This window comes from Papio anubis, chromosome 15 (genome assembly GCF_008728515.1).
Source record: "Papio anubis isolate 15944 chromosome 15, Panubis1.0, whole genome shotgun sequence".
NCBI classification, from domain to species: domain Eukaryota; kingdom Metazoa; phylum Chordata; class Mammalia; order Primates; family Cercopithecidae; genus Papio; species Papio anubis.
The window spans coordinates 16,570,041-17,146,756 of NC_044990.1; the positions used below are offsets into that span (position 1 = coordinate 16,570,041).

General features: G+C 35.6%; 1 protein-coding gene, 4 long non-coding RNA genes and 1 pseudogene across 10 annotated transcripts; 3 read left to right on the forward strand and 3 right to left on the reverse strand.

The window, feature by feature from the left end:
- Positions 1-54,586: 54,586 nt before the first annotated feature.
- LOC116270562 lies at positions 54,587-148,283 on the forward strand. Its single transcript, XR_004178663.1, has 3 exons — positions 54,587-55,556; positions 135,930-136,019; positions 148,249-148,283. It is a non-coding gene; the product is annotated as an uncharacterized LOC116270562 (long non-coding RNA).
- On the reverse strand, positions 108,567-110,238 carry LOC101011985 (annotated as a pseudogene).
- Positions 148,284-150,494: 2,211 nt separating the features above from the next.
- On the reverse strand, positions 150,495-165,747 carry LOC110741675. Of its 2 annotated transcripts, none has more exons than XR_002518307.2 (3): positions 165,714-165,747; positions 151,378-151,510; positions 150,495-150,906 (listed from the first exon to the last, which is right to left on the reverse strand). It is a non-coding gene; the product is annotated as an uncharacterized LOC110741675 (long non-coding RNA). The 2 variants fall into 2 exon arrangements; XR_002518306.1 differs by lacking the exon at positions 165,714-165,747 and adding an exon at positions 158,556-158,596.
- Positions 165,748-171,080: 5,333 nt separating this feature from the next.
- On the reverse strand, positions 171,081-430,840 carry LOC103879183. 5 transcript variants are annotated; one of them, XR_004178665.1, is made up of 15 exons: positions 430,516-430,840; positions 365,370-365,407; positions 298,912-299,023; positions 257,554-257,710; positions 236,856-237,091; positions 235,515-235,654; positions 234,275-234,376; positions 225,207-225,321; positions 207,218-207,359; positions 200,738-200,893; positions 199,830-200,046; positions 198,254-198,375; positions 186,578-186,686; positions 181,325-181,376; positions 171,081-174,428 (listed from the first exon to the last, which is right to left on the reverse strand). It is a non-coding gene; the product is annotated as an uncharacterized LOC103879183 (long non-coding RNA). The 5 variants fall into 5 exon arrangements; XR_004178664.1 differs by lacking the exon at positions 171,081-174,428 and having other exon boundaries at positions 180,821-181,376; XR_004178668.1 differs by lacking the exons at positions 171,081-174,428; positions 235,515-235,654 and having other exon boundaries at positions 180,821-181,376.
- Positions 282,419-296,579, forward strand: LOC110741676. Its single transcript, XR_002518316.2, has 5 exons — positions 282,419-282,727; positions 284,928-285,037; positions 290,866-290,969; positions 292,961-293,318; positions 295,534-296,579. It is a non-coding gene; the product is annotated as an uncharacterized LOC110741676 (long non-coding RNA).
- On the forward strand, positions 430,355-443,526 carry UFM1 (ubiquitin fold modifier 1). Its single transcript, XM_003913790.5, has 6 exons — positions 430,355-430,499; positions 430,577-430,633; positions 434,761-434,818; positions 438,635-438,674; positions 439,847-439,879; positions 441,272-443,526. Coding segments are annotated over exons 1-6 (258 nt in total). The 5' UTR covers positions 430,355-430,497; the 3' UTR covers positions 441,340-443,526.
- The last annotated feature ends 133,190 nt before the right edge of the window (positions 443,527-576,716 follow it).

Genomic DNA, 576,716 nt, shown 5'->3' on the forward strand with positions numbered 1-576,716 from the left:
TTTCATTGGTTTCCTTTTGTAGTCTGATCCACACCATTTAGTGGCATTTAATATAGACTATAAAATGATTCTTCTATTTATTTCAAGAATAATTTTTGTTGTTGTTACTAACAGTTTGTATTAGGTTCAATATCTAAAGTGAATAAAATGGATAGGTGTTTGTGGTATGTTTCTAGATGTATGCAATAAATGAAATATTAGTCTGTTTTATGAACCTAGAGTAAATGACAGCTGTGACACTTAGGAATGGCATCTCACTTACAATATTTATCTAATTGTTAATGGTTTAATAACTGCAATAAAACAGAACTGCGATAAACAGCAGCTTTTGCCTCAGCTTGACTCTCCTTCCTGTTTATGTGCTCTAACACTTTCGAGAAGAGGGGATTGTTTTTCTTTTTCAATCTGATTGTGTAAAAATGGCACAGAACAGTGGGAAGGAAAGGGTGGGAAAAGGTTTCTAACAGGTATTCCTCTCATCAGATTCCCTATTCTGGATTTAATGTTCTTCATCTTTTCAGTCTCCCTTCTAGCCCCCTCGATATGTCCTAACGTACAATATCAACAGGTGAAAGATAAAATGTGATTAAATGAGGAAGCATGCTTATATGATCCTAAGGTTACATTTCTAAAATGAGTCATTCTGGATGAATTATCTCACACCATATTACTTTCTCAAATGCAGTTTGTTTGTGAAACCCTTATATAAGAAGTTAATCAAGAAAACAGAAAACTTCTAAAAACAAGATAGGTAGAATTTCGATGAATAAGAAATTGTCTACACCGGGTAACAGCAAATAAATTTTCTATACTCTGCGGTGAGTTACTTGTTTGACAGTCTACAGACTAAAGCAAGTTGCCATAGGCAACAAAGTATACCCCCCAAAATCACCATAAATGTTGAAATAAGTGATCGGAGTTTATCCAGTAGCTGAAACTGGAAATCCATCCAAACCAGTGTGGACTTGTCATTTTCCCTACAGACCAATTCTATGTTGTTAATCCTTCCAGAGTGTATTTCTATTGCTACTATTGGTATTTTAGCTATTGCTATAACTACTTAAGGTATCTTAGTGTTAAGTTTCTTGTCTGCAGACGGTGTTATGTCCTAGTTTTCGTCTTACTACAAAGCAATGAATACATAGAAACACTTAAATATAGCACCAGAGGGAAAAAAATACATAGCTCTAAGTTTGATGAGGAAACTAAGAGAAGAGTTAAATGTCTCTAAGTTACACCACTTGTTAGTGATAAAATTTCTGTCTCTTAACATCTAATCATGCGCTCATCCTCAGTAATTGTTGATAAGTGATGCTAATCCTACTAGTCTTTGTATCTGGAAAACATAAATAAATCTTGATATGATTTGGTTGTGTCCCCACCCAAATCTCAACTTGAATTGTAGCTCCCATAATTCCTGTGTGTTGCAGGAGGGACCCAGTGGGAAGTAATTGAATCACAAGGGCAGGTCTTTCCTGTGCCATTCTCATGATAGTGAATGAGTCTCACAAGATCTGATGGTTTTATAAAGGGGAGTTCCCCTACTCAAGCTCGCTCTTGCCTGCCACCATGTAAGACGTCCTTTTGTTCTTCCTTCATCTTCTGCCATGATTGTGAGGCCTCCTAAGCTATGTGGAACTGTGAGTCCATTAAAATTCTTTCCTTTATAAATAACCCAGTCTTGGGTATGTCTGTATTAGCAGCATGAGAACTGACTAATACACTCCCTCTCCTCTGAAGTCCTGAATAATTGAGACAGTCAGATATATGCAAACTCACTTCTCAGGTCAAGAATATCAAGAAAAGTCATTGTACAGGAAAAAGAACACTTTTTTTTTTGCATATTAGGGACATGTGAGTTACGCTTCTGGAAGGACTCTGACCACAGGAGCTTTACCCCTTTCCTGTACAGGGCCAGGCTCCCATCTGGGATGGTTCTGGGATTTATTGATGTTTCCTATTTCCCATCCATCATACACACATTACTTTAAACCCAAGAATAGTTCTGAGGAGAGATACTCTCATTCTCACTTTACAGACAGTTCAGACGACTGAGGCTCAGAGTTCCAGAATCAGCTTGAAGCCACAGAGCAGCCCAGTGGAAGCTCTCAGTGCTCGGTGCAGATTTTCTAATTCTGAAGCTTCTGCTTGTCCATCCGTCTGGGCTACTTCCACACAAAGAGTGGACCTCAGTCCTGACTGCACATCTGAATCACTTGCTGAGCTTAACATAAGAAGAAGAAAAAAGTCACTTCTGACAAGTCCCCACCTACAACTAATTCAATGGGAATCTTGGTTGCTGGAGTCTGAGCACAAAACCTCAGTAGGTGATGCCAGTGTGCACCCAGGTTTGCAAATCTTTGCTCTAGAAGATAATCAGCAGAAGCATTTGCTAGGGAGAGGGAAAGAACCTGAGCACCATTCTTCATTGCCATAGAAGTGTTTGGGTGGCCACCTGATTTATCAGCCAAACCAGGACACAGGAGAGAGTGTAATGGGGGTGGTTCTAATAACAAAGCAGGGGCAACAAACATAATCTAAATCTGTCCTGGACCAATGAATCAGTATTTTTGCCCTCTGTGTGACTCAAACTAAATTTTGGTTTCGATTTTTAATTCTAACAGTAAGCACTACTTTATTTAACTCTGTATCTCCACTGGTCTTCCTGTGGAGTGTTGCACAAAGGATACATGGAGAATTTGTAGGATGGGTCCACTCAAGGTTGTTTTGCCTTTTCTGTTTTACAGACTATGGCTCATTTTTTCACTTAAAATAATTGCTATAGTTCTATAAGGTGGATAAAAGAAAAGTGGTTACTTTTTAAAAACAGAAACCAAAAGCTTAAATAATCTTTTCATTGTGAAACAGCTTTCCGGGCTGGTCATAGCCACATGCCCAGCCTAACTTTGCTTTGTTCAGTAGTATACATCATTTACCCTGTGGATTTTCAAATTGTCTTTCTTCCTAGTTTATAGATCTGAATTTTCAGCTGAGATAAATAGACCTATGAACCCTTCTTTATATATTTTAATAGTCACCTAATTACATTTACACTCAAAAAAGAGATGAGTGGTTTGGTATAAATAACAATTCTAGGCAAAGTAAATAGGAAATAAGGAGATAAATTTTTATTGGATAACGGCTTAGTTCTTGTCATATAAAGCAATGGTCCTTGTCTGATTTCCAGTCTCTAAATAACAATTCAAAAGCAACACACACAGCAGTAACTGGACCAGTATAATTGTCTTGAGATTATCTAATTCACTATAAGTAAGCTTCGTAACATAAGATTTACAGCAAACTATTTATTCTGAATAAAAACATCAGAACATTTAAATGGCCAAGATTTATTGTGCACTTACGTACATTTAAAAGAAATCCTGGTGTATTCATTCAGTTGAGTCTTTTTAAATCTCCCAGCTTATAGTTTATACCACTAAATTAACATAGAAGCAAATGAGCTTTTCTTACATACCATAGATTATAGAGAACTTCCTGAATATATAGCTTTATAAAAAGTGTTGAAAGATACATTTAATTCAAGTCTCTTTCCAATCGTAAAAGCTAATTAACTCAATCGAAAACATAATTCTATACAAACTAATGCTAAGAAAAATGTATGTCTTTTAGCACATTCCACAAGTTTCTACCCAGGTTTATTAAGCAGTAAAATAACAACAACCTTTTTCTAGGTAATTATTTTATGTAGTTCTTTTGTACTAGATTATTCAAGACACTAATAGAAACATATTAGAGAAGTATTATATGACAAATAAAAAATACTTATTTTCATGTACATCCTAAATTAAGAGCAGAAGCAGAACTAATAAAAAACATCTGGTCTTCTGTTGATTGCTTCTCTTATCTATCTTTTCTTTTCCTTGATCATCATCAGTTTCTGAAGGTTTAGTCCTCAATGTCTTCACTCCTTGGAGAATAGCATGCTTCATCTCTCACCAACAAGCAGATGGTTCCAAAATCTGTGCTTCAACTCCTCTTTCTGCCACAGTCTCTCCCTTGTTCTGTAATTTCATATTCCCAAATGAAACTCTCACTGAGTTGTCCCTCGACAAACAATGAACCTACAAGTGAATCCATCACAAAAGTTAAAGATAAATGCAAAGGGAGTTGGTGATCCTGGTCAATATTTTACTTGATGCCCAATTTTCCTTTGTAGAATTAGCAAACTTGGTCAATCAGCATCTGTTTCATCCTCAGTATTTTGCACAGACTTCTTAACCTCACAGCCTCAATTTTCATCCCCCGAGCCATGTTTTCTTTTCTACAAATATACCCCTAAAACATGCCTTTGGACCACAGGAACATTCTAAGTGCTCCTCTGTCATGGCAGCTTTGAATTACCTGATTATGGTAGTGGCACCTTGGTTGCAGTTGTTGCCTTCTGCTTCTCTGCTGGAAAAACTGCTGTCTCCTATGAATACAAAAACATGCCTTTCCCTGCCCCAGTTTCAGAATTTAATTTCCCACTGATCATCAAAAAAGAAGCAAGACATTGTTTACATTTAGAAATTTGCACTTGAATCATGGAAATGATAATCAACATATTTTTTCTTTGCCCTAATGCTATTTAATATGAAAAGCTATGAGGTTTTTTTTTTCCCCCTTTAAAGATATAAGGGCTCTCTTATTCCAGTGGATGTAGATCTCATTTTAAACCAGGTTTTACTTTTATTCTGAGTGATTTAGCAAAAAGAAAGAAATTTAGGCTTACCCATATCCTAGTGGGGATAAAAACATAAAATGGAAAGCAGAGTTATGCAATCACCAACTAGGAAAAGAAAAAAATAGAAGTTTTAAAAGATTATTCAATTTTAAGGTATAATAGATAGCCTAGTGTGCTGTTATTGAGGCACAGAAAGGAGTCCACAAAGACAAAATGTAAGGTACACTACTGAATACTCCACGTGCCAGTAATGTCTGTTACCATGTGGGCATCAAATGGTTGAAATCTCTTTTTATTATGACATCCTGGAAGCTGTACTTCTTCTCCAAAACTAAGTCAGTTTACATACGTCATCCCCACTGCCAAAAAAAAAAAAAAAAAAAAGCAAGGGCATTCCCAGGCAATAGATTGTGGCAGCAAGGAATTTGCAGACGAAAGAGAGTGAAGCTTCTGTGTTTTTAGAAATTCATTGATTTATCCAGTATTGAATGAAGAACTTGGACGGCCAGAGCTATACACATCACTGATGAAGACTTTCATAAGACAGTTATCTGTGTGCCTGTTTGTATGCTTTACCAGACTGCACATTCTTTTGAGGTCATTTTTGTTCACCATAATGTGCATCCCAAGAACTAACTATAGTGACTGGTACATATCAGGCATTAAATTAACAATTCCAAAGAGATACTGATAATTTTCTACAAATAAAGTAAAAATCCTGATAAGAATGAAGAGCAAATCCTGGTATGGATGATACCGAAGGTGACTAATAGACAATATAGAAGCAAACTACAGAGAAAGAAAATAATAAGAGCAAACTCTTGTAACACTTACTACATGCCCTGTGAAATTATAAATGCAAATGTATCCAAATCTATCAAAAATCTCTGTTATAAGCACTATTACATTAGATCAGAGACTTCAGGCACAGTGACTGGTCTGAGGTCATACAACATGCAAGTGTCAGAGCTGGAATTTTAATCCAGAAAGGCTGGCTTCAGGAAGTTTTCACTACACTGCTGTCTACAAAAATAATAATCTCAAAAGGATAAGAACAGTCTGTTTTCCTAATAGGGGAGGTGTTGAAAAACCATCTGTGTGGTGAGGAAAAATCAGAAGTAAGAGTAATTATGTGTAACTTTTGAAGCTTTGTATATGTATGTCCATATACTCGTTGCATGGATATTTATTTATTTATTTATTTATTTATTTATTTATTTATATTATTTTTTTGAGACAGGCTCTGGCTCTGTTACCTAGGCTGGAGTTGCAGTGGCACGATCTTGGCTCCTGGGCTCAAGCGATCCTTCCACCTCAGTCTCCTGAGTAGCTGGGACCACAGGCGCATACCACCATGCCCGGCCAATGTTTCGTATTCTTTGTTTCACCGTAGTGCCCATCCTCATGTACATAGCATTTCTATGCAGGTGTGTGTATAAAGGCTTCAGTTCACTACTTATGTACTGGTTTGGGGTAGTTTATTACATATTGTGGATTTAAGAGTTCTCTACTGATCCTTTATATTATCTTTATAAAAGAAAAATAAATGAACCGGATAGACCTTGCTTGCAACCGCCATCAAGCTGTGGTGCTCCTAGTGTCAAGATGCTGTAATCAACCCCATTGTAGAATGTTTCCCAAAGTGATTTTCCTAAAATTCTAGTTCTGTGGGACAATATGAGGTGCCACAAGGAAAATAAGTTTATAGAAACAAGTCTGGAAAATTTTAAGTTAAACAAAATTAACCCAGTTGCATTATGTCAGGGCTTCACACTATAATTAACACATAAATGTGTGTTGTTAACCTCCAAAGACCACCTGTTCTACTGAAGAAATCACAAGATCATGGTTTTTCATAGAACAAACTGAGAAAAACTGCCTTGGAGATTTTATTTTTCCTATTTGGTTGTTTTACACATTATAAGTAGGCCAGACTGTGTTTTGAAAACTTGGCCATCAACTTGCCATCTACATTGAAGAACCACTAAAAGTGTTATATGAGGAATACTTAATCTGTTACATTTACTATTTGAGTACAACTTTCAGGAAAATAGACTCACCCAATGTTTTATGCAATGTTTTGCCATGGTCATAAAATATGTAACATAAATCTTAGCAACTATTTAATTTTTGTTTAGTTTACAAACTTCCACTCACTGGCCCTCCCTAACAGATTCTGTGGACTTGATAGCAAACATGTTTTCTTTTTAAATTTGTTTAAACTGCAGCTAAAAAAAACAAGCTTTCAAACAACATTGAATATAATGCAACTCTAGGTTGCTATCACCCTGCTTCATTCACTTAGAACTGATCATGGAAATTGATCCAGTAAGCTTAGCCCTGTCCCACAAGTAACTTACTTTTTGGTGGACAACTCAGTATGCAATTAACAGAGATGAAGCTGAAATACCAAGAGACAACTATTGTGGCAAATTGTGACTCTGTATAAAAGTGGGTTTCACATAGAAGGTGCTATTTGAGTTGGGTCTTGAAAAGTAAAAATGTTGCAGCTATATAAGTATTCCATGCAGAGGAATCAACATAAAAAATTATAACGAATCATCATAATAATGAAAGTAAATGGAGCACCCCTATATGCAAGGTACCCAAGTCAGTTTCTTAATTGAGCCCTCATGTCAGTCATCTGACACTACTTTAAAGATCAAGATAAAGGTTTAGAAATTCAGAAACATGCCCAGGTCCCATGCACACCAGATCCCAGTCTTCTCTTGCGACCTGAGAGCACAGTAAGTTCCAGCAGCAGTAACCCATCTCATAACACAGTAACATAGACAAAGGATGATAATGACAAGCATTAGTTATGAAGCACACACTTTGGACCAGTCACTATTCTAAACTTCTCATCCACCTTATGTACTTTGTTCCTCACAACTATCTGACGAAGAGAGTAGGTGATCATGCCTATTTGTCAGATGGGGAAATTTTTTATTTCCTTAGAAGGAGAAAATGTGTTAAGAGAGATTAAATAACTTGTTCAAAGTCACAAGACACATAAACGACAGAATCAAGGCAATTTAACATGAGAGCCTACACTGTTAGCTACCATGTTATATGGCCCACTAGCATAATTATGTGGTACATTTGGAGATTAGGAAGTTTTTTTCTATCAGGAAAAAAATCATTTTAAAAGCTTAAAAGTTTGGGCCAGTATTACCAGAATGAAAATGACTATATAAGGCAGCAACTTCTTCTTTCTTTCAGATATCATTTCTTTTAAATTAATATTTTGAAAAACCTCACTATTCAGCAAATCTAGGAGACAAATATCTTCTGGGCCATACGATGGCCAACATGGCATACAAAGACCAGCACAGAAACTGCTCTGAGTGAATGGACACAGCGTTGGCCCAGAGGTGGCAGAAATGAAAAGGCACCACAGGAAACATATACACAAGGATATAATGAGATTGTGAAATGAAAAGCAGGAAAATAAATCAAGCAAACAGCACACTAAATGTATGCAAAAATATTGATGAAAACTCCTAAATAAAATATCAAGCAACATAATCTAAATATCATACTAATCATACAATGATCAATTATTGTATGTTAGTTTCCTAGGACTGCTATAACAAAGTATCAGAAACTGAGTGGCTTAATCAACAGAAATTTATGGTCTTACAGATTTTGAGGTTAGAAGCTTGAGATCGAGGTGTGGCAAAGGTGGGTTCCTTCTGAAGCTCTCAAGGAGAATCTATTGCATGCCTCTGTCCTAGCTTCTGGTGGGTTGCTGACAATCTGTGACCTCCTGTGGCTTGTCAATGCGTGACTCCAATCTCTGACTTCACATTCACTTGCTGCTCTCCCTTTGGTAATGTCTGTGTTCAAATTTCCCCTTTTTATAAGGACACCAGTCGCATTGGATTAGGGGTTCACCCTACTTACTGTATGACCATATTCTAACTAATTATATGTGAAATGACCCTATTTCCAAATTATGTCACAGTCAGAGGTACTGGAGGTTAGGACACCAACATAGGAATTTGGAGGGACAAAATTTAACTTATAAAAGAGGGTTTATTCTAGTATTGTATGAATTGTTTAATATTAGAAAACCTAATAAACTAATTCACTATATTAATAGACCTACGAATTCAAAAACATTTGAAAAAATTCAGTACTCATACTTCAAAAAAAAAAACACCTAAACATGATAAAAACACACCAGAGTCACCCCAAGATCTAGAATTATGTTTTTAAGAGAAACATTAGGTGCATTTACACTTAAATAAGCAACGAGATCAGAATCCTCACTATTTCATCTTTTATAGATATTGATAACAGTGCTACTTGGCAGAAGAAAAATTTAAGAGTATAGAGAATTTTAAAAAATCAAAATGTTGTTTGTATCGGATATGGTCACTGTACAAGGAAAAGTCAAGAAAATCACTTAAAAGAACTATTTCAAAAAAGAGAATTGAATTAGTAAGGTATGTAATTGATGTACAGAAATAAGCAGCATTCATGTATAAAGTAACATCTGAGTAGAAGATATGATGGAAGAGGAAACTCATTTTAAATATTAATGAAAAGGATAGAGTAGGAATAAACTGAAAAGAAATTACCAAAACCTATAGGAAGAAAATTGTTAGATACAAAAGAGGAAAAATTGAGAAGCTATGTAACCATTTCTGGGCGAATATGCATAGAGAGACTCTGAAATACTACACAATAAACTTCAAGAACACATAAGGACCAAGAGCAGTTGTTACATGTGTTTGGGTTGGGGGCAACTTAAGGACTGGACCCTCAGGGTCAAGGATGGGAGAAAGAGTTTCATTATTTCTCTTTTTGTACCTTTTGATCTTTGAATCCCTGAGTGAACTACGTATTCTAAACTTAAGTCACAAAATAAGTGCTATAGATGGAATGTTTATGTATCCCCAAAACTTGTATGTGATGGTATGAGGAGGTGGGAACTTTTGGGAGGTGATTAAGTCATGATGAGATTGGTGACCTTAAAAAAGAGACCCGAGAGAACTCCCTCCCTCTTTTCTAATTTGTGAGGTTATAGCAAGAAGACAGCTGTCTATGAGCTATGAAGTGGGTCTTCACTAGACACCAAATCTGGCAGCACCTTGCTTTCGGACTTCCCAGCCTCTGGAACTGTGAGAAATAAATTTCTGTTGTTTATAAGATACCCAGTCTATGGTTCTGTTACATCAGCCCAAATGGACCGAGAGACCACATGTTTAACCAAATCCTGAGCATCATTTTAACTCATAGAACAAAATGTTCAAAACACATATTATTTAACAAATTCCCCAAATTCATTGCCAAGCTTAAACTCATAGAACAAAATGTTCAAAACATATTATTTAACAAATTCCCCAAATTCATTGCCAAGCTTAAATTATTTAATATGCATATAATATAATAAATATTTCAGGTGATGTAAATCATATTTTGTAATGAGTAAACAATAGATAAATCATTCAGAGTAACTTTTGCAGGCATGCAGGCTTGTAAGTAAATCTCAGTGCTGCAAAACAAATGCAAATTCACATCTCATCATGAGATAAAGACAAATGAGGACTTTAAAAGATTAACTTTCAAAACCCTGCTTTATAAAAATTATTTTTTAAAAAGCCTTTTGAGGGAGTTCAGCAGGGACCTGTGGACATGCCTGTATCTTTACTGTCATAGATTACAAGATATACTAGAGTAAAAGTTAGAAGTTACAAGATATTCTAATTTCTTTAGGAATGAAAATTTCATGATCAGACATCAGGGAAATGCACTAAAAGCGAAGCATTTTGTTTTTGACTGGAGTTTGCACAGAAATAATGACATGACTCCCACTAGGGAACAACAAAGCAAGACCAAGTTCTGAAGATTGGACTCACTGCAATTCTCCTGGTACCCAGGGAAGGAAGCAGGTATTAGGGGATCTTCAGGGGCGCTTGATATGTGAGTAACAATCTGGTCATGCAAGTTTAAAGAGCTTGAGTGGTAGCATGCTCGAGGAAGGAGCTGTAGGCCATTTAAAGCCTAAACAGCCATCTTTCCTCAATCAGTTTTAAAGCAACAGACCGTGTTGCTTTCTCATGAATAAGCTTTTCATCAACTTAAGTGACCGCCATAAAATGAGGTTGGTTCATTATTAGGTCTAGGAAACACATTTATGCCTTTAAAAATGTACCTTCTAGGTGAAATTAGCATCACATGCAAAAACTCATGTTAGTGCAGGGTTAAGATAACAATGAGATTGTTACACTTCTTTTTCTCTAATTAACTGAAGACCCTGCTCAATGTTGTACACAATTAAAACTAAATCTATGGCATGTAGATATATTGTGACTACCAAATGAGAGGAACATAAGTGTGTTTATTTATTTATTTATTTATTGACACAGAGTCCCACTCTGTCACCCAGGCTGGAGTGCAATGGCAAGATCTCGGCTCACTGCAACCTCTGCCTCCCGAGTTCAAGAGATTCTTCTGCCCACCTCGGCCTCCCAAAGTGCTGACATTACAGGCGTAAGCCACCACACCCAGCCAAATATATGTTCTAAGAGCCACGTAGTGCATAATTTTGAAAATCCAAAACGTTAGACTTTTTAAAAATTGCCATATTCAAATCATTCCTCATATTTATTTGTTAGAAAATTCTATAATGTCTAATAAACTGTAGAATAGTATCTACTTCAGCAACAAACAATGTAACAGTTGGTAGCATGGACCCTTCAGTCAGACAGCTTTGGTTTAAACCCCTGCTCTGTCACCTACTAGGTGTGTAACCTGCAGCAAGATGTTAGAGAGATGTAATTTAACACAGAAAATCAGGCAGTTGAGCATAAGGACTGTAATTGAAATGTTTCTGTTCAAATCTAGATTCCCCTCCTTACTAGATGAATGTTTCTTGGCAATTTGCTTAACCTTTGCATGACTAGGTTTCCTCATCTGTGAAAGCATCTGCCCCAAAATAAAAACACTTCTGAGCCATCCATCTGATTAACTTCTAAATCACGTTTTCTTTTCCTGGTTTTTTTTTTTTTCCCTTTGCCTAAAGTAATTATTTACTACAGGGCAGAGAAAGTTCAAAACATAATTTACATTTATGGGAAAAACTCATTAAAATTATAAATTCATCCATGATGAGGACATTCAGTCTGAGACTGCAAAATAAAATTGAAAATAAAGTTAATTAGTAAATGTAGACAGGAAAATTGGGAAATTATGACTTCAAAATTATTGTATTTGATATTTTAGTTTATGTGCTGATAAAAAATGTTTTCTTCAGAAAATTGTCAACTTCAGGAATAGCTTTAACAATTCATAGTTAGTATTTTTGGCTGTCTAAATCATCTCCTTGTGAAATGTAAGGAGTGCAAACTGATTTCTACCAAATAATCAGTAATTTTTGTCATCTAAGTTGTTTATTGCAAAACTATTTAAAAGAAAATGCAGAAAACTTGAGAAATAAGATTTCAACATTACAAAGAATTCTTCAAAAACTCATGTCAGGAAAACTTAATTTGACTTTTGAGTTACTTAATCCAAGTGTGAATAATTTTCCCTGAAATAATTTTTAGTTCTTTATTATTGTGTAAATGAGAAGTGTATAAGAAGGTAACATAAATTTAAAAAATTTGATTGATTGATTTCAGGCAAATTTTATTTCAGCAATATACACAGGCAGTACTCATTTTGCAATGTTATGTGGAACTGTAAAAATATCTTTGTATGCTAACACCCTGCAAAGCACTCTTAATAATCGTTAATATCCCCTGACCTTTAAAAATTGTTGCCAATACATTAAAAACTCTCTTATTGTCATTATAAATGCAGAGGGAAATAAAAATAAAAAGTTATTTTTTAATAAATTATAGTCTAAAAATTTAGTAATATTGAGAATTAAAGTGTTTTATTTATTTATACAAACTTACCAGGAAAGCCTCCTTCTGGGAACATAAAGGAGACATACTTTTCTCTATTTTTCCCATTCAGAACAACTACAATCCATGGATATTATGTTTAAATATAAGAAAATGGAAAGAGCTAGAGTGGTCCATGGTTACAGGATCTGTGAAACAACATGGTGGTCATTTCCTTGGGTTTTATTTTTGCCTCTTATATCCCGCACTTGGGGCAGAAGAAGCCAGAAACCCAAAAAGACCAGTGGATGCAGATCTAACAATAACAACAAAAATCAATACAATTCTGCTGTCTCTAGATAAAGGACCAGGAAAAAGTAGCCTAGCAACAAATAAAACTTTCAGACATTAACCTTCTACTTCAAATATTTGCCACTGAAAAAACCTGCAGCCCTCGCTCCACAATGTCAGCACTGGCTGAGCAGAGAGCCTAGACTTTTGCCCTTTGGGGCTGTACTGAAATGATGACTCCTCCCATCAGGGTGGTGTTACAGAAGTATGGAACCTGGGATTTTATCCCTGCCAGATAGTCATGAATGCCCCCATCAATCACTGTGCAGTGTCAGGAGACACCACTTAGTGAGCTGGACTTCCAGACCAACCTGTCAGTAACAAGACAATCCTCACACTCCCTACTGGGCTGGTGTCAGAAGTGAAGAGTTAGACTTTCGCCAAAGCCCAGAGACAATGAGGCCTGTCTAACCCTGTAGTGCCAGTGGAGACCACATCAGGAGAATTAATGAGGTACTTCTGTACCTTTCAGTCAGAAAATTATCAAAGGCCTACAGGGAGATCAGAACTCACACTTCTGCTCAAAAGCAGTGAGGAGCTCCTCTGCCATGGGTCAGTAGAGTTGGAGTAGAAAACCTGAACTTCTACCTCTACCTGGCAGTAATAAAAAAAAAAGCAACCCCTGCCCCCAACTTTTCCTGACAGAACAGTGTCCCCCCAAAATCAGCTAAAACTTATGGTTTAAATAAGATCCTGAGTCCCATAATGTAATATTCAAAATACTTAGGTTTAAAGAAAAAAATATGTATTATACTATAAATTGGAAAAATCTTACCTTGAATAAAACAAGACAATTAACAGACTTCAATACTGCAGTGACAGGAATGTTGGAATTATCTGGAAATGATTTTTTGTGAGCCTTTATAAAAGTGTTTCATGGGTAATCATGAACATGCTCAAAACAAGTGAGAAAGCAGAAAGTCTCAGTAAAGAAATAGAAGATTTAAAGAAGGATCAAAAGGAAATTTTAGAACTGAAAAATACAATACTGAAATTTAAAAGGTTAGTGGGTGACCTCAATACCAGAATGGAAGGAGCAGAGGAAAGAATCAGTAAACTTGTAGGTATAAAAATAGAAGTCAGGGGGAGGGAGTTCCAAGATGGCCAAATAGGAACAGCTCCAGTCTGCAGCTCCCAGCAAGATCGATGCCGAAAACTGGTCATTTCTGCATTTCCAACTAAGGTACCTGGTTCATCTCACTGGGACTGGTTAGACAGTGGGTGCAGCCCACCAAGGGCGAGACAAAGCAGGGCAGGGCATCACCTCACCTGGAAAGCTCAAGGGGTTGGGGAATTTCCCTTTCCTACACAAGGGAAGCTGTGACAGACTGTACCTGGGAAAAACGGGACACAGCCCCCACATACTGTGCTTTTCTGATGGTCTTAGCAAACGTCAGGCCAGGAGTTACTATCCCTCACCTGGCTCAGCAGGTCCCATGCCCACAGAGACTTGCTCACTGCTAGCACAGCAGTCTGACATCGAGCTGCTAGGCAACAGCCTGGTGGGGGGAGGGGCATCTGCCATTGCTGAGGCTTGAGTAGGTAAACAGAGTGACCTGGAAGCTCAAACTGGGCGGAGCCCACCATAGCTCAGCTAGGCCTGCTGCCTCTGTAGACCCCACCTCTGGGGGCAGGGCATAGCTGACCAAAAGGCAGCAAGAACTTCTGCAGACTTAAACATCCCTGTCTGACGGCTCTGAGGAGAGCAGTGGTTCTCCCATCATGGCATTTGAGCTCTAAGAATGGACAGACTGCCTCCTCTAGTGGGTCCCTGACCCCCAAGTAGCCTAACTGGGAGACACCTCCCAGAAGGGGGTGACTTACACCTCATACAGGAAAGTGCCCCTCTGGGACAAAGCTTCCAGAGGAAGGATCAGGCAGCAATATTTGCTATTCTGCAATATTTGCTGTTCTGCAGCCTCCGCTGGTGATAACCAGGCAAACAGTGTCTGGAGTGGACCTCCAGCAAACTTCAACAGACTGGCAGCTAAGGGACCTGACTGTTAGAAGGAAAACTAACAAACAGAAAGGAATAGCATCAACATCAACAAAAAGGACATCCACACGAAAACCCCATCTGTAGGTCACCAATATCAAAGACCAAAGGTATATAAAGCCACAAACATGGGGGGAAACCAGAGCAGAAAAGCTGAAAATTCTAAAAATCAGAGTGCCTCTTCTCCTCCAAAGGATCCCGGTTCCTCACTAGCAATGGAACAAAGCTGGATGGAGAATGACTTTGATGAGTTGACAGAAGTAGGCTTCAGAAGGTTGGTAATAACAAACTTCTCCGAGCTAAAGGAGGATGTTTGGACCCACTGCAAGGAAGCTAAAAACCTTGAAAAAAAATTAGACAAATGACTAACTAGAATAAACAGTGTAGAGAAGACCTTAAATGACCTGATGGAGCTGAAACCATGGCATGAGAACTTCGTGACGCATGTGCAAGCTTCAATAGCCTATGCGATCAAGTGGAAGAAAGGGTATCAGTGATTGAAGATCAGATTAATGAAATAAAGTGAGAAGAGAAGTTTAGAGAAAAAAGAGTAAAAAATAAACAAACAAAGCCTCCAAGAAATATGGAACTATGTATAAAGACCAAATCTGTGTTTGATTGGTGTACCTGAAAGTGACGGGGAGAATGGAACCAAGATGGAAAACGCTCTTCAGTATGTTATCCAGGAGAACTTCCCCAACCTAGCAAGGCAGGCCAATATTCAAATTCAGGAAACACAGAGAACACCACAAACATACTCCTCGAGAAGAGTAACCCCAAGACACATAATTGTCAGATTCACCAAGGTGGAAATGAATAGAAAAAATGTTAAGGGCAGCCAGAGAGAAAGGTCAGGTTACCCACAAAGGAAAGTCCATCAGACTAACAGCAGATCTCTCGGCAGAAACTCTACAAGCCAGAAGAGAGTGGGGGCCAATATTCAACATTCTTAAAGAAAAGAATTTTCAACGCAGAATCTCATATCTAGCCAAACTAAGCTTCATAAGTGAAAGAGAAATAAAATCCTTTACAGACAAACAAATGCTGAGAGATTTTGTCACCACCAGGCCTGCCTTACAAGAGCTCGTGAAGGAAGCACTAAACATGGAAAGGAACAACCAAAACCAGTCATTGCAAAAACATGCCAAATTGTAAAGACCATTGATGCTATGAAGAAACTGCATCAATTAACGGACAAAATAACCAGCTAACATCATAATGACAGGATCAAATTCACACATAACAATATTAACCTTAAATGTAAATGGACTAAATGCCCCAATTAAAAGACACAGACTGGCAAATTGGATAAAGAGTCAAGACCCATCAGGGTGCTGTATTCAGGAGACCCATCTCACATGTAGAGACACACAAAGGCTCAAAATAAAGGAATGGAGCAAGATCTACCAAGCAAATGGAAAGCAAAAAAAGCAGGGGTTGCAATCCTAGGCTCTGATAAAACAGACTTTAAACAAACAAAGATCAAAAGAGACAAAGAAAGCTGTTACATAATGGTAAAGGGATCAATTCAACAAGAAGAGCTAACTATCCTAAATATATATGCACCCAATACAGGAGCACCCAGATTCATAAAGCACGTCCTTAGAGACCTACAAAGAGACTTAGACTCCCACACAATAATAATGGGAGACTTTAACACCCCACTGTCAATATTAGACAGAAGGTTAAAAAGGATATCCAGGACTTGAACTCAGCCCTGCATCAAGTGGACCTAATAGACATCTACAGAACTCTCCACCCCAAATCAACAGAATATACATTCTTCTCAGCACCACATCACACTTATTCTAAAATTGATCACATAGTTGGAAGTAAAGCACTCCTCAGCAAATATAAAAGAACAGAAATCACAACAAACTGTCTCTCAGACCACAGTGCAATCAAACTAGAACTCAGGATTAAGAAACTCACTCAAAATCACAAGAGTACATGGAAACTGAACAACCTGCTCCTGAATGACTACTGGGTAAATAACAAAATGAAGGCAGAAATAAAGATATTCTTTGAAACCAATGAGAACAAAGACACAACGTGCCACAATCTCTGGGATACATTTAAATCAGTATGTAGAGGGAAATTTATAGCACTAAATGCCCACAAGAGAAAGCAGGAAAGATCTAAAATCCACACCTTAACTTCACAATTAAAAGAACTAGAGAAGCAAAAGCAAATAAATTCAAACGCTAGCAGAAGGCAAGAAATAACTAAGATCAGAGCAGAAATGAAGGAGATAGAGACACAAAAAAACCTTCAAAAAATCAATGAATCCAGGAGGTGGTTTTTTGAAAGGATCAACAAAATTGATAGACCGCTAGCAAGACTAATAAAGAAGAAAGAGAGAGGAATCAAATAGATACAATAAAAAAATGATAAAGGGAATGTCACCACTGATCCCACAGAAATAAAAACTGACATCAGAGAATACTATAAACAACTCTATGCAAATAAACTAGAAAACATAGAAGAAATTGATATATTCCTGGACACATACACCCTCCCAAGACTAAACCAGGAAAAAGTTGAATTGCTGAATAGACCAATAACAAGCTCTGAATCTGAGGCAATAATTAATAGCCTACTAACCAAAAAAAGTCCAAGACCAGATGGATTTACAGCTGAATTCTACCAAAGGTACAAAGAAGAGCTGGTACCATTCCTTCTGAAACTATTCCAATCTGTAGAAAAAGAGGGACTCCTCCCAAACTCATTTTATGAGGTCAACATCATCCTGATACCAAAACCTGGCAGAGACACAACAAAAAAAGAGAATTTTAGACCAATATCCCTGATGAACATTGATGTGAAAATCCTCAATAAAATACTGGCAAACCAAACCCAGCAGCACATCAAAAAGCTTATCCACCACTATAAAGTTGGCTTCATCCCTGGAATGCAAGGTTGGTTCAACATATGCAAATCAGTAAATGTAATCCATCACATAAACAGAACCAGAGACAAAAACCACAAGATTATCTAAATAGATGCAGAAAAGGCCTTCAACAAAATTCAACAGACCTTCATGCTAAAAACTCCCAATAAACTAGGTATTTATGGGACATATCTCAAAATAATAAGAGCTATTTACAACAAAACCACAGCCAATATCATATTGAATGGGCAAAAACTGGAAGCATTTCCTTTGAAAACTGGCATAAGACAGGGATGCCCTCTCTCACCACTCCTATTCAACATAGTGTTGGAAGTTCTGGCCAGGGCAATCAGGCAAGAGAAAGAAATAAAAGGTATTCAATTAGGAAAAGAGGAAGTCAAATTTTCTCTGTTTGCAGATGACATGACTGTATATTTATAAAACCCCATGGTCTCAGCCCAAAATCTCCTTAAAATGATAAGCAACTTCAGCAAAGTCCCAGGATACAAAGTCAGTGTGTAAAAATTACAAGCATTCCTAAACACCAATAACAGACAAACAGAGAGCCAAATCATGAGTGAGCTCCCATTCACAATTGCTACAAAGAGAAAAAATATCTAGGAATCCAACTTACAAGGTATGTGAAGGACTTCTTCATGGAGAACTACAAACCACTGCTCAAGGAAATAAAAGAGGACACAAACAAATGGAAGAACATTCCATGCTCATGGATAGGAAGAATCAATATCATGAAAATAGCCATACTGTCCAAGGTAATTTATAGATTCAATGTCATTCCCATCAAGCTACCAATGCCTTTCTTCACAGAATAGGAAAAAACTACTTTAACATTCATATGGAACCAAAAAAGAAAAGCCCGCATTGCCAAGGCAATCATAACCAAAAAGAACAAAGCTGGAGACATCATGCTACCTGACTTCAAACAAGGCTGCAGCAACCAAAACAGCATGGTACTGGTACCAAAACAGAGATATAGACCAATGGATCAGAACTGAGGCCTCAGAAATAATACCACACATCTACAACCATCTTTGACAAACCTGACAAAAACAAGCAATGGGGAAAGGATTCCCTATTTAATAAATGGTGCTGGGAAAACTGGCTAGCCATATGTAGAAAACTGAAACTGGATCCCTTCCTTACACCTTATACAAAAATCAATTCAAGATGGATTAAAGACTTAAATGTTAGACCTAAAACTGTAAAAACCCTAGAAGAAAACCTAGGCATACCATTCAGGATATAGGCATGGGCAAGAACTTCATGACTAAAACACTAAAAGCAATGGCAACAAAAGCCAAAATTGACAAATGGGATCTAATTAAACTAAAGAGCTTCTGCACAGCAAAAGAAACTACCATCAGAGTGAACAGGCAACCTACAGAATGGGAGAAAATTTTTGCAATCTACTCATCTGACAAAGGGCTAATAACCAAATCTATAAAGAACTTAAACAAATTTACAAGAAATAAACAACCCCGGCCGGGCGCGGTGGCTCAAGCCTGTAATCCCAGCACTTTGGGAGGCCGAGGCGGGTGGATCACGAGGTCAGGAGATCGAGACCATCCTGGCTAACATGGTGAAACCCCGTCTCTACTAAAAATACAAAAAAATAGCCGGGCGAGGTGGCGGGCGCCTGTAGTCCCAGCTACTCGGAGGCTGAGGCGGGAGAATGGCGTGAACCCAGGAGGCGGAGCTTGCAGTGAGCCGAGATCGCGCCACTGCACTCCAGCCTGGGCGACACAGCGAGACTCTGTCTCAAAAAAAAAAAAAAAAAAAAAAAAAAAAAAAAGAAATAAACAACCCCATCAAAAAGTAGTCAAAGGATTTGAACAGACATTTCTCAAAAGAAGACATTTCTGCAGTCAACAGACACATGAAAAAATACTCATCATCACTGGTCATCAGAGAAATGCGAAAAAACAGTGAGATACCATCTCACAGCAGTTAGAATGGTGATCATTAAAAAGGCAGGAAACAACAGGTGCTGGAGAGGACGTGGAAAAATAGGAAAGCTTTTACACTGTTTGTGAGAGTGTAAACTAGTCCAACTATTGTGGAAGACAGTGTGGTGATTCCTCAAGGATCTAGAACTAGAAATACCATTTGACCCAGTGATCCTATTACTGGGTATATACCCAAAAGATTATAAATCATGCTACTATAAAGACACATGCACACATATGTTTATTGTGGCACTATTCACGATTGCAAAGATTTGGAACCAACCCAAATGTCCATCAGTGATAGACTGGATTAAGAAAAGGTGGCACATATACACCATGGAATATATGCAGCCATAAAAAAGGATGAGTTCATGTCCTTTGCAGGGACATGGATGATATTGGAAACCATCATTCTCACAAGGACAGAAAACCAAATACTGCATGCTCTCACTCATTGGTGGGAACTGAACAATGAGAACACCTGGACACAGGGCGAGGAACATCACACCAGGGCCTGTCATGGGGTTGGGGGCTGTGGAAAGGATAGCATTAGGAGAAATACCTAATGTAAATGATGATTTGATGGGTGCAGGAAACCACTATGGCACATGTATACCTATGTAACAAACCTGCACGTTCTGCACATGTACCCTAGAACTTAAAGTATAATTTAAAAAAAAAATACAAAAAAAAGAGAAAGAAATCCTACTTATTGTACTTCTCTCTCTCTCTCTCTCTCTCTCTATATATATATATATATATATATACACACACATATATATATATGTAGAAGTTGGCCTGGCATGGTGGCTCATGCCTGTAATCCCGGCACTTTGGGAAGCTGAGGTGGGCAGATCACTTGAGGTCAAGTGTTTGAGAAGAACCTGGCCAACATGGTGAAACACTGTCTCTACTAAATATACAAAAATTAGCCAGACATGGCGGCGCACACCTGTAATTTCAGTTACTCAGGAGGCTGAGGCACAAGAATCGCTTGAACCCGGGAAGCAGAGGTTGCAATGGGCCAAGACTGGCATCACTGCACTCCAGCCTAGTGAAAGAGTGAGACTCCATCTAAGAAAGAAAGAAAGAAAGAAAGAGAGAAAGAGAGAAAGAGAGAGAGAGAGAGAGACAGAGAGAGAGAAAGAGAGAAAGAGAGAAAAGAAAGAAAAGAGAAAAAGAAAAAATAGAAAATACCCAACTTGAGCAACAGAGAAAAGACAGAGCAGAAATGAGAATCTTGGGGACCTGTGAGACTACACCTACAGGCTAACATTCACATCATGAGAGTCCTGGAAGGAGAAAACCAACAGGGTAGGATTTCAAGTTCACTTGAAGAAATAAAAGCTAAAATATCACCAAATTTGGTGGGGAGATCCCCAAAACCTACAGATTCAAGAAGCTGAGCAAACCCCAAACAGGATAAACCCATAGACGTTCCATAAACATCTACAGACTATATCTGCCCAATGCTCTTCAAATTGTAAAGACTATAGCAATGGATAAAGTAAGGATACTCTCCTATGGTGATTGCTTCCCATCTTGTCAGGTATATGGATGTGTTAAAGCATCATTTTAATCAACCAGATAGCTGTTATGGTCAATATCTGTGCAGTTTGACATAGGACACCAGAAGGTGGAGACCTGGATGAGATGACTCAGCTGTTAAACTGAGTGAATCCAAAAGAAAAGGCCTTGGAAATGGAATATAAGAGGGATTTATGGGCAGAAGGAAAGTCATGAAGAAAGATTTTAGGAAACTTGAAATCATATGGTGTGAGTATATTTTTAATATTACTTAACTGCTACTTGTAAAGTGGATAGTGGGAGGTAGGGAGAGAGAGTGTGCTAGATATTATGTCAATATTTGAAATATTTAAAATTAAGTAATGATAGGGTTCCCTGTTCTCTTCAAGAAATTTAGTAAAATGCTGATAATCCCGCCATTGTGTGACTTGAGGAGTAGGAGAGGAATGTTAATGCTTCTCCAAAGCATCTTCCCGACCAACCTTATATGGTCACAGTGATTAAGGTTTTGAATTAAGACACATTAAATGTCTTTGTAAAAATGCATTTAAGCTTTATGGAAATTGTAACGTATTTAACAATAATCTGTCATATAAGAGTGCCACTTTTAGCTTTTTGATTAGTATCTGTAATGTATAAGCATCCTATAGGAGCATTATGCCAAAAAGCGTTGTTGTAGAAAAGAGTAGGTATTAGAGCAATATATGGGCATCTGAGTAGAAATGAACATTGATGTGGAAGGAGTTCTGTGGGAAGATGACACCCTACCCGGATTAGCTTAAATGTGGGTTAAATAGGCAAATGTGGGCTGGGTGCAGAGGCTCACGCCTGTAATCCCAGCAGTTTGGGAGGCTGAGGTGGGCAGATTACCAGAGGTCGGGAGTTCGAGATCAGCCTGACCAACATGGAGAAACCCCATCTCTACTAAAAATACAAAATTAGCCGGGCATGGTGGCGCATGCCTGTAATCCCAGCTACTCGGGAAACTGAGCCAGGAGAATCACTTGAACTTGGAGGCAGAAGTTGCAACGAGCCAAGATTGCACCATTGCACTCCAGCCTGGGCGACAAGACCGAAACTCCGTCTCAAAAAAAAATTTAAAAATTGGTAAACATGTGTTAGTTATGTAAGACAAATAAGTGTGTTAGCACTGATTTTTAATTATGAAGACTTGAGAATAAAATGCTTTTTAAAAATGCAGTAACTAAGACTTTGCTTCCTTTTTCTCAACAATTCCATTTTCTTCCAAACCACAAGATGAGGTCTTTGTTGCTGAGCCTAGGAAATCTTCATGTGTCTGCATTCTGCTCTTTCTTGGACTCCTAAAGAACAAACTAACAATGTAGCTGAACGCAAACCATCAATTAGCAATTCATTGTAGGGCATCTCTTTTCCATGACCTTGGGTAGTATCCTGCCTCTTGTTGCAGCAGATACTAACAGTTACATCTGCAGGCATTGGCTTCCCAGCACATAGCACCGAGACTCAATTAAATCAACATTTTGAGTTCCAGCTGTAACATTTTAAGTTCGTGCTGTAAACCCGGTGTGCACTCAGTGTGCTTAAACAAAAAGAAGTCACAGCTGATATTATCATTACTGGATCCAGCGGATAGCCCGTTGCCTTAGGAAAAAGAAATTAAACAGTGAAGACTTGAAATAGTAGAGTCAGATCAAACATGGACAGCATGGTAGAAAGAAATTTGTTCGTTTCTCAGAAGAAATTGTGATAAGTAAACCGAAATGAAAGAAACACACAGGAAACACATCACAGAAATCTCATACTTTTTGTTTCTGAGGGAGAAATGATGAAAAACATTCCTACAATTTATACTTCAGCAAGAAAGAAAATCAAAGGCATCAAAAAAAATTTATATGAAAGACCTTCATACCTATTCATGGTCCTGTACGAGCCAGTGGCTATAAATTTCTTCTACAAACATTTACCAAGTAGGTAACTTTGTACCAAGTGCTATTCTAGCACTACAGTCACAATGTTGGACAAACCGGATAAGATTCATGTCCTTCATTGCACTTACTTGCTCACAGCCAGAGACAGAATATGCAAGCAAACACAGGCTTAAAATTATTTTAACAATGGGCCTTGAAATTGGGGATCACCGAGGTGGTAAAAGACTACTTTAGATAGGGTACGCCTGAGAAGGCCTGTCTAAGGATGTGAGTTTGAGCCTGTATAATAGTATGAAACAGGCATTGCACTCCAGAATCAGGAAGAATTGGAACAAATGCTCTAAGCCAGGAAAAAGATTTGGAATATTTGAGTGAAAAAAAGAAGGGCAATGTGTCTAGGGTACAATGCATGAGAAAGAAGGAAGTAAGAGATAAAGTCAAACACATATATGCAGGGAGCAATTCTACTCTGGCTGGTCATTTCTTATTGCTTGGAATTCAGCATAAAAATGTGAAATAATAGTTTTTCCCACTACAAACTTAAAAAAAGGAAGTGGCAAAATCTACTCTTGGATGGCCTTCAGACTACAGGATATTTATAGAGTTGACAGCTGCCTTCTGCAGCAGTGGTTGGCATCAAAAGAACGTGTCAGAAGCAAATGGTTAAGACGAACAACAGAGGAAGGTTTCAATGGAATCACTCACTCCTCATCTTTTTATAAACCATTTCTACACCATTTCTTTGGGCTGTGAGGCAGGGAAATTTTTCTGATTATGAAAGCATTTAGAATCTTAGCTCTGTGTTAAAATTGTTTGTGTTATAAGATTTTTTTTTTCTAAACATTGGAAACAGTTTGCATGGACTACTGCAGTTGCATCAGATAATTCCTGGTTCCAATTAACTTTCATATTCTATCATTCTTTGAAACCTGGATCAAGCAGTGGTGGAAATGGAGCAAGGAATGATCGCAAACTAGAATACATTCAAAATAAAGTAAGAGTCTAGATTTTGCAAATAAGAAGAGGTCTCAACAATTCAGTAGCGCAACAAGATAACTCATGACAATCAAAAGGAAGATGCAGATGAGCACTGAGCTTCCAGAGATACTGTATTTAAGGAGAACATACCTATTTATGGACTCTGGGATTCTAGGTTGCAATTTCAACATCAGAACTCGAAAAGAAAGGAATAGTTGGGGGAAGGGATTTGGTATCAATATTACAATGGAAGTGTTCCACAGACTGTTGATCCAAATGAAAACTTTGAAGGAAGCACCCTGGTTTAGACTATAATTGACCTCCTTAAGGAGCATATCAGACTTCGTTTTGACTTTCGAAAATTTGCACATCGGTTGGAAAGGTCTTTCCACTAAAAAGAAAACATTTGATTAATTGTGAACTTGTCTTGGTAATTTTTCTCACACAAATCAGAAAAAATAAATAAACAGAGAGGCTTGTACTTTTTTAGGTTCATGATGGCCAAGTGGAATGACTGTGCCATCTTGTTAGTAGAGTTAGAAAGAGAAAACAATGTTAGATATAGAGGCTAATCCTCATTTAAAAAAGGATTTAAAAATGTACTATTGGGACATATAATAAGCTCATGGCCAAGCTCTAAATAATATCACTCAACAAGAATTTAAGAAAAAAGGAATGTAAGAATTCCCAGTCATAAAGTTCAAAAGATGTATATTGTGTTCAGTAAATAAACATAAATACGTACACACATAAATCCATTATGGCAGCACAAGGAGAACTCTGATAAGCATGAGTTTCAAAAGGATTTGTGGGAAGTAGAGTTAATTTTGTAGACTCCACAAAACATGGCAATGCTCCAAGCAATTACTAAGTAGTCAATATTAATTACATTAAAACTAATAGCAAATTAAAATATATGACAAAGGACTATGAAGAAGCCTACAGCCAAGGATTCACTTTATTTGTTTGATCTGTTTACAGGTAGATATAGATTATGACCTTTTAGGTAGAGTCATTGGCATTTTGGCTTCTGAGGATTTGTAAAAATAAAAGGTGTCTTCAGTTGTATTTGGAGAAAAACAAAACAAACAGAAAAAAAACAAACAAACTGGGTTGTGATATGTCCACTGCTTTAGCAAACTAGTATAAGTTAATGAGAACAAGGAAAGATGATGATAATGCACAGCTATCATTTTTTTCAACATTGCTCTTAAAGGAAATAATTTTCAAACTATAGAGGTCAGAACAAACCCAATTATTTAGGAGTTGAGAAATGTGGGGCAAATTATCATTTAGCAAATGATCCCTGATGCAAACATTCCTACTTTCTCTCTAAAATACTTAAGAAAACAAAGTGCTCACTACAACTTCAGTAACACTAAATTCATTAAAAGCATATTAAAAGAATTTACACACACACACACACACACACACACACACAAAGGTACAAGACTGAAAAATGACAGAAATGGAGCAAACTTCCCAGGCTGAAAAGCCTTTACAAAGCCTCTTAGCTGTTACTTATTACCTGCCTACTACTTTCAGAAATGTAAGTACTATACTAAACAAATAAGCATGTCTTCATTTCTTGGATATTAATGGTTTTTAGTGTTATTTTGTTGGCAGAAAATATTTTCTGGAATTCACCATTCCTGATACATCATTACAAGGTAAAATATTATAGAGCATTATTGTCAGTGAGGTAGGCTGGATATGGCCCTCAAATATGACCACGCTCTAATCCCTGGTTACCTTATATAGCAAAAAGGATGTTATAACTGTGATCAAATGAAGAATTTTGAGATAGAAATATTATCCTGGATTATTCAGATGGGCTCAATATAATTATAAGGATCCTTATAAGAAGGACTAATGAAGGGTCAGAGTCAGACAAGAAGGTGATGTGTTGGCAGAAGGGAAGATGGGGTGATGTGCTTTGAAGGTGAAAAGAGGGCCACAGCCGAGGAATACCAGCATCCAAGAGAAACTGAAAAAAGTAAGTAAATGGATTCACCCCTCAGAGCCTCTAGAAGGACCTAGCCATGCTGACACCTTGACTTTGGCCCAGTGAAACTGATTTCAGACTTCTAACCCCCAGAACTACAAGGGAGTAAATTTGTGTTGTTTTAAGTTACTAAGTTTGTGCTAACTTTTTATAGTAGCAATAGGAAACTAATACAGTTAACATAATCCAATATTAATATGAGCAGTTGTTAATTCTGCTTGATGGGATAACTTTTTCATGCCATTTTATATTTTTTCAGAAGTTCTACAATGAGTTTGCATTGCCTTAGGAATTAGAATAAACTCAGTACGTTTTATTAACCAGTGGGCATACGTAGGTTGAATTTGTGAGTTATTTTTATTTGTACATAAAGTTTAGAAACAAAGGCAATCTCAAAGTCGGTCTTTTCTTCAGTCTAGTTTCTCATTGATAAAAATGTCACTTCTGTGGTACATTTGTTTACTTATTGCTTTTTTATTTTTTTCTATTTATTTATGATTTTAGCAGCTACGTGTTTACTGAAATATAATGCTACTGTTAATTCATGCAATTTTTTTTTTGTAATAATAGATCTCCCCTTCATTGTCCCTTTTTAAAGGACGTGGCTTTAAAGAAAGGTGTCAGTTGCTGATTTGTTGCTTACACTAACCATAATTTTGAAGTTTCACAATGTCTTTCCTAGATTACTTCTTATCATAACAGTTCATGATCCTTGTGGCTCTTGATCCTATCATTATTAAGGTTTCTAGATTAAATTTTATATTCTGCCTTGATGATTACTCCCAGAGTCTCCTCAATTGTATCCACAGTTTTAGATTATTGCATTACTGTAAGTTTTAACATAGTCCTATGGCTTATGAAAAAATTGATTGCTTTAAGAGCTTTTCCAAATGCCCCTGGGCCAACACCATTCCTTTTGGAAGTTCCTTCAGTGGTTTCTTTTCAGCTTCTGTTAAAGAACTTTACCACTGATTTGTATAATTTAATACCAATCATCTCACAATTTCCACAGAAGCACTTTTAAAAATCTACATGGCAATTATTTAAAAATTCCTGTGCCATATCTTTTTCTTCTCTGCCTCTGTAATTACATAAGAAAAAAAGGACTGAGACATCTGTGCCCAAATGGTAATTTTTCTTTTCTGTTTTTATTTTTCACTTTCATAATTTAAAAAAAAATGAAGTCAGGTTTCTTGAGTAATTGTTTCTGACCTATGCTGTCAGCTTCTCTCACTGAGATGAGAATTGAATAATAACAGAAGACAAAAATAATGTAATAGAACTTAATAAGGTATTTTCATTATATGGGAAAATAGTTTTTCTGGATATTGTGATTACTGTTCAAAGATTCAATATTAGTATCTTAGTGTGTTATATAGCCAATTAAATCAGACTGATTTATTCTAAACCCATATGAGAAGTTATTTATAAATGGAAAATGTACTTGAAAACAATTATAATAGCATTTATTTAAAGAAGTTGAAAAATAAATCTGTATCAAATACAAATAAAAGATGTTTTACATTATTAATTAGTCTACATTTATTCAACTCTGGATGGTTAAATTATTTTGTTGGAAAGAAACAGTTTAAGTGCAAAGTTAAATGAAAATATGTTTATTAAACATTGCTCTCTATTATAGTCTGAATGTGTTCCCCAAAATTCATCTGTTGAGTCTTAATGGTCAGTGTGTCAATATTGAGCTGAGGGTTTTAGGAGGTGAATAAGTCATGAGGGCAGAATCCTCCTGAATGGGATCGATGCCCTTATAACAGGGCATAAGGGAGTAAGTTGCTCCTTTTTGTTCCTTCTGCCATGTGAAGATATAACGTTTGTCCCCTTGAAGGCTGCAGAAATGAGGTGCCATCTTGGATGCAAGGAAAGTACAGTGCTCACCAGACAACTGAACCTGCTGGCATCTTGATCTTGGACCTTCCAGCCTCCAGAACTGTGAGAAATAAATTTATATTATTTATAATTTACCAAGTCTGTGATATTTTGTTGTAGCAGCACAAACATTCTCCATCTTTAATATCACCTGACATCATCTACTTTACCTGTTTGCAAAGCATTTATCATCTTTTAATATACAATATAATTTACTTACTTCTCATAGTAAAATGTAAGAATGTTATGAATATAACATCTTCAAATATAACATCAGACTGTAAACTCAACATTAGCAGGTAGATTTGTCTATTTTTGTTAACTGATACATCCCAAGCACCTATTATATAATGAAAACTCAGTTAATATGACATTAATATATAAAAATGTGTCCACTACTGACAGCCAAGCATTCTTATAGTCACTAGAAACACAGCAATGAATATAATGGACTCTTTCCTCATGTAATTGACATTCTAGAGACCGAGGTTGACAGTGCCTCAAATAGTCTTTGATAATAAAATAAAATCTAAAAACTTTAGATTTTTGAACTGATGTTAAAAAAATGGTTTGATGAACTAACAACTGGCCATTTGGGTGTCTGTGTTAGTTTTAAAATTCAGACAAGAACTCACTAAGAGGTTGTTTTTTAGCTGATCCTTGAATGACACAAACAAGAATGCCATGCAAAGAGCACTTTGAGCAGGGGGCACAGTAAGTGCAAAGGCCTTTGAGAAAAGTGAGAACAGGACGTTATGGAAGTGTGCTGGAGGGGTTGGGTTGATGTGTCAAGGAAGATTTGTGACTAAGCAGAAACCAGAAAGATAATCTTCAGGTTAAGAGTGGGTGAGAGAAACATTTCAGATAGAGGAACCAGTCTAAGGGAAAAAGAGAGCGTAGTGTTACTTGGAGCATAGACTATAAAAGGGTACAGTGAAGAAATGCGACTGTAAAATTAAGTAATGGCCAGATCTAGAAAGCATTCAACTTCATTGGACTTTATTTTAAGAAAACTCAGCCGAGACGGGTGGATCACGAGGTCAGGAGATCGAGACCATCCTGGCTAACACGGTGAAACCCCGTCTCTACTAAAAAATACAAAAAACTAGCCGGGCGAGGTGGCAGGCGCCTGTAGTCCCAGCTACTCGGGAGGCTGAGGCAGGAGAATGGCGGGAACCCGGGAGGCGGAGCTTGCAGTGAGCCGAGATCCGGCCACTGCACTCCAGCCTGGGCGACAGAGCGAGACTCTGTCTCAAAAAAAAAAAAAAAAAAGAAAAAGAAAACTCAAAAGACATTAAGGGCATTTAAGCAAGGTAGTAAAGTGAGTTTTGTTTTGTTTTGTTTTACAAAGTATAAAGTAGACTTCTGCTTCCACTAAGCATAACTAAAAAACCTGGACGTTAAGAAAAATAAAAGTAAAAAGATGATGAAAGAATATGGTAGGTCAGCTAGGGACTTCAGTACTCAAGGAATAAAATGATTGTGAGTTTTTTGGGTTTACTTCTTGCCTAATATATTCCAGACTTGGAGCTGAAGAAGCCAGCAATCTGAAAAAGCCAACAGGTGCAGACAAAAATAGTCCTAACACAAGCCTGCTCCCTCTAGCAAAAGGACCAGGAAATGGGTAGCCTAACAAAACAGAAAATGTTTAGAAGGTAACTACTCTACTTCAGTCAAATACCTTAAGAAAAACTAGCCTTACTACCAACACTGCCAGCAAAGGCCGAGCGAGGAGCTCAGATTCCCAGCATAGTGAAGCTGTACCAAGGCCAAGGCACCTTTGTATACCTGTTGCTGAGCAAGGGAATGGTCTTTCATCCCTGGATGGCAGTAACTTTCCAGGATCTCCTTTTGTCAGTTGATACCACATGGAGGGAAGCCTGGACTTCCATTCTCTTCTCTGCTGTAAAAGGTACCACCTTCCATATTTGGCTGTGGTGATGCCAGAAATATGAAGCTTTTACTGTCATCAAGAGATAATAAGGTACTCCCCCAAACCTCTACCTCCAACCAGTAATAAGATCATCTTTGAGTACCAGGGGAGGCTGAGTGGAGGAACTGAACCCCTATCACTACTAGGCTGTTACTAAGGTTGCTCCCCCTTCCCTTGTATCCTTGAGGAATGAAGATATTAATTAAGATATGCTCAGATGAGAAGAAATGAAGAAAATTTGTCACCAACAGATCTACTCTAAAATATTAGTTAATGGAATTCCTCTAAACAAAAGGACACCATAAAGATTCTTTGAACATCAGAAAGAAAGAACAACAGAAATAGTAAAACTATGGGTAAATACAGTACAATTTTTCTCTTCCTGAATCTTCTAAGTAATTTTCGATCTTTGAAGCAAAAAATATAATATAGTCTGACTTGGTTCTAAATGCACCCCCCCCCCCCCCCCCAAAAAAAAACTAGCCAAAAAGATACACTCAAAAACACTTTAGTTAACTCAAAATGGCATTCTACAATATATTCAAGAAACACACAGGAAAGTAGAGAAAGGAAAACAGGGAAACAACAACAAGAAAACAAACAGAAGGCAAAAAATAAAATGGAAGACTTAAGCCCTATATCAATAAGTGTATTATATAAACAGTTTATAAATACATTAAAATATAGTGATTGGGAGAATGGATTTTAAAAAGCCCCAAACTCTATGCTGTCTACTAGAAACTCACCTCAAATATAAAGGTACGTTGAAAAGGAGAAAGCTGTATCATGGAAACATTAGTCAAAACAAGCAGGAGTGGTAATATTGATATTAGATAAATTTGACTTCATAGCCTAGTCATGATGTACAATTATTTTTATATGTCACTGGATTTAGTTTGCTCATATTTTGTTGAGGATTTTTGTGTACATATTCATAAGATACATTGGTTTTTAGCTTTCTCTTACTGTGATGTGTTGTCTGGTTTTGGTAACAGAGTAATACTGATCTCATAAAATAAGGTGTTTCTTCCTCTTCTGTTTTTTGGAAAAGTTTGAGAAAACTTGGTGTTAATTATTTCAAATGTTTGGTAGAACTGAAGATCTCTGAATTAGGCTTTTCTTAGTGAGTTTTTTAAATTACTGTTTTAATCTCTTCACTTGTTACAACTCTATTCAGAATATTTATTTCTTTTTAAGCCAGTCAGTAGTTTGTGCCTGTAGGATTTTGTCAGTTTCATCTAAGTTATATAATTTGGTGTTTTATAGTGTTGCTCAGGAATTATTTTCTTGTTGATCTTCTCTCTATTGTTCTATTATCGACAATGCAGCATTAAAGTCTCCAACTACTATTGTGGAATTTCCAACTTCCCCCTTCGCTTACATTAGTTTTTTATGTATTATATGCTTTGATTTTAGGCACATATATGTGCATAATTGTTATATCTTTCTGATAGATTGACTCTTTCATAATCACAAAATATCCCTCATTATCTCTAGTAACGTTTTTTTTTTTAAAGTCCATTTTGTAAAAATTAGTGTAGACACTCCCGTTTTTTGTAGTTGCTTTTTACATATTGTATTATTATTCTATACTTTTACTTTCATTCAATTTATGTTTTTTCCTATCTAAAGTATGTTCCCTGTAAAAGGCATATAGTTGGATTTTTTTTTTCCTAAACCACTTAGGAAGTTTCTGTCTTTTGGCTGGGACTGTTAACCTTTTCACCTTTAATGTTATTACTGATATAGTTGGATTTACACCTGCCATTTTACTTTTTTGTTTCTTATAGTTTCATGTGTTTTTTCTTCCTCTGTTACCCCTCTTACTCTTTTTAATTCCTTAAGTCTATATTTCCTAATATACCATTTTAATTTTGTAATGATGTCTTAACTATAAATTTTGAGTTACTCTACATTGTATGTATGTATATTTATAAATATATACATTTTAGCTTATTAAAATTAACTTCAGATTTATATTAGCTTATCTCCCATGATATATAGAAGCATTACTCCTATATAGCTCCATTCTCTTCCCCACAGTTTTTGTGGCATGCTGTATATATTATATATATAAATGTTATAAATCCAATAATAAATTGTTATAATTATTACTTACCACCTACAGTAATTTCCTTAGCCTAATATACCCATTCACATCTATTGTACTGTTTGGGGCAAATATTATGCATATGTTACATTTTCACATGTTGTGGGCTCAGTAATACCTCATATACATATATTATTTTTGAGACGGAGTCTTGCTCTGTCACCCAGAGTGAGTGCAGTGGCATGATCTTGGCTCATTGCAATCTACACCTTTTGGGTTCAAGTGATTCTTCCACCTTAGCCTCCTGAGTAAGAGTGTGCTACAACGTCTGGCTAACTTTTGTATTTTTAGTAGAGATGGTTTTTCACCATGTTGGTCAGGCTGGTCTCAAACTCTTGACCTCTGGTGATCCACCCACCTTGACGTCCCAAAATGCTGGGATTACAGGTGTGAGCCACTGCACCTTGCCTACAATTGCTTTTTAAAATCTGTTATGAAGAAAGGAAAAATGTATATTTCTACTCTCTTTTATAATTACATAATTACCTTTTCCAGTATTTGTTATTTTTTCATTTGGATTCAGATTATCGTCTGGGACCAGGGCCAAATACTTTCAGCCTATAGAATTTCCTTTAGTATTTCTCGTTAGGTAGATCTTCTAGCAACCAATTCTCTCTGTTTTTGTTTATTTGGAAGAGTCTTTGTTCTGTCTGCATTTTTAAAAGAAAGTTTTGCTGGATATAGGATTCTTCATGGAAAATTTCTTTCCTTGAGCACTTTTGATATGTTATCCTCCTGCCTTCTGGCCTTCATTGTTTCTTCTGAGAAGCCAGATCTTAATCTTACTGAGATTCCCTTGTAATGTTATAGACTTGCCAATGCACCACAATGTAGCAGCCTTTCATTGTGTGATATCACCAGGAGTTATTTGTCTCACAACCAAAAGAATTAAGGAGCATGAACACTAAGGGTGAGGTGGGAGCAAAAGTTTAATAAGTGAAAGAAAAAAGTTCCCTGTGGTGAAGAGGGGGCCTGAAAGAGGGTTGCTGTTTTTATGGTTGAATGCAAAGCCTTTACAAGAAATGGATGAAGGCTGAGCATCTCATTTGCATAAGGTGCAAATTTCTGATAGTTCCACCCATCCTCCTAATGAATATGTGGGCCCTTAGCTTGACCTACTCCACATTGCCTTGTTCCTCTTAATGTGCATGTGTCAGGGAACAGAATTTTCCATAGTGGGCATGTCTGGGCAAATCACCTGTGTAGACTTTCTTATCTGTGTGGCTGTGGGCATATCCTAGGCAAACCCCCCTGTGCAAGTTACCTTATCTGCGCCTGTTGGCTATTCTTTGGTTGGAAAGAATTCAATGAAGGATCCACCCTAACTGCCTGCCTGACTCGTTTCTTCCTTTCCCCTCTCAGTAAGGTATGAGTCATTTTTCTCTTGCTTCATTCAAGAATTTCTCATCTTTGATAACCAAATTTTTGACTATTATTTTTCTGATTGTGGATCTCTTACATTTATCATACTTGTAGTTTATGGAGTCCTTGATGCTTACTCTTGGTTTTTTTTGTTTTGTTTTGTTTTTTTAATAAATACAGGAGTGTTTCAGTCATTATTTCTTGAAGTATTTTTTCTACTTCTTTCTCTCTTACTATTATGTGTATGTTGGTGTTCCGTATTTATCTGAGACTGTGTTCCTTTTTCATCATTCATTTTTCTCTCTGTCCTTCAGCTTGCAAAATCTCTATGTGCCTACCCTCAAATTGTTAATTCTTTTTTCTATTAGTTCAAATCTACTCTTGATCTCATTCTAGTAGTAATTTTTAAATTTATTATATTTTTTAACTTCAGAATTTTCATTTGGTTCTTTTTAATCATGTTTATTCCTTTACTGATATTGTCTATTTGATGTGCATTGTCACCATCACTTCTTTTACTTCTTTAATTATGCTTTCCTTTAGGTCTGTAAACACATTTATATTGGCTATTTTTATGTCCTTTTCTGTTAAATCTGATATCTGCTCATGTTCACAGGCAATTTATGTTGCCTGATTTTTAATATTTTTTCTTCTTCTGGCATACAGGTTATATTTTAATTTCTCTTTATGCCTCATAATTTTCTAACGCCTCTTAGACAATGTATTTGTAGCAACTGTGGGTACTTCTCCCTCTCTTCGGGGAACTGTTACTGTCATTTGCTTGTTTATTTATTTAGTGACAGCTGGATCATTTTAGTAAAGTCTATTCCCACCCCCCTCCCCAACCACTCCCAACATACACACAGTGTTTGGCCACTGATGTTGTTGCTTAGGTAGACACTGCCCTTAGTGTGTCAACAGTTTCTGTGGGAAGGCAACAGCATTGGTAAGACTCTCTTACTCTCTTTCCATAGCTACATTTAGCTTTTTAACTCCACTAATTGCTTGCTGATTGCTGTATTATTTTCAACAATTCCATGAAGTGTGAGTAGCTCTACAAACAAATCCTATCAAATTGTGGCTACTTTGAAGGAACTATTTCTAAGGTCAGCGTTTGATATTTATTGTGACCCCAGAAGGCCTCCTTTGCAAACAGCCCACTTATAGTCTAAGATGTATCTTCTTTGAATCCACCAATCTCCTTCCTTTTGTCTTCCACTATAACCTCCACTGCTTTTGAATGTGTGTGTGTGTGTGTGTGTGTTCCTAAGTTTAAACTTTATGCTCTACTGCAAATAGAGTAATTTCCTTTGGGAAGAGATTCAGAGGTATCCATTTTAGGGCCTTCTTCTTTCCCAAGGCAAAAATCTATGAGCTGGGCTCTGGGGCTGGTGGGGAAGACAATAGCAAGCTTTTGTCTGAGTGATACCCCTACTCAAAGGGTTGAGCACTCAATGTTGAAAGAGGCAGCACCCAGAAGTCTCTGAGTTGCCTCCTTTAGTGTGGAACTTCCACATGCCAAACTGAGACAATGTTAATTCAGATCCCAGTGTTCTCAAGGTATGTAACACCAGACAGAGCCTCCATTTCACAAATGGGAGCTAGATGGAAGAAGACAGCCCTCAACTTTTGACTTCATTTGTTGGAGCAACAAGTAGTTGAAGGCAGGATGAGAAATATGAAAGTCCTGTTCCTCTTGAGATGATAGCCAGAGAGAGATATTTCACAGGACTGAAAGCTGGAGGGGTTGGTGAGTACTGTGTTCTTGGTTACTGCAGTCACACTGAACTGGAAAGGAAAGGGCAGGAGTGGTCTTGGTTCAAATTGCACAGACTTTTGCCTTTTTGAAATACTTTTCATAGTGAGAGGATTTCCTAGGCCAACTAAGAATCCCTAAGCCTAGCTGGGAAGGTGACCGCTTCCACCTTTAAACACCGGGCTTGCAACTTAGCTCACACCCGACCAATCAGATAGTAAAGAGAGCTCACTAAAATGCTAATCAGGCAAAAACAGGAGGTAAAGAAATAGCCAATCATCTATCGCCTGACAGCACAGTGGGAAGGACAATGATCGGGATATAAGCCCAGGCATTCCAGCCTGAAAGGGCTATCCTCTTTGAGTCCCCTCCTTTTGTGTGGGAACTGTGTGTTCACCCTATTGAATCTTGCAACTGCACTATCTTCTGGTCCATGTTTGTTAGAGATCGAGCTGAGCTTTCATTCGTGCTCCACCACTGCTGTGTGCCGCCATTGCAGAACCACCACTGACTTCCATCCCTCAGGATCCAGCAGGGTGTCCCCTGTGCTCCTGATCCAGGGAGGCACCCATTGCCGCTCGGGATCGGGCTAAAGGCTTGCCATTGTTCTGCATGGCTAAGTGCCTGGGTTCGTCCTAATCAAGGTGAACAATAGTCACTGGGTTCCGTGGTTCTCTTCCATGACCCATGGCTTCTAATAGAGCTATAACAACTCACCACATGGCCTAAGATTCCATTCCTTGGAATCCATCAGGCCAAGAACCCCAGGTCAGAGAACAGGAGGTTTGCCACTATCTTGTAAGCAGCCCGCCGCCATTTTGGAAGTGGCCCACCACCATCTTGGGAGCTCTGGGAGCAAGGATCCCCTGGTAACAACACGTTTTCTCCAATGGAGTTGTTTTTTTTTTTTTGATTTGCAGTTTGTCCTTAAGTCCATTTCAAGAGCTTTAAAATGGTTGTTTTTTAAACTGATTTTCACTAGTTTCACTGGGGAACATGTCAGGGAAGTTCCTCACACTGTCATGCTGTAAATTGATTATCAATGTATTATTTTTTGCAACTGTATATGAACCTACAATTATCACAAAATAAAATGTTTATTTTAAAATCATGCAATAACAACACAAGTAGTTATGTAGAATTATTATTCAGTCCATTTCTCATTTCCAGGATAGCTTCAAGTAGACTAGCAAGCTAATTTTTCTTTTTTGAATCTCAACAGAGAGAAAATCTCTTTTCACTTTATGTAATCCATTAATATACTTTACATAGCAAATCACTTTTGATAATGTGAATAGATTTTGTATAATAAAGTGTATTGATGATAGGTTAAGGACAAAGTTAAGGAATCGAGACTGAACACCCAGCATCTAATGTCTTCATCAGTTGTTCTTTAAATGATTGACTGTTCAACCAAATAAATTAATTAAGTCAGGTCAGTATTAATGGTGTTACACTCTCTCTTTTTCTTCACTACCATCATCCAAGTCCTCCTAAATTCCTTACCACCATCATCATTTAAAACTCATTTAAGAGTTCATGAGCTTGTCGTGTGTCATGGTCATTCAAAGACACTACTGAAAATGTAGCCATGGTTTGTTTTATAAACTTGCTATATAAAAAGGGAATAATAGGAGTGCTATTTTGTAAATTTTTATCCAATACTGTGGCCATCTGTTTTCCAGAAATTCTTATATCATTATCTTTCCCCCCGAGTTTGAGAGACTGGGTTCTAAGAAGGTAAGAAAAAGTGCAAAGAGGCAGTTCAGGCACCCTGAGTGCAGTCCCAGGGGTCACTGGAACAAGGAGGAGCCTGGTGAGGATAAGCCCAGGAGAATTTTGGACTTGATATCTGTTGTATAATCAAAATGTAAAAGCCTCTGCCATGCCTCTAGTCCTTTCACTTTTATGTTTTTCTTTTGAACTGAGATGAATTTGCTTTTGAAAGAGAACATTAGCAGGATTAAAACATTACCCCCCATACCACCTGTGGTTGGTGAGGGAAGAAAGCAAACAATCAGAAGGGATCAATCCATTTCTAATGCAAGAAACATTGCTGGTTTGAAAATGCAGACCACCAACACTGAGTAATTTCATCTCACTATAAATAGCACATTAGCTGAGAAGGAAAATCACCCAGGCAATGACTGAAAAATATCTTCAGAATGCTTGCTTTACCTCTTTTTTTGGATATACATTCTTTGACAGCAGTAACTGGTGAATTAAATGAATTTCTGACTGCATAGACATCTGTCACCAACTAAGGAGATGTCTTGGTTATCTCCTTTGCTCAGTGCAGAAAATCAGTGTGGAAAATGTGAGTAAAACATTTTTGTCCTAGGACATAAATGAACTCCATTGGTTATGAACATCAAACCAACTAGTCCGCAAGTCTGCATTTTATTCTCCATAGACAAAGCGTAAGTGAATAGACACAATTTAAACCAGAATACTAATACTTCTCTTATACAGAGAGATTTTTATTAAAGATATTGCTGTCAGAGGCATGTGAACCAGAACAACTCCATCTTGAGTAGGAGCTGGGTAAAATGAGACTGAAACCTACTGGGCTGCATTCCCAGGTGGTTAAGATACTCTAAGTCACAGGATGAGATAGGAGGTTGGCACAGAATACAAGTCATAAGTGTCTGTTCATATCATTTGCCCACTTTTTGATGAGGTTGTTTGATTTTTTCTTGTACATTTGTTTGAGTTCTTTGTAGGTTCTGGTTATTAGCCCTTTGTCAGATGAGTAGACTGTAAAAATTTTCTCCCATTCTGTAGGTTGCCTGTTCACTCTGATGGTAGTTTCTTTTGCTGTGCAGAAGCTCTTTAGTTTAATGAGATCCCATTTGTCAATTTTGGCTTTCATTGCCATTGCTTTTGGTGTTTTAGACATGAAGTCCTTGCCCATGCCTATGTCCTGAATGGCATTGCTTAGGTTTTCTTCTAGGGTTTTTATAGTTTTAGGTCTTTGCATTGCTTAGGTTTTATTCTAGGGTTTTTATGGTTTTAGGTCTAACATTTAAGTCTCTAATCCATGTTGAATTAATTTTTGCATAAGGTGTAAGGAAGGGATCCAGTTTCAGCTTTCTACTTATGGCTAGCCAGTTTTCCCAGCACCATTTATTAAATAGGGAATCCTTTCCCCATTTCTTGTTTTTTATGTAGCCAACAGACACATGAAAAAATGCTCATCATCACTAGCCATCAGAGAAATGCAAATCAAAACCACAATGAGATACCACTATCTCATTGTGTTAGAATGACGATCATTAAAAAGTCAGGAAAAAACAGGTGCTGGAGAGGATGTGGAGAAATAGGAACACTTTTACACTGTTGGTGGGACTGTAAACTAGTTCAACCATTGTTGAAGACAGTGTGGCGATTTCTCAAGGATCTAGTACTAGAAATACCATTTGACCCAGCCATCCCATTACTGGGTATATACTCAAAGGATTATAAATCATGCTGCTATAAAGACACATGCACATGTATGTTTCTTGAGGCACTATTCACAATAGCAAAGACTTGGAATCAACCCAAATGTCCATCAGTGACAGACTGGATTGAGAAAAGGTGGCACATATACACCATGGAATACTATGCAGCCATAAAAAAGGATGAGTTCATGTCCTTTGTAGGGACATGGATGCAGCTGGAAACCATCATTCTCAGCAAACTATCGCAACAACAGAAAACCAAACACCGCATGTTATCACTCATAGGTGGGAATTGAACAATGATAACACTTGGACACAGGAAGGGGAACATCACACACCAGGGCCTGTTGTGGGGTGGGGGTAGTGGGGAGGGATAGCATTAGGAGATATACCTAATGTAAATGACGAGTTAATGGGTGCAGCACACCAACATGGCATATGCATACATATGTAACAAACCTGCACATTGTGCACATGTACCCTAGAACCTAAAGTATAATTAAAAAAAACATAAAAAAATAAAGTAAATTCTGAGAAATGATAAAAAAAGAATACAAGTCATAAAAACCTTGCTGATAAAACAGGTTGCAGTAAAGACGCCAGCTGAAACGCACCAAAACCAAGACAGCCACGAGAGTGACGTCTGGTTGTCCTCACTGCTACACTCCCCACCAGTGCCATGACAGTTTACAAATGCCATGGCAACATCAGAAAGTTACCCTGTATGATCCACCTTTGTTTAGCACATCATCAAGAAAGAACCATAAAAATGGGCAACCAGCAGCCCTTGGGGCTGCTCTGTCTATAGAGTAGCTATTCTTTTATTCCTTTACTTTCCTAATAAACTTGCTTTAACTTTACTTTATGCACTCGCCCTGAATTCTTTCTTGAGGGACATCCAAAACCCTCTCTGAGGGTTGAATTGAGACCCCTTTTCTGTAACATTGCCCTTCTAAAATTGACCAAGAAGTAGAAAGTAAGAAAAAAACAAAAAGGAATGTTTTAATTTATGCACAAGGAAATCCTCAGGTTTTCATTCACAGCTGACTGAGCTATAGATTCATTATAAAAATTTAACGTGATGTTCAATTTTATAGTTGCTTAGGAGTACTTAGAAACTACACAAGGGAGACTAGAGGGATACTAGTGCAGAGATACTGAGAGCGGCAGTGACAGCCAACATACCAGGTTCTCATCCATGATAACGGTTTGATTCCTCAATCTAATTATTAGTTAAATATGTGTTCTCCTTCTAAGCTTTTAAGCTCACCAGGCAGGGATTCAATCTTATTTATTGCTGAATCCACAGTTTTAAAAACACTGGCTAAAATATATTAGCTACAATAAATAAATGAACAATGTTTTAAGATTTTTCCAATGAAGAAAAGAATGTTCGGGAGGTAAAGCCAGAGGCTGCCATCTTTCCCTTGGTTTTGTATAATCAGAGCATCAGAGAAAGACATGTGGAGTCCAAGTGGGACAGGGGGTGCCAGTTGTGTGGTTCAGAGCCAGGTTATAATCCTGGTGTTGTAGTCCTTACAGCTGTTTGCGAATATTTTGCAGCTTCTCCAGCCTGGCACATAGGAGGCATATGCTCTTTCACTTCCTTTAAAAATATAATTTGACTTTGCTGAAGAAATGTGAGCAGAGGTGCCATGTTTCACATTTGAGAGACTGTGCATGATTACTCACATTTCCTGCTGCGGTCATTCTGGAAGCTTGGCTCAAGTTGGATCCTCCACCTGCCTAGGTCCCTGAGTGACTAGGAAGAGGAGAATATCCCACTCCATGTACACTAAAATGAACACTTTTTAAAGTTATTGCCTGTTTTCTAGTCTACAATTGAAAACAATCATTTTCTCTACTTTTTTTTTCCAAATAAGAAGTGAATCGGGAAGTCAGTGCAGTTTTGTCCCATGGATATATTGTACAGAGGTGAAGTCGAGGCTTTTAGTGTACCCATCACCTGAATAATGTACATTGTAATTTCTACTCCCTCCCTCCCTTCCTTCCTTCCACCCTCCCACACTTCCAAGTCTCCAATGTCTATTATTCCACACTCAATGTCCATGTGTACACATTATTTAGCTCTCACTTGTAGGTGAGAATATATGGTATTCAACTTTCTGTTTCTAAGTTATTTCATTTAAGATAAAGACCTCTAGTTCCACCTACGTTGTTGCAAAAGACATGATTTTATTCTTCTTAGTGGCTGAGTAGTATTCCATTGTATATATATGTATATCACATTTTCACACTACTCTTTTTCTCTTCCTTCAGTTTTTTTTTTTTTCCTTTGAGATGGAGTCTCACTCTGTTGCCCAGGCTAGAGGGCAATGGTGTGATCTCTGCTCACTGCAACCTCTTCCTCCCAGGCTCAGGTGATTCTCCTGCCTCAGCCTTCCAAGTAGCTGGGATTACAGGTGCCTGTCACCATGCCTGGCTAACTTTTGTATTTTTAGTGGAGACAGGGTTTCACCAGCCAGCCTGGTTTTGAACTCCTGGACTCAAATGATCTGCCCGTCTTGGCCTCCCAAAGTGCTGGGATTACACATGTGAGCCACCACGCTCGGCCAGTTCTCTTCTTTCTAAAGTGAAGGTGCTTATAGTTCTTGCTCTCTAGGTTTGTTCTGAGGCATGAATGCATACATACATAATATATATTTTTTAAATTGACATAATATTTTACACATTTATGGAGTACATGTGATACACACACATATATGTATATAATGTTTTGAACAGTGCCTGGCACAAGGTAAATATATTATATACATTTTGCTAATATTAGTCAACTAAAATTTATTAGGTATCAGCTATGTGCTAATATGTTAGTGCTCAGAATTAAAAGGAAAATGGTTATAACCCATGCATAACATCACTCTCCAAGAATGAGTATATTGTGGAGAGTTAGATATATTAGTAGTAAATTAGAAGACCAAGAGGTAAGTAAAATAGAAGATGATGTACAAAATATTGCAAAGAGGAAGTGTAGCGCACTATAGTGATAGAATAGTCAGGATGGATATTACCATCATTTCCATTTTATGTAGAGAGAAATTAAAATTTAGAAAGATTATATATTTTTGAAGCTACTGAGTATTCAAGGAGATGCTTGAACCTAAATATTTTTAAATTGACATAATATTTTACATATTGATGGAGTACACGTGCTATTTTGTTCTATGCATGGACTGTATAATGATAAAGTCAAGGTATTTGACATGTTTATCACTTTGAGTATCTATTATTTCTACTTGTTGAGAACAATTCTAGTCCTCTCTTCTAGTTACTTTTCTTCTTCTTTGAGGCAGAGTCCCACTCTATTGACCAGGCTGGAGTGCAGTAGCTAGATCTCGGCTCACTGCAACCTCTGCCTCCTGGGTTCAAGTGATTCTCCTGCCTCAACCTCCTGAGTAGCTGGGATTACAGGAGGTGTCCACCACATCCACCTAATTCTTGTATTTTTAGTAGAGACAGGTTTCACTATGGTTGTCAGGCTGTCTCAAACTGCTGACCTCAAGTGATCTGCCTGCCTCGGCCTCCCAAAGTGCTGGGATTACAGGTGTGAGCCACCACACCCAGCCTTCTTCTAGCTACTTTGAAATATATGATACAATATTGTTAACTATAGTCATTCTACTCTGCTGTGGAACACCAGAACTTATTCCTTTTATCTATATGTGTGTTTGTATTTACTTCTCTTCATTCTCCTTCCCACCCCTGTTTCCTAGCCTGTAGTATCTATTTATTCTACTCTCTCTGTCCACAACACCAACTTTTTTAGCTCCCACATATGAGTGAAAACAAGTCATATTTGTCTTTCTGTGCTTGGCTTATTTCATTTAACATAATGACCTCCAGTCACATCCATGTTGTTGCAAAAGAAAGGATTTTATTGTTTTTTTTATGGCTGAATAGTAGGACATTGTGTATATATACTACCTTTCCTTTATCCATTAGTCTGTTGAAGGACATTTAGGTTGATTCTGTATCTTTGCTATTGTGAATAGTGCTGCAATAAACATGCACAAGGAGTACAGGTATGTCCTTGATATACTACTTTGAACCTAAATTTCTAACCCCAATCTTTACACTACATCATTCTGTTTGTAGTTATTTTCCTCCATTTCTTACTGACCAATTTTTATTTATATCACAAATCAGAAAAAAATTCTGGAAGAGAAACTTCTTGCTTTGGTGATGCACCAAAGCAACCAACCTGTCTACACTTATAACCATGTATTCTGGGAACAATTCATACTCCTTTGTAACGGTAGCACCTCAATTTGACCTTTTTCTCTCTCAACTCAAGTACTTTGCTCCTCAGATTTTCCCCTTTCTCCCTTGCATTACTGTTTTCTCTTTTTAAATTTTTCCTATCACAACACTAACATGCTAAATTATACCCCCACCAAGTTCTCGCTATTTTTTTTTTTAACTTTATTTTATAGCAAAGTTTTTGAAATAATTTGTGGTCACTTTCTCTAATTTCTCACTATTTATTCTCTCTTAGGTCCATTAAAATGAGGTTATTTCCCCACTGGTCAATGAAACTGCTTGTCAGTTTTCTTTATCAGATCTATGCAGCCATATCCACCAGTCGCTTTCAGTCTTTATCTTACACAACCGAGTTAAATAAACAAATGAAGAGTCGATGACCTTAGAGGCTACCAAAGGTCCTGTTGATTACACAAATCTGAAATCTGTAAATCTGTATGAGCAAGAATAACATCATCTTGATGAAGTCAATATATCTCAAAAGAGGAAGCTAGAAAATGATCTTTCTAAGGTTTGGGAATTGGGATTAATTACAGAAGCTTTTGCAGAATGGAAACTAGTAAGTGCTGTCTAGGCATGAAAAGGCAGAATTTGTAAGCTGAGTGAGTTGTTGGAATAGTCGGCGGTCTTACTTTGGAGCACATGTGGTCATTCAGGGTTTGCCTCTGGTCTTATCTTGGGAAACATGAATCCGAAAGTGTGAGCTTTGGTTGAAACTATCTGAGCTTAGATAATTTTGTTGCATATTATGGTTTTATGCATGTTATGGTATAGTAAATTTTGAGTTTGCTTTGCAAGTTAGGGCGTCTATTTAATTTCTCAAAATGATTCTTGGCTCTGCTATATTAGGGACCTGGAATAGTTTATCTGGTCATTCAAGTACTTAGACAGCCCCTTAATCCCGTTTTAATTCTCATCCTGACTCTTAAACTTACTTACAATCATGTCAATTTACAAATTTATACTTCTCAGAATCAACATTTTTAGATACATCCTTGTGCATATATCCTCATTGCCTTGTATTGTGCCTCTTTAATTATATAGCTAGCATAGTATCTGAAGCAGAAGCATTACCATGACCCAGATAATAATTGTGATCCTAATTGTGCACGCTTCCTCTCACCTTGGCCTTCCAGCCATTCCTAACATGCCAAAAGGAACAAGACGACCACTGAAAATGGAAGCAAAGTTAGTGTTTTCTGGTTTGTATAACTTACCCCATAGGAAAGATTTTTAGAATAACTTTAATTGTCTTATATTAGACCCATGGAAGAGTTGAAGTTGAAGATTAGAACAATGGGAGGATCTGTTGGATATTGGGGCCCTGTCAGCAGGGAGCAGTGATGACTGAATACCCACCAACAAAAAAAAAAATCAGAAAGACTACTAAAAGCATATTTGCCTTTCTAATATGAATTACATACTATATGGCTCCTTAACAAGATCGCATATGTTGTAATTTAATTTTTTCTTGATAATTCAAAGTTATCATATTACCAACTATTTTAATTATGATACTATAATACACTGAAGCCCTTAGAATCTGGCTGAAATGTTTTTATTTTACCCCAAATAAGTAGTTTCCAAAAGTGTGAGTATAATGTGAAACAATATGATAATAAAAATTTCATGAAAATATGAAATGTACCTGAGAAAATTTTAATAAAAGTGAATGTGATTTTTAAACAGACAAATATCAGGGCTTAAAGAATTATACACGGCTTATCTAGGAAACTTGCTTAAGTTTAAGACTTTATTAGCCAGTGGTGCCAGATAGATGATTACTTGCTGTCTCTGAGCATTTAAATACACGATGCAGGGAAAACCATGATGGTCGTATTCGGTTATCAGCATATATTATGATCTGTCTTGGTCAAGAGCCAGTAGGACTGTTATCACATTCCAGTAGTTTGAGCATCATTACACAGTTCCCACAAATAGATAGCTATTATTTTAAAGCTATCCTAATTGTAGCACTTGCTATAATAAGCTATGTAGGCTAAAAATATTTTCAGCAAAAGTACACATTGGATGACAATGGTAACCACTGTATTTTAAGATTCTTTTCAAGTGTTCTGCAGCCTAAGAAACATGTGACTGGCATGTTTTTCCTTTGCTAGTGGTAAATTCTATTCACAGAAGGACAGTGAGTACTATGAAAGAAGGAGCTACCTATCTCGGCCTTTAACTTTTGCTATAGCTGTCTTTTGTTGGAGTTTATATAGTTATGCAGTGGTTCATGGCATTCTTCCCCTCTGTACCTAATAGATATATTGGTACTTCACATGAAATAAGATTTCTTACTTTCATTTTCTTTTTTTTTTTTTTGAGACGGAGTCTCGCTCTGTCGCCCAGGCTGGAGTGCAGTGGCGGGATCTCAGCTCACTGCAAGCTCCGCCTCCCGGGTTTACGCCATTCTCCTGCCTCAGCCTCCCGAGTAGCTGGGACTACAGGCGCCCGCCACCTCGCCTGGCTAATTTTTTGTATTTTTTAGTAGAGACGGGGTTTCACCATGTTAGCCAGGATGGTCTCGATCTCCTGACCTCGTGATCCGCCCATCTCGGCCTCCCAAAGTGCTGGGATTACAGGCTTGAGCCACCGCGCCCGGCCCTCATTTTCAACATTTAATAAGCAATTTCTGTAAGCAGCTGCACGTATTATCTTTGTACATGTTATGTACTAGCTTATTGTTAATTTAAGTTTTGTGAATATTGAATTCATACTTTTCTGTGATAACCTTCTATTCTTTTCTGTGTCATATTTTTACCGCATATTAACTTGATTATTCATGTCTTTGTTACTTACCAAATAGTTATTACCTGTAATTAGAGAACAATATGTTTTTGACACTTGGCATGGTGGAATAGTCTCAAGAACTTGCGATGATCTCCTTTACTAACATCCTTTCAGAAATACAAACCTGGACAGAATAGCACTGATTCAAAACTATAAACATCCTTGTAAATTTTAGACGTGATGGGAATAAAAATTAGCTGGCAATCTATTCTTTAGAAGTAAACTGGGCACTGTAAGAGACACATTATGTTATCTAGCAATAAAATACACAATTTGAACTTGAACTGCATATTAAAGTGGTGGTTTGTTTAAGAAATTCTGGTGACAAGAAAAAAATATTACATCTTGAAAATGAGTCTACAGTTCTGTTTATATGCAATTACAAAACAGACTATTTTGAATCAACTTTTTTTTTTCTTACCAAAATTAACACTCATTCTCTGTACAACCATTTGGACAACTCTGTAGTATGCCCAACACAGCATTTACTATGATAATATAAATGAACCACTTTCAGGCCTGGTTGTTAGATAAAGAATGTCATATGTTAAGGTAAAATCTTACTGAGGAGCCTCACTAGTGTCTAGAGCTAGATTTTATGTAAATATTTCTGTGCATATCACAAATATTAGGTACATTTTCTTTGAATCCACATAATCTATAGATTAAGAAAGTTCTATATTCAGTCAAAAAGTAAAACATGGGTAGTCTGCCAAAATCTAAAAGAAATTAAGTAGTGAAAATGAAAATCCAAGAGCAGACGTAAAAGGATGGAGTGTACACAGTCTCTCCTTCCTGTTTTATCTTTGTGGAAATTCATGTCGGCGTCAGTTGGGAGATATTGCACAGACTCAACACCTAGTGCTTGACATTTGGCTGCAGAGCCAGTAAATACAAATGTCTTCCAACTTCTCTTCGTCCTCCTAACCTTAAATACCTCAACCATACCACTATAAAAGAAATTGCAAAAACAATCTAAAGGACAAAAGAGCATTCTATCATGAAAAGGTATTTCAGATCCCTCCACTATTCATCACTCCTGCCATTTTCCTAGAGTCGGCCAAAAGTCTGTATTGAGTAGTACTTATAAATAGCTAGCTATAGTGCAAATGAATGCGTGCAATGTAGGGTTTGGGATTTCTCAAAAAGAAATCATTTTTGTAAAATAATGATTTTCAATGTTTTACATCATTGTATGTGCTTTATACAATGAAATCATTACATAAAGCAAATGGAAGTGATATTCCATGACAGAATCAGAGATGGCATCTGCTGGGCTCCCTGAAACTATGTAAAAACCATCAGGCAGTGTGAAAGACATGGCATGGTACAGAGGTGAGGAGAATGGCTACATTCTGTGGACTTAGATTGCCTGGTTTTGAACTCCAGGTTTGCTATTTTCTAACTGTGACACCACCTAAGTTATTAAACTTCTTATGTCTTGGTTTCCTCCTCTTTAATAGGAAGTTCTTGTGAAAATTAAATGAGTTAACATTTGCACAGCATTTAAAGTTGTGGTGTCCAAGTGACATTTAAGGAAAAAAAAGTCTTTCTTAGTTCATTCGTTTTATTGTCTCTTGAAATGAGAAGTATGAACAACACAGTGGTTTCATTATCTGGGATATGGAACTTCCTAACTAGATTGCCATTCCTAAATCTACTATACATTGGTTGTTGGAATCCTAGAAAGATCATTCACCTTGGAGTTGCCAGTCCTGTATGTGTTCTGTGTATAAACGTGTATGCTCTTTCCTAAGCTCAGAATGTCACACTACATTCATTTCTGAAGATTAATAAGAACTTTAAAATAACTATAAAAGTAATTATTTCTAATTTAGGACCAGTTTCTCAATCTGTTCTTTCTTGACTTTCTCTACATATTAATTCAATTAACACCTAAACTAATATAGATTCATACTCTCTAAAAAAAATCCCGAGGCATTTTCAAGGGCCTCCAGTAATCACTGTGCAATTTTCACTCAATCTGAAATAGAGGAAATCCAAGCAACATTCCTTTACAGATGAAGCTGTATTTTCTACCTTCATATACGTGGTTAGAACAAGCTGTCACAAATTAGACAAGATTAACATTTAGAAAGTGATCATATTACTTGTTTTCATTTGATTCCTTTTGGTGATAACTGGTAAGTTATTTATTTACATAAAAAATTAAAACAGCCAGGTACAGCAGTGGAGATGAAAGGGGATGGTAGCTGTCATACAAAAATGTCTACTTGTCATTACTAATTTATCTGCAGCATGCTGGAAGCTTTATTTATTCCTAGTTGACAACTTTGGTTATCTGGGGGTCTGTCTGTGGCTTAGAATGTAGATGTTTAATTTTGTCAAAAATACAGCCTATTGTGGGGTATAATATTTCTGACATATAAGAGAGAAATAGGGCATTTAATAGCATTTATTTCTGGGGGAAATTACAAGTATTTGCATCGAATTGAAGAAAATGACTGCAAAACAGTGAAAGCACACTGAGCTCCTGAGAGCAAAAAGCACATTCAGTCCTTGAACATTCATTACCTACTGAGTTCAAACAGAACAGTCTTTTTTTTTTTCTCCAGAGCCACCTCCATGATTGGGGTTTTAAAGGACTGGCACAGTAAAATGAAAAGCTGATTGGGAAAATTGCTAGTTGAGGGAATGCACGTTTTAAAGTATACTGTAGCTATTGAGCTTACATAATATCATCATTACCTGTGATTATATCTGAATATGTTTAGTTAGAAAGGTCATTTAATTTCTGAGCCATCTCAAAGGAAAAAATAACTGGCTAAAAAAATAAGATGATTAAATTGCTAAAATAATGCCAATCGCTATTCAAAACTTCATGCTTTTATTTACTTTAACATGTGCATTTTTGGCTCAAAGGAAATATTTCTCATTTTATCTTTCTTTAAAAGATATTTCATGTTGGTAACAAGCAAGCAAACAAACAAAAAACACCCAAATACTTCAGAAAGATACTAGGTTTTTTAGTCTTACATTATAAATAATGGCCGTTTTTCTCATTACACAAGTGATACATGCTCATTGTATAATAATTGAGAAAAAAGTACTTGTAGGAAAATAAAAGCAACCATTAATCTACTGCTAATATTTAAAGAAGATTCTTTTCCCCCTGTTTATGTGTGTGGATGTGGATGTGTGTGCTGGGGGTATATGAGAATTAATATTTCTATAACCTTTTATTTAATATATGCTATAAAATTTTCCCACATGATTACACACACACACATACACACACACACACCCTACGTTCTATTATGTTTAAGGATGTACTATGACTTCTTCATTTATCCTTTTTCCAATTATGGGCATTTACATTGAAATTTTAAAATAGGATTATGATGAATATTGATGCATAACTACCTTGTAGCTAATCTGTTTCTCTAAGACAGAGTTCTAGAAGTGTGAACACACTACCAAAATAAATAAGCATTTAAAAAGTCTCTGAATGACTTCATGCCGTTTTCTAGATGTTGATAAATTTATGTTAGCACTGGGAGGGGGGATGAAGAGAGTTTGAAAAATGGGTTTAAATATACAGTTAGATAGAAGATGTAAGACCCTGTGTTTGATAGATCAGTAGGGTGACTGTAGTTTGCAGTAATCTAGTGTATACATTAAAATAGCTAGAAGGGAATAATTCAAATGTTTCTAGCATAAAGAAAAGACAAATATTTAAGGTAATGAGCATCCGAGTTATACTGATTTGATCTTTAAAATTTATATGAATGTGTTAAATTATCATATGTACCTCAAAATATGTACAGATATAATATTATGTACCAAAAAATTAATTTAGAGACATTATAACTGAAAAATTTATACTAGCACCAACAGTGTGTGGTCTTTTTCTCCACATACACATATGTCATAAATGCTTACAGAACATATATACATATGTATACGTGTTAGTTCATCTATAGATACACAAATATATGTATATATTTTGAATTGTATTTAATGAGCTCAGATGTATGTGTTTGTGTTTTGTGTTTAGGCATGCCTTTATGTGTATATATATTTTATGAAAGTATTTCAGAGCTTCAGAAATACTTCTGGCATTCACCAAACATTAAATATTACAAAGAAGGTTCACTGCTTTTTGATTCTGTCTAGTGTTTTAAGATATCTGTGATTCATATTCAAGATAAACTTTCTTGTCCTTCATTAATTACAGGACAAACATATCCAGATCACAAAGGGTCTGTAGTGGTGTCAAGTTGCTTGTGGGAGGGGATGCCAGGTGAATGTTTATACCCAGGGCTCTGTCCAGTTCTGCCTTGCTATAAATAGATTCAGCCAATTTAATTTGCATAATTAACTCTCCTAGCAGTCTTTAAAGGCTCTGCTAGCAAAGATTACAGAATGAACGCCTAAGGACTGTTGCTATATCCTATTCATTTGAGCTCTCAGATCCTGTTCACTCTGAACTGCTGACCCCTAATATGAGGGCCAAATGAGTATGCAGGGTTCCCTAAGAGCTCTTTAGTGCCCCAAGCTTTGGTTATCTCATGGACACCTGGAAATTGATTGACAGGAAGTCAAGCCAGGCTAAATGGGTAGAAAAAGGGTTCACACATTAGCCAGGTCAAACAGGCAAGAAATTGAACCACAATGTCCCACAAAAATTTTGGAAAAATGTTGTCCAGGTAATTTGGAAAGGGAAAAGTACCAGAAATTGATCTGAAAATTATCCTGTTCACTGTCTTTACCATGAAAACTATAGTAGTTAATCCCCGGAGGTCATTTGAGTAAGGTAGATACTAAGATATATTTAAAGGCAAATAAAATACATTGTTTAGAAGATGTTTTAAATTATAATAATGGCATATATAAACATATACATACATATAGACAGCAAAAAAAGCAGAAAGTCAAAGCTTTTCTTCTTTAGAGAAAACTTACCTGACTTTTTACATTTAGTGTGTTGGGTAGAAATTACTCTACATTATTTGCATAAACAGTTACTTCTTGATTTGAAAATCTTCCCATATATTTGTTATTATCTCTTATGAAAAATACTTTACCCACATCATCTCCTGCAATCATACCTCCTTCCCCCGATGACTTTTTAAACTTAACATAGTTGTTTTTAGTCTGTTGATGATGGTCTAGAAATTTAAGAATTACCTTGATATCTATATCAGTTCAAGAACTTTAGTTTCTCATCTTCCTTCTACAGAAGAAGAAACAATATATCCTTTACTTCCATCTATTTCTTTGGTCACACATCATTACTCATCTTCTCTCATCTGTGACCCTACTTTTATGTATTCAAAATTTAGAACATTTATATTGTCTTTTTAGATTTTTTTAAAAAGATGTCCTTTTTTTCCTATAGTAATCATTCTCCATTGGGAGCAATTCTGACTCCCAAGCTCCCACTGCAAAGGGACATTTGGCAATGACTGGAGACATCTGAGATCGTTGCAACTAGAGTGCTAAAAACATCTAGCTGCTAGAGGCCAGGGATGCTGCCAAATATCACACTGGATATTCCCCCATTTCAAAGAATGTCGATAGTGCTAAGTTTGAGAAACCATTTCTGCTGAAGACTGAACAACAGGAGCTTTTCTTAGCAATACCAAGTAATAAGTTCTGTGCTGTTCAAAGGAGGATCTTAAAATCACCAAGATTCAATAAAATTCATTTTCTTAAATTTGATCATTGAATAAAAATCACGCCACGTTTGGAACATATTTTCTTATACGTTTTGTTATTTCTGGAATTTTTAATTGCTTGTCTTTATCTCATTGAAGGAAGAGATGCAGCTTTTTAAATCACAGCACTGGGATTATGCAGCTTCTTGATAAAAGGTCAGTTTTGTACAGATTGCTTATTATGACTACTGCACAGCTGTCATTTGGGATATATTTTTTTCCCTCTCTCTCACTTCTCTCCAATTTGCTTAGATTTGTCATCTTCAGTTCTTAGATTCCTTTTTCATTTTGCTGATATAGAGTATTGTATAATTACGTCAAGAAAAATGTATAAGAGACAAAAATGTTGCATAGCTTCATATTTGATCATTTAATAGGTTATAGAATCCCAGTTTCAAAACTGTTTATCACAAAACTTTTGAGATAATATTTCTTTGTCATTAAGTACCTAGTGATCCTGAAAAAAGGTATCATGTTCATCTCATTCTAATTTCTTTGGGGTCATCCCCCCACCAGCTTCAAAACTTTTGGAGCTTCTCTTTAGCCTTGACTGTAGTAATTAGGTTCTTTTTATATGCAACTAAAGGATACAAGATTTAATTAACATAAAAGGTCTTTATATGTTTCACATAAAACAAAATATAAATGTAGATGCTTCTGGGGTTGATTTGAAGGTTTGGAGCTAATTTTTCTGAGATCCTTTAAGCTATAACTATATTCTTCCTCCTTCTCCTCTTCCTCTTGCCTCTTACTCTTCACCCTCTTCTTCATTCTCTTTCTCCTCTTCCTCCCCTTTCTCTTTCTCCTCTTCTTCCCCTTTCTCTTTCTCTTAGGAAAAAAAAGTATTTCTCACATAATCTCCTGTAGCCAACTTCTCCCTTTTCATTTAATTGGCCATAATGGGCAAACGTCTTCATTCCATCATTAAACAAGTAAAAGACTTATCTCCTGTGGTTGAAAGGGCACTGAACTTGTCTTAAGATATTGCTTCCCATTAGGTATCTGAACAAATTCAGATTCTTCTCAGTAAGAAGGAGAGGGAAGTAAAGGACAGTGTCTACTTTGTTCTGTTTTCAGATTTGGTAAGTAAATGGCAATGTCAAATATAGTATTTTGAAATTTTATTTCAACATCATGTACCAGCTGTTTTTCATTTTTTTAGTTGTATAAAGGTAAAGGATGCAAGCGCAATTTTGTTACATGCATATATTGTGTAGTGGTAAAGTGTTGGTTTTTGGTGTCAACATCAACCAAATAATGTATATTATAATCATTAAGTAAATTCTCAGTATGCAGTGGTTCTGTTCAGTCTAAAAAGCATATTTTTGTTTGCATTCTACAATTAATCTCCCTATAATTTTTTGTCATCTTTTTCTGGAAGTACTAGTAGAGAGCTATTAGTCCTTTGGACTGATTCTCTTTGCTTTTTTCCTCAAAAATTTTCATATCTCTTTTTTTAACCATGTTCTAAGAAAATTCTAATCTTTTTTTTTTACTTTCTCTTGACTTTTAATTATGTTGACTAATTTCAATACCATGAAGTCCCTGCATTGCTCCTTTCTCAGTGTAAGTTGTTCTTACATTAGTGCAAGAGCATCTTGATTCTGTCATAGAACACTAATAAAGATTTATTTATGTTCTGTTTTCTTCCCTAAATCATCATTATTTGCTATAGCGCCACACACCTTGGTTGAGTAACTTGGTCATACGCTTTCGTGCTGAGAATTTTTCCAACCTCTTTGTTAATACTGAAACGTTAATCCCATGGATAGCTATGTTTTGTTTTGCCTTTTTTCTCCTGCTCTTCCTTGCCTCTGTGTGAAGAAGAAGGTATATATACCCCAAGCTCTAAGCATGAGGATAGGGGATAACAACCAGTAGTCACACCCCATACCACCACTAGTGCCACAGAGGAGGATCCTATTCTAGGGCACCAAAACCCACTCTGAAAGATTTATCCACTTCCAAAAGGCCACTGTATTTTTGTAGAATATTTTCTCTACTTTGGGCGAAATCAAAAGTCGATATATTTAATGTGTGTTTGTTGGTTTGAGGAGTGATTTGAAGGATGTGACAGACAGTAGTTCAATCAATCACTTCCATTACTACCTTACTCCCAAAACTCACTCTTTAAATAAATCTTCTGAATCTAAGGACAAGACTGTGAAAAATGACTCCAACCTCCCCTCAAGACCTCTCTCCTTGTGATATTTGTGACTTTCTCCCAATAGCAATCCATAAATCATACCACAGTAGACTTCTGTCATCCTGAAATGTATCACAATCTTTAGTTTGTTCATGTCCTCTGTGCCCATTCACATTAAAAAATAAAAACACATAATCTTCTACTTAGTTGACACTTGAATGATTATTGGGGAGACATGGAAAATAAAAACTGGCTTTTTCCTACAGTATTGAAAAAGAACTCATGGTATAGGTAACATTATTGGCTGCACATCAAGCTGTGAGAACAGATTATTGAATTCATAGGTTATACAATTTTGCATGGTCATGCAAGACCATATATAAACTCACAGTTCTATTCCTTACTCAAATATCAAGCCCACATCAATCCTGTCCTGGTTATATCTGCTCCTTATAGCATGATTCCACCTCCATATGCAACTTTCTTTCTCACATTTTCCATGTATTCATATAGGTATCCATTCATTTATTTATGTACCATACATGTATTAAACCGCTCACACACACACTGTTTTTCTGTTGGACATTATTGAGTTATGCATGAATAAGGCACGTCCCTGATAAACTAACATTAACATACAGCAAAACTGGCATAGAGAATAATTATTATATAGAGCATGACAAATGCTTTAATAAAGTTATGACTATAGTGCAGTGGGAGGAGATTACCCTTCACTGACTATTGCTCTTTTGTAAATAAGGCCACATTACTGAGGGCTTGGTAATATTTTATTACTTAAATGTTTTCATGTTCTTAAAATGTCAGCTAGTGGAAGAGTTTTATTTTGGAAACAAATCTGCTCTGATCATTTAAAAGAAAAAATAGAGCAGGCAGGGTGATCTGGTGGAACAAGCTCTGAAGAGTTGAGTTCCACCATGTGACTAACTTACTAGATCACTGAGAATAAATCATTTTACTATTTTTGGCTTCAGTTGTTTCATCTGTAAAACAAGGACTTTCTCTAAGTAATCTCTAATGATCTTTTCTGGATTGGTAATTTAGGGTTGGTCATTCAGCCACATGTGCAATATCCCCCGGCCCCGCCCAGATACCCAGGTGAAAACACTTATTCCCAGCTCCAAAAAGATGGATGTGGGATTTGGAATCCTTAGGAAAGGGCAGTTTTGGAGTACACTTAGGCTGAGCTTCCTGACTTCATAGATGAGTTCTTCAGCCAGAAACAGTTATGGAATTGCAGGTGTCACATGCATTCTTCCATCTGGAGGCCAGGACACTGGAGGCAGCAGCCTGGAGCACAAGGAGAATGGACAAGGTCCTGAGATGCCCACACTCAGGCCCTGACAATGAAGCAGGATGTTTCGCTGACTCATTCACGGGACTCCTGACAGGTGTGCCTCCTTTACCAAGCCCAGTGCTCTCAGCTCCTAACAGGAGGGAGCGCGCAAGCAAATGAGACCGGAACTGGAGTACAGGAGCACCGGAACCAGCCAGCGAACTCCCTGCGGCCCGCGGCACTTTCCAGGGCGGGGGTGCCTGCAACCTCTGAAGCCCCAAAGGGCGTTTTTTACAGTGCTCTTTTAGCTCTGCTGACCGCGGATGGCTTAAGTGTTAACAGCTGAGTGGACTCTTTGCCTTTCCGCATGAGTTGGCCGCCCTGTGCCAGCAAGGGCAAAGGGCCAGTGTAACAGCTGTTTGTATCTGCACTCGTGGCTCCTGAGCTCCTGTTTGCCATACAGGAAAAACGAGGTCGCATCAACAAATTGAAGGATGGTAAATGTTGGGGACTTTATTGCCAATGAAAGCGGCTCTCACTGGGAGCTGAAAAGGGGATGGAAAGCTGAAAAGGGGAGGAGGTGAGTAGATACCTGAAGTCTGACCATCTACAGCAGCTGGATTCTTCTCCAAAGTTACACTGTCAAGCTGTCCCTCTGAAGCCAAGACACTTCTCTCCGACATCCAGCCGTAGTTTCTGCTCTTCTCCAACTGAGTATGAGGTATTTATGGGCATAGGTTGGGGAGTGGGGCAGGGGAGAGGGTGGGGGTAGGCATGGGTGGTTTAGGGAAAGAGCACTCAAATGGGAAAACAGGGATACAAATTCTCACTTCGTGCTGCAGTTACAGGCTTTTCAGCTTGAGGGTGGGCTTTTCACCAGGGGCCTGCCCTTTTCTGCCTAGAATGTATCTACCTCCTGTCCCTGTGGTTACCTGTTCTCCTGGAAAGGCCCTTGGCCATATGAAGACAGCATTATTTGCTGAGAAAACCTTAAAAGGAGGATGCTCAATTGGAATTGGACTGAATTGTATTTGTCCTGAGCTTAAGGCAAAAGTTTTAAAGCTATGAGATATTCTACACTCAGCTGAATATGAACTCCTCTTCCCTTTTTCTCCTTAAATCCTCTTAAAGCTTTCTAACATTTTATATATTTCACCCACTGAGAGTATCTTCCAAAGATAACTTGAATTTTCTTATGAATGCTTTTAGAGTGTCTTTTGACGATTAGAGTTAGAGTTCGGATCCTTTAGCATGGTCTTTGCATTAAAGTTATGTAAGTTCAACATTTCTCTTACATGTAAACAACACAGCTGTCAAGGTGCCAAGAATTCCTTTGCCCATCACCACAATTGAACTAAAGGCCGGATATACAAGTATACTCTCTTCATCTTTTCCATTAAAAATTCTACAATACATTATAGAATATAAAGGTTGTTTTGGAGAGAGGAAGAAACTGAAATGGGAAGGAATTTTTTAATATTACACATGTGGAGAAGGGGTTTATTTTCTCTATATACAGTTTTATAAAATGTACTCATTGAAATGGACTTGGGACATCATAGCTCCTATTTCCATGATAGTGATAGTCATCATGAGGTCTGTAGTTTTCTAAGATTTTGGTAGCTATACTGATTAGTCCTCACAGGAAGCCTTAGAAAATTACAGCCCCTAAGGTGACAATGCTAACATCAGCAAAAATTCATATTGATTCTGTATAAGACTGTGACAGAAAGATCGTGGCTAGTCTGGCTGGGCTGGATTCAATTTGAGTGAGCACTGTCTCCTAGCTGGAAGTAGAGTTGAGGTAAAACAGAGAAAGTGAAAACATAAATCTTTAAGAGGAGTCTGAGGAGGGAGCAAGACCAACAAAAATCAGGGACACAGAGAAGTGGCATCATTGGTTGCCAGCATGAGGGTGAGGATGAGATGGGTATCAGTAACTGGAATATGAATCCACACATGAAAGACCGGACACATTAAAAGCAGATCCAATAGTTGGAATGGGCAAGGAGGAAGATGCTAAGGTTGAATTCTAGATTTAGGCTCTTTCCCAAAGCTTATTCATTTGCTCTCTTTGGCTGTCTGACTCAATTTAAAAGTTCAGGAGAGGTGTTTACAATAATGTGCCAAGATCTTATATGATGAGAGGACTGGACACTAGCAGAACAATTCTTCTGAGAAGAAAACAGTTTTGGGAGTCTGAGGCACAGAGAGATCTGATGGATAACATAGTCTTACCAAGCATTAATTTAAATCCCAAATGGAACAAAAGGGTTCTCAAAAAGGCTGTAAAAATTATATAGGTGTCAGAGAACACTGTTTGTAACAAATAGAGTATAGGAAAGTAGCTAAAATTAAAAATAATAATAATTTTAAAAAAGGGAAATACCAATGGTCAAGGTGAGGCCCAACTTCAAAGAAATTTGAGAAATAACAAGACTAGAAATTGGGGCATATATGTCAAAGGTGAATTATTTCTTTCTCTTTTACATTCTAAATTTTGTGAAGGATAATAGGTTTCTACTTGTGGTAAGAGACCAAAAAAGAGCCCATCACATGTGGTAGCACTTAATGGCACGATCAAAACAATAGCAATGAGGATAGGATTTTCAAATATTAGAGGATCTCCCTTCTGTACTTGTGTAGAATATTTTAAATTTCAAAACAAGGAATTTACATGATATACTGAGAATATGAATTTATTCAATAACTTTACTATAAAAGCATACTCTAATATTTTCAAATTGCACTATAGACCATATGTTATTTGTTCTGTTCCTGCAGTCCACTCCGCCAGCACACCTATCCATCCCTACAAAACTCCTTGTGACTCTGTATGCAAATCATAGCGTTTCACCACCGCCACTAACTTAGGACTCAAGAATATCCTGTTCCTCTCAATGCAAGAGTGTATAGTATGACTGGATCCAGGCCAATCAGAATCCTTCTCTAGATTTTCCATACTAACTCTGTAATGGAAAGCATTCTGTAAGCCACCCCTCTGATACCTGTAGGGAGAGTACAAAGTATATCAATGCTTATCTAGGATGATGCAGACCTAGCACAGCCTACAGTCATGTTCTAAACTTATGGTATAAAGCTGTGTGGAGAAGATACTATTGCCAATGCCCAGTGAAGAAGGGACAGAAATGGAGAGTGGCTGGGTAGAAGCTAGCACACTTTTAAATCCCTAAGTCCTGGTGTTTCTTATACAGACACCACTTCTTTTCTTTAGAGTTAATGAAATCCTTAACTTTAGGGTTAATGAAACAAGTGTGGTGGCTCATGCCTATAATCCCAGCACTTTGAAAGGCCAAGGCAGGCAGATCACCTCAAGTCAGGGGTTTGAGACCAGCCTGGCCAACATGGCAAAACGCCATCGCTACTAAAAATACCAAAATTAGCCAGGCATTTGGGTACAGACCTGTAGTCCCAGGTACTCAGGAGGGTGAGGCAGGAAAATCGCTTGAACTCAGGAGGTGGAGGTTGCAGTGAGCTGGGATCGTACCACTGTATTCCAGCCTGGGCGTCAGTGAGACTCCATCTCAAAAGAAAAAAAAAAAAAAGTTAATGAAACCCAATATTACTCCTCTCCTTTTTTCTTTTACTAAAATTAGTAAATCAAATTTAAATAAGATTATTACTTGTAAATAAAAAATATTGTAAAAAAAAAAGTACCATTTAGGCAAATTGTTGCTTCTGAAGAGACTGCATTTTGTGATTTATACCAGAGTAAATTATATAAGAGCCAAATAATCATAGTAAGGACAGTACAATGTCTTTATGACACTGATGTAATCCTATTGGTAAAAACATTAGTTTGGTGCCTTCTATAGGTGAGGTTGAGCATAAAATTAAAGAGGCAAACAAATAAATGAAAAACAAGCAATAGTCTTTCTTACCTGTAAAACTGATTTGTTTACCTCTGAATAAAACATTCATTACCAAAGTTCTTACTCTATTAAACCTGTTAATTGTCTTCTCCTGTGCCTCCATGATTTGTACTTCAGGGATAATGTGGAAGAAAGTTGAACTCTTAATTTACAGTTCATCTTAAAATGGTAGTTTCCCATGGTTAATGTATCTCGGCTTATTTACATTGACAAAACTGGATGTTCCTTTGTAGCAAGTTCTAAATAGCTATTTTGTGAAGTTTAGAGTCACTGCTACTTTTGTGGGGTCACTTGTCAGAATTCTTTCAATGAAAATTTTTCTGAGTTCTTGCAAGCCAGACAGGTCTTTCAGAACTTTGAATCTTGTATTGAAAAAATCTTAATAAACATCTATGATATGTAACGTTTCCATCAAATAATGACATATTTTCATCTTGTGTTTTATCCTTATATTATGATAGAAATTATATATTTAACAATTTTTTAAGTGAGTGTAAAAATGCCTTCTACTTCCTCAGCATCTGCTAAATTGTGAGCCTTCTTCAGAGTTCGTGGAGTTGAAAATAGTAAGGGAAAACTGGAGAACAGGAAGAATGGGGAGAAGAGATATACTTACCATTGATTTGTGGTAGCACATCCTGGCATGCCCATGGGCTAGCACAGTGCTACATACGTATAGCTACTGAGAGATTTTTACCAGGACGTGTGCCCATGTATCAGCTGCCACAGTTTCTTAACTGATTCTCTTTCTGTACTTTGTCGTCTGCTTTCTCTGGACAACCTTTCTAAGCAAGTGACACTGAAGAAGTGGTATTTCTGCCCATAACATATGCAGAAAAATTACTCAGTATTTGTATTTGTTCACTTTATTATTTTGAAATGTAAAGTCATGTGAGTAGGAATTTTGCTTGGTTGGTTCATCACTGTGGCTTTGGGAAGCTACAGTGGTAGTATTCTAGAAGGCTCCCAGAAAGTGATTAATGAATTAATGAATAAATGAATTAATAGATACAATCTGAAAGAAAAAAAAAGGATGCAAAAAACATTAAGACTAAAAATTTCATAATACTGGGTAAGTTACTGAATAGAGTAGGTGAGATAAAGGAAGTTAAAGCTATTTCCAAAAATCATTAGATGGCTGGGAGAATGAGGTCATTAACTGAGGTAGAAAGCATATGTACAGGTGAGAGAAATGGCAGAGGAGGTATTTATTTTGTGGTCTGCCTGGCTGTCCTCATGGAAAAGTGCATTAGATAGGTAGAAAGGCAAGGCTGAAGTATAGGAGAGAAACAGGATCATAAAAGTAAATTGAAGCATTATTATCCTGAAGTTGATTGTTTAAATTTTACATAGATTATTGCTTCTGTCTGGAGTGATTGTTCTTTCTTTCTATGCCTTGAGAAACGTTCTATTTCTTCTTCACCATCCAGATTAATGGTATTTTTATTTGGGCAGTTCCAATTGACAGAAGGATATGTAGTAATTTTTCCTTGATACAACCATCACATTTTTCCTTGAACACAGTATTAAACTGATGGCACAGCATTAGAAACAATAAATTATATTTCTTTTGGCTCTAATCCTCATCTTCATACACACTTAACCAAAAATGAGGGTAAGAAATACATTTATTATCAAATAGTAGTAATAACACCTTAATAATAATAATAATGAACACTTTTAAAGCTAAATGAGTGAAAGTATTAAGTGAAATTGAGGCACTAGCAGTTGAAGAGAAGCTAAGAATAAAAACTAGGAGAAAACTATATTAAAATGGATAAAGAAATGCGACTTATGATTAATGAAAAGAGAATGGTAAAGAAGACTCAGATGGAGAAGAGGGATAGGAAGTAAAGCAAGAAATTTACTTGCTACTTATTATGGAAGGAAAATTCAAGAACAAGGTACCTATAATGTGAAAACATGCAGAGTTCAAGAAGTAGGTATTTAGTGACTCAGGACACTGATAACCTATTAGATGACTTTTTGGTCAAGATAAGAAATAGAATCAAGACCAAAGATAGAATGGCAAATAAGCAATAATAAGCATAAGGTGCTCCCAGTCCTTCCCAAAAGCTTAATGGCATGATGAAAAGAGGTGTAATAATAATCCAACCAGTTGTGGTTTCCTTAGGAATGTTATACTTTTGTTTTATTTTCAATATTAACTAATATTAATATTAAGATAATTGGCAGATGTACATTAAAAGAAGATATCCAATGTAACACAACTAGATAGAAGGGATAAGTTCTAGTGTCTAATAACATGGTGGGTGACTATAATTAACAAGAAATTAACATTGATTTCAAAATAGCCAGAAGAGAAGATCTAAAATGTTGCCAACACAAAGAAATGATAAATGTTTGAAGTCACATATATTTTAAATACCCTGATTTGATTAATACACATTGTAGGCATGTATCAAAATATAACCATATACCCTATAAATCTGTACAAGTATTATGATTCAATTTAAAAAGTTACAAAAATATTAGGCCTGATTATTATGGAAATTAAAACAATACTATATATTTCTAAAGATTCATGTATATATAAGGACTATTCCAAGCACATTACAGCAAGAATCCATGAGGTGAAAGGGAAACCGAAATAAGTGAGGATGAGGCAAAAAAAAATTAATGAAAGAAAATATAAAACCAAAAAAAGACAGAGGCTCCACATGGTCCAACAATACAAGTTTATCATGCATAGGGGTCAATATAATTAACTCAGCCCAATGGATCTGGTGCACATTTGGGGAAAAGCAGAGATGTAAGTAAAAGTCTCAACACTCGTGCTTGCCAGGACCCTGGAGCTATTGTGGTTCTCTCTTCGGTTGCTTTCAACTTCTTTCGGATTTTGTAACATACAATAAACCCACCTTTGAAAGGAGAGGGGAGGGGAGGGGAGGGGAGGGGAGAAGAGAAGACAAGACAAGACAAGACGGGAGGGAAGAAGAGGAGAGGAGAGGAGAGGAATCCAATATAAAAAAAGAGATCATCCTTTTTTTATGGCTGCATAGTATTCCATGGTGTATATGTGCCACATTTTCTTAATCCAGTCTGTCACTGATGGACATTTGGGTTGATGAGTTTGTGTCCTTTGTAGGGACATGGATGCAGCTGGAAACCATCATTCTTAGCAAACTATCACAAGAACAGAAAACCAAACACCGCATGTTCTCACTCATAGGTGGGAACTGAACAATGAGATCACTTGGACTAGGGAAGGGGAACATCACACACCGGGGCCTATCATGGGGAGGGGGGCGGGGAGGGATTGCATTGGGAGTTATACCTAATATAAATGATGAGTTGATGGGTGCTGACGAGTTGATGGGTGCAGCACAGCAACATGGCACAAGTATACATATGTAACAAACCTGCACGTTATGCACATGTACCCTAGAACTTAAAGTATAATAATAAAAATAATTAAAAAAAAAAAAAAAGAGATCAGAACTTCAAGAGAAAGACACATTTAATGGAACAAAATCCCAAAGGATATAGAGGAGGAGAAGAATATAAACAAAAGGAGGGGGAAAGAGAGATTTGAATGAATTTAGAAAAGAGAGAATAACACTGAAATGGAAGAAAGAAGAAAGAGTGAAAGTAAAGAGACTTTTTAATCTGCTGGAAGAAAAGAATGGCATTGTATGAAATTATAATTTCTAAATCAATGTTATTAGATACGATGGCAATAATTTTCTGTGTGAATAAGATTTCCAGTTAGATGTGAACAGAAACACATGAATAATAATAATCTTCCTATGATATAATGGAAATAAAGTCAAAGTTTTAATGACATTTACAAAATCTTTCAGAAGCCCAGAATACCCCTTTGAGCTTTTGATTATCTTAGTATTTTAATATTATAATTACAGCATGTCAGTACTCTATTTAAAATGTAATTATCAAAGCTCAGAGGAAACTGATTCTTATGCATCCATAATTTTATACAATATAATTTTAGAGCTTGAGCTATTTTTATATTATCATTTTAATCATAGAAACAGTAGTTAGGTTGAAAGTCTAGGGACTTGAATATTTCTTTTTCAATGGGGTTTTAAGATAATCTTTGCTTTTAAAGTGGCCTTGTCACGGAGTATACATTTATCTACAATAAATCAAATTGCTTCTGTTCAAATGGTTCATACAGTTTTCACAAACATATCTTAACAACAAAACCATATCCTACAAAAAATATGTTTTATCAAATCCTTTCACATAAGCCATTTTTTTTTTCCTACAAGAATTAGGAGGACATTTTAGAATGTATTGACTGGGATGCTTTATTGATTTCATTCAAGTATCTGCTTAACAGTCATCTCAACAAGACCTTCTCTGGCCATTCTATTAAAAATAGCCTTTCAACAAAATGTAAACTCCTTGACAGCTAGGGTTTTGCCTTTCTGCCAAAGTATCCCTGGGACCTGAAAAGAGGTTCTTACATGCGGAACAAACAACTCTTATAGAATATATTATGTATACTTATGATTATTTTGATGGGTTGGAAGTGAAATTTAGAAATCAAAAAAATTTCCTAGGTGTTTCACATGATCAGTCAGAATGAGAAAGCACCCAACCAAAGCAATATTTAATTCCTTATTTTTTAAAATTATTATACTTTAAGTTCTAGGGTACATGTGTACAACGTACAGGTTTGTTACATATATATACATGTGCCATGTTGGTGTGCTGCACCCATGAACTCGTCGTTTACATTAGGTATATCTCCTAATGCTATCCCTCCTCCTCCCCCCCGACAATAGGCCCAGGTGTGTGATATTCCCCTTCCTGTGTCCAAGTGATCTCATTGTTCAATTCCCATCTATGAGTGAGAACATGCGGTATTTGGTTTTCTGTTGTTGTGATAGTTTGCTGAGAATGATGGTTTCCAGCTGCATCCATGTCCCTACGAAGGACACAAACTCATCCTTTTTTATGGCTGCATAGTATTCCATCATATATATGTGCCACATTTTCTTAATCCAGTCTGTCACTGACGGACATTTGGGTTGATTCCAAGTCTTTGCTATTGTGAATAGTGCCGCAATAAACATATGTGTGCAAGTGTCTTTATAGCAGCATGATTTATAATCCTTTGGGTATATACCCAGTAATAGGATGGCTGGGTCAAATGATATTTCTAGTTCTAGATCCTTGTGGAATCGCCACACTGTTTTCCACAATGGTTGAACTAGTTTACAGTCCCACCAACAGTGTAAAAGTGTTCCTATTTCTCCACATCCTCTCCAGCACCTGTTGTTTCCTGATTTTTTAATGATTGCCATTCTAACTGGTGTGAGATGGTATCTCATTGTGGTTTTGATTTGCATTTCTCTGATGGCGAGTGATAATGAACATTTTTTCATGTGTCTGTTGGCTGTCTTCTTTCAAGCAAATGTCTTCTTTCAAGCAAACTCTAACAGACCTGCAGCTAATTCCTTTTTAAAATAAAGAATTGCATAGCCCCTCCCTTCCTCCCTTCCTCCCTTCTTTCCTTCCTTCCTTCCTCCTACACATGTTATTAAGAATGCTAAGTACTAGACATTGTGGATGCCAAAACAAAATAACAAATCATCTCTGCCCTTAAAATGCATGCAGTTAAGCCGTGCACATTTTCACCCTTCGAGAATAGATACACTTTTTGCAGAGAGTTAAAGATGAACAAATAACATGATGAAGCTGGTTAACACAGTGTGTGTTTAAGTGTATGTGTGTTTGTGTGTGCATGTGTGTGTGTGTTTTACAAAATGAAATGTGAGTGAAGCAATGAAGCTAATATTCTCAAGAGGTTTAAGACAGATTCAGGGGACATTCTAAAGGAGACATGGGAAACATGTTATGAGAAATAATACATTTTTTGGAATACATGTAGAAAAAATCCCAATTGCTGTGAGCCAGTCTCCCATCGAAGTACCAATCCCCTGTACAAACAAACTCTGCGTTCATCACATTCATCAGAAACATATACAGTGGTTTGGTTCCTCGGCCAACTAAGCCTCATTAATTTATTAACTTCTTGAAATAGGATCCCAGAACTTAGCAACTATGTCTAACAATATTTCCCAATATAGTACATGCAAGAAATAATTAAAATGGCAGGAACCTGAGTACACATTTCCTAAGAACTCTGGCCCAGGGAAGAGTTAACTTCTCTTCGTATCTTCCTTGCTGAATAGTTCTCATCACAGGTCTCAGCACAACCTTAGTAAGTCAAAGCAGTGTTCCTGGCAAGGCAGTGATTGGCCCACAGTAAGGCACAGCAGAGGGAAGGGATCCTTCTTTTGTTCCCTTTGCCACCATTCTTTTTTTGAAGGCATCCCTCTTCTGCACCAAGATAATCCATTCTAAATCAAGGCGAGAAGGGGGAGCTAGGGCTAGAGTGAAGACTGGAGTTGCTCTGTGCTGGTGAAAGGGAATAAAATGCTGATGGGAGAAAAGGTAGGTTATCCACACTGACAGCAAGTAGAATCTGCCATTTTGAGTAAATACACACTGGATTCAAGAGCTACTCATATTTCATGGGACAAAATTCAACAGGATGTGTAAGTTCAAGTGTGCATGCTAACAGCCAGCTTCACATTATAACACCTCATTGTAGCATTGGGAGTGATAAATTTATTTTCCATTAAAAATAAAACATATGAGGAAAACCTATTGTTAGGTCACACCAAAGGAGAAACATTCAACTAAAGAAGGGAGTTCTCTCTTATTTTGTCTAAGGGTTGCTGTACAGCTTTAAGTCACATCTCCCTACCACGCACCGAAATGGAATAACAGAAATTTCCAGGAGCATTTGGTTTTCAAAAATTGTCAATATAAGAATCAGAAATAGGTTTTGATATCAAAGTGTAAAGCAACCCCTACATTTACCTCATCTTTATGCTCCCCTAGTGGGTTCTTTATCTTAGTACTTGTCCTATTGAAATTGAAATGACACTGAATTTAACTGAGTCTACTGGGCCATCCACAAGACTAAGATTCTTGTGGGCTGAGTCAGTGGTGTACTGATAAGCCAGCTCAAGAATGTGGTAGTTCTGATTTGTGTCATTCCCCATTTTATTGCTGTGAGAGTTCCCGCCATTGCCTAATTTCATGTTTTCAAAGATTTATCAATAATATAATTTCCAAATATGTAATTATTGCCTCCAGTACACGACAGGCTGAGACAGAGTCTTTGCATCATCTAACACACGGTTGGCAACACTGTTATGCAGTAAGCATTTGCTGAATTCTAGTTGAGGAAGCTTTAAAACCATCCTCAGAGACTATTAGCTTTTCCAGTTCCTCCATTGTTTTACCTCAGGGCACGCCACTTTTTATGAAAGCAATTTTACTTTCTCCAGCCAATAGCATCCCCTTTTATAGTCTGTAAAAGATGAGAAGACAGGTTTAAGGAGTGTCCCAGGTACTACATCACAAAGTCCATGGGTATTTCCAAAGGTAGTCGATTTCACAGTCTGCTTTGAAGGTTAATGCAAGTTGACTTTACATCACTACAAGAGTAGCAGTTATTCATACAAATGGTTTATCTCGCGATTTCCCTTAACTAAAATTTTTATAGCTGCGTGCAAATCGGTAAGAAGAGTATGTTTGTTTCTGAAGAAAACAAAGCATATATTGAGGGACTTAAATAACCTGGGATGTGTTTAATGTTATATTTGCTGCCATTTATTTTGCAGATTAAAAGAGTCTCCAAAAGACTAAATTGAACAAGTCAGGCAGTTGCAGCAGAGTGAAGATTAGAGCCCTTGTCTGACTAATTTCCAAGCCTTTGTTTCTGTGGCCACGAGATAAAAAGCATAGCTGTGCCATAGAAGTTGGACAGGGGTCTAAGGCAGACTTGGTCTGCCCCCTGCCTAGTTCCACTGAGTTTTCCGGGTTTCTGAATGGGTCAACATGCAGAGTTTAAGAGGTCAAAAGGAAAAACTGAAGTGTTCATAATGAGAAGGGTCACAAAGTAACTACTAGAAAAATTCGCAGGCCTGGAAATCAGGCAGAGGGGTGGCAGGGTCCAGGTGTTGTTTCAGGGAAAGGGAAATTCAGGGAAAGAATCTGGAGGAAGGCCTGTGCTTTCTGGTGAAAAAAAAAAAACAGTTGCTTGGAGGCTGCGCGTGGTGGTTTGTGCCTGTAGTTCCAGCTACAGGAGAAGCTGAGGCTGCGATGGAAGGGCTGCTTGAGTCCAGAAGATTGAGGCTGCAGTGAGCCGTGATTGCGCCATTGCAGTTTAACCTGGGCCACAGAGTGAGACCCTGTATCACACAAAACAAAACAGAAGGCAGGTTAGAGGATTTTTTTTTTAGCGAGTTTTTCTAGATGTTTAAATGTTGAATGTAATTCTCTCCACACTTGCCCCTCTCCTGCTTATTTAAGACACTTCAGGAAATATCTTCCCTAATTATTATTTAAAGTTTTGAAATGAGATGGATGTTTACTTTAAAATGCAACACCTCAAATGAGACTTGCCTAAATGCAACCCTACTTTATTTTGGGTGTTATTAATCATGGGGAAAATGAAGAGAATTTCGCATAATTAGTCCGTGGAAGAAGTAGAGAACTTCCACTTCCTGGTAAGTATTTGATGCCAGCTAGTTCTATGACTTTATACTTTTTTTTTTTTTTTAAACATGATTATAGATTGTTTCTTAGTCATTTCATTCTAAGTACAAATAAAGCATCTTAATAGGACTTTGAAAGCATAGAATTTTGTCACATGTACAAGAGTTACATATTTGACATATAATTTAAAAAATAAAATACACACAACTCCTCTTTCTAACTTGAACAGTGGTCACATGCTTCAGTTTAGGAAAACATTAAGTTGCTTACCATGTGTTTATTCTGCCAATAGTATATTTCATTTAACCCTTTTTTTCTGCCTGTTAGTCCTTGAGCTTTATTAGATTATTTATTGACTAGAAATTCTGGCAGTCATATGAAAGAAGGGATCCAGTCAAGTTTCCTCAAATATTAAAATGGATAGCCTTGGATATGTCAGATACTAAGTCTCATAGACATTGCCCTTTGAGAAACAAGTTATTCTTTTTGATTTATGTGCTCATGTACAATAATTTTTCAGGAAATTGATTTAAAATATTTTAAGTGTTTCCAAAACATCACCTGTCAGTTCACAGGCATTTGAAAATGTAAATAGAGCTCTGGAGTCAAAGAGCTCAAATATGTCAAACAGCAAATATAAATGAGCACAGTCAGCATGTGTGTTGTTCCTCCAGAGCCCACATTCATCTTTAAAGTCCCCAGGGCTAACTCTCCAGGCCTTACATATTGAAGGTAACAAACTGTCTCCTTGTAGATTTCTTTCTACCTTGCCATTACTGTCAGCATTTGGAATTCTGCTATCTAAATTTCCATACATTAAAGTCATTAAATACAAGGCAATGGCCCCAAGGAGAGCTACTTTTCTCTGGTTCTCTGGATCTACCTCTGTGCTTGTGTGTGGCTTGGGAGGGCCATGTTATCATTATGTCAGTGAAGGCATCTGGTCATCATTCCCAGTACCTGGCCCCTCAAATTAAGCTGTTCTCAGCAGTCTTCATGCCAACGTTACTTCACTGTCAGCTTTCAGTGGCAGCACAAAGTGAGAAATATGCTGGTGGATTTGATTACAAAAGTGTCAGTATGTCAGAGAGAAATCATTAGACATTTGGAAGCCTAATAATAAAACTGAACATGCAAAACTTTGAGTAGCCAAGCAAACCAAATTTGGGGGTTATTTTCAGAATTTTCTCTTAAATTTTCAAAATTTTATTCTTGGGACATCTGAAATCTATGATGAGAGAAGACAGAATCAAAATGTTAGGTGTGTAGATATACGAATTTCTCATTATTATAATAGGTTTGATGTTTGCCTACAAAACGTATGTCTATCAATAAAGCTCCCTTTAATTATTCTTAATTTGAAATAAAATATGCATAGTTTTGTCTTAGATAAGGTTTGTTTCTTTCCATGGCATCCCCTTTTATCTCATGGTGCCTACCTCAATGTTCTTACAGAGGTGATATCAGCTCATATTTGCAAGGCTTCTGAGTCAAGTCTTGTGTCCTTGCTCTTCTTTCAATATTTATTAAAACAATATAAATTGAGTGTTGGTTAATATGCATATAGTGTGGTGGATATTTTTACCATATTGCTATACATGATTTAATGCAAGTTAATATACCTGCATTATAACTCTTACATACTGCTGGAGGAACAACAGGATGTCAACAAATAATCTCATTGATAAATGGGAGATGTGGAGTAGCCGTAGGGGAAACCTTGCTGGTAGTCAGAGATGAGATCATCACCACAACCACTGCTTCTAGTCATTCATGAAGCTGATGCTAAATCCTGGTTAAGGAGAGCTGGATGTGTGCTGAGTGCTAATCCATCCTGCCTGCTACAAGCGGTGGGGAGATTTATCAAACTGCAGCACAGTGATAGAGAGAGGCAATAGGAAATGGAGTCGGAGAGATAAGCAGGGGTAGTTAAGAGTTTAGGTTCATTTTATGTGTGATGAGAAGCCATTGGAAGAAGTATATTCTCTTATTTATATTTGAGAAGGCACATTCTACGTTTGCCTGGACAATAGACTACATGGGAGCAGGAGTAGAAACAAAGCAACAAGCTATCAGGCTAATTGTGATATTCTAGGGTTTGGACCATAGGTGCCTGAGATGGGATGACAGCAGTGAAGATAAGACTTGGTGAGATTCAAAGTACATTTTGAAGCTGAAGCCAATACTGTATCTTTCTTCACTCATTCTCTTCAGGATTTGGGTATACACCAGTAAAATTAAACAATAATACTAATATCCCCAGCTCTTACCTGCACCAGTTCACAAAGTACTTCCACTTTGAAATTTCTGGGAACCCCAGAAATGCCCTACAAAATGCTCACAAATAAATCAGTTTCTACCAAGTGTTTCCACTGTTCTTTACTTCCCTTTCCTTCCCACTTTCCTTCTCTTACATAGGTGTTGATACCGAGGATGTTTAAACATTCTGTACACTAAAGTTCATTTCAGAGTTCCCTTCCACAACCCCAAGATAACATGCAGTTAAGCAAAAAGGAGTGAAAAAGGCCTCATGGAATTCCCTTTCCTTCCCACTTTCCTTCTCTTACATAGGTGTTGATGCCAAGGATGTTTAAACTTTCCGTACACTAAAATTCATTTTGGAATTCCCTTCCACAACCCCAAGATAACATGCAGTTAAGCAAAAAGGAGAGAAAAAGGCCTCATGGAATTCAGATGCCAACTGATTCTCAGGAAAGGAGGATGGGGAGTAGAAGTGATCTAGTATAATTGGTTTTTGTTGTTGTTGTTTTGTTTTGTTCTGTTTTGTTTGAGACAGAGTCTTACTCTGTCGCCCAGGCTGGAGTGCCGTGGCGCGATCTTGGCTCATTACAACCTCTGACTCCCGGGTGCAAGCAGTTCTGCTGTTTCAGCCTCCCGAGCACACACCACCGCGCCTGGCTGATTTTTGAATTTTTATTAGAGACAGGGTTTCACCATATTGGTCAAGTTGGTCTTGAACTCCTGACCTCAGGTGATCCACCCACCTTGGCCTCCCAAAGTGCTGGGATTACACACGTGAGACACCACACCCAGCCGATCTAGTATAATTGTAAAGTTGTCATGGATGCTCTTTCTGAGTATTAGTTCCTAGTTTTCCTCACTTCTAACAGCTTTTTGGTATTAAAATGAACAAATCAAAACAAAATGAAACAAAAGTAAAACAAATCAAAACAAAATGAAACAAAATATCAGAATAAAGCAGTTCAAAATACACTCTCCTTATCTCTCCTCCCAGTCTATGTTACTTTGATGCAGAGATTAGAAAAAGTAAACTTCAGTGCTTTCATTTGTTTGTAACCATTTTAGATGTAGGTCTCTCCAGACAGAGTACAATGATTTACTAAAGTTAATTGTACTGCTGTACGTTATGATATTTTTATTTCTATTTTATTGTCTTATCACTCCTTTTCATGGGCATTGCAAATACAGCTGAGTTAGCCACATCTCCGCAACCTCTCTGGCTTTCTGCACTTTCTGAGGGTTAGAAAGCCCCTGCAGGGCCTTTGCCTGCTCCTGTCACACCACGCAGAGATTCACCTGTCACTTTGGTCTCCTAGTGGAACCTGGGATCAGCCTCCTGGAGATAGCTATGCTTTTCTCTTTTTTTCTCAGAAACATAACAGTTCTGCAGTGGAGTTTGGCTTCTTCCCAAAAGCTCAATTCGCCTGCAAGACCCAAATACAGACAGAACTTTCTATTGCACCATACAATATTCTTACATTACAATCAATATGCCCTCTGCTTTGCCCCTCGTGTTTCGAGTAAATAATTATATTTTGAAAGCGCACAGATAAACCAGTACATCCTGGAGTCACATCATCCTGGTTCAGGATGAGGACAGGAGAGAGAAGAGTTTAAAAATGTATGCATCTTTTGATTAGAAGTCGTTGAAATTTCAATAAAATCTTACTACACAGAATTTTTATTCCTTCTTTCTTTATTCCCATACTTTTTGTGAATTAGAATCCCTGGATATTTTATGAAGGGCACCTCTTTCCCTCAAATAACCTCTAGGACCAGTTAATATTCTTAAGTCAAGTGACTCTTTGAGATTCCAGAAAACTGGGGGAGGAGTTTATAGACAAGGAAACCATCCCATCCATCAATCAATCCATCCGTCAATCATATATATAGATAGAGTACATAATACGTGTGAGACTCTATGTAAACCAGTCTTCTGTCCATAATCTTGCCTTAGGAAGAGAAATAGGTTAAAGGACACACAGACAAAGGTGTGCAAGAATCTGTTCTGAGATTCCTTTAGGTATCCCTGGATTCTTTGCAACCTAGAACTGATGTGCTCGAATTGTCTCGGGGTAGGCATTTTCACCTAATCCACCTTTTAGATATTAAGACCTAAGACTATGTAGACAAATGGATACAGACTGGTAAAATATTAATTATACTAATTTACTGAAACTCAGTTGTCATTTGTGGTTTATGCACATCACTGAATAAATCAGATCAAGTGTGTTTCAAGTTGTGCTTGGAGATGCCATTTCTTCATTCAGCAGGTATGTAGTGAAGGCTTTCTTCTGTGTTAGACACCATTCTGGGCAAAGGCTGCGGATACGCCAGTGAACAAGTCAAACAGAACTTTGGCCTCATAAAATTTAGCTGTGAACCACTCAGCCTTGAAAATACATTAGGAATTATATAATCTTATGGGTATTTTTTTTTTTTTTTTGTCCTGAAATGCTTTATTATCTACATTGAGACATTCAAAGTATGGTAGACTTAAGAGATAATTGCTTGTAAGAAAAGAACATTTAAACCATAACTTTACCTCAAAGGCCTCCTTCTCCAATTTTCCAAAGACCCTCAGAATAAATGTCATATTCACAGCAATGTAGATTTAAAAGACTGGTGAAAAGTATAATTATTTTTAAATTATAAGGTTTTAAATGATAATTTGATAAGAGATGCCTTAAAATTAATGCCTTCAAATTGATGGGATAAGCAAAAATGGATGTTTATGTACATATGTCATAAAATATGAGGTATTTATGAAATGAAAGTTACACAATGGAGTGGACAGTCAAGATCAGCAGGCTTCTCTCCATTCTCCTTGGGAGCTTTACAGTTGCAGCGTGTAAATCTAATCTCATTATGAACTAGAAAATTCTGACTTTGAGATTTACAATGTAAGTCAAGCGATTTTCTAGCCTTGTTCTCTTCTTTAAGTCACTTTATTCAATTCTATTCTGAAACTCCTTATTGACAGAAGAACATTCTAAGTTTTGACAAAAAGAGCGTGATACTCAATGGTGGATATGTACCACGTTTTCTTTATCCAGTCTATCATTGATGGGCATTTGGGTTGATTCCATGTCTTTGCTATTGTGAATAGTGCTGCAATGAACATATGCATGCATATATTGTTATAACAGAATATATTCCTTTGAGTATATACCCAGTAATGGGATTACTGGGTAAAATAGTAATATTTCTGGTTCCTTTGAGGAATTGCCACACTGTCTTCCACCACAGTCAAACTAATTTACATTCCCACCAGCAGTGTAAAAGCATTCCTGTTTCTCCACAACCTCACCAGAGTCTGCTGTTTCTTGACTTTTTAATGATCACCATTCTGACTGGTATGAGATGGTATCTCGTTGTGGTTTTGATTTGCATTTCTCTAGTGATCAGTGATGTTGAGTCTTTTTTCATGTTTGTTGGCTGGCTGCATGTATATCTTCTTTTGAGAAGTGTCTATTTGTGTCCTTTGCCCACATTTTAACGAGGTTGTTTTTTTTCTTATAAATTTAAGATCCTTGTAGATTCTGGATATTAGCCCTTTGTCAGACGGATAGATGGCAAACATTTTCTCCCATTCTGTAGGTTGTCTGTTCATACTGATGATAGTTTCTTTTGCTGTACAGAAACTCTTTAGTTTAATTAGATCTCATTTGTCAATTTTTGCATTTGTTGCTATTGCTTTTGATGTTTTCGTCATGAAATCTTTTTCAATGCCTATGTCCTGGTATTGCCTATGTCTATGGTATTGCCTAGATTTTCTTCTAGGTTTTTTATAGTTTGGGGTTTTACATTTAAGTCTTTAATCCATCTTGAGTTAATTTTTTGTATAAGGTGTAACAAAGGGGTCCAGTTTCACTTTTCTGCACATGGCTGGCCAGTTCTCCCAGCATCATTTATTAAATAGGGAATCCTTTCCCCATTGCTTGTTTCTGTCAGGTTGGTCAAAGATCAGATGGTGGTAGATGTGCAGTCTTGTTTCTGGGTTCTTTATTCTGTTTCATTGGTTGATGTGTCTGTTTTTGTATTAGTATCATGCTGCTTTGGTTACTGTAGCCATGTAGTATAGTTTGAAGTCAGGTAGTGTGAAGCCTCCTGCTTTGTTTTTTTTGTTTAGGATTGTGTTGGCTATGTTGGCTCATTTTTGGTTCCATATGAATTCTTAAAATTACTACTTTAAGTATTTTTATTCTAATTTTGTGAAGAATGTCAATGGTAGTTTAATGGGAATAGCATTGAATCTATAAACTACACTGGGCCATTTGGCCATTTTCATGATGTTGATTCTTCCTATTCATGAGCATGAAATGTTTTTCCATTTGTTTGTGTCCTCTCTGATTTCCTTAGGCAGTGGTTTGTAGTTCTCCTTGAAGAGGTCCTTCACTTCCCTTGTAATGCTAGCTGTATTTCTAGGTATTTTATTCTCTTTGTAGGAATTGTGAATAGGAGTTCATTCATGATTTGGCTCTCTGCTTGTCTATTGTTCGTGTATAGGAATGCTTTTGATTTTTGCACATTGATTTTGTATTCTGAGACTTTGCTGAAGTTACTTATCAGCTTAAGAAGGTTTTTGGCTGAGAATATGGGGTTTTCTAGATATAGGATCATGTCATCTGCAAACAGAGACAGTTTGAGTTCCTCTCTCCCTATTTGAATACACTTTATTTCCTTCTGTTGCCTGATTGCCACAGCCAGAACTTCCAATACTATATTGAATAGGAGTGATAAGAGAGGGCATCCTTGTCTTGTGCCAGTTTTCAAGGGGAATGCTTCCAGCTTTTGCCCATTCAATATGATATTAGCTGTGGGTTTGTCATAAATGGCTCTAATTATTTTGATATATGTTCCTTCAATACCTAGTTATTGAATTTTTAACATGAAAGGATGTTGAGTTTTATCAAAGGCCTTTTCCGCATTTATTGAGATAATTGTTATTTTTGTCTTTAGTTTTGTTTATGTGATGAATTATGTTTATTGATTTGCATATTATGTATTTGCATATTATATAAGGGACTTGACTGTGGAGGGGAACAGCATAGCTGAGGCCTGTCAGGGGTGGGGCTGGGGTTGGGATGCATGCTGAGCTTAATACCTAGGTGATGGGTTGACAAGTACAGCAGACCACCATGGCACACATTTACCTAAGTAACAAACCTGCGCATCCTGCATATGTATTCCGGAACTTAAAATAAAATAGATACAGTAGAATTTAGATGGAAAATTAGTAAATAAAAAAGAAGATACCTTGTAATACTTATATAAAAGAGCGTAAACTTGGCTTTATGGGAATCTCCATCATTAGTAGAGATAGAGTAGGAATTAAAAGTATGTTTTCATAATACACTTAAACTTACTCATTTATTTTAAAAAACCTCAAATATACAAACACACTTCATTATTTTAAATCAAATCAAATGTTGTGAGGTGTCCAGTTGACCCTCATTTTATGGATTAGTTTAAGATGGACTCAAATCCCACATGTCTATTTTCCTGGACTTTCAATTATAGTATTCAAGTGTTTAAATGCTTAGTGTTTATGGGAGAATCAAAGTAACTGTTAAGGTCACGTTTAACAGAAAATGGCGGTTTTTCTTGGCAATAAGACTTCAAGGTTTCTATGCATTTTACAGTGAAAATAATTCAGTGAGCTGCTCAGGGTGACTTATTTGTGAATTTAATTAATGCAAATCCAATAATGCAAATCGATTGCATAGTCCAGAAACATAAGACTGAAAATGAAAAACCCTTTATATAATTGCTTATCTTTAATTTTTTTTTTCTCTCTCCAAGAGTTTATGGCTCTTTCCCAGTTTGAAATAGTTAATTTCCCCTGAGGCCCTTGAATGTAATGAGTTGTTAACTTAGTAACTGCTAATTATAAACTACTCAGCCTTACTTAAAAAAAAAAAAATCGAATCATTGCTGATTTCAGGCCATTTGATACATTTTAAATTCCTATCCATAAGTGATTTTATTTCTAATAAAAGGAACCAGTAGCATAGAGTGGCTATTAAAGGCTTATTGACCTTGAAGCTTTCTAACATCTATTATCCAATCTTTTCACATTGCAAAAAGTGGGCCCATGTGTTTTAGTATGATTACACAAAATAAACCACAGCTTTTTGTCACATATACTACCTAAGTTGATAGCTCCAATTTTATTGAGCTCTTATCATATGCCAGATGCTATGCTAAACACCTTCATATGTTACTTTCTAGTCTCACAAAGGTCAGTATTCTTACAGTACCCAGTTTAAAGGTGTGGTCACTGAGGATCCCAATGGTTATGTAATTCATTCAGGGGCTCATGACTATTAATGATACAATCTGGATTTCAGCCATGTGTGTCTGAATGCAAGTGCGTCACCTCCGTGGTATGCTGCCTTGCGCACACCAACAATTACTTAGTTATATAAGAGCTCAGGTATATTCTCCTTAAGAAGTTAATTCCACTCTCAATTTGCTATTCTTTTGGCTGGTCCAGCCTTTACTGACAATAAACTTCCTACAGCACCTACTCAGGAAAAAAAAAAAAAAAAAAAATAGAGGCAGTGTGCGGTGGCTCACACCTGTAATCCCAGGTCTTTGGAAGGCCGAGGTGGGTGGATCACCTGAGGTCAGGAGTTCAAGACCATCCTGGCCAATATGGTGAAACCCCATCTCTACAAAAATACAAAAATTAGCTGGGCATGATGGCGGGTGCCTGTAATCCCAGCTGCTTGGGAGGCTGAGGTGGGGGAATCTCTTGAACCCAGGAGGCAGAGGTTGCAGTGAGCCGAGATTGTGCCATTGCACTCCAGCCTGGATGACAGAGTGAGACTCGGTCTCCAAAAAAAAAAAAAAAAAAAAAGGAAAATCCAGTAGATCTTTTGTTCATAATTTCACCTATAGTGAATTATTTAATAGTATGCTATAGAATAGAGTCTTAAGAGATTTTTATCATAATTGTGAAGTTAATTTACCAATTTATGTAGTGTATTTACAGGTAGTGATTTCTCTTCTGGCCTCTTCTGTGTTTTCTCAGATGTCTTCTTATTGTGTCTTCTATGTTCTCATATTCTGTTTCTTTTGGGTCTAATATTTATTGCAGCTCTTCTGATAACAATCTTTGGGTTTCAAAACTTTGCTAGACTATGCACCCCTGCATCAGAACAGAGTTGCATCTATATGGAAGGACACCCCCAAGGCTGATCAATCTTGTTACCCAGAACTTTATCTGGGGTCCCTGTGGACTATGCTTGCAGAAGTCAAGATTGGAATAGAGTTTCTGCTAAAGAGATGGGTGTATTTTTTGCTTTTGGGAGACAAGAGAGTCAGAAAGTACAGAGATAGGTAAGATGGTGACAGGAAAAGGTAACAATAGAAATACATGGAGATGAATTATTGGTGTGGCTAGGATTTTAATCTGCTGGGGGAATGAGCATTAAAGTAGGGGGAATATACTTATTGTAGGATATTTCAGAATATATCCTTTGGTTCTTTTTTCAAATTACACCTGTATTCCTCTCACCTCATTCCTACTCTGCCACCCACCCACAGATTCTCATGTCATGAAGACTTCCTGTGGGGAAAAGAAAGATCAGACTATTACTGTATCTATATAGAAAGAAGTAGACATAAGAGACTCCATTTTGTTCTGTATTTGAGATGCTGTTAACCTGTGACCCTACTCCCAACCTTGTCTTTGCAAGAGACATGTGCTGTGGTGACTCAAGGTTTAAAGGATTTTGGGCTGTGCAGGGTGTGCTTTGTTAAACAAGTGCCTGAAGGCAGCTTGCTGGTTAAAAGTCATCACCATTCTCTTAATCTCAAGTACCCAGGGACATGCACACTGCCAAAGGTCGCAGGGACCTCTGCCTTGGAAAGCTAGGTATTGTCCAAGGTTTCTCCCCATGTGATAGTGTGAAATATGGCCTCGTGGGCAGGGAAAGACCTGATCGTCCTCCAGCCTGACACCCGTGAAGGGTCTGTGCTGAGGAGGACTAGTATAAGAGGAAAGAAGGCCTCTTGGCCATTGAGATAGAGAAAAGCATCTGTCTCCTGCCTGTCCCTGGGCAGTGGAACATCTGGGTGTAAAACCCGATTGTATGTTCTATTTACTAAGATGGAAGAAAACTGCCTTAGGGCAAAAGGTGGCATGTGCTAGCGTGATGCTGCTCTTTATGCACTAAAAAGGTTTATGGAGATGTTTGCATATGCATGTCAAGGCACAGCACTTTTCCTTAAACTTATGTCACAGAGATCTTTATTCATATGTCTTACTGCTGACCTTCTCCCTACGATGATCCTATTATCCTGCCACTTCCCTTTCTCTAAGATGGTAAAGATAATGATCAATAAATACTGAGGGAACTCAGAGACCGGTGCCGGCGTGGGTCCTGTGTATGCTGAGCGCAGGTCCCCTGGGCCCACCTTTATTTTCTCTATACTTTGTCTCTGTGTCTCATTTCTTTTCTCAAGTCTCTTGTTCCACCTAATGAGAAACGCCCACAGGTATGGAGGGGCAGGCCACCCTTTCACTTCCCACTACCAATCTGGGCAGAGTATTTTCCCTAGCAAGAAATTATGTCATTTAACAAAAAATATTATTGGTGGAAATACTCGGTAGGTGAAATAAGCAAACAGTAAGCCATTATTTGGGATCATTTTGCAAATCATCAAGTCCGAGAGACAACTACTAAATTGAATGCTGAAAGCACTTACTAGAGAGGCAATATTTTGGCTAAAAGCACAAATTTTACATCAATTTGGGCTAGTCTCCTTGTAAGCCTATTACCTTATCTAGGAAAGGAGTAATTAAAACTGTAGCAATCTCATAAGCACATTGTGAGTTTTAAATTATAAAGAGCATTAAGTGTGACATTTGGTACACAGTAAATAGTCAATGAATGATCATTGCCAATATAGGAAACAATAACTGGATCAGAAAAGAAAGATATAGAACCTTCTTTCCATCTAAACTTTATCTTAAGTGATTTTATTTCAAAACGTACACAATAGTCGACAATTTAACCTATATAAGACATTTCACTTTAATATGTAATCTGCATTTAAATTGTTTGCAATTTCTCTTCTGCTGTTTCTGTTATTATATTGACTTGATTTTAGATCTGGGTGAGGAGGAGGGCAGCGGGAGATGCTGACTGTTCAGAAGAGTGGGATAATATGACATATATATGGGGAGACTCTGCCAAGTAAAGTGGAAAAATTCTATAAACAGTACTCTGAATGCTTTATGAAAGCAATGAAGCAAGTTCCAATGGAAAAACTACAGAAGAGTGGTGCGGCGGCATCTTTCTGGGGAGCTGCTTTAGAATACTATGTAAATTATTCTGCAAACCCTAATGGTAGTTTCACCCAGCTTTCCTTAAATTCCAAATATATCAATCTATAAAAAAATTAACTTAATTCAAATTTATATTTTGTTACATTGTTTGACTACGCTAACAAGATGACATTTGTAAGATCCAGGGGAACTAACATGTACATTTTCATGCAGAATTATTTCCATGCTGCTGTGTCTTAGTTTAATGTACTCATCTACCTGGCTTGTAAGGATGCCATTTTCGAAATCTGGACATACATAGCTGCTTACTCAGCAATTCTGCTCAAAGGTGTGCATATTTATCAATGAGCACAAATATTATCAAGAGGACTGTTCAAACATATTTATTTTAGCATTATTTGTCATAGCCTCAAACTGAAAAATATTCAAATGTCCATTAACACTATGATGAAAATAAATTATGATATATTCACAAATAAAAACCTACACATCAACGCAAATGAACTACCTACAGTTGCATTTAACCATATTTGTAAAGCTCACATATTGTTGAGCAAAAGAAGCTGAAAACAAAAGAATGCACACTATTTGATTTCAGTTATAAAAATTACCCAAACTGGTAGGACTAAACTATTGCACTTAGAAATTCTTGCATGAATGGAAAAATACAAATAAAATAATTACCATAAATGTCAGGATAATGACTATTTTGGGATGGGAGAATGCATAATGAGGACTTTTGGGGTCTTAGTAAAATTCTATTTTTTTAATCTGTTCTGTGATTACTCAGTATTTTGCTTTTGCTAAATCATTAAGCTGTACATTTTTGTTTTGTGTACTTTTCTATATGTATGTTATGGTTCAAGTAAAGCACATCATCAGAGAAACACCTTTCAAATTTGTTGAATAAACTGCTGCTGTTACCTGTTTTGTATTAGGCACATATAACAAAATGTATTTCATTTTCACTTTGTTCTTTACTGTGTAAATGAGCTCATGAGTATTAAAGAAATTAATCAGAGCTATTTAAAGCCATTATAATTTATTAGTTCTTCTATTAGGCTATTTTAAATACATATGTAAGTAAGAATGACTTTATTGCCTTTTTTGATTTATATTACTAAAGGATGTTTCTAGTATTTAACTATCGCAACAGAAACTTTTCTAAAAATTGCATTTATTTTCTATTTTTCTTTTAAAAAGCTTTGAAATTCAAATCAAGATGTAAACATATTTTTTTCATAGTACATATAGAGTTGATTCCAAATTTGTAAGAAGGATCAATATATATTCACTGTCAGATAAGAATAATAAGGCATTTACCCCATTCATTATTAGAAGTTATAAAGCTATGACAGCTAAGTATGGAGAATGATATATAGAAAAGTGAGGGAAATTAAAATGCAAGAGACAATTCTATACATAAATGGATATTTGATCTATACCAGAGATAGTACTGAAAATCATTAGATAGAAGATGAGCTATTCAACAAACGCTGTTGATCTTTAGGAAAATCTGTTATCCTTTAGGAAAAATGTAATTGAATCCCTCTCACACTATAACCAGAAGGAATTTTAAGTAAATTAAAGAAAAGGTGTTAAAGGTAAAACTATACAGTTCGAGTCTTCTTAAACTTATAATACGTAAAACTTATGAAACAACACACAAACAGCACAACCCAGAAAAAACAAGATTTTAAAATTTTCTTGTGTTAAATTTAAAATTTCTGTTTCTTAAAATTTGTTTGAAGAATTCTTTTAATAGTTATTCTAATGCAACTATGCTGCTGATGAACTGCATGGCTGAAAATGTTGGTATTTTTATCTTCATTTTTGAAACATATTTTCAATATCTTAAAGTTGTTACTTCATTTATTCTAGTTTCCATTGTTTCCAATAAGAAATCTGCTATGATCTTTATCTTTGTTCCTTTGCATGTAATATATCATTTTTTCTGACTTCACTTAAGATACTGGTGTATCTTCCCTTTATTACTGGTTTTAAGTAACATGATTATGATGTTCATTAGTATACTTTTCTTTCTATTTCTTATTTTTCAGGTTTGCTGATTCTTTGGAGCTGTGGGTTTATTATTTTCTTCAAATAGAGCATTTTCCACCATTATAAAAATACCTTTCTAGCGCCCCCTTTTTTCTCCTTATCTTCTAAGACTCCAAATATACCTATATTTAGCTACTTGCAGTTACTCTATGTTTCACTGATGGCCTGCTTATTTATTATTTCAATAGTCTTTTTTGTTGGGATCTGAGTTTAGTTTCTATTACTATATATTCACACTCACTAATATTTTATTCTGCAACCTCTAATAATGCCATTAAGCTCATGCACTCTAATTTTTAATCTCAAATATTGTAGTGTTCCTTTCTAGAAGTTCTATTTGCATTTCTGAAATATTTTTCACTTCTCTGCTGAACATGTCCAATCTTTTTCTAACTAAACATATGGAACATATTTACGATATCTATTTTAATGCTTTTGCCTACTAATTCTCTCAGGTGTATCCTTTTTGGACTACTATAGATTGACCCATTTTTCTCTTCAACATGGGCTTTGTCATTTCTCTGCTTATTTGACAACCTATTAATTTCTGATGTGATGCAGATTTGAAGAATTTTTACCTTGCTGTGTGCTGAATAGATTTGCATGACTATACATTTTCTTGATCTTTGTTTGGGACATACTTAAGCTACTTGGAAACAGCGTAGTTTTGTTTTTTTTTGTTTTTGTTTTTGTCTTGTTTCTTTTTTATTTTTTAGCAGGAATAGAGCTGTATTTAGTCTAGGTTTAAATGTTTCTCACTACTAAGCTAGACCCTCCTCAGTAATCCAACCAATGACTACTGAGTTCTGGCTGTTGGGAACAGATATTATTTCCAATCTTGTGGGAACCTTGGTTACTCATCCTTTTAGGTGGTTCTTTCTTCATTCTTGGATAATTTCCTCATGAGCACGTGCTGATCAGTAGTCAACTGAATATTTGCTCGGGGGAACCTTATGCAGATCGCTGGAATTACCTTTATGTGCAGCTGTGTCTTCTCTGGTAATCTACCCTGCAAACTCACTACCTGGTCCTGCCCAGAACCTCCAATTTTGTCTTCTCAGTTAGGACAATTGCTGAACTCTTCCAGGATGCTCCCTTTCTGTTTGCAACCCAGAAATTTTCTCTGTGCTGTACACTGGTCGGTCAAAGGCCTTCCTTTGTTGGTTTCTCTTCCCTCATGGAGCAATGTCCTTCTTTGTTCAACATCTTGAGTGCCAGTATTTCTTAAATTTTATCTCCCATTAGTTGTTTCAAGTGGGAGAGTACATCTAGTCCCTGTTATTCTATATGTACTGGGATTTAAAGTTTGTTGTTATGCCTTGTCAATCTTCTTTAATAGGAAGTAGTTTCTTACCTTCTTTTGTCTTTTATAACTTGAGTTTTTAATGTATTGGCCAATTATTCTGAAACATGTCCTTTCATTTGAGGGCATCTGATATTTCCTCATGGTTACGGTCAGGTTAAAAATTATTTTATCAAGATACCGCAATGGTGATGCTATGTCCTTCTCACTGAATTATATTAGAATGCATGTGATAATGACTTCTTCTATTATTTGGAATGTTAACGTTGAATAATTAGTAAAATGGTTCCTGACAAGTTATAGCTACTATTTTTATCTTTGTAATTAATACATATTTTGCATGGATATAAATTAAGCCTATGGAAATATCCTAGTTTTCATTTAGATTTTCAAGTAGATTTATCATTCATTGATGATTATTTCTTAAATCAGTGATTACTATTGCTTTTTAACATTATCATTTCTTCATTTATTGGTTGGAAAGTGGGTATAAGAGGTTTCCCTTATTTCTTTCTTTATATAAATTTTTATTAATAAAGTTATGACTTTATGTATCTAAGTGAGATTTGGCTCAAGGATTCTTTACAATTGGTTATAACCTGTTATTATAATTACTTATTTTAATATGCAAATCATTCCATGTTCGGAGATTAGGAGTCCCTTCAAGCTGACTGCCATTCATTTTTCATATTTCCAGTATTCTTAGATCACTTGCTTACTTTCTGGCAGGGCAAGATTTTCAGGTTTATTTTACATTTATTTTCTCAGCTCTAACACTAGAGGTAGCATTTTCTCCAAGGAACCATGGTTCCATTTAGAAAAGAATAGTAGTTGGAAAAATTATCTGGTGCTACTTGTTTTCATTACTACTAGGTCCTTTTAGTGGGTAAATTTAGAAATTATAGATGAGTAGAGATAGATATGCATATTACATATGCACATACATCCATGTCTTCTATTTCTATCTATGTATCTATTCAATTGCCATGTATGTTTCTTCCATTTGCTTTTACTATGGAGTCTCTTATCTTTAGAGAGATTTTAAAAAGTTTTCTGGATTTTGCCTTTCTCCAAGGAACTAATTTTATTCTTAAAATATTTCCTGTGTTGTTCTAGGTTTTGGGGGGCCATAACAACTTGCCCAATTCTGAAAATCACTAAATTGCCTCATCATTGTCTAGTGCTATCTTTATTATGTTTTGCTTTTTTAACTCTGCTGTGCAATAGATCTCAAAACTTACTTCTGTCTATGTGAAACTGCACCCTTCAACCAACATCTCCCCTTTTCTTTCTCTTCATCAATGCCCTATGCCAACCTCTGGTAACCACCATTTTACTCTCAACTTTTAAGAATTTAACATTTTTAGATTCCACATGTAAGTGAGATCATGCAATAGTTGTCTTTCTGTACCTGGCTTATTTTACTTAGCATAAAGTCCTCCAGGTTCATCCACATTGTCCCAAGTGACAGAATTTTCATTTTTTGTTTTTAAGGATGAATAGTATTCCATTGTGTATATATGCCACATTTTATTTATTCGTTCATCCATTAATGGACATTTAGGTTGTTTCCATATCTTAGTTATTATGAATGTAATGTAAATGGGGAGCCGAGCAAGAGCAAGAAGACACAAGGCAGATGAGAACAAAGGTAGCCTTTATTGGGCTCCCCGCGAGGTTCACTGGTCCTCTAGGGGGAGGGCCGAGGAAGTCCGGGGGCCTTTTATAGGGCGAGGTAGGCGGGGTTTGTAGGTTTCGGTTTTCCTGAGTTAGGTTTCTATTTCTGAGGAATGAGGTGTCCAGGAGCTTGTGCAGAGCCGGGGTTTTTTGGCGGGCGCGGGCTTTTTTCATGCGCTGAGAGTCTTAGCAGGAAGTGAAGGGCGGGAAGTCCTAACAAAGGGCCTACCATGCCGGCTGATACCTCCATGTTGGGTCTAGATTCCTGCCTAACAATGAGTAATGCTGTAATGAACATGGGAGTTCAGATATCCTTTTGACATATTGATTTTAATTCCTTTGGATATATACCCAGGAGATTACTGGATTACATGATAGTTCTGATTTCAGTTTTTCAAGGAACCTCCACACTGTTTTCCATAAGTGCTATACAATTTACTTTCTTACCAATAATGTACCAGAGTTTTATTTTCTCCGACTCCTCTCCAACACTTGTTATCTTGTATAATTTTGGTGAAAATAATTTTAACAGGTGTGAAGTGATATCTCATTGTCATTTTAATTTGCATTTCTCTGATGATTAGTGATGCTGAGCATTTTTTTCTATATACTTGTTGGCCATTTGTGTGTCTTCTTTTGAGGAATATCCGATGTCCAGATCCTATGACTATTTTAAAATCAAGTTATTTATTCTCTCGCTGTTGAGTTGTTTTACTTCTTTATATATTTCAAATATTAACTCCTCATCTGACATATGGCTTGTAAATATTTTCTTCCATTCTGAGAGTTGTCTCTTCACTTGGTTAATTGTTTCCTTTGCTATGCAGAAGCTTTTGAGTTTGATACAATCCCATTTGTCTATTTTTGGTTTGTTGCCTGTGCTTTTGGGATCATATCCAAAAAATTGTAACCCAGACTAGTGTCATCTTTAAGTTAATAAAATTCTGGTATATATTTCTCTTTTGGCCCTCTTGTGCATCTCTAGCTTGGCCTCGAATTCATTACCTTGAATCTTCATTAAAAACATCTTTAAGTATCCTCTTCTTACTACCACAGTTTATTCTCTTCTATTCAGAGACAAACTGTTTGAGGGCAAAATTCTCTGTTCACTGAAGGCAGGAGGCAGCAAATGTTTTCATAAAGAGCCACGTAGTACAAATTTTACGCTTTGTATATACCATCCAGTTTCTGTAGCAGTTATTCATCTCTGACACTGTAGTGTGAATGTAACCATAAATAATATGTAAATGAATGCATATAGCGATGTTCCAATAAAATTTTATTTACAAAAATATGCAGCAGGTCTGAATGGGTCTGCAGGCTGTATATAATTTGTTGATTCCTAATCTAAAACATTCTGAAATTTGTATTTCTTAAGAATTTTGTTTCTATGCAAGCATAATTCCTCAAATTAGGGCTGAATTACTATATGATTTCTTTAATAATATTTTGGACCTTCAGAATCATTATAAATTTCATTTAGTATTTCTTCTGTTATGTACTCAAATTGAGGCTTTATATCTTAATTTCGTTAAGATGCGCTAAGCTTGTATAACAGAGTTCTCAAAAAAAGTGTCTCAAGTAATATTGATGTTGATTATTCTCTCTCATAAAAGTCTGAAATGAGTGTTTGAGGAAGGTGGGTTCCACATAGTAATTCAGGGATCTAAAGTGTTGCTGGATTTGTTATCCCCTATACATGGCTTCTAGGGATGCTGTGGTAGTCATAACTTCAGTCAGGAGAGAAGGCAGAGGGATGTCTGACCTAGGTGCACTCATGCTTTTACCTTGCCCCAAAGGTGGCGCACATCCCTATACTCATATTCTGTTGGAAATGGCTTAGTCCTATGACCAAAATCAATTGCAGCAGATACTGAAGGATGTAGTATAGCCGCATCCCTGGTATATAATTCCACTACTATGAAAAAGTAGAGAATAGATTTCAGTGGACCATAGCATCTCGAATGTTGGGTGAGATAGTCCCTATTTCTCTTTATTTGCTAATAAAGTTTATGAACTTTTAGAGGGCAAAATTGGAAAGTAGACCTCCAAGATTGACAGGTATGAGTAACCCTTGATGTAGGGAAGAGAACCAGAAAGTATACTAGCCTTGGCCCTGGATGAAAGTAAAGTCTTATAATACCAGGACCAAAAATAAATAAATAAATAAATAAATAAATAAATAAAGTGTGCTCGTGACTTATAGTTCTGCCTGAGAAACATAACAAATGTATGACTCTACTCCTCCGGCAACAAGTAAACAACCAACATTCAGAAAGTGTTCAAAAGTCGGTAGTAATATGAAATACAGAAAACAAACTTATACAGTCCAAAACTAAATGTACAAGTCAGTGTTACACTTGCCCCATCAAAAGCTCCCACTATATAAATTTGGTGCTCAAAAGCTCTCTATTCTGTGTTTCTCCATTAAGCAAATGTTGGGGCTATGGTCAGTCATCATTACCAGTGGCTAGGAAAAACAGATGGATGTGAAGCAGAGGAGACTACAGGCAATCTGAAAGCCAACAAAACTCTGCATCTGTTAGTCTCTGCAACCTTCAGAGAATGACTCCTGCTTCACTTACCCCCAACACATCTCTTTTAGCCAACTCTGATTCAGAACTATAAAGGGAAGTATATTACAGTACATAAAGTTTCAGCTTAGCCAAACAGACAGTGTCCCAACTCTCATAGATGAGAATGTGCCTGGCAGTTTTTTTAAAAATAAAAAAAGTATTTGAATTTTTTTCTCTTCACTGTATCTGCCTCTTTCCTAACCTGTGAGAAGCTTTGTTAGCCTATCTTACAGGAATTTAGATCACAGTAGTTATTCTATCACTAACAGGATCAGTATCTTTAGAAAGATACACAACTCATCTACAATATAATAGCCTTACTTGTAAAACTGTACGAGTTGAATGGATTTCTAAGCTCCCATCTTGCTCTTTGCTTCTAACAGTACAAGTGAGGTGCTTTTTTTTCTTTTGAATGAGATTTTCACAGAGCTCAATTTTAAATAATACAAATCTTGCTTTTTTTCTAAATGTTATTCAATTTAGAAAGCCTTTCCTATCATAAACACAATATAATTCTACTTTCAAATACGAGAAGTCATGTTCAAATACACAACTTTGATCTGTCTTCACATTAGTTCTGCATAATCGAATAACTGAAAAAAGACAAATATCGTACATTATTGAGCTTCAATTAAATTTCAGAGCTGAAATATGTGCATAGGGAAATAGTCAACCACATTTTAATGCATTCAGAATTTCAGATGTCATTAGTGTTTTACATTAACAAAGTACAAATGAGCTATCTCAGAACATTAGCTTTTAAAAACCACTTCAGATGTACTTACATTTAAAATGCAAACACATCCATTGTTTTAAACAAAAGATTTTAATTTGGGGCTTATGAGTCAATATGAATGTAACCACTTCATTCCATTTTCCTGCTATGAAATGTGACATACTATATATAAAAATACACATTATGTATATTATCATTTTACTACAACCAACATAAAATAACTTGTGTGTTGAAGAATTTGACTAATTTTTCTAGAGTGAAATATTAGAGTAATAATTACATTACATTTCCTATTTTAATGAAAAGAAAATGTTAAAAAATGAACAAGTGCTAAACATGAGTTTAAATCAGGTAGTATGCCGTTACCCAAATTTTTCTTTTTTCTTTTTTTGGCCATTTTTTTTTTATTTGAGTTAGAAGCAAACAGATAATGACATAGTTCTCGAGCTGGAATATTTGTATATTTAATTTTTTATTCTGAATTATCTAAAGCATATGTTAAAAAATCTTCATATTTCCTTTGCCCTACCTCCATTATTCCACAAGCTGTTTTGTTTGAATAGAACCTGGAATTCAACTGTGAACAAGTTCGCCAGATGATCCTGATGCATGTCCCAAACTGGGAACCCCAGCTCTAATATTTTCAAACACAGCTGGATTTGGCTGGATAATGATGAGACTTTAAAATGCCTATCCTTTACCTTTGCAGTACCTGTGTCCCTATAGGTCTCTCACCTTATACTGCTTGATTGGCTTGAGCTGTATGTCTTTCCTAGGCTGTAATGGAAATAGTCCCCTGATATTGATAAACAGTTGTCCTGTTTCCCTTCTCTCATTATCCATTTTTTTTTCTTTTAGGCTCATCCTTCACATTACCATAAGCATACCTTTTTCTCAAGTGTAAGTTTCATTATATGACATCTTTTTTAACAGCCCAAGTTGGTTATCTACAATTAAAGCTGATTTTCCCTTATCTAAGTCTTTTCAAAATCAAGCCACACCTATTTCTTTCTGGCCTTATCTCCTCAAACAAAACTTTAAGCAGTCTATCTATACTTAATTCATACAAACATTTTCTGTGTTAACTAAATACATGTCCTTACCACATTGTGAATAGTGTATCCTTTGCCTAAAATGTATGTTTGTTTTCTGTTTTATTTCCAGGTTTACTAATTGCACTTCTTTTTCTTTTTCTTTAAGTTCTGGGGCACATGTGCAGAACTTGCAGGTTTGTTACATAGGTATACATGTGCTGTGATGGTTTGCTACACCCATCAACCCATCATCCAGGTTTCAAGCCCCACATGCATTAGGTATCCTTGTTTTAGAATAATTTTAGATTATAGACAATTACAAAGATAATACAATGTTTCTACATACCCCACATCCAGTTTTCCATATTGTTAAAACATTACATTAGTATGGTACATTTGTAATAATTAGTGAACTGATTTTGATACATTATTACGAGTTAAAGTTTATACTTTATTCATATTTCTTCAGTTTTTATCTAATGTCCTTTTTCAGTTCCAGATCCCATTGAGGGTACAGCATTATATTAAGTCATCATGTCTTCTTTGTTTCTGCAGTGTTTGCTTGTTTTTTATGACCTTGATGATTCTGCTGTGCATTGGTTAGGTATTTTGTAGTACCTCCCTTAGTGGGGATTTTTCAAATATTTTTCTCATGATTAGACTGAGATTATGAGTTAAGTGGAGCAAGCCCACATAAGTAAAGTGCGTTCCCATTGCATCATATCAAGGTATATGCTATGAAAATGACTTATCACTGATGATGTAAACCTTGATCACCTGGCTGATGTTATGTTTCTTCCCTGTAAAGTTACTGCACACACACCCACCCCTTCCATACTGTACTAGGCAGAAAGTCACTATATACATCCCACACTTAAGGAGTGAGGAGAATGCTCTACTGCCTGGAGGACGGAGTTTCTATAGAAATTATTTGGAATTCTTATGCCCAGAACATTTGTCTCCTTTCCCCCATTTATATGTTTATACAATCATTTATTTATCAGTATGAACTTATAGATATTTATTTTATATTTTATGTTATAATTCAATACATGATTATTGTGATTTTGTTGTTCATATTGTTCCACTTGGCCACTGGAAACTCTTTTTTTTTTTTTTTTTTTTTTTTTGAGACAGTCTGGCTCCTGCCGCCCAGGCTGGGTCTGCAGTGGCGATCTCGGCTCACTGCAGAAATCGCCTCTGCGGGTTTACGCCATTCTCCTGCCTCAGCCTCCCGAGTAGCTGGGACTACAGGCGCCAGCCACCTCGCCCAGCTAGTTTTTTGTATTTTTTTTAGTAGAGACGGGGTTTCACCGTGTTAGCCAGGATGGTCTCGATCTCCTGACCTCGTGATCCGCCCGTCTCGGCCTCCCAAAGTGCTGGGATTCCGCGCCCGGCCTGGAAACTCTTTCAGTTGGCTCTTGTGTCTTTTTGTCAAACCCCATCGTTGTGGAGTCTTTTTGTTTTGTTAGAATGCTTCTTTACTTTCTGGTGCTCTAAAATGCTTTGCGGTCATTTTGTATGTTTTCTGACCTGTCCTAGAATCAAGCATTCCTTCAAAGAGCCCTGTGTCCTTTAATGGAAGAACAGTATTAGAAACCAAATATGGGCACTAGATATGCTCATTGCTAGTGGGTTGTGACTGCTTCCAGACCATTTTAGCTATTACAACAAGGAAATATGTATGTATACCAAATTAATCTTCTATTTCTGCTGTAACAATTTGCCATAAGCTTAGTGGCTGTAAACAACAGAGACTTATTGTTTTAGATGTTAAAAGTTCAAAATGAGCCTCCATGGGCTGAAATCAGGATGTCACCAGGGGTGCATTCCATTTTAGAGGCTCTGTAGGGCAACTCATTTTCTTGCTCTTTTCCCTCCCTTCTTCCTTCCCTCCCTTCCTTCCTTCCTTCCTTCCTTCCTTCCTTCCTTCCTTCCTTCCTTCCTTCCTTCCTTCCTTCTTTCCTTCCTTCCTTCCTTCCCTCCTTCCGTCCTTCCATCCACCCTTCCTCCCTCCCTCCCTTCTTTCCTTCCTTCCTTCTTTTTTTCCTTTTTTCCTTTCTTTTTTCTTGCCTTTTCTAGTTTCTAGAGGCTGCCTTCATTCCTTGGCTTGTGGCCCCCTTACATCTTCACAACCGGCAATGGCAGGTCAGTCTTTCTAACATTACATCATTCTGACACTGACTCTCCTGTCTTTTCTTTTACTCAAAGGACTCCTGTGATGGCATCCCCCAATAATCCAGAATAATCCTATTTTATGGACAACTGATTAGCAATCTTAATTCCATCTGCAACTTACATCTCCCCTTACTATGTAATGTAATATATTCACAGGTTCTGAGGATTAGGAGTTGTATGTCTTTGGGAGGTCATTATTCTATTTATCACATATATTAATTCAGTATACACATTTATTAATATTTCTATATGTAATATCTGTATCTATATTAAATGAATTAGCCAACCCTAATCCATTACCAGATGGATTATTCTACCCTCCTTTCTTTCCTTGCTTATCTGTAACATCTCACTCCAACAGTGAGAAACCTGCCTCCCACCATTAACCAGCCATTTACTTAATTTTTAAAGTCCTGTAGACACAAACAGCATTTGCAGAAGAGTTAACACTTATCTCCATGAGAAACAACTAGAGTACAGTGCTTATATTCCATTTCTTTTGCCTTTAGTCTTAGACTTCACTCACTTCCAAAGTGACTTAAGTCAGCACCTTTTTCCACCATGACCAGTGAGGTGGTTTCATACATTTGCAATACAGTTAGTTTGTTTAATCACATTCTGGATTTCACCTTGGCATCCCTGATCTCCCAAATGATTTTTTGAATTGACTTATATTAAGATCCATTCTTTGTGCTTTTAAGTTTTATGGGTTTTGGCAAATGCCTAGTGTTACACATTCACCATTATGGTATTTATACATCAAACTTAAACTTCACCTCTGTTTTGAAGCCTTCTCCGATTTTTACTTGTATTTTTGTTATATTTTGTTTTGCCTATTCATTTTTAGCAGATGGTATCCTTCCATTTTTTAGCTCCGTAACACAACATTCAAAGCTTTGATAAATTTTTACTTTTAAAAATTATCTGTTTGAATCCTTGAATCCTTAAATACTAGATTATATGATCTTTGACACCAAAGAATATGTTCTGTTTCCTGTGAATTCAACACTTTACATGTAGATTAAACACTGAAATTAAACACGCATGTTAAATAATTATTTTAAATCAAATTAGGCCCTAGAATTGTTAAAATCGATATGTGAAGAAATTTTTTAGAAATGTTGACAAAAGTGTTTTGTTAATTTAATCTTGTTAAAAAATAATCTTAGTAAGCAAATTAAATGAAAGCATTACTTATTTAAAGAAAATTGATAGCATCTATAAAAATATTTAAATAAAAAATGCATAAAACTAAGTAGATGTAACTAGTATATTTGAATGAGTCCATTAAACAAGGCAAGCTTATGACTGGCCTGAAAAGAAGACTATATCAGAGTTTAGGAAAAACAAAATACATGTCTATTTCTTATGGTAATAAGAGAGTCTCTGAATGTGATTCTTTGGAACACAAATCTTGAAAGCTATTAGAGTCACATAAGTGGATTTTAATTATGAGAAAGAGCATCAGGAGAACAGCAATATCTCTTCCTTATAACTAATAATAGATTCCTTGAGTTTACTCTAAACTAAATAGAATCTCCTTAGATTTCTCAACAAAATTTCTCAAACAAAAGTTTGATTGTTTTATAGTTACATGGTTACACTGCCCTGACCTTCCTAGCAATTAATAGATATTTTGAGATGATGAAATTAGTGAACAAATGAACCCAGCAACCTGTCCTAATCTATATCACAGACATGATTCTGCATTTTATTGTAGTTATCTGTGTGTTCGTTTATCCCGATAAATATGTTATACAGTTTTTGGTGGTATTTGTCTTTGTGTTTCCATTCTAGCATAGTCCTTAGTATGTAATTGACAGTTAATAAGTACTTTTAAAAAGACAGAGTGATGATGAATGAGTGAATAATTGAAGGATTTTGCACTCACCTCATTCTTATTGTGGCAGAGACTGCTGGTTGTTATTCTCATTATAATTTTGCTAACTTGATATCCATACTCATTTTTTTTTTCAAGCAATGGAACAGCAATTTATTTGGAAAGAAATATTTCCAGCTCAAAGCCTAGACTTCCAGCCTTTTTGTAGACCGGTGTTGTTATAAGAATATATCTAGTCAATGAGATGTAAGAAGAAATTGTTGAATGTGAATCCTGGAGAAATTCATTTTAAAAGAAAGTTCTCTTTCTATCTTCTCTCTCTTCATTCTCTTGCTTCAATATAAATGGCTGGGGTTTCAAATGCCATCTTGAACTACAAGGTGAGTTCAAAATTAGCCATTTTCTCAAGATAAGCAAAAACCACAAAAAGCCAGTTTGGTCATATCAGCCCTAGACTATTTGCCTTTGAACATTTAGATTTAATTGAGAGAAAAATAAAATTTAATATTATTTCTGATTTTTGTTACTAGTACCTTCATACATTTCTTAACCACTGAAATCGTCAGTATAATACACTGTGTTAAATAAGCCAATTTATTTCACTCTTCCTCATTGCACTATGTACTTTTAAAAGGAAGAGGGTATACATTTTACTTATGAGTCATTTAATTCTTATGAGGAAAGACATATCCTACAGTTTAAGCATATACGTTTTGATATGGCTTCTTATATTAAACCAGTATATTCCTTTATGAAAATTGGAAGTATTCACTCAGAATTCCAGAATGTACCTTTAATAAATGTCTAACTTGTACTTCACAATGTTTACTTGCCTTTAATGTGAATTTTCTTGCTGTGAACTTGCTGCCAATGTAAGAATACTTCTTTTTAGAGCTTTTAGAGCTTGCATTTAGGACTGCAAGCTACATGTATAAAAAATGACTGGCATGCCTGCTGTTAAATAGTTGCTTTGAAAAAAATAAATCTTTCCTTCCAGTAAAAATCAGCTATCTAAATGAACCCAAATGGAATGGAAATTGCCCTCTCAACTAATTATACACTTGGAAATGTTCACTTAAGGATAATTGCCTATTGGTAATTACCCTCACCATTCACCATCTTTAAGGAGTAAGGAAGTGATTGTAATATTCTGAGGAATAGTTGAATGGTGACATTGTAAAAATATTGTAAGCCATTGTTGAGAGTACTCAAATATTTATAGGCCTCAGTTTCTCCCCCGAATTGCTTAACATTCCACACTAGCTGATTCTTCATTTTCTCTCAGCTCCCCTAAATATAGCAGCATTGTCTATTTTTTTCCTATAAAATTTATATTATAATTTCAACAACCTAAAAGTAAGTTGAATTCTGTTATTCACCTATATTCCATCCCTATGTTTGGGGCTTGTTTTTTCTCATATGGAAAAAATAATAAGAATATTATTTTATAAAGGGAAATTTTTTAAAAAATGAGTTGAAAACAAAACTGTAGCAATTCCAACACAAATATAGTATAAAATATTTGGAAGACATGTTAGTTAACATATAGAATAATGATATGGATGGAGGACACATTCTCAGATTATAATAATTGTCAAAAAAAAGTATAGCCATAGACAGCATTACAACATTTGAGATTTCTCAAAGAACTTAAAACAGAACTACCATAGAGCCCAGCAATCTCATTACTATGTATATAACCAAAGGAAAATAAATTGTTCTACCAAAAAGATGCATGTACTCTTATATTTAATCATGGCACTATTCACGATAGCAAAGGTCTAGATGCCCATTAACAGTGGATCAGATAAAGAAAATATGCTACATATACATCATGGAATACTAAACAATCATGAAACTTAACAAAATCATACTCTTTGCAATAACACAGATAAAGCTAGAGGCCATTATTCTAAGCAATTTAATGCAGGAACAGACAAATTCTGCATATTCTGTTCTCACTTATAATTAGGAGCTAAGCATTGAATACAAGGACATAAAGACGGGAACAACAGACACTGGGGGCTACTAGAGGGGGAAAGGTGGGAGAGGGTCAAAGTTTGAAAAATTACCTATCTGGTACCATGCTGTCTGCCTGGTTAATGAGATCATTTGTATATTAACACTCAGCGACACGCAATTTTCCCACATAGCAAACCTGCACATGTATCTTCTGAACTGAAAATAAAACCTAAAATCCTGAAATTTTAATATTTTAGAAAAGTACTTTAAAAATGTATGTAAAAACATATATATGTTTATATGTATCCATATACTATATATATACATATACACACAGAGTATACATCTGCATATATATTTTCTTTTGCTTCAGATTCCAGTATAGCTTGAGCAAACAGTGTTTTCCAGAGTTAGTTGACTGCTGATTGGCTGACTTAAAAGATATGATGCCGTCTCTGATTGGTTGACTTTCAGAAACATGTTTACTAAAGTAAATTTTCACTTCAGTGAGTGGTTAAACAGATTTAAAACGAATGATGCACTTATAGTAACTATTAAGATGGAATCAGTACACTAAAACATATTTCCTCATCTCTAAAAACTGTGAAGAAAACACAAAATTCATAAAACAACTCCCTAAACACTCTGGAAAGTCCATAATACCAGGGATATCATAGGAAAGCCAAAGATTGAAGAATGAGCAATATAGGAGTGAATGTCCTTTATTTCCTTCTACTTTTATCTCCCATCTTTGACCATAGGTGACCTCCATGTAGAAATGCTCATCATGTTCAGAACATAAATCCTACAATAGAAATACTATCTTTTTGGCCATAAGACCAAGAAAATGCAGCCTTGTGAATATGAGTGAAAGAAAACTTTGTTTATATTTTCTTATATGCATTTATTTTTACTTTCTCCATGCAGTGGTGTGGTGACAAAAAAGCCAAAACCCTGAGAGCAAAAAATGTATTTTTGTCCTGAAGAATCAGGAAAGCAAGACATAAGGTCTCAAGGGGGAGGGAATGTTCATCATTTTTTTAACTTTGCTCTTTCTCTTGACATGTTTCCCCACTGGTGGCCCTGATATTCCTTTCCACAGCCAGAAAGAGAAAGTGTAGGGAAATTCTTGTAAAGGGAAAAGCTGGAGAAGAGGATCTCCCAATTCTGTGTATGAACTAACACAAGACCTAAGCTGACCCCTGTGCTGTGTATGTGTGGAACAGAACTGAAGTAACACCAAAAGTTTGAAAACTGAATTCGGATTAGAGCTGCTGTCCACAGAAGACAAGATGGAATTTGTCTTCTGAATATGAATGGATTGATTGTCTACTGGAACAACAATAGCAACAAGCACAACCTCTTCCAAAGTATAGTAATGGGATGCAGAGTCTTACAATATAATGTCCAAAATATCCAGAATACAATCCAAAATTAGTTAATATAAAAACAGCTAGGAAGATATGACTGGTTGCCAAGGGGAAAGACAATCAAGAACTTCCAAAGCTAAAATTATCCAAGTGCTGTAATCATTAAAGTTTAAAATCATTTAAACTTTAAAGCAACCATTATATCCTCATGTCATTAGATAAAAGTAAACTCTATTTCAGTGTGTGAAAATACAGAATTTTTCAACAGAGAAAAAGAAACTGGAAGAATTAATCAAGTAAACACAATAAAAATTGAAGAGCAATCAGGCATGATGGTGTGTGTCTGTAGCCCCAGCTACTTGGGAGGCTGAGGCAGGAGGATTGCTTGAGGCCAGGAGTTTGAGGCTGCTGTGTGCTATGATTGTGCCTCTCAATAGCCACTGCACTTCAGCCTGGGAAACACAGGAAGATCCTGTCTCCAGAAAAAGGAAAGGAAAGGAAGAAAATAAGAGAAAAGCAAAGAAAAGAAAAAAGAAGAGGAGAGGAGAGGAGAAAGGAAAAGAGAAAGGAAAGAAAGAAAGGAAAGAAAAGGAGAAAGGAAAGGAAGGGAGAAAGGGAAGGAAAGAGAAGGGAAGGGGAGGGGAGGGGAGAAGGGAAGGGAAGGGAATGCAAGAAAAGGGAAGGAAAAAGGAAAAGGAAAGAACCTGATGAGCATTTCTACGTGGAGGTCACCTATGGTCAAAGGTGGGAGATAAAAGTTGAAGGAAATAAAGGATATTCAGTCCTATATTGTTCATTCTTCAATCTTTGGCTTTTCTATGATATCTCTGGTATAATGAACTTTCCAGAGTATTTAGGGAGTTGTTTTATGAATTTTGTATTTTGTTCACAGTTGTTAGAGATGTTTGAGGAAATAATGACCAAAATCTTCTCAGGATAGTTAATACTCAAATTTTCAGATTCAAGAAGCTCAGCATACCCCAAATATGATAAACTTAGAGAAAACAGAGGCCAGATATATCATAATCAGCATCAATATCTTGATAGCGGCCAGAACAAATAAGTAACATATTACATATAGGAGAATTACGATCTAAACAGATTGGAGGAAGTTAAATATATATAAATTATAAACTCTGAAGTAAACATCAAAAATAATATAAAAAGAAAGAGACAAAAAGCTAATAAATTTAAGTAGAATACTAAGATGTTCTAATAATGCAAAAGAATGCAGAAAAGCAGAAACTGGAATTAAAAATAAAAACAGCTTAAGAAATAAAGTCAGGATCATATAAATAATTGTGTTGAATGCAACGTTAAACATTGCAATTCAAAGATATAGGATGTGGCTGGGCGCGGTGGCTCATGCCTGTAATTCCAGCATTTTGGGAGGTGGAGGTGGGTGGATCACCTGAGGTCAGAAGTTCGAGACCAGCATGACCAACATGGTGAAACTTCGTGTCTACTAAAAATACAAAAATGAGCTAGGTGTGGTGGTACATGCCTGTAATCCCAGCTACTTGGGAGGCTGAGGCAGGAGAATAGCTTGAACGTGGGAGATGAAGATTGCAGTGAGCGGAGATCACGCCATTGCATTCCAGCTTAGGTGACAAGAACAAAACCCCATCTCCAAACAAACAAAAAAACATATAGGGTGTGATATTTAATAACTGATCGGTAAAAGCAGGGAACCCAGAAAATATAGTAGGCTGAGTTCTGAAGGGCTAGATATAAAAGGTGAAAATTCGTAAATCAAAAAAGTTGCACAGAGCCATTCTAATACAGGTTTTATTTAGAAACAAAAATTCCATAGCATTTTCCTGCATTGGAATTTGGATTAGAGCCATTCTGATAGTTTTCTGCTATTAAATATATCTGGAGAATAGCCATTTGTTTACTGATTTTATTTTGCCAGTTTTCCTATAGTTAGCATAGAGAAAAAAAAAAAATTCTGATATCTGCAAACTTTTTGTTTTGTTTTTTACGAAAAATAATGTACAGCAAAATCTCATCATTTTTGGTTCCTTCTGATTTAGATTTCAAGCAAATAAAAGTTTTCCACCAAGAGCTGAGTAAATTAGTCATTTCAATCCATTTAAGCTCATTTAGATTACCTAAATGTCTTCTTCCTAAAGGATGAGAAATATTAATAAGGCAAAAAACCTAGATAGTCTGGTATATCTTTCTATAAATTATTCTTTTCTCCTAATTTTAATACTCATAATTTTCAATGATAAAGGGGAACATATGCTTAATTTTTCTTTCACTGTTCTCTAAATTATTGAATGCTTATTAATGAACACATTTTAATTAGAAAATACATTTTAATTTTCTCAAGAAATAAAAATTGGAAGAATAACATTTATTTCTTCCCTGCTTACACAGAAGCTGCTATCCTAAATCAATACTTTCTATTTGCATTTGAGACTACATCATCATTCTTTTGGATGCATGACTTCGTTCAGGGAGCTATTTTAAACACTTCTTTGCACCAAGAATTTATACAGATTAAATTTTTTTAAAGGGTTACATTTTTAGGACTAAACTGAACTGAAAATTTAACCTTCTAAATTCTGTTCATTTGAAGGGAACATTATCTTTTTTAATGATGTACTCTCCCATCTGCTCTCAAATGTTAACCTTCATTTATGACTAGAAATGCAGAACTAGAAAAAAAATGCCATTTTCCCATTCTACATAGTGCATTCTTATTTTACCTGAGATACAATTTCAAGAATTGAAAAATTATAATAAAATATTTATCTTTTACTACAACAACACATTGTAGGAAAATGCATATCCATTCAAAGATTAAATTAGAAAAATAACTTCTGAAACATTATTCATAGCCTATATCTACTTTTAACTCAGATTCCTATTTTCAAAAGGAATAATCAGAGAAAAGGAGCAAAGTTTAAGATCCCAATTCTCTGGGTGTCAGTCCTTGATCTGCCACTTATTAGTTGTGTGACCTTGGGCAAATTATTTCATGTTTTTCATGCATCAGATTAGTAATCTGTAAATGGGGAATATGACAGGACCTGATTCTTAATGTAGTTATAATGTTTACATTCATTAATAACTGTAAGCACTGAGAATCCTACCAGACACACAAAGAAATGCTATAATAATGTTTGTTTAAATACTATCAGTCATTTCCAAATATCTGTCTTCAGACAGGCTTTGGTCCATATTGAAGTTGACTCTACTAAGGGCAATGGAGATAAAATACATTGACATTAGTCTTTTATAAAACAAAATTTATTTATTTGATGGAATTTTTGTTATGAAATAATATGTTTGTTTATACCATTTATGTGATTTTATGGCCTTCCTTTTATGAATAATAATACTAGTAGTAATCGTTGTTGTTATATTCTGTGTCTAATGTTTAGGAATAAATAAACAGCTATTACCCATAAGTCATTTCCTACACAGTATCTGCAAGTTTATTATACCATGAAATGAAAAGTTAGTACAACTTTGAGCTAGGGAACCTACACCAATTAATATTTCTCTAGTGCTATTTATTTTTGAAACACCTCTAATGTAGTAGTAATACCATAGTTATTAAATCTGAAGACCTAGGTTAAAATTTATTTTTGTTTATCACTAACTTTGTCACAATAAGCAAATAACTTAGCCTTTCCTAATTTAAATGTTCTTACCTTGAAAACAAGAAAAATATATTTCTGCTTGGAAATAATAACTGGCATAGGACTTGGCCTCCAAAGAAAAACGTGTATAAAATTTGATGAAGTACTGTGTCATTATTTTGACACTGAAAAAGAGGCAGTTTAGGACCATTATCCTTGACGAAAAGAAAAACATAAAGGTTGGCTCCCATACTGCCCTACAGTTGTCCTAGTTTTCTTCCTAAGAGTGATTTACTGCAGGGAGTAGAGCAGCAAGATGGAGCCACCCTGAGTAAAAGTCTCACTTAACTGTGGCAACAAAGTCCATATTTGCAGGCTATGGAGGTCACAGGGATTTATAAGACAAAGTGTGTGAGAAAGGGAAACTATTGAGGGGAAGGCCACCTAAAAGTCTGCATGGAAGTTACTCAGTCCTTTGTCAATGGATAGGCTCGAAAAGGCAAAGAGCAAAGCTCTGTGGTTCCTGACAGAGAATTGTTGCTGTGGGACAGAGAGATGAACAGTGAAAGGACAGCAGGGTGAGGGATACTGGAATTACAGTTCCTTCAGAGTGAAAAGAAATTGGGAAGGGGGTAGGGGAGAAGGATAGCATTAGGAGATAAACCTAATGTAAATGACGAGTTAATGGGTGCAGCACACCAACATGGCACATGTATACATATGTAACAAACCTGCACGTTGTGCACATGTACCCTAGAACTTAAAGTATAATAAATAAAAGAAATTATTCAGCATATTGGACTTTAATTGAGACCCCAGAAAGACTATATGTTTTAGTAAAAACCACATCCAAGAGTAAGGGCCAAGCCATTGGACTAAATTGAAAAGCAAAATAAATATGCCCTAACAACAAATAAATTCATATCTGTCCCAGTATACTCTGTGCTACTATGATAGAATACCACAAACTGGATATTTTATAATGAGCAGAAATCTATTGGCTCATGGTGCCGAAGGCCAGAAAGTCTAAAATCAAGGAGCTGATATCTGTCAAGGGCCTTCTTGCTGTGTCATCATATGGGAAGAAGAAAAAGAGAGGGTGAGAAAGTCAAATTGAAAGTAATGGAAAAAAACCACAATTACTTTTGCACTAACTTAATAAAAATCCCACTCTCTCAGTAATGGCATTAATCCATTCTTGAGGGCAGAGCCCTCATGGATGAATCAACTTTATTAGACTCCATCTCCCAAAATTTTTGCATTACAAATTCAGTTTCCAACACCTACCTTTTGAGGGACACATTCAAACCACTGCAATGTCTGACTGCACTTAATAATCACCAGCAATTTATCAGTTAAAAGAAAAATTAGCACTCTTTAAAGGAATTTTACATTAACTAGACTTCCTACAATTATCACACACAATGTTCCACTTATAATACACAATTATTAAATGGGCAAAAAAAATTGAACATGTAATCCATGGTTGAAAGAAAGCAGCATATAGTAGAGTAGTCCTCCTTTATCCACAGTTTTGATTTCTGCAGTTTCAGTTACAGTACAATAAGATATTTTGAGAGAAAAGAGAGGGACCATATTCATATAACTTTGATTACAATATATGTTTATAATCATTCTATTTTATTCTTAGTTATTTTTGTTAACTTCTGTTTCCTAATTTATAAATTTAACTTGTTTATAGGTATGCATATTTAGAAAAAACCAGAGTGTATATATGGTTTGATAGTATCCATGGTTTCAGTTATCCACTGGAGGTCTTAGAACCTATCCTCTGCTAATAAGGGAGGACTACTGTAATCAAACCTTAGATCACTCAAGTATTAGAATTAGCACAAGAAAAATAAAATTCCTAAAGCTGCTGTTATTAATATTTTCTAAGACTTAAACTATGGTGCTAATGAGTAAAAAGATAAAAAATATGACAAAACCCATGAAAGTGTGACAAATTTAAAATGTAATTATTGTCTTATTCCATTTCTGCTACTATAATAAAATAAGACTGGATCATTTATATAAAACCAAATGCATTTCTTAAATTTCTGGAAGCTGAGAAGTCCAAGATCAAGGCACAGATAGATTTGGTGTCTGATTCTCATCGATGGCCTGTTTCTCATAGATGTTTATGAAGGTCTTGTGCTTATTTTGGTACTGACTTTGGTTTTGATATCAAGGTGAACTGGTCCCATAAATGAATTGGAAAGTGTTTTCTCCTCTTCTGTTTTTTGGAAGAGATTGTGTAGAACAAATATTATTTCTGGCAGGATTCACACATGAAATCATCTAGATCTAAAGACAGTTTTTTCAGAAGGTTCTAAACCAGGAACTCAATTTATTTGGTCATGAATTATATTTGACCATGAATTCAATAGTTGTAGCTGTATTTATATTGCTTATTTCATCTTGGGTGAGTTTAGTTTGTGTATGCTGAGGAATTGATCAATATTATATAAGCTGTAGAACTCAAAATAAGAAAATAAATAATCTTCTAGAAAATAGAACACCTTACTAAAGAAGGTATACAGATGGCAATAACTACATAAAAACATATTCAACATTCTTAGGCATTAAGGAAATGCAAATTAAAGCCATAATAGGATAAGACTACACAGTTATTAGAATGACTAAATTTTTTTAAATGGCAATATAAAAAAAACCCCCTAACCTTAAAAGTTAAATACTATAATGTTAGTCCATTTCCACTTTCTATAAAGAACTACCTGAAACTGTGTAATTTATAAAGGAAAGAGAGTTAATTGACTTACAGTTCTGCATGTCTAGGGAAGTCTCAGGAAGCTTACAATCATGGCAGACGGCAAAGAGGAAGCAAGCACCCTTTTTCACAAGGCTGCAGGAGAGATCAAGAGCAAATGGGGAGGGGCTACACACTTTTAAACAATCATATCTCGCGAGAACTCTATCATGAGATAACACGGGTCGGGGGGGATGGTGCTAAACCATTAGAAACTGCCCCCATTATCCAATCATCTCCCATCAGCTCTCTTCCCCAACATGTGGGGATGATAATTCTACATGAGATTTGGGTGGGTACACAGAGCCAAACCATATCAGTAAGATTCTATTTATATAGCATTCCAAAATGTTCAATTGACAGTAATAGGGAATAGGCCAGAGGTTGTCAGGGCTTTAGGTTGGGGAGAATGTCATGTTTATAAAGGGGTAACATTGAAAATTTTTTTAGAATTATGCAGCATTTTGTGTCATGTTCATATCTATCTACCTACCTATTTATTTACCTATCATAAACTTTATAAACATAAAATTAAAAAATTACTTGATAATATCTGGCATGTAAGAGACCATGTGTCATTGAAAGAAACTGGATGAATGGTAATTTGGGGCTCATTGGACTATTTTTGCAACTTTGTGCAAGTCTAAAATAATTTAAAATTTTTTTAAAGTTTAAAATAAATTACCTAGAAATATATAGCATATATAATTGAAGAAAATTTGATGAGCTCATATGCTGTATAATGTGCCAAATGTGCTTAGCCAAAAGAAATAGAAAAAAGAGATAGAGAGAGTGGGATGGAAGGAAGGGAAGAAGGAAGGCAGGAAGGGAGGGAGGATGGAAGGAAGGAGGGAGGGAGGGAGGGAAGGAAGGAAGGAAGGAAGGAAAGGAAGGAAGGAAAGAAAGAAGAGGAAGGGAGGGAAGGAAGGAAGGAAGGAAGGAAGGGGAAGCGAGGGAGGGAAGGAAAGAAGGAAGGAAGGGGAAGGGAGGGAGGGAAGGAAGGAAGGAAAGAAGGAAGGGAGGGAAGGAAGGAAGGAAGGAAGGAAGGAAGAGAGAAAGAGCCCTTTACAAAAAGGTGAAGTACCAGAAGAATGCTTTCCTTCTGGTATTAAAAAAATGAAAGCTGCCATGTTGTGGATAGTGCTATGTAACAGAGAATCTCAGACACTCCAGAAGCTGAGAGAGACCCATCATGATCAGTTACCATTAATCCCATAAATAGCAGGAAGAAAATTCTGCCAACAACTTGAAGGGTATCAGAAGATCTAAGTTAGATAAGATTAGGTCTCCATTATGACTACCTCCAAGTCAGATGAGTAGTAACTTCATCCCTGGAGTAATGTCTCATCACACACACGGCGTCACTCACATTCAAGAGTAGATGATTACACAGGGTATTTGTGTCAAGCAGTGGGGACCTTGTGGGGTGGGGAATGGTACATTTTAGAATTGTATCTCCCAGAGTAGGAGACTATTACTAATTTACAAAAGGGTTGTTTACGTTGTTAAACGAGGTGTCTTCCATTCCGTACTTGGAAATTCAGTTTGGGGGCTCGTTAGAATTACTATTCCATACTTCTTAGTAAGTGAATAAAAGTTTAACAACAGTAAAGTGAAAAAAAGATATCTGTGCATGAGCTATGAGAAATGAAAAGAAACCTTCAAAAAACTATCAACAATTTAAACTAACCTCTCAAAGAGTAGACACAGACTTTTAGAAAAAAATGTTTTGCTACAAGTAACAACATAAACACCTGTGTGTCGACTACTCATGTAAGTCCATTCTTTTTGATTTTGTGAAAATTTATAACTGGAGAAAACTAATTTTCTTCAACACTCATTGTGTTTCTTTTTTGTTATAAAATTGTTTTTTTTTTTTTCTAAACTTTTCTTAGTTTCTTTTAGTCTATTCCATAAATACTTTGGGGGTATCTATGTTTAGATAATTAGGTGTATGAGCAGCATAAAAGCAAGTAGGACACATATTTCAGTAACTAAAATGAAGATATTCCTAGTAATATAGTTTCAGATGGTACATATCTGGCATCCCCAATTTTCACTATCTAATATACATGGTCCATGACCTGTTGGAAACTGGGTCGCACATTAGGAGATGAGCAGCAGGTGAGTGAGCAAGCAGAGCTCTGTCTGTATGTGACAGCTCTGCATTGTTCACATTACTGCCTGAGCTCCGCCTCTTGTCAGATCTGTGGTGGTATTACATTCTCAGAGGAGTGTGAATGTTACTGTGAACTCTGCATGTGAGGGATTTACGCTTATGAGAATCTAATGCTTGACAATGTGTCACTGTCTCCCATCATCCCCAGATAGGACCATCTAGTTGCAGAAAAACGAGCTCAGGGCTTCCATTGATTCGACATTATGGTGAATTGTATAATTATCTCATTATATATTATAATATAGTAATAATAGAAATAAAGTGCCCAACAAATGTAATATGCTTGAGTCATCCCAAAATCAGTCACCCATCCCCTGGGTCCATGGAAAATTGTATTCCATGAAACTGGTCCCTGGTGCCAAAAGGGTTGGGGATCGCATTTGTATATCATAAACAATTGTAGTGAAAATTGTGGAATGATGATTGTCCTAGATTCTTGTTAGGAACATCTCCATAAAATAGACAGAGCTTACCTCTGCACCAGTGATGATTAGTTGGTTAGTAAGTGTGGGCTGTTTGAGAAAGAAGTTTATCTTGGGGTAGGTGGTTTTCTCCATTGAGACAATTTTCAAATTGCTGACGGCTAAAGACTGTTTGCCTGCAGCTCTCTCAGCAGCTGGGGGAATACATCTTTCATTCTTGAAGTATGGTCTGTGTGGTACATCAAAGTGGTTACTACAACAAATGTGTATTATGTCATGTACATAATGTCAGTTTCAAATATTTGGAGGAAAAATACCCATAGAATTTTATATGCTTTCATGTTTTCAATTAAATGGTTATGATTACGTTGCCTCTTTTTTTATATGGCATGGTTCTACACCCTTCAACATCTAGTTGTCTTGTGCTTTAATTTAGCTACAGCCTTCTTAGAATATTTTACTTAGAACAGAAACATATTGGCCTAATCGGTGCAGAATGAAAAACACTAGTATTGATTGCTCATTCTTGTTTTTCCTAAACGTAAAATCACATTCTCATTTTTAAAAGCACTGCTATTTTTTCATATATAGGTGAAGAAAATAGTCACTTTTAATAAATGAGTACATCAGTGATATCTTCCTATGCCTTTTTCTTAAATATCCATATACATCACTTTTTTCTAAACAGTCATACACATGTCAACATATGTGTAGATTTTTTCTGTCTTTTAAAAATAAAATTAGGTCATGTGCACTCTCATTTGCAACTTTTTAATATCACAAATTATATATATACATAAATGAATGTACCTCTAATATTTGTATAACATTTCATTGTATAAAGATGCTGTCATCTATTATGTCTTGCAGTTACCCTATGGAGACTGTCTCATATTATCTTGATTATAAGCAATACAGTATTGAATTTCCTAGTACTTAGGTTTTTGCACACTTGCTGAAGTTTCTTGATATACTAGATTAGTAGATGTAAGATTTCTGGTCCACAGGAAGGTGCATTGCCCTATTCATAAATCTTTTTACCAATAACAGACACCAATTTAGCTAACTTCACTGGAAAAATGCTTTATCAGAAGGTTACTGTGTGCTTCAGAGCATTATCAGGAATTTTAAAGAACCAAGCACAGAAAAGTCAGAAAATTAGAAAAGGCAAGGAACAGCTGATGTCCCATCACAAGTGTGTGCATCTTTCGAGACTTAAATGATATGCTTTTCATTATCATGCTGAACATAAAATGTTATGAACATTAGGGCTAAATGACAATGAACAATCATGGCGATAGCACTGGACTTTTTATCCCATTACTGCCACCACAAATGACCTCTCACCATCCTTACATGTTGTGTCAGTTCTCTCAGCGTTCAAATTCCTGGGTAGGAGTTTCAAACTGGCTAAGTCTCAATCATACTGTTCTTGAATTTTAAGAAGGGACAGCTGCTTCACTGGTACTTCTCTGCGGGAGTTGAGACTCTGGGTTCCCCACAGTGAGGAAGCCCGTTCAAATATCGAGAAACTGAAAGCAAATTCCTCAAAGCATACACACATTTTTAATTGTAATAAATACCATCAAATTTTATTTCCAATCAATTATACCAATTTTAATCCCATTTATAGTAGAGAGTACATTTTCCCAATAAGCATTGACAATGATCAATTTTTAAACTATTGCTAATGTGACAAAAAATAAAAATTACCATGTTGCAATTTGGATTTTACTGATTAGTTATTAAGCTATTTTATTTTAATTTAATTTAATTTTATTTTATTGGGATGGAGTCTCATTCTGTCACCCAGGCTGGAGTGCAGTGGCACGATCTTGGCTCACTGCAATCTCCGCCTCCCAGGTTCAAGCGATTCTCCTGCCTCAACCTCCTGAGTAGTGTGGATCAGTCCAAGTCTGAAGGCCTCAGAACCAGAAAAGCTGATGGTTAACCCTCAGTTTGAGGCCAAAGGCCTGAGAATAAGCTGGTGTGTGTAAGTCCTGAAGTCCGAAGGCCAGGAAACTTCGAGTTGTTGTTCAAGGACAAGAGAGAAAGAGTGTATCCTAGTTCTAGCAGATAGTTCAACATAGATGCCTTTCCTCAGTTTCTGTGATGGTGCCCATCTACTTTGAGGGTTGCTTTTCCCTACATAGTGTTATTAGGAATAGTGCTGCAATAAACATAAGAGTACAGATATATTTTTGACATATTGATTTCAATTCCTTTGGCTATATACTCTGTAGTGGAATTGCTGGATCATATGGCAGTTCTATTTTTATTTTTTTGAGAAACTTCTATGCTTTTTTCCATAATGGCTTTATTACATTTACATTTCCACAAACATTATATATGAGTCTTCTTTTCTCCATATCCTCATAAGCATTTTATTTTTTGTCTTTTTGATAATAGCCATTCTAAATTGAAGTAAGGTAATATTGCATTGTGGTTTTGATTTGCCTCTCCCTGATGATTAGTGATGTTGAGCTTTTTGTCATATGCCCACTAGCTATTTGTATGTCTTTTTTGGAGAAATGTCTATTCAGGCCTTTTACCCATATTTAAATAAAATTACTTTTATTTTTTTGGTATTAGGTTGTTTCAGTTCCTTATATATTGTATATATTAACTCCTATTTGGATGATTCATTTGCAAATATTTTCTCCCATTCTGTAGATTGTCTCTTCACTCTTAGAATATTTTTCTTTGCTCTGCAGAAGCTTTTTAGTTTTATATAATCACATTTGTCTATTTTTGCTTGTGTTGCTTATGCTTTTGAGGTCTCATCCAAAAAGTTTTTACCAAAATTTTTGTCATGAAGCACTTCCCCTGTGTCTTTTTCTAGTAATCTTATAGTTTTGGTTCTTATATTTAAGTATTTAATTCATTTGGAGTTGATTTTTATATAAGGTGAGCAATTAGGTTCTGGTTTCATTCTTCTGCCTATAGATATCCAGTTTCACAGCACTATTTATTGAAGAGACAATATTTTCCCCAATGTGTGTCCTTGGCATATTTATTTAAAAAAATCAGTTGGCTGTAAATATGTGGATTTATTTCTGGGCTCTATTCTATTTCATTGGTCTATGAGTCTGTTTTTATGGCAGCGCCAGCCTGATTTAGTTATTATAGTTTTGTAGTATACTTTGCAGTCGGGTAGTGTGATGCCTCTAGCTTCTTCTTTTTGCTCAAGATTGCTTTGGCTACTGGGAGTCTTTTTTGTTCCATATGAATTTTAATATTGTTATTAACATAGAAGATACAGCTCAAATTTCTAAGAAATAGCCATCTTGCCTGGAAATATTCTCACTTCCTTTTTCTTTCCATGGTACATGATTTTTTAAGGCTCTTTTGAAAAAAATTATTAGATTTTACCTAAAGTTGTTTTACATAGTTGATAAATGATGGACTTAATAAATAACTACAAGTGGTAACAGATCATACTGGGGTAATATTTAGAAGATATAATTTGAGATTTTATACTTTAGAGAATTTTAATTTCAGAAGCACTAAAATAGACTGTTTGAATATGAAATAGGTGATTTTTTTAACTTTAAAATAGTTTTTATTATACAAAAGTTGCCACATAATTGGATATTTCTCTACTCTGTACACAATTATTCTCATTCTCCACAGAAAGGCTGCTTAACTTCTCATCTGGTGATGGCAAACACTACAATTTTAACAAAATAGCAGTAATGCCTCAGGGATCTAAGTTGAAAGCAGTATATTGGTACATGACTTTGCGCCAATATTAGGAATGTACAAAGGTCTTTTATTCAAAAATACAAAATAAATTATCTGTAGGTTTGGACAATGATTGCAGTAAGCCATTATGTATTTTGTCAACTAAAACCAGTAACTAATGGTTATAGTGATTTCTTAAATATCAGCCAGCCTTTTCTTCAGTCATTTTCTCCAACTCATTTCTCTGAAGCTATTGGTGAGGAAAACTGCCTTAAGCTTCCTGTCACAGTTCATTAATATAGGTAAAGCACTATTCTAGGAATTAGAACATGCCACCTCTCATACCACCGCTCATTCTACACATTGCACCCATTCCAGGGTACTTCTCTTCTTTAGGAATTTTTGTGACTAAAATTTCTGCTGTAGTTAACAGAGAGGCCACCCAAAAGCATTCAATAAAGCAGTTTTCACAAACTTTGTTGGGTCAGTGATTCCTTTTCCCACCGTATTCACAAAATCTCTGACCATAGCATCATAACCAACTTCTGTAGAACTTTGCATAATTTTCTCGACTATAAAAGGTCCTTCAATACCTGCATTTTTAGCAATTGACATTGCAGCAATTTCGAATATTCTTTTAATTTCTATACCAATGTTTTTATCTTCACTAACTGGAGTCAATGAGTACTAGGCTGGAATGTATTGAGGCAGGGCACAGCCCCTTCCCAGAATAATGCCTTCTTCAACAGCAGCTGTTGTAGCATTAAGGGATCTGTAACTCTGTCTTTCTTTTCATTCATTTGACATCACTTGTCCCACCAAACTTCAGCACGGCTACTCCATCTGAAAAGTTTCCCAGCCATTCTATCAGTTTTTCCTTTTCATATTCACTAATTGTTACATCTAACTGCTCCATGATTTCTTGAATATGTTTTTTCAATTTTCTCCCTGTCACCTTTTCCTTTTAAGAGCATAGCATAATCTTTAGTTACAATGACCTGTCAAACTTTACCTAAGTCACGAGGCTGCACATCTTCAAGATTTAGGGTCAAGCCTTCTTCTCCAAACACTGCACCACCAGTAGCAATAACCATATCTTTAAGCTGGTTCTTTCAATTGTTCATCAAACCCTGGAGCTTTGACTGCTATAATGTGAAGACCAACTTTTAGCCTATTCAAGACGAATGTACTTAGAACATCTCCATCAATATCTTCAACAATTATGACCAAAGTTTTGTGGTGTGCATTGGCAACTTCAAGAGCAGGTACAACGGACTGGACATTAGAAATTTTCTATTCACTCATTAGAACATAGGCATCCTGGAATTCCCATTTCTAGCCTTCTGGTATATTCATAAAGTATGGAGAACTATATCCTCAATCAAACTTCATGCCTTCAATAATGTCTAATTCATCATTCAGTGTTTTTTCCATCCTTTACAGTGATGGCAACCTTTCTACGGTCTGTCTCCATTTGTAGAAATTGTAGCAATCTGAGCATTTTCTTCACAGGTGGTCAAAGGTTTAGACTGCTGTTCAAGTTCAGCAATTAGAGCATAAACAGCTAACATCACACCTCTCCCCATTTCCAATAGGTTAGCACTTTTACTAATCTTCTTGAAGCCTTCCTTGGCAATAGAGCATGCCAGAACAGTACAGTGATAGTATCATCCCCAGCCTCTTCACCTGTGTTATTGGCAACATCTTGAACAAGTTTAACCCCAATATTTTTATATTTATCCTTTAAGTCAATAGATGTTTCAACAGTCACACCATCTTTTGTTACTTTGGGACTTCCACAGTTCTGTTCAATAATCACTGCTTTTCCCCATTGTAATGGCTACAGCATTGGCTAAAAGGTCTGCACCTTGAAGGATTAAGGCTTGGACATCTATACCAAATTTTACATCTTTAGCATAAACCCAAGTGAGATGAGGAGCCAGTACCCTGGACACAGTTCTTATCTAGTGAAAGACTGGGAGTTATCGAAGCATTTCTGCAGAGCGGTGGTGGTGAGTGAGGAGAAATAGGTGATTTTTAGCACAATAATAACAGAGTGAGCTAAAGAAAGAGGATTAATTTAGGTAATTAATTATAATAGCTAGATATGAAAGTATTTTAGGAAAAGTTTTTTTATGCAGAGTCATTCTAAAAGTGCAAATTAAAATCTCATTTACATTTGGATACATGCCATACATTGTCAGTATATGTCATTTATTTAAAAATCTATTTTTTCTTTATAAGCAAATTGCCTATTTTTCATTTAACATCAAGTTTTTTCATTTTCTAATATTTTCAATTATGTCAGATAAAACAATAAGTGATAATACACAGAACTTTACTTTTATCATTGAAGCTTACTTGCGAAAAACAATTCACCACAGCTTATATAGAGTTTACAATTCACATTGTATGCATACCTTCTCCACTTAGCTTTTCCTTTAAGAAGAATGTTAACCCAATCCTAATAAGGAAGCTGCTGTGTGCATTTACAGGGAAAAAAGGCATGAGTTTCCTTGGCAACTGGAGCCATGTGCAGTCTCTCAGAACAGCTCCTCCTACACTCAAGTTTCCTAGGTAGCAGGCTGCATATATTTTATAAAGACAATGGGATAATAGGACAGTTATTACCCTGTTCAATCTTGCATGTGAAAAGCTTCAATGGGAAAGATGCATTTGCTATAATAACTGGCAATTTGAGGGAAAATATTAATTGTATAATGAAGTTGCTTCCTCTTTCCAAATCAGGTTTAACAGTTTACTTCAAGGTCCAAAGTATATTAGGTGTTTACCTTTTTTTTTACAGGTGAAAATAATTACTTTCCCTTCTACTTCACCCTCATCACCCACTACCAAATTAGCAGCTAAAGTTAAAGGTGAGCTGAAGGTGAGCACTTCAAGGATAAATAGCGGTTAGTTCACAGTACTGCTCTGAAGCAGAAAAATTAATCCGTAATATTGCATGAATGGAAGAGACCCAACGTATCTGAAATTGACTGTAAAGTGTCACAAAATCTTAAAACATCTAAAGAAAGCCTGTCTACAGATCTAGAAAATATTAGAAGATATTAGAAGCATGAATAGCCTAAAGGACATAGATAATTTTAGTAAACTAAAAAATTAGAAGACAAAATATTGATAAAATTGATTATATACAGTCAATACACAAAGCTATTTCTGGGCAGAGGGGTGGGAGAGAGAAGTTAAGTGAATGCATTTACATTATGTAGATTTCTCTTTTTCCAGCAAAAGAGCATTTGAAAGAAATCAAAATAAAGAGCAGCTGTGTATTATTATTAAATGTGGACAAAATTTTCTGGCACATTAGGACTCTTTATAAGTCAAATATTGTTTTAAAATTATTTTGCAACCTTTTTAAACTCTTAATTTTATATAATAGCAACTTCTATTCTCTGACATGCAAATCCTATTCATTCACAAGACAATTAAGTCTAATTATCTGTTGAGTTACACACAAAGAAAAATACAATTTATATGTAATTAATCAGCTCTGGAGCATTGTGAATTTCAAATTCTGTGCAACTAGAGGAGTACAGATTACATTGTTTAAACCTGTTTTGCTGAATACTTAGCAGAGCATCTTAGAACTTAAAAGGGGAAAATATTACAAAATATTATTTTTAATACTCTTCCAAATTAAATCATCGGACATTCTACATATGACTATTTTGGAACCAAAAAATAAGACTGATTTTTCAACAAAATTTTGGGACACTAATATTTTATACTGCTTTTCAAATATAATATTTATTTTCTCTCCTTTGTCTCTTCTGTCACACACATGTGCATGTGTGTACTCACATATGCACATACACAGATACAGACACATTCTTTTTATTCAATCATTTTTATTGGATTAATTGAAATACTGTGTTTCCCCTGAATGCATCACAGACAATTTGTCAGGTAACATGTGTTACATTACATAGCTATTTTTAATATGTGTTTTACTCTACTATAAATTTAACATAAATTACTGAAAAAATTTCTCCTCTGATGGATACTTAGTTTACTTCAATTGTATACACACACACACACACACACACACACACACTCTCACACTTGCTTTCTGTGTTTTGTTTTTTCTGTTTGAGTGATTCCAAGAAGTGGGAATTACAGGATTTGAGAATCTGTCATGGAAAGTGATTTTGAGATTGTAATAATGGATTATAAATAATTTATGACAATAGCATAGACTTATGGAATTTGGAATTGCTAGTTTTGCGCATAATAAGGTATGCCTAAAATACTCCATCTGCAGGTTTACTTGGCTCACTATGCAAATTTGCTAAGTTTGATTTAGAAGCATTCTTCTTTAATTATGTTCTTATTTAAAGGTACCTTCTTTTTCTTCCTCAGAGTTCCAAATCAAACTTTCCTCAACTTTCAAAAGCAAAAGTGCAAAAATAACATTAAGAATAGATATTTAGTTATTTAGTTATCTAATAAGTTTTGGCTTTAGTATGTGCTTGGCACTATTCAAGATTTACTGCGTCATAGGATCAAATATGAATTATTAATGTCAGTTAATTGTCATGTTCAACATTTGGTCTTATTTTCAATATAATTTTATCAGGCAATTCTATTTACATATTTGCGAGTGTGTCTAACTAGTGTACCGAACCCACCTTCTGGCTGTTTCTAAGACATATTTTGTTTTGTTTTTAACCAGGGAGATGTTTCCTATTATCCTTGATAATGTACCATGAACATATGAAAACATATGAAACATAGAAACATGAAGAAAACAAGATAAAAATCACTAACATCCGCTTGGCAGTATAGAAACAAAGCTTATTCTGGTGACTTACAAAAATATTTATTATTTATAACTACTAACTACTTGCCTTGCAGCAGAGTAATTCCAAACAAAAGATGTAAGTGCAATTTAGATACATCTTCTACTATATTTGAATTTTGTCTTATGGTGAATAATAATAAATTTGAAGCCATATTTAATGTGAACATTATAAATACAAATTTAATTTTAATTACTTGTTCATACATTACTACATTTAAGAAAAAGATGTGTGTAAACTGGATAAAAGACATTACTTTAGTTTGGCAAATGGATAACTTTGCCTGATATTGCATACAGAATCTCTTACTTGAATGGATTACTTGGAGATTGCCTCTAAGCTCTCTTTCATATCTAAAATACTCTAATACTTGTCTTGTAATATGGGTCATTTAAAAGCTTTTGTATGCTGCTGAACTTGTTCTTTTTTAATCATGTTATTAGCTCCATTAGCCACAGATAGAACTTTTAAACCACTTGTTAACAAATCCACTGAAAAGAATTTTCTTTTTAAAAAAAGAAAGGAGACGATTCCAGTGAGCGGTTTGCAAACAGGGGAGATGCTGCCTTGCTTACAAAGCAAAGGTGTGTTTGGAGACAACAGAGATAGCTCTTTTTTCTTTTTTTTTTTATTTTTTATTTATTTATTTATTTTTTTATTATTATTATACTTTGAGTTCTAGGGTACATGTGCATAACGTGCAGGTTTGTTACATATGTATACTTGTGCCATGTTGGTGTGGTGCAACCATCAACTCGTCAACACCCATCAACTTGTCATTTACATCAGGTATAACTGGCATCCCCATTCAGGTTCCCACTCTGGTCTGCTTATGCAAATGAGGCATGCAAACTTGTTAATTCTTACTGACTGATGCAGCTCACAGTCTACTGGTTAGGTCCAGGAAGCAAAATGGGGTTTTAACCTGAACAGCTACACACAGTTATGAAAGTCCCAGAATTATAGGAGTGTCTGGGTTTTCCAGGAATGCAGAATATGTGTGTGACCCCTATAGTCAGCATCTGGGTGCTTGGCTCTATTTTGAATTTAGGCTCAGTTAGCCACTCAGGATCCTTCTTGAAGGACTGGCTCTTCCGGGATTCACATCTTTTTTAGCAGAACTGTTAATCTTTATTTAAAACTGGCAAAGTAATAGTCTTTAATTCATTAAAGTTATGGTGTATCTAAGGCACATCTCTTTAAAAAGCTTGGCTGTTTTGGAAATAGTGAAGATTTCCTACATAAAAGTGACAACTAAAATTTCACAAGAAAACCAATGCATTTGCAAATGGTATGGAAACATGATGAAGAAACCAACAGTGTCACAGAAAAATATTCATTTTCAAGCCTTATTGGGATGTACAAAATATAAATTTTGTTAATCTTTTATGAGACGATTAAAAACGTCTGAAAATCTAAATGACTATAGATACCTTTCAATTTTGACATTTCAAACTGTATTCATTGGTTTTATAAAAATCTACATGTAAACACAGGCTTTACCCTGACAAAAATGTGCCTCACTATTCTCTGAGATAATAAACACACTCACATACACTCTATGTCAGATACAAGGAACAATATTCAACTATATTTTACTCTGCTCAACAAACATTAAACTGCTTATTTTTCAACATATTAAATTACATACTATTAATAATATTTACAATGACTATCGATAGTGTGTTAAGAACACATTATTAACACTATTAATAACAGCATATTATCAACAAACTACTATGTCATATGTATTAAACTGTATCTCTACAATAAAAGCCTTCTTGTTGGCCACTGTTTAAGAAAAAAATCATAGGAAAAGGTGACCTGCTAAAAAATAACAGGAAGTATCTTCTTTCTCAAACATGTAAAATAATCTATCTGATTAAGAAAGTGTATATTGTCTCACTATTTTAAAAAATTGTTATACATAGCTGTTTAAACTTTTCTCTAGCTTTGCTTTATCAAATTTTAGTGTATTGGACAAATATAAATAGATATAAGTAATATTAATATGATTGACAAACTATAATGATAAACAACTGTCAACCTACCTTCCGGCCCATGAACTAAAATATAATCAGTAACTTACATTACCTATTGCCGCTCACGGTCTTTCTCCTTATGTCCCTATGTATTTTATATATTTTATCATGTAAGAGAGTTCTTCAAAAAGTTTATGAAAATGTATATTATAAATAAACTTGCATAAATTTATTTTTGCATCAAAATAAACTCCTACTAACTTGTTGTAACATGCTTAAAAATCATCTAGTTTGAGGTACGTAAGAATAATACATCAATTTGAAAAAAGCTATCAGAGCAACATGAATTCTGTTAAAACTGAAGCAAGAAGAAAGATTAATTTTATAGTGAAGATTGAGAAGAAGAGAGGTAAACTGATTTGTGCTTTATGAAAAGTTGATGGAGACAATGTCCCCCAATCTTCAGCATCTTACAAATGAATAACTCATTTTAAGAAGTGATGAGACAGTGTTGAAGATGAACCTTGCAGTAGCATACTATCCACATCAATTTGTTGTTCATCTTGTTGATGTGCTAATTGAAGAGGACCAGACAATAACAGCACAGACAATAGCCCACACCATAGACATCTCAATTGGTTCAGCTTACATAACTCTTAATGAAAAATTAAAGTTGAGCAAACTTTCCACTTGATAGGTACCAATACTGTTGTGCCCAGATCGGCTGCAGACAAGAGCAGAGCTTTCCATAAAAAGTTTAAACAAGCAGGATCAAGATCCTGTAGCGTTTCTTCAAAGAATTATAATAGGAGATAAAACGTGGCTTCACCAGTATGATCCTAAAGACAAAGAAACAATCAAAGCCATGGCCACCAAGATGTGAAAGTGGTCCAGTCAAAACAAAAGCAGACTGGTCAAGAGCAAATGTCATGGCAACAGATTTTTGGGATGCTCAAGGCATTTTGCTTGCTAACTCCCTCGAGAGCCAAAGACTAATAACATCTGCTTATTATGATAATGTTTTGAGAAAGTTATCCAAAGCTTTAGCAAAAACACCCAGGAAAGAGGCAATACAGAGTCCTTCTCTCCCATAACAAGTTGTCTGCACATTTCTCTCATTAAACTAGGGCAATTTTGTGAGTTTCAGCAAATTATTAGCCATCCACCTTCCAGTCTTGATTTGGCTTCTTCTAACTTCTTTTTGTTCTCTAATCTTAAAAAAAATGTTTAAAGGACACACCAATTTTTCTTCAGTTAATAATATAAAAATAATAATGTAAGAAAGTTGTTAAATCAGCTGTTCTGGTTAAAGTCCCAGGACCTTAAGTTCTTTAAGGATGGACTGAATGGCTGGTATTATCTCTTACAAAAGTATCTTGAACTTGATGGAGCTTATGTTAAGAAATAAGTTTGTATTTTTATTCTTATCCTTTAATTCTATTTTTAATGAAATTTTAAAATCCCATTTTTTTGGTGTGTGTGTGTGTATATGTTTTTTAAAATAATAAGTTTTTTATTATTATACTCTAAGTTCTGGGACACATGTGCAGAATGTGCAGGTTTGTCACATAGGTATACACATGCCATGGTGGTTTGCTGCATCCATCAATCCATCTACATTAGGTATTTCTCCTAATGCTATCCCTCCCCATGCCCCCCACCCCAACAGGCCCCAGTGTGTGATATTCCCCTCCCTGTGTCCGTGTGTTCTCATTGTTCAACTCCCACTTATGAGTGAGAACATGTGGTATTTGGTTTTCTGTTCCTGTGTTAGTTTGCTGAAAATGATGGTTTCCAGCTTCATCCATGTCCCTGCAAAGGACATGAACTCATCAATTTCTCTTGTTAAATTAGCGAATAAAAGATAGCATATTGTAGATAGTCTTGTGGGTCTGACTGCTTCCAAATCTTACTTAATGATGTTATGCTTTCAAAATCTATTCCTGTTGCTCTGTGCAACTAATTTCCCTGTTGTATAATGTTTTATTGTGTTAATATACCACACTTCATGAATTTGAATTGCTTTTAGTTTTGCTTTCTTGTTTTGTTTTGTAAATACAATTTTTTGATGAAAATATGCTATTCTACATGGTGGACATAGGCAAGAGTTTGGATATAGGTCTATGAATGTCACAGTTTTACTGAAATTACTGGGTAAAGGGGTATACAAATATTTAGCTTTATGAGATTGTGCTAGATTGTTTCCAAAAATGGTTACAATCAATTGACATTCTCACAAGAAATAAAGGAGACCATGGTTGTATTATTTGACTTCTTAATTTTGAAAACTTGGAATGTATAAAATTCTTTCTGGTTATTTTAATTTATATTTCTTAGATTAACACTGATTTTTGGCAGTTTTTCATACGCTAATTGACCTTACTTTCTCTTGTCATGTGTCTGTATTATATTTTTTGTATTTGTTAATGATAAATAATAGTTATACATATTTTGGGGATACATGTGATATTTTGAAACATGTACACAATGTATCATGCTCAAATCTGGGTAAATATGATAACCGTCACCTCAAATATATATCTTCTCTTTGTGTTGGAAATATTATAATTCTCTTCTAGTTATTTTGAAATATACAATAGATTATTATTAGCTATAATTTCCCTATTCTATCAAAAACTAAAATGTATTCCTGCTATTTAAATGTGTTTTTGAACCCATTTAACCACCTTTCCTTCATCTCCCTCCCTACCTTCTTTTGTCATGTGTTTGGCCTACTTTTCCACTGGACTGCTTCACATCGTGTTATCTATTTTTAGCAACTCTTTATATTCTACATGGTAAAATTTTATTGGACATAGACATACACATATATACACTCATATTTTCTCCTAGCTTCCAGTTTATGATATTTTTGACAAACAGAATTGTAAACTTTTATTAGATTCAAATTTTATCAACATTTAGACTATGAGTAGCAAGCTTAGTACCAACGGGTCATAAGGTTTCATTTGTTTATTTTTTCTTTTTCTGGCATAAGGCTAATCAAACTACAGGCAAATAAGGAAATTGTTGCGTTTACATGTACAAGCCAAACAGTGCATGTGTATAAATCTTCCTGTCAGGAACCTGACACAAGAAAATGAGGAAACTATCATGCAAACACTGAATATTTGCTTTGCATTGAATGGCTTCAGGACAACTCAGAACTCCCTACACCGTAACGATCTTATAATCCAAAGCGATTGATTTATGTTCTCTGAGAAGTGCAGTGCTGCACAGGGTATTGTACTTTGAGTGTTAAGCAAATCACTTCTTTGCAGACTTATTAGAGTTTAGCCTTTGTCCAAAACTTTATGTAAAAATTATACTTATCGATGAAACTACTGCCATGAATTTTACATGTTCTTAAAAATATCATTTGGTGCAGAGTGAGTATAATTTCCCCCAAATCCCTGGAACTCTGGCTTCACTCCCCCAGTGTCACTATTTTACTGAAAATATATCATTATAAAAATTAACTTTGGTTTTATTCATAAAAAATTCTTCAATTCAAGTGCTCAATTAACAATATATTTCAGGCTGGCACCTGGGTTAATATTTTACTTATCGCAGGCACACATTCTGATTTTGAATCTCACAAGATCCATTCTCTGAATCATATATTTTTGTGCCTTTCAACATCAAATATCAGATTCCATATAAAAATAATTTATATTATGTTACTAGAGCTCAAAATCTTAATTTGTCAAAAGGAGGAAAAGAGGAGTTTTGAGGACAGGGATAATTCCTTATGCATTCAACACAGCTTCCAGCAAGCATTCCTCCTGTGCTCTGTATATTGCCTCTAAGTGCCCAGAGGACTGGGAAAAGGCTGCAGATCAACATAGTCAATGGTCTGTTCTTTACCACAAGGACCAGTATTGGTGGCAGCTCCTGTTTCCCTGGTACTTTGTACCCTGAGACACTGTAAGTATAGGCATGAAGAATGGAGAGACCATGAATTGTCAGTTAATGTGACTGAACTTTCCCACCTTCAAACTTCTCTCTCTCTTTTTCTCATCTCTCTCTCTCCAACATTGCTTTAGTAGAAAACTTTCTGGCACCTTCCTCTCTCATACCCTGATTTAGGCTCAGTGTAGAGGTGCCTCGGGTATTGGGAAATATGATCAAATATTAGATGATTTACAGGGATGAAGTGGTTTATTGTGTGAGCTTATAAAAAAAAGAATGGAAATATTTAAGTAGACTTCAGATCCACACAAGGCATATGACAGTAAATTGAAGACCCTCACACACAGAATCTCATATGTATCTTTCTGCCTAATTTTCAAAATCCAATCAGTTTTCATATTTGCTGACTGTATTGTATCATTATTGTTCATTTTTACTTCTGCTTTCTATTTTTACTGACAACAGCCTACACCAAGTTATATTTACTTCTTGCTTAGGCTTTACTAATTATATCTTATCTGGCCTTCCATCTTCCACTTTTCTTCTCTAATCCAACCTACAGTCTAATGCCGAGCTAGTTTTCGCCAGCTCTAATCATGTCATTGACCTATGTTTAAAACCTTCAAATGCAACTTCATATTTTCTGAATAATACCCTAACATTTCATTCTCATGGTAATGAGCCTGAAAGGAAGATGATTTCTCTGCTGAATGACAATACGGAGAGTGCTCCAAAAATGTAAACTAGAGAATTGAGCATCTGAGGTAATTGTCTTGCTCTTACTTTTATGCTGTTAAAATAATTCATTATTTATATTCTTACAAATCAAAGAATGTGTACTGCGAGTGTGCCTAAAATTATTTTTAAGAACTGGATAATAGAAAGCATTGGACAATATATCATCTCTACTAAAATATTTAAAATCATAAAGTTTATTCATACTCCCTATGTTTGTGAGTCGCCACAGAAGCCAAGTGGCCTGCATGAGTTTTGCTTGAAAGTATATCATTCTGCTCTAGAAGATGATGTGAAGGTACTACTAATTACAGCCATTTCACTAAAGACTTAAAAATGCATGCCTTCTTACAAGACAATTGAGCAAAGGATTGTCTCTTATACAGGGAAATAAATGAGTAAGTTATTATTCATTATATGTACACATTTAGGACAAAAAGCCTCATTATTAAATATGAAGTTTGTGCCCAAATTTAGAACATGTGCATACATAATCACACTTTGTAGATATGTCATGTTTGAATTTTTTAAACTAAGACTGAATCACCTGTATTTATTAGCACAATATTCTTTTATAAAAATTAAATTTAATTTCATTTTAAGTTCTAGGATACATGTGAAGGACGTGCACATTTGTTACATAGGTAAATGTGTGCCATGGTGGTTTGTTGCACCTATCAACCCAATCTAGGTATTAATTCCCATATGCAATAGCCATTTATCCTGATGCTCTCTCTCCCCACCAATCCCCACGACAGGCCCCAGGGTGTATTGTTCCCCTCGCTGTGTCCATGTGTTCTCATTATTCAGCTCCCACTTACAGGTGAGAACATGCATTATTTGCTTTTCTGTTCCAGAAAACTGGACGTTAGTTTGCTAAGTATAATGGCCTCTAGCTCCTTCCATGTCCCTGAAAAGGACATAATCTCATTCCATTTTATGGCTGCATAGTATTCCATGGTATATATGAAACACATTTTCTTTATCCAGTCTATCATTAATGGGCATTTGGGTTGATTCCATATCTTTGCTATTATGAATAGTGCTGCAATTAACATACATGAATGGGCATGCATATTTATAACAGAACAATATATATTTCTTTGGCTCTATACCCAGAAATGGGATTGCTGGGTCAAATGGTATTTCTTATTCTACCATCTTTGAGAAATCGCCACACTGTCTTCCACAATGGTTGAACTAATTTACTTTCCCACCAACAATTAGTGCCTCAATTTACTTTCCCACCACCAATTAGTGCCTCAATTTCAGAACTTGTTATTGGTCTATTCAGGGATTTGACGTCTTCCTGATTCAGTCTTGGGAGACTATATGTGTCCAGGAATTTGTCCATTTCTTTTAGATTTTCTAGTTTATTTGCATAAGGTTGTTTATAGTACTCTCTGATGGTTGTTTGTATTTCTGTGGGGTCAGCGGTGATATCCCCTTTATCATTTTTTTATAGTGTCTCTTTAATTCTTCTCTTTTTTCTTCTTTATTAGTCTAGCTAGTGGTCTATCTATTTTATTATAGTTTTCAAAAACCCGCTCCTGGATTCATATATTTTTTTTGAGGGGTTTTTCATGTCTCTATGTCCTTCAGTTCTACTCTGATCTTGGTGATTTCTTCTTTTCTGCTAACTTTGGGGTTTGTACACTCTTGGTTCTCTAGTTCTTTTAGTTGTGATGTTAGAGTGTCCATTTGAGATCTCTCTAACTTTTTGATGTAGCACAATATCCTTAATATATTTACTTTTTGAGGTTGAAATGACTTTTTCTTGGTCAGATATGTGTGACAATAGCCTAAATTCAGTTTTTTTTTAATCTTATCATTTAAATGTTTTATTGAACTAGAATACATAGATCCAAAGTACACAAATCAAAAGTATACAACTTTGTTTTCACAAATTGAAATACATTGAGTGATCAGCACTGATATAAGAAATAGATCATTACCAATATTCAAAAATCCAACTTCCCCAGTCACTGTTTCTTCACAAAGGTAATAACTATTATGACGTCTCACTCCACAGATGTATTTGACCTCTTAGTGGTATTTTTATTAATAGAATTATGTACTATACATACTCATTTATACCTGCATATTTTCATTAGAAATTATATTTTGAGAGTTATCCATTTTTATAGGTAGTGATATGTTTATCTTAGTGTTTCGAAACATTTGCTATTATTAACACTGCTATGAACATCCTTGTACATGTCTGTTAATGATCATATGTACATATGTATATTGGAATATACATATGAGAGGAGTGGCTGAGACACTAAGTATGCATAGTTTGGCTATGTTAGATATTGGTAAACAGTTTTGAAAAGTGATTACCATTCACTCTTATTTGTGTCTGAGAGCGCTACATACTTGCTAGTACTTGGCATTATCTTTTTTATTTTAGCCATTCTGGTACTAAAGAATTAGAATTACTAATTAGTAGAAACAATTACTACTACCACTACCACACTTTGGTGTGGTAGTAGTAATTGTGGTTTTAGCTTGCATTTCCCCATGCAACTCGATTCCTTAAGCAGATTCCATATGTTTATTACCCTGATGACATTGTAAAGTGTCAGTGTATGTGGTTTGTCTATTTTTTCCTATTGCTCTGTTAATCTTTATGTTATTGATTTGTACATGTTGGCCAGGTGCAATGGCTCATGCTTATACTCTCAGCATTTTGGGAGGCTGGGATGGGAAATAATTTGAGCCCAGGAGTTTAAGACCAGCCTGAGCAACATAATGAGACCTCATCTCTACAAAAAAATGAAACATGTTAGACAGGTGTGGTGGTACAAGCCTGTAGACCCAGATATTAGGAGTCTGAGGCAGGAGGATTGCTTGAGCCCCAGGAGTTCGAGGCTGCAGTGAACTGTGATTGTACCACTGCACTCCAGCCTGAATGACAGAGAGAGACCCAGTCTCAAACAATTAAAGAAAAAAATTAAAAAGTGAAAAGAATGATGTGTAGATATTTATATATTCTGGATATGGGACTTTGTTAGATATAGGTTCAACAGACAGCTTCCCCCATTCTTGTTTGTTCAATGTCTTTACAATATTTGATATACATAGGTTCTTAACTTTAATAGTTTTATCAATTTATTGAATTTTACCATCACTGTTAGCAACTTCAGTGTCCTATTTAAGAAATCTTTGCTTACCTCAATAATATAAAACTATTTCCTGTTTTTCCCACAGTTTTATGTAGTTACATTTTATAATAAGATCTGCAGTCAATCTAGAATTGATTTTTGTGAATGGTCTGTGCTTGAAGGCAAGATCAAATTGTATCTATATGGCTATCTAGTTGCCCCAACACTTTTATTTGTAAAACAGTCCCTTTCCTCCCAGTATTGTGGTATGACATTTCTCACAAATCAAATTACCCTGTATGGGTGGGTCTGCACTTTTGATTCCATTCAATTAGTTTTCTTGTCCATATGGCATTGTCTTAATTACTGTAGGTTATTTTTCCAGAAATCTACTGTAAAATTTCCCTAGCTTTACTCTCCTTTAAGATTTTCTTGATTCTATTTAGCCTTTTGTGATTTTCCCAAATTAATTTTAAGCAGCCAGTGAGTTTATATACACAGACACACCCACACAAATATTACAAATTTGTTCACATTTTGATAGAGTTTTGGATCGATTCCATAGATTAATCTGGAAAAAAGTATGTCTTTAAATTATTGAGTCTTGGAATTTATTAACAGTATCTATCTTTCCATTCTCTGAAATCTTTTTGATGTCCTCAATAATGTTTTGGAGTTTTCATTTTAGAGTTCTTGTACAACTGTTTTTAGAATTATTGCTAGGTACCAAAGTTCTTTTGATACTAACAAAAATCTTCCCCTTATAAAATTTGTGTTCTTTATTTTTTGCTAGCATGTGGAATTATAATTGAATTTTGTATGCTGACCTTGTATTCAGCAACTTTGCTAAGTTTACTTATTAATCAGTGGTTTAGGGGCTTTTTTTCTTGGCATGGCTCAAAATTTAAGATTAAAAGCTGGGCACTGTATATGGGATTTTGGATGGTGGTTTCTTCTTCTAGAGAATATTTACTCTTTCAGACACATAGAGCAGGACTGATGACTTCAATATGACAAGGAACAGAGCTTTCTACATTCTGCAATACAATATTGGCAATGTTCCAGCTGCCTTTGTATTGCCTGTGCTTCTAGGGCGTAATCTTCCATCAGCTCGGTTTGGAAACCTGGAGGGCTCAGCAGCTCTGCCCATGACTGGTTCTGAGCTCAAATTTAATTATTAATTGTGTTTTACCTTGGTAAATTCTTAAAAATGCTCTTTCTGAAATTTAAGAATAGCTTCTCTATTACTGGTAAATTGCTCTCAATAATTTTTAACTTACAATTCCCTCATGAACAATGATATTTCATGTATGTGCATGCCTCCATACGTATATGCCATGAACATACTCAAGCAAATACCTTATAAATACAGCTGTGAGTGTCTGTAAGAACTGTGTAGGAACACACAGCTACATTTATAAGGCATTTGCTTGAGTATGTTCACACACACACACACACACACACACGCACAATTATCCAACTGTATATATTTCAACATTATTCTGGGTTAATTAAAAGATGGAAAACTTGGATGAGTTGACATAATTCACAGGTATTTTATATCACTCCATGACCGTCGAAAATCTGTGTTCAGTTACATCGGGGAAGTTTCATGGATGTCCACATCATATGAATTAATACTAGATTTAATTCCTGAATCAAAATGACTTTAAAAATCTACTCAGAGACTGAAAATGTCATTTTTTTAAGAAAAATAAATATTAAAACCTTGACATTGTTTCTTTTAATTTTAAAACAACTAAATACACTGACCCAATTGTTTTCAGGGATTTTTAATTCAAGCATATAACGAAGTTTCTTTAAAATCTAAGCTAGAAACCCATATTCTCAGGCATAGTCTACATAGTTACCTCTATGGGCACTGGGGTTTTGCTAGCAATATTCACCACTATATCTCCAACTTCCTTAAAGGTGTATGTCAGTAGCCCTGAAAATAATCAAAACTGTATTTTTGATTACATAATCAATATTTTGTAGCTGAAAATGAGCAAACGATAAGACAGTAGGAAATGTCTATGAGAAAATACCAATTCTCGGCACAAACGGTTGTGAAACATACCACCACTGGCAGGCAATATAGCTGGGATACGATATTTTGCTGAGGTTTTGTCACTGAAATCAGTTGCACTCAGCATGGACTGTAGTTGTCAATACTTCATGCATAAAATGAAGAAATTCAACTGTGTTTTCTCAGTAATCAGATACTGCATTAAATGTTAACCATTATTTTATAGCTCTTCAGAGTCATTCCTCATCAAAAGCAATTTCAGATATAAACTAGAAAGTTAATATTAAAATGAAAATTGTCTTTTAGGTTTTTCGCTGTGACAGAAAAATATCTGTAAATCGCACATAACATAAAAAACATATTTTTTTCTTAGAAGATGGTGACACAAGAATTGAGAAAGTAACATTTTAAATTTTAAAAGTGTGGGCCCGGCGTGGTAGATCATGCCTGCAATCCCAGAACTTTGGGAGGCTAAGGAGGTTGAATCACCTGAGGTCAGGTGTCTGAGACCAGCCTGGTGAACATGGTGAAACTCTGTCTCTACTAAAAAATAAAATACAAAAATTAGCCGGGCACAGTGGTGGGTGCCCGTTACCCCAGCTACTTGGGAGGCTGAGGCAGGAGAATCACTTGAACCCGGGAGGCGGAGGTTGCAGTGTGCCTAGATCATGCCATTGCACTCCAGCCTGGGTGACAGAGCGACACTATGTCTCAAAATAAAACAAAACTAAGCAAATGTGAAAAATGTGATGCACATTCAGAATGCGTTTGTTTATGAATGACATAACACAAATTTCAATCTGCTAAGGCAGCTCTTATTTATAAGTCAGCAGAACGAAATAAAAAATGAAGATGCTTAAAATGGTAGTCGATTATTTTCCTTTAACTTGAATATATTTCTACTCAAATTAAAATTTGAATATATTTTAGAAGATATCTAAAAATTGTTTTTTTATTTTACCCAGCTGTAGTTTCTAATCTTCATCTTTAAACTATTTTTTAGTCAGTTACACATAAAATGAAAATTCTCATTTCTCCTTCTTTCTACCCTACTTTAGAAAAGTTTGCCTCATGTAGCCTTATTTGAGCCCCAATTAGTGGGAATATTTGAAAGAAAATAATTTCTCTTTCAATTTCCTACTTAAAGCATGCTTTTGCCTTACTTTTCACATTCATTTCAATATCATAGAGAAGCCCAATGTCTTTCTGTAAAACAAATGACTAAATATTTCCTATTAAATGTCAGTGCTATGCCTTTGAATGGTTGCAGGGTAGAAAGACAGTCTTATTTAGTTCAGTCTTAAATTAGATAAATAATGTCAGTTTTATCTAAAAATTGGTTTTAGAGAGAAGACTGCACCACTTATAATAATAGTTGCTTCTCTTTAAAAATCTTCAGAACAGAAAACAATGTCAAATGTTAATTCAAATGTATAACTAAATTGTGGTATCTTATCAAAAATCTCAAATAATGACAATATGACATAACTGACTTCTGCTTTCAGAATATTATGCTTGAAAACATCTAGTTTCTAGATAAATTATAAAAAATATAATTTTAAATGTCTTGCTGCTAAACTCTCACAATATTAAGGAAAACCTAAGAAACAAACAAAGAAAAGAAATTTAAAAACCAACATAGTGTTAGGAGAAAAGAAAAACCCAAAAAACTTTTTTAAAAAACATAAGAATAAGTGTTTAATCTCTTACAAGTAATTCATTAGATTAAATAATGAAGGATTGTGTCTGCAAAGAAAAATTACGTGTAAAGGAATGAAAATGCAACTATGAGCAAAAACCCCAAAATAAAAATTGTGTATCTATGTTTTAGCTCCAAGTTGTAAGTTAAAATAGTCTCTCCTAAGATTTTGTAATGAAGGTCTATCTCACTTGAGGTTTTAATTTGTAGTATCCACAAGGTTAGAAGACTTCTATCTAAGAAGTAAAATATCTAAGAATTAAATTAAAATGTTCTTTGGTACACATCATATTTTCTGATGAAAATATGATGAAAACTTCTTCAAATAAAGATCCATGAGCTGATGCTTATTCAAAATGAAATCAAATATAAGAATTAAAAACATGTAAAAATCAATATGAGTGAATATAGAAACAAACTTGAGAATTTTGGAAAAAATATAAAAGATAAAAGAAAAATAATTATAAATGAATTTTAAAATAAGTAATGAACTTGAAATAAAATAGTTATGAATAAAAAGGCTACCAAAAATTGCTAAAAAGATTTAACAATGAATTAAAAAACTTTTAGAAATTAAAAAATAATAATTGAAATAAAAAGTAAATAGATGAGCATATGTTAAATTTTATGATTAATTAAAAATTATTGAACCACAATATATACCTATGAAGTTATGTATAAAGCTGTGTAGAGATAAAAGAAGATGGAACATATAAAGGACAGCTTAAGAAATATTTACAAATAATTTAGAGAAAATTTAATATTGCTCTGAACAGAGCTCCATGAAATGAAACGAGACACTGTTTGAGAATGTCAGATTAACAGCAGATTTCTCAGCAGAAACCCTACAAGCTAGAAGTGACTGGGTCCTATCTTTAGCCTCCTTAGACAAAACAAATATCAGCCAATAACTTTGTATCTAGCTAAACTTAGCTTCGTAAATGGAAAGATACAGTCTTTTTTAGAGAAATTCGGAGAGAATTCTCCACTACCAAGCCAGTACCACAAGAACTGATAAAACGAGTTTTAAATCTTGAAACAACTCCTTGAAATATAGTAAAACAGAACCTTCTCAGAGCATAAATTTCACAGGACTTATAATAAGGAAAAAAAAAAAAAAAAAAAAAAGGAGGTATTCAGGCAACAACTAACTGAATGTAACTGGCCTGAATGTTCCATTTAAAAGATACAGAACGGCAGCATGGATAAGTATTCACCAACCAAGTATCTGCTGTCTTCAAGAGACTCACCTGACATATAAGGAATCACATAAACTTCAGGTAAAGGGGTGGAGAAGGATATTCCATGCACTTGAACACCAAAAGTGAGCAGGAGTAGCTATTCTTATATCAGACAAAACAGACTTTAAAGTAACAACAGTAAAAAAGTCAAAGAGGGACATTATAAAATGATAAAAGATCTAGTCCAATAGGGAAATATCACAATTCTAACTACATATTTACCTAACACTGGAGCTCCCAAATTTATAAAACGATTACTACTAGACCTAAGAAATGAGATAGAGAGCAACATGATAATAGTGGGGGATTTCAATACTTCACTGACAGCATTAGACAGGTCATCAAGACAGAAAGTCAACAAAGAAAGAATGAACTTAAACTTTACCCTAAAACAAAGGGACTTAACATAATTTACAGAACATTCTACCCAATAACTGTAGAATATACATTCTATTCATCAGCACACGGAACATGCTCCAAGATAGACCATATGATTGGTCACAAAATAAGATTCAATAAATTTAAGAAAATCAAAAGTATATCAAGTACTCCCTCAAACCACAGTGGAATAAAATTAGAAACCACCTCCAAAAGGAACCCTAAGTACCATGCAAATACAAGGAAATTAAATAACCTGCTCTTGAATGATTGTTAGATCAACACTGAAATCAAGTTGGAAATTTAAAAATTTTTTGAACTGAATGATAATAGTGACACAACCTATCAAAACATCTGGGATACAGCAAAGGTGGTCACAATAAAAAAAGAATAAAATTAAAAGAATTGCAGTTAAGAATGCCAACTATTAAGACTAAGAGAAAATATTAAATTTAGCAAGCAAGAAAGAACAGATTATATACAAAGGAATCACAAAGAAAGCCAGAATATATTGGAATAATACATTCAAAATTCTAGGAAATAGAACTACCAATCCAGACCTTTATACTCGACAAAGCTATCTTTCAATAATGAGTTAGAAAACTGAGAGGAAAACAATGACACAGAAATGAGAATGTGTCTAAATCGAATAGAATAAAAAAAGGATAGAAAAGTCAAGACAAATATAAAACAAAAATGTAACATACAAAAGACATGAACAGCCATTTTATGGGAGAAAGAATGTAAGTGATCTATCTATCTATCTATCTATGAAAATATGCCAAATCTCATTAGTAATCTGGGAAATGCTAATTAAAACCATAATGCAATATAGTTTTACATTCAACAGAAAGTAGAGTATCTGGAGAGTACTCAGTGTTGGTGAAGAGATGTAGCAATGGGAATTCTTACATATGGCTATGGGGGATGTAAAAATTTGTATTGATATAAAAACTTTTGAAGACAATGTAGACTTACCTATGCAATTTGGAAAATATGCAGGAAAATATGCATAGCTATGATCAAGTATTTTTAGTCTTAGAAAAGTATTCAAGAAAATCTTAAATGAACATCAGGAGGCATTTGCAAGAATATAATTACAGTATCAATTTTAATATAAAAGCAGAAAATGGGGGAATGCAATTAAGTTGTAGCAATCTAGGATTATTAAAATTATTGACACTATTATATTTTTAAAGATGAATGGTTAGCACATATGTTTTATATCTGTTATATTTCACTATATATATATATATAAAATGATTTTCTTCATATATATGTATTTCCTAATTAATGAATTAAGATATTTGGCTAGATATCCATTACTTCAGTATTCAATTTAAACTGGCTATATAATGCATGTCAGTTAATCATCAAAATAAAAATTATATACAACTTTGGAATTATAATATTAAGTTTTTACCCCAATTAATTATAATTGTTGTAATTACAAATGACATTGCAAATACCATTTCCTTTTGCTGTATGCTTTATTTTTTATTTAAAATAATTTTGTTTTCCAGAAGAACTTTTGGCTCAATTTGCAGTGTAATTATAGGCTATGAATTATAAATAAATATCATCATAATTAAAGTGCTGGGCTAAATTTACTCCTTGGTTTTCTTATACATAAGTCCTAAAGAAAGTAAGTGTATATGGAAATTGAGGCTTAGAGAAGTTGAGGAAACTGTTCAGGATTTCTATCTTAGTTCAGACTCCTATGGGAATAAGACCATGGACTGAGTGGTTTGATAAACATTTATTTCTTACATTTCTAGAGGCTATAAAGTTCAAGATCAAAGTGCTGGTAGATCCCTTTTCTGGTGAGAGCCATTTCCTGGTTTGCAGACTTCTCATATTCTCACATGGAGGAGAGAGCAGAGAGAGAGAGCAAGTTCCCGTGTCTCTTCTTATAGGATGCTAATCCCATTAATGAGGGCTCTCCCTCATGATCCAATCACTTTCCAAAAATTCCCACCTCCTAACATCGTCACATTTAGGGTTATGATATCAACATATCAATTTTGCAGGGACACAAACATTTAGTTCATAATAATCACACAGGTAATAAGTGGCCAAACAGGAATTCACACTCATATCTGAGTAACATAGTCTATGCACTTTTCTGAAACATTAAACTGAAAGGGGAATTTAAATGTAAATCATAGATATACTTGAACTTAGATTTCTAAATAACTGTATAACTCAAAACATTTTTATTTTTATCATTGGCAGTTTTGTTAAATCCATCCATTCCTATGCTATAATGATTCTGCATTTGGTAGTTTAAATAATATTTTTAGTATTTCAATATTAAAATTATTATTTATCCACAGTAATCCCCTACTACATTGTTCTAATACATTCCAGACCTTGGATATACGCAAATTGTTGAAATTGTTCTTAAGTACGACTCATCTATTTTCTCTAGAGTTAGGAAACATAAAGTATATTATTCTTTGTCTACAAGTCTGAATGTTGAGTAGTGTTTGCCTAATTTTAGCAAAATTCTGCTATTCTAGACTATGAAAGGCCTGTTTTCAGAGCGATGCCTGGAGTTCTCTATATAATTTTCTTACAAAAATTTGACAATATATTGTGGTGACTTCCACTTATGACTCTGAATGAAAATTATCTCTATAATACCTTTCTTTTTTGCCTAAAAGACATTTTGTTTTTATTACAAAATATTATTCTCAAATGCTAGAAAATGTTCATCTTTAATTCATTTTATTTTGAAACGAAAATTTATATTTTATCAACGTGTAATAGTTATTAGAATGCACCTAATATTGAATGACACATCAAATATGACAATGGACAATTAGACAAAAATATGACGTTACTTCATAAAGGCAATATAAGCCTTCATGGTTTGAACAGAACCATATACTCTTCTCTGTAAAGAGAAGAGTATAAAGAAGTAAAATCATAGTACAACTGTAAAAACGTTAGTACATATGAGATGACTTGAAAATATTCCAATTGGTTTTTCCATAAAATACAATCTATATTTAGCATTATTAATTCAAAAGACTTTTACTTAATACCTTTTTTTTTTTGAGGTGTAAAACTATCATGTAGTCTATGTAATGTAAAATCTCCACCTTTCAATTTAACTTGAGGAGACAAGACCTGCATATATAAATTGTGTGATTTAGGTAAACACATGATCATAGCATAGACTGTTTGCTCTTGAGAAATTGTGAAAATGTGAATAGAAGGAGACAAAATTTGTGAATTTCTTGTCAATGGTGTTGGAATTGGTGGGGACAGAAAGACATCAGGTAGCACCTTATCCTCTCCTGAGAGCACTCTTCTTAGTTCCCAGGAAGGAGTACCATTCTCTCAGTCAAGTAGATTATGTTAAAAGTTGGACTTACTATGCTATTACCCTGTTTGTCTGTTTTCCCTCTTTTTATTTATTTAAAATAATTTAAATTATATTCAAATTAAATAACTTCTTTATTAAATATGCTACAGAGGGAATAAAAGCTGCATTTGAATCAATCTTACCCCGTGTTTATGACACAATATGAGGCACCTGCAACTCAATGCCGAAGAAGCTGGATCTCCAGGGTGGATGATAAAAGGTTACTAACATCAGCAGGACAGAGGCAGGCTGAGTAGACTATAGACATGAAACTAGGAAGGCACCCAGAGGAAATGTTACTTGGAAAAAACTGTTGATTTGAAAGAGGAAAAGGGATTACTGCGTTGTTTGTGACTTTTCGAAATATAAAATATTCCTTCTCTTTTTGCAGAGTGTGTATTTGTGTCTAAGATGCATAAAGTGTTCATGTCTGAATTTCAGTCCATTGTATTTTGACCATAGTGTCTGCTTACAGGCAGTCTGCTCATGTCACTCTGTGCTGCCCACGTGCCTGGCCACACACAGCCCAGCATACACTGAGCCCACAGTCAGGTGATTCAGGGAAGGGGCTTCTTAGCAAAATAACTTAAAATTACAAAGAATACCCCACTATTTACCTACACTTATCAACTCGTAGGGATAGGAAACGCATGGAATATTGGCAGTAAAAAGGTACCCAAAATCTTTTAAAAACACCTGATGAATAAAAGAGATGTGCAGAAATGACCAAAAAGAATGTTATTTTTGAAAGAAACAGAGTTTATGGGTTAGATGAAAATACAAGAATAATTAGGATCCATAGAGAACTGCGATGATCGTTGCATCCATCAAACAACAGAAAGCTAGTAAAAAAGCTTTCTGATTTTTATGGGTTGCTTATTCATTTTCTCAACCTCTGCCAATTTTGTATTAAACATCATATTATTTGATTTTGAGTGGGGAAATGATTCATATATTTGCTTTAATGGGTTGCCTTCTTTTTACTGAATTGTAAGAGCTCTCTTTATGTTCTAAATACAAGCCCCATTGTCAGGCATAGGTTTTAGGAGTATTTACTCCTGGTGTGGCTTGCTGTTTGTATTTCATGATAGTGACTGAGGAAGACTAAAAGTGTACACTTTGATGAAGTTCAATTTACTAAATGCTTCCTTTTAAAGTTTTACTTTTTGTATCCTATTTAAATTCTCTTTGCCAAACCCAAAGTCAGAAGATTTTCTTCTGTTTTCTTCTACAGGATTTACAGTTAGGCCCTTACAATAGGTCTATTCAAATTATTTTTTATATATGGCATGAGATACATTGTGTTGTATCTCATTGTAGTTTTACTTTATAAAGTAATATTGAGTATTTTTCCTGTGCTTTATGTGAACTCATGTCTGTCTCTTTCTCCCACTCTTGCTCTTTTTTTAAGTGCCTATCAAATCTTTTGCCCACTATTTTTTTTTTTCAATTCAGTGGCTTGTATTATAATTGAGTTCTAGAGCTCCTTATAAATTCTGCAGACAAGATTTTGGTCATATACTTGCTTTGTGAATGCTTTTTCCAGCTGTGGCTTGCACATTTATTTTCTTTCATAATTCATTAATTAATACTTTATTTGAGACAAGGTCTCACTCTGTACCCCAGGTTGCAGTGCAGTGGTGCGATCACAGCTCACTGCTGCCTTGACTTCCTAGGCTCAAGTAATTTTCACCCCAGCCTCCTCAGTAGCTTGGACTACAGGTATGTACCAGCACATCTGACTAATTTTTTAAAAATATTAATTTTTAATTGACAAACAAAAGTTGTATATGTTTATTGTGTACAACATGTTTTGAAATATGGATACATTGTGGAATGGCTAAATCAAATATAATTATTAATTAAATATAATTAATATATGCATCACCTTGAATACTTATTTTTTGTGGTGAGAACACTTAAAATCTACTCTCTTAAACAGTTTTCAAGTATACAATACATTGTTATTAACTATAGTCATCATGTTGTAAAATAGATCTCTTGAACTTGGTCCTTCTGTATAACTGAAACGTTTTATCCTTTGACCAATCTTCCTTAACCTCCACCCCACTTCTAGCACCTGGTAGCCACTTCTCTCTGCTTCTATGAATTCAGCATTTTTAGATTTCATATATAAGTGAGAATATGCCATACCGTATTTGTCTTCCTGTGTTTGTCTTATTTCACTTAACATGTTCTCCAGGCTTTTCTATGTTGTTACAAATGACAGAATTTTCTTCTTTCTTAGGGCTGAATAGTATTCCATTGTGTAAATATATATTTTCTTTATTCATTAATCTGTTGATGGACACTTAGGTTCATTCCATATCTTAGCTGTTGTGAATAATGCTGAAATCAACACCAGAGGGCAGATATCCTTTGACATAGTGATTTCATTTCCTTTGTATATATACCCAGTAGTGGGATTGCTGGATCATATGATAATTCTATTTTTAATTTTTCAAGGAACTTCCCTACTATTTTTATTAATACCTATACTAATTTTCATTCCTACCAACAGGGCATAAGTGTTTTTTATTTTAACTACATCCTCAAAAACACTTGTCATATTTTGTTTTTGATCAAAGCCAATTCAACAGGTATGAAATGATATCTCATTGTTGTCTTAATTTGCGTTTCCCTGATGACCAGTGATGTTGAACATTTTTTTCATATATCTCTTGGCTATTTGCATGTCTTTTCTTGAGAAATATATGTTCAGGTCCTTCACCTATTTTTTAAAGTGGCTTATTTTTATTCTTACAATGCAGTTGAGATCTTCATGTATTTTGGATATTAATCCCTTATCAGATGTATGTTTGTAAATATTTTTCTTATTCAGTAGGTTGTCTCTTCACTCTGTTGATTGTTTTCTTTGCTCTCCAGCACTTACACATTGATTTTCTAACTGATATTTTTAATGAGTCCATTTTTTTGACAAAGTTTGATTTATTATTATACATTTTATTCAAAAGTTATTGCTTTCTGTGAATTGGTGAAAAAGCTTGTCTCCCAAGTCACAAAAATATTTCCTTCTTCTTTTCTCATTGCTTTTATCTTTTAGTCTTCATTCTATATCTAAACAATTGTTTTGCTTAATGTAAGGTAGGAGTCAAACTTACCTTTTTCTTTTCTTCACCATGAATATGCATCTTTTTAGAGCACAAAGTGTTGAAAGAAAAACTTTTTCTTTCTCCCTTTAGTTAATTTGATGTCCTGTTCATAAGTCAAATGATACTATATAAATATTTATCTATGTATGACAGTATATAAAAGTGTATATATGTTTTAACTTTCTATTTAGTTACATCAAACTTTTGTGCCAATACTTATGCCAGTACTGCACTGTCTTAATTAGTGTAGCTTTATATTACCTCATTATGTCATGAGGTAATCTTCCAACTTTGGTTTCTTTTTCAAGATAACTTTGGTTTCTTTTTCAAGATAACTTTGTTTATTTTTGATCTTGCATTTCCACATAAAGCATAGGTTTAGCTTGTCAATTTCTATAAAAACTCTTCTAGCATTTGGATTTACATTGAATTTGTATTGAATATATGGATCAGTTTGTGTAAAGTTGATGTTTTACCAATATTGAGTTTTCCAACCCATGAATCTCATAAAACTCGTTAGTTAGATATTTACATAGATGGTGTTTAATTCAGTGCAGCAATGTTTTGTATGTTTTAATGCAGAAGTTTTGCATATCTATTATTAAATGTATTCAAAGACATTTTATATGTAAGGACAATATTTTAAATGGAATTTTCTTCATTTTGTTTGCTGCTGGTATCTATTAGCCTTCTATCATGCAACCTCATTAAATAAATATATTAATCCCATAGTTTTGTTGTAGATTCCTCAGGATTTGCTACATAACTAATCATGACATTTGCAAATATAAGTGGTTTACTTCTTCCTTTTATATCGTTATTGATTTTCAATCTATCTATCTGTTTTTATTGTTTTCCTTTCTTGATTTCATTGGAGAAGAGCTCCAGTGCAGTGCAGAATAGAAGTGGTAGAAATGTACATCACTTCCTTTTTCAATGTTCAAATATTTATTATTTAGCTGTAGGCCTTTTATAGCTGCCTGATATTAGGTTGAGGAAGTCTCCTTTTATTTTTCAGTTTGCTGAGAGTTTTTTATCTGTTAAATTTTGTTATTTTTTTTAGCATATATTGAAATGAGAACAGTTTTTGTGTTTTATTCTCTTTTTATGGTAAAATGCAATGGTTGATTTTCAAATGTAAAACCAATCCCAAATTACTCAGATTAATGTTGATTGTTCACAGTATAGTAAGCATTTTAATACTATTGTATTTGTTGGCTAATATCTGCTAAATAATTTGTATCTATATTAATTGGTGTATGTTTTAAACTACATCTTTGTTGTATTTTGGTACAGGTTGAGTATCCCTACTGTGAAATGCTTGCAACCAGAAGTGTTTTGACTTTCAAATCTTTTCAGATTTTGGAATATTTGCATTATCCTTAGGTTAAGCATGCTTAATCCAAAAATCTGAAATCCAAAATGTTCCAATGAACAGCTCCTTTGTGCATCATGTTGTCATGTTGGTGCTCAAAAAGATTAAAATTTTGGAGAATTTTGGAGTTTGGATTTTCAAATTAGGATACTCAGGGGGGTGACGCTGATTTCATAAAATGAGTTTAGGAGGGCTCCTTCCTCTTCTGTTTTTTGGAAGAGTTCACGTGATATTAGTATATTCTTCTTGAATGTTTGGCAGAGGTTTCATTGAAGCCATAAGGACATGACATTTGCTTTAATTTTATGTTTTTAAATATAGATGTTTTAGTTTTTCATTGATACATAACATTTGCACATATTTATGAGGTACACATGATATTTTGTTACATGCATATAATGTGTAATGATCAAGTCATGGTCTTTAGGGTATTCATCACCTCGAATATCATTTTTGCATGTTGGGAACATTTCAAATCCTCTCTTTTAGCTATTTTAAAAGATAAAATACATAGGTGTTAACTATAGTCTCCTCCTCTGATATTGAACATTAAAATATATTTTACCTAACTGTATGCTTGTACCCATTAACCTCTCTTCAACTCCACTCCACAAACTCACACATCCTGGTCAACCTCTGGTATCTATCATTTTACTATCTACCTTTGTAAGATCAACTTTTTCTAGCTCCCATAAATGAGTGAGAATATGTGATATTTGTTTCTCTATCCCTGGCTTATTTCACTTAACATAATGACTTCCAGTTTCATTCATGTTGCTGCAAATGACATAATTTTAGTCTTTTTGTGGACACTGAGTGTATATATCACATTTTCTTCAACACTTATGTTGAATCTATATATTTGCTGTTATGAATTGTGCTGCAATAAACATGAGGATGGAGTTATCTTTTTGACATTTTCATTACTCTTTTTTGGATAAATACCCAGTAGCGGGATTGCGGGATTATATGAAAGTTCTATGAATAGTTTTTAAGAAATCTGCATACTTACTGCTTTCCTTAGTGGATGTACTAATTTACATTCCCACCAACAGTGTATAAGAGTTCCTTTTTCTGCACCTCCTCACTGGCATCTGTTATTTTTGTCTTGTAAGTAATAGTCATTCTAACTGGAATAATACAATATCTTATTGTGGTTTTGATTTGCATTTCCCTAATAATTACTGATGTTGAACATTTTTTGTATACCTGTTGGCCACTTGTATGTCTTCTTTTAAGAAATGCCTGTTCGTGTCCTTTACCCATTTCTGATGAGATAACTTGTTCTGATTCCTGTTGAGTCGTTGGGTCCTTCTTATACTCTGAATATTAGTTCTTTGTTGGATGAATAGTTTGCAAATATTTTCTCCCATTCAACAGATTGTCTCCCCACTCTGTTTTCTTAGCTGTGTAGAAGATTTTTACTTTAATATAATCTGTATATTTGTATAATTTTGGATTTTCACCTGTGCTTTTGATATTTTAGCCATAGAATCTTTGCCTAGACCAATGTCATAAAGTGTTTTCTCTTATTTCTTCTAGTGGTTTTATATAACTCAGATCTTATGTTTAAGTCTTTAATCCATCTTGAGTTGATTTCTGTATATGGTGAGATATATGGGTCTAATTTCTTTCTTCTGCATATGGATATCCAATTTTCCCACAACATTTACTGAAGAGGGTGTCCTTTCCACACTGTATGTTTTTGGCACCTTTGTCAAAAATCAGTTCGCTGTAGATATGTGAATTTATTTTTGGTTTCTCTATTCTGTTACATTGGTCTATGTGTCTGGTTTTATATGAACACTAAGCTTTTTTGGTTACTATAGATATATAATATATTTTGAAGTCAATAAGCTCCTTCAAGCTTTGTTGGTTTTGGTCAGGATTTCTTTGGCTATTTGGACTCTTTTTTGGTTCCATACAAATTTCAAGATAGTTCTATTTCTGGGAAAAATGATATTGGTATTTTGATAGGGAGTGTACTAAATCTGTAGCTTTCATTGTTAGTATTGCCATTTTAATAACGTTAATTCCTCTGATCCATGAGTACAGGGTGTCTTTCCATTTGTGTCCTCTTCAACTACTTACATTTTTCAGAGTTTCGCAGTTTTTCTTGTAGATACCTTTCATCTCTTTAGTTGAATTTATCCCTAGGTATTTGTATATGTGTATTGATTGTAAATGGAATTGCTTTCTTGGTATTTTTTCTCAGCTATTTCATTAAGGTATATAGAAACAATACTAAATTTTGTTTTTTAAGCTTCTTTTAAATTTTATTTTTAGCTTTTAAGTTTAGGGGTGTATGTGCAGGTTTGTTACATATGTTATTTTTCCTGATCCTCTCCTTCCTCCCACCCTTCACTCTCTGACAGGACCCAGTATGTGTCCCTCCCCTCTATGAGAAACAGTACTGAGTTTTCTATGTTGATTTTTGTATCATGAAACCTTACCAAATTTGTTTATCAAATCTAGGAGTTTTTTGGTGGAGTCTTTAGATTTTTCTAGATATGAGATTTTTGTCACCTGCAAAGAGGGACAATTTGACTTCCCATTTTCCAATTCAGATGCCTTTTATTTTCTTGCCTGATTGCTCCAGCTAGGATTTTCAGTGCTGTGTTGAAGTAATGAGAATGGGCATCTTTATGTTGTTTGAGTCCTGAAATGAGAGACTTTCAGCTTTTCCCCATTCAATATGATGTTAGCAGTGGATTTATCATATATAACCTTAATTATGTTGAAGTATGTTTCTTGTAGTTCCTTGATTTTTTTTAATGTGAAACAATGTTGAATTTTGTCAAATGCTTTCTCTGGGCATGTTGATATGTTCATATGATTTATGTCCTTCATTCTGTTGTTGTGATGTATCATGTTTATTGATTTGCATAGGTCAAACCATCCTTGTATCCCTGGCATAAATTCTACATGATCATATTGTATTATCTTTTTGATGTGCTGCTGGATTTGGTTTTCTCATATTTTATTGAGGATTTTTGTGTCTATGTTGATCAGGAATATTAGCCTGTAATTTTTGCTGTTGTTGTATTTTTGTCTGGTTTTGGTATCAGGGTAATGCTGGCCTCTTAGAATTAAGTTAGGGAGAATTCCATCCTCTATATGTTTTCAAAAATACTTTGAGAATTGGTGTTAGTTCTTCTTTGGAAGTTTGGTTGAATTTGGCAGTGAAGGCATCTGATGCTGGACTTTTATTTGTCGGGACACTTTTAATGCTGATTCAGTATCATTACTCATAATTCTGTTCAGGTTATCTGTTTCTTCTTGATTTAATCTTGGTAGGTTGTATATATCCAGGAATTTATCAATTCCCTGTAGTTTTTTTTTTTCAGTTTGTTAGTGTATAGTTGTTCATAATAGTCCCTGATAATCTTTTGTATTTCTGTGGCATCAGTTATAATGTCTCATTTTCAATTTCTGATATTGTTTGAGTCTTTATTTTTTGGTTAGTATAGCTAGCGGTTTATAGATTTTATGTAATTTTTTTAAAAACACCAACTTTTCATTTGTTGATAACTTGAGTTGTTTCTTAGTCTCTTTTGCATTTAGTTCTGCTCTGGTCTTTACTATTTCTTTCCTTCTATTAACTTTGGCTTTGTTTTTTTCTTGTTTTGTAGTTTCTTGAGAAGAACGGTAAGACTATGTAAAATCTTTCTACTTTTTTGATGTAGGTATTTATTGCTATAAACATTACTCTAAATGCTGCTTTTTGCTGTATCCCATTGGGTTTGGTATGTTGTAGTTTGGTTTTCATTTGTTTCAAAAATGTTTTAAAAATTTTCTCCCTTATTTTTTCCTTCACCCAATGGTCATATAGGAAGATGTTGTTTAATTTACATATATTCATATAGTTTCCAAAGTTCCTCTTGTTATTGGTGTCTTGTTATTGATGGCCTCTTGCTATTGATGTTTTATTATATTGTGGTCTGAAAAGATACTTGTGATTTTGATTTTCAAAAATTTGTTGAGACTTGTTTTGTCTTCTAAAATGTAAACTATCTGAAGAATGTTCCATGTGCTGATGAAATTATGTAGCTGTTAAATGAAATGCTCTGTAACTACGTGTTAGGTCCCTTGGGGCAGCTTAAATCCAGTATTTCTTTGTTAATTTTCTGTATAAATGATCTGTCTAATTCTGACAGTTGTGTGGTGAAGTCCCCAAATAAATATAGTACTAGAGTCTATTGCTCCCTTTAGATGTAATATTTGCTTTATGTATCTGGATGCTCCAGTGTTGGGTTCATGTATGGTTAGAATTGTATCCTCTTGCTGAACTAATGTCTTTAACATTATGTATGACCTTCTTTGTCTCTTTTTACTGTTTCTGACTTAAAATCTGTTTTATCTGATATAAGTGTAGCTACTCCTACTCACTTTCGGTTTCTCTCAGCATGGAATATCTTTTTTCATCCCTTTGATTTTATTCTACATGTGCTTTTGCAGGTATGATGAGTGTCTTATAGGCAGCATATAGTTGGGTCGTATTATTTTCTTTGATCCATTCAGTCAGTCTATATCTTTGAAGTGGGCAGCTTAATCCATTTATATTCAAGGTTCTTATTGATATGTGAGGACTTATTCTTATCATTTCATTAATTGACACCTGGTTGTTTTCTTCATCCCTAGTTGTTTGTCCTTTTGTTCCTTTCTTTTTTATTGTTTATTTTTTTGGTTTGGTGTTTTTCTGTGCTGGTAACATCTGAGTTCTTTCTCTTCCTCATTTGAGGTTTTTTGTTTTTGCCCCAGTGGCTTTTAGACTTTCATGTGTTTTTGTGATATAGATATAATCCTTTTACTTCTACATGTATAGATCCCTCAAGCATTTCTTGTGGGTCCCAGTCTAGTCTCTGACTAGTCTGTAGTCAGAGAAAAGCTTTATTTGTCCTTCATTTATGAAAAGTAGTTTTGCTGGGTATAGTATCCCATGCGGGCAGTTTTCGTCTTTCAGCGCTTTCAATACATTATTTAGTTCTCCCCTGGTCTATACATTTTCTACTGATAAACTCACATAATCTGATGGGGGTTCCAGTATAAGTGACTAGATACTTTTTCTTGTAGAATTTAAAAAAGAATTCTTACTTTGTCTTTCGCTTTTGATAGTTTGACTACAATGTGCTGTAAAGAACAACTTTTTATATTATATCAGTTTTAAATATTATATCAGTTTGGGGATCTCTGAGCTTCCTGTATCTGAATGTCTAAATCTCTTGTTAGACTTGAGATATGTTAAAATTAGTAAGTTTTTCTCCCACTGTAGTTTCCCTTCTGCCTTCTGGGACTCTGACAATTTAAATATTTGGTTGCTTTATGTTGTTCCTTATGTCACATAGACACTGCCCCTCCTTTTTTATTCCTCTTAATATTTGTCTGATTCGGTTATTTCAAAAGAATGTGTGTTCCTTCTCTGGAGTAGTGCTGTTGCACAGTCTTCAGGCAGTGCTCCACCTAGTTTCAAAACCTCTGTGGATGGTAAGTTGAGCAGCTCTTCCATGGCTGAAATTGCAGGGGTCTGCGGTGGGAATGTAGACTGCCATGGGAGTCACTCACTTACCCTTTCTGCATGCTGGGGAGCCTTTTCAGTCTCCTAGCCAATACAGCTCAAGTAGGCTGGCCCATTTCCCTCTCCTTTTTCACCTTAGGTGTTTCCTGTCATTCCTTTGTTGAATTCCAGCATTTTTTTCTTAAGTGATATACTCAAAGTGTTATTATCTATTCATTATTTGGTTTGTCTTTGAAGAGGAGGCTAGTACCAGATGCCTGTAGTCAGCCATCCTGAAGCGCCTCTCAAGTTTACTTTATTGAAAGGACTTTTATAACACATTCAATTTCCTTAAGAGACACAGAGATACTTTCATTTTCTCTTTAATATTGTGTCAGTTTTGCATGTTGTGTTTTTTAAGAATGTTTTTTCATCTAAGTTGTTAAATTCATTGTCCAATAATTAGTTTTCAAATTTTTAAATAATCATTTTAATGCCTATGCTATCTTTTATAATGTTCCTTCTTTTTATTAATAAAACTGGTAATTTGTGATCTATCCAGCTATGAGTTTATCAATTTTATTGTTCTTTCATGGAACCATATTTCTTAATTTTCTTTATTCTTATTTTATTTTTTCTATGTATTTAGGGTTTGCTTTGCCTTTAAAAGTATTTAAAATCTATCTACATTTATTACAAAGCACTGCTTTGTTGTACCATAGAAACTTTGAGATTACATTTTTAATATTATTTAATTAAAAATATTTTCTAGTTTCTCTTGTGCTTCACTTATTTCCTTATATATTATTTAGAAATATATTGTTTACTTTTGATATTAAATTTCTTTCTTTTTTTTTTTTTTTTTTTTTTTTGGAGACAGAGTCTTGATCTGTCGCCCGGGCTGGAGTGCAGTGGCTGGATCTTAGCTCACTGCAAGCTCCGCCTCCCAGGTTTACGCCATTCTCCTGCCTCAGCCTCCCGTGTAGCTGGGACTACAGGTGCCCGCCACCTCGCCCAGCTAGTTTTTTGTATTTTTTAGTAGAGAGATATTAAATTTCTTAATTAAAAAATCTTTTCTCCACAAGGTGCAGTGACTCACGCCTGTAATAACAGCACTTTGGGAGGCAGGAGGATTACTTTAAGTTAGGACTTTGAGACCAGCCTGGCCAACATAGTGAAACCCCGTCTGTACTACAAACACAAAAATTAGTCAGTTATGGTGGCATACATCTGTAGTCCCAGCTACTCAAGAGGCTGAGGCAGAAGAATCTCCTGAACCTGGGAAGTGGAGATTAAAGTGAACCGAGATTGCACCACTGCGCTCCAGCCTGAGCAACAGAATGAGACTCGTCTCAAAAAAAAAAAAAAAAAAAAAAAAAGACTTTCTGTAGCTTCCTGAGTTTGAATATATAATTTAATTTTATTTTTAATGGTTAAGAAGTAATTGCCTTAGAATTTAATAATCAATTATTCTTGAAACAAACATTGGCTAGTTTAGAAATTACACTTGAAACCAACCTATATTGCAGTCATTTTATAGCTCTTGATCATAACTAGTACTGACATCTCATGAAAAACCTTAAAGGAATTTATCATAATTATGTACAAAACCTATTAGTTTGAAATAATAAAATTACAAATTCAGTATATTATCCACTGGGTAAAAAAGAGAAGCAGCAATAATTAATTGTATGCACAACATTTTAAGCATCACTTGTCATGCTATTTTATAGAAAATGTTCATTAAAGCTACTGGCTTGCCCTAGTTATAAACTATCTGCTGTCTATGATTTTTTTTTTCTCTCCCGCCCCCCCCCCAACACTTTTTATTTGCTTCTCAGCCCTTACATCACTTAAATACTCAGTGATTACTGCCATCATCAACTCCTTTTCTTCCAATACGTTGATTTAATTTAGCTTGTGCAGTTCCCAGCTGCATGGTTATTGATAACATTTTGAAAAAAACAAGGATAGATTTAGTACTATACAACTGGTAGACACTTTGGAATTTTAAGGTTTTTTTTGACAACGAACTGCCAAAATCTTATTTTTCAACAAGTATTCACATTTCTTTTTCCCAGAATATCTTTAATATTCTAAAACTCACATAGCTGATAGTTTTTCTGGAAAATTTACTTTTAGAGTTAAAAAAAGCATTAAAAACTCTGCTGGATCACATATATTTAATAACAACAGATATTTGATCAGCTATACAACAGAATAACTTAACTTTTAATGTGTTAATTGCTTCTATTTTCATATTTTCTTGGAGTATTACTAGCAACAACTTACTAATTTATGGGTTTTAAAATTATATATGGATTATTTCATCATTCCACTAATCCAAAGAGGTAACCAAGGGAGGATATTATGTATGCTTTATAGGTGAAGAAAAAAAATAACAAGCTTAACAAAATGAGTTGCTGAATTTAAAAAACTAATTTTTCTGATTTATATGATATTAGAAATATTATTCATCAATATTAAAATAATTATTTGATATTGATTGCTTTTTAAAGTACATTTTATGGTGTTCAAAGCTTGGAGACATTTAAAGAAAGGATTAGAAGAACGGATCACATAAATTGGGAATTCAGAAATCCTTATATTTCACTCTAATCAACATTTTAATCTCGCTGAAGGGTTTTTCTTTTTATTTAAACAAATGAGAAAGTGTGTCAGCCAAGTGAGTCATGCATAACATTTTATGTTGCCTTCATTTACTAGTAGAAAGCCACATTTGGACAAGTTTTGCCAGCATCAATAATAGAAAACCCACACAAAAGTATATAATAGACAAACACTAAAATCAAGATCTTATGTAGAATCCTGAAGAGTGTATGTATTTTATATTTTCTCAAATATTTAAAATGTAAAATACATTTTAAAGTATTTCTTATTTAAAAATAAATAAGAAAATATACATATAGAAAATAGAAATGATAAAAAGCAAAAAAGAAAGTTACCATTGTACAATCACCTTGTATTTTCCTGGCATATTACAAAAATCATAGTAATAAATAATAAACAATAATTAAATCTTTACTTAATCCTGGAAAAACCAACACATGGTTACATGCTTACTTTATAGTTGCTGATAGAACAAAATTTCCTGGAGTTTAAGTAATGGTCACATTATTAATAAGTGATAGAATCAGGATTTAAAACATATTATTTTTGTCTCTAACGCCAGTGATGGTTACACTATAGGGTATGGGAAAGAGAAGAGGAGGAATGAAATGGAAAGACAAAGGATATAACTAAAGCCGCAGGTGCAGTGCTAGCCAACTTCACATATAGTATCTCATTAGTTATTGGTTCCATCTATTTTTAAGAGTATAAGACTGAGATTCAGAAATGAATAACCATGTTCTAGTTCAAACAACTGGAAAAGGGTAGAGCTAGTATTTCTACTCTTACACCTTAAGTCTTTTTCTCCTAAGTTCAAGACCCACTATCCAACTATTAAAACTGTCTACAATGCCTCAGGTGGCACAAAATAAGTAGGTCCTTAATCATCTCATTATCTGTAATTGTTTTCCAGCATGGTTGTTTTCTCTTGCTTAATGAATATTATTGTCTATCTAATAATAATAAATATGAGGCCCAGGTAGATTATTTGCCTATAAATTTTAGTACCACATTTTCAGAATGCCACATTGCATGAGATGATATAATTGAATAAATCCATGTCTCTCTTACTTACCATAAACTATGCCTTATTTATCTATTAACAGAAGAAAATAAGTAAAAATCTATAATCATTATACTTCAAAGTAATAACAGTAAAAACAATAGCTGGAATTTACAACTTGTTTGATATGCGTCATATACTGTTGTATGCACTTTAAGATTTATTTTTAATTTTTGTGTGTCCATAGTAAGCATATATACTTATGGGATACATGAGATACTTTGATACAGGTATGCAATGTGTCATAATCATATGATGGAAAATGGGTACCCATCTCTTTAAGCATTTTTCCTTTGCATTACAAACAATCCAATTAAACTCTTTTAGTTATTTTTTAATATAGAATTTAATATTGACTACAGATATTCTGTTTTGCTGTCAAATCTTAGGTTTCATTCATTCTTTCTTTCTTTTTTTTTTTTTTTTTTGTATCCATCAACCATCCCTACCACCTCCCAAACCCCCTACTATCCTTCTCAGCCTCTGGATATTTTAACAATATTGATGCTTCTAATCCATGAACATGGAATCTATGTCAGTTTTTGGTGTCCTCTTCAATTTCTTTCATCACTGTTTTCTGGTTTTCATTACAGAGATCTTTCACCCTTTGTTTAAAATGACTTCTAGGCATTTAATTTTAATTGTGGCTATTGTAAATGGGATTATGTTTTTTATTTCTTTTTCAGATTGATCACTGTTGGCATATAGAAATGCTACTGATTTGTCTATGTTGATTTTGTATCCTGCAAATTTACTGAATATGTTTATCAGCTCCAATATGTTTCTTATGAAGTTTAGGTTTTTCCAAATATAAGATCATATCATTTCCAAGAAAGGGTAATTTGACTTCTTCCTTTCGAATTTGGATGTCCTTTATTTCTTTCTCTTGTCTGATTCCTTTAGATAGAAATTCCAGTACTATGTTGAATAACAGTTGAAAGTGGGCATCTTTGTCATGTTTCAGATCTTAGAAGAAAGGCTTTCAGTTTCTCTCCATTCAGTATGATGCCAGCTGTGGGTCTGTCATAAGTGGATTTTATTATGTTGAAATATTTTCCCTTTATACCTAGTTTTTGGAGGGTTTTTTTTATCATGAAGGGATATTGAATTTTATCCAACGTTATTTCAGCAGCAATTGAAATAATCATATGGTTTTTATCCTTCATTCTGGTGATATGATGTATAACACTGATTTATGTATGTTGAACCATCCTTGTATCATAGATATAAATCCCACTTGGTCATGATAAATGACCTTTCCAATATGTCTATGAATTCAGTTTGCTAGTATTTTGTTGAGGATTTTTGCATCAATGCTTATCAGATATATTTGCCTGTAGTTTTCCTTTTTTATGTTTGTCTAGTTTTGGTATCAGGGTAATACTGGCCTTTTAGAATGAATTTGGAGGTATTCCTTCCTCCTCTATTTTTCCGAATAGTTTGAGTAGGATTGCCATCAGTTCTTACAATCATGGGGAAAGCGAACAGGAAGGAGGTATGTCTTATATGGCAGCAGCAGGAGGAAGAAAGAGACACCCTTTTAAACAACCAGATCTCATGAGAACTCAGTCACTATCACAGGACAGCAATGGGGTAATCCACCCCCATGATCTAGTCACCTCCCACCAACTCCCTCCTCCAACATTGAGGATTACAATTCGACATGAGATTTGGGCGGAGACACGAATCCAAACCATATCACAGAGTTTTAACTAAACATACTGCTCAGTCAGGTCAAAAGTACTTAAATTCAGCATGGGGCATACTGTAGAAAGTTCATCTTAGTCCAAAGTTCAGCTGCATAGCTGTATATCCCATTACAATGTTAACTCTATGAAAGCAGAACATGTGTCTGCATTACTTTTTTACCATCTTTCTCATGTCTAGAACAGTGCTTGGTGAAAAGTGTCTTTCAAATCAATATTTGATACTTTTTTGAATAGCGGACTATTTAATTACATAACCACTGGTAGAAGGTATTTCACATGCCATGCTCTTGTTTGTGATCAAAGAGACAAACAAAAAAGAAACTATTTTACGAGAATAAATTTGCCGGTTATTTTCTAATCTCCACATCCTCTTTGAGAAAAGTTGTTCTCAAAGCAGATAGGAACAATCGTTAAATGTGAAGCCCTCAATTGTATCCTACCCACTATTTCCTCTTTTCTGGTTCTTTTAGTGACAGCTGGCACTGAGACAAGCTCATCAAATAATTAAACACATTTGTACATAAAGTTACATACACATTTTGGGCTATATGGTATAAACATTTAATAGTGATATCTTTTTGCCTTTGTACAGCTTGCAAATGGATCTTACAGACATTGTCACAGTGATAAGAAAAGTCAAGTGCTATCTTCTTCAAGCTTTAAAAAAAATTTAGGTGACAGAAATTACTGGTGTAATTGCCTTAGAAGAAAACAACAAATTAAGTATCAGTCAGAGTAGTTAGTAGTCCCAGGAGCGAAGCTGCTCAGTTCATGCAGTTCTGAAATGGTAGAGGGGAAGGATGCAGAGACCCACAAGGGAACACATAGTTCCCCTGCATTCCCATAGCATTTCCAGCTGCGTTCCTGGGTACGTGGGAGATACAGCATGATATGTGTTCTTAGTTGAAATAAACCAGGTAATACGCCAGGCACCCCATAACCTAAAGTACCAGTAGACTGGTATCTGACCAGAGGCTCAATTAAAATTAAGAACATGGGAGAGATGGGAGTAATTTTGTTCCTTTCTCTACACATTGAAGGGTACTTCAACACTCAGGTTGAAAATCAGAGATCAAATATATGAATATGTATTTGGAAACTGACATACTGGCTATTGAGAGTTTTAAAACAGAATCTATTTTGCATTAATAATGTATAGCTGTTACTATATACTATTAGTAATAATAATTATGAGCTATAAAGTCCATATGTAAATGTCGTCTTATATGCTAACATACATTATACTGCAAGATAAAGGTAATTAGCCCTCTATATTCATAAATTTTATTTATATTTTTTAAAAAGATACTTTATTGTTTTTTGTTTGTTTGTTTCTTTGTTAGACGAAATTTCACTCTTGTTGCCCAGGCTGGAGTGCAATGGCACGATCTCGGTTCACTGCAACCTTCGCCTCCCCCGTTCAAGCGATTCTCCTGCCTCAGCCTCCTGACTAGCTGGGATTACAGGTATGTGCCACCAGGCCTGGCTAATTTTGTATTTTCAGTAGAGACGGAATTTCTCCATGTTGGTCAGGCTCATCTCGAACTCCTGACCCCACGTGATCCGTCTGCCTCAGCCTCCCTGAGTGCTGGGATTACAGGTATGAGTCACCGTGTTCGGCCCTATTGTGTTTTAATATTATTCCACAGTCCATCCTTTTCCCAGAGTCCCTCCTCCACCCCCAACACACACACTACATAGTTCATGGTAATTTCTAAGTTGTATGTTTTGAAACAGACATATGGGAAATCAATTTCAAGCTTAATTATCATGGTCTTTTAACTGACAAACATTGCAGTGTTTATGCTTTCTTTACCTGGAATTTAAATTCAACTGCTTCTAATTAAAAGTAAAAATCCGGTAACTTTACTTTTTTAATTAGGCGTATTTTATGCCCTATAAATGCATTTAAATGATATTATCACAAGTTCACTATCTGACACTTTCCTTCTTCAACACATTTTTAAAATAAGGTGATGACAGTATCTTCCACAGTAAGATTTATTTTGAACAATTTTGAACATATGATTCACACAAAATTATAAAGGATTGTCTTTCATTCTTTTTTTCTTGTATCTAACTTCTAAGAACATCTATATTATGTCTTCTTACAATATGGAATCAGAATGTAAGGCAATTATTTCCAAATTTTGAAGTAGGTCACTATATTTTCCAGAAGTGAGATTATTAAAAATGTGATATTCATGTAGTTAAGCAGTAGGAAAAAACAGAACTAAGCAACCTTTTTAATTTAGAATATTTGTAGGCCTTGTCTATTATAACAATTATTTGATGTTTTTTCCTCATTGAAATACCCATCACTGGAATATTTTACCTAAATTTCTTCTAGTGAAATAAGTCATGCACTGAGGAATTTGGGAAGAAACACTTGATTTCCTTGCCATTTGATTTAAAATAAGCCCTTGAATATGACTGAGCAATTGTGCACTAAAGAACCTATGAAAAGACCAGTGAGGGAATTGTCACAAGTATCTGCATTTGCCAAGTTAGAAGTATGCTAAGAATATTAACTCTATTCATTCATTTGATCTCCGAACCAGTCCTGAAAATTGAATGGATTTACCCATTTTACAACATAAAAATAAGGTTTAGATTATTTCATACCTTCTCCAAGGTCAAGTGGTGATGAAAGCATAGCTGTAATTCAAGTACAAGTTCTGACAACCCCAGAACACTTCTTGCCATGCCATAGCCATCTGCTCATATGAACTGCTAACATGTCCCTGGGAACTAGGACTATTCAAGTCGAGTTGCTTAAAGTACTTTGCTTTCCAAAATTAACCGACAGGATAGAATCATTTTTTTTATTAGAGTGTAAATGCAAATGTCTTTTCCAAATCATATACCACCAACAGGAAGCCTGCAGAAATTAATAATTGTGCCAGCTATCAATCTTTTCATGCATAGAATTCAAAATTTTTTACTCTGCCTACAGATGAAATGTCATTTTATGAAGAGCTAATAATATGTAGCTACAAGTTTGCCTGTCAACACCAATGAGCCAATAGCAGTCTGCAAAAGTTAAAATTGAGTATATTAAAATCATTTGAACATAGCATGAAACTACATAGTTTATTTAAACGGTGTTAAATATCAGTGCAATCTAGTTTTACAATGAACCAGTGGCTTTTGAAGTGACAAAATTATGGATAATTTGAATAAGAGCTTTTCCTGACATACCTAACTACATAGATAAGAATACTGAGGGCCAGAGAGGGCAGCAAACTGCTCCCGCCTAGGTGGAAGTGGAGTTAAGATGCAACCTCTTTTTCTTTCACTTTCAGCCATGAGATATTTTAGTACTTCATTTTTAATTCCCACTCTGTGTCTGAAATTGTCCGAGGATTATTCATTTATTTCTTTAAGTCTATTATGACTCATTCCAGAAAATAACTGATATAGCTTATAAATTTTAAAAGATGGAATGAACTTTAAAAATACGAATCAAAGAAATAAAAACAAGGCCAGGCACAGTGGGGCACAACTATAGTCCCAGCTACTGGGGAGACTGAGGGAGGAGGATTGCTCAAGCCCAGGAGCTTGAAGTTGCAGTGAGACATGTTCATGCCACTGTACTCCAGCCTGGGCTACAGAGTGAGACCCTGTCTCTGAAAACAAAACAAAACTGAAAAAATAAAACAACGATTGAGTTAAGATCAAATAGACCTAGAAATGAGGCAACAAAAACTTGAAAACATATATTATTTTAAATAATACATACATTATTTTAAATTAGCTTTCAGTTTGGCTCTAAGCTTTGTAGCACAAACACGGTAACTAAAATTTGATCCAGGATGCAAGTTGCTCTTATCCACGAGGTAAAAGAAGGCATCGTTCTAGAGAAGTATGCTCACTTCTGCAGGTAATGATATTCAGCAGCTGATTTGCTCTAGCTTTAACCATGCAATGTGATACATTTGTGAGCGTGTCTTCTCAACTTTGAGTCCGGTGAGGTCACATTGATATTTTGATATCAGCCACTGGGGAAGAATTTACACCATGGGAATTAGCAAATGCTACATAGAAGGGATTTTTGTCCCCTAGAAAACTAGTTGTCAAATGTTGACCAGCACATCCCTACTTAAAGCTCTTTCCAGAACACAGACACACATATTAGGCCTGTCTTATAATAACCCTCAATGTAGGCATGATACTTCAAAGATACAATTCAGTTAAAAAAAATATGTACCTGCCAATGAATTATAGTCTGGATAACCTGATCTTGGTTAGTAGGAGTTAATCAAATTATATATTTTATAATATATGAGAAAAATAATGGACGACATATACTTCTTTACATATTTCTTTCTGTAAGCTGAATATCAGTCAGTATTAGAAGCAATTAATTCAAGGTAGTAGTATCTGACAATTAGCTGGTACCTAACTACATTATTAGGCAAATTTAGATCCACATGCCTCTAATAATAATAAAGCTAACAGAATAAAGGTACCTTAAAAGGATAAGAAATCGAGGCTTTCTTGCTCCTTATTCTTTCCTGGTTTATTTCCACTCCTTCAAATTGAATACTGAAGTCCTTGAACTCAAATAAATCAGAGCTGGGAAAGAAAAGCTGTTACTTAAACCTAGAAAACAAGCAAATAAATTCACTTTAGTAAACAGCTTTCTTGACTTCATAAAATTGTGTGGGTCTTGACAAAGACACCTAGTGAGATGATCTCTAGCATAGACATAGAAGGCTTCTTGCTGTGTGTTTTTAGTCCTTTGTCTCTTTGTGTCAGTTAATTCTCAATTAATACTATGTGGGTCTATGGTCAACTCATATGTTTGTGTGTGTGTGTGCATGTGTATGTGTGATGTATATATATACACACATCTATATTTACTGTATCATATATTAATCATAAACATATACATACATTTTTAGGTTTGAAATATCATTCTACACTTTAGCCATAATGGATTATACTATATTAATTTTGAAGGTTATTACATCCATGTTTTGTGATGAACAACTATTAACTTTTGTGTTCTGACTCAAATGTCATGAAATTCTTAGTTCTCACCTCTCAATTCTATAGGAGAAATATTTCACTCCCTTAGCATCTTATATTCATACATAGATCGTGTATAAAATGCAACTTGTAAACGTAGGTATCATCTTGTGCTCCAAAGGACACCATCCCAAAAGTGAAAAACACAACAGAATGGCAGAAAATATTTGCAAATCTTGTATCTGCTAAGGGATTTGTATCTAAAATATACACATAACTTACAACTCAATAAAAAAAGTAGATATATATCAAATTTTAAAATAGGCAAAAGATCTGAATAAATATTTCCTCAATGAGATATACGGAGTCAAAAAGCAACTAAAAAAGTGCCCCACAATAATAACCATCAGAGTAATATAAATCAAAATCACAGTGAAACCACTGTGCATACTAGAATGGCTATAATCAAAAAGACAAATAACAATAAATGTGTTGGAGAAGATGTACAAAATTGGAACTCTCATACACTGCTGGTGGGAATATAAAATGATTCAATCACTTTGGAAAAGTCTGGCAATTCTGCAGAAATTAAAAATATAGTTACCTTATATATCAGTAATTCTACTTCTAAATATCTATTCTCAATAGGAATAGAAATACAAGTGCTCGCAAAAATTTGTGTATAAATATTCATAACAGCATTACTTATAATAGTCGAAAAGTGGAATCAACTCAAATGTTTATCAACTGAACAACTGATTAAAAATGTGATGTAGCCATACAATGGAATATTATTCAATAAAAGGAAATGAAGTACTGATGCATGCTACAAGATAGATGAAGCTTGAAAACACTATGCTAAGTGAAAGCAGCCAGTGGCAAAACAGCATATTTTGTAAGATTCTACTCATATGAAATATCCAGAAAGGAAAAATATAAGACAGGAAGTAGATTTGCTCTTGCCTGGAGCTGGGGCTGATGTTGAGTGTTAAATGGGGAGTAACTGCTAATGGGTAGGAGGTTTATTTTTTGGGCAATGAAATGTGCTAAAATTGATTGTGATTTTGTTTGTACACCTCTGAGAATATACTCGAGCCTGCAATCCTAGCACTTTGGGAGGCCGAGGTGGGCAGATCGCCTGAGCTCAGGAGTTCAAAACCAGCCTGGGCAACACGGTGAAACCCCTGTATCTACTAAAAAAAAAAGCCCGGTGTGACTGCACATGCCTGTATTCCCAACTACTTGAGAGGCTGAGGCAGGAGAATCACTTGAACCCAGGAGGCAGAGGCTGCAGTGAGTCGAGATCGTGCCACTGCACTCCAACCTGGGTGACAGTGAGACTCCATCTCAAAAAAGTAAATAAACAAATAAATAAGTGATAGATACTAAAAACTACTGAATAGTACCATTTAAATATATGAACTGTATGGTATGTGGATTATATCGCAATAAGGTGTGTGTGTATATGCACACTATATATATATACTCAAATCATATATATATACACACACACATACACTCAAATCAGAGATGGGGAAGAAAAAGTATGTGTATATATTACACAAACACAGAGATACTTTATATATATATAGTGTGTGTCTGTGTGTGTTATATATACAGTTCACACACACATAGAACTTTATATGTATAACACTCACACTTTATATATATAATTCACACACACAGAACTTTATATATATAAATTTGTTTATATAAATATATTTATAATATATAATATATAATCTTATATATAAATTAATATATAAATTATAAATGTATTATATATAAACTTATATATTTATATATTATATAATTTATATATAAATATATATTATATATAACTTATATAAATATAAGTGTATATATTTATATATATATATAATTTATATATATTTATATATAATATATATAATTTTATATATATTTATATAAACTTAGAGTTATAGAAATATAGAAATATAATTTATATTAAATATATAAATATAATTTATAAATATATATCAATATAATTTATAAATATATATAAATATAATTTATATATAATATATAAATAATTTATGTACCATTTTATATAGTTATATACCATATTATATATACACCATATTATATATAATAAATTATATATAAATATATATAAACTTATAGATTTATATATAGCATATATTATATGTTATATATAACTTATATAACTTATATTTATATATAAACATAGATTTATACATAAACTTATATAAACTTTATATATATATTTACATATATATATATAAAGTTCCATGGATGAATGGTAGTACTACACACACACATATATATACTACCAACATATAGTACATGTAGTAGTATGTAATAGTATATGTAGTATACATATATATACATATGTAGTACTACCGATCATACAAGGAACTTATCTTCACTATCATGGTTATTCAACTTAATTTGAATCATTATGTTTCCGAGTCAATCTCCCAGTTAGACAACATGACTTAGAAACAACAGTATTCATCTGAGATAGAGTAGATTTGCGTTTTTATCCTGGCCTTGCTGCTCACTATTTGTATTGACTTTATATTTACCTTTGGCAACTTCCTTCACCTCTCTCCCTCAGTCTATGCAGATAGACAATTAGTAAACCTGACGGTTACTAAGATCACTTCAAGAAGTGTGATATATCATAGAGAGTGTGGCACATGACCAGATTTAAATAATGGCCATTTCATATCCTTTTGGTGATAGATCTATTATTTAAGAATTAATGGGAAGCCAACATAGATACCTCATTCAATTCTGATCCGCATGTTAACATCTAGAGTTGCCAGAATCTAAGCCGAAATCACTCTAACTCCTCCTTTCCAGTTGTGCACCGCATATGATCAACTTTAGTGTATTAACAGAATTTCTCTGTATGAGTCCCCAGAAGTCACTTGGATATGTGTATTTATTCATCAATTATTCATCAATTTCATGTGAATCAAAACTATGCCATATTGCAAAAATTTTATATACTCCCTTGAAACATTTTTGACAATTAGTCATAACTTCAGATAACACATTAGTTTTGAAAGAACTAAAAAAATGTAAAATGTGTTATGCAGTCACGTATAACTGCAACTATTAAATAATAGTTCATTCATAAGAATATAAAATGATGGCTACAGGTAGATATTTTGAAAATCTCCCTCTTCGACTCAGTATTATTGCAACTTTCATATAAATGGTCTGTTTATAAATGAGTTTTATGCAATTTTGTGTGATACTCAATTATTAATTGTTTTGTCTTCCTCAATGAAGCATAAGCCCTTGTAAGTCAGTTTGCATGTTTCAGTTTTCACCAGAATTTAGGATATATTTATTAAATACATTCATATTTAACATATATTTAATGTGCATGTTCTGTGTCCTAGTTACATTGGCACATATTGGTTATATAATAGATTAAAGTAAAATGCAAACATGACTCTATGTTTTTAAGGTTTTTAATATATTTGTAAAAAATGTATTTGTGAAATGCTTAGTTTATTATAGACAAGTAACTAAAATCTACCAGAATAAAACACAACATAATTGATTAATATAGCAAAATGTTCAAAGTTATTTTATAGGTAAGAGAAAGTAATTTCATTTATTAAAATGAAAGGGATTGGGACATGACCCTTTTATACTGATTTGATATTTAAAGTAAAGAACAATGTCAATGAGGTTAGTAGAAATGAGTCTTAGCTTTGATTTTTATCACTACTGAGCTGTGTAATGTTGAACTGATAAAAGCCTCAGCTTCATTACGTGTAAAATGAGAAAAGTAGACAAATTTCAATATTCATCCTGCCTGTAAAGTTTTGATTATTCAATGTAAACACTTTTCTTAAAATATCCTTTTTTGGTTTCTTACAATTAACCTTCCTTTTATTTCCTGCTTCACTACTTACATTTTCAATACCTTTAGACCTTTCATTAGGAAAAGGAAAACTAAATGAAAATTACTTGTAAAAATATGAACAGGGACTGCAGAACTCTATGATGGGTGGCATTTTCCTTCTAGAAAAATAAAAAGCAGCTCTTTTTTTCCTTGTTTATAAAAGGTGGCATGCCACAGCTGCAAAGCCAACTTTTGAACATTGAAATCTATTCATTTTGTAAGCCCCCACCAAAATATACGGAAGTCTTCCCCAGGAGATATAGCAGCAGGATTGTTTCAACTCACCAACACAGAATGGAAACAATAAATGGGCATGTGATTATGCACACACAGACTGACATGTTTTGCACTCCGTCATGTACCCTGCTGCTATAAAGAGTATCTATAATTTCAGGTGGTGGAAAAGGGAGAGAAGACATGCATATTTTAAAGGAATCATTAAATTCAATCCAAAAATAATATTTTTGTTTGTAAATTAAGCTTTAGACAAATTTAAATTTGCCTTATCACTATCTCCACCTTAAGCACACTGACATAGTAAATATCCAATAATCTTCATGCTGAAAAGTCCCAATTTAAAATTAAGAGTTAGGAAATTTAGATTTTGAATTATCAGTCTGAAGCCTGAGTTTAGATTATTTTCTAGCTCATTTATGCCTCACGGAGAAAAAAAAGAAGAGTCAAAAAATATCTTATTCAAGATATTCTTGTCATTAGGATAAAACACAAAGTTTGTAATATCGCAAAGGAAAAATGAAAAGAAAAAAAAAGTTCATAATTGAGGAGGTAACTCCACTTATTAAAAACAAACCTCAGTCCCTTACAACTGCAGACTTTCTTCTTATGGAAGATTCCTGTAGCAGCATTCTGGAACTCCTGCTTAGATTGAGGGCCAGAGATTCAAAAGAAAGTCTCCTATAAAACCTAGTTTAATAGTAGTCTTTGCGGTTCTACTGCTTAGATAATTTTCTCAAGTTAGTTGGTTAATGATAAAGCCTTGTATTCTCCACCTTAATGTCTCTGTGTGTTTTGTGTGTCTCTGTCTCTATCTCTCTTTCACACACACAAACACACACACGACAAACACACAGACACAGACACAAAACATCTGTTAAATACAAGCAGTTTGCAGATTAAAAAGAGTTCTACAATGAAAATTTAAAAACATACATGTTTTCGTATTTTATTCATTACTAATGAATATCACATCACTAGATGTGATATTATACACAAGCAAACTAGCTCTTTTGAGTTTCCTTTTCTCCCTTCAAAATAGAAACACGTTTTATATTTCTTCATCAGAGTGTTGTAGGATAATGTCTGATAGTACTGAGTGGTAAGAGTAAAAATCCTGGGTTGATGGATGCATGCCTTAGAGGAGAAAAAGATAGTGATTCATGTTCTCAGTGTCCTAATACAAAGATGGTTACTTTTTAAGAATATATTTTTATTTAAAGACCTTCTCTAATACAGTATCAGTGAGATGCATGTATAGCTTAATAAGTATAATCTACTAGATATTATTTAATTTTATTAAAGATTTATATGACTTTAGAGTCATAGTTCTGAATTTTAATCTCTCATGTAATTCTCAAGATATAAAAATAAATGGAGATAGGATTGAATATATTAAAAGCCCAAGTCATATGCCAAAGAATGTTTTATTAGCATTATATATTGTGTACTTTTATATTTTTTGTATTTATCCATTTCCCTTGAACCCTATTTTTTTCTAGGAATATATATATACACACACACACATATATATACACACACACATATATATATACAAACACATATATACACACACGTATTCATTATTATACTTTAAGTTCTGGGATACATGTGCAGAACATGCAGGTTTGTTACATACGTATACAAGTGCCATGATGGTTTGCTACACCCATCAACCCGTCATCAACATTAGGTATTTCTCCTAATGCTATCCCTCCCCTAGCCCCTGACTTCTGACAGGCTCTGCTGTGTGATGTTCCCCTCCCTGTGTCCATTTGTTCTTATTGTTCAACTCCCACTTATGAGTGAGAACATGCAAATACCATATTTGTTCAAACCATATAAGATTAAGATTTTAAATAGTGTCAGTTAAAGTAAATGGCTTGGATATAAGATTTTCCTTAATGATACAACAGCTAAAATATACACAATGACTGCAGGCATTGGAAGGCAACCAATGTGGATTATGGTCTTTGAAAGAAGGAAACATAGAAAGTTAAGATCACACATATTCCAGCTTTCCCCAAAGAGCATTCACCAATTACTAAGCTGCTACATAGAACCCAAGATGAATGTCAATTTCACGAGGCAGAGGAGACCTCAGAGATTAGAGCTGAGGAGTGCTGACATAGTTGAATCAAGAGTCAGGATTCCACAGGGAGGGGGACATAAAAAAGCCATAAAGTGTCCCCAAAATTTTTCTTGGGTTTTTGGCCAACTACTGAGATGTGTATACGTAAGAAGAGATTCTAGAAGGCCAAGCATAGAATAGCAGCTAGAAGCTGGAGATCATAAAATAAATCACAGAGGCCACACAGTATTAGGAAGATAGAAGATGACACTGGTCCAGCTATAGTGAAGACAATTTGATGAACAGTGAGATTTAACTAGAGATTCCAGTAGAAACACATTGTAAGGGTAAGACCTAGTTCCTAGGAGTAAGGGTCATGTCTCTTGTAGGTGTAAGGGGAAAGCTGAAATAACGTACCTTCAAAAAACCTGACACCAACCCTTGAAAAAATAAAGAGGTACCTGGCTGGATGCAATGGCTCACACCTCATTTTGGGAGGCTGGGGTGGGCAGATCATTTTAGTCCAGGAGTTCAAGACCAGGGTGGGCAACATGGCAAAACCTCGTCTCTGCAAAAAATACAATAATTAGCAGGTTGGTGGTGTGAGCTTGTAGCCTCAGCTACTCAGGAGGCTGAGAGGCAGGAGGACCATTGAGCCTGGGAGGACAGACTGCAATGAGTCGTGATCATACTGCTGCACTCCAGCCTCAGTGACAGAACAAGACCTCGTCTAAAAAAATAAATACATAAATAAATAAAAGATTGCCTGGATTTAAGAACTTGCCAGAGAATAATTAACAATCTTTGGGGGAAGATAGTTACGGTTCAGATAATCTTTAATGTATCTTCCACATCTTCCACTGTAGGCATATAAAAAAATAAAGAAAGATGAGCTCCTTCCAAGATGACGGACTAGAAGCAGCTGGTGTGGGCCGCTGTCACACAGAGAAGAAAGAGTAGGGAGTGGACGCTAGCTCTTCAACTGGACCATCCAGGTGGACACACTGGGATTCATCAAGGAAACAACTTAACACACAGAGAACAGAAGAATGAGACAGGACAATTATTCACTCAGAAGTGGCACAGAGCTGGGAGATGGCCCTCACCATGGGAAAATGGGGAGTAAGTGAGAGTCCCCAGGGAGCCACACTTCTGCCATAGACCTTTGCAACCCTGAGCCCAGGAGATCCCCCATGACACCTGTGCCCCACCAGGGCCTCTGGACTGACACAGACAGTTGCATGGAGTGTAGGCAGAGCTGCCGCTAGGCACACATGAAATCCTCGGAGCTTTTGATCCCCAGGCACCCTGGTACCAATGGCTGTGGCTGTGGCAATGGGGAAAGACAGGTTCCCTTGCATGCCCTCAGAATAGGGGCAGAATCCATGGGGCTAAGCAGTGGATGGACTGTGGGGCCCTTCTGCACTACCCGTTGCCAGACTGGCCTGGGATCCTAGCATGGACACAAGAGCCCCACCTGGGCTCTCGAGGAACAGCTCTGCACTTCCCTGGCATGGAACTCCTGGAGAGGACGGGCAGGCTGCTATTTTTGCTCTCACACCTGTTGCCCTCAGGCTTGGGAGTGAGTACAGTGACTGGAGACTAATGCAGAACCCCAGCACAGTGTACAGACTTGCAGAAAAGCAGCTGGACTGTTTTCCATATGGGTCCTCAGCCCTGCTACTCCTCACAGCGCCTCTTTACCTTGGCCCCCAGCACAACTACCCTGCCCCCACATAAACGCTTTGTCAGTGATGGCTCTGTGTTTCTCTGAGGAGAAAAATCCAAAAGACAATCCGGAAGCCTTCTGCTATTGCAGCTGCAGTGGTATGTCTCTTTCTGCCTTCAGGCTGGGGGAAAGAACAAAGGACTTGGTCCTTACATTGGCCCCTCCAGCACACCACCGCCACCATATGGAGAAGAGCCCAGTCTCTCTTCCCTGTAAGTCTCCACCCACCTCTGTTCACCAGGCAAGGCCCCTGGTTGGGGACTGCAGAGCAGTTGTCCTGCCCCGGGTGAGAATTCCCGCTGCTGTTGGCTCTATATTTTCCCGAGGTGGGGTTCCCAGAAGCAATTGACATTCTCTCTGCCACCGTCATGGCAGCCCTTACTGCACTTACTATACTCAGACTGGGGAAAGAACAAACAGCCCCATGGATTCTGCCCCTATTCTGAGGGCATGCAAGGGAGCTTGTCTTCCCCCATTGCCGCAACTGCAGCCATTGGTTCTAGGGTGCCTGGGGATCAAAAGCTCCAAGGATTTCTTCACTCACACTCATAGCACAACACAGTCACGATATGGAGAGGAGCCCAGTTCCTCCTGGTGAGCCCTTGACCTCCCACTTTTCACCAAGTGAAGCCTCCAGCTTGGGCTACCAGTGCAGCCACGCCACTCCATGGCTGAACATTCTCACTAGCAGTGGCTTGAGTTTCTGAGGTAGGGCTCCCAGGGACAACTGAAAGCACCTCTGCCACTGGCACTGCAGCAGTACTGCCCTTGCTGCCCTTGGACTGGGGAAGGGGCAGAGACCTTGAGTGCTTAATCCACAAGTCCAGGAAGCTGCAGCTGCCCTAAGGAGAGGAGGCCAGTCTGTCTCCTCTGCAAGCCTTAGTTCGCCCCTAGCAGCAGTGTGCAGCCCAGGAGTGCCAAGGCCAGACCTTTAGCTAGCACTGGAGTGGGAAAGGGAGTCCCCGCTTTCAGAGCACTGAGAGGGAGCATGGCTGCAATCATGAGGAAATACAGAGGAGCCACGTGGTGGAGCAAGAGCCCACCTACTGGCCATTACACTTCAGTGCCATCTACTGGATCATAGGCCAAACTCCAACTCCAAAAATACTTGCTAATATACCCACCTGTGAAAGCAAGGACAAGATTTCAACAACAAAGACCCTGCACAAAGCCTCCTCGGCCCTAAAGAAAAACATTCAGAAAAGGAGTCAACTGATTGCTCTCAATTACACCACAGGTAAAGGAGCATCAGCCCACACAGATGAGAAAGAACTGGTGCAAAACTCTGACAACTAAAAAAGCCAGTGTTTTCTTTCCTCCAAATAACTGTACTAGTTCCCAAGGAAGGGTTCTTAACCAGGCTGAAATGGTGGAAATGACAGAGAAATAATTCAAAATATGGATAGGAATGAAGATCACTAAGATTCAGGAGAAAGTCAAAACCCAATCCAAGGAATCTAACAATTACAATAAAACAATACAAGAGCTGAAAGACAAAATGGCCATTATACGAAAGAACCATAGAGCTAAAAAACACACTAAAGAATACCTTAATATAATTACAAGTATTAACAGCAGAATAGGCCAAGCTGAAGAAAGAATCTCAGAGCTCAAAGGCTATATCTCTGAACTCTGTCAGACAACAATAAGAATACAAAAGAATAAACAAAACCTCTGATAAATATGGGATTATGTAGAGACCAAATCTATGACTCATTGGCATCCCTGAAAGAGAGGAGGAGGAGAAAGCAAGCAAGTTGGAAAACATATTTCAGGATATCATCAATGAAGACTTCCCCAATATCGCTATAGAGGCCAACGTTCAAATTCAGGAAATGCAGAAAACCCCTGTGAGATTCTATACAAGAAGACCATCCACAAGACACATGGTCATCAGATTCTTCAAAGTCAAAACAAAAGGAAAAAAGTTAAAGGAAGCTAGAGACAAGAGGCAGATCACCTACAAAGGAAACATCATTAGGCTAACGGCAGACCATTCAGCAGAAATCCTACAAGCCAGAGGAGATTAGGAGTGTATATTCAGCCTTCTTAAGGAAAAGAAATTTCAACCAAGAATCTCATATCTAGCCAAACTAAGCTTCATTAGTGAAGGAGAAATAAGATACTATTAAGACAAGCAAATGCCAAGATAATTCATTACCACCAGACATTCTCTATAAGAGATCCCGAAGCAAGGGCCAAATATAGAAGGGAAAGTCTGTTACTGGCCACTGCAAAAACACACTAAAAACATAGATCACTGACCCTGTAAAGCAACCACACAAATAAAGCTGCATAATAACCAGCTAACAGCACAATGACAGGGTCAAACCAGCAAATACCAATATTAACCTTGAAAGTGAAGGGGCTAAATGCCCCAATGAAAAGTCACAGAGTGGCAAGTTGGATAAAGAGCAAGACACTGGCCAGGCAGGTGGCTCATGCCTGTAATCTCAGCACTTTGAGAAGCCAATGCAGGTGAATCAAGAATTCGAGACCAGCCTGGCCAACAGGGTGAAACCCCGTCTCTACTAAAAATACAAAAATTAGCCCTGGACATGGTGGTGCTCATCTATAGTCCCAGCTACTAGGGAGGCTGAGGCAGGAGAATCACTTGAACTCAGGAGGCAGAGGTTGCAGTGAGTTGAGATCATGCCACTGCACTTCAGCCTAAAAAAATAATAAAAATAAAAATAAAGACGCACAATCCAACTGTATGCTGTCTTCAAGAGACACATCTCACATGGATCCATAGGCTCAAAGTAAAGGGATGAAGAAAAATCTACCAAGCCAATGGAAAACAGAAAATAGCAGAGGTTGATAGCCTAACTTCAGTTAAAACAGACTTTAAACCAGCAATGATCAAAAAAGATAAAGGAAGACATTACATAATAGTAAAGGGTTCAATACAACAAAAAGATGTTACTATTGTAAATATATGTGCAACCAACACAGGAGAATCCAGATTCATAAAGCAAGTTCTTAGAGACCTATGAGGAGACTTAGATAACTGGACAATATAGTGGTAGACTTCAACACCCCACTGACAGTATTACACAGATCACTGAGGCAGAAAACTCACAAAATCTCACAGGATTCAAACTCAACATTGACCAAATTGACCCAATCGACATCTGCAGAACTCTCCACCAAACAACACCGGAATATATATTCTACTCATCTGCACATACACACATTGTAAAATAGAAAACACAATTAGCCATAAAACAATCCTCAGGAAATTAAAAACAAGCAAACAAACAAAAACAAAATCATACAAATCACACTCTCAAACCACAGCACAATAAAAATATAAATTATTACTAAAAATCCCCTCAAAACTATAAAATTACATGGAAAGTTTTTAAAAGCTCTGCTTTTGAATGACCTTTGGATAAAGAATAAAGTCAAAACAGAAATCAAGAAATTCTTTGAAATTAAGAAGAATAAAGATACAACATACCAGAATCTCTGAGACACAGCAAAAAGTGTTAAGAGGGGTGTTTATAGTGCTAAATGCCACATCAAAAAGTTAGAAAGACCTCCAATTAACAATCTCACAGTACACTTAGAAGAACTAGAGAAAGAAGAACAAGCAACCTCCAAGCTAGTAGAAGACAATGAATAGCAAAAATCAGAGCTGAATGGAAGGATATTGAGAAGCAGAAAACTGTACAAAAATTCAACAAATATAGGAATTGATCCTTTGAAGGAATAGATCAGACAGACAGACCCCTAGTCAGAATAATAAAGAAAAAAGGGAGAAGATGCAAATAAACAATATCAGAAATGACAAAGGGAACACTACCACTAACCCTACAGAAATACAAAAAGCCCCCAGAAACTACTATGAACACCTAAATGCACACCAGATAAAAAACTTAGAAGAAACTGATAAATTCCTGAAAACATACAACCTCCCAAGATTGTACCAAGAAGAAATTAAAACCCTGAACAGACCAATAATGAGTTCTGAAATTAAATCAGTAATAAAAAGCCTACCAACCAGAAAAATGCCAGGACCAGATGGATTCACAGCTGATTTCTACCAGACATATCACAAAGATCTGGCATAATCCCTACTGAGAATATTCCAAAACATTAAGGAGGAGGAATTCCTCTCTAATTCATTCTATGAGCCCAGCATCCTTCTGATACCAAAACTTGGCAGGCAAACAACAAAGAAAGAAAACTACAAGCCAATATTCTTGATGAACAAAGATGTAAAAATCCTTAACAAAATATTGGCAAACTGAATCCAGCAGCACATTGAAAAGCTAAATGACCACAATCTCTTAGGCTTTATTCTTGGGAGGCAAGGTTGGTTCAATGCAGGCAAATCAATCAATGTAATTTATTATATAAACAAAACTAGAAACAAAAATCACATGATCATCTCAATAGATGCAGAAAGGGCTTTTGATAAAATTCAATGTCCCTTCATGTTAAAAACTCTCAACAAAGTAAGCATCAAAGGTACACACTCAAATAGTAAGAGCCACTTATGAAAAATTCATAGTGAACATCATACTGAATGGGCAAAAGCTGGAAGCATTCCCCTTGAAAACTAAAACAAGACAAGAATGCCCTCTTTTATTATTTTTATTAAACATACTACTGGAAGTCCTAAGCAGAATAATTGGCCAAAAGAAAAAAAGGCATCCAAATATGATGATAGAGAGTCAAATAATTCCCTTTTGCAGATGATATGATTCTATACCTAGAAAACCACATAGTCCCTACCCCAAACCTCCTTGATTTGATAAACAATTTCCACAATGTTTCAGGATTCAAAATTAGTGTACAAAAAGTAGCATTCCTCATTCCTATACATAAACAATATTCAAGCTGAGAGCCAAATCAAGAACACAATCACATTCACAATGGCCGTAAAAAGAATAAAATACCCAGGAATACAGCTAAACAGGGAGGTGAAAGGTGTGTACAATGAGAATTACAAAACACTGCTCAAACAAATCAAAGATGATGCAAACAAATGGAAAATCACCCCATGCTTATGGATAAGAAGAATCAATATTGTTAAAACAGCCATAATGTTCATAGCAATTTACAGACTCAATGCCATTCCTATCAAACTACTAAGGACATTATTCACGGAACTAGGGAAAAAACTATTTTAAAATTCATATAGAACCAAAAAGAGGAGCCCAAATAGCAAAGGCAATAATAAGCAAAAAAGAAAAAAGCTGGAAGCATCCTGTTACCCAACTTTAAACTATACTACAAGGCTACAGTAACCAAACAGCATGGGTTTGGTTAAAAAACAAACAAACAAACAAACAGACAGACATGTAGATCAATGGAACAGAATAGAGAGCTCAGAAATAATGCCACACGCCTACAACCATTTAGATTACCTTTGACAACGCTGACAAAAACAAGCAATGGGGAACGGAGTCCCCATACGATAAATGGTGTGGGATAACTGACTAGCCATATGCAGAAGATTGAAACTGGACCCCTTCTTTACACCATATACAAAAATCAATTCAAGATGGATTGAAGACTTAAATGTAAAACATAAATCTATTAAAATGCTGAAGATAATCTAGGAAATACCATTCTGGGCATAGGCCCTAGCAAAGATTTCATGACAAAGATACAAAAAGCAATTATAAAAACAACAACGAAAAACGGACACATGAGAACTAATTAACGAGTTCCCGCATAGCAAAAGAAACTATCAGCAGAATGATATGGTTTGAGTCTGTGTCCCCACCCAATTCTCATGTCAAATTATAGTTTTCTCAGTGTTGGAGCAGGGGCCTGGTGGGAGGTGATTGGATCATAGAGGCAAACGTCCACCTTGCTGTTTTCATGACAGTGAGTTCTTATGAGATCTGGTAGTTTAAAAGTGTGTAGCACTTACCTCTTCACTCTCTTCTTCCTGCTTCTGCCATGTAAGATGTGCCTTCTTCCTCTTCACTTTCCACTATGATTGTAAGTTTCCTGACACCTCCCCAGCCATGTTTCCTGTACAGCCTGCAGAACTGTAAGTCAATTAAACCTATTTTCTTTATAAATTACTCAGTCTCAGGTAGTTCTTTATAGCAATGCGAGAATAGACAAATACATAGAGTAAACACACAGCCTACGAATGGCAAAAAATACCTGCAAACTGTGCATTCAAAAAAGGTGTAATATCCAGAATCAATAAAAAACTTAACAAATTAACAAGCAAAACACAACCCCATTAAAGAATGGGCAAAGACACTACTCAAAAGAAGACATACATGTGACCAACAAGCATCTAAAAAATTCTTAATGTCACTAATCATTAGAGAACTACAAATCAAAACCACAGTGAGATACCATCTCACACCTGTCAGAAGGACTATTATTAAAAAGACAAAAAATAACAGATGCATCTAAGGTTGTGGAGAAAAGTGAGCACTTACACACCGCTGCTGGGAATGTAAATTAGTTTAGCCATTGCAGAAAGCAGTTTGGAGATCTCTCAAAGAACTTAACACAGAATTACCAACTGATCCAACAATTCCATTGTTGGGTGTATACCGAAAGGAATATAAATCATTCCACCATGCAGACACATTTATGCATATGTTCATTGCAGCACTAATCACAATAGCAAAGACATGGAATCAACCTAGATGACCATTAATAGTGTACTGGACAAAGAAAAAGTGATAAATATACACCACAGAATAGTATGCAGTCATAAAAAAGAATGAAATCACGTACTTTTCAGAAACATGTAGGCTGCAGGAGACCATTATCCTAAGCATACTAATGTAGGAACAGAAAACAAAATACCACGTGTTCTCATTTATAAGTGGAAGCTAATCATTCAGAACACATGGACACAAAAAAGAATGTTAGACACCAAGGCCTATTTGAGTGAGGACAGTGGGAGGAGGGAAAGGATTGAAAACTGCCTATTGGGTATTATGCTTATAACCTGGGTGACAAAATAATCTGTACATCAAACCTTCATGACACGCTGTTTACCTAAATAACAAACCTGTTCATGTACCCCTGAACCTAAAATAAAATTTTAAAATAATCATGAAAGTAGGTAACTAAAGTTTGGAGAAAAACTATAAAGTAAAGGAGATCAAGAGATAATCTAGTTAATGGAATTGAAATAAAAAGTATTTAAAATAACTGCTTATATATTTAATAAAATTTAAAATATTAAAATCATATTAAAATTTTAATACGAATCTTTTAAATATTAAAATTAAAAATTAAAATTAAAAAAATAATAATATTAAAAATTAGGTACAAAAGAATAAAGAATTAGTGAACCCAAAGACAGGTCAATAAAAATTTTACATACTGAAGCAGGGAAGAAAACAATAACAAAAAGTAAGAGATATTTGGAACATGATAAAATAGTTTGAATTATAGTTATTGCTCAGAAAGAGAGAAGAGCATGGAATAAGAACACTATTTGATAAAGTATTTATCTAGAATTTTTCCAATCAGAAAAAATTATCAATTCACATTTATAAAGCACAATAAAAACCCATCTGGATAAATATAAAGATGACCACATCTAGATATGTCCTAGTCAAATTGCTGAATACCAAAGACTGAGGGAAACATTTTAAAGCAGTTAGAAAAAAGTCATAGTATCTTCAAAGGAAAATCAAGACTGATGTTTAAATTTTTGTCAAAAACTATGGAAGCTGGAAGATAAGAGAATGATACCTTTAAAATATTAAAAGTAGACATAAACCCCTCAAAATCTATACTCTGTGAAAATATCCTTCAAAATGAAAAAGCATACTTTAATGTATTCTATCATATTCTTTTAGCATATGATAGAACCAATCATATGCTAAAAGAATTCACAACTTGCAGATCTTCTCTAAAATGAATACTAAAGGACTAAAACAAAGGAATCCCAGGGGGAAGTATGGATGTGTGTAGGTATATGTAAATCAATATTAGGGAGAAAATACACGTGGTATGGGATTTATAAAATGTATAGTAAAATACAAGACAATAGGAGGCTGATAAATAGTACTAAATTGTTTTTGCATTTTGGGGGAAGTGGTAAAATACTGAAACTAGATAATAATAAATCAAGATTTCATTTTTTCTTATTTTGAGTTGCCTTGTAATATTGAACATATTTATGGGATACAGAGTGATGTTTTGATGCGTGTGTGCAATGTGTAATAATCAACTCAGAGTAGTGAGAATGTCCAGTACTTCAAACATTTATCATTTCTCTGTGTTGGGAACAAAGTTCTCCCTTCCTGCTATTTGAAAATATAGTAGATTATGGTTAACGATAGTCACCCTATAGTGCTACAGCACACTGGAACTTTCTTTCCATCTAGACAATTTGGTGTCTGTTAACCAACTTCTAGCTATCTTCTCCTCCTCCTTACCATTCCCAGCCTCTAATACTAAACAATTCTATCCTCTACTTTTATGAGCTGAGCTTTTTTCAGCTCCCACATATAAGTGAGAACAGGTGGTATTTATCCTTCTGTGCCTGACTTATTTCACTGAACATAATGCCCCCCAGGCACACCCATGTTGCTGTAAATGACAAGATTTCCTTCATTTTTAAGCTTAATGGTATCCCACTGTGTATATAACATTTTCTTTATCCATTTCTGTGTTGATGCTCACAGGTCGATTCTTTATCTTGGCTATTGTGAATAGTGCTGCCATAAACATGGGAGTGGAGGTATCATTTTGATATACAGATTTTCAATGATTAATTTTTAAATCTCTGTGATAGCCATATACACAAAAAGTAAAAAGTTACAATTAAGAAGCAAGAAAACAATGGTGCCTTGCATGTTGATATTTTTCTTTTTCTCCAACTGCTTATTGCCACCATCTTCAATGTTTTCCTCAACAAATTTGTATGATGTGTTCCCAGTAGATATGCCTCATATTCACAAAAGATATCTAGATTTTAGCATCTGCTGTCTTATCATCTCTCCAAAGTATGACCATCATTTGTAGTGTTTGGGGTATGCTTCTCCAAGGTCCATGAAGTTCCATTCTACTAGCACAAAATGAACAGTGAAGTTATTGTCTTATAGGAACCACTGCTACTGAACAGATAGTTATGTCTGGAATTTCAACGTACTAAATAACCCTGTGTTTCCACATAGAGGTGGGTAACATTGTTCAAGTTACTCTCCCCATAAGCAGAACATATGTCTCAATGACTATCCGCTCTCCCTTCAAAAAAAAAAAAAAAAAAAAAGAAAACAGAGCTATTATTTTTAACTTGCTTACTCTTCTTTTTCTAGGACTCATGTAAATGCACAGGGTAGATTGCTATGAAAACGCATCAGATAGAATGGTTTTAAACCAGAAGCAATTTTACCCCTAGGGTATTGTTACTGGAAACAAATGTGTAGAGGCCAGGAATTCTGCTAAGCATTCTGCAATGCACAGGACAGCTTCCCTCAACAAAGTGTTACTGGTCCAAAATATTAATAGTGCCCAGGTTGAGAAACTCTGTAATTACAACAATATCATGTTTTACCATGAAATCCTTCTGGTCTAGGCTCCACTCTTGGAGGTTGCTTTGGATTAGTTCCAATCTTAGAGGTTCATCATTCTCTTAATACAAAGACATATCTAAACGAGCCCTTCACACTAGGATTTAACTAGTTCTGCTTTATCCTTGTAAGTATAACAATATCTATACATTTTACTTATGCTTAGCAGCACTGTCATTGGGATATCCTTGTTAAATATACTATGTGAAATTAATACAATATAATAATTCAGCTAAAATTGTGTGCCCTACTTTCAACAAGCACTTACACTTCTTTTTGTCTATAAGCAATGGTTGATTAAATTTAAGTAACATTTTGTTGAAAAACTGTAATTCATTTTCAGCTGTCTAAATCAATGTTTCAAAAAAGAAGAGTAAGAAAAGTTGATAATAGGAAACCAATAGCATGTAATAGGTTAGTGTGCAGAATTATGGAGGGCAGCAGACACTCTGTATGAACTTAGAAAACTTTACACTCGAAATTATTATTTCTTTTTGTAAAGTAAAACTATCTACTCCTTACAGCAGAGTAGGGGTGGAATTGTCTTTTAAAATAATAATTTCATAATAAAGGGACAATAAAAGCACAAGATTGCTGGGAGGAAATTGCAGTTTCAGTCATCTTCAGTTGCCAGGATGAGCAAGAGGCTCACTCTTAACCCAAGGCAACTTTGAGTCATGAACTGTTAGGCTTATGTGAGACGTTTCCTTTTGGGATTTGATTATTCTTTGTGTATATTCTCCTTTTTAATCTATTTCCAACTGTTTTTGTCATTTACTCTTTATCCACCCTATAACTCTTCCCCATTGCTAGTTTAAACTTTCACCTTACTTTGGATTATATTCAACCTAAAATAGGTTTTCCAGTTTTTCTCATGACTGTTGAGCTACTGTTCTCAGTATGAACTCTTTTTCTCTCTTCATAGTTTATGGTTCAATTTTCGAGACAAAGAAATGTGACTATTCTAGTTTATATCTTAGCAAAATGTAGCATGCTAGTGTTTGATTGAATGTCATTGAATCACAAATCCACAATCGAGCCAACCAGCGGAGGTCTGGGTGTGGGTAGGTGTGAAGTTGTGCTCATAGAACACCATTGTCTTCTCTGGCTGCCACTTGAATGGGAAGTAGAGGGTTATGGGTTATTGGTAGGATCACATTTTCTTGGAATTGTCTTATTAGGTATCTTTGATTAATGGCAGGTATCTGGAATGACTGTTAAATGAGGTAATCTATTAAGTCATAAGTCCAGCCATACTAGTCACCCAATCAATGTACTTTTTTCTTATTATTACTATTATGATGATGATAATAATTGTACTACATATTTTATTAAAAGCTATTATAAAAAATACTTATTATGACAAATGTGTAATTTCTTATAAAGGAGTTGGCATGTTCTTTAATGCCTAAGAATGAACTTAAGAGTACATTTTATATCCTCATGTATTTTATATCCATTGCAAATTAGAAAACCTAACAGTGTGATTATTCCATGTTTTTTTTTTTTTTTTTTTTTTTTTGAGACAGAGTCTCACTCTGTCACCCAGGCTGGAGTGCAAGTGGTGTGATCTCTGCTCACTGCAACCCCTGCCTCCCGGGTTCAAGTGATTTTCCTGTCTCAGCCTCCCAAGTAGTGGGGACTACAGGTGCGCACCACCACGCCTGGCTAATTTTTTGTGTTTTTAGCAGAGATGGGGTTTCACCGTGTTAGCCAGGATGGTCTCAATCTTCTGACCTTGTGATCCACCCGCCTTGGCCTCCCAAAGTGCTGGGATTACAGGGGTGAGCCACTGCACTGGGCCTATTCCATGTATTTCTTTACTTATCTATAAGAAGTTGTGCCTACCCCTTGACACATATGATTCGTAGTAGGTGTTATTAATTTTTGGTGCATTTTTAGAAATACCTCTTTCTAGGTTAGTTCATAAATATATGTAAAGAAAAGCTTTTTTCAAATGATTCTTTCAGGAAAAAAAATCAATTTCTAATTATAGAATAAAAACACAAAGGATAACTCACAGGGGACAGAAGGCATAGCATGCTCATGTTGGTGAATAAATATTTTCCTATATGTAAGTCAGCCAGCTCAAAGTTGAATTGAATCCTGAAGACAGTGGTAGCAACTCCCTAGAGCTATGTCTATACTCGGGAAATGCTGCTTTTATACCTACAAAGTCCTGTGTTTTCCTTACTCTGCCCCTCAAAGCTACTGATAGCCTGACAACCTTCTGTGGAATGTTTGCAACTTCTCCTACGCTGTTCTACCCACCAATCAGCCATTAGACATAAAATATATAGTGCAAGAGAAAATCTACTTACGGAGACCCTCCATTAGTTTATTGGCAGTTTGCAGTTCATTGAAGGAAACTTGTGTTCTGAAGCTAGAAGACTTCTCCTTCCTTCTTATTTAGGTGCATGATATTGGCAAAGCTATGTAACTATCTGAGATTCAAGGCTTTTTAAAATCTATCAAATAATTTATGTTTTATAAAAACCAAACATATATAAAATTTCCAGCCTTCAGTAGGTTTCCTTCTTTTTACTTTTTAAATATTTGTCTAAGAAGAAAATGAAAAGTGTTACTGGAATATATGAGTAAAGTTCACAACGATTCTAGTCACTTCTCTCTAATTTTGGCAGTTGTGATGATAAAACAGAAAAGATTCTAAAACCTACCTAATATATTTCAAGATAAATGTTTCTGCCCCATTCTTCTTGGTCAGAATGTCGATGAGAAACTAAATTGACCAATAGTATTTTAGGTAAATAGTTATGGGGTTACTTATTTATTCTGAGGCAGATATGACAATAATGAATAATGCAGACAGAGGGATAGAAACACTGAGAAAGTATCAAGAGGAAATACAAAACAATGAAGAATGTCTTTGACGGGCTCATTAAGACAGGATGTAACAGACTACCCTATTTTTAGGTTTTTTTTTTTTTTTTCCTTTTCCTTCTGTGGCCCTTTGTATTAACTTTTTAGTAATGAAATAACAACCTTTACTTTCCTTCTTTCCACTAGGCACTCCCTCGCATTGCTAGCTTATCTAATTATGATTACTTAGAATTTCCAGAGACTGAATCTTGGGACTATCCAAGTGCCTATGGAATTATTCCCCACCAGAAAATTACTTTAAGGCTGTGAGTAATTTACAACCTGGCTGAGCCCAAGATGGCACTAGCCCATTCAAAAGATGGGTTGATAACTCAAGATAAGTTATCAGAACAAATCACGTAGACCTGCACTACCTTGCCTCTTTGCATGCCCTCCATGCCAAACTTCCCCTTCTTACACCCTACTATTTTGCCTGAAAATTTTGAAGTGGCTTCATTAAGGCAGGAGCCTGAATCATTTCCCGCTGCTAGCTTTGGAAAATAAAGTAACTTTCCTTCTACTGTACCTCATCCTTGTCATTTGATTTTGGCAACCTAACCTGTGTTGGGCTATGAGGACACAGAGAAAGAAAGAAATAATGAAGTTGAAGAAATGCCAATAGAAAATTTCAAAACTGAAATGCAAAGTGAAAAAATAATTAAAAATACAGAATAAAATATCAAAAAACTATAGGGCAATTACAAACGTCATAACACACTCATAATGAGAATACTAGAGGGAGAAGAGGGAAAAGGACAGAAAAAAATAATATATTTGAATCAGTAATGACAGACAATACCCCCAAATTAATAATAAATAGCAACTACAATCCAGAAAGGTCAGATATGGGCAAGGAAGATAAATACTAAAAAACTTACCTTCACCATATCATATTCAAACTGCAGAAAATCAAAAACAAAGAGAAAATATTAAAAGAATCTAGAGAAGAAGAACACTTTACCAATAAAAGATAAAGGATAAGAATTACATGAGATATTTCCTCAAAAAATATGCAAGCAAGAAAAAAAGGAGTAAAATATTTTAAGGTGTTGAATGAGAAAAGAATTCTAAGATTCTGTATCCCACAAAATAATCTCTAAAGACTTTCTCAGACAAACGAAAACTGAGTGAATATTTAGCCAGTAGGTTTGCCTTGCAAGAAATATTAAAATAAATTTTTCAGAAAGAATGAAAATGACACAAGTCAGAAATTCAGATATATGTAGGGGGAAGAAGAGCATTAGAGAAGGAATAAATTAAGATAAAAATAAAATATGTTTATTATTCTTAAATAATTTAACAAACAACAATTCTGTTATAATAACAGCAACATAGTATTCAGTGATTATAGCTTATAGATAAGTGAAATAAGGATCACCTCTATGTTGTAAGGGAGAAGAGGGAGGAATTGGGAATCATCTCCTCTATTCTATCCATAAAGTATTATAATGTAATTTGAAAGAGGACTTGAATTAATTGTACATGTATATTGCAAACTCGAGGGGAACAACCTTAAAAAGTTAAAAAATACATATATAATTTATATGCTAAGGGTAGAGAAGAAATGAAATCATCTAAACTCATAAAATACTCAACTAAAAGCGGAGAAGTCAGAGTCAAAGAAAAAAAGACTAAGGGCAGCAAAAAAAATCTTAACTGATGTGACAGATATTAATACAACTATGCCAATAATCATCTTAAATATCAATTTTCTAAATACATCAATTTAAAGACAGATTATCAGAATGAATTACAAAACAAATCCCAATTATACGCTATCTACAAGAAACTCAGTTTAAATAAAAACACACATGCTAAAGTAAAGGTATGGAGAAAGATACACCATGTCAACGCTAATAAAAAGAAAGGTATTGTGGCTATATTAATTTTGGACAAAGGTGAAAAGACTAAGGAAAATTATCAGGGATATACAGGGGCATTACCTAATGATGAAGGCATCAATTCTTGAAGACATAAAAATCCTTAATGTGAGTGTATCTAACAACAGAACATCAAAATAAGTGAAGCAAAAGCTAATAGAATTGACACAGCAAAGTTAACTGATAGAGCGACTAGCTAAATCCACTATTAGAGAATAATACATCACCACCCCTCTATCAGTAATTGGCAGATCCAACAGGCAGAAAATCAGTAAGGACATCATTGAAGTCAACAGCTCCATCCGTCAACTGGCTCTTTGGCACCTATAGAATAGTTCATCAGACAACACCAGCATACACATTCCTTTCAAGATCACATCAAACATTCACCAAGATATTAGCATTCTGAATCATAAAACACATCTCAATAGCTGTAAAAGAATGTGCAATATATGTTCACTCAGACCATGATGGAGTTGTGAGACAATTTGAGAAGACTCCAAATGAACAAATACAGGACTAGTTAAGCATCAAAAAAATATAGTAATAACATGCAATGAATGGAAGCACATTAATTTTGTTAAATTCATTAGTTCCTAATAATACTTTAAACATTCTTATTCTCAACTTTTCTGGTTGCTAGGGTGCCAACTTATTATTTTGAATACTGACAAATAAAGAAAAATAGTCAAGTATTTATTCTGACTCTCCGGTACTGAATGAATTTTTAATGAAGGAATTTTTAAATAGAATTCCAGCTAAATATATTCAGACATAATAATCAAATTTGAATATTACTATTTGGGAAACCCTAATAAAACCATGAGTTAAAAATTATTTTTTGGCTGCTAAAACCATAAAATAAAAAGCTGATGAAGAATTTTTTAATGGACCAGGCTGTCCCCAACTGAACCGACTAATGTTAAAATTACAAAAACAGGTATAATAGGACATTCCATACATCCTGATGTAATGCCATAGGAAGTACACAGCAGCATCTATGAATAATTCTTGTCTAGAACAATCAAATCTGAATCTTAAGCACTTAGTTCTAGCTTCCAATTTGTAGGAAACACAAAGAAATGAAGGAAATCGTCAAACATACAAGACAGATGCAGTTAGCAGACTCTAGAATGTAGAAAATATTATAAAACCAATGATTTGGCTTAACTTTACAAATTCATAGATTTAAAAAGACATAAAAGACGTATCAACTGAACACAAACATCGCAATTATAAAAGAGAAATTTAAAAACACTGACAAGATTGTACATGATATGAAATAATTCTTGTATCTTAGAAATGGATACTTTCAGATTATGTAATATAATATCTTTGGCTCATTTTAAATTAATCCAGTGGTGATAGAGAGAGGTTTACTGGGAGAGTAAATGAAACAAGATTGGTACATTTTGAAGCAGGTAACTGGAATCCTGGCTGAGCTCTCCTGCTACTTAAAGTAACAGATGCTTTGAGCCAACTTGATAGCAATGCTTTCGAGGAGATTAAAAAGTTGGCAGACATGTGAGGGTGCACACACACACACACACACCCCCAAATAAAATGATAAAAGTTGGCTGGTAAAGTGATATTCTAGAATTTCAACTACAGAATGAGCTGGGGTGCCTGGAGTTCATAGGCCTGGTCTATGGCTTACTGGTGCCCATCAATCATAAACTTTTACCAAGAAGCTTATATAAATATGTAACTCATCTTTTAGGACTCTCCTTATTTCAGAATGAAGGTAATGAAGAAATGAAAAAGCTGAGCACTTACAAATTGTTTCCTGGTCAAAATAATGGTGGAATGCATGGACATCTATAGAAAACTTAAGAACAAAGTAAATGATCTTCAACTTTCTCTAAGAACAAAATGAGATGAGCGAATAGCAACGTAAAACTGATATTTCTCAAAGTCTTGCCTGTTGAAAGCTGTGGGGTTCCTACCAAATGCCTGTAGAAACTACCAAAGGTGAGGGTGGGTAATAGTTTGGACCCAATCGCTCAACTTTGTAAGTCAACAGTAATGCCTTTATGATCACAAAATCTTGACATTTTAAATGTTTCCCAGGATTTTTTGAGATAGCCTCAAATCTTTTCACTTTAGTAATAAAACTTTGTTGTTCTATTGCATTTCAAGTCCAGCTAAAGCACGAACATGAGCTAAGTGCATCACTCTTTTCATTTTCTTTTAAACAGTGAGGGCTCTGTGTAGCTATTACTATATTGGTACGACTAGCTTGTGAATTTTATCATGATCTTTGACATGTTTTGTTTTAAACATATCCTCTAGATATCAACTCAAAAACGAAAAGGATAACTCATAAAGGAAAAATCTACCCTTTTCAGAGAAACTTTATCATTGCTTCATTAGCAATCCTGCAGTCCTAATGTATGAAAAATGTAATACAGTTTGTGAAAAAATTAAGCTATTTAACATTTTAAGAAAATATGTATGATATAAAGTGGGTTACATGTTTATTTTAAATGGTTATAATTCATCATACATTTCAAAGATATGAAGAGAAGGAATGGCAGAATGGCATCCTACACGGACTCTTGAGTCCTATTTAATGGGTTTGAAACCAGACTTCCACCACGTACTAGCAGGTTGGACAAGTCAGTTTAACCCTGCTGTTCCAATTGCCTCATCTGTAAAATGTGAGATTCATTTAATGTTATCATGACGATCAAATGAGGTAATAATACACAATACTTAGCAAAGTGCTTAGAACATGCTAAGTGCTCCTTAATTTCTGTTACTTTTATAATTTCTGTTAACATTAACACTAGTACTACCAGTATGCTAAATACAAGAAGTTTTTCCAAAGAACAGAAACTCAGTGTATTCTAACTATAAAGGTAGATATTTTTACATATCCTTAAAATGATATCACTTTCTTCCAGCATTATGCAGAGTAGAATTATTTGAAAATATGCTGAGATTTTAGATGTTTTGTAAGAATGAATATTAATCTTTCACTAAGTGCTTTATTTTCTCCAAATAATTAACCCCAAGTTTAATTTTTCACTATAGCTCATATATCCTGAGAAAATATGAATACTAATGTCACATTATTTTTAAAATTATGATATGCAAAATAAAAAGTTTCAAATTATGGCAGAATATGCACTTGATCTCAATGCCATTTTGAAATAAATGCCCAGAATTTCATTTAATGAATCCAATGTAGTATCACTCTTTTTCACAATTTCTTTCTTGTGTCTCAACATTTTGTCTGATTCATGAAAATGTAGGTGTGTTTCTACTATAAAAAAGAAGGCATGTATATATATGCTGGTTTATACTTAACCAAGGCCTTGAAAAAAAAATCAAGGAGGTAAAATCACACACACACACACACACACACCCCTGTATGAATAAAAAGGCGTTCGTTTGCTTGTTTGTCTTGCATTTTTTTCAAGAATTGCCTTAAGGCTTCATTTTCCTTTCCATGCAATTGATTTATCCATCCAAATTACTAGATCACTAAGCTTTTAATTTTCTAAGAATCTCTGGATTTGGCTGTATATATGCATTTGACTTCAAACATTTAATTAATGATGACAATCAGAAACACACATATAAATTGGACTTCCAGCACTTATGTTACCTGATTTGTAATAATATAATAGAGTTTTAAATAATGTAAGAAACAAGATAGGTTATTTTAAAGTTTCTCTTTTTCACTATTAATACAATATAAAGTAATTAAAGATATGTTAAAGTATTAGCCACCTGTAATTTGTAGCAGTTTTGTAAAGTCTGCTACCTAATTCACATTTTTGACAGATTTATGTATTACACATGTGCAGTTTTCTCACATGCACAATATGTTTTATGTAGTGTTTGTGTCGACTTTAACATCTATCTGTGAGACTTCAGTCAGATAAACATTTTAATCAAAATTTCAAATAATTACTAAAAATCACCAACATTTGATTAACATATTATGATCCGTTGAAGTAAGCAACTAAGTTTAGGTCTGGCGGTTGCCTCATATGTCACTGCAATCCTATATATAGTACTTATAGGGAGCTTAACTAGCATATATGTACAATTGCATGCATTATATGATATTTTCACCCTTCAATATTCACTCTAGTTTTTGACATTGCTTCCAAATTTTCATATATGTTAGTATCTTTATAATTGACAGATTAAATATGTTTGTTGTTTGTAACAGAAACTTTGTAAAATTATGCTCCCTTAGAGGTAAACATGCCCTAAATATTCACTGAATGTTCTTGTCATCCTATCTCCTTTTTAATCATTATTTTAACATCACCCTTTTCCTTCTTACCTTCCCTCTACTCCTGGGGTTTATAGGTGTAATGGTATCAGCCTCAAAGCCCAGCACAGGTAGTGAGGCGAGAGGGGCAACACAATATCTCAGTACATCATAAGGTTGGATGCTGAGGGGTGAGTTGTGCTGTAGAGGACTTGGAGGCAATGCTCTGAAGCCAAGGAAGCAGACAGGTGCATAGACAAGATAGGGCCTATGAAGGATATGGCCAAAGAGATGCCAAAATATTTGTGAGTATACATAAGTATTCGCAATGTATACTTATTGTACTTTGTACTTACTGCAAGTATATTGAGGGTGTGGGAATCAGGTTTATCATTGCCTGAAAATAGATTCATAATTATGGCAAAGGAAGACAGTTGAAAAGAACCCCAATGTGTTCGATTGAAATTAAAAATATTGATATGAACTCATGAGCCTTATTTATACATACACAGACACAAATATACACAGATAAATAGAAATGGTTATATATGTATGTGTGCATATGCCTATACATAGTAGACTTTTATTATTTGAAGTATTATGTTCTATAAAAATGGCTATGAATATGGAATCAGCAAAAACTAAAACCATTGTTTTTAGGGATAATATAGAGTTGGGTTCCTGTGAGGCTCTGGTCACGTTTTAATCTACTGATCATTACATAACCTTGTTTTAGGTGTGTTTCTGCTTAAAGACACTTTATTGAATATATATTGTTGATTATATATATTGATGTCAACAACAGCACTATAGCTTATGCCTGAATGGAGTTTATCTAACACATATTTTCTCTGTAAGTCATATCACAGGCTTCTTGTGCTTAGGAACATTAGACAGCACTTCAGCACTACCCTAGGGGTCCATTTTAAATAGCAAAATCACCAAAAAAATCAAGATGTGAAAAATGTAACACTAAACAGATCACAAAGGGGACACTTGTTTATAGTATGGAAACAAGAAGGGATTAAATTGCCTTAGATGATCTCAACTGGGAACACCTTCATGGGGTGCCTCAATTTGTTTGTCACTTTGAGCATGTCTATGAATACAGCAAAAGCATCATGAGTATTGATTTTGGGGTTTCAAATAAATTTTAGTAAGGAAGTGGATTCACAAATACAACAACCAAGAGCAGTAAGAATCAAATTGTACATCTGCATATCTATCTATTTCTACATATTTCTCAGTTCTGTCTAATGGGAGAGCATAGAAGCACTGAGCACATCTAGTTTCTGGGTATTGGTATCTAAATACCATCTTCTACTGAAAGGAGCAGGCAGTCTTGCAGAAATGGCTGATTTCAAAATGGGGACAAGAAAAGAACAAGATAAGCTTGCAGATTGTATTGAGTGAAAAAACAAGGCATAAGGAAATGCTCAAGGAGTAATGGAACATGAAGAGAATGCAGGAGGCAGCTTGACAGGGCTCTTATTGGCTAAATTTAGAAAAATGTTAACATCAAATAAACAATGAGAGTACCAGATTAGACCCCAATGAATAAAACAGAAATCTATTAGACTAAATGTTTTTGTGTGTATGTATGTATATGTGTGTGTATATATTTTACATATACACACTACTTTGATTAGTGGAATAAAAGTAGTGTGTATATACTACTTTTCTTAGTGAAAAAGAAAGTAGCAAATGTAGGAAAAAATTTAGGAAGGATGATATAATTTCTGTTTGGCAATCACCATAGTGGTAGTAAATAGAGATGGGAGTCATCAGTGGATTGGTAGATTCTATGAATGGTGGGTAGATGAGAGAGAAGAGAATATTAGCATAATATCTCAACATTTATCCACAAAGTATTAACCAAAAGGTAATAAAAATAAAATCATGGTATAGGATTTTTTTAAAACTTGAACTTTTTAAAATTAATATAATTTTTTTGAATTTTAACCTTATTTGGGGACGTCTCAGTGGTTATTTTATTCCATGCATTTAAATCGATATTCTTGCACTGAAAAATATGGAGACTTTATGTAATATTTTCACATATTTTTGCCTCCAAACTAGGTTTTAACTACCTTAAAGTAGTTAGGAACAAATTCTTCCAGGGCATTTTTCTCAATAACAATCATAATAACATGAACTAAGTGTTGCTCTACTACCCACCTTTACCCACCTTTACTGTCATCAATGTTAATTCACAATAGAATATCATTGCTTTGTCAGCCCAGTGACCCTATTCTTGTATTGGGAAGTGCAGTTCTCATCTTTTTAGACATTCTTTTTTTTTTTTCATTGAGACAGAGTTTCACTCTTGTTGCCCAGGCTGGAGTGCAATGGCACGATCTCAGCTCACCTCAACCTCCACCTCCCGTGTTCAAGCGATTCTCCTGCCTTAGCCTCCCGAGTAGCTGGGATTACAGGCATGAGCCTCCACGCCTGGCTAATTTTTGTATTTTTAGTAGATATGGGGTTTTACCATGTTGGTCAGGCTGGTCTCAAACTCCCAACCTCAGGTGATCTGCTCGCCTTGGCCTCCCAAAGTGCTGGGATTACAGGCGTGAGTCATTGCGCCCAGCCTAGACATTCCTTATTATACCATTCCAGTTCTATGGTTCTCATGGGCTCTTCCATTTTTAACACGTGACACCATTACATGGGTTCATTGCCCAAAGCTGAGCAGCAGACCCAGGTAGGAACATCATATAGATTTTCTGAGTATTTTAAAACCGAAATGGGGTGCTTCCAAAGTAACAAATGCTGTGAGTCATGAGGTCTGAGAGTTCTTAGTTATATGAACATTAACATGTGGAAAACACATGCCAGAATAAGAGGTTTCTAAACAATATCAAAGACATAGGTAGATGAAAGATAGAGGTAGATTCCCATGGTGTCTGAAATTCTTGTCCCGTTGATGCTAAGGCTTAGCTGCATCCTTACTCTTCCCCAAATTTGGTTACTTAATTCCCCCATTTACCTTGTAAGCTAATAAATTTCTGCTTTGCCAAAGCAAATGTAGTTTCTGTCATCTGCAAAAAAAAAAAAAAAAAAAAGGTTTGGTTAATAAAATTATCATCCTCTTCATCATTCTACTTATCATAAAGAGCAAGTCTGTCAAATATTTTTGAGGTAATGAAATCTTCAGAAATTGTTTTCTTGGTTAAAATTCAGGCATATTGAGAGAATAGCTATAAAATGTAGCATTTTTGTAAATATTGTGCGAAAATGTAAAATAATATTGCCTTTCACAGACGAAGAAACAACAATTTAGAGATATTTCAGAGAAAAGAAGTAAAAATTTAATGATCTGTAAATTTTATTCCCACTGGAGTCTAAAAATTAATGAGACTACGTGAACCTGTTACGAACAGCTTTTATTTCGCAATGGTAAAATGTAAGATACTTTAATACATTCTCTCTTTGGTTTATATGTAGAAAGATTTGTGAGGTGTTATTCTACTGCTAATGGAATTTGCATTACTTTATGAAAGTATAAAATGTTCAGAAATATCAAAAGTTACACAAAGTCATTTCCAATTTCCTTTTCAGCAAGCCGACATTTAAACTACCAGTCATTGTTAATTTAATTATTAGTATTCAAAATTCGTGGTATATTAGTGAACAGATTGCAAATGAAATAAGATGAGAAAATAAATACAGAGCAATAAAACAGAATCGACTCTAAAATGCAGATAGTAAATGCTAATTAATGTGAAACATATTGCCAAAATTTGTGCAGTGGGTTCGTCACTTGTAAATGCAATGATCTTGGGCAGATGATGAAACTTCTCTGCCTCAACACTGTCATCCGTAAAACAGAAAATGTAATGTGACCAATTTCATAGTATGATTGTATTAAATAAATTAATACATGTAAAGCTCTTAGAACAGTGTCTTGCATCCATTACATTCTCATATTAGTATTTTCCACTAAGATCATTTTTATTATGCTAATGTTTTTAAAAAAACATTCTTGATTATTAAAATGCTCTGGGAGTTTTAAGGTTGTTTAATCACATAAAAAATTGGTTCTCAGATGCCTAAATCTGCTCTAATGCTATTGCATCCTATCAAGCACACAGTACTTGATTAAGATGCGTTATAAAACGGATTTTACAGACTAATATGTATTTGTCTATCGCTCTGTGCCAAAAAAGTGTGTATCTGACACTTATGTGGTAGAATTAATTATCTAAATTAGCTTTTGCATAAACCCACTATCATTTAGTACTCACCAAAGGGCAATTTATTGCTCTGTGATAAAGGATTCCACTGATCTTAAGAAATGAATTCACAGTTTTAATATACTTTGCCTATTGACTGGTTTTATTTTTCTCAGGGAGAGGCACATATACTCTCATCTCCCCACTGAAAATGTTAAGAAACTTCATTTATTATTGGCCAGTTAGGCATTTCCTTTTGTGAAGTGCCTGATTACATTTTTGTTCATGTTTCTATTGGCTTGTTGGTCTCTACATTGGTTTTTTTTTTTTTTTTTTTTTTTTTTTTTTTTTTAGTGTGCTGCCATTTAATGATGGGAAAAATCAAACAAAGGAATATGTTATTAATCACATAGACCACATCAGGAAAGACTGTATGAAAAAGGACAAAATTATCTCCAGGGAATATTTTTTATGTATAGGAATCTGTCTCCCTAGGTAGTATGTATGTCTGTTTTGCTGTCTGTCTATATGTCTATATTATCTTTTTTCATGTGTATACATTGAAAATATCTTTTCCCATATAATAGCTTTTTATTCACTCATGTAACGGTTTGTTTTAAAGGGAAAAAAAAGCTCTTAATATTTTTCAGTTTATCATTTGTTTTTACTTTTAGGTAAGTATTTTTTATAATATTTAAGAAATGGTTGTCTCCCTCAATGTCATGAAGTGTGTCTGTGTTATCTTCAAGAAACTGTAGACTTACATTTTATATTTAGATCTATAGTTCATCCTAAATTGATTTTTGTGTATGGTGTGACTGTAAAAGAGGCATTTATCTATGTACACACACATACATATATAAAAACTACATTATACTTCCATTTAAACATCAAATTTCCACAGCATCATCAAATTTCCACAGCAACATAAAATATAATGCTATCTCCTTTGTACTTATGTATCTCTTCTGTCATAAACTGACTGTATTTAAAGGGTCTGTTTCTAGATATTATTATGTTCCATTTGGTAGCATGTCTAGTTTGTGTTACTACCACATTATATTAACAACTATAGCTTTAAAAATCTTGTATCCGTACTGTCATGCGGGCAGATTCATTCTTCTTTATTATTGTCATAACTATTTTTACCTTTAAATTTGCATATGGTTTTAAATATCCATTTGTCACTTCCAGCCAAAAACTACATGCTATAAATCTAACTGTAAGTGCATTAAATGCATGGAAGGATTTTGGAAGCTGCAACACATTAAAAACGTTGAATCCTGCTGGGCTGAATCTATGCCTATAATCCCAGCACTTTGTGAGGCCAAGGAGGGAGGCCAGGAATTTGAGACCAGCGTGGGCAATATAGTGAGATCCTGCCTCTACCAAAAAAAAAAAAAAAAATTGTTGGGCATGGTGGTACACACCTATAGTTCTAGTTACTTGGGAGGCCAGGGTGGGAGGATAACTTGAGCCCAGGAGGGTGAGGCTGCAGTGAGCCATGACTATACCTCTGCACTATAGCCTGGGCAACAGAACAAGACCATCTCTCAAAAAAAGTTAAATCTTCCAAACAATGAATATGATGTAGCCCTCCCTTAGGTAGTACTTCCTTTGCATTTTTTAATAGAGAGGTCTTACTCATCACTTATTAAATTCATTCCTAGCTGCTGATGCTTATTGTTGCAAGTACAAATTATACCAATTGTAATTTTCAATTTTTTTGCAGATATACTAAATTTCTAATTTTAATCATGTTATAATGAAAATATATTTATCTCTAACAGTTTATCCATAAAATTTTTTGGATTACTACACACACCATCAACCTTCCATGAACAATGCCAGTTTATTTTCTTACATTCTAATCATTATAAATTTAATTATTTTCACCATCATATTGTTCTGACCAGGCTGTCCATTGAAATGTGAAATGAAGACAATTACAGCCTTTCCTCATTCCCTATCTTTAGGGAAGTGCTCTTACTAATTCATCAAGAATAATGATTTCTGAATAATTTTTGTACATAATCCTATTCACATTAATGAAGTGCCTATTCCTGGTTTTTTATAGTTTCATTATTATTTTTTGTAAAACAAATGGTTGTTATTGAATGTTTAATTCAGTCAAATCCCTTGTGTCTAATGTTTTAGACCATAGTTTTTAGATTTAACCAGTTTAGCAATATTTGTCTTAAAGTATTTTGTCTATTTCCATTTGAAATGAGTTCTATATTGTGGTTATATCTTATCTATTTGTTTTCTATTTGATACATCTGCTATATATGTATTTTGTCTCTTTTTGTTTCCTCTTTTGATTTAATCAAATATATTTATTTCCTTCCTCTATTAATACGCTGATTAAACATTCCTGTACCTTTTTTGGTCCAGAAGTTAAACTAGATATTGCATCACATATTCCTGAATAATTAGAACCTAATAGAAATCATTACTTTAACAACTCCTTGATTTTTCTATAACCTTAGAATTCTCAATGCTTTCTCTGGTGTCATTACTCTGCATTTTAATCATATGTAAATATTTAAAGCCAAAGGCATTCATTATCTTATAATTATCACTATTCTTTTGAATTGATATTTACTTAATTTTATCCATATATTTAACCTTTTGGATATTTGATGGGTTTGTCTAAAATACTTTTCCTTTTTTTCCAAAGAATCATTTTAGTATATCTTTTAGTATTGGTGTATTAGCAAAGAATTCTTTGTTTTTGTTGTCAATTTTTTCTCCAAGCCCTTTAAAGATCTTTTTCCATTAATTTTGAGCTGCCATTATTGCTATTAAAAATTTATTTGTTGTGGCTGAGTGCGGTGGCTCATGCCTGTAATCCTAGTACTTTCGGAGGCCAAAGTAGGTGGATCACCTGAGGTCAGGAGTTCGAGATCAGTATGACCAACATGGTAAAACCCGGTCTCTATGAAAAATACCAAATCAGCCTGGTGTGGTGGCAGGTGCCTGTAATCCCAGCTACTTGGGAGGCTGATTCAGAAGAATCGCTTGAACTTGGGAGGTGGAAGTTGCAGCAAGCTGAGATCATGCCAGTGCATGCCAGCCTGGGCAACAAGAGTAAAAGTCTGTCTCAAAAAAAAAAAATTAGTTTATCATTATTATTATTGCTTTGAAGGAAATGATTTTTTTCTGGCTGCTGCTTTTTCTTTAAGTTGTTGGTTGTGTTTATCCTGATATGCCTCAGTGTGGTTTACTTTGCGCATATTCCAACTAAGATTTATTGAAGTTCTCAAATCTGTACTTGAATAACTTTCTTCAGCTTTGGAGAATTCTTGGTGACTTTCCTTATTTCTTCTGTCATATTATTTTCCTCTTTTCTCCTTTTAGAACTTAATTAACATATATTAATTTTTTTTCCTTGTATCTTATATAGCTCTTACACTCTCTTCTAAACAATCTATGGAATTTTTCTCTACAAGGATTCTGGATTTTTTTGACTTTCTTGTCTTCCAGTTTATTAATCAATTAGCCAACACTTCTATTTCATTTAATCTTCTATTAAAAACAACTATTAATTGAAATTAAGAAGGTTATCTACTTAGTCTTAAAATCCCACCTTGTATTTCAAATAACGGCAAAAAAAAAAAAAAAAAAAAAAAGAAGGGGAAAACCAACTGTGGGTCGTATTAATTATGCTTTGTAAATTTTTTGTATTTTCAATGTTTTCACATATTAGGGACTTGCTGATCCTGGGAGGACTGCTTGTCCTAAGACATATCAATTCCCAAAGATACAAAGAACTCACATGCAAACATGCTTTTCACAGGCAAACTAAACTAACCCAGAACCCATATCCCCGACCACATTTTAAAATCATGCTCTTACAGTCTGGGTCATGATTTCCTTGCCCTAATTACCCCAGAGCCAGATACTAGACAACTAGGAAGAGCTCCTGCACAACTGAGCCTCCCAAAATTGCTCCAGCTAGCCAATTCTAAGCCTGCTTACACTACCTTGCCCATTTTTTCCTGCAAAAACCAAAATAAAAGCTCTTGCCTGCAGTTTCAGCACAGTCCGTCTTCCCCCTGACCAACCTTGGTGCTTTTCCAGGTGCCTCCCGCATAGTGTCATGTCCCTTTCCCTTTGGATCTGGAGTTGTATAACCTTTGGCAGTTGTCTCCTGGTCTTTTGGTCTCATCATACCTGAGTAGATAAATAAAACTTGCATTTTCATACATGCGTTGAAGTCATTTATTCACACATCACTTCACATTAGAATCCTAACCTCTGGAGACTCCAATTTCTCTGGCTCCACTCCTGCGAAAATAATAAAATCTCTGATTTTGTCTATGCCCTCTAGGAGCAGGCTTCTGTCAGAGTACTAAATACAAAATTTCATCCACTTGCTGTTTTCTCATATTTGGAAAATGTGTCAAGAAAACAGTAGCTAGAGAAATTTTGTCTACCTCTACAGTCACTTTCCAGCTCTGAAATATTCTGCATTGTCATCTAATTTTTCTTCATATACATGAGTCAAGCATATAAGTCTATTACCATTTCTCCCATACATTTTAAATACTTGCCAACTGCATAATCCAGGGTGTCCTCTTTCATATAACCCCATTCCCATGTATCACATATGGAAATGTTAGTAAATCCAGCTTTTCGGGGTTCTTAGGACCCATGATTATCACTAGCATTGGGATTCTTGTTGCCGTCTGATAGGTGAGTAGTGCAACTTCTGGATCCTATTCTCAGGATATATTATCTAGTCCTGTTTCAGCTTTTAGTTTACAGTATATATTTTCTCCTAATACATGGTAATAGTTTGTTCCGTTTGCATTAATAATGGATGGTATCACAGTTTTTCAGTTAAGAGAAATACACAGATCCCTAATATTCACAGGTATGCATGAGAGATTAATATGGAAGTCTTGTACATCTCATTCTTATGACAGACTCCTGCAATTTTCTTTATCCCTGTGGCATCATGTTGATATTTTTACTTTGTGCAATTAATATTGAGATACATTTTGGCATTCTATCACAGTTCGCTGCATCAGGCAACTCATTAGCACTGGAAATTTGGTGTTCCTGAACATATTAGGTAGCCACTTTTAAATTATTTTAAATGTCTCCTTGTTACAGACAGGAAATGTTATTCATTCCATGATACTTTGCATTGATTGCACATCTTAACTTAGAGGATGACATTCCCCTGATAGATTATGGAAATGGATCCTTGAAGTCTCAGTTTAAGAGCTAGGAAATGACACTCTGGTGTTTAGCCATTATTCTGCAAATGTAACCTGTACTTGGAACCAAGAGACATTATATAATGCTGTGTTCCTGGTTGCTGGAATTCCAAGAAATTGCCCTTCTCAGAAAGATTTCCATTGACATACGTGGCTAATATATGCTTCTTGTCTCTACAACTTAATGCCCTTCTGGCTTCGAATTTCTGGTCCCTGGTGGGAGATAATACCATGAGATGACATAATGTTTCACTAAACATAAAGCTGTAGCTGCTGTATCTGGGTCTTCCCATGTTAATAGGCTGGTAGGAAAACAAATGAGTTCTTTTACTGGAATAAATAATTTACTCAGTATGAGGGCATAAGTTTATAGTTCGATAATGGGACAAGGCTGAGTATTCTGGAACACAAAGGATTCACTGGGGTGAGTCTTGCTTCTTACATGACCACTGAAAATATAAACAGAAAATTGAGAAATTTTGCCCCCCAAAATCATGGTAACCAGGGATTCGGATCATCCAGGGAAGAAAATCTTAATTGTTAATTCACAAGTCAGACCTTTTAGATGAACTAAAATTCTGGCTAAGGTTGAGTAGAGAATGGGTGACATAAAAGGGGCATAAAGATTATTAGTTCTATTAAGGTTGCTATATTTGCTGCCCATAATATATTAATAATCATTAGTGGAAACAAATGCTTTTAAATTCAGAGAAAAAATGATACATAAGAACTGCAGAATGAGTATTATAATCACCTAATGAACTACAACATGCAAGACAGATGAAATGATTAACTCGGATGTGATTTACATCTCTATTAATGCTGCCACATAGTAAACATGATTTAAAATATCCAACAGCAGACACTTATTAAGCGTCAATGTTTCTGCCAGACACTTTGCTGGTTTTTGTGGACATAAAGGTAACTTACACATCATTTCTTCCATCATATCAGAAACTGTGGCTAAATTTTTTTATGAATTTTATCCTTGCTGTCACATTTATTGACAGTAATTTGAATGGCAAGGAAGTACAGAAAAGACTGTCACTACAATATTTACCCGGAACTCATGTCCTTTATGCTTTAGCAAAATGCATGATGAAAACATATTCAAGATATTTGACCATATAATTATTTCTCGTACAAACTGTTACAACTACTACACCTGAATCTGTCCTAGATATGAATGACTTTATCACTGAAGATAAACAGAAATATTTTGGTTTACAAATACTTCATATGTGAAATAAAATATATAAATAAAATGATTGTATCTAAACATTTTGGTTTCTCAAAACAAAATCTGAGACAAAGATTTGACTACAGGTGGTTTATTTGTGATGCAATTTTAAGAAGTAACATTAAGGGAGCAGAGAGAGGTATAAAGGGAAAAAGCAAAAGCACTTAAAGAGTATTTTATCGGCCGGGGCATGGTAGCTCATGCCTGTAATCCCAGCACTTTGGGAAACTGAGGCAGGTGGATCAACCAAGGTTGGGAGTTTGAGACCAGCCTGACCAACATGGAGAAACCCCATCTCTGCTAAAAATACAAAATTAGCCAGGCATGGTGGCACGTGCCTGTAGTCCCAGCTACTCGGGAGGATGAGGCAAGGGGATCACTTGAACCTAAGAGGGCAGAGATTGCTGTGAGCCAAGATGCACCATTGCACTTCAGCCTGGGCAACAAGAGCAAAACTCTGTCAAAAGAAGAAAGAAAGAAATAGGAAAGAAAGAAAAAGAAAGAAACAAAGAGAAGGAAGGAAGGGAGGAAGGAAGGGAGGGAGGGAGGGAGGGAGAGAGAGAAAGAAAAAGAAAAAAAAAGAAAGAAAGAAAGAAAGAAAAAAAAGAAAGAAAGAAAGAAAGAGAGAAAGAGGAAGCAAGTTAGTTATCAAGTTGACCATTTCTGTGAAAACTCATCCACTGGGGACCCTCCAAAACAGTGAATATGCACCCTAGAGTTTATCTTTGAAAAGTTTGTGGATGTTTCATTCATTATTTCCCATTCTTCATTATGGTTTGCTCTTTTGATTAACTTTCTCCTGGACTATGTATTTTATGTGTACTTCCAAACCTTGGGAAAGAATGTGAAGCAGAAAATCATTGGCATACACTGAATGTGGGACACCATCAGCATATACAGAGGTGTCTACCACAGTGTGTAAAACTGAGGAGGAGGCCAGGTGCGGTGGCTCACACCTGTAGTCCCAGCACATTTAGGGAGGTCAAGACAGGCAGATCACTTGAGCTCAGGAGTTCAAGACCAGCCTAGCCAACATGGTGAAACCCTGTCTCTACTAAAAACAAAAATACAAAAATTAGCTGGGTGTGGTGGCATGTGCCTGTAATCCCAGCTACTTGGGAGGCTAAAGCAGGAGAATCACTTGACCCTGGGAGATGGAGGTTGCAGTGAGCCAAGATCACACCACTGCACTCCAGCCTGGGCAACAGAGAGAGACTCCGTTTCAAAAAAAAAAAAAAAAAAAAGAAAGAGAGAGAGAGAGAGAAACCTGAGGAGGAAAAAGAAAATGATACAAAGTATAAGAACTATTTTCAACACATTGTTTATATTTTTAACTTTCACTGAAGTCTTACAGATGGATTTCATGCATTATTTGTTTACTTAATTTCCTCTTGGAAACCAATGATTCATTGGGTATGTACGTATAGTGTAGGGATTTCTTTATAGCTTAGTGAAGCTAATGCATTTTGTCCTCAATACTAATTAATACTTTATAAATATTATAACAAAATACCATTCAACTAACAAATTATATAATTATATAATTAATCAACTATATCACTCAGTTAACAAAAAGCTATTATTTAACTAACTGTAACAAGATTAGTGGTTGTCTTGTGCCAGGTACGATTACAGATATTGGAGATATATGAGAAATCAAAATAATTACAAATCAAAAAGGTGTTTGCCTTTGAAGAGACAGAGTACAAACAGTTCCCGACATTGGATAGGTTGATTCATAAATTTTCATCTTTATAATTGTGTGAAAGTGATATGCATTAAGTAGAAATAGTACTTTGAATTTTGATTTCTTTCCAAACAAATGATATACTCTCTTGTCATGCTGGGCAGCATCAATAAGCCACAACTCCTAGTCAGCCACATAATCACAAGGGTAAACAACTGAGCCTTTACAGAGTACTGTGTTGCCAGCTGATTTTGCCCAATGTTAGGCTGTCAGTGTTCTGGACACATTCAAGGTAGGCTAGGCTAAGATGTGATGTTTGGTAGGTTAGGTGTTTTAAACGTATTTTAAACTTATGATATTTTTAACTTACTATGGGTTTATGGGGATGTAAAGTGTAAGTCCAGGAGCATCTGCATATGTATTTTTCTCTATCCTGCTATTAAAAGCTAAAACCCCTTTGATCATATATAAATCCAACATAAGAGACTCCTGCAGGTAAGCAGAAGAAGGTAGACTTGCTATGGACTTCAAGGCCCAAGACACAACACCATGGTGAATTCTCTAGGATTTATTTTTGATTCATATGTCCCAAGTCAAAAAAATTGAAAGCCCAGAATCACCAACAGGCAAAGATAAGGAGACAAAAATCCCAGCTTTCTCTAGAGAAAGGGCAGGCTATGAAGGCCACAAACTTTTAGTCAATAATCTCACTACTACAGCCTTATGCCACAGAAAAAAACATCAGCCCACCCCTTTCCCTGCCTACACTGCTAAAGGTTGCATGGGGATGTTACACATCCACATTTTAGAGGCTGTGACAAGGTGCTCTAACCCCAATAGAAGATTCTCAGAGAAAGCCAAGTAGAAAGCCAGGACTTACATTGCTACTGACAAATAGTGAGCCAGGAACCCCATTCCCCATGTTAGTTGGCACAACTGACACGAGCTTCTACCTTCGCTCAGCAGCAATGAGAATCTCTCAACTCTTTCTGAAAGGTACTGACAGCACAGGCCAGGGGGAGAGTTAATATTTTCACCACTAACAGTAAACAGGTCACCCCAACCACACTGTTAGTGGAAGCTTTGTGGTGAGTAGCAACTCCTACTCCCTCCTAGTACTAAGGAGGAGACCCCTCTCCCCTTCATGTGATTGCAGCAGCCAGTGGGGAAGATGGACTTCTACCTCTAGCTGGTGGTAACAAGGTGGCACCCCCAGCTTCATATGCAAGAATGGTGTCATAGAAAGTCATATCACAAGAAGAGCCACTGAAGAGATAGAGAAAACAGTCCTGAATCTCTGACACCGCCCCTCTCCCACCCCCAGTAGCAGCAGCATGGTACAAAGAGTGGCTCTGTACACTGAGGAGAGAGGCAGAACACAGCAGTTGTGAGGCATTGAACTCAGTGCTGTCCTGTTAGAAAGAAAGGAAAATCAGACCAATCTCAGCTGATGCCCACCCACAGTGTGGGTATTTAAACCAGCCCTAGCCAGGGGAACCACTTATCCCAGCAGTCTGAACTCTCACAGTAACTGTACCAGCACCTGGAGCTGCCCACCCCACCACAGCAGCCAGCATGCCTTTCTATGCACAGAGGCTGGACCCCACACTCACTTGTTCATACACCCCTTGTTGCTCCATGCCTGTCTTGCCCTTAGCATGTGTGGAATACAGGCCAGTAGGAAGTGCAAACCAATCACAGCCTGCCAGGATGAGTGGGTGGAACGAGTAGATGCAAGCAAAGCTGAAGCGGAGGGGCCAGCAGCCACCAGCCACAGAGGTTTCCAGCTGGTGAAGTGATACCCCAAGAATCCTGTGACAAAACTATATTATAAGGCTACGGTAACCAAAATAGCATGGTACTGGTACAAAAACAGACACATAGACCAGTAGAACAGAGAGCCCAGAAATTTTTTTTTTTTTCTCTACAGTCTGGTAAAGAATTAAAAAACTGAAAAAGGGGGGAATAGAGAATATAGAGGCGACCTAAAGATGTCAACCATATTCTATGGCGGAAAAATATCAGGAAAAAAGTGTTAATTCTAGCAGAGTAGAATAGCAATTATTCATGGGGGAGGCATTTAAATTGAATCAGTTTAAAGCATATTAAATGCAGAAGAAATTTTGCAGAGATAGAGTGGGAAACATAATTATTTTCCAGAGTAAATTTGGCTAATATTAATTTTGTCATACATTTTTGTCAGTTTTGACATTTTAACTATGAAATTAGTGTGTGGATAAGATAAATTAGGTAGAAATAATGACAATTACAAAAAATATTACTTTGATGAGTTGCTGGGTTTGAGAAGAAATTTTAAAATCTTCACCAAAAAATAACTATTATATTTTATGTGTGTGTGTATATATATATATATATATATATATATTTTTTTTTTTTTCTTCAATCTTACTTTCTAAAATGTTTACCTTGGCTAGCAAAATTATAATTCATAGATATTTTTATGTGTTCAGGAAATTTATAAAATATACAAATTGTTGAGAATACTCAAAAAGGAAATTGTGGAAAAAAGGATCTAACAAATGCAAATGCAACCCTTCTAAAAGAGTGGAGGTCTCCTGACAATATTCTCTGTGACCTATGACGTGGGATAAGAGGAGTGGACCAACATTCTGTTTCTGACTGATTAGGAGGCAACACATGTACCAGTAAAATTTCTAACTTACATTGGGTCTTCATCTTCCATCTATCAAGGCATAAGTTTATCCATGTATAAGGCTGGCTGCAAAATTTTTCACAAAGTATATTCTATGAGTCCACACAACAGACCCCCTTCTTACTTCTATTGTTCAAAGAGGCATAAGCAAAGAAAAAAATTGAAAGATAAGAGTCTCATGATAGTAGAAAAGTCTTGATCCGTGATCTTGGGATAAAGCTGTCCACATCAAGGATGCCATGTTCTTCTGGGGAGAAACTTCTCTGGTTAGTTTTATTTTAAGGGTTTGAATGGGTGTACAGTTCCAAGAGTATAGAGGGACCCTTCTGAGTTGTGAGATTATGAACCCTAGGTTCAAGGTCCCAAAGTTATGCTACAATGTGGATAGCAAGGGCAGCTTTTCTCTGATGCTCTCGGAAGATCCAGTCTTTGGGTTCTAGATTGTGAAGGGGTTGATTGTCCCCAGTCAGTGAACCATGAAGAGCTTTCTTATCTTGTGAAAATACACTGTGGCATAATGAGCTACTGTCATAACATCAGCCTTCTTACATGAGAAACTTTTATACGACTAGAAAACATGCAATGAGATGACAAGTGATTAAATCCTTCTATAAATATTTAAATGGCCCATCAGGCAGTGAAATGTACCTAAAGTTTTGAATGTCTTCCCGGGAATGTGAGTTTGACAAACCAAACATTTTGGTCATAAACTATTTTAGCAATTTAGAAGACCATACACACACACACACACATTTATCAGAATCATTTTATCTTTTCCATGATGAGTCATGGAATGTAGACCATTTAATAACAAAAGCTTTAAGGACTCAAGAAGGACAAGCTTGCTGCCCTAGCTCTCCATGAGTTCATGCTTATTCAAATTATGTCCTCTTGAATACCAGGTGTTTCCCCAATTTAAGTGCACAGCACTGATAAATGATGGATTATCATGGGTAATTTTACCTAGACAATGAAGTTTATTCAAATTGTCTATCTAAGCAACTTCTGTACTGGCTGATTTAGATAAACCAGTCTTTTTATTAAAGTTTCAGAGATTTCTTACCCAGTCCAAATGATATGATTCGAAAGTTATTCAGAAACCTGTATTCAAGAGTACTTCTCAGGTTTCTTTTCATCCTATCATGAACCTCCTGAAAGACAACATATTCTAGGATTATACATACTTGTGAAGTTTTCAGAAACTGCATCAGAATTAAGCAATTAACTGTGAAAATGGCTTTGAATAGCCATAATTAATGACACGATTGACAAGGAAAGTTGGTTATTTCTGTGGTCTACAATGACAAAACATTATACACATTAGGATTTTAGAAATCCCATACAATTTTGGGACATATATGAATAACATTCATTAAAATATAACCTGAAGAAGGTTAAATATTATTTCTTATTTGACAATCCTTCCCTTGTAACATAACATGTAAAATGATCCCATTTACTTCTCCTTCAGATGCTTCAGGTGGCCTCTGGAGCACCCCAAAGTGGGAGGCAAAAAAAGATGTAATTTTGAAGTTGAAATTTGATTTTGGGAAGCCTGTCAAATGTATCAAAGGTTTAAAGCACTTGACCAAAATAGGATCAGAGGTCACCATAAGACAACAGTGATACATTTATCAAAGTAATAATTAAAAGATTTTTAAGAACAAAACCTGTTTGTCTTTGGTCAAGAGGACTCAGTTTTCTAAACAATCAAAAGACATAAGACAGCATGAGACAGAATCTCTCTGTTCTTATTTACTCTTTTTTTCCCTCAGTTTACTCAAAAGGTGAATGAAAATATTATACTGGCAGGCTAATGCTACACAAAATTCTTGTTAAAAAGGGAAAACCTATTAGTGTATTATCAATATGAAAACTGATTTTAACAAAACCTCATAAATAAATTTATCAAATCTGTCATTTTTTAATCACACATTTCTGTAAACCTTTTATTTTACATTTTTCCCCAACTTTCGCCATTCATCTTTTTTATCTGTTTTTTGTTCCTTCAATTTGACATCTTTAAGTAACTTCAAACCAAACAAAATTTTTTAACACACATTTTTATGCCTTTATAACTTTCCTCATCAAACACATATTTTGCTTTGCTTACACACTCTGAAAAAAGAATTGTTTCTCTCAAATCTAGTAGTTTTTAACTCTTAGTAACCATAATTTCCACTGATAATCCTGGAAAGTAATTTTGAACTGTTTTATATCAGTATCTGTAGATTTAAAAATATTTTGTAAGTTTTTAGAAAGATAGTTATCCAAATTATTATTTATTAACAGTCTAAATACACTTAGCTTTTCTATACTGAAGCAGCTACGTTTTCTGGGGTATATATCCTGTGTTTCATTGCCATGTGCTGAGAAAGAATTCAGGACACGGACGCATGTGGGTGGGTTAAGGAGTAGAAAGTTTAATAAACAACAGAAAGGAGAGAGGAGAGTAGCTCATAGTGAGAGAGAGGAGAGAGAGAGAGAGAGGAAGAGAGAGAAACATCTGAAAAGAGTGGGTTGCTGGGGTCAGCGGACTGCAGCAGACATTATAGGCAGGTTGGAGAATTCAGTGTCTGATTTACATAGGGCTCACAGATTGGTTCAATCAGGTATGACATCTACACAGTGCACGGAGGAGATGGTGGAGGAGGGGAAACTGGGGGTCCAACCAAAATCTAATTATGCAAATAGTGCAAATGGGCTTTCCAGTTGATCAGAGTCATCTTGTCTGCTTCTCACTGTACACATGGCTGACAAAGAGAGGGGAAGATGGAGCCACCATTTTGAGCATGATTGGCACAACTGCTGGCACTATGTCTGCAGCTCGATTTTACAGGCTGCTCTTTATTAGAAAGGAAAATAATTTGGGACTGCTTTTCATTAAAATGAAAAGCCTTACTGAGAACTCCCATGGCCTTGCTATCTGCCTAAGTAATTCCTTCTTAACTCCTATATCAATACCATATAAAAACAACATGTCAAGTTATAGAGACTTAAATGTATATTTATTAATGAATATCTCAGTATATTAGCTTACAGATGACTCAGACATTTTATGATTATCTGTTACTGAATTTAACAAAATATGACTCTAAGATTTTAAATTACTGAAAAGAACTTTATGATACTATGACACAGGAAGCCTCCCCAATGACTTCCCCCAGTCATTCTAGGTCCCAAGTAGCCATGTGACATCCATGAGGACTAGGAAGGTCAAACTTTGTCTGAGTCCATCAGGAGAGGAAACAGTTGTTAAGACCATACCTGGAGAAACCAACCCTTCCTAAAATATGCAGGAAGCAAGACAGGGAAAACAGAGGAAGAAGGGACCACACTGAGCTTGATTGTGGCTTGTAGCCCCTGATATAGGCACTAAAACATGTCTCCAGACTTTATCATTGTCACCTATCCAGACCGATGAATCCAGAGACTCTAAATCAAGACATAAGCTCACAGTTAAATCAAGCATGCATCTAATTATATTCAACTGATAATTTTGAAACCACTTATATTTTACCAACAGCTTAAAAGCTAGCTTTATTTACCAAATATCACATACACATATACAGATACAAACACACAGAAACAGATCATACAGCTTTCATAAAGGATATTCATTTGCTGGCTTTTAAACAGCTTTTCTTTTCCCCATTGAGTCTTCCAATCATCCAGTTACCTGTTTCATTACCCTAAGCAATTGTGTACTAGGCAAGAAATTTGCATTTCTAAAGGGACAACTATTAGGTGGAACAGAAACATTTAAATTTCGTAAGTACAGAGCTAAGATTCTAGGCCTAAATATTGTATCATCATTTTCTCAAACTAAGGAAAAAAAAAAAACTGCTCAAATGAAAGTTCACTTAAGACAGGATGGCCAGAAAAGCACCTTAAACAAAGGTATGACTTCTTATGTAAATTTAAAAGATGGTAAGAGTTTCTAACGTACATAGGCAGACATCCTTAAAATTGGAGATTTCCTTCATAGATGTAAATTTTATTTATAAAAGAGTTTTGAGATAGCCAATTAAATCTCAGAAAGGTATATTTTAGTTTAATATGGTGTACTTTTTAATTTAGCTACTGCTTTTAAACTAAAATTACTTGAGTTAAGGGTGGAGTATATTAAGGAATAAGGCCAGAAAGCATTCTATATGCCTGGATTCAGCATGGGTAGATCAGAAAAACAAAGCAAGCCTATTTTACCTTAAGGTCTATCTTTTATAAACACCTTATCTAGGATAGCTTTTTTTCCACCCTTGAGATGGGTTAGTAACTAAGACAAAAGGTTAGCAGATTTAATTTTTCTTATCTATTAGTCACTTAAACATTTTATTTGCCTTTTACAAATTCTCTAAATAAAAACATTGAAATCTTTTTAGAAGTTTCTGCTGCAGTGTTGTTTGTTTGGAGCATTCCACTGTAACTTGTCTTTAGTAAGATTCTGCCATGTCTGTAAGACATTGCTGCTTCCAGGATCTAATATTTATGCATGTGTAAGCCAGAAGGAACTCAGTTCTTAAGTAATTAAAGATCCTATTTCTACTTCAAATATTGGCTTTGGCTCTCAGTTTTTTTTGATCAACTTAGCTAATGATTTTTTTCTCCACCTAAGCATGCCAGAAAAATGAAACAAAGGCATAGAACATAAAACTCCCTGTGAGTTTACAAAAGCCACATTTTACACCCCCTGCAATATTGCCATTTACTACCTGGTTCTTTCTGATCCAATCAGATATAAGATATCTCTAACTGGATTCGAGTCAGTTAATTATCAGATCTAATTCAATCCTGGACCCGGTCCAATTTCTGTTATGACTTTCAAACCCAGTTTGGATCATACATTTGCTCAAGGTAACTGAGACAGCTCAAAGCACAAATCTGTGGAGCTTCAGTATCCAAAAGAGAACTTACCATGATCGCCAGCTGCTCTGAGAGAGCAACAGACAGAATAGGCCTGGCGGGTACCTTGCTTGGTCATCAGTGCTCATGGGGGTTGTTAGAAGCTCTACTTTAGACCCCACTTCTGATGCCATCTGTTAAAATAAAAACATTAGCTGAATTAAGTTTAACAGAGTTTAATTGAGCAAAGAACGATTCATGAATTGGGCAGCCTCCAGAGCCAGAGTAGGTTCAGAGACTCCAGCATGGCCACATGGTAGAAGATTTATGGACAGAAAAAGGATAGAGACATGCAGACAATGGTAGTGAGGTAAGCAAACAGCCCAATTGGTTACAGCTTGGCATTTTCCTTATTTGAACATGGTTTGAACAATTGGCCACCTTTGACCCAAACTTGGTAATTGGCACAAGAGTAGACTACGGTTTGTGTACAACCCCATTTAGGTTATAGTTGATGATGTACAGATAAACCTTTAGGCTGAACTTAAAATATGTAAGAAGATAGCTTTAGGCTAAACTTGATTTAACAATATTTACCAAGGAAAATCTACAGTAGATCAAACTTAATATATTTAATATATATGTCTTCTTTTATTATTTCGTTGGCATATGTATGAATTTTCAGGATTTTTTTTGTGTTGAGGCACTGATTATATAGAGACAGCAGTAGAAGAAGATAACAAAACTTTCTGAGGGAAAGATCATTTTTAAATTATTAACAGGACCAATAGTATTTAGTGGTAATAATGTCTTTTTTCCAAATAATATATTACATATTTGTCAAAAAATGAATTTGGATCATATATTTTATATCTTTTTCTGCTCTAAAAGGCTGTAATTTTTTTTAATTATTATTAAAATTTTTTTGAATGTGTAAAATCAACTATTGCTACAGATTGATACTGTCACAGTTTGGTAAATATACATAAACTTATTTATTCTGACCTCTGTATAAGCATGTAATTATCCAATTAGAAAGTGCTAGAGTTCATTAACAATGCAAAACCCCATGGCTTTATGCTTTATTAAAAACCTGCTTTGTTTTTTAAAAGGTTGATTCAAATGCCATCAGAACCTGTTTTAAAATGGTTAGAAATGCTAGTGTCATTTTAAATCTAAATCCAAAAGAAAATTGATTTAGCATTGATAATTTAACATGTTCAAACCATGAGATATTTGTCAAAAATATGTTTGCTATACAGTTCATTATCTTGCAGGAGATATCTGATCATAAAAAAGATGTTCACGTTTTTGGTGACAAATGTTTTGGCAAAATTGGGGATTTGGGGGGTGGGGAGAAGAAAATATCCAAGTATTAAGTGTTAAGGAGAGAGAAACAAAATTATAAAAGTAATTCAAACCACAGAGAACTTGTAATAGTTGCTCAGAAGAAATAATTATTTCCTTATGCCGTTTGCTCAGAAATAGAGGATATGAAAAATTATATTTAACTGATGATGTAAATAGAGAAATAATGAGTGAGTATTGAATAGTTAAGGCCAAGGTAAGTATACTGTATCAGTTTGGGTTTGGTCAGGAGAAGGAACTACCTTAGATAATAGAAGTAGGAAAATAGAGGCTTACATACCACTGAAAGGAATGTTACAAAATTCAGGAGAGAAGAAAATGGTAGGAGACAAATGCAGATCATCTCAACTGCCAGTCATTCAGAGAATAATGCCTAGAAGCTATTGGCAATCCTTTCATTGCCAAAGCCCACGTATATGCCTGTAGCCTATAACAGGTTCTCTTTGTCTGCCTCTGAAAATTTTCATCACTCACATTGATGGAAGTTAAATGGGACTCTGTTGGCAAAGGACAGATAGTAAATATTTAAGATAAAAATATACAACAATAAGTTATGATTTGACACAAAGATAAATGATATCTAGATAAATATTATTAATCCATTTGTTATCAAATGCCTACATCAGGAATTGGATGGCATACATGATAAACTATCATAATTTCTAAATTCAAAACTTTACTCATATGAAAACTTGAGTGATGTTTTATGCCAGACTATAAAATTTATAATGGGAAATATGAAATATGATTAATTAGAATATATATCCAGAAACCTAGAAATAGGAGTACATTTTTTTTTACTTAACTATAGTTACAAATAATTTTAACCAAGACAAAGTTTTATACACAATATACATAATTTTTCTCTAGAACAAACGTGGCAACCAGATTCTAGTTGATAAATTTACTGATTATTATATATAGTCAACGTTCTCATACATTCCCTGACTTAATAGGTCAACGAGTGACAGAGTGACAGCCATGTGGTACAATATTTTAAACAGTCTTGTGGAAACTGTGTAATTTTTGTCCTTTAGAAGGTGGCTTTTTCGTTCAACTGAATCAGGAACACTACGAACAAAAAACCTGACAATCTGCTTCACCCCCAAGATAGAGACAGGATGGCACAAACACCAATGCTACTCCCTGCGGAAGCCCAAAAGCCAGCAAAGGATTCCAAGTAATCACCTTCTCACAGTCCCTGAGATCCCTGAACTCCAGTCGAGAGTGGTTTCTCTCTGCCCCCAAGCGTGCAGATGTGTAACAAAGCTCCTTCAAGGGTAACCACCTGCACACAGAAAGCTCTCACGCAAGACTCTTCATTAATACAAAAGCCGGAGTTTCCTGGAGGAAGTCACACAGCACATTGAATGGAAAAGAACTTTCAGTCCAATATAACCTATTTGACATTGCTACTCTTCCACCTTTACACTTTAATACTTGGGCTCCTCTTTTGGTCTGGTTTTTTTTTTTTTTTTTTTTTTATGTGGAGTCTCCCTCTGTTACCCAGGCTGAAGTGCAGTGGTGATTGGCTCACTGCAACCTCCGCCTCCTGGGTTCAGGCATTTCTCCTGCCTCAGCCTCCTGAGTAGCTGGGACTACAGGCACGCGCCACCACACCAGGCTAAGTATTGTATTTTTAGTAGAGACGGGGTTTCACCATATTGGCCAGGCTGGTCTCGAACTCCTGACCTCTAGTGATTGGCCCACCAAGGCCTCCCAAAGTGTTGGGTTTACAGGCATGAGCCACCGCATCCAGGTTCTTTTGGTCTTTACATCAAACAGAACTAGACTCCAACAAACTTGCTGGCTCGTCTCTTCACTCCATCCTTCACTCTGACATAGCCCATGAAATTGCACCTTTTTCTCCCTACTTTGTAAAACAATGTAGTCCTCCTCTACTCTTATTCCCAAACTTGAAGAATGAACCTGTCCTATCAAGTTCCCCTAGTAGATCAAGAAATTTATTCAGCCTTTTTATAAAAGAATTATCATAATAAATAGTAAAATTCAATTTTCTGCATGATCTGCTCTTCTGGCAACCTCATGCAACAACCCAATGCAGTGTTCCTGAACTAATTACATAATCTAGAGTTTGTGAAAGAAAATTAAATCTTAGGACCCCAAATTCATTAAGCCAAAGGGAAAAGTCAAGCTGGGAACTGGCTCACACAAACCTAACTCCCCCTTTTTTGTTTCTAAATAAGATGGCTACAAGATGAAAAGCTCCATGCCTCTCGCATGTTTTGTCCACAAGGAAATTTTTAGCGAGCTGCAAGATCTTTACACTAAAGTATTTCTATTAACATTTCACCATGGCAATGTAAATTTCTAGTTTATCTTTACGGGAGCAGTCACCCCTCTGCCCACCAGACACAAACGCATATCTGATTGTTTCCCTGCCCCATTTTTGTCTATGTTGTCTTACGTAAAATACACATTCCCCACATTTTTCTACTGCCTCATTTGTCTATGTCATCTCTGATGGTTAATACTGAGTTTCAACTTGATTGGATTGAAGGATGCGAAATATTGATCCTAGGTGCGTCTGTGAGGGTGTTGCCAAAGGAGATTAACCTTTCCGTCAGCAGGCTGGGGAAGGCAGACCCATCCTTAATCTGGGTGGGCACAATCTAATCAGCTGCCAGGGTGGCCAGAATATAAAACAGGCAGAAAAATGTGAAAAGGCTAGTTGTCTTAGCCTCCCAGCCTACATTTTTCTCTCATGCTGGATGCTTCCTGCCCTTGAACATTGGACTCCCAAGTTCTTCAGCTTTGGGACTCGTACTGGCATCCTTGCTCCTCAGCTTGCAGATGGTCTATTGTGGGACTTTGTGATCTTGTGAGTTAATACTACTTAATAAACTCCCATATATATAACTTAAACTCCATACATATGTTAATTTATTAAGATTTTATATATATGTGTGTGTGTATATATACATATATATACACATATATATTTGTTCTGTCCCTCTAGAGAACCTTAATACATCATTTTATATAAAAAGTTTCAGATTCACTGAGCCAGACAAAGGCACGAATGACTATTTTTTTTCTACCCCCTCTTACATGAAAATTGTGTACTTCTCAATATCTTGCCCTTTCCCCTTTAAATTTGGAGCCCTCAAAATCATCTTCGGAGAAAGGCATAGATCTGTCTAGAGGGAATGCATCCTTAACTTTGGCAAACAAACCTCCTAAAATGATTAAGACTTGTCATTTTTCTCGATTGACAAGTTCCACTTTTAACGCTCAACGGACCCCTCTTAAAATTATATATACTAATTTTTTATAAGTCTGGTGCTTTTTAATTTTTTTATGAGAAACTAAGAAAGATATATCAGGTAAAGAATACAAAATACATATCAGTTGCAGAAGAGTTATAGAATATAGAATAGTCATAGAATAGAAAGATGTATCAGTTATAGAATAGTTACAAGATACATCAATTCTAGAATAGAAAATCACTCAGGCTTAATAAGATGTGCCTTTGGTGAACTTTCTATGTCTTTAAACCTAGGTTGAAATCTTAATGGTCTCCCTTACCAGTTAGAGGACCATGAAAAAAATCTCTTTATATCTCCAGGATGCTGTTTTTCTTCTCACTTGCAAAATGAGAATAATAGTAGGACCTATTTTATAATGTTATTACATAAATTATAGCTTAAATATTTATGAAGGGCCTAGAACAACGTCAGACACACAAATGTGTCTATTTTTAAAAATAAAGATAGTTTTTATAAAATACTATTTAAAAAAATAAAAAGAAAGACTATAAAGATAAGAAAATTTAAAAAAACAGAATTTTTGAGGAATGAAATCAATGTATTATTTCTTAGAAAACATGGGTAGAGGCAGCCATGGTCAAAAATATGTTGAAAACACTACTGTGGAAATGAGAACTCCTTAGGAAAGCTCCAAGTTCAGAGCCTGTTGTTGACGTAATATTACTCGTATTGTTACTGCTATATTATTAATTGTAGTAGTGGTTGCTGTAGTCTTTATTTATATTTTGGAGGAAGACAAAAACTCATGTCTCAGTCTGCACTAGGCTGATTTTGTGTTGCTATTAAAAAAATACTTGAGACTGAATACTTTTAAAAGAAAGGAGGTTTAATTGGTTCTTCAGGCTGTACAGGAAGCATGCTTTTGGTGTCTGCTTCTGCTGAGGCCTCAGGAAGCTTACAATCATGGTGGAAGGCAAAGACAGAGCCAGTATAGTATGTGGCGAAAGCTGGACCGAGAGAGAGAGCAGGGAGATGCCATGCACTTTTAAACAACCAGAACTTGCCTGAACTAACTGAGCAAGAACTCACTTATCACCATGGGAATGATGCTAAACCATTCACGAGGCATCCATCCCCATGATCTAATCACATCCCCACTTCCAACATTGGTGATTGCATTTCAACATGGGATCTGGAGGGGGCAAATACCCAAATCATATCACAGTCTTTCACTGTATTTACCAGTGACAAATATTTAGGTTTGCTGTAAATCTTACTGATTAATCAACTAGGGAGACACATTTGAGGTAAGGCAGATAACTGTGTTAGTTTCCTACCATACCAGCCTTACTACTTGAGCCAAATCTACTCTCCAGTCACATTTATGTCAACTCTCTCCAGTTTGTCCAAACACAGTGACTTGTCAATGTGGCTTCCTAATTTTGATATTGTCCTCCTTTCCCTTGGTTGAGAAATATGCAAAACAGTCCAGGAAACCTTTGGTTAAACTTGGCCTCATTGATTCCTAATCTATACTCCAGCCTTACAGTGATATCCTCATTGAGGCATGGTTCAGCACCAAAGGTCACAGTAACTTTTACTTTAATTTTATCCTATTTTTACTCATAATTTAAAAACAAAACGAAAAAAATAGAACATATTAGAACTAAAAATTATACAGATACTTCTATTTTCCTTAATATGCATTATATAATACATATTATATATATTTAATGAAGGAAATACATATAATGAAAAAAGATCTGATTTTTATTATAGTCCCATCCCTAACAGAAAAATCTTTGTAACTTCAGGCAAATAATACACTTCTCCAGACATTTTCCTCATCTGTAAAAACAGTAGTCACAAAGAAACGAGGATATTAGATTAGATAATCTCCAATTTCTTTTCAGTAATGAAATTTAACAATCTATTAAAAAGTTATCTAAAGTACTGTCTCAAATTGCCCCAGTGCTCTGTTTAATGAAAACATAAATCACATTGTTCTTAATTCACTTCACTTCATTTACTCCTATAACAATGAAGAGTTTAGATGTGATTACGTTTTATGATTTGTTACAGTTTGACTTGATAGCTAGATCCCAGGTCAGAGACCTTGATTTAATTTATGCTTGTTAACACTGAAGTTTATTTATGGCACTGAATAAATGATAGTGTAACAACACATTTGAAAATATCTTCCTAAGAGACAAGAGTTATTGCATTAATTTGCATTTTTTCTTTCTAGAATTTAGATAAATGTAAGTATTTATGGAAATAACAAATGTTGCCTGTTGGCTCTAAGATCTCTCTTCTGTATGTAATACTCTGGTGTTAATCTTCATGTTATCTTTTTGCTGAGTTCTCTTCAAAAAGTTGTAGTGTAGTTAATGTGGCAGACATAAAAGCAATGTTGATTCAATTTGATTTTCTGTATTTTTTCCTGGTGATTTGCAAAAAGAAGAGCAAAACGAGTGAAAATCAAGCCAGATTCTAAAATTATGACAGTCTGTAAAGAAAATTAGTTATTAATTATGATGCAGGTTTACAGCAATATTTGTTTTGAATGAAATATATTTTCATGAAAATGTAAACCAGGAACGACACAAAAATAAAAACGTTACCAGTGGAAGAATTGGGTATGTGTTTGGTAAAGTTTATATTTTAACAAATCTTTGAGTAGGAAATATAAAGTGAAAAAAAGTCTGAAAGTGGTATTTATAACTACAAACAAACCCCAAAGCTTAATTTTTAATTCTCTCTCTTCCAAAAGTCTCAATTATATTCTCTCAGTTAGAATACAAATTAAAATATTTCTCTTTGTGAGATACACAGTGTTTTGAAAGGAAATGAGCATTTTTAGTCTAACTACATGACAGTGGGTGCAATTCCTGGCTCTGCCAGCTACAAGCAGCCTGACTCTGTCCAAAACACTTGGCCACTTGTACTCACAGCTTCATGTATAAAATGTGAGCAACAGTGCTCACTGAGTGGGATTGTTGCAATGATATAACTGGTATCCTATCTGTAAAACACCTATAATAGAAACTGGCATATCATATTCAGTGCTGATTCCTTACACCCTTTGCTTCTTTTTACCATCAGTTCTCCTCTGATTCTAGCCTTTTGGGATATTGACTTGAAGATTCTAGAAACTTGTTATTTCCATTGCTTCCATTTTGTGTTGCTATAAAAGAATACAGACTGGATTAAGAAAATGTGGCACATATACACCATGGAATACTATGCAGCCATAAAAAAGGATGAGTTTGTGTCCTTTGTAGGGACATGGATGCAGCTGGAAACCATCATTCTTAGCAAACTATCACAAGAACAGAAAACCAAACACCGCATGTTCTCACTCATAGGTGGGAACTGAACAATGAGATCACTTGGACTCAGGAAGGGGAACATCACACACCGGGGCCTATCATGGGGAGGAGGGAGGGGGGAGGGATTGCATTGGGAGTTATACCTGATGTAAATGACGAGCTGATGGGTGCAGCACACCAACATGGCACAAGTATACATATGTAACAAACCTGCACGTTATGCACATGTACCCTACAACTTAAAGTATAATAATAATAAATAAATTTTAAAAAAAAAAACAAAAAAAACAAACAAACAAACAAAAAAAAGAATACCTGAGGCTGGGTAATTTACAAAGAAAAGAGGTTTATTTGGCTCACAGTTCTGTGGACTGTACAAGGAGCATGGTGCCAGTTCTGCTTCTAGTGGGGCCTCAGGAAACTTTTACCCATGGTGGAAGGTGGAGAGGAGCCATTGTATTATATGGTGAGAGAGGGAGCAAGAGAGAGTGAAAGAGATCCCAGACTCTTTTTAACAACCAGATCTTGAGTGAACTCATTACCACTGAGAGAGCACTAGGCCATTCATGAGGAATTGCCCCCATGATTCAATTACCTCCCACTAGGCTGCACTTTCAACATTGGGGATTACATTTCAATATGAGATCTGGAGGATACAAACATCCAAACTCTACTGATGCATCTGTTAAATATCATTTTACAAATTCAGACTATTTAACAGCAGATCAAAGTACTTAAGTGAGAAAAAGAGAGTGGATAGCTGTATCTCTGATGTTCATATAGATGGCACACAGAATCAGAGAAATGGTAACAGTAGTTGTTTAGGCTGTTAGGGTACTGTGAGTTATTGCTCTTTTCTATTTTAGTATCTCATTATTAAAGGAAACACAAGTTTTAATCCCTATCATACAGTGGGAAAGCCAGAAAAAGAAACCTATATGTAAGTACAAAGTGACTAAGATATATAAAAGTAGACAATTCAGTGCTAAAGTGAAATAAGTTTTGTCATAAAGATGAAAAATCTGAGAGATTATGGAATCATTTATAAAAGCCTTCAGAAAATAAAGAGGTTTGAGACAAATTTTAAAAAAAGGGAAGGATCTTACCGTGTGGTCAAGAGTAGTGACAAAGTCATTCATAAGACTTCCTTGTTCTTAGGTTTCGAAATGTCCAGTGTTGTGGCAAGAAAATCCTTAGTGTGTCAGAGAACATTTGGTGCTGGGCTGCTGTCACATAAGCTAAACCTCACTATAAAATGGGAAAATAGGAAAAATTTACAGTATAATCATTTTATCAGATATACTCTGGGGGGAAAAAAAAAAGTCTACTTTCTCTTCATTGATTTTAGTTCACTATTGAGTCATAGTCTTGTTCAAAAATTGTTTCATTTCCTTTTCATTTCACTTATGTCATTTCTCATATTTAACGTTACCTTATATAAATAGCAGTTGCTGGCTATCAAATTAATGTGACAGTGTCCTCAGACATAACTGATTTTTTCGTGGCTATGATTAATACTGAATGATTCACTGATATTGAAAGTGGTAACCATTTATTAGCATTTTTCCTTTGAGATCAACTCCAAGGAGGTAAAAGCAAAGTAGCAGTTATCCTTCAACAGCTTTGCCCGGGAACCAACAGGCTAAATTGTAGTTTAAATTGTGATACAAATGGTATTTTTCTTGGCTACTGTCTATTCCATTCCTGCATTCTTTCAGTGGAGAGTTCCCTGTTCTATCAGCCAATAGAATCAACACCATCGTTTCACCCTCTCTTCTTCTTCATCAAAATCTATTACTCTACGTCCACTTCCTCTGTGGGTCCACTCCATAAACGGCCAAGATTCAAGCTAAGGTGTCAAATCTAGGAATAAGATTCTTTCTTATTTTATTGAAGGACATTTCATTTACTCCAGAACTGCTGTGTGTTTCCTATTTTATTTCCATTTAGGAAACATTGATTGAACATGTAGAATGCATTGGAAACAAAACTGACTCAGGAGACATACAATAAATTTTACATTTTTCCTGGTTTCAAGAAGCATATAATACTGTAGAAGGAAGTATCTACAATAAATTCTACATTTTTCCTGGTTTCAAGAAGCATATAATACTGTAGGAGGAAGTATCTGTAACTTGATAAACTATATTATAATAAGAAGAATGATAATAGTTATAAACAAAATATCATGGGGAAAGGGCTTTAAAAATGAATACAATATTTAAATATTTGCAACATATATTTTCACAATCTGTAATATGTATTTGTAATTTAAAAATATAAAACTAGTATTTGCAATAGTAATGATTTCTAACTATAATTTGCATTGCTAGATTCTATTATTAATTCTGAGAGATTAAAAATCTCATTATATTTTTGAGACAATTCTCTAAAGGATGAATTACTCTATTTTGTTCCATCATTATAGTAAATTATATCAAACATTTTAAAAAGTCAAGTCATCTTTACATTTTTGTATTTTGGGAGATAATCATATGTGGTCAGAATGTATCACATATAAACACACACATTTTTACTGAAGTCAACTTACTAGTATTTTTTGTAAGAAATTTGAAGTTGTGTTAATTAAATCTTAGATATGTCTATTTTAGGAGTTCTTAAGGAACTGACTTTGGATTTTCTTAATCTTTATTGTACCTATGTCACCTGTTTACATTTGTGTATTACTACCATTCTTATGCTTCAGGCTTAATCTGCTAGGCTTTTTCTACTTTTTTGAATTGGACATTTTTATAATTTTGCTAGTGCATACATGAGGTCATAGCAGTTGTCAAAATATACATTTATATTCATGTACATCAAAGGCCACTATCGTAAGCTGCTACCCTTCAGTGATCCTGCAAGTCACTAGCCGTCCAGATCTCTTTCCTGGAACTTCTACTTGTCCAAACTTTCAGACACAGCCAGGATTTAGGTGAGACATGTCACATAATCCAACAAAATCAGTGACAAAGAACAAAATAATATTTCATGAAATATTTTTTAAAATAGAAATTAATACTGGGACAAGAGCCAAGATGGCTGACTGCATGCTGCTAAGAATAGCTTCTCCAACCTATTGAGAGACCAGACCATGAAGAAGACTGGCACACTCCAAGCAGATTTTCAGAAGGAAGGCATTGGGAATAAATAGAGGAAGGCCACAGATCCTGCCCTGAAAGGGGAGGAGGCTGGGAACTCTGCACAAGATTGCTGAGTGCCAGGATGTGCTTTGTGCCCTGGGCAGCTCCTAGGGAAAGTATGAGTCAAATAGGCGTGAGTGGCCAAATATCACCGCAGACCTCTGGAATCCCAGCTGAAGGGGAACTGATGACCCACGTGAACATGTGAGTTGGCAGAGAGAGCTGCTTAGAGAGTTGACAGGGACAGCACTCTAAGTGGTGTAGAGCCTACAGGGTTTGGCATGGAAATGGCAGCAGTGGCACATGGTTGGGGACACTCATACCCCAAGGCTCACCATGCTCCTCTAGGTGGCTTGGGCCTTTGTTGCCTGTAAGACATGGGTGGAACAGGACGGTCTGCTCATGGGATGGGGACAGTCTGATCTGACAGCCCCCTGTCTGCTGGCCTCTCCCAGTAGTGCAGTCTGAGATCTTCAACTGTGGCATTTCCCAGTGGCCACTGCCATAATATCTTCACTGGCAGATACCACCAAATCATCAGAGAGCTTCTGCAGATGAGCCACTCCCAGCATGCACCTGCTGACAGCACCCCACACTGCTTCACCAGTGTGCTTTTGCTCACAGCCTTCTTGTACCACTTCATTGGTGATTGAAAGCATAGGCCTCACTGCCACTTCCCCAGTGAAGTACTTTTGCCGGCATGACCCCTTAAGAGGGTTGTTACCAGTGGACTGGGAATACTTCAGCCCCTCTGGTGAAACAGGATCCCTGAGGAGTCAAAGAACAAAGCTGTGGGCCCGGTCCCAGTCCCCAGGGTTAGAGCATGCAGCCCAAGAGTGCTGATCTGAGCCTTGGCCCCCTGTGAAACTGTCCAGAAATGAATCCAGTCAACTGAATCCAATTTATACCACAATCAAATGCACAAGGGCATCACAGAATATAAAACCAATAAGCCCCATCCAAAGTATAGCAACTAGAAAGATTACAGGATCATTAGCCCACACAGATGATAAAGAACCAATGCAAGAACCCTGGCAACTTAAAAAACCAGAGTGTGTTCTTACCTCCAAATGATTGCACTACTTCCCCAGAAATAGTTCTCAAACACACTGAAATGACAGAACATTCAGAATCTGGATGGAAATGAAAATCATCAAGATTCGAGAGAAACTTAAAACCCAATCCAAGAAATCTAAGGAAGCTAGGAAAACAATATAAGAGCTGAAAGACAAAATAGCCATTTTTAAGAAAGAACCTAAACTGATCTGTTAGAGCTGAAAACTCACTACAAGAATTTCATAATACAATCGTAAGTATAAAATCATAATAGACCAAGCTGAGGAAAGACTCTCAGAACTCAAACATCAGTTCTTTGAGTAAACTCAGTCAGACCAAAATAAAGAAAAAATTTAAAAAGCATTAACGAAACCTTCAAGAAATATGAGATTATGTAAAGAAACAAAACCTACAACTCAGTGGCATCCCTGAAAGAGGAAAGAGAGCAATCAACTTGGAAAAAATATTTGAGGATATTGTCCAAGAAAACTTCCCCAAACTCACTAGAGAGGTCAACATTCAAATTGAAGAAAATCAGCCAAGCTCTGGGAGATACTACACAAAATGACCATTCCCAAGACAAATAGTCATCAGATTCTTAAAGGTCAGTGAGTAAGAAAAAATATTTAAGGTAGCTAGAGAGAAGGGGAAAGGTTATCTACAAAGGGAACCCCATCCGGCTAACAGTGGGCCTTTCAGCAGTCTACAAGCCAGAAGAGAATGAGTGCCTATGTTCAACATCCTGAAAGAAAATAAATTTCAACCAAGAATTTCATATCCAGCCAAAATAAGCTTCATAAGTGAAGGAGAAATAAAATTGTTTTCAGAGAAGCAAATGCTAACAGAATTTGTTACCACCAGACCTGCTTCAGAAGAGGTCCTTAAGGGAATGGTAAACATGGAAACAAGAGACTGTAGCCAGCCATGACAAAAATGCAATTTAGTACATAGACCACTGACATAGAGACAGTACACAGACCATCTCTTCTACTTTGTAGAATAGATAAAACTAGTGTTAATTTCACACAGCTCTTTATGAAACCATCTGGGCCCAAAGATTATGAAGCAACCATATAAACAAGTCTACATAACAACTGGCTAACAAGATAATGACAAGGTTAAATCTGCACACATCAGTATAAACCTTGAACATAAATGAGACAAATGCCCCATTTGAAAGACACAGACTGACACATTGCATAAAGAAGCAAAACCCAAAGGTATGCTATCTTCAAGACACCCATCTCACATGCAATGATACTCATAGGCTCAAAGCAAAGGCCAAAAAAGCAGGGTTGCTATCCTTATTTCAGACAAAACATGCTTTAAATCAACAATGCTTTCCTTTTTGAATAAGGGGTTAAATTTAACAAGAAGACTTAACTATTCTAAATGTATGTGTACCCATCACTGGAACACCCATATTCATAAAACAAGTTTCTAGAGACCTATGCATACACTTAGATAACTGCTTAATAATAGTGGAAGACTTAAATACCCTACTAACAGTGTTAGATAGATCAATGAGGCAGATAACTAACCAAGATACTTGGGATCTAAACTCAACATTTGACCAAAATGATTAAACAAACATGTACAGAATTATCCAAACAAAACCAGAATATCCATTATTCTCATCTGCACATGGCACATACTCTAAAACTCACCACATGCTTGACCATAAAGCAATTCTCAGCAAATTCACCAAATCAAAATCATACCAACCACACTCTCAGATCACAGTGTAATTAAAATAGGAATCAATACAAATAAGATCTCTCAAAACCATACAATTACATATAAATTAAACAATACACCTCTGAATGGCTTTTGGGTAAACAATGAAATTAAGGCAGAAATCAAGAAGTTCTTTAAAACTAATGAAAACAAAGATACAACATACCAGAATCTCTGGAGCATACCTAAAGCAGTATAAGAGGAAAGTTTATAGCATTAAAAATTCACATCAAAAAGTTAGAAAGATCACAAATTAACAACTTAACATCACACCTAGGAGAACTATGAAAACAAGAGCAAACCAACCACTAAGGTAGCAGAAGAAAAGAAATAACCAAAATCAGAGCTGAACTGAACAAAATGGAGGCATGAAAAGACTTACAACAGATAAACAAAACCAAAAGTGTGTTCGTCAAAAGAATAAAGAAGATTGGTATACAACTATCTAGACTAATAAAGAAAAAAAGAGAGAAAACTGAAACGAACACAATCAGAAATGACAAAGTGGACATCATCTCTGACTCCTCAGAAAATTAAAAAAAAAAAAAAACCTCTCAGACTATTATAAATACCTCTATGCACACAAAACTAGAAAACCAGGAATAAATAAATGAATTCCTGGAAATATACAATTTCTCAAGATTGGACCAGGAAGAAATTGAATCCCTAAACAGACTAATAATGACTTCCAAAATTCAATCAGTAATAAAAATTCTGTCAACCAGAAAATGCCCTGACCCAGACAGATTTGCAGCTGAAATCCACTAGATGTATAAAAAAGAGCTGGTAACAATACTACTAAAACTACTGCCATAAATAGAGGAAGAAGGACTCATCCTTAACTAATTGTATGAGGTCAGCATCACTGTGATAGGAAAACCTGGCACAGACACAATAAAGAAAAACTTAGACCAATATTCCTGAAGAACATAGATGTAAAAATCCTCAACAAAATATTAGCAAACTGGATCTGACAGCACATCAAAATGCTATTCCCATGATGAAGTAGGCTTTATTCCTAGTTGGAAAGGTTGGTTCTATATACACAAATCAATCAATGTGGCTCATGACACAAACAGAACTATAACAAAAAACCACATGCTTATCTCAATAGACAGAAAAGTCTTCTGATAAAATTCAATATCCCCTCATATTAGAAACCCTCAACAAACTAAATATCAAAGGCACATACCTCAAAATAATAAGAGCTATTTATGATGAACCCACAGCAAACCTCATACTGAATGGACAAAAGCTGGAAGCATTCCCCTTGAGAACCAGAATAAGTCTAGAATGCCCATTCTCACCACTCCTGTTAAATATCATTTGGAAGTCCTAGCCAGAGCAATCAGGCAAGAGAAGAAATACAAGGAAACCAAATAGAAAGACAGGAAGTCAACTATCTGCCTTCTCAGAAGATATAATTCTATACCTAAAGAACCTCGTAGTCTCCGCTGAAAGGCTCCTCCACCTAATAAAAAAACTTCAGCAACGTTTCAGAACACAAAATAAATGTATTAAAATCAGTAACATTTATATAAACCAGTAACACTCCAACTGAGAAAAAAAAATCAAGTACACAGTCTCATTGACAATAGCCACAAAAAAGAATCAAATACCTGGAAATACAAGTAACTAGGGAGGTGAAAGATCTCTACAATGAGAATTACAAAGCACTACTGAAAGAAATCAGACACAACACAAATAGAAAAACATTTCATGCTCGTGGATTAGAAGAATCAGTATTGTTAAAATGGCCATACTGCCCAAAGCAGTTTACAGATTCAATGCTATTTCTATCATACTATCATATTTTCACAGATTTAGAAAACTTTATTCTAAAATTCATGGGGAACCAAAAATGAGCCTGCATAGCCAAAGAATTCCCAAGTAAAAAGAACAAAGCGAGAGATATGACACTACTTGTATGAATCCATTCTCACATTGCTATAAGGAAATACCTGAGACTGGGTAATTTATAAAGAAAAGAGGTTTAATTGGCTGATTGGTTTACTGGCTGTACAGGACGCATGATGCTGGCATTTGCTCAGCTTCTGAAGTGGCCTCAGGAAACTTACAATGAAGGCATAAGGCAAAGGGGGAGCAGACACATCACATGGCTGGAGCAGGAGCAAGAGGGAGAGTGAGGAAGGAGGTGCTACACACTTTTAAACAACAGATCTCACAAGAACTTACTCACTGTCATGAGAACAACACCAAGAGGATGATGCTAAACCATTCATGAAAAAAAAAAAAAAATGCCCCCATGATTCAATCACCTCCCACCAGGCTCCACTTTCAACACTGGGGGCTACAGTCAGCAAGAGATTTTGGCAGGGACACAGATCTAAATGATATTACTACCTGACTTCAAACTGTACTACAAAGCTTTAGTAATCAAAACAGCACGGTATTGGTAGGAAAAAACAAACACATAGACCAATGGAACTGGTTAGCGAACTTATAAATAAAGGCCACCTATAACCATCTGACCTTCAGCAAAGTTGATAATAACAAGCAATGGTGAAAGGACTCCCTATTCAATACCTGGAATAACTGGCTAGACATATGCAGGAGATTGAAAGTGGACCCCTTCTTTCACCATATACAAAAATCAACTCAAGACGGATTAAAGACTTAAATGTAAAATCTAAAACTATAAACGTTCTAGAAGAAAACCTATGAAATACTATGATGGACATAGGCTCTGGCAAATATTTCATGAAAAAGACTCCAAAAGCAACAAAAACAAAAATTTACAAAGGAGACCTAATTGAACTAAAGCGCTTCTGCATAGCAAAAGAAACTATCAACAGAGTAAACAGAAAACCTACAGAATGGAGAAAATATTTGCAAAGTATTTGAATTGAAAATATTTGCATTTAAAAAATGTCTAATATCCATAATCTATAACAAACTTAAACACATTTACAAGCAAAAAAAAGAAACCTCGTTAAAAAATGGATAAAGGACATGAGCAGACACTTCTCAAAAGAAGATAGATATACAAGCGACCAACAAACCTATGAAAAAAGTTCAGTATCACTAATCATTACATAAATGCAAATCAAAACCACAATGAAATACCACCTAACAACTGTCAGAATGACTATAAGTAATAAAATAGCAGATGCTGGCAAGATTGTGGAGAAAAGGCAGTGCTTATATATTGTTAGTGGCAATGTAAATTAGTTCAGCCACTGTGGAAGGTTTGGATTTCTCAAACAACTTAACACAGAATTACCATTCAACCCAGTGATTTCATTACTGGGTATATACCCAAAGCAATATAAATCATTCTATTATAAAGACACATGAGCATGTACGTTCATTGCAGCACTATTAACAATACCAAATACATAGAATCAATGTAGATGCCCATCATGCTGAACTAGAAAATAAAAAAAAAAAGTAGTACATATACAGCCTGGCATACTACACAGCCATAAAGAAGAACAAGATCATGTTATTTACAATGACATGGATGCAGTTGGAGACTATTATCCTAAGGACGTCAACACAGGAACAGAAAACCAAATACCACATGTTCCCACTTACAAGTGGGAGCTAAACACTGAGTACATATGTACACAAAGAACACGGCAATAGACAGTAGGGCCTACATGAGGGTGAAGAGTGGGAGAAGGGTGAGGACTGAGAAACTACCTCTTGGGTACTATGCTCATTACCCAACTGATGAAATAACCTGTATATTAAATCTCCACAACACGTTATTTACTCATGTTACAAATCTGCACTTGTACTCCCTTAACCTAAAGTGAAGTTAGAAGGAAAAACATGAATGCAAATAATTCCTATCAACAGTGTAACAAAATATTGAATTAAACGTCTACTTTTGCTTTGCTTGTTTTAAGATACTGCAGCAGGAACCGTCATATGCAATCAACCTAAAGTTCTCCGTTCACCAATCACCTGTCAGGTGAGTTTATGAGGTTGGACAATGGCATGCAAAACAGATTATGCAACACAAGGCATAATATATAGTCATCTGTTTTCATTATAGAGCTTTATTTTATTAGCTCTTTTCCACTTGGTTTAAAATATAGAGGATAGTTTGAGAAGAGTCGGTAGCAGCCAGATTTTTCTTTTGGCTCAGCATTGCACTGCTTTCAGATCGATTTCCTTCCAAAGCCAATTCATTCTGATTGTTCAGTGCCTTTGCAGTCAGCACCTTGAAATTTTTGCTTCTGAGACATTACCATTTTAATTCCCCAAGCACAGGACACATCTGGTCCCCAAAAGCCAGGGTTAGGTCCCAGCACCAGCCACTTCACCAGTGATCCTGCACCTCCCACGTTAATAAGTCTATATAGTCAGAGTGAGCCCAGTCAGGACAGGACAGGACAAGGCACAATGGCAGCAGAGCTGGCACCGCTGGGGAACAAATGCCTATCTGGCTCCTCAACTTGTCTGGTTCTGAGAGATTCTGGGAGAGACCAAGAAAGCCCATGGCTGATATTAAAGAGCCACTGCTGTCTCTGGTCAGGCACTATGGTGTCCACTGGCATAGTGAGCATGCCAGCAACAAGAGGAAGACCAAAGGAACCAAAGGACAATTTGTGGTGGCTTGGGGCCTCAAACAAGAAAGATGTAGCTTCCTGTTGTATTTTACCTCCATTTAGTTGCACTGGTTCATGAAAAACCCTGAAATACTCATCCATCATGAATATTAACCTCATTTCCATTACTACAAATAGAACTAATGTTTGTATGACATTTGTCCTGTGTGAGGCACAATTGTGAATGCACACTAACTTGTTAGAATGATACAATTTTCATCATCATCTCCATTTTCAAGTGAAAAAACTGAAACAGTTTGGGGTCATTTCACATTTCCATGGTAGAGGTGTAATTAGCAGCCCAGACAATGTGCCCATTTTCTTAATTATCCACCTATACCACGTGTCATCTGGTCTGCAAAACTAAATGGAAACCCAACTCATGATTTTCATGACTTGGTCAAAAATGGAGATATGATTAGATAAAGTTATCTGACAGTATTATAAGTGTTATAAAACTGATGAAGACTTCCATCTGTTGAATTGTGTTATAGAAAATGTCTTGTTCCTTTCTGAGTTTGTTTAGGACTTTATTTTTCTTTGTAGTTTGCCAAAAGCAGAGAGAGGAGAAAACACCATTAACAATGTCATTGATTTTAAGATAATTTTTTTTCTTAAAACTATTACATAATAACTACCAATGTAATTGGTGGGAGTAAGAGGTCACTGTTTTAATTAAAAGTCATGGCACAAATGGAAGCAATATTCAGCAAGCAAAATATTCTTCAAAGAAGTCATAGCAAAACTTTCTAAGATTTAGCAAATGATTTGGAAATTTTTTGAATTATTAAAAGATTTGCATTATAAATTATATCACTTGGTAAGCAGATTTGAATAATGTATTTGTTAGAGAATGGAAAGTAAGATATATTTTAAATTTCAATTTATATTTTAACTTTAAATTAGTTTAAGATTTCAAGCTCGTTATTAAATAATATGAATATCACACCAGTATTTAATATTAAAAATTATCTTATTATCAATTATGTTATTATTTTCCTGTACTGGCCAGTTTTCAATGCTCCTCAAATTAGCATGTATATATATAGCAAATATATATATAACATATATAGCATATATATAACAAATTAGCATATATATAGCATATATACATGTATATGTGTGTATATATACACATATATACACATATACACACACATATAAAAACAATAGTATTCATATATAAACTATTGTTTAAACACTATTTTCTATATATGCATGTGTGTATGTGTATATGTGTGTGTATATATATAACATAGATAGAAAATTTTTATTGTATCTTGTTGTTCTCTGAGTTCAACTTTCTTCTCTTCTTCCTGAAGTATATACTTCAAACCTCCTTCACAGAATAACAAATACTTTGATTTCTTTTTTAATCTTTGATTCATTCATCAAAATTTTCTGTATTTCACTCCCATTCAATGATAGTTTAGTTACTCTCTATCACAACATTGAAAATATTACTTTATGTTTTTCTTGCCTCTTCTGCTACAATTAAGAAGATTTTCATCAGTCTAATTACTGTTGTTTTGTACATAATCTCTTATTCCTTTCTGGGGGTTTTTAAGGTTACTTCATTTGTCTTTAGTGTTTTACAGTTTTATTTTAATATAATTAATTATGGCATTTTTTGATCTGCTCAAAACATGAAACATGGAATGCTTTTAAATTTCAAGATTCATGGTTCTATTATTTCTTTTTTTTTTTTCTGAAAATTCTTTTATAGGTAAGTTGGACATTTCCCTTTAATTATTTGTGTTTTCCCCCATCTCCTCATCTCTCTGTGTTGGATGTTGGGTAATTTTCCAAAGGTTATCCAACTACTCCAAAGAAATTCTGTAGCTTTTGAGTGATTTTTATCTGTCTCTTTTTTTTTTCATTGCTTTGTTATATATTTAGGGGATTGTATTAGTCCATTCTTGCACTGCTAAGAACTACCTAAAACTGCATAATTTATAAAGAAAAGAGGTTTAATTGCCTCAGGGTTCCATAGGCTGTACAAGAAGCATGGCTGGGGAGGTCTTAGGAAACTTAAAATTTTGGCAGAAGGCAAAGGGGAAGCAGGCATGTCTTACATGGCTGGAACAGGAGGAAGTGGGGATAGATGCTACACATGTTTAAACAACTATATCTTGTGAGAACTGTATCACGAGAACAGCACCAAAGGGAAGGTGCTAAACCATTCATGAAGGATCCACTTCCGTGATCCAATCTCCCAACAGGCCCACCTCCAATATTGAGGATTACAATTGAACATGAGATGTGGGTGGAGACACAGATCCAAACCACATCAGGGATTTATATGTTGTGTTTCTCAGTTTTGATTTTCCTACATTGTACAGTTAGTGTAAATCTGATCTCAAATTTAGAATTAGATTGTAGATTAAGAGTTATGTTTTTCTTAGAAAAACATAATTCTTGGCTAGGACTGGAAGGAGGCAAATTTATTGCTATGTCACTGAACAAACAGGTGGAATTTGATGATTTCCTCTTCCAGTTCCCCTTCTCACGGTGGCCTGATGATCCTCCAGGCCTGTCATGACCATCATCAGCTCCTGTTCCTACTGCTGTGAATCACAATATTCCTTTTCATTTTTAGACCCTACAGGTTTCCTTTTCTTTATTAGAAGCTTGTACAATTATTGAAAATGATACAATTATTTTTTCCCAGAATCTTTTATTGTTTAGATGGATAAGGATTCTGGCCAACCGAGTCTAACATTTTGCCAGAATTAGACAGATTTCTTTTTATATTGTTATTTCGAAGCAGGTTTTCTTCTATATTTGGGTAGAAGCCATCCGTAATTATGGAATAATTTGCAACGAGGCTTATTTCTGCACATGGGCCTGGAACTCTCTTTACATAAAAAAACACAATAACATACACATACAAAAGAGAGTCAGATGGTGAGATGAGATGCAACGTTGTATATTTGTAACTTGCTCCATACTAATGGGGACAGAATTATGTTAGCGAGGCCTGTGGAGAATACCAAGACTGAAGCTGCTCCAGGAGTTAGCACTCTTACAGGGAAGTCTGCAGTGAAGGCTTTTGTCCTTCAGAAGCTGGTGTGAGGGAAGCGCATTGACAGGATACAGTGCTTCCAGAACAGAAAGTATATTAGAATCACTTAGCTTCTTAAAAATAACCATTTATGGAGCCTGCAATTCTCTTTCATGTGCTTAACTGGGCCTGGGGATCTACACTGCGACACATACTTTGAGTGATTCCATGTAGGTGGTTTATGGCATATTGAGCTGCTTTGTTGAATGTCTGGGAAAAGGCATAGTTAAGGAATTAACAGTGGGGAAAGTGAAACTGGTTAACCAAGTGCTTTGAAGCCACCAATAAGGGGTCTGTGCTTTATCTAGATGAATAATAGGGAGACTGTGAAAATTTCAAAAAGGCAATGTGATGTGAAAACACTACAATATATGATGTATTTATAAATAGTACAAATGAAATAAATGTTAAATTTGCTTAAAGTCTATGATAAAGCATGAGTTAGGTCAGGGATTTTCAACCTACGACCCAAGGGCTAAATGAATGTTGTTTTCATGTTTCTTGTTTCTGTACGGCCAGTGAACTAAGAATGATTTTTGAATGACTTTTAAAGGATTGTGGACCCAAAATAATTATAGATGTGTGTACCTGTGTCTGTGTATCTATCATCTATCTATCTATCTATCTATCTATCTATCTATCTATCTATCTATCTATCTATCCATCCATCCATCCACTCACTTGACCAATTGACCTTTGAACAACTCAGGTTCTAACTGCATGGGTCCACTTATATGTTCTGCCTCTGCCACCCCTGAGACAGTGAAACCAGCACCTCCTCTTCCCACTCCTTTTCAGCCTGGTCAATATGAAGACAACAAGATGAAGACCTTTGTAATAATCCACTTCCACTTAGTGAATAGTAAATATTTTTGTTCCTTATGATTTTTAATAACATTTTATTTTCTCTAGCTTATTTCATTATAAGAATATGGTGCATATATATATGTATGTATGTGTATATATATATAAAATAAACAAAATACATGTTAGTTGTTACTGTTTATGTTATCAGTAAGCTTCCTGGTAAACAGTAAGCTATTAGTAGTTAAGTGGGGAATCAAAAGTTATACACGAATTTTTGACTGCCTGGGAGATCAGTACCCCTAACCCCCACATTGTTAAAGAGTCAACTGTACACACACATACACATACGCACACACACAACAAAGATGTTTACTGTCCGGCCCTTCAGAGAATAAGTTTGCTGAGTCCCTGGATTTAGGCAGACTGAAGGTTTCCCAGTATTTGTGCAAGTTAGCAGCAAGGCTTCAGCTCTAGTGTGACTGGGTGGGTATCTGGGGAGGTAACTGCGTCAGAATGAGGCAAAAGCAAATAGGACTGGACTAGAAGGTAAACAGTCCAAATAGCTATCAAAACAAGGTCCTTACAGCCTTAGATGGAAAAAGTGAACAAAGTATTTTCCATGGGATGACACACAGACCTTTTTAAAATGCACATTTAATTATGGTTTACATTGAAATTATTCAGTAATTTCAAATCCCCCTTAAGATAAGGCCAAAACTCAAGCTCCCACTCATTCTTCAACTTCTCTTGCAACATAACCTTGAGTAACTCACCAGAATTTACTGAGCAGAAACTTCTTGCAATCTCAGGAAAATACAAAATTCTTTCACTTTGTCTTTATTTTATTTACTTCTTATTTGTTTTCAAATTAATCATGTATATTGGTTAAAAAGCAAATCGTACATGTTTTATAATGAATATTAACTGTTCTAAACTCCACTCCAGATTCCCCCCAAAAAAGATCTATGTTTTCATTTTTTGCCCTGAATTTACCTCCCTAAGTGTAAATAATATGCTTATATCCCTGTTTCCCAATTTTCTATCTTAAACATTATCTACTCAGTTCTAACATTGAAATAAAAATTTAGGACTTTATTGCTTCTTGGCCTTATGGCTAAGACCAAGTGTGAAATTTAGCACTTTACTCAGTCTCATCCACAAAAAGCTTTCCCTTCTCTCCCAGTATTATGTCACAATTTTGATACTTTATGTGTGCATATATACATGTATACGTATATGTATATATATGTGTGTATGTATATGTGTGTGTGTGTGTATATATATATTCCCTTAGTATCCATGGGGAATTTGTTCTACAACCCCAATGGATACCTAAGTCTGTGGATGCTCAAGTCACTTATATAAAATGGTACAGTATTTGCATATAATCTATGCATATCCTCCTGTATACTTTAAATCAGCTCTAGATTATTCATAATACCTAACAAAATGTAAATACTATGTCAACAGTTGTACTGTATTTTTTATTTTTATTTTTTTGGTGTTGTTATTCTTTATTCAAGTATTTTTGGTCTACAGTTGGTTGAATTTGCAGATACAGAGCCTGCGAATACAAAGAGTTGAGTGTACATAGTTTACAGTCAAACGTATAGTCCACATATGCTTCCTTTTACAAAAGTTTTATTATTTTCTGCTGTTTCTAATTGCTCTATTTCTTATTGCTGGATTTTCTGCATTTGTAACAAAAACTATTCCTATGCAAAATTGTAAAATACTGCTACGATCTCCATATATCAGATAAGCTACAAAATTCTTTTCATTTTCTTTGAGATGTACCTCCTGGAGCCTTTTATCATCTTGTGCTAACCTTTGCAAATGTCTAAGTGCCTCCTATACAGCTGATTTCCTGGAACCATTTGCCCCTCACCATTTTTCAAGGAATTTACTCTTGTGTTGGATATTCTGTTTTACAAATATGTCTCTTCATATATATTTTTCTCCTTTTTCACTTATTTTCTTGTGGTGAATGTCATACAGAAGCTGCTGGAGAAAGAGAGCATGGAGGGCATATTTTTAAGAATATGCATCCCAAAATACTTTACTACAAGTCTCATAGTGTGGCTGGATATAGAATTCTACATCTTCCGTCAAGAACTTGAAAGTCTTACTATTTTCTAATGTCCAATGCTGTTCTTGAAAAGTTCACTGGCATTCAAATACCTCTATATAGGAGTAATTCCTTTGACCCTTCTGAAATTTATAGGATTTGCCATTTATCTTGAACATGTTGACATTTTATAACTTATGGCTTGGTGATTTTTTTTAATTTGCTATGTTGGAAACTGTAAGCTTTTCTGTTTGGAAATCTATATTCTGCCTTTTGAAAGATATTCATAAGATTTTAAAAACTGATGTCACCATGTATATTTTGCCTATTCTAGCCTATAAGTGCTGTTTTCTTTTCAGATGTTGGACATCTTAGATTGAACCTTTGATTTTTACAACTCTTACTTTTCATCTGTTTGTCATTTGAATTTGCTTTCCAGGACTTAGATTATATTACCATTTAACCCTTTTGTCCATTTTGCTTGTTTGTTTTTAATGTCAGAATTTCAGATGTATCTTTTAAATCTTTTTTTTTTTTTTTTTTGAGACAAGGTCTTGCTCTGTCACCCAGGCTGGTGTGCAGTGGTGAGACCATAGCTCACTGTAACCCTGAACTCCAAGACTCAAGTGATCCTCCCCACTCAGCTTCCTAATCAGTTAGGACTTACAAGCACCTGCCACCATGCCTGGCTAATTTTTAACTTTTCTTTATAAAGATGGGGGTCTTGCTATATTGCCCAGGCTGGTCTCAAATTCCAGGCCTCAAGCAATTCTTCTGCCTTTGCCTTCCAAAGCACTGAGATTATAGGAATGAGCCACTGTACCTGAACTCTTTCTTTTTCTTTTCTTTTTAATTTAATTTTATATTAAGTTCTGGGATACATGTGCAAGATGTGCAGGTTTGTTACATAGCTAAACTTGTGCCATGGTGGTTGGTTGCACCTATCAATCCATCACCTAGGTATTAAGCCCCATATACTTTAGCTATTTATCCTGATGCTCTCCCTCCCTCAAGAGGCCCCAGTGTGTGATGTTCCCCTCCCTGTGTCCTTGTGTTCTTATTATTCAGTTCCCACTTATAAGTGAGAACATGTGACGTTTGGTTTTCTGTTCCTGTGTTAGTTTGCTGAAGATAATGGCTTCCAGCTCCATCCATGTCCCTGCAAAGGACGTGATCTCATTCCTTTTTTATGACTGCATAGTATTCCGTGGTGTATATGTACCACATTTTTCTTATTCAGCTCTTTTCTTTCTTTTCTTTTCTTTCCTTTTCTTCTCTTTTCTTTTTCTCCTTCCTTCCTTCCTTTGTTGTTGTCAATTTGACTTTTAAGTTTTTCATAAATTATAGTTTTATTTTTCCCTCTGTTTCCTCCATTAGCTTTATTTCCTTGCCCTCCTTCTTGGTTTGTTGTTATTTGTTTGTTCTTTATCTTCAATGTTGGAATCTTTCCTCATATATGTTTGATTTCTTGGCTACCCATTTATCATAGATCTGATGGAACACTGTGGACTCTGGGCCATGAGCAAGTGTCAGACTGAGACATGGAAAGTTTGGCTCTGCTGGATTGGTCAATAAAGACTCCTCAGTTCACTAAATTTGTTCCAGTTGGCGGTAGAAAGTGTTGAAATAGGAACCAAGGTGAAACCTGATTTCTCCTACAACACGTGGCCTTTGGGGTTTGTTGTCTCAATCACAACCCACCCGTGGTCATGAGAGTTGCCAAGATCTGTCATGAGCTAATTTTGTAATCAGTAAAATGTCAGCTGAAGTAATGAATTAACACTAGCAGGAGTCGGAACCAGAAATTGGAGAGTAAGACCAGTTTTATATGCTGACAGGTGGGAATTTATTGCTGGATGAGGCAAGGTGATCATCAATTATTCAATTAAATAACCAATCTAGTTCGTGTATCTTATTTCTAAGCTCTTAAGTACACAGCTCTCTCTTAAAACTTAATGGTGGCTACTGTAGGGTGATCTGGAACAACTGCTACAGGGGCTGCCCTTTAAATCTGATATTTGTTCTGAGTGACTTTATTCAACCGAGAATTTTTATTAGCCCTTGACATTCAAGGCCATTTTAAAATCCATCTTTTACTTACTTGAGGTAAACATCATCTATTTTTCAAAATCTGCAAAACCTTGGGTTTCTGGGCTCTCTTCATTCCCTTTCATTTCTTATTTCAACCAGCTGATTCTTTACCAAATCAATTTTCTCTTTCTTGCAATACATTGCCAAACACAGCCAATGGTAAGCAAGCCATACTATTATGGTACCATTTTCCCAAATTATTGCCCTAGAGCTATAAATATAATAAGCACATTATCTACATTTCAAGTTACAGGAGATGAAAACTATTCAATGTTTTGCCGCTATATAACCTGGATATTCATCTATCTTTCCTGCTATATCTCTTTGTTGCTGCCTCCAAGTAACTCAGCTATATATTTTATCCTATATATTATCTGTAGCAAGTGCTACATATTGCACTCTTTTTATTTTCCTATAGTAGTGTCACAAGTCAAGGTAGCAATTACCACATAGATCATGATAGCACAGTCTATACTATGGCAGCTATTACATATTGAAAATATTGAAATTTCAGCAATTTATCTCAGTCATGGTTTATATCTGACTCACATTTCAGATTGGAGCAGTTTGAACAGTTCTTTAGGCCAGATATCCAACTGATAATACAGGAATTTGGAATCCCATCATCATGTGTTCCGAAAATACTGAAATCCTTTACATCCAACTGTATTGATGAAAATGTACCAAAAGTTACTTAGGGGTCTTCAGAGGACAAGTGTACATGTAACATACAATAATTACACACACATTCGATTGACAAGTACTAGTCAAATAACCTTCCTTGACTGCAGCCAGATTAGATATATGATTTAAATGTGTATACAAAAGGAAAGTAAAAACATGTTGGTGAACATACTACATAGGTTACACAGCCAATAAATTGTACTTGAGAGGAATCTAATGGACTTGGAAATTTGTAATAGATGTGAGGAGGAATTTAATGGACTCGGAAGTTTGTAATAGATGTGAAAAATCATTTTTAAAATCTATAATTGGGGACTGGATAAATGGTTTATTGATCATTATGAGTCTCTTGAATTTCCTACTAGTTGAAAGACAGTAATTTCTTATAGATACAATTATTTGACAATTTAATTGCCTTTTCATCTTTAAATAAGTTTTATCTTTTACCTGATGTAACTTTTACAAATAAAGATTTCAATCACTTTTTGAGAAATATTGACATACTGTCAATTATATAACAATAGAGACACAACATTTTTTGATACACGGTTATTCTGATACATGCCGTAGACTTTAGATATTTCTAAAAATAGAATAGTGGTTTTGTTTTAAATCTATAAACAAAAAAATTGTTACTATAGTTAATGAAAGAATTATTTATAAAAAGAACAAGATAAAAATATGTATATACATTATAAATATACCTATGCTATATGTATTACATTAGGTGAATATATAATGAAAATGCAAAAAGAAATTGTTCCAAGATTTGAACAATGACTGATTTAACATGGGAGATTAATGTTTTTCTTTATTAATTAGAAAATGTTTTGTAATATAGAAACACCCTGCTTCTAGGAAGAGGGAAATTAGGTCTTGCAGATGTAGTTAAATTATGTTATATTGAGATGGGCCCTAATACAATGACTGCTGTCCTTATAAGAATAGATAATTTGGACACACTTATGGACCCACACAGTGGGGGAAAGGCCTTGTGAAGATACAGGAAGATATTCAAGTGACAGATTTTTAAGCCAAAGAGTGCCAGTAGTGCCTACACCCACCAGAACATGTAAGAGACAAGGGAGAATTCTTCCAAAAACCCTTCAGAGGGACCATGACCCTACTGACACCTTGAACTCAGCATTCGACTCCAGCCTCCAGAACTGTGAGAGGATACACGTATGCTTTTGTTTTAAGCCACCCACTTTATTGTGGAACTCTAAGAAACTAATATAATCTGTATCAGAAAATAAAATAACAAAGGCTGACAAAGAAGAAGCTAAGTATCCACCTAAAAAAGAGGAGGAAAAACTTCAAAGTTAGGCATCTGAGAAGATTAATAAAGCTGACAAATCTTTTATTGACTAATGAGGAGGGGGCAGAAAATGCCAAACAAATTATAATAGGAATAACAAGGGAGCACATAAATACAAGTAATATTACAATGAGATAATAAATAATTTTATATTCCAAAATATTTTAAGAAAAATATTAGAAAATGCCTAGAAAAAAATAGAACTTACTAAAAATGACTCAAGCAATGGAATACTCAAATAATCCTATATTCACAAAAGAAATTAAAGCAGTAGTCAAAGATCTGCCCACAAAGAAATCTCCATACACCAATCAGCTGGAAGAATAATTACAAACATTAACAAATGCAAAGATTAGAAAAACTATTAATGTTTTTCAATTTATTTTTGGAAACTCTTTTATCCTCTTTTTTTCCCCCCAACTTTTATTTTAGGTGCAGGGGGTACATGCGCAGACTTGTTACATGGGTAAATTATGTTTTGTGAGGGTTTGCTGTGCAGATTATTTCCTCACCCAGGTAATAAGCATAGGACCTGATGAGTAGTTTTTCCATCCTCACCCTCCTCCCACACTCCACTCTCGAGTAGACTCTGGCATCTATTGTTCTCTACTTTGTGTCCATGTGCATTCAGTTTTTAGCTTTTATTTCTAAGTGAGAATATGCAGTATTTGGTTTCCCATTTCTGCATTAACTCACATAGGATAATGGCCTCCAGATCCATCAGTGTTGCTATGCTGAATATAGCACCCTACTGCCAATTCTTTCCTGGATTGTAGGGTTTCTGCTGAAAGGTTTCCTATTAGCCTGATGGGGATCTCTACGTAGGTGATCCACCCTTATTTCTATCTGTCTTTCTTTAATATTTTTTCTTTCACATTGACCTTGGAGAATGTGATGATTATGTGTCTTGGGGATGGTCAACTTGTATTATCTCACTGGGATTCTCTGAATGTCTTGAATTTGAAGGTTGACCTGTGTAGTGAGGTTGGAGAAGTTTTCCTGGACAATATTCTTAAGTATGTTTTCCAAGTTGCTTGCCCTCTCTCCTTCTCTTTCAGGGATATCAATGTATCATATGTTTGGTCTCTTTACATAATCCAGTATTTCTCAGAGGTTTTGTTCATTTTTTAAAATTCTTTTTTTCATTATTTTTGTCTCACTGAGTTGATTCAAAGAGCTGGTATTTGAGCTCTGAGATTCTTTCCTCAGCTTGGTCTATTCTGCTGTTGATACTTCTGATTGTATTATGAAATTCTTACAGTGAGTTTTTCAACTCCATCAAATCAGTTCAGTTCATAAATCATTACAGTGTTTTTTTATATATTTATAGTAACAAATAAAGTTTAGCATTACCAACAATATAGGCAAATATCTAACGAAATGGAATAGCAGGCCCCAAACAAATTGATTCATATTTTGATATTTGATATGAAAAGTTGGGCAACATACATCAAATAAGTGGTATTAAGAAAACTGAAGATCCATATCTGATTCTATATTAAAAATATTTCCTGTGGCTTGAAGACTGAAATCTAGAAGGCAAAACTGTAAAGATTTATAAAAATTAAATATAATAAAATAGATTTGTGATTTCAAAATAGGGAAAGTTTTCTTAAGCAACATAGAACAAATGCTAATATAAAAGAAAAATAATAATAAATTCAACTACATCAAAAGGAGAGATTTATGATCATCACTCATACCCTGAAGAAAGTGAAAAGACAAGATAACTAAACTAACATGACTATTTGGCTTACGAAAGAATATTCAGGTGCTCAAACCTCCAAAGAAAACACCATCAACATGCCTAATTTTTTATGGATATGAGAATTTAAAACACATCTGATAGGTTGGTAAAAATTTAAAAGTCCAATTATTAGCAAAATTCGCAAGCATGGGAATAAATACAAGAACATTAATGGTGGGAGTGTAAATTTTTATAAACACTCTGAAGAACAGATTGTCATTATTTAGTAAAGCTAAGGACATACATATACTATAAACTAACAATTTAATTCCTGGATCTATATTGCACCTTCATACATGTATAGAATGCTTATAACAGCATTGTTTTTAGTCACTAAACGAAAACAGAAAAATGACCCACAAATCTATAAATAATAGAATAAATGCATTAGCTTTTACATTTTCATATAATAGAAAATTATATTGCAATAAAATAAATACCTCATAATCACCTGTAGCAACTTGTGTCAATCTCACAAATATAACGTTGAATAAACAAAAACAAATAATAAAATCCTACATACGAGCAGTGTTATCCCATTCATATAAAGTTTTAAAATGGGCAAATTAAACTGTATAATTTGGAAATCCATATACATTTGTTAAAATTATGAAGAAAAATGAGGAAATAATTTTTGCAAGTTTTAGATAGCAGTTACATTAAAGATAGAAACATTTGGAGGGAACTTGGGGTACATCATAAATGCTAATCATATTCTCTTGCTTGCCTTGACTAGGGCAAAAATAGATATTAGTTTCATAGTTGTCTGTTTAAACTACATACATAAGTTTTGGTTACATTTTGATAGGTGCAATGTTTAAAAATGTAAAATTTTAAAAACTAAATATATAAAGATAAAAGTTTTTAAAATACTATGTTAATTAACAATCTAATTGCAAATGAACAAAGCAATCTAATTGCAAATGAGAATGGGAAAAAAGATTGACTTTTTTTTCCTTTGCTTTATTCAACTTTTCTTTATTTTGCTTGATATTTTGTGTATAGGTGTTTATACTCTTTTTTCAAAGAACGAACTGTTCTAAAAAAAAAAGTCAAGTTGATCTGTTTTTATAGGTTAGTGTTTCTTAAATATTATTATACAGGTGAATCACCTGGGAATCTTGTTAAAATGCAGATTCTGACTCAGTAAATCTGGAGTGAGGCCTGTGATTCTAATGGGCTATCATGGAATGCACAGGGTGTTAGATTAGTCTAAGCACTACTCTTTGAGGAGTGGAGCTCTGAGCTACAGATTGGTTGGTAATGGCTTAATTAAAACCCAACTGGTAATCTGTAAATGGGATGACCATAGATTTTCATTCAGTTGGGACACAGTTGGAAGTGAAATACAGTTGTTATTAATAATTGTGCTTGGACACAAGGTATAAACCAGAATTTCCTGACAAACTTGGGATATCTGTTCTCCCTAGCTGTGAGTTACAGTGACTTTTTTTACACATTTTAAACTTTAGGACCAGACATTCTGGGAAACTGACCACCGTAAATCCTCCTGAGTAACACACCTAACATTGCCCCCAAAAAGAAACAACCTGAAATGCATACCAAGCCTTATAAGATAAAAGCGTTTGAGGTAGCAAATAAAGGTTTATATTTTGCAAAATGCACAGCAGGGAAAAAGTTATGCCCAGGTTGAAGTGGGTGTAAGTCTCCCATCTGCTGCTAGCTAGACAGTCTGGACCCCAGATTCTTCTTGCTCCTGAAATACTTATAAGGCATGGTCTTATTACATTTCAATGATATCATCTTTACTTTTGGTATGAGATACTGCTTTGTTTTATCTCTTTTGCATTTTTAATTTTTTGAACTTAAAATAATGTTGCTCTTTTCTATCTACTGTTTCTTTTTTCTGATTTTAAAATTACTTACAAATCTACTTTTCAAAGCAAAACAAGAATTGTCTTTTTTTTTTTACAATTTTGATTTTTATTTTAGATTTGGAAGTACATGTGCAGATTTGTTACATGGGTATGTTGTGTGGGACTGAGGTTTGGGATACAAATGATCCCATCACCCAGGTAGTGAGCATAATATCCAATAGTTAGTTTTTCAACCTTTGACCCCTTCTAGTACTTCCTAGTGTTTATTGTTGCCATCTTTATGTAATGAGTACCCAATGTTTAGCTCCCACTTACAAGTGAGAACATGTGGTATTTGGTTTTCTGTTCCTGCATTAATTTGCTTAGGATAATGGGCTCCAGCTGCACCCATGTTGCTGCAATGAGCAGCATTTGATTCCCTTTTATGACTGCATAGTATCCCATGGTGTATTATGTACCACATTTTATTTATTGAATCCACTGTTGATGGGAACCTAGGTTAATTCCATTTCTACACTATTTTGAATAGTGCTGCAATGAACATACGTGTGCATGTGTCGTTTGGTAGAACAATTTCTTTTCTTTTGGATCTATACCTAGTAATGACATTGCTAGGTTGAATGGTAGTTTAAATTTCTTTGAGAAATCTCCAACCTGCTTTTCACAGTAGCTGAACTAATTTAAATACACACCAGTAATACATAAGTGTTCCCTTTTCTCCACAGCCTCACCAACATTTGTTCTTTTTTGGCTTTTTAATAATAGCCATTCTAATTGGTGTAATTGGTGAGAGATACTATCTCATTTTTTTAAAATATGAATTTATCTGATGATTAGCGATGTTGACCATTTCTTCATATAGTTGTTGGCCACATGAATGTCTTCTTTTGAGAAGTATCTATTTATATCCTTTGCCCATTTCTAATGAGGATATTTGTGTTTTGGTTGTTCAATTGTTTAAGTTCCTTATAGAGTCTAGATATTAGACATTTGTTAGGTGCATAGTTTTGCAAATATTTTCTCCAAATCTGTAGGTTGCTTGCTTATTCTCTTGATAACTTCTTTCACTGTGCAGAAGTGCTTTTGTTTAATTAGGTGTCATTGGTCAATTTTTGTTTTTGTTGCAATTGCTTTTGAGGATTTAGTCATAAGTTCTTTCCCAAGGTTGGTATCCAAAATGGTGTTTCCTAGGTTTTCTTCTAGGATTCTTATGGTTTGAAATCTTATGTTTAATTATTTATTCCACCTTGAATTAATTTTTGCATATGGTGAAGGGCATGGGTCCAGTTTCATTTTTCTGCACATGGCTAACCAGCTATCCCAGCACCGTTTTATTGAATAGAAGTTCCTTTCTCCTTCGCATATTTTTGTCAACTTTGTTGAAGATTAGATAGCTGTAGAGGTGCTGCTTTATTTCTGCATTCTCTATTCTGTTCCATTGGTCTATGTGTCTATTTTATCAGCATCATACTGTTTTGACTACTGTAACCTTAAGGTATAGTTTGTATTCACGTAATGTTGTGCCTCCAGCTTTGTTCTTTTTGCTTAGGACTCCTTTGGCTATTTGAGCTCTTTTTTGGTTCCATATGAATTTTAGAATGATTGTTTTTTCTAATTCTGTGAAAAATGTTATTGGTACTTTGATAGGAATAGCATTGAATCTGCAGATTACTTTGGGCAGTAAGGCCATTTTAACAACAGTAATTCTTCCAGTCCATAAGCATGGAATGTTTTTTCATTTGTTTTGTCTCTGATTTCTTTCAACAGTGTTTCATAATTCTTCCTGTAGAAATCTTTCACTTCCTTGATTAGCTGTATTCCTAGGTTTATTTTCATGTGTGTGACTATTGTGAACGAGACTGCATTCTTGAATTGGCTCTTGGCTTGAACATTATTGGTATAGAGAAATGCTATTGATTTTTGTACACTGATTTTGTATCCTGAAACTTTGCCGATGTCATTCATCAGCTTTAGGAGTCTTTGGGTGGAGTCTTTAGGCTTTTCTAGGTATAGAATCATATCATTAGTGCCGAGAGATAGTTTGATCCTTCATTTCCTATTTGAATGCCTTTTCTTTCTTTCTCTGGCCTGATTGCACTGGCTAGGACTTCCAATTGTCTTTAAAATCTCAATATCTTTAGATTCCATAATAAATTCCTTTGTTTTTGTAAGTAAGTCATATTGTATTTTTGAAATGATTTTCATTTGAGGTTTTTTGTTTTACTATGTGGGAACAATTGGTGTTGATGTTATCAATTACTTGAATAATTTATCCATAAGATATCTTTGTTGAAAATGTAAATATTTAAAACAGTGACCCAAACCTCTAAGAGAAAAATACAAACTGTGACAAAAAAAAAAAAAACAGAAAAGAACACTTAAATAAAATAATAGAAGTAACATGCATGTAATCTGAAATTATACCAATGAAAACTAATGCATAATTTGCAATATATAGAGAATCCATTTATACATTTCAGAAAACTGACATTAGAAAATAAAAGGGGTTAGAATATGCCAGCCAGAATTAAAGTGAAAAAGCTAAAGATTCCTTTTGTCTCTTGAATCACAAGCTCTTATCTGCAAAATGTCACACTGAAAACTTCTGCCAGTATTAAACAGGATCTTGGTGAGCCTCATTGAATATCTCTATTCACACTCAAACAAAATGTTTTTAAGTAATGGAGATGAATATTATGGTTTTAAATCACAAAAAGTTAAAAATAATGAATCATATTCAGTACTGAAAACACCTTAAACTTGAAGTATGATTCTTTTCATTATGACATATGGTTTTCAGAAAAATAGCAGAAACTGACATTCTAGAAAAACAAAATGAGTGATTCACACCCCAGCAAAATCTAATATCACTTCCAGGATATTAAATACTTCATGTGCCAAGTTAGTCATAGATTCTGGCCTTACTTCAAGAGGTACTATTGATATTCTTAGTTGTTTTGCTTTTTGTTTTTTGTGCGTGTGCATTTTTTTTAAATTCTAATGAATCCATAAAAATTTATCCACATATGAAGAATTCATAATGAAACAAACTTATTGCAGCTGATTCATGATTCTTCATGGAATTGAAATAAAGACTTAGCTTTAGAGATCTTCCAGAACTCCCGACTAAAACAAAAATAAATTACTTCTAAATTATCTATATTATTTGCCTTCATAGTTGTGTGATGATTGCAGGATCTCGGGGCAGTCTCCTTGCAAATGCGTCTAGTCACGTTCTTGGATGTCTTTATTTATTAAATAATCTATTATACTCAAATTTAACACACATCTCTCAAGTATGTGTACCTGGCTCTGTGATAATTGTGAAGGTTTAACAAGACAACAAAATATAGCTGACTCTTCAACATGAGTTTGAACTGTGTGGATACACTTATGGTCAGATTTTGTTCAATAAAAGTTACACCTAGTGTGCCTGTCTCTCCTGCCTCTTCTTCTACCTCTTCCACCTCTTCTTCCCCTGAGACAGCAAGACCAACCCCTCCTCTTTCTCCTCCTCCTCAGCCTACTCAATGTGAAGAGGATAAGAATAAAGAGATTTTGTGATAATCCTTTTCCACTTAATGAATAGTAAATATATTTCCTCTTTCTTATGATTTTCTTAACAACATTTCTTTTCTCTAGCCTACTTCACTGTGAGAATACAGTTATACTACACACAATACACTAAGTAAATATATGTTAATTGATGGTTTATATTATTGATCAGACTTCCAGTCAACAGTAGTCAATTAGTTAAGCCTGGGGGAAGTCAAAAGTTATACACAAATTTTCAACTGTGTGGGGTGTCAGTGCCCCTGACTCCTGAGTTGTTCAAGGTTCAACACTATGGTCTCAAGTAGCTCACACTCAGGTTGACAGATAGTAAAGTCCACATTACAACAGAATTTGGCAAGTGCCCTAAAATCAGAAGAAATGGGATTCTAGGAGAGAAGCAAAAGGAAGTTCAATTTCTGCTACATGTAGCTAAAATCACCTTTCCCCAAACGTACATACTTTAGATAAGTCATACCTTTCAGTCCAGAGGAAATAAGCATCTCTTCCATGCAAGGGGTTCTTAAATTTTGTTATTACTGTTATTTGTTTGCTTTCTTGCTTGCTTTTATCTTTTGGCCTAAAAGATAACACATCAATGTCACCATCTTCTACTAAATATCATCAACTGTTTCTCAACTTAAAAGATACCTGCATCTTATTTATTCTCTTTTGAATATACATTTTGTTTCAAGATCCTCCTTTACTGGGTATATACACAAAGGATTATAAATCATGCTGCTATAAAGACACATGCATGCGTATGTTTATTGCGGCACTATTCACAATAGCAAAGACTTGGAATCAACCCAAATGTCCATCAATGATAGACTGGATTAAGAAAATGTGGTACATATGCACCATGGAATACTATGCAGTCATAAAAAAGGATGAGTTCTTGTCCTTTGTAGGGACATGGATGAAGCTGGAAACCATCATTCTGAGTAAACTGTTGCAAGGACGGAAAACCAAACACCACATGTTCTCACTCATAGGTGGGAATTGAACAATGAGAACACTTGGACACAGGGTAGGGAACATCACACACCGGAGCCTGTCGTGGGGTTGTGGGAGGGGGGAGGTATAGCATTAGGAGATATACCTAATGTAAATGACGAGTTAACGGGTGCAGCACATCAACATGGCACATGTATACATATGTAACAAACCTGCATGTTGTACACATGTACCCTAGAACTTAAAGTATAATTTTTAAAAAATACAAAAAAAAAAACCAAAAAATAAAATAAATAAAATAAAGTTTTTGGAAAAAAATCTCCTCCTTAAAACACGATTAACAAAAGTAAACACAATACTACGTTAAAATATGAATAATATAATGCTATAAACACAGTTATAGATAATACTTTTTTCTGTAGGTAGGGTTGTAATGCTATACTCAACCAAATTTTTTCTTTGCAATTATTTGTTAGGTGTAGTAAGACCATGTAAGTCCAGTGAATTTTTGTTTGTTTGCTTGCTTTAAAAAATAATTATTTATTTCTATTAGATTATGGTGTATTTTAATCTGTTCAAATATTTTACAACTAAATTCTGACACCAAACATTAACTCTCCTGTCAGATTTAGAGATTTCATTAAGGTTACTTCTATTTTCATTCAGACAATAATAAAAATGCCGATTCATATAAAGTTAATTACAGGGTCTTCTGGAATTCTGGGGTAGCATAAAATAAACGTCTCCAGAGAAATACTTACCAACTGTTTGCTGTTGAAGAAACCACTCCAATTTAAGGCAGTGAATACTAAAAGGGTCCCTGAGACTCAACTTGAACTTTTTAAGACTCTCATCTTTTTAATTCTCTTATAGGTATTTTCATTTCATCTTTAGTACAAACCTGCGAGATAGATCTATTATAAGCTATTTCACCAAAAAGGAAAATGAGACCCGCGTAACTTGGCTAACTTGCATGGTCATGCAGTTGATTGAGGGACTAAGAGACTCAAAGGTGATCCATTGATTTTAATTCCCAGGAAACAATTATTCAGTCATTTATTATCCACCAGATTGTTCTATGACTATATGTCGGGGATGTCTGAAGAAATTTTAACATGAATTTTTCCAATCAATACTAACACTACACAACCTGAATGGCTAAAACTTTAAAAATTGGAAAAACCAAACACTAGCAAGAACATGGGGTCAGGGAAACTGTAATGCATGGTGTGGTGGAATGTAACATAGAATATTTTCCTTCACTTTGAAGAAGGGGCCTGGGATTTTACATTTGATACATAAAATCATGTATACCGGCCGGGCGCAGTGGCTCAAGCCTGTAATCCCAGCACTTTGGGAGGCCGCGACGGGCGGATCACGAGGTCAGGAGATCGAGACCATCCTGAATAACACGGTGAAACCCCGTCTCTACTAAAAATACAAAAAAATAGCCGGGCGTGGTGGCGGGCGCCTGTAGTCCCAGCTACTCGGGAGGCTGAGGCAGGAGAATGGCGTGAACCCGGGAGGCGGAGCTTGCAGTGAGCTGAGATCCGGCCACTGCACTCCAGCCTGGGCAGCAGAGAGAGACTCCGTCTCAAAAAAAAAAATAATATTAATAATAAAATCATGTATACCAAATATTTTCACTGTAACCAAGGAGTTTCCTGCCTAGGAATTACTCAAGAAAATTGGAAAACAACGCACACAAAAAAAGTTTGTAATGAGAATATTCATGAAAGCTTTATTCTTTGTAATGAAAAACTGAAAATTGTCCAAGTGCCTACACAGAGAGCAATAAACTGTGGCGTTTTCATACTGAAATATGACTCAGTAATAAAAAGGAAAGAGCTACTGATAAGCGAAAAACAAGGATGAATCTCATAAATATGCAGAGTGAAAGATGCTTTCCCAGAAGGTAATGTATAGTTAAAAAAAAAAAATTACATTCCCCTATTTTATTGAGAAAAAGGAAGTTATACTCTATACCATAGTTTGCTCTTAATAAATTCATACTGGCACCTAGCATGTGTTTTACTCTTTTCCAAGGACTACTCTGAAACAATCTAAGTAGCTGACGTCAAGTTCTCACACATGTGTTTTACCTTTTTTTGAAAACTGAATTATTTCCCTGGATCCTAGTCACCTATCTCATTCTTCACGGTTTTCAGCCATTGCCAAACCGGGTTCTAGCCATTCTTTCCTTCTGTGCTCGGGTATTTGGCCTGGAGGTCTCTGACGTGGAGGTTCTGGCATTGAGATCTCTCTCGTTACTTCCTCAGCTCCATGGGTCTTAAACACCATCTTATCTTCCTTTAACAGTTTCAGTGAGACGAACTCCCTGCATGAATAGGACAAAAGCAAAACAGCAGTTAAGTTGTTCTGTTAACATTATACCATCTGTTGCAAGGAATGGAACTCTCTCTTCCTTGTTCCTCTTCCTGTTTTGAACCTAGTAAAAGTGTTCTTTTTATTGTTCCTAGCATATTTTCCAAGGCTCAGATTATTTTTTATTAGCCTTCTTGGCACTGTTACAGTTTCATGCAACTCTTAAATTTGTATTTATGTGTAAGCGCCTTCTCCTTTTTTTTTCTTCTTTCTAAATGTATAATCATCAAAGAATCCCCCAAAGTCACAGAGCTTTCTTCAGATAATATCCGATTTTCTTCTCTTGAGACTTTTTCTTAATACAGACTCTAACAATGCAATTCCTCACTATTTCTCTACATTTTTTTTCTGAAAAACAAACAAAGACCAACTGTGATTGGAAACTTGAATGGGTATATGCAGTTAGAATTGGAGTGAACTATGATAAGTAGAACACTTTCATAACTATACTTCCCACCACTACTCACCATTCAAACTAATGATGTGACATTTTCCTCTAAAATGATAACATAGTCTGTTAGTTTTGTGATTTCTTGGTGAATTATTTCTTTCTCTGACAATAACTAGGGAATTTTCCACATAACAAGACAGGAGTTAACTATGTGTTCCTATGAAAATACTCTATGGAGTGTTCCAAGAAAATAAATGCACACGATGTTAACATAATTTAAACAACAAAAATAGAATAATGATGTTAAATTCCTGTTCTGTGTACCTGAAGGTCATAATTGTTCTAAATACTGTGTACCAGGGTCATGGTATTATTTTCAATGACATGACATGTGTTGGATTATGTTCAGGATTAAATATTAACATTATAGAGATTGTGCGGAATTACATGAAACAGAAAGTTAAATAATGAACAAATAGGCAGTATAGGGCAAGGAGTGGTAAGACTCCTTTTTACTCATGCTAAACAGAGACTCAGGTAAAATCCGTGGGCAGGATTTAAACTTTTCAGTTAATGTGTGACATGGTTTGGGACATAGCAATTTCATTAAAATTTAGATGAACGAAGTCCCTCCTACCTCCTACCTCCACAGTGACATATCCAGTTGTATGTGTCTCAAATACACCATCACTTCCTCCATGTAGATAATTACAATTGCTACCATAGCCTGCTGCTAACTGGCATCTCAAGCATCAGTGTCTCCATGTTCTGTCTCTCCACAGTGCTTGAGAGAATAAATATGAACAGAATTCCCAAGTGGGCATCTTTTTATAACCTTTAAACAATTTCTTATCCTCTATCAACAATTCCATTCCATGTAGCCTGCTCCGTAGACACTCCGAGCTTTTTCCTTTAACATAGTTAAACATACACATAGTTAAATATATACATAGTCAAACATTGCTCTCTTTTGACATTACAGGGGTAGTCTCGCAATAAGAAAAGACAAATCCATGTTGTTCTTAGAAAAGGGTGAAACACCTATCACAAATGCTTCTGAAATTTCCATTATTTTGAGCAGTACCATTATTGTCATCAATACAAAGGCACTGAGTTTTCTTCAGCATTTCTTTTCCCCTAGAGATGGACTGAGAACTTATAAGGAGAAACTTATATGTGTAGCCAAGCTACTTTGGGTCTGATCACTCATGGGAGCTGGGGTGTACTGAAAAGAGTACACTCTCTGCCCTGCTCCTTTTAAGCCATTTGTAAAGACAGGTTGTCATATAGTGGTCCAGTTCTACCAATGATTTGGAGAATAGGTCTATACGCTTTTCGGTTTCTATATTAGGAAATCTATTTGCCTGCAAATAAAAGAACTGCCTTAATTTGGCACTTCCTCTGTAATGAAAATGTAATTATATTTCCATATATCTATTTTATTTATATTCATTAATTGGCTCAGAAATTAAATGAATAACATGGTTATTTAATGGATTCTCTTTCAATCCCCATTTCTCACTTGTTTTCCATAAATGTTGCAGATAGTGCAGATAGTATATATTCCCTCATATATTATTATATGTTCTTTACAGTTTTCCTGCAATTTTGGTCTTTCTAAATCTCTCTCTGTCTCTCTCTCTCTCTTCTCTCTCTCTCTGTCTCCCTCCCTCCCTGCCTCCTCTCCCTGTATCTCTCTCTCCCTCTCTCCTTTCTCTTTCCTTTTCTCATGATTATTTAACAGACAATTTGTACCGGATGCACCACCGTGGCAAAGTCTGACACTGTAAAATAATATATCTTGGTTCTTCCTGTGTGAAACTCACACTATTTTTGGATTTATAATTATGTAAAAGTCTGAAAGAAGTGAATATTATCTCTTTTTTATTTCTAAAATGTTTGTTTCTGAAAGTGTAAAAGAGGATTCATGCTATTTAACTTATCCCAAGTTAATATCAATTTTAAAAATGTGCAAAAATTGAGGTCAAAATAAAAGATTGTATGCCTGTAAAGAAATTGACAAACAGGTTGCTCCTTCAGCATTGAAAGTATCTCAAAACAAATAGATGGCATTTCCATTACGACCTGTGAAAGGTTACATGAGAGTTCACTCCCATTATAAACATCAAAAACATGGACAAGATATATGTGAAAAGAAATATTTTCAGATGTTGGAAAACACACCATGCAGTGCTGTAAACTCTGAAGGAAGAAAAACAAGAAAAATGAGTTCTGCGAGTTCAGTTTTTAGGTTTCAATATAGGAAAGCAGAACGCAAACAAAGACTGGTTGCACTGAGTTGAAGGGACAACAATGGCAGTCCAGGTAGAATGTGGCAGCTAGAATTTGTGACAGTGCCACCCAAGAGGAGAGAGCCATTCCACAGGAAGATAGAGCTCTAGCTTTCTGCAGTTATTCATTCCAAAAATTCTTTGGTTGAATGCTGAGATGCACATATGTGGGATAAAATTTCACAGGATATAGGAAATAATCAATAAAAAGCAGAAAACTGGATAATTAATTAGAGCTCAAATAAGACTGAAGTAAGCTGAATTCCTACCAGCCAGAGTAGACAGACCACATTATGCAAGGAGCCCTGGCTAGAATGCTCAGAAAAGCATTGCTTTAATGGAAAATTCATAGACTGGGGGGAAAATATGCATATATCTGATAAAGAACATGTATCAACAATATACAAAGAACTCCTGAAACTCAACAGTAAACAAACAAGCAACTCAATTAAAAGATAGACAAAAAAGCTGAACAGACACCTCACCAAAGAAGATACACTGGTGACAAATAAACATATTAAAAAGATACTCAATATTATATATCATTAGGGAATTACAAATTAAAACAACAATGAGATACCAGTAAACACCTATTAAAATGGCTAAAACTCAAAACCCTGTGTGTTAGTTTGCTAGGGCTGCCATAACCAAGTATGGATGGCTCAAAAACCAGAAATCTATTTTCTCATACTTCTGAAGACTAGACGTCCAAGATAAGGTGTCAGCAGGGTTAGTTTCTTTTGAGGCTTCTCTGTTTGGCTTATAGATGTTCACCTTCTCCCTGTGCCTTCTCACAGTATTCCTTCTGTGTATTTGGATCTTCTCTCCTTATAAGGATACCTCATTGAATTAGAGCCCACTCTAATTACCTCATTTTGTTCTAACTACCTTTTTAAAGACCCTATCTCCAAAAACAGTCAGATTCTGATATACTGGTTGGTAGAACTTCAACACATGAATTTTAGGGGAGCACAATTCAGTCAACAGCACCCAGACAACACCAAATGCTGGTAAAGATGTGGGGCAACGGGAACTCTCACTCATTGCTGGTGGGAATGCAAAATGGTACAGCTGCTGTGGAAGACAGTTTGGCAGTTTATGACAAAACAAAACATATTTTTATGTGATCTAGCAATCATGCTTCTTGGTATTTATCAAAATGTGTTGGAAATTTATGTCCACATGAAAATCTGCACACGGATGTTTATAGCAACTTTATTCATAGTTACCAAACTTGGAAGCAACCAAGAAGTCCTTGGTGAATAGATGAATAAACTGTAGTACATCCAGACAGGGATGTACACAGCACTAAAAGGAAATGAGCTATAAAGGCATGAAAAGATGTAGAGAAACCTTAAATGCATACTGCTAAGTGAAAGAAACCAATCTGAAAAGGCTACACACCATATCATTCCAACTATATGACATTTTGGAAAAGGCAAAACCATAGAGTAAAAAGATTAGTGATTGCCAGTGGTTGATGAGAGAGAAGGAAGAATGAATAGGGGAGCAGGGAAATTTTAGGAAAGTGAAACTATTCTGCATGATAATATTGTCATGTGTGAAAAACCCATAGAACTACATAACACAAAGAAATTGTGCCATAAACTGTGGAATTGAGTTAATGATAATGTTTCAGTATTGGTTCAACAATGGAAATGAATGTACTGCAGCAATGCAAGATTGAAATACTAGAAGAAATTGTGTGTATGTGTTAAGGGAAAAGGGGTAAATGGGGACTGTACTTTCTCTACAATTTTTCAGTAAACCTGAAAGTGCTTTAAAAAATAAAGTCTAGGCCGGGCGCGGTGGCTCAAGCCTGTAATCCCAGCACTTTGGGAGGCCGAGACGGGCGGATCACGAGGTCAGGAGATCGAGACCATCCTGGCTAACACGGTGAAACCCCGTCTCTACTAAAAAATACAAAAAACTAGCTGGGTGAGGCGGCAGGCGCCTGTAGTCCCAGCTACTAGGGAGGCTGAGGCAAGAGAATGGCATAAACCCGGGAGGCGGAGCTTGCAGTGAGCTGAGATCCGGCCACTGCACTCCAGCCTGGGTGACAGAGCAAGACTCCGTCTCAAAAAAATAAATAAAATAAAAAATAAAAATAAATAAATAAATAAATAAATAATAAAGTCTATTTTTAAAATACTAAAACATTAAAATGAAAACAAACTGCTAATTTTGATATATGAACTTAGAAAAGTGGTAGGATACAATGGATTTTTTTAATTACTGTATTCCTATATACCAGCAATCAATATTTTGAAACTGAAGTTTTTTTATCAGTGTGACCTGGATGTGAGACATGGAGTCAAAGGATATCATTTTGGAGCTTTAAGATTTGATTGCCCTGTTGGATTTTGGACTTGCATGGGGCCTGTAGCCACATTGTTAAAATCATAACACAGGAATAAAGATCATAACACAGGAAAATTTTCATTAAAATCATAACACAGGAATAATTGTCAAACAGTATATTCAAGATCTGTACAGAAAAAAAAATAACTATAAAATTTCACTTAGACAACGTATTATCTGTCTTCATGTTACTGATAAAGACATACCCAAGGCCACGTGTGGTGGCTCATGCCTATAATCCCAGCACTTTGGGAGGCCAAGGCGGGTCTATCTCCTGAAGTCAGGAGTTCAAGACCACCCTGACCAACATGGTGAAATCTCATCTCTACTAAAAATACAAAAATTAGCCAGGTGTGGTGGTGGGCACCTGTGGTCCCAGCTACTTGGGAGGCAGAGGCAGAATTGCTTGAAGCTGGGAGGTGGAGGCTGCAATGAGCCGAGATCAGGCCATTGCTCTCCAGCCCAGGCTACAAGAGTAAAGCTCTGTCTCAAAATAAATAAATAAAAATAAATAAAAAATAAAGACATACCTGAGACTGGGATATTTATACAGGAAAAAGGATTTAGTGGACTTACAGTTCCACATGTCTGGGGAGGCCTCACAATCATGGTGGAAGGCAAGGAGGAGCAAAGGCACGTCTTACATGGATGGCAGCAGACAAATAGAGAACTTATGCAGGGAAAATCCCCCTTATAAAACCATTAGATCCCATGAGACTTATTCACTATCATGAGAACAGCATTGGAAAGACCAACCCCCATGATTCAATTACCTCCCATCAGGTTCCTCCCACAACACATGGGAATTCAAGATGAGATATGGGTGGAGACACAGCCAAACCATATCATTCTGCCCCAGCCCCTCCCAAATCTCATGTCCTCACATTTCAAAACCAATCATGCCTTCCCAACAGTCCCCCAAATTCTTAGCTCATTTCAGCATTAACTAAAAAGTCCCCAGTCCCAAATCTGAGACAAGGCAAATCCCTTCTGCCTATGAGCCTGTAAAATGAAAAGGAAGTTAGTTACTTCCTAGATACAATGGGGGTATGCAGGGGCCCTTGAAAACAGTATGCTGAGAATAGATAGGGCTCAAGGACAGTATCTCCAATTGAACTTTTAATGAACTCCTGTAGGCGCCAAGAAGGCGGACAAATAAGGAAGAGCATAGAGACTAGGAACTAAGCAGAAGGTTACATCTGGGTAAAGAAAGTTTGTTTTGCATTGTATTCTTTCTGCTGACGTGGGGTTTATGGAGTATAAATAAAGTGAGGCGGAGGCTCTGGCTGCGGCCGCCATGTTCTCTGTTTGTCTTTGTCTTTTGTGTCTATTCATTCTCTACCACCCCCGGCAAGGGCCCCAATAGGGGTACTTGCATTGGGTAAATACAGACTTTCCAAATGGGAGAAATTGGCCCAAACAAAGCGGCTACAGGCCCCATGCAAGTCCAAAATCGAGCAGGGCAGTTCAAGCTTAAAGCTCCAAAATGATAGCCTTTGACTCCATGTCTCACATCCAGGTAATGCTGATGCAAGAGGTGGGTTCCCGTGGTCTTGAGCAGCTCCCACCCTGTGGCTTTGCAGGGCACAGCCTCCCTCCTGGCTGCTTTTATGGGCTGGCATTGAATGTCTGTGGCTTTTCCAGGTACATGGTGCAAACTGTCAGTGGATCTACCATCTGGGGTCTGGAGGACAGTGGCCTTCTTCTCACATCTCCTCTTGGTGGTGCCCCAGTAGGGATTCTGTGTGGGGGCTTCCATCCCACATTTCCCTTCTACACTGCCCTAGCAGATGTTTTCCATGGAGGACCCCACCCCTATGGCAAACTTCTGCCTGGACATCAAGGCATTTCCACACATCCTCTGAAATCTAGGCAGGGGTTCCCAAACTTCAATTCTTGACTTCTGTGCACTCACAGGTTCAACACCATGTGGAAGCTGCCAAGGCTTGGGGCTTGCACCCTCTGAAGGAACAGCCTGATCTGTACCATCCCCCACTTTTAGTCATGGGTGAAGTAGCTGGGATGCAGGGCACTAAGTCCCTAAACTACACACAGCAGAGGGACCCTGGGCCCAGCACATGAAATCATTTTTTCCTCCTAAACCTCCAGGCCTGTGATGGGAGGGCTGCTATAAAAGTCTCTGACATTCCCTGGAGATATTTTCCTCAATGTTTTTGTGATTAACGTTTGGCTCCTCATTACATATGCAAATTTCTGCAGCCAGCTTGAATTTCTCCTCAGAAAATGGGATTTCCTTTTCTATCACATTGTCATGCTGCACATTTTCCAAACTTTTATGCTCTGTTTTTCTTTTAAAACTGAATGCCTTTAATGACACTCAAGTCACCTCTTGAATACTTTGCTGCTTAGAAATTTCTTCCACCAGATATCCTAAATCATCTCTCTCAAGTTCAATGTTCCACACATCTTTAGGTCAGGGGAAAAATGCTTCCAGTTTATTTGCTAAAATGTAACAAGAGTCACTTTTGCTCCAATTCCCAACAAGTTTCTCATTTCTGAGACCACCTCAACCTGAATGTTGTCTATATCACTATCAAGATTTTGTGCAAAGCCATTCAACAAGTGTCTAGGAAGTTACAAACTTTTCCACATTTTCATGTCTTCTTCTGAGCCCTCCAAACTGTTCTAACCTCTACCTGTTACCTAGTTCCAAAGTCGCTTCCACATTTTTGGGTATCTTTTCAGCAGTGCCCCACTCTACTGGTACCAATTTATTGTATTAGTCTGTTTTCATGCTGCTGATAAAGACATACCCCAGACTGGGTAATTTATATAGAAAAAGGGTTTAATGGATTACAGTTCCACACAGCTCAGGAGGCCTCACAATCATGGCAGAAGGCAAGGAGGAGCAAGTCATGTCTTACATGGATGGAAGCAGGCAAAGAGAAAGTTTGCACAGGGAAGCTCCCATTTTTAACATCATCGGATCTTGTAAGACTTATCCACTATCATGAGAACAGCCTGTGAAATACCTGCCCCCATGATTCAATTACCTCCCACCAGGTTCCTCACACAATATGTGGGAATTCAAGATGAGATTTGGGTGGGGACACAGACTATATGAGACAAATAAAATATAAACTAAATATATGCTATGTTCATTGGTAGAAGACTCAATACTATCAATATGTCAATTTGTCCAGAGTAATCTGTGGATTTATGAAATTTAAATAAAAACTGCAGAGATACTTTTGAAGAAATTAACAATCTTGCTTTAAAACTTATGTAAAAATGGGAATGACATAGAGTTGCCAAAATAAAATAAAAAAAGGTAAAAACAAAAATTGAAGCATTAATTGTACTTTAGATGAAGTTTTGCTGTGTCGCCCAGTACAGTGGTGTGATCTCAGTTCACTGCATGTCTGCCTCCTGTGCTCAAGCGATTCTTGTGCCTAACCCTCCCAAGTATCTGGGACTACAGGCATGTGCCACCACACCTAGAAAATTTTTGTATTTTGCCGTGCATGGTGGCTCATGCCTGTAATCCCCGCACTTTGTGAGGCTGAAGCGGGTGGATCACAAGGTCAGGAGATCGAGACCATCCTGGCTAACACGGTGAAACCCCGTCTCTACTAAAAATACAGAACATTAGCTGGGCAGGTGGAGCATGCCTGTGATCCCAGCTACTCAGGAGGCTGAGGCAGAAGAATGGCATGAACCCAGAACATGGAGCTTGTAGAGAGCAGAGATTGTGCCACTGCACTCCAGCCTGGAGTGAGACTCTGTCCCCCACCAAAAAAAAAAAAAAAAAAAAAAATTGTATTTTTAGTAGATTTGGGGTTTCACCTTGTTGGCCAGGATGATCTTGAACTCCTGACCTCCTGACCTCAAGTGATCCACCCACCTTGGCCTCCCTAAGTGCTGGGATTACAGAAACGAGCCACCACCCTGGCCAGTTTACTGTACCTTTAAGACTAATTGTGAAACTACATTAAGCAACATGATGTGGTATTGGCATACAGATTAACTTTAGGTAAATAGAATAAAACAGAGTTTAGAAAGAGATTTTTTACTTACATAGTCAACTGATTTTCACTAAGTTGTCCGGGTAACTAAATGAAGACAGAATAGTCTTTCACAAATTCTGTGGGAAAATTTTTGCATACGAAAAAATAAATACTGTCACTTATTTCACAACATAAACAAAAATCTGTGCTAAAAGAATCATAGATCGACAACCAAAAATTAAAACTATGAATTAGTTTTAGGCTCCTACCTACTCCATGGAGTGGGAGGCCTGGGTCTGCAGCTGCGGTTTGGGTAGCTGCAACTGCTCCTGGGGAGCTTCTACCCCAACATGATAGGGGTGGGGCTCCCACTGGCTCCACGGGGTATGCAGCCCCAACTGTGCCTCCCTGCTGCATGCAGCCAGCATGATGGCTGCGACGATCTCTCTGGAGCAGCCACTTCCGTCTTAAGGATGCCTGCAGCAGATTGACCACAAATGGACATAAGGGAGCTTTTCAGGGTGATGGAAATATTCGATGATTTATTTGTGGTTATGTTTACACTGTCACAATATATTTGTCAAAACTCACCAAACTGGACTCTTCAAATTAGTGAATTTTATTGTACAAAATGTCTGCTAATATAATTAAATAATATAGATTATAAAAAACAATAAAAAGTTCTGGTACTACCTGTGAGCCAGCTGTGTTTTGAAATTATTCGTTCTCCTATATTTCATCTAAAAAATGGCAATAAGATTGCCTTCTTCATCTGCTCTATCTTTAAAAATTTTGTTTCAATTTTTACATAATGAACCTTTCATGAATGTGCCTTATAAACTAAAATACTCCTTTAAACGTGTTTTGATTATTGTGTAATACGAGTAGTCAGATGTTACATGAGTAGTTGAATAAGATACTTTGGGCTATGTTTGTGCTAATGGGAAAAGATGGCTATGTGGCAATCATTCATTTTCCATTTATTTCTCACATTCATAAAACTGTTCTATTACAGCCACAGTCATTATTTTCAAACACCTTCATCTCTGAATGCCCGTCATCATTTCCTTTCCAATTGATTTGAGTTAGGTCCTTGTTTAAAAAGTTATTCCATTCGTGATCCCATTGGTTGAGAGTACCTGCTGCTTTTCCTAGGTCACCAATAGCTCATCCACAGATTTCCTTTCGTTTAGTGAGCAGATGTTGAACCCCTACAGACAGGTAGGCACTGTGCTAGATTCAGGGGATACATAGGAGGATAAAACTTTTTCATGCATTTTTTTTCCACAGAATTGCTTTTACTACACTCCAGTTACTTTCCTATTTCACTGCTATAAGCTTTGTTCAAACTTCTGTAGAGAGAGAGAGGTAGCAGCTACAGGCAGCAATACCAAACACAATTTAAGAAATATGAGTTGTGAAATCATTATCTTCCTATCTTGAAGTTTTTTATGATTTTGCTCATGGTGGATTAATTCAATTCACATTTAAATTAAAATTTGATTTTGTGAAGTAGCAGAACACTTTAGTTTCACATTTATATTGTCACATTACCACATCATTTTGGAGTATGAATCCAGTATTTTTTAGGGTTAAAATTTTTATTTTATTCATTAAATTTTAGACTCAGGTGTACATGTGCAGGTTTGTCAAATGGATGTAATGTATAATGCTGATATTTGGGATTTCATCAAACCCATCACCCAAGTAGCAAACACAGTACCCAACGGGTAGTTTTTCAACCCTTGCTTCCAGTTTCCCCTTCCTTGGAGTCCCCAGTGTCTACTCTTTCCATCCTTATGTATGTGTACTCATTGTTTAGCTTCCACTAATAAGTGAGAACATGTGGTATTTGATTTTCTGTTTCTGTGTCAATTCACTCAGGATAATGACCTGCAGCTGTATCAATGTTGCTGCAAAGACATAATTTCACTTATTTTTCAGGGCTGTGTAATATTCCCTTGTTTATATGAACCATATTTTCTTTATCCAGGCCACATTGATGGTCATCCAGGTTGATTCCATAATTTTGGTATTGTTAATGGTGCTGTGATATACAAATGAGTACAGGTATCTTTTTGGTAGAACAATTTTTTTTTTCTTTTTGGTAGATCAGTAGTGGGATTGCTGGGTCAAATGGCAGTCTTATTTTTGTTGCTCTTTGAGGAATCTCCAAGCTGCTTTCCATAGGGGCTGAACTAATTTACATTTTCACCAACAGTGTATAAGTGTTTCCATTTCTCTGAATCCTCACCAACATGTTATTTTATGACTTTTTAATAGTCATTCTGACTGGTGTGAGATGGTATCTCATTGTGGCTTTAGTCTGCATTTCTCCAACAATTAGTGATGTTGAGCATTTTTCTTTTCATATGTTTGTTGGCCTCATGTATGTCTTCTTTTGAGAAGTCTGTTCATGTCCTTTGTCCACTTTTCAATAGAGTCATTTGTTTTTTTTTTTCTTGTTGATGTGTTTATGTTGCTTATAGATTCTGGATATTAGTCTTCTGTTGGATGCATAGTTTGCAAATATTTTCTTCCATTCTGTAGGTTGTTTACAATTTTGATGGTTTATTACGGCTGTGCAAAATTTCTATAGTTTAATTAGGTACCAATTGTAAATTTTTGTTTTCATTGCTTTTGCTTTTGAGGTCTTAGTCATACATTCTTTGCCTAGGCAATGTCCAAAAGAATGTTTCCTAGGTTTACTTCTAGGATTTTTATAGTTTGAGGTCTTATATTTAAGTCTTTAATCCATCTTGAGTTACTTTTTGTGTATGCGAGACACACTTTTTGTGTATGCTGAAATACTGTATCTTTATTGGAAAGTGGTGTGTGGCAGATGAATAGACAGAAAAGATAGGGAATAAGAAATGGGGACTGCAACAATGGGAGCTGCAGAAAACATCACACAAATGTAAATTTATCTTCCACTAGAGGAGAGATAGCTTTAAAGAATAAAAATTTCATTGTATATTCACCTCGTTTTAAGATGCATCCTTATATAAGTATCACTTAATCAGAATGGAAAGAAGATTCACCTTCTTTGTGGTAATTGTGTCGCTGGGACATTGGGTAGAAAATGGAGTCTATCCTGGGAAGTGGATATCTTCTCCATCAACCACACTGTGAAGAGGCTGTTCCTAAGGGAGGCAATGCTTAAGGAAAAGGTGATAATTAGACGTAAAGAAAGAAGATAGTTATCTCACTCTGGACCTTTTAAGAGTGACTTCCATATTCTAAGGTAGAAACAGGGCAGAAGGCATTCCTGTTTGTGGCAGACACTCCTGTTTTTAATAAGAAAGAAAGTGCTAATCATCAACCTTATAAAACAGATGTGGATTCACTATCTGTGTTATCTTTTTTCATTATCTCCCAACATTCACTATAACTATGTTAAATTACAATGTCGTCTCAACTATCACTGACCCAGTTCTCCCAGCTTTTACATTTCCCTTCTCTCCAGCAGGTCCTCTCTCACTTTTAATGTAATGTGATTTTTCCTTTATTATTTAAGATGATTCAATTCTGATATAGGAAATAGGAAAAAGAGACAAATGATGATAAATTAGATGTGGAAACAAGTAGCTTGTGAGGTACAGACAGAATTCATGAAAATATTAAGTAAATCAGTAAACTATATTATGGGTTAGGAATAGGTAACATAAGTAAAACAGGTATGCACCAGACGTAGAGACAGAAAGATCAAGTGGTACTTAATATTCATAATACACTGCATGTACCTGAGACACATAATACTCCTGATACATAACAAATTCATGAGGCTTATGAAGGCACACAATATTTATGAGTTCTTAAATTGACCAACCATTTGTGACACCTTTCTGACCCTACCTGCGGTCTCCCAAGAGACATAAATAAAATCTACAGCCGCTCATCAGGTTAAAAGATGAACTACATCTTGGCCAGGCATACTTCTGTGTTTCTCTGATAGAACATATCTCGCGACTCAGATAGTACGTCCTTTCTATCTTCCTTGTACTCTATCCTAAGTGGATTATTTTACCTTTTTTCTTTTCCCTTGACCCTCCACTGTGTTTTTAATTGAGTTACTAGTCTATGTTATTTGAAAATCTCTACTTGGTCAGTGTGTCTTTCTATGCCTTGAACTCTGGGATGTATTTCCTGGGGATATCATCAGAAGATGACAATGCAGTGAGGTAAATCTTCACACAAGAGCCAACATTCTCCTTATAACACTGCACACAACATTGGGCTCCCTAGAAATAGCAACTGAAATTTACAATGATATCTGTGAGTGCCTGTATTTATCCACAGAGTGAGAAAAATATAAAGAAGAACTTGCCAGAGACTTCCATCTGTCTGTACCCAGAGCCTGCCACATCCTTGCTCCGGTTGGATGGTGCTCATTGAGCATTCTTCTTTGGCTGGCACGTTGTCACCTTCCATACACCTGTGTGGACCCAAATATAACAAAATCTCCAATATACCACATGCAATTATTCAGCTTAGCTTTACCACTCAGTTTTACTTTGTCCTTAATCTTATTTTTTTCCCTCTTTGCAACATATAACTGCCTAAATGTTCTTCAACATAAATTGCTTTGTGAATACTTTTCTGTACTTCATTGTCTGTCATGATCTTGCCTATGAAGTTAGGCTTCAGCGAGTAACTACTGAAGTGTTACCATCACTGTGTACAAGACCAAAAAAAAAAAAAAAATACCAGCTGCGGAATAATGCAAAAGCCAAACTTACACAAATAAGCTTTTATTTTATTTTATTTTAGTTGAGTTGAGTTTATTTATTTTTGAGATGGAGTCCCATTCTGTTGCCCAGGCTGGAATGCAATGGCACGATCTCGGCTTACTGCAACCTCTGCCTCCCAGGTTCAAGTGATTCTCCTGTCTCATCCTCCTGAGTAGCTGGGATTATAGACATGTGCCACAACGCCCAACTAATTTTTGTATTTTTAGTAGAGATGAGGTTTCACCATGTTGGTCAGGCTGGTTTCAATCTCTTGACCTCCTGATCTGCCCACCTCGGCCTCCCAAAGTGCTGGGATTACAGGAGAAGCTTTTCTTTTATCAATTTATTTTGTTTACTCAGATGTGTCTCATTTGCCCCTACAGCAACTTGAACATTTCCAAGTGCTTTAGTGCTACTAAGTGACATTTGAAGCAATTGGTGGCTAAATTTCACAGCCATCTCTTAGACTAATTATTTTCTTTTTCCGTTTACTTACAATTTTCAATATGATCCTTTTCTCCTCCTCCATCCTTGCCTCTCATCACTTCTAATCACTTCTAAATTTTTTTCTTTCTTTTTTATTCAAAACCCCTATTTCTTTTATTCTTACATCCCTGCCCACTCTTTTTTGCCTTTCAAAATATTGATGTATTTCTTTTCAAATGGGGTTGTTATGGTGAATACTGTCAGCTTGATTGGACTGAAGGACGCAAAGTATTGATCCTGGGTGTATCTGTGAGGGTGTTGCCAAAGGAGATTAACATTTGAGTCAGTGGGCTGGGGAAGGCAGACCCACCCTCAATCTGGGTGGGCACCATCTAATCAGCTGCCAGCATGGTCAGTATATAAAACAGGCAGAAAAACATGAAAAGGCGAGACTGGCCTAGCCTCCCAGCCTACATCTTTCTCCCACACTGGATGCTTCCTAACCTTGAACATAGGACTCCAGGTTCTTCAGCTTTGGGACTCAGACTGGCTTTCGGGCTCCTCAGCTTGTAGACAGCCTACTGTGGGACCTTGTGATCACGTGAGTTAATACTACTTAAACTCCATATATATGTAATATAGGATATATATATATATATATATATATATATCCTATTAGTTCTGTCACTCTAGAGGACCCTAATACATGAGTGCTTCTAGTACCAAGTGAGTCCTTTTTATAGACTTCCTTATGTTAATCCTAAAAATGACAAAGAACTAGGCATACAAAAAGGGTGAAAATATGTAGCATTTTAAAACAACACTTATACACACCTTAGAGAAAGTTTGATGACAAAATGGAAAAGCTTTGCCTTGGTGCTTTTTCTGTGAGCTTACACTTAGAGTTGAAGTGTGACACCTCCTTACCAATTGTGCATTTGGATAGGTAGAATTGGCTACCCAAGAACAGGGAGAAACTTTAGTATTATGACCATTGTTTCCAATTCTAAACACCTCATTGATAGACCCCCATATAGATAAGAACAATAATTGGCAAATTTATTATTTTAATAGCATCCCTTCTATCTGTAGTGGGGGGTAAAACTCAACATCCTTAGTATTCCACATGGTAAAAATTACTGGCCGTAATGATTGTAATTTACTCCTAAATACAAAGTTATTGATTACTGTGTTTCAGCATGTGTTTTTCCAAAGAAGTTTATTTTGCAGAGATGATGACCAGCTGCTAGCTGTATTTTAAGTCTAGTCTTTAGCCAATTTTTTAATCAGGGTCTGTTGGAAATGTGGAAATGAGGCCAAGTTTCTCTGTGATGTCTTTGGTTCTTCATCCTTTCTCTTCCTGTAAGGGGCTTCAATATCACAACCATTACCCTTCTGCAACTCTTTCTTATCTCTACCTTTCGGAAAGGGTTAGATAGGCATTATTGATTAGTTGGTCATTTAAGTCTATATGCTACTTTTTGCATATTTGCATATAAAGCATTTTCAAGAAGTAGTTGTTTCAGCATACATTATTTAACCAACTGTGAGGCAGCAGATGCTGTTTCTTATGATTTTGTAATAATATCAGGTTATAGCACATAAATCCTACCTTCAACAGGTTAAAAATCTAATCAGGCTGGGGAACATAGCGAGGCCCATCTTTAAAAAAAAATATGATTTCTCTGATAAAGGAATTTCAGACATCAATTACCAGCTAACTTGGGAGTGAGAACAATGTTCGTTCTCTCTGCAAATTACTTGGCATGGATAGTTGGCTTTTAGAGTGAATGAGACTATTGTTCAGAGAATATAACACAACGGAAGATAAGGGGTTTTTGGAACAACATGTCAGAATTTGATCTTAGTTTGCTCTTTACTAGCTACATGACTTGAAAAAAATAGTTAATTACTCCAAATATCAAATTTTTAATCTAGAAAATGAAGATGAAAATTACATCTCATAAAAATTTTTAGAGGATAATAAATTCAATAATTAATATAAAATGAGTTTAAAAATAAGAGGAAGAAATGACATGGGGTCAATTATTATACAAAGATTACGAATATACAGTTTGACAGAAGAAATAAAATCCACAGCTTAATAGATCAGTAGGATGGCTATAGTTTATAAAACTCTATAGCATATTTCAAAATAGTTAGAAGAGAACAATTCTGATGTTTCTAGCATAAAGAAAATATAAACATTTAAGGTGATGAATATCCCAATTACACTGACTTGATCTTGGCAAATTGTATGATTGATGTATTAAATTATCATCTTACCCCAAATATACACATCTGTTATATATCAACATAAACAAAAAGTGAAAAAATAAGAAAGTTCCAACATATTACAACAATTATAATTCTTCTTCTCTAAGAATCTTCCTGAGAATAATATTAGTGAAAATGTGGTACGAGAAGTATATAAATACCTTCAGTGTATTACTATTAAATACACTGCGTTGAAATTTTAAGACTGAAAATTACCATAGAAAAGCTCACATCTAATTAAGTTTATATCAATGTCGCTAGCTATTCTCTGAATTGCATTAAATCCTTTCAGTGATCGTGCTTTACTGATTAACTTCTCTTTCTCCCATATTTCTTTCTTTTCTCTTAACCTTCTTAACAATATATTTAAAATATTTAGACTGTTTAAGTCTTCCCCATCTTATATCTTAAAAAATTCTTTTACACAACTCTGACCTTTAGGTTTCGTTTTTTCTCTGTCTCCTTCTCCTTATAGGCAAACTTCTTAAAATAATTACCCATATTTATTGCTTAAGTTTTTCACCACCTATTCTTCCTCTGCCATTGATCAAAAATTTGATGTCAATCTTTGCTATTCCCATGGCCTCCAAAACCTTCTACATAATGATGGTGACCAAATCTCCAAATCAATTTTGTTTCACCACCAGGCTGAGAGCTCATGGCAACTGAAAAAAAAAATGCATTAACTCCCTTCTCTGCTACACCATACTGTTCTTCCATACTATTCTTTCTCTTTATTTTAGTTAATAGGTATACCTGATGACCAAAGAGTTTCTCAATCCAAAGAGTCTCATTCTTCACTTCTCCTTCTTCTTCACCCTGTATTCAAATTTCACTCATATTGTTCAAAGTCTCTCTCTCTGATTCTCTGTGTTTTCCCTTGCATACTCTACCCTGCTTAACACCCTTGTCACTTAGTTTCCCCTCACCACCTGCCCTGCTCCCTGGGTCTTCATGAAGAGCAGATTTGTTTCCTGCTTTACCATCACTAGAGTTCAGTCTTGCCATTATCTATCTGTAACTCTCCACCTTGCACCCAAACTGTTCCTTGTCTCCTTAAATGATATTCTATTTCAGCCAAATGCCCTAACATCATTGATCTCACACATCTACTCTATTAGCAAGTCCTTTCAGTTCCACATTTGAAGAATTTATTGAGACTAGGTACTGATCCCTAAGCCCACTACTATCATTCCAGTCTATTTGTCAGGACACCTATAAGAGCTCCTCACAGGGCTCCCTGCTTCCATTGTTGTCTCTCCAGCAGTTCAAAGGCCAATCTTCTAAAAACCATAAGTCAGGTTATTTCACATCCTTAGGGGAAAAGATGCCAATGGCTTTCCTAGTTGTTTATAGTGTTCTGTGGAACTTCCCAATGTGCTCTTCCATACATCATTTACAGCCTTTCCAATCATACTCCCCATGGCTTACTCTGTTGTAACCACACCAGCTACCTTCTGTTTCTTGAACAAATCAAGATTGTTCCTGCCTCAGGCAGTTCCCTGTGTGTAGAATTTTCTTGCCTAACATCATCTCCTCACTCTTTCCAGTAATTCATAGTTAAAAATCACCTTCTATACAGGTCTTCTTGTACTATCTTATAGAATGGACTTCCCATACCAACCTAACCATCTCTTTCAACTTTCTGTCCCCTTACCATGCTGTACCTCCCTCACAGCACTTTTTAGCTCTTGAAACTTGACATTCATTTTGTACATGCTTATTTTATTGTCTCTCTGAGTGTGAGCTCCACGGAGCGATGAGTGTGTCCATCTTAAGTAGCACTCTATCGATTCTCAGTACAGAGCCAATGTATTGGCACATGGTATTTAATCAGCAAACATGGTATTACACATGGTATTTAATCCATAAAATTTTCAAAGAATAGATGTTGATTTATTTAATCTGTGAGACTCTAAGCAAGTAATTTATTCTCTATTTATCTTGGATCCATCTCCTGTAAAATAACAACACTGGAACCAAGAATCTTGGGGCAGCCTTCCAGCTCTAAATCTCCATCTTCCAGGACTCTGTGGCAATCTTTTTTCCAAAGAGGTACCACTGTTATGGTCAAAGGCAGATAGCACAGATTCTTTAGAGGAGGTCATGCATACAGCCCCTGAAGCAAGAGGTTCCTGGAAGTCATGCTATCTCTCCATTGAACTCATCAACATAGAAAAGGTTTTTACTGTTGCTGTTTGGTATAGAACAGATTCTTTTACTGAAAGAGAGGAGGTCCTCAGGGGTCCCTCCTCTTTGCCAGCCTCTCATATCCCAGTGCAACCCCAAAAACATCTCTTACAGATCTTTCTGACTCTGAGGAGCACAGCTTGAAAATTAATGGTCTAGAGAAACATTAACATTGTGTTGGAAATCTTACTCTAATAAACCTGGTTCACAATCTTTCAAGGGCAGAGTAGAGTAACTGATCAGATGGGCTCCTGGGAATGGGGAAAAAGAGTTGGACTGACTGTTTTGGAGTTATCTGTATGGTGTGTGGTGTGTGTGTGTGTGTGTGTGTGTTGGTGATGGTAAACATTAATTCTTATTAGTTAAAAAAATACAAAATAGCAAAAGATTAACTACCTTAGATAGCACATATAGCTCCATTTGGAGTAATTATCTGCTTTATTGATTAAACATTTTAGACAACACAATTAAAGTGCTTATGTACTAGGCCTTTGCTTCCTAAAATTCACCAATTATTCTAACTTGTATTTCATATTTTAGTTTAAAAATACATTTTACCTCTGTTTTTTTCCTATAACTTATGGAATTAATAACCAAAAAATAACAGCAAATTCAATATGCATTTTTTATTAATTAAAACTAAAGAGGTTTTGACATCTAGAATTTTACAAAGGGTGGGCTTAGAGACTTATGCAAATAAAAACGAACTAAAACAATGGCAAATTTTGTCAAAACAATAAAAAGAAGGTTATTAAGGCAAAACTCATAGTTGTTGTAACAGAATATATATCACTTCTGCAATAATTTTACAGAAAATTTTCACAAGAACTAAATAATGGTGCCATATGTCTTTAAATCTATGATCTAGTGCTTTTAATTTTGAAATACTAGTGAGCCCCATTTTTGTCTATATGTCAAACCTGTGAATATTTCTTTTTTATTTCTGTTTATATTTATAAACTGCATCCTAAGAGATTCAAAGGTTAATGTTTTACTCAGTATGAAAGTGTGGAATGTATTTTTAGTGATACTTGATGCACAAACATGAAGAATTCTGCCAATAATATAGATTACACTACAGCAGATTGCACCATTATTTATAGGACAACTGTCTGAGAAGCAAAATAAACTCTTAAAGTTGCCACCAGCATGATTTGAGATATGCTAAAGTGCACAATTCTATAGATAGATAGATAGATAGATAGATAGATAGATACCTAGATACCTAGATACATAGATACATAGATAGATACATATAGATGAGTTGTAATTATATTTACAGCAAACACCTTAACTGACAATGACCACATAGATTATTGAACTTGCAAGCATGTGTTAGCTTTTCTTGGGGATACAAGATCAATGAGTTATACTGGCTGGCCTTTATTATGCATGTTTTCTAATATACCTTGATAATGAAGTGAAAAAAGATGTCTTCATGGTATTTGTCACTGATTAAAATCTCTTAAGCAATTTTGTAGCTTTAAATAATGTCTTCTGAATATGTGTGTGCACACACACGTATGTATGTATACAATGACTGACCAGCCTCTTATATCTGAGATTTTTAACTTAGTATTTTTTCATAAAGCATTTCACTAAACATATATATTTAATAGTCATGTACATCAAATACAATGCAAATTCAGTTGTAAAATGTATGTTTATTGCCTATGATCTAAAGCTTTTTTTTAGTAGCAATAGGTAAAATAAAAGCAAAAAAGAAAATCCGAGGACTGGAAAGTGGGGAGGTGCTATGGTAAAGAAGTGTGAATACTCACAGCATAGATTCTCCATGGCTATTGCTGAAGGCACAATCTCTCTTGCTGAGAAATCAATGAATCTTCCAAAAACTGGAAGTGTGTCCTCCTCCCACTGTTACAGGATATGCTCATCTGGTTGGTATACAATTTCAGAAGAAGAGTCCCATGATCCACTCTATGAAGAAACATGTGGCAACACAAATTTCTTACAAAAACCAGTCGTGACATTATCATAAACTCCCAATGCATAGCTCTGGGCCCATTTGGTGAGTTACTGGAAAAGAATAACTGCTCCAAGTAGTTAGTGTCACAAGATGCCCTTGCAAGACTTTTAATTTTATCAAAGAAGAGCAATCAGTTTCTTTTCAATTCACTTAAGTCTGGATACTATTTGAAACACTAAAGCAATGCTGCTATATAATTTTCCAAGTTACGTGCTCCTTTTAGTGCTATATGATTTTCCAAGTTATATCTTCACGGTGCTTGATTTAAGCAATCCCTATTGTTGGACTGCTACATTGCTTTTCTTTGTGTGTATTAATTTTTGCTTATGTGGCAGAGATTTATTAAACATATTTGTATAAACTTTCAGTACAAATATCTATTTACCTGTGAGAATTCTAGGATTAAAGAGTATGAACTCTTAAAATATGTATATGTTCATTATTTTCTTTCTTTCCTACAGGATGGACCAATTTTCATTTAACCATCAGTAGATAAGAGTGCTTGTCTCAATGTCTCAAGAATTTATCTAATAAATCTTAGCCAACTTGATATGTCCAAAAGGGTATCTCAGTATTGTTTGATTTTAATTACTTCACTTAATAACCAGGTAGTGCATTTTCCATATATTGAATTATTTATAGTGATCTTTTAAATTATTAGTATATCCTGTTTTCTATTTTCCTTCTAATCTTTATGATGTCTTTAGATGTGTGTTACTTTAAGTGTAGAAATTTAATCTATTTACATTAAGAGAAATTGGACATCTTAGTTTATCAATAAAGTTTAGAGATCTAATTTTAAAATGGACAACAGCAAAAAATCAGGAGAGTGCTCTCACAGGTTTGTGCTTAATGGTGGTAATGTAATGGGACAGCCCAACCAATCCTGTGTGCAAGGATGCCCATACTTGGTTCATCTGTCCAATTAATCACTGATACTTTCATCAGCTTAAAAAAAAAAAGGGAAGGAAAAACTTGAAGCTTTCCCCATGAGGCCATCTCCCAGTTTTCTTTAGTTGTGTCAATACCACAGGCACTTGCTCACTTAAACTTATTTGAAGGACTTCAGTCGTGTGTGTGGTAGTAAAGTGGAGCAAGTGAACTAGACTGTCCTATCACCCCACTGGCATTTTAAAATCAATTATTACCACAGTGAGTCATATAAAACATCAGCCCCACATAATATAATATAATATAATATAATATAATATTACCTGAGCTGTGCTTAGGTAATAAGCAGATGATTTCCAATTACTGCTAAGTGCCAAGATTTGTCTAATTTACCTCACACTTACCTGATAGGTTCCAAAGCACTACCACATGCAAGGAAGATGGGTCTGCAAAATGCTGCAAATCTAGTTGTATGCCGGGTTAGGACAATCCCTCTTGGTGGTCTTTGTATTAGATCCAGATCCCAAAGCTAGGGGTTCTCTCCTAACATGGTGAATTAATTCCTCTTTGTTGCCTTTCATGCTAGAAAACTTTGTTTATGAAGATAGCAGTTCACTCCCACAGTTTTACTTAACTTTCAGTCTTGGGACGAAAGGCATTGGATATCTGGGACCCTTCCTTCTCAGAATGCACATGGCTCCTTATACTCCCCCAAATCCTTCTTTTTCAGAGGCTAGAGAAACTTTCCATAAGCCAAACTCACATTACTACACAATTTCTCCAACACAAGAAGTTTCTGCTTGTCTTAAAATTTTATGACCAAGAAACACAACCAAAGTAACACTTTCTAGAACATAGAAAATTTCTTTCTTGTTGATTTTTGGCAGCTTATTTTATTAAAAGTAAAACAGCCACAAGATTTACCTTACTGATTATTCTGATTAGAATGTCTTACATTTGAAAGACAATTTTAAGATTATTTTACAATGTATTATATGTTTTGACATTAATGTTATATAATTTATTAGATGGAAAATATTATAGGAAACATAATTGTATATTCAGAACACCTTTTCTACTTCCTTCTTTCATTCTCTTCAGTTACGGTAATTCTTCTGAGCATCATTTGAGATGGTTCTATTTGTTTTGTTCTTGCAGAGTCAGTTCATTGTCAGAGCGTGAATGCAAACTCCTTTCCTCTCTCTTGTAATGGCTTGACCTGAGGAGTTTCAGGTGGCTGAAATCCAGTCTGATTTAAGCTGGGTCATTATTTCTTCTGTTTTTGAGCCACAATGTTACCAAACCAGCAAAAAAGCACAAAATAACCAAATGGTGATTTCTAAATTCATTCAAGGAAAGTTTATCAAAAACTTACTGAATACCAGGCGCTGTGCAAAGTTCTAAACTGGCAGTGATGAAAAATGCAGGTAAAATGCTGTGTCCTCCAAAAACTGACAGTGCTTAAGGAGTAAGAGTCGGCTAAATGAAAATAGGAAGAAAATCGCAAAAGAAACTCTAACTGTGGTTTGGTCTCTAATGTGTATGTGGTTTTAAACATGGTTTTTACCTCTCTGGATTTCAGTTTCTATATGTAAAAATTGTGGAATACATTTTCAAATTTTAAAATTCTATGAATTTTTTACAGGGTAGCTGACAATTTTTACATTTTGGTGAATGGAACTTTCAAATGAAAATTATAGTTAAGATTAAAAAATGTGAAAGCTTTGGTTTGACTGTCTCTTTTAATTACTGTTACTGCTTCACTTATTCACAACCATGTAAATTCTCATTGTTTGATTTTTTAATATTGTGGTAAAAATATATATGACACCAAATTTGTCATTTCAGCCATATCTAAGTGTACAATTTAGTATAATTATATTCACAATGTTGTGCAAACATCACCTCTATTTCCAAAACGTTTTCATCACTCCAAATAGAAACTCTGGGGTCATTAAGCAATAACTCCCCGTTATTTCCTCCCCTGATCCTTGGTAACCTCTAATCTAACTTCTATCTCTATACATTTGCTTATTCTTAATATCTAATATAAATGAAATCATACAATATTTTTTCTTTTGCAGCTGATTAAATCACTAGGCATGTTTTCAAGTTTCATCCATGTTGAAACATGTATTAGAAATTAATTTCATTATATGACTGAATAATATTTCACTATATGGATATGTATACACACGCCTGCACACACCCACACTTTTTAAAATCCATTTAACTGTTGATGGACACCTACAATATTTCCATCTCTTGGCTATTTATTGTGGATAACGCTGAAAGGGACATTGCTGTACAAGTATCTGTTTGAGTCCCTGCTTCCAATTGCTTTGGGTATATGCCTGGTAGAATTCTGAACCATTCAGTAATTCTATATTTAGCCCACTGAGAAGCCATTAAACTCCTTTCAATAGTGGCTACACCATTTTATATTCCCACCAGCAGTTCACATGGGTTTCCATTCCTGCACATCTTGGATATTTGTTATTTTCCATTTTTTGGATAATAGCCATCCTAATGAGTGTAGAGGAGTATCTCATTATGGTTTTGATTTGCATTTTCCTCATTATTAGTGATGTTAATAAACTTTTCATGTGCTTGTTAGCAAGCAATTGGTACATCTTCTTTGGAGAAATGTCTATTTAAGTATTTTGCCCATTTTTAAAGCTGGGTTTTTTGTTGTTGTTGTTGTTGTTGTTGAGTTAGGAGTTCTTTGTATGTTCTGGATATCAAACTCTTGTTAGATATGTGATTTGCAAGTACTTTCTACCATTCTGTGGATTTGCTTCTCACTTTCTTGATCATATCCTATGATGCATAAAACTTTGTAATTTTAATGAGGTCTAATTTTTCTATTTTTTGCTCGCTTGTTTCATTTTATTGCTCATGATTTTGATGCCGTATACAGGAATCCATTGTGAACTCACAGTTATGAAGATTTATACCTATGTTTCCTTGTAGAGTTTTAGGATTTTAGCTATTATATTGAGGTCATTGATTCATATTGGATTAATTTTAGTATATAGCATGAGGCAGGGGCCCAAATCCACACTTTTGCATATGAAAATCCAGTTGTTGCAAAATCATTTCTCCCATTCTTTGCAGATTAGCCCTAAGCTTGAGTACTTCTTCAACACTTGTTTGTACTGAGCTGTACTAAGCCAAGAAATATGCCATAGGTGAAAGCACAGGGTCTTTTCAAGTCTGTTATGGGAATAAGTATGGCTTCTAAATTCCCTACACTACATATGTATTTTTGAATGTCCTGATTTCCCAAAAAAATTGCCCCCGGCATTATTCCCTGGCATGGACCATTTATTGTGTATCTCAGCCATAATCTTTTGCCCCAGGTGACTGTGAGCTGTTCATTAGCTTTATAATACTTTTCTACACTGAGTTCCATTGTTAAATGAAATGAAGATAAGGACCTTGCATCAGTAGTTCTGGTAGCCCCTAGAAAAGTGATAAAGATATAACCAATTATTTGTGAATAATATCCACTTTACTCCCTCCAGAACCTGGGACCAGGATCCCACCTTGGAAACACAGGCCACTAAGTCAATAAAGGAGTGGGACAAGGCCAATACAAAGTTTTCCTATATGTAAGTTGCTTTATTTTTGACTTTTAACTGAGCTTAAAATCTCAGCTGAAGTTTGAGTAGAGATTATTAACCCAAATGGAGGGCTGACTAAAAAAAATTTTTTTCATTATATAACCTCACCTTAGTTCCTATTTTTATTTTTTCAAGGGCTTTTAAAATACTTACACATCTTTATCTAATTTACTTTCTATCTACTGGAAAGTGTCTGTAGCCCTGAATTCTTGAAATAGACATTTTTCAGAGCCAAGAACTTTCGGGATGATTTTTGGGTCTGCAGTTACTTAAATAATAAGTTGCTACTCATTTATATATTTTTCCCTGATGTATTTATCTCCTTGTCAGACCAAATTAAAGAGAGTAAAACAGTAACTAAGCTAATAGATGAATAATTAACAATGATATTTCATGTCCAATGTCTGCTAACCTGTGATCATTCTAAGTAGTCGGCAGAAGGCTTGCCAGTTACAGTGGTTTATTTTAAAAAGCGTCAGTTTTGTCATATTTGTTATATTTTGTGGCAAATAGGCAGTCAGAACATTGGTGTTTGTGGATTATGGATGAATTCTATAAGTGATACCATTCATTTTCACATTTCTAGCCTACACCTATTCCTATATGTTATATATATACACACACATATATATACTACTTTAATTAATCTTAATATTAACTAAAAATTAGCCTGTATTCTATTTGTTGTTGTTAGATGAAGTGTTTCTTTCTCGTTTCCTCCAAAAAATTCTAATTTGCATAGATTTCCAGGACAACATTGTTCTTTACTTACAAATGCCTGTATTTCTATTATTTCTGATATGCCCTCAAGGGTTTTAATTGATGAAATAAGTCTTTTTCTTAATGTCATTTACTATGTTGATTTTTTTTCAATATTTCTGCCATTCATTAGAATTTTATTCTACTTATTCCCAGAAAAAATTTTACACTTCACAGGCTAAAATCATATACATGGATGGGCTCTATAATGCTTTGGAATGCTCTGGTTAGCTACATTTTTAGAAGTTTTGCTCAATAAAAAATGGCATGAGAATTTGAAAGTTATATTCTTAGCTTTAAAAAGTCAGTCAAAATTCTTTCAGACACATGGTCCATTTCTACTACTCAGGACAGATCAGGAGGGGGTGGTAGGCAGAAACTGGCAGGAGATTATTCATTGGTGTAGAACAGTTGATGAGATCCTGATTTACCCACAGAAGATGACAGACTGAAAGGTAGCTAATAACATCACTGGAGCTGGAAACTGAGACATGATTTAACAAATGATTGACACATCAGGGCTAGGAAAGAGTCTACCTTTTAACTGGGGTTCTAACCAGGGTTCTCATCCTAAAGCTTAAATAAATTAGATATAAGAGAAACCTCCTTTACGAAACAAAACCCGGAGATCCAACATTTCAGCATCGTAAGAAGAAGCTGGAGGAGGATGAGGTCAGTTCACTAATCTGCTCTGATTCTGTTTCTCCTTGATATTTTTCCCATTTGGTTCCCTCACTCGGATTAATACTGTTACCTTCACACTGAGTTATTCCATTTTCATGCTCTGGTACAGTACAGAAAGAAATGCTGTCTCATGGGTTTTCAAAGCACAACGAAAATGGCTTTAATATTAACAAATAAGACTATAAAGAAAACAAATATATGGGCTCTTACTTGCCATGTGTAGGTTAATACCTCGCTATAATGAAGGCTATTCCAATGTGTACACGTTTTATCCATCTCTGTCTCCAGTGTCAGAGCTGGGATACAGCTTCACCATCACCTTGTCTGCATTTCCTGCTTTCCCATTCCCAGGTTGCGTTCATGTCAAAGTTGCCAACATACCTCCCGCGAAAAAGAATTTAATGCAACTGGTAATGCTAACCCTTCTACTCACTATTAACCCAAATGTTTACATTGCATATTTTAGCCTTCCATAATTTTCACTTTGTGTATTTAAATGAGCATGTACAAATGTTTAGCTCTCAATTGTGAATTTTCTCACTTAAAAATCACGAGGCTATGCAGAAAGATGCAATTCCTTATTCTTTTCCTCTCTCTTTATTTTATATTCTTTAAGTCTGATTTAATCTGTAAGTTTGATTTAACTCCTGAAGTCTGATTGAGACATTGCCATACCCAGTCTTCCCATTATTTATGGCTTCTTGCTGAGGACACTGTCTCTTTACATTTTGTTCATTTTCTTTCAGAGATTCTATGAGATTAATTTGAAAATATTTTTCTTGGAAGCATTTTTGAAGTTGTTTTTCTCTGTAGTTTGGAATGAATCATCTGATTTCTGCTCTTTATTTAAACATCATTTCAAAATTTAATCTCCTTCATAAGACTAAATAACATTCTGTGTGATAGCAGACATTTTCTGCACAGAATTACAAAAGGGAAACTAAGTATTGTTATAGTAACTTGGACTTTTAATCATGTTTATTTGTATGTTTGTGATCCTCCTATTTCACTGAAAACCACAGTCCAACATTCTGTGTAAACTTCTTATTCATTAGTCTAACATTTAATTATTTTAATGTGAATTAAATTATTCAAAAATTTTTATTAGATGCCCACAGTGGGCCAGGCCCTTTTCACACACTTGGCATTTGTTATACAACAGACAGAAGCCTTGTTTTTATTTTTGTGGCAGGTGGTGAAGGAGAACAACAAATTTAAGATATACATTATATTATGCCAGACTATATCTGTATATTAACATTATATGTAATAAGAGTCTATGTGGAAAATAAAATGGGCCAGTAAAGCAGGGCAGTAGACAAATCAAGTGCTAGGGTGGAATGGGCATATTAAAATATTAAATGTTACCACCATAGACCTCTCAAGAAGAAAACATTTAAGTCAAGATTTCAAGGAGCAAGAAAATTAGCCAAATGGATATCAAGGAGAAATCCTTCCAGCTATCCAGCTATAAAAAACAGGCCAAGCAAGTATTCTATTATTTCATAATAAATCACCACAAAGAGTAAGTTAAAACAATACCCATTTCTTTTCTCACACTTGTGTAGCTCAGAGGTCTGGGTAGAAGTGACTGGGTTCTCTGTTTAGAGTTTCACCAGGCCAAAAGCAAGGTTTTCAGCAGAGTAGGCTATCTGGAGGACCTGGGGAAGAATCTACTTCCCAGCTAATTCAGGTCATTGGTAAAATTCAGTTTCTAATACATTGGAGGCCAGCAGAGGATCACAATCAGCTCCCAGAAATTACTCTCAGTTCTTCCAGGCAGCCCATTCCATTCCAGTGGCAGAGAACCTTCCCTGTGACAAACCCCTCTCATGCTTTAGATCTCCCTGGCTTCCTCTTCTGCTACCATCCAGAGAAGACTCTCTACCTTTAAAGAGCTCCTGCAGTAAGGTTAGATCCACTTATATAGTCTTCTTTTTAATTAATTCAAAGTCAACTGATGATTAGCCTCAATTACATCGCCAAGATCCATTTATTCCAGGTAATGACACATATTCATGGATGTGATCTCTCATCATAATCAGTCCTGGGATCAGGGTGAGATATTTTGGGAAGGCATTTTATAAGTCTGCCTACTACAGGCCCTAAGGCAATGATATTCCAGGAACATCAAGAAGACACAGGTAGCTGGAGAGGAGAGTACGAGGGGGTTCCGAGAGGTAATAAGTGACCCTTATGCAGGGTCTGCAAGGTGTGGGGAAGAGTTCATGGAGGTAATGGAAGATGCTCACATGCGGTGCTGTAGGTTATCTTAAGAACTTTGAATGTTATATGGAGTGAAATATGGAGCCACAACAGGATTTAGGACAGAGTTTTTAAATACTTTTCTTACTTGAGGACAAACCATTGCACCGAAGAACAAAGTATATATATTTTTCTTCTAAATGCTGTGGAATATTTTATAATAATAAGTAGTTTTTAATTCTTTTAATTTATTTTTATATTAGCATTAGAAATAGACATTTAAACATTTCTTTCCTGAAATGGAACCATCAGAGAATTTTTTTAAAAAATTATGTTCCAATGGAAGCAGATGATCATTTATAAAGCAAATACATTTGACACATTTGGTACTCAAGAGAAATCTTTTCAGACTTCATGATAAAATTCTGTCAAATTTTCTAGTTATTTCCTTTATAATTTGTTTTTATAGTTGCTTTTTATTTGATTAAATGTTAGTAACAATTCTGATGAAAATTGCAATGATCATGACAGCATTGATGAGTGCTTACTAAATTCCTGCACTCGGCAGACATTTTTCTCAGTGCTTTACTTCTTTAATTCATCAGTCATCACAAAAATCCCTAGAGGTAGCAACTGTAATTTTTTCCATTTTACACATGAGGATAGTGGGGCATGGAGAGCTTAAGAAATCTGATCTGGAAATGTTAATTTGTTTCACTGTTGTAACTATTTTACTATATACATGTACCACATAACATCATGTTGTATACCTTAAATACACACAACAAAATTTTATTTTTAATATAATACTAATAATAAATCTATTCTGGGTCTCACAGCTACTGTGACACACTAAGTGTGATGAACATGCAACATCACATTTAAACCTTACAACTCTTCACACATACGATATGAGAAAGGTACTATAATCATTACTATTTTTCAACAACAACAAAAACACACTAAACTATATGGTTGTTAGGTAGCTTTTTCACACTCATATGGTTAAGTGGCAGAGTCTGACTTGAGTTTATGCTCTCTGGCTCTAAGGCCTGGGATCAATAACCCCTGTTAACATTTCTTGTCTTGAGAACACAGAAGTCTGGGCTGAGCCCACCTTGAACTAAGGGGCGGGTCAGCAAACTTTTTATAAAAAGGACCAGATGGAAAAAAGACACTATAGGGGTGGAGCAAGATGGCCGAACAGGAACAGCTCCAGTCTCCAGCTCCCAGCACGAGCGACACAAAAGACAGGTGATCTCTGCATTTTCAACTGAGGTACTGGGTTCATCTCATTAGGGAGTGCTGGACAATTGGTGCTGGTCAGCTGCTGCAGCCTGACCAGAGAGAGCTGAAGCAGGGCGAGGCATCACCTCACCTGAGAAGTGCAAGGGGGAAGGGGATCCCTTTTCCTAGCCAGGAGAACTCAGACACACAACACCTGGAAAATCGGGTAACTCCCACCCCAATACTGCACTTTACCAAGGGTCTCAGCAAACGGGCACACCAGGAGATTATATCCCACACCTGGCCGGGAGGGTCCCACGCCCACCACGGAGCCTCCCTCATTGCTAGCACAGCAGTCTGCGATCTAACCGCAAGGCAGCAGAGAGGTTGGGGGAGGGGCGCCCACCATTGCTGAGGCTTAAGTAGGTAAACAAAGCCGCTAGGAAGCTCCAACTGGGTGGAGCTCACAGCAGCTCAAGGAGGCCTGCCTGTCTCTGTAGACTCCACCTCTGGGGACAGGGCACAGCTTAACAACAACAACAACAACCAAAAGCAGCAGAAACCTCTGCAGATGAAAATGACTCTGTCTGACAGCTTTGAAGAGAGCAGTGGATCTCCCAACACGGAGCTTGAGATCTGAGAATGGAGAGACTCCCTGCTCAAGTGGGTCCCTGACCCCTGAGTAGCCTAACTGGGACACATCCCCCACTAGGGGCAGACCGACAACCCGCACCTCACACGGTGGAGTATACCCCTGAGAGGAAGCTTCTAAAGCAAGAATCAGACAGGTACACTCGCTGTTCAGCAATATTCTATCTTCCACAGCCTCTGCTGCTGATACCCAGGCAAACAGGGTCTGGAGTGTACCTCAAGCAATCTCCAACAGACCTACAGCTGAGGATTCTGACTGTTAGAAGGAAAACTAACAAACAGGAAGGACACCCACACCAAAACCCCATCAGTACATCACCATTATCAAAGACCAGAGGCAGATAAAACCACAAAGATGGGGGAAAAGCAGGGCAGAAAAGCTAGAAATTCAAAAAATAAGAGTGCATCTCCCCCTGCAAAGGAATGCAGCTCATCGCCAGCAACAGATCAAAGCTGGACGGAGAATGACTTTGACGACATGAGAGAAGAAGGCTTCAGTCCATCAAACTTCTCAGAGCTAAAGGAGGAATTATGTACCCAGCGCAAAGAAACTAAAAATCTTGAAAAAAGAGTGGAAGAATTGATAACTAGAATAATTAATGCAGAGAAGGCCATAAACGAACTGACAGAGATGAAAACTATGACACGGGAAATACGTGACAAATGCACAAGCTTCAGTAACCGACTCGATCAACTGGAAGAGTATCAGCGATTGAGGATCAAATGAATGAAATGAAGCAAGAAGAGAAATCTAAAGAAAAAAGAAGAAAAAGAAATGAACAAAGGTTGCAAGAAGCATGGGATTATGTAAAAAGACCAAATCTACGTCTGATTGGGGTGCCTGAAAGTGAGGGGGAAAATGGAACCAAGTTGGAAAACACTCTTCAGGATATCATCCAGGAGAACTTCCCCAACCTAGTAGGGCAGGCCAACATTCAAATTCAGGAAATACAGAGAACGCCACAAAGATACTCCTCGAGAAGAGCAACTCCAAGACACATAATTGCCAAATTCACCAAAGTTGAAATGAAGGAAAAAATCTTAAGGGCAGCCAGAGAGAAAGGTCGGGTTACCCACAAAGGGAAGCCCATCAGACTCACAGCAGATCTCTCGGCAGAAACTCTACAAACCAGAAGAGAGTGGGGGCCAATATTCAACATTCTTAAAGAAAAGAATTTTCAACCCAGAATTTCATATCTAGCCAAACTAAGTTCCATAAGCGAAGGAGAAATAAAATCCTTTACAGATAAGCAAATGCTTAGAGATTTTGTCACCACCACGCCTGCCTTACAAGAGACCCTGAAGGAAGCACTAAACATGGAAAGGAACAACCGGTACCAGCCATTGCAAAAACATGCCAAAATATAAAGACCATCGAGGCTAGGAAGAAACTGCATCAACTAATGAGCAAAATAACCAGTTAATATCATAATGGCAGGATCAAGTTCACACATAACAATATTAACCCTAAATGTAAATGGACTAAATGCTGCAATTAAAAGACACAGACTGGCAAACTGGATAAAGAGTCAAGACCCATCAGTTTGCTATATTCAGGAGACCCATCTCACATGCAGAGACATAGATAGGCTCAAAATAAAGGGATGGAGGAAGATCTACCAAGCAAATGGAGAACAAAAAAAAGCGGGGGTTGCAATACTAGTCTCTGATAAAACAGACTTTAAACCATCAAAGATCAAAAGAGACAAAGAAGGCCATTACATAACGGTAAAGGGATCAATTCAACAGGAAGAGCTAACTATCCTAAATATACATGCACCCAACACAGGGGCACCCAGATTAATAAAGCAAGTCCTTAGAGACTTACAAAGAGACTTAGACTCCCATACAATAATAATGGGAGACTTCAACACCTCACTCTCAACATTAGACAGATCAACGAGACAGAAAGTTAACAAGGATATCTAGGAATTGAACTCATCTCTGCAGCAAGCAGAACTAATAGACATCTACAGAACTCTCCACCCCAAATCAACAGAATATACATTCTTCTCAGCACCACATCACACTTATTCCAAAATTGACCACATAATTGGAAGTAAAGCACTCCTCAGCAAATGTACAAGAACAGAAATTATAACAAACAGTCTCTCAGACCACAGTGCAATCAAACTAGAACTCAGGACTAAAACTCAATCAAAACCGCTCAACTACATGGAAACTGAATAACCTGCTCCTGAATGACTACTGGGTACATAACAAAATGAAGGCAGACATAAAGATGTTCTTTGAAACCAATGAGAGCAAAGATACAACATACCAGAATCTCTGGGACACATTTAAAGCAGTGTGTAGAGGGAAATTTATAGCACTAAATACCCACAAGAGAAAGCTGGAAAGATCTAAAATTGACACTCTAATATCACAATTAAAAGAACTAGAGAAGCAAGAGCAAACACATACAAAAGCTAGCAGAAGGCAAGAAATTACTAAGATCAGAGCAGAACTGAAGGAGATAGAGACACAAAAAACCCTCCAAAAAAATCAATGAATCCAGGAGTTGGTTTTTTGAAAAGATCAACAAAATTGATAGACCGCTAGCAAGATTAATAAAGAAGAAAAGAGAGAAGAATCAAATAGACACAATAAAAAATGATAAAGGGGATATCACCACTGACCCCACAGAAATACAAACTACCATCAGAGAATACTATAAACGCCTCTACGCAAATAAACTAGAAAATCTAGAAGAAATGGATAATTTCCTGGACATGTACACTCTCCCAAGACTAAACCAGGAAGAAGCTGAATCCCTGAATAGACCAATAGCAGGCTCTGAAATTGAGGCAATAATTAATAGCCTACCAACCAAAAAAAGTCCAGGACCAGATGGATTCACAGCTGAATTCTACCAGAGGTACAAGGAGTTGCTGGAACCATTCCTTCTGAAACTATTCCAATCAATAGAAAAAGAGGGAATCCTCTCTAACTCATTTTATGAGGCCAACATCATCCTGATACCAAAGCCTGGCAGAGACACAACAAAAAAAGAGAATTTTAGACCAATATCCCTGATGAACATCGATGCAAAAATCCGCAATAAAATACTGGCAAACTGGATTCAGCAGCACATCAAAAAGCTTATCCACCATGATCAAGTGGGCTTCATCCCTGGGATGCAAGGCTGGTTCAACATTCGCAAATCAATAAACATAATCCAGCATATAAACAGAACCAAAGACAAGAACCACATGATTATCTCAATAGATGCAGAAAAGGCTTTTGACAAAATTCAACAGCCCTTCATGCTAAAAACGCTCAATAAATTTGGTATTGATGGAACGTACCTCAAAATAATAAGAGCTATTTATGACAAACCCACAGCCAATATCATACTGAATGGGCAAAAACTGGAAAAATTCCCTTTGAAAACTGGCACAAGACAGGGATGCCCTCTCTCACCACTCCTATTCAACATAGTGTTGGAAGTTCTGGCTAGGGCAATCAGGCAAGAGAAAGAAATCAAGGGTATTCAGTTAGGAAAAGAAGAAGTCAAATTGTCCCTCTTTGCAGATGACATGATTGTATATTTAGAAAACCCCATTGTCTCAGCCCAAAATCTCCTTAAGCTGATAAGCAACTTCAGCAAAGTCTCAGGATACAAAATTAATGTGCAAAAATCACAAGCATTCTTATACACCAGTAACAGACAAACAGAGAGCCAAATCATGAATGAACTTCCATTCACAATTGCTTCAAAGAGAATATAATACCTAGGAATCCAACTTAAAAGGGATGTAAAGGACCTCTTCAAGGAGAACTCCAAACCACTGCTCAGTGAAATAAAAGAGGACACAAACAAATGGAAGAACATACTATGCTCATGGATAGGAAGAATCAATATCGTGAACATGGCCATACTGCCCAAGGTTATTTATAGATTCAATGCCATCCCCATCAAGCTACCAATGAGTTTCTTCACAGAATTGGAAAAAACTGCTTTAAAGTTCATATGGAACCAAAAAAGAGCCCGCATCGCCAAGACAATCCTAAGTCAAAAGAACAAAGCTGGAGGCATCATGCTACCTGACTTCAAACTATACTACAAGGCTACAGTAACCAAACCAGCATGGTACTGGTACCAAAACAGAGATATAGACCAATGGAACAGAACAGAGTCCTCAGAAATAATACCACACATCTACAGCCATCTGATCTTTGACAAACCTGAGAGAAACAAGAAATGGGGAAAGGATTCCCTATTTAATAAATGGTGCTGGGAAAATTGGCTAGCCATAAGTAGAAAGCTGAAACTGGATCCTTTCCTTACTCCTTATACGAAAATTAATTCAAGATGGATTAGAGACTTAAATGTTAGACTTAATACCATAAAAATCCTAGAAGAAAATCTAGGTAGTACCATTCAGGACATAGGCATGGGCAAAGACTTCATGTCTAAAACACCAAAAGCAACGGCAGCAAAAGCCAAAATTGACAAATGGGATCTCATTAAACTAAAGAGCTTCTGCACAGCAAAAGAAACTACCATCAGAGTCAACAGGCAACCTACAGAATGGGAGAAAATTTTTGCAATCTACTCATCTGACAAAGGGTTGATATCCAGAACCTACAACGAACTCAAACAAATTTACAAGAAAAAAACAAACAACCCCATCAAAAAGTGGGCAAAGGATATGAACAGACATTTCTCAAAAGAAGACATTCATACAGCCAACAGACACATTAAAATATGCTCATCATCACTGGCCATCAGAGAAATGCAAATCAAAACCACAATGAGATACCATCTCACACCAGTTAGAATGGCAATCATAAAAAGTCAGGAAGCAACAGGTGCTGGAGAGGATGTGGACAAATAGGAACACTTTTACACTGTTGGTGGGATTGTAAACTAGTTCAACCGTTATGGAAAGCAGTATGGTGATTCCTCAAGGATCTAGAACTAGAAGTACCATATGACCCAGCCATCCCATTACCATTACGGGGTATATACCCAAAGGATTATAAATCATGCTGCTATAAAGACACATGCACACGTATGTTTATTGCGGCACTATTCACAATAGCAAAGACTTGGAATCAACCCAAATGTCCATCAGTGACAGACTGGATGAAGAAAATGTGGCACATATACACCATGGAATGCTATGTAGCCATAAAAAAGGATGAGTTCGTGTCCTTTGTAGGGACATGGATGCAGCTGGAAACCATCATTCTCAGCAAACTATCACAAGAACAGAAAACCAAACACCGCATGTTCTCACTCATAGGTGGGAACTGAACAATAAGATCACCTGGACTCGGGAAGGGGAACATCACACACCGGTGCCTATCATGGGGTGAGGGGAGGGGGGAGGTATTGCATTGGGAATTATACCTGATGTAAACGACGAGTTGATGGGTGCTGACGAGTTGACGGGTGCAGCACAGCAACATGGCACAAGTATACATATGTAACAAACCTGCACGTTATGCACATATACCCTAGAACTTACAGTATAATAATAATAAATAAATAAATAAATAAATAAATAAATAATAAAAAAAATACACTATAAACATTAAAAGAAAAAAAAAAAGGACCAGATGGTAAGTATTTTAGGCTTTGCGGGTGACACAGTGTCTATCACAACTACACAACTCTACCATTGTAGCAAGACAGCAGCCATAGACAATGTATACACCGGTGAGTGTATATGTTGAAGTGGCTATATTGAAATAAAACTGATCACTAGTTCCCCCTTATCTTAGGGAGATATGATGTAACACCCCTGGTGGGTAACTAAAGCCATGGAGTACATAACCCAGTTGCAGTCAGTCAGAATGTATTTCTGTTCATGTCTTCTGCCCACAAATTTAATACCTTTTCCATCTTAACTAAGCACTCCTCATATGCTGTGGCTATCACTTTGGCAGTTTGAGGTGTGACAGCAAAACTGGTGTAACTGCCCAATGGGTTTATCTTGCCTGCTGCCAAGATAGAACTGATTTATCAAGACAGGAGAAGTGCAATAGAGAAAGAATTTAATGCAGGCAGAGCCAGCTAAATGGGACACCAAAGTTTTATTATTACTCACAACAGCCTACCCCAAAATTTGGAGGCTAGGGGTCTCTAAAGATCATTTGGCAGGCAGTGGGCTAAGGAATGGGGATTGCTGATTGGTTGGATTGGTGATAAAATCATAGGAAACCAAAGCTGTCCTCTTGTGCTGAGTCAGTTCCTAGGGGGACCACAAGAACAAACAGACCAGTTTACAGGGCTGGGTAGCTCCAGTTGATCCATCAGAATGCAGGGTCTGAAAAGTACCTCAAACAGCAATCTTAAGTTTTATAATAATAATATTATCTATAGGAGCAACTGGGGAGGTTAGTAACTTTGTGGCCTCTGGCCGCATGACTCCCGGGCTACAATTTCTAATCTTGTGGCTCATTTGTTGGTTTTACAAAGTCTGTCTCTAAGCAAAGAGGGGGTTTGCTTCGGGGAAGGGCTGTTATCATCTTTTTTTCAAAGTTAAACTGCAAACTAAATTCCTCCCAAAGTTTGTTCACCCTACACCCAGGAATGAACAAAGGCAGCTTGGAGGTTAGAAGACAGACAAAGTTGGTTAGATCAGATCTCTCACTGTCAGAATTTTTTCAGTTATAATTTTTGCAAAGGCAGTTTCATGAGCACAAATTTGTTGCCTTCTTCACAATTTAATAGATAGAAGATTCATTCTTACTATAGATCTTAGCAACCTCAGCATACAAACTTTTTTCTTTCCTTATGAAGTCAAGAACTTTCACCTTTTCACTTAAAGAAAGCACTTTATGGTTTCTCTTTGGCATATCTGAACTGTCAGCATCACTACTTGTGATGGTTAATATTCGGTGTCAACTCGACTGAATTAAAGGATGCTGAGACGGCTAGTAAAGTATTGTTTCTGGGGATGTCTGGGAGGGTCTGCTGGAGGAGACTAACATTTGAGTCAGTGGACTAGGAGAGGAAGACTCGCCCTCAGTGTGGGTGGGCACCATCCACTTGGCTGCCAGAGCAACTACAACAAAGCAGAGGGAAGAAGATGGGATAAGTTTACTTGCTGAGTCTTCTGGTTCTCTTTCTTCTTCCAGTGCTGGATGCTTGCTCCTGCTCCTCCTGTCCTTGGACATCAGACTCCTTTGCACTCTGGGACTTGCACCAGTGACTTCCTGGGGACTTTTGGGCCTTCAGCCACAGACTGAAGGCTGTACCATCAGCTTCCCTTGTTTTGAGGCTTTCAGATGTGGAGTGAGCCACTATCAGCTTCTCTTTTACCCTAGCTTGCAGATGACCTATTGTGGGACTTCGCCTTGTAATCATGTGGGTCAATTCTCGCTAATAAACTTCCTTCTATACATACATATATCCTACTGGTTCTGTCCCTCTGGAGAACCGTGACTAATCTGACTAACACATTAGTCTTGTGCTTTGGGGCCATTATGAAGTAAATTAAGGATTCCCTGAACACAAGCACTGCAATACTGTGACAGTCGATCTAATAACTGAGAGGGCTCCTAAATGACTAAGGAGCGGGTGCATAGATGGTGTAGATCCTCTGAACAGAGGGAAGATTCAAGTTCCCAGCAGGATGGGATCTGAGGGCACGAGATTCAGTCATACTACTCAGAATGCTATGCAATTGAAAACATATGACTTACTTTATTTCTGGAATTTCCCATTGAATATTTCCCACCCAGGTTGATTGCAGGTCACTGAAACCATGGAAAGCAAACAGAAAAAGGGGGAATTACTGTATTTACAAAAGTAGGCAGTGGGCCAGAATTCACCCTTGGGCAGCTATTTGCTCACTTCTGCTTTACAGCACAGATAATTAACAAATTGCCACTGCGTGCAAACAGTATGAAATAATATTTTTAATACAATGTTGAGCAAAAGGCCAGGTGCAAAGGAGCAAATGCTGTTCACATTTATTTATATAAAATTCAGTAACAGGCAAACCTGACCTATGGCTATAAATGTAGGAATAGTGGTTCCCTTTGTGCAGAGGTAGTGATTAAGAAGGGCCAAAAACAAGACATCTGAGATGCTCTTAATATTCTAGTTCTTCACATGAACATAAAAAGGGGAATAGCAGTCACTGGGACCTCCTTGAGGGTCCAGGTTAGGAGGAGGGAGAAGATCAGAAAACATAAGTATGGGATGCTATGCTTAGTACCTGGGAGGTGAAATAATCTGTACAACAAACCCCTGTGACGTGACACGAGTTTATCTATATAATAAACCTGCACATGTAACCCTGAACCTAAAACAAAAGTTAAAAAATATATTCTAGTTCTTGGCATGGGTGATGTTTATATGATTTCACTGTGTGAAAAATTAATCAGTTGGTTTAGATTGTGTGCACTCTTTAAATGTATATTTCTCTTTTTTTCCCCCTGAGATGGAGTTTTGCTCTGTCGCCCAGGCTGGAGTGCAGTGGCGCGATCTTGGCTCACTGAAAACTCCACTTTCCAGGTTCATGCCATTCTCCTGCCTCAGCCTCCTGAGTGGCTGGGACTAGAGGCGCCGCCACCACGCCTGGCTAATTTTTTGTATTTTTAGTAGAGACGGGGTTTCACCGTGTTAGCCAGGATGGTCTCGATCTCCTGACCTTGTGATCCGCCCACCTCGGCCTCCCAAAGTGCTGGAATTACAGGCATGAGCCACCGCGCCTGGCCTGTATATTTCAATATAAAGTGAAAACACAATTTTAAAAAGCTGAAAAACTGAAAAACTATAATAAACCTGCTCAATTATCCAGTATAGTATATTGGATAATATATACTAAAATGAGAATGTAGAAAATGCTGAGGGCAAGGGTGGTGGAAGAAAACTGAGGAAGCACAAGATTCTCATAATAAAAATAATAGCTAACACATACGAGCATTTAATAGTTGCTAGGAGTTGTGCTAATTGCTTTACAAATGTTATCTGAGCAACCCCAGGCTACAGCCCTAAAAGATAGTATCAACAATGTTTCCACAGTTGAGGAAGCTGAGGCACAAAAAGGTTGAATACCTTTGAAGTAATCGTGAGGCTGATAGTAGAGGAAAAGAATACAAACCTGAGTCGAGTGAAATAATAAGTGAAAAGAAGAGAAGAAGACACTGAGCATGACTGGAGACTTGTGGAAAGTGAACACTAGACCCCACTCAGGAAAATGCAAGTCGTTTTAGACAATTGGAATGACAAAAACTCCTAGGCAATTGTGGATGAGAAACTGTAAGCAGCGGTGAATCCATATGGGTCTGCAGCAGCCTTAATTCTTGCCTCCTCAAAAGGAAGAGTTCAACTGAGAGGCATAAGGCAAGAGGGAGAGAGGGAGAGAGGGAGGGAGGGAGAGAGGGAGGGAGAGAGGGAGGGAGAGAGGGAGGGAGAGAGGGAGGGATGGAGAGAGACCGAGACCGGGGCAAATTTTAGAGCAGAAATGGAAACTTACTAAAAGTTTTAGAGCAGGAATGAAAGGAAGTAAACTACACTTGGAAGAGGGCCAAACAGACAACTTGAGAGATTCAAGTGCAGGATGTGACCTTTGGCTTGGGGTTGTATACACGGGCATGCTTCTGGGGTTGTGTTACTTCTTCCTTTGATGAGGGCTGCCCACATGCACAGTGGCCTGCCAGCTCTTGGGAGGGTCTGCATGCACCAGGTGTTTACTGAAGTTGTACACATGCTCACTTGAGGTGCTTTTCCCTTACCAGTCCAGTGTTTCTAGAGGAAGGTCATATTCCAGTTACACTCCATTTTGCCTGTTAGGGCACATGCGTGAGCCACTCACCCAGCTCCTGAGATCTTATTGGGAAGATGCTGATCACCGTCTATCTGTTGGGAGACTGCCTTTCCCTGGCATAGGCTGCCCCCAATTATTATTTTAGAGAGACGTTTTTACAACCACCTAACCATCAATTCCAGGTGGGGGTGGGGCGTCTTCTGCCCTGCTCATGTCTGACTAGATATCAACTCTAACAACACCATGTATTTGTAGTAGACAATTTATATTTGACAGTCAATTTCTTTTTGTGCAGCAAACAACATAGCAACCCCCACACTATCACTGGACCATGAAGAAGAAGAAATTATCCAGAAACCCCATATCATTGATCAAATTATTCAAGAATACACATTGATCTTATTCTGAGAGTTTGTCATCTGAACAAGTTCCTAATTGTCTCATATCTCTCTTTATCCAGTCACTAGTAAGAACACAACTTCACAATCTAAAATACCTTCACTACTGTCCTCACACTACTATTAAGAGACACAAGAGACACACATGACTTAATCTCATTTAATTATCATACCTATACATCTATGCAGTTCCATATTTGAAAACAGCAGACTTTTTAGTCCTCCCTACCTGAATTTTTCTTTGAGATATTTGTTCCTAATTTTTATCAGATCAGAAAGAGCCACCCAGCCTGCACTACCTAAAGAGGCTTTCCTCACAAGTCACTTACTAACTTGCCATGGTTTAAATCTCAATTGTTGCATATGTCACTCTCTGTACTTACCTGTTTTCTTATTTCTTTATTATCTGAAACTCTGACTGTAATATGAGCTTAATGAGGCCAGACAGTTGTCCTATTTAGCCCTGTATTGTACTTTTCAAATTATCAGTTATCTGAGTTCAAGAATTCAAATATTTCTTGAACACATGTGTGAATGAATGAAGATCCTAAATAGTCAATCCATAGGTTTGTAGTCTTTCTAGGTATATAGACACTTTTGAGATTTTTCAATTTTATCAGTTACTTGCCATCCTGAAGAGTTGAGTAATAAAAGATTTTTTTTAGGGATTATAAAGTCTTTGGCAATTAATAAAGACAAGTACTCACAGGTGGTGTTTAGTCATTGTTCTCACTGGCAGTTGGAACCTTGGAAGAGAAAAGAATATGTGGGAATAAAAATATTGGGCATGAAAATGGAATTTTAAATATGTGCATTTCAAATTATGACTCAAGGTACCAGACTGATACATCTTATCCCTTGCCAATAAGCTATGTCATTTGTATGGGAAAAGTATTGTTCCAAAGATATACAGCTTGATAATGAGGGATTTAAACAGAATTTGTAGACAGATGGAAAAAAAATACTTCTGGCTAAACATATGAGTCTAGTCTCTATGCAAATAGTAAGTTTAACATGGCAAGAAAAATGGAAGAGGTGGTCAGAGAGTCACAGAAGGAAACAATATAAACTGATACTGAGTACAGACAGGCAATTTAAATTTCAGATACATACTTAGAGGAAGACAATAGATAATTAATAAACTGGAGGGTTCATCACAGCACTGCTCACATTGTCCTCCAGGAATCAACACATTTAGATGAAGTTAGGCTGAGTATTAGAATGTGAAAAGGAGAAAGCATGCAGGACTTCAAAGAGACATTTTAGGAAAGGAAGATGAGGGAGAGAAGTGAGTTCCTGGTCAAAAAACATACAGGCATACAGGAAAATTCATGAACCTAACCCTGAAATCATCCTAGAGAGACCATAGGTGAAACAAAAGTGAAAGGGAAACTAAAAATAGCTTATTGGAAGGTCCTACTTCGCCAGATGAAGGAAACGGTGTCATCAAAAGAACAGAAGAACTGTTAAAAAAAAAAAATCTACGTTAAATCTGTGGATTAGAAAATAGCATTGTATCCATGTTAATTTCTCCCTTTTGTACTACAGTTATGTAAGAGAATGTACTTATTCTGGGGAAATGCACACTGAAATATGAGTGGTAAAGGGGCATCATGTCTGCAACTTACTCTGAAAAGGTTCAGGAAAACTATTTTTGCAGATACAAACATACATATGGATATATGTATTTTTATAGTACTGCCACATTCTTTGTTTCAAATTATGTCAACATTTAAGAAAATAGAGTACATAATTAAGAGATTTTTTAAAACCTGTTCATATTTTAGAGCATGATGAGCATTATGATTGTGAACAATTTTTTTCACTTCTTTGAAACTCAGCTACAAAATGAATGTGATACTTATTTGTAGATTTATTGTGATGATGAAATGGAATTGTACTGTGTTTTGTAAATTACAAAGAATAGTGTTAACAACATTGCCATTATTATGAGCATGATGGAAATTTTAGTAGGCCTGGAGGCAAGATAGAGTAGCATTGGGGAATTTTCACTCCTAAGTTTCTGCTTGAAGTATTTTTCAGCTGAAAGCAATTTTGCCCTATGTGGTAATCACTTAATCTCTCTAAGAATAGAATAAATGACTAGGAGAACCTAATTCTGAAGATAATGGGGGAAATTTATAAAACAAAAGTTAAAAAAAAACAATAAAACTTCTACGTTGGAAAGATGAACAACAAAGAATTTGGGAAATATGGGAAAGGAAAAGGATAGGTATCCTCAAACTCAGCTCAAAATTTCAAAATTAAGCCCAAATTTACAAAACAGTTTAGATTTTGCAACATAAAATAAGATTATTGGAAATGACATATGCTTGGCAATGTGTGCACCACAGCCCTGTCTGTACAATCTCAAGTTATCTAGTTGAGGAAGAGTGATATAAAGGAAGAGTGATATAAAAGTCTGACATCAAGAAACGCATGTAAGTAACAGATCTCTCAGCACTTACTATAAGCCAGGAAATATGAGGTGCAGAACCCCAAAGACAAAGAAGGTGGATCTTGGCCCTCACAGAGCTTGCAGTCTCATCATCATTTCATACATGTACAATAGTTTTTATATGCTTTTATTTCCAGATTTAATAGACAGCTTCAAAAATATTTATTTTTTCCATGTTTCACACTCAAATAATTTTAAATCACAAAAATGAGACAATATGTGCAAATTTAAAAAAGAATATAGGAGAAAAAAATGAAGACTTTGCTGAAACAATCTAACTGTATTACAAATATGGGACATAACCTCACTGAAGTGGGTGAGAAGAAAGGAGGTACTGATCTAAGCAACTTCAGACTGACGATATACAAAAAGACAAAAAGAAATTGACACAAACACTATAGTTGTTAAAGTTGTTTCTCACAGGGATAAGGGTTAACTTCTGAAACCACTGTATATACATATGAGATTGACAAGTAAGTAAGTGGATGGTGGACAGCTTTTCATCCTGGAGCAGGAGGTTAGAGATAAGCAAGAGGGACAGGTTAGAATAGACCATGCTGTACTGGATTAGAGTTTGAGACATCAATATTAACTCTCGTTTAATTTATGATAGATACTGATGGTCAGATACAGAATATAGACATGTAGATATAAGTGGGTTCTATGTATATACATTTCCCAGCTCTATCTGTTGAAATGGTCTGGAAGTGATAACACCACAATAGCAATGAGCTTATCCATGCCCAGAACTTGGTTTCCAGTACTGCTCTTCAATATAAAGAACCAGGATTTCTTGGAGAAATGGAAGATTTCAGTAGGACTGGGATAAGAAATGTACAAAATAAACCTGGAGCATTTTGTAGTTTCTCAAAGTAGGGAAGTACTAAAAAAACAAAATGAAAGGGTATGTCAAAGGGACACAGGGACCAACTGAAATACCTCCCAATGGCCAAAGCTGAAAAAAAGTGAGAAACAAAATAAGTAAACTATTGCATTATACGCCAGAGCATAAAATAAATATCTATAAGTCCATACTGATATAAATAATTGATTTAACTTTTAAAATGAGGGATAATAGACAAGTTTTTCACAGGAGAATTCCACATAATTATGTAGATAATTCCCCCACCAAGATGGTAGGGTGTAAATTTGGGCTACATGTAGTGACTTTCTTCCAAAGAATACAGGATGAAAAAGGGGGAGGATTGGGTGAGTAACTGCTTTTAAGTGTAGAAACCTGGAAAGTGTTACTTCAGCTAGATGATGAAGGTTAAACTCATCAGTGATAAATCATGTTGAGAGCATGTACCTTTGACATGATGTCTTCAGAATGGCATTTCACTTTCTGTGGCCTTCTCCCAGAAAAATAATAAATAAATAAATAACTCCAGTCTATCCACAAGCAAAAAGCATCAGACAAACCCATCCTGAGGAAAACTCTAGAAAGTACTCAACCAGTACTCCTTAAATCTAAAAGTCTTCAGAAGCAAGGATTGTCTGAGAAACTGTCATAGCCCAGAGAAACCTCAAGGATGCATAATGATTAAATGTAATGAAGTAGCTTGAACGAGATGCTAGAGCAGAAAAACAACATTAGGGAAAACTAATGAAATCTTAATAAAGTTTGGAGGTTAGTTAATAATAATGTATCAGTATTGGTTCATTAATTGTAACAAATGCACCATAACATTACGATGTTAACAACTGGAGAAACAGGATGCAGAGTATACAGGAACTCTGTATTATCTTTGCAATTTTTCTGTAAACCTAAAACTATTACAAAATAAACATTTATTTAAATACATAAAAATCACACAAGCATAACTACATTATTTTTAAAGTAGCTTCTCAGATTCCACAGCATAGCTGTCTTTTTTTTTTTTAGGACTTAAAGCTTAATAAACCTAACATGCATGGAACAAACAAAAAATAACAGTAATTTTTTGTGGTTAATGGCATAATGATTATGGTTAAAACTGAAGGCTTCAGTTCCATTAACCATAATTTTTGTACACAATTAGGTCTTTGTGTGTGCATGCACTTGTTCATTTTAGTGTGGTACAAAATTGGGAACGTAAGATTCTCCATGGTGTTTCTTAGACATAAGAAAGTGTTGGTTGGACTGGATCCTTCCTAAGCTTGGTTGCATCCCAATGATTCTCTATATTGATCCTGAGAGCTTTGAAGTCATCTTGTGATTTTATATGTTCTGTCCTCTCGCTAAGGAATCCTTATCTATTGGGTAGCTGAGATTCCAGAACTTAAAATGGAAACAAACATTCTCTGTTTAATAAACAGGAAAATGGGTGATGGATACAATACATAATTATACCAAACAGTGAGTGTTTTAGTCCTGGTTTTACCACTTCTGAACTACATATACACTGGTGGGGGGGGAAAAAAAAGCCTTTCTAAAACAAAAATAATCAATTCTATTGAGCTGTGGCATACCCCATGAACTCTCAAATCTCTTTGATATATGACATTATCATTACGTTAGCAAGGATATTCTGTACCATCACGTTTTCAGAAATTGGAGTACTGATTCTGTAAGAGGAAATGAGGCTTTAAATAAAGGAATATTTTATTTGGGATTATCCAGAACAAAATGCTAATAGAATACGGAGAGAAATTTCTCAAAACATTTTAAATTAATAAGGCTAATATTATACAGTAAGAGCACATAAAATGCCAGAAATAGAGAAGAAAGAAGGCTTATATGCAAATATTAATCTTACCACTTCAGATGGTGATGTTTTCTCAGACTCATAATAATTTATGCATTTTTTCTTGTAAAATTATTCTTTCTGAGACTAATTACTTGACTAAGTTCTGTAAATGACATATAAAAGTCCTGTGTTTCTAAAATAATCAAGACAGTTTCATACAGAAAGATTTAAACCTCATAATTTAAAAAATGTAACTGCCCTTAATGTTTCTACCTAAGCTAATTACCTCCAACAGAGATTAGCGCTGGCTTTCTCCTCTCAGGGGAAGTAGGTGATGATTACGCATTAAGTCTGGACAACTGCAATAGTTTCTTCATTGCCCTTCCTACTTTTTGCTAATTATTTCCCAAAGCTATTTATTTGTTATTTTCCCATTAACATTTTCAGTGTCATGCTCCACGAGAAACTTTTCTATAATTAGTGCATAAATCAGACAGGATCACTCACCTGGTCCTTGTGCCTCTCTCCCTTTTTTAGTTATTAAATTTAAAAAGTGAAATGAAATTTCTTCTTTCTCAAAGCCAAGTTGAAGGCTGTATGAGCTTTACAAAATTGTAGCAGTTTGGAAAAAAGTATCCAACATATATTCCTATTCTACAAACTTGGAGAAAATATAGAAATCTTCCCTTAGTTTTCTACCAAAGAAAAATTGCACTGAACAGAATTAATCAGGCAAGAAAAGACTCTATTCAAGACAATTTCCACAGGGGTTAAGACTATTGCAGTAAAGAAGACAGATTAAACTCCAGCTAAAGCAAAGCAGGGAAATTTTTAGTTGCTGGGCTGAGCTAGTGGAAAGTACTGGAGGACATTAGGAGTGAAGCTGGTCAATGTGTTTAGACCATCTGTGTATGCTAATTGGATGTATCTAAGGTAAGTTCTTACACTCCACAGAGCTTGGGAGATAGGAGTGCTATTTTTTTCTTTTTTCTTCTTTTTAGCTTTACTGAGGTATGATGGACAGATTATATATATATATAAGATGTGCAATTTCACATTTTGATAAATGTATACATTGTGAAATGATTCCCATAGTCAAGCTAATTAACATACCCATCATCTCGCATAACTGCCTTTTTTGTAGTGAGAACACTTGAGATCTGTTCTCTCAGCAAATTTCAAGACATTACATTACATTAATGACAATACATTATCATTAAGTGTAGCCACCATGCTGTATGTTAAGTCTCCAGAACGCATTCACTGTATAACTGAAAGGTTGTGTGTTTTGACCAATATCTTCCTTTTTCACCATATCCAGCCCCTAGTAACCACCATTCTACTCTCTGTTACTAGGAGTTGGACTTTTTTTAAGATTCTACATATAAGTCTGTTTATGCAGTATTTGTCTTTCTATGCCTGGCTTATTTCCCTTAACACAATGTTCTCCAAGCTCATCCTTGTTGTTGCAAATGAAAAGATATCCTTTTTAAAAAAAGATGGAATAATATTCCATTGTGTGTGTGCATATATATATGTATATATATGCACATACATATCCAAATAGCCATATATCTATACACTGTTTTCACACATGGGATTTTATATATACATATATATCACATTATTTAATCCATTCACCTGTTAGGCTGTTCTTTATCTTGGCTATGTGAATAATGGTGCAATGCACATGGGAGTGCAACCATTTTTTGGGGATATGATTTTATTACCTCTGGATATGTACCCAGAAATGGGATTGCTGAGTCAGATGATAGTTCTATTTTTTTTAATTTTTGAGGAATTTCCATACTGTTTTCCATAATGGAGCAATGTATTCTTGATGTTACATTTCAAAGAGTTGGCTTCCAGGTACTTGAGAAAGACATCTCTGGATTGTACAACTGGCAAGAGATGAGAAGAAGCTTAACATCTCAAAAAGGCAAAGAAATAATTGGATTTGCAATTGCAAGTTTCCCAAGGTAAAAGCTCTGAGAAAAGATAAATTAGGGGCCTATAGTCAGAAAAAAAAAAAAAAATCTATCTAAAGTTTAGTCAACCTGAAGGGAATATCAGTTCCTCTTTATTTCTATCCTTTCCTATATTTTGGTATGGGGAAAGATGAAAAAATCCCATAGAAAGTATATTTCTTACAAGTATAAAAAAAATGGAGTCAGTTTTCATTTTCCTGAAGGTAGAGTACTTGATTATAGGAGTGGTTGGGAGACAGGGCTTGAGCTATAGCCAGAGAATCCCTTGAACTACTTATTTTTAAAAAATGATTTGCAAATTACAAATTACACTTTAGACCTACTGAATCTGTAATTCAGAGGGAAGTGACTGTTACGTTATATTTTTAAAACGCTGCTCTTGTGTTCTGAAGCATCATAATGATGACAGCAATTGCACTATCAATTTTGAACATCTTTCTGTAAAAAAGTAAACAGTTGAGAAGATGTTTGTTGTTATTTTTTCCAAAGTGAATGCAAAATGTAGTAGGAAAATCTATGAAATAAGAGTAAGGAGGTTTAAGCTTCAGAGGGCTGGCATATCTTGCCTTTCTTTTCATAAATAGACATGTACTTAAGGATACATGGTAATATCTTTATTTTTCAGCAATTATAGTTAAGGAACTACTGTCACAGATGACCACATTTGTGAATGCTATCAATGTAAATGTAAGTCAATTAAAGTACAAAGAAGTATATACAGCACAAAGAAGTATATACAGTACCATTTCATTAATAACATTTCACAAGCAAACAAAACTAATTTATGCTAGTTACCTTCGGGGATTGATAACTGAAAGTGGGCAGGGTAGAGGCTTTTGAGGTTCTTTGTAATTGTCTATATTTTTACCTTGGTGGTGATTACATAATGTGATTACATTGTAAAATTTCCCTGAGTTGCTATAAGCTTTAGTATAAGCTTAATATGTGTGTACTTTATATGAGTAAGTTATCAATGAATTAGAACATACACACACACACACACGTAAGCTTTAGAGGTTCTTTTCTCAGAGCTCTTTCAAGATCATGCTTGTGTAACTGTGAAGACAACAGATACTTATATGCTTCCAGCTGTAGCACCATTCGGTTCTGCCACAAAATTTGAATGGAGACTGCATTTTTTTCTGGACAGTTCTGAACCAATGACTGAGCATGCTGGAGCTGCTAGGGCCTGGCCATTTCTGCCCAATACAGAAGTCCTATAATGAATAATCTTTATTCCGAAGCTCTCCTCTTGGCTACCCAAAACCTTGTCAAATCTGTATTGCAGTCTGAAGGTCTCCCTGGAAAATTCCACTTCATGCCCCCTTTGTTTTCCCAGCTGTCACATTTGCATTGTGGTCTGAAGACTTTCCTTGATCAACCCAGCTTCCTTCTCTTTCCTCTTTCACAGGTATTTCCTTCAGCTGCCCTACCTACCCAATGAAAATTTTGCATTCCCAACTGGTTCTCAATATTTGCTTCCCAAAGAACCCTAACTGATACAATATATATCCAGCGGAAGCTCACAGTGCAATAGTTCATTTTTCTAATTATTATCAATTATGTATTCATTCATCCAATCAGTTAATAAATATGTATTGAGCTATTACTACATTCTAGGCATTGCTATGTTTTCTAGAATATAGCAAGAAAGAAAAGGAAGAAAGAAAGAAAGAAAGGCAGGAGGCAGGAAAGTAGGAAGGTAGGAAGGAAGAAAAGGAAGAAGGGGAAAAAAAGAATAAAAGATGAAATCAAAGATTAGTAGGGATTTTTGGCCTGAATATCAGTGTGTTATTTACTAAAATGGAGAAGAATGAAATAGCAAAATTGGGCACAAGAAAAAAAAACAAAATTTCTTTCTAAATTAGACATGTTGATTTTTAGGTAGCTATTGACCACTAGAGTAGAAGGCAGTTGAATATGCAGTGTGAAGGCCAAGTGAGAGAAATGAGATCAGTGCTGGAGCAGGAATTCTAAGTATCATCAGCATGTATTATTTAAACATGTGACGTTGACTTGTTAGATCTAAAAATAGTCAAAGTCTCTAATTGTGTGTTTTTTAACCCATACCATAATAGTTTCTATAAGAAAAAGTTTGACATCATATTTATGGTTGGTTATGGTTTTTTTGTTAAATCATATTACCATGATTCTTTTGATACAAATGCAGGATTCTAACTTTCATGTTAGTTCATAACCTTCAGACTCCAACTACCATTGAAGGACCTCTAATTTCTTTAAAACAAATATAGCAAACTATTTCTTAGAGTTCCTATGGGTCATATATGCACTCAAAAAGTATGTTGGAGCCAGGTGTGGTGTAATGTGCCTGTAATTCCAGCTACTTAGGAGGCTGAGGATGGAGAATGGCTGGAGCCCAGGAGTGCAAGACCAGCCTGAGTACTATTGAAATATTTCTGTCACTAAAGAAAACAAGAAGTACACTGGAATATTTTGTGATCTTTGCAATATTCTGTTTCTACTTTAGGTTCTCTTCCATTGCATGATTTTCTTTATTCCCGAATAAAGCATATTATGTTCTGTGAAGTAATCCAGTTCTTACTGTGTCTGCTATCCTTGTAATGACATCTGCCATTGCTATCTGACATCACGGTGCCATGTGATTGGCAAGGCACTTCAAGAAGGGGGAAAAGAGAGTCATAATGTTTTTCTTTCTAAAGGCAAAGCCATGCAAACTTCTATATTAATGCAAAAAGTCTGTTTTTCAAATACTGGATAATTGATAGTCTTTTGCTCTGACCATTCGAATGGAATTCTGACAAAGTCTAATTTAAGAGGCAAGAATATTGCTTTTATAATTCTGAATGCAAAAACATAATATGCCTTCTGAAAAAATCATTTAGGAGATTTATAAATATTTATTCATTGAATTTTAATCTGAAACAAGAAATAAAATGACAATGGATAGAAAAATAGTGTAGATTAATTAAAAATCAAATAATGTTATATACTGATTAATGTTTTATGTGTCAATTACTATGCTTTCTGTAGTTTGCCTCATTTAGTCTTCTCAGTGACTAAAAGATAAGTATTATTATCCTCATTCACACATGAGATAACTGGAAATCATGATGGATATTATTCAGGATTCAAATCCATATTTTTTTACTCAAAGAGCCCCTCTTTCAATAATACGCACCATTCTACTAGAAAATTCAGATATTGGTGTTTAAATATAGAAAAATATAGCAAAGTCTATATTATTCACAACATAATGAGCTAAAATATGCTATTCTAACTCAATGTGTTAGAAATAATAAGAAGGAATATTAACTTGAACGTTTACCTGACATCACACAGTAGGAGAAATCTACACCGTACTGGAGAGTATCAGGAAATTAATAAAATAGGCAAACTAACCAAGAACAAAAGAGAAGACACAAATTGCCAATATTATATATAGTAAGAGAAGTGACACGGCTCCAGAATCGATAGATAGCTAAAGGAAAATAAGCAATATTATTAACAACTTAATGCGAATAAATTATATAGCATTTATAAAGTGGGAAAAATTATTTGAAACACACAATCTATTAAAGTTCACCTAAAAAGAAAAAGATAGCAAGAAAAGTTCTATATCTATTCAAGAAATTGAATTTTAGCTAAAAACCTCCCTACAAAGAAAACTCCAGGCCCATATAGCTTCACTGATTAATTCTATCATATATTGCAGTGAAAAGAAATAGTAATTGTCTAATACTTCTCAAAACTCAATAAGAAACAATATCAACAGTTCTTTTTTTAAATGTACAAAGTATTTGAACAGAGCCCTCATTGACAGAAGATAAATGGATGACAATCGGATAAAATGCTGTTCAACCTCATAGTCATTAGGGAAATGCAAAATAAAATTAGATGCCATTATACAACCAATATAATGGCAGATCACACCAAGTCTTAGAGAGAATGAGAAACAACTAGAACTTGTATAATTGTTGGTGAGAATGAAAAATAGTATTAATATAATTAGGTTTTTAAAAGTTTGGCAGGACTAGGTGCAGTGGTTCAAGCCTATAATCCCAGCACTTTGGGAGGCCAAGGTGGGGCAGATCACTTGAGCTCAGATCCAGACCAGCTTTGGTAACATGGCAAAACCCTATCTCTACCAAAAATTCAGAAATTAGTTGGGCATTGTGGTACACACCTGTAGTTCCAGCTACTCAGAAGGCTGAGAGGATGGCTTGAGCCTGGGAGTTGGAGGTTGCAGTGAGCCACAATCAAGTCCCTGTACTCTAGTCTGGGCAACAGAGCCAGACCTTGTCTCCAAAAGAAAAGAATAAAAGTTTGGCACCTTTTTTCCACCTAGCATACGATGATCATACCACCCATAGGTATTTACCCATGAGAAATGAAAACATACACCCATATAAACATATTACCTGAAAGTTTACAGCAGATTAATTTGTAATAGCCAAAAAATAGAGATAATCCAAATGTCCATCAACAGGTGAATTGAAAAGGTAATTATGATACATTCATAGAATGGAATCTTATTTAGCATTAAAAATAAATGAACTCTTGATACATGCAGCAAGGATAAATCCCAAAAAAATGTACTGAAGGAAAGAGCAAGATTAAAATGTGAGCATATGGTATAACATTTATATACAACTCTAGAAAATGTAAATTACTCTAGAGTGACACAAAGCAGTTCAATGGTTGTCTACAGCTGAGGGTAGGGGGTACCTGAGGGGAATTACACAAGGGAAGGAGACAATTTTAAGGGGGCAGAAGGTTGTGTTCATTTTCTTGATTCTGGTGATGGTTGCTGACTTAGCAACATGTCAAAACTTGTCCAATTGTATATTTTAAATATGTACAGTTTATGGTATATACATTATATCTGGATAGGATCATTTATATAAAATTCATTTGAAGGAAAACCAGATAGTGTTTAAGACAAATTAGAAAAGACTATAACTTGAAACAATGGCTACCTATAGAAAGATGAACGATAAAAAGTAAAAATAATATCTATCCTTCCATATATTAATGAAAAGACTGACATAAGTTTTGTTTCTAGAAATTTAAATGAAGAAAATGATAAAACTCTTGGAGAAGCTTTATTTCTGGAAGGGGAAGGACTAGAGTCTACTATAATGAGATAGTTTATCTTTACACCATATATGTAAAAATGCACTACATATACATACTATACACCACAACATTTATCATATCAGTGATCCTCTATACCTGCTGTACTACTCTGACTCCTTTTCCTGTTTAAAAAATGGTTTCCACTTAACATCTGGCTGGCTTTAATTGGTTCCAGGAGTGCTGAAAATGCAGATAGAATAGCACCTGCTGTGTTCCTTTGGAAACTAGTATATAATAATACCTAATACAATGCCTACACGTTACTTTATTCTCATGGATTCAACATAGTACTTGGCATGTAGCAAATGTAAGTTTTTCTTTTTGTAACTTTGTGAAAAAAATTTTTGAATACTTACAATCTACATACAGTTGGTTGAATCCACTGATATGGAACTGATGGATACAGAAAGCCAACTACAGTTGAGAAAGAAATGAAAGATTGCTTTAGAAGTCTATGAATGGCATACACATCAGTGAGTAGGACTAGAAGACAAATAAAGAGCAAACATATATGCACCTAGTGGATCAAAAGTAGATTGTGTTTTGTTTGCACTGTGCCCTCATACTCTGGCAAGTCGTACGTAAGATTTGTGCTTGGTGAACTAAAAAGAAACTGCATGAATTTCCCACTGCTGCTGTAACAAAATTACCACAAACTCAGTGGCTTAAAATAACACGTGTATTTTCTTACATTTTTGGAGGTCAGAAGTACAAAGCATCACAATCAAGCTGGTGACAAAACTGTGTTCCTGCTGCAGGTGCTAGAGAAGAATCCATTTATTTCACGTGTTTTCCAGCTTCCAGAGTAAGCCCCCATTTCTAGGCTCATGGCTACATCACTCAGCCTCCGCTTCTGTCATCACATCACCTGCTCCCTCTTGTAAGAACTCTGCTGATTACGTTGGGCCTATCTAGATGATCCAGGATAATCTCCCTATTGCAGGAGCCTTAATTTAATCACATCTGTACAGTTTCCTTTGCCACACAGGGTAACATGTTCTGGGGATTAGGGCTTGAATCTCTTTTTTTTTTAGACAAAGTCTTGCTCTGTTGCCCAGGCTGGAGTACAGTAGCATGATCTCGGCTCCCTGCAACCTCACCTCCTAGGTTCAAGTGATTCTCTTGCCTCAGCATCCCAGGTAGCTGGGATTATAGGCGTGCCTCACCATGCCCAGCTGATTTTTGTACTTTTAGTAGAGATGGGGTTTCACTATATTGGTCAGGCTGGTCTCAAACTCCTGACCTCAAAGGATCTGCCTGCCTCAGCCTCCCAAAGTGGTGGGATTACAGGCATGAGCCACCGAGCCTGGTAGGGCTTAAATATATTTGGGGAGGTCATTAATTTGCCTACTACAGGAGCCATCTGTTTCTCAATTATAACACTGTATTTCTCCCATCTGTTTCTCAATAAGGAGAATACATGACTTCATGTGAAGAAGATAAGTACATTTTGTATTAAATCATAAAATAAAGGACTACCTTTTATTTCACTTTCAGAATGATGAAATGTCTTGAGCAACTAATCACAAGTCCATTAGAATGGAGGTGGTGAATAGTGGTTGATTAAGCACTGCACTTGAAGTCAGATGACATGGACTCAACTCCTATCTCTATGAGAATTCCTTAACATTGTGCCTGGGAAACGCTAAATAATCAATGAGTATCTGTCGCATGAGATTGAAGGGCAGTATAAAAACCAGCCAGTTTGAGTTCTTAAAAAGGGTGAACACAGTGGGTAGAAAAAGAGATAATGCAAAGTCACAATTTATCTTGTGGCTTTATTAAGACACTGTGTTTCCTAAATTGAGCTCTTCCCCAGTTTATATATTTTCCCAATTATTATTAACTATAATGAGACATTAAGACATAAAATATGAAAATTAGTCTTGTTTTATTATTCAGCATCTGATGAACCATGCAAGTTACAGAAAATATTTTTAGAAGTAATTTTCTGTGTATATCAGATAACAGAATAAGATGTGGATCTTAAAGCAAAGCGAGCCGATTTGGAAGGACAATTAAAAGAGATTAACCAATTTATATCATGGACATTTTTCAAACAGAAACATACAAATAGGTTGTCCATATGCTCTTAGATTGGTGTTTGGAGAAAAAGATGAAGAAGTAGGTTGAGGATTACTACTCAGGGTAAACTAAATGTGTACAATACAATGTAAGGAATCAAGACAGTGTCAGTATTGATCTACCATGATCAGCATTGCCACCCTCCTTCCCTGACCTCATCCTGACCTGTTCTTGTAAACTACTGCTTTCAGAGATTATTATGGTAGCCTCTTGTAGCTGTTTTTGCCAGTGGCCCAATAGACATTCGAATTTGCATTTTTTTTGAATTACCTGTAAGTGCTTGTACAGGTAGATAGGTCAGCACTGCATTTTCATCATCATTGAGGTCAGCTAAAGGTAGGTTTCCTGATAAGGCTACTATAGTAGCTCACATATATTATATTTACAATAACTCCTTAAGAATATTGTACAAAGCCTCGGGTTTTCTTCTTTAATATTGAAAAATGCAAATTGTCACATTATCAGGGTCTGTTCCCTCTACATTTTGCAGCACCTGAGGCAAGGTCCATGTCCTTGGGTGTATTTTTTTGGGGGTGGGGTAGGGAGGCTCTCTGATTTTTTCCCAGGTCTGTGTATGTGTGTGTGTGCACATATTCGGGTATAGGGGTGCATGCCAGTCAGTTGAGGGGGGACTGGGAAGGATTCCAGGGTTTTACAATATAAAGTCCCTTAATATCTTCAAGTAGTGTCTGATTTCAGCAATCTTGACAGGATCCTCAGCCATGCTCATGTCTACCTGCACCACCAGAGCACAGAGGTAAGTCTAAAAATGAGTTTCCAGGAACAGACCAAGTCTCAATTCTCTGGAACAAATATTCAAGCTTATGTCTATTATATTGGGCAAGTATACATGCATTTATTCTAAATATATTTTAACTGTCAGCTGCCTAATATGTCAATGGTTAAGATTTTATCATGCTCAAAATGAAAAAGTAAACATAGGTTATACAACTGACTATTTCTATTTAAATTTTGAATTTATTCATTAATTCTGTTCAGGTGAGAGGTCAAGCCTGGAAGGGGGAAACTTGTTAGTGCAAGAGACAGTCAGAAAGCAGGAGGGATTAAGGTAAATACTTTTATCTTCCTCTCCTCCTGCCCTTTGATATTTAAATTTCCTCTTAGTACATCCCATTGGACAAACCCCGCTGCAAGTCAGAGGGCAAAGGAGTCTGGGTATTGTAAACCATAGAGGGCAGCCTTCCAGAAAGCCTGAGGAGGACAGGCAAGGATGGATAAGGATCAATAGGATATGGATAAGGATCAACCAGGAAATAAGGAAAAGTTCCTTGTCTTCCCTTTCCCTCAGGTTGTTCCCTAAAAGCAACTACTTGAAACTCTTTAGCTTATTCTTTAGATATTTACTTTCACATCTCTACTAAGCTCACTTATATTACTAATTCCTGGTTTTTTAATACTAGACATTTTCTACTGATGTCCCAATTTCGACCCCAAATCTCATATCATACCAACACACACCAAATACATTTTTTTTTTTACCTTCTCAATATTTTATATGATAAGTTTGGTTATATCAGTTTTCTGTGTTTGTATTACCAAAATTACACATATGCTATGCACAACTAAACATATTTTGCACCATGACTAGTTTTCCTTTCTTGCACAAATTTTTTGGCTGTTGTTCCCTAGGTCTATTAGTATCCATGTTGGTTTTTTTTTTTTTTTTTTTTTTTTTCCATTTGTTCAGTATACTAAATATTACTTGTTACTTCCAACACTGGCTTTCCAATAATTATCTAAATTTGCTTTTAAGCCACGCAAATGCAGTAGGTATTGCGTCAATGTCTTCTTTTTGGAATCATCGCTCCCAGAGGTTCTGACATATTCCGGTTTTGTCTGGTTGCTCTGTGAGATAGGTGCATATTTGCTTCCCTGGGATATCCCTTCACCTTATCCATAATGTTTGTTTGTATCCCCTGTTTGGTGTAGCTTATATTTCTCTTTTTATTATGTCGATGCAAATGTTATTGCAGTTTTGCCATTACTTTCAACGGCAAAAAAAGCAATTACTTTTGTAGCAACCTAATAATTTACTTCCTTGTTATGGCAGAATATAGAAGGAATGCATAAAAAGTTAAATTTCTGAGGATATATATATATATATATATATATATGTATGTATGTCATCTTTCTATTGTCATTCTTGCCTAATATTAGCTTAGTATAGTACTCGAGGTTGGAAATGTTTTTAACCTCAGATTTTTGAAACCATGTCTCCACTGTCTTCAAGCTGTCAGTGCTTCTATTAAAAGCACCCAGTCATCTGGGCACCTAACCATTTTTGTGGACCTGTTTTTCCTCTGACTTATAGCTTCTTTTGTCCTCAATATTTGGAAGTTTTACAAACATATGCCTTGGCAGTTGTAAAAAATTAACCATTTGTATTTTTCCATATCATCTCACCCAAAGTTAAGTGCTGGCTAAGTTATGCTAGAGGTTCTTGGGAAAGTACTTCAGTGACTGTCAGTCATTATCTTTCTATAGCTACACCTGAGAGAAGGTTCACATATGTCATATTTCCATTAGTTAGCTTCAGACACTGAGAGCTACTATACAGGTAAGATTGGCTAAAAATATATGCAATTACTGACTATATACTGTTCATGCAATGTTTTTCTCAGCCCCCCAAATCATTGTCACTACACTGTATTTTTTAAAAACAGCTTCACTAGAAACATTTCTTAATGTTAAGAATTGGGAAGTCTGTTAGTCATTGAGACTGATTTGCCAAAATCCATGCAATTATAATATGGTAGAGTTGAGATTCCACACATACATTAAAATTGTGTGATCCTTAACCATTTGGAGCATGGAGGTGATGGTAGCTACCAATGATTTCTCAGGACTTGTGAATTATTTGAATCTTTGGTGTCATAAATTTCTCATGTGTTTTAGTGTTTTTATTACATTTTCTCAGCTTTTAACATCAGTTGATGTGGTTTTCACATATAATTATAATTGAAGCAAAATTATACATTTGGGTAAATGAATGTATTTACCAGCACATTCTTTAGATATCAATATATGACCTTCAAAGTGAATTCATTTTGATGTTTTTCTCCTGAATGAGCTGTATTTTTGCTATAAGACTACCTCTCAAAGAAGCACCGAACTACCTGCGTTGGGTTTCAGCTCCATAATTAATGATGTCTGTTTTTTGGTAACAAAGGAGAATAAGAAATGTTTATGCAATAGTTATCTAATGGCAGAGAGCAGATGATTACTTAACCTAAGGCTAAAAATTATCATTTTATTGTCTGCAGGTGTTCAAAGAGTGTCTCTATGGTTGAGAATTCCTACTGAATATTGTCGTCTTATGATGCACGATGGACATAGGATTTGCTTTAAAGATTTGTCTTCTTCCCCTGAGATGGGAGTAGAGTGATCAGAAAGGGAATGCATAAAATGAAAATAAATCTGTTCTAAATTCACAAAAAACTCATTATATTCAGATTATTCAGAGTGTTTATGAATGTGTGTGTGTTTGTATGTGTATATATATTTCTTTGTGAGAAAATACAGATGAGTCATCGACAGACTTTTGACCGGGTAGTTTAAAATGGAATGGTCTGATGCTTGTGTTAAAAACTATTGAATGTGCCTAGTTGCCTGAGCTGAAAATTCAAACTCTGTTGCAAATATCCTTTGGTCAAGCTTAGCATTCCCTAAAATAAACTCAACATATTTTTACACCTTACTATTAAGAATAAACTATAATGATTTTTTTTAAAAAAATTAAATACTGTACTTAAATGAAAAAGAATACAAGAGGGGCAACATGTGAGGACAATATATTTTTCTGAATTCAACACATACTAGGTAATAACATAAAATAGAAATTTAAAATGATTTTGATATAGGGAAACTCTTGTAATGACTACATAAAACCTTGTAGCCATTTTTAAAAGCAACAAAGAAGATGATCAAGTGGCTAATCTGATGTCAGACATTTCAAAGTTACTGTTAATCTTGAAGGAAGAAGAGATAGACTTAAAGGAACAGAGAACACTAACTTCATGCTTAGGTCTAGAAATATGATATTAAATATTATTCTTATTGACTCAGCATCTTGGTTAAAGATCTCAAAAGTCCGCAGCAATACAGCTGATTCAAGTAACCCCATATTCTAAAGCAAGTTGCTAGACCATGTGTACAAGTTATCTGTAAGACTGAGAAACAGGTTGCACTAGCATGAGCCCATCATCTACTCTCCGGGAGACCTTTGCTTCATGAGCTGAGTATTCTGTCCCCTACTTCCTTGGTGAGGGGAAGAAGTGGATGCCTCCTCTTCATTAAGTCAAATGAAACATCTTCAGAAAGAACTTAGAGGGAGCTTAGCATTAGTTTTTAGACTTTGAATATTATAAGAACAGGTATCTGCCTCCTACCTATTAGAATTTAAATGTGAGATGGCTTGGTAATAGCTGGCCCTACAGGCATCAGAGAAGGGAGAATTTTTCTGTACCTCAAGGCACAATGACCAAGAGGTTTGGTTTTCCCAGGGCTAAGGGAGTTTCCAGGAGATGGGACTCTCAGCTATGAAAATGGGTAAGTCTCCTGGGCAAACAGGGCTACTAATGGATGAGCCTAGTCTAAGACTTTAGAGGGTGCCAGAATATATGGAAATTTCCTGTGGCCAGACATGGCTCTTATCCAAGAACCAAAATTAAGTAGTCTTGAGAAAGCTTCATTCAAGAGGCCTACCTGGAAATGTGAAATGACCCAGAAGATGCAAACATTTAAGAAAAACAAGGGGGGTAAACCAGGGTTGTACATGGCCAGTCAGATGTAGAATTTCTCAGGTTGAAAATAACATAATTGAGAGATACCCAGGAATCGTCTCCTGAGAACCCACCAAAGCTCCAACAGGAGAAAGAGTGGGAGTTTTGTCACCTGATGGACAGAATGCAACATGCTAAATTATACATGCACAGACAAGTAACAGCTTTTCTTTCCCTTATCACTTCTTTCTTTCACTAGGACCCTGGAAGGGCTCCAAACAGCAGGTGGTGACATGCAGTGACAGAGTTGGTGCAATAATTAGGAAGAAGCCAACTATAGCTCCCTTTCATCTACAGTTTGTAGTCACAAACCAGGAAAGAAGGGAAGTTTCACATTTATGTGATCATTAAACTACAATGGACATTGTACTACCTAAAAGTAACTGAGAATCACCAGGAAAATCTATGGGTCCTGTGATTTTTACCAAGACACAGGCAAGAACAACTTGAGAGAATGGGCTTGAAGGGGCAGTATGAGAAAGAATAAAGTCACATTTAATAATTAGAGTCTCAAGTCACATTAAATAAATAGAATGTATTTAACCTCATCAAGACCTTGAGGTACAGAAAGTGAAAAATCATAAATCTCGACTTGAAGAGTGTGAAGGGAAAGTACACTCATTTGTGGGGCAGGAGGTTTTCAAAACATAGAGAACGCTCACGGCAGAGTTGGAGGATGTAGGAGAGTTTTAGGGTGAGAAAACTGAAGTTTGAGATGACACAGGCGAAGGGTTTTAATAAGGTAGGAAAGAATAAGAGTCCACGTACAGATGGATCCTCTGGAAGTCTTGGAAATACTGCGCTGCCTAAGGTAAATATCCATGTGAACCCTGATGTGATCAATGCAGTTAGAATCCCAGAGAATGGTGGGCCATTCAGGACGGTCTTCTCTATTTAGCTGGAAGTTAGAGGTACAGGGACTGTATCTAGGGATCAGCTTATCAAATGACCTCATCAGACGTCCATATTCCAATGCATTTCTTAGTTTGGTTATGTGGAATCTGATGCCTCAGGAGAATCTGTCCTATGAAACCTACTTAATTCTACTTTGAATTAAGGAAAACTAAGGAAATTCTGAGGCAGAAGAATCAGCACTTGGAGTGAAGCTGCTTGAGTTCTCACCTGTAACTAGATTAACTGTTGTGCTTTTTATCAGATGAGCATGTCATTGGTTCCAAATAAGTTCACTGCGTACAACAGCCCTGCAGGATGGTGCCTGATGGAGAGGGTAAGCGGAGTCTGAAATGCAGCCTGTAATATGCTTGTCAAGCTACATGCCCATTATGTTGCAGTTGCCAGAAGCAATGGTTTTTTTCTCATTCATACAAAAGTGCTTTATGGGGTACTGAACAGGACTGAAAGCAGAAATTTAAGTCGCCTTACAAACAAGGGCAAGAACCCAAGCCTTAACACTGAGGCCAAATGGAAGATTTTCTCTCCATCAATTCATACCCCTGTTGAATTATATTCATTGGAATTAATACATGCTTTGGAATTTTAGCTTAAATTTGGATTACTCTTTCTTAAAATGTCTTCAAAAACATTACAAAATGATACAATATTAACAAAAAAGTAATTCGTATGCAAAAGGTTGCCTTTGATAGAAAATTTAATTAAAGGTAGTAGACAACAGGAAGTCTTTTAGATTAGTTGTAGAAAATGTCACAGCCAGCAGAAGTGGATGTGATTGATTTCTGCACTGAGTACTATCAGTTAATGTGGCACAGCTATCTATGTAAAGTTGCTGAGTGATTTTTAGTAGAAACCCTTTATAATCCATCCGATGAAAGTAGTTAGGGAAGAAATTTAGGAATAAATAAAATCTAAGTAGTACTTAAAAAGAAATATTATTTCACATACCTCAGTATTTTATAGGATACCTCAAAAGGGCTAACGTGTCTGAGAGGATGAACTTGGGTTAAAAAGATCAAACAGTTACTCTGCTACTGGGCAGCACCCGAAGACTGTGCATCTGGAATGAGAAGAAAGCTGTAATTAATTCTTCAGTTCAACTAAACTTTTTTTTTTTCGAAACTAACTTCTTGATATACTGTACCTTCCTCATTCATGTTTTATTTAATATTTTAGACCAATCACAAATAAAGTAAGTTCTAGTTTTCTTCAGGTTTTACCATCATAGATATTACATAGTGTGTTATACATCCTTTAAATATACTTTAAGATCACCAGCACTACAAAATGGGTTTCGACTCATAGCTGCTTTAGGAAGATATGAGGGAAGGGTGTGTACGATTTCCCATTTTCCAGAAAAGAAATATATATATAACAGTTCCAAATATAATACAATTGCCAAACTACATGAAAGCAGCTATTAGTTAAAAAAATTAATAAAAGGGCAAAAAATTTAAAAAGACAGAATGTAAGAAAAGTAACTTTAGGCTAGGCACGGTGGCTCACTCCTATAATCCTAGCACTTTGGGTGGCCGAGGCGGGCAGATTATCAGGAATTCGAGACCAGCCTGGCCAACATGGTGAAACCCTGTCTCTACTAAAATACAAAAATTAGCTGGGTGTGGTGGTGCATGCCTGTAATCCCAGCTACTCTGGAGGCTGAGACAGGGGAATCGCTTGAACCCGGGAGGTGGAGGCTGTAGTGAGCTGAGATAGCGCTACTGCACTCCAGCCTGGGCAACAGAGTGAGACTCCGTCGAAAGGAAAGGGAAGGGAAGGGGAAGGGGAAGGGGAAGGGAACGAAGTAATTTTAGTGCAGGAAGACACTGGATGAGAGGAAATAACCATTTACCCACCTTTTGTAGTGAACGAAGTTCAATATTAATGACATTGGGATTTGTGTCATTTCCCTCCTCCTTCAATATTTGTGTCAAATTTTAACTATGATTTGATCCCTGTGGTTAGTTGTTTATAAACTTTCTAAACATCTCTCTTAGGTATGATTGCCAGATTTTCTGCTAATTTTGACAATTTGGTGATTTATATATTTTTGAAAAATCATCCCACTGAAACTTTAAAATACATCAATAAATATTTTTATCAGTGATTACACCTTTTATTTTATATCCTTATTTCTTCCCCAATCTCCTGGTGTCTAAAAATAGACCATCTGTATGCACATATTAAAATAAGTGTAATTTTGTTTTGTCATCTGTAATGTAACGTTCAACCACAAACAACATTTGTTCATCTGTAATGCACCATTCAAAATGTCCCTCAAATCCATTTTCCCTGAAAAAAAGCATAAAGACTTCCATGGGAGTCTGCTGTGATAAAGGAATGGAAGCTCCTTGCTCATAACCCCAATACACATTAAACAGACTGAGAGAAAAATGTATTCTTTCTGCTCCCAGAATTCTAAAACTATCAGAATCACAGAACTAAAAGAATACTTTGACATATTCCTATATTCACCAACTTATTTCCCAGTTTATGCCAACTTACGAATGACAGTTTTTCAATTCTTCATGTGGGGCTATACTCGGATGTGACCCTCAATGACTCATATTACAAGAAAGACATTTATGCTTAAACAAAAAACTCTTTAATTGTGCTTTGAATCTGGTTTCTATACTGCAACATGGATGGGAATATTTGTAAAAATGTCTACATTGCTTTAAAATATGCATAAAACTTCTTTTAAGTTTCAGGAAGCACTCTTGCTGGCTTAGTCCCAGGAAGCATTCTTGCTGGTTCCCATCTTTGAGGGGAATCTTGAAGATAATTAATTGGTGCAAAATATGAAAGTAAAGTGACTTTGTGAGACAGTCTATGAAGCCAATTCAAAAAAGGTGAGCACAAAAAAGACAAAAACAGAGCTGAACAGTTACTGTAAATTAAATGTGTGATGTGTGTTTCTTACATTTCTCTACTGTCTTTTATGCACATACTAAAAATGTAAAATATATACAAACTTTAGGTATACATACATAAGAAAAAACATTGCATGTTTGCCCCTTTTCAGATTCTCTTCTTTATTGAAATGTGAAAGGAGGTTTCTGAAGAAAGTCCTAAAATATTGCAAAAGAATATTCTTTTGGCATAGAATGTGTCATCTCTGGACAATTCTAATCCCAACTTGATAATCATGAGTAACTCGTGAAAATATACAATATGTGGTTTGTATCTGTGCCCCACAGCCCAGTGTGTGAGCAGACTCCCTTAAGAAAAAATTTCCAAAGGCAACAAAAATACATTTTCCTTTATTCTGAGATGTTTGTTTTGAGGATAATCAGAGTATATATTAACTTAGTAGAGATAATGCTAATAATGTTTGTAGGATAGTAACAATGCCTTATGTATTTTAAGGGTTTCTAGATACTAGTTCCTTATGCCTGTTTCTCTTTCTGCCACATCCATCCATATGTCACAATCTCATATGAAATCATTTTTTCATTCTCACACTTCAAAATCAAATTTATTCTGTGTGATAATTTTATTTCCTTATCCTTACTATATTTATAGTTGTATAATATTAATATACTTATATTTCATTTATGAAACTTTAAAACATAAATGAGAGACTTCTCTATCTGGGTAGGATAGGGCAATTTGTGGCAGAACAATGTTGATATAAAAACCAGAAAAGTTCATAAATATTTGTTTTAAAAATATGTTTAAAGGAATCAGGGGGCTTCAGAAACAACAATAACTACAGGCACTAAAATTTTAGAGTAGATAGAACCTCTCATAGGTGAGGTGATCATCTGTGACTGCTTTTCTTCTGAAGTCGCAAGTCCTGGGTAAGTGAGAATCTGGGCCTATGGGACAGGGCAACTTGTGGGGAGCAGGATGCCAGCACAGTCCTTGGCAGCTAGAAGGAGCAGTAGGAAAATGAAGGAAGGAAGGATTGAGACTTGAGGGGCTTCAGTGGTTGGTGTTCTTTTCAAGACATTTGTCTGTCCACATTTGAAGTGGTATGAAATGGAAAGCCAAGAAATTGACGTGAAAGCATGTGGTGAACATATCAGAATATTTCTTACAGAATTCCTGTGTTATAAACAAAGAGGTACCAGTAAGAGGGGACAAACAACACAGATTGGATTGAACGTTGTTTAGGGAGAGCTAAGTTGACACTCCGTAGTCAAACTTTCTCCTGGGAGTACTTGGTAAAGATAAAAATCAAGGAAGAGTTGCTGCTGAACTCTAGGGCCAAGAGTGAAGTGTACGTGGCCAGAGCCTTACTCAAACCACAGCCCAGTGTAGACACAACTCAGCCCTGAGGAGATGAAGGTAATGAGCCTCCCTATGCCCCTCTGTATCTGCCAAGTTGTGGAATGGGTGAATCATCTCTTCGGTGGAAGCTAAAATTATAAAGTCTCTCTACAATTCTTACCGACTGTGTCAAGCAGTCAATAAACAATTACCAAGCATTCCAAGAAACAGGACCATCATATAACAGAAACCAGAAAAAGAAAAAGATGTCAAATAGATCCAGAGTTGATCAAAATACTGAAGTTAGTAGATAAGGTATTTAAAATTGGTATTTTACGATTGATTAACATGATTAAAATTTTAATACAATTATGGGGGCGATAGGACAAATTGATGAAAAAAATAGAGGCTTTCACCAGAGAAGTAAACTTGTAAGAATCAATAGGAAGTTTTAGAAATATATAGTGCATTTCAAGTTAAGTCACATATGAGTTCAATAGATGATTAGAAATTAGGTATGAAAGAAGACAAAATTAGTAAACTGAAAAACAGATTAATAGAAAATGTCAAAATTGAAGTACAATGTGAGTAAAGGATGAAAAATGCTGAAAAACGCAGAAAGGATGTATAGAATCCAGTCAAAAATTCTAACACACATGCAATGGGAGTACCACATGGAGAGGAGCAAGACAAGGGGACAAAAGCAATCAGTGGAAAAATAATGGCTAGAAATTTTCTTAAATGGTTGAAATAAATCAACCATTTATTTGAAGAAGCTCTAGAAATCCCAAATCAAATAAATATAAAGATAGCCCACCAAGGTAAGTCATAGTTAAATTGATTTTTTTAAAAATGAGGAGGCCAGGTATGGTGGCTCATGCCTGTAATCCCAGCACTTTGGGAGGCCAAGACGGGTGGATCACGAGGTCAGGAGAGCGAGACCAACCTGGCTAACACCGTGAAACCCTGTCTCTACTAAAAATACAAAGAAAATTAGCCGGGCATAGTGGCGCGCACCTGTAGTCCCAGCTACTAGGGGAATCAGGAGAATGGCGTGAACCTGGGAGGTGGAGCTTGCAGTGAGCCGAGATTGCGCCACTGCACTCCAACCTGGGCGGCCCAGGGAGACTCTGTCTCAAAAAAAAAAAAAAAAAAAAAAAACAAACAAACCACGAGACTGAAATGATTTCAAACACCAAATATCAAAGACGGAAAGCAAATAATACTATGAAAGCGCTGAAGGAGAATAACTGCCAATCTATAATTCATTGTCTACCAAAAGTATGCTCCATACATGAAAACAAAAATATATATCTCAACCAAACGTAAACTTATTGCCAGCATATAATCATGAAGACAATCTTGTAAGGACTTTTTTCAGACTGAAGAAAAATGATTTCAGTCACAAACAGTATTGCAGAATGGAATGAAGAATACTGGAAAAGACAAATATGTTGGCACATATAGATAAATATAAAATAACGTAAAAGTTAAAACATTTTGGAATTAATATGCATGACAAAAATAAGTCTGGAAGGGATAAATGAAGTTATTCTAACGTCTGAACATGAGTGGGGAAGTTGTAAAAGTAATTGTTTTAATTAGACTGTGTAACTCAAGAATACGTGTTTTAATCTCATCAGTAACTTCTGAAAGTACAGTTAAAGAGTGTTTGTGTGTATGTGTGTGTGTATGGTGTGTGCATGTGTGTGTATTCAGCAAGGTCATATAATAACATTATGTAAGAGGTCTATATATCAGAGGTTAAACAGAAAGATTTTATTAATACAAAAGCTACAAAAGGAAAGGGAAGTGCCATAAAACATGCAGGTTAATTGAAACAAATTATAGAATGGTAGTTTTTAACCAAAATACATTTTTAAGTAGAATAAATGTAAATGAACTGTCTCAATTAAAGGAGCAAGACTGTTTGATTACATATAGAGAAAAAAAATAAAAGGCTGCTTACAAAATGGATCCAGAGCCAATTTTATGTCTTATTCTTTCTATGGCTCTCAATTCCATGAGCCCACCCTGATTTTCAACTCTGCTGAAGATGTTCTCAGTTCCCCACTACCTCAATGCAGTAATGCTGCTGTTCTCTGTTACCGGAAATAGTAAAGATGGGGAGTGCTCTAATATTTTTTGTAAGCAGGAACTTGCAATTCTTACCTCTCACAGTCGCTGCCTTTTGGGAGTAACCTTTCCTGCAGTTTATTCCAGCTTTAGTCACTTATCAGTCAGTGTCCTTAAATAGTTTTACAGTAAATATTTTGTTATATTTTATAACTGTTGTTTCCAGGAAGGGTTTCCTGGCTGAGACATGACAATATCATTATTGTGTAGTTTTTAAATAATAGTTTTTAAAAAGCAACTTTTTTATAGTGGGAACTGCTACTATGAAGAAAAAGAAACATAATAATAATAAAAAATAAATAAAAACAACTTTTTCAGGCAAAACCCAATTTATATTCTGATTTTATAATTCTCTGTAAATCTTAGTGAACATTTCTTTTTATTCAAACTCCATTATTGTTTCTTCTGTAAATATTCAACTAATATTCTTTGTTACTTTTTAGATATTTCACTTATTTATTTCTAAACCATATAAAATATTTAGGATTTACCATACTTGTTTTGTATTTTATCCTTTATCATGTTTATTTCATCTTTATTTTGATAAGAATAAATTGTGTATTTTTAGTTAGCTTTCATCAAGATATTTTTGTCATATTTCCTCCACACAATATCTGAATGTTATATTTATAAGCTATTAATCAATTCAGCCATGGCATAATTTCACTTTATATGCATTTTTCCTAAGGAATTGTTTTATATTTTAACATTTAAACAATTATATTAGTAATAGTAAGTTAGACTTAACACTGTTTTCCTGGTTTGTTTTATCACTTCCATTTGTTAAATAAGCATTTCCTATTTGTATTGAAATTTTTTTGAGAATTTTTGGTTGACTAGAGTACTTCTTTAAGTAATACATTTTCAACAAAGTACATATGTAGAAAGGCTGTTGGATATCTGATAATTTTCCATTCAATTTCAACACGAATTAGATGCTTACCTAGATATGAATTTTTATGTTCACTATATCTTTCCCTCAGAAATCCTAGGAGCGTATTCATTTCTTTTACTTTAAGTTTACAAAGAAAAACTTGGTTTTTGCTTATGTGTTTGGATATCAATGCTTTTCTTGCCAAATACTTTCAAGAAATGTTTTAAAATTTTTTCTTGACCCCACTATATATACACCTGCTATGTACCCATAAACATTTAAAATAAAAATATAAATAAATAAATAAAATTTACATTAAAAATAAAAATATTTTCTTGAAAAGCAAATAATTTACCTTGTTATGTTCAGATATCTGTGCAATATATTTATAATATTTGGTGATCTCTTTTACAGATACCACCTCCTGATAAAAATTAAAAGCAACAAAATACCTTCCTAATAATCTCTGACATATAGAGTTGAAAGGAATCAGAAATAATGAGCAACATGGCTGAGAAGTACATAATAAGCTTCTCAATTTTAGATGTTACTCACCCTATTAAAGAGTCAATAAGCCCAAAGGTGCCAAATGTATCAAAGGAAGGTCAGTTAATAGAGATATATATCAAATAAAGATCAACTAACACCTCTTCAGTATCTTTTAGAATGTTGTCAAACATGTAATATAACTTTTCTCCATTCCTCACTGTTGATCATTCTCATTAAAATTTTGTGTTAAGAAATGCATCGATATTTCTGCCTTCATTTCGTTATGTACCCAGTAGTCATGCAGGAGCAGGTTGTTCAGTTTCCATGTAGTTGAGCGATTTTGATTGAGTTTCTTAGTCCTGAGTTCTAGTTTGATTGCACTGTGGTCTGAGAGACAGTTTGTTATAATTTCTGTTCTTGTACATTTGCTGAGGAGTGCTTTACTTCCAATTATATGGTCAATTTTGGAGTAAGTACGATGTGGTGCTGAGAAGAATGTATATTCTGTTGATTTGGGGTGGAGAGTTCTATAGATGTCTATTAGGTCTGCTTGCTGCAGAGCTGAGTTCAATTCCTGGATATCCTTGTTAACTTTCTGTCTCGTTGATCTGTCTAATATTGACAGTGGAGTGTTGAAGTCTCCCATTATTATTGTATGGGAGTCTAAGTCTCTTTGTAAGTCTCTAAGGACTTGCTTTATGAATCTGGGTGCTCCTGTATTGGGTGCATATATATTTAGGATAGTTAGCTCTTCCTGTTGAATTGATCCTTTTACCATTATGTAATAGCCTTCTTTGTCTCTTTTGATCTTTGATGGTTTAAAGTCTGTTTTATCAGAGACTAGGATTGCAACCCCTGCTTTTTTTTGTTCTCCATTTGCTTGGTAAATCTTCCTCCATCCCTTTATTTCGAGCCTATGTATGTCTCTGCGTGTGAGATGGGTCTCCTGAATACAGCAGACTGATGGGTCTTGACTCTTTATCCAGTTTGCCAGTCTGTGTCTTTTAATTGGAGCATTTAGTCCATTTACATTTAAGGTTAATATTGTTATGTGTGAACTTGATCCTGCCATTATGATATTAACTGGTTATTTTGCTCGTTAGTTGATGCAGTTTCTTCCTAGCCTAAATGGTCTTTACATTTTGGCATGTTTTTGCAATGGCTGGTACCGGTTGTTCCTTTCCATGTTTAGTGCTTCCTTCAGGGTCAAAGGTCATATGGAACCAAAAAAGAGCCCGCATCTCCAAGACAATCCTAAGTCAAAAGAACAAAGCTGGAGGCATCACGCTACCTGACTTCAAACTATACTACAAGGCTACAGTCACCAAAACAGCATGGTACTGGTACCAAAACAGAGATATAGACCAATGGAACAGAACAGAGTCCTCAGAAATAATACCACACAGCTACAGCCATCTGATCTTTGACAAACCTGAGAGAAACAAGAAATGGGGAAAGGATTCCCTATTTAATAAATGGTGCTGGGAAAATTGGCTAGACATAAGTAGAAAGCTGAAACTGGATCCTTTCCTTACTCCTTATACGAAAATTAATTCAAGATGGATTAGAGACTTAAATGTTAGACCTAATACCATGAAAACCTAGGTAGTACCATTCAGGACATAGGCATGGGCAAAGACTTCATGTCTAAAACACCAAAAGCAACGGCAGCAAAAGCCAAAATTGACAAATGGGATCTCATTAAACTAAAGAGCTTCTGCACAGCAAAAGAAACTACCATCAGAGTCAACAGGCAACCTACAGCATGGGAGAAAATTTTTGCAATCTACTCATCTGACAAAGGGCTAATATCCAGAACCTACAACGAACTCAAACAAATTTACAAGAAAAAAACAAACAACCCCATCAAAAAGTGGGCAAAGGATATGAACAGACATTTCTCAAAAGAAGACATTCAGACAGCCAACAGACACATGAAAAAATGCTCATCATCACTGGCCATCAGAGAAATGCAAATCAAAACCACAATGAGATACCATCTCACACCAGTTAGAATGGCAACCATTAAAAAGTCAGGAAACAACAGGTGCTGGAGAGGATGTGGAGAAATAGGAACACTTTTACACTGTTGGTGGGATTGTAAACTGGTTCAACCATTATGGAAAACAGTATGGCGATTCCTTAAGGATCTAGAACTAGATGTACCATATGACCCAGCCATCCCATTACTGGGTATATACCCAAAGGATTCTAAATCATGCTGCTATAAAGACACATGCACACGTATGTTTATTGCGGCGCTATTCACAATAGCAAAGACTTGGAATCAACCCAAATGTCCATCAGTGACAGACTGGATTAAGAAAATGTGGCACATATACACCATGGAATACTATGCAGCCATAAAAAAGGATGAGTTTGTGTCCTTTGTAGGGACATGGATGCAGCTGGAAACCATCATTCTTAGCAAACTATCACAAGAACAGAAAACCAAACACCGCATGTTCTCACACATAGGTGGGAACTGAACAATGAGATCACTTGGACTCGGGAAGGGGAACATCACACACCGGGGCCTATCATGGGGAGGGGGTAGTGGGGAGGGATTGCATTGGGAGTTATACCTGATGTAAATGACGAGTTGATGGGTGCTGACGAGTTGATTGGTGCAGCACAGCAACATGGCAAAAGTATACATATGTAACAAACCTGCACGTTATGCACATGTACCCTAGAACTTAAAGTGCAATAATAATAATAAATAAAAATAAAAATAAAAAAAAAAGAAATGCATCGAATGTGTTGCTTAGTAAAAAGCTTACTAAAATTCTTAGAGACAGTGAAATTACAATAAAATAGCAACCATGGTTAAAAGCAAGATCTATATTTTCAATGATTGTATTTCTTTAACTAAGTTTTCAATTTTAGGAAAGACTTATCTGGTAAATTCCAAGTCAAATAACTTTAAATGACAATATTTATTGTGAATCCATGAAGTTGAGCACTTATATTGTTTATATTTTGAAATATCTACTTAGGCCTCTCAAAAAGTGTAATAAATACATTCAAACTTCCTTGTAGGGTTAATCAAAAGTCATATAGAGTGGCACAAATGCTAAGGCAATAATGTTAACTACGATCTGAAGATAAGCATAAGAAACACAGGTTGCTTTCTCTCTGGCCTGTAATGTTTCACAGTTTTATTAAACCTCTCTTTAGTAATGCATCAAGAACTGGAGATAAAAAACAAGAACAGAAAATGTATCTCCATGAGATTTTTGTGTGCAGTACCAATAATGTGCAGGTATTCCTAATTTCTCTAAGGCCACAGAATTCACCACCAAAATTGCTGTGACTTCATAAGCACTGTGATACTAACAGACTGTTGTGTCATAGTCATCATTTCTGCATTCGAAGTATGACACCTGTTTCTCAACAGCAGGACAATTATACCCAATTAAATAAGATATATTTTTAAATATAACATAGCTAATATTGCTTTGGTTGCAGAGCTGTTTTGCCCATTTATATCCTGGCAGAAAAGAAGACTGATTGGTACTGAATCTATGTAAAATAATTTTTTAATAATATCTGGCCATCATCCCATATAGTTATGTTCTTTTTTTTTTTTTTTTTTTTTTTTTTTTTTTTTGAGACGGAGTCTCGCTCTGTCGCCCGGGCTGGAGTGCAGTGGCTGGATCTCAGCTCACTGCAAGCTCCGCCTCCCGGGTTTACGCCATTCTCCTGCCTCAGCCTCCCAAGTAACTGGGACTACAGGCGCCCGCCATCTCGCCCGGCTAGTTTTTTGTATTTTTTAGTAGAGACGGGGTTTCACCGTGTTCGCCAGGATGGTCTCGATCTTCTGACCTCGTGATCCACCCGTCTCGGCCTCCCAAAGTGCTGGGATTACAGGCTTGAGCCACCACGCCCGGCCATATAGTTATGTTCTAACATCAATTGCTATCATTCCTATTTGTTGTATAATAATCCTAGATTCCACCAGCAAGACTATTAAGAAATTGACTTAATATTATTAGAATTAGCAAAATTCAAATTTAGAGTCCTTAGTTAAATGAGTTGTGGTGTCTCTATTGCACCACAATAGTTGTGGTTTAACCTATTGCAAAAAGTACTGATTTAAATCTCAGTTTCTAGAGTCATCATCTGTAAATGTCCCTGATGATGTATTAAGCTTGTGAGAAGCCACAAGACATAATCTATTAAGATCACTTACATAATGCTTGTATTATTTTCTATGCTGAATAACAAATTACCACAAACTTAATGACTTAAAACAAAACATATTTATTATCTCACAGTTTTTGTGGACCAAGAGTCTATGTGCAACTCATCTGTATCTGATGGCTCCTGTGCTTGAGGAGGCTGGAGTCAAAGAGCCAGCCAGGATGAGATTTCACAGGCTCAACTGGGGAAAGATCTGTTTCCCAGTTCCCTCTGGTTGTTTGTAGAGTTTATTTCCTTGTGGATATTTATAGGATTTATGCAAGCTTGCTTCTTCAAAGTCAGCAAAGGAGAGAGACGGAGAGAGACAGAGAGAGCGCGCACGGGGAGAAAGAGAGAGCTAGTGCAATCCAGCAAGATAAGCACTATATGTATTCAAGCACACTTAATCACACATTCCATTACCTTTGCCACAATCTACTGCTTATAAAGAAGTCAAAGGTCCCACCCACACACAAGGGGAAGGCATTACATAGAAGAGTGCCCACTGAAAGGTAAGACTCAAGTGGACCACCTTAAAGGCCACCATGGTGCTCAAGTGGGAAATTATTCTGAACATTTTATTTCTTTGCTGCCTAAATTGGAATATCTCTAGTTTGCCATATGATTCTTTTAACAAAATTAGAGAGATCAGCTGGAACGGCATATTATTTAAAGAATTTGTTCTGGTTTGCATAATTATGACCTACTAACTTGAGAATTATAGATAGTGCAACAGTTCTCTGAACAAAGTGGCACAGAAAATAGTACATAATGAAATAGAAATATCCTTCACTGCTTGTCGTAGATTTTGATAATTTTATGCCACAAGAAATTAAGTAATAAATTGGTTAACTAATAATTATACTATTAAATTGCAAAATTAATTCAATGTAATTATTAATTGTCTTTGGAGGTAAGCACATGTATTTCCTTCATTATCAGATTATTTCTGTATTTTATAAATTAATTTAAAGCAAACTGTATTGTTACTTAATGCCAGCATAAAACAATTTCTAAGACTCTTAATTAATTTTGAAATATTAGAGGTAATCAACAAGTGACATCGGTTACATTTAATGGAAGTAATAATAACATACCTGACCACTAAACTAGTGTAGGGAAAAATTGAAGTTAAAATTAATTAAGCTTTCTATGAGAAAATTAACTCATCTCACATAAACTTAATGTTATGCTTTTATTATATTCCGGTCTGAGATAAAAATCAAGGAGAAATAATGTAGTTGTCTTTCAAACAAAAATAAATAAAGTAATCTAACATGTCCAAGGATTTATCTTGATTTGAGATATTAACTGACTTAGGTCTGTATATTATTCTTTCACACACGATTAGTATTAAAAGTCTTGAAATAGTTTTATAGGCTTTTACTGAAACTTTGTTACTACCTTTGTATGACTAGTAATTGCTAGCAGCTAGACTGAAAATATTTGCATTTCTCTGCTTCCTATCATAAACCTAGGAATTAGTCTATACCACGACACAGCTTGATTTGCTGAGGCAAAGTTTGGCTAGATGGTGCTAAATTTGCTGAATACAGCAAGCACAATAAGAAAGGCACAAGAGGGCCGGGCGTGGTGGCTCAGGCCTGTAATCCCAGCACTTTGGGAGGCCGAGGCAGGCAGATCACGAGGTCAGGAGATCGAGACCATCCTGACCAACATGGTGAAACCCTGCCTCTATTAAAATACACACAAAAATTTAGCTGGGTGTGGTGGTACGTGCCTATAGTCCCAGCTACTTGGGAGGCTGAGGCAGGGGAATCCCTTGGACCAGGAGGTGGAGGTTGCAGTGAGCCAATACCACGCCACTGCCCTCCAGCCTCGGTGACAGAGCGAGACTCCGTCGCAAAATACACACACACAAAAAGAAAAGAAAGGCATAAGAGGCCGGGCGCAGTGGCTCACGCCTGTAATCCCAACACTTTGGGAGGCCGAGGCAGGCAGATCATGAGGTGAGGAGTTCGTGACCACCCTGGCCAACGTGGTGAAACCCCATCTCTACTAAAGATACAAAAAATTAGCTGGGCATGGTGGCACACACCTATAATCCCAGCTACTTGGGAGGCTGAGGCAGGAGAATCACTTGAACCTGGGAGGCACAGGTTGCAGTGAGCCAAGATCATGCCATTGCACTCCAGCCTGGGCAACAGGGTGAGACTCCATCTCAAGAAAAAAAAAGAAAAGAAAAGAAAGAAAGGCATAAGAAAGGCATAAGTTCTTTCTCTCTTAAAGTCTCCCTCTAGTTCTCTTCATTAGAACATAATGGGAAACCATATGACAAGGAAAAACACATAGTTTTCTAGCCCCAGCTTCACAAACTGAGTATAAAGGTAGTGGAGGGTGATGTGGCCACACTGCTCAGACCAGCAGCTTGGAGTGTTATGAGCAGTCTCAACTGTAGTTCCTTCAGAGCTGAACTTGGCTGCTGAAAGCTGCTTCATTCAAGAACATGGCCATTCCTGGATAACTCATATCTGATGACTGTTCACCAGCTTATAAAGGTCTCACCATTTTGGCTTACTGTGAGACAACTGTGATGAGCTCTATACAACTCAGAGCTCCACAGGGCTGTAGGCAGAGTTTGATCATTTCTGTGTCACAATTATTGCGGCTCAACTTCTCCATCGTACCAGTCCTGCCTCCCACCCTTCCTTCTACCAGTGTTTCTAATATGCCCTGCTTGTTACATTCAGTCTCAGTGTCTGCTTCTGGAGCACCCAACCTGGGGAAGGCAGGTGTAGAGCTGAGACAATAGCTTAGTAAGCAGTAGCATCCACCTCTTTGGCTAGTCAGTATCCCATCTAAATATATCCAAAGTTCTATATGGCAGTAACAAATGTATACTTTCAACCAACAATTTCTCCTAATAATTATTCTTTGAACACATTAAGACATATTCACCCTCTCCTCCTAAGGGGGAGACCCAAAGTCCCAGGTCATTTCGCTTATTGCTAGATGATAGTCACAAGGTATGTGTCTGGAAGGTGTGAATTATTCCCCAAATTCAGTAACAGCCCCACCTGAATGTTCTGAAACTAAACACAAAATTATAATGTTAACCACTAGAACAACTCTATTTATGATAATAAATGGCAGAAGGGAGAGAAAAGAAATATATTCATTAATAAAAACAAAAGTACATACATAATACTACAAGAAACTATTCATAACTGATACTGCCTTCATTCCTATAACTAATCATGAGTCTCTAAATGAGATGAATAATTTCAATTTCTACTTCCTATTTCCATCTGCACTACCCATTCCATGATTTCTTTACCTCAGTGGGGACCTCAGCTTTTCCTAAGATTCTTTATCTTGTGAAGTGACTCAAACCTTCATTTTCGAACTGTCTGATTCCACAATGATTATGCCTTTTCTTACTGCTACATGACATGAAGTAGCAAAAGGCACCCACCCCAGAGAATGCATAGGTCCTCTATTCTATTACACATTACTTAAAAGCAGCCCAATTTCTCCTTGGTAATTAGGATCAGTCACCTCAACCAGTATGTTAACGCTCTTCTTTATATATTGGCTCAATGTCATGTGGAGAACCAAATGGCTAGGAAGCAGTCTCAACTTCCAATTCAGCGGAATCCCTGTTGGATTCCTTGATGGAAATATTCCTCTCTTGGCAAGTAGGACCTGCAAATCAACAGCTTTCAAAGCTGTGGAAACAGAAACCAAAAAATTCTGTGAATAGGTTGTTAGGGAGATTAATAAGGGTCAACCCTTCCATTTCCCTTTCTAGATTTCCAGAACCTCATATTCTGGCTAGGGGGGAAATAAATTGGTCACTTTTAAGACAAGAACAAATCTTCTCTGTAGACTCATAAAGCCATAAAGCCCCATCTGTTGGTTACTCTCTTTATCATTGTTTTCTTGATTTCCCTTTCTTGATTTCCAGAACCTCATATTCTGGCTATGGGAGAAATAAATTGGTCACTTTTAAGATAAGAACAAATCTTCTCTGTAGACTCATAAAGCCCCATCTGTTGGTTACTCTCTTTACCATTGTTGTAGCTACTGAGGTGCTTACACAGACAAGAAGGCATCTTCAGAAAGCGGTTTGAAAATGAGTGCTTTAGGAGGTTTGTAAATTGCACTCTACATGACAGAAACCATTGTTTCAAAGTACTGTTTCCCAACTTTTGTCATAATGGTGTCTTAAATGACTATTCTACTAAACTACCAGTTCAGCCAGCAAAATAGTAATGTAATTAGCATAGTCCTATCCCCAGCTTTATAAGGCAGAATATAAAAGAGTGGGTCTAAAGCCAAGAAATAGCATATTGACCAGCTAAACACCCCTGCAGGAAGGATTCGTGCGTACCTTACATGTCTGTAGATTACAAGTAGAGTTTGAACTTATTCTAAGTGTTATGATATTAGAAAGTTTTAAGTAGAGCAATGACACAATTTGGTTTCCCTTTTGAAATGCTACTTGGGCTACTCTGTGGGCAAGAGCTGCTCTCTTTGCATGTGTTACATAAGATGGAGAAAGTTAACGATATTGTGAGGCAATTATCGCTGTGATGGTTAATATTGAGTGTCAACTTGATCGGATTGAAGGATGAAAAGTATTAATCCTGGGTGTGTCTGTGAGGGTGTTGCTAAAGGAGATTAACGTTTGAGTCAGTGGACTGGGAGAGGCAGAGTCATCCTCAATCTAGGTGGGCATCATCTAATCAGCTGTCAACGCGGCTAGAATAAAGCAGGCAGAAGAAAGTGGAATGAGCAGACATGCTGTCTTCCAGTCTTCATCTTGCTTTCTGTGCTGGATGCTTCCTGCTCTCGAACATCAGACTCTAAGTTCTTCGGGTTTTGGACTCTTGGACCTACACCAGTGATTTGCCAGGGGCTCTCCAGATTTCAGCCACAGACTGAAGGCTGCACTGTCAGCTTCCCTACTTTTGAGGTTTTGGGACTCGGACTGGCTTCCTTGCTCCTCAGCGTGCAGATGACCTACTATGGGACTTCACTTTGTGATCGTGTGAGTCAGTACTCCTTAATAAGCTCCCCTTCATATATACATTCATCCTATTAGTTCTGTCCCTCTAGAGAACCCTGACTAACATATTAGCCATCCAAGAGAAGATTATGAATAGGCAGTAGGATGACCTGGTGCTCAGTAAAGTGGCCTGCATTACTCATATAAATTTGAAAGTCATCAACATATTGAGACTATATATGTAATATGATTTAAGCCAGAGAATGGTTAAGATCACCCAGGGAAAAAGTGTAGCTAGACAAATCGAATGACATAAAGATTAGGTAATGGAGCTTTCCAATCTTTTTAAGTCAGGTAGGAATGTATACTTCTTGGGAGTCTGATTAGGTAAAGACTCTGGAGGCTAATTATTCTAGAACATTGTTTTCAAATACTTATTTTTAAAACTTGCCTAACATAAAATCTGGTAAGAATAGATCATCTCTGGATTAAGTTGTGGGCAGTGGGCTCAGCTGTGGGCTCAGTTTCCCATCTATGTGACACTTCTCAATGTTAACTATGGCTCTGAGGCACTCATGTAGACTTGCAGCCACCTGCAGAAAACAGTTTGAAAATTCTTGTTGTAACAGGCAACTAAAAGTTTAAGTCTGACCCTTTGTGTAGACTGGACACCTGCCTCCAACAATGTGGATGTTGAGGCCTAGTAATCATTACAGAGTTAATTAACACTTCTGAAATGTCTGTACAATGGAAGGCTCAAATTTATTCACTGTAAGGGTCTTTTACCTGCTCTGCCCAACTTTTCTCCGTGAATTATTCCAAACAAGTACATTGTCAGGACTCAGATAAGAAGCAAAATCTTAGGCAATGGAATTTTCTTCCAAGTGTCAATGAAACAGTGTATCAAAATTCCAGGCTATAAAGAGTTTCTTTTTTTTAATCTATAGTATATTTTGACAAATTCTATTGATCATCATAAAATACCTTTTCCTGAGAGCCTCTCCAAAGAATTAAGTATGTCTGAAGCAGTGCCCAAGATTTGGTATTTTCAGAAACTCCACTGATGATTCTGGAGATCAGCCACATTTAGGACCATTTGAGTGTCACTAGGAGGAATCTTAATGATAGTAAATGCATAGCAGTGCCTCGCAGCTGAATTATCTGGTAAGTGAAGGGTTTTGGTATATGGTCATAACAAAGAAAATGTCACGATTATTTTACAGTGTGAAATTTTGTATCAGATGAACAACCGAAGAGACCATTTAATTAATAGTAATGCTTAACGAACTGATCATCACCATACCCAGAAGAAGGCCCATTGCACTTAGTAGATGTGTCAATCTTCATCTAGAGCAGCTTGGTTGTCTGTGATGACTGCCCACCTGACGAGCCAGCCAACTACTATGAACGTTAGAATGTTTTACGGACATCCTTTGCTGGAGGCATCCAAGACCCAGAAGACTATCTGACATCTGGACATCAGAGTGGGAAATTGTCAAGGGCTTTCAGTTTGGTCACTGTGACATGATCCCTTTCATGATCCATGTCATTTCCCTTTTATTGCCCAGACAATTCAGCTGCAAGGTTTTGTAATGAACAAACTCTCATTAATGTCTTTCTTATGGAAATTTAGAGAACAAGGATATTTGTTAAGTGGTATTTAGATGCAATTTTCCCCCAGTTGGCAATTCCGCTAAATAAATAAATGTGTTCTACAAACAAGTGGTGGATGTATATGCATTTGTTATTGCTTAAATAAAACAGGTGTTTGTTAAGCACTTAATCATATTTTTACCACAAGTAAGTTTATACTTTCTGGGAGAATACAGTTTATAGAATCTTGTCTATTATTTTGATTGTTTATGAATATAAGAATTATCATGAAAGTCTTTATAAACTAATACCTTTGGTAGAACAGTTGATACCCCTTTCAAATCCTCATGTAATAAGAGATTTTGTAATACCTCCTAGAGTCATATGCAGTCAGTGAGGGATCAGAGTCACAATGCAAAACATTATTATATGTGTAGAGCACCTATTGGAAACAATCCCCCACATCACACAAAATGTTAATGTCCCATACTCAAAATTGCTGTGGAATGGTGAGAAACATTTATATTAGGAAGAACCGTGGATCTTATTCATACCAATACAGAATCAAACAGAGCAGGCTAACTCTTTCCCCTTCCTCTATGTTGGGACAGATGCTTTTAGGAATAGTAAATCAGGAATTTGACTGTAAAATAACAACAAGAATACAGTAACAACAAAATAGCCACCAATAGTGGCATTCATCATTATAATGAACATTATTGTAGCTCCTGCTTAATAAGAATCTATAAAATATTAGGCAGAGTGTTAACACATTCTCTTTAAATTTTAATTACATATAATCATCTCAATGGTTCCATAAAGAAGATATTATCATCCCTGTTTAACAAATGGAACACTGGGAAAATAAGTAGTTTGCCTAAGGCAATGCAGCTAGAAAGTGATGGAGTTAGGATCCTAACCCAAGCTTTTCTTAAACTGGATTAGACTTGAAGATGACTTTGGTTTGCTGGTACAGCACTGCAATGACTTTTATTTTCATGTGTTTAGGGAACTATTCTACCATCTTCGTGTTCCATTGCTCCTCCTTGACTGCCTTGTTTCATGCTAAGTGCATATTTTATAGTGTTCATTTTCATTCCTTTGCTCAATTTTTGGCTCAGGTATTAACTATATATTTCCAAATTATTTTCTCAGTAGTTGCTGTAAGGATTAAAATGTGCATCTTAATTTATCATAATCTACTTCAGAATAATGCATTAATTCCACTAAAATATATAACTGCAGCATCATTCCCTCCTCTATTCTATATACTATTATTGGCACATGTAGGACATCTATATTTAAGTCCAGGCTGGGTACAGTGACTCATGTCTGTAATTCCAGCACTTTACGAGGTCAAGAGGATCGCTTATGGCCAAGAGTTCAAGACCATCCTGGGCAACACAGTGATACCCTTTCTCTTCAAAAATTAAAAAAATAAGCTGGCCATGGTAGCACATATCTGTAGTCCCAGCAACTAGGGAAGTTGAGGCAGAAGGATTGCTTCAGCCCAGGAGTTCCAGGTTGTAGTGAGTTGATATTGCACCATTGCAGAGTGTGGACTTGTCTCTAAATAAATAAATAAGTCCAGTAACACAGGGCCATAATGATTATTTTATGCAATTTCATGCTTTTAAGGTAGTTTAAAGAAAAAGTAAAAAGCACATTTATATAGTTTTTTATATTTGCATCCAAGTTTACTGTTTAGGGTATTCTTCATTTCCCTCTGCATGTTTTAGTCACCAGCTAGAATTGTCCCTTTCAATCTGAAGGTCTCCTTTTAGTACATTTTTTAAGGTGTGTCCCTAGCAACAGATCCTTCTAGTTCTGTTTTTCTGGGAATATCTTCATTTGCTTTCATTAAAAACAAAATTATGGAGGTGTATTTTGCTTATCATATAATTCAACCATTACAATTACACAACATATAGTATTTAATGTAAACCTACATTGTTATACAACTATTACCATAAAACAATTTTAGAACATTTTCACCACCCCAATAAGATCTGTTGTGTTCCTTAATTACCTCACCTCTCAACCCAAGCTAAACACTAATTCACTCTCCATCTCCATAGAAATTCATCTACACATTTTATGAAAATGGAATTCTACAACTGTCCTCTGGTCTTCTCCACCAAGCACAATGCTTGTGAGCTTTATCTGTGTTATATACACACCAGCAATTTGTTTTGCACCCTGCGGGGGATTAGCATTGCAGAGATACCCATACTCTGTCCATCAACCCACCAGTCAACGACAGCTAGGATTAGGATCCCTTCTCACCATTAACAATGCTATTGAGAACATTTGTATGCAAATCTTTATGTTGGTGTATATTTTAATTTCTCGTGACTAAACACACCCAGGAATGACATTGCTGGGTTATATTATAAATTTATTTTTAGCTCTCTATGAAAAATGTCAAACAAATTTCTAAAGTGTGCATGTCCGTCCACTTTTCCATCAGAAGTGCATGAAGATTTTCACTTCTCCACATCCCCACAAATAGTTGTGATAATTTTTTTTAATTCATGTCATTCACGTGGGTACAAAATAGTATTCTGGTGTGGTTCCAGCTTGCACATTCCCAATGACTAATAAAGATGAGCATATTTTCACATGCCCATTAGCTACTCATCTATCTGCTTTGGTGATACGTCTATACAAATTCACTGTCCAGTTTTTATTGGGCTGTTTCCCCATTTTGAAATGTCTTGAAGCTTATTTTGAAGTGTTTCTTTTTATATTCTGGATGTGAATATTTTATCAGATATGAATTTTACAAATTTTTTTTCTAGCCTGTTCCTTAATTTTTTGTTTTGTTAGCAGTGTCTTTTGAAGGGCAAAAGTGTTGACTTTTTATAAGATTCAATTTATTTATTTTTGTGGCCCATGCGTTTAGATTTATATCTAAAAAATATCTGCCTAATGTAAAATGTTGAAGATTTTCTCCTATATTGCCTTCTAAAAGTAATATCATTTATTTTTAAGTCTATGATCCATTCTGAGTTAATTTTTGTACAAGGGTCTTTTTCCATATGGTATCCAATTGTTCCATCACCCTTTATTAAATTGGTGTCATTCTGGAAGGATATTTTTGTTGAGTAGAGAAGTCTTGATTGACAGATTGCCTAGGTTCATTTAGGCTGCTATAACAAAAATATCAGAGTGGAAAACATCAACAAGAAACACTTAGTTCTTACAGTTCTGGAGGCTGATAAGTCTAAGGTCAAAACACTGGAATATTTGGTGCCTGGTGAGGGCTCCCTACCTGGTTCATAAACAACCCTATTCTCACTGTGTCCTCACAGGGCAGTAGGGCTGAAAGAGGTCTCTGGGGTCTCTTTTATAAGGGAACCAATCCCATTTACAAGGGTTTCACTTTAATGACATAATCTGCTCCTAAAGATCCCACCTCTTTATGCCATCACATTGGGGTTAGAATTTCAACATACGAATTTTGGAGGCACACAAACATTCAGGCCATAACACAGGTTATAATAATTTTCTCTTGTTGATGTAACAAATCACCACAAATTTAGTGATTTAAGCTACATAAATGCATTATCTTACAGTTGAGGCAAGAAGTTTCATACAGGTCTCATTGGCCTAAAATTAAGGTTGTCAGCAGGGCCAAGTTCCTTCTGTAGGCTCTAGCAAAGAATCTATTTTTATGCCCATTCCAGCTCCTAGAGCCCTTGGCTCATTTTCCCCTTTCTCCATCTTCTGAGTCAAAACTGCCAGGTGACTTTTTCCGAGACCACATTGTTCTGATCTTAATTTCTGTCATCTTTCCCCCCCCCCTTTTTTTTTTTCTGGGGGGGGCGGGGACAGAGTCTCACTCTGTGGTCTAGGCTGGAGTGCAGTGGCATGATTGGCTCACCATAACCTCCACCTCCCAGGTTCAAGCGATTCTCCTGCCTCAGTCTCCCGAGTAGCTGGGACTACAGGCACATGCCACCATGCCCAGCTAATTTTTGTATTTTTATTAGAGACAAGGTTTCACTATGTTGCCCAGGATGGTCTTGAACTCCTGACCTCGTAATCTGCCCATCTCGACCTCCCAAAGTGCTGAGATTACAGGCGTGAGCCACCACACCTGGCCATCTTTTCCACTTTTAAGGACCCTTGTGGTTACATGAGCTCACTGTTTATATCCAAGATAATTTCACTATTTTAAGGCCAGTTGATAAACTTAATTTCATTTGTAATTTTAGTTCTGATTTTCCATGTAACATTATACATAAGGATCCAAAGATTAGAACATGCACATCAGAGATAATCAAACATGCACAGATTTTTTTTCTTTCAGCACTTTGATTATGTGTCATGTCACTGGCTTTTGACCTCCACTGTTACTGATGAGAAGTGAGAAGTCAGGCACTGATCATATTGATGCTTGCCTCTATGTTATGAGACTGTTTTTTGTTGTTGTTTTTTTGCTACTTTCAAAGTTTTCTGTTAGTCTTTGGATTTCAACAGAATGATTGTAATATATCTAGGTGTACATGTCTTTGTGTATAATCTACTTGGGTTTCTCAATGCTTTGTGGATACATAACTTGATGCTTCCATGAGCTTTGGAAAGTCTTAATCTATCATGCCTCAAATATTTTTTTCATTCTCTCTTCTTTTGAGTATCTCATTATACATATGCTGGCAAGTTTGATGTTATCTCAAAGATCTTTGAGACTCTGTTTATTGTTCTTTAATAGTTTTCATTTAGTTCTTTTGACTGAATAATTTTACTCTTTTCTTTCCCCAAATCAAAGCTGCACTGAATTCCTCTAGTGAATATTTTATTTTGGTTATTATAATTTTCAAATCTGACATTTTCATTTTTTCTTTTACATAATGTTTATCTGCTACTTGTGAATCTCTATTCGTTATTTTGTTTTTCTTTAATTCTTTGAGCATGATTCTTTTATTTCTTTGAACATGTTTAAAACAGTCATTTTAAGCTCTTTTTCTACTAAATCTAATATCTTTAAATAGAACATTAAAATGTAGTTTATATTGACTTTTTCTACTTTCTCATGCAGTGTAAAAATTTTTTTTAATTGATTTTTTTCTTTTTATATTGGTCACACTTTTTTTTTTCATCTTTTTTTAGTTTTGTTGAAAACTAGATATTTTAAACATTATACTCTTGCAATTTCAGTTTCTAATCTTTTCTCATAAAGATTATTGCTGCTTTTTTAAATTTTTGCTTTTTAGTTTGTATGTTTTCTTGTTTTTTGCTTTATAACTTGCTTAGATTAATTCTTTGAAATCTGTTTCCACAGTGGTGTGCAGTCACTAATATTATCTCTGCTCTCTCTCTCTCTATATATATATATTATATATACACACACACATATATATACATGTATATATATACACATATATATTTTTTCTTGTTTTTATTTTTAGACCTGGGTTCCTAGAGGTCACTGCTGTGCTTCCAATGTCATCCAATGACTGTATAGAGGATATGTGCAACCAACACAAGGCAAGATTTATTCCTTCTGTTGATCTTTATGTCGGTAGGAGAGCACATTAAAAATTTAGACCATTTTTAAGTCTTCCCTTTCAGTTCATGCTGGTATTTTGTACACATATCTGCAAAACTGGCCAGGAACTCCTTGTCTCAACCACAACCTCAGAATAAAGATTTTTTGGCCCTCCATGTGTACCCCTATCTGAGATCATAACTTTGAGCATCATTCCTGGCCATTGGTCTGTGCTCCAAAATTAGTTATCTTCTTTCAATGATGGCAGAGAAGCTAATGCGTCTCATGGCCTGCCCCATGCAGTCAGGCGTTAAAAGAAAAAAACTTTAGACAAATTAAATTTAGCAGAGTTTATATGAACAAAGAAATGTCAATGAGTTGGATAGCACCACACTAAATCAGTAAAGGTCCAGAAAGCTCCACTCAGCAAAGTGGGCAGGCAGTATTTATAGTAAGAAAAAGGAAGTAGCTCATTGTTCATCTCCCACTTATGAGTGAGAACATGCATTGTTTGGTTTTCTGTTCCTGCATTAGTTTGCTGAGAATGATGGCTTCCAGCTTCATCCATGTTTCTGCAAAGGACATGATCTCATTCATTTTTATGGCTGCATAGTATTCCATGGGGTATATGTGCCACATTTTTTTTTTATCCAGTCTATTATTGATGAGCATTTGGGTTGATGAGAACTCATGGATACAGGGAGGGGAACAACACACACCGGGGCCTGTCGGGAGGTGGGGGGCAAGGGGAGGGAGAGCATTAGGTCAAATACCTAATGCATATGGGGCTTAAAACCTAGATGACAGGTTGGTAGGTGCAGCAAACCACCATGGCACATGTATGTCTGTGTAACAAACCTGCACATTCCGCATATGTATCCCAGAACTTAAAGTAAATTTAAAAAAAAAAATTTTTTTTAAAGAAAAGAAAAGAAAAAGGAAGCATATACAGAAGTAGCCTGATTTGTCAGAGCTTAGCATTTACTTAATGTGGACATGTCTGAGAATTCTGCAGCCTGTGATTGGCTGAAAGCTCAGCTGCTATGATTGACTGAGACTCAGTCGCTTGTTACTCTCAAGTTAGGTTCCAGTATGTTTACCTATAAAGTTAGGCTACAGTTCACTACAAATGGAGGCAGCATTAAACCAAAATTTAGTCGAACAACTTTCATGCTTTCTCCCTTTTTAGGCAGCCTCTCAATTTTGCAAGATTAACCAAAAAACCTTGGGCACTGACATCACTTTCTGTCACTATCATAATTAACTTGATTAAGCTCAGTATGAAATTCACAATTCACGATGGCAAATTTGTTAAATGATGTTTTATGCTTTATTCATGTTATTCTAACCATAATGAGACCATGTGATGTGCAAAGGATGACTGCGTACAAGCATTTAGGATTCTTGAGAGGATATGACACATCAGGGAGGCTATTATGATGACATCTGGAAGATAATACCCAGAAACTAAAGCGCATCCCTTAACAAAAGTCTCCATGACCCAAACTGAAAAAAAAAAAAAAAGATTCAAAATTTAGAAAATAAAGATAGTTCAATAATATATACGTCCAATTGATGATACTCTTTGTTTGGGGCCTGATGGCAATTCAGGACTATACTTTGCTGTAAAATGGCCTGATTTTGAAAGGTACCAATTTTTTGTCATTAGCCTGGTAACACAAGGCATAGTAACCTGGAGACTTGGTAAAAGGGATGAAAATTAAGAAACTTTGGAAGGGCCAACCTTGCCATCCACCATTTAGGATGCCTGCAAGGCAGCTGTCATCAGCTCTCATAAACACATCATGTGTTTCTTTCCCCTGAGAAATTTCCTGATGTATTTGATGACAGTATTTAGAGAAACAACAGTAGCAGCCACCTTTGAAATAAAACGTCCTGTAGCAGTAAAATCAAGGGAAAGGTAAGTGCAAATTCAGTTTTGTTCAAAACCATACACAAAAGCCCAACATGGGCACAGAAGATATCTAAAGCTGTGTGATGTTCTATTAAGTGATTTTGTTGAGCACAAATGTTCTCATACACCTTTCAGAGAGGGGCTTCTACCCATCTGAACCCTGGAAGATATGATTTGCTATGAAATCCAAGATTTCCCCCAATTTATAGATTAGTTTGAAATTCCATTGCAGCCATCACCTCACTTTCACCAAGAGTGAGCCCCCAGAATCTCCACTGAAATCTTTACTCAGTGGACACTAACTTATCTTAATCTATTTCAAGGTTTATACTAATTGTGGTTATTGACTACTTTCACCTCTGATTATCAGAGGTATTATTAAGACTTTCAGAGAAAGCTATTCAGAAGGCAGGAGTGAACCAGGTCAAATAGGAAGATCCAAGCCAGTGAGGAGGCATAAAAGAAAAAGCAGATTCTCTACAGACTTGATATAGGCCCGTGAGAGCTGGAAAAGAGGGCCATCTAGTGGGTTCTGAACAGAGGTCAGTTAAATTCATCCATCCATATGTCTGCATAGCTTCTGAACAAGGTCCAATGGGGACTTACTTTTTTGTGGTCTCTTTGCAGTAGAGTGGAAGGGTGAATACCATATCTAGAGACCTTACTAGATTTAAATAAGTTATACATTATACAACCAATTATGCATAATCTCATAGGTAATCTTCAAATCTTGATTACATGATGTCTGGAAGACAATATACATTTTGCTGGCATCACTTGTACAGATTTTCTATGTTTGATGGCAATTAGAATATTAATTGGAAAGGTAAGGGTGTGATTTTCAGCGAATTTAAAAAAACAATTAGCAGTGATATCTAGAATATCAAGGATAACTTTCCACTCTACTTTTGTGGATTCAGGGTGACTCTCATTGGGAACACAGAGCGGTAATGGTATACATTAGTACATTTTTTCCTGATTTGGGGGCATTAACCCACAAACTCAACAAAGTCTCCAGTTTACTGTTAGAGTATAAGGCTTAGCTAAGTCAATTTAGAACAGTCCACCAATTTTTCCACAATTTAGGTCATTGTATCTCTACCATGATGAGTCACTGAGTGCAGAACATTTGTTACTAGAAAGTTTAAGAATTCAGGAAGGACAAAAAGACATTCCTGCTCTCCATGAATCCATGTTTAACATTGGAATTACGGCCTCTTAAACACCAATTTTGCTTCTCTATTTCAGGTGTATAGCACAGTTTGTTATAATGTTATTATAAGTAATTTGGTTTGATGTGTTCTTATGGAGTTTCAAATTTCATAACTTAACAATTTCAGTAGTGACTGACCTATGAAAATCCGTGAAATTATTTCTTAGGTATTTCATTAATTCTTATTGTGCTTGATGTTTGGTTAGCAATTTTATGAATAATCAGTTTCCTCTTTAGAGATCTAGAAATTCTTACTCAATATAATGATAAGACCTTAAAGTTATCAGACACTCGTACTTGTCATCATTCCTTCCATGAATCTTTTTGAATATAGAGCACTTTAGGCTTATAGCTGCTCAGAAAAGTATTAGAATAAACAGATAAGCATCTGTTAATGACAATACTTAAAATAGCTATAATTTAATATCAGATGAGAGTTTATTATTATAATAATGATGCACCTGACAAGGAAGTATGGTTATTTCTGCACATACAACATTTTAAGATAATCACTGGAATTATGACTGATGGTGTTACACCAGGACTATTAGATTTCTAAGAATTTCTTACAATTTCTGAAACACATATTAATAACACATCCAAACAAATATAACTTAAAGGTTTAGCATTACTTATTAATTAACAATGTTTCCCATATAATTTAATATATCAAGCCCAATTAGTTTAATATCTCTCTTTTTATAAGGAAATATATCAAAAAGCCCATCTAAATCATCCTAAAGTTAATCTGAGGTCAAGAAAAATACCTAATTCATAATTTGATTTTTGGAAAGTTTGTTAAAAATATCAAACATTTAAAACACTTGACAAAATAGAATCCCAGGTCACTGTGAACAGTAGTAATTAATTTAACCAAGGTCATTAAAAGTCTTCAAAGGAAAATATAGTTGTAGAAAACTTAGCTCTTTTAATAAGGAGGACTCAGCTTTTTTAAGTGAACAAAAATATAATAAAAACAACATGAAACATAGGAAGTTAACTTGGTAAAACACAAAATCTTTGTTTTCTAGGTCAATTATCTAGAAAGTAAAGACCTTTTACAATTTTCTATTAAGGGTAGACCAATACTCTAAGAAGCCTTGTTGTTTTAATTCAGAGGATCAAATTCTAGTTTTGCATCAGTATACTTTTAATATTGATGTTCATGTTTTAGAAAAGCTTATAATTCCCATCTAATCTTAGCCAACCTGATCATGCATAAAACTTATTTCACAAGACTGATCTTCTACGTACCTTCTACAACTTTCCTATCCATTCAGTTTTTGTCCTACATGTTTCCTCTTCTCATTTTGGAACAATATGTCATTCTATTTTAGAATAAAAATTACTCTTTTTTTTTCTTACCAAAACAAAACATCCTATACTTTACAGCTTGTCCTTACTATGAGCACATCTTAACTTTCTTATATATTTGTGTATAGAATTGTTTTCCTTATCATTTCTAGTAATTTTAGGTATGTATAGTAGTTAGAATTCATGTCTCTTAGTGACTTTTCTTTCCAGGAAACACTAGGAAGCAAGCAATTGGGAACTCTCTGTCATACCAACAACCTCTAGATTGGCAAATATATGAATAATTATTTCTAGAAACATATGGTTTTTCATGGTACAGTTTGTCAATGTAGCAAATAATCTATTTACTAATGGTTCCAAACATTTCTAGTCTCTCTGTAATAAGGAACTGAAGATGAGGCAAAATTTCATCTCTATTCTCTTATGTGCTTTTGGTTTGCTTGTTGGTTTGTTGGTTTTGGCTGGGACTGAGAATTAAAATTTTGTTTGTAAAGATTTCCCTCAGCTTCAGTTTTTCATTCTTGATGATAAGAATGTTAAAACCTTCTGATATAGAAAAGACATATTTTACATGGGAAGATTAAATCTCTTTAACTCACTTACTTTTAGCAATTATGTTTGGATTTCTTATAAAAATAAGGTGCTAAGTAGCTGGTCATCACCTTCTTTTTCTTGTTGACAAATTTCATAATATAGAGATAATATGTTTATTTTGCCAATTAACCTAGGTAGGAAAAGTTATGCATGTGTATTATATACTGCTGAAAACTCTGAAGACATGCCTGTTTTAATCAACTCAATAATATTCTTATTTACCAAACATTACTCAGCTCATATGAACTTAAAATTATTTGTGTTACTTATAACTTTTCTGAGATAACGCTTTATTTATATAAGCACTTATTTTACATGAAGCCAATTAAGTAAAGCTCTTTTACAATTAAATTTTGCAGTATCATCAGAAGACAAACACACATACGTATCATACATACAAACATACATGAACAAATAGACACAGATCTTATAACTTTCTCTCTAATGTTTTAGCCATGTGCTAGTTACAATAATACAAGCTGCTAATTTATAAAAGGTTATCTGGATCCAAATTGTTTTTCTGGCTAGTGAAACAAGATTTCATATTCAAATGGGTAAAGCTTTTCATGAATATTTGTGAAAAATAGTTGAGTTTTTAAAATTTGTTTTCTGTAAGTCTTTTAAATAGGCAATTTTTGATCACTTACTCTTTTAGTTGTCTCTGCATACCAGCTAAATAATGCATTCTTTAGCTTTTTTTTTTTTTTGTAATTTTGGATACTTCCTTTTTTTTTGTACTTTGCAAGTGAACCATTTTATCTAGGTAAAATTTCCCCCACTGTGGCCACTAGCTGCTGTAATTCTAAGTTGTCCTTGTTAAGGTTAACTCATTTCTCTCCAGAAATACACAGGTTCTGAGCCTATAATTTTTGTATATAAAGTTATCCAATGTCCCAGAAAGTGGCATCCCAGACTCTTTAGATTTCAAGGAACTCATTCCCAAACTGGACAAACCTGAGGCCTCTAACTGGATCCAATCTAGTTAGTTCTTGAATCCAGTTCAATCCTGGACCAAGTCCAGTAAATATTGCTCAAATAAAGTCAGAGAGATCAAAACACAAATTTATGGATCTCAAATCCAGGAGAGAACTCACCCATTACCTCAGTTTCTATGGGTGATAAATGGGAACAATGAACCCTAATGAGTACCTTTTGGTCACTTGGTGCTCCTAGGAGTCACTGGAGTTCTACTTTGGATCCCACTCTGACACCAATCTGTTAAAAAGAAACCTTTACATTTGTTGGTTTAAAGTCTGTTTTGTCAGAAACTGGGATTGCAACCCCTGCTTTTTTCTGTTTTCTATTTGCTTGGTAAATTTTCCTCCATCACTTTATTTTGAGCCTATGTGCGTCTTTGCACATGAGATGGATTTCTTAAAGATAGTGTACTGATGGGTCTTGGCTCTTTATCCAGCTTGCCATTCTGTGTCTTTTAATTGGGGCATTTAGCACATTTTCATTTAAGGTTAGTATTGTTATGTGTGGTTTTGATCCTGTCATCTTGATGCTAGCTGGTTATTTTCTAATTTCCTAAGTGGTAGAAGCAACACAGGTGAAAGGACCATTTTTCATTATTCATAAGACGCCCATTCAACCACACCTGAGTTTGTGTTAATGAGGTTATATTTGAAATTCCCTAGATAATCACAGGTTGCAGGGGCTTGGTTGCCAGAGAAATCAACTATGTGACTAGATAACTGAAACCTTCAGTACCAACCAGGTCTTTGTGGAAAGGAGATGGGCTAACAGTGAGTTGATAATCAGTAGCCAATTACTTAATGAATCAAGTATGCCTACATAATAAGGCTTCCAAAATGCCCTAAAATAACAGGTTTTGTGAAACTTCTGGGTTACTAAATACATAGAAGATGGTATACCCAGAAAGGGCATGGAAGCTCTGTGTTCCTTTCTTCATACCTGATCTATGCTTCTTTTCCATATGGCTGTCCCCTAAATTGTATCCTTTTATAATATATGGTTAATAGTAAGTAAAGCACTTTTCTGAGTTCTGTGAGCCACTCTAGCCAATGATTAAACCTGAAGAGGGGACTGTGAAAACCTCTGATTTATACCCATTCATTCAGAAACACAAGTAACAAACTGGACTTGTGATTGGCATCTGAAGTTGGGGCAATCTTGTAGGGCTGAAGCCTCAACCTGTGGGATCTGAGCCTATCTCAAAAGAGAGAATGTCAGAACTCAGTTAAATCGTAGGGCATCTGGTGTCATAAAATTGGTCCATGTGAGGGAAAATACCTACATATCTGGTCACAGAAATATCCTGCATTGAATACGAATATAGAAAAAAACAGCGTTTTTTTCTATACAATCATAGTTATCAAGAATTGTCTAAGTAATTGAATTATAAAATTATTAAACACATGAGATTAGCAGAGAACAAAAGCCACAATATTTTATAAATAGATGCAGATAAATATTTGATGATAACAATCACTCATTATGGTTTAACAAATGAGTCTGAACTAATCAGGAGTAGTAAAAAATCTCCTTGCCTAATATTTATGAAATACCTACAAAAACATTAAGCATAGTAACCATCACAGTTTCCTTTAAACTTGTTCTAAAAATCCTAGCCCACATATTAAGTGACACAAAATGGAAGAAAAAATTCAAAAATTTGAGAGAAACATAAACTATCCTTATTTCAAAATAATACTACTCTTCACAAAGAAAATCCAGCAGGCTTAAAATAAAAATCTTTAGAATTTATGACAAATTTTAGGATACACGTTTGCTAGACATAAGGTTGCTACACAATGAAACGTTTACACTGAAATCAATAGTGTTCCTTTATACCAACAACAATCAATGAGAAACAATAATTTATTGAAGATAACATTTATAGTAGTAACAAACTTGTTAGAAATATAGTAATAAATCTTAAGACCAAAGTACTATTGTTACAGGAGATAAAAATAAAGAAGGAGCTTAAAAGAGACTCTCTTTCAAAATATGTTAGAATATTAACCTGGTAGACAGGATAAAGAAAATGTGGTCCGTATACATCATGGAAAACTATGCAGCCATAAAAGAATGAGATCATGTTCTTTGAAGCAACATGGTTGGAGCTAGAGGCCAACATCCTTAGAAAACTAATGCAGAAACAGAAAACCAAATGCTGTGTGTTCTCACTTATAAGAGGGAACTAAATAATGAGAACACATGGACATAAAGCGGGGAACAAAAGACACTGGGGCCTTCTTGAAGAGGGTGTAGGGCAGGAGGAAGGAGAGGATCAGAAAAAAGTATAAGTTGGCTACTATGCTTATTACCTGGGTGATAGAATAATCTGTACACTAAACCCCTAGGACACAAGTCAACCTACAAACAAACCTGCACATATAGCCCTGAACCTGAAAGTTAAAATAAATAAATAAATCTTATTTGATTCAGAAAATTATGTCAGAACAGTGTATGTAATCGGTGTACAAATCAGTAGAAAGATAGCTGCTTATTAACAAAGCATGGGGAGTTATCATTAATAGACAAATAGATAACTTAGTTCATGTTGTTAATAAAAAAATCTGTTCCAAATATGTAATGTTATTAAGTTTAAAATCAAATTGTCAACAATTTTAAGGGAAAATCTGAGACAATTTTTATAATGTCATATTAGAAAATATTTCTTGATTTGAATTTAAAAAGTACAGATCACAAAGAAAACTGTCTATATTACTTTGGAGAGCAAAGACACCATCACACATGTTTAAAACGTTAGAAGTTGGAGGGAGGGGCAAAGATGGCTGATTAGAAGCAGCCACAGTTCATGGAATTCATGAAGAGGAATGAAAGGGTGAATGAATTCAGCACCTTCAACCAAAATATCCAGGTTCTCACATTTGGACTGACTAGGCAACTTACTCGACCCATGGAGGATGAAGCAAAGCAGGGTGGGGCAACAGCCCACCTGTGAGTGGTGTGGAGCCAAATGAACCTCCAGCCTTAGCCAAGGGAAGTGGTGAGTGATTGTGCCACTCAGCCTGGGAAACCATGCTTCTCCCATGGATCTTTGCAACCCATGAATCAGGAGATTCCCTTGTGAGCCCAGGCCACAAAGACCTTGGATTTGATACCCAGAGCTGTGTGGAGTTTTGCAGAGTAACCACTCAGGTACACAGAGAGACCCAGGAATCTTACATACACTGGCTCCAGTATCTCCAGCAAGGCAGGAAATCCATTTGCACATATTCCAAGGAAAGGGGCCAAATCCAGTGAGCCAAGCAAGCATTATTCTGCAGGCCCCACATCCACAGCACCTCACAAGTTAAGATACACTGGTTTGGAATTCCAGCCAGCCAATGGCAACAGGCTAAAGTCTACCTGAGACAGAGAGAGCTCCTGGGAGGAAGGGTGGCCATCATCTCTGCCATTCAGTAGACTCAGCCTTTTCATCCTGCCAGCTTTGGAGAATCCAACAGTTCCGATGAGGAAAGGTCTTCCACAACAAAGCACAGCTGCCTTGGCAGATTGTGGTCAGACTGCTTATTTAAGTGGAATCCTGATCCATTCCTCCTCACTAGGGAGGACCTCCCTGCCTGGGCTGCAGCAAATTTAACCAGGATTCTTTGGACCAGATGAGGAAGGGCTCCCCGCAATACAGTATACCTACTCTACCAAAAAGCAGCCAGACTACTTCTTTAAGAGGGTCCCTGATTCCATTCCTCCTGACTGGATGAGACCTCCCAAAAGGGGTCTCCAGCCACCTCCTACAGGCATGTTCAGACTGGCAATGAGTCACTACCACCCTGGTACAGAGCTTCCAGAGAAAGGAGCTGGCTGCCATATTTGCTGTTTTGCAGCCTTCACTGGTGATACCTCCAGGCACAGGAAAACCCGAGGCAACTAGGGTCTGGAGTGGACCCCAAGAAAACCACAGCAGCCCTATTGAAGAATGTCCTGACTGTTGAAAGAAAAAAAAAAAAAAAAAACCAAGCAGAAAACAACAAGAACAACAACATTAACAAATACCCAGCAAAAACCCCATTCAATGTTCAGCAACCTCAAAGACTGAAAGTAGATAATCCCACAAAGATGAAAAAGAATCAATGCAACAACGCTGAAAACTCAAAAAGCCAGAGTGCCTCTTATCCTTCAAATGACCATAACACCTCTCCAGCAAGGGCACGGAACTGAGGCTGAGATGGCTGAATTGACAGAAGTAAGCTTAAGAAGGAAAATAATAACAAACTCCATGAAGCTAAAGGAGCATGTTGTAACCCAATGCAAAGAAGCTAAGAATCATGATAAAACAATACAGGAGCTGATAGGCAGAATAGCCAGTTCAGAGAGGAACATAACTAACCTAATGGAGCTGAAAAACACAACACAAGAACCTCACAATACAATCACAAGTATCAATAGCAGAATAGAACAAGCAAAGCAAAGAATATCAGAGCCTGAAGATGATCTGTCTGAAATAAGACAAGTAGACAAGAATGGGGAAAAAAGAATGAAAAGGAATAAACAAAACCTCCAAGAATTGTGAGATTATATAAAGAGACTGAACCTACAACTCATTTGGGTACCTGAATGAGATGGGGAGAATGAAACCAAGTTGGAAAACATACTTCAGGATATCATCCAGGAGAACTTCCCCAAACTAGCAAGACAGGCCAACATTCAAATTCAGGAATTGCAGAGAACCCTAGAAAGATACTCCATAAGAAGATCAATCCCAAGACAGATTCTCCAAAGTCAAAATAGAAGAAATGTTAAGGGCAGCCAGAGACAAAAGCCAGGTCACCTACAAAGGCAAGCCCATCAGACTAACTGCAGACTTCTCAGCAGAAATTCTACAAGCCAGAAGAGATTGGAGGACAATATTCAACATGCTTAAATAAAATAATTTCTAAACCAGAATTTTATATCTGGCCAAATTAAGTTTCATAACTGAAGAAGAAATAAAATCCTTTTCAGACAAGTAAATGCGAAGGTAATTCATCACCACCAGGCCTGACTTGCAAGAGTTCCTGAAGGAAGCACAAAGTATGAAAGGAAAAACTGATACCAGCCACTACAAAAACACACTGAAGTACACAGAGCAGTGACACTATGAAGCAATCACATAAACAAGGCTATAAAATAACCAACTAGCATCATGATGACAGAATCAAATTCACACTTAACAATAGTAACCTTTAAGAGACCCATCTCATGTGCAAAGACACATATAGGCTCGAAATTAAAGTGATGAAGGAAAATTTACCGAGCAAATGGAAAACAGAAAAAAGCAGGAGTTGCAATACTAGTTTCTAACAAAACAGATTTTAAACCAACAAAAGTCAAAAAACACAAAGGGCATTACTTAATGGTAAAAGGTTCAATTTAATAAGAAGAACTAACTATCTTAAATATATATGCACCCAAGACAGGAGCACCCAGATTCATAAAGCAAGTTCTTAGAGACCTACAAAGAGACTTAGACTCCAGCACAATATTAGTGGGCAACTTTAACACCCCACTGACAATATTAGATCATCGAAATAGAAAACTAACAAAGATATTTAGAATTTGAACTCATCTCTGGATCAAGTGGATCTGATAGATATCTACATAACTCTATACCCAGAACAGCAGAATATACATTCTGCTCATTGCCATATGGCACTTACTCTAATATTGATCACATAATTAGGAGTAAAATACCCATCAGCAAATGCAAAAGAACTGAAATCATAACAAATAGTATCTCAAATTACAGCACCATCAAATTGAAACCCAAGATTGAGAAATTCACTCAAAATCACACACCTACATGGAAATGGAACAACCTGCTCCTGAATGACTCTTGGGTAAATAATGAAATTATTTGAAACTAATAGGAAGAAAGAGACAATATACCAGAATCTCTGGGACACAGAAAAAGCAGTGTTAAGAGGGAAATTTATAGCACTAAATGTCCGCATCAAATAGCTAGAAAGATCTCGAGTTAACAGCCTAGCATCACAACTAAAGAAAACTACAGAACTATGAGAAAACAAACCCCAGAGCTAGCAGAAGACAAGAAATAACCAAGATTAGAGTGAAACTGAAGCAGATAAAAAAGAAAAACCCTTCAAAAAATCAACTAATGCAGGAGCAGGTTTTTTGAACAAATTAATAAAATAGAGTGCTAGCTAGATTAATAAAGAAGAAAAGAGAGAAGATTCAAATAAATACAATTAGAAATGATAAGTGGGATATTACCATTGACCCCACAGAAACACAGACAACAATCAGAGACTATATAAACACTTCCATGCTCCTAAAACAGAAAATCTAGAAGAAATGGATAAATTCTTGGACATATACAGGCTCCCAAGACTGAACCAGGAAGAAACAGAATCCCCGAATAGACCAATAATGAGTTTTGAAATTGAGGCAGTAATGAGTAGCCTACCAAGCAAAGAGAAGCCCGGGACCAGACATATTCACGGCTGAATTCTACCAGAGGTACAAAGAAAAACTGGTACAATTCCTGCTGAAATTATTCCAAAAAACTGAAAAAGAGGGACTATTCTCTAACTCATTCTATGGGGACAGCATCATCCTGATTCCAAAAACTGGCAGAGACACAACAAAAAAGAAAAAGAAAATTTCAGGACAATATCCTTGATAAACATTGATGCAAAAATCCTCAACAAAATACAGCAAACTGAATCCAGCAGCACATCAAAAAGCTTATCCACCATGATCAAGTAGGCTTCATTTCTGGGATACAAGGATGGTTCAACATACAAAAATCAATAAATGTGATTCATCACATAAACAGAACTAAACTCAAAAACCACATGATTATATATGCAGAAAAGGCCTTCAATAAAATTCAAGATCTCTTTATGTTAAAAACTCTTAAAAAATGAGGTAATGGTGGAATAAACCTCAAAATAATAAGAGCCATTTATGAAAAAACCACAGCCAATATCATACTGAATTTGCAAAAGCTAGAAGTATTGAAAACTGAAAACTGGCACAAGAAAAGGATGCCTTCTCTCACCACTCTCATTCAACATAGTATTGGAAGTTCTGGTCAGGGCAATCAAGCAAGATAAAGAAATAAAAGGTATTCAAATACGAATAGAGGAAGTCAAACTGTTTGCAGCTGACATGATCCTATATCTAGAAAATCCCATCGTCTCAGCCCAAAAACTTCTTAAGCTGATAAGCAACTTCAACGAAGGCTCAGGATACAAAATCAGTGTTCAAAAATCACAAGCATTCCTATACACCAACAATAGACACAAAGCCAAATCATCAATGAACTCCCATTCACAATTGCTACAAAGAGAATAAAATACCTAGGAATACAGCTAACAAGGGAAGTGAAAGACCTCTTCAAGAAGAAATATAAAACACTGTTCAAGAAAATAAGACAGGACACAAACAGATGAAAAAGCATCCATGCCCATGGACAGGAGGAATCAATGTCATGAAAATGTTCATACTACCCAAAGCAACTTATAGATACAATGTTATTCCCATTAAAAAACCATTTACATTCTTCACAGAATTAGAAAAAACTACTTGAAAATTTATACGGAACCAAAAAGAGCCAAGACAATCCTAAGGAAAAAGAACAAAGCTGGAAGAATCATGCTACCTGACTTCAAACTATATTATGAGGCTACAGTAACAGAAACAGCATAATACTGGTACAAAAACAGACACATAGACCAATGGGACAGAATAGAGAACCCAGAAATAAGATCACACACCTACAACAATCTGATCTTCGATAAACCTGACAAAAACAAGTAATGGGGAATGAATTCTCTATTTAATAAATAGTGCTGGGAGAACTGGCTAGCTATAAGCAGAAAATTGAAACTCAACTCCTTCTTTACACCATATACAAAAATCAACTCAAGACTGATTAAAGACTTTAATGTAAAACCCAAAACTATAAAAACCCTAGAGGAAAATTTAGGCAATACCATTCAGGACATAGGGATGGGCAAAGATTTCATGATGAAAATGCCAAAAGCAATTGCAACAAAAGCAAAAATTGTCAAATGGGATGTAACTAAACAAAAGAGTTTCTGCACAGAAAAAGAAACTATCATCAGAGTGAACAGGCAACCTAGAGAATGGGAGAAATTGTTTGCAATCTATTTGAAAAAGGTCTAATATTCAGAGTCTACAAGAAACAAGAAACTTAAAGAAAAAACAAACAACCCTATAAAAATTGAGCAAAGGACATGAACAGACACTTCTCAAAATAAGACATACAAATGACCAAGAAGCATATGGAGAAAGCTCAGCATCACTGATCAGTAGAGAAATGCAAATAGAAATCACAATGAGATACCATCTCATGCCAGTCAGAATGGCTATTATTAAAAAGTCAGAAAACAGCAGATGCTGGCAAGGTTGCAGAGAAAAAGGAACACTTTTACACTGTTGGTTGGAGTGTAAGTTAGTTCAACCATTGTGGAAGACAGTGTGGGGATTCCTCAAAGTCCCAGAGGCAGAAATACCATTTGACTTAGCATTCCTATTACTGGGTATATACCCAGTGGAATATAAATCATTCTTTTCTAAAGGTGCATTCATGTGTCTGTTCATTGCAGCACTGTTCACAATAGCAAAGACATGGAATCAAGCTAAATGACCATCCATGACAGACTGGATAAAGAAAATGTATTACATATACCATGGAATACTATGCAGCCATAAAAAGGAATGAGATCATGTTCTTTGCAGGGACATGGATGGAGTTGGAAGCCATTATCCTCAGCAAAGTAACACAGGAACAGAACAACAAACACCACATGTTCTCACTTATAGGTGGTTGCTGAATTATAAGAATACATGGTGGGGAACAACACACACTGGGGCCTGTTGATGGTGGAGGGTGCAAGGAGGGACAGCACCAGGAAGAATAGCTAATGGATTCTGGGATGAATACCTAGGTGATGGTATGATTTATGCAGCAAACTACCATGGCACACGTTTACCTATGTAACAAACCTGCACATCCTGCACATGTATCCCTGAACTTAAAGGAAACATTGAAGAAAAAAAGTTTTTAAAAAAGTAATCTGATAATCAAACCTAAAAAACATGAAATAAAACAAAATGTAATTTAAAAAATACACCTGTAAGCATTAAAAAAGGCTAGAGGGTGATACAGAAATATTGTAAATAAAATTTATCTTTCATTCCCTAATTAATTATATATTTAAATGTAGATTTCTCACCAGTTTCCATAATAAACGATTAATAAAGCAAAAGTCTTTGTAATCCATAAAACTGGTCTTTATCCTTAATTCTAAATGAAAAATCATAGAGAAATAAAAAGAAATAAGGAAAAAAATTACAGCTACTTTACAAATATCAAAAAATTTAAAGCTAAAAATAATGCCAAAGGATTTCTTAACCTTGGTCACAAAATAATAAGCTGTTTGGAATATATTTACTAATTTTGTAATAATCTTTTCTTTAAAAGTTCACACTGAGGCTGGGCGCGGTGACTCACGCCTATAATCCCAGCACTTTGGGAGACCAAGGAGGGCAGATCACCTGAGGTTGGGAGTTCAAGACCAGCCTGACCAACATGGAGAAACCCTGTCTGTACTAAAAATACAAAAATTTAGCTGGGCGTGGTGTCTCATACTTGTAATCCCATCTACTTGGGAGGTTGATGTAGGAGAATCACTTGAACCCGGGAGGCAGAGGTTGTAGTGAGTTGAGATCACCCCATTGCACTCCAGCCTGGGCAACAAGAGCGAAACTCCATTTCAAAAAAAAAAAAAAAAATTCACACTGAGCATCAAGAAATTAAATATTACTGATAATTTAGTATATCTCAAAAAATTCTCACTATAATGTAACTTTTAGTATTATTTTGGAGTAGAATGTACATGCAAACATGTTTAAAAGAGTCTAAGTTCCATTTTTATTCTTCAAATAATAGGTAATATAAACTTGTTTAAGACAAATTTTATTCTATACTGCTTTATTTTTAACAAACTGGTTCATTTCTTAAAATATAATAGGAAAATGAGGCAGTTTTTAATAAGTTAGCAAATGAAGCTTCCTTCCAAAACTGAGTACATGTGACAAAGAAAAATTAAAAATGTACCCCTAGCTTTTGCTCTGTAAATGAAAAGAGTAATTGAAAGAAAATACTGCTTACAAACTAATTACATCCTTTTCTAAGATACCATTTTTTAAAAAGTATAAGACCCATCTGGCTTGACATTTGCAAAATTCCTATAATTAAAAGAGAAGGAAATAAACAGAGTGGAAGTTATTTGAGGTTTTTGTACACTTTACTAACTTTTATATGCTTTAACTATGACTATTACTGAGGATTCTATAGAAATTATACTTTGCTGAAACTTAAGGTGCAAAATTTTATGGGCAAAATGATGAGTCTCTGATTTTTAGCCTCTCTATCATAACTTTGGCTTCGTCCATTGCTCATTATAAACCTGACTGTATAGTTAATTTTATCTCTCTTTTAGTTCAATGAGTCAAACATGGCTAAAGGCAGACAATTGTACGTCTTTGACCATTAAACTGCTAATGGAACTATTTTAGCTAACTTATTTAATTTGAATCATTACTATTTCATTTGAAATGTTTTAATTGATAAAATATGTGTTTTATGTACTACTCTAGGTGCTAATACATAGCATTGATGGAGACAGTGAGATTCTTGCTTTCGTGAAGTATATTTGATAGTTCTTATAAAGTTGTGGCACCAAGCACAGAAAGAGAAACTCAAATTTCAGGATCAAGCCAAAACAGAGATTTGAGCACCTTCCTTCTGTCTCAGAAGGGATATATAATGGTCTTCCTAATTTTTTATTTAGTTTAAGCCACTTAATGATCTGAAATAGTTTTAAAAAGACAAGTTCATAGCCGGGCGCGGTGGTTCACACCTGTAGTCCCAGCTCCTCAGGAAGCTGAGGCAGGAGAATCGCTTGAACCTGGGAGGCTGAGGCTGTAGTGAGCCGAGATCACGCTACTGCACTCCAGCCTGGGAGACAGAGACTCCGTCTTAAAAAAACAATTAAAAAAAAAAATGAGTTCACATCTTCCTTGTCATTGGAATTAAAATAATGACAAACAGGCCAAAGATCTTTGTCTGCATCTGGCAAACCATAGAAATCCACGTGTAGGCTGGGGGCAGTGGTTCACGCCTGTAATCCCAGCACTTTGGGAGGCCGAGGCAGGTGGATCATGATGTCAAGAGATTGAGACCATCCTAGCCAACATGGTGAAACCCCATGTCTACTAAAAATACGAAACTTAGCTGGACGTGGTGGCGTGCGCCTGTAGTCCCAGCTACTAGGGAGGCTGAGTCAGGAGAATCACTTGAACCCAGGAGGCAGAGGTTGCAGTGAGCCGAGATGGCGCTACTTCACTCCAACCTGGCAGCAGAGTGAAGCTCCATCTCAAAAAAAAGGAAAAGAAATCCATGTGTGTAGTTTATGAATCACATATAGCATTATTTTAAGTTTTAGGTAAAAGATGCTTATGCAGTTTGTATATAGGCTAGACAATATTTTAGATATACTGAAAATACTGGCCTATTTAATTCTTTTAAAAACACTATAAAGTAGATGTGGCTATTATACGAATTTTACAGCAAAAATACTCGGGCGCAGAGATGTTAAGTGCTTTGGCTGAGGACAAACTGCTAGCATGTACCAGAGCCAGGATTTGAATCTACACAGTTGGACTCCAGAGTCCATGTTCTTGACTACTACAGATGCTACCTATTTAAATGCTACATATTCAAGGAGTTATTCCTTGGGACCTCATGTGAACTTTGTGAGGAAATATCAAAAACATTTTTTTTTTAAGTTACTGGGAAAGAGCCAATATTTATAATACCTCAAAATTTGCCAAACTGGTAGACAAACCATATTGAGCAAAACTAATTCTGCACTTTACTTTCTAACCAAAAAACTCCACGTGATTCTTTCTTCTGTAAGCCATGGGAGTATGTGTTTAATAGTTTACTGAGCCTTAACAGGCCTTGAAAGGCTGTCAAAAACCAATCTGTACATTCAGAAAGGCAGAGTAAGAACCGCTGCAAATAAGTCCTTACATAAAATCAACAAGAACACTGGTGATGGTCAAATTTAACTTTCTGAAACTCTTGAAATTAACCAATGGCTTGCAACAACTTTAGGGATACTTACTCAAGAAAAGTTGCTGAACCAAGGTAAGAACAGCAGAATTTATGATGTTCTGATTTGACCTATTCCCATTCCCAACTCCCTAATTCTATAGTTGCCTTGAAAACTGGTGGTTGCTAATTAAAACAAAACAAAACAAAACAAAACAAAAAAAAGAAGATTGCAAACAATAATCTGAAAAACAGTAGTATTATAGGCAGCGGAAGGAGTAGATGAGTTTGGACCTCCTAAAGAAAGCCTGTTCCCAGAGTATTTTTATTATTTGACCAGTCTCACAGCTCCTTGGGAAACCTTCATTTGCAAGATGTTGTTATTATTTGACCTGATTTGGAGCTTGCTCTGTGGGGAAACCCTATTCTCAGGGAATTTGATGAAAGATTCAAAGGCAGTTGTTTAACATCACAACTTCCTAAAGCTGAAAATATGAGTTGGTACAAACAAGAGCATGGCCAAGACATAAAAGGAAGATCTGTGGAAAAAGATGTCCATGAGAGGCTTTGAAGAGTTCTGACATATTTCTAGTGTTCCGGAAGACAGCACACACATGCAGGGATGTGTACATACCAAAAAGGGAAGGCCTGAATCTATTATTGCTGGCTAAAATTGAGATTTTGCAGAGGCAGGCAAAAAAGACTAAGTCAGAACCTGGAACTTCTTCATTATAGAAGGTATGTCCCAACACAAACATACAGAATCCCCTCAACAAGGGAGGTTAATGCTTTAATGCTTCAAAGAATCTAATGAAATTTCTGACCATCTCACTAGATGATCACTAAAGTAATTGAGCAGATATTTCAGCAACTACACCATACAAGGAATATAGGACTTTACAGGATTAGCCTAGGAAAGTATCAAGAAAAGAAATAGTAGCAACAAAAACAATGACAGGAAAAAAAAAAATCAATAGTGATAAACTATAAAAAATTGAGGAAATCTGATGTATAGTACCTAAAACCACCCTATAGCACCTAAAACGTCCGGTTTTTAGTAACAACAATAAAAATATGAGGCAGGAAAAGAAAAAGATTGCCAGTACACAAGGCAAAAAACAGCAACCAATAGGAACCATTCCTAAGGGGTCCCAGGTGTTAGGCTTACTAAACAACGACTTTTAAATCAGCAATTAAAGAGATTTAAAAATGATATCAAAAAAATAAGGAGAGATATAACAATGATGTCTCACCAAGCAAATAATATCAATAAAGATAAAGAAAATATTAAAAAAAAAAGGAACAATTCTAATGTTGAAAAATGAAATATCTAAAGTGAAAAATTCACTAGCAGGATTTAACAGAAGTCTACACTGGGAGAATAAACAACCAATGAACTTGAAGCTGGGTTAGTTGAGAATGGTCTGCAGAACAAAGATAAAAGCAATGAAGAAAAGGACACAGAGCCTCAGAGACATGTGAGCTAACACTAAGCATCCCAATGTACACACTGCATGAGTCCAAAAAAAAGAAGAGAATAAGGTAAAAATGCAGAATAATATTTGAAAAAAAATGGATGAAAAATTCTCAAATTTGATTAAAAAGAAATTAGCTGGGCATGTTGGTGCATGCATGTAGTCCCAGCTACTTGGGTGGCTGATCTGAGAAAATCACTTGAGCCCAGCAGGGAGAGGCTACAGTGAGCTATGATAATGCCACTGCCTTCCAGCCTAGGTGACAGAGACAATCCTGACTAACATTTTTATTAACTTTTTTGTAGAGATAGGGTCTCAGTATGTTGACCAGTCTGGTCTCGAACTCCTGGGCTTAAAGGAGTCTTCCATCTCAGCCTCTCAAAGTGCTGGGATTACAGGCATGAGGCACCGTGCCTGGCTGGAAGCGCTTTCTAACTCAACTCATGCTATAAGCCCAGGATTATCCTGATAGAAAAACTATTAAAGATACTATAAAAAGAGAAAGCTATTGACCAATATATCCCTTATGAACATAGATACAAAAATCTTCAGCAAAATACTAGCAAACTAAGTTTTACAGTATATTAAAAGCACTATACACCATGACCAGGTAGAATTTATTTCAGAAAAGCAAGGATGGTTAAATTTATAGAAATCAGTCAAAACAATACACTGCATTAAGAGGATTTGTGTACCAAAATCTTTAAAATACTGCTGCAAGAAATTAAACAAAACATAAATAAACGAAAAGACATCCCATGTTCATGGATGAAAAGAAAATTTTTAAGATGGCAGTACTACCCAAAATGATCAAAAAATTTAATGAAATCCTTATCAAAATCACAATGACTTATTTTTGTAGAAATGAAAAAGTTTATTATAAAATTCATATGGGTTCTCAACTACTGACTGATTTCTAAACAATCTTGAAAAAGGAAAACAAATTTGGAAGAGTCACACTTAAACTTTCTATAAAGATACAGTAATTAAAACAATGTGCAACTGAGATTAATATCAACATATAGATCAATGGAATAACATTAAAAGCTTAGGGGAAAAGTATATATTGATGGTTGATTTCTGACAAGAATACAAAGACCATTCTGTGGGGGAAAATTCTCTTGTCAATAAATAGTATTGGGAAAATTAGATAAACACACAAAAATGAGTTATTCTGGACCTCTGTCTCACACTATGTCCAAATATTAACTAAAAATGAATCAACACTAAATATAAAAGCCCATATTATAAAACTGATAAGGAATTTTTATTTAAACCATATAAATAACACTTAACTATAATAAAAAACAAAAATACCCCAATTATAAAATGGGCAAAGGATTCAAATAGTTATCCAGAAAAGACATAAGGAGTCAAGAGGTCAGGCTCAGTATCTCACATCTGTTATCTCAGCACTCTGAGAAGCCCACATAGGAGGATCACTTAAGACCAAGAGATTGAGGCCAGCCTGAGCAGCAACATGGCTAACCCATATCTCTCTCTCTTTAAAAAAAAAAAAAAAAAGCCAGATATAGTAGTGTGTGGCTGTAGTCCCAGTTATGCAGAAGGCTGAGGTGGAAGGTTGCTTGAGTCTGGGAGGTCAAGGCTGCAGTAACCATGATTGGACCACTGCACTCCAGCCCGGGCAACAGAGTAAAACCTTGTCAAAAGAAAAAAAAAAAAAACCACCACCAAAAGGTGACCTAGAAGCACGTTAAAATATGGACAACATCAGTTCATTTGGGAAATGTAAATCTAAACCAAAAAGAAATGTCACTTCATCCCCAGTAGAAAGGCTAATATTAATAAGTGAGACAGTACCAAGTCTAGATGATGATGTGGAGAACATAACACCCTCAAATACTGCTTGAGGAAATGTAAAATGGTGCAATCACTTTAGAAAACAATTTTCCATAATTTTGACATCAAGTTATTCTATGACCTGGCAATTTCACTAATAGATATATACATAAGAGAATTGAAAAATATGTCCATGCAAAAACTTGTACATGAAAGCCCATGTGAGCATTGAAAAGAATCATCATAATAAAACAACTCAAATGCTTATCAATTGATGAATGAGTAAACAAATGTGGTATAGTATATCCATAGACTGCAATATTCTTCTACGATAAAAAAGTACTGATACATGTTACAATAGGGATGAAACCCCAGAGAAGCTAGTCAGCTGGGTGCAGTAGCCCACACCTGTAACCCCAGGAGACTGAGATCAGCTTGGGCAACACTTTGAGACCCCATCTCTATTTTTAAAAAAAAGAAAAAAAAAGGAAAAAGAAAAAGCTAGTCACAAAATACCACATATTTTATGATTACATTTATGTAAAATGTCCAACAGATGAAAATCTAAAGACAGAAAATAGATGAGTGGTTCCCTAAGGCTGAGGAGAGGGTATAATGGATGGCTATTAATGGGAGTGAGTTTTCTTTAGGGGATGACAAAAATATTCTAATATCAGATTGTGGTGAGGGTTGCATAACTCTGTGAATATGTTGAAAATCATTGAATTTTACACTTTAAATGAGTGAACTTTATAGTACTTAAATTATATCTCAAAAAAGCTATTTTTAAAAGCTTCAGCTTTTATATTTTATTGTTGTCAGAATGTACCTTACTGTAAGAAAAGCCCCTGGAAAGGGATGAATACCCAGAATATATAAAGAACTTTCACAACTCAACAACACCAACAACAATCCAATTAAGAAGTGGTAAAGGATTTAAATGACCCAAATAGGATATACAAATGACCAATAAACACACAAAGAAATGCTCAACATCACTAATCATTAGGAAAATGCCAACTCAAAACCACAACAAGATGTCACTTTACCTCCATTATAATGGCTACTATCAAGGAAAATATTAAATTAAAATTTCAATAAAAACAAAATACAAAGTGTTGTTGAAGAGGTAGAAAAATTCTAACTATGTAATTGCAGATGGGAATATAAAATGGTACGCCACTATGAAAAACAGTTTAGCAGTTCCTCACAAAGCTAAACACAGAATTGCTATATAATCCAGTAATTCCACTTCTAGGTATGTACCCAAAAGAATTACAAGCAGAAACTGAAAAACATACTTGTACACCAATGTTCATAACAGCATTACTCACAATAGCCAATGTTGGAAACAACCCAATTGTCCTCAACAATTGAATGAGTAAATAAAACGTGGCACATACATACAGTGGAATATTATTCAGCAATAAAAACAAATGAGGTTCTAATACACGCTACAACATAGTAGAGCCTTGAAGAGATTACGCTAAGTGAAATAAGCCAGACACAAAAAAGCAAATATTGTATGATTTCACTTACATGACGTATCTAGAACAGGCAAATTCACAGAGACAGAATATACATTAGAAATTACCAGGGATGGCTGGGTGCAGTGGCTCATGCCTGTAATCCCAGCACTTTGGGAGGCTGAGGTGGGTGGATCACAAGACCAGGAGTTCGACACCAGCCTGGCCAACATGGTGAAAGCCCATCTCTACTAAAAATAGCTGGGCGTGATGGTGGGTGCCCGTAATCCCAGCTACTCGGGAGGCTGAGGCAGGAGAATCGCTTGAATCCAGGAGGTGGAGGTTGCAGTGAACCAAGATTATGCCACTGCACTCCAGTCTGGGTGACAAAGCAAGACTCCATCTCAAAAAAAAAAAACAAAAAACAAAAAAAGAAATTACCAGGGATTTAGGGGTCAGGATATGAGAAGTTATTACTTAATGGTTACAGAGCTTCTATTTGGGGTAATGAAAAAATTTTTAGAAGTAGTTAGTTGGTGATGGTTATACAATATGGTGAATGTAATTAACACCACAGAATTATAAACCACTAAAAAAATTTTAATGTAGTAAATTTCATGTTATGTATATCTTACCACAACAGGAAAAACGATAATAAATTCTCCTCCCAGCTCTTCCGAGCTTTTACACCATCATTCACATAGTAATATTTAAAAGTTCTCCCATCTGTCTTGAATAACTCCAGTTGCCCTTTAAAGTTGTTTACATTTATTTGACCTTTGTGAAGGATGAAATTATAAAGTCTCCAATTTTTACAATCTTTCTCATACTTAAAATTTATTATAAATATCCATGTTTGTGGCCGGGCGCGGTGCCTCAAGCCTGTAATCCCAGCACTTTGGGAAGCCGAGACGGGCGGATCATGAGGTCAGGAGATCGAGACCATCCTGGCTGACACAGTGAAACACCGTCTCTACTAAAAAAATACAAAAAATTAGCCGGTCCCGGTGGCGGGCGCCTGTAGTCCCAGCTACTTGGGAGGCTGAGGCAGGAGAATGGCATGAACCCGGGAGGCGGAGCTTGCAGTGAGCTGAGATCTGGCCACTGCACTCCAGCCTGGGCGACAGAGCAAGACTCCATCTCAAAATAAATAAATAAATAAATAAATAAATAAATAAATAAATAAATATCCATGTTTGTCTGCCATCCAAAATCAGTACAAACCATTTTAATCTCCTCTAAAATATCCTGTACTTCAGCATTTTTTCTACATCAGAAACGTTTCTTTGTGTTTGGACTTTTCTTTGTTTTTCTCAGGTTGGAGACAAACTAAAAAATGTATTTCAGGGAGAATGGGACACTGAATATTTTGGGAAAGCTATTTTTTCATGAAAATTAGATATTTGTATGTATTTTTTACAATATAGTGTGTATGGCTTTTTTAATCTTTACTTACAACTTCCAATTCTCATTTTATTTTTGTTCCTAATTTGCAGTTCACATTTATTCTCGGTAAATTATTGCAGAGAAGTAATCTGTCTCAAATTCTATTCTGTAACATCTAGTCACTGCTCTAAAGTGTCTTTTAATTTTTAATTTCGTCTTGCTGAGTGCTGGCCACTTTCCTTGGTGTCTGCCATGCACTTAATAAAAATGCCCCCAATCCATCTCTCAGGTCAGGCTTGCCATTTACCTCTCAGGGATGTAGTAGAAATTAATGAGATCACTGTTCCAATGCTCTTTGAAGACTTGCATTTTGGAAAAGCTATGTCAAAACTCACAAAAGATTTGTACTATGAATTGCTCATGAAAAATAACTTTTATAATTTTTAGTAAATGTGAAGAACATTAGATATTCAGAAGAATGAATCCAGTTGTTGAAAAAATGACAGTAGTCAAGGCTGGAATTCCCTTACTGTACAGAAAATTGCAGGGCTGATGAAGAATTGAAATTAAAGGATTTGAAATGGATAAATATCTCAAAAACAAGTTTTCACTATCACTTATTATATATAATGAAAAACAAAAATGAAAATTATACAGGGGTGATAATATCCAGATCAATAGTAATTTTCTGTTTTTGAATGTTTTTATGATAATACTACCTAAATATTCTTAGAATATTTTGAAAACACATATTAAGAAGGGAAAATTATCTATAACTTACAAAACAGTTTCACCAACATTCTGTCATTTTCTTTGATTTTTAAGCTATATATATTTTAAGTGATGCTGAATAAATGCTATATTTTAAGTACTATATGCTAATTTTCAAGGTATTTTTAAATGATATACAACAGTATTCCATACTACATAGAAATATCAAACCAAAAGATAAACATACAAATGAAGTTATATAGATTTCTACCATTGTTAAATATTTTGATACAGTTCAGTAAAAGGTTTTTTATATATTTCAAAGTTTTCTATTCTTTTTTAAACATAATTATTTATTTTAATGACTTTATTACATAAGAACAAATGTTCATTATATGAAAATCAGATAATCAAATGTATAAAAAGAAATAAATTAAAAATTATAAATAATGCCACCAAACAGACATCACTGCTAATATTTTGCGTATATATGTACGTGTGACATATAAATACACAGATATACACATAGGTATATGTCTCTTTCTCTCGCTATATATGTATACACAGACATACACACAATATTTTTAATCACATATATATCAGTATGTAAATACAATTTATATTACACAATTAAACAATTCAAATGTAAAACAATTCAAACTTAAAGCTGTTGGAACTTTAAGTTATTTTGAGCCTTGAGAGGAGTATGTTTATTCAGCCTGAGTTACATGGCATGTGACTTCAATGTCTGCCTTTTTGGTCCTTGTAAATTAGGAAGGCTAAGAGCCACCAGAGATAAGACCTCCCCAGATCATTGCCCTTCTTCACAAAGTAGTAATCTTCCTTGCAATGTAGCAATCTGTGATTAATCAAATCACTGTGGCATAGACACCGGTCCTCTATGGAAAATGTAATCCTGCTGAAACAGCTCTGACTCTGTTTGTATAAGTGAAATCTTAACTTCTCCACTTTGAAATGCGTACCTCTTTCATTTGGAGTCTGTTTCTGTATGGCTAGTCTTAAGATTTGTGGTCAAATGAACTTCATACGTAATCATACACCCTGAATCTTATTATTTAATGTTGACATTTTGGCAACCAAGAAGGGACCTGATATGAACGTCTGATAATTCTTGTTACTTTGCCAACAGCCAGAGACTTGGTACCAGCATAAATAACTTCTGTTTATCCAACCTTGCTGGGGTCAACAGAGATCTTTGGCAAGACCCCTCTCAAATCCCCATCCTCCCAGGCTTAGCTGAGGATTCGAACGTTACCCAAACTGCACACATTTCTAACTCAGTGGAGTTGGAACTGAAGCACTACTACAAGGTAGTAGCTTCATTTGCTGTTCTCTAGAGATTCTGCTAATTGAGGATTTGTGCTTTTCCCTTTCCTCTGATGTTAAGGTTTTGTTTGGAATCACTCCATAGAGTTTTTAAACCTTTTCTCACATTTGAAATTTTGGTCAGGGAAACAAAACAGTTTCTCTCTGAAAAGAGGGAGTGAATCTTTGTGGCTTAAACAAAGATGAGTAATCTTTAAAATTGGCTACATTCTGAAGCTCAGTTCAACTGACAAACCTAAACTTTCTTTTTAAGTGTCCAAAATAGTAAGAGGTTTTCTACAAGGATAAGTTCTGAAGAGACACTGTTTCTCCCAGCTGAAAGGCACCTTAGGTGACTGAGGTCTTATGGAAGTGTTGGAGCTTATACTCACAATAAAACGGTCTTACAGGGAGTCCATTAAGAAGAACAGGAAACCTTGCTTAATCTGGTAGGCACACCTAAAGGCTGATCACTTGGTACCTTAAGCATCCAAGTTTCCTGGGACCATCAAGACACATAAAAAGGAAGAACTTACTCAAAGGTGAAATATTGAGCAGCTATTATGATAAGCAGAAAACTTAATCCAAAGCAGCTCCCAAACAGAGACAGAGTTGTTTCAGCAGGATTACATTTTCCATAGCAGACCAGTGTACATGCCACAGTGATTTGATTAATCACAGATTGCTACATTTCAAGAAAGATTACTACTTTTTGGTCATTCAAAAGGAAAGTCTAAATTATGGGTGATCATACTCTAAAACGGAATCTTCCTCTTTAAGGAGGGAGCCATCATTGGAAACACCAGTTGAATTTCTGCTAAATATTCACGGCACCTTGTCATGCTTATAAGACCAGAAAAATGGTCTCATATGAATTTCAAAGACCCCAAATTACATTGGCCAAAAGGGGTACTTTTAAATAAGTGAATTAGTTTATCTGTGTGCTAAGTAAGAAAAAAAACAGCGCTAAAATAAAATAACATAACTGGAGGAGCTATTGTCAATGATACTTGAAAGCATTTAAAAGAGGTTCTGATAGTCATTTCTTTGCAAGAGGAAAAGATTGTCTGAAACAATTTCTGAATTGAAAAAGGCTGCCAAAATTCCTCCTCCTCCTTTGTCTTCTCCTTCTCTTCTGTTAGAATTTCCTTGTCTGCATCTACCTCCCCTTTCTCTTCCTCCTTCTTCTGCTGTTCTGGCTCCATTTCAGGAACATCCTGTGTCCAGTAGAGGAGAACTTACCTTGGTTTATCAACTATGGCTAAAAGTAGAACCCAAAGGCATAATTAAAGAATTCTTGGATCCTTTTTAGAACCTGATTGGATTTTCTAGAGAATTCAAATTAAACATTCAAACTTGTTACCCTGATTCTCTTATCAGTTGGTTCACGTGTTAATGTCAGACAACGAAGCCAAGGATTGGATAGCAAAAGCAAACTGCAGGATTATTATGGAGGACTTCCATGAATTTTCTGAACCAGATTGTGAATGGGCCCACAATATTTCCCAATCTTTACTAGATGTTATTCCCTTACTTTTCCAAAGACCAGTTTTTTAGAATAAAATACAACAATGCCAACATGATCTTAATGAGCCTGTAATGTCACATTGTGAAAGATTTGAAAAATTATTTAAACAACATTCAGGCCTATTAGAAGAAAGGTGTGCTAATCATTAAATCATATTCTCAACTCAAACTTTATAAGTAGATTAGATTAAGAGTTTTAAGTAGATTAGCTTGACAATAATTAAGAGACAGAGCCTCAGTTGAGCTACCTCTTAAGCTCATGAGCTAGTTAATTTTGCTGATCAATGTCCTGTACTCTGATCAAGCAAGAAAAAGAAAAAGGAAAACTAAACAGAAAGGAAAAGCAAATAAGATCATGAGCTTACCACTAAAACAATTGGTCCATCCATTTGTAAACCCTAAACATCCTAGTAAGTTCTAAAACCAACCCAATCTCCCACTTTGCAATTACTGCAAAAGGTCTTGGCATTTTTAAAAAGAATTATAGAAAATTAAAATGTAAAGAACAGTTAGAGGCCAAAGTAAAAGAATAATAGAGATACTCTGAGAACTTTAAAGGGATTAATACCTTAGAGGAAATGAAAATTAATTTAAATGAAGAGAAAACATATGCTCTTATTGACATTGAAGCTACATTATCAGTGGTAAATCCCACTTTATTCTAAGGTCCCATTCCTCAGAGTAAGAAAACAATACAAATGATAAGTATAACAAATTCTCCTATATCAGTATATAAATCTAAACCTATTGTTTTACAGTTAGGTCCTCTACAAGGAACATATGTTTTCCTTTTGGTTCCCTCAGCTTCCATTCACTTGATAGGGAAAGACTTTTTATAATTATACAATATCCACATCTCTTTCTCTCAAAATGGGAAATGTATTTAGAATTAAAAGATAAAACAGAATTATTAGGATCAAAAACTTTTTCAAAATTTCATCTTTTTATTTCACAAATTGCAATTCATATTGTCATGGAGGAAATAAAATTGCTAAATAATGAACTGCAAGAGTGGTTAAATATAGTACCTGATTAGTCATGGTCAAAATCCTCCACCGATATTGGGAAAATTATCTTGATCACACCAAGTAATATTTAAATAATCCATCGAAATCTCTTTCAAATCTTAAGCAAAACTTTCTAAGATTAGAGGCCTCAAAAGGAATAAGATCTATAATTTTGAATATAAAAAGAGGCTTGACTGTTCCTTATACAAGACCATGTAACACTCCAATCCTCCTCATAAGAAAACCAAATTGTAGGTAACAGAGTTTTGTACAGGATTTGAGGGCAATTAGTAACATAGTTATTCCTTGACATCTAGTGGTATGAAACCCCCATGTGTTGCTAACTGCTATCCTACCTGAAGGTGAGACCTATGTAGTGCATTCTTTGGCATTCGTGTGAATAAAAATAGACAATTTCTCTTTGCCTTTACTTGGGAAGACAAACAATACACATGCACAGTCATGCCTCAGGGAAACACTGACGGCTCAACTTCTTTTTTACAAATATTAAAAAAGCAGTCCTTTCACGTGTTGACACCCCTAAGAAATCCACTTTGATGCAGTACGTAGATATTTTACTTCTCTTCTCAGGGAATAAACAAGCCTTCAAAGAGGATGACATTTATTTGCTACAACAATTAGCTTCAAAATGACACAAGATCTCAAAAGAAAAACTTCAGTTCTGTCAAAAACAATTAAGATATTTAGGTAATCTAATACCAAAGGAAGGACTTTTTATCAATCTAAATGGAATAGAAGGAATATTCACCTTCCCTACCCCAAAAACTAAGAAACAACTGAGAAGATTTTGGAGTTGGCAGGATACTGCAGAAATTGAATTCCAAACTTCTCCTTAAAATTTTAGTTCAACCTTGCTGTATCCAAGTATGTTCTAGTGATGGTTTGTATGTTCTCTTACTTGACAGAGAATTTCCATGCAGAAGACTAGCTTTAGCAGTAAGTAAAATTATTTTAGAGAAAATTATTCTAACTTGGAAAGTTTCTCTAGAACTTTATAACAGAGATAATCATTTCACTGCACAAATAATCTTGTCAGTATGCAAAATTTGGCCCACTCTCCAACATCTCCATTATGCCTGTCACCTCCAGTCTTACGGGTTAGTGGAAAGCATAAACAGAGTAATGAAAACTCAGTTTGGTAAAATTAACTGAAGTTTTTAAAATCCTTGGTCAAAGGCTCTTCCATCAGTTTTGCTTAACCTAAGATTGACCCCTTTTAGTAAATACCCACTGTCTCCGTTTGAAATTGTACCATACAGAAATATGAAATTGTCTCTAAGAAAGTGTGAATCTATGATATTAAAAAGGGACAGGTTGTATTAGTTTAGTGGCCTTATAAAAACTAATTCAGTAAAATACTTTCCACAGTGAGATCCTGGAAGACAAAAAACTCAAGGACCACAGACTTTAGCCAGGAGATTGTGTCTATGGTAAATGGCATCTTTTAAAGGACTCTCTCCAATCAAGGTGAAAGGGACCTTTTCAGGTGCTCCTAACTAACCCTTGTGCCACTAAACTAAATGGAATTGTTTCCATATATACATCATTCACTTAAAGAAAGCTACTTTGGCTTTGCCAACTTAGACTTCATGTCAAACTGGTGATCTACAATTGAAATTCTCCATAACCAACAAAGATCAAAAGAAGATGGCATCTGAGGTAATCGGCCTTCTGAAGACACCAGACCAGCCCTGTATCCAAATGAACACTTTACATTAACAATAATTAATACTTGAGGAAGGTCTTCCTTTATAAATTTCCACTAAATTTCTTCCTTTTCATCTCAAATTCTTATATTTTGTTGCTACTATCACCAGCTGTTGACTATACAGCAAACATCTTCTTGCAATGGCTCAGGACTATGGTAATAGATTACAAAAAACAAGAAACATTTGTAGGGTATGTAGTCTACTGCCTCTTTCTGATGGTTCTGGACTACCCTGGTGGTATCACCTCTCTAAGGACAAGATTGGATAGAATATCAGAAATATGTCCATATTTCTCAAGAACAATCATCTGTACTTAGCGCTAGTAGGACTAAGGATGGTGTGCATCACTGGTCTATTAATATTGCTTTACAAAGCAAAAAGCATAGAGAAAGAGTTTTGAGGAAAAAAAAAAAAACAGAAAAACAAAAAGCCCCCAATTCATTAATTGTTAACACTGGAACTGCCCCAAATGAGGAATGAAACAATGACACTGTACCAAGTGAGAGATAAGACAACTCAATTTCAGGATGGCATAACACAAATTTGGGACAGTTTTATCTGACTAACCCACTCCTTTGGCTAATTTAGTCAGCTTCTCCATTTATGTTGGGAACAGATAAATCATACTGAGGATACCCCATTCAATAGCACCAGAGATACGAGATGGACACCCAAGGAACAGTGTATCCTCATCATTATATACAAAGTACTAATTGGCATGCCACTGAAAGGGCACGACAACTGGATTTTTATTGGTTGGCTCCAAATAAAATGTCTTGGCTATGCGGCACTAATGTATGACCATGGTTACCACCAGGATGGTTAGGATGATGTTCTTTGGGTTATGTTAGATACAAGGTTGAGGAGGTCATACCCTGTCAACATCTGCAAATTTTCCTCATTCACAATCTCATCGGGCTAATTCTATATTTCATTGGTATGATCATTCAGCTTCCATCCTCATACTATGACTAGGTATTGATAGTGTCATTTAGCATAAAGAAGCCCTAACCAATTATACACAAATGATAGATACATGGGTATTTTGTTATTAAACAATAAAGTTATCTTATGAAAAAAAGCTATATTACAGAACCATCTGGCTTCAGACATACAGCAGCGCAAGGGGAAACTTGTAGGATCATTAAAACTGAGTGCTATGTCTATATACCAGATAAATCAGATAATATTATTCAACTAATGGCTGATATGAAAACCCAAATAAATAACCTTTCAAATCCAACACCCTTTCCAAACAATTGGCTAAGCAGATGGCTTGGACCTTGGGGAACTTGGTGGCAAAAACTGTTACTTACTCTAGGAATTATAATCATTTGTTGTGTTTTATTGTTTTTGTCTTCATTTGTGCTGCAACATCTCTTTGCAATGGAGTAAATAAATGCACGACCAAAAAAACTAAAATAACGGTTGTTCAAATAATTGCATTAATTGAAGATGTAACTGTTTAGCCTGTCTTAAGTCACAAATTCACTTTCTTTATGTTGTCTTAAATTTGGTCTGTATTCTATTAACTTGTAGCCTAATTCCCCCTCATTACAGGACAATATATTTTTAGGAATGAGCCCTCCTAGTGATGTGGGACTAAACTCTTGAACATAAAAGAAGTCAAAATTACTGAGTTTTGACTTGGGAAGTTAAAAATAAATAAACTTTAAAAGTTTTTACAAACTTCCAAACACTTTAAGCCTTGAGAGAGATGTGACTGTGATCTCGGCCACGTCACATGTAGTTGTAACTTCTGTTTCTTAGAATATAGGTTGGCTCCCTTCCTCTTCATTCTTGTTCTGTAAATGAGAGACCAGAGACCAGATACCCTCCCCTTTCAATCACTAATATTCGTTACAGATTAACTGTCTCCTTTACTGTCCTGTACCTAACTCAGATTGATGGCACAGAAGACCCCATGATGGTTATATCTTCACTGTGGAATGTTAAATATACCTTTCCCAAAATAAAAAAAAAGATGACTCTGACTAATAGATTACTGTAACTATGTATTATGCCTTATATAGAAAGATGCCGACATTCTGTTAAGCTTCCCAAACCTTATCTGTATAAATGACCCCAAACTCCTACACTTGAGAGCACTGATTTTCATACTTTGGAATCTGCGCTTCGTGGGCAGACATTCTCAAACTTTGTGTTTGATAAACTAACTATCTTTAAACTAGATTCTGACCCTTTTGACTATTTTTGGTTGACAGAACTTCTAGAACCGTATCTCCAACCCTAGAATGACTTTGGTTATATTAAATTCCTTGAATGCTAAACTTTATCCTGTAGAAAATCTAGGAGTAAATACAAATACTTTTTTAAAAATATTGTATATTCAAAGGATCAATCTGTTTAAAGATGTTTAGTGTGAACACATATTAGGCACAATGATACAGTAATAAATTAGCCTACTTTTCCTATTTCTTGCCCTTCAGCAAATCACAATCTGGTGGGGGAGACTCATACATACACAAATCACTATAACAGAGTAAGAAACATGCACAGATAGATTCCTAAACATTGGTACTTGTCCAAATTGTTATACTACATTGAAGAGCATCATTATAGAGTCGTAAACAGTAAGTTATAGCAACTGAGGGAATGATTAATCCTCTCTGTGTGATTAATCCTCTCTGTGTGAAGGGCTATGAACGCTTCATAGAAGTGTTGATTTGTAATGATGGCCTTGAAAATTCATAGAATTCTGTCAACTAGTGAGGAAGGACAAAAACTAATGTTTCCTTTTTATTTTTTCATTATTTTCTTACCTTAATTTTTAAATGTTTTGAAGATGCTCAGCACGTTGAAGTTTTCATATAAAGAAAACCCAAAATATTTTACCCCAAAATATACTTCTTCGACATACTTCCAAGATGGCTATTTGGAGGGCCTGCAGACAAAAATAGCCCCGAAAAGCTGCCTTTGGTGGAGGAGATTTGCATCTGTGGAGAAAAATCTACTCTAGTGAAATAAATAGCCAGGCTTTCTCTGAGGTCTTCCCCCTTATCTAGATCTAGGAAATATGAACACAACCACAGGTTCCTATCTATTTTTTCTGAGAGCCGCTACCTGTGAGGTTTCATGTATACAACAAAACTACCTTTACCACATGCCTTTCTTTCTTTCTCCCTATCACACCATGTCTTGCCAAGCTCCAAGCCCTTATTCTTTCTCTAACCTTAAATGATATAAAAGCATCAATCATCTGGCCCTTCGTTGAGTTTTCATATCTTATATTATGCCCATGAACACATGTGCATGTTAATAAATTTTGTATGCCTTTTCTTCTATTTATCTGTCTTTTATCAATTGAGTTTCAGTGAACTTTCAGATGGCTAAGGGAAAGTTTTCCTTTGGCTCATACAAATAGAAATAGATTTTTGTACCCTTGAGAGCAGAGAGCCAACGTGGGTCATACTAGACTTACAAAGACATTAGGACTTTTAACTATATTCAGATCACAGCATATTTTTCAGTATCCCAAATCTCTTTTTATCAACATGGAATTTAGATAAGAGGTTAAACTCTGATATGCATTAGCTGTGAGGTAGATTTAGGATTGGACTGCCTTTAGTGTTTTTACCAGTATGCTTCCAAACAGAAAATACAATTTACATTTAAAATAAAGCAATGTTTTTAAAAGCTGCCCTTCAGGTTATGCTAGTCTTTATAGAAAGAATGCAAAATTTCTATGTGACCTCACCTTCTCATTCACATTCACAAAGAAGACACTGCCCAGAGTCAGAGCAAATATTTCATGGTGAGTTAGCATCTTTAAATATACTCTAACCTCTGATCTTCATCAATGGAAATCTAGAGCTACTTTGAGGATCAGAGCATGTATGAGAGTTGCCATAATCCAACAGTACTACAGTAAAGCTTATGGCAAACTTTGAAGGAAGTAAAGTAAATTTTGTATAGCCTCTGCCTTTCCTTTTTAAAAGCTCTCTCTCTAATTATCTCTAGTCCTGCTTGCCCTGGGGCATTTATCCTGGCATTTTTCACATACACACAAATGACTTGTTCTCAGGCAGAGCTCAATTTATTCTCACTAAATTGAAATGATTTGGTTGAAAGTATCCCCTTATGAAAAGTGCACTCTAAAAAATCACAAAGGCTTTTATGTCCAAAGGAGGCAATCACTGATGGTGTGGTTTCTAGTACCACAATCAGTAGTTGAAGTAGACGTTTCAGATGTGAAAAGGTTCTTAATGATTCCTGATTCTTTGTGACATACGGAACGAATCACTTTCTGTACTGAAATTTCATGAAACTTTTTCTAATAATATTATAATATTGTATTATGATGTGTTTGTGTGCCTTGAAGAACTGTGCCTATCTAGCACAAATGAAATATATAATGGTAAAAAAATTGGATTTGGAAACAGATAGGCTTGAAGTACCATATATTAGGGTTCAAATTCTGGTTTCCAGTTAAGAGTTGGGTGGACTTTGTAAAATTTCTCAATATTCCCAAGTTTCTTTCATCTGTGAATAGCACTATTGAAATTACAAAATGAGTCAATTTATGCAAAATCTCAGTTCAGTGTTTAGTAGAGTCATAAACAATAGGTAATTTTTTATGTGTGCTGTAGACTGAATGTGTTTGTTCAAAATTAATATGTTGAAATCTAATCCCAGTGTGATCATTTCTGAGGTGGAACATTTTCACCTGATTGTGTCAGATTATATTTCACCTGATTGTCTCATGATTATGTCATGAGAGTGAAGCCCTTCTGATGGAATGAAGGCACTTATAAAAGAAACCCAGAGACCAAAACATAAAGATGAGTCAACTCATATTGGAAATCAGATTTTCCAGATTCAGGATACTCTGTTTATTTCCTTTTCCGTTGCTTTACTGGGCACACTCTTCATATCCCTTCAATCATCTCTTTAAAAAGCACTAATCAGAGGAGTTTTCTGTGACATCCTAAAATACATAGACAGGTGGTTGTCCTACTTGATGAAACCATACATACTAATTCATGGAAGCTCTTGTCACTTTGTAATAACATATAATTTCGCTTATCTATATCCTTCAGTGGAGTATGACCTCTTAAAAAGAAAATGCAACATTATTCTAGGCTGAATTGTCTGAGAACCTAATAGAGGAAGTCAGATGTACATAATTTATTGAGGAAACACTCTCTAAAGAATGTGAAGAAAGTAGGCTAGGGCAGAGAGCTAAGCAAAAGAGTCATTTTAAGGGAAATTTAGAGTACTAAATGCCCACAACAGAAAGCTGGAAAGATCTAAAATCAACACCCTAACATCACAATTAAAAGAACTAGAGAAGCGAGAGCAAACACATTCGAAAGCTAGCAGAAGGCAAGAAATAACTAAGATCAGAGCAGAACTGAAGGAGATAGAGACATGAAAAACCCTTCAAAAAAATCAACAAATCCAGAAGCCGGTTTTACAAAAGATTAATGAATAGCTGGGCCACTAGCTGTACTAATAAAGAAGAAAAGAGACAAGAATCAAATAGATGCAATAAAAAATGATAAAGGGGATATCATCTCTGATCCCAAAGAAATAAAAACTACCATCAGAGAATATTATAAACACTTCTATGCAAATAAACCAGAAAATAGAGAAGAAATGGAAAAATTCCAGGACAAATACACCCTCCCAAGACTAAACCAGGAAGAAGTCGAATCCCTGAACCAATAACAAGTTCTAAAAATGAGCCAATAATTAATAGCCTACCAACCAAATAAAGTCCAGGACCAGACTAATTCCGAGCCGAATTCTAGCAGAGGTACAAAGAGGAACTGGTACCATTCCTTCCAAAACTATTCCAAACAATAGACAAAGAAGAACTCCTCCTTAAGTCTTTTTATGAGGACAGAATCATCCCGATACCAAAACCTGGCAGAGACACAACAACAAAAATTCAGGCCAATATCCTTGATGAACATCAATGTAAAAATTCTCAAAAAAATATTGGCAAACCAAATCCAGCAGCACATCAAAAAGCTTATCCACCACAGTCACGTTGGCTTTATTCATGGAATGCAAGGCTGGTTCAACATACAAAAATCAATAAATGTAATCCATCACATAAACAGAATTAAGACAAAAACCACGATTATCTCAACTGATGAAGAAAAGGTCTTCAACAAAATTCAACATCCCTTCGTGCTAAAAACTCTCAATAAACTAGGTACAGATGGAGCATATCTCAAAATAATAAGAGCTATTTATGACAAACCCATAGCCAATATCATATTGAATGGACAAAAGCTGTTAGCATTCCCTTTGAAAACTGGCATAAGACAAGGATGCCCTCTCTCACCACTCCTATTCAACATTATATTGGAAATTCTGGCCAGGGCAATTAGGCAAGAGAAAGAAATAAAGGGCATTCAAAGAGGAAGAGAGGAAGCCAGATTGTCTGTTTGCAGATGACATGACTGTATATTTAGAAAACCCCATTGTTTCAGTCCCAAAACTCCTTAAGCTGATAAGTAACTTCAGCAAAGTCTCAGGATACAAAATCAATGTGCAAAAATCACAAGCATTCCTGTACATAAAAAACAAACAAGCAGAGAGCCAATCATGAGTGAACTCCCATTCACAATTGCTACAAAAAGAATAAAATACCTAGGATACAACTTACAAGGGACATGAAGGACCTCTTTAAGGAGAACTACAAACCACTGCTTCAAGTAAATAAGAGAGGACACAAACAAAAGGAAAAACATTCCATGATCATGGATAGGAAGAATCAATATTGTGAAAATGGCCATACTGTCCACAGTAATTTATAGATTCAATGATATCCCCATCAAGCTACCAATGATTTTCTTCACAGAGTTAGAAAAAAAACGAAACATTTTAAATTTCATATGAAAAAAAAAAAAAGTCTGTACAGCCAAGACAATCCTAAGCAAAAAGAACAAAGCTGGAGGCACCATGCTACCTGACTTGAAATGATACTACAAGGCTACAATAACCAAAACAGAATGGTACTGGTACAAAAATGGGCACATAGAACAGAGGCCTAGAAATAACACCACATATCTCCAACCATCTGATCTTCTGGAACAGAACAGAGGCCTCAGAAATAACAACACACATCTACAACCATCTGATAGTCAACAAACCTGACATAAACAAGCAATGGGGAAAAGATTCCCTATTTAATAAATGCTGCTGGGAAAATTGGCTAGCCATATGCAGAAAACTGAAACTAGACCCCTTCCTTACACTTTATAGAAAAATTAACTCAAGATGGCTTAAAGACTTAAATGTAAAACCCCAAATCATAAAAATCCTAGAAGGAAACCTAGACAAAATCATTCAGGACATAGGCATGGGCAAAGGCTTCATGACTAAAACACCAAAAACAATTGCAACTAAAGCCAAAATTGACAAATGGGATTTAATCAAACTAAAGAGCTTCTGCACAACAAAAGAAAGTATCATCAGAGTGAAAAGGCAACCTATAGAATAGCAGAAAATTTTTGTGAGCTACCCATCTGACAAAGGCTTAATATCAAGGATTTACAAGGAAAAAAACAACCCCATCAAAAGTGGGTGAAGGGTATGAAGAGACACTTCTCAAAAGAAGACATTTATGTAGCCAACAAACATATAAAAAAAAGCTCAGCATCACGGATCATCAGAGAAACGCAAATCAAAACCACAATGAGATACCATCTCACACCAGTTAGAATGGTGATTATTAAAAAGTCAAGAAACAACAGATGCTGGTGAGGCTGTGGAGAAATATGAATGCTCTCACACTGTTGGTGAGAGTGTAAATTAGTTCAACCATTGTGGAAACAATGTGGGGATTCCTCAAGGATGTAGAACCAGATATACCATTTGACCCAGCAATCCCATTACTGGATATGTACCCAAAGGATTATAAATCATTCTACTATAAAGACACGTGCACAAGTATGTTTTTTGAAACACTTTTTACAATAGCAAAGACTTGGAACCAACCCAAATGCCCATCAATGATAGACTGGATAAAGAAATTATAGCACTTATACACCATGGAATACTATATAGCCATTAAGAAAGAGATCTTGTCCCTTGCAGGGACATGGATGAAGCTGGAAACCATCATTCTCAGCAAACTAACACAGGAACAGAAAACCAAACACCACATGTTCTCACTCAAAGGTGGGAGTTGAACAATGAGAACATATGGACACAGGAAGGGAATATCATACACCAGGGCCTGTAGGGGAGTGGGGAGTAAGGGGAGGGAGAGCATTAGGACAAATACCTAATGCAAGTGGGGCTTAAAACCTAGATGACAGGTTGATAGGTGCAGCAAACCACCATGGCACATGTATACCTATGTAACAAACCTGCATGTTCTGCACATGTATCCCAGAAGTTAAAGTATAATTTTTAAAAAGTTTAAAAAAGAAAATGTGGTACATATATACCACAGAATACTATGCAGCCATAAAAAGAATGAGATCCTGTTTTTTGCAGGAACATGGATGTAGCTGAAGGCCATTATCCATAGCAAACTAACACAGGAACAGAAAACTAAGTACCACAAGTTCTCAATCATAAGTGGGAGCTAAGTAATGGGACACATAGAAGGAAACAACACACACTAGGGCCTTTCAGAAGGTGGAGAGTGGGAGGAGGGAGGCAATCAGGAAAAATAACTAATGGGTTCTAGGCTTAATACCTGGGTGGTGAAATAATTTGCACAATAAACCCCCATGACACAAGTTTACTTATGTAACAAACCTACACTTGTACCTCTGAACTTAAAATAAAAGTCAAAAAAAAAGAAAATTCCTAAATAAGTTTAAATGACACCTTTCTACATAAGGTGTGGGTTAAAAATAATCTCAGTAGAATGTAAAAAATATTTTAATTGAATGATAAAAATATAGCAAATGAAATATTATGTAATACATCTAAAAGAGTACTCAAAGGGAGACTATATTTTATAAAAAAGAAGCACTGACAATAATATAAGCTTCCATTTCAATAATCAAGATAAGAGAGCAGTAAATCCAATTCAAAGAAACGAAAACAATAAAACCATATAAAGAACACACAGGAAATCATACAATTAAAAAACACACATGCATCTGGAAAAATGGCTAATGGATGCTGGGCTGAATATCTAGGTGATGGGTTGATCTGTGCAGCAAACCACCAAGGCACACATTTACCTGTGTAACAAACCTTCACATCCTGCATATATATACCCTGGAACTTAAAATAAAAGTTGAAGAAAAAAAAAATACATGCGGTAAAGAAAAGCAATAAGGAGACAGCATAAACACAACATGAAACATTGGCAGAAGACTTGAAAGGACCTTCACAAAAGAAGATATCCAAATGACTTAGATTTAGCCTTAATCTAAATAATAGAATAAGCACTAGTCTCGGCTCCAAATTTCAGATGTAGTTCTAAAAGATCCTCTAGCTAGGAAAGTTATTATTTGGAGAATAATTATATTAAAGACTTGACCAAAAGGTAATATTGATTTTCTACATAAAATAGAACTTACCAGAGCCATCATATCTGGAAATTAGATAGGAATTAGCAAGCTCCATGTTGCAAATCGTAAGAAATTAGTATTTTCTGGTGAAGACTTTGAAGCATGGAATGACGCAATAAGATTCAATAGGCTGTAAGAAAGTGATTGATCATGGAGAGCAAAAACCTCAACTCAGGAACTAATAGTTTATCTGGAATGTGCTATAAAGTTACTGAATGCTTTTAAACAGAAAACTGGCATGATTGAATGTGCATTTTAGGTAAATTAATCTGCTGGCAATGTGAAAGCCTAAATATGAAATGCTAAATAGCAAGATATTTTTACTCTAAATGAGGCTACAAAAACTGGAGTGATAATTTCTTCTTCAAATTTTTTGAATCTGTGTGGTTTAACTTTCAAAAACTCACTAATGCCAACTGAATAATATTCAAAGGAAGAGTCTAGCCTTCTCATACAAAGCGCGCCCCCTTCTCTTTCCCAGGATCATTTGCTGTGCAGTTTCTCAAACCAGTGTCTAAGGACCTCAAGACTCCACCTTCTCCAAAAAATGTCCCCTTTTGTGTCTGTTGGAATACTATTCATCTGCCTTTCCCTCCATTAGATTTTCCTTGTCCTTCAGAGTGAATTACTTCTTCCTGTAGTCCCACAGAACTGTTTAAGTCTCTGTTGCACATTTAGTTCATCCAACCTTATATTATAACTAGTTTCATATGCATGATTCTCTCACGAAATTTTAAGTTCTTTGGGTACATTTCTCCAACAGTATTTGCATTTCTGACATCACACTCTGATACTTTATACACAGTAATTGTTCAATAATTCTTTAATGAATAAACCTCTACATATCCTATACTTGCTTTTAATGAGGATTTTCTTCTCAAATATGTGTGTGTATATAAATTGAGCATATGCAGTCTAGAATGCCTTACCTGTCTTTAGTGTCCAATTTAGGCATATAAAATATATAAATTATATATATATATAATTTTACATATACATTATATATAATAAATACTCATATACACACCCATAACTTATGTATATAAACTATGAACTATAAAATATGTTATATGTGGTCCATATATATATAAGTAAATTTAGCACTAAGGACATATCAGACATTCTTCTAGACTATATCTGCTCCACAGGGGCAATATGGACCCCAAGCAGGCAAAATTGATTGTGGGGGACAGAGAAGCAGTACAATGAAAACTCCATTGATATTACAAGATTTGTAACCCTCTAAAAAGCCATAATATACCTGTGGTAATTAAATTTTATGAGGTGAGGCTTATGAAGAAAAAAATACCTTAAAAACGCCATATGAGTATAATTAAACAGTTGAGAAACACTCTTCTAGACTCATAGCCGAGGACAGAAAGACAAAATGTCTACTCGAGTGGAATTTATGTTATACAAGGAAAAGACAGTTCAACACATGAATACACAATCAACATTTGAGATTGTGAAAAATTTCCTGAATAAATCAAGGTAAATAAAACAGAGATTCGTGTTAGATTAGCAAAGATGCTACTTTACATTGGAAAGTCATGATTCACCTTTCTACTGATATGACTTTCAGATTGAGATCTAGATGGTAAGAAAGTCAAATATATTTTTCAATGTAGAGGAAGGAAAGTCATAGAAGAATAATCAGTTAAAGATTTACTCGTCATATTTAAGGAACAGAAAACCTGGATGGTTGTAGCTTAAGAGGAAATAACTGGCATAAATAGTAAGGTCAACAGAAGGTTCTTTTTAACACGCAGAAACAAGAGTGTGTTTTTAAACTAATGGGACCAATCCAATACTAGAGAGTTGATATAAATATTAGGAGCAAAGGGGAAAATTGCTGGACTGATGTGCTGGGATATAATAGGGAATTAGATCCCAGTGCACAAGTGCGGGATTGATTTTAAATACAAGCATAAGTATTTTCACCTACAGTATAATAGGTAGGAAGGCAGAGTATGTGTTCAAATGCTGGGTACGTGGATGTGCTCTTCTGAGTGAAGAAAGAAGCTAGGTCATCTGCTTAGAGAGTGCACTGGGAGGGAAATATGCTGTGGTCTGAATGTTTGTGCCCTCCCAAAATCCAGATGTTGCTTTTTTTTTTTTTTTTTTTTTGAGACAGAGACTTGCTCTGTTACCAGGAACTGGCGTGATTTCAGCTCACTGTAACCTCCACCTCCCAGGTTCAAGTGACTCTCCTGCCTCAGCCTCCCGAGTGGCTGCGACTACAGGCATGTGCCACCACGCCCAGCTAATTTTTTGTATTTTTAGTAGAGACACAGTTTCACCATATTGGCCAGGATAGTCTCGATCTCTTGACCTCATGATCTGCCCACCTCGGCCTCGCAAAGTGCTGGTATTATAGGCGTGAGCCACCACGCCCAGCCCAGATGTTGCAATTTTAACACCTAACGCGACGGTATTAGAAGGTGGGCTTCTTGGAAATAATTAGATCAATAGAGTGGAATCCTCGTGAATGGATTTTGTGCCCCTATAAAAAGATATGAGAGAGTTAACTTTTTGTCTTTCTGCTCTTGTCATGTCAGGATACAGTGAGGAAGACTGCTATCTGTAAATCAGGAAGTGGGCCTTCACCAGACACTTGATCTGCCAGCACCTTGATCTTGGACTTCCCAGCCTCCAAAACTCTAAGAAATCAATATTTGTTGTTTAAGCCACCCAGTTTATGGTAATTTGTTATAGCAGCTCAAATTGCCTAAGACAAAGTACAAGAAATATGAAGGGTGACTGTAAAATAGTTCTCCAAAAAAAGATGGAAAGTCAATGAACCAGAGAATAGGAAACAATTGCCTGGGACCTAAAAAGAACCCCTTAGAGGTTTATAGTGATGAATTTAAACTGAGAATGCTCATTGTGGTTGTGTATTTTTCTTCAGCCACATTCAGTTGCATGTATAAAAATGTGAAATAGGCAGACATTTCCTTTTAACTAGAGTTGTGGTTTTGTCAAGTAAACATAAAGAAAGAAGAGAAGGATGAAGGGAGTTAACATGAATGCAATGAAATGAGTATTATGATTGTGTGCTTTGAGTTGAACCACAGCAGACAAAGCAAGTATCAAAAGGATCAGAATGAAAAGGTAATAGGATCAATGGTTTCCTTAGGTTTAAAGGACTGTAGAAGCTGAAGACAAGGGAGAGGTTTGCCAGAACAAAAAAAGCAGGAGACATCCAGTTTCTGGTTTGGCATTTAAGGAGTTTGAAGTCTTTACTCCCATTATTCTAAAAAGTACAAAGCTGAGCAAACTGAAAAATCATGAACTCTTTTTAGATCCTTCAGAGTAATGAGATCATAGTGTCAACTTCTGTCCCAAAATTGAATAAACAGATAATCAGATACAGACAATCATAACTTACCAGAGCAGAGGTCCACCAGCAGAGAACTCCAAGGGAACCTGTGGAGGGGTAGGAAAACTTGAATTGTAATTGACAAATTGTTAAAAGCTCAGTGTGTACAAGCTTAAGAGAGAAAACTCCAGGGAACCAGTCCTGAGGCAGTTCTTGCACTTGTGTGAGTTGTACTTCCAGGACTCTATGAGGTCCTCACAGTAAGAATGAGGAAAAATCTGCTCGTGTTTCTGGCAAGGGGAGGAGAAAAGGAACCATTTTAAAATATGCCTGAGCATTCTGTCCTACTTAACAAGGCTTGCCCTCGGGAGAGACTATTTTAGCCTAAGGTACCTGGCTACCCTAACCTAGCCAACTCCAGCTGACTATAGCTTTCCACATGGAGGAAAGGAAATACCCACCTACAGCCCCCTCAAGACTTCCTGTTCCACGTAAGTGCAGGGGAGTGACGAAAAAGCACCAGTAACTTTTGCAGTCCAGGGACACAGACTTCACCAAAAAACTGAATAAACAGTAAGATTAATGATTGTTTTCCCTCCCATACACACACCTTATCATTATATCACTGAAGGTCTATTTACCACAGTTTCTTTTACCTAGTACATCAATTCTTTCAACAAAAATTTTCAAGGCATACTAAAAGGCAGGCCGGGCGCGGTGGCTCACGCCTGTAATCCCAGCACTTTGGGAGGCCGAGGCGGGTGGATCATGAGGTCAGGAGATCGAGACCATCCTGGCTAACACGATGAAACCCCGTCTCTACTAAAAATGAAAAAAAAAAAAAATGAGCCGGGTGTGGCGGCGGGCGCCTATAGTCCCAGCTACTTGGGAGGCTAAGGCAGGAGAATGGCGTGAACCCGGGAGGCGGAGCTTGCAGTGAGCCGAGATCACACCACTGCACTCCAGCCTGGGCAACTGAGTGAGACTCCGTCTCAAAAAAATAAATAAATAAATAAAAATAAAAAATAAAAGGCAAAATATACAGTTTGAAAAGACTGAACAAGAATCACAACCAGAGACGGTATGGCAGAAATGTTGGAATTATCAGATTAGAAATCATTTTTATAACATATGATTGGTATGTTAAAGGCTTTTGTGAAAAAAAGTAGACAACATGCAAGAAGAAATCAATAATCTAAGCACAGAAATGTAAATTCTAAGAAAGAATCAAAAAAAAAAAAATGCTAGAGATCAGAAACACTATAAGAGAAAGGAAAATTGCCTAAGATGGGCTTACTAGTAGACTACACTTGACTGAGGAAAGACTCTCTGAGCGTGAGTATATGACAGTAGAAACTCGCAGAACTTAAAAGCAGATATTTTAAAAATTGAGAAATAACCCAACAACGTAGAATATCCAAGAATTGTGGGACGACTGCAAGAGGTGTAACCAGCATAATGGGAATACCAGAAACAGAATAAAAAGTGAAAGGAATAGGAGCAATATCTGAGGCAAAAATGGCTGAGCATCTCCCCAAGTTGACAGGAGATATCAAACCACAAATCCGGAAATTTCACAGAAAACCCATCAGGATAAATGTCATAAAACTGTACCTAGGCATTTAACATTCAAACTTCATAAAGTTGAAGATAAATAAAATAATTTTAAAGAACCTGAGGAATAAAACACCTCACACAGGGAGGAGCAAAGATAATTACATATCTTACTTTTCTGTCCCCATGTAAGCAAGGGGAGAGTGAAATCAAATATTTAAAGTGCTGACAAAACCAAACAAAAACAAAAACAGAACACCAAACTAGAAGAGCTAGAAGAGAGTAAGATAACATATTCAAAGTGCTAAAAAGAAAAAAACTTCAACTAAAAATATTATAGCTGGTAAAGTTGTCCTTCCAAAATGAAGGTGAGATCAAGACTTTTTCAGATATAGAAAACTGAGGAAGTCCATCACTATTAGACTAGCCTTACAAGAAATGCTAAAGGGAGCTTATCAAGTTGATGCTGAATAAAAGCATGAAAAATTATGAAAGTAAAAATCTCACTGTAAAGGTAAACTTAACCATATAGCATAATCTAATACTGTAAGAGCAGCAAGTAAATTCTTTTAAAATCCAACATAAAAGTTAACAAATAAAATTATTATTGTTATTATTATTATTAATTATTATTATTATTATGAGATGGAGTCTTGCTGTGTCATGCAGAGCAAGGATTGCTTGAGCCCAGGAGTTCAAGACCAGACTGGGCAACACAGCAATACCTCATCTCTACCAAATAAATAAAAATTAATTGTCCAGGTGTGGTGGTGAGCACCTGTGGGCCCAGCTACTTGGGAGGCTGAAGTAGGATTGCTTGAGCTTGGAGCTCGAGGCTGCAGTAAATGATAATGGCACCACTGCACTCCAGCCAGGGCAACAGAGTTAGACTCTGTTAAAAAAATAAATAAATAAAAATTAAAAAAAAACCTGTGCTCATGGTTGCCAAAAGAGAACAGCAGTGGCTTTGTGTATGTCAGACAAAATAGACCTTAAGTCAAAAACTGTAAAGAGAGACAAAGGAGGTCTCTATAATGAAAAAGGTTCAATTATCCCTGCACCCACTGTCAGAGCACTTAAATATATAAAGCAAATATTGACAGAACATAAAAAAAAAACAGACAGAAATACAATAGTAAGGGAACTTTAATACTGTACTTTTGACAAATCAATAAATCATCCCTGTAGAAAATTAATAACAAAACAGTGGACTTGAACAACACTAATGAACAAATAAAACGGAACATATGTAGAGATTCTACCCAACAGCTGCAGAATGAACAGTCTTTTCAAATGCACGGATAACTTTCAGGATAAATATTTCAGAACACTAAGCCAATGTTGACAAATTTTAAAAGGTTAAAATTGTATCAAGTATCTCTCCTAACCACAATGGTATAAAACCAGAAATCAACAAGTGGAATAATTTTGAAAAATTCACAAATATATGGAAATTAAATAGCAGGCTTCTGAAGAACCAATTTGTAAAAAAGGAAAGGGAGGGAGGGAGAGAGATAAATAGATAGATATCTTGAGGCAAAGGATCAGAAAACCACAATACACTAAAATGTGAGATGCAAAAATAGCAGTTATAAGAGGAAAGATTATAGTGACAAATGCCTAAATATAAAAAGAAAAGAGATCTCAAAAAACAACCTAACTTTACATCTCAAGAAAATAGAAAAAGAAGAACAAACTAAGCCCGAAGGTAGCAGAAGAAAATAAATAATAAATATCAGAGCAGAAATAATGAAGTAGTGACTAGAAAAATAATAGAAAAGATTAATGAAACTAAGAGTTTCTTTTTAGAAAATAAAGTAGGCAAACCTTTACCTTGACTAATAAAAAAAGAAAGGGAACTGAAATAAAATTATGAAAGACGTTACAACTGACACCACAGAAATACAAAGTATTATGAGATTACTATGAACAATTATGTGACAACAAATTGGATAATCTAGGAGAAATGGATAAATTCCTAGAAACCAACTAAGACTGAACCATGAAGAAATGGAAAATCTGAACAGACGGATAATGAGTAAGGAGACTGAATTTGTAATCAAAAACTTCTCAACAAAGAAAATCCCAGGAACTGATGCCTTTATAGGCTAATTCTACCAAATATTTAAATAATTGATTCCAGTCCTTCAAACTCTTAAAAATTGGAGAGGAGGGAACACTTCCAAACTCATTTTGTGAGTCCAGCATTACTCTGATACCAAAGCCAAACAAATACTGCAATACAAAAATTATAAGACAGTATCCCTGATGAACATGGATGCAAAAATCTTCAAAAAAAAGACTAACAAACCAAATTCAGCAGCACATCAAAAGGATCATACACCATGATCACGTGAAAATTATCCCTGGAAAGCAAGAGTGGTTTAACATACATAAATCAATAAAGGTGGTGCACAATGACACAATGAGCGAAAACAATCACATAATCATCTCAAGAGATGCAGAAAAAAGTACTCAACAGAATTTAAGATCCTTTCATGATAAAAACTCAGTAAATTAGATACAGAAGAAATATACCTCAACATAATAGAAGGCATATACGACAAACACACATGTAATTTTGTATTCGATGGTAAAAAGCTGAAAGTTTTTTCCCTAAGATCAGGAAAATGACACAGAAGCTGACTCCGGCTACTTATATGCAGTATTGTACTAGAAGTCCTGACCAGACTAATTTGGTAAGAAAGAGAAACAAAAGGCATCCAAATAAAAAAAAAAAGTAAAATCGTCTCTGTGTATATGACATAATTTTATATATGGAAAAGAATTCCTAAACACTTCACCAAAAAAACTGTTAGAACTAATAAACCTCATACAGTTGTAGGATACAAATGGTTTTCCATCGCATAAAAAAGTTCTTTACAGCAAAGAAAAAAATATATAAAATGAACAAGCAACTTAGAAAATGAGAAAAAAAAATGCGAACCATAATCTTATAAGGGGTTAATATCTGAAGTATATAAAAAACTGTAAAAACTTAATAGCAGGAAAAATAATCTGATTGAAAAATGGGCAAAGGACAGGAACAGACATTTCTCAAAAGAAAATATATGAATGACTAACATGTATACTAAAAAAACAGTTAAGATCACTAATCATCAGGGAAGTGTAAATTAAAACCACAAGGAGGCAAAATCTTATTAGAATGGGTATATCAAAAAAGACAGAAGATAAACGTTGGCGAAAATGTGGAGAAAAGTGAAACTTTGTACATGGTGGTGTGAATTTGAATTAGTACGGTCATTATGGAAAACAGTATGGAGGTCCTTCAAAAAACTAAAAATAGAACTAACACATGATCCAGCCATCCCACTTCTGAATACCTATCCAAATGTAGTGAAGTAAGTATGTTAAACAGATACCTGCATTCCCATGTTCACTTCAACATTATTCACAACAGCCAAGACATGGAATCAACTTAAGTGTCCATCAATAGATGAATGCATAAATATTATACAAACGCAACCACACACAATAGAACACTATTTATCCTTCAAAAATGAGGAAATTCTGTTATTTACGACATGGACGAACCTGGAGAACACTAAGCTAAGTGATAAAAGCCAGGCACAGAAAAACAGATTCTCAATGATCTCACATATGTGTAGAATTGAAAAACATCTAACATTTAGAAGCAGAGTAGAATGATGGCTGCCAGGGCTGGAGGTGAGGGAAATGGAAAGATGTTGGTCAAAAGGTACAAATGTTCAGTTATACAGAATGAATAATTTCTGGAGATCTAACAAACACATGGCAGCTAGAGTTAATAAAATTGCACTGGATACTTGAAATTTGCTAAGAGTCAATTTTAAATATTCTCATCACATACACACAAAAAGGTAACTGTGATGAATATGCTAATTAACTTGATTGTGGTAATCATTTCATCATATACGTGTGCATGTGTGTATATATGTAGATATCTCAAAACATCAAGTTGTATACCTCAAATATATACAATTGTTATTTGTCAATTATACCTTAGTAAATTTGTAAAGTAATAAATGCAAAGCATTCTAATCGAAAGGCAGAGGTTGGCAGAATGGATAAAAAATAATAACATAACGATATGGTGGCTGTAAGAGATACAACTTAGATTCAAAGAGACAAATAGGTTGAAAGGGTAGAAAATGATATTCCAAATAAACTGTAACCAAGAGAGTTGGAATGGCTATACTAATATCAGACAAAATAGACTTCAATTTAAAAACTGTTTCTATAGGAAGGACATTTTATATTGATAAATGGGTTAATCCACCATGAGGAGATAATAAGTTTAAGCATATATTCACTAAGTTAGTTACCTAGCCTGAAAATAATGAAGTAAAAACTGACAGAATATAAGGGAGAAATAGATAATTCCATAATAATAGTTGAAGATTACAATACTCACTTCCTGTAATGGATACAGATCATACAGACAGAGATAAAGAAAAAAGAAGACTTCAACAATGCTATAAACTAACTAGATGTAACAGAAATCTGGAAAACACTGCTACCAACACAGAAGATTATATACATTCCACTCAAGTACACAAGAAATGTTCGCCAGGATAGTCTATATTATAAACCATAAAACAAGTCTTGATGAATTTAGATCATTATGGATATGAATTATCCATATAGACAGAGATAAATAAGGAAAAGACTTCAACAATGCTATAAACCAACTACACATAACAGCAATCTGTAAAGCACTGCAATTAACACAGAAGATTATATACATTCCACTCAAGTGCACAAGAAACATCCTTCAGGATAGTCTATATTATAAACCATAAAACAAGTCTTCATGCATTTAAAATCATTGAAATCATCCAAAATATGTTCTCTGACCTATAATAGAATACAAAGAGAAAAAAAAATAGCTGAAGAAAATTTGAAATAGCACAAGAATGTGGAAATTAAACAATACGCTACTAAATAACCAATGGTTCAAAGACATATTACAAAAGAAATGAGAAAATACTTTGAGATGAATGAAAAGGTAAATAAAACATACTAAAAATATTGGGATGAGGCTGAAGCAATGCTTTGAGAAGACGTTATAGCTGTAAATGACTATTTCAAAAAGAAGGAAGATTAGAGCAGATATAAATAAAATAGAGAATAGAAAAACATATGGAAAAAATTAAGCCAAAACTTGGTTCTTTGAAAAGTTCATCCTGTAACTAGACGTACCAAAACAAACAAACAAACAAACAAACAAATGAAAAAACCCTCAAATTGCTAAAATCGGGAATTATAGAGAGGAAGGGATATTACCACCAATCTAACATACATAAAAGGATTATCAGGTAATATGAAAAATCATACGCCAACAAACGAGATAACCTAGAGGAAACAGACAAATTCCTAGAAAGACAAACTACATAAAGTTGCTCAAGAAGAAATAAATACTCTGAATAGATATATAACAAGTAAACAAGAGTTTGAATTAGTAATCAAAAAAAAAAAAAAATTCCCACAAAGACAAATCCAAGATCAGATAGCTTTACCAGTGAGTATTACCAAGTTTTTAAAATATTTAATACCAATCCTTCATGAGATTAAAAAAAAAACCAAAAACAAAAAAACAAAAGAAAAACTGGAAATACTTTCTAAAACATTTGATGAAGCTAGTGTTACCCTGATACTAAAACCAGACAAAGATTTCAAGAGAAAATAAAACAATAGTATTCAATATTTGTGAATACAGATACTAAAACATTGAACAAAATACTAGAAAATCCTTATTCAGCAACATATAAAAATAATTATGCAACAAGGATATAACCAAGTAGGATTTTTCTAAAGTATGTGTAGTTGCTTCAAAATATGAAAACCAATTATATTAATATAAGAACATAATCCATATTATCATCTTAATAGACTTGGAAAATCATTTAACAAAATGCAACACATTTTCATGATAAAAAACAATTTAAATACTAGAAATATGAACGAACTTCCTCAATCTGCTAAAGGATGTCTACAAAAAACCCATTGTTATCATCATACTTTATAATGAGACTGAAAACCCTCCTCTTAAAATCAGGAGCAAGACAAGGATGTCTGTTCTAACTACTTCTAATCAACACCGTACTGAAAGTTCTGATATAAAAATTAGGGAAGAAAAATAATAAGTAAAACATCTAAATTGCATATGAAGAATAATACTATCTCTACTCTCAAAGATAATCTTACACATTGAAATCCCTAAGAAACGCATGCATACAAAAAATAATGGAGCTAATAAACAAGTTCAGCTACATTGCAAGAGCAATATTTTAAAAATAATTGTATTTCTGTATACTAGCAAAAAAATCCTAAAATGAAATTAATTCAATTTATATAGTATCAAAAATACTTTAGAAACTGCAAAATGAAGTACAAGATTTGTGCACTGAAATCTACAAACCATTGTTGAAAGAAATTAAATATATTGAAAAATTAGTATGCTGAAAGACCTACATAAATAGCAAGACATTCCATATTTATGGATTGGAAGACATAATAAGATAGCAAAACTCCCTAATTTGACCTACACCCTCAATACAATTGTTATCAAAATCCCAGTCATGTTGAACTAAGAAAATAAGGATAACACCCAGTTGATTATAAAACTCACAATAGAAAGAATGTGAGTCCTTGAACCTTAGTTTATGTGTGTGCTTTCTCCCTTCAAGTCCTTTGTTTAAATTTATTGACAGTGTGAGTTTGATGTTGTCAGGGTACAATAATGAACAAAATTAATAAATAATAAATCTGTATTATATGGGCTCCCAAAACTTACTCATAGATGTCCAAAACTGTGGCCAATAATTTTCTGCAGATTCAAACTCTGGGAAAAGTATACTATCTCCTAAATCCCTAACGGATGAGTACTTAGAGAAATGCATGCTTAGTTTTGCATATCAAATGTAAATGTGAGAAAGTAAAGCTATTGTCAAAGTAAGAAGCTAAGAAAACAAATCCCAAGGCACTCCAGAAAATAAAGTGTACTTTATTCAGACTTTACCAACATTGAAAGAAAGGAACATCATAAAGGAAATAAGTCTTAAGTTGAAACCTGAAATAAAAGTAAGAATTTTCATAGCAGAAAAGGCAAAGCAATAAAAGAAGGAAGAAAAGAAGGCATGGAATATGACCAACTCTTAAGGGGCAAGCAGAAGAAAACAATATAGTTGGCTAACAAACACCTCAGGATATAATGTCAAATAATTTATACCACTTATTTTTGCATGCCCAACTTCATGGTTTCATTTGCTATGTGTATTCTCCAAAATCCAAACACGTTGTCCCAGTCCAGCTGTTTCAAAAAGACTGCAGAGGGATATATACAAGGGCCCACTGCCTATTACAATGGCAGATCTCAAAGAATTTCAAATCAGCATGTCAAAGCCAGTATTTCTTACCCACTTCTTTCCAACTCTCTCTTCTCCAAAATGTGCTTCCTATTTTCCTTTTCTTTTTTTATTGTTTTTTTTGTTTGTTTGTTGTTTGTTTAGGCCCTGGTCATTTATTTCCTTGATTACATTGACAGCCACCTAACTGGTCTCTGGTCTCTAACTCCAAACATATGGGTCTAGACCTTTATTGGAATCACAGAACTGCTCTCCCTAATGAGAGTTAATAGATGCTTTCCCAGCAAAAATGTACATATGCACTTAACATGGAAAACTTTGCCTACAATTTTGAAAGGATTATGTATCCATGAGTCCCATCATTAAGCCTTTCACCAGTTGTTGGACACCAGGTTAACAGTTCCTAGGTTAAATTACTCTCGAAACTTCTGTCAGAATAATCCCAAGGAAGTAAATCTATAGGGAGACTATTCTATATGATAAAATTCAAAATCTTTGACACAGTATAGAAGGCCTATCAGTTGCCATTCTCCACAGGTCCAGCCTTTCATTTGTCACTTATCTTCTTCTCTGGTATGAACCACTATAATTTACTAAAAAGTGGCTCCTTGATATTGTCACTACTTTACTCCCTCTGTTCTCACTGTTGGAAAAGTCCTCTATTTTCATCATCGACATGCTTTCTCATGTTGTTTAGGCATTATATTCTCCAATTAGATATTATCAAATTTCTTTATTTCACTTCCATCCTCTACCTGGAATAGTTGTCACTCCTATAAGCAACCTCTGTTCTGGTCCACTCCAGAGTGGACCTGTGGGTGTTCATATAAACTCTCTCAAATCCATGAATGATTAACTGGAAGTTTTCTATGTTTACTTTTCTTGAGAGGGGTGGTAGAATGCTTTGACAGGCAAAAGTCGTCCTCCCTTTCTTCGCTACAGGGAAATAAAGGGAAAGTTTCTGAACATTTCTGATCACAAACACTGTTTTTTCCATATAGCGTATGGGTGATTCACCATTTTCCCTTCCTTCTCTAACCCTCTAATAAAGAAGGGGGAAAAGGTATAACACATAGTTGTGCTGCCTTATACTAAGTCCTTCAAGAAATATTTTCTCCAATTCTTAATGTTAGTTTTTAGCTCAGGGTGGGGGTACCAACTGACTTTGTGTGTTCAGCTATCTTTGCCATTTGACCCCCAGAACCTCCCTTTCTGGTCGTTGTGTCTCATCGAGTCCCTTGTTAGTGCAGAGATTTTTTTCCTCCTGCAGATAACATGCAACTTCATAAGACTCACATCAATTCATAAGGTTTCATAGAGAACACAAACCAGGCCATCCCAGTGTAATGCTCCACTTATTCCTATAAGCATCTACGCACAAATATTTCTGTCCACCCTAGGTCCAAACCCCAAATCTCTCATCCATATTGTCAGGTTAGTTCTATTTTTCCAAACATTCCTGAAGTAACAATGGAACAGATTCAATTCAAACCCAGATCCTCACTACAGAGCTATTATAGCATTTGCCACATTGCAATGTACAGTACGTCTGCTTCACGGAGTACGACCTCATTAAGGCTAACAACTTCAGATATTAATTCAATGTCTTAAAGCATCCAGCACATAATTAGCACATAGGGCTTAGAATAGTGGTTAGAAACAAATTGTTGGGAAAATGAAATAAGATAATGTTTATAAAACAGTGCCTGGCATATAGTGGGCATTTAGTAAACATTAGCTTATTCTAGTAGGCAATGATTACATGCTTGCTGACTGTCAAGGATAAAGGTAAAAGAAGTTTTACAATATCTTTTATTTTTTAAAATGTTATCTAACTGTAACAATATCCAACACATATTTGTCTAGTTCTAGTTTACAAATTTAAGTTTTTTTAAGACTCCAGGTGTCCATGTGTCTTAAACAAAGACATTTCTCAGTAGGCATTCTTATAAAATAGAAAGTCTCACTGAGAATTACAAAAATGTAATAGCCTACACGTTTTTACAGCTGGGCACCATTTCCTGAGGCTATACAGTATGTACTGCACAGAAAGGAACAGAAAGAAAGCTGACATCTTAAAATTATATTACTAAAAGCATTAACAGCCTCAGGCAAAGGAACAAATGAAACTTTATAATGAATGTTAAGAAATACAATGATTTGAAGACATGAAGAGCAACAGTAACAAAAGTATGAGAACTGTAGAACAACTTAGCAAATATCTATATATCTGCTGCAGAAAACAACTGAGACACCCTATGGGGATACATGCCAGGATATATTTGGGTAAACTGATCAATGGTTTTGGTAACTTTTTATAAAGCTGATATAAATCAGAATTATGACTTTTCAACTGTGTTTTTTTTTTTTTCAGTATAACCTTTAAAAGAATTTATATGTAAAACTTACATACAATGCCACTATATAAGACAGGTAAGTGAGCAAAACTATTACAGTCCTTTTTGCTTACATTCCTGCTTCTCAATAACCCATCATCCATAGAGTTCCCAAAGTATATCAGGTAACTTTTCTCTTTTACTTAAAACCACCCCCATGTTTGTAATGAATAGAGACTATGAAGGTGATATCTTACCTTGTCCTACAGAACACCATGAGATCTGGTCTCTTCCAATTTTTCTAACTTTATCTCATCCCCTCTACCCACTATCTGCAAGGCTATGGGTACCATCACTCTCTACCATATCAAGCTCAAATATTTGTTCAGAATTTTGCACTGGCTCCTCCGTCTGCCTGAACCATTCTTCTATATCATTTGTGTACAGCTGGATTATTCCTATCAATGTATTCTTTATCTAAATGTTACCTCCTAAGAGAAACCTTTCCTCACCACCAAAATAAAGAATCCACCCAATCACATTCAATCATAACACCCCTTTTTAACTCTCCACACAATACTTACCACTAGTGTCTTTTCATTTTTTTATTTCATTCTCTCTTCATCCAGTATGTGTACTGTATGAGAATAATAACCTTACCTCTTTTATTCACTTGTCTAGCAACAGTATCTCGAACAGTGCTTGGTCCAGTAAGGACTGAATGAATGTAGGAATGAATGAATGAATGAATGATGAGTGGGGCTCATCTCTTTATCCTTGTATACCGTACTTCTTTGTTTTTGCCCTCCTTGCTTTTATTTTCCTACCTTTTCATTCTGTCAGACTTTTTTCAAGTACTCTGAAAAATTTTTTAAATGTGAACTTTTTCCAAATTCTTCCACGTTCTCAGAAAGAGGCATGCCAGCCCTATAAATAGAGAAATGCTATGCTTATTTGTTGAGATGAATCAGTTTCCATGTAAAGACACAGCATCCCATAGTTGTGAGTGCCCATTGCTTCTCTTCTATATGAAAACATTTTCTGTTACGTAAACATGAGTTTTCAACCATAGCAATAGACAAAGACTGTGATCACTGTCAGTAGTCTCATCTTCTCACATTAAAGATAATGAGAAACTGATTTGCTCCCGGCAGATCAGTTTGTTCCTTTAGCTTTACTGAGATAGCAAGATGTGGAAGGAAACCAGATGGCTGTGACTAGGAGGAGAAATGGCACTGGAAAATAAAAAATGCATCAATGCAAATTTTGTGAGAAATACTGAATATTTGCAGACGATTTTTTTACTCCTGTCTCCAGTTACATAAAATTTGATACATGATAGCTGTGCTATTTCCATATTTTTAAAAATTACTCTAAACATATCAAGGGATTTTATTCTGAAAAAGGCAGTTTATTGATCATGGTATATTTATATTTTCAAAATTCCTGTTATGTGGAAGGGAAACTGGAATCATGCGTATGTGAATTTTTAGTTCCTTTTGGCTCCCCTTTTAGTCCTGTGACCTTGGGTAGCTTAATGTTTCTGAATCTCATGTTTTTATTCTGTAAATAAATATAAACAATTGGTCAGAACACAAGATAGTATACACAGTAGATGCTTGGAAAGTACTAAAGAATTCTTGCTTCTAGATGGAAAAGTAGAGACATGGAATGTTTATGATGTAATAATATATTTAAAACATTTTTATTTTTAATTCAAGAGCAGCTCCATCTCAGCTCTTTTAACAGCCATTGGAGTCTTTACAAAATTTAAACCCCATCCAACCTCTGTCTTCAAGGAATATAACTCTAAACTATTTTGAATTAAGTTATTTGGCCATGTACTGAATCCTTCATACTATGGCTACTTTTGTTCAATTTGGTATAATATTCTTATCAATATACTTTTATCAAAAGAAAATATCTTCACATGAATCCTTGGTTCCATAAACTCATGCCTGCTCAAAAGCCGCTATAAGCTATACCTTTTCTTTCTTGCTTTTTTTTTTTTTTTTTTTTTTTGAGATGGAGTTTCACTCTTGTTGGAATGCAATGTCCCAATCTCGGCTCACCGCAACCTCGGCCTCCCAGGTTCAAGCGATTCTCCTGCTTTAGCCCCCGAGTAGATGGATTACAGGCATGCGCAACCACGCCTGGCTAATTTTTGTATTTTTAGTACAGACAGGGTTTCTCCATATTGATCAGGCTGGTCTCGAACTCCCAACCTCAGGTGATCCGCCCACCTCGGCCTCCTAAAGTGCTGGGATTACAAGCATGAGCCACTGCACTCGACCTTTTTCTTGCTGTTTTTTTTGTTTGTTTGTTTTTGGGTTTTTTGTTTTTGTTTTTGTTTTTTTTTGCGAGGGCGCCATCTCATCTCAATGCAAGCCCCACCTCCCGGGTTCACACCATTCTCCTGGCTCAGCCTCCCGAGTGACTGGGACTACAGGGGCCCGCCACCACGCCCAACTAATTTTTTGTATTTTTAGTAGAGACAAGGTTTCACCGTGTTAGCAAGGATAGTCTCTATCTGACCTTGTGATGCCCCTGCCGCGGCCTACCAAAGTGCTGGGATTACAGGCTTGAGCCACCGTGCCCTGCCTCTTTCTTGCTTCTTTAAACTCTCCCACTTTACTTCACCCCTAAATAACGGCATATTTAAATATTTAAATATATTGATATATCAATATATTTAAATATTTAAATATTTAAATATTTAAATATGCCGTTATTTTCCTTCCTTAAACAAAATTCACAAATTCGTATATCTTTCTAGTTATTAGCATATCTCTAGTCCTCTTCACAGGCAAACTTCTCGAGTTGGCTTCACGTTCTATTGCTTTTTCTTCCTTTCCTCATGTCTCACTTGTTCTTCAGACTTCTGCAACCTGAATCCTCTTTCCACCATTCCACCTAAACCTCTCCTGTTATCTTCATTAATGATCTTTGTGTTGCAACTAGTGAATCATTTACAAATTTCTTCTTGACATATTTATCAATATTTGATAAATATTGAATAATATTGACATATTTATCAACATTTTTCTGCCTTTCTATTGACACCTAATATCCAACTTTACTCATTATCCTACTATCTCTGAAGATATCAGGTGTCTTATGTCAGCTTCTTCTGATTTCTAAATGGGAGGTTTCATTGCTTTGGTCTCAGCTGATGCATTAGGTCGTTCTTGCATTGCATTGCTATAAAGAAATACCTGAAACTGGGTAATTTATAAAGAAAAGAGGTCTATGTGGCTCATGGTTTTGTAAGCTGTACAGGAAGCATGGCACAGGGATCTGCTTCTGAGGATGCCTCAGGGAGCTTAAAATCATGGTGGAAGGTGAAGGAGAAGCAAGTTTTTCACATGGTGGAAGCAGCAGCATGAGAGCGATCAGGGAGGTGCCACACACTTTTACACAACCAGATTTCATGAGAACTCACTTACTAGAATGACGACACTACTAAAAGGATAGTAATAAACTAATCATGAGGGCTCCACCACCGTAAGCCAATCACCTCCCACCAGGCCCCACCTCCAACATTGGAGTTTACATTTGAAAAAGAGATCTAGGCAGAGACAACAAACTATTAACAGTCCTCTTCACTCAATCCTCACTCTTGTGCTAACTAAGTGAATCCACACACTGGCCTCAACGCTACTTCATATTGACCTCCAACCTTGTCCACTCTTTTGAGCTCTAAATTCATGCAATTAATGGCCTATATTATACTTTTACTTAAATTTCTGGCAGGTATTTCAAACTTAACGTATTCAAAAGTAAACCTTTATTTCTCCAACACTGGTCCTTCTATATCCTTCCTATTTGTAAATTGCAACACCATCTAAGCTCATTCTTTATTTCTACCCTTTCACAAATGTAACTACTAGATTAAAACAGTAGGAATTTACAAAGTTATAGCAAAAAATCAACTCTCATTTTTTTTCCCCCAGTACCTGGTCTAATCTGTTTTTTCCATGTCCTTGAAATCTCAAGTAGATCACATGACTATCAAGTAAGAAAACTCCTTTAATTATTTAATCTCATATTAGTCTCACTTTGGTAACTGTCTATCCAGTCTAATGAAATATTAAGAGTAGAAATTAAACTCTTTCTCCTCCTCAGATCTTATCCTAGTTGGAAATCTGCATTGGAAAGAGGTATAGAATAGGCTTTTCTCTATTTCCTGTACAGATAGCTCCTCTCCTCCCACTCCCAACCCCCAATCTCAGGCTGCCCTCTGGGCCCTATGGTTTTACGTTAAAATAGACTAGAGGTAAGGAAGAGAAAAAGTCTCATTTGATTGGTACTCTCATAGTGTGGCTTTATTACTCTTTGGACTTACAGGTATATGAAAAGCAGTGTTCTTCTCAACAGATCTTCAGAAACAAAATACTGTTTCTTAGAAGTGCTACATAAGAAATTGAAGAAATATTGCAATTGTATCATACACAGAAAGAAAAAAATATTTATAATTACCATGACCCCAAAATAACTTTTGTTAATATCATTCCAGAAAGTTTCCTATGCATGTCCAAAAAGGATAGAGAGCAGAGCATATATTTTTGTCTACTTACTCAGCATCCATTATTCACTCATTCCATTCTATAATTAGCTGTATTTTTCAGGTATACACTACTCCTTTAGGCAAGTAATACCTTCATATTATTGTGAAAATAGTTTTTCTTTTTTTACAGACCCTGGAAACACTTGGAGAACCACTGGCCCAGATATTTCAAGGACTGTTGGACATACTACCTTAGTTGACATTCATACCTGAACATCCAAAGAATCATTATGGCACCCACATTAGAATGGGGTATGTGAGGTCCAGATAATAAATAGAGCCTGGGTCCAGTTAGTTTGAGGGCTACTCATCCAGTTGGAGGAATTTGTTCATTTGGATCTTTCGCCTATGTTTTAACAGATATGATAGTAAAAAAGGTGAAGAAGAAACCTCTGAAAAGGAGTCACCTTTCCCCATGCAAGCCAAGATATCACATTTAGGGGAAGATGGTACAAATTAGGACCACCCCTAAAGATCTAAAGTGTGCACAGGAAAAGGTTCCTTACATATCTCCATTTAATTTGCCAATCTAAAGCTTCTAGGCTAGATGGTCACATGACTATGTAGATCACATTATCTTCTAATATATATAGTGTAACATAATTTTCTAAAATGAAAGATCATATTGAAACAAATTAATTTGGGCCTCAGATACATGGTATGCAGTTTTTTGTGAATGTACTTTTCTAACCTCATTAAAACAGAAAAATAATTTGCTTTAACATGAAATTGACAACAATATCTATTAACTCTATGGATCTTAACTCTGCTACCCTCTGTCATGATATAGTCTAAAAAGATGTGGGTGATCTGGACAGTCCACAGAACATCACATTGATCTATTACTTCAGTGACATCATGTTGGTCAGCATGTTGGACACCATATACCCAAAGGGTGGAACATAAATGCTATGAAGACTCAAAGACCTGCCATTTAGTAAAGTTATTAGGTTTCCAGTGGTCAATGGCATTCCAACCATTGAACATCTTCCCTCAAATAAAAAATAAGTTGCATCTTTCATTACCTACCCTAAATCCTATCCCCCAAAAAAGAAAAGAAACAAAGAAAGGCAAATAAAAGAAATCCCAACATCTACTAAACCTTTTAGGATTTTGTAGGTTTTCGACACAACACATTTCATGCTTAGTAATATTATTCTAGTCCATAAACATGAAACACTGCTAATTTTGAGTGGAACTTGGAGCAGGAAAAGGCCCAGGCACGATTCCAGCCTATGGTGCAAGTTCCCTGTCTCTTTGACCCTGAAAACCATCAAACCCTTGAATATTGGGAGCCAGATGGAAGAAAAGATAGAATATGGAGTTTATAGGAAGCCCCATTAGAAAAATCATCACAAGGTCCTTAGTTCTGAAACAAGGGCATGCTCTCTGGAGCAGAAATGTACGCATTATTGAAGAATCAGATCCTGATATGCTACTGGGTCCTAATACAGACGTAACACTTAACTAAGAGACGCCAAGCGACAATGCATTGCCTTTTGAGGTGAATTTTAGCAAAACATAAAGTCATAAAGTTGGTTAGAACTGGCAGTGGCCCATCATAAGATAGAAATGGTATATAAAGGATAAAATCCTAGTAGCGTCAGAGTACATGACTAAGCTGCCTGAGTAGGTAAGCTAAATCCCCATATCACCCACAATGATTGCACAAGCTCACAGTTATGGTTATATGAAAAGTCTCATGTGAACAATTTTTCCTTGAAGACAAAGAATGAGGCCAAACCTGATTTACAAATGAGTCAGATTGGTATGTGGACACAAACTAAAAATGGATAGTGACTATATTAAAACTACACCAACGGGTAGCCTTGAAAGACAGTAGTGAGGGAAAATCTTCCCAATGGTTGAGGTTTTATGCAACGTCTCTGGGTCCACTTTGTGTGGATCACTTCTATGGAAGAAATGGCTTAAGGTGAAATTCATTTGGACTTTTAGGCAATGGCAGCTGGTCAGAGACCTAAAAGAAAAATGAAATAGAGGTATCTTGCTGGATTACTAGATGTGGACACAATACATGATGGTTTTCATATCCCATGTTAATGACCACCATAAAGCACCTACCACAGTATAGGCACTAACCTATCAACTACAGAAAATAATTGGGTCAGCTGATGTTAGCTAGCCTTCATTATCCACCACCCTAGAACTAGCACTATGGGCACATAATTGAGGTAGCTTTGGTGGCAGAGTCAAGGACCGTGCATGGGCTCAACAGAATAGATTTTCTAAACCCAGTCTTGTTATTCCTGCCCCTGAATATACAATGCTAAGCCTCTGATAGGGAGGTAGTTGTCAAGATACCAATCAGCTTGATAACAAGTTGGCTATATTATGTATCTTCCATACTGAAAGGGCCAGTGGTTCATTCAAACATGAAAAGAACCCCATCCTGGGTAAGAGTCTCCTATCTGCAAACAGAGATAGCACCACTCTGCGGGGTCTTATTGAGTGCCTGACACACAGGCATGGAATCCCACTATATTAGTCTGTTCTCATGTTGCTATAAACAAATATCTGAGATAGGATAATGTATAAGCAAAAGAGATTTAATTGGCTCACTGTTCTATAGGCTATACAGAAAGCATGGCTTCTGCTTCTAGGGAGGCCTCAGGAATCTTACAGTCATGGCAGAAGGTGAAGGGGAAGCAGGTACTCCTTACCTTGCTGGAGCAGAAGGAAGAGAGGGTGAAGGGAGAAGTGCCACACACTTTTAAATGACCAAATCTCATGATAAATCTATCAGAACAGCACCAAAGGGATGGTGCTAAATGATTCATGGAAGAATATACCCCCCATGATCCAATCACCTCCCACCAGGCCCCACCCCCAACATTGGGGATTACAATTTGATATGAGATTTGGGCAGAGACACAGATCCAAACCATATCACCCACACAATACAGAATCAAACCAAGCAAACTACTCTACAGTGAAGGGACCCGAGGGAGTGGCCCTATGATTATATACAACACCAACCAGAAGCTCTCAGTCTAGTAGAAAAGAAATGGCTTGCTGAGGGTGTAGATGAAGTGTCTGTTGATGGCTCTCAGCTCAGGCTGCTATAAGAAAATGTCATGAGCTGGGTGGCTTAAACAAAAAACATTTATTTTTTACAATGCTGGAGGTTGGGAAGGTCAAAGTGCCGGCTTTGTTAGGACTCATGCAAGGACACAAATCCCATTCAAGAGGACTTCACCCTCATGACTTTACCTAATCCTAATTACCTACCAAAGATTCCATCTCCTAATATGATCACATTAGGGAGTAGAGTTTCAACATATGAATTTTGGGGGACACAAGCATTCAATGCATAATGGAGGCAATACTTGAAAAGGTTTGGGAGCTGTCCCCCAGGTTGCAGTATACTCAATCAATAATCTCCCTATAGTTCTGTGTCCCCATTAGGAAGAAGAGATGAGTCTGGGGACAAAAGGAGGATACAATAGTAGCCCTTTTTACCATCTCTCCCCATGACTTACCTGGGAGACTTTCAGTAATCTATTTACAACCTTGAGATCTCCAGAATTAGAAGTCCACTCCTCAAAGGTAGCAGCAAGGGTTTCATTGAACTGAAAGCTTTGGCTGCTATAAGGTCATTTTAAACTTTTTTGGGTTCAGGAAAACCACGTAAGAATAAGAGTCACCATCAGGCAGAGATAATTGATGCTGATCAACAAAAGGTAAGATAAATGTCATAAAATAGAGGAAGGGGGAAATGTGTGTAGAACTTCTCCCTTGCCTACGTGTGGCTATTAGTGGGCAAGTGCAGCAACATTGGCCTGAGAGTGTGCTTACCAGCAGATCAATATCACAGGCATGAGAGTTTGAGTCATATCACTGGGTATGCCACCAAGACTTATAGAAGTAATATCTTAGGGTAGCAGGAAAGGACAGTGGAGGAGGGAGATATTAAGTACCATTTGTGACCCTGAGACTAACTAAAACAGCAGGGATTATTGTCCATCCCCAAAACCTTCCTCTTCTAAGTTTTCCTTCTCTAAGAAAGCCCACAGGAGCCATGGCAGAGCTGTTTCCTGAATGCGTACGGATAAGTACTTCTGCATAGTACAAGGGGTGGACTGGGGCAACCACATAAAAATGCCACTCAGTTCTCTGCATTCAAAAAAGAATCTGCCCCAAGGAGTGCAGTTAACTGACAGTCTCTATCTAGCTGGAGTGCCTCTGGGATCCATCACAGCATTTGGGCAGAGCCTATGCTCTTTCTGTAAGATCCCAGACAAAGACTGAGCAGAGTAGAGGTTTCAGAGTTTGCCTTTTCTGTCTCATGCTGAAAAATGGACTTTGCATCAGAGTTCTTAGATAGGCTGCAATATGAGTTTCTTTCTACCCAACGCTCCTTCATTCTATCTACCTTCATGGGTATCCAACTTGCATTACCTACTAAAGACTTTCCTAGTCCTATTCCTGGTCTGTCTGCCCATTATCTTTCATAGGCATTACCCTCAAGAAATCTCTTGAACTTGCACCCTTGTCTTGGTGCCTGATTCCTAGAATATACTTGAACAGATACAGACTTGATTCTTTCTTACAGTAAGACTTGCTGAGCAAAAAACAATGCTAGTTAAAGAAATCATAGACACCAAGATATTTACCCGGGGATATGCACATAATCATTTTCCAGTTTAAGATCTAAGAGAAGAAATATTCAACTAGAAATCAAATAAACACCTATGGCAATCAAGGTAAAAATACACATTTGTTTACAAGCAAAGAGCATTTTGGAAAGAACATTCCCTTATTCAAGTTTTGGTAAACAGATAATGTCATTTTCATCAATGTATCACAATCAACTAGCACAGTGTTATCAAGTAATTAAAAAAAGCCTTTGAAAAAAGTATTGAATGAATTAAAAATACAAAAGGACTATACAAAGAATTTTTTATATAAGAGGATTGGAACTTTGCAAACAAAATGTTTAAAGTTCACAACAGGAAACACAATTTCACAAAGTCTCTGATAATTCTTCTGAAAAAAAGGAAGAAAACTATTTCTCTGAAATGACCAATTACAGATGCTATATAAGACAGTAGAATGGAATCAAAAGAGAATTAGATACAAGGCTGAAAAAAAGGAAATAAGTAAAAAATAGAATAGATGAATTAAAATTCAAAATGGAGGCAAATTTTTAACATCAAAGACGAAAAAAAAATCTACAAGCATCCAGGGATTGAGCACTAAAGATTATGAGAAACAGGAACCAAGCAGGTCCTATTTTTCTCTTCCATAAAACTTAGAAAACTACATACATGAAATAAAATCTAGTTGCTCTGTATATTGTTAAGAGACAAGATTCCATCCTAAACTACAGGAAAAAAAATATAAAAGCTCAAAGTACAAGAGAAGTTACACTGGTCAGAAGAAAAGCTCCAATATATAAAGAAAGAACTTATGAAATAAAAGATTAAGTGTACAATGAACTCAGTGTAGTATACAGTTAGACCTAAATCACCAACGTAATTGTGATTTTAAAATAAATGTAAATGCACATAAGCATTAAATGAAACAACATTAATATAAAATATTATAAAAATATGTTTGAAACATCAGATTGTAGAAGCAAATCCTAAAATCAAAGAAGAAATAAAAAATAAAAATATTATTACCTTACAAATGAAAAGACTAGAAATTGCTTCATTCCTGATGTTAAAAATTTAACATATATATTCTTATAAAAACATAAGGATAATTACAATAGAATTGAAATTTTTACAAGATTCCAAATGTTTTGAGTGATAAAGAAAATATACTGTATATAGAAAATAAACGTCAAAAAGCATTTAGTGAAAATTAAACTATTATTTCTGATTTTCAAATCTTGTCAAATTACAATTACTAATATATGAATATACTTATTTTTACTGTTATAAATATATATATATTTAAACATACAAATAGAAGTGCATACATCTTAACTGTACTTAGCCCCAGTTGTGCCCTCTTTCAGTTATTATATTTACATTCTTTCCCAACATATTAAACCAAAAAAAAACAGATTCGTGCTGCCTGTTTTTGAGTTTTATACAAAAAAATTATACAGAATATCCTCTTTCTCAGGTTTCTTTCACTTGCCATTATGTTGTGAGATTCATTGTGGCATAGTAAACCATTGCAGTGAATTTTTTACTACTACATAATACTCTATTGAGTACATGCATCATAGTATTTTAGCCATTTTACTGCAGATGCATATTTAGGTTATTCCAGTTTGTTGCTGTTGTAAATAATACCACTAAAAGCATTCTTTAATGTCTTTTGGTGCACATGTGAACACGCTTTTATAAGATACATACCCAGTAGTAGCATTACTGATTAATATAGAGTATGCCTATTTTAAGATTTAGAACACCTGGTTAAAGAGTTTTCCACAATTATTGTATCAGTTTTTACTCATTCTAGCAGTTTACGAGAGTTCCAGTTTTTCCTTGTCCTTGACCACACATACTATACTATGCTTATTACTTTTTGTGTATATCTTAATGGTGTGTGTACAGTAATACAGTATTTTGTTTTCCTAAAATTTGGACACGTTTCCACGTTTATTAGAATTTGATTACTCCCTTTTGTAAAGAACCTGTACAAAACTCTTGCTCATTTTTCCATAATGTCTACAGTGATAGCTTTTTATTAAATCTCACTTTAGTTACTTGTTACCTTTTTCTTTTTTTTTTTTTTTTTTTTTAGATAAAGTTGGGCTCTATTGCACAGGCTGGAGTGCAGTGGTGTGCAATCTCAGGGGACTACAACCTCTACCTCCCAGGCTCAAGCATTCCTCCCACCTCAGCCTCCTGAGCAGCTGGAACCACAGGTGTGCATGCCGCGCTAACTTTTTATATTTTTTGTAGAGACGGGCTTTTGCTATGTTTCCCAGGCTGGTCTCAAACTCCTGGGCTTAGGTGATTCACCTACCTCGGCCTCCCAAACTGCTGGGATTACAGACGTTAGCCACCGAGACCTGCTGTTCCCTTTTTCTATTTTTGTTAATTTATTAATTAGTATTGTCTGAAAGACCTCATGTTCAATTGATTAATTTAATGACTATAGTTAACATGAATCGACTGTGCATTTCAAAATAGCTAGAAGAGAATAATTCAAATGTTCCTAGAGCAAAGATAAGTGATAGATATCCCAGTTGCCTTGATTTGATTATATGAATGTATCAAATTACCACATATACACTAAAAATATATAATATATACATCTAATATGTATTGATTTTTTAAAATTTATGTTTTTTCAAAGAACCAACTTCTAGCTCTGTACACTACTTTTTCATTAATTTCTGCTCTTCTCTTTATTTTCTTTCTTCTATTATACTCTCACTTGGTGTAATTTGCTGTTCTTAAACTGCTTAAGATGGCCACTTGGATGAGTACTTTTCAAATTTTCTTTTTTTCTCACATATGCATTTAATGCTATAATCCTTTGTCTAAGCATGGTTTTAGCTATGCTTTGTATATTTCATATGTCAAAATTTTATTATCTAGCTCAAAATGTTTTCTAATATCTACTATTTTCTAACATCCTAATTCATACTTTATTGAGAAGTGTATTACTTGATGTTCAAACATTTGGAAATCTTTTAGTTTGGGGGGGGTTGTTATTTATTTCTAGGTCAACTGCACCGCGAGCAGACAAAATATCCGTTTTATTTTCTAAATAACTTTCCTTGAACAGACATTATTTTCAGAGCAGTTTTATGTTCACAGCAAAATTAAAAGGAGAAAGAGTTCCCATGTAGTCCTTGCCCCTAGACATGTACAGCCTCCCTCATTCTCATTATTTCACACCACCGTGGTACACTTTTTACAATCAATGAACCCACATTCACAAATTTTGAGATTTTCTTTTTGGCTCATCCTACAGTCAATGTTTTTAAGTGTCCTATGTGCCACTAGAGAAGAATGTGCATTTTGAAATTGTTGGGTATATTGTTTTGTATATTTCAGAAAGTCAAATTTGTTCATTATGATCTTTAAATCTTCAATGTCATTTCTTATTTTTATTTCTATTAATATCAATTACTAAGTCATGTGTTATAATTTTATATTTGTCTATTTTTTCCCTCAGTGCTGGTAACTTGGCTATCCATCTTTATCTATCTATAATGATTTTTTGCCTCACATTCCCTTTTTCCAATTTTCATAGACTATACTTTCCAAATCATTTACTTTCTATCTTTAGGTATGCTTAAAGTTAAGGTGTTCCTTTTGTAATTGGTGTATGTTGGGTGTTTGATTTTTGTCCTGCCTGAGAATTTATATCCTTAAATTGAAGTAAGTAATTTATTCATATTTAAGAATATCGCTAATGCATTTGGAGTTAAATCCACCATCATATTACCAGTTTTACGTTAGTACCACCTGCTCTATGTTACTTTTTATCAGGAAGAGGTATTTTGATTCATTCAAAATCTTTATTTGCATCTACTAAGATTATCATATAGGACTCAGCAAGGGGAGAGTAAACTAAACAAGCAGCTGTCATTATTTGTTAGTCAGGATAGGCTATTTCATGCTGCATTAATGAACAAGTCTCAAATTACAGAGTTTGAACCAATAAATTCGTATGTTTACTCTATATCCTTACAGTTTCAGTGCAAGTCTCTGCTTCTTACATCCCCACTCCAGGGAGATGGAGCTTCCAGCATTTGCAATGCAGTGGTTATCATGACAGCATGAAGAGTATGGATAAATTTATACCAACGTTTTATATTTCCATCTGGAAGTGACATATTCAAATTACACTATCATTTCTTGGTCAATGCTAGTAATATAGCCTTACAGGGCAAGGAAATTTGAATTACACTATCATTTCTTGGCCAGTGCTCGTAACATTGCCTCACAGGGCAAGGAAATTTGAACCCCCTCTCCCTCCCAAGTACTTGGAAGTAGAAGGAAACTAAATAGCAGTGGATAGTTATAATACCCTCCAAATGCCTAGAGTTTCTTATTCTAACATTGTAAATAAATGGAAAGATAACGCAACATGAAATCAGCTTGAGGTACATGATCTTACCCTAGTTAAAAACCGGGAATCATTGTTTTGAAAGCAAATGACATCTACACATGTATCCCTTTTATTCTTTCATCAAAGAGCTTGTAATGACAAAACCTCAATTTAAATGTCTTTGCTGTTGCCCATGTTAGTAAAATAAAAACAGAAGCAAAAATGTTGCCAAAAATTAATCCACATTACCAAAACAAGTTTTTGATTTTCAATGTACTTGTTACTAACTTTAAGCAACAACTGTCTAAATACAGATGAGTTTGATAGAATAGACAATAGGAAGTAGGTAAATGTATCCAGACTAACTCCTCTGTTTTGCTTCTTAATTCAATTCATTGTATCTATTGACTTTAATATTTGAGTATAATAATTGTTTTCTTATGTGATGAGCCTGGTCATTTATTCCTTCAATGAATATTTACTTAATATTTACTTCATTTATCCTATGTGCAAAGCATTTCTCTAGGTAGGAACTGGGGATTCAGTGGAAGTGAAAAAGAAATCAACAAATGTATATTCTCAAGTTTAACCAGATTTAGATTTTTGTTCAGAAACGACTTCATTTCATTTTACCATCAGTTCTCTTGCTTTGAAAATTTTCAATGGTCATTTTATTACTGCTTATATAGAAAAAAACTCAATCTTGAAGTCCAGAGAAAGATTTATGGTCAAAATCTTTACCTTCCTCTCTTTAAATAAATACATTTTGCAAGCATAATTTAGAGTCCAAAAACATGTTATTTATTCCTTTTCTACTATTCAGTGTTTTCTACTGAACAAGAAAAGAAAAGCATGATGAAATAAAGCAGCAGTAATTTTAGTAGCTTTTAAAAAACTATCCCTGAGTGTCTTTTCTTAATCATTTAACTTTATGATTAACAAAGGCATTTAGAAACATTCATTCCATCAAATACATAGAATCAAGCAAAACAAAATTTACCTCCTAGTCTGTTGATATACCATTATAAAATTTGAATAGAAAATTAATAGCTACTAATCAGAGATGTGCCTTAGTAACAAGTCATTTAAAGCAAAATTACAGGATGAATTAGAAGCTGGAAATCAAAGTAAGTTACTATTCAAATGTAGCCAAAATATCTCAGATGGGAATATTTAGATACCTACGTTAGACTTCAAGTCAACCAAAGTCATCTGTGATACAAACCTAAGCTATTGTGAAATGTAAAAGGGGAGGAAGGGGAAGAAAAGGAAGGCACCTATCCAAATTACAACCACCCAGAAGTCAAGTGGTAGGATCATCTTGGAGAGATTCTATATCTGTTTCTAAGGGAAGGTCATCATTACTTGATCAATTTCGGTCACAATCGCAGGAATCTATAAGCAAAATCAATAATTTTGTGGCCAAATGAGTAAAGTAACATTTTTTAAAAAGTTATTTCCAACTTTTATTTTAATTTCAGAGGTACATGTGCAGGATGTGAAGATTCGTTACATAGGTAAACGTGCGCCATGGTGGTTTGCTGCACAGATCATCCCATCAACCAGGTATTAACCCCAGCATTCATTAGCTATTCTTGCTGGTGCTCTTCCTCTTCCCCACCCACCCACCCCTTTGACAGCCCTCAGTGCGTGTTGTGCTCTCCCTGGCATCCGTGTGTTCTCATCATTCAGCTCCCCCTTATAAGTAAGAATTTACGGTATTTGTTTTTCTGTTCCTGTGTTAATTTGCTAAGGATAATGGTCTCCAGCTCCATGTCCCTGCAAAGAACATAATGTGGTTTCTTTTTATGGCAGCATTCCATGGTGTATATGGACCACTGTTTTTATCCAGTGCCCATTGATGGGCATTTAGGTTAAGTCCATATCTTCACTATTGTGAATAGTGAACATACGTGTGCATGTATCTTTAAAACAGAATGGTTTATGTTATTTTGGGTATATACCCAGCAATATCATTGCTGGAACGGATGGCATTCCTGTATTTAGGTCTTTGAGGAATCGTCACACTGTCTTCCACAATGGTTGCACTAATTTACAATCCCACCAACAGTGTGAAAGCATTCCTTTTTCTCCATTTGATAGAACAGACAATAGGAAGTAATAAATACACCTTGAATAACTCCTCCATTTTCCTTCTTAATTCAATTCAATGTATATATTGCATCTTTTGTTTTTTGGCTTTTTAGTAATAGCCATTCTGACTGGTGTGAGATGGTATCTCATTGTGGTTTTGATACGCACTTCTGATGGTCAGTGATGTTGAGCTTTATTTCATGTTTGTTGGCTGCGTGTATGTCTTCTTTTGAGAAGTTTCTGTTCATGTCCTTTGCCCACTTTTTAATGGAGTTGTTTATTTCTTGTAAATTTGTTTACATTTCTTATAGATGCTGGATATTAGACCTTTGTCAGATGTATAGATTGTAAAAATTTTCTCTCATTCTGTAGGTTGTTTACTCTGTTGATTGTTTTTTGGTGTGTGTGCAGAAGTTGTTTAGTTTAACTAGATCCCATTTCTCAGTTTTTGCTTTTGTTGGATTGCTTTTATCATCTTGTTCATGAAATCTTTGTCTGTGCTTATGTCCTGAATGGTATTGCCTAGGTTTTCTTCTAAGGGTTTTATAATTATGTGTTCTATATTTAATTATTTAATCAATATTCAGTTGACTTTTGTGTATGATCTGAGGGAAAGGTCCAGTTTCAATTTTCTGCATATGACTAGCCAGTACTCCCAGTATCATTTACTAAACAGGGAATCTTTTCCCCATTGCTTCTTTTTGTCGGGATTGTCAAAGATCAGGTGGTTGTAGGTGTACGGTATTATTTCTGGGTTCACCATTCCATTACATTTGTCTATTTGTTCTTGTACTAGCACAATGCTGTTTTGGTTACTGCTGTCTTGTAGTATAGTTTGAAGTCAGGTACAGTGAGGTCTCCATGTCTCCAGCTTTGTTCTTTTTTTTTTTTTTTTTTTTGAGACATGCGTCTTGCTATGTCACCAGGCTGGAGTGCAGTGGCACCATCTGGACTCACTGCAAGCTCGGCCTCCCGGGTTCAAGCGATTCTGCTGCCTCAGCCTCCAGAGTAGCTTGGGTGCCACCGGGCCCTGCTAATTTTTGTATTTTTAATAGAGATGGGGTTTCACCGTATTGGCCAGGATGCTAGAGCTTGTTGTGGAAACCAGTCCCACGCCACCCAGCAGGTACCCCGAGTTCAGCGGAGACAAAGGAGTTAGAAACAGAATAAGCGTTTAAAAGGCGGATCCAGGGGACCAGAGCGTCGGAGGCTTGCTCACTGCCCAGAACTCTTGGGCTCCACGCAATTTATTGGTTTAGAAGCTCTTTGTTCTTAGGGTAGATGGGAGGGGGAGGAAGGGACGAGGAAAAGGATTAATCAGTGAAGGAGAACTTGTGAGTCATTCGGTAAGATGTATAGCAGTGGCGGTTTCTGTGAATTTCCTTAAGCAAAGGCGTGTCTAAACTACTTAAGATTTTTAACTTATTGGGACTGAAATGGGTGGGAGGAGGTTTCAGGAGGAGCTCCAAGATGTTTGATTATACTCCACTGCTTCAAGGGAGTGTTATCTCCCTGAGCAACCTGTGGAATGCCGCTGAGCAGTTATGATCTCCAGGCATAAAGACATGAAGGCAATAAGGAGACTTTTCTCCTCAGAGCCCCCCCATGGCTTCCCATGGGTGTCTCACACAGGGGAGACCAACTCAACTGGAACCCCAGAAACTCTCTTTCCCACACAGCTTTGTTCTTTTCGCTTAGGATTGTCTTTGCTATTCGAGCTTTTTGGTTCCACACGACTTTTAAAATAGCTTTTTCTAATTCTGTGAAGAACGCCAGCGGTAGTTTAATGGGAATAGCACTGGCTCTATCAATTGCATTGGGAAGTATGGCCATTTTTATAATATTTATTCTTTCTATCCATGAGCTGGGAATATTTTTCTATTTGTTTGTGCCCTCTCTGATATCTTTGAGCACTGGTTTGTAGGTGTCCTTGAAGACATTCTTAACTTCCCTTGTTTGCTGTATTCCTAGTTATTTTATAATTTTTGTGGCAATTGTGAATGGGAGTTTACTCATTATTTGCCTCTAGGGTTGCCTGCTGTTGGTGATAGAAATGCTAGTGATTTTTGCACTTTGATTTTGTATCCTGAGACTTTGCTGAAGTTGCATATCAGCTTAAGACACTTTTGGTCTGAGACAATGGGGTTTTCTAGATATAGGATCATGTAATCTGCAAAGAAAGATAATTTGACTTCCTCTCTTCCTATCCGAATATGCTTTGTTTCTTTCCCTGATTTCCCTGGCCAGAACTTCCAATACTATGTTGAGTAAGAGTGGTAAGAGAGGGCAAACTTGACTTGTGCCAGTTTTCAAGGGGAATGCTTCCAGGTGTTGCCCATTCAATATGATATTGACTGTGGGTTTGTCATATATGGCTCTTATTATTTTGAGGTAGGTTCCATCAATACCTAGTTTATTGAAATTTTTAACATGAAGGGAGGTTGAATCTTATTGAAGCCCTTTTCTGTATCTATTGAGATAATCCTGTGTTTTTTTGCCTTTCTGTTTATGTGATGAATCACATTTATTGATTTGCATATGTGGAACCATCTTTGCATCTCAGTGACGAAGCCTACTTGATTGTGGTGGATGAGCTTTTTGATGTGCTGCTGGATTCAGTTTACCAGTATTTTGTTGAGGATTTTTGCATCAATGTTCATCAAAGGTATTGGCCTGAAGTTTTCTTTGTTGTATCTCTGCCAGGTTTTGGTATCAGGATGGTGCTGGCCTTATAGAATGAGTTAGGGAGGAGTCCCTCCTTTTCAATATTTTGAAATAGTTTCAGTTGGAATGATGCTAGCTCTTCTTTGTATCTCTGGTAGAATTCAGCTGTGAATCTGTCTGGTTATGGATGTGTTTTGGTTAGTAGTCTATGTATTACTGCCTCAATTTCAGAACTCACTATTGGCCTATTCAGGGATCCAATTTCTTCCTGGTACAGTCTTGGAGGGGAGTATCTGTCCAGGAATTTATCCATTTCTTGTAGATTTTCTAGTTTATGTATATAGAGGTGTTTATAGTAGTCTCTGATGGTTGTTTATATTTCTGTGGGGTCAATGGTGTTATCCCTGTTACCATTTCTAATTGTGTTTATTTGAATCTTCTCTCTTTTCTTCTTTATTAATCTAGTTAATGGTCTATTTTATTACTTTTCAAAAAATTACTTACTGGATTCACTGATTTGTTTTGAAGAGTTTTTCATGTCTCTATCTCCTTGAGTTCAACTCTGACCTTGATTATTTCTTATCTTCTGCTAGCTTTGGGGTTTGTTTGCTATTAGTTCTCAAGTTATTGTAGTTGTGATATTAGGTTGCTAACTTGGAATCTTTGTAGCTCTTTTATATGGGCATTTTAGTGCTATAAATTTTCCCCTTAACACTGCTTTAGCTGCATCCCAGAGATTCTGGTACATTGTATCTTTGTTCTCATTAGTTTAAAATAACTTATTGATTTCTGCCTTAATTTCATTATTTACCCAAGAGTCATTCAGAAGCAGGTTGTTCAGTTTCCATGTAGTTATATAGTTTTGAGTGAATTTCTTAATCTTGAGTTCTAATTTGATTGCTCTGTGGTTCAAGAGACTGTTGTTACTTCAGTTTTCTTGCATTTGCTGAGGCATGTCTTACTTTTGATTATGTGATCAATTTTAGAGTAAGTGCCACGTGGAGATGAGAAGAATGTATATTCTGTTGTTTTTGTGTGGAGAGTTCTGTAGATATTTATCAGGTCCACATAATCCAGAGCTAAGTTTAGGTCCTGAATACCTTTGTTAAATTTCTGTCTCTTCAATCTGTCTAATATTGTTAGTAGGGTGTTAAAGTCTCCCAATATTATTTTGTGGGAGTCTAAGTCTTTTGGAAGGTCTCTAAGAACTTGCCTTATGAATCTGGGTGCCTCTCTGTGAGTGCCATGAACCACAGCTGCTTCTAGTTGGCCATCTTGCCCCAATTCCTTGAGTCCTTATCTTGATTCCAAAAAATTCTAGGTTAGAGAATAATGTTGGGTAACCACCAGAGGTAATGTGATCAAGAAAACAGCTTGAAGGAGCTTGATAAATGTTATGACCCACCTAAATGGTTTGGGTTCCAGAGGAAATGCCACTGGGATTTTTGAGTATATTTGGGAACCAATGGACAATCCTAGCCATAAAGCATAAGAAAGAACATAAGGAATTATAAAGAAAAGCCTAGACAGAAAGAAAGGCTAGGAAAGAAAGACTCCACATCCTAGAAAGGCACCCAGGATACTGAACCTAGAAGTAGTAGTATCTGCTTATTGGGATTTAATCATGAGGTCATCTACTGTTAGGACATTAGATACACATCAAATCTGAGGTGTACTAGCTTAGAAATGGTTGTCGTCTAACATGAAAGGTAAATATGAAGCAAAGACAGAGCCACGACCTAGAAAGTCTAGGAGCTGGGAAAGTGGACACCATTGGCACAACTCAGAAGACAAATGTAAGCTGGTGATATGGTTTGGCTATGTCCCCACCCAAATCTCATCTTGAATTCTAGTTCCCATAATCCTCATATGTTATTGGAGGGAATTGGTGGGAGGTAATTTAATCATAGGACAGTTACCCTCATGCTGTTCTTGTGATAATGAGTTCTCATGAGATCTGATGGTTTTATAAGGAGCTTTTTCACCTTTTGCTTGGCACTTCTCCTTGCTGCCACCATGTGAAGAAGGACGTGTTTGCTTCCCCTTCCACCATGACTGTAAGTTTCCTGAGGCCTCCCCACCCATGCTGAACTGTGAGCCAATTAAACCTTTTTTCTTTATAAACTACCCAGTCTTGGGTATGTCTTTATTAGCAGAGTGAGAACAGACTAATGCAGCTTTGAAGGTCACTACTTGGAAGTCACAATGGAAGAAAAGATAACAGAATGCATCAGGATAAACTCAATGCATCAGTCAGGTGACTGACGATATAGAAAGCAGTCATGAGGCCAAGTGCTGTGGCTCAGGCCTGTAATCCCAGCACTTTGGGAGGCCAAGGCGGGTGAATCACTTGAGGCCAGGAGTTCAAGACCAGCCTGGCCAACATGGTGAAACCCTGTCTCTACTAAAAATACAAAAATTACCCAGACATGGTATCACAAACCTGTAATCCCAGTTACTTGGTTGGCTGGGGCATGAGAATAGCTTGAACACAGGAGGTAGAGTTTGCAGTGAGTCCAGATTGGGCCACTGCACTCCAGCCTGGGAGACAGAGTGAAACTCTATAAAAAAAAAAAAAAAAAAAAAAAAAAAAAAAGAGAGAGAGAGAAAAAAAAGAAAATAAAGCAGTCATATACCCATGCCAGCACAGCAGCAGTCCTATAGATGCAAAATAGTATCTTTTGATACTATAGGACTTGATTCATGTTTGAATAACATTTTACTCTCTGTGGATAAGCACATGCTGCTAATGATTTTTATATCCTTTGTGTCCCCTTACCACAGTTTTTAAGTAAGTATAGAAGTAACATCTAACAGTAACATTTTCAAACCTATCTCCTCAAAACCACTTAAGTTTCCCTGTTTTCTCAACCTGGTGAAGATAAGGCCTTAATGATGAAAGTAGTTAAATTATTTATCAGTGTTCAAGGGGAAAAAAAGTTTCTATAGTCAATTTTCCAAATTGTGCCCTTCCTAGTTGGCAAATGATTATTGTCATTACAAGAGTTGGCAGAAGTTTAGAACATCTCTCATTTCATATTCTAATTTCTTAAACAAGCATCAATATTAGGTTTACGGAAGGACACTGTGTGGAGTTTGGAGTTATGGTGGGCCAGGGCAAGAAGAAAAAATGTAAGAAAAATAGACATGGACATTCCATATGTAGAACAGTTTGTTATCTGTGAAACCAGGAAAAAATATATAAGTAAGGGTTCTCAGTGTTGGAATGTTGAGGCTGTTGAGACACTAAAATGTAACACATAGTCATCCTGTTATAGTTTCATTCAGAAATCACTATGTGTTGGTAATTTCATCAGACTGAACATACATTTTTTTTGATGAGTGGCCTCCTAAAAGTCAACCTGAGCAAACTAAAAATCCATTAATATAAATAATAATTACTCTTATCATAAAGGGTGATGTGGTCAGTGAAGTAATACGTGGAGTTTATGCAGGTTAATAGTATTGCTGGTAGAAGCAGAGACAGCACTGTCGAAGCAGAACATGGTAGTGGACGTTTCCAGCTCACTAGTATTTCTTGTAGGATGGCACTGCAGCTACTGATTGATTGATCTAACTTAGATAATCATCAGATTACAGATGTTGACAATGGACAAGAAAATTTAAGATAGACCCTAGAAATGAATTTGTAATACAGGAAAGGTAAATCACTGATTATCAACAACATCTCCACATTTCTATAAAAATGGTGTTGTGTCTGCAAAACATCCATAACCAAAAATATATGCTAAACTAATTCATGGTGTATGCCAAGATATCAGTCAAATGGATAGACACAATAATCTAGCAGACCGTTACCAAAAGAAGTTGTATCAGATAGCCTCTACTAAACCAAACTACCCCCAAACATAGTAGCTTAAAACAGCAACCATGTATTTAGCTCGTGTTTCTGTGGATTTAAATTTAAGCAGGATTTAGTTAGGCAGTATTTGTTTTGGTATCATCCGGCTCACTCATATGTCTCTCATGAGTTTGAGGCCAGCTGCCAGGTCAGCAGGCAAGCCTCAGCTGGAATGGCTTGTCTCTGTTCCGTGGCTTCTTATCCTCTAGCAGGCTAGTGTGGGCTTATTCATATGGTAATAGATACGCTAAGAGCATAAGTTGAAGTGTGCAGTATCTCTTCAAATCCCAGACCCAGAACTTACACATCTTTACTTCTATAATGTTCTATTGTCCGAAGCAAGCCACAAATTCAGTCCAGATTCAAGGGTTGAGGCAATCTACTCTAGTCCTTCATAGTAGAATTAGAAAATACTAAGTAATTTGTGATTTTTTTTTTTTTTTTTTTTTTTAAGATGGAGTCTAGCTCTTGCTCTGTTGCCAGGCTGGAGTGCAGTGGTGCAATCTCGGCTCACTGCAATCTCTGCCTCCCAGGTTCAAGCGATTCTCCTGCCTCAGCCTCCCGAGTAGCTGGGACTACAGGTGCACACCACCATGCCCAGCTAATTTTGATATTTTTAGTAAAGACAGGGTTTCGCCATGTTGGCCAGGATGCTCACAATCTCTAGACCTCGTGATCCACCCGCCTTGGCCTCCCAAAGTGCTGGGATTACAGGCATGAGCCACTGTGCCTGGCTATGATGACTTTTAAAATATGATGCAGAAATTAAAAGTCTACTCATTAATTGAAAAGACTGGCAGTCATTTTCAGATTTCTATATGTCTCCTGGGAGCTGGCAGGTAAGAAAGATGGCAGAATAAACCTCCACTATGATTCTTTCTCAAAAATTCTTTCAAAGCTTGTGTTTTAAATTTAGAACATAAGTAGTCTTGCCACAGTCCTTTATGTGTCTTATTAAAGCAATAATGTACAGCTCCTGCATTTATCCCTAGTTGTCATTATCCAAAAAGGGATAGCCTATTGGTTATGAGTAAAATGTTCAGAATGGCTTACACCACATGAGGCATCTTGAAGGATGAGTCTCAGCTACTCATAAAATAAAATACTACTATTTATGTACTTCATTGGAAACTGGAATCTGAGCCATCATGCACAACATTTGTGGACGGTTATAATAAAATGCTCTACTTAGAATGAAAGTATACATCTTCACATGGCTGCTTATACAAAAGTGAGTATCATGTATAACAGGTCTCTCTATAAAAGCTACATTATTATATTTGGGAAAGAACTGGCACTGCTTTTTTATGAAGCTGTTTATAACAAACTCAAAATTTCCCATGAATCATTGGACTAGCTGGTAATGTTTCTGCTGCAACATTTAAACATGACACTTTTAATGCTTTAATATGGTTATAAGTCTAGAGACTGAAAAGAGAAAGGGTGTAGTCTCCAGAAGGTAAGCAGAGTACCAACCAAAAACTGTTGTAAACATAGATCAATATGTTTTCTTAAAATGAAAACTAAGACCTAAATATTGCAGTCCTAAAAAACGTGATAATTCTGCCTATAGCCAAACAAAAAGGATTCCGTCTTTTGTTTTTGGTATGACCATCCATACAGTGTCCTCTGGAACTCTCTCAGGTTTATTTATTGGAGTTTTAGAAAAAGCAGTGAAGTCTAATTAGCTCTCTCTTGGTTAATGATAGGAACTATAGTGGTTGGTCATCTGAAGCAACAGGACTAGTGATATGATTTGGATTTGTGTCCCTGTCCATATCTTACGTCTGAATCATAATCCCCAGTGTTGAAGGAGGGGCTTAGTGGGAGGTGACTGGATCATGGGGGCGGATTTTCACCTTGCTGTTCTCATGATAGGGAGTTCTCATAAGATCTAGTTGTTTAAAAGCGTGCAGCACCTCCTCTTGCTCTCTGTCTTCCTCCTTCTCCAGCCATGTAAGTTGTGTCTCCTTCCTCTTTGCTTTCACCATGTTTGTGAGTCTCCTGAGTCCTCCCAGCCATGCCTCTTGTACAACTTGTGAAACTATGAGTCAATTAAACCTCTTTTCATTATAAATTACCCAGTCTCTGGTAGTTCTTTATAGCAATGTGACAACAGACTAATACAACTAGTGGAGGACTCTGCTACCCACACCCAAACACATTATGAGTGAAACACAATGAATCTGGGTAAAGTGACAGCTGGCTAAGGAAAAAGAAAACAGTCTGTAGAGACAGAGATAGTGACAAAGTAAACTATCAAGGGACAGCATGTGAACAGCATGTATCCGTAGTTGACTGAGTTGAAGGAAAAACACCAAACAAAATCTCAGCCTCTAAAATTCTAGAAATTTGGAATTGGAACAGGGAGACTGATATGTCTCTTAAAAATTTGTACTATAAAGTGATATAAAGCTAAGATTGGAGCCAAGGTGCTAGTGTAAAAGAGAAGATGTATGTTCAGAGAGAGGAATAGAGTGGCTGTTTAGCCAGGCGTGGTGGCTCACACCTGTAATCCCAGCGTTTTGGGAGACCAAGGCAGGCAGATCACTTGAGGTCAGGAATTCAAGGCCAGCCTGGCCATAATGGTGAAACCCCATCTCTACCAAAAAATACAAAAGTTAGCCAGTTGTGGTGGCATGCACCTGTAATCCCAGCCACTCGGAAGGCTGAGGCACAAGAATCACTTGAACCCAGGAGGCGTAGGTTGCAGTGAGCCAAGATTGCACCATGCACTCCAGCCTGGGCAACAGGCTGTCTCAACAAATAAATAGTTGTTTAGAGAAAACTAGGAATTAAAGGATATTGAGAGAGAGGGTAGAGGAAGCGAGTGCTCTTTTGTTTCTTATTTTAGTCCCTCTAGCCCATGAATTCTCAACGGTGGTAATATCACTTCCAAGGGAACAACTGGTTCTTAGAAGGGAGACGGCAATAAAATCTTAAATTTTGCAATAATTTTGGCACTCCAAGGCTCAAGCCTACCTGAAAAAAAATCATATTTATCAGTATTTCGTTTCATAAGGAGGGAGATAATTAGGAAAGGACATCTAACATCACTCCTTAGGAGGATGATAATGAAAACAGGTTGAAAAATACTATTGAAGACCCATATTTGTTTAGTTAACAATAATTACTGAGCATTATTTAAATATACCAAGCACACTCCTAGGCAATAAAGCAGTAAAAATTCTGTCCTGCTGGAAACATCATGTTCCAGAAGACATCTCAGCATCTTTTAGATAGCTTTAATTTTTTTCTGAAGCAAGTTTGACTAAATACTCTTATTTGAAAGCAAATTCTTGCTAAGGCAATGAGTCATCCTTCCAGCCAACCAGGAAGACATTTAATCTCATTTTACCTGTAGCTTCTTTGACGCTGATGAGTACAGCTACAAGTTATTAAACACTCTCTACATGTCAGATAATTAATGTAAATTACTTTCCACCTTTGCAAAAAGTCACAAGCTAGGTATGCTTTTTTACTATTTTAAAGGTGAGGAAATTGAGATTCAAGGAGTCTAACTTGTAGAAGACTTCAGAGCTAAGAAATGAAGGAACTGAAATTTTTCACTAGTACTGTCTGGTTCTAAAACAGTGCTTTTTATATGATACCATGCCGCTGCTTCGCATGCCTAAGCACTGTGGCGGGGGGTGGGGGGCGGGGGAAGCTAGTTTTTGTCATCTCCTCTGAAGTTCTGATGAGTCACTAAATTTCTCTGAGTTTTAGTTATCTCATATATAAAATCCAGAAAATAATGTCAAAATAAGGTAGAAGATTTCTTAACCTAAAATTATTGTTCACTTCTTATAGGTCTGTCATACAACTAAACAAAGCACAGGAAACCTCATCAACATAGGAGATCTCCTCAAGGTAATACCACTCATAGGAATGTCAGCTTGCAATTTAAGATGTTCATCTCTAAAAAGGAAGTCCAGTATTCTGACTTCAATTGTAGAAGTTTACTTCTAGTACTTTTTTTTTTTTTTTTCCTAAAGAAATAGGACTCATTGGCTCTTGTAAGATATGGAGAATTGTTTTATAAATCTTGCATAGTTATAGATTTTTTCCATGAGATACTATTAGGCTGGTGCAAAAGTAATCTCAGTTTTTGTCATTAAAAATGATGGCAAAATTGCAATTACTTTTGCACCAACCTAATACTATACTTCATTTTTGATAATATCTAAATTACGTTTTTAAAGATTATATTTTTGCTTTTAAATAAAAAATAGAAAAGTTCAGCATACTATTTATTTTTTATTTTTTTAAATATTTTTCCTTTCATGCCTAGTCCCAAAGATCACCATACACAATTTAAAGGAGACACGGAAATGGATGATGGAGAATAAAGCCTTTCTCTCTCTCCCCCAGTGTCTATCTCTTTTCCCATCTTTCTTTCCTTCTTGGTTAATAAAAATACTAATCTCACAGTGCCCTGTAAAGCACATTATTATCTATGTGAAAATGACAAAATGAAGCACAAAGACATTAAGACACAAAACACTAAGCAGCTAATGCTTTAATTATCAGAGCCAAAATTTATATGTGTGAGTGTGTAACTCTAGAGCCCAATGCTTTTTTTCCCACGAAAACATACTGCCTCCTACAATTTCAATGTAAAATCCATTCCCCATAAAAAAGAGGCTTTCCTCCATTAGCTCAAGTTTTGTAACATCAATTGTTTATGAGAACTGAATTTATGATAATGAATTCCCTCCTATGCCTACATTTTCATTTCTTTTTTTATTTTATTCAGCCCTCAAGCAAAGCAATTTATGTTAAAGACAAAAGTAACATTTACCCTTATGATGTTTCAGGACAAAGTCATTTATCTTAGGAAACATATAAGATAGTGCAGATATTGGATATTTTAAATGAGTTCACAAATACAAATATAAGGGAAATGTTAAAGGGAAAAAATGTGCCCTGACTATATCAAGCCTTCTTTTGATCCACTCCCTTGCAGAAGGGGGAGGATCCTCCAGTTGCTCACACATTCAGGCTCTGCAACATTCATGACAAGAACACTGCTCTGCCTTCCATATTTCTTGTCTCAAAAGTATATGGTTATGTAACCAACAGCATAGAATATTGGATTCACATTCCTGTTATAAAACTCAAGTATGAATTAGCCCTAATCCAACATATGTCTAAAACCCAAATGAGACAACCGACAGAAACATATAGGAATCCCTTTCTCTAAAGTACAATTTCTTAAAGAGTGGGTCACCTGTATTATACTCATATAGAGAGCTTCTTAAATAAAGCGGTAGATTCTCTAGTTTATCCCAATTTACTAAGTCAGAATCTCTGGGAACTTGGGCTGAGAATCCACTCTGGAATGAACAAGATCTGTAGGTGATTCTGATGCACATGCACCCACTCTAAGTTTCTGGTATTTTCTTTTTATATGGTATTAGGATTTATAGAAAATAATACTCAGATTATATTAATTCTACAGAAATGGTATCAACTTAGTAGTAATTTATTATGTAGGTTTATTTTATAAATCGTGTAGATTTAGGAAATATCTCCTAAAAACACTTTTCATTTATCCTTTTATGAGCATCCTGTGATAAATTTTTCCCTTAGTTTCATTTTCTTCTAAAGTATCTAAAAGAAAAAATACAGCACATAGAAATCACTAAAACGTAGGTCAACTACTACTCTAGGCATAGGAGATCTAAGACAGGTCCTCTTTTAATAATATATTATAGGTACAAAAATGGTGCAAAGGAGTTAGAAAGTGTTTCTCTTGGCCTTGATCATTGAAAATGTCAAATTAAATTGCTGACTTCCAGTTTCATCTTCTACATAAAAAAGGCTTGAAAGCACAATTCCCATCCATACAACAAGAAAAGGCTGGACAAGCTTAAAATCAACCATCTTTTTTGACCCATCAGAGAACCGAAATTGCAGGACAAATTGCTCCACCAAAATTTAAGAAAGACAAACACATCCAGAGAATCATACATAATGCCTACTAGAGCAGAAGCTGCTGGCACAATAAACTGATAGAGTTCCTTAAGTGGTAATTTAGATGAATTGCTGGAGACTGGGTATAGACTAGCTTGAGAGTGAGAAACTTCTGGGGGACACATTCTTAGGGGTCTCCTATAATTTTATAGGTTTTACTTCTAGGAATCAAAATTTCATGATGAATAACTGATACAAAATCCATGATTATCTCGGGCAAGGGGAGGAGAAGTATAATCATTGTTATATACACTCCCAGTGCCTACTTCATAACAAACACCTACTCTCAAGGGGAAAACACTTTGCCAGACCCTGTTCTAACTGGAGGAAAAAAAAATAATCACATTCCACCTCCTTCTAGCTTTTCTGTCTCACCTAAGTGAGAGACACAGTCTAGGGTCAGGGTTTCAAGGAAATACATTAGGAGCACTGCAGCCGGAAACGCCTATACCACCAGAGAAACACTTATGAACATCACAGGGTTTGGTTGGCCCTGACAAAAAGACCCATTAAAAGACTTATATTTGATTGTAAGATTACAGATTACTTCTATTCCCCACATCTTACGACCAGGCCACCAGGGATCCAGTATAATAATAGTGGGTAATAGCTGAAAGACCTGTATGAGAGACTCTCTCTGAGAAGGAGTGCTTAGGGAAGCCCAAAGTCAGGATAGAAGACAAAAACAAGGAGAGCAGAGGAATTTGAAAACTACGGCAACTACAGTTACATTACAGCACCCATTTACAGCAAACATGAAAAACGAACAGCCAACTCTTAACAAGAGTAACATAAATCCTCACACTGAAAGACCTGTTTATCTCAGTTCTTAATATTCAACGCCACATATCCACCATTCCACAAAAAAATACAAGACATGTCAAAAGTCAACACAAAACACAAGCTGAAGAAACAAACAAACAAAAATCACACCAAGACTCAGATATAGCACGGATATTGGAATTCTCAAAGACAATGTAAAATAACTGCGATTAATATGTTAAGAAATATAGTAGAGAAAGTAGACAACCTATAAGAACAGATGGGTAAAATAAGCAAAGAGATGGAAACTCTAAAAAGCAAGCAAACAAAATAATGCAAAAAAGAAATGGCCAAAATAAAAAACATTCTAACAGATATAAGAAATGTTTTTGATGGGCTTCATAGTAGATTCAACACAGATGAAAGAATCCATAAAGTTGAAGACAGATCAATAGAAACTTTCCATGCTGAAATGCAAAGATGGGGGAAAAATAATGAAAACCAAAACGAAAACCTGATCATGAATGATATGTGGGACTATTTCAAAAGGTATACCAGATAAGTAATTGGAATACCAGGATACCAGAAGAAGAAAGAGAACATAAAGCACTGAAAATACTTGAAGTAATGATGGCCATGAATTTTCCAACATTAATGACAGACATCAAACCACAGGTCTAAGAAACTCAGAAAACAGCAATCTGGATAAACACAAAACAAATTAAAGACAACACACACAGATATCATATTTAAACTGCAGAAAGCCAAAGGCAAGGTAAAATCTTGACAGAAACCAAAGGGCAAAAAATACTTCACCTGTGGAAGAACAAGATAAGAATTACTACCAACTTCTCCTTATAAACCATACCAACAAAGCCATTTCAAGAACAAAAGGGATCTGAGAAGTTGGAAGGAAATGGAGTGAAATACTGAAAGTGTTAAAATTGGCCAGGCATGGTAGCCCACACATGTAATCTCAGCACTTTGGAAGGCCGAGGCAGAAAGATTGCTTGAGTCCAGCAGTTCAAGCCTAGCCTGGGCAACATAGGCTAGTTGCCCAGTTGCAAAACAAACAAACAAACCCTGTTTATTTTTCACAAAAGAATATTGTATTAAAAATTTTTAAAGTGTTGAAAAAGACCAACAATCTAGAATTCTATACAATTCAACCATCTAGAATTCAGTGAAATGAAGAAGACACACTTTCTCAGAAAAACAAAAACTGAGAGAAATTATTACCTGCAAGTCTCCTCAACCACATGCAGCCTATGCCTGTCACATGAAGTGATTTTTTTAACATAACAAATAATTCAACATCTTTATTCATGCTGATTAGTTTTCTTAGAATATCTCGCACCTTCCCAGTCTGCTTGTCACATTTGACTTTCGTATGTTTTAAGAACTATTTATTATTCTATGACAAAGCTCATATATCTTTCCCAGACAAAATTAATCTTTCTCCACTGTACCAGATGTGGAAGTGAATGCTAATGCCTACAAAATAAAGGAGGAACATTCCTAAAATGGCTTGAAAATTTCTTACTGAGTGTTAGGAAATGTTACTCAATGAAATAAGAAAACAAGAAGAGACAGGAAGACGTTAGGCGAGGAAGACACTGAATTTTCCTTTAGTCGTTCTAGGTTTGAAGAGCCTACTAGACTTTTAAATGAAGAGGTCTAGCTCTTGGTAAATAAAGACGTGCTAAAATTTGCCAATGAAGTTGCATTGAGTTGATAACAGAAATGTGGGGTAGATAAGATCTTTATTTATTTATTTATTTTTGAGACAGAGTCTCGCTCTGTCATCCAAGCTGGAGTGCAGTCATGCAATCTCAGCTCACTGCAGCCTACACCTCTGAGGTTCAAGCGAGTCTCCTCCCTCAGCCTCCTGAATAGCTGGGACTAGATAAAGAGACAAAAGACCTGGTGCAGTGGCTCATGCCTGTAATCCCAGAACTTTGGGAGGCTGAGACGGGCAGATCGCTTGAAGTCAGGAGTTTCAGACCAGCCTGACCAACATGGTGAAACCCCATCTCTACTAAAACTACAGAAATTAGACGGGAGTTGTGGCAGGTGCCTGTAATCCCAGCTAATACGGAGACTGAGGCAGGAGGATCGCTTGAACCCTGGAAGCAGAAGTTGCCAAGATTGCACCACTGCACTCCATCCTGGGCGACAGAGAGAGACTCCATCTCAAAAAAAAAAAAAGGTAAAAGAAACAAGAGAGAAAACATAGGTCAAAACAATATATACAGCATACAAGGAAAAACTCTTAGAAGAAGAAAAAAAAAATGGAGCAGTCAAGACAGCAACAACCCTAAAAATCAGTTTCTCACAGAAAACAAGAAGAAGATGTTTAGGAAAAGGTAAATTTGGTCAATGGTGTGAATATTGGACAGAGATAGGAGATGAGGCTATGAGGAAGCTATTAGCTTGGCTCTTAGGAATATGAGACATCAAATTTTCCATTATAAATTGGCTTCTTTGGTGACCTACAGCTCTCACATTCTACAGTAATTCTGATCAGTGCATGCGATTAAAGAAGGAATTACTTCATCTTGGTCTTCAGTCCTAAAGTTGTGACCCTGTCCACAGTGATTTATTCAGAAACACGTACACAATCTGAGTTGAACCATATATACTGCATATTATTGCAGTAGCTATCAGGAATGATAGTTTTTTATTCTCTTCTATTTGAAAGTTGCAAGGAAATTGTAATATGTTAGGAGACACTCTGCCACAGCATGAAGAAAGATCATGTGAGAATACATTTTAATCCCAATCTACTCTTCAGTTTTGCAACTGGCTAGCTTTCTCTCTCTCTCTCTCTCTCTCTCTCCTTCTTTTTCTTTCTCTTTCCTTCCTTCTTTCCTGATCTCTTTCTTTCATTTTTTCCTTTTAATCTACTTTCTACAGGGTGAATATGATTTATGCCACTTGTTACTGATGTCATAAATAAAATAGATCATTGTACTTCAAGAGAAGAGTTTCAACAAAATGGCTAGAACAAAATTCACATGTGTCAATGAATGAATGAGGGTAGAAAAATGAAAGCATTAAATATACAGTACTCTAAAGATTTGGGGCAGTAAGTGGAATAAATTGTAAGGGGAAAGCAAGTGCCAGCATGTTCTGGAGATTTTTTAAAGAACACTCTTTGTTTTCCTAAGAAGAAAGTAATTTCAAGAACTAAAATGATCTGAGCAGATTTTAAGGCCGGGGATAGAGAATAGAAAGAAAAGAGAATATAAGTGCAAGAATGAAAAGATCTATTTTCTCACATTTATATTATTTTGAAATGCTGTATCTCAAGGTAGTAACTTCTGATAGAAAGTACTAGAACCCTTTTCAGAGTGACAGTCACCTGTCTCAATCTGATTCATGGAAACAAATACACAGGCAAATGTGAATAGAAAAGAACAAACAAAATTCAGGAAGAGGGAAAAGGTGTGAGATACTTTATATTATCAAACTATGACAACTAGTACATCACTTAAGGAGTCGTATTCTAGTGTATGTTCAATGTGTATTTTTTGAGTCTTTAGTGTTTTAACGCTAGAAATTTTTATTTAATATGTCATAGTTTTCACTCCACTGCCTAGCACAATGCTACAAACAGGTGTTTGTTTTAACTTTTGTTTGTGTATGATCTGAAAGACTGAAAATTATATGTATATATATTTTTAAGTTTGTACTATATAAAATACAATTATATTAAATTGAGTAGTTAATAAAAGTCCTACATTTTAGTGTAATGATAGTGATTCAAGCTTGTGGACATATGCCTCCACATCAAACCTTTATAGTTCTGTCCACCCTTATCTCTTATAAAGCTCTTTTATTGGATCCTATTATGTATGTAGAAATGATACATAGCAAGTTTGCTCAAGAGCTTCCTTCACAGAAACCTAAAATGGAATTTTGTTTTTGTTTCTGTTTGTATATGTGTGTGTGTCTTAAAAATACCAGCACAGAAACTGGCTCATAGCAGGTGTTCAAATATGATCTATTTTATGAATAAAATAATTAAAATATTGAATATAAATGATTAAATTACATGATCATTTCTCTTGTTCCCTTTTTCACAGTTTTTGAAAACTTCAAATACTGGTCCTATTCATGAATCATGTATGATTTATTCAGAGTGCAGTAAAGAAGAATGAAACATTTTCCATCATTAAGTGATACAGAATCTCACTATGCTGTCTTCATTCAAAAATTCAAATTGGCTTGCTTCTACACTGTCTACACTTCTGATATATGTGTATATATATATATATATATATTTCAGAAGAATATTTATATACATATTATAGTTTTATATATCCCCTATTTATTTACCCCTTAATAAATATTCTGAATTTATTTCCAGGCTCCTAAATATCCATTTTGGATCAGAAAAGGTCTAGATATACATTTGCCACAAGACAATGTGAATTAGGGAACCTAAAATGCTAGCTCCTGATCTACTTGGTAGCGCAGGTACTGGAATGGAAAGTACATTGGGATGGGTTCTGGGTTCACAGTAGAGAAGTCCACGATCTCCTGTGTCATCAAATCCTCTCATTGTCTATCCTCCTATCAATCAAATATTATTCTTTTCAGAAAGCTTACATATTAGGGCTTGCATATTAAAAAGCAATCCATGGCGTGCTTTTAGGTAAATCACCATGTTTCAGACAGATTTCAAGTATATTTTTATTAGAAAACATATTACTTTCTAACTATAAAGTCTTCATTCCCTAACACAAAACAATCTTAACATACTTTTGAAAATTGGGATATTCTTTCTCTATTGTTTATATAAATTTATGGAGTATGAGGGCAATTTTGTTACATATGTATTGGTCAAGTCAGGGATTTAGGGTCTCCATTACATTGTACACATTAAGTAATTTCTCATCAGCCACCCCTCCCACTCTTCTGAGTCTCCAGTATCTATCATTCCATTCTCTATGTCCGTGTGTACACCTTTGTAGAAACTCACGTATGAGTGAAAACATGGAATATTTGTCTTCCTGTATCTGGCTTATTTCACTTAAGATAATGAGTTTCACTCCAATGGAATGAACTCCAATGCCTGTTGCTGCAAAAGACATGATTTTTTTATTTTTATGGGTGAATAGTATTCCGTTGTGTATATACACCACAGAATATTAAGATATTCAATGTAACCATTAAAACGCAAAATCAAATTGAATTAGATGTCCAATATGATGCTCTGTCAAAATCACCTCAGTGTTTATGTTTATACTCACTTCTCAACTTGTTTTATGTTGCCAGAATAACCCTGCTACCAAAACCTAACAAGAACTTCCTAAGAAAGAGATGTTACTGACCAGTAAACTTTATGAACAAAGACACAATTATCCTCTAGAAAATGCTACTAAATTGAATTCAGCAAAACACAAAAGGAATGTTATGTCATGAACAAGTGTAGGTTTTCTCCGGAATTAGATACCGATTTAATATTTAAAAATTAATATAATTCACTATGTTTATAGAATAAAAATAAAAAATTATATAATCAGTTCAATGGAGGAAGAAAAAACATTTGACTAAAATCAACATCTATTCAGGAAAAAACACTCTCAACAAACTAGAAATTTTTAAATGAGAATAGAAGGAAGTGTTATCAATCTGATAAAATATATTTGCAAAATATTTATAATTAATATCAAAATCAATCGTGAAATATTGAATGTTTTTCCCCAACAATTGGGAACAAGGCGATAAGGTCCACCACTGATACTTTTATTAAGAGGAGGTTTTAGCACAATAAAGAAAAAGATTGAATTTCAGGAATTTCAGGAAAGAAAAATAGCAAAAAAGAAATAAAAGGCACATAGATCATAAAGAAAGAAGTAAAATTATATTTGTTCCCCAAGAACATAGTGTTTATATAAAAATCCCAAAGAATCTATCAAAAAAAACCCCATAAAACTAATATCTAAATTCAGCTAAATCATGGTATACAGACTCAATATACAAAAAGCAATTATATTCTTATATTCTAGCAACAAACAATTGAAAATTAAATTTAAATAATAAAATATAAAATAATATCAAAAGCAAAATATTTAGAAATAAATTTAACAAAGATGAAAGATCGTCATAATAAAAACTATAAAATATTCTGAAACTCAAATACTTAAATATAATACATGGATAAATGTACCATGTTCATGGACTGGAAGACTCAGTATTATTTATTAATTAATTATTTTGAGGCAGGGTATCACTCTGTCACCCAGGCTGCAGTGCAGTGGCATCCTCATGACTCACAGCAGCCTCAAATTCCTGGGCTAAAAGAATTCTCCTGCCTCAGCCACCCAAATAACTGGGACTACAGGCACACACCACCATACCTGGCTAACTTTTAAATTTTTTGTAAAGACAGGGCCTCACCATCTCACCCAGGCTGGTCTCGAACTCCTAGACTCAAGTGATTCTCCTGCCTCAGCCTCCCAAAATGCTGGGATTAAAGGTTTGAGTCACTATTCCTGACCTAACTCAGTATTATTAAGATACAATTTCTTCTCCTACATCCCTCTAAGGACTACACAATCCCACTGAAAATGCCAGTTGGATGTTTGTTGAAATTTCCAAGTTGATTTTAAAATGTACATGGGCAGAACCAAGATTTAGAACAGGCCAAGCAATCTTGAAAAATAAAAATAAGAAAGTTGTGGTACTTATAACACCTGATATTTGGAATTACTCTAAAGCTATAATAATCAAGACTATAATAATCAAGCCAGTTTATCACTGGGATAGGGATATAGCAAAAAGGAATAGGAGAGTCTACAAGTAGAACCATACATGCACAGTAAACTAGTCTTCGACCATGTTGCCAACATAATACAATGGGGAAGAATTTTTTTTTTCTTTTTGTTTATTTTGTTTGTTTTTCACAAATGGTGCTAGAGCAATTAGATCCCTCTTTGGAAAAAACCTCAACCCTAGCCTTACACCACCCACAAAAATGACTTGGAGATTGATTATAGGCCAAAATGTAAAAGCTAAAACTATTAGATTTCTAAGAGGAAATATAAGAGCATATTTGTGACCTTGGATTATGTAAAGATTTCTTATACTAGATTTTAAAAAAGGACTAACCATAAGAAAAGAAAAAAAATGGACTTTACAAAATGAAAAATATATGCTCTTAAAGACTTAAAGGAATAAGCAAGCTGAAAGTATGACAAAATATTTGTAAGACATATATCTGTGGAATTCTTATAACTCAATAATAAAAATACAAATAACACAATAAGAAAATAGGCAAAAGATTTGAACAGACATGTCACAAAAGTGGATATGTAATTGACGAACAAGCACATGAAAAAATAGTTCAATATTATAAGTCATCCTGGAAATGTAAATTAAAACCACCATGAGTTAACCACTACACAACCAGTAGAATGGCTACTTTTTAAATGACAACATTGTTTACAAAGGAAGGGAACAATTAGAACTTCAGACATTGCTGATGGGACTGAAAAATAGTACCACAACTTTGGAAATCTCCGTCGCAGTTTCTTTTAAAGTTAAATGTACAACTACCCAGCAATTCATCTACTAAAAATTTATTCAGGACAGGCACAGTGGCTCATATCTGTAATCCTAGCACTTTGAGAGGCCGAGACGGGCAGATCACTTGAGGCCAGAAGTTTGAGACCAGCCTGGCCAACATGAGGAAACACATCTCTACTAAACATGCAAAAGTTAGCCAGGCATGGTGGCACATGCCTGTAATCCCAGCTGCTTGGGAGGCTGAGGTGGGAGGATCACTTGAACCTGGGAGGCAGAGGTTGCAGTGAGCCAAGATGGTACCACTGTACTCCAGCGTGGGTGACACAGGGAGACTCTGTCTCAAAAAAATAAAATAAAAATAAAAATAAAGCATTTATTTAGGATATAGAAAATACATGTCACCAAAATTACTTCTACAAAAATGTTAATATCAGCCTTATTGATAAGGCTATAAATAAACTGGAAGTAACCCAAATTTCCATGAACAAGAGAATGCACAAATTATGTATATTTACACAGTGGAATACTACTCAGCAATATGTTCCTAAAATGCAACAACATAGATTAATCATCACACTGAATAAAAGCCAGACACAAAAGATAGTTTACTGTATTATTTCAATTATATGAAGCTTTACAATAGACAAAGCTAAGTCATGGTGAAAGTAATCAGGTAAATGGTTGCTCATAGGTGAGAAGAACTGCCTGGAAAAGAACACAAGGGAAGCTTCTGGAGTGATGGAAATATTCCATATCTTTATTCCTTTTGTAATCTAGGTACTTTATTGAAACATTTAAAAACATTATTCTTAGGCAGGTTTTATGCAGTTGCCAGTAAGTTTTAAAGGCCTCATGCTAATGGCAGGACTTGAAAACTAGTTGCCTGGCTCTGGAAGCTGTAGTCTTGTTTACTAAAGTGTGGAAAAGAAATGTATAAACTCTCTAGTCTCTAGTTCAGTCTTAGCTAGGCATTAAACGGAAGCCAGAAACTGCAAGTCACAATTTCCCATTTACTAAGAAAATAAAAATAGTGTTATTAGAAGTTAAGCATTATGCCTTGTTAGCAGTTGGAAAAAAAGGCTAGTTCATCATTCCATATCAGTTATCATAAATGTTATGTTAAATCTGTATTTTTGTATCTTACCCTCAATGATTACTCTCTCTCAGGTAAAGAATAATCGACACCCACTGTTATGTTTATTTTTTCCTTTGGTAATCTGAATTTATCAGACACATTGTAATTAAATTGCCAAGGAGACACATGAAAACCCACAGAAGCCATCTTAAAAACATCTTAAAAGTTTTCCAGCTTCTTGTAGCTTTTTGATGAACAAAAAAAGAAATAACTATACTGATGATATCGTTTATAATATGATGAAATATAATCAGGCGTGGGTTTTATGAACTGTGACTATTTACTTTTTTATATTTTATTATTCCAAACAGTTTGTTCAAATTTAGAGATTAAAAGGTTACATGTCAGGTGTCCATAAACAACTGAGTGAAAACTTCTAATAATATAAATACTATCTTCTTTCATTGTTATCATTTTGCATTGAATACAAATAATTCACACAGAACGGAAAGCTTCACCGCTGAAATATTTTAAAAAGATAAACTTACTTTTCCACCAACTTGACTTCGCTTGATTAATTAGCTTTCAAAACTCTATTTGAGATTTTTAAATCAATGCTATGAAAACTGTGACTTGCTTACAGAATTGATTTTTAAACATTTTTCTCTTAGCAAAGTAGAGAAATATATATATATATATATATATAGAAAGAGAGAGAGAAAAAGAGAGAGATGTAATATACATATATAAATATATGTTGGAAGCCCACAAGTGTAAGTCTGCTTACTAAGAAATCCAAAATGCTTCTTGTAATATAGTTTGTAATAAAAATTCCAAGCATTGCCACTTAAAACTTGTAACTAAAAATATTTATTACAGGAAATAATTGTGTTAGGATGTTTGCTGCAGAAAATTGTTTGCTCGCCCAAAGTTGAATAGCACATATATTTTTAGAGGTTGTTTTATCCAAAAAGCTTGTGATAATTAACTCAGTATGATCTTGCTCTAAATAACTCAAGTATGAATAAGCGAATAATATAGTTTCTTAAAATTAAAAGCATAGTTAAAGGTATTGTAGCAGGCCAGGTCTCACTAACACAGGCTTCCAAGTGTTTCAGCACTGACTTGGTGGTTAAGTTAAATATTAAAAGCTGATAGAGTCAGTGCCCTTTTACAAAGGTTGAAATGTAACAAAAGCCCACCAAGAGTTTGGCCCAGGTCTTTTTTGGGTCTTAAAGCATGACAAGATAAAGAAGGACTTCTTGTCAGGACCCATTTAGGATTAGACAAGTTTTACTGGGGGTCTGAAGAAACTCCCCAAACCTCCATGGTTTCTCAGCAGACAAGATAAGGGTAATCACCCCAGTACCTGGACCCATTTAGATTAAGTACATTTACTGAGGCTCCAGAGGAAGGGCTTTAGGACTCAGATCTTAGTTACAGATTAAAGGAAGTTAATCAGTTATGTCTGTAGATGAATGCATACTACACACAGACACATAGCTTAGAAGGTATATAAGCTTGGGGAAACTTTTAAATTTGAGTTGGTCTGGCAGTCATTTCCAGGCCTTCTCCCTGTAATCGGTTATAGAAATAAAAACTCTCTTTTCTCCTCAGTTAATCTGCATCTAGTTATTGGGCTGCTAGAATAAGCACCCTGACCCTAAGTTTGGTGTGGGAACAGTATCCTTCTGGTAAAATGTCCATGTCAAAAAATGACTCAAACAAAAGCATTTTAAAAACTGCAGAGACTCATTTGCCTATGACAATGGTAGGTTACATTGGCCTACGGAAGTTACTGATGTATATTATCTATGATAGCAGAAACTAAGCTCCTTTAATGTGTGATTACCAGTACCTATTTAATGGCTGGCAGGGAATATTAAATATACTTAAAAATATGTAAAAGGTGAATATGATAGTTCCTAATTAAAGTTAGTTTACTAAAGGTTATGAACAAATTGTGACTGTGGTCTTATTTCTGTGAACACTGGGAGTTATTTTTAAATTCCAAAATGGAGAGAAATTATATTAAAATTTTGAGAAAAGAAAATCTAGAATTATAATAAATTTTGTGACATTCAGGAAAGACGAAAAGTTAAAAACGCAAATAAGAAAATATTAGAAGGCAAAGTAATCAATGTATTCATAGCCAGAGAATTTTAATAGTTTTGGCTCACATTCCTAATCTCAGACTGCTAGACCATCCTTCCATAGCTCCTAGGACATAAAATCAGTTAAAATTCATTTTGTGTCATTATATTCAGTGTAAACTATCCTGTTTGCCCAATTTGCTTATTTTGCTACCAAAAAAAAAAAAAAAAAAAGAAAAGCCTTTTGGAAAGTCTTTATCACCCACTAGTTGCAAGCTGCTGGTCAAGAGAAGCTCAATAGTCAAAAAAAAAAAAAAAACCAATTTCAGAAGTTATTTTCAGTTAAGAGACTGGACTTGAGAATTCAACGTATCTGGAAAGTTTCCCAATAATGGAACAGATGAACTGTCTTTTTTCTCCTGCTTAGCTACAGGCAAAATCTAAAATTATAAAAATAATCATCACCCAAACCTTAACAGATTATGATGCTGAAAATCAAAACAAAAAAACAACTGCACTCTTTCCAAATTTTCAGACTTCTCATTATCTAGCATTTGTATAAATTCCTCTGGAATTAAAGCTTAAACTATATTCATGAGTTAAATGGCATTATGTTAGAAGTATATAGACTTACATATGAATTTCTTTCATGAAGAAACACATACTCTCTTAAGCAGGTTTCCCTACAGTTATCTAATGTTTTCCCATTTTATTCTAAGTGGAGGCCTATCTTAATCTCTGCATTGTTATTGATGTGTGTAGAACATTCACATTCAATGTTAAGTATCAACACATTTGAGCTTAAATCTACCACATTATTATTGGCTTTCCATGTATCCTTTCTTTTTTTGTTCTTTTTCTGCCTCTTTTGGGACAGATTGAATTTTTTACATTATATTTTTTTCTCCATTTTTTATTAGCCATTATTCTTTGTTTTAGTGACTGCTATAGAGGTTATATCTCTTTAACTTATCACAAGGTAATTTCAAATATTGTATCATTCACTCACATTGAAAGAGCCGCACAATCTTATAATCCCATTTCTGATCTGCTGTCTTCTGTCCTATTGATGTCTGTTTCTACGCCTATTATAAACACCACACATTTTTATTACTCTTTTATCTTTAAACAGTAAATTACCTTTTAAGTGTTTTTAAAAATTAGACAAACCTATCTTCTATATTTAGTCATGTAGCCACTATGTTTGGCACTTTTTATTCGTATGTGTAGAGGCATATTTCATTCTAGTATTTGATATTAATAATCTCCTTTAATATTTCTTGTAATGCAGTACTATAGGCCATAAATTTTCCCAGCTTTTTCTGAAAAAATCTTTATGTTTATTTTTGAAAGACAAATTTTTCTTGGTGTAGAATTCTAGATACTTTTTTCTTCTAGTACATTAAAGTTGCCACTCAATTATTTATATTATTATTATTATTATTTTGAGACAGAGTCTCACTCAGTCGCCCAGGCCGGAGTGCAGTGGCACAATCTCCGCTCACTGCAAACTCAGCCTCCTGGGTTCACGCCATTCTCCTGCTTCAGCCTCCCGAGTAGGAGGGACTATAGGTGCCTGGAACCACGCCGGCTAATTTTTTATATTTTTAGTAGAGACGGAGTTTCACCGTGTTAGCCAGGATAGTGTTGATCTCCTGACCTCATGATCCACCGCCTCGGTCTCCCAAAGTGCTGGGATTACAGGTGTGAGCCACCGCACCCGGCCCTCGATTATTTTTTGACCAGCAAACTTTCTAACAAGAAGTCGACTGTTTCATTCTTCTTGTTATTTTGTAGATACTATCTGCTGTGGTTTTTTTTGATTTTTTTTTTTTTAGTATGACTACCTTTAAGATTTTTCTTCTTCATTAGTGGTTTTGAGCAATTTAATTTTTATGTATCTGAAGGTTTTTTAATTATTTCTTTTACTTGGGTGGTTGAATTTCTTGGATTTATGGAGTTCTAATTTTTATCAAATTAGGAAGTTTTTCAGCCATTATTTCTTCAAATGTGTTTCTGATAGTCCCCTATTTATCATATATATGTATGTATATGTGTGTATGTATATATATATATGAATATTTTCCCATAGGTCATTGATGTTCTGTCATTTTGGGGATTACTTCATTCTGGATACTTTTACTGCTAAATATTCTACAATGTGTAATCAATTAATCACAACCAATAAGATTTTTTAGATATTGTTTTCATCTAGACATTTCACTTTGGTCTTAAATATTCCATTTCTCTTATCATGTTCATGTTTTCTTCTATCTTGTACTTAGGAACATAATTTCAGCAGCTTTTTAAGATCATCGTCTGACATTTCTATTGTCTCTGTCATTTTGTTCTGTTTTTATTGACTGATTTTTCACCTATTTCTTGAATGCCTAATATGTTTTTACTGGATGCTGAACGTTTTCGGTGCTGAACTTTGTTTATGCCTTGAGATACTGTTGGATGCTGTCATGACATTTCAAGTTAAGTAACTTGGCATCAGTTTGTTCCTTTTGAACTTTGCTCTTAAGACTTGATGATGTGGGTAAAGCACACTAGTTAGTCTATAGTTAATTTAAAACTACTAAGGCCTAATCCTTCAGAAGATTCAACCTGATGGCCTGTGTATGAGGTCTTTCCACTTGGTGGCTGGGAACACACATTATTTCCAGCTCTCTGTGACGGCTGGCCATTGCTTAGGCTTACTGCTGTCTAGTTCCCACCTCCCAGCCTTGAGGGATTTCCTCTCAGGCACGTGCAGATCAGTACTCACTGAAAGACCTTATGCAGATCTTAGAGACTCGTCTTCAGAGCTCATTGAGACTGCTGGGCTGTGCTCAGGTTACTCTCCACATGCTATGGCCTATAAGCTATAAGCTGCAGCAATTATAGAACTCACAGGTTTTTCTTCTCTCAGTTTTTCCTGTGTCCCAATATCTGAAAGTCTTTGCTTCATATATTTTATCTAGTTTTATGGTTGTTCAATTCGGGGAATAGATCTGGTTCCTGTTATGCATTATGCTCAGAAATAAAAGTTTCAGTTTACTAATTACCTTTCCAACTCACTTTGTTTCTTTTTGTCATTTAAAGTTTTAATTTAATCGCAATGCTTTTTATTTTCAGAATTTATAATTTTTCATAATGTATTGCTCTTTTATTTAGAGTTAGAATGATTTTTGTTTAGTCTAACTTTTCAAATTCTTTGGTAACTAGGTTTGCTTGGTACTATTGACTTTCGCTCATGGTAGCTTGCTTCCTTACAATTTTGATTGTGTCCTGAATTAATAATCATTTTTCCAAACCAGATTTGTTTTTACCTAACTTAGGAGTCCTATGATCTAGAAGAGAATTCTGGACCATGTGAGTAATGTAAATTTTTAAAATTCAAGTTCCGTTTCTTTGGTTGCTGAGTTTGATGACTCTCTTTTAGGTCTTTGGTGATTCTTGGTTGTATGTATTAGGATTTCTTTCTTTTTTGGGGTGTTTGTGTGTGCTTTATCTATTTACTATCGCCTTTCTCCAGTGATTTGCAGGTTGCAATGGGATGTAACAGATTAGGTGCACCTAGAACAGGTCTTCTGAATATGGGGTGTCTACGTTATTGCTTGGTATTCCTAGTCCTTAAGTCAATGACCTCTGTTTATCCTAGCAGCCCATATTCAGTTCTCCTTAGGAAGAGGGAGGTGTTACTATCTGATGCTCCTTTAGTAATTCTCCCATCTGACTCTATCACTTACCCCAGGACTCCACTCCACTTATGCTTATTACACGCCTCAGCCTGGGAATACCTTTAAAGCATCTCCTTTCACAACAGTATTTCAATGGGCACATTTTGAACCATGGATTCTGTCAAGGCTTTGATCCTTTCTCCCATTCAGAGACTTTTCGAGATTTTAATTGTACTTTGAGGACAGCACTGCTTGTTTTCCAGGATGGTGTTTATGTGTTTGTATGTTTAAACACATAAACATATTAAAAAGTTATATAATAATGTGCAAAGGTTGCAAAATATATATGTAATATATGTGTATGCATGTGCATAAATATATAGCTATATAAATATATGTATATTTAAACACATATATTTATATATATTTTTATATAAATATATGTATAGTTACACATATATTTTTATATATGATAGGTATAAATATATATTTACAAATATTTATATGTTTTAATATATAATTTGTTATTTAATAGGCATGTTGGGAAACAAAGCTTTGAGCATATACTCAATCCAAGATATACATATATTTTTCTTTGACACAGAGTCTTGCTTTGCTGCCCAGGCTGGAGTGCAGTGGCATGATTTCAGCTCACTGCAACCTCTGCCTTCCAGGTTCAAGCAATGCTCCTGCCTCAGCCTCCCAAGTAGCTGTGATTACAGGTGCATGCCACCATGCCTGGCTAATTTTTGTATTTTTTTTTAGTGGAGATGGGGTTTCACCATGTTGGCCAGGCTGGTCCCAAAATCCTGACCTCAAGTGATCATCCTCCTCAACCTCCCAAAGTGCTGGGATTCCAGGCATGAGCCACTGAACCCAGCCACAATCCAAGATCTTGATACAGTCTTCCAACAATAATTTTCTACCAAAAGATATTCAAACGACTCTGGTGACTTGGACAGTTAGACTTTCTTAAGTGGGAAATGTGTCCCAGTATTTATAAATTTTAATTATGCTTCTAACCTGGAGCAGGATAGGTTATTGGTTGTTTTTAAGTTTTTTCCTTTTTTCCCCTGTAATTTCCCTCCTTCCTAAGAAGTTAAATAAGAAATTCTGTTCTTTTGCCCTAGGAGTGGTTTATACTATAGGACTGAAAACAGAATCTGCCAGAAACAATGAATCAACATCCTCTGTGAAAGTCTAAATCCATTCTAGGATCAGGCTAACAATTTTAGAGAAGTAAGAAAAAGAGGCCAGTATCTTTCAAGTTAGAAAGGAGAGAGATGTAAGAGAGACTAGCCTAAGGCTGGGGATGGGAGAGGAAATGTGTGGGTTCTGTGCTTTCGGAAAGAAAATCCCATCTTAGAAAGCACAGTACCTTTGCAGCAGAGTGGACAGATGCCCATGTTTCCAGTTGGCACAAGTCTTGACCAACTAAGAGCAGAGGACCAACTTAATTTCTTAACCAACTAAGAGAGAGTGAGAGGAGTAAGCTAAGCACTCATCCTACTGATTCTTTTTATGTGTCTTGGCTTAGATGTACAACATGCAGATGTAGTAGATTATGTTTATCACTGTAGTCCCACCAGCTCTGTCATCAAAGAAACTATCTTAAGTAGGGTGTAAGGCGTTGACTGTTAAACTGGTGTCCAGTAGAACTGCTATGTAGTCATTGCTCATGCTTTTATTGCCTCCATCAGTATTTTAAGAGGGAATTTAGAGAGGCTGCATTAGAAACTGCTAGCATTGTACAATAACCCAGAAATCCATTTTTAAAATCTTACCATATAATCGCTTATGTTATTCCTTTACTAAAAAAAAATAAGTTTACTCATTTAGCAAATAGTGTCCCAATTACTGCACCCTGAGGATTTTAATGTATAGTGGTGACAGCGATGACACAGAGGAGCTAATGTTATTGAAAGAAGAGTTTTATTAATTACATTTCCCAAGACAAGGGGCATGCTGTGCACATGGAAAACACCAGGTTTGAGACAGGAGGCAGAAGCAGAGGCAGAAGCTAGTCTAGGGGAAAGCTTAGGCAAGAGCCTATATTGGAATTTCTACAGGAAGGCAACTGGGGGGCAGGGCAGGGCAGACTGTTTAGGGCTGGCTAGTTTGAGTAACTCTGGTGTGCTTTGGGCTAGAATGGGGACTCTAGTTGCTTGGTGCCAGGATTGATTTAGGGCAGAGAAAATGTGTTGGTTTGGTGTGTGAGATTAGATAAGGATGTGGTTGGGGATATAGACTCCTGGAGATTGGGTAGTTTGTATATGAAAGACATTCTCCCAGCTGAGCCCTTTGCTATCTCAGAATTGGCTAGCCCTGGGAGAAGAAGCCTTTCCAAGGCCAGCAAACTTTTTAAGATACCCAAACATCACACAACATAGAAAATAGAAAATATGATTAAGACGAGTAGAAATAGAAAAGTGCATTTATTAGCTCTCAAGACATAACTTGGTGATTAAGAAATATTCCAAAAAGATGGAAAACAGCAGTAAGCTTAGATAATTATAATAATCAGCATCTAAGTTAATACTTTTTTCTCTAACATTATTGGGTTATCAGCAAAACACTATTTACTATGCTTCCCATAAGAAAATGTTTTAATATACTAAGAACAGTTTGAATTTTATGCTATGATAAAGATATACTAGATATGAATTAAATCTTTGACTTAATATTAACACTAGAGAAAAGTAAAATGGAAAGCTAGCATGATTATACTCATGAGCATTCCAGTTGAAGAGACCCGAAATGAGCAGGAGAAACATTAAATTATGCAAATATTTCTTAGAAAAGCATATATTTCTTATAATATTTATAGAAGTTTGGTGTTATAAACACCAAACTTTAAAAGGCCCAAAGATAATAAATAATTGTTAAATAAAAGGCCAGGATATACTAAATCTCTCAGGAGATAATGATACTTTTCAATGGCAGTAAAAGTGAAACTTCATTAGTAAAGAATATTTAGTAAACTGCAAAATAAGTAGCTCATATAAGAACCAACATTTTATTCTCCTATAAATGAAGTAGATTATATTCCTACTTATTGTTTAAGGAAGAAGAGGAAAAAAGTTCCACCTCTCTGTTAATACTGATAGCTTTGCAAAGAAATTCTTACCAATTCCAAGTTTGAGACCCGTTCGCTTATCACGATAAATTCACCTTTAAACAACTAAGGAAAAAAATTAAAACCTTGTGTAGGACAGAATCTATTTCAGCATTTCAAAAATCAAGAAAAAAATGGCTGTGAGTACAGGAAAAAGAGGAAGAATTTAAAGGAATTGCTAGAGATTTTGGACAGAATTAACCAAACTGAGGTGAACAGAGCTGTTAAAAAGGCACCCAGAATTGCAGGGACTGTGGTCACAGCAGACAGTTGATTCCCTTTGTAAGATTTCCAAGTTGTTACTGGAAACATTTAAATTCTGTACCAATTAAAAATTTTAGAATGATCTAGAGTAGATCGTGTTAATATCTAAAAATAGTTCTTTCAAGCCAAACCTTTCTATCAATTCTCTTTCATGATATACCTCTTAAGCCATGGGTAAGGTTATCACATAAGTATTTAGATCTTCAAAGTCTCTACTTTCTGAATTATAACTGTAAAGCCTACTAAACAATATAAATATTCATGTGGTTCTTTTGGCTAACGGAATTGCAATAAAAGTACTATCCCCAAATCACATCATTTACACCAAAGAATATAAACTGAAATGACTGCAGAGGACCAACAGAAAACAAAAAAGTATGACTAGGACAAAAGCTGCTGAACCATTTGTATCTACCAAACCTAACATTCACCTGGCTGCACTACACAGCCCAACCCAAAAACTCCCAGGACCACTGGCCATCAGCTCACAACTTCCGCTTTGCAAGCCACCACCACCATAGAAGCTACAAGGAAGGTTGATGTCAATAAGCAATCCTTCATCCCCAAGACATATACAATCTGAAAGAGTCAATAATGAGATTTCTAATTTAGGGTCTCTGATTCAGAAAGTCACATGTCACATAAAGTAATGGTGAAGGAACATGTGAGGATATTCACTTATTTTTATTTGATTGGCTTCTTTATTTAACCATATTTGATAAGCATCTTTAATTAGCCTTTTCAAACCTCTGCTTTCACCAGTAGCAGTGAACTGAGTGAGTCATATTATCCTTTGAATAGATAAGCATTAAAACAAGAACAATGCAAGAATCGAAAAATATAATCTACTGCATTAAAAGCATTTAAGACTGCAGTTAATGAAATGTAAAAACATTACTGCAATTGGAAAGCATTACCAATCTACAGCAGTTTTAAGCTAACATTAATTCATTCAATAAATACTATTTTAGCACCTGCTATATGCCAGATACTTGTTCCAAGTACTGCAAAATCAGAATTGATAAGAATTCATTGAGCAGCACACTGAATGAGTTTATAAATTCAACTCTGTTTGTAAAAAATACTAGTAAAAATAAGCTCATATGCAATCAAATTAGGTAAGTTTTGTAAAGAATCATCAGCAACTGTGTTTCTTCATTATTCTCTCACAAACCATATATAAAACCTTAGGCCTACAAAACATAATCTCCTTTTGTTCATTTTCTGATTTTTCAAAGAAATAACAGTACCCATCCTGAATCCTTTGCATGTTTTATTGTAGGAAAAAAAAGTAAGTTAGTGAATGTAATAGCACTTCAAATGGAAGAAAATCCTATATAAATTTCTTACATCCCTTAGAGACAACCAACAGCCATGTTATCATGGATGTTTCTACTGTGGTTAGTCATGATGAAGAAATATAAAAAATGTTTTGTATATCTAAGAACAGAAATATCAAGTTGAAAATAATATAATATTTAAATGGTAATCTAGAATATATCCCTATTCATAACATGGCAAGTTATGATGCAATTTTTAAACAATTAATTGTCACATAGGCTTTAATACATTCTAAGTGCCTCAAAGAACAATGACTACTGATGACCTTGTTAACTCTTAGGGCAAAACATAAAAAATTAAACACTGTAGGGATCTAGATGCCTCCTCAAAAAAAAAAATAATAAAAAAGTTATAGGGAAAATGAGCATTGCATAATTCCATTAGGGAAACTAAAAAAAAAAAGTAAAATATTACTTAGATACAAATCTTATACAAGAATTCACAAAATAGAACATTTTACTACAGAACAGTAAAATAAGAAGCTAAGAAGATATTTTTATTCTCTTTAAATTACATGTTTTACCCTGATGTGACTACTAAGTTCATTCAGTTCACAAAAAATTTAAGTGAAAATTTTTCAGTAAGTGTATAAATGATTTTTTTTAGTCAGTAAGCATTTTTATTATCATTTGGAGGCAACGTGCTTCAGTTTGAAGTATATTTTCCAGTACTCTATTTTTTAACTCTATATTTATATCAATTATGTCACCATTCTTTTCATCTTATTTTATAAGCATAATTTATTTTTAAAATAAACTGGTTTCTTTTCTAAATAATAACATGTTTATCCACATTTGCATTTTTTTGTTTTTTTAATTATTTTAACTGCCATTTTTATTTTCTTAAGTCAGTGTAATTCTATATCTTAAACATCCTTAATCATTATTTGACTTTATTAAGAAGAGAACTTTAAAAGACAGAAGGTTTCACTATGTGGATTTATATGTCATTTACTTCCGTAGCGGACAATTCAATGTCTGCTACAAAATGTTTTACTTATAACTCTTTCATAGGTAGATGGGAAAATAAATCCATAAATTAAGGCTCTAAGAACTTTAGACGGAAATGAGAACTTCCACTACCATCCTCATCCCCAAAGTAGCACATGTCCTCAATGCCTAAGTTGCCATTCTTCAGGGGATTAATTACAGGACACTTCTGAAGTGAGAACTATTTTTGCCAAACTTTTGCCAAAATTTTGCCAAAGTTCACTTACAAATCACGAATGTTTTATTCTTCCTATACCAGTGAAGAATATAGCAAGAAACTAATGGGAAAAAACCTGACTGCATATAGTTTTAAATTATACCTTAAGAAAGCATGGGAATATCCCTGAACCCATCTCACCAATAAAGATAGACTAACTTCCCTGTGGTAGTTTTATTCATAATTGCCTAAACTTGGAAGCAGCAAAGATGTCCCTTAGTGCGTAAATGGGTCAATAAACTGTGGTTCATCTAGACAATTGACTATTATTCAGCACTGAAAATAAATAAGTGATCAAGCCATGAAAAAACATGCAGGAGCCTAAATGCATATTACTGAAAGATGCCAATCTGAAAAGACTACATACTGTATGATTCTACAACATTCTGGAAAAGGCATAAATACAGAGACAGTAAAACAATCAGTGGTAGTCAGGGGCTAAGCAGGAGGGAGGGTGAATAGGTGGAGCACAGAATTTTTAGGGTAGTAGACTACTCTGTATGATACTAAAATGGTAGATACATGTCAATGTATATTTGTCTAAACCCATAGAATGTACACCACCAAGAGTTAACCCTAATGTGAACTATGAGCTCTGGGGGATAACGATGTGTCAATGTGGGCTCATCATCTGTACCACTCTGCTGGAGGATGTTGAAAATGTGAGAGGCTATGAATATATAGGGGTAGGGAGTATCTTTATCTGCTCAATTTTTCTGTGAACCTAAAACTGCTCTAAAAAATAAAGTCTATTAAATAAAAATACTCTTGGCTGGAGAAAGGAGGAGAAGAAAATGATAGACATTGTAAGTTCTCCCCGAAAGATGGCCTTATTCCTTTATCCCTAGGCAAACAACCTCTAGGGAATTTCAGAATCACAGAAAAGACGCCCAGTTCTTGCTCTCATTGAAACCCAGGAAGACAACAAGGTTCCCTCCATTCTAGGGAGAAAAGCATGTTATCTTTAGTCAAAGATGTCTGAGCCCTTCTGGGTTCCCTGTAGCCACAGGGTGAAACAAGAGGGCACTTTTCTTATACCCCTTAGAGACAACCAACAGTCCTAAAGTGGTCCTGCCAGCACACAAAAAGGAGTGATATCACCAGACAAAAATGAGATGTCACATGTCTCATGTTTGGAGTGGATACAGATATCACTGAGAATATGGGCAGATGATGACAAAGGAGCAGATGTCACAGTCCTCTGAAGCCTGTGTGCTACATACAACTGCAAGAAGAGTCATGTGGGGAGAAACTATGAATGGATCCAAAAATCTCAACTTGAATAAGAAAACCTTGAGTTAATAAAGTAAAAATAGAGTATTAATATTTACCTGATTTAGCTGGTAGAAGGATAAAAATGTATAAATGTGGGAAAAAAAACTCGTGGTTGAAATGGATTTGTCAGAGGCTACTTTAGTTTTTCTAAAAGTAATGTTTCCATTAAATGAAGAATTCACACAATATTTAGAGCGAAAATTTAATTATACTAGACTGTTAAATTCCTGTTTTTCACAGTTCAAAAATGCCATTTTGTAATAAAGGTATTTTACAAATTCTGTGGTTAAAATATTCCAACTTTTGTGATTAAGCCTCAAATTCAGAAACATTATAGTCAATGAGCTTCGTAGAAAAGTCATTTCTTTTTCTCATTGAATTTTAGGAAATATTTTGAAAAAATATGTAACTGTAACAACTAAATGTAGCACATTTAGAGCTACAGTCCTCTGCAAGGGCTTGCCTGGACTTGCTAAGCTCCAATCTCACCTGTATCTCATTGTTCTTTTTGACTCAAAGGGTTGTAAACATTCTCTAACCTTCTAGTCCTTACCTTGAAAAACAACACAGCATTTACATATTCCCAGGTACTTCTGTAACCAAATCAACTCTCTCCTCTTTGTATAAGGCTTCTTGTCACTAAATTATAACTTACAGCCAAGGCATCAGAGTTTAAAGTCTATATTTTGTCATTTGATTTGTACAAAGTGGTCAATACTATCAAAAAAATATACCTTGGTGAATTTTGAGTCATTATTATCATTGCCCCAATGATATCAATGCCTTTTAGTGGATTTTGAGGGGAGAAAAGGCAATAGAAAAAAAAAATGAACAAATTAAACTACTATTAAAGTATCTGTCAAGTATTAATTGATCAGTCTATATTTGTTCCCTGTAATATAAAGTATTTAGAATAGAATATCTTAAGATTTATTCAGGTGCAGATGTTTCCAGATTACATAATTTGACTATCAGATGGTTTTAGTTGTAATCATAAATACAATCAAATTAGGGTGAAAATGAAAGACAATTGTTGTATGGCATCCCGAGGAATATAAAAAATAAAGCTGGCTATAAAAATAACTAGTCAGAAGAATTTCTATGACTATGGAAGCAAATCTTTTTAGTCCTTATGTAAATGTAATTTCCTTCTGGCTTTCTTCTAATAATGGAAAATCTATATGCATTTGCAAATAGAATATTGGTATGCTTCATTGACATTTAATGAGTTCTAATATGGTCACACTGTGCACTTCTACAATCATTTCTGCCTCTACATGATACTAATTGGATCTTTTCCAAAACACATTAGGCCATTTATGCTGTTTGTTGTCTTAAAATGTTCCATTGCCAATTATCTCCAAAAATTTGCTCCAGAGTTTGCTTCTGATTACAGTCATTAAATGTACTTTAACATTTTAACTTTTCAGTAAAAGAGAAGGTCCTTGTTTTGCTAGAACATTTTCCAGTTGCAAATCCCTTCACAAAGTTAAAAATATATATTGAGTATAAATAAATCCATTTATAATTTCTTTCCTGTCCTAAGCAAAATAAAACTCAGCAGGCTCTAGAAATCATGTTGTGACTCTGAGGACACAAACATATGAGAAGCAGAGTTGGGGGATTGAGGTGAAAAAGAATTCTAAACATTTAGAAACAGCTGCTTTTTAATATCTCAAGAGATGTTATTTTGATATATTATACAAATGTATTTTCTGAAGCAGCAGAATCTGAGTACTAAAGTCACACTGGCTGGGACTGAATTCTGTTTTCACCACTTTTTCCGTATACAATAAAAGTTCTCTGATTAAAGTACATTTTTCTCTTTAGAATTTTGCCATGTTTTGATACATGAGCAGAAACCAAACTATAAATAGCAGGATGCAAATTTTGTTTCAAAATATGTAATATGTAGCCTTATAGACTGTAAATATGTACACTAATCTCTTTCATTATTTTTGGTTAGCTGACAATAGGTAGACACAGTCATAGTTTTATCCTTATTACTAGTCTCACAAGTTTTAGTCATGCCCACTAATTGAATAGTTTCAGCTATTAAGGCTGTAACTGTTGATCCCTATATCTGTCAATCAATATTTGTCTTCATCTACAAATACGGTAACACCAGCATTTTAAAAAGTGAGGATGGCTGTCATGAGAATGTAGGAGTCTTACTCTCCTACAGTCAGAACCAGAACTCTCTCCACTGGGAAATGTCACCATAGAAGATTAGTTGGCTGCAAAATTATAGCAAAGATGAATTTCGTCTCCATTATCCCCACTACAGTTCCTTCCTGGTTCCTCTCTCAAATATCTCTTCTTAAGAATCTGACACATATTCTAAAGATCAACTAGATTGCCCCATTATTTTAACGCCTACCTGCTTCCTCCTTTGTCTATTCATACCCATATTTTAAAAGGGCATTTCAGTCATTGTGAGACAGATGCATATTTTCCAAACACAGAGGTTTAGATTTGTAATAAGGTTTAGAGGACAATTTTCTTCCGTCATCACTATACATGATGTTAGATCCTAGAGAGTTGACACTTACCTGCCTTACTCAGAGTTTAGCTTAGTGCCGGGCAAATAGAAAGGGTTCAAAGTTGGTTGTTAAACTGAATAAATGTGGTCAGTGATTAGCAACTTAGCGCACTGGTTTAATTCTATTAGACCACATAACAAATTACTGAAATCTCCTGTTCATAGATGGGTCTTCCCAACTAGACGCCACGTTCCTCAAACGTAGAAACCTCATTTTTTTCTCATCAACCCCAGCGGGAGTCTTGGCATAGAGAATTCCCTCTTGCTAGCTCTCTTACTTATTGAAATTAAATAGTTATAAATCAGTGTCGGAAAGTAAAGCGTGAAGGAGAAACTATGAGAAATGTAAAGGCTGTAACAGGACTGGTTTGCTGGAAAGACGGAAGAAAACTAATAATAAAGCAGTGTTACAATTCCTGCTTCTGGTGCACCAATTAAGCTTTTCTGCGCTCAGGTTGCCTTAGCAACTTTGGAGCGCTTTCGCCCCAACCCCGCCTCCAGCCTCGCCCCAAGTCCATCTCTCTCTACATCCGACTACCCCAAACCCTTACTTCCGCCCCAATCTGCCAGCTGGGACCTAGGGTCCTACACTCTATGCCCACGCTTATCTTGCCTGACTAAAAATATGGTATCAAATTACCAAAGTTAGAAAGATGTTTTATAAATATAATCCATACTTTTTTCTCAGATATATAAACGCAAAAGCACAAGGCATTTGTAATTTAAAAGCGCTACCTAGCATGAGCTCTTAGGGCCAATTTTCAGGCAGTGCGTTGGATAGCAACAACTTCGGAGGTCCCCAGCTTGCAGAGGGAGACGTGGAAGTGAGTGGAGCCGGGCGGTCCTGAGCACACTAGAGGAAGTCGTGCTACCCCGGGGAGTTAGCGTTTGTTCTAGATTCATCCCGGCACCACCATGTAAGTGTTTGCTTACCGACTGCCTTAATCCCTGGTCCCGCTGCGCGACCCTGACTCTCTCCCGCTCCTTTCCTTAGGTCGAAGGTTTCCTTTAAGATCACGCTGACGTCGGACCCACGGCTGCCGTACAAAGTGTGAGTAGCTCGGCCGAGATGGGCCTTTTGGGGCTGGACAAGACGGGGCTGGGTTAAGGGTGATCCGAGCCTTTCCAACAACTACCCCGTGCAGTCTTCGTCTCTTCAGTTTCTCTACCTTCCTGGCTCGCGCCCTTCCAAGAGTCTCTCCCACCGGAGCCTGCGAGGAGAGGTCCGTACTTGCTCGCTAAGTAGCAGCTTGGCAGCTTGGCCCCAGCACGAGGGTGTGGGTGTGTTTCTGATTAGTGACCTCCCCTCGGAATTCATTTGGTGGCAGGTGGAGCGGGAGGACAGGTGGACCAGATTCTGGTAATTTGCTGGGATTCTTAAACAGCCCCCATCTGCTGGATATTAGAAAAACGTTTCACCGCTTTAGCCAGCTGTTTGAGGAAGTTAAGGAAGATATTCCATCCTGATAGTCAAGACTTTGAAATTACTTGAACATTTGTTATTCTGCGGCTTCTGAGTTTTGTTGTGTATGAGTAACTCAACAATCGGGCATCACAAAGTAATGAGACTCGGCTCACACCCTTCCTGTGTTGGGATTTAATAGAGTATTTAGTAGGAATGGGAAATGCAGAAGAGGAGGATAGTTTATCCATGTGGGGCCTTTACTTCGCAGTTGAATGATAGATTTTAAGTAAACACTCTTGAGGTTATTGCAGTTGGAAGTAGCATGAAATGTATGAAAGAACAGGATTACAGTAGGATTTTTTGCATAATTAATTAGTAACGTGGCCTACCTAACTGTTCAGTTATTTACCAATCCATGATCCATACAACCTCTCAGCCTTTTGAACCCTTGTTCTTTTCATCTCCAAAATATCCTTTTTACACTTTATCTCAGGTGTTCATGGTTGCGGCCTAGAACTGAAGAGTCCAATAATTGCTCCATCTCTAAGATGTCGTTTACAGGCACTCTTATGGATAAATACATTCTCTCCTACCTGATTTACTGTAATTTCTCTTCTACAACGGTTCATTTAATCCATCAATCACAGTGGTTTTTAATCTATAGCTATCCCAACTTCTATTCCTTACCTTATTCCTTATATAGTTAAGAGTCTATTGGTCCATCTTTAAATCATTCTCATGCAAACGCCCTCAACTCTGGTGGCCCTGTCTCTCCTCCCAGCATATTTTGGTTAGTGAAACACCAGCACTGAAACCAGCTATTTGTATTATCTGTACATAACTGACTGCCCCTGGCCAAAATAACAGACTGGAGGGTTTTACGTTAAATTCATGACTACAATTAATAGTACCTAGTACTTTACTACGTTCTTCAAGTTTGCTCATTTTCCTGCTTATTCTCAGAAAGGATTGTTTAAAAATTTCAAACTTTCCGCAGCTGCTCTCTCCCTTGCTCTCATGCCATCAGAGGGAAATTCTATCATCTTTCCACCAATATAAACCTACCACTGCATTGATATATCCGTTAATTTCCCATCCTTTTAGAATGGAAAAAATGACTTCACTCCTGTGAAAAACGACTTGAGCTCTGGTTCCCATCTATTTCAGTCTTGTCAAGGTTAAAGTAGATGGAATCCAGTGCCCCTTCTCTCCTCATTATTGGTTTTTTCCTCTATACTGGATTATTATTCTCATCAATATGCAAATGTACTCTAGAAAGAGAGCGTGAGAAGGAAGAAGAGGATAGCGTAGGACAGTAACATTAAGAGCCTGGAACATTGTACCAGTTCAGTTAATGTGTGGTGACTGAATGAATTTAGTAGGTACAACTGTTGTTCTGTGTGTGTGTGTGTGTGTAGTTGTATGTGTATGTATGTAAGGATGTGTGTGTGTAAAATTCACATAACGTGTAAATGTGTGTACAAGGATATCTGCGCTGTATTTTCAAAGTAAATGGTAACTAGTACTTGGGTACTTGACAAGCTTGCCCTTTTAATCTTTCCTTCCTTTACACTTGTTCTTTTCTGTGCTTAGAATGCCGTCTCATGACCACAACATATTTTATAATAATAAAAATCTCACCTCTATGAAATTTTTTTTTTTTTTTTTTTTTTTTTTGAGAGAAAGTCTCGCTCTGTTGCCCAGGTTGGAGTGCAGTGGCGCGATCTTGGTTCACTGCAATGTCCACGTTCCGGGTTCTTCTCCTTCCTCAGCCTCCCGAGTAGCTGGGACCACAGGCGCATACCACCATGCCCGGCTAATTTTTTGCGTTTTTAGTAGAGACGGGGTGTCACCGTGTTAGCCAGGATGGTTTCCATCTCCTGACCTCATGATCCTCCCACCTCGGCCTCCCAAAGTGCTGGGATTACAGGCGTGAGCCACCACTTCTGGCCGAAGATTTTTCTAATTGTCCACAGAGTTAATCTGGCCCTTTCGTTACCTGTGGACTTAGTCTTTATAATAATTCTTACCAATTAATCTTATTATTTTGTTTATATGAGATATTTATTTTTAAAAAAGATGCCAGGAATGTACTTTAAAAATTCTCATTAATGTAAATTTATTCAAAACACTGGGATAATTTAAGTACCTATTTTATGAAATGACTGGCAAATATAACTTTAGATAAGATCTGTGCAGTCACTGTAACTCTCATTTTCTCTAATTTTCTGCCAGTTAGAACTTGCACTAAAAGATGTTTTCATTTTTTATTTTTATTGGCTTGTCTGTGGACACTCACCAACTTAATATACAGATAGAAACTTATTTTAATGAGCATCAATATGACATCTAGGTATATTTTAAGGACATCTCCAAGTCTCCAATTTAAAAGTTAATTGAACTTCGAGGGTTTGGAAGTTCTCCGATGCAGTTTTAGGAAAATGAATCTCAGCTTCTTAACTACATATATACTGCAAAAATACTTTGTAACATACTGTTGCCTAGTTTGTAAACTACGACATTGCCAATTGATTAGTTTTTAAACAAATGGCTATCCTTTACATGTTTTTATTTTTTGTACCCCCAAAAAACATTCGTGAAGAAAGGGTAAAAATGATACTCATTTTCATCCATTACTAGTATTTTGGAGTTGTGGAATGAGGGCAGCCAAGAAATCTATTCACATTTCTATTACTGAAAACTGGTACCATAGGCTGTTCCTGATACAACAATTCTTGTAGTCAGAGATCTGTAGACTGAGTGAGGAGCCTGGGCATATTACGTGAGAATAATGGTAGCTGGTATTAAGACACTTAAGAATAATACAATAATACGGTGGTGACAAATAGAGACGGTTTCAATGAGAAATGTTAGCTTGTCAGTCTCCTCTGCTTTGAAAGATTGTTTTCTGTTTTCCCTCATTGTAATTTATGTTACCTTAGGAATCTTGTTTTTTAAAAGAAGTTTTAAAAACCTCTTACTGTGTCTTTAAGTGTTTTCTTAAGTTATAAAGTAAATTTCTGTTTGGAATTTTTTTTATTGGAAAATTAATACAGATTGACCCTGGGACTAAGTCATTAAGAAAAAAAAAATCTATTTATTCATGATCTTTAAAATACTTGCCATTTTACGAGTCAGTTAACAAAATCATCCCTCTCCAAAATGTTATTTCACATTTTTACTTAGCCCATTTTAAATGATGGTGGGAAAATCACTTCATTATTGGCATTTTGCCATAATAAACTTCATGCATTTTCATTAATTTGGTCTACTAATTTTGAACGTGATTATTAAGAGTGCACAGAAGGTTCATCAAAAGCTTTATGATCCAGTGATGCTTCCCAAATAACCTTCTACTTATAATGAAAATTGTAACTTTAATGGGTCAGGTGCATAGGTATTTAGATGGGAGGTAAAGTGGACTGAAGACCAAGGAGAGCTTCACCTTTTTGAAATCTGTCTCTAGAAACAAACAGCAGTTCATTTGCTAGACTTATGTGTATCAAAGTGTTAGAAATATGTAAATCTACACCTGTAGAGGTTAATTCTCAAGTGGAGCTCGGGCACCTTGCCAGCGCCAAGGCTAGTTGCTGTTTGGGTTGTGATTATTATTGTTTTGAGTTAAAGAATGTAGTATGCAATCAAAATCACTAACTTTGAAACTGCAAAGTCAGCTTTGTCCAGATCGGCTACAGTAGCGGAAATAAGGAACAAAGGGGCTTTTTTAGAAAATGCTGACTTTAAAAGAAACTGTTTTAAAATTCTTCTTGCAGGCTCAGTGTTCCTGAAAGTACACCTTTCACAGCAGTCTTAAAGTTTGCAGCAGAAGAAGTAAGTACAGAAGTTGGAACAGCCTTTATGAAATGCGATTTGGCAGTATGCTTCAAATGTCTTTAAGATTTGCATGCACTTTGACCCATCATTTCCATGTGGCTTCATTACTAGGTTTATGTTATCAAAAAGTTGTAAGTAGGATGATGGTTAAGACTTACTTTCAGATATAAGAAGCATGAGTTAAACAAATTGACATATCTGATTAATGCAACCATTGAAAATTATAAGAATTTATGAGGCTTTTTATGAAAATTAAAAAGGTACTGATTTTTAAATGTTTTTTTAAAATGCAACATTATATCACGTTATATTCTATATACTGATATTTTACTAGTCTTGATTCCAAAATTACAATTTCATGAAATCTTTATCATAGTTTTCAGATTTTCTGTATGAGCATGTGAACTGTCAGTAAAATTTGTTGTTTTGAAAAGTTCCTAGTTTTTTTAAACGTGTTTGAGTTTTCTGTTTTATAAGAAATAATTTTTTTCATCCAAAATTATTAGAAATATCTATAATGCAACTTTTTGGGCATGACACTTGGAAAAGTAGCTTAATCTGGTAGAAATGGCACCCAAATGTGACTTGGGAGACTTAGGGTTCCTGTTATAGGTGTGTCATTAGTTAGCTGTATGACATGATGCAAATCCCTGTTTTTTATTCTACAAAATGGAAGTAGTTAATACCTGTCCTTCCTCTCTGATCAAGTGATTTTGAGTAAAAACATTATTTACTGAAATTTTCTGTTGAGTTAAAAGTGCTAAATAGGTACGTTGTAACCCAAATCTAAACGTTTTGGTTCAGAATCTTTTGAAAAGTTTATAGTCACAGAAAAATAATTTTCTTAACTACATTAATAAAAAAATAGCTTAACATAGAATCCTGCCCTGTACTTAACTGATTTATGGGAAGTCAGCCAATCCAATCAGTGCTCAAAGCTCCTTGTATTGTCAGGAATCAGTAACATCATTTGTCACTCATTCAGAATTAAACTGCCAACTAGTAGCATTTGTTTTGTGTCAGTGTTGATACATTCTTCATGCAGAAAGAATAAGTAAAATGAGATGTGACACAAATCCGAATATAGCGTTGTCATTATTGTTTACTGCACAGATTACTTGCAAGAAATATTCCTAGTCTGGGGCATAACAGAATCCACAAATTCCAGATTTAAGAAGTAGATCTATACAAGCTCTAATTAATATTTATTATATTTTGTAGTTACTTTATTGTGTGTCCTTTATAATGCAAAGGCATTTTTGTGAACCTGGTTTTCTAATAAAAGTAGAAGAAAATCTTAACATACAGTAGTGACTAACTAAGAAACACCACACAACCATATATGTTGATTAAGGTAGTTTATAAGTAAAGCTTACAGTAGAGTAAGCTATAGAAAAGAAAATATTAAGAAAATCATAAGAGAAAGTATATGTACTATTCATGAAGTGGAAGTGGATCACTATTATGAATCATAGGTGTTACATATTTAGAAAGGATATGACTTTCAGATTGTTACAAGAGGAACTTTCATGAGATGGCATTGTAGAATCATTCAGTGAGAAAAAAGTTGACTCAAGAAAGCAAGAGTCTGGATTTAAATCCCTGGTAAAATTGCCTTAGTAGTGATAATAAAATTTCCCAGCACATGACTGGGGTACGTAATGAATTGTTGAAACCTGCAAAGAGCCCTAAATTATAAGAATTATGGGATATCTGAGGAGGAAAATAAATGAAAACAGAAGACCACAAAAGAATACTTTGCATTCAGTAGAAAACCTGTCAGTACAGTAGGACAGAAAGGAATAGACTCTGCCTTTTACATCACTAGTGATGCTTCCTCATAGTTTAACCATTTCTTCCACATTCTGCCTAAAGGAAAAACTGTGTCAGCAATTGATTTTGGTTTTTAAAATCATAGGTTGCTGCTACATGGATGTGACTAAGAAAATATATAGCTTATATAAAATGGGCATGATGTAAAAGACTCAATCAGTAGGATAACTAAAAGCTTTGTAGGACTCTAGCTTTAGAAATCTGAGAGGCCTATAGTTAATTTGAGCGTTTGATCAAATTCTTATTGAGATTACAGCCTGTGCAAAATATTTGTGATGGACTTTTAAGTTTGCTTAAGTACACTTTGAAATTCTTTAAAAATTTTAAAATCTTTAAAAGGACACGAGTGTACCACATTGAGATTAAAATGTGTTTATTAATTTGTACATAGTACTAAAACAAATAATTGTTCTCAGGAATGTTTAAGGCCTTATTTTAAAAGCTGATTCTTCAATTTCTAATTTAAAATAAGCTTTTAGTTTTTCTCAACTGTGTGTATGTAATGATTATACATGCCTAGAGTAGTGTCTCCCAGACCACACACAAAGTAGTACACACAAAGTAGTACCACCAAAAATTAAAAAAAAGGGTCAGGGGGGGATCATGAAGAACAGGAATTGTTGGTCAAAAAATATGAGAAACAGTTCATTTCTGTTAGGAGTATATTAAAGTCTTTTGAGAAGACCACTAGTTAAACATGTTTTCCAAACTTACTTGATCACAAAACTGTAATATCTATAAAGTTAGTCCATAGCACAGACATGCTTCATAAGTATTTGTTGGATAAATGCATAAACTATGAAGACATAAACACACTTTCGCAACTGCTGGTCTCTTTAAGAGATGGAATCTACCTTTTAGTTACAAATAAATTCCATACCACATGTCATTGATTTTAGAAACACATCTTTTTAAACATCTGTGAAGTAGATCGGGGAGACTTGCTATTACTGTTGGCCAAATGGCATTCTCATAATTGTCTAGGTAACGTCATCTACACTTAATTATTATTTCCTAATGACATAATTGGACTATTGCAATCCTTGAGCTTTAAATCAGCAAATCATTAAAGAAGAATGTAAGGAATACAAGCCTTGGTTGTTACCTGAAAATGTTATGTAGGCACCCACCATTAAACACAGAGAGCATCTGTTCAGATCTTGCAATTTCTACGCAGAAATTTTAGGAATAATCTCATCAGTTTATTTTGCGTATGCTTTTTGCTAGTCAAGATAATTATAAATGACAAAAGTGGTGGATAAGTCCTAAAGAGTAAACATTGATCTGGGCATAAATTGACAGTGGTTTTTCATTTTTGTAATGCAAAAAATAAGGTACACTTTTATAATTAATGCTGTCCTAAATACAATCGAAAGCATTGTTTATAGTACAGGGGTTTTTTAACAGATAAAGCATATGATACAGTCCAGTTGACCCTTGAATAACATGGGAGTTAGGGGTTCCAACCCTGTGTGCAGTTGAAAATCTGCATAAAACTGTTTTATTGATCAAAAACTTTACTAATAGCCTGCTATTGACCGGAAGCCTTACTGATAACACAAACAGGAGATTAATATGTATTTTGTTATGTGTATTTTATACTGTATTCTTATAAGAAAGTTAAAGAGAAGAAAATATTAAGAAAACCATAAGAGAAAGTATATTTACTATTCATTAATTGGAAGTGGACCATGGGAAAGGTCTTAATCCTTGTCTCATGTTGAATATACTGAGGAGAAGGAAGAGGAAGCGTTGGTCTTGCTGTGTTAGGAGTAGCGGAGCCAGAAGAAAATCTGCATATGTCATTCAAGGGTCAGCTGTACTTTCCTTGATGGTTTCATTTATTCTAAAAGATTAATCCCACTTTAGAATTATAGAATTAGTATTTGTACCCCATTCTTGCTAATTATCTTATAGTTTTGTGTGTGTGTGTGTGTGTGTGTATATATATATATATATTTTTTTTTTCCTTCTATTTAGTTTAAAGTTCCTGCTGCAACAAGTGCCATTATTACCAATGGTAAGAATTCACTGTAAAATTATGTATTACCTCAAATTTATAGAAATGATGTAAAAAGAACCAAATTAATTAAAATGAAATACAGACAGCCCCAAGTATATGTGTATTAACATAAATGATATACTTAATGGTAAACACTAAGTCAGGGTTATGGTGCATAATTAGCTCCTCTCATTTCTTTGTGCTTTTGATATAGTATAGCACTTTATAATATATTTTGTCCTTACCAGTTCATGCCAGATTATAACTGAAAATAACTTTATTTAGCAAGTTTTTTTTTTTTTTTTTTTAAGTAAAGTTGATTTGGTAAATGCTTTAGAATATAGAAAGTTAAGCAGGAATGTACCTTTGCTATACCTTTCCTGATAGAAAGTTGTATCTTGTAGACTTGTAATAATGAGAATTTTATTCAGTTTTAGGTATATAATTAAAAATCTTAGTATCTTGGAACACTGATAGTCAATGATGATGCAATTAGTCTTGTGAGAAAACAGTGAAATAAGATGAGGAGTAAAGACTGCAGGGAGGGCTTAACTGTGTTTCAAGTATACAGTGTAGTAGTGATGAGTGCTGATGAGTTGCCCAAGTGCAGTTTGGATAAACTAACAGGAGATGGGTTTAATGTGCATGTTGTAACTTAGATAAGATAGAATTTCTCACTCTAAAACATTCTGCATTCTGTCACATTGAAGTGTTTCTCTGTTGGAAAAAAGCTGGCTTACTACCTGGAAAGTTTTAGGTCATAACTTAGTAACGTGTGTTGAACTAAATGACTTCGCGAGCTCTCCCAGCCTTAAGATATTATGACCCAGAGTAATACGAAGATGATTCATGGCATACCTAAGGTGCTTTTTAGTTTTTTGGAAGAAATGACAAACATTATTTTTAATTCTATGTGGCAAAATAAGTTAATAACCTATATTCCATAGAACTTACCAAGATCATTGCATTGACAGCTGCTTTGGACTAACCCAGCAATGTGTATGAATGCAGAATAATAGATTTTAACAGATAATTTACCTGAAAGATTGTCACTCGTGTTCCTAGATTTAAATTATTTGACTTGTGTCTATATACACAGCAGCACTATTTTGGCAAATCTCTTTTCTTGCTAGTATTAAACCATTTTAGCTTTAGAAATAATGTATGTGATTTTACAACTTGTTTTCTAGATGGAATAGGAATAAATCCTGCACAGACTGCTGGTGAGTATCTATTTGAAAACTCATAGAGCAGTGGGTGAGGTTATATATGTCAATTGACACTGAGTATTTAAGCTATTCTAATTATACTTGACAGTATTTTAACATAATGGAGCTGTTTTTTTAGGAATTATATACCAGTCTTTACCTGTGTGTCTGAGTAATAAGTTGTTTCATTGTGTATATCGATTGTAGATGTTTTTGGCTACAAGTAACAGAAAACCTAATAGTGGGCTTAAGCATTAAGAGTATTTATTATATATAACAAAAAGTCTGTAGATAAGATTGCTTTCTCATTGGAGTAAGGATTTTTTGACCTACCTCTTAAGGTAGTTGTCAGATAGTGAATGTAAAGTGCTTAATAGCTTGGATAATTTATAGAAAGCATTCATTAAGTGCTATTATTATTTTTAATATAGTCATTTACATTTCAAAGGGCTGACTCTACACTCAGATTTTCAGACTGTTAAATTTATACAGGTGATATATCGGTGTCCTAACCAGGAGGCAGGGTAAAAGTAGTCTCATACTTTATAAAAAAGTAGTCTAAAACTTTAAAAAAAAATAGTTTTATATTTTTTAAATGTAGTCTCTTAGCCTTGTAATCTAAAGTTTTAAAATTAGGCATGCTTTAATGTAACCTCATTCTAGAGCAGTAGTCATTTTTAAATTATATTCTAAAGTATTTCTTTATTGTAACAAAATTATGTTGTTTTCATAGGCCTTGCGGTTGAAATTCAGCCATAGAGAAAATGAAGAGTGATTTAAAATTGCAAATTTTTGTTACTTCAGTAGTTTTTAATATATAATTTTATTTAAAAGGTTTATTGAAAATCGTGAGGCACTTTACTGTATGGATGCCTTTAATCTGAGTAGAGAAAGGTTTCTTTTTTTCTTATTCGAGAAACTTTCGGTATTTTACAGTAGTTTGAATTACTGCTAACTCTAACATACTGCTTGTTATATTATCTTTAAAAATGGAATGTGCATATCATTGATATGAAGAAAATCGCAGCAGGCAATGGACCCCAAATATGTCAGGGTATCTAAATTTTTGTCACTTGTAGTAATTTACATTTTTTTTCCTGTCCTGAGATATATTATTGTGTATTGAAGGAAGTATTCATGATTAAATTATTCACATTGTTACTTGCTGAAAGTATTTGTCAGCATTTTCATGTCTGGCATTATTTTAAATTTTAAGCCTGTGTTAGATTGTGAAGATACGAGAATAGGAGCAAGACTTAAAAAGCATGGCATTGGGGTCTCATGATGCTTGAGCTTTTGTACCTATTTTACTGTTTACTAAATTATTTATTATATTTAATAATTGTCAGAATATTAAGATAACTTGATTTTTAGATACCTAACTTTATATTTTGTTTGTTTGTATAGGAAATGTTTTTCTAAAACATGGTTCAGAACTGCGGATTATTCCTAGAGATCGTGTTGGAAGTTGTTAATATCTGCTACTTGGAACATACGATTTCCTTTCAGAATAAATATTGGTATTTTTTGTTGTTGTAAAATTGAAATCAAGCATTTAACATATTATGAAAACACCAAGAGTAGGGGACTCATCTGTCCCTTTTTGTTGTCCGTACTCTTCCTATGAAGAGGGAATGCGTATGAATTAAGGCTACTACGGTCACAGAAGATCGTGGTCTTTGATGCTACCTCACAACACAAACAGGTAGTTCGTTGGGGGCAAATGAATTAGCCAACTGTTAACTGGAAGCTTTTGATAATTTTTTTTTTAGAACAATTTGGAACATTAAAATTTACTGAATCATATATATTCGTCTGAGTTAAAAATATAAAAAGAATTATGGACCCTGGATGGCAATTTGCTTGATAGCATCTGATTTGCAGACACATAATTTGATTTTTAATTAAATATATAGGTTATGATGAAGTGAATAGACATATCAGTGAACAGTTAACTATATTTTATCATTTCCTTTTTTTAAGATTCCAACCTCAGTTATATAAATTTCAGTTTAATATCAACCAAACAATTAAAATTTTAATGTAACCCTTATGTGTGTAAATTGATGTTCCAAACCAGCTTTTAATGGTGGACTTACAGAATCCAGTACTTTTAATGGTGGGAGTTTTCAATACAGTAGAAGCATCCTTTGCTGAGTTATACATTCCTTTATCAATCTCTTTTGATACAACATTTAAAACAAGCAGCTTCAAGAAACCATTGGTGTTTTGAGGATAATATTTCTAAATAGCATTCAGGAAGAGAGTATTATTACACAGATCTGAAGATCAAAAAACAGCTCAAGGAAATGCAGATCGGAAGTGCTGATGAGTTATATTTATTGAAAAACTCAACTTTTAAGGAAGTGCTAAGATCAGTCACCCATGTGAATAAGAAGCCAGGAAAGGAAAGATGGAGAAGCCCAGATCACCAGACTTCTGTGAAGGAGGAAAGCAACAGAGGAAAACAGTGAAAGGGAACAGAAAGGGGTAGCAAAGTGTTACAGAAAAGCCAACTGGATAGACAGAACTGCAGAAGGTGTATGTTGGGGAGAACTGAAAGGGAAAACAAAATACTTGAGATAGTCTTAAGCAGAAGAAGGCAATTAGAGAAAACAAAGTGTCTACTGGACTTGTCAACATACAGACTTCAAGATATCCCTTATGAGAATTCAAAGAATGATGTGTAAGGGAAGATTTTATTTGCCCTTCCAGAAGAAATCAGTATCTATGCAAATCTTGAAAGATGAAATCAAAGCTCATAATGGTTCAGAATCAGTGCTTGACCTTCTGTATTCTGAATGGTGAACTCTGGAAGCAGGGATTGTGTCTGTCTGGCTCTTTTTAGAGCTAGAAATGTAGTGGCTTTCATTAAATACTTGCTGTAAAGTCTTTCTAAGACCAATTATTATCTTAGCATGTTTCAGTATCTTCTCTGTCATAGACCCTAAGTTCATTAGGGGGAAAAAAAAAAAAAAATTCAACAAAATCCGCATTTGAAGTGTGCCATTGGTACTTGTTTATTAAATTACCAGATATTCATAAATGTGACAGATGAACAGCAGGATTATGAATTATCAAAGGAAAAATATTTGCTGAGGTGAAAAAATCTGATATTTGAGGAAGTTTTTATTTTTTTTTATTTATTTTCTTTTTGAGGTGGACTCTGTCGCCAGGCTTCTCTTGCCTCAGCCTCCCGAGTAGCTGGAACTACAGGCATGCGCCACCACGCTCAGCTAATTTTTGTATTTTTAGCAGAGACAGGGAGGAAGTTTTTATTTTTATAAACAAAATCTGATGTTCAGAGGCCCCGTTTTTTACAATGAATGTTGAGTCTCAGTTAAGCAGGAATTTGTGAACACCCATTTCCTGACTTTTTGCTTTAATTTAGATTTTTCTCCACTCTGTTTCTAGCACAATTTGCCTGCTGTGTTACAAAAATAAATTTATATTGTCCTGTGCCATAAAGTGATACATTTAATATTTTTATCCTTTGGTTTTGAACATTGTAAGTTCCTAAAAACATTTTATTAACTAGACATTTTGTTATTAAATAAATGTGATCTGTCATTTCTTTGTGCAGAATGATTTGAAGTATTTAGTTTACATGCATTATTGGTTCATTATTAATATCTAATGGAAATACATATTGTTATATTGTACATGATATTGTCTATTATTATTAGAGCTCTTAATCAGCACACCTGTGGAGTCAGTATATAATACACGTAGTAAAGAAAAGAAGGGCAAAGATGATTAATGACCGTAAGTCACAGAAATTAGTTTATAGTCATCTGCCACAGACACAGTAGTGATGTTTCATCTAACAACAGACCACATATATGACCTGGTCCCATATTACTGTATTTTTACTGTGCCTTATCTATGTTTAGATACACAAGTGCTTACAATCATTTTACAATTGTTTACAGTATTAGATACAGTGACATGCTCTACAGGTTTGTAGTCTAGGAGCAATAGGCCATACCAAATAGCCTAAGTTTGTAGTAGGTAACATCATCTAGGTTTGTATGAGTACATTCTGATGTTCACACAGTGACAAAATTGCGTAAGGAAGCATTTCTCAGAATTTGTTCCTGTGATTAAGTGATATATAACAGTACTTCCAAATGCCTGTCCATTTTACAGATGTAAAAAAAAGTTGAGAAGAAAATGGGGTTATTGTAACTGGCTAAGTTAGTAGGTTTCAAACCTGGGTGATAACAGAGTTGCCTAGGAAATTAAAGATACAGATTTTTGGAAACCACCCCTTGAATTCTGATATATTGAGTCTGTAATAATATCTAAGAAACTGTAAATGGGAGTGCTGGTGATGTCTGGTGGTCAGGTGGTTTGAGAATTAATGAGAAGGCCACCTTTTCACTTTGTGGAAGAACAGAATGAGGTCTAAGGGGTCAAAGTAAGTAGAATATGTTCTGGAATCTTGGACAGTGCACTTTCCAATGCTTGGTAAGTAGCCTGAGGTAAAGGTGCTAGCTAACAGTCTCACTCACTAGCTAACAGTCTCACTACACAACCTTTAAAGGTTTTCAAGTAAAACATTTTTTAGATATGTTTTTCTTAGAACTAGTTGTTCAAAAGAAAAGTCAGTGGGAAGAAAATGCAGTCCTATTTAATTCCTCTGCTCCAATATTAAGATACTAAAACTACCATGTTTTTTACCCAAGGACCTTGAACTATTCGTGAATTGGAAGCACTGTCATACTTTAATGGAGTGATTCTAAGTTAACTGATAGTGTTCCTGAGGCCATTTATAAACCACACACACACAAATAATGATTTATGTATGTAATTCATCCAAAAGAAATCTGTTGAACATCTACTGTGTGTCAAATATTTTGATGGATAATTTCACTTTTATTATCTCATTGTTTATAACAATTCCAGGTTATTTTCCCCTTTTATAGAAGAAGAAAGGGCTCAAATTGAGTTTTGAAATTTGAACCCATGATTTGACCCAAACTCTGCACATTATACGGAGAAATTTTTAGTATATATTTTCTGTGATATGCTAGATGTGTATTGAATCACAGATTAAAAATAAGAAAATATGTAAGGCTTAAATTCCATTTTAGAGTACTGACTCTGTAATGATAACAAGTGGTATTACTTTTTTAATACATGGTGTATATATGGTATAAATATGATAACATTCTAGGATATTAATTATAAACCAGTAGTGGGAGTAGGGACTGTGCCCCCATATTCATTAGCCTATCAGACATTGTGTTTTTTAATTTTAGTGTATCTTGCAAGTGCAGCTGCAACATTAGTCTTCTAATAACCTACTCTTTCTACTAGATTACTGCCCATAAACTCCTTTAATACAGAAATTCTGGAACTGCCCTCTATTGGTTAGTGCTGGAGATGGGTAAATCATTAGTCAAACTAGGCTATTAAACCATTAATTGAAATAAATGCTCTTGAAAAGTTCAGTCTATCCAATCTATTAGCCATATCCTTCAAATTGGCTAAGGTTCTCTTACCGTCAAATCTTACTCATCTGATTTGCCTTTCTTGATGTATCAAGCCAATCACAAAATTCTCTTGATGCTGTTAACAGAATATGTCAGCCATCGCCGCTGTAACAAAAGCCCTTATCTTCTCATTTATACTAAGAGCCTCTAGTCTTTCCATTTTCTCTTTCATACTGTTGCTGTAATGAATTTTTTTAATGCCATGTTTCATTAGTCGAAATCCTACCGAATAAAAAATCTACACTAAAATCTACACTATCTATGACATATGAGGCCCTTAATGAACTGGTCTGTGTTAGAGTCATCCGTTACCACTACTCCCTTACAGTTTCCTTCCCCAGTTTACACCGCAACTACACCGAACCACAAATAATGTTATCTCTGATGTGCCATGTTCTTATGCTTTCATTTCTTTACTTACCCCATTTGTCTGCCTGGAAAACCTAGGACTTATTCTTTGAGATCAAAAGCCATTGAGCCTTTCCTCCCTCCTCCAAAGCAATAGGTATTAACTGTCTACACGATTTCACATTTTCTATATTCCTCCATTCTAGCAATTACTAAATACAGAATTATTTGTCTCTAAAATAAAAATTCTATAAAAGTCTAAGACCGTGACTGAAACTAGGTTTCCAAATTGCTTTGCCTATAATAAACAAAAAGTACTTTATAATTGAAAAACTACATGAAAGGATATTTTGAAAATTGGAACTGTGTCTCATACATAAAGTAACTGCTTTTCACCAGATTATTTGGTTAGCCGATATACCCATGTTCCTCGCTGTTTCTTGTAGCAGAAATTTACTATCTTAAATAAACTTTTTTTAATTGCAAAACATTCTCTTATTTTTAAACAAACGTTATTAGCTATATGCTGCATACTGTTAAATACTGGAGAAGAAGCATGATTGACATCCATTCATTCCCATTTCTTGGACTTTCCAAAATTTATACATTTCAAAAACACCAAAATTACCTGATCTAGTAATCATGGACATGAAGATGCATAACGAATCATTGTTTATACACTGGGTACGGTGTGAGGCACTTTACAGACATTGTCAGACATTGTCTCATTTAATCCTTAATCCCTTCACAAATGCTAGTGTTAATTTCTTCACTTTACTGTTCAGGAAGCTGAGACTTCAGTTAATATGTTTAAGGTTATAATGAAATTGACTCCTAGGTCTGTATGATTATAAAGTCCACAATGTGAATCATATATTTATCATCAATTTGCCTAGAATTGTATTGAAATACTTTTTCAGAATAAAATGAGCACATCTGGAATGAGATTGCTATTTAATATTTCTGTGATCTCACTTTCCTTGAAAAATTTAACATTCAGCAATCCACATAAACACTGCACTTATAGACTCCTTTTTAGTAAATACCTACATTTATAGCAATAAAGAGAATGGTGAACATTTTAAAAGTGGATGTATGGCCCTATTATCTGCTTTGCTGTATAGAGGATGTTATAATTTTGTTACTAGATGCAAAACACTGGCTAAGACTGGCAGACAAATTCAGAGAGCCAGTTTTGGCATAGATCTCTCATTTTTTGGCAAAACTTGTTAGCAATGTAGAAGCTGTTATTGAGAGCATATTGTGATGATACATCATGTCAATATTTGTTTGGCTGAGTAACACTTGCGTTTAATAAATTAATTCTTAAATGCACAATTTACAACTGATGAGCTGTTTTAGAAATAAACTAATTTTTGTTGTCAGTGCCACAAACATTTTGACAAGTCTCTGGTGGAGATACTAGCTTCTCGGATTTTTTAGATAAATGTATGGATAGATTAGGACTTTCTGAATTATCTGTAGGTGTGCACATTATGTAGGAATGAAACATGAGAGACAATGAATGAGTAAATAAATGAGTCACATAGATAAATTAACCAAAAGGACTAGCGAGGTCACGTTGTGCTTGTGGGGAACTACATCCTTGAGTAAGGAAATACCATATTTGTTTCTCAAAGCAATAAAAAATGAGGGCTTTAGGGAGCTGTAGTCACTATGACAGATAGGGTGTATTTCTGTCAATTCCATATACATACTAAATTTAATCTAGAACTTTCATAATCCTGCTGTATGGATTGGAGTAGAGAGCAAAAGAAGTGACAGACGCCCTTCAATAGAAATTGCTGAAGACTCAATTGTAGTTGCTTCCCAACATGAAAATAATTATGTTCCAAATATTTTGATTTAATTTTTAAATTAAGCTAGTACCTTGTTACCTAGGAAAGAATAATACCTGTATTCATAGAACCTTGGATTTGGGAAGATATTTTCTAAAGTGTAATTCATCTCCCTATTATTTCCTAGTACGGTTATATTTTTGAAACCATTAAAAAAAATAGTATTTCACAGGAACTTCAATAAAATGAACCAGATTCTAAGGATGCCATCCTCTTGCTGTAAACAAATAAATAAATGTAAAATTCCAATCTATTATTCCTTACTTTCTATACTTTCTAGAGTTAACCCTTGAAGAATGTGGAGGTTCAAGGCATTGACCCTTTGCACAGTCAAAAATCTACATATAACTTTTGACTCTCCAAAAATTTTACTAATAGCCTACTGCTGACCAGAAGCCTTAGCAATAACATAAACAATTGATTTAACACATATTTTGTAGGTTATACACTGTATCTTTAAGCAACAGAAAAGAAAATGTTAAGGAAAAGAAAATACAGGATGCATTAAGTGGATGTACATCATCATAAAGCTCTTCATCCTTGTCTTCACGTTGAGTTATCTGAAGAAGAGGACGGGTTAGCACAGGCAGAAGAAAATCCATGTATAAATGGACCCATGTGGTTCAAACCTGTTTTGTTCAAGGGTCAACTGTACGTTTTACCTTCATTATATACCTTCTATCTCCACCCACACTCCCACCAAAAAACATGGCTTTGTTCTGAAAAGCTGGGAGTCCCCTAAAGATTTTCCTAAAATGCAGTTTCTTTGCTCCATTTTGAAGCATTCTTTGCAATTGGCCAAGTCAGCATTTAGCTTTGTTGCCTCACTTTGTCCTCAGTCTACCTAGACAGACCTTGCATGTCTTTCCTTTTTGCGTGTGAGATTTTTTTAACCCTAACTACTGCTTTTGCTAGTGTCCCAAACTTCATCTCCTATTTTACTTGACTATACTATTTAATAGTGAGTTTACATTAACCCTTCCAAACATAGGGATTGAAGAGTATCCTACATTAGAAAGGAATGTTTTCCATATTGTCAAATGCAACAGGACTTGAATAAACCTGTAATTAGTAGATCCTTCCTCCAGATACAATTACAGTTCTGGAGCAGTTGCCAGAATTTGATGCATCCATGAAATATATAGGGTGATGTTCCAGGGTAATTAACAACATCACCATTTTAAAATATTTTGTATCTTGGGTTAAAATGAGTTATAATTAAGTGTTGAGGCTTATATAGTTAGTGCCTAATGAATGTGTCAGATAATCAGTGCTATAGCAATAGATGACTGTTACAGTGCTGTTATAGATGACTTCACAGTGGAGGGTGGCGGATTTTAGCAGGAACTTGAAGGGAAGACATGGATAGACATTCATGAATTTAGTCAGGAAGCATGAATTTAATGAGCAAGCACTTTATTTTTATCCACTGCTCTTAGTGATAACTAGACAAAGTGCATGGAGCTGATAGCATAACAAGAGAGAAAGACAATAAGCAAATATAATGTCAAGTGCTATTTTTTAAGTCGAAGCACAGCATTTCAGTTAAGGTGATAAGGAGTAAGTGCTATTTTGGATAAGATGATAAGGAATACCCTTACATAATTGTGTGAAAGAACAGTATTCCAGATAGTAGGAAGAGAAAAGGTAAGCTGCCTTATAGAAAAACTTCAGTTGACCCATGCACATATGAGGAGACTTCAAAAAGCTTGTGGAAAAAAAATGACATTAAAAGATTTTTTAAAAGTAAATTCTATTTCTTAATGTAAAGCTCTGTCAAGTTCAAGACACGTTTGTAAGTGATGAGACCAGCCATTTAGTTTATCCCTGAAGAACTGAGGGTCCTAGAAATGTAGCCATGTCAATATAGTCTTTTTTATTGGTTGAAAGAAAAAAAAAAGTGCTCTTTAAAGATTTTTTAAGATTAGGAAACAAAAAGAAGGACCCAATCAGGACTGTAAGGTGAATGCCTAATGATATCCCACCCAAACTCAAGCAAAATTTCCCTTGTTTGATGAGAGTCATCAGCAGCCAGATTTCTTATTTTTGCTTAGTCTTGCTTGGTTATGTGGGCTCTTTTTAACTTCCATATGAATTTTAGGATTGTTTTTTCTAGTTCTGTGAAGAATGATGGTGGTATTTTGATGGGAATTGCATTGAATTTGTAGATTGCTTTTGGTAGTGTGGTCATTTTCACAATATTGATTCTACCTATCCATGAGCATGGGATGTGTTTCCATTTGTGTTGTCTGTGATTTCTTTCAGCAGTGTTTTGTACTTTTTATTGTAGTGGTCTTTCACCCTCTTGGTTAGGTATATTCCTAAATATGTATTTATATTTTTTTGCAGCTATCATAAAAGGGGTTGAGTTCTTGATTTGATTCTCAGCTTGGTCACTGTTGGTGTATAGGAGAGCTACTGATTTGTGTACATTAATTTTGTATCCGGAAACTTTTGCTGAATTATTTTATGAGTTCTAGGAGCTTTTTGGAGGAGTCTTTAAGGTTTCCTAGGTTTAAATAATCATCAACACACAATGGCAGTTTGGCTTCCCCTTTACCAATTTGGATGCCCTTTATTTCTTTCTCTTGTCTTATTGTTCTGGCAGGACTTCCAGAAGTCCTGCTGAAGAGAAGTGATGCTGAAGAGAAGTGATGAGAGTGGGCATCCTTTTCCTATTCCAGTTCTCAGAGGGAATGCTTTCAACTTTTCCCCGTTCAATATTATGCTGGCTGTGGCTTTGTCACAGACAGTTTTTATTATATTGAGGTATGTCCCTTGTATGCCAATTTTGCTGAGAATATTAATCGTGAAGGGATGCTGGATTTTGTCAAATGCTTTTTCTATGTCTATTGAGGTAATAATGTGATTTTTCTTTTTAATTCTGTTTATGTGGTTTTTCAAATTTATTGACTTATGTATGTTAAACCATCCCTGCATCCTTGGTATGAAACCCACTTGATCATGGTGGATTATCTTTTTGATATGTCATTGGATTCGGTTAGCTAGTATTTTGTCAAGGATTTTTGCAACTATGTTCATCAGGGATATTGGCCTATAGTGTTTTTGTTTCTTTGTTTTTGTCCTTACCTAGTTTTGGTATTAGGGTAATACTGGCTTCATGGAATGATTTAGGGATGATTCCCTCTTTCTCTGACTTGTGGAATAGTGTCAACAGGATTAGTACCAATTCTTCTTTGAATGTCTGTTAGAATTCAGCTGTGAATCCATCTGGTCCTGGACATTTTCTTAATTACCATTTCAATTTTGCTACTTGTTATTGTTCTGTTCTGGGTGTCTAATTCTTCCTGATTTAAACGAGGAGGGTTGTATCTTTCCAGAAATTTATCCATCTCTTCTGTTTTCTAGTTTATTCATGTAAAGGTATTCACAGTAGCCTTGAATAATCTTTTGTATTCCTGTGGTGTCAGTTGTAATATCTCCCATTTCATTTCTAATTGAGGTTATTTGAGTTTTCTCCATTCTTTTCTTGGTGAATCTTGCTAATGGTCTATCAATTTTTATCTTTTCAAAGAATCAACTTTTTGTTTCTTTTATCTTCTATATTGTTTTGTTTGTTTGTTTTAATTTCATTTAGTTCTGCTCTGATCTTTGTTATTTCCTTTAAGGCCACAGTCCCCAAAACAGCATGGTACTAGCATAAAAATAGGCACATAGACAAATGGAACAGAATAGAGAACCCAGAAATAAACCCAAATACTTACAGCCAACTGATCTTTGACAAAGCAAACAAAAACATAAAGTGGGGAAAGGACACCCTATTCAACAAATGGTGCTGGGATAATTGGCAAGCCACATGTAGGAAAATAAAGGTGGATCCTCATCTCTCATCTTATTAAAAAATCAACTGAAGATGGATGAAGGACTTAAATCTAAGACATGAAACTAAAAATTCTAGAAGATAACATTGGAAAAGTCCTTCTAGACATTGGCTTAGGCAAGGATTTCATGACCAAGAACCCAAAAGCAAATGCAATAAAAACAAAGATAAATAGCTGGGACTTAATTAAGCTAAAGAGCTTTTGCATGGCAAAAGAAACAATGAGCAGAGTATCTGACAAAGGACAAACATCCAGAATCTACGATGAACTGAAACTAGGAAGAAAAAAAGTCCTATCAAAGCCTGGGCTAGGATATGAAGAGACAGATCTCAAAAGAAGATATACAAATGGCCAACAAACTATGAAAAAATGCTCAACATCACTGGTGATCAGGGAAATTCAAATCAAAACCACAATGTGATACCACCTTACTCCTTCAAGAATTGCCATAATCAAAAAATATAATATATAAATAAAATAAATAAAATATAAAAGTAAAAACATAATTGATGTGATGGCATGGATGTGATGAACAGAAAACACTTCTACACTGGTGATGCGAATGTAAACAAGTACAACCACTACGGAAAACAGTGTAGAGACTGAAGATGAAGAACTAAAAGTAGAACTACCATTTGATCCAGCAACCCTACTACGGGGTATCTACCCAGAGGTAAAAATGTCATTATACAAAAAAGATACTTGCACACACATGTCTATAGCAGCACAAATTGCAATTGCAAAAATATGGAACTAACCCAAATGTCCTTCAATCCGTGACTGGATAAAGAAACTATGGTATATGTATACAATGGATTACTACTCAGCCAAAAAGGGAATGAATTAATGGCGTTTGCAGCAACCTGAATGAGCCTGGAGACTATTATTCTAAGTGAAGTAACTCAGGAATGGAAAATTGTACTTTCTCACTCTTAAGTGGGAGATAAGCTATGAGGATGCAAAGCTATGAGGATGCAAAGACATAAGAATGACACAGTGGACTTCGGAGACTCGGGGGAAAGGGTGGGAAGGGGGTGAGAGGTAAAAAACTACAAATTGGGTGCAATGTATACTGCTTAAGTGATGGTGCACCAAAATCTCACAAATCACCACTAAAAAACTTACTCATGTAACCGAACACCATCTGTTCCCTAATAACCTATGGAAATGAAATAATAATAATAAAAAAGAGTCATTGGCAGGAATACTGTCCTGGTGAAGGACTCTCTGGATAAACTTTCCCTCGTGTATGTATGTGTGTGTGTGTGTATGTGTGTGTGTATGTGTGTGTGTGTGTGTGTGTATGTGTGTATATATATATATATATATAGCTAATGCTTTGGCTAACTTAAAAAAAATCTCTCATAATAAGCAGATGTTATCATTCTTCAGCTCTTCAGAAAATCAACAAGTGAAATGCCTTAAGCATCACGAAAACCTGTTGCCATGACCTTTGCTATTGTCCAGTCCATTTGTGTTTTGACTGGACCACTTCCACCTCTAAGTAGCCGTTGTTTTTACTGCGCTTTGTATTCTGGATTGTACTGGTAAAGCCATGTTTCTTCTCCTGTTAAAATTCTTCAAAGAAATGCTTCAGGATCTTTATCCAATTTGCTTAAAGTTTCTATTGAAAGCTCTGACCTTATCTGCAGCTGGTCTGGGAGCAACTGTTTTGGCACCCATTGAGTGGAAAGTTTGCTCAGCTTTAATTTCCCAGTCAGAATTTTGTAAGCTGAACTAATCGAGATGTTTTTGGTGTTGGCTCTTGTTTCTGCTGTTAATATCAGTCCTTTTTTAATTAGGGCATTAACAAGATTAATTTTTTTCTCACAAATTAATGTGGATGGTCTGCCACTGTTGGCTTCATCTTCAGCGTCGTCTCATCCCTTCTTAAAACAGGTTATCCATTTGTAAACTATCAATTTCTTTGGAGCATTGTCCTCATAAACTTTTTGTAAAGTATCAGTGATTTCACCATTCTTCCACCCAAGCTTCACTATCAATTTGATGTTTCTTCTTGCTTCCATTTTAGCAGAATTCATGATGTTTTCATATGGGCTCTTTTCAAACTGATGTCTTATTCTTCTTAATGCCTCAGACTAAATTATGTTCAGACATGTTATAACAAGTTAGTACAGTTTTATTTTGGTGCAAAAAAATTGAAGTCCGTGCATAGTTTTTTCAAACTATGCATTTTTCCTGAACTTTCTGCATACTCTTCAAATAATCTAAGGTAACTCTGCCTCTAAGTTTTTGAGATAGGGTCTCACTCTGTCGCCCAGGATGGAGTGCATTGGCACAATCATGGCTCACTGTAACTTCAAATTCCTGGGCTCAAGCGATCCTCCTGCCTTAGCCTCTTGAGCAGCTAAAACTACAGCCATGTGCCACCACACCCAGGTATTTTCTTATTTTTTTGTAGAGGGGAGTCTCATTATGTTATTCAGGGTGAGAAAGTCATTATCTCAGTATTTAGGAAACTCATTTCACAGTATTTAATTACATACTTTCACCTAACAAAATCCCCTTATATTTAGCTTGTCAGCAACTAGCAGTTTATCTTTAGCCATTTAGATTTCTCAATGCAGAAGCCAAACACATGTTTACTGTGTGCATCACATTGAAGGAATCGCAGATTAGACTTCCTGAGTAGTTCCAAAGCTCTGCTCACTACACGGAGGTGAGGGGAAGAGCTTCTATAGCTTTTTTTGATGGGGGTGGTAGAATGAGACCCTTAGACTAGCTCTTCCCAAAGAAAGTCTCTTCACAAATGCCATCCCTTGAATCACCAACTCCAATCATCACCATTGAATGCCTTCAATGATCAACTCATTCATGAAACTTGTTTTGTAGTGTTTATTTTGAAGATTTGCAGCTCGATAATTAATATCTATGTACTTAGAGTCTTGAAAAAGTTGCCATGTTAATATTCTCTTACATTTTAAATGCATCATCTCATTTAATCTTCACAACAAACCTGACTCTAGGTATAAATTTGTTTTTCAGTTTAATATATGAGGGATTAAAATTCAGACAGGATAAATGATCTGGCTCTTGTTCCAGAGCTAATACAAAATGACACAAGGATTTTAATCCATGTTTCTCTAACACCAAAGTCAGTGCTTTCCACTCTTTCTCCCAGCGTGATGCAGGACAAGAGCAAAGGGCAATCTTAGCAGAATTAAAATCCTAAAGATCCAGGGGACATGACCTATGACATAGCTATAGAACATAGAAAAACAAAAAAATGTTTACCTTACTGGAAAAAAAGCAATAATGAATTCTTCTTTATTGATTACAAACTTAACATATTTCCAGCTCTTCTAAATAGTAGATCTACGTATATAATGTGTGTGGGATTGAAATCACCTTTGCAAAATTATGGCAGTAAGAGAAATCTAACATAGTTGAGTCCATGTTACTTCTGACCTCCATGCTCTCCTTGGTCAATTCTGCATGTAGGTCAAGGTAACTTTGGGAGAAATTTAGCTTATAGTTTAACCTTAAAGCAAAGATGATAAGAGCCCTTTTCAAAACTAAACTGCCTTTGTAATGCAAAGCCACAAGGTTAGGATTATGAAAGGGGACTGAATTTGAATAAGATAGATACAGGGCTCATGTGACTAGAAGTCACAAGACTTGTGACTTTCCCAATTGCTCCTGTAGATGACATCACTATTGTAGAAACTAAGATTTTTATTTGTTTGTTTGATTGGTTGGTTGGTTGGTGTTTTGTTGTTGTTGTTGTTGTTTTGAGCTGTCTTGCAGAATGCCTGCACCCAGATTCCTGATTCATGACTCAATGGATCCTGTGCCCTACCCGCCTCCAGAGGCAGGCTCAGAACAGGAGGACCATTTTCTACACACCTATAATTTCATCCCCACCAATCAGCAGCATCTGTCGTCTAACCTCCTGCCCACCAAATTGTCTATAAAAACCCTAAGCTCCAAGCCTTTAGGGAGATTGATTTGAGTTATAACTTCAGTTCTTGCACATGGGGTGGCCTCACATCAGTTAAACTCTTTCTCTACTGCAATGGTCTCAGTGAATTGATTTTGTCTGCACAGCAGGCGGGAAGGAGCTGTCAGGTGATTACATAAACTGGAGGGGAAAAAGGAAAAACGACTTTGAAATTTTCTTAATTTAGAAAAGAGGTATGTTTATGTTTACCAAACTTGATTACTGATTTTCATTCAACCATTCAATAAATGAGGTTTCTTTTGTGTGCACTGTGCTAGTTTTTTGCACTTCTGGAACTTAAAAAATTCAGTACTTCATCTCTTTATTTTTAAAATTTTATATTTGTAGTGACTACAAGGGCTAATTTCCTATTTGTTGTTTTTTATTTCTCTGTAGAGAAAAGGTCTCACTGCATTCCCCAGGCTGGTCTCAAACTCCTGGCCTCAAGCAGGCCTCTAGCCTTGGCCTTCCAAAGTTCTGAGATCACAGGCATGAACCACCATGCCTGGTCTTCTCTATATTTTTATGTTGACAAAGTGATGTTAGTTTGTGTGGATAATATAATCAGACAGAGGACATTGTACTTACTGGGCCTCTACCACAACACAATACTGTTTATGATGGAAAAGAATGTACTGATAAACTCCTTAGATGAAAGGGGATGAGACTTTTAAGAGACATTTTTAAGTACCAATTAATTATGAAATTGCCTTCTAACTGGGTAGACCTGGTAAGTTGCAAGGGTCAAGGCTGAATCTCTGAAGAGTATAGGCAAGAGACTGAGGGTAGTTTTTAGTCTCCAAAGAAGGGGGAAAAAGATGAATGAATTATTCAGGCCCTCATCTTAACACATTTTTTGGAAATAGAGATACACAAATCTTAAAGGAAACTTATCCCTGATACCAAAACCAAATACGGCACACAAAGGAAAACTACAGACCAATATCATTTAGGAACTTAGGTGCACAGACTCCTCAACAAAATTTAGCAAATTATATCCAGCAACGTATAAATAAAATTACATACCATGACCAAGTGGGATTTATTGCATGTATGTACCACTGGTTCAACATTTGAAAATCAATGTAATCATAGCTGACAAAAAAAAAATCGTATAATCATAGCAATTGACACATGAAAATATTTGACAAAATACAACACCCATTCATGTCAAAAACTCCCAGCAAACTAGGAATAAAGGAGAACTTTATCAACTTGATATTGAGTAACCACAAAACCTCTACAGTTGACATTGTACTTAGTAATAAGAAACTAGATATTTTCTGCCTAATACTAGGAAGGATGTTTGCTTTCCCTTTTCCTATTAAATATAATACTGTAATTTCTAGCCAGTGCAATAAGTCAAGAAAAAGAGAAAACAGGCACTCAGATGGAAAGGAGGAAATATTACAGAGAGGGAAAAAAAAATAGGAAGAGCTTAGAATTCAGAAATTAAGATGGAACTAAAAACCCTAAATTGGAGAATTGGTCAGGAATCAGGAATCCTGTGGGTAATAGAAATGTTAAGTCACGGTACATATTTTAGGGTATGAAGTGGCAAGAGAGGTACGTACATTGGTGTAGGTATGTTTCAGAGAGTGTTTAGAAATCAATTTTATTTGGCATAACTGCTTTGCCTTATCCAAAAGGCAGGAAGAAATCTGACATTAAGAACCTGATTTGTTCAATGCTTTCTGGTGGAAACTAAAGAAGCACATTAGGGAGATACTTAATATAGTATAGTATAGTGTCAGTAGTAACAGACGCAGATGCTGGCAAAATAATTATCCTTTGTAGAGACTTCACTGAAGATAAGCTGTAAGTAGAATAACAGCATCTGAATTAATTTTTCAACTGATATTGCTTTTGCAATAAGTATTTAGAGTGACAAAGTTAGCATCAATGGAATAATTTAATGTCTGAAGAAAAAAGATAATTTTAAAGTGTAAGCCAATGTATGGCAGGGGTTGCCATAACAAGCTATCAGAAACTGGGTGCCTTAAGGAACAGAATCTTACTGTCTCACGGTTCTGGAGGCTGAACATCCAAAATCAAGGTGTCAGCAAGGCTGGTTCTTTCTAATGGCTGTCAAGGAAGGATCTGTTCCAGACTCTCTTTTTGGTTTATGGTCATCTTCCCTGCGTCTCCTGACATTATATTTTCTCTAAGTCTGTCTCTGTGTCCAAATTTCCTCTTTTTATAAGGATATCAGTCAGATTAGGACCCACCCTAAAATCCTTATTTTAACTTCATTACCTCTATAAAGACCCTATCTCCAAATAAGATTACACTGTTTTTGAGGGAAGAGAGGTGTAATTCAACCTATAACAGCCTAACTCAATTGTAGCTTTCCCAGATAAGGCTATACATTAAATACACGGATTTAAAAGTGTGTCCTCAAAATTTTTGCAGGCATAATTACAACTCACAAATTCAATCAGAAATTTATGAATAAAGTATCATAATTGTAAAATGGTTCATTGAATGGATTGGAATAAATAGAGGGGAAATCGAAATGCATCATTTATCCCCAAGTTTCACTTAGCCTCTCAAAACAATCCATTGCCTAGTGTTGCTAAACACAAATGGCACTCTGAATTTCACTTTTTGTAGATCACTCCCTGGAAACATTAAAGAGTAAAGCAATACCCTAAAGATAAGCAGTTGAAAAGAATGAAAGTTTGGGGTAGTAATGCATACATCATATTGATTAGTCCCCAGTCATCAGCTCAAGTTTCCAACAGAGGCTGAAAGGTTGTGCTGTGGAGATTTCTTAGCCATGTATGTTCTACTGTACACAAACACACCATTCAAACAAATGAAGTTGCTTGCTTCCTTGTTTCTAGTAGCCATATTGCTTTCCATCGCCTACACTACTTAACACAGATACAAAGAATTCTACCCAGCATTCAAAAACCTTTTGATACAGAAAAGTGTGGGCACCCAAAATACCTTTGAAAAGAACAAACTGTAAGCAGGAAGAAGCTATTAACATACAGGAAAATGGGAAATGGAAGCAGCAGAGCCAATTATAGGTACATTTCTGCTTGTTGAAGAGACCTCAAAATAGAAGATTTTAAAATCTATCTCCAAAAGCTTTTTTTTAAAGTAAGAATTTTGAAAAGGTATCATAGGCCATGTATATAAAAGAATACCCATTCTGTCTACCAAAGTAAGCACTTTCTTCCTCTTCCTTGATTGAAGGCACAAGATAATTGTCTCTTCCTGATGCTTTGTTTAAGGATTCTAACAAAACCACTCTCAGGTGGCCCTCTTAAGAGCAGCCCCCTGGGAGTCTGCCATTGAATCTCGAAACTATAATTTGTTCCAGACACTCTGTGCAAAATACATTTCTTTCCCAACCTTTAAACTTGATAATTAGATGTGTTTAGTTAGAATTAAAAATAAAATCAAGTGGAAAGTTATCCAGGTGCAAGCTGTTAACCTACAGTGATGGCAGAACAGAGTGGGACTTCACAAACTCACATTTTTGGTGCAAGTCACATGTTTTAGGTACTTTGCTAAGCTGTTTATTGAACATACCATTTTATTCTTGATGATAATCTATTAATATAATATTTTGATTTTGTGGATATTGAGAGTTAAGAAATGACTTAAATAGAAATAAATGGTAGAAGTAGATTCAAACCCATGTTTGTTTGACTCCAAAGCTTCTATTTCTTCCTCTCAGTTCCAGAAACTGAGGCATAGGGAAAGAATGATCAGAGCATGCCCAACTTGTTTCTTAACTTATCATATGTCTTAGTCAGCTTGGGCTGCTATAACAAAATACTATGGACTGGGTGGCTTAAACAACGAACATTTGTTTCTCATGGTTCAGGAGGCAGCAGATTGGGTTCTGGTAAGGGCCCACACCTGGTTTGCAAGTGGCCATCTTCTTAGCAGTTGTCCTATAGAGTATTATTATTCCTATTTAATAGATGGAAAACCTGGGGAACAGAGAAGCTGAATAACTTTCCCAAGTATCAGAGCTGTGACTCAAACCCAGAGAGTCTAGCTCCAGGGTCTGATGCTTTTAACCACTGAATGAAATGGCCTTACCCAACAAACATGTCTCAAGCGTTTATTATAGACCAAGCACATGAATAAAACTTTGATTCTTTAGAAAATAATGGTGAAATCTGTTAAGTATAGTAATGGAGTAACATACATAGAAGTCCAAAGGTAGGTTAGGTGAGTATCTAGCCCAGCTAAAGGGGATATGTGGAGCCTCCTAAAAGGAAGAACTAAACCTGATGTGTCAAGGATGAGGCAAGGATGGGATGGAGAATGAGGCTGGATAGTAGGTGGAGAAAGATCACAGAAGAGCCATATCAAATAGCTTGAACTCTATCTCATAGGTAGCAGGTTTTAGTCAAGTACGAGGTTTTAAAAAAATTTCCTTGGGAACTAGCTGAAGAAGAACCGAGGATGAGGACAACGACAGTGAAAGCCGTCAGAAGCCTGTGGTAGCCCAGAGTGACAGATGTTTTTGAGGACGATGATAACATAGTCTGTCGGCACTACTATAACAAAGTACTACAGCCTGGGTCATTTATAGATGCTGAGAAATGTGTTTCTCAGAGTGTTGGAGCCTGGGAAGTCCCAGATCAAGACACTGGCATTGTTGTCTGGTGAGGGCTGCTCCATGCTTCCAACATGGCACCTTGTTTCTGTGCCCTCACATGGCAGAAGGCAGGAGGGCAAGAGAATCAAATGCTGCCGGAAGCTTCTCTCATAAAGGCCTTATTATTCCCCATAAAGCCCGTGTGCCTTGTCTTGGATGAGTAGATTGCAAATCAAGGCTTTAGTTCCTACACTCAAATGCTGTGGCAACATCATATGCAAGATGAGTGCTGGGCTAGGGATCTTAATATTTGGATTCAATCTCAGTGTTGCTTTATATTACTGTGTTACTTAAATTCTATTGTATATTTCATTATCTGTACAAATAAGAGAACTAAAAGGGCCGGAGAATGTCAGAATAGAAGGTATCTATACCTTTTCTTGGGATAATTGTTGCTTATTTTCTGGACACTAAATGAGTATTTTCTTATATGTCTAGAAAGTATTTAAATGTTTTCTTTCTTATTTTGAAAGAAAGACTGCTGTGTTATTATGTTGCCTGAAATAAGCTTTGTTTTCATTATTTTTTAATCTGCAAGCTAGCCAGCCAAGCTGTGCCCTTAGTTCACTTCCTTGGAAGTTCCATGGAAGTCAGTGGGATGTGGAATGATTAGCTAACAGTTGAGTTTGGCCTGTGTTCCTGTGTGATTAATATGGCAGGGGGCCAGATAGAACTTGGGAGGTAAAGTGCTGCATTTGGGTGAGCAATGTCTCCAAAAATTAAATTCGAAAGGGGATGTATGAAGGAAATAATGTCTCTAACAGACGTGTCTGACCCTGTGTTTCCACCTTCTCCTGCCAGGCAACCTTTTCTGTAGACAATGGGAAGAAATACATCTGTAAAAAGGATATATTGGGGAGTGTGTGGTTATGTGTGCATGTGTGTACTCTGTGTGTGTCTGTGTGATCTGTGGATATCTGCATATGTGTCCACATTCAGGGAAAAATAAGGATTAGAAAGGAATTAGAAAGGTTCCCTTCACCTCCCCAGGGAAGCCATACAGCAGGTCAATGTGTCACGCTTTAGCACATTTTTTCCTGCTTAACTGTTATGCACCTGCGTCCCCCAGTGTACTGTGTGTGACCAGAGCACATGGTTTATATATTTTCACTTTGTCTCCAGTGTGATGCTTGGCACATGGGAAGAGATCAAAATGTGTTGAATTGTTTTTGATCAAATCAATCCCAACTTTTATAACTAATTTGAAGCAGCTATTTCTGCTCATCTTCCTTTGCTGCTCCAGAAATTTCTCTCAAGCAAAGACAAAAGGTTGTTTTTAATGCATGTATATGCCTGATACTGTTTTAAGTCCTAACATGCAGTGTTAATATATAAAGGTCTTTGAAATTCAATGAGAAAAGAAAAATACTCATTGATAAATATGAATTCATAAAAAAGAAATTAAGATGGCATAGAAGAGTATCTAAACCCTTTTTTCAAAGTTTCAAACTCACAAGTGTCAACCTAAAATAATCAAAAGGCATAGGATCCAGTGCAAAATATAAGGATAGCCATCTGGGACCAATATACCCCAAAGAATATTATTATAACATATTTTTTACACAAAAGCTAACACACAGACATAAGATTTGATTGGCTACAAAAGTGGTTGCTGAATGGTAAAGAGGTAACAATCACAAGGGGCTCTATCTCCAATGTCATTTAGTCTAGATGTGAATGAAGACTAGGGAGTCGTTTTAACACATACTATCTCAACACAAAGGTTAAGAAGCAATAGTCATGCATGACAGAAGAAAACAGTGGTGCTATGTGACTCAGTTTCCAGGGCTTAACTTTTCACCTTGGCATAATAAATTAAGAAGGTTCTGAAATTTTATTTCATTTTCATAAAATAAAATTTTATTTTGTTTTCATTAAATAAAATTTTATTTTTTTTCCTAATTTTTAAATTAAAAATTAGGAAAACTAAATATTCAAAACTTACCAGAGATACAAAATAATACAATGAGATGCTATTTTATCCATCGAAGTATCAAAGATTAGAATTAAAAAATGATACTCAGAGTTGGCAAAAGATGCCAGAAACACATACACTCATATAGGACCCAAGTAAATGTAAAGTGATTCTGGAGGATTATAGGGCCATATTATCAAAAGTCTTAAATATCTTCTTTTACGCACTATCTCCATTTCTAGGAATTTATTCAGTGGAAGTAATCAGAGGTGTGCACAAATGTTTCTGTGTAAGATTTATCCCACTATTATTTACAAAAGCAAAGAAGAAAACACAAAAGAAATAACCAAAATGTTTAGTAATAGATATTCAGTTATGAAAGCATATTATTTTAAAATTTGATGGAAAATATTTATAATAGTAAGTTAAAATAGGACAGAAAGCAAATATTATATGAAAAGTATATGTGTGTGGGTACTTTAGTCTTAACACTGGTAGAGTGATTTTAATTTTAATATTATTCGATTTTTTTATAAAAAGAATGCATTCCACGTATGTGTGTGTGTTTGACCCTTAATTTAAAGAGTTACTGTGCTCATTATAAAACTAGACGAGAAAAAGAGACTTTGATCTGCAAAGAGCTGTTCAAACTTTAGTAAGAAATGTTAAATATGTTAAAAATGTAAACACTGTGGTTTGAGTTTTATTGTGTACTGATTAAAAGCAAATATTTGCTAGCTCAAAAAAAAAGTTACTGTTATCAAATACTCAAAACTGAAGGAATAAAGATTGTTGAAAAAAAATTAAGATTTTGGATATCCTAAATATTTAATATATTACCTGTAAGTATTTACTCAGAAGAAAAATGCCATAGGATCTTTTTTATACTACCTTGAAGGTTTTCTAATGCTTTGGTTGCTTGCTGGGTAACAAATCAGTATTCTTCATTATGTTAGAAGCTACTTCTAGATGTGTTTGTCTTTAAACAAGTGATTATTTTTATTATGTACCAGCACATTGTTTTTATTTATTTATTTTTTATTTTATTATTATTATTATTTATTATTATTATACTTTAAGTTCTAGGGTACATGTGCACAACGTGCAGGTTTGTTACATATGTATACTTGTGCCATGTTGGTGTGCTGCACCCATTAACTCGTCAGCACCCATCAACTCGTCATTTACATCAGGTATAACTCCCAATGCAATCCCTCCCCTCTCCCCGCTCCCCATGATAGGCCACGGTGTGTGATGTTCCCCTTCCCGAGTCCAAGTGATCTCATTGTTCAGTTCCCACCTATGAGTGAGAACATGCGGTGTTTGGTTTTCTGTTCTTGTGATAGTTTGCTGAGAATGATTGTTTTCTAGCTGCATCCATGTCCCTACAAAGGACACAAACTCATCCTTTTTTATGGCTGCATAGTATTCCATGGTGTATATGTGCCACATTTTCTTAATCCAGTCTGTCACTGATGGACATTTGGGTTGATTCCAAGTCTTTGCTCTTGTGAATAGTGCCGCAATGAATATACGTGTGCATGTGTCTTTATAGCAGCATGATTTATAATCCTTTGGGTATATACCCAGTAATGGGATGGGAGAAAATTTTTGCAATCTACTCATCTGACAAAGGGCTAATATCCAGAACCAGCACATTCTTATAGCAATTTTTAAAAGCGTCGAAATGTGTATAGAACAAAGTTTTTTTGTTCTTTTGTTTTTCTTTTCAAATTTTAATACTTGTTTGCATAAAATTGGTGTTTATTCATTTGTTTAACAAGTATTTATTGAACACTTCTATAGTCTGAGTTCTGTTCTTGCCATTGAGGAAACACTGGTGAATAAACATGTCACTGACTTTGGATTTTAATAGAGCACATAACAAATAAAAATAACAAAAAATTACGTAAAATCATCTCAGGAGGTGATAGGTGCTGCGAGCCAACAGTACAGCAGGACGGGAAGCTCATAAGTGATGAGAAGGATGGTATTAATTAAGGTGGTCAGAGATGACCTCTTGACGAGGTGTCATTTGAGCAGAAACATCAATAAGATGAAGGAACAACCCATTTACATCATAGGGACAACATGGCAGGCAGAGGGAAACGCAGGTTCAAAACCCAGGAGACAGAAAACGCTGGCATGCTAGAACTGCAAAAGCACACTGAGATCGGAGTGGAGGACGCCAGGATAAGAGCGAGAGAAAATTAGGTCCAGGTGTATCACAGAAGATTTACTGAGCTCTGTGGCTTTTGTTCTAGTGTTACAGGGGGGTTACTGGGAGGATTTAGTGAGAGAGTAACGTGATCTGATTTCCATTGTTAAAGAGTATGTGGGTTGCTGGGTGAAGATAAAACTGTAGGCAGGAAAGAGAAGAAGGAAAATAATACCAGTTTGGAGGGTCTTGATCAGTGCAGGCAAATAAAGTTGCTTGGACCAGAAGTAAATGTGATGAGAAGTAATTAAACTCTAAATGTATTTTAAATATAGAACCAGCAGAATCTGCTGAGAAAAACAGATGAATCAATGATGACTTCTAGGTTCTTGACTCAAGCAACTGCCTGAATGGTGTTTTCATTTCTTAGCGAGGTAAGTGGTTGAAGAAAGTGGATAGCAAAAGTTTTGTTTTGGACATGTTGGTCTTGAGTTGCGTACTTGACATCCAAATTGGGATGTGGAGTAGGCAGTGAGATATACAAGTCCGGAGTTCAGAGAGGAAATATGGTCTGGAGATATAAACGGAGAAATCACATGCATACAAACGGGATTTAGAGCCACAGAGTGGAATAAATACACCTAGAAAGAGAACGAGGAGAAAATAAAAAATATGTTCCAAGAATCACGTCCTGTAGTAATCCAACATTTCCAAGCGGAAAATGCGAAGAGTAACTAGAAAATGACACTGAGAAAATATTGTCAATTTAGTAGAAGGAAAACAGAAAGAGTGTGGAATACAAATAGAAAATTGAAGACGTTTTTCAGTCAGGAAATGATCAGCTATGTCAAATCCTTCTGCAAGATCTAGAACAAAGATTAGAAATTGAACTCAAATTGAACTTGGCAGCATACAATTTGATGTCGAGTTTAAGAGTAGTTTCAGTGAAGGTGTGGACTGACAGGCTGACTAGGAAAGATTGCAGAAAGGACAAACGGGAAAGAAGTGGTGATAGTAATGCAGACAATTCTTCTGAAGATATTTGCTATTATATTCATGCATTGTATGTGTCATATAAATCAAATACACAGTATATATATAAAACGTTATATTTACATATAGTCAGGATGTTTTAATATATTTAGTGCTATAATTTAAACTCTGATAATTTGATAGGTAAGATAACATTTCATTTTACTTAAAGTATTGTCTATTTGTAATTGTGATAAAATACATAATATAAATTTTGCCATCTTAGCCATTTTTAAGTCTACAGTTCAGTAGTGTTAAGGGTATTCACACTGTTGTGCAATCTACAGAAGTTTTTCATCTTGCAAAGCTGAAACTGTGTACCCATTAAACAATTCCTCATTACTCAATTCCTTTGAGTGGTGTGACAATCACTATTCTACTTTCTGTCTGTATCCATTGGACTACTCTAGGTACCTCATATAAATGGAATCATACAGTATTGTTTTACTGTGACTGGTTTACTTCACTTAGTGTAATGTCCTCAAGGTTTATCCATGTTGTAGCATATGTCCAACTTCCTTCCCTTTTAACGCTGAACAATATTCTATTGTGTATATATCACATTTTATTTATTTATTCATCTATCAATGAACATTTGGTTACTTGTACCTATTGACTATTGTGAATAATCCTGCTGTGACTATGGGTGTGCAAATGTCTCTTGAAACTCCCCTTTTAGTTTGTTTACATTTAAGAAGTGGAATTGCTAGATCATATGGTAATTCTATTTCTAATTGTATGAGGTGCCCCTCAACCGTTTTTCATAATGGCTACACCATTTTACATGTTCACCAACAGTGCACACTTTCTTCATACCCTTGTGAACATCTGTTCTTTTCTTTTTTTTTTTAATACTAGCTATCCTAATGGGTGTGAAATGATATCTCATTGTGTTACCTTCATTTTCCTAGAGATTAGTGATGTCAAACATCTTTTCACATGCTTTTTGGCCACTTATATGTATTATCTGGAGAAATGTCTATTCAAGATTTTTGCCCATTTTTAAATTAGGTTATTCATTATTGTTGTTGCTGAGTTGTAGGAATTATTTATACATTCTGTATATTAACCCCTTATCAGGGAAATGATTTGCAATTATTTTCTCCCACCCTATAAGTTATATTTTCACTCTGTTGATTGTGTCCCTTGATGCACAACAGTTTTAAATTTTGATGTAGTCTCTTTTGTTTATTTCTGCTTTTGTGGCCTATGCTTTGATGTCATATCCAAGAAATCATTGCCAAATCCAATGTCATAAAGCTTTTCCCATATGTTTTGTTCTAAGATAATTTAATAGTTTTAAGTCTTACCTTTAGGTCTTTGATTCATTTTGAGTTGGTTTTTATATATGGCATAAGGTATCAGTAAGGTCCAACTTCATTCTTTTTTATTTTATTTATTTATTTATTTATTTATTTATTTATTTTTTGAGGCAGAGTTTCGCTCTGTTGCCCAGGCTGGAGTACAATGGCACAATCTTAGCTCCCTGCAACCTCCACCTCCTGGGTTCAAGCGATTCGCCTGCCTTAGCCTCCCAAGTAGCTGGGATTACAGGCATGTACCACCACGCCTGGCTAATTTTTGCATTTTTAGTAGAAATGGGGTTTCACCATGTTGACCAGGCTGGTCTTGAAGTACCGACCTCAGGTGTTCCGCCCTCTTCAGCCTCCCAAAGTGCTGGGATTACAGGCATGAGCCACCACACCTGGCCTCAACTTCATTCTCTTGCATGTAAATATCCAGTTTTCTGAACAGCATTTGTTGAAAAGATTGCCCTTTCTCCATTAAATGATCTCATTTCATTTTTCATTTTTTTGTTTACTGATGAGGTAATTACAGGATTTGACTAAAAGTCTAATTGAAATTACATGGAGAAATTGATTGAATCAGTTGGATGAGAAGTATTACTTAAATAGTCAACTAAACAAACTGAGAATAGTTTGAATTTTACAGAAAACTGACTACTTTGTACTTTATATGTAAACTTAATGTGCTCCCAACCAAGGTGAAAGGGCTCATCTGATTATCTTTGTATGAGATAGTTCAGCATGCTTGTTAGCTGTAGGAGAGGATACTCTTTCTCCACTTCAGCTGAGTTTTTAGTGCTGTTATTGAATCACTGTAGGCTGTTGAGTGTCCAGGACAAGGCAACCAGATTTTCACTCAAGTCTCTTTTGTTTGAAGGAATGAATGGAAATCCATCTGTATTAGTCAAATAAGATTTATGAAGAGATCCAGTGATTACTCTTGAAGACAATAGCAGTCCCATGTAAACGTCAGCTAATAACTGAGAAGCATCTTAGACTCAAAACAGTTTCCCTTTCTGTCCTTTGCTTACTGCTGACCACATGGGCTTCCTTTCTTTTTCTGTTTATTTAATTCTCTTTCTCTTCTTTTTGTTATCAGATTCCTCTCCTTGTTCCTCAACATTCACAAGGTAAAAAATGACACCCCTGCTCAAACTTTAAATTACCTTCCATTACATGCAAATACAAACATCAGACCCATAATTATATTAACATTAAATGATATCTTTGAGTACTTATGTGGCAGAAGCTGCTTTAAATGTATCATGTGTTTTTAACTAATTTAATCTTTAAAAGCACAAATGGGGAGTAGGAAGTAGAGCCCCATCAGCCAAATTGTGACCTATTTTTTCCCCTCAGTGGGGACGCCTAGGAAAGAAAAAACTAACCAAGCCACAATTTCTTGCAAACATGTTAGTAACCAAACATCCTGATAAACACACAAATGCTATTTATTAGCAAAGAGAAATGAGTCCTTATTTGTGAAATGTTTTTTAGCAGGGTATACTTGGTCAGTTTGGGTTGCTTATTTTAAGGATGTATTGGTATTTATAAGCTATCTTATTCATAGGGCATAAAATGAGGTATTTTATAACCAAATGGCTCCTATTGTTTAATACATGTTCTTCTTCAAGTTTTATATAACAACTAATATGTCTAGTCTGAACCAGAAGGCATTGTTACATAGAAGACAAAGGACATTTGAGATTCTGCCTTGACAGTCTCAGACATCTTTATGGAAGGAGTGCTTATCTAGTCTTGATATTGCCTCTGCATTTTGAATTACTAGTAACATTGATACTGGTTGTGATTTATTATTTATAGTGTGTCTCATTTCACTAACTCTTCATGTTAGTAGAGTGGATATTATATTTTTCACAGTCTGCAGATAAAAAAAACTAAGAAACAGAAAGTTTCTATTTGTGCTCTTTCAGAGTTTTTGACATAGGCATTTAATGCTATGAACTTTCTTCTTAGCACCACTTTTGCTGTGTCCCAGAGGTTTTGATAAGTAGTGTCACTATTATTGTTCAGTTCAAAGAATTTTTTTAATTTCCATCTTGACTTAATTGTTGTCCCAAAGATCATTCAGAAGCAGATTATTTAATTTCCATGTATTTGTATAGTTTTGAGGGTTCCTTTTGGAGTTATTTCCAGTATCATTCCACTGTGATCTATAATTTTGATTTTCTTATATTTCTTGAGACTTGCTTTGTGGCCTGTCATATGATCTATGTTTGAGAATGTTCCATGTGCTGAGGAAAATAATGTATATTCTGCAGTTGTTGGGTAGAATGTTTTGCAAATAACTTTAAGTCCATTTGTTCTAGGGCATAGTTTAAGTCCATGGTTTCTTTGTTGACTTTCTGTCTTGATGACCTGTCTAGTGCTGTCAGTGGAATATTGAAGTCCCCCACCATTATTGTGTTGACATCTGTCTCATTTTTTATGGCTAGTGGTAATTGTTTTATGATTTTGGGAGCTCCCATATTAGGTGTGTGTGTTTGTATATATATATATATATATATTTAGGATTGTGATATTTTTCTGTTGGACAAGGCCTTTTATTATTATATAATTTTCTTATTTGTCTTTTTTAACTGTTGTTGCTTTAAAGTCTGTTTTGTCTGATATAAGAATAGCTACTCCTGCTCACTTATCATAGAATACCTTTTCCATGCCTTTACCTTAAGTTTATGTGAGTTCTTATGCCTTAAGTGAGTCTCTTGAAGACAGCAGATACTTGGTTGGTGGATTTTTATCCATTCTGCCATCATGTATTTTTAAGTGCAGTACTTAGACTATTTAAATTCACATTAGTATTAAGATGTGAGGTACTGTTTTATTCATTGTGCTAGTTGTTGCCTGAATAACCTTGTGTTTTATTTCACTGTATTATTGTTTTATAGGCCCTGTGAGATTTCTGCTTTAAGGAGGCTCTATTTTGGTGTATTTTGAGGTTTTGTTTCAAGATTTAGAACTCCTGTGAGCATTTTTTGTAATGCTGGCATGGTAGCAGTAAATTCTCTCAGAATTTGTTTCTCTGAGAAAAGGATTTTATCTTTCCTTCATTTATGAAGCTGGTACACTTCTGCAGTGGCTCCTGGAGCAAAAGTCCATGGCATGAGTCTCCACATGCTGTTCTGTCCATCCAAGTGGGAGCTGCATGTCAGCCCTGTCTTCTGTCCATCACCTTTTCCCAGAAGCTTTTTAGTTTAATTAGATCCTGTTTGTCAATTTTTGCTTTTGTTGCTTTTGGCATCTTCATTATGAAATCTTTGCCCATGCCTACGTCCAGAATGGTATTGCCTAGGTTGTCTTTCAGGGTTTTTATAAATTTGGATTTTATACTTAAGTCTTTAATCTATCTTGAGTTAATTTTTGTATATTTGTAAGAAAAATATTTCTTCTGCCAGTTGCTTATAGAATGCCAACAAGAGTAAAAATATCACCTTAGTCTTGGCCAAAGTTCAAGAAAATATGTTGAGAATTTATGAAGTTAGGAATTATTTGTCCCTAGAAAACGTTTTCCATGGTGTTAAATGAAGAATTAAGGTCTATTTCTTTAACCTTTAAAATTATCTCATGCTGCCAAGGCTGTTTAGTACTTCAGACAGAAGATAACTCTGGGAACTATTGAATCTGTGATTCTGAAAGGTAATTGATATATTGTGATGTGAGATACAGGTACACATGCGTACATATACATATCAGGAACATATTTCTTCCTATCAACATATTGGAAGTCTTTGAATAATTTTAGCTATATATTCTCTTTGTACATTTAATTCTCAAATGAATTCAACTATATTAGAGACTATATCTTGGGACCAATAAGCAAACAATTATTAAGAAAAGTAGAAAGTAAAACATAACCCAGTTTGGCCCACTCAGATAATGATTTGTAATAAAAGGAGAGGACATCTAATTGCAGCCCCAGCTTTGAATGAAGGCACATTTTTATTCAGCGGTGCCTGACAGATGCAGTCACAATTTGGTATTACTGTGAATCATTTATTCCTCTTACAGATGTTATTGATTGATTGTGATAGATTTGTCTTTTTACTAAAGGAAGATTGTCAGAGCATTTATGGGCTTTGTGTGTGTTGGTAAATATGTTTACCTTGACTTTCCATTATTTGCACATGTATTTTTATGTGTACATAAAAATCAAGTTTCCTCTATAAAGAATGACTTTCATTTCCAAACATTGATTTCTTCTTTATAGTTCTATTAAGTACTATTGATCCAAGATGTCTGTATTTGATTATATCCTTGATTTTTGGACAGCTATGACACAGCTGTCTTCAAAACTCTGGGAGCATTTTTTTTTTAACCAGATGAGTCTCCTTTTACAGGCTAAAGATGTCACCGTACACCCTCCTATAGAGAAGGAATATTGCATAATTGAAAGACAAACAAACTTAGATTTAAATACTGGATTTTTATTTGTTTGTTTGTTTCTTAGCTAAATAAAATAAAAAAAAAATAGCACTAAGCATGGACCAGTATACATGGAAGTAACTGGAAAGGTGCTCAGTAGAAGTTAAGTTTGTTTTTGCCCTGTCATTGACTCTCTCTGCCCCACTTTAACCCAATAAAATGATCGAGGATTTTATTTTTATTACTTTGTAAAACCAGTAAAAAACTGGACATTTATATTTTTATTCCAAGACATATAAGCATCTTCCATTCCCTCATTATCTGTACTCCCATAAAACCTTGAAATCACACATTACACTTTTGGTATTAAAAAAAAATGTCTCTGGCTAAGTAAATGTTTGATTTCTTTTACTTTCCCCTATTAGAATTTTTTGGGAAGGTTATCCCCTATTCTTAGATGCTAGAAAATATACACTATCAGTTATGGTATAAATATGATAAGCAACAAAACAGTCATTCAGTAGTAAACTAAGGTTAATTAGAATGAGACCAAACTCACATCTCTGTGTGTTTTCTTTCAAAGACTCCTAGTGAACTGTCATGGACACCATGTCTAACAGGGCAGCATTTCTAATTATTCACCCATGTGAGTGCTCTGTCTTGGCAGGTAAGTGACTTCACTCCCAGCCAGTTGGTGGGTCTGTTCATTTAGTTATAGTTTGTGGAATGTGAGTAGAAGTGATATGTCACTGTCTATTCCAAACTGACACACAGAAAAAGCCCTCCTGATTCCCAGTTTTTTGTTTTGTTTTGTTTTGTTTTGTTTTATGGAGGGGCCTATGTTACATGGAAACCTCATCAGCTGTAAACAGCATAGATTTTTAACTCTAAGGAGAACGCCTGCCTTTGAGTCATTGGGGTTTGAGGCTTTGAGTCATTGAGGCTTTGCCTTAGGATTAAATAGACTTACATTGAGTTAACTATTGAGACTTTGGGGTTTTGTGGCACCACAACAAGATGTCATCTATCTTGGCTAAAGGTTTAGATGGAGAAATACATAGTATTTGTGAAAGTCATTAATTCCCTCAGGAAGTTTCTATGGTTTATGTTGGGCCAGGCATTGTACTGACACTGTGGTGGATAAAAGAAACACTGAACAAAACATAGACTCTGGCTTTTAGAAGTTGATGATCTGATAGCAGCACTATCTTAAGTTTTATTGGCTTCCTTATGATCTTTCAAAGTATCTTTCCACAGTTCATCACAGTTCATTTCACTTAATCCTCACAACAACACTATTCCTACTTACATTTCACAAATAAGGGAGCCAGGACACAAATCCATTGAGCAAGTAAATGAAAAGAGACAGAATTTACATGCGACCTCTGATTTTTGCCTGTTTAAATGTGCCCAACTGAGGCTGTCCTGACTGAAGGTGAGTCATGGGACCTTAAGAGAAGGTCTGTTGGAGGGAGAAGCAGTGTATTGGGCAAAGCAAAGGCCTCAGAGAGTCTGCCTTTTGGGGACTGCAGCTTTGAGGCTGAGCCCAATACTATGAGAAAGGTTTATTTATTACAATTAAGCTTTTTTTCTTTTTTCTTTTTATTAACAAGGATGTGGAGGAACAAAGACGACATCTAAGAACTAAAGACTTCATGTTTTTTTCTTCACATATGGAACCCCTAGATGGGAAATTTGCCAAATAACATTTTTATATAAATCTATATAATATTTTATTATATTTTTCTTTTAGTTGATTATTCTATACCTTTATCTCGTCGATAAAAAATTCTTCCCAATTATTATATAACTCACTTCTTTTCAACCAATATTTCATCCCTACTAAGACACAACACTTTTCTATTTGCTAAGTCATTTTTTGAGACTATGACATGTGTATTCTTGTTTTTCATATCTAAGTTAAAAATAAAGCTGTTTATATTAATTAAATAGTTTCTAAGGTATAAAGCCTTTAGCATTATAAAACTGGAAAATGTGCTCACAATTTTTATCACATATATTGTCATCACACGTATTCTGAATGGCTAGCAAGGTTCAGTAAATGCTTATCAAATCAGCTCATGATAAATGAATGCGTAAAACAAGGGTCCATTTTATTTTTTAAAGCCTTTTCATTAAATTATGGTACTAGAACAAACCCTGAGATGCATTTGGGGGAGTAATTAGAGGGTAAACACAACAGATTCAATTCTAAAGGAAACAAACTTAAAAAAAATGGAGGAAAGAATATGAGTTGAAGCAATTGGGAGAAATAAATTGAGAAGGTTAACCTAAATTTGAGTCTAAGCCTTCATCCTAAAAGTTCAACCTAAATATTTAAAATGAACTCTATTATAGCCAGGTTATTTTGGTGTATTTTTTTTTCATTTTTCTGCCCTGTAAAAATGAATATAAATTTATTACATGTAAAATTTCATTTACCACTATCCAAAGAGAAGATTATTATGCAACTGTTGTAAAAATGACTATATGTACAACCTTTCAACAGACAAAAATAGAAAACTAGATTGGTCCAAGTTGACTAACAATTGTTCCTGCTGTTCAATTTTGGACAATTTAATTAACTATTATTTTCAAGTAGCGATCAAACTGGAGAATAACCATATCCAATTATTGTTTTTTCTAAATGGAAAAATAGTTTTCATTTTTCCATGAGCGAAAGCAATGAACAGAAATTATCAAAAAAACTAGTGAGGCAGCAGCTTATTCTGTAAACTTCATTAGGACAAAAAAATCTTTTCAGGAATGAAATATTGATATTTGCTTCTAGCTGGACTCATATGTAAGTGCCATTATATCACAGAATTTTAAAATTTTGGTGTATCATGGAGTTATAGAAGTTAGACTTCTAGACTGGGCACGGTGGCTCATGCCTGTAATCCCAGTACTTTGAGAGGCCCATGTGGACAGATCACTTGTCAAGAGTTCAAGACCAGCCTGGCCAACATGGTGAAACCCTGTCTCTACTGAAAATACAAAATAAAATAAAATAAAATAAAAATTAGCCAGGTGTGATGGTAGGCATCTATAATCCCAGTTACTCAGGAGGCTGAGGCACGAGAATCGCTTGAACCCAGGAGGCAGAGGCTACAGTGAGCCAAGATATTGCCAACTGCTCTCCAGCCTGGATGACAGAGCAAGACTCCATCCTAAAAAAATATATCTATAATAAGTTAGAATTCTATCATGGAATTATAGGAGTTTATTGTATCATGGAGTTTTCATTTGCTGTATCATGTGTTTTAGAATTTTGTTACAATATAGAATTATAAGTTTACAATGTAATGGAGTTAGAGAATGTGTAGGATCATAGAGTTATAAAATTTTGATGGTGAGGAACTCATCATAAATCATCTAGGGGCCCCAATAGTTTAACTGGGTTCCCTAGGGTCAGTCAATTAGTTGAAAATATGTCAGCAGTTATCAGTTCTCTTTTTCCTTCTCCAAGGTGAGCATTATATATTGTATTGAATTATCCATGTAAGACCAAAACACTCTTACATTCGAATACTTCTAGGAATTTAATTCTTTTTTTTTTCAGATCTATATTCCTTTCAATCTCAGAAAAAAACTAAATCTCAGTGGTCTCTGACTTTTTCTTATCAACATTTTTTTCATGTTTCATAATATTCAATAGTCAGCATATGGTATCTTTATTCAATCCACTTTGGCCATTTAAACAATTTTCATCACCACTCTATTTATATCTAGAAGGCATATAAAGTTGAAGTATGAAACAATACCATAAAGATAAAAGGTAGTAGATTCAATTTAAAGGAAGAGAAAATTTGATATTATTAGAAACCTGAAATGAATTATCAGTTTAGAATTAAAACTAAATTCTGAGTTTCCTGGCAGCTAAAAATAAAGAAGAAACTTGAATAAATTCCTTTTAAAATAAAATTTATATGAATAATATTTGCTATAAAATACACTTGAATACATATGCATCCTCATCTTGAGAAAAACTTTTTATAGCATTTAATTCAACAAAATTCTCTTATAAATCCTCTACAAAACAATAAATGTATCTTCAAAAATTATACAGTCAAAACAAAATGCACAATTATCAAATAAAAGCTTCCTTCATAAAAAATAGAGTATAATCTTAGATCATAACTCATTGAAAGTCTTCTTCCTCTTTCCAAACAAGTACATTATGTCCTCGTGATCTAACTGAACACAGTGATGTAAATCACAGGACATGAATGCCAAGTGTTTCACATATTCAATTACTGGGACCAATTTTTTGTTGTTAGATTACAATTAAATCAAAATTAATTTCTCTGATGAACACCATAAGGGTTTATGAGCTTTTTTATTGACTACTGAGAGCTTCATGGATTTCACAAGCAGCTTTTCAGCCCACAACATCCTGTTTCATGAAAACCGTATGTTTCATGAAAACAGTCTAACTGGAAGCATTGTTTTGGTGAGGATCAGGATCAGGATCACAGGAGTAGCTCTGACTCAGTCCAGGGGTTTCCTCCCTGATGAACTCTGAGTCCTCTCAAGCCCATGGATCAGTGTGTAACTGAAACCCCCGTGTTCTGAGTTATAGCGTAAAACATCCTTGTCCCAAAATGATGAAGGGCATTTCGTTGTGAGTCAATAGCTTTGACATAAAAGGACATCAACAAAGCCACTAAAGGTTATCTTAACTACATTCTGAAATATTTCTAAAGAAGTTATTTGAAAAATTAACTTTAGGAAATATTCAGGACCTACCATTAGACAATAGTTGATGAAAAATGTCAATTGAGACGTTGAAAAATCTTCATTACATGCAAATACTGTTGCTTAGTGTAGTTTTTTCTAAACCGTGCTAACAATAATTGACAAAAAAATTTTTAAATGTGTTTGGGCTTAGGAAAATAAAAGTAAACATTGAAAAAACATCAGTCTTTCTGATTTTTTACTGCAATCAGATTGCTACTATGAATTATTGCATAATTTATACTAATAACTTACATTTGTATATTACTTTGGAATACTTCTACATGTCTTATCTTAAAAATACCAATAACTGCCTTGTGAACAAGATAGTTACATTTGAAGCATGCTAAGGTTCAAAGTCATTAAAAATTATGCGTCATTTATTAGTTGAGATTAGGATTGGCTTGAAGAAAAACCATAAACACTCTGACTTAAACAAGCTGTTTTCCCCAAGCCCTTGTGTTTATTTTTCTCTCAAGTTCAAGGCTGGTGTAGTGTTTTACTAGTCAGGGATTCGGGCTCCTTCTGTTTTACTGCTCTGCAGTGTACACTTTCAGTCCCAGGATTATCACTAGGTCAAAGAGGGCTTCTGAAGCTCTGGCAATTATGATCACATTTTGTTAGAAGGAAAAATAGAGAAAAGGAAGAGTAGTTTCTGGAAATCACACTCTCCTTCTGACAAAGTCATTTAGTGACACGGCCATGCCTGGCTGTAAAGGCATCTGGGAAATTGTTTTGTTCTCAGCAGCCATGTGTATAGCTGAAAATGGGTGATTCTATTACTTTGAAAACAGGAGTGAATCTATATAATGGATCACCTTCCAGTTTCTGCTATATCTAACATCTCATGTCTAGTAAGTAATGAAACCAGGACCTGAGCCTAGTCTTTCTTGTTCTTTGTCTCTATAGTCTAATTACAGTTCCTGCCATGTAATTAAAAGGAAATGGGCTGATATATAACTTTGCTTTCACCATTTAGAGCTGTAATAGTATCTGTCATGAGACTGCTCCTGTTTGCTGTCATTTTGTCAGATTGTTTGGATAGAATCTTTGAAGAAACACTACTGATAGTTCTGCTACCGTGAAAGATTTGTCTGTACAAAGATTCTGTCTATGCAGTTAAAGTTCAAATTTATTTTCCTGAGTGCTATGAAGTCTTACTATATTTCTGTTTTCTTGTTAAGAACTGAATACATTAATAATCAGTTGTGAAATACTTGTATCTTCTTCTACTCCTTGCAAGATTTTAGCTCAAGAGACTCATTTCTTTTCAAAAAAAAAAAAAAAGAATAAACACAATCTGAAGGGACTATGCAGGGTGAATATGTCTATCATTTTAAAGCAACAGAAAATTTGACATCTTGCAGTTGGTGTGGCCATCCTTTGAGACCAACCCTAGAAAATATAAATTACATAGCCAACATTGGGGCTTATTAGAGCTCTCAATTTTCTCTAGGAGAGAGTTGACTTCCTGAGCATTTTCATCTCGAGATAAATCAAACATTGGTATTAATATTGATGCAAAAGTATGCTCAATGATTGACTCAAAATAGAAGTTGTTTGACAGAACTTCAGCACGTTTCTGTAGAAATGGCCTACATCAAAATTGTGCTTTTAGATCTGGATCTCCCAAATGCCAGAAGATGTGGGAAAATAACACAAAAAATTAGAAGAAAATTAGAAGTTCCATGAAAGGAAAGGAAAACAAATGCTTTATTGTATTGCTGTTATTATAGAGGTTTAAAATGGCTAAAAACTCTGCATGTCTATGTCTGGAGGTTTAAAAGTGGAAATAAGTAAATTATTTATCTCAGTTCAGAGAGCTGTAAAAACAATTGATCTGAAGATGAGAAGCAGATCCTTCAGGTTAGACGTTTTAATTACAGCAGTGGTCCTTAATTTTAGGATGCTTTAGATTCACCTAGCAGACTTGTTAAAACACAGATGACTGGTCCCCACCCCCAGACTTTCTGATTCAGCCAATCTAGAATGAGGCTTGAAATGTGCACTTTTTTTTTTTTTTTTTTAACAAATTTCCCCGCGATGTTGATGGTACTGGTCTGGGACTGCACTTTAAGACCACCATCATACAGCATAGTTATTTAAGGGGAAATTTCCCTCCTTTGAAATTGTATTGTGATTGTTCAGCATCTGGAAGAGAAAGATGATGTTTACAGCATTCCCACATCTCTGGCATGACACCAAATTACTCGCATGAAAAGACAAACAGTGCACAATTTATCCAGATGTTTAATCTGTGACTCTACATAAGACCAAACACCCAGAAATTACAAAGTTTCAAGCAAATTAAACATCTGGATATTTGATTTATTTTTTACATTCTAATCTAATCTAATATTTTTGGTTCTACAATCTCTCCTATATGTAGCAATTTCCAGATTAGGAAGTCACCTCCCAATATGGACCTATCTACTGCTATTTTTTTTCCAGCATGCAACAGCTATACCACATTGACCCTGATACATATCTCTTAGTTGCATTTCTGATGCATCCACTACTTATCATTTCATTTGTCATTCTGCTACTCTCTAAGTATTTCAATTTTCTCAGCAAGAAATCCATGAGGCCACTTAATAAGATGTTTTACCTGCAATGACTCCATCATGGTTACAACTCTTAAGAAAAGGTATCGTGCCGGGCGTGGTGGCTCATGCCTGTAATCCCAGCACTTTGGGAGGCCGAGGCAGGTGGATCACGAGGTCAGAAGTTCAAGACCAGCCTGGCCAAGATGGTGAAACCCTGTCTCTACTAAAAATACACAAATTAGCCAGACATGGTGGTGGATGCCTGTAATCCCAGCTACTCAAGAGGCTGAGGCAGGAGAATAGCTTGAACCCAGGAAGCTGAGGTTGCAGTGAGCCAAGATTGCACCACTGCACTCCAGTCTCGGAGACAGAGCAAGACTCCGTTTAAAAAAAAAAAAAAAAAAAAAAAACCAGTGTCTCATGAATATGTACAACAATATTATGTAGCCACACACTGTTTGGATAGAGTCATAGAACTACCGGTATATCCAGTTTACCATGATTTATCTGAACAGTTATATTTGAAGAAGCATTTTCACTTATTAAGTCATATTCAGAGCACATAATAGAAATAAGATAGAAGAAATGTTTTAAATGAATCATATGTGTGTATACTCAGATTAATTTTATATGTTTCTATCTTAGTCTCTATATAACCTCTAACCTGAAAAAAAATACACAAATTCTATTTTAGTGAATGGCGCATGTTGTTCAAACAGTGGTAAAAGCAACAGATTTCCAATATAAAACAACTGATTTGTTTGGACCACTGTGTTTTTTGTGTTTTGCTTTTTTATAAAATTGAGCCTTGATTTATTGAAAGTCAAAATCAAATAAAATACACACACAGATGGCATCTACAGTCATTTTTGACATTAGTGTACGACAATTTTTTTGCATGAGACATGTTTGATCAAATAAATAAATTTTAAAGACTCCAGTTATTTCTCATTTAGATGGCTGATGTTGTGGTGCTTCAAAGACAAGTCATTTCTTAGGAAGTGCCACAAATTGATGAAAACTATTAGCTCTGAAAGCATTTTTGAGATAAAAGCTTCCTGTTGTATTATGCATGATAATAAAAAATGAAAACTTCAAAAACATGGGTTAAAATTTGACTCTACAATATAGTTTAGTTCCTGTAAAAGAACACCTATTCAGTGAGAAGAAAATAGGTAGATTTGTCTGTGCATGAATCAAAAGGTACAATAAAGTGGTAAAATAAATACTAAATTATGAGAACTTGTGATTGACAGTATGACGTGCAATCATTGGAGGTGGCTAAAGTATGCTGTGGTCTTGTAAAAATGTTAGTTAAATATTTTCAAAACCATCAGATCCAAGTACAGTAGTGCTCACATCAACTATTAACACTAATTCATCAAATCTCAATGCACTGAAACTCACGTCTGTGATTAATAGGAAGTCCTATCATTTTCACGAATCCTCAGGGTAAGTGGTTTCATGTAAAATCCACATAATAAGTCCAAATCTCAGCCCACATCTCAGACAGGGCTTGTGAAGCATTGAGGAGAACAAACTGGACAGTTTGGTTGACATAGAACAAGTGACGGGTGTAATTGCAGATGGGACCAAGAGGTAAGGCAGGGAACTGGGGCATCTCAGGTTGGTTGGATGTGAGTTGATCAATATTTGTCTGAACTCTACATTCTGAAAGTATTCACATTCTTTCTCATGAGGCCCTCAGGTCCCATGCAAATCAGAGAATATGGGACATTATTTGTTTTAAGGGTTCCTTTAATGTTATGTGGTAATTAGAAGCTGCTTTGGGGATAATGATTAGAAAACTTGTCTACCAACTTGCTAAGAGCCCAACATATGGAATCTGTCTAAAGAAAGTCCTCCTAACTCTACAGGATGGCCTATTAGATTGCCCACTCTACTTCTCTGTGCAACAATTCACCCTCTATTGCAGTTAGAAACTATAAATAGCAATCAATATTCAGTCAAGAAGAAAGGATTCACTTAGATACTTCAAGGGATTAATTCTGGGAACTGGAAACAAAGGTGATGTGGTAACTTGAAGACAAATAAAGAAGCAAGTGATGGAATGGGTATCAGAAAGTTACTGAAAGTACAAAAGAAAGATGTTCCTCAGGGGTCAGGAGGTTGCTTCTGAGCACAGCCCTAAGCTGAGGCTCAGGAGCCCACACGCTCTGTTGAGCTGCTGGAGGTTCTGATGCACAGCAGGAGCCATTAGCTCCTGCTATTGCTGCTGCTGCAGCAGTTACTGAAAGTGTAACTGCTGAGGCTGCTGGAGACACCAATTGCTGCACCTGAGCAGAAGCCATCACTGCACACATTGAAGTTGCTGGAGTTTTCTGGAGCCCGTGGTCACTTTTAGTTGCCTTCTACTTTTCCTCATGGAACAGGATAACATCTTACTTCCCCCATATTTTAATACCTTAGTTATGACCCTCATTGGTAAAACCTAATCATAATCCAGCTGCCTTGAAATACTTGATATTGTTTTTTTCAGACTTCTAGCCCCTTGCAATACAAAAGAAAACAAGAAAAATGAGTGTGTATATTCCAACTATATATTCTAGATTGTATTTGAGGATTCAGTTGCATAGGCAAAAGCTCCAGACATCCATAAGCTACCGTTCTGACTGAGGGACCACAGTGGCATCTTAGGTGTCAGGAGCTAGTGTCAGTGTAGAGCCAGTGTCTAATAATTTTCACAAATCTGTATGTTTTCCTTTCACCAGTAAAAGGTTTCCCTGTCAGGTGGCTGCAGGAGGAAGGTTCACTTGCATACTTAGAGCATTGTCTCAATGTCCTTTCTTGAGAAAACTCATTCTGTTTTCTCCTCCACTAACAGGCTCCAGAGTCTGTGAATTGAAGCAGGTCTGGGAATTTGGTTAGGAATTGGGATTTTAAATTATGATTGCTTTAAGTCAAGGACCTTCACCTGAAAGCAAGTAATTATTTTTCTTTTACATATCAAATGAAACATTAGTAGTCTACCCACCTATTTTAGCCTATGGGATATTTGAACAGTTAGCTAACACCAAGATCTTTCTGTGTCACAGCATTCCGATACTTCTCTGAGGCTGCTGCCCATTTACATAAACAAATTCATCTTTTCTCCAGTGGTTAATCCCTGCTCTCCAGCCTCAGTCATTTGGGGATCCCGTCATCCCCATGGAAATCAGAGAACCTGCATCTTTGAAGGCATTTCCCACGGGCCTCTCTTCATGTAGAGAACGATTACTATAATACATGGCTTTCCTGTATTGCTAGTACTTTTTAGACTATCATATTTCTCTACGCTTCAGTGAAGCAAGTCTCTGGACCTTTTCAATTAGCAATTTGATAAGCAGCTCATTCTAACATTTTTATATCCCTAAGACTTAAGATTCTTATCTGTACTGGCATCTCAACTTCATTTAATAGTCTTCAGTTCAAGCTAGGTTTCAACCAGTCATTTGAGCAAACCCTCAGTATCCCTTCTGGCTCCTTAAAGTAGTATATTGACATTAGAATCCTTGGTCAGTTCATCCATATCCGCAAAATTGGTCAGATTCAACATTACACTCTCTTCTCCTTGGTTTAAAACAACTATAATCCATTTTCAAAAATCAAATGCCCAGGTACCTGTAACTCTTTTATCGTATATGTGCTTCCTGGTAAGCTGCTGGAGGCACTGGTTCTGAACAAGAGCCACTGTGACTGCTGATCCCAGGAACTGTAACATGGCTGGAGCCTTCAATCACCCACAGTCACTAACTTCTTGTAAAATTGTGAAATAGTTAGATGAATATTACTTCCATAATTTCTGCTTCCTTGAATATACTGCTGTTTTCCTGGAAGTCTAGTATGGGAAAAAAAAGGCTTTTGAAAATGATTCAAGGATGCTTGAAATGAAAATTCATTCTCCATAGGGCACAGGGTTAAAATATAGCCTTCATGACATATCTTGTTCAAATTTGGTTTGTCTGTTTTTTTGGTAATTGTTTATTTCTCTGTCAAGAGCTAAAATAGTTGTGATAAAGCTGTTCACAGTGGTTGCTCCAGCTAGTTTCCCTTTGCATTTATAGTTTGTTTTCTCTGCATGTTTTGATGCTGTTATTAAACCATCATGGTGTGTTATTTATTCTGCCAATGTAGAATGGCTTCCTTTGCCCCAGTTTACTTTTTGCTTTCATTTATTATTTGTTTTGCTTTATATGATTCCTGCTACCCGTACTTTATTTTACTTGTAGCTTATATAATTCTTCCCATTGTTGATTTTTACTATTTCTATGCTGTTATTGTATGAGAAATACACACTTGGATTTGGTTTATAAACACAATATGATAGTAGTGGACTCTTAAGGAGGAAGATTTGCTTATTTCCATTTATTGTAATAATTAAAACACTTGAGCAGCCACTTTTATTTTACTTAATTTAAAGGAGTAAATTACATAAAATTTATCAAATGATCATCATAATATATCATATTCTTCTAAATATTACATAAATAATAATTATCAAATAATATGTCACATAATATATATCATAATTATCAAAAATGAAATGAAAAATCAATTATATAAAAAATATTACATTACTGTGTAATTACAAGTGTGAACAATAGCAATGACTGGGAAAAAATCATGGAAAACATGAAAAATAAGAAATAGAAAATAAAATTATCAGTAATTCTACCACCAAGCAATAAGCACCATTAAGATTTTGGTATATTTTCTGCCATCTGTACATACTGTTTTGTTTTGCTCAGATCAAGCTATGTATGCTCTTGCTTTTTTCGTCCATTATGCATATATCATAAGCATTTTTCACATCATTAAACATTCCTTGTAAACAATATTTTTAATGGCTACAGTTTATTGTCATATAGTAGTAACATTTTTTACTAATCACAATTATATTATGAACACTTGAGTTCTACTATTGTTAACAAGTTTTCAGATGCATCATAGTTAGTTTCTTAGACTCCAGAAATAGTGGTGCTTGATAAAAAAATATATTTTCAAAAAAGGGTACCTGATACATAATGCGTGACTCCTTTTCAAAAATATGTATCAACTGATGTTCCCACCATATTGAACTTAAGGTTAAAAGTTAAATTTACTTGCACACTAACTAAAATTATCAGTATTTTCTTCACTGTTTTATCTCCTGTGCCTACACAGTGCTTGGCAAATATAGTAGGCAATCAAAAATATTTTAAATGAATTATTTCTCTACAGGCAATGATGTTAAGACAGAGAAGTTTTAATTCTTTCAAGTTCAAGAGGATATATTTCTTTGAAAAATGAATTAAGTGATTTTTCAAAAATCACATTGCTATTTTTTGAAAGATCGAAAAGTAGAACAGAGTTTACTGACTCCAGTCTTTATGCTCTTTCTGCAACATCTAAAGATATAATCAATTTTTGATTTTTTCTAATTGATTTTGTTTCTATGTATCAACTATATAAAATAGCAAATATTTTAAAATATACATTATATATATATTTGCTTAATTTGGGAAAAGTTAAAGTCAAATTTATGACATTCACCAAATTCAGCACATACATACACACAAATAAAATTGGTCAATGATTAACCACAAAATAAAAGAAAAGAGCTGAAATCATGAATCATTCATCGTCTGCATATATGATTGATACCGCTTTTGTTTGTATTTTCCCCTGAAGGTCATTTGAGCAAACCCTCAGTATCACTTCTGGCTCCTTAAAGTAGTATGTTGACATTAGAATCCTTGGTCCAAATCTGATGCAAGGGAAGCTAGAAACTAGGCAGAAATCAATAGTGAGGTGATGGAATTTGGGAGTGACAGAACATCTAAAAGTAAAGAAGAAAAATCCTAGAGAGAAGGAGCCCACAGAGGGGCAGCTCTCAAACATGCATTTAAACACTTATCAAATTTTTGGTTCATCTCTGAGTTATGCTTGCATGGGTGATACTCCAAGGAGCCCAATTAGGGAAAATTTGTACAAAACTGAAGATGTTGACAAAGATTTCAGCTGCCACTGGTTACCCATTGCAGGGAAAACATAGTTTGGAATTAGAATTCTCATAGGCTAGAGAGTGTTTGTGAATACACTGGGATTTCCACTGAACTTCACTCCGTCCCCCAGGCTGGAGTGCAGTGGCCCAGTCTCAGCTCACTGCAAGCTCCGCCTCCCAGGTTCATGCCTGTCGCTGGGACTACAGGCATGTGCCACCACGCCCTGCTAATTTTTTGTATTTTTAGTAGAGGCGGGGTTTCACCATGTTAGCCAGGATGGTCTCAATCTCCTGACCTCGTGATTCGCCTGCCTCGGCCTCTCAAATATGGTGGGATTACAGGCATGAGCCACCGCGCCCAGCCTCTCCACTGAACTTCTTAAAGATATGTGCCATAGAAGTATAGACTAGATCCAAAGAAAAATATATTCACCTAGGGTAGAGGCAGAGCCCAAATAGACTCACCCCAACACCTGCAACAAAGTTTCTACATATTTAAGGTGTTTCACCACTAATTTAATTGCCTGCAAGGACAAAACACTCTTCAGAAAAGGATAAATTAACCCAGAGTTGCTACAATGTATTGTACACAATGTAGAGTATACAATAAAAACTTAGTAGACATGCAAAAAATACCCATGAAAACATCACCTATGAATGATTAAGAAACAAATTAGTCAAAAAAAGTAGACCTACAAAGAGCTAAGTCATTGATGTTAACAGATGAGGATTGTAAATAATTGTGATAAGTATGATAAGGATTCTTCAGGAAAAGTTAGACACAAAGGGAGGAAAGTAGGATAATTTAGAAAGTATAAAAAAGATGAAAAAGAAAATCTGGAATTCAAAATGCAATACTTCAATTATAAAATTATTTGATGTGATTAATAGCAGAATAGATAGAACAATAGAAAAAAATATTAAACCTGAGGACAATTTGGCAAAAACCATAGAAATTGAAGGACAGAAAAGGAGAGTTTAAAAGATGAATTAAAGTTTTAATAGTTTGTGGAATTGTAGCAAGTAATCTAAAATCCCTGCAACTGACATTCTAGAAGGAAAGAAAACAGAGAATGATTCAGAAAAATGCATGAAGAAATACTGGTCAGAAAATTAAATTCCATGTTTCTTTAAAAACAGTAAGTCATAGACCCAGGAAGCTCAGTAAAGACCAAGGAAGACAAATAGAAAGCAATATCTAGACATATCGTAGTCAATTTCAGAAAACAAATGATTGATAAAGAAAAATACCTATAAAGAAGTAGCAGAGACATATTACATACAGAAGAACTCCAAAAAGAATAAGACCTGCCTTCTCATTATGAAAGGTGCAGATCACCAATGAAACATCTTAAACATGCTAAAAAAAAAATTGTATTAACTAGAAGTCTATGCCCAAAATAATAAGCACCTATACCAAGTTCTTCTTTTGCCATGACAAGAAACACCTACTATAAGCTCTCTCCTACTGATTACAATTAAAAGCTCTAGACAAAATACAAAATCAACTACCTGAGTGTTCTGAAATGTGAAGAAAAGTCAAAATTAAGAAAGGCAACCATATAATGTGGAGTGGACATGGTAAGTTTTATATTATTTTTTACAGAGCTGCATAGGAGAGCAGTGACACAGGAAGCTAACACTTCAGTAAAAATCCTGTACATCTGACCAGGGATATCTGAAAAGGAGTTCCACACAGGGCAGAGTGTGTGTGGGAATTCCAGAGAGAAAAATGCTGAAAAAGGAGATTTCCTAATACTATATGTGAACCTCCACAAGCCTCAGGCTTACCCTTTAGCTACGTGTGGATGAAACTGACCCAAAACAGTATAACAAAGGTGATGAAAACCAAACTAGGCTTAAATCATGGCCCAAGTCTCAGACTAACTCCCAGATGGTGCATGTGTGTAAAAGACAAAGGCACATAGCATAAGCTTTGAAAACTAAGCTGGTATTTGAACCACCACCCACAGAAGGCAAGCTGAACAAGTGATTTTACCTTACCTGGATGATTACTTGCTAAATCAAGTAACAATAAAAGCAACATTTTTTCAGAAGATCATAACAAGCCCTATAGTTTACACAAAATAATATTCAAAATGTCCAGCGTCCAATTCTAAATTATTTGACATAAAAAGAGCCAAGAAATCTGACCAATTTTCAAAGAAAACAGCATTCTGGGAAAACAGCCAGAGGTTGGAATTTTTCAGAGTTCAAAGCAGCTAATATAGCATGTTTTATAAAGTAAAGCTGAGTACACATTAAATAAATAAAAGACAAGTTGTCAGCAGGGAAATAGAAGCAATTTTTTTTTAATTTAAAGTTTTAGAATTGAAAATACAATACCTAAAATTAAAAAGTCATTGGATGATATCAACAGCAAAATGGAGATGACAGAGGGAAGAGTCAATGAAGTTAAAAATAAATCAGTAAGAAATTTATGTGATCATCATAATACATGCAGAAAACATTTGGTAAAATTCAATGTCCCACTTAAACTTTCAGCAACAAAAACAAAGAGAGATATTTCTCAATCTGATAAAGATATCTGTTAAAACAACACCTAAAGCTAACTTCATTCTGAATAAATATTGAACTTCTACCTCCCCCAAATCAGGAAAATTCAAGAATGTTCACTCTCACCACTATTATTCAATATTGTACTGGATGTCCTAAAAAATCCAAAAGGCAACACATAAACACATACACACATACATACATGTGTACATACATGTATACATACATACATACATACAAGAATAGATCTTGGAAAGAAATAAGCAAGCCTCCCTGTATTCAAAGATAATGTAATTGTCAAAAAGAAAATTCTAATGCATATACAAAAATCTACTTGAAAATATAAGTGAATTCATCAGTCATAGGATGGAAGGTCCAAATTTGAACAATCAATTGTATTTCTAAATGTTAGCAACAAGCAACTGGGAAATTAAGTTAAAATAAGAGTACATTTAAAATAGCATCAAAAATATAATTATATTAAAAATAAATTTAATGGCATATATATACACACATACACACATGCATATAGTTATTTTATATGTAATAAAATGTAATTATATAGTTTATGTATATAAATAATGTTTTTTGTTTCCAAGATGTATATATTTATCAAAACCCATTGAACTCTACAATTAACAAGGATATTTTAAATGTATATGTTATATAATGAATTTATAAATTATATATGCAAACAGAATTTTAATTGTTATTAATAATTAGGCATTTACAACTCACGTAAATGAATTAAATGTCATTCAATCTCACAGCACAGTGGTTACGCTGTGGAGTTTAATCTTAAACTATACCATGCACTAATTTCTGGAAATTTATGTTGTTGCCCTGGAAAGTACTACCCTATAGGTTGTGGTTGTGGAAAGCTTAAATGAGATCATGTGTGTAAAGCACATACATTAAAGGGCTTATCTCAGTAACTGATAGCTACTTTGAAACAAATGTCTGAAAAAGGTAGTGAGGACTGTGAATGTACATGGGTTAAGCCTGCTGTAGAGAGGCATGTGTCACTTTAAGCCTTGGTGTGCTATTTACAGGTGCTCTTGGTGCAGTCTGGGAATGGAAAGACTTGCAACCTCACAACCCTCATTTCCTCCCCTGTAAGCAGAGTCTGTCACCTTTCTCAGGGGAACACATGAGGCAATCGCCCCGTTCTGTCTCTCATACTTGTGTTTTATAGCAGGGCACCCACACAAACCATGACACACTCGGGGAGAATCAGAAAACACTACTCTGATTTACTTCTGCTGGGGACTTCAGAGGCAGAATTTTGGCTTCCATTCTGTTAAGTGACTCTAAGAAAAAAAAAAAAATAAGATTCATTTTCTCATCTAGATCCTGGGTTAATCTTCCTAAACTACCAGTTTTGTATGGATAAGGCTGCAGCTCACCAAAGGGTCTGAATTCATCTGAATTCACTTTGTGATACTATTTAACGAAAATCATCATATAATCTTTCATCTAAAATTATTTACTAAAAAACTTAGCATGATTATGAAAAATACCTATTTACCTTTTTTTTATTATTCAAGGAAAAATAGGTACTCTGACACATATATTTCAAAAGACATCATAATGTATCCAAAAGTACAGTTTTCAATAAAGATAACTAAAACAATATGGTCATCAGGGAGAATGGAGATTTTTATGTGTTTTGTTTTTTTTTTTTCCTCTGGGATTTTTAGGTCTTTCTGCCCAGGAGCAGTGTCAGCACTGGATATAGCGTGCTTGACATGTTTTATGAAAGAAAATGAGGAAAGGATTTATCGGTCTTCACGGGTTTAGGGTAATCTCCCTGATTCCAGTAAATGTATTTAAATTGGAAATGACCTAAGCCATTGATTCCTTTTCAAAAAGACAGAGAAAGTTCTTTAGTTTACCCCAATAGAAAGGAGAGCTTCATCTTATCATAAAACTGACAATTAGCTTTTGCTCACTGAGTTAATTTTATATTATGAGGTGAAAGTAGTCCAACAATTCTCTAAGTGATGAGTAGAGAGGTCTTGGTATCCCAGCTTCGCAGTCAAAACACTTCAGAAATAAAATTCTGCCTTTCCTGAGTAGGCTGACATATTGTGATTCCCGTGTTTTAAAGTCTGATACCTGATAATAATATAGTCTGTAATTACTGACTCCTCGAAATAGTGCGCTCGTTCCTCTTCCTCTGTAACACACTGTTCAATTCTCATCTTCCAGACTTCATGTAATCCCTTAATTTTACTCTGTTCAATCTTCTAATCTTCTCATCAGCTCCATTTTTATCCCATGCATGTGCTCTTGCCTACGAATTTTCATGGCGTCATTATCTTCTTCTTATAGTAAATTATAAATTTGGGGGAAATTGTCACCATGAATCTCCCTGGATTACTGTGAGAATTAAATGAGATAAATGCCAAGAAAGTGCCTAGCACATTGGTTGGCACATATTCCTCAATGAATGTAAACTCTGGTGTGTGATAAACAACTTGGGCAGAGGGTCTTTATCTTTAAAACTTTGTATACGGTAATTAGTACCGATCCATGCAATCGCTGCCTAAAGAAATTCTGTCCAAGTTCATGAGAATGATTTCATTGTTTAGGGTCTCTCTGTGTCACACAGGCTGGAGTGCAATGGCGCTATCTTGGCTCACTGCAGCCTCAAACTCGTGGGCTCAAGTGGTCCTCCTGCCTCAGCCTCATGAGTAGCTGGAACTACAGCACATGCCACCATGGCTGGCTATTTTATTTTATTTTATTTTATTTTATTTTATTTTATTTTATTTTGTATAGACGGAGTCTTACTTTGTTGTCCAGGCTGGCCTCGATCTCCTGGCCTGAAGGGGTCCTTTCCCCTTGGCCTCCCAAATCGCTGAGATTACAAGTGTGAGCCAAGGTGCCTGGCCAAGAATGATTTAAATTTTGAACACGTATGATGGTTTTTATTGGTACTTCCTTTTCTGAAGTTATGATTTTTTTTCACCAAAAAGACTCTGGGTTCTTAAGTGATACTTTTTAAAAACTTTTTTTCTCATTGATGGGGGTAGGGAGTTACCAATGAGCTAATGCATCAAGTAGGAAAATGAACAAAACATCAGGGCAAACTCAGCGATGAGTCATCTGGACGTATAGCAATGCCATTAACTCTGGAAAATGCTTTTATTTGTAATCATTCATTATCATTCTGTTTTTAATAACTAGTCAATGAACAGTAATTGACAACAAAAATAAAATTTTAAATGTTAAGAGACTTGTGTTAACCCTGAAAGATACACGGGTACATTCAGACAATGGAATATTTTTCAGTACAAAAAAGAAAGAGCTACCAAGCCATGAAAAGACATGAAGAAAACGTAAATAGATTATTACTCATTGAAAGATGCTACATCCCATATGATTCCAACTATATGAACTCTTGGAAAAGGCAAAACTATGGAGACAGGGAAAAGAGCAGTAATTACCAGGGTTGGAGTCGGGGAGGGATGAATAGGAATAACACAGGGGATTTTCAGAGCAGTGCAACTTCCCTGTGTGATACTATATTGGTGGATATATGCCATTATACATTTGTCCAAACCCATAGAGTGTACACCACCAAGAGGGAAACCTAGTGTAAACTGTAGACTCTGAGTGGTAATGATGTGTCAATGTAGGTTCATCATTTTGTAACAGATGCACCCTCTGGTGGAAGATGTTGGTAATGGAGGAGGATGTGCATACGGCATGGGGAGGAGGAGGAGGAGTGTATGGCAAATCTCTCTACCTTTCAATTTTGCCATGAACCTGAAAATACTTTGAAAAAATAAAATAAAAAGCATAGAATGTGTTTTATTTTAGGATATTCTTTACCTAATCTCAGCCTGATCCGTGTTTTCCCTTGTAACATATAGAGGTATAAAATTAGTAAAACTGAGAACAAATATTTTAATAGAGTGTGTGTGTCACTCTTTTTTATCCCACATTCTCTGTGTTAGAATACAAAATATTTGAGGAAGGTAAAGCCCTCTTTCGGTCGTCTGTCCTTATTGCAAAAGCCCTTTACCTTAATAGGAGTCTTTAAAAATTGCTTAGGCCATAGATTTTTTTTGGCATACCAGCAATATGGCATAGTATTGTACTACGCTTGATTTTCTAAGTCATTATTTCTTCTATCTAGAAGCTGTTTTTCTTTTCCCTAACTTCAGAGTGGCCAAGTGGCTCCTTTGACTATGAGACCTATTTCAACATACTATATTTTTCCCACACAAACAATTGCCCTGATTGAAGGGGCATCAATCACCCCGATTATAAGAAGTTCTTTGTGGAAACACTGAGAGACCTTGATTAGAGATTTTTAAAAGCCACTCTAATAAGTTGTACCTAACAGGTGCCTAGCTGACATTTCTGAGTTCCTCCAAATATAAATATAAGACTTTCGCAGAGTTGACTACAGTTGCATTTTATTGATGGGCAGTAATATCAAATAATCATTGTCAACTATTTTACTGTGGTTTGAATGATTTATTCTTAAGAGAATTTTAAAAAAATCTGTCATTAAAATCTCACTCACTTAAATCTTATTATTACTGGGATGTTTTTGGAGTATACTTTGGCCACTGTGTCCTCTATTAGGATATTTCAACATTTGTTTATTTAGTAAAAACCTAAAGTCACATTATTCTTTCTATGCCACTGGATAATATTGTTAAATTAAATAATATTGTTAAATTAGATTGTTAAAGCTGCCTCTATACTTACATCCTTAACCTAACATAGTGTGTATACAGACTAATCTAAATTAAGAGTGCATTTTGTAACATGTGGCTTAGTCTCAACCAATCATAGTAGCTAAGCGTAAGCCAATCATAGTCTGTTAACTGGTGAGACCACATGCAAATGTGGCAAATGCTGAGCCAAGTTGTAAATAATCAAGCTATTTCTGTATTTCATTTCTGTTTTCTGACAATTGATATTCCCTGTCCCTGTAAAGTGAAGCTCCATGAACATTGTTGAAAAACCTTAGACAAATTAAATTTAGGAGAGTTTAATTGAGCAAAGAAGGCTTCATGAATTGGGCAGCCTCCTGAGCCAGAGTGGACACAGAGAGACTCCAGTGCAGCCACATGGTGGAAGAACATTTATGAACAGTAAAAGGAAAGTGACATACAGAAAACAGAAGTGAGATAAGAAACAACTGGATGCATTACAGTTTGCCATTTGCCTTATTTGAACATGAGTTGGCCACCTTTAATTGGACAGAACTCAGTGACTGACACAAGAGTAGGTTAGTCTGTTTACACATCAAGTTAGGGTTCAGTTTACTAAGTATGGGGAAACTTTTAGGTTAAACTTAAAATAAGTAAGGAGGCAGCTTTAATATAAACTTAACAATTCTCCCCTTTTGGTCAACTTTGAGAGACAGACCAAAACATTAGGCGTTGATATCACTGTCATTATTGTAAATGTCAGGTAATTTTTTGTGTGTGGGTTAGAGTAGGGAGGACCTTTTTGTGTTGAATCTACTGTTTACAGGAGAAAAACAAATCCAGGTCTATTTTAGGATCTATCTGAGTGAATGATTCAGTTTGATTATGTCATATTTAGCATGAGTGACTCGATTTTGGTTTGATCTGGTCTGTTGGAGCCTACTTGACAAGCTCAGTTTGAAACAATGGCCTCCCATAATTTTGTTTAAAAAAAGTCCCCCTGGCCGGGCATGGTGGCTCACACCTGTAATTCCAGCCCTTTGGGAGACCAAGGTGAGAAGATCAATTGAGGTCAGGAGTTCGAGACCAGCCTGGCCAACATGGTGAAACCTCGTCACTATTAAAAATGCAAAAATCAGCCAAGTGTGGTTACCTGCACCTGCAATCCCAGTGACTTGGGAAGCTGAAGCAGGAGAATCTCTTGAACCTGGGAGGTGGATGTTGCAGTGAGCTATCTTATCACTTCATTCCAGCCTGGGCAACAGAGCAAGACTTCATCTCAAAAAAAAAAGGCCCCCTTTTTTGTCATATTCTCACTTAGGTGAGAATATAACTAAAACTTAAGGTTTTCATGCCAGTCTCAGTTGCCATCATTTTGGGTTTCTGGTCTCAGTACATCATTCGTAGGTTACGGTGAGCTCAATATATCTCTTTTGAGTTTTGTCATTCTGGTTGAATAGACATCATTTGGCATTATATGGATGGCTACATCCAAACATTTAAAATTCCTGCGAGAATACAGTGCACCTGAGAGACTACTATCATGACTATCAGGAAGTTGTTTAAAGAGTTTAAAGAGTTTAGAGTATGCTCCTTAGCCAAGGTCCTCATGAAACAAACCAACTAAGATCAAATAGATCAAAGAATGAGCTAGATAAAGAGTCTATTTTTTAAGCAAGCAACCTGTTCATTAATTCCTTACAAGTAAATTTCTATAATGCCCAATGTATTCCTCCATGTACAACTTGAAGTATCAGTAACTGCACAGATAATTCTGTTTAGCCAGTAAGTAATCAAGAGCAATTCTATTCTTTAGCACAATGTTTTTACAAGAATTTAAAGTCTGTTGTGTAACCATAGCCTTTACAGTAGAATCTGCTATTGAGCCTTTTATAAAGAATAAATCTTTACTCATTGCCTTATTTACTCCAAACCATGGAAAAAGAGACCTAACAAATACTGCCCATCTAGAAGAGTGAAGTCCTCCTGGCAACATTCTCTTTAACCTATGATGTAGGTTAAGAGGAGTGGACCAATGTTCTGTTTCTGACTGACTATGAAGCAACAAAGGTACCATTAAAATTCCTAGCTCACATTGGCCCTTCATCTTCCATTTATCAAGGCATGAAATTGTCCATGTATTAGATTGGCTACAAAATCCTCCACAAATAAAAGTATACCCTATGAATGTACAAGAGAGATACTTCTCAGTTCTCTTATTTGTAGAGGCATAAGCAAGGAAAAATAGAGAGGTAAGAGTCTCTTAATAGCAGAGAAGTCTTGATCTGTGATACCGGGAAAAAACGTCCACTTCCAGGTTATCATTTGCTTGTGGGGAGAAACTTCCCTGCTTAGCTTTACTTTAAGATCTCTGATGGGTGTACAGTTCCTAGAGTCTCAAGGGAACCTTCTGAGTTGTGATACTATGAACTCAAGGCCCAAGGTCCCAATGTTTTTCTGCAGTGTGGATGGAAAAGGCAGTCTTTCTCTGACGTTGTTCTCAGAAGATACAATCTCTAAGTTCTAGATTATGAAGGGTTTGATTGTTCTCAGTCAATAGAACATGAGAAGCTTTCTTTATCTGGTGAAAATATACCTTGGCATAATGCATTAAAGCACTGCAGCGTTTAGCTCTATCAGAATTCAGTAGTGAAGGCTGCATGAGGTTCTATTATCAGGTGCATACACCTTCCAGTAAGACTGAAGTGTCACCTTCTGTTTTACCTTGGAAGTGGATCTGAGTGTCATCAATCTGAAATGTTTTTGACCAAAGCAATCCAGTCAATTCAGTTAGTTTTGCCTAATACTATTGTATCTAGAATACCTTATTAACTGTTTTACAAGTTTCCAGTGAAACAAATACTTCTATCACTGAAGATTTCTCAGGAATGTTCCATGACAAAAACACATTTCATAATAACCTTTTAGCTACTGCTATGACATCAGTCCTCTTGCATGGGAAAGCTTTTATACAACCAGATAACATGCATTGAAAATGATGATTTAACGAAAATCCTCTTAAAATGTTTAAATATCCCATCAGATAGCAGAAATGTACCTGAAATGCCTGTAATCCCAGCTACTTGGGAGGCTGAAGCATGAGAATCACTTGAACCAAGGAGGCAGAGGTTGCAGTGAGTTGAGACTGCACCACTGCACTCCAGCCTGGGCGACAGAATGAGGCTGTGTCTCAAAAACAATAATAAATAAAATAAAAATGTGTTATAGCTGTAATGGCACTACCATTGCCCCTATCAACATAAGTCTTCTGGAAAGATCAATGGACATGTGACATTTTGAAACTGAAATTAGCAAAACTAGTTGAATTGATTGTATTGCCTTGGCCAAAAATATTACCATTGGCTTTAATGTCAATCAGGTCCACTCCCACTGGGAAATATAGATTGGCCCCCTCATGAAATTATTACTGGAAGGCCTATGCTTCTATTAATAGAATTTCATTTATCTCCTACTCTCTGAAACTCTGATATGACTAACTACTGCAAGGTTTTAATTCATTATGCCAAAGTGTATTTTCATCAGGTAAGGGAAGCTTTCTGTCGTCTAACAATTGAGGAAAATAACATTCTTCACAATCTGGAACCTGTAGATTGGATCTTCTGGAAACAACACGAAAGAAAGAGTGTCCTTGAAACTCAATGGAAGGGAAAATACCAAGTTCTTCTCATCACACACACTGCAGTAAAATTCCAGGGCCTTATCAGAGAAATGCAAGTCAAAACCACAGTGAGATACCATCTCACGTCAGTTAGAATGGTGATCATTAAAAAGTCAGGAACAACAGGTGCTGGAGAGGATGTGGAGAAACAGGAACACTTTTACACTGTTGGTGGTACTGTAAACTAGTTCAACTGTTGTGGAAGACAGTGTGGCAATTCCTCAAGGATCTAGAACTAGAAATACCATTTGACCCAGCCATCCCATTACTGGGTATATACCCAAAGGATTATAAATCATGCTGCTATAAAGACACATGCACACGTATTTTTATTGCAGCACTATTCACAATAGCAAAGACTTGGAATCAACCCAAATGTCCATCAATGACAAACTGGATTAAGAAAATGTGGCACATATACACCATGGAATACTATGCAGCCATTAAAAAGGATAAGTTCATGTCCTTTGTAGGGACATGGATGCAGCTGGAAACCATCATTCTCAGCAAGCTATCACAAGAACAGAAAACCAAACACCACATGTTCTCACTCATAGGTGGGAACTGAACAATGAGATCACTTGGACACAGGGTGGAGAACATCACACACTGGGGCCTGTTGTGGGAGGGGGGAGGGGAGAGGGATAGCATTAGGAGATATACCTAATATAAATGACGAGTTAATGGGTGCAGCACACCAACATGGCACATGTATACATATGTAACAAACCTGCACGTTGTGCACATGCACCCTAGAACTTAAAGTATAATAATAAAAAAGATTTCAGGGCCTCAAATCTTGGGTCCAACATCTCATCAATCAAAAGGGCCCCTCCAGACATTTGGAACTGCACACCTATTGGAGAACTTAAGGTAAAGCTGACTAGGAAAGTTTGTCCTAGGAAGCAGATGACACTCTAGACTTGGAAAACTTTCCCAAGATCTGTTTGTAAGGCCAAAACTTCTCTGCCATGATGAAAGCCTTCTTTTATTTTCTTTTTTCCTTATCTTCTGCTATCCTAATCCCTTTTCTTACAGGAAAATTGATGATACCATAATCTGTGGATGGCTTTAGCTAAGGCTTATGCTCTAGCAAGAAACCAAAGCAACTTTTGTCACAGGAGAATATTACAGGAGAAAAGACTTTTTTTCTTTAACTTTGTAAATGTGGCTATGTGTTCAAAGCTGGTAGGTAATTTGAATAATTTTCGTGCTTTTTACAGGACAGTTGTAAAGCATTAGAGAAACACTTTTACTGCAAAGGCTTGGCTTTAGGTTAAAAATTTAACTTAGTGTACTTTTGTATTCTAAATAATTATGTTTACTGCTGTATTTTCTTTATCAAAATATTGCACTTTCAATCATGTACTAGGGTACAATTTTATGTATTACGTTTTGTAGACTAATGCCCAGAAATCATAAAACAATCCCACTAATGCCAATGTCTTTCCATGTTCCCAGTGAAAGTCACCTTGAAACCCCAAAAGAAGAATGTAAAAGGAATCCTTGATATTCTAGACATCACTGCTACATGCTTTTCTACTCTCTGGAAATGCTACCCTAACCTTTCCAATTAATAATCTTACTACTACCAAATGTAAAAATAACTATTTGAATAATGCCTACAAAAGGTATATTTTGCTTCCAGTCATTGCATACTCAAGACCTTGGAAGTACCTATGTGAGTCTGAGTAATTGCTTGCATGATGTAACTGGATTAAATTCAGTAAGGCTTCTTTCTACTAAATGTTATTATGTACATTTCTCTACTTGAGTTTCCTTGGCCTCACAGCGAGCATAAATCTATATCCCAAATATGTGTGAATGAATATCTAATTTTACTTCAATGTTTGTGTCTTCTATTAAGTTCCTATGAAATTACATTGGTTTATTAATACAGTTTAAATAATATGTATAGTATAACCTATAATCTTTCTCTATGTCTCATGTATTTTGTTTGGAAAGATGTCTAGAATCATATTCACTAAATGTTCAGACTGGTTATATCTAGATAATGCAATTCGGGTTGATTATTTTTCTATTTTCTTTTCCGCTTTCTTCCCATTTGTGAAGATTTATAGTGAATATGCATTTTTGGTATAAAACACTAAAGGTTTAAAAAGCAGTAAATTATTAATAGCAAAATAAAGTTCAAAGAAAGCAACTATGTTTTAGAGCATGGATAATATAGTACTACTTATATACAAGTAGGGAGTACTTAATATATTACAAGAGTAAACAAAGAAGTCGTTTCTGCTTTTACAGAATCCCAGAGATTTATGAATATCACAGGAAAAAAGGCTTTTTTTTTTTTTTACTTTGTAAATGTGGCTATATATTCAAAGCTGGTAAGTAATTTGAATAATTTCCGTGCTTTTTACAGGACAGTTGTACAGCATTAGAGAAACACTTTTACTGCAAAGGCTTGGCTTTAGGCTAAAAATTTAACTTAGTATACTTTCCTATTCTAAATAAACATATTTAATACTATATTTTCTTTATAAAAATATAGCACTTTCAACCATGCACTAGGGTACAATTTTATGTGTTACTTAAAATAAATATATGAACATGTGTTGTTCGTATTTAATGACATTTAGATTATGAAGCTTTTTTTTTACATTTCACATAGTGAAATATTTTAACACTTGACAGAGTGGAAATACAGCTTTAAGCAATTACATGAAAATGACTTTGTTACCACAACATTGATGCTATGGTCATATAAGTACCCTGAACTGACTTAAAAAGAATATTTTCAGACATCCTGTTGCTTTTTGCATAATCAATCAGAAGTGCTCTAAATATAAATCAGTCATTAGAAAAAGCTGAAAAATCAAATAAAGCACTTTTCAATGAAGAACATTTTTATTTTATGAACCTGGTTTTGGAAGAAATTGCCAGTTGAGAATCCAAAATTACTGTGTATGAATCTTTCAAAGCAGAGCTTGTATAAGATGTAATGATAACATAAAGTCCAAGTTTTTCCCAAGATAGACATTAGTGCTACTTCTTGAGGATTTTATATTGTTAAATATGAATTTAAATAATGATTAGAAATCTATTTGCATTCATTTAACAAATTTTCATTGTTGACTGGCACCATTTGAAAGTCTCTATGTGTAGAGAAGGGACACATAAGAACATTATCTGTTCCTTCACCTTCAATTTCACCAGTGACAAATCAAGGTATCATTGATCCTTGACATACATCTATATGCAGACTTACTATCCCTTGCTTCTAGTCACTCAGAAATTATTACTTTCTTCTTAGGCCCCATACATTTGAGGTAATATTAGCATAAGATAATTTCTGTATGTAGTTCCAATCAGTAGAATCAGAAATACTAGCTCTATCCGAAATAGTGCTGTTTCTCCCAGTCTCTCTTTTAAGGTTCTTCTCTATTATGCTATCTCAAAAAAGTCACAATCTATTTCTATTGTAGCTTTTTAAAATATCTCATTTCCATTCCAGTCCCATTTTTTCTAAGGATGTGTCTTATTTTCAAGATCAACACATGTGAATTATTTTAGTCTCATCATCTAAATATGTACAAATCAGCATTTAAATTCGGTTACTTCTTCTGATGACTAAACTTTCACAACCCATGTAATTAGCATGGAATTTAGATTTGAGCAGATCTATTTGAATCCCAACCCTATTACTTACTGGCCTTGTATCCCTCACTAACTTAATTAACTTCCGTGACACTAAGTTTCTTCATTTGTGAAAAGGGGATTGAAAAAAAAAACCCTTTCCTGGGATAATATAACTAATAAATGTGATTGTTCAGCACGTTTGATATACCTTCTTTTTATTTCTGGCTTAACTTTCAGTGGGTGACATTTCTGGACCTGGTATCCTGATTCCAGGGATATAATCTACTGTGTCTTGTAGCTCCTTTGACTCTTAATGTAATAAAAATTAATTGCGTGAGTATAACAGCTACTAACACTGGAGACATAAATGTAATTTCATTCACAGTAATCCCCCTTGACTCTTCTACAACTCCTAAAACCTTTTTGGTCACTTTTATGACATTTTTTCATGGGTAATTTTTAAGCAGGTATAGGTTCTACCAGATCCCGACCCTGTATCTAGTTTAAATAACAAGTGATTTCATCAGAGGTACCCCTTAGCAGTAAAGCACTCTTCCCTCTACCTTTTTTTTTTCTTTTAAAGATAAACTGTAAGAAATGTCTGACTATTATGAAGGTTATTCAGGTTTAGAGATTACTAATTCAGCAACACCTGAATGCTATTTGGCACTTGTGTAAAATAAAGAACTACTAAACAGTTAATTTAGGGACAAAGAGCTAGACACGGAGACATTTCTACAGCTTTGGGGCCCATGTGGTCTGAGCTTTAACATGGCCCTTGGTCCTTGAGGCACTCCTCTGTCCTCATATCATCATCCTCTTCCTGAAATTTGTACTGATATCTGAAAGAATCCTGTCTCTGTTCGTGCTTATTGAGAAATTTTACTGGGTTGCTCCAAGTTTCAAAAGTTTTATGCCATAAATACCCCATTTATTAAGGTTCTTTCGGATGCAAACTACAGAAATCAATTCAGGCAATTCTAATATATACGGAGGAGGAAGAAGAGTAGAAAAGAAATTTATTTGAAGGATACCGGAGTATCTCAAAACAGAAAACGCTGAATAACTAAGACTTAGAAAGGGAACGGATCAAGCCTGCCGTGGGGGTTTTAGCACAGAAGTAACAGGCACTTTAGCTCTGTAAAATAATCTTCCTTGGACTTGGCTGTGATATGAAGGTTAAAAAATAAATAAATAAATAAAAAGGCAAATAAAATAATCTTTTACTGGACTCAGCTTCAATGACTGGTAGTGCCCATTATTATCTGGTTCCTGTTTCAAACTGGGAAGAAAGCATCTGCTTGTCCCATTTGGACCAGATGTGTGTCCCCAGACTGATTAATCATGAAGAGCAGAAAATTATAAGAGAATAAGGAATTGTTGAACAATTACCCGAGAAGTATCTCCCCTACTTACATTTGTTTTCAGCTCTAAATTCTTTTTCTGCTTCTATTAAAAGTTTTCATTTCATTTCTTCTCTTTTTCTGCCTTTGAACCAACCAGGCATTGCCTGCTCAACAGAACATCTGAATTCAGAATTTAAAAAACAATTTATTGTTTCCTTTTCTTATTGATGGAAAGAGTTAGTCATTTTTCTCCTTATGCAGTGTTTTAGTTTAATATATCAGGAGATGATATTTGGAGAATGGTTTATTGAAGAAATCTCTTGTTTTCCATTGTAAACATTTTCAATGGTGGGGTGAAAAGGAATACATTCCAGGGGAATGCACTAGAGGCTGTAGCATGGAGTAAAAGCTTTTTTCTTATTCTTGTTCTTTGTTGTGTTTATGCTAACAGCCATTTAACTCAGAACTAAAGTTAGTTCTAAAGCAGATGATGGTGATTCAAATAGATGCTTCAAAATTGGTTCAAGTTAAGAGATATAGCTTCTATAATTGTTGCATATTATTATTATTATTTTTTACTTTAAGTTCTGGGATACATGTGCAGAACGTGCAGGTTTGCTACATAGGTATACATGTGCCATTGTGGTTTGCTGCACCCATCAACCCATCATCTATATTAGGCATTTCTCCTAATGCTATCCCTCCCCTAGTCCCTCACCCCACAACAGGACCTGGTGTGTGATGTTCCCCTCCCTATGTCCATGTGTTCTCATTGTTCAGCTCCCACTTATGAGTGAGAAAATGCGGTGTTTGGTTTTCTGTTCCTGTGTTAGTTTGCTGAGAATGATGGTTTCCAGCTTCATCTATGTCCCTGCAAAGGACATTAGCTCATCCTTTTTATGGCTGCATAGTATTCCATGGTGTATATGTGCCACATTTTCTTTATCCAGTCTATCATTGATGGGCATTTGGGTTGGTTCCAAGTCTTTGCTATTGTGAATAGTGCTGCAATAAACATAAATGTGCATGTGTCTTTATAGCAGCATGATTTAGAATCCTTTGGGTATATTCCCAATAATGGGATTGCTGGGTCAAATGGTATTTCTAGTTCTAGATCCTTGAGGAATTGCCACACTGTCTTCCACATGGTTGAACTAATTTACACTCCCACCAACAGTGTAAAAGTGTTCCTGTTTCTCCACATCCTCCCCAGCATCTGTTGTTTTCTGAATTTTTAAAGATCACCATTCTAACTGGCATGAGATGGTATCTCATTGTGGTTTTGATTTTCATTTCTCTAATGACCAGTGATGATGAGCTTTTTTTCATATGTTTTTTGATTTCATAAATGTCTTCTGGCACAAGTCAAGGATGCCCTCTCTCATCACTCCTATTCAACATAGTATTGGAAGTTCTGGCCAGGACAATTAAGGAAGAGAAATAAATAAAGGTATCCAAATAGGAAGAGAGGAAGTCAAATTGTCCCTGTTTGCAGATGACATGATTGTATATTTAGAAAACCCCATTGTCTCAGCCCAAAATCTTCTTCAGCTGATAAGCAACTACAGCAAAGTCTCAGGGTAAAAAATCAATGTGCAAAAATCACAAACATTCATATACACCAATAATAGAAGAAATAAGAGAGCCAAATCATGAGTGAACTCCCATTCACAATTGCTACAAAGAGAATAAAATACCTAGGAATCCAACTTACAAGGGTTGTGAAGGACCTCTTCAAGGAGAACTACAAACCACTGCTCAAGGAAATAAGAGAGGACACAAGCAAATTGAAAAACATTCCATGCACATGGATACAAAGAATCAGTATCATGACAATAGCCATATGCTCAAAGTAATTTATAGATTCAATACTATCCCCATCAAGCTACCATTGGCTTTCTTCACAGAATTAGAAAAAACTACTGTAAATTGCATATGGAACCAAAAAAAGAGACCATATAGCCAAGACAATCTTAAGCAAAAAGAACAAAGCTGGAGGCATCATGCTACCTGACTTCAAACTATGCTATAAGGCTACAGTAACCAAAACAGCATGGTACTGGTACCAAAACAGAAACATAGACTGATGGACCAGAACAGAGGTTTCACAAATAATGCCACTCATCTACAACCGTCTGATCTTTGAAAAACCTGACAAAAACAAGAAATGGGGAAAGGGTTCCCTATTTAATAAATGGTGTTAGGAAAACTGGCTAGTCGTATGCAGAAAATTGAAACTGGACCCCTTCCTTACATCTTATACAATACAAAAATTAATTCAAGATGTATTAAAGACTTAAACATAAGACCTAAAACCATAAAACTGTAGAAGAAAACCTAGACAATACCATTCAGGACATAGGCATGTGCAAAAACTTTGTGACTAAAACAACAAAAGCAATGGCAAGAAAAGCCAAAGCTGACAAATGGGATCTAATTAAACCAAAGAGCTTCTTCACAGCAAAAGAAACTATCATCAGAGTGAATGGGCAACCTATGGAATGGGAGAAAATTTTTGCAATCTGTCCATCTGACAAGGGCTAATATCCAGAATCTACAAAGAACTTAAACAAATTTACAAGACAAAAACAAACAACCCCATCAAAAAGTGGGCAAAGGATATAAACAGACACTTCTCAAATTGCTGCATATTATTAACTCTTAGGGTTCTCTGTGGGGTTCTTCAGCCTGGAGGTTGAAGGTGGATGAAACAGGTATAATTATTGTTTTAAGCATTAATGAGAGAATAAAAGAAATCCATTAGTGCGGTATGAAATCTCATAGTTTCCATGAAACTAAGACTTAAACCTTGCTATTTTAAGTATATCCATACCATATAAAACCCTCATAAGTTCTGTTTTTATACACTGGTAAGCTCTAATTTCTCCCATTTATAGCAATGCTCTGAACCCCCATACTTAATTAGAAGGTGACCAGCTTTTCTAGGTTCTTATTCATCACCTGAGCTGTGGTCAGCAGCTCTGTAACTCCCCCATCATGTAATCCATGGCTCCTGACATTCTTAGTCGATGTTGCACTGCTGCCCTTCAGACCTGTGTTTTGCTGCCTAGCTGCTTTCCATGCCTAATGCTTCTGGACACTGCGACCAACATGGACCTGCCTTGCATCATAAAGCCATCACTCTCTACGGTTCCTCTTTCTCCTTTCAGTAGGAAAGCTCCTCTTCTCATGACTAGTTGATTTAGACTGATTCCCCCAAGAGAGCTATTGACCCCCTGTGACATATTCTGTTTTGCCTTCTTACCACCACCCTCTACTTCTTGCGCCACAAAGATACTTTGGGAAAGGGAGAAGGGATGGTCAAGTGCAGTGTCCTGGTATATCTAAAGGGATTCTTCCTGCCAATACTGAGGCCTGTTTTCAATCTGGCCTACTCTGCCAAGCTTCTTGACTTATGATGCTTTTTTCCACGAGCTTCATTGCCTTTTCTTGGTCTCATTCCTATAGAACAGTCAATATTCTGATTATAGGCTAGGAACAAGCTCTTTTGCATGAGTCTCTTGAGCCTCATGTAAATTAAGTGGTGTCCCAAGCCTTTTGCATTATTCTCCCAAACATTCTGTGGCCAATAGGAGGCATGTTTTCCTAGAATGAGTGGAGGACCTCTAAGAGGGAGCTATTCTGTAACCTCTGTTCTAGCTTTGACCCAGCCTTGAGTGTTCCAAAACATCTACATCCATATTGCCTAGAGATCCTATGTGCATGTGTTACATGTTATAATACAATTCTTTTTTAAATTGTGAAATATACATAACAAACAACATACTATCTTAATCATTTCAAATGGATAGGTCAGTGGTATCAAGTATATTCACACTGTGCAACTATCATCACTATCCATCTTCAGAACTGCTTCATCATCTCAAACAAAAACTATACCCATTAAACAAGAACTCCCAATTCGTCCCTCCCCAAAACCCTTGGTAACCATATTTTACATTTTGTCTCTATGAATTTAACTATTCTAGATAGAAGTAAAATTATACAATACTTATCCTTTTGTGCTTGGTTTATGTCAGTGAACATAATGTTTTAGCAGTTTATCCATATTATAGCATGTGTCAGAATTTCATTTTTTAAGGCTGAATAATATTCCTCAAATGTATATATCATATTTTATCTCTTCATCTGTTGGTAGACATTTCAGTGGTTCCATCTTTTGGCTATTGTGAATAATGCTGCTATGAACATGGGTATACAAATATCTGCTCCTATCCTAATTTTAACTGCAAAAACTCCCACAAGTAGGCACATGTATATGATTAAATTCATTAAAATAAGAAAGATTTTATCCAGCTATTCAATTTGAAAATAGGTAGCTTGGCCAGGCACAGTGGCTCACACTGTAATCCTAGCACTTTGGGAGGTTGAGGCGGGTGGACTGCTTGAGCTGAGGAGTTTGAGACCAGCATGGGAACATGGCAAAAACCCATCTCTACAAAAAATACAAAAATTAGTCGGGTGTGGTAAATACAAAAATTAGCCAGATGTGGTGGCATGTGTGTCTGTAGTAGGCTGAGGTAGGAGGCTGAGGTAGGAGGATGGCTTGAGCCCAGGAGATGGAGGTTGATCACACCATAACACTCCAGCCTGGATGACAGAGCGAGACCATGTCTCAAAAACAGACAAATAAACAAATGAAAATAGGCTTTGGGGTTGTACATGTTAATAAATTAAATAATGTATTTATTAATATAGATTGAGTCATTTAGGTTCATTAATTAAATTATTCACTGAAATTATGGAGAGACTAGGGAATACAAATACAAATGAGATAATGTTATTGCACTTAAGGTTCTTGTAGCCCGGGGGAAGCAGATGAGGAAATGAGTACTCAAAGCAATGTGATAATTATTAAAGTGGTCATTTACACAATGTCCTATGGCAACACAGAGAAAAACAATTAACTCTGAAGAGAGGAAGGTTTCTTAGAAGAGAGGTTACTGGAACTGAATCTGGAAACATAAGTAGAATATTGTCTTGAGACACTGAGTGAATAGAGGTAGTTTTCCTGGCTAAGAAGAAAGAGTCTAAAAATCATGCAGACTGGGGAAATAGATTCAGTGAATGATAAGTGGTTAATATGTCTACAGCACTGTGTGCAAATTGAGAAGTGTTGGGGGCTGAGATCACAGAGGTGTTCAAATGCAAGATCATGAAAGATTATATTCCCGTGTATGCTAAGGACTTCATATTTTATCTAAAAGAAGTCTGACAATGCAGCTAATTCTCCTGAAATTTTAAATTCATTTTGATAAAGAAAATCCTCTTGCACGAGTTTGGATCTAGGCTTCTTTCCTGACACATTGGGCACAGCATTGCCACCTACTCAGGAACAAATTGTGCCAATACTTAATAACAGTCCACCCACGTGGATTTTTAAAATCAGTCTAATTATGAGAGATTATAGCTCTTTCATGTTAGTAATTAATTTGCTCACTGTTTTTTTTATCACTGGTAAATGAATAGCTAATTTCAGATTTTCTAGAAGTACCCAAAATTCTAAATAGAATTTTAAAACTAAAATGGTTTGAAATCTTGTTTTGTTCTGAGTCCCACCAGGGCTATTTTTTAAAAGACTGTGTTGCAAACCTGCAGCTTCTTTTCTGTTTGACAAGCTCTACCTTTTTAACTAGGAGACATTTCTTTACATCCAGTTCAATCATAATGTAAAATGGTGATGGACTGACAATATTAATGGATTTCAGGGTAACAAGTGTTCAACAATGCATCCATTTTCTGCAGCTCACTCTAAATTCAGTACCATTGTATTCCAGTGAGACTCTTATGAGTCAAATATCAGATGGATGTGTAGCTTGTAAATAAAGTAACAAATTGTCCCAGAAAGTAGTCTATTTGCCAATATAAAAGGGGGATGGAGGGTTTTTGTGTTACTAATTACATTTTTTGCACTAATCTATCTTGATTAAATAACATTCATCTGAACTGCAGAAATTATCATTTTTGACATTTTATAACAAACTATTCTCAGATAAAATTATATACAGTAATATAGCAATTTCAACATGTTAATGGAGGCTGCCTACCTAACATGGGACACCGTTAAAGGAAAAAAGAGACTGCCTGTCTAACGTAGGACACTCAACACTTAGGAGGAAGCAGCTATCTAAATGTTGTTTTCTCTCTAAAAGCAATAGGCCTAGTTCACAGTCCTAAGAAGTTTCTCATAAAATTTGAAGGCACCCCCCATGAAAATTAGAAAATCTTAAAACAGTGAAGCTTTAAAAAAAAAAAATCAATCCACATATGAAAGAATGCAGGGTTTAGACAATTAAGATTATTGAATTACAAATGTTTTGATGCTTAGATGGTGAAAATCTCGGAGAATTTTTAAGAAAACCTCTTTCTAAAATGATACAGTGCATTAGATAAAAATAAGCACATTATCATATATAGAACACATGTAGATACTTTCTTAAAGGCACAGCTGGCTTATAACTTTTATTTTACAAATGTGTGTATGTTGTAGGTTAATTTCTTTCCAGCGTACATTTCTTTGCAGTGGAAACCTAGGAACAGAGCTATAGAAAGACCATTACATGCAACAAGCATCCTGGATAAAAAAAACTTGTTACATTAAATGGATTTTCATTCATATCTTGAAGAAACACTTATTCTCTTTAAAACAGGACTGTCAAATTCCAGTATAATGCTGAGTCCATGTCTTAGTCAGTTCTGGCTTTTATAACAAAATATCTTACATAGAATAATTTATGAATAACAGAAATTTATTCGCCACAATTCTGGAGGGTGGGAAATACAAGATCAAGGTATCAGTAGATTCTGTGCCTGGTGAAGGCCTTCTTCCTCATAGATGGCACCTTGTTGCAGCAACCTCACATGGCAAATAGGGTGAACAAGTTCCCTCAAGCTTTTATAAGGACACTAATCCCATTCATAGGGTGCAAGGTCCTCATGGTCTAACCATCTCCCTAAAGCCCCACCTCTTAAAACCATCACCTTGAGAGTAGGGTCTAACAGATGAATTTTGGAAGGACATGAACATGCAAACCATAGTCATCCATAAGTACTATATGTTTTTCACATTCACTGCTGAATTTTCAGCACCTAGAATTGAGCTTGACATATAGTAAGTGCTAAAAAAGTTTATTGAATATATAAATAGCGTACTGCATTTTAACAAACAGCTTTTATAATCAATTTGATGTGAGGCCAAAGACCTCCAGAAACACATCTGTAGTTGAATGAGTTGGATTACCTGCTGGTTGCAATGACAAATACTACACACCATGAGGAACAGTGGGACATCCCAGGAAGAAGTTATTAAAAAGGACCTACCATAAGATCTGGGGTTTGTTTATGTGACCTTACGGAGGATTCAGAAGCACGGCTCTTTTTCTGGATTGAGTGTTGTTAGGAGCAAAGATAATTCTGTCATTGAGTATCTCAATAAATCCTATCTAGAAGGAGGGTAGACAAGAATGAGGCTAAAGTTGTACTTAGTAAACAAGTTTTACATACATAATATGAATAGTCACTGATATTCGCCAAGATAGGAGGTCATTTGTGTCCCTTAGAAAAATTTTTCCTTCTGTATCCAGATGTCATTATTATAGAATGATCTTTATTTGTCTTAATTCATAAGGATCGTAAAGCTGCCTTCACTGATGTTGCTGTTCTAATAATTATTGATTTTTCACAGGAGAATACGCAGGGCCAGCTAGGATTTCTGGGCCAAGTCCTTGCAACACCAGGGCATGGCGAGCAGTACCAGACCAGCTCCTAACTGTTGAGTGCTGCTTTGTTTGTTCTCAAAATTCATCTGGTATTTAATGTTTCAATTTTGACTTTCATCTCTAAAACATTTTCAATAATCAAATGTAATAATTTCAAATTACGTGTCAACTAGAAGCACATACTGAAGATAATTGATGAGAATTTTTAAATGGGAAGGTGGTTTGAAAATATAAGTACCAGAACTTTAAAGTTGTTACTTACATAATTTAAGATAATGCAATGAGATTATTCAATTTTACTTTTCTGGGATTTTTCTCGGTTTTCTAATTTAAAAGATTTTTTTAAGTGTGTGAAATGTTTTGAATAAAGTGTTAAATGTTCAAAGTCCTCAGAACTATATGAACAATTCCATGACAGTGATTAGGAAACAAAGTCAGGTTTGTCAGTATATGACTAATTTTAGATTAAAAAAAAAAAAAACAGTTAAAATGAATGGAAAATCAATTTTCACAACCCCACTACCTATGAGACAGGGTTTTTTAATGTAACTATTGTAAAAAAGAGGCCCCTGCAGATGTATGATCGTAAGTAGTAACAACTGAATAACATTAATTGGGAGCTGAGTGACCTAGTGGAGGAAGGAAAAAGAAAATGTCGAGATTTATAACTCCAAATTAGAGACCCTCAAGATTTCTGCAGTTTTCCACAGGCTTTGTTTCAGACTATATTTGCAGGTCTTATGTTCCAGGATGCATTCATTCTTAGAGACTTTTAAAGTGGCAACTGGAGTGATTTGTAAGAGCCTAACAGTGCGCTCAAATGTAAGAATAAGAAAAGCAAGGCAGCAGGGGAAGTGAACTACTAATGGATGTTCCTAACAATCTACTTCAATATCTGATTAGGAATATGAAATTTCCAAATTTGTTGTTCTGTTTTGTCTGTCAGTTGGAGTACTGTCAGTTCCAAAGTATGAGACCATAAAAAATTATATAACAGGAAAAGATAAACCTGAAATGAAAAACAAAAGGTTTCAATATGCTTTCATTCATGTCGATGCAACAGATATTTACCAAGTGCCTACAAGAACCATGCTAGAGCCTGGATTACAAAGACTAAGAAAATAAGTTTTGCCAGAAATAACTATGCATTCAGGGTGAAGGAGGGAGTGGAAGTAGGGAATATTTAAACAGGCATTATCCCATGCTATCTATATTAATTTTCAATCACTGCTGTAACGAGTTACCACAAACCTAGTGGCTTAAAACAACACAAATTTCACACCTGTAATTCCAGCACTTTGAAAGACCGAGGTGGGTGGATCACCTAAGGTCAGGAGTTCCAGACAAGCCTGGCCAACATGGTGAAACCCTGTTTCCACTAAAAATACAAAAATTAGCCAGGCGTGGTAGTGAACGCCTGTAATTCCAGCTACTAAGGAGGCTGGGGCAGGAGAATCGCTTGAACCTGGGAGGTTGAGGTTGAAGTGGGCCGACATTGTGTCATAGCACTCCAGCCTGGACAACAGAGTGAGACCCCATCTTTAAAAAAACCCCACAAATTTATTATTTTGCATTTCAGAAAGTCAGGAATCTAAAATAGGTCTCACGAGGCAAAATCAAGGTGTATGCAGGGCTTTGTCCTTTGTGGAGGCTGAACCAGTTTTTTTGCCTTTTCTAGCTAAAGGCTGCCTGCATTCCTTGCCAGGTGAATCATTTTTTAAAGTATAAAAAACTCAAATATTTAAAAATTTCTCAAGTAGCCATTATTTTTTAGAGCAGTTTTTATGTTCACAGCAAAATTGAGAAGAAGGTACAGAGATTTCCCATATTCTAACCCCAATTTCAACACATGCATAGTCTCCTCTATTAGCAATATCCCCCAGAACCAGAGTGGTGATTTTCTTTTTATACAATTGATGAGTCTACATTGACTGATCATTATCACCCAGCGTCCATAGTTTACACTGGGGTTCCCTCCTGATGTTGTACATTCTATGAATTTGGACACATGTATAACGACATGCATCCGTCATTTCAGTATCATACAGGGTAGGTTCACTGCCCAGTGTATCCTGTGTGCTCTGTTTGTTGATCTCTCCCACCCCCCATTCCTGGCAAACACCGATCTTTGCACTGTCTCCACAGTTTTGCTTTTTCCAGAACGTCATATAGTTGGGATAATACAGTATGTAGCCTCTTCAGACCGGCTTCTTTCACTTAAGAATATGCATTTAAGTTTCTTCCTTGACTCTTAATGGTTTGAATTTCCATTTTCTGGATGTAGCAGTTAATTTATTCACCTCCTGAAGGACATCTCGGTTGCTTCGAAGTTTTGACAATTATGAATAAAGTTGCTATAATCATCTACGTGCAGGTTTTTGTGTGGACATAAATTTTCATCTCCCTTGGGTAAATACCAAGCAGTGCAATTACTGAATCATTCAGTAAGAATATTTTTAGTTTTGTAAGAAATGACCAAATGTCTTTCACCATGGCTGTAGCACTTGTTATTCCCACCAGTAACAAACAAGAGTTCTTGTTGCTCCACATCCTCCCCAGCATTTGGTGTTGACAGTGGTCTGAAATTTTGGCAATTCATTTTAATTTGCATTTCCCTGATACCATATGATGTGGAACATCTTTCCATATGCTTATTTGCCAGTTGTGTATCTTCTGTGGTGAGGTGTCTAGTAAAGTCTTTGGCTCATTTTTTAATAATGTTGTTTGTGTTCTTCTCATCAAGTTTTTACATTTCTTTGTACATTTTGGATAACAGTTCCTTGAATCTGACTTTTTTTTTTTTCCAAATATTTACCCCCACTCTAGGGCTTATCTTTTCATTCTTTTGACATTGTCTTTCACCAAGCAGAAATTGTTTAATTTTAATGAAGCCCAGCTTATCAATTTTTTCTTTCATGGATGGTGCCATTAGTGGCACCCAAGGTCATCTCGATTTTCTCCTAGGTTATATTCCAGGAGTTTCATAGTTTCACATTTTACATTTAGGTCTGTAATCCATTTTAAATTAATTTTTGTGAGGGATATGAGGTCTGTGTCCAGATTCAACCTTTTGCATGTGGATGTCCAGTTGTTTCAGCATCATTTATTGAAAGGACTATTTTTGTTCCATTGTATTGCTTTTGCTTCTTTGTCAAAGATCAGCTGAGTGTATTTATTTAAGTCTGTCTCTTTTTCATTGATCTATATCAATTTTTGGGGGGGTTTTGGTCATGAATACATTGTCTTGATTATTTTAGTTTCTACTATGCTTTGAAATTGGGCAGTATCAGTCCTCAACTTTGTCCTTCCTGTGCAATATTGTGTCGACTATTCTGGATCTTTTGCTTTTCCACATAAACTTTATAATCAATTGGTTGATATCCACAAAACAAGCTGCTAGGATTTTGATTGGGAATGACATTGAATCTGTAAAGTTCAAAATAACTCACATCTTGGCACCATTAAGTCTTTCTATCCATGAATATAAAATGTCTTCATTTATTTAGTTCTTTGATTTCTTTCTACAGAGTTTTGTAGTTTTTCTCATATAAATGTTGAACATGCTTTGTGAGATTTATATCTACATATTCTGTTTTTTGTGCTCATGTAAATAGTGTTTTGTTTCTAATTTTAAATTTTATTTGTTTATTGCTGGTATATAGAAAGGTGATTTACATTTGAGTATCAGTCTTGTATCCTGCACCTTGCTGTGATAGCTTATTAGTTCCTGAAGGTTTCTGCACTCTTTTGAGATATTTAGTCTTTTTCATATTGCATTACTTTACCATTGAATCTTCTGCTTCCATCTTCCATCTTTTAAGGACCCTGTGATTATATTGGGCCCACCTGAATAATCCAGGATACTTTTCCTGTTTTTAAGGTAAGCTGGTTAGCAACTTTAATTCTATCTGCAACTTTAATTAGCTTTGTCCATGTAACGTAAGGAAGTCATATGTTCCGAGGATTAGGATATGAACATCTTTACGTGTTTGTCAGGCAGGGTGCAGGCATTATTCTGCCTAACACTCTTGCTTAGAGGTATGTATGAACAATGTGTTTTCAGAACAGAATGACCAACCTGGGCATAGTCATTCGGGTCTCCCTGTCTGTTTTGTTCAAGATACTGTACAAGATGTCCAAAATTTGTGGCTGAAGTAGCAAAGGTAGTATCATCATCTTTTTAAAAATTAAAGCCCTAAGTCTTTTTATTTTATAAGTTCTTGGGATTGTTTTTCAAAATCTTCCATTTATAAAGTATTTTTCTATGTTTAAAAGAAAACATTTGCTATGTCTTTATTTAAATAGATATTTTCCTTCCATAATCAGTTTATTTTTAAAAATTATTTGTTTCAAATTACTTTCTTTGGACATCACCCTATCCTACTATAAATTATCATCAAATATATATTAAATACCAAGCCAAGAATGATCAAACTCCTAGACATAGACTAGGAGACATATTTGCCATATTGAATGTATGACATTTTATGTATTTTTAAAGTTTAATTATGAGCTTTTCAAGGGCAGGGCATGGATTTTTGTGCTGATTTTTCTCACTCCATGCACACAGTAGAATATTTCTTCATAATTGTGAGTTTCTCAAGGGTCGGAGCTGAGTTTTTGTGATTATTCTTCTCATTCTCTACATATAGCATAATCTTAAGCACATGGTATATGCTCAAAAATGCTGACTGTATACATGACTAGACAATATGATCTGTTTTCCTGGAGTTTTGTATATACAAAGATTTGATTTCAAAATGGAAAGTTTTGGAGTTTTCAGTTTAAAAGGTGCAATAGCCTGAGAAATCCTTAGAAAGCAGAAAAAGTATAAACGTTTTATACCTCAGTGCTGTAGTAGGCTCCTTGGAATGCAAATCTCTGTCAAACCACTTTTCAGTGGTTGCTGGAGTGGACAGGGGAGGGGCAGGATGGCTAGACATTATTTCTGCGAAGAGTCATAAGTTCCTTTCATTCTTTGTAATCCACATGGGCTCCTGTTTTCCCAGACTGGTTCATGGTGACTTAATGTTTCCATGGAAACTAGATGTGAAGATTCCCTGCCATTTCTTAGCCTTGGCTGCCCTATTCACCTGTCTTCCCTGTTCAGAGCTTCTGTACCTCAGGCGGTAGTTATTTGCACTCCCAGAACCTTTTTGCCAAGGCCCTGTGCTTGCCATCTCGTAGTTCACTTCCCGGCACCATATTCTGAAATTGAGATGCTGGAATGGCTCTCTGACCGTCTCTGTTGCATAGCCGTTGTCATTTCTGTTCTTTCCATCTCTCTTTGTATCCAGAATCATAAATCAGACTCTGGTATATCACGAATCCTGGATACGTAGTCTGTGTATCTGCAATCTGCCCAGTTCCCACCACCTCTAGAGCTATCACGGCAGCCAAAGCCATGCCATTTCTCACTTACACAATCCTAACAGTCTCCCAACATACCCTTGTCCCCCTACAATGTATAGTCAGTTGAGCAGCCAGAGCTATCCTTTGCATATGAAAGTCAGAAACTTTACTTCTCTGCTTAAAACCCAGCAATAGTTGTTTTTCATTTATTTCAGGGTAAATGTTTCCGAGAGCCTACAAGGGACCATCTAGCCTGGCCCTGTTCTGCTCTGAGCTCTCTCTGGCATAGCGTAAGAGCTTCTGGAAGTCATGGCTGTGTCCTCCTCCTCTTTATAGCATCAACATTTTGCTCACTGCCTGGTAAACAGAGCTTAACTATGCTTCTTTAAATGCTTTCTTGAATACATACCTCAAATTTTCAGAGATGAGTTAGTTTCCAATGGTCTTCCTGCATCATTCCCTCTATCTCTGTCTGATAACAGACATCTTGAGCTGTGGGGAATCAGGGTTGATGATGATCTCATAGCTGTGTACAAGAGTGACCAAGGCCCGAGAATCAAGCCCTGAATCTGGCAGTGACCAGTTAAACAACTGCCAGCCATTTGACTTCACAGTATACTTATTCCTATTTTTTATTTAATGTTAATATTTCAGCTGAAGTTATCTTCCAAATATTAATTATTTTTTCATTTAAGGATCAAATTCTCCTTGATGGCACTACAATATTGCTGACTAACACATTCCAGTAAAATTATTCATGTATTTTTACTTGGTACTCGGTTAAAAAACATTAATGTCATATAATGTTACATTTCTGATTATCTTGTTACTCAAACCTCAGTAAAGTAATAGTGTCTTAGAGCAATAGGCTGAATCTTAGTTATGTAAACACCATAAAACCAAGAGAATGGAAATTCACATTTTACTAGGAATTATCGTAATAGAAACTTTTCAAAAATTATGTACTGGAGCAATTACTTGAGACTGTATGTTGTGGAAGATTTATATTTAAAAAGTTTAAAGTATTTCAACATACTGGCTCAACTTTCCTTCATTGTGAAAAGCATGTAAATATGTATACATTAAATTATGTGGGGTAAAAGTATTGTCACAGTAAATGTATTGATTATGTAGATATTTATTTTACCTTTGTAACATACATTTAAAAATTCTTGGCAGCTTTAAACTTGAGGAACCAGACTATATTTCCCTTTGTCTTGAAAGATTCCTTTTTCTTTAAATTTTATATAAAAGAAGAAAAAAGGACAACATAATCTCCCCAAAACAGTTTCAACAACTTTAGTGATATGTAATTCAAACACCGTAAGATCTACATATTTAAAAGGCATAATATAATGGTTTTAATTATATTTACAGGTTGCACAGCCATCAGCACAATCAATTTATAACTTTTTTTTTTTTTTTTTTGAGACGGAGTTTCGCTCTTGTTGCCCAGGCTAGAGTGCAGTGGTGCAATCTTGGCTCACTGCAACCTCTGCCTCCCAGGTTCAAGTGATTTTCCTGTCTCAGCCTCCCAGGTATCTGGGATCACAGGCATGCGCCACCAACCCGGCTAATTTTGTATTTTTAGTAGAGATAGAGTTTCACCATGTTGGCCAGGCTGGTCTCGAACTCTTGACCTCAGGTGATCCACCCACCTCGGCCTCCCAAAGTGCTGGGATTACAGGTGTGAGCCACCACGCCTGGCCAATCTACTATCTCTCTACATAGATTGATCTATTCTTGACATTTCATATAGACGGGACTATACAATATATAATTTTTTACAACTGCCTTCTTGCACTTAGCATAATGTGTTCAGGGTTCATCCATGTTGTGACATGTGTCATCAGTATATGATTCATTTTTATTGTCTAAAAATATCCCATGGGTTGATGGACACTTGGGTTGTCCCAGTATTTGGGCTATTCTTAAAAGTGCTTCTTGAACATTCCTGTAAAAGTTTTTGTGTGGTATGTTTTTGTTTATCTTGTGTGTATTTCCTAGCAGTGGAGTTGCTGGGTCATATAACTCTATGTTTAACCTTTTAAGTTGCTGCCAGACTGTTTCCAAAGTGGCTACAATATTTTGCATTCTCACCAGCAATGTATCAGTTCCAATTTAACCACATCCTTGTTAACACTTATTATTGGCAATCTTTTGTTTATAACCAACCTAGTGGGTGTAAAATGGTATCTAATTGCAGATTTGATATACATTTCCCCAATGAGTAATAATGGTGAACATCATTTTATGACCTTATTGTCCATTTCTACAACCTCTTTGGAGAAATGTCTACTCAGATCCTTCAACCATTTTTTAAATCGGGTGATCATTTTTAAAATTATACAGTTCTAAGAATCCTTAAATATTCCAGGTAGAAGTCTAAATACATAATTTGTCGATATTAATATTTATCCCCATTCTGTTCATTGTCGTTTTTCCCCTTAATGGTATTGTTTGAAGCACAAAAGCTTTTAGTTTTGATGAAGCTTAATTTATCTATTTTTGGCTTTGCCTAACTCAAAGTCACAAAGATTTGCTACTATATTTTCTTGTATAAGCTTTATAATTTTAGCTTTTACTTATAGGTCTATAATCCATTTTGAGTTAATTGTTCTGTATGACATGAGGAAGGAGGCCAACTTCATTCTTTTGCATGTGGAAATCCAGTTGTCCCTGCATTGTTTGTGAAAAGACTATTCTATCCCCACTGAATTGTTTTGGTACTCCTGTCACAATTCATTGACCATAAAAGTAAAGTACTCTTTCTGGACTCTATAGAGATGGGGTTTCACCGTGTTGCCCAGACTGGTCTTGCACTCCTGAGCTCAAGTGATCCACCTGCCTCGGCCTCTCAGAGTGCTGGGATTACAGGAGTGAGCCACCTTGCCTGGTCTCTATCCTATTCCATGGATTCATCTGTCTATCCTTATGCCAGTATCAGACTGCCTTGGTTATCATAGCTTTGCAATAAGTACCGAGGTCAGTAAGTGTAAGTTCTGCAATCTTTTTCAAGATTCTTATAGCTCTTCTAGGTCTCTTGGATTTCCGTATAATTTTCTCCAAACAGTTTATTTCATACACAATAGATAATACATTTGAATATCTATCATTTCATGAAAGAGTCTTGGTAGTTCTTAATTTTTATTTGAACAGATTACCCAGTTCACTGCCTGTCTTCAGTGGAAAACACAGTATGTCAAGCTTGCTGAGATTTACATTAGAGTTTCCAAGGAGTCAGAATTAATTTTTAGACAACTGATCTATCATTTATTACTCATATTAAGTCTCTTTCATATCTTATTATTTCTCACTAAACTCTTTATCAAACAGGAATTGTGCCTGCCACACACATTATGAGAGTTCAGGTCCTCTTCTAAGATACTCTAGATCGGTGCCTTTGTGTCATTTTGTTAGTTTTCTGTAGTTTATATTTAACCAATGATTTTTTTTAACCTATATTTATATCTTAAAAATAATTGGTCCTACATGAATTTTTATATATGTCTCATAATGCTAACTCTGAAAAACATCAAATTTCAAAAGTGTATCTGTTTCTAAAATTGTTTCTAGAGGAAATGGAAAGGTAGTTTATAACTGAGGAAATCTAGGACATCTTTACTCATACAATGAAAGCAGTTTTACTTCTTTTGATTAGCACGATAATTGTTTGCCATCTCTATATAGTTATAAAGATGCCGTAGCTAAACATAATAATTTACCCTTTACTATGCAAATAGATCACCGAAATTAATAATTCTGGGTATTTCAAGAGAATGGAAAATAGAACATGGTGTGCTTTGTTTTATTTTGCTTAAATTAAAGAAAGGCAAAATTCTCCCTAGAAAAGACCTCTCTAAATAAATAAGAAAAGCAATTGTTTAAAAATAATAATTGTTATTTTTCAAAGCTTCAGTGTGAAAGAAGGAATAGCTGTGCAGAGCTAAGAACATATAGCAATTGGTTAAAATACATAATCAAAGAAAGAGAGTTTTTTAAAATCACTCTCTGATGATGACTTTGACTTTTCTTTGGTTTGTATTAATTTACAAAAGAGTTGTTTTTTCCCTAGTTCTCTCAAAAAACATTTCATTATTCTCCACCAAATATAAATTGTTTACTTAGAGCAGTGCTTCACAAATTTTAATGTTCATATCAGTAACCAAGTAGTTTTATTAAGATGCAGACTCTGATTCAATATGACTGGGGTGAGGTCTGAGCATCTGCATTTTTAACAAGTCCACAGGTGATGGCAGCATGGTAGGTAGCAAGAACTTAAAAGGAAAAATTATTCCAAGAACTCACCTTTCATATTAAGACAAGTGTATCTTGAGAAGACTCTACAAGTTCTATAATATATTACCTCTATTAAACAGTTTATTATGTGTCTTTTAGAGAGAAATTAGGCATACAAGATAGTATTTATTGATTTTTAAACTCAAAGAGTAGCATCTGCCAGGATTCTATACATTTTTCCATTTAATATATATTGGAGAATGCTGAAGTCATTTTTCTTTCTTCCAAACTACTTTCTAAATCACTGGTGCTTATAGAAAGATATGCTATTAAATTTATCTTTGAATAATGTAGCCAGCTAGCCTCTTGTTACTTTTTATGATTTTTTTCCATTCAATTCTCTAGAAGTTTTCAGTTGTATTGTATCAACCTCAAATAAAGATAATTTTATTTTCTTCTCTCAGCATTTATATACAATTTCTTGTTTTATTCTCTTGGGTATTAATTATAGAAAAGCATTAAATTGTAGTGATGATAAAGGCAACTTTGTCTTATATTTGACCTGAATGGGAATGCTTCTGCTTTTCATTTTAGGCATGACACTGAATTTAGGAATTCTCCCAGTAAATATCTCTATGTTCTGTCTCTGTCATCTCTTTCATCCTCTCTCTTTCTCTCTCTCTCTCTCCCTCTCATGTATGTCTTTGTGTATGTATATTTATGTGTATTTGCATATGAATGGGTTTATATTTGTATAGAAATATTAAATATGCATCTATTCCTTTATATTATAAATGCTTAAAACTAAGATTGAATATTACATTTTGTTAAATGACTTTCCAGCATATGGAAATAATTTCTCTTAAATATAATATTCTGTTGAATTATATATTTCATAATAGTGAATCTTTTTACATTCTTGTTATGTACTCTATTTGGTCATATGATAATGCTGACCTTTTGTTAATAAATTTATTGAGGTAAAATTCATGTACAACAAACTGCATATATATTAAATATACAGTTTCACAAATCTTGAAAAATGTATACACCTGTGAAAACCATCATCACAATCAAGATACAAAACATTTACTTTCCATTGAAAAGTTTTCTCAAGTGTCTTCAAAATTCACTGTTCCCTCCACCTCTGACCCAAGCAACTACTGATCTGCTCTCTTTATACATTTGTTTTCATTGTTCAAATTTTATATTTTATATAAATGAAAACATATAGTATGTATATGTTTCTGTCTGCTTCTTTCACTTGACATTATGCTTTTGAAATTAATTTATTTTGTTTTGTCTACAAGTCGTTCAGTCTTGCTTATTGTTGAGTAGTCTTCACTGTATGAATATAGCATATTTTTTTACTCACATATCAGTGGACGAACATTTCTCCCCTAAGTTGTGGTAATTACAGATAAAATTGTTATGAGAATTCATGTATAAGTCTTTATGTAAACATAGACTGTTCTATTCCTAAGTAATTACCTACGAGTTGTATAGCTGGTAACATTATAGATGTATATTTACATTTTTTGAAATTGCTCGACTATTTTTCAGAAAGGTTGCACCATTTTATTTCTACCAGTAAAGTATAAAAATTGCTCAACATTCTTGCCAGCTCTTGATGGCCTGGTTTTTTTTTTTTTTTTTAATTTTAGTATTTCCAATAGGTGAGTAGTAGTATCTCACTGTGGATTTAGTTTACACTTCCTGATGACACTGAACATCTTTTCATGTGTACATTTTGGCAAGTGTACATTTCAAATTATATTTCAAATTATTCATTTCAAATTATTTGTACATTTCAAATTATTCAAATGTACATGTGTACATTTCAAATTATCTCAAATGTACATGTGATACATTTTTCTTCTTATTGAGGCTTAAGAATTATTTAAATGAGCTATTTAAATATTCTGGATATAAGTCCTTTGTTATGGGTGTTGTTATATAATTTGCAAATATTTTTATCCTAGTTTATGGGTGTTTTTTTTCATTTTTTAGCTCTTTCAAATAATTATTTTTAAAATCTTTGTATAACATTTAATTTATTGATTTTTAGATATTTTTGTGGTCTGAGTGTTCTATCTAAAACACTTTTTTCCTATCTCAAAGTTGCAAAGGTTTTTCTTGTATTTTTTATTCTGAATTCTCTATAGTTTTAACTTTATATTTAAGTACATCATCAATTTATAGTCCAATTTCTGCATATGGTGCAAAGTAAAAGTTGATTTTTTTTCCAAATAGGTAACTAATCATTCCAACACCGTTTACTGAGGAGACTTTCCTTTCTCCATGAAATTCTCCCACCGGTATTGTTGATCATAGATATTTAGCACCATTTTTGAGTTCTCTAGTCTATCTCATTTATCTCTATGTATGTTATCCACCAATACAAAATTATTTCAGTTGCTAGAGCTTTCTAATACAGGCATACCAAGTTTTATTGCCCTTCACTTCATTGCACTTTACAAATACTGTGTTTTGCTTCTCTCTCTCTCTCTCTTTTTTTTTTTTTTTTTTTTTAAATGTATAAGTAGCTAAGAAAGACAAGACTTTCTGGTTTCAAAGTTTCAGAGGACAGGCTATCTGTTCAGGAACTAAGGCAGCTGTTGATTTTTAGGTTGAAGTTAATGCTTATTCTGAAGGTTTGTGGTAATGCTACATCGAGTAACTTTATCAATACCATTTTTCCAAGAGCATGTGCTTACTTCTTGCCTGTGTGCCACATTTTGATATTTTTACAATATTTCAAACTTTTCATCATTATTTAATTTGTTATGGTAATCTGTGATCAGTGAATTTTGATGTTACTATTGTAATTGTTTGGGGGCACCATGAACTATGCCCATATCAGTAAGGTGGCGAACGGAATAGATAAATGTAGTGTGTGTTCTGACTGCTCCACTGAATGGCTGTTATCCCAAACTCTCTTCTTTTCCTCAGGCCTCCCTATTTTCTGAGATACTACATTATAGAAATTAGTCCAATTACTAATCCAATAATAGCCTATAAGTGTTCAAGAGAAAGGAAGAATTGCATGCCTCTCACTTTAAATCAAAAGCTAGAACTAATTAACCTTAGTGAGAAGAGTATGTTGAAAGCCAAGACATACTAAAAGCTAGGACTCTTTCACCAAACAGCAGAGATGTGAATGCAAAGGATAAGTTCTTGAGGGAAATTAAAAGTGTTTATCCAGCGAACACATGAATGGTAAGAAAGTGAAACAACCTTATTGCTGACATGGAAAGTTTAAGGGGTCTGGATAGAAGATCAAACTAGCCACAGTATTTTCTTAAGCCAAAGGCTAAGCCAGAGCAAAACTCTACTCTCTTCAACGCTATGAAGGCTAAGCAAGGTGAAAAAGCTGCGGAAGAAGTTTTTGAAGCTAGCAGAGGTTGATTCATAAGGTTTTAAAAAAGAAGCTGTCTCCGTAACACAAAAGTGCAAGGGGAAGCAGCAAGCACTGCTGATGTAGAAGTTGCAGTAAGTTATCCAGAAGATCCAGCTAAGATAATTAATGATGGCAGGCAAACTAGATAACAGATTTTTAATATAGACAGAACAGACTTTTACTAGAAGAAGATGCCATCTAAGTCTTTCGTAGCTAAGAGAGAGAAGACTATTCCTGGTTTCAAAGTTGCAGAGGTCAGGCTATCTTTTCAGGGGCTAATGCAGCTGTTGATTTTTAACTTGAAGTTAATGCTTAATCTGGAAATCCTGGGGCACTTCAGGGTGATGCTAAATCTGCTCCACCTGTGTGCCATCAATGGTACAACAAAGCCTGATGACAGAATATGTTTACAGCATGGTTTCCTGAATATTTTAAGCCAACCGTTGAGACCTACTACTCAGAAAAGCGATTCATTTCAAAATGAATTACTGTTCATTAACAATGCACCTCATCACTCAGGAACTCTGATGGAGATGTACAAAGAGATTAATTTTGCTTTTATGCAGATAACACAACATCTATTCTGTAGCCCATGGATCAATGGGACTTTTGACTTTCAAGATCTATTATTTAAGAAACACATTTCATGAGGTGATAGCTACCATAGATAGTGATTCCTCTGATGAATACGGGCAAAGTAAATTGAAAACCTTTGGGAAAGAATTTGCCATTTTAGATGTCATTAAGAACACTAGTGATTCATGGGAGGCAATCAAAATATCAACACAAACAGAAGTTTAGAAGAAGTTGATTCAAACCATAATGGATGACTTTAAGGGATTCAAGGATTCAGTGGAGGAAATAACTGCAGATGTGGAAGTAGCAAGAGAACTAGAATAAGAAGTAGATGTGACTGAATTGCTGCAATCTCATCGTAGTATTTGAAGAGACAAAAAGTGTTTTTTTATGGAAGAGCAAAGAAAGTGGTTTCTTGAGTTGGAATCTACTCCTGGTGAGGATGCTTTGAACATTGTTAAAATGACAACAAAGAATTTAGATTAGACTGTTATATAAACTTAGTTGACAAAGCAGTGGCAGGATTTGAGAGGATTGATTACATTTTGTAAAGTTCTACTGTGGGTAAAATGCTATAAAACAGCATCCCACGCTACACAGACTTCTTTTGTAAAAAGAGGAGTCGGTCAATGTGGCAAACTTCACTATCGTCACATTTTTAAAAATTACCACAGTCATCCCAGTGTTCAGCAGCCACCAGTGTGATCAGTCAGCAGCCATCAACATCGAGGCAAGAGCCTCCACAAGCAAAAAGATTATGACTTGCTGAAGGCTCAGATGATGGTTAGCAATTTTTTAGCAATAAAGTAATTTTTAATTAAGGCGTGCACATTTTTAGACATAATGTTATTGCACACTTAATAGACTACAGTATAGTGTAAACATGACTTTTATATGCACTTGGGCAACAAAAAAAGTCATGTGACTAGCTTTCTTGTGATATTTGTTTTATTGCAGTGATCTGGAACTGAACCCCCAATATCTCCAAGCTATTCTTGTATACATTGAAATCAGGCAGTCTAAGACCTCCAACATTACACTTGCTTTTGAAATTGTTTTGTCTCTTCTAGATGGTTTGCACCTCCATATCAAGTTTTGAATCTCCTTGTCTCTTTCTATCTAAAAATCGTCAACAATTTTGAGTGGATTGCACAAAATCTATACATCAGTTAGGTGAGAATTTAAACCTCAACAATAAATCTTTCGATCAGTAAATATGCTGTCCATTTATATATGTGTTTTAAAATTTTACTCAGAAAAGTTTTTAGGGTTTAATATAGAGCTCTTCCATATATTTTGTTAGATTTAGAATTCTTTTTATTATCTTTTGCCACTACTATAGATGGAATTGTTTAATTATTTTCGAATTCCATTTTATTAATATCTCTACTATGGGCATTGCTATATTACTTTGTTTTATAGTTGTTACTGGTTGATACAGGGTTTACAATAGACCTCTGAAACCTACACAGTCTAGCTCCAAATAATGGACAGATCCCTTCATGTATAGGTTAATTAACTTACACCTATAAGCCTCAATTCTCCTCTCCACATTCTGTGTACATTTTACTCCCACATATGCTTCATAATACATGTTATTTTTGCTTTAAACATTCAGTTATCTTTTAGAAGAGATTAAAAAGGAGAAAAAGGTATTTACCAATATGTTTGTTATTTCCAGTGGCTCTTTTTGACCTTTTATTTTTTGTGTAGAGCCAAATTACCTTTTGGTATTGTCAAGGGCTCAGAGTTCCAGGGAACTGTGCTGCCAGGTGTTAGAAGAGCAGATTAAAACAATAAGACAAATAAAAATAACGGTCAAGTCTTCATCACTCACTATAATTGTACAAGCAAGAAGAAAAATGCGAGAAAGTGACAATTCCCCACCCTATTTTATTTTCTCCCATGGAATGGTGTTCCATTGAGGGTCAGGAGGATCAGCATAGATGCAGTCATCTCACTGCCAAAGGAGCCCTGAACAAAAAGCTCCTGCTATTTTGTGGAAGGGGTGGGGCAGAGGGAGGAGACAAGAAAATATTAGGGGTGGAAAAGTACTGAGTAGTGAATTAGAGTGCAGAAAAGTCTCTTCCAGGTCCTTCCTCCTGATGAGAAGGAGATCTAGACAGGGACGCCTAAGGAGGGCCTCAGGTGAAGGTCCCCATAAAAAAAAAGGCACCAAAAGAAGGCACCTGGGCTAGGAACTCACATAATATAAAAGCATGGTCTGCCACAGGGGCCTGAGTCCTTGTCTGCAGCTCCCTTCAGGGACTGAAATGCACTGGGTGTACATTAAGCTAGGGAAAGCTCTTGTAATTTCCTATGGTCAGACTTGAAAAGAAACCACAGGTAGGTTTTTCACTAGCAGCTGGGCTTCTCAGGTGTCATTTTCTTCTGCCTGAAGAATGTCCTTTATGGTGCATGTGTGCTGGCAATAATTATCTCAACTTACAATTCTTTTATTGGTCTTCACTTGAATGATGTTTTTACTGAGTCAGAAATTGGAGGTTAATAGCTTTTCTTTTATACTTATGAAATATTGCTCAACTATCGTCAAGCTTGCATCGTCTCTGAAAAGAAGTCTACTTTCATTCTTATCTTTGTTCCTTATCCTTATTCATATTTTGGTCTTTTTTCTTTGGCCGCTTTTAAGAATATTCCTCATTATAACTAGTTTTCAGCTGCTATGTGATTTTGCTATGCCTAGGGATGATTTTCATTATAGGTTTACTCCACTTAAGCTTCGTGAAACTCTTTGGAGCTTGTGGATTTATATTTTTAATCAAATTTGGAAAATTTTTAGCTACTATTTGTTGAAACATTTTTTTCCTTTACCACCTCTTTCTTTCTGGAACTCCAATTACATTTATGTTAGACTGCTTGATATTGTACCAAAGGTCCCTAATACTATTTTTTCCATCTATTTTCTTTCTTTGTTTAATTTTAGATGCTTTCTATTGCTATGTGTCCAAGTAAAAGGACCATTTCTTCTGAGGTGTCTAACTGCTATTCATCCCATGCTGTATATACACATATTTCAGATATCATATTTTCCATCTCTACCTTTTCTATTTGGGACATTTTTGCCTTTCCTTTCTTCCCTCATCATGCTTATTTTTCCTCTACTTTTTAAAACAATATGGAGCATAACCATAATAATTATCATAGTTATATTATAATAATATAATGACTATAATTATAACTGTAATATAATCATAACTATAATAACTATTATCATAGTTATATATAGTAACTATAATTATTATTATTTTTTTGAGACAGAGTCTCAATCTGTCACCCAAGCTGGAGTGCAGTGGTGCAATCTCGGCTCACTGCAACCTCCACCTTCCAGCTTCAAACGATTCTTGTGCCTTAGCCTCCTGAGTAGCTGGGATTAGTGGCACCTGCCACTATACCCAGCTAATTTTTTGTAGTTTTAGTAGAGATGAGGTTTCGCCATGTTGGCCAGGCTGGTCTCAAACTCCTGACCTCAGGTGATCCACCCACCTTGGCCTCCCAAAGTGCTGGGATTACAGGCATGATGAGCCACTGTACCCAGCCTAATAATTATCTTAACATTCTTCTTTGCTGGTTTTAAATATAATCTCAGTCGATTTCTATTGATTGATTTTTTTACTGGTTATTTTCCCGCTTCTTTACATGTCTGGTAATGTTTTTTCTGGATGCCAGCCATGATGAATTTTATGGTTTTGGTCACTGGATTGTTGTGTTTTTTTAAAATACTGTTTGATTTTGTTTTGACACTCAGTTAAGTTAGTTGGAATCAGTTGGACCCTTTCTGAGCTCTTCTTTAAGCTTTTTAAGAGTAGATCTGGAGAACCTATTATCTAAAGCTAGCTTAACCTAATCACTGTTCAGAAACTTCTGCCAATGCCTCAGGTAAATTAAGCTGTGAGATTATGGTCTAGTCCCAATTCTGTGTGAGCTCCAGCTTCTCATTTGTAGTGATTATTTCCTCTGTCTTGTGTAGTTTTCTTTCAGACATGTGCATATTAGCACTTAGTCAAAAACTCAAGAGACTATGCAGGTATTTAAAATCCTCTCTTTGTTCATCTCCCTCTTACCTCTTTGTCTGTGCCACCAATTCTAGCTAGCTACACTGATTTTTTCTGCTCTCAACTCAATGTGACATCGCAGTTGTTTTTGGTTTTCTGTCTGTACTGTAAATACAATGATAGGCTCACATCAATTGTTATTCTCTTCCCAGAGCCAGTGTCCTGTGTTACATGTTGTCCAATATCTGGAAAACTACTGCTTCCTATATTTTGAATGGTTTTCTGGTTTTCTAAGAAGAGAAAGTGTATCAGGATCTTGTTATTCTGTCATAACCAGAATGGAATTTTTATAATTAACTTCTAACTAATACATTGAAATCTTTATTACTAAAATATTTTCTCCAATTATATATGCAAATGTTATTTGTTCTGTTACTTTTGCGACTTTCCTTCAGGGAAATCAGTTATGAATATGTGAACTTTTGCTATATTTTTGTCTATATTTCATATCTATGTTTAATTTTTTAAAATGTTGTTAATTTATATTTTATCAACTTTCTCATCTGTGTTCCCCTTTATACTCTTCTGCATTTTTGTTCTCATATGTGCTGCTGTAAGCGCTTTAAGTTGTGTCATGACTTTTTCTTTTCTACTTCTCTCTTCAACTCTTCTAGCATATTGTGTTTCATCTTATTCTTTTGTTCCACCCTGTCAGCCTTGAGCTTTCATATCCCTGTTCAAAAGATTTGCATTTTTGTTAAGTTATCTGAATTCATGAAACTATCAAAACATAGCAAAATATAAAATAAAATACATAATAGTCGGGCACTACGTTTATCTGCTCAGTAGAAGCAGGCTTCTAATGACTATCCTACTTTTGCGTGTTTCAGGTCTTTTATTGCTCCCTGCAGGATGTGTGTGTGTATGTGTGTGTGTGTATACTCATGTATGTGTATATATGTACATATGTAATTTTAAAATGACACTGCTCATTTTCGAATGAATAAATCATCCATGTGTTTGTACAGATTTCTTATGAGAAAAGAGCTGGTAGGAATTTCTACCTACAGTGAACATCCTTTGGATGCAAGAATGTGTATGCATATGAATTCTTTTTTTATTCTTGTCAGCCAAACAAAATTGACCATGGCCCACAATTCAGAGTTCCACTTTTTGACTCTGCCTTATCATCTAAATGATTTCGGCTAATATGGCATATCAGATATTCTGATATGTATGATATTCTGATATGTCTGATATTCTGATATATATGATATTCTGATATAATATGATATTCTGCTAACATGGCATGTCTGCTAATATGGCATGTCAAACACTTTAATAGTTTGGACAAACATATCTCCTAGTTTTATCAGTAATAAAATATTATTTGGTTTTCTCAATACTTTTATTGTGTTGGGAGATGTTCAAAATTAAAATTACAGATGTATAACAAACTTGGTGCTAGATATAGACAATAAACATTAACTGACAAATAGTAAGTGTGAAGAAAGAATATAGATAAAATTTACTGTGGGTTGATTATGATGTCTGAACATACAGTGATGCAGAAGGCATCTCCTATAGAAAGCAAAAACCAGAACTGGAAGAAGACTTAAAAACAATCTAATCCATTGATTAATATCCTCTACATACTTACTATCAAATGACTATTCAGTCTTCTTCTGGTGAAGTCTACTCCCGGTAAAGAGAGCTCTCAGATTTAAGAAGCTGCCCATTTTGTCTTTGGACAACGTCATTGTAGTACTGATACAAACTAACTTTCTTTGATGTTAAGCATCTCAGTTCTTCTCCGAAAAGCATATTATTAACATTTAAAATCTTTAGTTCACTTTGGAAATGTCACCACTCTCAAAGTGGTGCACTGGTTAAAACTATTTCCTGATACCATTTTGGCCAGAGGATATTTACATCTTTATGCATGCCACTTAGCAGAGAGTTGAGGAAGAAGACAGACGCATTGAAGGTATGCTCGATGGATCTGGAGCACCAGCTCTAGAGTATCCCATTTTTATACTTGTATTTTAAATAAAACCTCTACATTCCTCAGCCCTTTCAAACATATTTATTTAGAACAACAAAATAAATTGCTAATGATTGCATTTTCTTTCTTCCATAGAATATGACATTAGAGAATACATATCTACATATTCATATGGACTTTTTCTTTTGCTTTGACTTAGTATATGTGGTCTAAATAAAACTGAGTGATAGATATGATATTTACTCTTTTTATTCAAAAAATTTCAGATTAGGAGAAAAAAATCAGAGCATTCAGCATCTTCAAAAGCAATCATTTGTATTAAAAGGTGAATTATTTTTTTATATAAACATGGTTACCTGAACAAATGGTGAAAAATTTGCATTTGGCTTGAAATTGCTAATTTTACGGAATCATAATCTTGCAGAAACATGAAGCCTCAAAACTATAAAAACCCTTGAAGACAACCTAGGCAATACCATTCTGGACTAGCAACAGGCAGAGATTTCATGATGAAAACACCAAAAGAAATTGCAACAAAAGGAAAAAAATAATAACTGAGATCTAATTAAACTAAATAGCCTCTGCACAGCAAAAGGAACTATCAACAGAGTGAACACACAATCTACAGAATGGGAGAAAAGTTTTGCAAACTATGCATCTGACAATGGTCTAATATCCAGCATCTATAAGGAATGTAAACAAATTTATAAGAAAAAAACAAACAACCCTATTAAAAAGTGGGCAAAGAACGTGAACAGACACTTTTAAAAAGAAGACATACACGCAGCTAACAAGCATGTGAAAGAAAGCTCAGAATCACTGATCATTAAAGAAATGCAAATCAAAACCGCAATGAGACACCATCTCACACCAGCCAGCATGGCTGTTATTAAAAAGTCAAAAAGGTTGCAGAGAAAAAGGAATGCTTATGAATTGTTGTTGGGAGCGTGAATTAGTTCAACCATTGTGGAAAGCAGTGTAGCTATTCCTCAGAATTACCATTTGACCCAGCAATCCCATTACAGAGTATATACCCAAAGGAATATATATCATTCTATTATAAAGGTACATGTATGCATATGTTCATTGCAGCACTACTCACAATAGCAAAGACGTGGAATCAACCTAAGTACTCATCAGTGTAGACTGAATAAAGAAAATGTGTTACATGTATACCATGGGATACTATGCAGTCATAAAAAATGAGTTCATATCCATTGCAGGAACATGGTTGGAGCTGGATGCCATTATCCTTAGCAAACTAATGCAGAAACAGAAAACCAAATACCATATGGCCTCACTTATAAGTGAGAGCTAAAGGATGGCAACACATGGACACATAGAGGGAAATATACACCAGGGGCTATCGGAGGGTGGAGGATAGAAGTATGGAGAGGACCAGGAAAAATAACTAGTGGGTACTAGGCTTAATACCTGGGTGATGAAATAGTCTGTACAACAGCTTCCTATGGCACTAGTTTACCTATGTAACAAACCTACATATGTACCCCGACCTTAAAATAACTGTCACATTTTTGATAAAAGAACCTTACAAGACAAGCCAACACTAAATGCCCTCAGTTTATCTTCCTTTATTGATTATTGACTGTTAAGAATATGTAGGCAAGGTAAAAGATGAATTTCACATTGATTTTGCTTTCTAAACATATGCATACATTATGATATAATTGATTGTGCTATAGGATCTTATTAACGAAAATATATTTTGTACAAGTTAAATTTGAGACATCTTTTGGAAACCAAAGTGATAATATCAGGGATGAAATTAGACATATGAATTTGAAGCTTAAGGCAGAAGGTTGAATTGCAGCTATAAATTTAGGTGCCATTAGTATATAGACACTATTTAAAAGCATGGAACTAGATAAATATATTATACCTTTAAGGTACTATATCATCTATCATGTATGTTATTTGCATTCTCTCTCAGACATAAAACCTATGTAGAAAGAATGTGAACGTTTTGTTTATTTATGTGTTCCAGGATTTATGTGTTCTAGGAGATTAGAATAGGGTCTAGTCAGTATACATCAAAAATATTTCTGAGTATTGTTGAGAAAAGGTTATAACTTTACAAGAAAGGAAAGGAATGAGGGAGATTTGAGGAGAGAACGATCTGAGGTGATGTTCTGTTGAGTATGGAAGTCGATTGACTAGGCAAGTGTCAAATTGCTAGACAAGACTAAGAGATATGAGTTGTGATTACTATTTAGAATGATTCTACTCAATGTATCAGTCTTCTCCCCAGTTCCATTTATCTACAGCGTTAGAGAGGCAGAGTGCATTAAAAGTTAGATTTAACTCCCAGGAGGCGGAGCTTGCAGTGAGCCAAGATGGTGCCACTGCACTCCAGGCTGGGCGACAGAGCAAGACTCCATCTCAAAAAAAAAAAAAAAAAAAAAAGGAAAAAAAGTTGGGTTTAACTGAGGTAGGAGTTTCTCAGTGATTAAAACAGTGGGGGGTGAGGGCAATGAGGTTCATAAAATCTCAGCTGGCTGTAGGCATTAAAGGCAATGAAAAACTAATAGGATAAATAGATTGGAGATCCTGATAGACAATGCATTGTTTAAGTGTGAAGTTGCGGGGACTCAGTGTAGTTCATGAGGTAGAAATGCAGAACTTAGTGGTCTGAGAATGAGATGGTTGAAACTGAAATTCTGGGTGTGATATAATTTTTCAAGTGTTGAAGTAAGGTTCAGGAAGAAGTATTTGAAAGTAAGGGCCAGATGCGATGGTTCATGCCTGTAATCCCAGCACTTTGGGAGGCTAAGGCCGGTGGATCATCTGAGGTCAGGAGTTCGAGACCAGCCTGACCAACATGGTGAAACCCTGTCTCTATTAAAAAAAAAAAAAAAAAAAAAAAAATTAGCCGGATGTGATAGTACATGCCTGTCATCCCAGCTACTCAGGAGGCTAAGGCAGGAGAATTGCTTGAACCTGAAAGGCAGAGGTTGCAGTGAGCCAAGATCACGCCATTGCACTACAGACTGGCAGACTGGGTAAGAAGAATAAAATTCTGTCTCCTGCCCAAAAAAAAAAAAAAAAAGAAAAGAAAAGAAAAAGAAAAGAAAAGAAGATAAAGGAACTGGAGTATTTAATTCAGAGTTCAAATTCCAAATAATACACAATTGCTACTAACAAGAATGCTCAGTGCCTACTGATGTTCAACAGAATTGTAAATCTTATTTAGACAGCTGATCAAACATGTGCATTTTCACATATAGGCCAGATTGTCCCCAAAGTACATAGTAATTACAAAGCGGAATACCCGTGACTTCTATGTTTGCAAAGTCCCAAACGAGGTTCTCTTTTAGACTCCAGGAGGGAGAAAATTAAATTCATCATTCTATTATAGATAGAGTTCATACCTAATTAAATTAAAGAACAGATTGAATAGTTTAACATATTTCAGCGTTCACATGTCATTGAAAATCGTTTGGTTGGCAGCTGTGTAAATCAGCAGGAAATCAGGAGAATTAGATGAATATTTAGAAGTGGAAATAACAGGCAGTGCTATTTCTAAAACACCCTTTATTGCTTACATGGTAATACCAGTAATTAAGATATGATTTAAATAAGTATATAATGCATTATCAAAATATAATAGTAGTGAGAACATCATGATTTAACATCTATCTACTTAAATTTCTGCAATCGGCTCTTCAGTTTTAAGAAGCCGAACACATAAAGGAGAGAAGCATAGATCTTAAGCACTACAGCTTTCCCCTCATCCATAAATTCCGAAAATATAAGTCATTGTTAAATCACTATGCCCATGTGACATCCAAATACAGTTCATCTTTGAGATGTGTAGCATAAAAATGACATTGACTTTAAATACCATAATTTATATACAGATGCATATTTACATAATTACCAAGAAGTTAAAGTGAATGGAATCCTTCATATTTTGCCATTTATCATTTTTTGTGAAAATTCTCATACATACTCAAAAGCAGGAATTGTTTGATTAAACTCCCATACATCCATAATGCAAAATTTGAAATTATCAAGATTTTACCACTTCGTCTTATTCTTCACTTATTTTGCTACGGTATGTTAAAGAAAAATTTCAAATATTTTGTAATTTCATTGATAAATATTTCACAATTATATAGCTTGGGATTCTAGTGTTATTAAATTTAGTTGTTTTTTAAACCTTTTCCATGTTTATTTATGTTTTGAAATTCATGCCAATCTAATAAGAGTAGAGTAAAAACCAAAACCAAAAACTGAAAAAGTATAGAATGCAAATTAAATAGATAAAGCAGGTAATATGTCAATTTTTCCATTAGACTTTTTTGAGATAATTGTATATTTACATGCACTTGTAGGAAATATTGTAAAACAACCCCATATGTTCTTTGCTCAATATCGCACAATGGTAACACCCTGTAAAACTATAGTACAGTGTCACAACCAGGATATTTACATTGATACAGCCAAGATACAAAACGTCCATCACCACAAAATCCCTCATGGCACTCTTTTATAGCTGCAGTCACTCTCTCCTACCCCCACCTTCTTCTTAACCTATGGTAACCAATAATCTGTTCTTCCTTTCCAGAATGTTGTCATTTTAGAAATGATATATAGATGGAATTATGCAGTTTGTGATCTTCTAGAATCGATTTTTTTTTTCACCCAGTATAATTCTCTGGGGATTTATTCAGGTTGTAGCATTGATCAGAAGTCTGTTCCTTCTTATTGCAAAGTGGGACTGCAAGGTATGGGTATAGCTCCGTTTTTTAAACCATTCACACACTGAAGGACATATGGATCATTTCCAGTTATGCTTTTGATGTCAAGTCTGAGAACTCTGCCTAAATCTAGATCCCAACCCCTATGTTGAATCAGAATTGAAGAAGAAGGAGCATTATCTAATACATTTTATGTTCCTTCTTCTCTTTACTGAAAGAGATTGTGTAGAATCAAGGTTATTCTTCTTTAAACATCTGGTAAAATATTCCAGTGAAAGCATCTGTGCCTGAAGATTTTCTTTTGGGGAGATTTTAAATTACTGATTTAATTTTCTTAATTATTATAGCACTACTCAAAGTATCTCACATTCGGTGACTTGTGGCACTTTGTATTTTTCAAGAAAGTAATACATTTCATGGAGGTTGTCAAATGTGCGTGTAGAGTTGTTCATAGCAGTCCATAGTTATTCTTTAGGTGTCTACAAGATCTTTAGTTACAGCCCATGTTTCATCCTTGATATTGGTTATTTGTGTCTTCTCTCTCTTTTGTCTTTGTCAGCCTTGACAGAGGCTTGTGAATTTTATTGATCTTTACAGTTTACCAGCTAATTCCTTCATTAATTTTCTCTATTGTAGTACTGCTTGGGATTTCACTGATTTCTGCTCTTATATTAAGTATAAATTATTATGGATTGATTTATCCAGTCTCTAAGTATAGACATTATTAATTGTTTGGTGCATATACAGTCAGAAATGCTATATCTTCTTGGTGGTCTTACCCTTTTACCATTACATAATACCCCTCTCTGTCTCTAGTAATTTTCTTTTCTCTGAAGTCCAATTTACCTGATTTACCCGATATATCTTTTTCTATTTTTTTTACTTCTGACCTGCGTATATTATTACAGTTGAAGTGAGTTTATAGGCAGCATATACATAGCATATACATAGCTCACATTCTTAAATTCCCTCTGCAAATGCCTTTTATTGGTATCTATACACCATTTAATATAACATAATTATTAATATGTTAGGGCATAAGCCTGCCATTTTATTTTGTTTGTTTGTTTTCTATTTGTTTTTTTCTCTATTTGCTTCTGTTTTCTTTTTCTTGCTTTCCTTACTTGGACATTTCTAGAATTTAATTTTAATTTGTAGGGCTTTTGAATGTATTTACTTGCCATCATTTTAGGTATTACATATATCTAACTTAGGGTCTACAGTTGTATTTTTACCAGTTTGAGTGATGTATAGAAACTTTGCTACATTGATATCCCTTTGTCTTCCCTTGTTTATAATTGTCTTTAATATTTTCTCTCTATATATTTAGACCTACATTAGACAGTCTATAATGTTTGCTTCAATTATCAACTTAGAACTAGAGAACAGATGGAAAACCTTTTATATTTACTCATATTTTTGCTGACCACATTCTTTCATCTTTCCTGATGTTCCACATTCTTTGTTTACCATTTTCTCTTTGTTTAGAGAACTCCTTCGTAGTCCTTTTAAGGAAGTTCTGCTGGCAACAAATTCTCTTAGCTTTCTTTTATTTCAGAATATTTTTATTTCCCTTTAATTTCTGAAGGATATTTCTTTTGCTAGGCAAAGACTTCTAGGTTGACAGTTCTTTTCTTACAACACCTTGAAAAAATACAGTGCCACTTCTCCAAGGTTTCTGGTGAGAAATTTGCTGCCTTTTGATTGTTTTTCTCTATGGGTGAGATGTCATTTTTTTCTGGCTGCTTTCAAGATTTTTGTTTGTATTTAATTTTATGAAGTTTAATTATGATGCATCTTGGCATGGATTTCTTTCAGTTTATCCTGTTTGGTTTTGCTTCCCTTCTTTCTTTATTTAGAGACAGACTCTCTCTCTGTCACCCAGGCTGGAGAACAGTGGTGCATTCATAGCACATGGCAGTCTTGAACTCCTGGGCTCAAGCGATCCTCTTGCCTCAGCCCCCTGAGTAGCTAGGACTACAGGCACATGCCATCAGGTCCAGTTTGCTCAGCTTCTTGAATCTTTAGGTTTATGTCGCTTGCCAATTTTGAGAGCTTTTCAGTTATTGTTTTTTTCAATATCTTTTTCAGCCCTGCCCTCATTCGCCTTTTCTACTGGAACTCTGATAACATGAATTTTAGATCTATTGTTACATTCCTACTAGTTCCTAAGGTCCTACTCAATTTTTAGTTGATTTGTTCTCTGTCATTCAGATTGAGTTATTTTTGTTCTGTGCATTCCAGTTCATTGATTCCTCTGTCCTCTCAATCTGTGTTGAACTGACCCACTGAAGATTTTTTCTCACTTATTGTATTTTTCAGATATAAAAATCTCCAGTAGATTATTTATATCTTCTCTTTGCTGAGACTTTCTATTTGCTTGCTGGGGTTTTCTATTTTTTTATTTGCTTCAGACATATCTGTAATTGCTCATAGAAGCATCTTTACCGTGGTTTCTTTCCATTCTTTTTCAGATAATACTAACATTCCTGTCAGTTTGGTATTACTTAGCTTTTTTCATTCAGTTTGAGAACTTTCTGATTTTTGGTATGAGTGATTTTTTATTGAGACTTAGGCTTATTTTTATGTTGACATGATACTGTAGATCCTATTTAAACCTTCTGATACAACTAACTTTATCTGAGACCATAAAATAGGTATCCACAGGGAGAAAGAGGTAGTTCAGTTCTCCCACTTAGCCTCCATTGATACCCCGATAAGGAAGACTTCTCACTACTTTAGAGTGGGAGCAGCATTTCCAGTTTCCCACATGATCACCACTGACATAGCAGCAGGCGTGGTGTGGTTACCACTAGGTGATTGTTCTCATTCTCTAGCATGTCTCCTCTGATGCCAGGTTATCAGAGATGCAGAGCATACGTCCGTGTATAGTGAAGTGGAAGTAGAAATGCAGGCTTTTCATGTGGTCTCCGCTGACTCCACCATAGGTAAGACCTCATCACTAGCCAGTGAGGATGAAAGTTCTGCCTTTCTACTTGGCCTTCCCTGACACCACCTAACAGATGGCGCCCTTCTTTGCAGCCTGGTGAGGAGGTAAACTTAGGTCTCCCACAGCCTTTGCTTGTATGGATTGGGTTGGGCCACAGTTTTGTGCGTTCCCTGCCTGCAGTAGAGAAGTTACTGCTAAAAGTTTTCTGTCCTGCTTGTTTGTCCCTTTTCTGACCCATGATTTCCAGAGGTCAAGCCACGCTGTTGTTGTTTTGTCTACATCCTTTGGCATTTCCAGGTTGCCAATTTATTCAGCTCCCAATCTGGGGTACCTGAGGTTAAAAGAAAACCCAGAGAACTCACCACTGTCTCCTCATATTGCAAGATATGTGGTGGTTCACCATCTTCTCTCTACCTTTCAGAGGTTTCTTATGCTTTTAAAAAATGTGTAATCTATAAAGTTTTAATTTGGACTTAGTGGAAGAAAAAGGAAAATATATGTCTATCCCTTTTTTCTGGAACATACAATGTTATTTGTAAAATGAAAATACTTGATCATCGTATCTATTCTTTTGGACATGTAACAACCCAACATTGTCACATTTCTACAAATAAATCACAAAATACAGTAAATCTACATGTATTTTAAATAGTTTATTTGATGAAATATTTAAAAACTAGTGCCAGTCTCATGTATTCTTAAAGGAGTCGTACCAATAATCTTGCTAATATAATTCACTGTTTAAAAATTTAATCAGCGTGACCAGAAAATTTGGCCAAGTCTTAGAGTATAAATCATGTTATTCATAGATTTACCCAAATTTTTCAATCTCCTACAATAAATAAGCAGGTTATTTATTTATTACCTAGGTTACATATTTGCTTTGTGGCTCTGACAAAGTGATCTACCTTTGGACTAACTGATTATTAGCAATCTCCAAAAGAAATACTAGCAACAAATATGATTGCCATTGTCATTGACTTTCTTCAGTTATAAAAATGAACAAAAGTAGTAAAATGATAACTTCACAGTTAACTATATCAAAGGCAAAGTCAAGATCATAAACCCTTAGAAAGAATTGATACAGAGATATTTTCTTCTAATAGACTAATAAAATATACCCACCATTAATTTTTTACCTAGAGTTTCAGTCTTTATTGATTTGGAAAATTGAATGATTCTCTTGTTTCAAGTTTATATTCTATTTTAAACTAAACGTATCTCCAAAATATGATAGGAGAAGAACTACACATTTTAATTCTATCTGCTCTACTTCATTTTTAGACCATCTTCTAAGAAATATTACAAGCAAAGAAGTAAAATAGTTATCATGTAATGACATGATCTTTTCTCTTTCCTGATTTCTAATTCTTGAAAAATGGGGTAATTGTTCGTTTGCTTTTCAGTAGACGGTATTTTGAGAAGGTGTCTCTTCAAACCCTTTTCACCATATTCAATTTTCTGCATCTCCTGGTTTGGTTTCTAAACTAATTTTATCATAGTAGATCAAATACTTTTATTACAGTAGCCAATTAAAGTTGGTTTCATACTTCTTACAGTTATTGGTGGGGTGAAAAGTATTTCTAAATACATTTTCCCCCTCATCTCAGTAATCAGCAGGTCATATTAACAGTAATTGTGTTCCATTAGTTAAACATATATCAGTTATGAGACACAGTTACAAAATGTTAGGGAATTTAATCAGATTGAAATTTTTCTGTTAAAAAGATTTTAAATTATAACTATGTCATTAAAGAACAGTGTTGAAAAAGATAGTCAGTCATTGATTCTTATGAAGTACCAGAAGGAAATATTATAAAATCTATTATTATATCTAAAAAGAGGGAAAAATCATCTTTCCAGCTTGAGTTTACATGAAAATCTGTCAAGAAAGAAGTCAGCAAGTTAGACAATATCTGTTGGATTTTTTGAGGAGTCTTTCACTTTAGTTAATTAAAGAACCAGCAAAGAGATATATTTCTAATTTTATAGCCCAAAGTTTGGTTGCTATAGCCAACACAAGCATGCAAAAGAAGCAATCTCTCTAGCATTGCTTGTTTCTCAGAGAGTTTATATATTTCTAATCTAATTTGGATCGTTTATATAATTCCTTAAGATGCCAGTTTATTTGCATTTCATCCAATTAGATTTACTTTTTCCCCTCCAGTCTTTAATGTTTTAGTGAATGTTGACTCTAAAGTCAATAAATACTAGCACTACTTTGCTCCAAACGAGGTACTATGGCTTGCAGCAAGTGTGGAATGCCTGAACTCTGCTCTTCCTTAGTCTCCTATCCCCAAGTCAGAAATAAATAAGTAAACAGGAGAAAATTTTCTAAAGTGGGATTCTTTGATTATAAAAACAAAAATCGTGACACTAGAACCACAGTGAAGGAATCTATGACTGGGCTGATGGTACCCTCACTTTGGATGAGGCTGACTGTGTGGACTTTGTAAGACCTGAAGCTCTGCCACCACTTATGCCTCCTCAGCCTGTCACATGGGGTCCACGGGATCATTTCTCAACACTACCTTGATGCTTCTGTTTATTTTCTCATCTAGCTTATCTTTTCCGTCATCAATTACATTTCACATGGATGAATCACAAGCTTATAATTTTCTTCTGCATAGTTCCTAAAGGCACCTTAGGATTTCTTTATTTCTACATCTGTACTTTTCATAGAATGTTAATTGACTTCAACATGTACAAATAAGCAGGTCAACACTGAACACTTTCTTCAGCTCCTGACACAGTGCTGCTCGCTAGGTGTTCAGGCTCTGCCTTCATGCTGTTTGCATCAGCAAATGCTTTCCTTTTTAGTTACTCAGTGACTTTCTTTTTCTTATTTACTTTCAAGTTTTAAAAATTTAAAGATTTTGCCTATTAATCCTTTCAAAGAAACATCAGATCATAGCATTTTACCTGGTTAATTGAGAGAATTGTGATAGCTATATAGTCCCAATGAGGGAATTGTTCTTAATCACAGTCGTTCTTATCATTGTTTATGTGTGCTTTATGTATGCTTTCTTACAATTTCTATGACACTTAACAACTTTTAATACTATTAATGAAGGAAGAATCCACAAAAAAATGGATTAATTTAATAGAAAGTTATTATTGAAATGCAAAGATCTCCTTTATTTTAAAGTCCTTTATGAAGAATCTGTAAATACTCCTGCGTTACATCTAATTCGTAGTAGAAATAGACCCAAATTCTTAAAGAAAAACAAAAACAAGGAAAGCATGCATTATTCCTGAAATCTGGGGAAATTGTCCTACAGCTACTTTCAATTTCAACCAATATTTGGTATGCTTTCCTTTTTAGTCTCCTATCCCCACATTAATCTCCACATCTTGACAAGGAGAAAAATATATAAGCATCACAAACTTTTCTATACATAGTAAGCTCTCACCTGAAAATGTCTATATTAAAAACTAGAAAAATATTTTGAAATATTTTATTAGGACAATGAAAATATGAAACCTATTCTCCAGATAAGATACAACACATATATTTATCTTCTTCCCCAGGAATGTCTAAGTGATAAAAGATGTGAAGTATTGTTGTCTTAGTCTTAGAGTTAGTCTGCTACTCTTCCATTGAATGAGTCATATCCCTCAAAGGACTAATTGAAATGCTTTCTACTTTAAAATTTTCCATCCTAAATAATTTAGTCCCTATGTCTATCGCAACAAGTAACACACACCAGTATTAGTATTGTTGCAGTTACGATTGCTATATAACAAATTACCCCAAAACACTTCCCACAAAATGGAAACTATTTTATTACATCTCATAGGTTCTGTGGAACAAGAATTTGGACAGGACTGGGCTGGGTGATTTTTCTACTCCTTGTGCTGTTGACAGGGTCATTTATTGTTGCTCCTATGGTTCACGGATTTGGAAAGCTCAACACAACTCCACTGCCATTTCTGGGATGGATGGAAGACTGGCCTCAGTTGTAACTGTCAACCAGAGTGACCAAACTTAGTCTCTGAATTCTGGCAGTCTCAGGGTACTCACACTGCTTTTATAGCAGCTGGGTTTCCCCAGAATGACTGTCCCAAGACAACCAGGCAGAGCTGCATGAGCATTTCTCACCTTGCCTCCGAATCCATGCACCATCACTTCCACCACATTCTCTTGGATGTAAGTAAGTCATAAGGCCAGCCCAGTTTTCAAGTGGAGAAGAATTAATCTCCACATCTTGACAGGGAGTAGCAAGGTCAAATTGTGAAATAATTTATAGAATGGGCGACAATGTTGTGGTCAACTTTGAAACATACAACCTGAAAAATACAATTTGGAAATTCACTTATTGCCCAGAGTCCCTTGACTAGTAAGTGGTAGATCTAGGATTTTAACCCAGGCAAAGTCTGACACTAAAAAAGCCTTTCCGTAAGAATTTTATAATGGCTCAGAGAGAGAAAGAGGATAAAGAGAGAGACAGAGAAATACAGAGAATACTGTTTGGAAATCTTATTTTAGACTAAAAATTGGAATTTTAGAGTATCAAAGAGTTTGCCATTTATCTTTTTTGTTTATTGTATCACTAAAATTTTGTATATATCATATGAATCAAAGATCGATTAAGGTGGAATATTTAGTCTTCTCTTTTACCCTTTATGCTTTTTTATAGCATGTGTCTGATATAAAGTAAATGATCAAGAAAGATTTGTTGAATGAATGAATATATATTTTGTACAAATGCTGGCAAAGGGAAGATAGTGTGTATCTGGAAAAATAAAGGCACAATCTTAAGTATTTTCTAGGAATCGTAAACGTTTTATAAAGAGCTGGCTGTTGAAACCTATTATCTGTGAGATTATTTTGTTTTTCTATCCTAAGCTTAAAGCATTTAAAGATACATATTCCCCTCCCCTTTCTTACCATTAACTTCACATTAAAAATAATTGAAAATAGGAAATATGAAAATAGTTTTTGTGTAAATATGCAGGTTATTTTACATAGTACATTATTAAATAAAATGTCTGTAGTAAATTAAAATATTGCAATTAAAAGTGTAAGCAACTAATTTACTATACCTCTGTAATTAAAACTTAAAAAATTGTATAATTTTCAACTTTGACTTGCTGTTTAAAAAGTTACAAAATTATAGGTGATATATAATTAAAATGTATGTAAAATATGTCATATAAAGAAACTTGCTTATCCAACTACTGCAAATTTTCTAAAAGTAACATTTATTTTATTTCATACTCTTATAAATCTTCTGTCTCCTAAAATATGATAAACGGATGAATAACATTTGTTTCTAAATTCTCTCAGAATTTCCCAAGGCGGTAAAGAGGATTTTTCTATTGCTTAGGAAGAAAGCATTTGGTATAATTTATTTGCTCAAAGTTAGCATTTCCATATGAGAAAACAACGTTACCATGACAATATGCCAGAAAAATCATAAATAAAACGTAATATGACATATAACCTGTTCTGTTTTAGAAAACAGGTCTGATTTTTAAAATACATGGAACTTTTATTTTTGAAAAGTCTTTATAAGGAAAAATTTAATAAATAAAATAAGTTTGGTTTAATTACATTTCAAATGCACCATAAAAAGAAATCTCATTGGATCTCAAGTTAGTCTCTTCATTTCCTTTTATTCCATTGGTTAACACTGGAAAATATCTTATGTGTGAAGTATGAAGGGATCACCTTGTAATGGCTTGTGGAGAAATAATGGAGAATGCATAAATGTACTATAAAATTGATTCCATCAGACATTGATTGATTTCTTTTCAGTTAGTATTTGCTTTATCTAAAATTAGCATTAGTTAGTGGACTAACTTACCGTTTTTTTGTTTGTTTGTTTGTTTGTTTTGAGACAGAGTTTTGCTTTTGTCACCCAGGTTGGAGTGCAATGGTGCCATCTCGGCTCACTGCAACCTCCGTATCCAATTCTCCTGCCTCAGCCACCCAAGTTGCTGGGATTACAGGTGCCCACCACCTACACCTGGCTAATTTTTTGTATTTTTATTAGGGACGGGGTTTCACCATGTTGGCCAGGCTGGTCTCGAACTCCCAACCTCAAATGATCCATCTGCCTCAGCCTCCCGAAGTGCTGGGATTATAGGTGTGAGCCACCGCCTCCGGCCTAACTTACCTTTTTAAGCCGTTAGCTGATGGAATGAAAAGTAACAATTCAGTGGGCAACTAAGAGAGAAGGAAATGGCATTTGTTACCTGTCATAACTGGAATTTGATTGTTGCTAACATTTCTGAACATAGCAGTTACTTAAGCAGAGAAAGAGGAGAGAAAAATCAACACATCTAAAAGCAAAAAGTGTGTCCTTTCCTTTGACTTCTCAGTTGATGGAACCCAGTCTATAATGAAATGGACTTTGCTCCCCACTTGGTCTTGGAGGTCCCATTTGGTACTTCTATGTCAGTCTTTATAGTCGCCATCCCTCATGTATCAGACCAGCTCTAACAAGTTCAGATGGGCTGTCTTGTGTTTGGTGATGCTGGCTCTCCACTGCCCAGTTACAAGGAGAAGGCATACTTGTGGACAAAGCTGTTAACCTTTAGATCGTACCAAAAGGTAGCATATAGATGGAGAACAAAACTCCTCAGGTCACTTTGATTGTCTTTGTCTCTTATGGTGCAAAATGATGACCTAGGCAATAACAAGGCCTTGATTATCTATCCCCCAGGATCCAACAGCAAATACACACAACCTTCTCATTTCGAAAAAAAAAAATCAAAAGTAACCTGGGCCTAGGTGTGAACTGTTTCTCTTAAGATTGACTCTTTCCAAAAAGAATTTGCTAAAGAATATAGTCCCTCAGACAGGCACAGTGGCTCACACCTGTAATCCCAGCACTTTGGGAGGCTGAGGCAGGTGGATCACTTGAGGTCAGGAGTTCAAGGACAGCCTGGCCAACATGGTGAAAACCCATCCCCACTAAAAATATAAAAATTTAACCGGGGGTGGTAATGCAGGCCTGTAATCTCAGCTGCTTGGGCGGCTGAGACAGAATTGCTTCAACCCAGGAGGTGGAGGTTGCAGTGAGTCGAGACTGTGCCACTGCACTCCAGCCTGGGTGACAGAGTAAGACCCCCTCTGAAAAATAATAATAATAATAATAATAATAATCCCTCAACCTCTTTACATATGTCTTACTTTCCTCCACTAAGTTACAATTATTATATATAATCATGCAAATATGCAGTAAATCTAGAGGAATAGAAAGTTTCAATAATATAAAGAAATAATTGAGTTATTTATTTTTTCATTCTGAAGTTAATTTCTCTGAAAAGTTATTGAAAATCACATCTTTTTTTTTTTTTTTTTTTTGAGGCGAAGTTTCGCTCTGTTGACCAGGCTAGAGTGCAGTGGTGCAATCTCGGCTCACTGCAAACTCCACCCTCGGGTTCAAGCAGTTCTCCTACCTCAGCCTCCTGAGTAGCTGGGAGTATAGTCACCTGCCACCATGTCCGGCTAATTTTTGTATTTTTAGTAGAGACGGGGTTTCTCCATGTTGGCCAGGTTGGTCTCGAACTCCCGACCTCAGGTGATCTGTCTGGCTCGTCCTCACAAAGTCCTGGGATTACAGGCATGAGCCACCGCGCCTGGCCACCTTAATGCTAATTTTAATGCTTTATTCCTTATGACAGATGAATCCAGTGATGACAATGACTTCAGTTTCCTATAAAATGGCATTTGAATAGCAATACATTTGGGAAGAACACCTTTATTCAGAAGGATAAAGGAAATAAAGGATATCATCTCCAACAGTAGTTGACACAAATCATCATGTGGACCTTCAACATTTTATTAGAAACTATGTGTTTACAAGTATGATTCCCTGCTTCAGAGCTGAAGCACTATCTTATTTATTTTTATTTCCCAAGTAATAACAGAATTATTTCCAAATAGAAGGTGTTCAATAAATGTTTATTTAACACATAATGTGGGCAAATCATAGCAACAAGTTTTGTTAAAGAGACCTGGAGGTCTTCACCAAAAAGAATATTCAATAGTTTCATTCATATTTAAATAACAACAATAAAAAGAGACACTCTAGTATTAGACAAATTTCATTAGTTGATAATACGAACAAATGTGCAGGTATCAACAGTGTGCTCTGCCCAGAGCCCTCAGCATACACCATTTCCCTATCGTCTAGGGCTTCCTATTGCAAGCACCTGCAAGTTTGTGCTTGAGGACTTACTGTGGTCACAAGAGCCTGTCCCACCATGTAACCCATGTAAAGGGCTGCCTAGATGTGCCAGGAATTCATGTCCTTGGGAGCAGCTAATATGATATGTAGTTGGTAGATACATACCCAGCATCCTCATCCTCATGTGTAAACATAGTCTCCCAGAATTCCTTATCAGAATTGAGCCCCAGGTGCTTACTCTGCCGTTGGCTGGCTTCTCTTCTTTTTCTCACATTTCTGCTCCCCTACTGCTCCCAGTGGAGATCACAGCTCAAATAAGCTAACTGCATATATATCTTTTTCTCAGTCTGACCTGTTTTATTATACAAAACTATTTTTTCTCTCAGTAAAAATCTAAATTATTTATTTATATTTAATTGTTCTTTCATTCAACATGCATCTACTGTCACCCATCATGTACAGTGAATTCTTGTTAACACTAAAATGTTCTTTTACATAGGCCATTTCCAAACAGAATTTCTAGCTTTCATAAGAATTCAGGAAATAACTGTTTCAAGCAAATTTCAATTGATTAATTAAGCCTGTTTGTTTTTAGGCCAGAAGGGCAATGAAGCATTGAGCTCAAAATGGCTTTTATCTCCAAATCTCCAGTACTCTGCAAACATAAGCTTATTGTTACCTAATACCTGCATTATTCCTAATACCTAGGATTGATAAGCCACATGTTCTCAGCTCTATCTTAGGAAAACAAGAAATACTGGAAGATTTTTGGTCTTTTAGTCAAGAGAGAATTTTAAATCCCAGTAACAGAATTAAAGCCCCGTGAGTGAACTTTACAGAAACTCTAGAGGCCACCATACAACTTGTTTCACATGCAAAACCCTCACAGGATAACTTTAAGTAGATGCACTTCTAATTATTTCGCACCCTCTAGCACCAAATAGAATTACAGAGGTATTTATTTCAACATTTAAATCACTAAGTGCTTACTTCAAGACATATATTTTGTTATTTTCCTTAGAAAAGGAAACACAGAAGAATCTTAGAATTATTTCCTTCTCTAGCCCAGTATAATACTATCACAATTGTGCCTATATTGTTTATATGGGGCAACTATTTTCAAAGAGATTTCAAGTACACTATATCGTAGAAACCTGTTGTTATCTTCATTTGGGGGAAACCAGTACTTCTAGAGGCTGAGCAACTGGACAGATAGGACATGCAATCAGGAATAGTCCAAGGTGTCCTTAACCACATTTCAGGGTAGTTCCACTTGACCATGCTAACATGGGTGGAATGGATAACACCTCTGACCGGGTGGAAAATGCTCATCCATTGTGAATTCTGTATTATCAGAGAATTCTTGCATTGCCTGAAAGAATAAATAGTTTCAGAGGAAAAAGAATGTCCCTAGAAACACATTTATATCTTCAATGAAAAGGCAATGCTTATTTCATTTCTTTGTGTTGAATCAAATCAAATTCTTGGATGAAAGAATTTACAAAATAGTCATTATGTAGAAATTGTTTTTTTTCTTTTTTGAGACAGAGTCTCTGTCGCCCAGGCTGAAGTGCAGTGGCGCCATCTCGGCTCACTTCAAGCTCCGCCTCCCGGGTTCACGTCATTCTCCTGCCTCAGCCTCCCGAGTAGCTGGGACTACAGACGGCCTGCCCTGTAGAAAATTTTAAAAGCCTAAATCCTGTGCAAATGGTTGGATCTTAGTGGAGCAGTAAAGTCATTGGTTTTTTTTGCTGAAGCTAACATCTGGTAAATGTATAGCTTCTTGTACTGTAGTTTAGTGGCAATAACAAAAATACTGTCGTCACATCAATGGTCAGCCAACATCAAGAGTAAACGTTATTATCCAGAAAATAATTCCCAAAGAAAATGTATTTCTAACTGATTAGCAAAGCTGGCACATGGGGACCCTACATAAAGAGGCAACTTTGTTTCTTAGCAACAGAAGCAGAAAACAAATTGAAATATGACAGTCTTGACAAGAACAATAAATGGGGGGAAATCAGTGTAACTTGAAAAAATCAGGAGAGAAGTTAACAGGTATTGAGTAAAGTAGCAGAATACTTTTACTTTTAAGAGATTTTGAGCACAAATCCTGCATATAGAGGAGAATGATGTTTACAGCCAAACAAAAATCTTAAGGAAAAAAATTTGTTTTGTATAAGAATGATTCACTACATTTTTTATTATATTGCGATCTATTACAATCTATCAACAAATGTGTTAAGAAATTAGAGTAAAGGAATAAATCATACTTGTATGCTTTTATAATGTTATACTGGGGATCAAATCATAGAAGAAAACACATTTTACAGATTATCTGGATTTTAATGTATTAAGAGAGAATTTTCACAAAAAGTTATAATATATAAAATATTTTAAATTTATTTTCTTAAAACTCATTTAAACTTTCAATGGGATCGGACTTTTTAATATGCAATATAGACATCTTATTCAATTCAATGAACATTATTGATATGTAATTAATTAATTAATTAAATTTATTAGAGACATGGTCTCACCTCCTCACCCAGGCTGGAGTGTAGTGGCTCAGTCTTGGCTCACTGCAGCCTCAAACTCTTAGGCTCAAGCGATCCTTCTGCCTCAGCCTCCCAAAGCACTGAGATTACAAGCTCGAGCCACTGCACCGAGACTCATCATTAATAACAGTTTCTATTTACTGAATGCTTACTATGAACTGAGCTCTTACTAATCCATCTACTTACATTATTTTACTTCATCTTTACAACAGCAGTAAAAATAGAAATTATTTTCCTCGTTTCATGAAAGAAAGCAAATGCCTAGAGAAATGTGCTTGTAGTAGGCAGAATCCTAACGGAGCCTCTAAGCATCCTACCCTTTTATGTACACACTTTTCACTCCTTATGTTGTACGTAATTCCCCTCTCCTTCAGCATGGCTAGAATCAGTACATCTGAATGGTAAACCCCTCCCATTGTTGTTGGTTGATTTTGAATTAATCAGAAGGAAGATCGGGTGAGCTTGATCTACTCAGTAAGCCCTTGGATCCTGGATAAGTGGCCCCTATGCACAGGTCCTCTCACACAACCAGCCTTTTTACTTTGATAAATAGATCCGGAGATCTTGACCAAAAAGAATATGCAATGATTTCATCCTAATTTAGTTAAGAACAACGATAAAAAGGGATACTCTAGTCTTAGACAAAATTTCTTTAGGTATTTATATGAAAAAAAAAATGTGCATATCTTGTCAGAGAGATTGGTGGTATGAGAGGACCTGTGGTTGGGGGTCACACACCCAGCACCTGGGAGCCTCCTGTAGAAAACCGGAGCCGTCAGTCTCTGAATGGCAGCCTGTAAAACGGCAGAGACCTCTGTCATACAACTGCAAAAGAATGAATTTTGCCTTGAGCTTCCCAACCGAAACTCAGGATCCTCTTCTAAGGAACCACCAAAATCAGGAAACATCTTGATATCCCCCTGGTCAGACCCTACAAAGAGGACTCAGCTAACTGGCATCGAGATAAATGACATTCAGAAACTCTGAGATAATAAATGGATGTTTTTTTAAGCCACTAAATTTGTGATCATTTGTTATGCAGCAATAGAGGAATAATATGGTGCTTCGAGTCCTACTGGCAGTAAGTGAGATGAAAATCCAGGACAGTCTGATTATGATGGTCTTGCTTTCAAACATACTCATATCCATTTCCATATAAATTAGAGGGTTTTTTTGTTTGTTTGCTATCTATAGAAGCTGACTTCTGGCAAACTGAAATAAAAGTCAAAGTAAAAAGATTCCATTTCTTCTGAAATCCTGAATATCTCACAGAATGATAAAAGAAAAGCTAGACAGCTAGCCTTAGGAGGGACAAGACAGAGAAGTTTCCAGAATCCCGGCTGAAAGAACAACAGTCTTTGTGGGCAGCTGCTATTGGAAAATGGCTCTTCTCACTGCTTGAGTCTTGAAACTCCAGACTCCTGGTTGTCCCGCCTAAGTCACAGGCCCACACCTGTGGTCATAGAGGCTGGACATGTGATTCCTTAAACTTTCAGAATCATAAGAAGTGGAGAGAAAAAGAAATAATGCAGAATTGCTTTTTGTTTTTACATTGTAAGAAACGGAGGCTGTATTAGCATTCTCCAGAGAAATAGCCAATGAAATGTGTACAGTTAGATTAGATCATTGTTTTTAAGAATTAGCTTAGCTGGCCGCAGTGGCTCACACCTGTAATCCCAGCACTTTGGGAGGCTGAGGCAGACAGATCACAAGGTCAGGAGTTCGAGACCATCTTGGCCAACATGGTGAAACCCCGTCTCTACTAAAAATGCAAAAAATCAGTTGGGTGTGGTGGTGCGCGCCTGTAGCCCCAGCTACTCTGGAGGCTGAGGCAGGAGGATCGCTTGAACCCAGGAGGTGGAGGTTGCAGTGGACTGAGATCATGCCACTGCACTCCAGCCTAGTGACAGAGTGAGACTCCGCCTCAAAAAAAGAAAAAAGAAAAAAAAGAAACAAGAATTGGCTCATGCAATGGTGGAGACTGGCAAGTTAAAAATTCACAGGGCAGGCTGGCAGAAAGTCCCAGCAAGGGGTGATGTTGGAGTCTTGAATTCAAACGTAGTCTGGAAGGGAGAATTCCTTCCTCTTGGGGGCCTCAGTCTTTTTTCTTAAGGCCTCCAACTGACTGGATGAGACTCATCCACATGATGGAGAGGAATCTGCTTCAGTTGGAGGTTACTAATTTAATTGTTAATCACATCTAAAAAATAACTTCATAGCAATATCTAAACTGATGTTTGACCAAGCAACTGGGAATCATAGACTAGCCAATTCGACACGTAAAATTAACCATCAAGGAGGGTACAAAAATTGGTTAAGGCTTCTGGTGCCTCTCTGTGGGCTTTTCTATATTATAGCACTTTACTGTGAACCAGGGAACCAACAAAAAGATTCTGAATATTGGAGATCTTATCTTTCTACAATACAACCGAAGTATTCCATTGAAAATTATGGAAACACAGTAAATATCCGTGAGCTTTGGACTATTTGTACTGATAGAAAAAAATAGATTACTTCATTGAATTTTAAAACTGGATGAAAAAATATTATAATCATCCTGAAACAATTTATCTGAAATTCCCTTCACCATATACCCATTTTACTAATAATATTAAATGAGTGAACAACCATACAAGCAGAAGCATTATAGTTGATTAATTGCATTTAATTTAAAAATCTATGGGAGCTGCCTATAATATGATTGCAGAATTATAGCAAAAAATTAAAACATGCCATCTTTGAGGAAAAAGTACATTTTGAATTCTTATAGATTTATAATTAATTCAGTCATCTAACAAACACTTGTTGAGTGCTGGTTCTGAAGAAAATTATTAAGTGGGATCTCGGATCCCTTTTATCTCCCTTTGTGATAACTTTATTGTCTTGCGAGAAGCAGATGAAATATAAACCATGACTTTCTAACTCCCGAAGAAAGGACTTTAGGACCCTAATATACCTGCTCAGATTTCAGCTTGTAGTTGTTACTGAGGAGAACCAAATGACTAATCATCCCCTGTCAAAAATTATCATTTTTGATTCTTATGCTTGCTTGGTTATTGACATTTGTATTTCCATACATAGATTTTGTCCACAATGAAATTTGTCTACAAATGTTCCAGACATGTGTAATGGAGGTTGTGTTGGAATGTTTTTGTGGGCCCTGGATTCTGACTTAATTAGGACAAATGTTGGAGGAATTCCCACACTGGGACAGTTATCAATTGGTGTTACTAAGGGCTGGCTGTAAATAGAGGGCTGCTCTGTTTTGTTAATGCTTTCAATCTAAGAGTGAGGGCAATTCTTTCACATTCAAGCACCTAAGGCAATCTGGAAGGCTAGAGACTACCCCCTTATTCAGCATGACTAACATTAGGTCATATACTGAGATCCAGAGGAAGTGAAAGCGCTCTAATTTCTGATCTTTTACTGTCATTTGTGGAGGCAGTGGAATGGAGTGAAAGGTCTGGATTCGGAGTGCCTGAACTGGAACCCTGGCTCTACTGGGTAAAAAACTATGTGACCCTGTCTGCCTTTCTCAGGTTCTCTGCCTCATCTGCCTCACTTTCTTTTCAAAATATGAAAAATGGCAATATGTTTTCAATTCGAACTACATAAAATAATATACAAAGAAGGCTTAGAACCAGAGGAATCCTTGTAAAATGATAACCAGAAAAAAAAATCTCAAAATTATAGCGTTTGCCAATTTCTATAGTGCAAATCTTCCCCCTTTCCTGCTGCCAACTCAGTTTCAAGCGCCAATGTGACATCACTGAATTCAGAGGTAGAGACATGCTAATTGGCTCTTTGGAGATGGTATGAGCCAGCTCTAGTACACCACTGCTTTTAACAGTGCCTTCACATTCAACAAAAAGAAATTATGCCTCCCAAGTTTATCCGTGTTCTCATATGTGGCAGGATTTTATTCTTTTTAAGGCTTAGTAATATTTCATCATATATATATACACACACACACACACACACATATATATATGAAGTATCACTCATATAAAGTATCTAAAATAGTCGACGTCAAAGGAACAGACTGTAATATACATGTATATGTATATTATGCCTCATTTTGTTTATGTTTTCTTCTGTCAGTGGACACAGGTTGATTCCATATTTTGGCTATTATAAGCACAGCTGTGACAAACATGAGAGTGCAGATATCTCTTCGATATACTGATTTCCTTTCCTTTGGGTATACACCAGGAGTAGGGTTGCTGGATCATATAGTAGCTCTATTTTTAGTTTTTTGAGGATCTGCTATGCTGTTTTTCATAGTGGCCGCACCATTTTACATTCCCTCCAAGAGTGTGCAAGGGTCCCAATTTCTCCACATGCTCACTAACATTGTTATGTCTTGCTTTTTGGATAATAGCTGTCCTAACAGGTATGAAGTACTATCTCATTACAGTTTTGATTTGCACATGCTAAGTAAAATAAGCCAGCCACAAAAGACAAATAGTACATGACTCCATTTATATAAAGTAACTAAAATAGTCAAACTCAAAGGAACAGGGTAAAATGGTGGTTGCCGGGGGTTGGGGGTGAGGGGGAGATGGGGAGTTGCTGTTAAATGGGTAGCAAATTCAGTCACACAAGATGAGTAAGTTTCAAAGATCTGTTGTACAATAGTTCATGTACAATTAGCAATACTATATTTTGCAGTTAGAAATTTATTAAAAGAATAAATTGAAATATGTTAAGTGTTTGTATTATAAATAAATAGTAGTAGTAGTCCTACTTTCTTGAAAGCTTACAAGTAAACATTGTTTCATCAAAGAGGTCACCATAACAGGCAGATTCTGAAACACTCTTTTAGTCTGTTTTATGCTGCTGTAACAGAATTCCTGAGGCTGAGGAATTTATAATCTACATATACTTATTTGGCTTATGGCTCCAGAGACTGTGAAGTCCAAGATCAAAAGGCATCTGCTGAGGGCCTTCTTGCTGTGTCATCCCATGGCAGAAGGCAGAAGGGCATGCCAGACAGAGAGAAAGTGAGAGAGGAAGAGGTTGAACTCACGACCCCGAGCCCTTTTTTAATCAGCATTAATCCATTCATGAGGGTGAAGCCCTCATGACCTAAACACCTCTCATTAGACCCCACCTCCCAACACTGTTTCATTAAGGATTGGTTCCAACACATGAATTTTGAGGGACACATTCAAACCACAGCACTCCTCAAGTTCCTAGCATCTACTTTATGACATGCCCCGGTCAACAAGAGAAAGATGCATCTGTTCTGTAGACCTACATACTTTTTTCATGCTGTAGTTATTATGTTTCTACTTTGGCTGCTCTTATCAAGATCAGGGCAATTAGCAGCAAAACCTTAACCTGCCATGGTGCTATATATGGTAGGACAAATCTTCAGCTGTTCCTCTTACATATAAGCAATCATGCAGGGACAGAGATTGTGTTTGTTGGTTCTAAATTATAGCTTGGGACCTAAACAAATATCTTTAGTAGCTACTCTAGTTTTAAAGCCAAAAGTGCCATAATTTGTTTGACTAATTTCAGAATTTCTATTGAGTGTTCTCTGGTTCCAGGTAGCTGCACGGGAATGGAGTCTTCATCTTTTTCATAGCAAATGAATTTTGGAACAAAAATTGCCCGTAATGAGGGTTATTTTCTCAACTGGAGGAAACCTCTTATTTTAATCAGTGTTGAAAATAAATATTACTTTGATTTGAAGTTGTATTATTTCATTTGATATTACAAAGCTTTTTTCTTTGTGAAAAAGGAGATGGAATATTATTTTGCTTTTAAGCTATTCCAAAAAGGCAAAGTAAAACCACATAATCTGATGAGCATGATTCAATCACGTTGGAGACTCCTTCCTCTCATTCCCCAACTCCTCATTTCCAGCACCAATTTCTATGATTCTTGCATTATTGTACCATTTAGCAAAATATTAAATGTTTGTGATCACTTTGTTTTAAAACAAAAATTGTTTTAAGATAGAACATTTCTCTGACTTCCATGATTTCTCTATCTAAAAATATGATACTGGATAAGTAACTAAATATCCCTAGATTTTCATGTCTTCACCAGTAAAATTAAAAATTTAGAGTAAGAGGATATTTAAGGACACTTTCAGCCAAGTTAGTATATTTTTAGAGAAACGCCAGATCAAAATGATAAACCCAAAAAGATCAAACATTTTGGTGTCAGAGATCATCAAGAAACATTTTGCATAAAATCACACTATCTTTTTTCTTTAGCTCCTGAATTTTGTATTTGAAAGTGAATAGGCTTTCATTCAGGTTGGAGAGGTCATTGTTCAAATGCTAACCTTACTATATATTGTTTATTGACTTTAACCTATAAAATATATTCATTTGAAAAATATTTTTGAGCACCTTCTCTGTAGCAGCCACTGTTCTAGACATGGTTCAGGGCCTGTTCTAAGATAATAAAATTTGGATATAAAGATACAAAGTCACTGTCCTCATGGAGAATACATTCTGGTGGGTGAATACAGAAATTTAAAAGATAAATTAATATATAATATTAAGTAGCAATAAGAATTAACAAGAAAATTAAAGTCAAGGAAGAGGATAGATCATGGTTGAAATCTTGTTTTAGACAAGGTGGTCAAGAAGAACTCTCTACAGAGGTGAGGCAGAGGGAAGAACAAGCGCCAAGTCCCTGAGGTAGAATCACACTGGTGTGTGCAGGCATTGACAAGAAAGTCAGGGTAGTTGAAACATACTGAGTGATGGCGATTGATAGCGTGAACAGGATGGTGGCAGCATATGTAGGCCAAGTGCATTTGTTATTATGTAACAAATTATCTCACACTTAGTGGCTTAAAATGACGTACACTTATTATCTTACGGTTTCCATGGATAATAAATCCAAACACAGCCTAACTGGGTCCTCTGCCCAGGGTCTCATGAGGCTGCACTCAAGGTGTTGGCCTGGCTGCATCCTCATCTGGAGGCTCAACTGATTAAGAGTTCACTTCCAGATTTATTCAGGTTGTTGACAGAATTTGTTTTCTTGAAAGTGTACGACTGAATACCCCATTTTCTTGTTAGTTCTCAGCTTCTGGATGTTGCTCTCAGGCACTGGTCATGTGGCCCACTCAGTAACTAATTAACAAAATGCCTGTTTCTTTAAGGCAGGCACAGGAAGCTATTTTCAGGAAGCCTCCAGTCTCTCTTCCAATGGATTTCATCTAAGTCAAGCATTCCAGGATAGTTACCTTTTCATTAAACTTAAAATCAACTGATCTGGGATCTCAACAATATTTGCAAAATCCCTTCACCTTTGCAATATAATGTAACCTAATCAAAAGAGTGACTGCCAATTATAGCATATTCATGGGCCCCACTCACTGTTAAAGGAAGGGAATTATAAAAGATAGGTACACCGGGGTGGGTATCTTGAGAGCTATTTTAGTATTTTGCCCATCACACCAAGGTAAAAACCTTAGATTTTATCTTAGAGTAATGGGAAGTCATTAGAATACTCTGAGCAGGAAGGTGACGTAATTAACTTTAGTTTTTAAAAGGGTTACCCTTGCTGCTCTGTGGAGAACTTACTGTAGGGCTACAAGAATGGAAGCCCTGAAAAAATTAGGAGGCTTATGCAGTAGTATAGAAGTGAGATGATGATGATATGGACTGATGTGATAGTAATGAGTGTAGTCATATATTTTCTATATATTTTGATATGGCATTTAGATGATAAGATATGCATTTAGCATTAGTAATGAATAAGATATGCATTTAACATTAGTAGATACTAAACAAAGGTAAGTTACCTTTCATTCATATTATTGTATTTCTTATTTGGAAGAGATATTTTTTTCTTTAAACAATCTCATGGCAAAGAGGCCTGGCACCCTGACAGAATTCATACATTTACAGAGGTTTTTTTTTTTTTTTTAATCAAAATCTAAGTAGTTGAAGATTAAGAAATGAGCAGTGAAAGTTCAGGATATAAAGAAAAATTAATTCATTTTCTTCTCACTCTGAAAATTCCATGTACATTATTATTCTCTTTGCTTTATGCTCAACCAAGTAAAAGGGGAGTGGTTTTTGGATGTAAGACTCAACTGCATTTAATTCCACCCTTTAATTAAATCTGGCTTGTGTCTGAAAGTACTAAGTTTTACCAGAGAAAGTACTAAGTTTTACCAGAGATTTCTCACAGGATCTCTTACTCTGTGAGAGAGAGAAAAAAATATGGCTTCAAATCTCAATCTCTAGAGTACCACTAAAGTAAAAGCGTTTGTCAAAACAGCCATATCCACGAGTCTCAGTGATTCAGCCCAGAACAGTATTTCAGAATTTCCGTTACGTTTGTATGCACGAAACCAAGAGAAATGAGCCAGTTCTCTCCCCAGAGGATGGCTGAGGTTTAATGAGTATGTGGTTGTCAGCTCCGGTGTATACAAGTTTTTAGAAGACGCTATTATATTATGAGTATAATATACACAAGGCCTACATTTATCCTTTTAGAAACAAAGTTGATTAAAATTTTTAAGATAAGAATTGTAAAGATAATTTCTCACTGGCTTTTCATCAAAGAGATCCCCATATTCAGTAATCAGAAATGTTGATTGATGACTTAAGATGCCAGGTATGTATGTGGCGACTATGCTATCCAAACTAGCTTTACAGTTGAAGGGAGGGATGAGGTTCTATTGCTAGTGCCCATGAGAATGACACTCCTGCTGACTTCTAGAACAGAGGTTCTAAAATCTATGTACATATTGGAATTTTCTGGGTACCTTTCAGAAATTGCCAAGGTCTTTAGGTTTCACGCCAAGAGATGATGATCTAATTAATTTGGAGGTAGATTCTGAGCATAAGTCAATTTTTAAAAATAAACATGATAGGCAAAATTTTGGCCCCAAAATGTGTTCCTTTTCTGATCTCCAGAATCTGCCAATGTTATAGGACTTTGCAGATGTGGTTCAGGTAACAGATCTTGAGACACAAGATTACTAGGCCCAATCCAATCACAGGAGCACTTAAAATCAAAGACCACTTCCTGGCTACAGTCAGGGATGGGCCAGAAGAAAGGAAAGATTTGAGTTTGAGCAACTCAACCTACAATTACTGGCTTTGAAGAGGAGAGAAGGCCCATGAGACAAGGAATATGGAGCACCTCAAAGACTGGGAATAGCCCTCAGCTGATATCAACCAAATAAATAGGAGTATCAATCCTATAATGGAAAGGAACTGAATTCTGCTAACAACTGGAAAAAACTAGGAAACAAATTCTATTCTAAAGTCTACAGAGATGAACATAATCCTCTTGTTATCTTGATTTTAGTCCAGTCCCATGCCAGATAATATTAAATTATGTTGTTTAAGCTTCTAACTTTGTGGTAATTTGTTTATGGCAGCAGTGGACATAATTATAAATAATTTTGTATATATTATACATAAATAATAATATAGTAAATTTCGTATTTTAGACTAGTTTTAGGTTTACAGAAAAGTTGCAGAGATAGTACAGAGATAGTACAGAGTTCCCATAAATCCCACATCCAGCTGCCTTTGTTATTTGCATCTTACATTAGTATGCAACGTGAGTCACAAACAGTAAAACAATATTAATTCATTGTTTCTAACTAAAATCCATACTTTATTCAGGTTTGTTTCATTTTTATCTAATGTTCTTTTTCTGTTCTGGGATCCAATCTAGATTAGATTTGTCTGATGTTTTTCTGGGGTTATGTGATTCTGAGGAGGAAGACCACAGCAAAGTGCCATACTCATCACATCATATCAAGGGTACTTGCAACCTGAGGGGCTTATCAGTACTGATCACGTGGAATTTGACAGGCTTTTCCTCTCTTTCATGCTCCTTGGAAAGGAGCCATTATATCTAGCCCACACTTAAGGAGTGGGGAGTTAGGCCTCATCTCCTTGAGGAAGTAACAACCACATAACTTATTATGAATTATTCTACACAGGAAATGTATTCTCTTCCATTATTTATTTATTCAATACCTTGTTTACATCAGTGTGGACTCATGGATATTTATCTTATACTTTGGGTTATAGTTTAATGCTACTTTATTTTGTTGCTCAAATTGTTCTAGATTTGGCTAGCAGGATCTCTTTCAAATGACTCGTGTGTCCTTTTGACATACTTTTATCATCATGTTTTTCGAGCACTTTCTTATTTTCTTTTGCTACAAGATGTTCCAGACTCATCTCGTGTATTCCTTATCCCAATCCTAGACTCATCCATTTCCTCAGGAAGCTCTAGTTTTATTTGAGAATGGTATTTAAAAATTAATTTGTGAGCTGGGTATAGTCATGGCTACTGAGATGGCATTGCTTCTGAACTTTCTCAGCTGAGAGAACAAGGAAATACATGTGTGTATACTAACCGGCAAATATACACCTATCTATAAATATTGCTACATGTATCCCCCTATATGTATACAAAGCTAGACATGAGCTCATACTGATGGCTCCAAGTATCATCCATACCACATGGATTATAGTAGCCTTCGCCCTTACCTGCCTAGAACCTCCCGTTCCAACAGTGAGAAACCTGGTTCTCACCAGCCTCCCACTATTTTTACATGTTCCATTGTACTATACATGTATAGTGGTTTGAGAATTGTCAACCTGGGAAACAGCTTTACCAAATAGAATACAGAACTAATAATTAGTTCCTTTTGTTTTGGTTTTGCAGTCACCATTCATTTCTGGATTTACTTGGGTAAGCCATAGCGAAGTTATTTCATACATTTGTATTTAGAGTTTTCTATTTAGATAATCATGTCATTTGCAAATTACAATATGTATATATTTCCTCTTTTTTTCTTATTTTATTCTTTACGACTTACAGAATGATGATAAATAGGGATGATGAATGAGGACATCCTTGCCTTTTTCCTAATCTTAGGGGGAATTAATTCAGTCGCATATTAAGTATGATGTTAGCTCTAGGATTTTTACTTTTTCCCTTTACTAGGTTAAGGATTTCTCTTTTTTTCCTATGATTTTAAGAGTTTTATTATGAATGGGTGTTGAACTTTGTTGATTGCTTTTTCTGAATCCATTGATATGATCACATGGTTTCTCCCATTCATTCTGTTGATATGATAAATGATATTAATTGCTTTGTGAAAGTTGGAACCAATATTGCATTGTTGGAATAAACCACTTGGTTTTGCTGTATTAACCTTTTTGTATATTGCTGGATTCAATCTGCTACTATTTGATTAACAATGGCATCTTCATTTATAAGACATGTTGGTCTGTAGTTTTATTTTCTTGCAGTTCCTTATGTTGACATTAAGGTAATGTTAGTTTAATAAAATGAGATAAGAAGTGTTCCTTCTATTTCTACATTATGAAGAAATTGTAGAAAATCGTATAATTTCTCTTTGAATGTTTGGTAACATTCACCAATAAAACCACCTGGGCCTGGTTCTTTCTTTTTTTGTTAAGTTTTAATTATTGAGTCAATTTACTTAATAGATACAGGGCTTCTCTGTCTATTTTCATTTCCCTGGGTGAATTTTGATGGTTTGTATCTTTCGAAAATTTTGTCTACTTAAGTAGGTTATCAAATCTGTTGGACAAGAGTTTTTTTTAGTATTTGCTTATTATCCTTTAAATAGTCATGGGATCAGTAGTCGTGGCTCCTCTATCATATTTGATATTGGTAATTTTTTCTTCTGCTTTTCCTTGGTTAGCCTGGCCACAGGTTTATAAATTTTTATTGATCTTTTCAACAAATCAACTTTTGAGTTTGTTGATTTTTGATATTGCTGCCTGATTTCCAATTTGTTGAATTCTGCTCTAATTTTACTAATTTGTTTCTTTTTCTTGTTTTAGGTATAATTAGCCTTTCTTTTTCTACTTTCCTAAGCTGAGACCTTAGGTTATGGGGTTTTAATTTTTATTATTTTCTAATACATACATTTTATGCTATAATTTCCTTCTAAGCATTACTTTATCTACATCCAACTATTTGTGACATTTCATTTTATATTTACATTTAGTTTAAAATATTTTTAACTTATCTTGAGGCTTCTTTAATCCACGAGTTACTTAAAAATGTGCTGTTTAATTACCAAATATTTGAGGATTTTACAGCTATTAATATATTTCTGTTGTTGATTTCCAGTTTAATTCCATAGTATTCTAAAAACATGATTTCCATCCATTAAATGGAATAAGGCTTGTTTTGTGGCCCAGCATGTGGTCTATGTGAGCTGGAGAAACATATGTTTTCAATATAGTTTCAATATCCACAGTTTTTGGATGTTCTGTTTTGTAGGCCTTTGGTTTTAATTATTATTATTATTTTTTTGCATGTCAGGCTGGGAAGATTTCCTCTGACTTATCTTTAAGTTCACTGATTCTTTCCTTGACTATATCAGGTTTACAGGTTTGCCCATTGAAGGCATTCTTCTTTTTTGCTATTAAAAATGAATAAATTCTAGCATTCCTATCTGATTCTTTCCTATCACTTCCATCTCTCTGTCTGCATTACCCATCTGTTCTAACATGTTGTCTACTGTTCTCACTAGTACCCTTGACATTTTAAATCATAGTTATTAGTAATTTCCTGTCTGATAATTCCAGTATCTGTGTCATATCTGAGCCTGGTTCTGATGACTTTGTCTCTTCACAACTTAATATCCAGATTTATGCTAATCTGACTAGGAGCTGGGCTGTGTTTGCTGTTTGCTGTAGCTATAGGTATCTGAAGCTCCAGATTCCTCTGGTGTCCTAGTTTTTGTCTTCCTCTTAGTACAGGAGCTCATTGTCTGTTGCTCCTCAGAGAGAATCTATGTCTTGCAGTTCTTTCAGCTGCAATCCACTGTTATTATACTGGGCTTCTTTTGTTGTGGTGGTAAAGGGTAGGGAAGAAGAAGCGTTCTACAACATTCCTTTGACTCAGTCTTTCAGTGGGCTTCTACCTTGGGGCTATGATGCTTCTGTTCTTCTCTTATGGTATAGAATTTCTCCTTTCAACACCCAGTCTCTTCCCTGGCAGCAGAATTTTTATCTATTTCCATGAAGTCCGGAGCCTATTAACTATGTATTATATGTATATAATTACTATGTATTTCTTGTTTGATTAGTTGGCTGTGTAGAAGGTATCACTTTTAAGTGATACAGAAAGGCTAGAGGAGGATGAAGTAGGGAAGAATTCCTCTCCTCAGCTGAGATAAAATTTCAGAATTATGCCCTAGCAAAGTCCTTTCCTGTGGAGGGAAGGCTTTTTTTTTTTTTCTGAGACAGATTCTCCCTCTGTCGCCCAGGCTGGAGTGCAGTGGCGTAATCTCCGCTCACTGCAAGCTCCGCCGCCCGGGTTCACGCCATTCTCCTGCCTCAGCCTCCCGAGTAGCTGGGACCACAGGCGCCCCACACCACGCCGGACTAATTTTTTTCTTTTTTTTTTTTTTTTTAGTAGAGACTGGGTTTCACCGTATTAGCCAGGATGGTCTCGATCTCCTGACCTCGTGATCCGCCCTCCTCGGCCTCCCAAGGTGCTGGGATTACAGGCGTGAGCCACCGCGCCTGGCCGAGAGTAGGCCTTTTTAATGGGTAAATCTTTGGGAGTGTTTCCCAGTGGTTACTCTCTCTCCTCTGTCAGAGACACTTAAGTATCCTACTGTGATCTGCACTATGAGAACCTGGTGGGCTTTCTAGAGAAAAAGCCCATGAAAGTGTGGTACCTCATTCAGACTGCAGCTCCAGAAATGACTCAGTCTTATGCTAGTCCACACTCAGCCTCCAGGAGTCCATCCAAATTACCTTTTCCTATCGACTGATAGCTCCAGCGGTTTTTGGAAAAGGAGATCTGAGTTGCTGCATCTCTGTGGATGTGCCCCTGTCTTCAGGTTTTGGGATGGTAGTTTGTGCAGCAACCTCAGTTCTCTGATGGATCCAAGGAAAGTCACCGATTTTCCATTTTTACCTCTTTTTCTTGTTGTAAAGATAGCAGTGCTGACTGTTAGATTCTTTGCATGTTAGAGCGGAAACAGGAAGTCTACAGCCCATATTTAAAAGCTCTCCTGGTGATTCTAATACACAGAAAAGATGAGCACTGCCTCCAGAGAGCAAGAACTAAGGATTTGTGAAAACAGGCTGCCAGTAGGGGCACGAACTTTAGCTAGAGGTTGGCAACCAGATGGAGGGGGATTACATAGAGAAGAGGCCCAGAAGCCCTGCAGAGAGTGATAAAGGGAGCTGATCTCTGGGCCAGGACGGAGAACTCAAGAGAAATTGGCAGTGTACCCAGGGTCACCTTGTGGCTGGTAATGTTTATGCACCACTGTGCCTGAAAGCATGGCATTCTACCATGGAATATTTGCTGTTATTTTTTTTCCCCTTTTTAATGTCAGAATTTCTCTCTTGTATGACATAGGCATGCTTCTTTAAGGAGCTGAAAGAACTACTACGGTGTGGAATAGCTATTGGATTGTAATATAGAATCAGAGTCATCTGGGGATTGAGAAAATAAAACTATCTGGCCTCACCCCAAACCTACTGAATCATGTTTTTAAGAGGATGATGTACTTATTAAATATTTATTTAAAATTCTGATTACTAGCCAGGTTTAGGCATCCCCATTATTAATCACATACTGCCTTTCATTTCATTCCATGTGTGTTTTCTTCAACTTCCCAAATAGGTTGTTCTGGCGAGGGCTCTCCAGTATCTGCTTCACTCCAAAGAAATCTCGGGTGTCCTGGCAATTCGATACCCCTTGCCAGGAGTTAACTTAGGAATAGACTGATGACTGGCCAATGAACAAGGGGAAGAGCAGTGGTTTCAGTTAAGCCTTGCTCGCGGCTAAGAAAGAAAGACAAGAAGATTCAGCCCCTTTCTTCCTCTACATGTGGCTTTGTCTGCATTTGACCTCTGGGCTTACTGCAGCCACCTTACTGCCAAGCTAGGGAGGCTGAGTGAAGAGAACCACAGGGAAGCCGAGTCAGAGTCTTGACTGCCATGCCTGGGTCATCTTGGCCTCTTGTTACATGAGATGAAGGTTGTTTGGGGGAAGACATTTTGAATTGTGACTTTTTTTACTGCAGTCAGAATATCCCATTTGATATCACTGTAAACTTCTTGAGAATAGGGAATAGGTATATAAATAGCTACTATACTTTATTTTACATGCTTTAAGTATAAATCACTATGCATTTTTGTTTGCTAATCTTCAATTTGAAATCAATCTACATAAACAAACAAGTCAGTCATCAGCTTTTTGAGAGTAACAGGTAAGGAAAGGCTTTGATTTAAAAATTGCTTTTCTATGAAATATATATGACTATAAATACATATATATTTATATATAATATAAATTAATATATAAAAATCTATATAATGTTTCTATATAATATAAATTCATATATAATATATATTTATATATAAGATACCTAAGTGGGCATAACTTTGTCAAAGCCGTTTAGAGGAAACAGCGAAAGAAATCGTATAAGCATTAACCAAGAAAATCTATTTTTATGATTTTACATGTCATGGTGGATAGGTGACTACCTCTCTTAGGCCCCTCATATTCTTATTTTCAGATTTTGGCATTCCATGTGGAAGTTGAGGGAGTTTGCCTTCCCCCCTAAAAAACTCTATTGTAGTCATCCACTGTTACTCATAGGAGTGTTTTGATATCTTCAGGAGACATGGAACAGAAAAAAAATACTGAGAATCACTGTGCTCACAAGAATAACTAATAATCTGAAAAGATATTCACAAGGCATAAAAAAGCAGCTTATAAATCATTATGTAAAAGATTTTTAAATGGCAGGTTTACTTTAAAAATATGCACATAAATAGTGAAAGAACAAGAAAAATATTTGATATGCTAATTACATTTGTATCAGGGGAAATGATTAATCAGTCATCTCCCCTTTACTTGTCTATATTTCTAAAATGAATAGGCATTTTTTAATAGAAAATAAACCAACTAGCACTAAATACATACATTTGCCTTTTCTTCATTTATACTTATGTTTTCCCTACCTGTAAGCTAACAGACCCAAACATTTAGATAGAAATTATCATGTACTTGCTAATTTTTAAAAAGGTAAAATGACCAAACATTAAAAAGTAAAAATAAAAAGCTTAAAGACACTAAAGATTATGCCAGTTCTAAGTCTCAGAGGAAAGATCTGCATAGTGTCTGGTGAACATTGCCTTGCTACATGCAAGCAACAGGATGGAGAGCCTTTCTCCTTTGTTTGATGAAGTTTTCTGAAAGTGGAAAGAAAAAGATGAATAAAGAAAATGTGTTTGTGGCCTGATGTTTACTAACCCCAGAAAGTCTTGGTATTACAAACTATATAGGCCTTCTTTTTCCCCCTGTTCCCTTCCTAAACCCCTTGGGAACTAATTCCAGGGTACTCATCCTCAACATGGTAAATGGGTTAGCAAAGATACATGGAAGTCAGGTATACCCTCAATCAGAGCAAGGCTTCCTGCCTCCTTGCCCTGGAAAATCGGTTCCAGGTGTATGGGAACAGCAATTCCTTTGTGGTCCCTCTAGGCCAGTTGCCTCTGAAAACAGGCTTATCTCTATACCTCAGTGTACTCTACAAATATTATATCATTTTCTTTGTGTGTTATGATGTGGAAATGGTTGGAAAGAACAGCTTAGAGAACATTGAATTTGGAAGCATTCCAAAAGGACGTCTGTACTCTGCCAGAGCACTGCTCATGTTCCAGGAGCTTAGTGTCGTGGGAAATAATGACTTTTCTCATTTCTGCCATTGACTCGCTGTAACTTTGAGTAAGTGACTTAACCTTTGTGGGTCTCTATACATGAGAGGGAAAAAATAAGTGATCTCTGAGGTTCTAATATTCTTTGAGTCTGTGGACAGCTAACAGTGAATGCAAGAAAAGATATAAAGTTGAGACATAGAACTGGATGCCAGCAGAGCTGGATCTGCGGCACATTTTGTAGAAAATGACTTTCTTCGGATTCATGAACCTCATCAAATGATGCCTTTTATGCCATAGCTTTTAGCATTTACTTGTCTAATTAAAGCAAAATATCAGGAGACTTATTTCAGACTACATTTCACCATACAATGAGTTCATAGTACCAAAAGCTCTCGGAAAGTCAATTTGAAAGAGAAGGCAAATTGAATATTTTACATAAGAGTTGCTAAAGTAGATATGAGTAATAAAAAACAATGTAAGTCTGAGTCAAATAAATTATATTTTAAAAGAGAAAGGAAACTGGAATATTTTACCAATGCTTTTAATCAATTTTTTATTGAATGGCTGTATTCATTTAGTAAAAAAGAAAAGAGGACATTTCATCTCATGAAGATGATTAGGATGTTTTATTATCAGTCTTTAGATTGTAGCCAGTTCAGTCATCTTTAGATATGAATTCAACCAAAAATCCCTTAAGAAAATGTAGAGCATTTTTCACAGACATAACGAATTCTTTTTTTTGTTTTTTTTGAGACGGAGTCTCGCTCTGTCGCCCAGGCTAGAGTGCAGTGGCACAATCTCGGCTCACTGCAAGCTCCACCTCCCGGGTTCCCGCCATTCTCCTGCCTCAGCCTCCGGCGAAGCTTGGATTACAGGCGCCCGCCGCCATACCCGGCTAATTTTTTTTTTTTTTTTTAATTATTATACTTTAAGTTCTAGGGTACATGTGCATAGCGTGCAGGTTTGTTACATGTATGGTGTGCCATGTTGTGCTGCACCCATCAACCGTCAGCACTGCCCATCAGCTGGTCATTTTGCATCAGAGTGCCAACTCCCAATGCAATCCCTCCCCTCCCCTCCCCCTCCCCCTCCCCCTCCCCTCCCCGCAGTAGGCCCGGTTATTGTGATGTTTCCCCTTCCTGAGTCCAGGTGATCTCATTGTTCCAGTTCCCACCTACTGGTGAACATGTGGTGTTGGTTTTTCTGTTCCTGTGATAGTTTTGCTTCAAGAATGATGGTTCCAGCTGCATCCATGTCCCTACCAGGGACACAAACTCATCCTTTTTATGGCACATAGTATTCCATGGTGTATATGTATACATTTTTCTTAATCCAGTCTGTCACTGATGGACATTTGGGTTGATTCAAGTCTTTGCTATTGTGAATAGTGCACTTAATGTATCATTGCATGTGTCTTTACTTGTATGATTTAGAATCCTTTGGGTATATATACCCAGTAATGGGATGGCTGGGTCATATGGTACGCATCTAGTTCAGATCCTTGAGGAATCATGCATACTGTTTTCCATAATGGTTGAACTAGTTTACAATCCACCAACAGTGTAAAGTGTTCCCTATTTGTCCACATCCTCTCCAGCGCTGTTGTTTTCCCTGACTTTTTTAATGATCACCATTCTAACTGCTGTAGAGATGGGTATCTCATTGTGGTTTTGATTTGCATTTCTCTCCTGATGGCCAGTGATGATGAGCATTTTTTTCATGTGTGTCTGTTGTTGTGTCTGAATGTCTTTCTTTTTGAAATGTCTGTTCATCCTTTGCCCACTTTTTTTGATGGGGTTGTTTGTTTTTCTTGTAAATTTGTTTGAGTTCTTTGTAGGTTCTGGATATTAGCCCTTTGTCAGATGAGTAGATTGCAAAATTTTCTCCCATTCTGTAGTTTGCCTGTTGACTCTGATGGTAGTTTCTTTTTGCATGCAGAGCTCTTTAGTTCAATGAGATCCCATTTGTCCAATTTTGGCTTTTTGCTGCCGTTGCTTTTGGTGTTTTAGACATGAAGTCTTTGCCCATGCCTGTCCTGAATGGTACTACCTAGGTTTTCCTCTAGGGTTTTTATGGTATTAGGTCTAACATTTAAGTCTCTAATCCATCTTGAATTAATTTTCGTATAAGGGAGTAAGGAAAGGATCAGTTTCAGCTTTCTACTCATGGCTAGCCAATTTTCCAGCACCATTTATTAAATGAGAATCCTTTCCCCATTTCTTGTTTCTCTCAGGTTTGTCAAAGATCAGATGGCTGTAGATGTGTAGTATTATTTCTGAGGACTCTGTTCTGTTCCATTGGTCTATATCTCTGTTTTGGTTTTGTATTTTTAGTAGAGTCAGGGTTTCACTGTGTTTGCCAGGATGGTCTCGATCTCCTGACCTCGTGATCCGACCACCTCGGCCTTCCAAAGACATCACAAATTCTAAGAGAAAATGGTGAAAGTTAAGGTGAAAAAGGTTTCAGGAAGATTGATAGTCCTTCTCGCATTACTCTTGCCAAGGGTTTCTAAATATTTTGAATTCATCTCTATCTTCAGAATAATTGCATTCTCAATGGGCTAGATCCTCTCAATGGGAAATATTTCTTGTACGTGAGCGAGTTACAGAGAAGCATATTTTATTTGAGCAAAATAATGTTAATTCTGAATAGATTTTTTTCCCTACTACAGTGTTTTCTGAAATGTGGGCTATTTGTCATTGACCACGAGATAATTTTAGATGGTGCATAGACACAATATTAAATAGGATTGAATCACAGTGAGAAATTTACTAAGTGTCCAATTCTTTTTCACTACTCCCTTATTAAGCCAATAAACATCTTAGTTTGATGCTAATTTCTTTTTCCTGTTTGTAACTTAATGTAATTCTGGACAGGTAATGTAAATATATTGTTTACATTATGGCTTCTCTCTACCTCATAACGTTCGGGGCTTCAGTTTGGGAGACTTGCATGGCTAGAATGTCTCAAACAGGTAGGAGCTGGAACCAACAGAAGATTCTTCCTCCACATCTCCACCCGGGCTCCACTGGGACTCTTGGTCACAGTGCCTACAAGCAACCCGCCATGTTGACTGGATTTCTCACAGCAAGAAGACTATTTCTGAGAGGGCGTTTATGGAGAGTGGGCAATTGAGGAGATTTGGGCAAAGGCTGCATAAACTTGAAAATCATATAGTGTCACTTCTGCCATACTGTACCAGTCAAAGAAGTCACAACCCTGTCAGGTTGGAAAAGAAGGAATATAAGCAAAATTCTCAATATGGAGTGTGTCAAAGAATCTGGAGCAGTGCTTTACAATTACAACAATGTTTAGAAGAGCACACTGATGTTGCTTGTGTATATCTGGTAGTTTTTGTATGCCAGGCCTTTTTTTTTAATCTAATTTCTTTGTCTCATTTTTCCTTCTTCTTGCATTGTATTAATAGTTGTTTTGTTCTACCAGCCTTCTCCTATGCTTTGCTAATTTTGAGCCTAAATTTACAGTTTGTTTTGCTGTTAAATATTAATTTTTAAGAACTTTATGAGGTTTTCAGTATTCTTATCCATCTCTCCAGAAAATAGGTAACTTACCATGTTTTAACTACTCCTTTATGCTTTTCCCTTTTGAATTCCACATTATTGTCTTACATAAATTTAATTCCAAATCTTACAAAAACAAAGCTAATCGTAGTAAAAGTACTATCTACAGTGTATAATTCACTAGATTTAGGTTTGTTTTTGCAGTGCACATCCTCTCAGTTCACTTGTATTCATTCCTTCATAATTGCTTATTAGATTCCCCCCGCCCTTTTTTTTTTTTTTTTTTTGAGGCAGAGTCTTGTTCTGTTGCCCAGGTTGAGTGCAGTGGTATGATCACGACTCACTGCAACTTCAATCTCCTGGGCCCAAGTGATCCTCCTACCTCAACCTCCCAAGTAGCTTGCAGCACAGGTATACACTGCTATGCCTGGCTAATTTTTAAATTTTTTGTAGAGACAGAGTCTCCCTATGTTGCCCAGGCTTGTCTTGAACTCCTGAGTTCAAGCACTCCTCCTGCCTTGACCTCCCAAAGTGCTGAATTTCAGGCATAAGCCACTGTGTGCAGCCTGACTATATTATTTAATGATTCTTTCAGTGATTCTAGGGCCATCTTGATTGGAATGTCCTTTGGACTTTTATGTTTTTTCTTTAAATGGACTCAAATTTTTAAATTTTACCTAAATATATTATAAAGGAATTATTATTTACCATATGTAGATGGTAATTAAAATTAATACAATGAAAATAAAGTTACTAAAGTTTAGCTTGATTCTATTAACTGGTGGAATACTAAGATATTTTGGTTAAAAAGGGATATTTGCAAGTGTTTAAACCCAGTAATAATGGGAGACAAAACAAGGCATGGAAGTACATATAATACTATTTAGGTAAGAAAAATGATATAACACATATTTGAATGAACAGGTCATGAAATAATTTAAAAAAAAAAACTAGTAATAACATTTGCCTTCAAGAAGGAAGAATGAGATGGGGATCCAATGTGGGATAGAGACTTTTTATTGGAATTGTCAGATCCTCTGACACACTCTGTACTGAGAATTTTGCTTCTATTCCTTCTTTTTGAATCTGACAGGGTTGTGACCTCTTCGGCTGGTACAGTATGGCAGAAGTGACACTATATGATTTTCAATGTTACGCAGCCTTTGCCCAAGTCTCCTCAATTGCCCACTCTCCATAAACACCCTCTCAGAAACCATCTTCATGCTGTGAGAAGTCCAGTCAACATGGCGGGTTGCTTGTAGGCACTGTGACCAAGAGTCCAGTGGAGCCCAGGTGGAGATGTGGAGGAAGAACCTTCTGTTGGTTCCAGCTCCTACTCGTTTGAGACACTCCAGCTATGCAAGTCTCCTGAACTGAAGCCCTGAACATTATGAGGTAGAGAGAAACCATTATCCCTAATCCCACAGGCTCAAAAAAATAATAAAGTATGCCACACCATTTTGGGGGAATTAGTCACACAGCAATAATAAATTGGCACAACAGAATACATTTAGTTATGGCTGTATTTGAATATTATATAAGTGAATTTATAATCTATGCACTTTTTTTGTGTCTGGTTGCTTTCTCCCAACACTGCATATTTAAAATTCAGCCATCTAGTTGTGAGTCACCATAGCTCATTTATTTTCATTGCTTTCTATCATGCTATTATAGAAAAATGCCCTAATTTACTTGTGCATTCTGCTATTGATGGACATTTGGTTTGTTTCCAGTTTAGGGGCTACTGAGAATAATGCTGCTAGGCACATTTTTATGTATTATTCTGGTTATATGTGTCCACAAATTCAGTACCTAGGACTGGAATACATAGTTTTGTTTGCCAAAATAGTTTTGACAATTCACACTCCAAAAAGTAGTGTGTGAAAATTTCTGTTTCCCCCGCCCCCAAACTTTAGTATTGCCAGACTATTACATTTTCTCAACCTGATGGGGTATAGTGGTATCATTGTGGTAATAATTGGCATTTTATTGATTACTAATAAGTTCAGCATCTGTTTATGTTTAATGACTATTTGGATTTCCTCTGTTGTAAAGTGTCTGCTCTTATATTACATTGTTATGTTAATGTATTGGATTTTATTAATGTCTTGTATTACCTTTTCAATTTAATTTTAAAGAAGTATTTCATGTATTTTCTAGATGTTGTTCCATATCAGTTATACATGTTGCAGATATCATCTCTTAATCTTTGGCTTGCTGTTTCACTTTCTTTTTTGTGTCTTTCGAAGGATTCTCAATTCTAATACAGAAAAATTTTCAATTTGGCTAGGCACGATGGCTCACAGCTGAATTCCCAGAACTTTGGGAGGCAAAGGCAGGTGGATCACTTGAGGTCAGGAATTCCAGACCAGCCTGGCTAGCAAGGTGAAACCCCATCTCCACTAAAAATACAAAAATTAGCTGGGTGTGGTGGTGCACCTGTAGTCCTAGCTACTGAGGAGGCTGAGGCAGAGAATTGCTTGAACTCAGGAGGCGGAGGTTTCAGTGGGCCCAAATTATGTGCCACTGCACTCCAGCCTGGGTGACAGAGTGAGACTCTGTCTCAAAAAAAAAAAAAAAAGAAAAAAAAAAAAGAAAAAAAAAGACAAGACAAAAAAGAAAAGAAAAGAAAAATTATCAATTTCTTTGGTCCAGACAATATCCGAAATAAATATTGCCAGTCCTTGAAGGTGCAAAATATTTCTACTCTTTACAGATCTCTTTTAAGTATTTTTTAGATGTCATCAACATAACTCATTTCATAAAGCAAGTATGAACTTGATATGAAAATTAAACAAGGATAAAACAAGTAAAGAAAACCGTAGTCAAATCTAATTTATAAACATAAATACAAATATATTAACTAAAATTCCTTTTAAAAACACACACAAAACAGTATACTAAAATATACACTATTGCCAAGTAGATTTATCCTAGGAATATAAGAATGGTTCATTATCAGAAAAAGAAATCAATGTAATTCACTACAATGACAAATTATAACAGAAAAAAATATAAACACATCAAAAGGTGTAGAAACAGTATTTGATGAAATTTCACATTTGCCTATGATACTTTCTCTTATTAAATTAGGATGAAAGAACTTCTTCAATCTGGTAAAAGATAATTATTAAAAATTTGAAATAAACTGCATAATTATCAGTGAAACTTTAAAAGGTCACAATTTTGTCAAATTAACAGAGGACCTAAGTAAGACAAAGACAAAAATAAAACAACCACACAAAAAAAGGAAAATACTGACACTAATACAAAGTGAAACACAAAAGGAAGAGAAAGAAGATGTCTAAGATACTAAGTAAGTGATCATTATTATTTCCGGAAGCTGTGATGGTATACCTGAAAAAGCTGAGAAAAATTTATGATCTGTTAGAGCAAATAAAAAGAGCCGAGTAATCTTACAGGTTACAAGGGTAACTTTTCTTTTTTTTTTTAAGCGTATTTCCGTACAACAGCTGTAACAAAATGGAAAATATACTGTAAACAAAGATCTTGTTTATAAGCACAGTATCTAGCATAAGTTGTAGGAGAACATTAGGATTTTTTATGAAATTGTTATTGAAGGACATAAAATGAAGTCATCAGTGGGCTACTTTCACAGTTAGTCTCTTTCCTTCTGCCTGTGCCCCTCTGCAGTGTGTTCTCATCACCAGCAGCGGCACAGCAATCCTTTTACAGTACAGGCTAGATCCATCCAAAATTTGCCAGTGTTCGTTTCTCATTCAGAATAAAGCCAGGGTCCATAACGGCTTTCTAAGAGGTCCCTGGTCTAGTCCCTACTGCAGTTCTGACCTCACCCACTGAGCTACCATTTGTTTGCATCTCCCTTCACCCTGCTGCAGTCTTTCAGCCTTTTTGCTCTTGCTAGAACCAGGAAATTTCCACCTTAGGGTCTCAGAGTCTTGGCAGTGGTGGTTCCCTCTATTCAAAACGCCTGTCCCCAAAACACTCCTGACTTCCTTGGGTCTCTGTTCAAATGTCACACGATCAGTGAGGCCATCCCTAATTACGTTCCCACATAAAGTGCTGTTTTCTGTCCTGGCATCCTCTGTCCACTTTCTTAGGCTGTTTCTCTGTAGCACCATTTGCCAACTCATGTTCCATACATTGATTGCTTCCTTGTTTGTCTCCTCCCTTTGGATCACAAACTTCACCAGGAGAGTGATTGGTCTGGTCCTTCTTTGTTCACCACTGCATTTTATGTAACTGGGTAAGTTCAAAGATGAGAAGGCACAGCAGTAATTTTCAAATGTTGCTTCTCATCAAAATATCTATAGATGTAAGGAAACCTACCAATCAACAGGTCTACAAGATATTTCCTGAAAATAAGGAAACTGGTTCTAAAATGCATATAGAAGAATAAAAGCATAAAAATCAATTTGAAGAAAAATAAACATAAGAGATTTTCCCTCCCTAAGCATTTGTATATATCTATAATAATTAATACAGTATTTTATCAGTGTAGTTTTAATTAAAAATGGAAAGCATTAGAGAGCCCAATGCCAGATATTGTATATGAGGGATTTGATGTATGACTGAGGAATTATTTTAATCATCAGCAAAGGATAAGCCATTTAATAAATGTTAAGGTGACTGGCTTTATTATATAAATATATACACACACACATATACACATATAACTTTGTTTCACACCAAACATAAGAAAAATCATAGGAGGTCAAATTCTTAAATGTGAAAATAAACTTTAAAACTGTTGCAATAAAATAAAGATTATATTTATGACCTTGGAGTAGGAAAGAGTCCCTAGATAAGGACCTAGAAATACAAGTCATGAAGAAAAACACAGCACAAACAAATGTTTGACTATGGAAAAATATATACACGTTTTTGCCAAAAAAGGCATAAAGCAAGTAAAATGACAAGTTATATTCTGAGAAAAGATATCTGCAACATGTAGTGTAGACAAGAATCAATTAAAAATCAAGGTGGAAAACAATTGCCTAATGGAAAAATAAACCATTTGAAAAGGCAATTTAGAAAAAAGGAAATGCAATGGCTAACATGTATATGAAAATAGAGTTGCATTACTAGTAATTGAAGAAATGAAAATCTAAAAAACAATGAAATACCATTGCACAATAATCAGATTGATATACAAAAAATATTTTTAAAATGCTGTTGACACTACATTTTGATGAAGTTTTAGAGAAAAAGGAAATCTCATACATTGCAGGTGGGAGGTAATTGGGTACAACCACTTTGGAACAATTTTTCAGTGTTTAGCACATTTGAAAAGGCTGCTCGTGTATAACAGGAGACATTTATGGAACTATTCATTGTAGCAGTTCTTGAAACTTAAAAAAAGTGAGAACAAGCTATGTCTACAAATAGGAGAATGGATAAAATGAACAATCTGTGTCTATATGTATCAATAGGGATGGCTCACTCAATGGGCGCTAAATTCATAACAGGAGTTATTTTTGGGAAATTGAAAAGAACTGGTCCTGAAGGACAAAAGTGACATCCACTCCATCTATATAGTATTTTCTTTTTTTATAGAAAAATATGCAGTAAAATAATAAATTGCAAATATTACTTCTTGACAGGGTTATGCACATACAGACAGACATTTTAATAAGAATGCATGGGAGGCTGAGGCAGGAGAATTGCTTGAACTGGGACCTGGAGGGCAGAGGTGGCAGTGAGCCGAGATCACCTCACTGTATTACGGGCTGGGCTACACAGCAAGATTCTGTCAAAAAAGAAGAAAGAAAGAAAGAGAGAAAAAGAGAAAGAGAGACAGAGAGGAAGGAAGGAAGGAAGGAAAGAAGGAAGGAAGGAAGGAAGGAAGGAAAGAAGGAAGGAAGGAAGGGAGGGAGGGAGGGAGGGAGTGTTCCCCAAATGATTGAACTTTAGGAAGTGGCATTCCAGTCTTCGTAGGTTCCATGATATCTTGAATGTATTAATGTATCTGTAAAGTGATCATTTTTTCAGCTGGAATAAACTTATTTCGGACTTGAGACAGCCATACCCGTGATCCTGGTCTTTTGGTTAACTTTTATTCTGTTAATTGAGCATATCACCGTCTTGGTAAAATGATTCAATATATTGTGTTCATTGATTCATAATGGAGCTGCGAATTACCTTGAAAGAATGAAGGACCGTATGCAAACCCCCTATCATTATGACAACTGAACAGCTGCATAGTTTTTCACAGGTGCAAACTATGCATATGGTACCTTTTACATCACATATGGACTAGTGTTGAATTAGATTAATTTGTTAATTGTTTCCCAAATAAAATTACCAACTGTCCCCATTCATTTTAATATAATGTCTAAATCTGGAACTATGCTATTCCTGAACTTTTATTTTTTTGGTCAAAAAAGAAAATCAGTCCAATGCTCACCTCTATACATGTTGAGTTCTCTCTTCAAGTAGGGCATATATTGCCATCTTTTATTACTGCTGTATTAGTGATTTGATAACATGGCCCAATTAATTAAAATACATTTAATGACCACCAAATATGATATGCACTGTACTACATTCTGGGAACATAATGAAGAATGGAATTCAGAACCTGTCCTGAAGGAGTTAACAATAGGGAGGTTATGGTGAATACAATGTCTACCAATTGCCTTCTGAGAAGAAAACAATGCAATGACTCTAAAATGCATGCCTTTTCTTTTCTGAAACTGTCCTAGACATATCATTAAATGAGGTTAGAGAACATATAAGTAAATAATAACTAAGTTACTAGAGAGATGATGTAATAAATAAAAAAGACATAAATTCCTCTGAGATAGCATATTAAAGGGGGCTAAATAGAATAAAATAAATTTAAACAAGAATTAAATGTAAGTATAAGATCAGTAGATAATGCCTCCATGCAGAAACAAACAAGACTTCTAGAAAGAGGCACCTCAGGATTGGCATTTCCTTAATGAATTTCAGGCAGGTTACCATCTCCAGTGGGGCTGGTGAAGAGCTCTAAGATGTCTATTGAAAATGAGTGAGCTGCTACTGTGACTCTGAAAGACAAATTTAAGCCTGAGTATACAGAGCCCTATGAAGGCATCGTCCCTGCGGATAGTTGCAGTCATTCTACCCAAATAGACAAATGACATCCTCTTCATTTTACTACATCCTCAAGCTTTAGCCAAGAATACAGAGAAAGAGAGAGAGGGAAAACAAGGGAGATGGAAGAGAGAGAAAGAATTAAGTCAATTACAATTAGGTACTGTGTCATTAAAACCTTACATTGTAATACTTAAAGGAGTTGGCTCAGCTTACATTTAAATAAATTTAATCTAAAAGAATCTGATATGGTTTGGATCTGTGTTCCCACCAAATCTCATGTCAAATTGTAATCCCCAGTGTTGGAGGTGGGGCCTGGTGGGTGTTCATTAGATCATGGGGGCAGAGATCTCATGAATAGGTTAGCACCATCCCCTGGTTGCTGTTCTCGTGACAGTGAGTGAGTGAGTTGTCAGGAGATCAGGTTGTTTTAAAGTGTGTAGCAACTCCCCCTCCCTCTCTCTTGCTCCTGTTCCAGCTACGTAAGACATGACTGCTTTCCCTTCATCTTCTGCTATGATTGTAAGTTTCCTGAAGCCTCCCCAGAAGCTGAGCAGATGCCAGCATCATGCTTCCTGTACAGTCTGCAGAACTGTGAGCTAATTAAACCTCTTTCCTTTATATTAATAAATTACCCATCTCAGGCATTTCTTATAGCAGTGTGGGAACAGACTAATACAGAGTCATTATGATTTGTATTCTTTCTATCGAGCTTTCTTCCTATTAAATTCAAATAAATTTTGTCTGAAATAGACATAGTTCTTATTCTTTCCATCTAGGTATTTTTTCCATGAACTATTTGAGTGTATTAAAATGTATGTTATCATTTATATAAAAGAGAAAATATACATTTTAATATTTCATTAACAAATGGAAGCATATTTTAAAGACATAAAATGACATGTCAATGAAGATGTCTAATAAAAATCATAAATGACTCAAGTTTAACTTTTCAAAAATGTATTATTTATTTTAAAGTGTGTTTAATACAGTCAGTTAAAGCTTAGGCACTCTCAGTTGGCTGCGCTGACAAATGGCAGATACATCAAACAAGACATAAGTGTCCTAAAAGCAGACACTGCCTCTCTGACATACTGGTGACTAAATAGTCTAAATAGCTGGGGGGGGGGGGGGGGAGAAAAACAACCCTGATAATTTGCTCCTTTAAGTTATGTGGGGTTGACAGTGTCAGCATGATGCTTCTTCACAATGTAGCCTCAGATGCAACTTGAAGCAATTAAGGAAGGAAGAAATGTTTGAGTTATGAGTTTAGCTGCACCAAGGAATTTGAGCTAAGCAGAGGGTAATTGAAAAACATCAGCAAATAGAAAAGCATGTCATGGCCAGGCATGGTGGCTCACGCCTGTAATCCCAACACTTTGGGAGGCTGAGGCGGGCGGATCACGAGGTCAGGAGATCGAGACCATCCTGACTAACACGGTGAAACTCTGTCTCCACTAAATATACAAAAAAAAAAAATTAGCCAGGCTTGGTGGCGGGCACCTGTAGTCCCAGCTACAGGGAGACTGAGGCAGGAGAATGGCATGAAGCCAGGAGGCGGAGCTTGCAGTGAGCCGAGATTGTACCACTGCACTCCAGCCTGGGCGACAGCAAGACTCTGTCTCCCAAAAAAAAAAAAAGCATGTCATTATTGCCTCAATTATCTAATTTCTGAGAAAAGTTTTTTTTAATAATCATTAATTTGTTGACCATTTTTACAAATGAAGTGTTTCATGATAAAACTCATTCAGCTTTTGGGACATCCATAATGACTGAATAAACTGAGCACAGTGAAATGGGTAGTTTAATTATTTTCATCTGCTACTTTGAGAGAAGTAGCTTTGACAAATAGGTAGATGCAGCATGAAAATAAATGTTTCATAACTAGGATCACCAATTCTCAGTAATATAGAAAGATTTTATTCAATTTTGTACCATTCTTTTCTTTAGCTTTTCCTGTATCTTGGTTTGGATTTTAGATTTAGAGTGGTTTGCTGTTCATCAAGTTATCTACTGGAGATTATTAAATAAAATCAGAGTGGTTGAATTTCATTTATTCAAGAGCCATGTAATCACCATTTATGAATATTAAATATATATGAGTATCTGCAGGTTCATGCTGTAAATACTGAAAAATATGTTGAGCATATATGATGAAAACTGTTGAATACAATGAGATTTTAATTTTTCTTGTGATTTACAATATTAACGTTAAACTAACCTTTTTACTATAGAAGGAAGGTATTTCATAGGTATTGATAACACTGATTTTTACATACTTGGTGTGGTACATTTTTATATGCTAATAGCGTGCTTGAAGTTTTTCTACATATATGTTCAGGAGATATATTGATTTAGTTTTCTTTTCTTGTAATGTGTTTACCTGGCTCTGGTATTAGGGTAATGTTGGCCTTATCGAATACATTAACAAGTGTTTCCTCGTTTCTGGAAGAGACTGGAAAGTATTTCTATCATTTCTTCTTTAAATTGTTGGGATAAATCACCAATGAAGCCATCCAGATTGGTGCTTTGTTTTTTTTTTTTAAGATTATAATTTATCAATCAATTTCTTTAAAAGATACAAGCCTATTCCGTATGTCTATTTCAGCTGTGTTGAGCTTTGGTAGTTCGTTTTCAAGGAGTTGGCCCATTTCAAATAAGTTACCAACATTGTTGTCATAAAGTTGTTTATAATACTACTCTATTGTCCTTTTAATGGTTATGAAATCAGTATTGATAACTTCTGTTTTTATTTTCAGTATCAATAATTTTTGTCTTCTCTCTCTTTTTTTTCTAGTCAGCCTGGATAGAGGCTTATTAATTTTATTGATATTTCCAAAGAGCCACCTTTTTACTTTGTTGAATTTCTGTATTGGTTTTCTGTTTAAACTTCATTGATTTCTACTCCAAATTTTATTACTTTTTCTCTTGCTTTAGGATTAAATTGTTCTTTATTTTCAGTTTCCTAGGTGGAAGCTTAGATAATTAATTTTGGATCTTTCTTCTTTTCTCATATATGAATTTAATGCTATATATTTCCATCTAGGCATTGCTTTTGCTGTATCCCACAACATTTAAGGTCATATTTTTATTTTTGTGTAGTTCAAAATATTTTAAAAATTTCTTTTGAGAGTTTTACCTTGATCAACCTGTTATTTAGAAGTATATTGCTTAATCTTCATGTATTTGCAGGATTTTCCACATATCTTTCCGTTATTGTTTCTAATATAATTTTATTGTGGCCTAAGGATGCATTTTGCATGGTATCTATTCTTTTTGTTAAAGTGTATTTGTGGTAAAAGAATGTGGTCTATCTTGGTGAATATTCAATGGAAAATTGAAATAATGTGTTTTCTGCTGCTGTTGAATGAAGTATTCTGTAAATACTAAGTAGATCAACTTATTTCATGGTACTGTTCATTTCAACTACCTCCTTAGCAGTGATCTGCCTGTTGGATCTAGCAAATACTGAAAGAGGCAAGTTGCAGTCTCTATAATAGCTATAATAGCAGGTTGTCCTTGCAATTCTATTCATTTTTGCCTCATGAATTTGGTACTCTGTTTTCAGGAGCACACATGTTAAAGATTTTTATGTCTTCTTGGAGAATCAATCCTTTTATCATTATGTAATTCATTTCTTAATTCCTGAAAATTTTCCTTGTTCTGAAGTCTGCTTTGCCTGAAATTAATACAGCTAATCCAGCTTTCTTTTGATTCGTGTTAATACAGTACAGCTTTGTCAATCCTTTTGACCTACTTGTGTCTTTATTTTTAAAGTAGACTTCCTGTCGATAACATAGGGTTGGGTCTTATATTTCTAGTGACTCTCATAATTTCTGCTTTTGAGTTTGTTAGATCATTCACATTTAAACTGTTATT

Excerpts from the sequence above, each read along its gene's own strand:
- UFM1 (XM_003913790.5), top strand. Across the intron at positions 434,819-438,634 it reads TAAAGTTTGCAGCAGAAGAA|TTTAAAGTTCCTGCTGCAAC; the intron begins GTAAGTACAGAA and ends CCTTCTATTTAG. Across the intron at positions 439,880-441,271 it reads AAATCCTGCACAGACTGCTG|GAAATGTTTTTCTAAAACAT; the intron begins GTGAGTATCTAT and ends TTGTTTGTATAG.